This window comes from Pseudorca crassidens, chromosome 3 (genome assembly GCF_039906515.1).
Source record: "Pseudorca crassidens isolate mPseCra1 chromosome 3, mPseCra1.hap1, whole genome shotgun sequence".
Classification (NCBI taxonomy): domain Eukaryota; kingdom Metazoa; phylum Chordata; class Mammalia; order Artiodactyla; family Delphinidae; genus Pseudorca; species Pseudorca crassidens.
The window spans coordinates 164882280-165389343 of NC_090298.1; the positions used below are offsets into that span (position 1 = coordinate 164882280).

Here is a 507064-nt window from a genome sequence, read left to right on the forward strand (position 1 = left end):
TTTCCTGAGGCTCTAGTCCTGCGTGTCTGTGTCATACTCAATGCCACGGTGGGGACGCCCGAGGGAGGATTTCAGCAACTACTCACTCCCTTAATGGAAAACTGCCCAGGCCAGGGACCAGAAAGTTCCATCACCTCCAGCCTCTCCCAGGCACTTCCTCTGCTCAGGGACACCTGAGTCCTGCCCACCCTCCCTTCACAGCACCCTCTGCCACCTCCCGGCCCCTCCCACAGGCCCAGCCATTCGAGCTCATTTGTCCCATTTGCCACGCGGCTGAGCATGGAGTCAGTCAATCAACCAATTATCGACCGCCTGCCTGCAGGCCCCGGACGCTTCCTGTGCGGTCCGCTCAGCTTTCGCCCCCAGAGGCATTTTGGAACCTTCCCAAGACAAAAGGCGGAAGGAAGGAAGGAAGTGCCACCCTGTGGACAGAGAAGAGATAACAGTCCCTGCGGCTCCTGGCACTTCTCTCCACCACCACGCGGGCCACCCGTGGAGCCCAGGAGGTAGGGATCAGCATCGGCCCCGTTTTCAGTTGGGGAAACTGAGACTCTGATGGGTCCCAGGTCACCCAGCTCAACCCAGGCCGCCTGGCCCAGTCTGCGCTCTTTCCCACCTGCTGCCCTGACACTCTGGGTCCCCTGCCCCTGGGCCCATTCCTGCAGGGAACCCAGTTTCCCAGGTCCTGCTGGGTTCAGCCCATGGGGGCGCTGGCAGGAGGGGGGCCCGGAGGAGGGGAGAGGACGGAGTCTCTCTCGTCTCTCTCTGCCGTGGAGGGGTCTCCTCCCAGGCTCCCACAGCTCCTGGGCTCCAGTAATGCCACCCCTTCTTCTGCTGTTATTTCTAGATGCCTCATTGTCCCCATTTGTGGTTTTTTTGGCTGCGCCTTGCGGCATTTGGGATCTTAGTTCCCCGGCCAGGAATCAAACCTGTGCCCCATGCAGTGGAAGCGTGGAGCCCTAACCACTGGACCACGAGGGAATTCCCTGGGTTTTTGGTTTTGTTTTAATAAATTTATGTTTGGCTGCGTTGGGTCTTGGTTGCTGCCCCCAGGCTTTCTGTAGTTGGGGAGAGCGGGGGCTACTCTTTGTTGCGTTGCGTGGTCTCCTTATTGAGTGGCTTCTGTTGTTGCGGTGCACAGGCTTTAGGTGCACGGGCTTCAGTAGTTGTGGCTTGCGGGCTCAGTAGTTGTGGCTTGCGGGCTCTAGAGTGCAGGCTCTGTTGTTGCGGTGCACAGGCTTTAGGTGCACGGGCTTCAGTAGTTGTGGCTTGCGGGCTCAGTAGTTGTGGCTTGCGGGCTCTAGAGTGCAGGCTCAGTAGTTGTGGCGCACGGGCTTAATTGCTCCGCGGCATGTGGGATCTTCCCGGACCAGGGCTCGAACCCGTGTCCCCTGCATTGGAAGGCGGATTCTTAGCCACCGCGCCACCAGGGAAGCCCCCTGGTCTTTTAAAAAAAGTATTATTTAGCATTATTTTCAGTTGTGCTCCAATACACATAACGTAAACTTTACCATCTTATCCAAGTTTAAGTGTGTAGTTCATCGGCCTTAAGCACATTCACATTGTTGTGCAACCAGCACCACCAGCCATCCAGCTCTTTGGTCTTGCAAAACTGAAAGCCTATAGCGATTAAACACCAACTCCCCAGACTCTTCGTCCAGCCCCAGGCACCCACCGTCCTACTTTCTGTCTCTAGGAATTTGACTACACTAGGGACTTCATATAAGTGGAGCCATACAGTAGTTACCTTTTTATAACTGGCTGATTTCCCTTTAGCACAATGTCCTCGAGAGTCATCCATGTTGGAGCATGTGTCAGAATATTCTTGCTTTTTCAGGCTGAATAATATTCCATTGTATATATACACATTTTATTTATCTGTTCACCTGCAGATGGACACTTGGGTTGTTTCCACCTTTTGGCTTTTGTGAAAAATGCTAAGAACATGGGTGTGCAAATATCTGTTTAAGTCCCTGATTTCAATTCTTCTGTGTATATATACCCAGAAGTAGACTTGCTGGATCACATCATAGTTCTATTTTTATTTTTATTGTTAATTTTTTTGGCCATGCCTCGCGCCTTGCGGGATCTTAGTTCCCCGACCAGAGATCGAACCCATGCCCCCTACAGTGGAAGCGTGGAGTCTTAACCACTGGACCGCCAGAGAAGTCCCAATAGTTCTATTTTTAATTTAAAAAATTTGAGGTCCTATTTTCAATTTTTTGAGGAGCCGCCATACTGTTTTCCCACTGTGCCTTCACCATTTTACATTCCCACCAACAATGTACGAAGGTTCCAGTTTCTCTACACCCTCGCCAACACTTGTTGTCTTCTGTTTTTTGTTTTTCATTACAGCCATCCTAATGGGTGTGAGGTGGCATCTCATTATGATTTGCCCATTTGGTGTGTTATGCTTAGATCCCTGTATTGTTTTTTTCTATCCAGTGACCTGCTGTGTTCCTGACTGTTCCCCAGTTGATGTGCCAGGACTATTTGTGGCTTGACCGTCATGCCCTAAGACAGGGGTCTGAAATGCCCTCAAGGCCCAGACTCAGGTAAAGCTGGGGTGCACAAGAGAATGAGGGTGTAGGGGACTGAGGTGGACTGCAGCCCACGTACCCTGACACCCATGGCTCTGGCCAAATGTTTCCATGATGTAGCCAGATTCACCTGAATTTATGATTATTTGGATTTGTGTTGTGAAATCTCTCAATTTTTTTCCATCTTAGCAACGAATTTAATAGGACTAAATTCAGGAGAATCCTTCCCCGACACCCCCCAAAATAAAAAAAGCCTCCTGCCACTCAGTTCCTTTTTAATATTCTTCCAGAATAATCTTGTAAAATATAATTTTTTCTATCTGTTTCCTCTTCTAAAACGTCATCTCCTTGAGGGCACAGACTCTTTTTTTATATATATATAACTTTTTTTTTTCTTGGCCGTGCCACACGGCATATGGGATCTTAGCTCTCCCTGACCAGGGATCAAACCCCCGCCCCTTGCATTGGAAGCATGGAGTCTTAACCACTGGACCCTCCAGGGAAGTCCCAAGGGCACGGACTCTTATTCACTGCAGTGTCCCACACGCCTAGAACAGGACCTGGCACGCAACAGGTGCCCGTTGTTCATTGAATGAACAAGCAGGAAATTTAGCAAAACCCCAACTCAGGGAAGCACCCAGCAGAGCTGCTCCCCAGCTGAGCACAATATCCCCAAGAGCCTGCAGCCTGCTGGAGATCTGGGGAGATGTTCCCTTTCCAGATCCTTCTCCCGGGGGGTCTAGTCCCTCAACAGATGGAGGGAGCCAGAGAACAGAGGAAGAAAGCACTTCTGGTTTAGCCAAATACTTTAAGAAATTTAATCGATCACAGTAAGACATTCAGGCTATAAAAACATTCTATACAGTGGTTTAAAAAGCGATACCCATCCCGGAAAAGCAACCCATATATACAACACAGACCTGATTCTCCTGAAGAGCGTTGCGCGCAGCACGCGCGAATAATCTTTTTGTACAGAAAGACGAGGCGTCTCAGAGACAGTTTCCCCCAATGCAGCAACCAGGGTTTGCAAAAATAAATAGATCTTTTTTTTATATACATATAAGTGATAAATGTTTCAACAAATATACAAAGTGCAAACATAACAAAAAGCTCCCATTGTCTGCCCGGGGATCTATTTACATGCTTCAGAAAGAGAAAAGGCATTCACAGCCTCCTGCAGGGCCGCCATGTTCTGTGGTTGTACAGCAGACAGTCCCCTCAGAGAGTCTCCGTGGGAGGCACCCCCCCCACCCCCACTCTGTGGTAACAAATGGGATACGTGTGTCAATTTCAGAAAGCATTCTTGTTTCATAAGTCCCGCGAAATGCTCGAGGCCAGGAGCATATCCTACAGGGCAGACCTGCCATGCACGTTTCAGATGGACCCCCCCGCCAACCATGACCAGCTTATTGGGGAAATGAACGGCTCGGGGGGCATCTGCACAGAAGTGGAAACACTAGCCAGATAGTCTCAATCTTGATCTTGGCTTTGAAGTTGTGATCAGGCCGACCCTTTCCTCCTCACGCACGTCTCCCTATGTGCTGGGAGAGGGGCCAGGTCCGCACCATCACCGACCTGGACTCTCTCCAGCCAGAACAGAACCAGAACGGAAAGCAGTGCAAAATAATAATAGACTGTCGACTTTACACAGTGTACAACTAAACTGAAAAAGTGCAAGGGGCAGGGCTGGGGTCCAGACACCCACACCCAGACAGAGGGACACAGTTAGAGGTCGGAGCCACCTATCTTCACGCACAAGGCAATGGGGTCTCAGGCACTTAATACATATTAAGGGTGACAGGTGGCTCAGGTTTTCCCTGGGGATGGCCGGATTTTGGTGAATGAATAGGGCTCAGCGGGTGCCACCCCCAGAAGGCTGGATCCAGCCATCACCAGGGGCCCTTCCCCAGCATAAGGGGAGGGCAAACCCAGCTTGGAAAACCCTAGTTTGATCCTAACCTGTGGGTGGCAGAGCAAAGGCCAACACTGGCCATCCCATCAGCTCGGCAGGCAGAGGTAAACACGTCCAGTCCTGAGTGTGAGGGTCGAGCTGGAGGGCACGTGAAGCAGCAGCTACCCGGGCCCCTGTTGGTAGCAACTGCTCTGGTGCGTTCAAAGCCACTAGCTTTCCCGCTCCGTGTCCCTCCGTCCATCATTCCCTTGGGGGAAGAGCACGTCAAGGAGGAGAGAAGCTCAGAAACATCCCCCAGCTCGTCCGCCTTCCTCCTCTTTTCTTTTAAGCGTAAAGAAAGAAAGAAAAAATGCAACCCAAACCCGATCCGTGGGCGCTGTCGGAAGCCTGTTCTGCCTCCCAAACAAATAAATATATAAAACAAAGCTTTGGCAGACAAGGCAGACAGGCTCCGGGGCTGCAACCACCAGCACTGCTTTTGGCGCCCGAGGTCTCAGGAAGGGTTTGAGGCAGGTCAAGGGTCCGGGGAGAAAGTGTTCTTCCTGCCAGCGACTGACCAGCGGCAGGTTCCGGGAAGGGACGGGACTCAAGGCAGCAGCTCACGCCACGTCATCCTCTAGGCTGACCATCTGTCTCTGTCAACAAAACGGTAAACGCCGGAAACCATCAGTCCAACATACAGTAAACATGGCTAGAGGCCACCTACGCCTCACTCTCTCCTGGCCCCTCCAGCCAACCAGCCCCCACGCATTGCCCGCTGGACCCACACAGTGGCTTCCCCCGGGGTCTCGGAGCTCCGCTACTTGGTCCCAGCCTGCTCCCTCACAGCCACCAGGGAGCGCCGTGACCACCCAAGTCTGATCGTGTGGCTCCGTGGCTCCCACCTCATTCCGAGGGTGCTGCTCCATCTGCCCTGTCCCCTCCCACCCTCCCCCACTCTCTCCATTCCGGTCACACTGGTGGCCTCCTTGCTCCTCAAACACACCAGGCAGGGTTCCGCCACAGGGCCTTTGCACAGGTGGTGCCTTCTGCACACCATACACTCCCTGCTCAGAGAAGCCTTCCTGCCCACCTAAAGTTGCATCCCCTCCCTCCCAGACCCACAAACCACTCTCCGTCCCCCTTCTGGCTTTCACCCTCGGACCTACGATCCTTTTGCTTATCCTCTGGCCCCGTCCCCACACCATGAGAATGTCTGCTCTCCGGGGAGGACCTGGCCCTGAGGAGGCATGACAGACACACAGACGGACACACGGGCACCAGCGAGGTCCCAAGTGGCGCGGCTCACCGATGGGTAGGTGTAGCCATCCTGGCTGCGGCAGATGTGGACCTCGTCCTCCGTGGTCTTCTGGTACACAGGGTTGTCAAAGTTGATGCTGTTGATGCTCTTAAGCCGCCAGTTCTTCCAGAGGAGGAAGGTCCCGAAGCACAGGAGGATGAGCAGCGCTGCAGGGAGAGGGGAGAGATGTTGCCTTCAGCTGTCAGGCCCTTTCAACTTGTAAAGGGTTTTATTCTGCATTTAAAGCAGTACTTGCCCGTTGTAAAAAAAAAAAAAAAAAAAATCTATCTATGAGCATAACAAATCTCTAGCTTGAAGACCACTGTGACTGCCTCACCCTCTTTCTTTTTTGTTTTTTTTTTTTTGCGGTACGCAGGCCTCTCACTGTGTGGCCTCTCCCGTTGCGGAGCACAGGCTCCGGACGCGCAGGCTCAGCGACCATGGCTCACCGGGCGCAGCCGCTCCGGCATGTGGGATCTTCCCGGACCGGGGCACGAACCCGTGTCCCCTGCATCGGCAGGCGGACTCTCAACCACTGCGCCACCAGGGAAGCCCTGCCTCACCCTCTGAATACCCAACTATTTTCAATTCTTCCAGTTTGTTTCTGTGATTAGTCACATGGGAGCCACCGCTTTTTCAGAAATAGGACTGTTCTCTACATACAGGGCCACAGTGTACTCTGGTTCTGTTTGAACTTGGGTGGGGCTGGATCCCTCTTTGCATCCTTTATGGTGGGCCTTGGGGTGGCACTTCCTGTCCCCTCCCTACCCCCTCCCCCAGATCCAGGGAACAGCCAAGGGCTCACCTGGCCCAGGTCTGAAAAATATTCTGGTTCAGAGGGTGGGAGAGGCTCAGGCTCTGCTGGGCCCCCGGCAGCCCCAAGGAAGGTAAGGGGCCCAGCCGCCAACCCACAGCGCACAGCTGTTGGGCACTTAGATCTCTCATCTCTGTGAAGGGACACCTTGAAAGGACTTTTTTCGAAAAGGAAAAATGGGTGTGATGCTGACCAAGCCATGATTAATGGGTGACGGGGGGGAAAGCAGAAATCTCCAAACTGCCCCCTGCAAGAGAACCTCTCACCAGGAGGCGCCCCTGCTGGTTGCCCTCCCATCCCTTGGGTGTTGGTGAGGCCGCCCATACTCACACCGGGGACCCTGGCCCAGCCCCACTTCCCCCATGTGACACATCGACTGCCCCACTCTGCTCACCGTCAGCTCCGAGGCGGGGTGGGGGGTGGGGGGAGGAATGTTTGTTTCTTTCAGGGCTGGGTCCCCAGTGCCCGGAAGCAATCTTGGTATACAATAGGCACTCAACTATATTTGTTAAGTAAATGAAGCTAGGAAGGGGGGCCCAGTGATGAACAGGATGCGCAGCAGGGCTACCCCATTCCTGGAGGAAAGGTGGACCAGACTGGCTTACTGGGCACGGAGATCATTTTGTAGGAACCCGGGAACCAGGGGAGGACCGGCCACAGGCTTACCGATTGGGAGGACGATGTACAGAGCACCCACGCCCTGGGGCCTCTCCGCATCCGCTCGGCCGGCAACATCACCCAGGACTGCGAGGGAGAAGGGAGAAAGTGAGGCCCAGTTCCCCAGTGAGAGGCGGGAAAACACAGCAGGTGTATGATGACAACCCGCAAAGGAAAATGCCTGACATTTCTCTGTGTCCTCAAACATTCAAAGGAATTTGAAGCATCTCCCAGGTGTGAGAGGAGCCGGGCTGGCTTCCTCCAGGGCCTCGCTTGTTAGCAATCGGGGTTATGGGATTTGGGGCAAATTTAAGAGGGTCCTTTCGCCTCACATTACAAGGCACTGGGGAAGGGACTGCTGGTCCCTGAGACCAACGCCTACAGATACATTCCCAGTGGCTGGCGAGGTCACTGGTGGAATTTTTCAACCTGCTTCTGCATTTGATGACAAGGAGCCTTTTCTGGATGGGGCCGGGGCCAACTTCTGTCCCCGTAATACTCAGCAATCCCAGTGCCTGGGTTGCATCGCACCAAAGCCCCATAGTCCTGCGCCAGCTGTCCCCACCTAATAAGAAATATTAGAAGCGGGGGGAACCTCATTATATAACCATGCCCGTGCACCTGGGCCGGACAATGTGAGGGGCCGTGCACATGAAAGTTTAAAGGCCTACAAACAGGCCAGTGAGCTGGGAAGACTGCACAAGCCACATCCAAGCCACACATAGGCCGGTGAACAGTGATGACCGTCTCCGGTTGTGTTCAAATCCCTCTGGGTTTTAATTCAATCCGCTGTCGCACGTGTTGTGGACAGAGTACATGCAGTTTTACACTTACGCATATTTAAGAAACCTTGTCACAAAAATAATTTTGGGCAGCAGCATCGGTGTCCTTGAAAAATTTTTCCCTTAAAAGGGCTCCTTTGCCAAATTCGAGAAGCCCTCGACGGGCCCATCTGTGAAACGGTTTTTTAAGCAGTGGTCCTTCAAGTGAGAAGGGTTCTGGGCCTCCCTCAACCATATAGTTCCTGTTTTATCTCCTTTATGGTTGAACAAAGGATTCAGCTATTCTGAGGGGAAAAAAAAAAAAAAAAAAAAGTCTGAAACTTGCTGATGTGCCTTTTTTTTTTTCTCCTGGCCAGAAAAGTCTGAGCTCCGTTTCCGGGCTGCTCAAAAACGGGGTCGGGCGCCCTCTGCTGGACAAAGCAGCAAATGGTGGGCTCCAATTCACTGAGAGCCCAGCTCTCACCTCCTCCAGCTGGGGAGGTAGATCATGACCTTGAGGGTGGGCTAAGATGAGGAGAGAGAGGGACTCGTCCCAGGCACTAAATTTAAAGGGGTCCCCCCAAAACTCAGTAAACCAGTAATATTATAATGCATTGTTTTTTTGTTTTTCTCCTGTTTTGGCCACACCGTGCAGCATGTGGGATCTTAGATCTCCGCCAGGGAAGTCCCTGCATTGTTTTTAAAAATCAAAATTAATGCCAACAGGAATTCCCTAGCGGCCCAATGGTCAGGATTCCACGCTCTCACTGCTGAGGGCTCAGGTTCAATCCCTGGTCAAGGAACTAAGATTCCACAAGTCACGCAGCACGGCCAAGAAAAAAGAAAAGAAAAGAAAAGAAAAATTAATGCCGATACCTCATGGTGACCAAAATAGCAAAACTTTTAGGAAAACAGGATCTGACTATACACTTTGCAAGATCCTGCCTCACTGAGACACTGGCTCCGAGCAAACTATTTACTAGAACAGGTGGCTGACCCCACATGCCATAGTTTGAGGATTCAATTTTTTTAAAAAAATACTGCATTAAAATATTACTTGAATCTTGAGTATTTTGGTGCCCCCTTTATTTATTTATTTTTAAAAAATATTTATTTATTTATTTGGCTGTTCCGGGTCTTAGTTGCGGCACATGGGATGTTCGTTGCCATATGCAGGATCTTTTAGTTGCAGCATGCAAAATCTTTAGTTGTGGCATGCAGGGGTGGGTCTTTCTTTAGTTGTGGCCTGCGGGGGTCTTTAGTTGAGGCATGCGAACTTAGTTGTGGGATGCAGGATCTAGTTCCCTGACCAGGGATCAAACCCAGGCCCCCTGCATTGGGAGCTCAGAGTCTTACACACTGGACCACCAGGGAAGTCCCTGGTGCCCTCTTTAGATGCTGCCCCAGGGAGTGCCTGACCTGCCTCATGCTAGTCCTGGCCCTGTTGGGCAGACACCTGAAAAAGCCCATGTGATCCCCACTATTCCAGGAAGGTGGGTGGGCACTGTTATTAGCTCCATTTTATAGGTAGGGAAACTGAGGCTTCCACCATGCCAGAGACAGTGAGAAAAGGAGCCAAGACTAAATCCACTCTGTCTCTTCACCAACATGGTCATATCAATGAACCGGGGCCAGGGTGACCCCAGCCTTTACCTTGTTGGGACATCGTCACTGACTCTGCCGTGGTGAGCTCAGGACTGGCTGTGCGCTTCGGACCCACGGTTGTCGAGTTGACTGTGGAGGGCCTCCAGGTGGTCACTGCAGGTTCAGTCTCTGAAAGAATAAACAGTTCCTGAGTGCCCTGCAGCTTGAGCCCCACTGATAGCTGCGCTGCTGCTGACAACGGATAGGAAGCAAGTGCCATGGGCCACAAAGAAATAACTGAAGATAAACGCACTGAAAATACAAACCCACCAATATCTATGTTATTATATTACACGTTGTTTTTCAAAAGGAAGATTCCTAAGTGTTACAGACACACTGGCCCCAAATGGAGACTTTCTCTGAGGATGAGGAGAATCAAAAGGGGGCCACCTTCTCCCTCAGTGTCTGCAACTAAAATCAGTCCCGGGCTTCCCTGGTGGCGCAGGCAGTCATTAAGAGTCCACCTGCCAACGCAGGGGACACGGGTTAGAGCCCTGGTACGGGAAGATCCCACATGCCGCAGAGCAACTAAGCCCGTGCGCCACAAATGCTGAAGCCCGCGCGCCTGGAGCCCATGCTCCGCAACAAGAGAAGCCACTGCAATGAGAAGCCCGCGCACCGCAATAAAGAGTAGCCCCTGCTCGCCGCAACTAGAGAAAGCCCGCGTGCAACAGCAGAGACCCAACGCAACCAAAAATAAACAAAATAAGTAAATTTATAATAAATAAATAAAATAAAACCAGTCCCTCCCCCACCCAAGAGGTCTGGGAAAGAGAGAACTAGACCCTACAGGTGAACTGAGTCCATCTCCCTGCCAGGCACAGTGCTGATGCGCCCAGCATTTGAGAAAGGCCTTACAAGGGCCTCCTGGGGCCTCACTCTCCCATTTGATGGATGAGTAAAGTGAGGGTCAGGAAGGTCCGGCTGCTGGGCTGCCCTGCAAGGGTGGCAGGAGGCAGACTGGTGCCCCCACCTGCAAGGCAGCTTCTCATGTCCTCGGCCAGCCGCGTGCCGTCGGGGCAGGCACAGGTGAACCTGGGCGAGCGGGGGTTGATCTGCGGGGCTGGCAGACACAGGTACTGGCAGCCACCGTTGTGGAGGGCAGTCCTCTCACACCAGTTCACCCCTGTGGCGGAAAAGGCAGGGAGGCAGGGTGAGAACGAGGTCAGAAAATTTCTAGAAAATTCCAGAGCGCCGGCAGGGACGTGGAGGTGGGGGTGGCCATCCCATCTTTACCTCTCGGCTGCGTGAGGTTGTGGAAAAGGACGATGTCCTCTGGAGAAAGCAGGTTTTCTGCCATCAAATTAATGTCCGAGCCTGTGAGGCGGTTGGCACTGAAAATGGCTTCATTGACAATATCCGTCCAAAATACTTTATCCTACATGGGAGTTAAGGAAGATGACAGATCCCATCAACCATGGGGCTGGGACACAGACCACTGTCTCCACACCCCTTGAAGTTACTGGGGTTCTCTGGGGAACAAGCAGTGCTGGGTGGTAGCATCATTTCTTTTTTCTTTTTCTTAAAAAAATTTTTAATTGTGGGGACTTCCCTGGCAGTCCAGTGGTTAAGACTGCACGCTTCCAGTGCAGGGGACGTGGGTTCGATCCCTGATCAGGGAACTAAGATCTCACATGCCAAGCAGCGTGGCAAAAAAATAAAAATAAAAATAAAAAATAATAATAATTGTGTAAAATACACATTATGTAAAATTTACCATCTTAACCATTTTTAAGTGTCCAGTTCTTTGGCATTAAGTATATTCACATTGTTGTGTCCACCATCCATCTCTAAAACTTTTTCATCTTCCCAAATTAAAACTCTGTCCCCATGAAACACTCACTCCCCATACCCCTCCCCCAGCCCCTGGCGCCCACCATTCTACTTTCTGTCTCTATGAATCTGACTCCTCTAGGGACTCAGATGAGTGGAATCACACAGTATTTGTCTTTTTGTGCCTGGCTTATTTCACTGAGCATAATGTCCCCAAGGTTCATCCATGTTATAGCAGGTGTCAAAATCTCCTTCCTTCTTAAGGCTGAATAATATGTCATTAGATGGATGGACCGCATTGTGTTTATCCAGTCATCCACTGATGGACACTTGGGTTGCTTCCAACTCTTGGCTTTTGTGGATCGTGCTGCTTGAACGTGGGTTTACGAATACAGTTGACACTTGAACAACATGCATTTGAACTGCGTGGATTTTTTTCAGTAGTAAATACACGATTCCCAGCTGGTTGAATCCACGGTTGTGGAACTACAGATACCAAAAAACCCTGGATACGGAGGACCGACTCTAAACTATACTCAGATTTTCGACTGTGTGAAGGGTCAGTGCCCCAAACCCCACGTTGTTCAAGGGTCAACTGTACAGCAACATTCTTTAGAGCAGAGTTTCCCCACTGGGATGCTATTTAGGGCCACATAAGCCTTCCTGATGGGCACCCCCATTCTCTTGCAGGGTGTTGAGCAGCATCCTTTTGTTTTGGCCTTGACTCACGGCTTGCAGGGATCTTAGTTCCCCGTCAAGGGATGGAAGCCGGGTCCCCTGCAGTGGAAGTGCTAATTCCTAACCACTGGACTGCCAGGGAAAGCCCTAATTCCTGGTCTAAGACCTCTTCATGGTCACCAGCAGTTTTCTGACCTAGTCTGGGCTTGAATGACTACACGATGTGTGTGGACCTGTTAGCAGGAGCGCTCGCGCCTTGTATGTAAGTGATGCTCAGTCAGCAGCACTTGACCGTGAATTCCCGCAAGCACGGAAGCAGCGACCGCTTGCCCCCAGCACCCACCTCAAAGATGGCCAAGGAGAAGGGGTGCGCCAGCTTCTTCTTGTCCTCCAGGATGGTCTTCCGGTTGCCCCCGGTGACATCAATGCTGGAGATGGAGTGCAGCTTGGAGTCGACCCAGTACAGGCGGCCGCTGGAAAGATCTAGAATCCAAGATGGGGGTGGGGGGGGACAAGGAGTGGTCACACGTGATGCGGGGGGCGGTGCTTGGGGCTTGGGCACGCTGCTCCCCACAGGAGGGAGACCCCCAAGGACCCAGCAGAGATGCGCCCAGGAAAGCAGTTCAGACCCTGCCCCCATCCCCACCCCCATGTGTGAGCCTGAACCGCATGCAGGTATGTGGGGGAATGGGAGCTGAGTTTCAGGTTATAAAATCTCAGGGAGGCCCGTGGCCATTTCCTCTCTTCCAGACTGTGCCTGACCCCACAGGACCACTGTGCTCCCAACATACCCAGGGTGATGCCATTGGGCCACTGGATGTCCTCCGTCACCAGCGAGTAAACGTCCACGCCATTCAGGCCCCCCTTCTTGATCTTAGCGGGGGTTCCCCAGTCTGTCCAATACATGAAGCTGGTGGGACAGCGGGAAGGACAGACAGGAGGACATCAGGGAGGGAGGCTCTGCCTACCCAGAAGAGCTGCTTGCCCCTGAAGCAGCCAGGCCAGGACTCCCAGTTGGTTCTGGGGAGACCCTGGATGGGTTCTTTCTGCTTCCCTGACCTTGCTGCCCTCAAGGCCCACACCTGGTGAGACCTGGCAGGATTTGGAGGACGTTTGAGAACAAAGGGAGGTTTTCATTCCAATGTTGGGACTGAGGCCCTGGAATCTGCACCCTGAACACTGCTTTCTAAGGGTTTTTTATAAATTTGGGAGGGGGTAATTTTTTGGCTTTTTAAATACAAATATATATATATATATATATATATATATATATATATATACACACACACACACACACCCCTACATATACATACATGTATATATACACACACACACAAAGAGAGATTTTTTTAAATTGTGGTAAAACACACATAACATAAAATTTAGCATTTAACCATTTTTAAGTATACAATTCAATGGCATTAAGTACATTCACACTGCTGTGCAGCCATCACCAACATCCATCTCTAGAACTTTCTTTTCTCCCCAAACTGAAACTCTGTCCCCATTAAACACTGACTCCCCATCCCCCTCCCCCAGCCCCTGACACCCACTCTCCTACTTTCCGTCTCTATGGATCTGACTCCTCTAGGGACTTCGCATAACTGGAATCATACAGTATTTATCCTTTTGTGACTGGCTTATTTCACTAAGCATAATGTCCTTAAGGTTCATCCATGTTGTAGCAGGTGTCAGATTTCCTTTTTAAGGCTGAATGAAGTTTCGCTGTATGCATATGCCACACTTCGTTTATCTAATCCTCTGCAGATGGACACTTGGCTACTGTGAATCATGCTGCTAAGAACACGGGTGTACAAACATCTGTTTCTGTCCCTACTTTCAATTCTTTTGGATCCATACTTACAAGTGGATCTCCAAGGGCTTTTATTTTCTTTCTTTCTTTCTTTTTTAAATCTTAATTTATCTTATTTTATTTATTTTTGCCATATCCTGCAGCATGCAGGATCCCCGACCAGGGATTGAACCTGTGCCCCCTGCAGTGGCAGCTCGGAGTCTTAACCACTGGACCTCCAGGGAAGTCGCTCCAAAGGCTTTTAAACATCTGAAGAGATGCTCAGGCTAACTCACAAGTGACCTAATACAAATTAAAACTACCCTGGAATACACCCTCCCCATCATGATTACAAAGATGGAAAACCCTTTGGTGAGAGTGTGGGGAAACGGGTCCTAGGGTGCGCCTCTGGCGGGAGGGTCAGTATCACAATGTTTGCTTGGAAGGACAATTTGAGGCTATGTCCATGTAAGTACCCTCAGACCTATTTGTAATCCAAATTCTAGAATGTTATCCTGCAGATAAACTGCAGCGACTCACCTTCAAAGGCATTCAAAGGTATTCATGGCTACTTTGTATGAGGCAGGGGGTAAAAACCTAAATTTCCAGGGGCTGGAGAGCAGTTTAAATAAATCATGGCCCATCGGGTTGGCAGGGAAGGAAACCCATAGGCCAAATGAAAGAGCCAGGTCGGGCAAAGAGTTTCATGCTATTGGGGGTGGGGAGAAGAAACACAAAAGCAGAGCACTTGGGGACTCCCTGGCGGTCCAGTGGTTAAGACTCTGAGCTTCCAGGCACGGGTTTGACCCCTGGTTGAGGGAACTACGATCCTACAAGCCATGCAGCGAGGCAATCAATCAATCAATAGCAGAGCACACAACACGCATCTAAGTGGAGCGTGTGGGACTTCCCTGGTGGTCCAATGGGTAAAACTCCCCACTCCCAATGCAGGGGACCCGGGTTCAGTCCCTGGTCGGGGAACTTAGATCCCACATGCATGCTGCAACTAAGAAGTCCGCATGCTGCAACTAAGACCTGGCGCAGCCAAATAAATAAATATTTTAAAATAAATAATGATAAGTGGAGTGTGTCGGGGAGGGTGTCTCTCTCTGCTGGCAGTAGGGTGGACCGGGTGACCCTCCACCAAATGAGAGCATTAGTCTTGATTGATGAGGACCTGACATGCCCACCTTCACCCCAAGGGGGGTCTGTCCGTTCTGAGCCACGGACACCATGCAAGGACAGCCAAGTGCGCCTTTGCCAACATTTTCTCCCTGAGGCCCAATGCTCCCTTTTCTCCAGTTATTGCAGCCAGAACATCCTGCCCATCCTGGGGTTGTGAAATGCCACACATGATGTACCGGGGCAGCTGGTGTGTGCTGCAGGTGCAGGGTACGTGTGACAGAGGACAGAGGCTTTCCGCCAGGGGACACGGGTCCCTGGGGACACTGGAGCTGCTGAGTCAGCCACGGGGCCTGCGGACCCCGAGGAGGGTGATCCACGGGCGGTGATCTGTCAGTCGGCTAACATTGTCCCAGAGCGTTTTTAAACATCTCTGCAATCCCGTCTCAGTGTAGGATACTCTGCCGTATAATACACTGGAATTTAAATTTCTAACTTCTAACAAGTGTTCATTTCTAATATAAATTTTTTTTTTTTGCTGCAGCTCCTGGCACTGGGATCTTAGTTCCCCTACCAGGGATTGAACCCACGGCCCCTGCAGTGGAAGCATGGAATCCCAACCACTGGACCGCCTGGAAGTCCCTCTAATATCAATTTAAATCAGTATTTTATCTCTGATTTTGGATTCTATTCCATAGGGCAGGGCTTTTCAGGGTCTGATTCCACCTCAGGTGACACAGAAGACATGGTGGGGCATCGACCCCCAGGGCCCCCATAGGATGGGTGGGGAGGCCCACATTCTGGGCCTTGTTTTTTTTTTTTTTTTTTTTTTTGCGGTACGCGGGCCTCTCACTGTTGTGGCCTCTACCGTTGCAGAGCACAGGCTCTGGACGCGCAGGCTCAGCGGCCATGGCTCACGGGCCCAGCCGCTCCGCGGCATGTGGGATCCTCCCGGACCGGGGCACGAACCTGTGTCCCCTGCATCGGCAGGCGGACTCCCAACCACTGCGCCACCGGGGAAGCCCTGGGCCTTGTTCTTTTCTGACATCGAGAGCATCCCGGGGTTCGGGACAGCCCGCATCCAACTCAGTCTGGTCTACCTCAGCACAAACCTCCCCCCACCTGGAGCCCTAATCGGTTCATGAACCCCACCCGTGTTCTTTGTGCCCCCAGCCCTGGGAATACCCACCCGTGGATGGGATCCACCACAATGGCCCGTGGCTTGGAGCCTTTCTCTTGGAAGAGCGTCTTCCTCTTCACACCCTTGGTGTCAGCCACTGAGACGGTGCCCAGGATGGAGTCAGTCCAGTATATGTTGCTGTGGATCCAATCCACTGCCAGCCCATCGGGGGCCTGGAGATCCTCGCTGATGACAGTGTCGTAGGAAGAGAAGCTGGAGGCTCTGTTGATCTGGGCGCTGAGGGGAGAGGAGGAGAGTGTCAGCTCCAGGGGCCCTCAGTCCACTCAGGGACTGGGGCTGCACGGGGCGGGGCCCAGGCTCACCTGTAGATCTTCCTCTGGGACAGGTCGGACCAGTAGATTCTGTTGCTGGCCACCTCCGTGTCCAGGGCGACCACGTTCTTCAGGTTGGGAATGACGCTGGCGTACTCGCTGCGGTCCAGAGTCATCTTCCTCACTTCGTGGCGGTTGGTGAAGAAGAGGTAGGCGATGGTGCCTGGGGAGCCAGGAAGGGGAGTTCAGGAGAGTGAAAGGGACCCTGGCCTCCACTGTCACCCTGCAGGGTCTGACTGAATCAGGGGAGACACCAGGATGCCTGCCTGGGGTATTAACAAAGTGGTTCTGATGTGGATCGGGGAGGACATGGTAAATGACTCACTTCAAATGCAAACTAACCAGCCCACACCCCGCCACATCCTTTACTGGGGTCTCACACTCTTGCCCACTATCCACCTTCCCTAGTCACCCCAGGGACAGGTGCCAGACAACAAGGGCCAGCGTCTATTCCCCAGAGACCACTGAAATTATTCAAACTCGCCTGTTCCTTCCCACAGAAACCACAATAAAGGCTCTCCCACAACCCCGGTTTGGTCTGTTGGCCTCACCATAGCTGAATAATAGTAAAACCTACATTTGAAAACATCTGGGCCCCAGCATTTTACATTGAAGAACGTAAGATGAAGAAATGATAACGGCAAATGTAAACAAAGTGATTCCTAATGTCAGGGAATTCTGCTTAGTGCTTTTCCTACGTTTTTCTCTCATTGACCCTCACCCTCCTAACAGGCAGCAGCTGTTGTCAGCTCCCTGTACAGATAAGGGAATTAAGGCTCAGAGAGAAGTGACTTGCCCAAGGTCACACAGCTAGTGGGTGGTAGAGCTGGGATTCGAACCTGGGTCACTTTGACTCTGGGGGCTGTGCTATAACCATGACATCAATATCCACCAACACACCGAGCCTTCTACAACTGACCCCCCTCAGAATATCCCTTCCCATGACACCATTCCAGCTGGGACGGCATCTGTAGGGACCTGCCCCTACAGAATGGGATGAAAATGAAATCTCAAATCCTGGAGGGCTTCACACATGGGGATGTAACAGAGGGAAGCCAGGGAGCTGTCAAAGGGATGATGACTGAGAGGCCCTAGGGGAAACAGCTCTAAAATATTTCTGCAAAACTGGCCCTCATTTGGAATCACACTGCAAGAGCAGAACATGACAGAAGACAAAGGATGTTTGGGTGACCTGTCAACTTCACCAGGACAGCTATGCCTCCAAAACCATGGGATCCCTTGATCTAGGTGATTCTAAGAATTAGTGCATGGTTGCAGTTCTAACCTAAACGTCAGGTAGAAGAAACTCAGTGATTTGTACTATTTTGTTTCATTATGAACAATTATATTTTGGTCTCTTTTCAATGGATTTACTTTTTTTGATATAAGTTCCTTTAGCTGGAGGGGGTGCAGGCTGTTCAGGCCATGGCTTTCCACTTCTTGTGCCCTGAAGCCCCTCATGGGACTGGGGGCTACAAACCATCCCCCACGGGATTGATCTGCATCTTCAGAGAAGCCGGACAGGTGTGGGCAGCTCCCTAGCCCGATTCCTAACTAGGCTGTGGTGTTCACCTACCAAAGGCCTCCGGAGCAGATGGTCTACCCCCGGGTCACTGCAGTCGGTGCAAAGTTCAGATGATAAAATTCCCCACCACGTTCGTTCCCCGTCCCGCCGCCTCCCTGCACTCACCCACGGCCTTGCAGGCCTTGGTGAGGGGCTCCAGCTGGAAGCCCTCCTCACACTGGCACTTGTAGCTGCCCTCGAGGTTCACGCAGAGCTGGCTGCAGGCGTCTGGGTCCTGACACTCGTCGATGTCTGCGGGATGGGACACAGAGAGATTTGGGGCATCTTCCCCATGGGATGCAGATGGAGCCATGGGCTCTGACCAAAGGCCGTGCATCCCAGTGGCAAATGGGGGACAGCTCATCAAATGGGGGATAGCTCATCCCCTCTGGGGAAGACCTCCAGGGCCAGGGACTCTGACCAACAAAATCTTGGAAACAGCCAAGTGTCACCTCTAACAGTGACCCCGACCTCACCATTCACCTCAGGGCACAGCCAGCAGGGCCAAGCTGAGTCAGCTGAGATTTCTTTCTTAATTATTAATCCCCAAAGGCCAGAAGCAAGTCCTCCCTGAGAGCCAAGCCGGCGACAGTTGGCCCGTGTACCTGGCCTCCTACCAGCCCTGTACAGAGGGGACGGTGCCCACGCCCACTTAATGGATGGGAAAACTGAGGCTGAGGGCTTGACCTTCCCCATGTCCAGGGAAAGGGCCGGGGCTCGGGAATCACCTTCACATCTGTGCTTATCCACCAGCTGGAAGCCCTCAGGACACAGGCACTCGTAGCCGATCTTGAGGTCGTTGCAGATGTGGGAGCAGCCGCCCTTGTTGTCCAGACACTCGTTGGTCCCTGTGCCAGGTGGGGGATGGAGACCGGTCACACTCTGGCCTCCAGCCGCCACTCTCCCGCCACCCTGTGCTATTTCGCCGTCATCATTATAATCACCACAATGACTGTGCAGCTGCAGAAGTACCATGACTCCTAAGAGGACTCAGCCACTGTCACATGGGACGCCATGGATGAACCACGAGGATGTTATACTGAGTGAAATAAGCCAGGTATAGAAGGACAAATACTGCACTATTCCACCTCGAGGCCCCTATTGCAGTAAAATTCATAGGGACAGAAGGTAGGATGGTGGGTGCAGAGGCTGGGGGAGGGGGAGGGGGACTTAGTGTTTAACGGGGACAGAGTCTCAGTTCTGCAAGATGAAATAGTTCTGGAGATGGATGGTGGTGATGGTTGCACGACAACGTGAATGTACTTAAAACACTACTGAACTTCACTAAAAGTGGTTACGATGGTAAATTTTTATGTTTTTTTAACTGTAATTACAATTTTTTTAATTATAAAAAATAAAAGCCGGGGCTTCCCTGGTGGCGCAGTGGTTGAAAGTCCGCCTGCCGATGCAGGGGACCCAGGTTCATGCCCCGGTCTGAGAGGATCCCACATGCCGTGGGGCGGCTAGGCCCGTGAGCCATGGCCGCTGAGCATGCGCGTCCGGAGCCTGTGCTCCGCACCAGGAGAGGCCACAGCAGTGAGAGGCCCGTGTATCGCAAAAAAAATAAAAAATAAAAGCCACATACAACTTCCTACAGTTACATATATTAACCCATTTAATCCTCCCTACAACCCTAAAGGCAAGGGAACTACAGCTGGGGAAACTGAGGCATGGCCAGATTAAATGACCTGCCCAAGATCACAGCACTGGACTCGAACCCAGGGCACTCGGCTCCAGAATCTATGCTCTTACCCTCTGTACCAGGCATGGGCCAAAGCCAGCCCTCCACCTGCTCTTACACAGCTAAGTAGGGTTTTTACATTTAAAAACAGTTGAAAAGAAAAATAAGAATCGAAAGCAAAATGGTATTTCGTGAAAAAGTTCTATGAAATTCAAGTTTCTGTATCCATAATAAAAGATTCCTTGGAGCACGGCCCCAAGCATTCATATGCACGTGTATGCATTTGTATGGCTGCTTTTCTGCTACAATGGCCAAGTTGAAGAGCTGTGACACAGACCTTATGGCCTGTAAAGTCCAAAATATGGGTCATAGCACTGCTAAAACTACACGCATTGCATCATTTGATCCCCAGCAGCCCTAGGATGTGGGAGCAGTTACTGTCCCATTTTACAGCTGGGAAAACTAAGGCTTAGAAGCCAATCCACTTATCCCCAGCACCCACCCCCCACCATCTGTCTCACCCCACAGCACTTGTGGGCCTGGGTGGGCCAGCCCCTCGCAGCACCGCAGCACCCACGTCTGGGTCCCACCCCTGCTCTGCCAGCTGCCCGCACCCTGGGGCTCACCGCACTCCTTGAGGGGTTCGTCCGACCAGTCTCGGCAGTCCCTGACTGAGTTGCACACTTTGTCCAGGGAGATGCACTCGCCGCTTTGGCACTTGAACTTGTTGGGTCCCTCACACAGAGTCACTATGAGAGCCACAGAGGAGGATCAGGTGCTTCTGAGCAGCAGGAGCCCACTTAGTGCTTTTTATTAACATGATAGCTTATTCATGCAAGAATAGATGCAAACGTATTTGGTAATAAAACAGAATAATTATTGAACGTCTGTGAAGCCTCCACTCAGCTTAAGAATTAGAATGTCACCAAGAGCAGGGGCTGGGAAACTCTGGCCCACTGCCTGTTGGTTTAAATAAATTTTTATTGGCACACAGCCCTGCCCATTCATTTACATATCATCAGCGGTGGATTTCACGCTATAATAGCAGAGTCCAGTAGTTGTAATTGAGACTATGGCCCACAAAGCTGAAAATACTTACTATCTGGCCTGTACCATTGGGCCCTGACAGAGACTATTATAGTGGTTTTTGCCATCCCATCCCCCTACTCTCTGCTACCCCCAGAGGTAATGATAGTCTTGAATTATGGGTTTACCATTTCCTTATTTTTTCATTAATCATTCTATCAAACATGTATGAATGAACAATATATTGTTGAACTCTGCTTGTTTTTGAGTATGATATAATAACTGTACCCAGTAAATTCCTACAACTTCCTTCTTGCTCCCAACCCCAAGGTTATGAGGTTTGCCTGGGCTGCAGACAAGGGCTGTAGCCTCATTTTCTCAGCTGTATGGTATTCCACTATGTGCCGTTTAAAATTATTTCCATATACCCCTGTTCACAGCAGCACTATTCACAACAGCCAAGGGGTGGAAGCAACCCAAGTATCCATCCACAGATGACTGGATAAACAAAATGTGGTCCATCCATACAATAGAATGTTATTCAGCCTTAAAAAGGGAGGAAATTCTAACACCTGCTACCACATGGATGTACGTTGAAGACATCATGCTCAGTGAAATAAGCCAGTCACACAAAGACAAATACTGTGTGATTCCACTTACATGAGGTCCCTAGAGGAGTCAAATTCATAGAGACAGAAAGTAGAATGGTGAGTGCCAGAGGCTGGGGGAGGGGGAGGGGGAGTGAGTGTTTCACAAGGACAGAGTTTCAATTTGGGAAGATGAAAAGAGTTCTGGCAATGGATGGTGGTGACGGTTACTTAGCACTACTGAATTGACCCTTAAAAATGGCTAAGATAAAAAAAAAAAGGTTAAGACGGTAAATTTTATGTTATAGGTATTTTACCACAATTAAAAAAATACTTTGGGACTTCCCTGGTGGCACAGTGGTTAAGAATCCACCTGCCAATGCAGGGAACACGGGTTCAATCCCTGGTCTGGGAAGATCCCACATGCTGCGGAGCACTAAGCCTGCGAGCCACAGCTACTGAGCCTGTGTCTAGAGTCCGCGAGCCGCAACTACTGAGCCCCTGTGCCATAACTACAGAAGCCAGTGCACCTAGAGCCCGTGCTCCGCAACAAGAGAGGGCTCCGTAATGAGAAGCCTGCGCACCACAACAAAGAGTAGCCCCCACTGGCTGCAACTAGAGAAAGCCCACGCACAGCAACGAAGATCCAACACAGCCATAAGTAAATAAATAAACAAATAAATAAATAGATAGATAAATAAATACGTATTTTTTTTAAATTAATTCTACTGCTGATGAACATTTGGGTTGCTTCCAGTGTTTTGCTGTTAGGACAGTGCTGCTCTGCCTGTTCTAGAGCTTTTCTCCCAGTGCAAGTTTCCCAGGAGCGGAACTGCTATGTCGTAAATTCAGCAAAGTGCTTTACATGGAATCGTACTGTGCATGTAACTGAGCTCAGGGACATGAGCTCTGTACACTCCGACCGCATTAAATCTCACAGTCCTGAAGTAGGTGCTTACATTTTGCCCATTTGGCAGATAAGTGGACGTGAGGCTCAGAGAGGTCAAGTAACTTGCCCAAGGACACACAGGAGGCTTCTCCCTTGTCTGGGATGCACCATGCTCATCCCCCTACATCTCCCCATGGCCCTGGACCCTGGCGGGACAGAGCTCACCATTGATGCAGCCCAGCTCGTCGCTCAGGTCCTTACAGTCATACTCCCTGTCGCACTGCCGGCTGCCATGGATGCAGGTCCCATCTGAGCACTGGAACTCATCAGGCCGGCAGGTGGCCACAGCTGGGAAAGACAGAGCCAGGTGTGGAAAATAAGAAAGTGGGCAGGAAAGCACCCTAACACAACCGTTTTCTTAGACTTTTCTCCAGTCTGTCCTCGTATGCAGGAAATTCACTAAAAAGCTGGCAGAGCCAACAGGCCATTCTCTGCAGAAAAGCAGTGATGTGGTCCCAACCCAGACAGAGGCACGGCCAGGTAAGCTATGATAAATCATATCAATACCACTGAGTATCATACAGCCCCTCAAATGACTCACACTGCAAACGTAAAACATGTTTCAGTTGACACTACCTAAAAAGGCCATTACAATGAAATCTTGGCGGACACACGTGATGACTAGAATAGGGTCATTTTAACCACGGTCCAGACCTTGACCTCCAACAGGTTTTTGCTTTACCCTAATTCATTAAGCTCTAAGCTTAAGTTTTCCGCACTTTCCCATGGGTTACATTTCACTATCAAAATGTTTACAATTTGAAAATTCGATTTCAGGAGGTCAGTGAAAAAAGATGATAAATCTATGGGCAGAATGATCCTCCCCACCCACCTTTTTAAAAGTATGCAAACGGGCTTCCCTGGTGGCGCAGTGGTTGAGAGTCCGCCTGCCAATGCAGGGGACACAGGTTCGTGCCCCGGTCCGGGAAGATCCCACATGCCGCAGAGTGGCTGGGCCCGTGAGCCATGGCCGCTGAGCCTGAGTCTGGAACCTGTGCTCCACAACGGGAGAGGCCACAACAGTGAGTGGCCCGTGTACCGCAAAAAATATATATATAAAATAAATAAAATAAAATAAAAATATGCAAATGTCTGGAGCTTGTTATTTTCAAGTGTACTTGCTCTGCTGTGACCTAGGTAAAAGAGGAGAATGATCCTACTTTTTGTTTTGCTTTGTGTATTTAGAATGATCCTATTTTTAACCCCTGTGTCTATCTTTGCATTAAGGAAAAAAATACAACTGAACATAACTCTCGCAAAACATGCTCTCCGATGAGAGTTCACATGGTGGGGTGATCAGGGATGGGTTCGGGTTCACAGGTGTGTGTCCTCAGAGGGTTACTCTGCCTTTCTGTGCCTCAGTCTCCTCATCTGTAAAGAATGAGGGAAGCGTGCTCTCACAAGTCATGGGGATTAAATGAGTTTGTGTTCAGTTTTATTTGTTTATTTACTTATTTATTTTTTATTTTTGGCCTCGCCGTGGGGCTTGTGGGATCTTAGTTCCCCAACCAGGGACTGAACCCCGGCCCTTGGCAGTGAAAGAGCGGAGTCCTAACCACTGGACTGCCAGGGTGTTCAGTTTTAGAACCGATCGATCACATACAAAGTCTTCAACTGTTTTGTTTTGCCTTATTTATTTTTTGGCTGCGCCAGGTCTTAGTTGTGGCATGTGGGATCTTCACTGCCGCAGGTGGGATCATGCGGGATCTTCATTGCGACATGTGGGGTCTTTAGTTGCGGCATGCGGGATCTAGTTCCCTGTCCAGGGACTGAACCCGGCCGGGTGCACTGGACTCCGCAGGCTGGAAGTCCCTTCAATCGTTTTTAAAAGGTGTAAGAAGTTTTTAAAAAGTCTAATTACGGGACTTCCCTGGCAGTCCAGTGGTTGAGACTCCACGCTTCAAATGCAGGGGGCACAGATTCGATCCCTGGTTGGGGACTAAGATCCCGCATGCCATGTGGGGCGGCCAAAAAGGAAAAAAATAATAATTAAAAAATAAAATGTCTAATTACACCTATACAGCGATTGCAACTCTGAACACTGTGCACTTGGGCAAAGATGCCAAAGAAACAGAAAGACGAAAACGACCTACATCACTAGCCGTGCAAGAACGGCCCTGATTCAGGGTGCACTGACTCAGGGCCACGTCTTCATCACAGTCGCCACTAACCACCTGTGGCTATTTAAGTTTCAATGAGTTAAAATGAAAGCAACCTAAGAATTCCATCTTTCAGTGGCACCAGCTACACTGGCCAGCGCTCGTGCACTGGGCAGCATCACAGCAAGTTCGATTGGATGGCACTGGATTCTAACCGAGGCCCGCAAAGGCCGATGCTGTTGCCCCATCTGCAGGGGAGGAGACCACAGCACAGTGGTCCCTGGCCAAAGGTCACACAGCACAGATGACACCAGCCAGGCCCAGAGCCCAGGATCCTTTCTGGACCCAAATTATACTGCAGGTTGCAGTTTGCTCCCCTGGGCAAAAGAGATTAATTAAATAGGTGTTCCAGACTGAGCACTCTTTGGAGGATAGCTTGTCCTCCATGTGACTGGAAAGACTCGAACATGAAATGGGACCGATTTTCTTGCTATGAGATGTGAAACCATTCAACCACCTAAAGGCACTGCCCCTGCCCCGACTTGGGGGAGCCTGGGGACAGATGAGGGGACCCGTGCGGCGCCCCTACCACAGTTCTCCTCGTCAGACTTGTCCTTGCAGTCGGGGTCGTGGTCGCAGTGCCAGCTGGAGTGGATGCATTCGCCGCTGCGACAATGGAACTCGAGGGCCGAGCAGGGGTTGTTGCCCTGTGTGGGGTCCGACGGCTGAGGGCTCCCGCAGTGCTGCGGCCACTCGTCAGAGCCGTCTTCGCAGTCGGGGTCGCCGTCGCAGGCCCAGAGCTCGGGGATGCAGGTGGAACTGTTGCACTGGAAGCTGGCAGGGCTGCAGGTGGGCACGGGGCAGGACACCTCGTCTGAGCCATCTAAGCAGTCCAGGTCCGAGTCGCAGACGAACTTCGGGGCGATGCACTTGCCGTCATTGCAGCGGAACTCGTCCTGGGAGCACGTCTTGGGGGCTGCGGGGACGGACGGGAGACGACAGCCCGGTCAGCAGGGAGCCTCCCACCACATTCTGACACAAGCCCATTGCACAGATGCAGACACTGAGCCAAGGAGAGGCCAGAGCCCAGTGGTCAGGAGCTCAAGGCAGTGGTCAGGAACCCTGAACACGGAACCGCTGCCCTGGCCGGAAGACTGCCCAGCTCCTGGGCCCCCTCTGTGCTTCAGTTCCCTCATCTGTTCGTGTCTTAAGGCATTGCTGAGGACTTGGGGTATAAAGCTCTCACGTTGGGCTGGGTACATGGGAAGCAGTATGAGTCTGCACAGGGGACTTCCCTGGTGGTCCAGTGGTAAAGAATCCACCTTCCAATGCAGGAGATGCGGGTTCAATCACTGGTTGGGGAACTGAGATCCCGCATGCCGGGGCGGGGGCAACTAAACCCCTGCACCACAACTACTGAGTTCATGAGCCTCAACTAGAGAGCCTGCGTGCTGCAAACTACGGAGCCCATGCACTCTAGAGTCCGCGTGCCACAAGTAGAGAGAGAAAACCCACACGCCACAACTAGAGAGAAGCCTGTGCCCTACAACTACAGAGGAAGAAGCCCCAGCGAGGAAATGAAAGATCCCACATGCTTCAACAAAGATCCTGCATGCCTCAACTAAGACCCAATGCAGTCAAAAAAATAGTGTGCACAGGGAATACAGTCAATATCATATAATAAATTATAATGGAAAAGAATATGAAAAAGAATATATGGGGGCTTCCCTGGTGGCGCAGTGGTTGAGAGTCTGCCTGCCACTGCAGGGGACATGGGTTCGAGCCCTGGTCTGGGAAGATCCCACATGCCGCGGAGCAACAAAGCCTGTGCACCACAGCTACTGAGCCTGCGCTCTAGAGCCTGCAAGCCACAACTATGGAAGCCCACGTGCCTAGAGCCTGTGCTTTGCAACAAGAGAAGCCACTGCAATGAGAAGCCCACACTCCGCAATGAAGAGTAGCCCCCGCACGCCACAACTAGAGAGAGCCTGCGCCCAGCAACGAAGACCCAACGCAGCCAAAAATAAATAAATAAAATAAATTTATTAAAATGTTCCCCAGGGAGCTGTTTCATCAGATGACCACTAACCAAGGTTAGACGTGCATTTCTAAGGTAAATGTAAGCAAACACTCACTTTTTGGGTCTTATGGCTTGTGGGATCTCAGTTCCCCAACTAGGGATTGAACCCTGGCCACGGCAGTGAAAGCCCAGAATCCTAACCACCTGGCCACCAGGGAACTCCCCGTTTTTAGTTTTTTTTAAGACTCTCTTAAGGGTTTTCATATTTTGTGAACTTGAAGATTTGATGTGATCTCAGTTATTTAAATTTTCCCCAGGATTTTTTGTTTTTTGTTTTTTAAAGGGCCTTATTTTGTTAAAAAAAAAAAAACCTATGCAATTGAAAATGAAATTATAAACAATGAATAAAATCAAAGAGACAAGACAGAACCAACTGCAAAGTGCCTTCCCCTCCAAGACTCTCGGCCTGTTTCTTCACAGAACCCTCAGTTTGGGGAACAAACTCTGACCTTAGCCAGGAACCCGGTCAGGTCACTTGGACTAAACCAGGACCCACGGGCCACCAGGCCAGTGACTCCACTTACGACAGCCTTCCTCGTCTGAGCCGTTCTCGCAGTCCAGCTGGCCGTCGCATCTCCAGGACTCAGGAATGCAGCGATTGACATGGCCCCCACAGCTGAAGTCCCCCGTCTTGCAGGTGACAGACACTATGGGAGAAACAGGATTCAGCCTTAACCCAGAGGGAAGACCAACCTGCCTCGCCAGTCCGAGCTTTGAAAGGGAAAAACCCAGAGTTTTCTGACAGGGAGTGCCGAGCCCACTTTTCTGAGTCAAAATGAAGGACATTTAATGGAGCTTGTTTAAAATTAGAAGCTAGGTGCTGCAAAGGTTTTGGAACGAGATGGAGGTGGTGGTTGTACAGCACTGTGAATGTATTCATGCTACTGAACTTTACTTTTTTTAATTTTTAAATTTTTTTGGCTTTTTAAAAATTGAAGTATAGTTGATTTACAATGTTGTGTTAGTTTCAGGTGTACAGCAAAGTGATTCATATATATATATATATTCTTTTCCATTACGGTTTATCACAGGATATTAAATATAGTTTCCCTGTGCTATACAGTAGGACCTTGTTGTTAATCTATTTTTTATATAGCAGTGTGTATATGTTAATCGCAAACGCCTAATTTATCCCTACCCCCTCCGTCTCAAACTGATCACTTGAAAATGGCTAATTTCTGTTATGTGAATTTCACCTCGATTTACAAAAAAAAAAAAAAAAGAGGCTTTAAAGGAAAGTTTCAGTTCCAGTAATATCTTCTCTCTCCATTTCCCAATTCACAGCTGAATACATCAATACACTGGCCAATTTCCACCGAGTCTGTCATCCAGTATCATCAAATCACTTTGCTGTACAGCAGAAATGTTTATTTATTTATTTTTAAAAAAGTGGTTTTTGTTGTGTCATGGCTTGCGGGGATCCCCAAAGAGGGATCCAACACCGGCCCCCTGTAGTGGAAGTGTGGAGTCGTAACCACTGGGCCGCCAGGGAAATCCCTGTACAGCAGAAATTAACACAACGTTGTAAATCAACTATACTTAAATTTTAAAAAAAGAGTGAAAAAAAAAGGTTAGGACGCGTGTCACGCCCAAAGGGGACTCACTGCACGTCTCCTGGGACTCATCGGAGCTGTCCTGGCACTCAGCGCTCCCGTCGCAAACCCACTTGTAGGAGATGCATGTCCCATCTCGGCACTGGAACTCATTTCTCCCACATTTGTCTTCCACTGAGAGAGAAAGAAAGGAGAAGGAAGGATCAGGGTCAGGATTAGAAACGACCATGCTCCCTGTGTCTATTTCCTGCCAACTGAAGAACGAACCAGAAATACAACCTTACTATAACAGTCAAGTTCCCAGGAAATGAAACACGTACAACAAATTAAATTTCATGAACTGAAATGTAAGTATTGTGGAGGATGCAAAGAACACATCCAAAAGAGAGATTTGTCCCCAGTATGAGATTTTGGCATCATGGTTGTTGAGTCCAAAGTATGGATCCATTGGTCTATGGGAATAAAATATTAGAAACTGGGTGTACATTAACAAAGAAAAGAAAATTATTTCGCATATTACAAATCTGTATTGGAAACAGTACCAAGGAAAATTGAGGCTGTAAAAGCATTAAGCTGGAGGAAAACTTGAAAAGCTTTCTCCAGTAGGTAGAAAGGAACTATAAAGAGATAAAAATTATGAGAAATTATTAATGTAGAGGTCAGTGAGCAGAGATCCAGCAGAAAAGATAATCATATAACTAAAAGATCAAAAGAAATGGGACAGACACAGTAACAAAAGATCTAATCAAGAGAAAACTTTCCTTAGGAAAACGAAGACTTGGATTTTGAGATAAAAATGAGGACAGCGGCTTCCCTGGTGGTGCAGTGGTTGAGAGTCCGCCTGCCGATGCAGGGGACGCGGGTTCGTGCCCCGGTCCGGGAAGATCCCACATGCCGCGGAGCGGCTGGGCCCGTGAGCCGTGGCCGCTGAGCCTGTGCGTCCGGAGCCTGTGCTCCGCAACGGGAGAGGCCGCAACGGTGAGAGGCCCGCGTACCGCAAAAAAAAAAAAAAAAAATGAGGACAAAGTAAGTGTTTGGGAAGTTTTCTAAAATATATGATTTTTGCACTTTGGAAAAGAGAACAAAATAATATTGACTGCATTTAGTTTTAGATATCATGCTTTGATTTAGAATGCATGTTATGTGTGAACTACGATCAAAGCAAACTTTTATTGGTTGGTAAAACCTGGTACTAATCCTTTAACCTCTAAATATAAACTTTGATCCCCTTTGTAATCTAAAGTAATGCGGCCAATAAAAATTATGATCTGGTTCATCTCAGGATAAGGAAATAAGACCAAAAAAAAAAAAAAAGAAGCTAGCAAGATTTTCCTGATTAGTCAGATGTTCTGAAGGCAAATAGTATGTAAAATAGAAGTTTTAACTGATGGCTACATTTGTTATATTTTTATTACCTTTGTAAGAAGATTAAGAATGTCTTTTCTTTTATTAATTTATTTTGAACGTTAGCCATAACCAAATAAAGAGTTTAATGGTTTGTGCAAAACTTATTCATGAGCTCATCTTGCACAAAGGCAATTAATGAACGCATTGTCTGGGAGAAAACTCCAGACAAGAAGAACAGAAGACAGTAGATCCTTTAATGATTCTTCTCATGGGAGAAGTCTCTCCTTCCTTCATTCTGGATATGGGTGAGGAAGATTCAAGATCTTACACACTTTAGGGCTTTTTATGTATTTAGATTTTTCTTTTCCTTTGATATTCTCTTTAAACACCCAAAATTTGTTTTTTTTTTTGTTTTTTTGGGTTTTTTTGCGGTATGCGGGCCTCTCACTGTTGTGGCCTCTCCCGTTGCGGAGCACAGGCTCCGGACACGCAGGCTCAGCGGCCATGGCTCACGGGCCCAGCCGCTCCACGGCATGTGGGATCTTCCCAGACCAGGGCACGAACCCGTGTCCCCTGCATTGGCAGGCGGACTCTCAACCACTGCGCCACCAGGGAAGCCCCCAAAATTTGTTTTTATCCATGGTGGTATTGCCTAGAAAACGTGAATCATCTACACTTAGTCTAGTAAACGGTTACAGGTAAATTAAAATTTTGTTGCCTGGAAAAGAAAAAAAAAAGAATTTCCATTAATAATTCTTTAGCTCTGAGACTACTGAAGAATGTTTCCAAGTATCTGTTCTCCTCCTCCTTCTCCATATTATTAAGACCTTCAAGTTTTAGCTGGGCACACGACCCAAAAGAGGATCTATAATTTCCCAATTTTCCTTGCAGCTAGGTGTGGCCATGAGTCTGAGTTTAAGCTAATGAGCTGTGAGTGGATGTAAATGTGCAAACTTCCCAACCTTAGATGGCAGCATTGACAAGTTTATTCCTATTTTTTTTAAGTCTTTATTGAATTTGTTACAATAATGCTTCTGTTTTATGTTTTGGTCACGAGGCATGTGGGATCCTAGCTCCGCGACCAGGAATTGAACCCACACCCCCTGCACTGGAAGGCAAAGTCTTAACCACTGGACCACCAGGGAAGTCCCAAGGTTATTCCTATTAATGAGCATTTTGCCCCTCCTACCCTCAACATACAAGATAAAAAGAGACCTAATCAGATATGATAGAAGGTCAAGCCAAAAAAAATCAAAATGATCAAGGACACCCTTTGAAATGTGGCCTTCTGTGCCCAATTGCTAATGATTAACCTTGCCCTTAATACTCAGCCATAAAAAAGACTTAAATAATGCCACTTGCAGCAACATGGATGGACCTAGAGGTTATCATACTAAGTGAAGTAAACCAGACAGAGAAAAACAAATATCATACAATATTGCTTATATGTGGAATCTTAAAAAAAACGATACAAACGAACTTATTTACAAAACAGGAATAGACCCATAGACACAGAGAACAGTCTTATGGTTACCAAAGAGGAAAGGGGTGAGGGACAGATAAATTAGGAGGTTGAGATTAACATATACACACTACTATATATAAAATAGATAACCAACAAGGACCTACTGTATAGCACAGGGAACTATACACTTAATATCTTGTAATAACCTATAAGAGAAAAAAAATTGAAAAAGAATATGAATCACTTTTGCAAAAAAACGCTCTGACTACATCATGATTTCAGATTTTAACTAACTATAGCAGGAAGCCATCACGAATAACAAGATATTTTTAAATGTTGTGTGTCTGATTTTTAATCTCACCTTTTTAACATTTCTGCTTTTCTGTATAGTTATAGTTTGTCATGTACATCATACACTAGTACAGTATATGATAAATAATTATATTAGGGAGGACTTCCTCAAAATTTTTTTAACCAGTGAGGGTATGCGATTAAAAGAGTTGGGAGACCAACTGGTTAAGACTAGGATCAAAGACTTTAGGGCCCAAATGTGATGTGAAATACTGGATTGGATCTTGGAAGAGGAAAGGGCCATTAAAGAAAAAAATGGATGAAACCCAAAGAAAGTCTGGAGTTCATAGTAATATACAAATGTTAATCTCTTAGTTTTGACATGTACTGTAGTATGTAAGACGTTAATATTGGGGGAAAATGTATGAGGGGTATGAGAATTCTCTGTAATATCTTTGCAACTTTTTTTACATTGAATATAATCCCAAAATAAGAAGGTCATTTTTTTCCCAAGTCATTGAGGTGAAAGATGACATACATTAGATGACTGCAGTTCTTTCTTTCTTTCTTCCTTTCTTTCTTTCTTCCTTCCTTCCTACCTTTCTTCATTAAATATTTTTGGCTGTGTTGGGTCTTCATTGCCGTGTGCAGGCTTTCTCTAGTTGCAGCGAGCGGGGGCTGCTCTTCAATGCGGTGCATGGGCTTCTCATTGCGGTGGCTTCTCTTGTTGTGGAGCACAGACTCTAGGCACGCAGGCTCAGTAGTTGTGACCCCCGGGCTTAGTTGCTCCGTGGCATGTGGGATTGTCCCGGGCCAGGGATCGAACCCGTGTCCCCTGCACTGGCAGGAGGATTCTTAACCACAGTGCCACCAGGGAAGTCCCCACTGCAGTTCCTTAAAATGAACAATGAATGTGAATAAAGACTTGGGGAGCATCAGTGGGGAAAAAAGTCTTTAGGGCTGGAAGGCATGTGAAGGCCAGACCTTATGATGATGAAGGAAGAGCTGAGTCTCCAACTCATCCCATTCTTGGCCAAAATGGAAGTGTGGTCTCCATCTAAGTTAAAGTCAAGACATAAGGTGGCAGAGAGGTGAAGGTGGCCCACAGCCGGAAGGGAACAAAAGAACATGCCTGGATACTTCTTTTCCAAGCTCACGGATGTAGGCCGGTGTTCCCTACACACATCCCATTTCCTTTCATACACACCCATCTGCAAGACATCTGTTTTCCCCATAAAATGCCATCCTGAAACCTCTATAAACAAGGAAGAGGGAGGCCCTGAGGTCACCAGATTTCACCAACTGTCCCCACTCCAAAGCAGTGTGAATTACAGTCTTACGGAAATGGCATTCTCTGCCTCCGTACTGGATCTGGTAAAAATTTCACAACCTCAGATCCCAAATCCCTGCAGTTCCCTCTGCTGCAAAGCCCCCTCCCAACTCCCACCTGTTTGTTTGGCTAACGGTTCAACTTTGAATACTTATTTATTTATTTTATTATTTATTTATGTATTTTGGCTTTGCCAGGTCTGAGTTGTGGCATGCAGGACCTTTTAGTTGCAGCATGAGGGCTTCTTAGTTGCAGCATGCGGGATCTAGTTCCCTGACCAGGGATTGAACCTGGGCCCCCTTCATTGGGATTGCCGAGTCTTACCCGCTGAACTACCAGGGAAGTCCCTAACAGTTCAACTTTGAAGCTGACCTTCCCCAAAACTGGGTTTGGCACCCCCATGAGCCCCTAAAACACCCATTTCTCACTCCTAACACGGTATCGAAAGCACCTGTTTATTGTGTATCCCCCAGGCTAGACTTAAACTCCTTGAGAGTAAGGAATGTCTTTTTCATCGTTTCAGCATGAAACCATCAGAGCCCAAGGCCTGACACAGTCACAGTAAGATTTGTTCAATAGGTATGCCAAAAATCAGGGCCGGGTCCATCACCTTTGCCGGGGAAAGATTTTGGAAAAGTGGAACTCTTCCACATTCCACCTCTTAGGAGGGCAACAGGGCAGAATCTGTCAAAATTTAAAGTGCAAAGTCCCTGGGACCCAGAAGAAATATTAACACAGGTGTATAACAATGTCAAGTTCAAAAGAGGTCCAAAGCTTTCTCTGTTTGTTTATTTTGGCAGTGCCTGGCGGCATGCGTGATCTTACTTCCCCCACCAGGGATCGAACCCATGCCCCCTGCAGTGGAAGCTCAGAGTCCTAACCACTGGACCACCAGGGGAGTCCCTAAAACTTCTCTTATAATAGAGAAAAGGGGGGAACAATTGGTGGTATTATTTATTTATGTATTTAATTTATTTTTGGCTGCATTGGGTCTTCATTGCTGCGTGAGTGCTTTCTCTAGTTGCTGCGAGTGGGGGCTACTCTTTGTTGCGGTGCACGGGCTCTAGGCGCGCAGGCTTCAGTAGTTGTGGCACACAGACTTAGTTGCTCCGTGGCATGTGGGATCTTCCCTGACCAGGGCGCGAACCGGTGTCCCCTGCATTGGCAGGAGGATTCTTAACCACTGCGTCACCAGGGAAGCCCAGTGGTATTTTAAAATATGACCACAAATTCCATGACACTCCCTCCAAAAGGTGAGCCTAATTCCCCACACCTGGCGTGTACTCAGGACTTGTTTCTAATATAGAGAAAAAGGCAGACGTGATGAGGTGTGCCTTCTGACCCTACATCATGAAGCCACCGCAGCCTCCTCCAGAATCTCTTGGATTGCTTACTCTGGGGGAAGCCCTTTGCACACGCTGAGGTGCTCCATGCAGTGAGTGCCTGAAGCCTTCTGGGAAAAGCCACTGAGGACACCATCTTGGAAGGGAACCTTCAGCCCCCATAGAGCCCTCAGATGACTGCAGCCCCTGCAGATGTATTTTTTCCTGGGGTATCTAGATGGCAACTTCAAGTGAGATCCTGAGCCAGAACCATCTGGCTATGCTGCTTCCAAATTCCTGACCCACAGAAACTTGGAGATAATAAATGTGTATTGTTTTCAGCCACTAAGTTTTGGGGTAATTTGATATGCAATAGATAATTAATACATAACCTAACTTAAGAAGGTATGCCTATATTCAAATGGAACTATGTAGCCACACATGCAAAATCGATACCTAATTATAATGCAGATCCTTCAGAGGCACTGAAAAAGGTGATGTCAACCATCCTACGTTGTGACACTGTGCAAAGCTGTCCACAGTATTTTGCTAAATGGGGAAAAAAGCAAGGGGCAGAAGAGTTTGTAATAGTTTTCAGTGTGATCCTACTTTTGGAAGAAACAAAGTCTTATCTGTGCTTCTGCATAGGAAACAGTGGCAAGGGGCCTTCTTCAATTCATTTCAGGTTGTTTGGTTTTCTTCTAAGAATGCTTTACTCTTGAGATTCTTTTTTTTTTTAAAAAAAGGAAGAAAATGATTAAGTGAAAGAACTAAGATATCAGTCAGTGCCTATCCCTGGCATTAGCCCCAATTCCTCTGATTCAATAAACCTCCCTTTTTGTCGGCTCTTGGTGCCTTTGGTCATTCCAATGGGGGTTGACAAGGCCAGAGACCTCTGGAGGCCCTTGAACATTTCACTCAGCCTTGAACCCAATCCTGAGCCTGGGTTGAGGGCTATGGGGGTCAGGGGCTCTGGGACCCAGTTTGAAAACCACCTTCCTGGAGAAATGGGACACTATATGCTGTACTTTATCACTCTCCTCTGGCTTCCTTTGGTAAACAGTTCCACTACCCAGATGAGTGTATTATGTATTACATTTATACAAGAGGGAGGAAACCTTTTACTGCAGCCACAGAATGCCAGGAAAAGGTAAGATGATGGTGGATGACTTTCCATGGCCTGATTCCAGCTGTCAAGGAATGTTCTGCATTTTTAGGACTTTTGGAGAACCTTGCAAAAAGATCATCTTTCACTGCCCTGGAGTCTATGGAGCACAATGAAACTAACGTTTGGATTGCTTTTCCTTGTAAAAGTTATTCTTTGAAAAACAGCTACTTACTTATTTATTTATGTGTACATGTGTGTATATGTATGTATTTGAGTTCTCAAATATGCATGCACGGATGGAGAAACTTGATTTGGCTTTTCTGGTAAAGGGATCCAAGGGAGAATAATGTATCCCTTCATCCATTTCTACTTTGCTGGTTCACCCAGCACTTTTGTGTAGACTCCCTGAGAGGCAGTGTAGTGAGGTGCTCAGACAGACAGGCTTGGGTGTAAATGGCTTTCTGGGAACTTTCTGGGATGTGAGAAATTCTCTAGATCCTAATGAGAGGTGGTTACATAGAAGTAAATGTTTATCACAACTCACTGAACTCTTTACTTATCTGTCCATTTTATAGTATGTCAATTATACCTCAATTTCAAAATGGAAACTCTAAGTCTTCAAAGATCATGTCCAAGGTTCCTGCCAGAGGTTAGGAAACCAGTCAGGTGAGATTAGGAGGGCCACAAGGAGGCTACAGGTGATAAAGATAGAAATACAAAGAGTGTTGACAAGCATCAACAGAACTTGGTAACTGAACTACAAGGAGGCCAGGCTGGAGGTAGCCCCAGTGGAGCCCATTCATTCAAGAGAAGTGAATGAGCTGAGCTTTGGAATCTACTGCTATCAGAACACAGACTGATAAACACATTGCCCAGCTACTGAGCCAAACAGGATATCTCCCTCAGAGTTGCCTCTACAATACACCCCACACCCCACTGACTCACAACCGAACTGTGATCATGCCTGAAAAAGGAAATGACTCACTTCTAGATCCTGGCACACAGGGTGAGCAAAAACCAATCGGAATTCCAACACTCTCAGAAAAAAGTAAAAAAGGAAGTTCAGGCAAGGGGCATTCTCAGTGAGGATCCCGGAGGAGGACCTTCTGTCATCCCCTCTCCCAACCAGGCGATTGCAGTTTCGATTGCCACTACTAATCCACTTTGCACAAGGAATCATCTTACACACAAAATGTGCTCCTGGAAAGGTTAGAACTATTAAAACATCTTAAGGCCCTTTAAAGAACAATAACCCCGTTCCCTGGATAACAAGCCTTCCCCTGGCAACAGTTAATCAAATATTTGCTTGTCATAGACGGCTGAAGACCCCACCAACAGGAAGACCCCACTACTACCTATTTCTATCTGAACAGCTGGCCAACAGCTCCAGACAGTGTTTAAATGAAAAGTGAATGGATTTCACCATTACAGGGAACGGTCAGCTGGGAAATAAATCCCATAGCCTTGCTCATGGGGATGGGAATGAGGAACAGTGAGCACCAAGGGACAGCACATCAGATGGGTGTCTCCACAGCAGGCAACACAGTCCTGAACAATGGGTCAGAACTAGGCCTGTTTCAAACGCCACAGCCCAAAGAAATCACACCTCTTTCTTGTTTTCTCCCTGTTCCAGAAGCAAGATTTGGGTTTTCTATGTCAGTTTCATTTGAATTTCAGCAAAAGCAAACCAGAGCTCCCAATCCCTTATCTCCTCATGCTGGAGATGCCTAAAATTATATAAGCACTGCACCCTCCCTTAGGAAAAAAAACAAAAACAAAAAAACTAAACTCTAGCCCTTAGACCTCTCCTGTCACGAATGACAAGTCAGGAACAACATAATTGAAACACAAAAGGGGAATACACATTTCTGCTTTTTCTCCAGCACACAAATGAGGTGGTAAACGCTTTCGATGTTTTCCTTCCTGTTACTGAAGACAGTGGTTGTGCAGGGAAATCAAAATAATACATGGAATCATTTTCTTGAGAAAGAAATGGCGGGACCTAACAGACTCCGCGGAAAACAAAGGAGATATCCTTTTACCAGTGCTCTTTTCCACACCAGGTGTCGCCAAGGTATTTTCCCCAAGGGTGATCTCGATGGTAGATTTTGTTGCCTTTGGGGAGGGGTAGCCTGTTTCTATCACTGTTCACAGCTGGCTACTTCCAGTGTCTTAGCAACACATGGTCTCTTTCCTGACAGCGGGGCAGAGTATGGATGCTGTTAATGTACTTAAAGTGGAACATGAAAGGCCATCCAAGCTCTGAGCAAAAAAGGCATCTAGAATTGGGTCTTATCAGGGGAGGAACCCTACAGATAAGAGCAGGAATACTGTGGAAAGACAGAATGAGGCACATATTTCTCTTAAAGATTTGCAGTCTCAAAAACACTCTCCCTATCTTTTGCCAGTGTTGCCCGGGAAGAAAAGTATGCTTGGCAATGATCAATGAACAACCCTGGAGCCTGCTGCCAAAGCAGACACAACTCTTAGAGGGACCACTCTACTTTCTGAGTTTGGATGTGTCCTTGGCATATTTGAGGCTCCACACACAGCTGTTAACTGATTTTGATCTGGCTAAGGGAAAGCGTGCAGTTAAGATCCCAATTACTTCCATTCCCAAAGGAAACAGACAAGAAATTCCCTCCCCCTCGGGGCAAACTGGAGTAGTCAGGGCTGCTACAAATGTACATGGTTGTGTTAACACCAGAGAAGATACTTAGTAGCTGCCAGCTCTTGGGAGCCTGGGAAACACACCAGAGGATCAGCCTCCTTGAGACCCAAAATACACCAGATCCTTCGCCACCCAGTGAAAGAGGAAACTGAAGCACGCAACACATCTTGCTCAAGACTTCACTGCCATCGTTTCCTCTTAGGAAAGGAGTGGATCGCGTGTGAAACACAGGCTAATCAAGCGTCTCTTGACCAAGCCACGCTCCCTTTGCTTCACACAACTGAATGGCCGAATTATTACAGTAATCCTCTGCCATGTGCAACCTCCCTTCCTCTCCTCCCAGAGGAAACTGATGGGTCACAGGTACTGATTCCAAGAGTTCAAAGCCACCTCCCTGCCAATAAAAAGGAAAAGCTTCCTGCATCCTGTTAATCAGACAATCCCAATACTTTTCTAGGCCCAGCTGGTCGTAAGTAGGAAAAGGACCATTACTCTATTTTCCAGAGCGAGGTCAAATGCCTCTGGGAGCCAGCAGACAACTCAGGATGGTGCCTCAACTAGCCTCTTAACCAAATCTAAATTTCAAACCCTCTAAAACGAAATGCTGTCCTGTGGGCAGCACAGCTGAACCCATTCAGCGCCTCTGAACAAACAAGGCAACCCGAGGGCCATGAGGGTGGCCTGGGGGGCACGTCTGCGAACATGTCCCGGGCGGGGTGGGTGAGGGCGGCCCCCGAGGACAAAGCGGGGACGAAGGCCTCGCCACAGATAGAGGGGAAAACTGAGGCCTCCGCCGAGGGGGCCGAGGCGCTCGCCAAGCGCCTCGGCCACGCTAGCAGAGCTTCTCCAGGGGCCCGGGACGTGACGCCTCCTTTGTGACAGAAGCTGGGACCAACCTGAGGAATCTCCTTGGACGTCCTCACCGAGAACGAGGTGCGCCGCTACTCTTGAGCCAGCCCCGCCCGGCGCCGCGCGCGCCTCCGCAGCCACCGCTTCCCATTGGCCAAGGGGAGTGGCTCGAGGCTCGCCTGTTCCAATGGCGCCCTATGGGAGCTCGGGGGCGGGGCTGAAGGCGGTGGCCTTGGGAGGAAGTGTGGTGCGGGGTTCGCGCTGGACGCGTTCCTCTCAGTTCCGGGAGCCAGTAGCGCCCTTGAGCCGCACAAAGCCAACCTGCCCGCCGCCGTAACCTCTGAGGGTGAACCGGCGCAGGGGCGCGCCCGCAGACTACCCTGAGCGTGCAGCCCGGGACCAGGCTGAGCAGCCGGGTTTCGGGTCACTCTCACCCCTAGAATAACTCTGGGAGGGGGTCCCTCCCCCCATTGGTGGAGACCCGCGTACCCGGCTCTAAGACAAGAGGGTCTGCGGTCGGGTGGAGACTTGTGGGGAAAGCCGCATCTCGCATTCCCCTGACTCCCCAGACCCCTCAGACCCTCCCAACCCTCGCGCTCCCCTTAGTGCTCCCTGCAGCCATTTGGGAAGGATTTCGTGCCATTTTCCCACAAGTCTTACAAGGGTGGAATGATTTTACGTTCTCTTCCCCTGCAAAAAAAAATTACCAAGAGGCTCTCCTAGTTCGCAGGCTCACCCCCACCCCGCGCGGGCTTCTGGAGCCAGCCTTACCTGCACCCGCAGTCGCAGCGATGAGCAGGGCGACGGCCCAGCGCAGCCCGCAGCCCGCAAGCCTCATGTTCCCAGCCTCTGCCTGTCACGCCCCGGACCGGGCTGCTGTCCGCTGTGTCCACTCTGGAAACCCGGGCTTCGCGCGGCCCTGACGCGACTGCACGCGGGGCCCCAGTCATTTGCAGCATTTCAATGTGAGGTTTCCCGTAGAGGGAGGAGTTTGCAGTGGGGTGATTTTCAAACATCTTCACCTCACTGCGAGAGGAGGAGTTTCGAGAGGAGGAGTTTGGAACGGCCGATGTGACATGGGCTCCTTAACCCGTGAAGCCCTGACTCGGATTCCAGTCCTTTCCAAAGCCGCTTCGGGACAGGCTGCCGGATGTGTCCCATTTGGGTAGCCCCTGAAGAGAGGAGCCGCCGCCACGCCCACCCCCAAATGGAAATGCGCGTCTCCTGAAGGATCTCCCTTACATTTCACTCCACTTTTAATTGTTACGTTCTCTTTGGTGCCCAAAGGAGATTAGCAACCACCTGTCCTTCCAAATCGTCTAATTGGCCAATTGACATCTCCCCTCTGACTCAAAAGGAAAAAAACTAGAGATGCTGGAAACTACACCCCCCTACCTCTGTCTCTCCTTGCCTTTTCCTTTGTAGGAATTGTTTATAGATTTTAACTGTTTCGTCATATACAGTCTTAGAGGGTTCTTCCAAATCACCCCATAAACAGTTATTAATGAGGCATTTAAATAAAATCGTCACGAAAGTACAGCCAAAGACTGATTTTGTTTTGTGGAATCCAGCACTTGGATGAATTATGAGCAAAAACATCTCTAAAATCAATTGACCCAATACCTGGGATCTGGACATAAATATTGATTTATCCTTTAAGGAGAAGGAGTTGAATCAACAGAGAGGCCCAAAGCCTCTCCCCAAAGCAAAATGAAAACAAAATAGAGCTTTCAGAACTGAACCCGATTGCCTAAGCCACAGAGGGCTGATGGAGAACAGCTTTCAAGAATCAGGGTGTCTCTTTGGAGATTCATGAACTTCCCAGAGGCCCCTGGCCAGAAAGCCTCCCGTAAGGGGTTTGGTAGTTTTGGAGGGTTCCCTCAGGAATGAGCAGAGTTCTCTGAGGTTTTACAAACTGAGCTTGGCAAGGCATACTTACCTCTCAGCAGGCTTACAGGAAACCCAGGAAAGAAGGCAGAAAAGAGGCAGAGAGGAAACAGAAAGAAAAACAGTGATTTAATCCAGGGGAAGAAATTTATAGACAGTGTTTGGCAGTAAAGAGCCCCAGCTTCTGAATCAGACAGACCTTGGGTGAGTCACTCAGTTTTGTTTTGTTTTTTAACACTTATTTATTTATTTAGTCTGTGAAGGGTCTTAGTTGTGTCATGCTGGATCTTCATTGGAGCATGTGGAGATCTTTAGTTGTGGCATGCATACAGAATCTAGTTTCCTGCAGGGATCAAACCTGGGCCCCCTGCATTGGGAGCGCGGAGTCTCACCCACTGGACCACCAAGGAAGTCCCGAGTCATTTAGCTTTGCCAATTAAAAAATGGGAGATAGGGACTTCCCTGGTGGCTCAGTGGTTGAGTCCACCTGCCAATGAGGGGACATGGGTTTGATCCCTAGTCAGGGAAGCTCCCACATGCTGCAGAGCAGTTAAGCACTGCTGAGCCTGCATGCCACAACTACTGAAGCCTGCGCGCCTAGAGCCCTCTCTCCGAAATAAGAGAAGCCACCGCAGTGAGAAGCCCACGCACCGCAACGAAGAGTAGCCCCCGCTTGCCGCAACTAGAGAAAGCCCGCACAGCAAGAAGACCCAACGCAGCCAAAAATAAATAAATTTTTTAAAAAATAAATAAAAATTAAAAATGGGAGATAAAATAAATATGGGAGAGAAAGTAATGCCACTTCCCTTACTTGGCAGGTTCAGTATCAGGGTCAAAATGAGATCATGAGCAAACACCTGGAGAAATTTACAAGGGCAGGTAAGTTCTGGGAGTTGCAACATTTATGAATGTGTCACCATCCAATTCCAATTCCTTACACCATATGCTCCTTTTTTATTTATTTATTTATCTTTTAAAGTCAGGAGCCCTAGGTGTGATTTCACTTCAGAAAAATTGCAAGACCTCACTGGCTCAGTTTCTGTTGTGAGCCCGTGCTCACAGAAAGAGAAAGCCCGCGCGAAGTAATGAAGACCCAACACAGCCATAAATAAATAAATAAATAATTTTTTAAAAATGTCTAAATAAATACATAAATAAACGTGATTGGAGCCATGCTTGCTTGGCACATAATAGACACAGTGTATGGGTTCCCTGTTTTGTTTGGCTGTCTTTGCAACTACATCTCTTTTTTTTCCCCCCTCTCTCTTTTCTTTAGGGAACACTTTTGTTGACTTGAAAAAAAATGCACAACGTGAGAGCTGCAAGTTAAGTTTTATTTGGGGCAAAATGAGGACTGCAGCCCGGGAGACAGCGTTTCAGATAGCTCTGAGAAACTGCTCCGAGGAGGTGAGGGGGGAGCCAGGTTGTATAGAAGTTTTGTAACAAAGGGCAGGTAGTCTGAACATAAAAAGATTATTGTTAATTAAAGAAAACCAGATATCTCAAGTTAAGGAATTTAGCGCTTTTCTCTGTATGGGAAGATGTAAAAGTCTGGGCTCACTGGACCCATTCCTTTGATATGCACCTCAGCTATCTGGGGCCAGTATCCTGTATTTTCACATCCTGAATTTCCTCAGGGCTCACCATCTCCCGAGTGGTTGCAGTCTGTTCGCTGCTAGATGGCAGGTATTCTTTTCAGCCCTGAGTTTCCTCAGGGCTCACCGGGTCACATTGCAGGGCTGCAATCATTGATGACTGTGACACTCTTTGTCTATTGATATGACAGGAAATATTCTGTTTACAAATATTCCATTCCATTTATAAATATTCCATTTATCACTTTCTTTCTCATAGGAACTTGAAAACAATCTTTCCATGGAATCCACTTCGTCTGAAAATTCCTAGACTTGCAAAGTCATTCAAATCCAGGGCAGGCATTTTCCTCATTCTAATTAACGGACAGCCTTCTTTGTCTTATTTTACACCTCTCGAATTCACCAGAAGACTCAGACCAGAATAGGTCTCTGAACAAAGGGGTCTGCTTTTGACCAAGGTGAGCCTTCGTAGCTGTCGTCTGGCCTTTGACCCAGAAGTCAGCAGACAGAGGGTGAGTAACTGCAGGTGCCTTGGTACCTTCCAGTAGGTACAATTAGAGACTTGCCTTGACTCGGTAGCCATCAATTATCTCCACAAAAACGCCTATAAGCCATATGAGGGCAGAGACAATGGTTTATATATCCAGCGCCCTGTGGTAGTAAGGGTTAAATAAATAAATGAAAATTAGAGGTGTTTTTTTTTTTTGCCACACTACGTGGCTTGTGGGATCTTAGTTCCCTGACCAGGGATCGAACCTGCCACTCCCGCAGTGGAAGCGCAGAGTCTTAACCACTGGACTGCCAGGGAAGTCCAAGAGATATTATTGCTGGCGTAGCTGCAACAACATTAGAGATGCCCTGCTTCTGAATTCCACTATTGTTGGGATTTTGATAATTCAGAACTCAAATTTGTTCTGGGCTGCCTGTCCTTCCTTTCAAGCAGAACACCAGACTTGAAGGCAAACCTGTATTGAGAACATGGAGAAAGCCCCAAGTCTGTAGTTGGGGAGATTCAAAATTGAGGAAGACACCACCTCATCCTCAAGGACTCCGGGAGAGAGAACACGGCAGGATATGTATATAAACATGAGCCCATGCAGTGCCAGATGGAGAGTGCAGAGGCTACTTCTGGTATGAGATGTGGAAGGCTACTAGAGAAAAAGTATATTTTCATTTAGCTTGAATTGGTGAAACATTTCTCTGGTTAGGAAAATGTAAAAAGACTTTTTCCTAAGATCAGGAACAAGAAAATGATGCTTGCTTTCAACCCTTTTATTCAACATAGTATTGGAAGTTCTAGCTAGTGTAATTAGGCAATTAAAAGAAAATAAAAGGCGTCCAAATAAGAAAGGAAGAAGTAGGGCTTCCCTGGTGGCCCAGTGGTTGAGAATATGCCTGCTAATGCAGGGGACACGGGTTCGAGCCCTGGTCTGGGAGGATCCCACATGCCGCGGAGCAACAAGGCCCATGAGCCACAACTACTGAGCCTACTCTCTAGAGCCCGTGAGCCACAACTACTGAGCCCGCGTGCCTACAGCCCATGCTCAGCAACAAGAGAAGCCACCACAATGAAGCCACCGCACACCACAATAAAGAGTAGCCCCCACTCGCCACAACTAGAGAAAGCCCACGCGCAGCAACGAAGACCCAACACAGCCAAAAATAATTAAAAAATTAATTAATTTTAAAAAAGGCATCTTGCTGGACATTTGTGTAGCTTGCTTTCCTAGCCTTAACATTGCTCTAAAGATCTTTCCATGTTAGCTTAATTAGACCCATGTCATTTGAAAAATTGTTTTAGGATGTTCCAGTTGCTATCACTGTGTAAGAAATCACCCCACAGCTTAGTGGCTTAAAACAACAGTTTGTTCTCTCTCTTTCTTTGTGTCGGGAAGGTGGGAAGGGCTCATCTGGGCAGGTGCACACAGGTGGGGTTTGGCCAGCCGTCTCTTTCTCCTCCTGTGGTCTTGGTGGTCTCTCGGCATGGGCTTCTTCGGGCTTCCTCACAACATGGTGGCTTCTAGGCATTTGGGCTGTTCCATGAGAGCTGACGGCTTTAACAGGGAGTGTTCCAACAAACTGAGGTGCTTTGTATGACCCACTCTTAGTGGTCACATTGTCACTTCTATTGCACTCTACTGCTTACCAAGAGTCCCAAGCCAAAGTCAAGGGAAGGAGAATTAGATTCCAGGTCTTGGTGGGGGAGTTGCAAGGTTCTAGAAGTGCATATGGGGTGGGAGATATTGTGGTGGCCATCTGTCACATGTGATGGTCTATACTCTTCTGACTGCCCCCCTCCCAGTCCTGGCTGTGTCAGGGCACCCCAGGGGCTCCCATCATGCCCTGACCATCTGGTATTCCAGCCAAAGGGACCTGCTCACCCAAGTCTTGCTGGGGCCTTCCCTGACTCCCTGAGGACACAGACATGGCTACATTACTCAACACAGCACCCTTTCCAGGGGCCATTTCACCCTCCCAGACCCAGGGCCTTTCCTCCAGATTTGGAGCAGGTCCCAGCCCCCGAGGACTCACTCCTGTGCCCCACAAACCTGGGCCCAAATCTGTGTGGCCTTGGGCAAGTGTCTCAACCTCTCAGAACTTCACTTGTGTCATCTGTGAAATGGGAGTGAAGTCCACACCCCTCAGGGTTGTTGGGATAAATGGGGGAGGAAGGCACTGGCCAGCCGGGCCGAGATAGAGGGGAAAGGACTGTCCAGATAGATGGGTGCTGAGAGCAAAGGCCAGTGGGGGGTGGTGGGTAGGCAGTTAGCAGCTGTCACCAGGAGCGACAGGAGTTCAGGCTGGTAGAGGTCCGTGGTTCCTGGCCAGTGTCCACATGAAGGCCAGGCTGGTTCCAGGACCTCAGGCCAAGGTCAACGTGGGAGAGCCAGGCCAGGGGGATGACCTCTCACCCCCAGCACAGCCCACGTGTTCCTGGGTCACCATCACACTTGGCTTTGCATGTGTGGGTGTTCAGCCCAACTAGCTCCTCTTGTTGATGCCCTTCATTTGTTTTCTTCAATTATTTCTCTTTTCATTGTCACCATAGAAAAAACAGAAATGCCCAAAGAAAGAAATAAGAAACCTCCGTGAGCATCGTTTGGCTTCTCATCTCCTAGTGGGCTCAGAGAGGTGCAGAGAACTGCCCAAAGTCACATAGCCTGGACGTGGCAGGGCCAGGATTCAAACCCACGACCACTCAATTTGGAAGGAAGGCAAGTGGGGCTTGACAACCACTGGTTCTAGGACTGGCTGTGCAGGCTTGGGCAAATGTTTCCCTTCCCTGTGCCTCAGTTTGCTCATCTGAAAACTGGGGCTAACCACCTCAAAGTATGCAGTGAGCGAGTGGTGTGCCCACAACTTTAGCTGGGCACATAGGCACCAGAAGATAGGCTGCATTTCTCAGCTTCCTGTGCAGCTAGGTGTGGCCACTTGACTATGTTGTAGCCAACGAGCACTTAAGAGAGAGTGAAGTGTCAGTTTCCAGAGAGGATCTCCCTCCCCTTGCCTCCTTGTTGATGGCTGGAATGTGGAATGGATAGATGGAGCACCAGCACCCATCTTGGGCCATGAGGTGATGCTGGACATAGGGGTGGCAAGTACTAAAGCAACAAGACAGAGAAGGAGCTGTTCTCCAACGCTGAGGCACCAACTCCAGACTTTGACATGAGAGAGGTATGAACTCATGGCAAATATTATTTTGGATTTTGCTGCCATCTATTCACCAACAAACTATGGCAGACAAACACTTTTCTCCTACTCAAATTTCACATATACTTTTTGCCCCCTCAAGGGACACATTTTTAAATTGGCCTCAGTCTAAATACGTGAAATCAAGGTGAGCTGCTTTTCTGTAAACATTAAAATAAATTCAAATTTGTTAAAATGAAGTCAAAGCCGTTCACACACAAAAATGTGGACTTTCAAAATGACATGAGTATCTTGGCAAATCCACTCCATAAAAGCAACCTTAAAACTAGACAGAGTTGTCAAAAACAACCATTTCAGGATTCTGGAGATTAATCAAAGGCATTTGACAAATTAAGAATTTACTCAAAAATATTTACTGAATGGCAAGGTAAGAGCAGTGGGAGGTAATGGGTTTTTTTGGCCTCCCAGCTCCTATTGGACTGGACAAGCCATGAATATCACTGCTGGAGCAGGCTGACTTGACTAGGAGCCAAGTAACACCTCAGGCCATTGGGCAAATTGGAAACAGCAGGGATCTCAGGGTGGAATGAATGGGGAAGGCCAAGGCCTCCAAACTAGCTGAGGTTGCGATGCTGGCTGCAGATGGGTAAACTAATCAGCATTCAAAGCCGTGTGTGTGTGTGTGTGTGTGTGTGTGTGTGTGTGTGTGTGTGTGTGTGTGTGTGTGTGTGTGTGTGTGTGTGTGTGTGTGTGTGTGTGTGTGTGTGTGTGTGTGTGTGTGTGCGCGCGCGCGCGCGCACTGAGCCCCGTCAACCCAGCTGCTCAGCAGGAGGCCGTGTGCACATGTTGAGAAGATGCAAGAGGGACGGCAGGAAGCAAAGGCAGGTCTGGCTTGCAAACTGCCTGAGCACGGGCCCCTGGCACAGGGCCTCACTGACTCAGGGGTTTGAGCACAACCTCTGTGCCATCACTGGCTGACCCCGAAGCTAGGCCGACCCAGGGGTGACTCCAAGAGGGAGTCAGCTTAAAGATAATGAAAAACAGTAACTTTCAAACATGGTGCAGAGACATAAACAGCTGCACACAGTGGGGGAGAGAGACCCTACAGAGTCAGCTCAGCAATAACTAAAACAAACAAAACAAAAATGCCACCAGGGGCTTCCCTGGTGGCGCAGTGGTTGAGAGTCCGCCTGCCGATGCAGGGGATAGGGCTTCGTGCCCCGGTCTGGGAAGATCCCACATGCCACGGAGCGGCTGGGCCTGTGAGCCAGGGCCGCTGAGCCTGCGCGTCCGGAGCCTGTGCTCCGCAACGGGAGAGCCCACAACAGTGACAGGCCCGCATACCGCAAAAAAAAAAAAAAAAGAAAAAAAAATGTTCAAAGATTTAAAGTGAACAGTGTTTGAAGAATTAAAGGCAAATATGATGACAATGACTCGCAAATACAAGATCTTAATGAAGAGACAAAAACTATAGAACCCAAAGTAAGTTCTGGACTTGGGAGCTCTCCCTGATCACCTGGGCTCCCACAATGCACTGGGATTCCTGTGTCACAGCTCTGACTGCTGTGTGGCACCTGCCGTTTTTTTCCAAAATATATTTATTTATGGCTGCTTTGGGTCTTTGTTGCTGCACGCGGGCTTTCTCTAGTTGCGGCGAGCGGGGGCTACTCTTCGTTGTGGTGCACGGGCTTCTCATTGCGGTGGCTTCTCTTGTTGCGGAGCATGGGCTCTAGGCGTGCGGGCTTCAGTAGTTGCAGCACGTGGGCTCAGTAGTTGTGGCTTGCAGGCTCTAGAGCACAGGCTCAGTAGCTGTGGTGCATGTGCTTAGCTGCTCCACGGCATGTGGGATCTTCCTGGACCAGGGCTCAAACCCATGTCCCTGGCATTGGCAGGTGGATTTTTTCTTTTTTTCTTTAAGTGTCTTTTTTTTTTTAACATCTTTATTGGAATATAATTGCTTTACATTGTTGTGTTAGTTTCTGCTGTATAACAAAGTGAATCAGCTATACGTATACATATATCCCCATACCCCCTCCCTCTGGCAGGTGGATTCTTAACCACTGCGCCACCAGGGAAGTCCTGCACCTGCCTGTTTATGTGACTGTCTCCCCGACCCCACCTTAGCTGCAGAGGGGAAGGGACTGAGCTGTTTGCTCCCTGCATGACAGGGCAGGCTTGAACACATGATGGAGAATGGCAGTGGTAAGGGAGCCAGAGCCCAGGCTTGCAGTCAGATGGTGTGAGGCCTGGGCAAGGTGTTTGCCTTTGCGTGGGCTTCAGTGTCCTCCCCTGTGAAATGGGACCCCTGGGATCTGGTGATGGGAGGACAGGGGCCCGGATATGGTGAGGCCCCACACGGGGCCCCAGGGCCTCACAGCGCTTGGGGTGGCAGCGGACATTCACCACCACCCCAGGAGCTGGGAATGAGTCCACCAGAAGGCAAGACTTTTGTTGTAGGTTTAATTTATTACTGTTTGACATCCAGTGACACTGACATACCCCCGCCGGGCCTATGGACCCCTGGCCCTGGCGAGTCTGACCTGTCCAATAAAATACAGTACGAGGAGTGGACGGCTACACACATGCATCCACAGCTTAAACTACAGTGATTCCAAACTGCGGCCGAAACAGTACTGCCAGGGAAGGAAAAGAAAAACAGGTGTCGCGTGTTCCCCAATTCATAATTCTTTTTTTTTTTTTTCTCATTTTAAACAGTTAATGCTGTTACCAACGCTACTGATGCCAGGACAGGGCCAGACACAAACAGTCCTACATCTTCTCTGCTGTATAAATATGGAAGATTTTTGTTTATACAGTTTATCCCAAGTCTGAAACTACATCTGCTGCTACCCGTTACTGCTAAGGGCTACACCATCTCAGATCTGGAACGAGCGGCTCGGGGTTGAGACTCTGGAATGTCGGGACTCAGTCTTCCTCGCTGCCACTTCCTGAGCGGTCCTGGAGGGGGGACAGGAGGAGAAAGCGTGAGTCAGCCCCGCCCTCAGGAGCACCCCGACTGGCGCCGACCTCAGCTTTAGATGCACTCAACCACCAATGCAGGCAGCAGAACCGCTCTGCCCTGCAGGGAGCGGGCAGCACTGGCTCCACGAGGCTGGGTGCGGACTGGCCTTTGCCCTCATCCCCTGCTGCCATGGCCACACCGTGACGTCACCGTTCTCCCACAGACTGTCCCCTGTGTCCACATCGGCTCTTCCTCGGGACGTGGGAGGCTTGCTGGGCCTTCCCTGCTCTGTCCCACTGCTGTCTGCCTGTCCCTGTGCCCCTGACTTGCAGCTTTATTTTATTTTTGTGGGCATGCCACGCAGCTTGCGGGATCTTAGTTCTCTGACCAGGGATGGAACCCGGGCCCACAGCAGTTACAGCGCCAAGTCTTCACCACTGGGCCGACAGGGAATTCCCCTGACCTGTGGCTTTAAAACCATCTTGGCGATTCCTGACCACGTAAAATCTCTGCTCTCCTGTATAAACGTTTTAAACAGCTTGGCAAGGGCCACAGAAGCCCTGCTGGATCCAGACAGGCAGATGGGGAGCTTTACAGCTCAGACCCTCCTCTCCAGAAACAAGGGCCGCCACTCCCGTGTTCACAATGTCATTAACGTCCCCATAAGACCATGGATGTCTACGGTCAGTTTATTCTGAGGCACCTGGGGGTTTTTTTTTCCTAATTAATTAATTTATTTATTTATTTTTGGCTGTGTTGGGTCTTCATTGCTGCACACGGGCTTTCTCTGGTTGCAGTGAACAGGGGCTTCTCATCGCAGTGGCTTCTCTTGTGGCGGAGTACAGGCTCTAGGCATGCGGGCTTCAGTAGTTGTGGCTCGTGGGCTCTAGAGCACAGGCTCAGCACTTGTGACGCATGGGCTTAGTTGCTCTGCGGCACGTGGGATCTTCCCGGACCACGGCTCGAACCCGTGTCCCCTGCATTGGCAGGCGGATTCTTCACCACTGCACCACCAGGGAAGTCCGAAGGCACCTGGTTTTGCTGCTATTGCAAACAGCTATACAAGAAAACTAACGAGGGACTTTCCTGGTGGTCCAGTGGTTAAGACTCCTCATTTCCAGTGTGGGGGGCCCAGGTTCCATCCCTGGTCGGGGAACTAGATCCCACATGCATGCTGCAACCAAGAGTTCGCATGTCACAACTAAGGAGGCTGCGTGCTGCAACTAAGACCTGGTGCAACCAAATAAATAAATATTTTAAAAAAGAAAAAAAGACTAACAACAACAAAATGGTGCTTGTCAGGCTGTTCTGGGAGCCAGGCCCCGTGTAATCGACTTGACCTCTGTGCTTTGTAGAAGTGGAGACAGGCTCAGAAGTGAAGTGAAATGCCCAGGCCCTACAGCAGGGAAGGGCCTGGCATCCGGGCTAGAGCCAGAGAGCAAAGCTTATTTAAACCCAGCCAGTGGGTCTGCTCGTGCCCCCACGCCCATGAAAGTGTCCAGGCTTGATGCTCCTGTGGCTCTTCCCTGGTGAGCGAGGGACTGCAGCCTGTGCCAGGGGGACCATCACCGAGGCACCACTCACAGCCCCGTTCACAGGGTCTGCTGCACAATGTTTTTATGACTGTGGATTATGGGACCTTTTGTTTTTTGCTTGCTTTTTCTTAACCCACTACCATTGTTTAGAAATCCTTCTAGACAGGCCGGAACAGAGCCACAAGCAGAGACCTGGGGTGCAGGGCGTGTGCCCCATGCAGTGAGGACACCACGGCAGTCCTGGCGGCTGGAGGGCCCTGTGCTGTGGGCATGGGGACCTGCTGGCGGCACCTCCGATCTCACCGCCTCCCGCCCCAACACTGCCAGCCCGAGCTCGGCAGCCCTGGTGCCCTGGGTTGGCAGCTCTGCAGGCTGCTGCAGCAGGAACAGGCTGGGATGCCCCGCCTGAAGCCCACCAGCTCCAAGAGCACTGCTTGTAGGGCCGCGTGGGCTTGGACTTGAGTCCCAGGCCATATAAGGCTGAGCCTCGGTCTCCGCATCTGGGGAGTGGGGCTGTTGGCCTTGGACCAGGGGCCAGCACGTGGCACGGCGCAGACGTGCAGTGACCCGCCTGCCTGGGCCCCGCAGGCTTTACCTCGTCCTGCTCCTCCTCACTGTCGTCGTCGCTCACCACCGGCTTGGCCCTGGAGCCACGGCTCGGCCGCCGCCGGCCGCCCTTGAGCCGGTCCTGGGCCTTCTCCTTCCGTCCCAGCTTGATCTTCACTTTGACTGAGCGAGCTGGGGTGGGCACCAGGAGGAAAGAAGATGTGAGCTCGGGAGAGCATGGCACCTCGGAGCCAGGGGCGTCTGGGAGCCGTGCGGGCTTCGGGTCCCCTCAGGTGGGTGTGACCCCATCCCCGCCTCCCCCCACCCCGGGGATGGGCTGCAGCCCCCCCCAACGCGCCCCCCGCCCAGACTCACACTCCGACTCCGAGCCTTCCTCCTCGCCCTCCTCTTCCTCCTCACTCTCCTCCCCTTCACTGTCTTCCTCCTTCTCGATTTTCTGCCGCACGCTGGTGAAGACCGACTGGAGGACGATGGAGTCTTCGTAGATCTGGGGGGAAACACACGGGGCTCAGGTGCGGGGCCTGCTGGGGAGCTCCCCGCCCGCTGGGCCCCAGTCCTGGCAGAGGGACAGCTCAATAATCCTTTCTCAGCTGGTGCCCCAGAGAGCACCGGGTTGATGAAGGGGCTCCAGACAAAAGGTCCGGTGTGTTCGTTCAGAAATAACCACACGTTCCTCCCTCCCTTTGAAGAATTGCACCGAGCGTGTTTTTAAAGGCTCTGAGGGGGTCTGCCGTAACATTAGAAACGCGTGCCCCTCGCTGAAGCCAGCATCTCCCCCAGATACATGACTATCAGACCTCTTTTCCGAGAGGCACCCATCCCGACACTTAGGGAAACTGCTAGGCTAATAAGATGTGTGTGTACACGAATTTCATCCCAGGATGGGACACAGCACAGGATTCCTTTCAAGAGAGTCCCCGAGGGAATTCAAAACAGATTCCGAGATGTACGCAGACTGTTCCCAGGGTCACCATGGATGGATGGCACCGAGTCTACTTCCTCTTTTTAGTTTGTTTTTATTTTCTGCTATTTTTTCAGTAATACACACACATTGCTTCTGTTATGAGTAAAATAGTCCAAGTTGGAGGGAGTCTTTTTTAAAACCAGTCAATTCACGGGCGGGGGGCTGAGGGGCGTGTCACCCGGGGCTGGGGGCTGCTCACCAGGGAGCCCTCCAGGTTGAAGGTCTGCGCGTTCTGGCACAGCAGCATCACGTCCTTCTCTAGGTCGTTGAGGCTGCGGTACTTGTGGCTGCGGATGCGCTCCTGTGGGCAGGAGAAGCGGCCTTACCTCTGGACCCCCTCGCACCCGGCGTCCCTCTGCCTGACGAGGTCACGGCTGAACCCCCAGGCTCTGTGCAGACGTGGAGGCCCAGCTGTGGGTGCCGGGGGCGGGGGGCGCCCGTCACATCCTCAGGACCCCTGCGTCCAACGCCTGGCTCCCTGCCTGGGGGGGCCCGAGGCCCAGGCTCGGAATCCCCCAAACGCCGACGTGGCACGTCTTTCTCCCCGCACACTCGACAGGGGGTTACCTTTATCTTCTTGAAGTCCACAGGCTTGCGGATGAGCTCGTAGTACTCAGGCAGCTCCTTGCGGGACGGCAGCTGGATGAACACCTCGCTGAGCTGACGTCCACTACTACTGCAAGGAGGGACACGGCGGCGTCACTCACAGGCCCTGCCTGCCGGGGAGCCCTCACCCCCTGCCTGGCGCCCCCCCACCAGGCCACTCCCCCATTGCTTGAGGACAGAGCCGGTGAGAAATTCAAGGCTGACTCGGGAATTATTTCCCGTACCTGTGCTGTCTTGTGAGTTCTGGAACATTCCTGAGGGGCAGCCATGCAGAGAGGCCCCTGATGCATTTGAATCGAGGCTCCGAACTCACCCAACTTCCTCCCATCTCCCCTCCCCCATCCCAGCCCTGGAGGAAACAGCATCACGTGCCACATGCAGCGAAAGCCTTGGCGCTTGAAAGAGGGAGAAGAGCCCTGATTATTTGTTTACGACGCAAAAACCAGTTTGCTCACGTTGGGAGCATCAAGTGCCCGCACCTTCGGAGGCCAGTTTCCCAAGCACACTGTGCACCTCTCACAGGCGGCACTTACGAGCGGCGAACTTCAGAGAATCTGGCCAAAACCCAAAGAGAGATGCCCCCCCCCCCCGGCAAGATGCTAATGGATGACAAAAGCTGTTTTCTAGTCTTTTCCAACGAGAAGGTGCTTGCTTTGCACAAGGGAGCAGAGGAAAGACGTGCCGTGAGTGGCCATGAGATGAGGAACCCGAGCACTGGGACGCCAGGCTGTGCCACCCCCGCGCCCGGCTATGCTGGGGCCAGGAGCTCTGAGGCAACATCCTCCCAGTGCCTGGACGAGGAGGGGGCGAACAGAGAGACATCCACCCTCAGCCTCCCTTCAGCCTCCAGCGTGGCGACGCTGTCTCCTGGCAACGCCAGTTTTAGACCCGCTAAATTAACGCTGCAGCCCACAAACAGGCTTGTATGTGGTGCTAGGGCCATGGGCTCTGTGCTCACCCGTGGCATCCACACAGGTGGCCTGGCCTCAGGGTGTGCGTGGCCCTTCAGGGAGCTCAGGAAGCGGGACTCCAGCGCCATGATATAGAGGGAAATTCCAGAGCAAAACCCTCACAAACCTCTGGGGAAATCGCGTCCTTGAGGAATAAAAGGCCCACCTGGCCTGAGAACTGTTGTCTGATGCCACGTGCTGAGGGCAGAGGGCCTGGCACTGGTCGTGTGTGAGGGAGGGGCAGGGCGCCAGGGTCACGGGGGACTTTTAAAACCGCCCTCTCTGACGGTGAAGACCTCTTGAAAAGCCACTGCCATAAGATTTTCGTTGCCAAAGTGCTGAGAAGTCATTTTTAATCCTTAGAAGTCCCCTGGAGAGCCCTCACCTCCCCCCGACCAGGGGCTGGTACGGCCTTCCAGGCTCGCTCACCGGCGCCCCCCTCCTCGGGGCTGCTTGGCTCTCCAGGATGGGCTGTCCGTGACCTCCGATGTCAGCGCCCCTCTCCACCTGCTCAGTCGCCTCAGAATCACCGAAGCGGCTGCTCCCCCAGGGAACCCCGGCTCCCACCCTCACCTCCGCATAAATGTCATCTTCCCGACGCCTCGTAATAACACGGACGACTGAGATGACACGTAAAGGCACAAACCTTCAGTGCTTGCTCCCGTGAGCCTCCCCGACCTCCCGCACCTGGCCGAGCTTGGCCTCCTCTTGAATTTGAGGTTACGGGATCCCACAGGGTGAGCCCCCAGGCCTGGCCTCCCCGCTCACCACTGTCGGTGAGACATGCCTCCTGCCTTGTGAGACTTGCTCTGAAGAAGTTTCTGCCAGGCAGAATTGCTGGAACTCCACCTCTGGCTCTGCTCTGCGTCCGGCCGCCTGGCAGCGGTGGGCACGCGAATGAAGGAGCCTGAGAGAATCCTGCTGCCGTCAGGACCGGCCCTGTGACCCCAATTCAGACACAAAGAAAGCAAGCACCCACCATGGCCCTAGTGCCTCCAGCCTGGCCTGTCACCTGGTTTTTGGTAACACTAGCAGTGGTGGCTGCTGTTACCTACGACAGTGACGTTATTTTCCAGCCTCTAGATGTCAGTTCCCACAGCAGGGATTTTCTTCTACCTCGTTCACTGCCCTGTCCCCATCACATCGGGACACGAGACACAGAGGGGCTCAGAGTGACTAGGGCCTTGCCTGGAGCTCCAATTCCTCCCACATCTAGCCCAGAGGTCATTTCTTACTGAACGAGGTTTGTGACCATGCGGTGGGGGGGGCCTTATCTAGTTTTCTAAGCCCTTCTCCTTAGAGCCCGAAGAGCCCTGGTTGGGACCCTTATTATTTAACCTGCCCAGATGGTCTCCTCCCTATGGGAATGTGCCCTCCGCCACACCAACTCAGGGTTCTGGTGCGGCTGCCCGTCACTGAGTCCCCACCTCTCCCCACAAGACTATGGCGCGACCAAGCACAGCTCCTCAGCCGTCTGGTCTCAGTGACTGGTCCAGGCAAGAGCCTGGGACGCAGCCAGCCAATAAGAGCCCTTCCCTGGTCCTTTTTACCAGGAGCTGGGGAAGCAGAGGTTTTTTTTCTTGGTGTGTGAGGCCTTGAGGACGGTGCCCAGAGCTGTGTTTCACCACAGGGGTAAGGGGAGAGGTGGCAGGTGGCTCTGGGTCCTGAAAGCTAGACTTCACTAACTCCTCCATGGCCTCCAAGCCAAAGGAACCCCTGTTCTGCTTGCGGGGCTTACACCTGAGTTCCTGATACATAGAGCCCCAAAGTCTAAATGGACACATCCTTTGATGTGTCCTTGAAACAAAAAGATAACATGTGAAGGAGAAACAAAGAATCAGACGAGACAAAAAGCAAAACAAACAAAGCAAACAAAAAAACAGACCCAAACCCCTGAACAGGACAGAACCACAGACTCTCAGCATCTAAGAGGTCATCCGTCGATATCCCATTCGAACAGACGGAGAAACCAGAGAGGTTATGAGAGCTGGCCCAGACACAGAAAATTGGTGGCAGTCAGGACCTCAGCACAGGTGCCCTAGGCTAAGTCAGGGGTCTCTCTCATCCTTTCCCATATACTGTTCTAGAATCTTTTTGTTGTTGTTGTCGTCCTTTTTTTGGGGGGGGGGCTCACTGTGTGGTTTGCAGGATCTTAGTTCCCCAACCAGGGATCGAACCCGGGCCCTTGGCAGTGAGAGCGTGGAGCCCTAATCACTGGACCGCCAGGGAATTCCCCCCATGTACTGTTCTAAATCAAGGGTCAGCAAACTTCGTCTATGAACAGTGAGTATAAATGTTATAGGCTGGGCTTCCCTGGTGGCGCAGTGGTTGAGAGTCCGCCTGCCGATGCAGGGGACACGGGTTCGTGCCCCGGTCCGAGAAGATCCCACATGCCGCGGAGTGGCTGGGCCCGTGAACCGCGGCTGCTGAGCCTGCGCGTCCGGAGCCTGTGCTCCGCAACGGGAGAGGCCACAACAGTGAGAGGCCCGCGTACCACAAAAAAAAAAAAAAAAAAAAAGTTATAGGCTTTGTGGGCCATACCACCTCTGTTACAACTACTCAACTCTGCCATCGTTGCACCAAAGTGGCCACAGAGAACATGTAGGCCAACAGAGTTTGGCTGTATTCCTCATTTATAAGAAACAAAATCCGATTTTCATATAATTTTACATCTTGAAATAGTATTCTTCTTTTGATTCTCTCAAACTCATCTAAAAAAAATTCTTAATTCACAGACTATACACATACAAGTCGTGGGCCATATCTATAGTTTTGCTAGTTTGCAAATTTGGTTTGTTGACCCCTGGTATGAATCCTGAAAATAACAGAAAGAATGTCTGTATTGGGGATGATAACATACTGCTTGATTCCTTCCGTTCCTCACCCTTTGACCAGGGCAGACATTGCAAATGGATCAGAGCACTATCTCTTGAGCCCTGATAGCCTCAGGCAGGCAGAAGCAATCAACTGAAGATAGTACTCAAGACAGATCCTAGTTGCCTCCTCCCCAGTCCCTCAGTCCCCCTCTCCTTCCTAGAGTGCATTTCAGACCCTCTTCCCATGACACCTCTTGATAACATCTTCTCACCCTGGGACTATTTTCTCTTTTGACTCTTAGTGAACTGAGCCAGCAAGGGTCCTGGATATGAGGTCAGGATTTTAAAAATTGACTTAGCAGCAGAACATTTATCTGAAACAGAATCTCAGATTATGTGTATGTACACCATTCATGAAATTTGAAAATGATACAATGAAACACATTAAAGAGGTATTAGTACAAAATTACTTTCCAGGTTCAATTTTTTGACCCATTACAAAGTCAAGGATATCTGGAGAATTAGAAAAGTGAGAAGTCTGGGGCAGATCCGCTTACAAATATTTACTAAGAGCCTCCACCTGCCAGGCATCCACCCTTAAAAGATCAATCTCAGTGTCAGATTTATGGCTGTGTGGTACAGAAAAACTCCTGACTCATGCACAAGTGAAAGGAAATGATATTCACCACGGAACCTGCCAACAAGGAAGGTCTGTAGGCTGCCTGCCCTGCACTCTTAGCACACTCTTCCAACAAAGAGGGAGGGTGGGGAAGCTTTACTGCAGGGTCCACATGTTGAGGGCTGGACTGGCTGTAGGTCACAAAGCTGATTAAGAATCTCATGAGCCAAAATTTCTAATGAACTGATTATTTTACAGAAGCCAATGACACACCTGGGGGCTCATGTTTCTTAATACAGTTCAATGATGAAATGCAAATCTTATTTTAAAGAAAACCTGACCGCCCCACCCCCACCCCCGCTAAGCTGGATTTGAAACCACTTAGTGTGAAACCCTCATTCTGGAGAAGAGGGTCACACGGCAAGCAGCAGAAGCCGGATCATAATCCAGCCTGGCTCTCAGGGGTGGCATCTACTCCAAGTGTACGTTCCAGCTTCCCCAAGCTGACCTGAACGCCGCGAGAGCCAGTGCTGTGCTCTGCCGTGGCAGCTGCTCAGGGACGTTAGCTGCGGGTGACGAGCACCGTTCATGGCACTTCAAAGAACATTTCTCAGGACCAGGGAGAAGATGAAAATGAGAGGCACAGCAAGCCCAGGAGCTGCGGCCAGGGGTGGGCGGAACTGGTCATGTGAGTGCAGGGAGGCCCAAGGCCACTCTGCAGGGCTGAGTGACCTTGGTCTTGAGGAGCGTGCTTCCTGTTTGGAGCCCCCATGTTACCATCCGCTCTGAGCACCGAGCGGCGCCAAGGCAGAGAGGCCTCAAGCTCCTTCTCAGGTGGCAGGGTCTGCAGGATGGCCACCCTGGGAGCTACGGGTGCTGGGGATCCCTGGACTGCTGGGACCAAGGGGCTGTGGTGTGTCTGGGGGTCGGCGGGTGGGGAAACCGTGCTGCCACCGTCCGGGACCCACAGACCCACTTCCACACCTCCCCGGAGGCCCCCGCAGACACTCTCTCTTCCCTCCTGCTAAATTTTAATCTTAGTTAAATTACATTTTTAATTTAGTTTCTGAGTTTCACCTCAGAAGTTTGACACCTCTCTATCTGCCTTTCAATCCTTTTATCTAGCTGTCTCCTGGCTTCCTTTTAAATTTTACCTGTGTTTTGGTAATTTCTCATTTATTTGACCTTGACTTTGGACCTTTTTATTCATCCTTTCCCCCTCATTTTTTTCCCCCGGTTGTCTGGAATTTTCCATTTTACACCTCCTGCCTTACCTGTTTATCCTATTCTGATATTTTCACGAATGTTCCTCTACTGCTTCCTGAGTACAGAAGAAGCACATGCCTGCTGAAATGCTCTGAGCACTTCACAGGGTCTCACAGGGGATTCCGAGGTGGGCAGAGGGACGGGAGGGGCAGGCTGCCACCTGCTCACCCAAATCTACTTGTTTCTGGAGTCCAGGTATCTATCTGTACCTGTCCTGTTTTAAGCTTTTATGTAATTCTACTTTTAAGACCCTTAAAATTAGAACCCTGTTTTTTGTTGTTGTTTTGGCGTGCTCTGTCTCCACCATGGCGATTAGCAGCAGGGAGTGAAGCAGGGGGATGGAATCGGCTTGACTAACTGGGCAGGTGGGCTTCTTCCCGCAAATTCCGTGGCAGGCTCAGAACCTCAGCACGGCTCAGCGAGGCCACCTGGGCTAAGCCTCCCGTGGCTTTGAGCCCCACTCGGCTAGCAGCCTGGCCTGTGCCCACGCTCAGGCGGGCCCGGGGATTAATGATGGGGATCAGCACTGTTCTCAAGACATCTCACCTCGGCGCCTCTCACGCCAGGCTCTGGACTCGGGGCTGAGCAGACAGCGCTGACCCCACAGGCGGAGGGCCGCCTCTTGCCCTGCAGTGCCCATTCCAAGCTTGGGCTCCCGATGAAGGGCCAGTGCACCCTTCCAAAGGCCGAGGCAGGAGAAGCCTGAGGCCTCCCTGCCCTGTCAGGAAAGGGCTCCCAGACCCGCCCACCCTCCACCCTCTCCCTTCTCCCCAGAGGCCTGTTCTGAAGGGCCTGCAGCCAACCGAGGTGCCCTCTCCTAGAGAATGTTTCTGCCTGACAACCTGCCCTGGAGCCTGTTACAATGCCCCGGTTTTTCTTGCCAATCAAAGCACAACCTTGCAACTGAAGAGCCACCTGCTTTTTGATTCTAATCAAGGTGATGCAGGGCTCCTGCAAGGGCAGAGGGCAAGTGCTGATGGGGTTTGGGCAGTGGCCACCAGGCCTGGCTGAAGCTGCCACCGTGGATGTGGTGGGGCCCTTCGTCACCCACAGTGGATCTGGCATTGATCCCAGGTCTCTGTGACACTCAAACCCTATGGTCCTTACAGGGCTGCTGCCTCCTGGTAAGAGGACAGGAGAAGGGGACCCAGAGGGTCCACCTAGTGGGGCTCAGCTCTGGGAGGCTTAGCCTGGGCAGCCTGTACTCAACACCAACTTTCTGAACCATCTGGAAATAACTTATGAGTATCTCCTAAAAACAAAGATGTTCTCTTCCACCACCCAGGCTCGATGATCAAATTCAGGCAGCTTGGTGCCGATGGGCCTCCACTGTCCAACGCACAGTCTTTACAGCAGTGACAACTCTGCCCTGCAGCAGTTAACGGTCAAGCTCTACACATCAGCCAGCGGGGCACAGAAGGGGCTCTGTGGGGTCCTCTGGAGCCTGTCCCCCGAGGTGGCGCCTTCCAGAAGATGCACTTCTCTGAAGCCATCCTAAAGGCGCCACAGGATGCGCCCTGGAGCACACACCTGCTGACTGGCACTTGGAGACGGTGCCTAAATGCCTCGGCCACCAGCTGCTGAATCCCTCCGAAGGACCAGGGGAGAAGACAGCCACCGGCAGCACACGCAGCTCCGCGACAAATCCCAACCTGACCCTGCAGCCTAACTTACTGGTGCGCTTAGATATTTTAAAGTGAAAATCCCTACTTCCAGCTTAATTCCTTAATTCTGGTTTCACTTCTGGCTGTTAACCCGAGGGTTCCTCTGTGCAGTTTCGGGATTTCCAACCACCAAGGAGGAGGCACCCTGCGAGGCCCTGCGTGTGGGATTGGCCTCCGGGCCCCTGCATGCGCAGTTCCTTGGCCTGTGATGCTCCTTCCCCTCCTCTTCCCTGGTGGGCCCCTGCTTTTCCTCAGGCTCTGCTTATGTGGCACTCCTCCCGGAGGCCATGCTGGACCCCAAGGTTGCCTGTGCCAGCCCTCAGTTGCGTTAAACTGCAGACTCTTCCAGCGTTTTCCCACCGTGACCCCACGGAAGGACATGTATTTTCACCGCCACCCAGCAGAGGGTCGCAGCTGCGAAGGCTGGAGACCTCACAACTTGAGGGAGGGCCACTCACAGGGTGCACTGGGGCCTCGGGAGGGGTGGGCCTGGCAGCCCTGAATCTGAACACACATGAAAGACGCAAAAGCTTCCAAATCAGGACATTACCTGCGTGCAGATCAGGATGTACATGCAAAGGTTCTATCAAACACGACGGCACTGGTATTTTAACACCACTGGGGTGGGGGGTGGGGGGGTAGGGATCTTGAAATCAACACTCAGTAGCAACATTTGGAGTGGTGCAAATTGGGGGCGGGACAGCCCTGCTCAGACTCAGCAGCAGAGGCATGGCCGAGCCGCTTCTCTCTGGAGTCACTGCTTCAAGGTGCAACCCCACTCCCACCACGGTCACTGGGGGCAGGAAGAGCAGCGCCACGGCCCCTGCTCAGCAAGGCGGGCTCCCCACTCCGAATCCAAACGCTGGCGATGTCCTGTAATCATTCTTTGGTGTCCAGGAAGAACCAAGCTGTAACAATAAGTTCTCTCCTCAGGATCCACATTTAACTCAAGTACAGAGTTTAGCTAATCACAGGGTTCTAGCAAGCAAATGGGATTTTTAAATCCAAAGTTTCATTTTCTCTTCTGGAAAGGAGCAATCGGAAGTCTGAGACAAGAAAGTGCACGTCAAGCTACCTCTGGTTTTGTTCCAATCCTGTTCTCCTTGGCGTGGTGGCCAGTCCCTCAGAACCTTCCAGGTACGTGACAGCTGTGTCATAAAGAATTTAACCTGGCCCAAAGAAAGGTCTGGCCTTTGCCCTTGGCTCCTGGGAGGCCATGTCTCTGTCCTTGAATGTCCCACCTGGTGGGGTACCTTTGTTTAGCTGGGGGCCTTTGGCACAGTCTAAGTGTGATTCCAGGCAGGGGCGTCGGGTCAAGCAGCATTGGTTCAACCACAGAGGGACTGGAGACTGGGCAGCCACGTGGGAGGTCGGCCGGGTATACTGACCAAGTTCAAGGCTAGACACCAAGGCTTCCCAGACTGGCAATGCTCTGTGCGCATCTTCTCGTAATGTTGCCAGGAAAGTCACTGTGGCCCGGTGATTCCACGGGGAGGACGCTGCTCCCTGCGCCTCTCCCCTCGGCTGGTTTTAATCTGTGTCCTTTCGCTGTAATAAACCATAACTGTGAGTACACCAGCTTTCAGAGAGTGCTGAGAGTCCTTCTAGGGAAATTATCGAGACTGAGGGTGGTCTTGGGGACCCTGAACTCTGCAGTTGTTGTCAGAAGACAGCGTGGTCTACAGACCGTGCCTAACCCTACAGCTGCATGAACCATATTGTAGTTTTCCCCATGGTTTCAAATTCTTATGTTTTGATAAGAATGTCAAAAATGTCCATTAAGTAGGTCAAGTTTGTACCCAAACATCATCTCTGGAAGCATTTTCCATGAAGCAACGTTTCAACCAGGATGATGTGACTATTTTCCTGAGTTTACGTGCCTTGTTTGATCTCTTCCTGTGTGGCCACCAGCAAACCAGCGAGTGGAAGGCCCTGCTCCAACTGAGAACCAAACGTTTCTCAAAGCCAGCGTGTAGGAGGCTTCCTGGAATGGTCATATTCTCCATCCCACTTGTAACTCCTTTGCAGTTCTCCCCAGTCTAACGTCGAACTCCCCGTCCAGTGGGGCCATTGTTCCGGGAGGACGTGAGGTTAAGCATACGCCATGCTTCAAGCCCTCCCCGGAGGCACCACCACGTGGGTCTGACAGACCTGGGAGCTCAGCTCTGTGACTGCAGTGTCAGGGCTCTCATCAGGCTGGATCTCAGAATCCCTACCAGGATCTTGGTGTCCTGACACAGGCCAGTCTTGACAAGATGTCCCTGAACCCTAAAAGCTAGTTTTAATTCATTGCCCGATTTATCACCCAATCTTGCATGGGCCTGGGAGAACAGCTGTTTGCAGCAGCCAGGGGAGTCAGCTTCTCTTCTGTCACGTGACTTTCAGCTAAGCACAGTGCCTTTTCTCTAAGTCATAGGATGACTAAGAAAGTGGACTGACACTTGACATACTTTTAGTTTGAAAATATCCAAGGCCTTATTGAGTGCAGGGTGCCGATTTCAAGTGTACTATTTTTAAACCGAGGTGTAACCTACTACAGGAAAGTCCGCACATCTTTATCTTAGGTGTACAGCCTGGCAAAGGTTTTCATGTGCAGACCAAGATCCCAACGTCCCAGGAGGCTCCCTGGCGTCCCATCCCTGTCAATTCCAACTTGGGGTAACCACTGATCCATGCTCATCACCGTCGGTCAGCTTAACTTCCTATAACTGGAAGCATACGACAGGTACTTTTCTGTGTCTGGCTTCTCTCACTCAACAGAGTGTAAGATTCTCCCAGGGAGTGGTAGCTTGTCTGTTCTCGTGGCTGTTAGAATTCTGTTCTTCGACTAGGTCACTGTGGACGTGTTCTCCTGTGGGTGGACACTGGGCTGTTTCCTTTAGGGGAGTCGTGATCAAAGCTGCTATGGATGCACCTGTACATGTCTTCTGGTGGATGTATGCATTCAGGACTAGGACGGGAGTGGCTGGGTCAGAAGCGTTATCTGTGTGTCGAGCTTCAGAAGATACTGCCCAGAGCCACATGCTCCCATGAGCAGGGTGTGAGGTGCTACTGCTCCACGTCCTTGGTGGTACTAAAAGGAACTTTAACACTTCTGGTGTGTGTGAGGAGGCACCTCACGCTCATTTTATTGTGCATTTCCTTCTTGTTATGACGTCGATGTGGTGATCCCGAGCACCTTTTCACACGTTGATTGGTCACTGGGGTATCTTCTTCTGGGAGGTGTCTGTTCATGCCTTTTGCCCATTTTAAAATTGAATTTTCTTTTCCTAGTCTGTGGCAATTTTCACCATCTTCATGAGGGTGTCCTTCGATGAACAAATGTTCTTAATTTGAGTGAAGTCTAACTTGTGAGTCTTTTATGGCCAGTGGCGTTTCTGTCCTACTGAAGAAATCTATGCCTCCTTTAAGGACATGAAAATTTTTTCCCATGTTGTACCTTTCACATTTATGGGTTTTTAAAAAAAGATTTATTGAAATATAGTTGATTTACATCACGTTTATGTCTGTAATCCATTTCAAATTAATATATGTGTATGGCGTGAGGAGGGGTCAATATTCATCTTCTCCGTATGGATGGATATCCCAGTGATCAGCATGACTTTTTGGAAAGTCCATCCTTCCCCACTGACCTTCAAGGGTCTTCTTCATTTTGACAATGTTAAGGTTCCCTTGCAAGAATACTATTAGGAAGAAAACATCAGGGTCTATTATTTTCATTGGATTTTTGCACATTCCATATTACAAATAATTGTTGGTCTACTTTTTTCTTTGTGGAATTGGCCTCAAAGGTGAAGTTTGCAAATGAGTTCAATATTTTGTTCTCAATACCGACACAAGGAACTTCCCTTGTGGCGCAATGGTTAAGAATCCGCCTGCCAATGCAGGGGACACGGGTTTGAGCGCTGGTCGGGGAAGATCCCACATGCCGTGAAGCGACTAAGCCCATGTGCCACAACTACTGAGCCTGTGCTCTAGAGCCTGCGAGCCACAACTACTGAAGCCCGTGTGCAGCCAAAAATAAAATTAATTAATTAAAAAACCCCAATATACACTTAAAAAAACCCAAAAAAACACTGACACAAAATGTAATATTTTTAGGCCTAACAGTTGAACTTAAATATGCCTCTTTTCCACTTCATCATTTGTTTCTCTTCCAATAATAAAGGATTCTTTTTAAAGAGCAATTTGTATCCTTTTTTGGGTACTATAACCATCACCACCCCCTGAAATCACAGGCTTGGTAACAGTTTCTCCAAATGATACACCATGGGCTCATGCCTTGACACTATTCCCTCAGACAGATTAAATTCTCCCCTACTTTGCTTGTGACTGACTGCAAAGCATTACTATGAATTCAAGTCGTAAAACCCTCCCGTTACGGGGACAGCCTCATCGATCTGCATATAGCAGAAAGTGGAACAAGACACTGAGGGGCGGAAGGATGCCCCTGGCTGCCCTGTGCAGCTCCACACGACCCACCCTGCGCTGGCAGGATGGGCACAAGTCTCCTAGGAGGGCCGCGGGAGAGCCATTATTTTCTTCTTCTTACTTACGTAGTACTCATGATCCACAAATGGATCTACAAAGCAGAAAGCATGCATTGTCCTGTGGTTGGCGTGTCTGTGAGGGCAGGGGCCCCAGTGCCTAGGGGGAGCCTGGTCTATGTCTTCTCCACAAGCGGCTGACCTGTGAATGGCCCAGGGAGACCATAGCCAGGCGGGGTGGGGGACTGTCTACAGAAGGAAAACCACTGGCTCTCTGCTCCAGCCACAGGCGCCTCCTCACCACGGTCCACCAGCCACGTGATCGGCCTCCATCACAGCACAGACCCCCTTCTCCCACACTCACCCTGCCACTCGCCTCGAACCTGCCGGCCACCTCCTGGACCCCTTGTCCCCAGATCTGCCCTCCACAGGGCCCCTCTTGAACGTTGCCTCCCCTGCCCTCTCACCATGGCTGACGCTGCCTGTCTGCCCTCTTCCAGGACGTTAATGTCACGTCCCACGAGGACAAAGGCTCCGAGACAGAGATTCGACCTGAGTTTGTGGAGTGACTGCCCGGGCAGCGGGCTCGCCGGCCCCTCCCAGAGGCCCCCGCCCGCCCGCTCCGCCCCCCGCTTACCTGTCCTTGTACTTGATCACAGCGTCCACGATCTTCTTCATCTTCTTGGTGAGGTTGGGCGGGTTGGGGGAGAGCTTCTCGGCAGGCGGCCGGCCACGCTTCTTCTGCTTCTTGCTCTCGTCGTCCTTGTCGCGGCTGCGGGTGCTGGTGGTCGGGGTGGAGGGGCCGGCGTCGCTGTCCCTCTTCCGCTTCCGCGATGATTTCTTCTGCCGGACCTCCTCTTCGATCTCCTCCAGCGTGCCCTCCTCGATGGCCTTCAGGGTCAATAGTGGTAAAAATAGGACAGCCAGCACCGAGGTCGACAAGCAGAGGCCGCGGCGCAAACCCGGGGGCCTGCCTGGGGTGGGACGCATGCTGGGGCTCTGGATGGGCTCCGAGGGCACGGGGGCCGTGAGGGCCAGCTCTGTCTCCCCGATGCCAGCCCACCCAAGCCAGTTCTTCGCAGATAAATGGCGTATGTTACAAATTTAAGTGTCACAGCCTCACTGTGCGAAGCCTGAAGAGTGGGCTCCTGTAAACCCTCCACCTAGAGTGACCCCGTCAACACTTCTGCTCTAGACCATGTTCCATGTTTTTAAAAAACTGTGGTAAGATACACATAACATAAAGTCAGCCGCTTCAAACACTGTCAAGTATGCAGTTCAGTGGCCCTGGGAACGCTCCTGCTGTGCAGCCGTCCCCACCCTCCACCTGTAGGATGTCCCACCTTCCCACGCACATGTGCACAATCGAGGCAGCACCGGGATCGAGCCACATACCACATCACGACTCATCTTTTTGCTTATTATGTCCTGGATATACTTCCTCTCGTTTTTCTGCAACATAATTTTTAATGCCTATTTAATAGTATTTCCTTGTAAAATGGGCCTTAACTTAACTTCCTCTGTAGTTGGGCATTTAGGTTCTTTCCAGTTTTGCAAGAATGGGTGGGTGGGCTATTCTAAGTACCGTCATAACTGACATTTGTCTTTCTTTTAGATAGATTCCTGAAAGTGAAACCGCTGGGTTGAAGAACACGAACGTGAGTGTTAACTTTAAAATAGTTCCGACGTATTAATTCTCAACGATAATAACTAACTTGCATGTTTTAGCCGTGAACACAAAGTGATGGGAAGCCAGGTTTCTACGGGGGCTTGGAATCAGAAACGGGAGTGGGGCCTGGACCCAAACGGATGCACTGGTTATTCATCTCAGTTACCAGCTGCATCTGAGCGCAGGTACAGGGCCAGGCACTGAACACAGCCCCTCATGGAGGGGAGACAGTAATACACAGCCCACAAACATGGTGACAAGTGTGCCGAGTGCCAAGAAGGAGGGTAAGAAGTGCTCTGAGAATGGTGGAGCAGATGTGTCCTGGTCAGGGTTTGGGAGAGCTTCCCAGAGGTGGGCACTTAAGATCTGAAGGGTCAGGGTGGTGGAAGGAGGCATCCACCATCCATGTCATCTTATGGGGTAATAGGGTTTTTGCAGATGTAATAGGTTAAGAATAGAGATGAGATCATACTACATTAGCATGGGCTCAAATCCAAGGAGTCAGAAAAGGCCGTAAGAGAGACACTGCGGACATCCATGTGAAGGCGGAGGCAGAGACTGGAGTGATGTGGCCACAAGCCAAGGAATACTGGGGCCACCGAAAGCTGGAAGAGGCAAGGAAGCAGCCTTCAGAGGGAACATGGTCCTGCCGACACATAGATTTCAGACTCCTAGCCTCCAGAACTGTGAGAGAATAAATTCCTATTGTGTTAAGCCACCAAGTTTGTGGTAATTGTTACAGCAGTCCCAGGAATCTAATACTGGGGTCTCTGGTCCTGTGCCCTAGACATGCAGGTCAGCCCAGAAGGGCAAGAGCCAAGTACATTCTACAGGGTTTGGGTACATATGGCATCAGAGTGGCTGCCAGAGAAGTGGTGCGAATTACATGTCCACCACTAAGACAGAGGAGTGCCTGATTTGAGTAAATATCTCTTTTATTAATGTAAATTTTATTGAGTATGATATATTAAAAAAATGGCAAGTGCTCAAATGGGAAAGAATAGACTTTTCAACAATGGTGCTGGGACAACCAGATAGCCACATGCAAAAGAATGAAGTTGGACCCTGACCTCACGCCATACGCAAAAATTAACTCAAAAACGATTAACGGTGGACTTCCCTGGTGGCGCAGTGGTTAAGATCCTCCTGCCAGTGCAGGGGACATGGGTTTGAGCCCTGGCCCGGGAAGATCCCACATGCCACGGAGCAACTAAGCCCGCGCACCACAATTACTGAGCCTGCGCTCTAGAGCCCAGGAGCCACAACTACTGAGCCTGTGTGCCACAACTACCGAAGCCCGCGTGCCTAGAGCCCATGCTCCGCAACAGAGAAGCCACCGCAATGAGAAGCCCGCGCACCGTGAGTAAGAGTCCAACTAGAGAAAGCCCGTGAGCAGCAATGAAGACCCAACGCAGCCAAAAATAAATAAATAATTTAAAAAAAAAAAGAAAAAAAGAAAAAAAGAAAAAAAAAGGATCACGGATCTACATGTAAGAGCTGAGACTCTAAAACTCTTGAAAGGAAACACAGGGGTAAATCTTTGTGACCATCAATTGGCAATGGATTCTCAGGCATGCTACCAAGGCACAGGCGAAAAGAGACAAACAAATAAATTTGACTTCATCAAAATTTTAAAATTCTGTGCTTCAAAGGACAGTATCAAGAAAGTGAAAAACAGGGGCTTCCCTGGTGGTGCAGTGGTTAAGAATCCACCTGCCGATGCGGGGGACACAGGTTCGAGCCCTGGTTTGGGAAGATCCCACATGCCACGGAGCAACTAAGCCCGTGCGCCACAACTACTAAGCCTGAGCTCTAAAGCCCGCGAGCCATGACTACTGAGCCCGTGAGACACAACTACTGAAGCCCACGCACCTAGAGCCCGTGCTCTGCAACAAGAGAAGCCAACTGCAATGAGAAGCCCACGCACCGCAAGGAAGAGTGGTCCCCGCTCACTGCAACTAGAGAAAGCCTGTGCGCAGCAACGAAGACCCGATGCAGCCAAAAAACAATGAATAAATAAAATAAATAAAATTTAAAAATATGTAAAAAAAAAGTGAAAAGCAAAGACAAAAACCACCCCACGGAATAGGAGAAAATATTTGCAAATCATATATCTGATAAAAGACTTTAAAGAAGATCTACAAATGGCCAAATAGTATGTGAAAAGGTGCCCAACACCATTAGCGCCACCACCACCCCCCCACCCCACCGGAAGCAATTCAAAACCACAATAAGATACCACTGCACACCCACTAGGATGGCTAGAATCGAAAGGCAAATAGAAAGTTATCAGCGAGGACCTGGAGAAACTGGAACCCTTCTGTGTTGCTGGTGGGAATGTAAAATAGTGCAGCCACTTTGGAAAACAGTTTTCGTTCCTCAAAAGGTTAAACAGAGAATTACCATTTGATCCACGCCTAGATACACACCCCAGAGAAATCAAAACATATGTCCTCACAAAACTTGTACACAAATGTTCACCACTGCATTATGCACAATAGCTAAAAAGTGGAAACAACTCCACGGTCCATCAACTAATGACTAGATAAACAAGTGTTGTATATTCTTATAATGGAACATTATCCAACCACAAAAAGAATGAAGTCCTGATATATGCTAGAACCTGGATGAATCTTGAAAATATTTTGCTAAGTGAAGAAACCCAGACATCAAAGGATCATATAATGCATGATTTCATTTATAGAAAATTTCCTGTTTAGGCAAAATTATTGAAACAGAAAAGTTGTTTAGCGGATGTCAAAGGCTAGGGGGAATAAAGGGATGGGAAGATAGCTAAAGAGAAAACAGTTTCTTTGGGGTGAGAATGTAGTAAGCTTCATTTGTGGTGATAGTTTCAGAACTCTGTGAATATACCAAAAATCACTGAACTGTACATCTTACACGGGTAAAGTTATTCCTCAAAGAAAGGGAGGAGGGAGAAAGAAATGCGCACCGACTATCATCATTAGCGTGTGGGCAGCTACTTTTTAAAGGGCACCCATTGTCTCAGTAATGCCGGGCTGGCAAAGGCCCCACGCGAGCCGTTCGGGACTGTGGTTGGTACGACGTTCCTTCATCCAAGGTTCTTTTCTGGGCCCTGGAGCCCTGGGCTGATGGCAGGGAATGAGACACACACACGCCCCCAGCCCACCCGAGGTTCGGTGGTTCCTGGCATGTTTCAACAGCTCCCTCTGGTGCACAGCTCAGTGGGCGAGCTCGCAAGTCTGGGGTGTTCTGAGCTCCCAGGAGGGGACCAGGGCCACCTGGCCACATGGCTGAAAAAGCACTGGGGCTGCAGTTACTTAAGGGGAACCCCAGGGTGTGTGATAAGAGGCCTGGGGAGACAGCTGCTCATTCCAGGGTGTGGCGCTCAGCAGGGCGTAACCGAAAGCCGCCATCTGCCTTTCAGGAAGCGTTGTCTCAGGGACAACAACTCGAGGGTTGGACTCTTACTCATCACCTCTGCACTCAGAACCCCTGGAGCAGGAATGGGGTCTGATTTGTCACTGTAACCACAGTGCCAGGTCCCTGTGCAAATGTAGAGTGCCCTCGCTCGGGTGGGGGCGGGGGGCGGAATCAGGAGGACCAGCAGCCGCCCGCAGCCCTGACTCAGCTGTCGGCAGCTGCGAGGGCCGGGAGCCACCTGCTGAAAACAGGTGCTCACATCACCTCCGTGAGCAGCTGGTGCCGGGAGCCTCGGGCGGGGGCTTCCTCCTCTTCCCTCCCCACAGCTCCCAGGGGTGACACACGCGAAGGCGGGGCTGCCTGACCCCATCACCAATCTCAACCATTTTGCAGGGTGACTTGACGATCCCCAATATATCCCTGGGTCCTCCGGTCAGCCTCATGCAAAGACTGGCAATATTTTGCTTAAACCTGACGCTGGAAGGGCCAACTCCACCCAGAAGTGGGTTTTGAGCAGCTCGGGAACCGCACAGGGGTGCCTTCCCGAGTTCCATCAGGAGGAACTGAGTGAACCTGACCCCACGTGGGAAGGGTCGCTGTCGTGAGTGAAAACCGACCAAGAACGGCCGAAGGGTACTGCCCAGGATTCGGACGAAGGCCTCGATCCTGGCGGCCGAGCCCTGCGCTGCCCGAGCCCTGCGCTGCCCGAGCCCCGCCCGCGGCCCTCTCCGGCATGTACCTTGAGCCACTGCTTCTCGGTCAGCGAGTCGCTGTAGTCCACCTCCTTGCGATGGCGGGAGCCGCGGCCGAACATCTTCTCCTCCTCCTCCTCGCATGTCAGCCGCTCCACCTCTGCGTCGTCCTTGATGATCCACGAGGGGAGCTCATCCTCCTCCATCAGGCGTGGCTTCCGCTTGGGGTTGCGGGCCTCCTCACGCCTGCGGTCCAGGTCCATGCGCTGTGGGGTGCGGGGCGGCAGGGACAGAGGGACAGGCGTCAGCACAGAGAGGACAGAGGAGATGACCAGTGGGCACACGCGGGGGCACCCTGACCAGGGGCTGCTTCCCTGCCTCAGGACCATCGCTGCAGCGGTAGTTAAACAGCAACTTGGTCGTGCGGTGGCTGAGCTGGCTGGGCTGCCATGTCAGACCTTGGCTGGGGCTCTGCTTCAGGGGCAGAGAGAACTGGAAAGGACAGGATGGTGGTGGAACGGGGGCTGGAACGGGGGCTGAAACGGGGCAGCGGCTCCCCTGCCCCATTGAGGCGATACAGGCTCAGTGGAAGGCACAGGCCTGCTGGGGCCGAGGGCGCCCCCAATTCCCCCCGATTCCGTGCCCACGAGGGGCAACAGGGCATCTGAGACCGAGGCCCTCGCCAGTCCCTCAGTCTTGGACAGTGTGGCTCCCTCTGAAAGGGAGCCTCAAGGACAACAGGCATTGGCCAGACGGAGGGCCATAAACTGGAGCAGGGCTGGGCGTGTACGTGTGTCCTGCCATCCCTATGACACACTTAGGAGGCCACAGAACGAAGATGGGTCAGTTAGGAGCCATGGAGGGGCCACCCTGAGGGCTGCCCCCGGCCCCGTTACCCGCTGGGGATGCCACCGTCACTGAGACCTTTTGCTCTGTTCGGTGTCAGCAGGGAAGGGGACGGTGTGTGTGTGTGTGTGAGCTCCACTGCACATGGTTCACACAGGCGGGGAACCAAGCCCCTGAGGGTGCGCAGGGCCCGAGTGCCCGCGGCGCTCACCATGAACAGGTCGAACTCTTCCTCGTGCCGGGCAATCATCTGGTTCACCGTCTCGTCGTCAGGCACCTCGTCTTCTTCCTACAAGATGTCACACGTTTAGTTGGAGTGCGGGGAGGCCGGGGTGGGAGGCGGCCGGGCTCGGAGGCGAGCGGCGGCGGTCCATGGGAAATGAGCTGGCGGTCCCAGTCCGGCTGCGGTGGATGGGGACCCACACGGCAGCGAGAGACGCACACGCACACGCACACGCACGCTCCGTGGGATCAGGGCCCTTGCTGGCCATCTCAGCCGAGAAGCCGAGGATTGAATGGGCATGGAGACTGAACTACCCCTCTCACCTTTAGAGGTGGCTCCTCCAAGTCGGGGTTGACGCCCGCTGGCGGAGGGGCAGTGTGGGCGAAGCTGGCACTGCCGCTGCCCGTGCTGCAGTGTCTGCTCTGTGGATAAATAGAGGACTTCAGTCTCCAGGGCTGTCAATCCGGCATCTTTCACCAGCAGTTTAGAAAAAAAAAACCACTTCAAAGAAAAAGCAAGTACTCATCCTCTTTCCTTTCAGCCCACACTCCCTTTACTCCAAAGGGATGCAAAAAAAATAAGAGTGCAAAAAAGGTAAAAAAACAAAAATGAAAGCCGCTCATGCGTCCACCACTCACGCCGGGGAGGGGGTCGGGGCTGGCGCTGTCCTCACCTCGTCCTGCTCCTCGTGCTCGAGGATGGCCTGGAGGAAAGCGCGCCTCTCGTGGCTGGAGGACTTCTGGTCGAACATGCCGGCCTGGATCACCTTCTGGTCGACGTTGAGCTTGTACTTGGCCGCAGCCAGGATCTTCTCTTCCACGCTGTTGACCGTGCAGAGGCGGAGCACACGCACCTCGTTCTGCTGCCCGATGCGGTGGGCACGGTCCTGCGCTTGCAGGTCCTGGGGAGAGAGATGCCGGTCAGTCCCAAACAAGCTCTTTAAATCGTTAAGGGACAGTGGATCACTGGATGCCACTGGGAAAGGCAGGGGTCTTGCAATTCTCGGGCGCCCGCCTGGCTGTTCTGCCCGCCACAGCCAGAAGCTGCACAGGCCAGAAGCTCAGGAACAAGACCTGGAGCCCGTGCCAGGATGACTTGACCCCAAATTCCTGCAGAAGCGTCACTTTCTACCTTCACTGGGATTTGACGGATACTCAGGAAGAAACCGCGGTTGTAGAGGGCCACCCCAGGGGGTTATACCCCAGCAGCTCCTCTCACAGCTGCATAGGGCCCCTTGGCTGCCCCGGGCAGGGCCTGGCTTGGCGTGGCTGTATCACAGCGAGGGCACTGTTCACAGAATGACGCCAAAGCTGGGCAGCACCACGTTGATGCCTGGTTTGATTGGAGGCCCTGCCACGCAAGCCAGGCCCAGGCCCCACCTCTCGGAGCCTCAGGATCCACTCTGCTGACACCAGCCCGTCTCGTGGCTATCGTGTGTGAGAGGAGCCAACGGGCATCGGGTGCTCAGGCCAGTGCCTGGTGTGGAGCAAGCGCCCATAAAGTGGCAGGTATGGCGCCAACGCTGTATCATCACGCCCAGCGTAGACCCAGGAGGGGCTACGAGATCCTGTGTCTGGGGCCTGCAGCTGTGTGGGGCTGACCTCCAGATCTGCACCTCATGGGGGCAGCAGAGGCCACACCTGGTGGGAACAGGCATGCTTTGTGTCCACGGTTCGTACCCTCAACCCTGCCCCGCAGCTCAGCCGGCGTGATTCCTGGCTCTGCAATGTGCTTCATGACCTCTGATACCCCCCGGGTGTGGAGGAGGACAGGGCTCCACGGGGGTCTCTCCCCTCGACAGCCTGTGGGTGGGGGAAGCACACTCGGACCACCTCTCAGGAAACAGGCCAGTCATCGAGGTCCGGGCGGCAGCCACACCCCAGGCTGGCGCAGCAACCATCCCAGGCACTCGTCTGTCAGGCGCCCGTGGTTTACACACCGATAACCAGCTCTGCTGGGCTGTGGAGAAGGGCTCGCTCGCACCGTCAACAGGAGTGAAAGCTGGAGCAGCCTGCTGGAGGCCACTGTGGCAGAACCAACCAGAACGTGAAGGGACAGGCCTGTGGACTGAGCAATCCCACCTCTCAGGCTTGGCCTGGCTGGTGCTCCAAGACAGGGACAAGGTTCCCCAAGGGGAACAGAAAACCCGGACGTCTGCCAACTGGGATTTGAGTCAAAAATCCTGGGGCCGGGCTTCCCTGGTGGCGCAGTGGTTGAGAGTCCGCCTGCCGATGCAGGGGACGCGGGTTCGTTCCCCGGTCCAGGAAGATCCCACGTGCTGTGGAGTGGCTGGGCCCATGAGCCATGGCCGCTGAGCCTGCGCGTCCGGAGCCCGTGCTCCGCAACGGGAGAGGCCACAGCAGTGAGAGGCCCGCATACCGCAAAAAAAAAAAAAATCCTGGGGCCACCATATGCCAAGATAGCTGGCTGCTGAGGAAGCGGCTGGGGAGAGTCCCCATGTGCTTGCATGGAGACATGAACACACCAGCTGCTGGCGGGAAGAGACACGTGCTGGAACATGCCGTGTTCATGTCAAAGCCAAAATATATGTGTGTACCCGGGTAGATGCTGGCTCAGAGAAGAGCGGGGTTGGTGGGGAAGGGGAAAACTGGACTCTTTAATTTGTTACTTTCACTTATTGGTACTTGCATTTGAAAAAATTACTACTTTTATAGTAAGACGCAAGAGGTAAATACTTACTTTAAAGCTACTGTACCAGGGCTTCCCTGGAGGCTCAGCTGTTAAGAATCTGCCTGCCAGTGCAGGGGACATGGGTTCAAGCCCTGGTCCGGGAAGATCCCGGAGGTGCCGCGGAGCAACTAAGCCCGTGTGCCGCAACTACTGAGCCTGTGCTCTAGAGCCCACGAGCCACAACTACTGAGCCCACATGCCACAACTACTGAAGCCCGTGCGCCTAGAGCCCATGCTCTGAAACAAAAAGAAGCCACCACAACGAGTAGCCTGCACACTGCAAGGAAGAGTAGCCCCCTGCTCGCTGCAACTAGAGAAAGCCCACACGCAGCAACAAAGACCCAACGCAGCCAAAAAATAAATAAATAAATTTATAAACAAACAAACGAACAAAAAACTACTGCATCTATAAAATACCACATCCCTGTTATCTACAGGCACGGAGCCCTGTGCAGGGTATGTGGATAAGAAACAAGGGCAGCAGTGCACAGAGCACAAAAAGTATGCCCCAGTGTGGTTTTAAGAGGCGCCAGCATGAGAGCTGGGCCAGAACATGGCCAGGAAGGACCTGCATGACTAAAACAGTGACCATTACTGCCAGCTGATAGGACTGGGGCATCTTCCACTTTCTTTGCACATTTACGCGACACCAGAATTCTTTTTGTTTTTTTGGCTGTGCCATGTGGCTTGTGGGATCTTAGTTCCCTGACCAGGGATTGAACCCAGGCCCTCTGCAGTGAGAGCGCAGAGTCCTAACCACCCGACCACCAGGGAATACCCAGGATTATTTTTTTTTAAATAACAACGGAACATGAATTTTTTCATAATCAGAGCAAAAAACTAGTTTCGTTTTGAGAAACAGAGGAAAGTAACTGCTCTCTGGGCTTCTCTCCAGGGGCTTCCGGGACTCCAGGAGAATGTCAAGAGGCCAGCGGACACTCATGCTAGTGGGCATGGTCTCCCTGAGGCTTCGAGCCCCTCCCCCTAGGGGGCCTGAGAGCTGTTACCTGGTGGGGGTTCCAGTCACTGTCGAATATGATAACAGTGTCGGCTGACTGAAGGTTCAGACCCAGCCCCCCAGCCCGGGTGCTGAGCAGGAAGATGAAGTACTCGGAGCCGGGCTCGTTGAAGGTCTTCAGCAGCATGCCCCGGTCCTCCGCTTTAGTGGTTCCTGCCGGCGGGTGGGGAGAGCAGGGTTATTAGCAAGGTGACCGTGGCGGGTGGAGGGGGGGCGGGCGGTGGTGCAAAGGAGACAGAGGAACACCTACATCAGGGAGCAGGTATAGAGTCCACAGCCGTCCAACTTGGGCCACCCAAGCCATGGACACTCGCTCAACACGTGGCCATGAGTGGTGACTGGCGAACAACTCAGATTTACGGTGACACTACTGACCGCCAGTCCTCCCACCCCAGGAGAAGAAAACGAGCCCCAACGGGCCTCCGGTGTCTCCTCCGTGTAAATAAATCGGGGCTGCTGTGGGAACTAAGTGGGCAGGCGCTGGAGCACAGTGCCCGGCACCCAGCAGACACCCAGGCAATGGGGCTGCCCAATGAGTCGCCACCACCTGCCCTGCCCAGCTGTCCAGGCGGTGGTGGGAGACACTGCAGCAACACTGTTAACGCCGTGCCCCCAAACCCACGTGGGGTTTCCAGGCGGGCAGACGGGGCTGCTATGGTATCGAACAACTGGCCAGAGGGCTGGCGCCTGCCTCCATCCTACTGTGATGGGTTTTCTCCATTCACAAAGGGAATCATCTACAGGCGAGCACACGGGGGGCTTACAATGGAGACTTGTTTCCCTCTGGGCAGGATGGCTCCCCTCTTCGTGGAGCCACAGGGACTCTAATGTGATGGCCCAGGACATGATCCTCAGCATCGTGATGCTCAGAGGGGCATCTAAGCTCCTCGGGCTACTGCCAGCCTGGGGAGCAGAGGTGCCTCTGGGGAAATCAGGTGTCATTCCTGGTGTTGCTTCCAGCCACTCTCCTACACGTCACAATGAACAGCATGGAGGCCTGATGCCCACTGGTGCCTGGGCTGCCCCAGTTCCAAGGAGGGGCTGAGGCAGGCCCAGGTGGAGGGGCCGATCCCAGATGCCCGGCCTGCACCCTCGGCATTCTGAGAGCAGAAGGTTCCACTCCACGTGTCACCGAGCCCCCACCGTTGCCGTTCTTTTTTTTCCTTCTGGCTGCACTGTGTGACACGCGGGACCTTAGTTCCCCGACCATGGATTGACCCTGGGCCCCCTGCAGTGGAAGAGCGGAGTCCTAACCACTGGACTGCCAGGGAATTCCCCCCCTTTGCCTTTCTTTCCCAGAGCTTTCGCTCATGTGGCAGTGACCACATGAGGTGCCCAGAGATGCAGCCACAGCCAAGCAAACAAAAGTCCTCATCCTAGATAGAGGACTCTCATCATGGAGGGGAAAAAAAGGGGGGGCGGGCAAATGGATGGGCGCTGGGGTGGGTGGGAACACACTCTTCACGTTTGGCCTGTCCTCTAGGGGGCGGGGCAGTGACACAGACAAGGAGTAGCGCTCATGAAGGCTCAGCCCCTGAAGGACAGAGAGGCCACTGGGGAGGCCAGCACACAGAGGGAGGGGTGAGGTGAGCCTGGCCACGCAGGCCTTCCAAGCCATGGGAAGCACCTGAAGGAGGGAGGTTTGAGGGAGGACCTGACCACAGCTGTGTTTGTAAAGGTTGCCCTGGACAGAATTCCAAGAACAGGCCGAAGGAAGGCAAGACAGGGATGCAGCAAAGGTTCTGGGTGGGAGTGGGGAGGGCAGAGACCGACAGACAGATCCGCCCAGCAACCTCGCGTCTGAAAAAAACAACAGTTCCACAAGATGTACCGTGAAAGACACAATGGGGGCAAAAAGGTTTGGGGTGTTGGCTGTGGATGCACATAGCAACGAGCTTAGATAAAGGCTCTGAGAAGTGTGGTTTATCCCACACTTCTTAACTGTGTTTACCCTGGAGGCCCCCAAGTTCATTTTTCTCGAGAGCCCCATTCACTCCATCTGACAGAGGGTGGGGGGCTCCCTCTAGGGTCTTCCCGGTCAGTTGACACGTGTCAGAGCACGGGTCCTGCACACTGTCAGCATCTCACTCAGCCCCCTCCTCCCCGGAGCTCCTGCGTGCTGGGAACAAGGCAGAAACAGGGCTTCTTATGAGTGCATGTGGTCACAGTCAGTGCTGTTCCCAGGGAACTTGCCGCTATCACCCCTGCAGCATTGGTTTTCCTCCCTCTCTTCCTCCCTCCCTTTCCTGCTTCTCTCAGTGCTCACAGTTCCGGCATGAACGGGCCCGATTCCAGCTCCAGAGCCACCCAGGCGGTGGAGAGAAGAGCATGTTGCTCACAGCAGCCTAATGAAATTTCACCCCCAGACCCCTGGGGGAAAAGACAAGCTGCTTCTCTGTTCGGGACACTGAGCAGGTAGGTGGAAGGAAAGCCTGGAGGGGTTGGCTAAGAATGAAGCCAAAATGGAGGACAAAGAGCCAGGAGCTCCAGAAAAGCCCCTCTTAACACTATCTGGGCACCTGGATCCAGCTGTGCCTGAAGCAACCCTTGAGGTTCAGTTATGTGAGTCTATCAAGACTTCCTTCTTTATGCCCACAGGATATGGGTTTCTGTCACTTCCCACCATAACAGGACCGTAGAGCAACCCTTAACCACTGGACTGGACGCAGCATTATGGTGCAAACACCATGAGCCTCACATTCAGGAGATCCAGCCATGATACTCCCAGGGCCCTCCCTCCCATTCCCGCAAGCCTGTGTCACTGAGTGAGCCGCTATGCCCACTCCTGCCGCTAGACCTAGAGAAGCTTTGGCAGCAGCGGATAACGAGGCCGCCCTTTAACAAACGTCTCTCTCCCGATCGTACTCACCATCGAGCCTGAGGTATTTAAAGCCGCGATACGCAAAATAGTCTTCCATGATCGTCATGAGGGAGGTCATCTGACAGAACAGCAGCACTTTATGGTTGGTGGCCCGGAGTTTGGGAAGAATTCTATCGAGCAGCTCAAATTTCCCCGAGGCTCGGTACAGGTCCAGCCTGCGGAGTGGAGGGGGTGGGGAAGGACACACACACCACATGAACCACAGCGCCCTGCAGGCAGGTCAAGGAGGACGTGCGCTCCCATGCCCAGGCTACCTGAGCCGGCCTAGGCAGGCTGGCCACCAGGCTCGGGGGCACACAAGTGCTTCCTTGGCAGACTACCCCCGTGCCCGCCCCCGCCCCCCTCCCCCCACCAAAGTTTCAGCAAAGCCATTTCAACCCAACTAAAATAAACTTGGTCATGAAATTACTGACCAACTTGGATACTTCTAAGAGCGAAAGAAGGTGCTATTTATTAGTAAAGATCCTGGGACAATGGGCATGGACAGGGGCTGCCCTGGGAAGCCAGGCCTCCTGTTTAAGAACTTTCCAAGAGCAGAGGCTCCCAGTGGAGAGTGCCCACACCGCACCACACACAGGACTAAGGGCCACTGCAACTTCTGTCATTCGCTCCTGGTTTATAGATGTGGAAACTGAGGCTGGGGGACAGTGTGACACGGCTGCTGACCTGCCAGGGCCGGGCTCAAAACCAGGTCTGTGGGACCCCATTATGCAATTTGGTATAAAGAACTACACAGCTAAAGAACCTTTTGCCCTTTCATTCGGTGCCTCTGCTCTAGGAAATAGTTTACTATCCCAGAGAAATAATGGTGGCTTTAGGGTTAAGAATGTTTTAACGGTGAAATCTTGAGGCAGCATTTGTGTCCCAACACCAGGGCTGAACGATGCCTGGGCTGCGCTTTATAAACAACGCTGGAGAAAACACCCCCAGAGCAAGGTGCGTGGCGCACTGTATAAAGAGTATCCCTCTGTTGGTGGGCAGAGTTTAGGCTCAGAGTGGTTAAGAAAGCTGTCACAGGTCACAGAGCCCAGAGGTGGGGCCTGGAAGCCAGGTGTGGTCACCTCTCCAAGTGGAGAATTTTTATTCTCTTCTTTGGGTTCATCTATGTTTTCAAAGTTTTCTGCCAGGAATATACTGCCTTTGAAATTAGACAAGTATAACAACAGAAATAAAGCCAACCGAAGAGAGAAATACTGGCACACAGATGGTCTGCCCACCCCGTTAAGCTAGGAAGATTCTCACCCTTGGACGATGCCACCGGTAAATCCCAAGTGCTCGGAAAAGGACTCCTGCGATGGAATGAGAGGCGGGTCAGTGCGGGGCAGGAAAAGACGGCTAGGCCCCATGCCTCCGAGCCCTCCCACCCATGCTCAGCGTTCGCCCACGGCGGCCCCAAGGCCACACAGATGCTGAACACAGCTTTTCTATCCCACTGACATCCCTTCCGTCATGACCTAACATTCTTAACCACGGAAAGGAGCGCGCGAGGACGGCGCGCGCCTGAGACCACACCTGGTGAGCTGAAATGGAAGCCCAGGGGCCTCTGGCATGACCCCGGAACTTTATGCCAGAATGTACGGACATATGTGTGCTTTTCAGAAGCAAGCATCCAGACTCTCAAGGGTACTGGGGCCCAGAGCCGTCAGGAAGAGGGACGCTGCTCTCCATGCTCTGCCCAGGATGGCCCCACGTGTCACCGAGTGGGGAAGGCTAGTAACCAACAAGCAGAGGCAGCACAACCCCACCGCGGGGGAAACGACTCCGGAGAACAGCCTCCGAAGGCTTCGGCAGTTACCTGAGGTGGGATTTTCATTTCTCTTGCATATTTCCCTACAGTTTGGATTCTTTACAATATATAAGCACTTGCAAACAAAAAATCCATAAAAAGGCAAATGTACAAGCATCATCTAGTCTAAACCTTACAAGCTCTTTTTCTCTAAAGTTGCCAGAGAGAAGTGACCTAGCTCTGTCTAGGGGCTAGGCGCAGACAGACCCCTCTGAGAGCAGGGCCCTGTGCAGGGCTGAGGCCCCCGAGCTCCGGGTACCGCTGGGCCTGCCGCCCCGGCCCTGGGCCTCACCTCGATGTGCTGGAACATGTACGGGTGGTTGCAGATCTTCCTCAGCTGCATGATGGTGTTCATCAGGGTCTTGGTGCCACCTTTGCCCTGAGGAGGCAGAAGAGAGGCTCCCAGATCGGTCTTGTTCCGGGGTGGGGTGGGGTGGGGTTGGGGGAGGAGGCGTGGAAGAAGGACGTGAGAGGAGCTGTGGCTTGTGGCAGAGGAGACGGGGCGTGTGCAGCTGGCTCCTGTCGGGGCTCAGAGGCCTGAAGCCAGCAAGAAGCCAGCGCTGGGGGAAGCGGAGACCCCCTGGCACCCTGGAGGGTGGAGGGTGGAGGGTGAGGAGGGGCCGGCGGGACACAGGGGAAACGTGACTGGCAAAGAGCTGAGGGTGGATCACAAACACTTTGTGAGGCCAGCTCTGTGGGCACTGGGGGGAGTCCCCGGGGCGGGGCTGCAGCCAGACGGCTTAGGAAGATCTCTGGTTACAGGGTGAAGGAAGGATGCCGGGGTGGGTGCCGTGGGCCAAGAAGAAAACCAGGAAACAGGGTGCTGCAACAGCTCGGGTAAGAAAGGGCCCAAACGAAACATCTGGAAGAGAAAATGGGGTGGCAGGGCCAAGCCCGAGGCCGCGGGGGCAGAAGCGAGGGATCTGGGAGGACAGCTGCAGTCCTGGTGAGGGGAGCAGGGGCGGGGGGGCCCAGGGCCTCAGAGGGGCCGAAAGGCAGCAGCCTGCCTAGCTCCCACCTCCCCACCGTAAACTAACGTCACCCCAACGCCACGTAATGACGAGGGAAACGGGCTCAGTGGCCCTGGCCGTCGAGGCTCTTTCCCAGCTGGGAAGCTGGGACTCCCTAGAATATTCTAATGGCTGGGGTCCGTGCTGGGCCCCCCACTTCCGACTGATGCATCCACGGGAGAGAGCACTTCACGAGCAGAGGACCCCAGGCTGCTGACTGGGAGGCTCGGGGGCCTCCCTGGAAACGGGCCATCAGCCTCTGTCCCCTCAGCCTTATGGACTGGACCCATCCACACCAGCTGTGATTTAAACCAGGCCCAGTCAACACCCTCGGGACCACGGCCAGATGGGGCCTCGGCCACGACTATCACCTCCGAGGAGGCGAGAGCCTGCTGCTTACAGTGTGCAAAAGCCCCGCACCCAGTGGCCCCCAGCACGCCTGCTGTGGACACCTGGGGGGGAAGGGGGGCCCCGGGCCAACCTTCTTATCCTTTTCAGAGCCATCGGTGAGCAGCACCCCCTTGGCCTGCATGTGCCGGTAAAGCACGCGCTGCAGCGCGGACATGTCGCACTTGATGACGTACTCCACCTGCAGGGCACACACCGCCGTCAGCCGGAACTGGAGCCGAGGGTCCCGGAGCCCAACGCCCAGCCTGGGCCCGTCTCTGATCGCCCAGCCTCTCAGAGGCATCCTGGGCCCTGGACTGTGTGCTCTGATCAGGGCACACAGGGGTGACCGTGAGGAAACCCCATACCCAGGGGGACGAGGGGAGATGGGATGTGGCAGACGCACCGGGGCAGAGGAATGTGGGGGGCTTCCTGGGCCAGATGGGGCAACTCGGCTACCTTCCAAAGGCCTGCCCACAGCCGGCCAAGAAACAAAGCGCAAATGTGACTGGGGGGGGCGACTGGCCAGGGACCCCAAGCCCACCCAGGGGAAAGGGGAGGGGGCCCTGGGGGGACTTAGTGCTCTAACTTAGCACACCTGCCTTCCACTTGAGAGACCCAGTGAGGGAGAGTGGCCAACCCCAGGCGGGATCGACTCCTGAATGCCGAGGCAAGACCAGGGCCAGGCCTGGGACCCAGGGGAGCCACCTGACTGGGCCCACCCCAGGGAGGCCCCCTGGACGATGCCGCACTGGGACTTCCGCTCAAAACAAACATGGTACGTGGAATTCCCTGGTAGTCCAGTGGTTAGGACTCGGCGCTTCCACTACCGGGATGCCAGGGTTCGATCCCTCGTCAGGGAACTAAGATCCCACAAGCTGTACAGCGTGGCCAAAAAGAAAAAAACTAAACGTGGTACCTTTTCAGGTAACTGAGCCTCGACTTCCTTCTTGAGCCGCCGGAGCAGGAAGGGCCGCAGCACTTTGTGGAGACGACGGATGATGAGAATGGTTTCCTCCTCGTTCAGGTCCACCTGGCAGCCCCAACAAGACATGACAACCAAGCGTTACCTCCAAAGGAGGGGACAGGGATGCAGCGAAGGGCCATCTGGAGTCACCCTGTGCTCAGCACCTCCTTTTCAGACTACCCTAAGCTTCACAGGAGCCTAGCAGGGCAACCTCTTCCTCTGAAAAACTGCAAGGATCTAAGACCTTCCATGGAAGCCCTGGGACACGGAAGCCAAGGCCCCAGGGCACTATGAAACACAGCAGCATGCTGCATCGCTTCCCGAAGAGTAACAAACCCACGTGCCTGGAGTCCTGCCAACACATCCAAACGAAATCCGGATAGCACTGCGGGGGCCACGCGGATAGAGCGTGTGGCGTAACTGGGGGGGTGCTCCAAGAGGGCTCTGTCACTGGAAGCCCAAGTCAACTCTCCTTTTGGCCTGGGTGGGAAGGACGGAAAGAAATGCTGCTCTCCCAGGAGGCCTGCTACTCTGATAAAAATGTGAATTAAAAAATTTATTTTTAAGTGAAAACATGACATCTGAACTTTTCTTCTCTGGGTCCCTTTGGGCAGAGCTTTTGCTCAACTTGAAAATACGTGAAACCAGAGCATTTGTTCCTCAGCTCTTGGAGGAGGCGGTCCCTGGGAATCTGAAAACTGGGGGCTCCTTTGTTATGAGATCCTTGGAAAGGCCTCAATTTCTCCTTCAGGAGGGCTTCTGCCTCAGCCGGTACCAAGGAGGCGGGATGATGCTGACAGAGGCCCCCCTGTAAGAGCTGAGGAACAGCTGTCCCAGACTTGCCTCAGGAAAATCCGCTAACTGGGAACGAGTGAGCTGGGGCACGGCTGCCGTGGGCGGTGACGCTCAACGTTAAGCCCTGCGATCGTGCCCACCTCCTCGGTCATCAGGCTCAGGCCGCTGACCTCCTTCAACAGAAAACGCGGCGGCCACAGACACACCCACAACGCCACTCCCAGCCACGCAGACATTGAGAGACACTGGCCACAACCCACAGCCGTCTTTAAAAACAAAAGGGACAGAATCTGACCATGTTACTCCTTTCACTGAAACCATCCAAGCTACCCGCTGCCCTCAGGGTGAAAATTAAACTCTCCTCAGGCCCTCCAGCTGCACCTTCACACCTCAGGGCCATGTTCCTTGCTGTCCCCTCCCTGTGCCTGGGGCACAGGGTCAGGGAAGCCCCAAGCATCCCCTGGGATTTCTCTGCCTTTCTCCTCTGGGGTCCTTTGGTGCCAGGGCTGCCCTGTGCTTTGCTGGGCCGGCTGTGGTGGGCACTCAACCCACAACGACCCAGGGAAGCCAGCTGGGCCGGGACCATCAATTTGGAGGGTCCTCGGAGCTGCTTGTGGCCGAGGCTCACGGCTCCCCACTCCACCCCCCGCCACAACGTGGCTGGCTGCACACCCACCTTTTCCCCGGTCATGGCAAAGGGCGCGTTGAACCACTGCTCGAAGGTGCTGCAGCTCTTGAAGATGGTGGGCAGCAGGAAGTTGAGGAGCGCCCAGAGCTCAGGGAGCTTGTTCTGCAGCGGCGTGCCCGTCAGCAGCAGGCGGCGGGGGGCCACGTAGTGCGTGTTGAGGACCTGCGTCAGCTTGCAGTGGTGGTTCTTCATGCGGTGGCCTTCGTCCACGATCATGTACTTCCAACGGATCTGTGGGCCGAGAGCAGGAGGTCAGGGGAGGACAGGCAGCGGCGCTGCCCACCTGGGTGAGGACCTCACGGCCATTAGGCAAGAAGGCCCTGGGCAGAACGGCCTGCTGAGCTGGAGAACGTGAGCACAACAACAGCCCCTGATGAGGGATCAGCTCACACCGCAGCCTCTGTAAAGCAGGGGGTGAAGACGGACACACGGACAGGGAGACACGGCTGTGACCTGCGACTGGGTGAACAAATCCAGGGGCAGAAAAGTACTTTGGTTTCCCAAGAAAATTATGTATGCTAGTACATGACACAGAGAAACACCCCAAATAACAACCCCCCTGCTGATCAGAGGCCCTCAGGGGTGGGGTCTTCAGGGGACTTGGCTCAGCAACGGGTGCATTTCCAATCAGCAGGCGGCAGCTCTAAGGCAGGAGCAGCACAGGTGGGTTCAGATGGTGCGCTCTGGGGGCCCCGGCTGCGCCTCAGAGCCTGTCAGTGGCCACACGGCTGGTGGACACAGGCTAGATGTCGATTCTAACCATAAGTGTGAGTCTGCAGGCAGGAGCCGCAGGTGTAAATCCCTATTTACATGTGACTGTGACGAGCTTCAGAGCCACTCTGGCTTTGGCTTCCTTGGCACGGCCTGGCTGAGGAACTGCCCATCAGGTGTCCCAGACGAAAAGGGCAGAACCGACTGGGGTGGGGCCTAGCAGCCACTTCCCACGAGGAACCCCCATGGCAGGGGGTTTACGTTAATTAAAGCCACGGTCAGACAAACACAGGATTTTCAGAGCCCCGTTCTCATGCTTGGGATGGGCCTGGCTTTGTACTGGGTCAGAAGGGTGAGCCTGCACACTGGACACCAGCTCCCTGGGCCCCAGTTTCCTCATCCGTAGCTCAGAGATGCACATCAAGCACAAATGTCATCAGTACGACCAAGGCCGACAGGTGTGGTAACACGTAAACATCTCCTCCATCCACTGGGTCAAAAACTCCACCACTTGACTTAATCCCCTACACGGTTAGTGAGGCCAGATGCAGCACCTTCTGGCTCGACCCCTTCCCAAACCGGGAAAAGAGCTTTTTGTAGGCGAGGGATGGTGCCTGCCTCCTATCTGGGTCATGGTTTATTCTCGGTAATTCCCTGATGGCCCAACTAGAGCTGCCTTCACAACTGTGTCAGCTAAGAGGCTGCCCCACGTGCACAGCCCCCACTGAATGCGCCAACCCAGCGGTCCAAGGCTGAGAGAACACACAGGACGTCAGAGTGCTTGGACCTGGATACCAAATCCCTCCTGCTTCGTGGGCCGCTTTCCTGTAGGCTGTGGTAGGGAGACATGGCCACCAGGGAGGGAGGTCTGAGGCCTCTAGAGACAGGCGGAGACAAGGGGGGCCTCACCACAGCCCTGCCAGGGACACGGCAGGCAAGACAGGTGGGTCGAGAGTCACCGCGTGTGACCAGGCTCTTCGGGCAGAAGGCCCGAGAGGAGCCAGTCCACATGTTGCGCAGACGCAGCCAGTCTCTGGACGTGGCCCAGGGCCAGCCTGGGGACAGATGGTCGGAGAGGCAAGCCCAAGGTCACCTCGACCGGGGCTGTTCGCACACAGAGCAGCTGTCTTTTTACACATATGTGGGGGAATCACTGAGAAATGTCTTCGGGGGCTTTGAGAAGATGGGAAGCGTGACACACTTGCGACAATCCTGGGCTGGATCACGGGCTCCCTGACAGCACGCGACGGCCTGGGCTGGCTTGTTTTACAGGCAGACACGCTACCTTTGCAAGAATGTGCTTGTCTTTAATGATGTACTCGTAGGTCGTCAGCAAGACGTTGAACTTGCCGCTCCGGAGCTGGGGAACGAAAGCACGTCTGGCTGCTGGAGAGCCCTGTGAGGGAAAGAAGACACTCGCGCCTCAGCCTCTGGGCCTCGGGTCCTGGCCCCTCACGCCGGCAAGGGCAGAGGGCCAAGTGTGGGGAGCGGAGAGAGGAGTGTGGGTCCTGGGCGGCTCGGGCCCCTGGGAGGCTTGCTGCCTGCACCTCCATCGGCCTCACTCCTGATGGTCAACCAGCTCCGCTTCCCACACCCTCCTCTTCCCGGGTCCCCATCTCAGGCCTCCAGGCCTCCCACACAGGCGCAGACCGCCGTGATCACTCCCAAAGGGCAGCTCCGGTTAGCAAATCTGCCCCGTCCCTCCTGTTCAAAGCTCACGTTCCAGACAGAGCTGCACTCGTTCCCATAAGCTCTTGCCAGCCGAACGACTTTTAGCTCCTCAAACGCACCAAGTTCTCCCCAGACACGCTGTCCCCTCTGCCGGGACCCGATTTTCCCCATCATGGGGCCAAGAGCCTCTCAGCACAGGGTAGTGAGCCTGGGCCCAGTAGACCTGTGGCCAAGGGCACAACGGGGCTCTGCCACTGAGTGGCTGTGTGAGGCCCTCTCTGCCTCTCTCCCCACGAGGACAAGAGGCACATTTAGTCCCCACTTCACAGGAGAACTGATCTAGGGGTGGCACTCAGAGCAGGCCTGCACGGGGCCCACGTGTCCTGGTGTCCCCCGTCACACAGCAGCCCACGGTGGACACTCGCTAAGTCATCCCACGTGAATGGGTTTTAACCAAAGCTCGGCAAGAATAATGAAATCTTCAGGTGAATGCGTTAATGTCACCACATTCCACAAACTGAGTCCATAACTTCAGGTAAAAAAGCAGCATCACTCCTCGAAATAAAGTGATCCAAACCCTGTGTTAATGGCAGGATCCCATGTGTATAACATAAGAAGACGCGCACATGCACACGTGCATCCTGTCATTAATGCAAGTTGATGCCCCTCTTCACCCACACGTATCCCCTATTCTCCCACCCTGCCCATGCCCACCTCCTCAGGGGGCGACGTACCTTGTAGGACACCTTCACCACCGAGGGGGCCCACTTGTCAAATTCGTATGCCCAGTTGGACAGCGTTCTGGTGGAAACAAGGAAGGGAGAGTCAGGGTCTAGTTCTGTTGACAGCAACTGTCCAACAGATGCCCACGAGGGAGTGAAGCTGATGTGTGTGTGACCCTCAGAGCTGGCCGGGTAATGGACCATCTGAGGGAAGGAGGGGATGGTGCCCCAGGTGGAAGACACAGGGACACACAAAGGCGTGGTGGTGGGTATAGGGTCAGCCCCCGCCAGGGCGGCCGGAGAGGGCCAGGACCAGGAGCTGGACCCTGGAGATCAGTTCTCTGTCACCGCTGTGTGGCCACAGGCCCCTGTGAGAACACACCACAAGCTGCAGACCTGCTGCTCAGAAAAACGCAGATTCATGGTGCCTCATTTCAGGCTCAGGACGCTGGGGGTGGGGTGCGGGAGTCATGCCACGGAGGCCGGGGCTACAGGAGACACCACCGAGTCGCAGTGCCATGTCAAAATGAAACTGGCAGCCACTGAAGGTTCCTGCCCGGTAAGAGGCAGAATGAGGATGGGAGGCAGGCGAGACCAAGCCAGGCCCGGGCAGAAGACTGCAGGCGGGGGAGCGCAGGAGGGCTCGAGGCCAGGAAGAGGGGGGACAGACAGAGATGGGCAGTGAGCGGACATGGGGGCGGGTGAGGAGGGACAAGTCACCCCCGACTACAAGAGAGAACCTCAGGAGAGGGTGACAGCGACAGTAAAGCCAAGTTCAGAGCGGGTGGGCTCTCGGGGAAATACTGGGACACAGAGTCTTCGGTGGGGGAGGGAACTCACTCAGACAGTCTAGACCAGGGGGTTTGTAAAGACAGGATGCAAAAGCCAAGTGGAAGGGACTGCTCGCGGCTCACCCAGCTCCTCCCTGCAAGCTTCCCTGCAAGCTCCACTGAGGAGCTCCCCCAGCAGCCAGGGCCAACCAGGTGGGCACAGTCTGAGCCAATGAGATGGAAGCTTAAGTCGCTGGGCTGAAAGTCAGGAAAAGGTCTTGAAGGAGGGTGGAGACTCAGCTGCCCTACGCTCCTGCTGCCCTGTGCCCCGCCCATCATTCTGGGAACCCAGAGGAGATGATGGAGGCAGCGTGGCCATCCTGCAACCAAGAGGGTAAAGGCCTAGGGGCAGGAGTCACGTGCTAAGGATTACTGAGCAGAAAACTGCAGGAGCCTGGGTCCTGGAAGCTTGAAGCCACCTGGCTGTGGGCTTCCCCTTACTGAGGGATCAGCAAGGTTGCCCTGGTTCGGTCACCGAGGTCTGGTTCCTATTACAGGGAGCAATAGGGGAAGGTCGGGGCACTGAGAGAGAGAGAAGCCAAGGGCCAAAGGCTGGGGTGGGGGAGGGGCATCTGCAGAGCGGGAGAAGAGCTGAGGGAGAGTCGGGAGCGGAAGTTAAGGAGACAGGCCAGAGTCAGGGGTCAAGAGGGAGGCAGGACAAGCAAACTCATGGCGGAGAACAGCACGCCCCAGCAGGTGGACGGGACAGCGGGACACTCACAGTCTGAAAACATCCCCCAGGGCACAGGTGGCTCCTGGAGATGACACTCAACAGCCTGGGCCCCGGTCTGGGTAGCACAAGGGTGAAAAGGGCTGAAGATCGACACACGGGATAACTTCACTGAACGGAATGGGGGAAAGCAGCCAACTTAAATGACCTTGGAAAAGATGTTTTGGCTGGAAACTGTAAGTCTAAGGACAAAAGAAACTGGATCTCTAGTTCGCAAGGTTGTTCTTCACAGGCTAAGTATTCTGAAAGCACTGTACACGCACACTGGGAACGAACACACGAGTAAGGAGAAAGGCTAGAATGAGTCCTGTGGTCCCGGCTGAGTCAAAGACAGCAGTATGGTCACACTTAACAGAGACACAGATGACCAGACGCAAACCATGTCAGCACGTGTGCACTAGGGTCAGTACACGTACGTATACTTCCTAGCACTGCACACTGAGAGGACCTAGAAGCAATGACGCCCCAGAAGCGAGGAGCACACCCAGCACCCACATCTTGGTTTCTAAGACCATTTTCTAATAAGGGAAACCAGGGCTTCTTGGAGAAATGGCTGGTTCTAGGCCTGGGAGGGAAATGTACCAGCTGAGCCTGGAGCGTCTTTGGGTGCCAAAAAGCAAAGACGTGCTCAAAAACCCCACAATGATGGGAGCATGTCAAAGGAACAGAGCAGCCAACTGAGAGAGCTCCCAATGGCCAAGGCTGGAATGATTTGAGCAACAAAATAAACTAGTATTGGAGTTTAACCCAAAGTATAAAATAAATATCCAGGAGTCCATATTGATATAAACGATTGAATACATTCACAATTGGGGGGAGAAGAAAGAAATCTTCCACACAGGAAAACTCCAAAAAATTTATGTAGGGATTTCACCTTCAAGGAGGTAGCTCTTAATTGCCCACCTATTATTTGTGGGCTGAACTTAGTCCCTTTTTTCCAGAATACAGTATGGAAGGGGTAAAAAAGAGTAACTTCACAGTGGAGACACCTGACACACACTACCTCAGCCCGGTGATCAAGGTCAACCTCAAGAGTGAAAAGACATGTAGACAGTAACTGCCCCCCCCCTTGTGAGGTGATAAGACACGTGCTTCACTTCTGGTCTTCGTCCCGAAACCCACCATCCCATTTAAGGATGAAAAAATCACCAAACAGATCCAGGCTGAGGTACATCCTACAAAACACCCGACCAGTTCTCCTCAAAACCATCAAGGTCACCAAAATTACACCAAGTCTGAGGAATGGTCACAGACCAGAAAAGACTGAGGAGATGTAAAGGCTAAATGTCATATGGGAGACTTCCCTGGTGGCGCAGTGGATAAGACTCCGTGCTCCCAATGCAGGGGGCCAGGGTTCGATCCTTGGTCAGGGAACTAGATCCCACATGCATGCCACAACTAAGGAGCTTGCGTGCCACAACTAAGGAGCCCTGGAGCCGCAATTAAGGAGCCCGCCTGCTGCAACTAAGACCCGGTATGTATGTATGTATGTATGTATGTATGAATGAATGAATAAATAAATGTATGTATGTATGTATGTATGTACGTCACATGGGATCCTGGAATTGAAAATGGAAATCAGGGCAAAACTAGAGAAATCCACATAAAGTTTACTTAATAGTAATGTGTTTAATTACTAGTAATGTTCCAGTGCTGATTCCTCACTTGTGACGAATGTAACACGGTCACGTAAGATGTGATCAACCACAGGGGGAACCTGGGGAGAGTATATGGGGGCTCTGAGTACGACCTTTTCAACTTTTCTGTAAATCTGATACTATTCTAAAGTAAACAACCACAATGCAATGACACAGACGTGCTGAAAGGACACAGGGACGGATCTGAAGCGTCTCCCTGGGCCAAATCTGGGACAATTTAAGCAAAGTAAATAACAATAGTGTCCACAAGACAATTCTTCTATGAAGAATTACACCATTAAACAATTAAATAAGGGAGAAGAAACAGCTCTTCCTTGTAGTGGAATTCCAAGACCTGTAGAAGGAATGCCGGAAAGAGAAAACCAGTACTCGGCACTTTCCAGAGTGATCATTTCAGGTGAGACTCCTCTGACAGATGCTGAAATTACGGGGGAAAGTTATGATGAGAAACGGTATATTCATGTAGCTTCTAAGTGCCTTCTCACAAGTTACTTATAAATTACAAAGGAAAACTCTTAGGTTTATGTGGGGAAACCCGCAGGCACCACGTAAGGAAAGACCAAAGCGATGCTCTCCTGTCACGGAGCCCCTGGGCTTGTGCCTCCCGATGTGAGGCCCCAAGAAGGGCACAGCACCCACCCTGGAGTTTCTCGCCAGAATTCCAGAAAGAAGACACATCACACAAACCCAATCTGAGGGACAGTCTACCAAATGCCTGGTCAGGATTCAAGTGTCAAGATCATGAAGGACAAAGATGGACTCAGGAACTGTCACAGACACGACATGACAGACACACGGCAACAAAAGGCAAAGTGGGATCCTGGACCAGAAAAAGGCCTTTAGTGGGGAAGTCTACAACATCTGAATAGAGTCTCTAGATTCGTTACCAGTTAACAATGATTTGTTAAATCATTGTTACTATCCTGGTGTTGAAACTGTCCTAAGGTTATGTGAGATGCAGGAGGCCGGGTGAAAGGTATATAGGAACTCTTTACACTACTTCTGCAGTTGTTTGTAAGTCTGAAATCATTTCAAAATGAAAATTTAAGAATGACAAACCCAGGCTGCAGAGCAGCACGCTGGACAGAGCTATTCCAGTGGAGGTGAAGTCACGCCTGGGAGGCTAAACAGAAGGGAAGGGACTTGAGTAAGTGGAGGGCAGGGAGTCAGCGCACAGGCAAGGGCAGCGGGAAGCAGAGAAGCAGCTGGGCCTGACCACGGCCTGGGACCTTCCGCTGCACCGTGGAAACAGTTCCCTCTCCATGAAGATCTGTTCCTGCCAAGGCAGCCAGATTTACACCACCATGAGGGACAGAAGGCAGAAGGAGGAAATCAACTTCTCGAGGTGAATTCTGGGAGGGTTCTGGGGCCCCCAGCGGTGGGTGCGTGGCCTCTGGAGGCCTGGCCTCCTTACAGGTAGGAGGGCATGTTCCCATGGGCTGAGGGCTGAGTACTCGGTTTCCCATCCTCCCCCTCGACAGCTGACTTGAGGCAGACATGGTTCCCCCTGAGTGCTGGGCCGACGGTAAAGGGGGTTCCCCTTCAGGGCCAAGCCAAGTGTACACTCAGAGGCCTGGCCACATCAGAGCAGACCATCCCCCAGGCCCATGACTGGACTGTTGCCTAACATGTGACCTGAACTGGGTCAATGACAGCCAGTCCTGGGACTTCTGGAAAAAACCTGGGAACAGGAGAACCATTATGTGACACATGCGGAGCTGGGAAGAGGGATGCCCAGATGGCCTGAGGAATCCTGGCCCCTGGAAGGGTGCCTGCTGGGAGGAAAAGACCAACGGTACCAAGAGGTGGCTAGTGAGAGAGCCTCCTCTGGACGCCGTTTGGGTATCCAGATGCCACCTGAGCGTCTGTGGTGCCTGGACCAGGCTGGGACGCGATCGACAGGGCTCGGTGCCCCAGCAGTAAGTGGACAGTGTCTGCACAAATGGTTCCACTCCACATTTCTAGTGGGCAGTTATCTGACTCCCGTGACAACCTTGTGTGGAATTTGCTCATTGTGGGGCCTGAAGAGGACACCAAGGACATCCTGTGAGAGCTGCCCCAACAGGAATCATGGACGGGCACTCCATCACCTGCCCTTCTATCCTGAGCCTTGACACGAGAGGCAGGTGGCTATGGGCTGAGTTGTGTCCCCCCCCCAAATTTGTATGTTGACATCTTCATGCCCAGCACCCCAGAACGTGACTATATTTGGAAATAGAGTCTTTAAAGAGATAATGAAGTAAAAACACGGTCACTGGGGCAAGCCCTAATCCATGACTGGTATAACTTTGTTGTAAGAAGAGGAAATTAGGGCACAGACACACATAGAAGGAAGGCAGTGTGAAGACACAGGGAGAAGATGGACATCCACAAAGCCAGGAGAGAGGCCTAGGGAGAAACCAGCCCTGCTGACACCTTGTTCTCAGACTTGTGGCCTCCCGGGAAATAGTTCCTATTGTTTAAGCCACCCAGGCTGTGGTCCTTTGTGAGGGTGGCCCAAGCAAGCTAACACACAGGCGTCTGAGCCCAGGCCGGGCTGCTAGTGACCTCGGGCGGTGGGGCCTTCCCATTGGGCACTCCTGGCACCTGGGGTGGGCACACTCACGAGAGAGGTACTATGATGAGGAAGGGCCCGTTGATCCGCTTGTGCTCCATGAGGTACGTGATGAGAGCGATGGTCTGGATGGTCTTCCCCAGGCCCATCTCATCAGCCAGGATGCCATTCAGGTTGTTGTTGTACAGGGACACCAGCCACTCCAAGCCTTTGATCTGCAAGGAAAATCGGCCAGGACTGAAGCCCAGGTTGGGTTCGGGGGTGTTCCCCGCGCTTCGGAGACTCACAAGTTCTGCCCCAGCCAGGGACCTCCTGCGGCCGTCTTCACTTGGTATTTTGCTCTGAGTCAGCCCACTCCTTTCCCACTCAGCCTCATCCTCAGCAATCCTGTCTCTGAAATCACAGGGTTGCTGTGCTAATGAGAGATGTATATGAAATGTCCTTTCTGGGCGCACATTTAAACAGCTAAGCTTCTCACTGTTAGAGTGTCCGTCTGTCACTGCCTGACACCAAGCCACACAGCACATCGGGAGCAACCTGCCCTCAACCGTGTGACACTGGATTCAGGAGAGCGTTGGGGTTTCAGGGGAACTTGGTGAGGAGTCCACCACATGACTAACAACTGCCTCAACAGCATTTCAAGATTAACTGAAAGGTTTCCAAAGCTTGTGAAGCTTTCTGAAACACAGTCAGAGAGAATATTGTCTTCAGGGAAAATCTGGAAATTTTCATAACAGATTAAGCAAGTTAAGTCTTGGCCATGTTCTGATTTCTCTGATTACACTGGTCTCTGGAAAGTTCCACTGGCCACAGGATTCACCTTTGGCACTTGATATCAGCACGGATATCAGCACCAGCTGCCTCTTGGGAGCTTACAGGTGAGCCTGGGAATATGGGGCCACAGGAGAAGAGATTTTTACTATAAGCAGCTCCATTTCTTGGCTGTTCCAGGCCAGACCCTGACAAAGAGCTTCAGAGGCGTCATCACTTCACCCTCAGAGGCTGGCAGGAGGGGCTGCTGCCCCATTTCCCAGAAGGAAGGACCGAGTCTAGGGCTGCTAACCTCTCCTGCCTTGCTGCCTCATGCTGCACAGAGCTCTAGGAAATATGTACTGAGCACCCATGGGCCCACACCTGGGTCCCATTCTGGCTCGGCCATTCCCAAACTGTGTGATTTTGAGGAATCGCTGTACCTCTCTGTTCCTCAGTTGTCCCTCCAACCACCCCCCCTTCCCATGAAATTCGGAGGACCGCAGCACCTACTTCAGAGTGGCTGAGGGAATTCAGATGCTAACAGCCTATAAAGTGCTCCTATTCTTCTTGGCACATATCAAGCACCCAGCAGATACAGATTTATTGCAACATTTCATTTCCTCTTGGTCAGACCATGAAGCTGCTTTACAGATGAGGAGACTGAGGCTCAGAGGGGAAGAGCAAGTTGCCCAAAGACCAAGAGTGGACCGTGAACTCAGGTCTGCCTGCCTTCAGCAGCCACCCACGACCCGGAAACCCCTCTGCCGAGACTGCTATGTGGACACGGCCCCCTCCAACCTACCTGGTACTGCTTGAGGACGCCGTTGACCATGAGCGCCGACTGCTTATCCACCCTCTCGGTGACGGCGTGGGCCACGGCATAATAGGACTGCAGGCCACGAGCGAGGGCCTGCGACACGCCATACTCGTCATCAACATCTTGCTTGGCGTTCCTGGGAGCAAGATCAAAGGGCCGTGTGAAGACACACATTCCTACTTGTGACAATGTGCTTCTGACACAAACCTCCGCAGAGCAGCTTTATGGCCTGAGCCGGAAGATAAGCCAAAGAGCAGCCGCACAGTCTGAGGACAGGCAAGGCAGCAAACACTAATCCAGGTGGGCCCAAGACTAGACTTCTGGGTGCCATGGGAATCAAGTCACTGTCACACCACAGAAGGAATGTTACTTTTAGCCAGAGGCTGGTCACATGGCCCACCCTCCCTACCCGGAGTTCAAGAGTCTAAAGGGAAAATGTACACTCAACAGCCTTGCACAAACCAGAATCATTTATACTTAGGCTGTTTTGTAATCTAATCTAGAATTCTTCAATTAAAAAAACCTCTTTTTATAATTTTATTTTTTTGGCCGCACCACGAGGCTTGCAGGATCTTAGTTCCCCAACGAGGGATCAAACCCAGGCTCCTGGCAGTGAAAGTGTAGAGTCCTAACCACTGGACCGCAGGGGAACTCCCTGGAATTCTTTTAAAAAATGACTTTAAACTATTTACATTTTATTAATGTGAGAGATATATGTGATCTAACTATCATATTGTTTTATGCTGTGTTTTGTTTTTATATCTTCTTACAAATCCTGCACAGTGAGCTGGGTTTTCCTAGCTTAGAGGGTTTTTTCCTATATATTTCTGATGGATTCAAAAGACTGTATGTTTGGGCTTCCCTGGTGGCGCAGTGGTTGAGAGTCCGCCTGCCGATGCAGGGGACACGGTTCGTGCCCCGGTCTGGGAAGATCCCACATGCCGCGGAGTGGCTGGGCCCGTGAGCCATGGCCGCTGAGCCTGCGTGTCCGGAGCCTGTGCTCCGTAACGGGAGAGGGCACAACAGTGAGAGGCCCGCATACCGCATATGGTTCCCTTCATACCTAGTGCTTATGTAATACATAATGCTCTCAATGCTCTATTTAAGAGTATCCATTAACTCTGTCCTGTAAGCCACAATAAAATTGGTATGTTAATTGTAACTGTGCTTACAACCAAAGGATGAGAAATAACCTAAACGACCACCGCCAGACTCAGGCCACAACGTGAGACCATGACAGGGATGCCATGACAGGATGGCCAGATGTGGAGGAGTGAGACACCCTGTGTGCACAGACATAGGAGCAAGGGGCAGAACACTGTGCCCCAGATACACTCGTGCAAATGAAACAAAACACAGATACATGTCATGCTTACTGATGCATAAAATATGTGTGGAAGACACGCGATGCTGGAAGCAGTTTCTTCCAGGGAGGAGATGGGGAGGGCTGTGACTGAAGCACAAGCATGAAGCGGCCTTCTGTGGTAAACCCAACTATCTCTTTTTTATTTATTTTTTATTTGTTTATTTTATTTTTGGCTGTGTTGGGTCTTCATTGCTGCGTGCAGGCTTTCTGTAGTTGCAGCGAGTGGGGGCTACTCCCCATTGCGGTGTGCGGGCTTCTCACTGCGGTGGCCTCCCCCGTTGTGGAGCATGGGCTCTAGGCGCATGGGCTTCAGTAATTGTGGCATGCGGGGTCAGTAGTTGTGGCCCACGGGCTCTAGAGCGCAGGCTCAGTAACTGTGGCCCACGGGCCCAGCTGCTCCGCGGCACATGGGAACCTCCCAGACCAGGGAATCGAACCCACATCCCCTGCATCGGCAGGCAGATTCCCAACCACTGCACCACCAGGGAAGCCCCCCGACTATCTCTTTGTTGGTTTTCTTTTTTTTCTTGTGGTACGCGGGCCTCTCACTGTTGTGGCCTCTCCCGTTGCGGAGCACAGGCTCCGGACGCGCAGGCCCAGCGGCCATGGCTCACGGGCCCAGCCGCTCCGCGGCCTGTGGGATCCTCCAGGACCGGGGCACGAACCCGTGTCCCCTACATCGGCAGGCGGACTCTCAACCACTGCACCACCAGGGAAGCCCCCGACTATCTCTTAAACACAGGATGAGCCACGTGAATGGATGGAACGTCATTCGACCCCTACAAACATCAGTGACATCTGAAGTAAGTCAATCCGGTGTTTGTGGTCCCACAGCGGCTGCCGGCTGGACAGTGCTGTCCGGGGAGAAGCTGGGATTCTAACAGCTTCTGCCGGTGCCACCTCGCGGGAAGCTGGTGGAGGGAGGGATGCCTTACTCAATGATGTGCCGGGCGTCCACCTCGGAGACGTCGTCGCTGTCTGGATCTGGAATCTTCTTCTTGTCCTCCACGGGCAGGGCGGGAGGCTGTGCTGGCTGTGGCTGCTCCTCCTCCTCCTCCTACCAAGAGACAAGCCAGTTCACCTCAGGTCACCCCAGAGTGATGCTTTTACAACCCACGTGCCCTCTTCCGACCAATCCCAAAACATGTCACGCTTTTTATTTGCACATTCTTTTAATTGCTCAGTATATGATTTTTAGTTTTCTTAGCAGAGTCCAGACACTTCTTTTTAAGGGCCTCTCAGGGTATGCTGTACTTCTGTTGCACCGAGTCCCCCGTACACAATGCATACTACTAAAACAGCTTTTCCCTTCTCTTGGATTTCCTAGGTATTAAACATTTTATAGGTAACCTTCAATATTTATTGCTCTTGATTTACTTTCAGCTTTACTGACATGGCCAAAATGTCTAAAATATGTCAAATAAGACTGATGATAAGGCATCATCGTTTACTAAGAGGTTTTCTATAAATCTGTATATTAAGTATGAGTGTCGTGTTTCATTAAAAGGATTTTCCAACATTTACTGAGCAGATAATAAAGGGGATTTTGTATGACATACTGAAAAAACACACACAAATACATTTCCCAATATTAAACCATCCTTGTATTCCTGTATAAATCACACAAAATGTGTGTGTATAATGGAACTGCTATAAAACTAAAAAAGAAAAAGTATCTGTCATTAACCTGTCAAATTATTCCAGTCAAAACCCAGTGGGATTTCCTTTGGAGCATGCAAAATAATTTTATAGATCATTTGGAATAATGAACAGGTAATGACAGCACAAACATTTTGGTCAAAAAAATCATAACCGGTAAGACTTATCCTACTTGATATTATCATGCTGGGAATTAAAATAGGAATGGGAAGCCTGGCTAATTCCAATTAAAGGGGTCAGCAAATTTTCCCCTCAAAAAGTGACTTTAGGGGCTTCCCTGGTGGCTCAGTGGTTAAGAATCCGCCTGCCAGTGCAGGGGACACAGGTTCGAGCCCTGGTCCGGGAAGATCCCACGTGCCACGGAGCAACTAAGCCCGTGCGCCACAACTACTGAAGCCTGCGCACGTAGAGCCTGTGCTCTGCAACAAAGAGTAGCCCCCGCTCGCCGCAACTAGAGAAAACCCACGTGCAGCAATGAAGACCCAACGCGGCCAAAAATAAATAAATAAATAAATTTATTTAAAAAAAAAAGAATTCCCCTAGTCCTCCTGGGGAGTAGGTGGGGAGAAAGGTGGGGCTGCTTGACAGCCCTGCCTGAGGTCTGACTTATATTTAAAAAAAAAAAAAAAAAAAAAAGTGGCTTTAAAGCTGGACAAAAGTAGCACAGGCAACCATTTCAGAGCCCTAGGAGTCTGAGAAGCATTAACACTGAGAAAACTGCCGAGCCTTGGGCAAGAAGAGTGGGAGTTTGTGGAGTTCTTACTTGGGGGTGCTTTCATCTCTCCTACCCTCAGCTCCCAGTTCTGATGTGCAAGTTCTCCCAGGGTGGGCAAGCCACGAGGCCTGGCAGCTGAGGCTGATGGGGACTTAGTCATTTTGTAGCAGTGGACGATGCCCAGGCCAGCAGCACTGTCAGTGGAGGTGAGGACCTCAGCCATGGGTGGGGAAAGCATATTACTGGCTGAGGGCTGTGCACATGCACAGAGGAAACGAGAAAGGGAGAAAGGGCCCAGCAGAAAGTAAAAGCCAGGGTGGGCTTGAAAATGGCCCAAACTTGGAATGTGTTCTTCTACACACACTGATCCACTGGCTGGAGAAAGAAGCCTTACTGGCTCAAGGTGTTTGAGTACAAACTCTCCCCAATCACTGGAAGACTACTAAGTTATGAAGAAACACAACCCACTCCTAGAGAGCCAGGATTAAAACTAAAAATGAGAAAAAAACAAAAACAATAAACTGAGCAGAGACACCAAAGGCAGCACACACCCTGGGAAAACATTCCACAGATTCAGCCTAGATAATTTACTAAACAAACAAAAACACCAAAAAGAACGCACAGGGGTGGAAGTCAGAATCCAGAGTGGTTAAAATAGCCTTCCACTAAACATTCATTACAAGACAAACAAAAAGGAGGAGAATGTGATATGAACTCAGGGGAAAAGACAGTCGGTTGAGCCTGTCTCTGTTCCTAGATGTTGGACTTAGCATACAATCATACAAGCAGCTATTACTATATATGTGTTCAAAACTATTGTAAATATGTTCAAAGAAATAAAGGAAACCATCTTTAAGTAGAATGTATCAACAAATACAGAGTCTCAATAGAAGACAGAAATGATAAACTTCCCAAATTTGATGAAAAACATGACTCTACCAAGCCAAGAATCTGAACAAACACTAACGAGAATAAACACAAAGAGAGAGTTCACAAACTTCTAAAACCCAAAGGCAAAGAGAAAATCTTGGAAGCAAGAAAGAGAAAATGAACCATCATGTACAAAGGAGCATCCATATAATTAGTAGCTTGACTTTCATCTGAAACAGGAGACCAGAAAGTAGAGGAATGACATATTCAAAAGGAAAAAGACTGTCAACAAAGAATTCTATGTCCAGCTACACTATCTTTGAAAATGAAAGCTAAAGAAATACATTCCCAGAAAAACAAAGGCTGAGAGAATCTGTTGCTAGCATACATGCCTTATAATAAATGATAAAAGAAATCTTTCAATATATTCAATATCTTGCAATAACCTGTAATGGAAAAGAATCTGAAAAAGAATACACATACACACACACACGTCTAACTGAACTGCTTTGCTGTACACCTGAAACTAACACAACATTGTAAATTATACTTTGATTTTAAAAAATGGTTTAAAAAAGAAGTCTTTCAAGCTGAAAGGAAATGATAGGTGATAGTAAATTGAATCCATAAGGAGAAATAAAAAACATCAGAAATGGTAAATGCATGTATCAATATAAAAGACTCTATAAATATATTTTCCCTTATTTCTTCTTTTCCAACTTCTTTAGACTAAGTCATAAGATTATATCAGGTATTAATTAGAAGACTGTATTGTTGGGTTTATAACATATATAGATGTAACATATGTGACAATAACAGCACAAAGGAAGAAGAACAAATGGAGCTAAGCTAGAACAAAATTTCCATATTTTACCAGAATGTAGTTAGTATTAACCTGAAGCATATCATCATAAATTAAGATGCATATCATAATCCCTGGAGCAACTACAAAGAAAATAACTTTAAAAATATAGTAAGAATTTGTACTTCCCTGGTGGCGCAGTGGTTAAGAATCCACCTGCCAATGCAGGGGACACAGATTGCAGCCCTGGTCCAGGATGATCCCACATGCCGCAGAGCAATTAGGCCCGTGCGCCATGACTACTGAGCCTGTGAGCCACAACTGCTGAGCCCACGTGCCACAACTGCTGAAGCCCACGTGCCTAAATTCCGTGCTCCACCACAAGAGAGACCAGTGCAATGAGAGGCCCGTGCACTGCAACGAAGAGTACCTCCACTTGCCACAACTAGAGAAAGCCCCTGCTCACTTCAACTGGAGAAAGCCCCCATGCAGCAATGAAGACCCAATGCAGCCAATAAATTAATTAATTAAATTTTAAAGATTAATTTAAATTAAAAAAAAAATCAGGGACTTCCCTGTTGGAGTAGTGGTTAAGAATCCGCCTGCCAGTGCAGGGGACACGGGTACAAGCCCTAGTCAGGGAAGATCCCACACGCCGGGGAGCAACTAAGCCCTTGAGCCACAACTACTGAGGCCACGTGCCACAACTACTGAAGCCCACGCCCCTAGAGCCTGTGCTCTGCAACAAGAGAAGCCACCGCAATGAGAAGCCTGCGCACCACAACGAAGAGTAGCCCCCACTCACTGCAACTAGAGAAAGACTGCACGCAGCAACGAAGACCAAACACAGCCAAAAATAAAAATTAATAAATAAATTTTTAAAAAATCAAATGATCAACTTAATAGAAAAAGTATGAGATAAAATCTAGCTCACACGTGCTAAAAACTCTCAATAAACTAGGAACAGAAGAGGATTTACTCAACCTGATAAAGGGCATCCATGAAAAATCTACAGCTAACACCAAACAATAGTGACAGACTAACTGCATAACCCTTAAGATCGAAAACAAACTAAGGATATCTGCTCTAGACACTTCTATTCAACACTGTACTGGAGGATCTAGCCAGTGCAATAAGGCAAGAGAAGGAAATTAAAGATTAAAGGCACACAGAGGGGAAAGGAAGAAGTATTGAAGAATTATGGTTATTTATGAATGACATAATCCTGCATGTGAAAATCCTAAGGAATCAAACAAACAAACAAAAAACCCTATTGGAATTACCAATATGAGTTCAGCAAGTGCACAGAACACGAGATTAACATTTTAAAAATATACATATAAAATTGTATTTCCACGTAATAGCAACAACACATCGAAAAATAAAATCAAGGAAACAATTCTACTCATAGTAGCAGAAAAGGAATAAAATATTTAAGAATAAATTTAACAACAAAAAAAGCAAAACCTATACTCTGAAAACTACAAATCATTGCTAAGAGAAATTAAAGATGATCAAAATAAATAGAGAGACATCTCACGTTCATGGACTGGAAAACTAAATATTGTTAGGACGTGATTCTCCCAAAACTGATCTCTATATTCAACACAATCTCAATAAAAATCCCAGCAAGCCTTTTTGTAGTAACTGATGAGTTGATCCTAAAGTGTATATGGGAATGCAAAGTACCTAGAATAGCCAATAGAGCAAACAAGCAAATAATACTACCTGATTTCAAAACTTGTAATACAAGACAGTGTGGTAGTGGCACAAACACAGACATACTAATCAACAGGAAAACACTGAGCATCAGAAACAAACCCTTAATTTTATGGTCAACTGATTTCCCACAAAGTTACCAAGACTATTCATGGGAGAAAGAACAGTCTGTTCATCAACTGGTGCTGGGTAAGAAGGTTATCCATAGCAAAAAAACCCCACAAAAAACAAACTTAGACCTGTACCTCAAACCATACACAGAAATCAACTCAATTATGACCCTAAATGTGAGAGCTTAAATATAAAACTTCTAAAAGAAAACATAAGAGAAAAACCTTTGTGACTTCAAACAGCTCTTAGATACAACACCAAAGGCACAATTCATATAAGAAAAAACCGATAAATGGATTTCATCAAAATGAAATATTTCTGCATTTCAAAAGACATCACTGAGGGAAAAGAAAAGCAAACAGACTGGGAGAAGATGTCTGCAAGCTACATATCTGAACAGGGACACATATCAAGAATATATAAAGAATTCTTAGGACTCACTGATGAGATAACAAACAACCGAATTAAAAATGGGCAAAAGATTTCAATAGATTTTCGCCAAAGAAGATATTTGAATGGTGCATAAACATTTGAAAAGATGCTCAACATCATTATTTACTAGGAAAATGCAAAGTAAAACCATAAGATACCACTACACACCCACAAGGATGGCTATATAATGTAAAGAACAGATAACGCCAAGCGTTGACAAGGATATGGAGAAACTGGAACCTGTGAAAAGGTACAACTACTTCAGGCAACAGTTTGTCAATTCCTTAAAAAGTTAAACATAAACTTACCATATGACCCAGCAATGCCACTCCTAAGTATCTACCCAAGAGGAATGAAAACGTATGTCCACACAAGGACATGTATGTGAACGTTCACAGCAATGTTATTCATAATAGCAGAAAATGGAAAAAAACACAAATGCCCACCCACTGGTGTATGGATAAACAAAGTGTGGTATATCTATACAATGGAACATGACTCAGGAATAAAACAAATTTCTTTTTTAAGACCTTAACTTTTATTAATGGTTTCTCACTTATTTTTAAAATATTTTTTAACTGAGATAGAAATTACTTAGAGTAAAATGTACATATCTAATCAAAAATTTTGATAAGTTGAGTTTGATATATTTGGAATTATGCATATAAGGGTTAAATCTACACCTTCAAAGCATAGAATATTTTCTTTTTTTTTGCTTTTCCATTATGGTTTATTACAGGATATTAAATATAGTTTCCTAAGTGTAGGACCTTGCTGCTAAATAGTGCTGTTATGAACAGAGGGGTGCATGTATCTTTCTGAATTATAGTTTTGTCCAGATAAATGCCCAGGAGTGGGATTGCTGGATCATATGGCAGCTCTATTTTTAGTTTTTTGAAGAAATTCCATACTATTCTCTATAGTGGCTGTACCAGTTTACATTCCCACCAGCAGCATAGGAGGGTTCCCTTCTCTCCACACTCTCTCCAGCATTTGTTATTTGTAGACTTTTTAATGATGGCCATTCTGACCGGTGTGAGGTGGTACCTCATTGTAGCTTTGATTTGCATTTCTCTAATAATTAGCGATGTAAAACAAACTTTTGGTGTACAGACAACATGGATGAAAATCAAAAACATGCCACATAAAATAAGCCAGACACAAGATACTACATGTTGTATAATTCCATTTATGTGAAATTCCGGAAATGGCAAATCTATAGAGACAGAGCAGACCAGTGGTTTCCTGGGGCTGGAGGAGTTAGCAAGAACAAACTGTAAATGGGTGAGATGTCATTTGGGGTGACAGAAACGTTCTAAAGCTGGTGTAGAGTAATGATTGCACAACTCTATAAATTCACTAAAAAATCACTGAATTGTACTCTTACTGTGGGGGCATTTTACATATGTAAATTATATCTCCATAAAGCTGTTTAAAAAATTACAACAAAATGTTACTGGTCTAAGAATTATTAGAACTTTAAAAGAACCTGAACAGTACATCAACTATACCTCAATTAAAAAAAATATTAAATAAAATAAAAACCAGAAACATAAATTATAAAAGAAAAAAGAAAAAGAAACTGAACATGTGACCCTAAAAAGACACCAGTGTGTCTTTAATATTAGCTTTTTTTAAATATCACAGATCAATGGGGAAGGGATGGACTAACAGTATACCAACTGGCTTAACGCTACTACTGGGAAGGGGGAAAAAGGGCGCCATCTCAAGCCCTACACAAAATAAATTCCAGATGACCTGAAGAGGTAAGAGGACAAACCAAAAGAAAGATATAGGTGAACACCAAGCTGATTTCAGGCTGGGGTAAATACATAAAGAACACTTAAAAATCCAGTAAAAAAACACAACTGATTAGAAATGGGCAAATGAAGCAAACCATTCACAGAAGAAATCTAAATAGTAACACCTGAAAAAATGTTCAACCTTAATAAGCAAATATCTGCCCATTAAAATTCCCTTTTTAAAATCTTATGGAGGTGGCCAAAGCTTTTTAACAGCCTTGTAAGACACTCTTACCCCAGCTGAAGGGGGAGTCAGGACAGCACCCTTCTGGATGCGAACTGTGGAAAACAAGCCCTGCTTTCGGACACTGCATCCCCGGGCTCCCTCTGAGTCACCCTTCCCGAGGAGGCCACCCAGGACAGACAGAGGAACAAGGCTCTCATCAGAGCTTTGTCAACCAGCAAACATCCAAAAATCACCATAACGTGGAATAATTAAATGATTTAGAGAACATACACAATAAATGCGACCATCTGTAACATTGCCAAAGAATAGATTACAAGGGGCCAACATGTATATGATTTCATGCTCACTACTTCATACCAACATTTTCTGGAGGGGAGAGCTGTTTGGGCACCTGAAATGTGGCCCGTACGACTGAGGACAAATGAGTGAGGACATTTACATTTTACTTAATTAAGTGAAAGTGGAAACAGTCATGTGTGGCTAGAGGCTATGGTACTGGACAGCGCAGCTCTAAAGCACCAACTTTCAGCCTCACCCCCTGCCCGTGTGCCGATCTCCTGCCCCATTTTGATGCCTGGCTGGAGCGGGAGAGGATCACTGTGCCTGCTGTGGGTAGAGGCCACACCACACAGCACTGTGGGCCTCGACAGCCAGGAAATGAACTCTTACCTCCTCCTCTTCTTCTGAGCCACTCTCTTCACTATCAGATCTCGGAGCTACTTCATACCTAAAAAAAAAAAAAAAAAAAATCAGCATTTTAATATAAATCTCCCCAGAACCAGCATGATTCACTTTCCTTAGCAAATTGGCCTGTTTCCAAATGTAAGCAGGATCACCCCCAGCTGCCAGCTCCCCTGGAATGAGGCCGACTGTTGACTCAGGATCCTGGCTGCCTCTGGAACACGAAGCCCCACTCACCCCGGGTTCATTTCCAGCCAGGCCTCCAGCTGCCCTGCTTTGGGTGCGTCTGTGCCCGTGAGGATCTTCCCACTCTCCACGTGGATCACTTTCACCGGAAGGTCGCTCATTTGGCTGGTCTCATCCAGAGGCTGAAAAAGTCACACGTGTGACTTGAGGTTCTGTAGAGTCTATACCTTCGGTGCCCCACTAACCATGGCCAACTGGAGAAGTGCCCTCCCAACTCCACGTCCAGAAAACAGCACACCAATGTGACCAGTGGTTGTGGAGATGGGTTAGCTGCACATTAACCATTCAGTAAAAAAATATATATATAACCCATTGACGACAGTTGTTTCTTGGAAGGAACTGATATCCACGTTTTAATTTTCAAATAGGTAACATATAGTTCAAATTCAAGAGTATAGAGTGTGTACTCTCCCTCCCTATCCCCCTGCCCAACAGTTTCTCTTCACAGGCGCCCACCAGCATCATTTTCTCGTGTGTTCTCCCAGATCAATTCCACACATAAGGAACATGGACTTACGTACTCCTTCCTTTTTTACCCAAGTGACTACACTATTCCCATTTTTCTGGTCCTTGAGTTATTCAATTTATATTGTATTTGTAGACTGCAACAAGGGTCCTCATTCTTTTCTGTTAAACAGCTAACTAGAATATTTGAAAAATAAAACTTCCTTGTAGCAACAAATACGGAATTCCTCAATTTCCTGAGATATCAACTTGGGATGAAGTTTTCCCCTTCCTCAGCTCCTTCACATTTCCTGGTGAAAACCTTCAGGACGAGGATGAGGATGGAAACCTTTGTTTGCATCTACCAGGAACTTATACCTCCCACGCCTCCCTCCATCAACACTGACCCACAGCAGAGATTAGTCTCCATGCAGGTTAAAATCTCACCCTTAAAGTGGCCCACCATGAAGCGGAACAGAAACCCCACGCCCCACGAATGAGCTCTGCAGGCTGCCTCAATCAGTGACTTTCACCCCTGAGTCCTTCCTGAGAGCGGTTATGGTGCTGATGCCGGGATGTCCCCACACCCAGAATCCTGACAGAACTGCTCTGGGGTGAGGCTTGGGCCTCTCTGGTTTTCAAAAGCTCCCCAGCTGATTCTGACGTTCAGCCAAGGCTGCGAACCACTGGGTGAGAACAAGGACAATCAGCAGCCATCATCAAGTGATGGTTCCCGTTACTAAACAGGATGAGCAGCTGCAGTGATTCCCCAACAGAATTCCCCGAGTCACGCTTTCCTGTGATGTGACTTCCCCCTTGAAAGCCACAAATGGCCGTGTGAAGGCTTAGCACTGTAGTAAAATGCCAGCCCACATTTCTCTTAAAAAATTCAACTTAACGTTTCAAATAAAATCATGCGAAATAAGAATATTATTTGAGTTAATCACTATAGTCATTCATTTCTGGGAATCAGGCCAACAGGAAAAAGCGTGCCATCTGCTACGGACTGGACTGTGTCCCCTCCAAAATTCATATGCCCAAGCCCCAGCTCTCCAATGTCACTGTATTTGGAGATGGGGCCCTTGGTGGGTAATTAGGGTTAAATTAGGTCATATGGGTGGGGCCCTCAGGATGGCATTAGTGCCCCTATAAGAAGAAACACCAGAGCTTGCTCTCTCTCCTCCCATGTGAGGACACAGCCAGAAGGCAGCAGTCTACAAGCCGGGAAGAGAGTACTCATCAGGAACCAACCTTGCTGCTCCTTGATCTCCAATTTCCAGCCTCCAGAACTATAAGAACGTATATTTCTGCCGTTTAAGCCATGCAGGCTACCAAAACAAAAACAAAAACAAGAACTAAAACAACAAAAGGGACTTCCCTGGAGGTCCAGTGGTTAAGACTCTGTGCTTCCACTGCAGGGGGTGCGGGTTCAATCCCCAGTCGGGGAATTAAGATCCCATGTGCCATGTGGTTAAAAAAAAAAAAAAAGCCACACAGGCCATGGTGTTTTGTTATGGCAGCCCAGCTAAGAGAGCAAGGGGGCTCATTACAACAACATGTGGGATAGAAAGAAAGGAAACAATGGAAATAGCCACCCATAGAGGAGGGGACATATGGTGGTCCATCAGAGCTGTTCAGTGCAGGATCTAACAGCTACAGATGGGAAGCAACTTAGATAGCTATCAATCTGAACGATGAAAGAGATCCTAGTACATCAATACAATAAAATGAAAGAACTAATTGCTTGATATGGAAAGTGGTCCAAGATACCTGCTACACAGGAAAAGTCTTGCTATGTGTAGACTGACCCAAATGGTCCCAAAACAAAACAAAGAGAATATAAGCACAAAGGTTTCTGGAAAGATACAGAGAGAGACATCAACCAAGGATCAACATGCATGCTTGTGAGAGAACAGGCACCATGGGGGCTTCTACTTTTCATGTTATCATTACATTTACGTTTCATGTTATTATCATTTTCTTCCTAGAAGTATTACATTTATAAGTCAGAGAAGCAAGCACTAGCCACCTCTCTAATACGGTGGTATTAGAAAGAGTCAGGTAAGTAAGTGTACATGAGCTAACTTGGAAAGACTCAGATACAATACCAGGCGGGGAGAAGAAAACCACCTGGAGACACAGGTACGGAAAAGGTCCCAGAGCAAACACACCGAAGGTTACTCAGGTTTCTCTCTGGGAAGGGGGACTGAGGAGGGGTTGGAGGAGGTGGTAAAGGCCACACCTTGCATTCACACCTCACTATGCAGCCTTCTTTCACACTAGTGTGTTAACCGAGAGGAGGCGGACAAGAGTGCCATGGAAAAGACTCAAAGACTCGTGTGTGGGGACAGCAACCCCTCTCTGAGTGGGCCTCACTGCACGGTTCTGACTTTTGGAACCAGGCTAGTATTTCACATCCTAAATAAAGAAATGAGGAGTAAATAAATAAAACCAACAAGCGTTGGGGGGAGCCTCACTAACGGGGGCACAAGGGGAGAACTAATCTTCTGAATGCAGTATCTGGAGCATGTACTTTCAACTTCAGACAAACACTGACCTCTAGCTAGGAGGTTTCTTTCTTTTTATTTTTTTATAAATTTATTTATTTAATTTATTTATTTTTGGCTGCATTGGGTCTTCGTTGCTGCATGCATGCCTTCTCTAGTTGCGGGGAGCAGGGGCTACTCCTCGTTGTGGTGCGCGGGCTTCTCACTATAGTGGCTTCTCTTGTTGTGGAGCATGGGCTCTAGATGCACGAGCTTCAGTAGCTGTGGCATGTAGCCTCAGCAGTTGTGGCTCAAGGGCTCTAGAGCGCAGGCTCAGTAGTTGTGGTGTACAGGCTTAGTTGCTCCGCAGCATGTGGGATCTTCCCGGACCAGGGCTCGAACCCGTGTCCCCTGCACTGGCAGGCGGATTCTTAACCACTGTGCCACCAGGGAAGCCCCTAGCTACGAGGTTTCTTTTGCAGAGGGGTACATGTTAGCCATTCTGAATGTACTTCCTGCACAGTCTAGGACTGAGGAAATGAGGGCCTATCTCGTGGCAGACGGGGGTCAGGTTTTGGGCTATTATAACGTGGACAGGGAGAAGGAGAAAAAGAACCCCGTGGTACTGGATTAGAATTGGAAGTATCAGTGTGACCTCAGTATTTTTAATACTACAATAACTAGTTAATATATATAACTAGCAAGGTGGATGTGTGAGCATACACACATCTGTTTCCTAGATCTGTCCACTGAGAGGGCCCAGAAGCAATGACAACTCAGTAGCAACGAACACATCTAGATCATGGTTTCCAAATATTCTTCTCTGATTAAAGGAATCAGGGCTCCTTGGAGAAATGACCGAGTCCAGGACTCGGGCAGAGAAAGCAGAAGATGAGCCTGGGCCATTTTCGTGTGCAAGGAAGTCAGAAACCCCTAAAAGAACGATGGGGACACATCAAAAGCAGGCAGGAGCCAATGTGAAGGGGTTCCTACTGGTCCAAAATGGAACAATTTGAGCATCAAAATACATAATAATAGTGCAGGATTAAACTAAGTAAATCCATTAAACTAAATAAGAATCCATGAGTTAGTACCAAGGGTTGCCAAACTATGAACAAGCCAAATAAAAAAGAAGGGAAGGCTTTTCCTTCCTGCAGAAAGTCAACTAATAAATGCAGAAGAAAAGACGAGGGAAAAAACATCACCATTTTGTAACCATTATGGCAAAAACTGATACAGGCAAAGACAACAGATGATGAAACAGCCGATGAAAGTTTGAGGAATCACGTTATCTTTACATGTCTGAGTATCTCTGCACAAGGTACTTAATCTTTACAGCTGGAGACACCTTGGCGGCCACCAAAAGGTCAATATCACCAGTGGGGGAAGAAATCTACGCCACACACTCCTGATATGACGCACAGAGAAAGACCCGGCATCATTTCAGGGTTTTCTGTTGCTGTGAAGGACACTGGAGGGTCAATTGTGAAACCTTAACAAGGGCTGTGAATTAGATCACGGTATTGCGTCAATGTTCATTTCCTGGTTTTGATCACTGTACAGTTGTGGAAAAGAACAGCCTTGCTTTTAGGATGTACACACTGAAACACACAGAGGGGTAAAAAGCCCTCACGTGTGCATCTGACCCTCGAATGGTTTAAGAAAAAATAATGACACATGAAAAGTGGGAATCTGGGTGAAGAGTATGCAGGAACTCTCTGCACTGTTCTTACACCTCTCCTGTGAGCCTGAAACTTTAAAGGGAAAACTGAGAAATAAATAACAGCTCTGGAAGGAAACGCACCCAGTAGTAAACAATATTCTCTCTGGGCAGTGGGAGAGAGGAAGGGTAGAGTGTGGCAGGGGACCTATGTGGATTTTTACCATTGTCATATACTTTTATAATTTCAAAGGGAAAAAAAAATTTTTTTAAGGATGAAATAGACCTAACCTCTGGGGCTGGGCTGGCATTTCCACAGAAGAAACCCCTGGTTCCTCACCTCGCCATCAGGTCCGATTGCAGGTGTCTGTCCTTCAGCGTTTTCTGCCTTCTGGAAGGAAAGAGAGAGACAGTCACCCCCCAACCGGGGAGGCCGAGTCACACGCGCACACAGCCGCTCCAGTCCCACCAAGGGGCGCACCTTCTTTTTCTTCTTCTTCTTCTTCTCCTTGGCGACCTGGGCAGCCTTGTGCTGCCGCACCAGCTCCGTGAGGTTAGCCACGTACTCGTCTGTCTGCTGCAGGAGGTAGGCCAGGCGCTTGTCCTTCTTCTGGTCGATGAGCTTGCGGTACCCTTCCTCGTCCTCGGCCTGCAGAAGCGTGCGGTTATGGCGCGTGCCCATGACACGCTCGTCCACCAGCACCCAGGGCGGGCAAACCAGACTCAAGAAGCCCGCAGGGCTGCAGTTAACCAGCAGCCGGACCCACATTTAGGGAGCACTGAGCTCACACCCGGGTCTGCGCTATATTCACACCTTTCACATAACTACTGACTCCCCTTCAGAACTTCCCCAGTTCCCACCCTGGGCCAGGCTCCTTGGGGACCTGCTGGACAGACATGGTCCTGCCAAGGGCCATTTAAAAGCTCTGTCTCCTATGTCCACAAACACACCCAAATCCCAACCCTTCTCTCCACTGCTCTCCCACAGACCGTCTGCCCCGGCTTTCTGAGAACACATCGGATCATGTCACCCACCCCCACCACCGCCATCCCAGCTTACAGCCTCCCTCGGCTCCCCATCATGGTCAGAATTAAATCCAAAGCCCTCCCCGTGGCCTGCAAGGCCCCGCGTGGCTGCCTCCGGGACTCCAACCTCACTCTGCCCCCACGCCACGCTGTTCCAGGGGCCACTGGCTGAGCCTCACACACGGCTTCTTCCCGCCTCGGGCCTTTGCCCTCAGCTCCTTTGCCGGGAGGTGCTTCCCCTGGATCTCCGCATTCATGGGTCACACCCACCCTGCCCATAACACCCAGTCAATCCCCACTCCCTGGCCCTGCTTTGTTCTCCTCAGTGCGCTTTTCACCACCCAAAACTATCTTGTCTGTCTCGCTTGGGCATCTGTCTCTCTAGGGCCAGCACGAGCCCCACCAAGGGCAGGGACTCTCCTTCGTACTAACGTGGCCCTGTCCACTCAGCAGTGCCTGTCAATATCGGCCCGGTCAGAGAACCCTCCACGAATAATACATGGTCAGACGGGAAGGGTGGGGTGGGAGGTCAGGCTCACACCATCGGCGGCTCCTCCACCGGGAGGGGTGCCACCTCCACCTTCCAGAGAGCACAGAGCAGCCAGTTAACCAGCTGAGGTCACGCGGTCACCGATGGTCAGTGAGTGGGCAAAGGTCTGGAGTCAGGTTTTTCGGACTCCCAAACCCAAGCCCTTTCTTTCTCTGTCCTGCCTCCAACTCTGAGCACCAAAATGCCCCGGCGTAACCCTGGGCGGCTGATCCGCCCCCATGCCTGCAACACCCAGCACCACGTGAAGGGACCCGGGTCATGATGGCCAACTGTACCATGAGCCTCCGCATTCTCTCCTTCTCGATTCTTTCATTCTCCTTCTTCTGTTCCCGCTCAGTGTTGGCGTGGTATGTGGCCACCGCCTTCGTGAGTTTCTGGATTTTGCCTGTGACCGACCTGTGATATTCTTTGAAATCCTTGGCGTGCTGAAGAATGCTGTTGAGGTATTCCTGCAGGACGCACACAGAAGAGCAGACTGACTATGGGACAGGAGTTGCCGTGGTGTCACCCCAAGTGAGACGAAACTTTAAAGGGGGCCTGGTGAAAGCCAAGGGGACGCAACCAAAACGATACCGAGACACTGTCTGCCTACGAGGCCCAACATTCTCTGCGTGGACTGTGTGGTGAAAAGGGACCCCCCTCTCATGCACAGCAGACGGGGCAAATGCCCTGGCTGAGACAACCTGGCAGCGTCTGCCACCCGCTGCAAAATGCACCCGCCCTCCCACCAGATCACTCACTGCTAGCGGTTTATTTTAAGGAGGACGGCAGAGATTGGCCCAGAAACTCAAGGACAAGAGTGCCTATCCCAGTGTTACTTTTAACACCGGGAAGCTGAGAGTACACTGCATGTCCCCAAACAGGGAAACAGTTTCATAAATCACGGGATGCTGGGCACACTGAGATGGACTACAACACATATGTTAAAATCATGCTTCAATAATACTTTAAACAGCTCAATGTGCACATATATATATTTTTAAAGGCAGCTGTTTAACTTTTGATTACTATATGTATATAGACAAAAAAGGTCAGAATGATATACCAAGATATTAACAGTAGTTAACACCGAATATTGACTTCTCTGTTATTTTAAACTATGCCAGTAACAGACACTGTTTGGAGGCAAACTTTAGAAAACATAAATGAATGAACAAACAGAATCACCCCAAATCCTACTTGAGTAGAGATTTTGGTCTCCTTGACGGATCTTGTATCAACCTCAGTCAGATCACTGACTGAGGACCCTCCATGGTTTAGGACCCTCCGTGGCTCCCACCTCACTCACAGCACAAGCCCAAGTCATCCTCCCGCCCCACAGGGCCCTGCACGCTCTGCCCATCACCTCCCCATTCTCACCTCCTCCCACCCTCCCCCTCGCTCACCCCACTCTGACTATACTGGGTCATTGTTTTTCACAGAACACTGAGGCATACTCCCCTCTGTCTGCAAAGAGCCTCGTCCACACGTCGGTGTAGCTCCTCCCTCGGGGCTCTGCTCAGAACTCACATCCTCAGGGAGACCGTCCCTGAGTCGACCGTCCTATATAAAGGGCTCCTCCATCACTCCCTATCCCTGCTTCATGTCTCCTTACACCCTATTAACTCCCAACGTGTTATACGTGCGTTTGATTACGACCCACCTTTCCGTACCGTTTGGTTTTTGTCCACTGAAGTATTCTTAGTGCCTAGGATACTCTTATAATGAACAGAAAAGAGACTCGGACATCGTGTTGAGAGGAAAACCAAGACTCGACAGTGCGGAGCTGACGACTCAGGCACACGGTCAAGCCTGCGGCCGCGGGGACACACCTGGTGCTTCTGCCGGCGCTTGCGCTCCTGCTCTATCTTCTGTTGCTTCTCCAGCTTCTCAGTGATGCGGGCCTCGCGCAGGGACTGCCGCTTACTGCGCTTGTAGGCCTTGGCGTTGAGGGCCGTCTCGAGGGCCGTGTCCCTCCTCATGCACACCACCACCTCCTGCCGCAGCTTCGGGAAGGAAGAGGAGAAACTGGCGACGGGCACAACTTGGTAACATCTATGCAACACGTGCACCTCCGTATAGCAAGCCAGGCAGCAAGGAGGACCCGTGAGCACAAACGCATGCGTGGGGAGAACCCGTGGTGGATGCCCGCGGGCGGGGCACGCACAGGGTAGGAGACAGCTGCTTCCGGACATCCAGCAGACAGCCCTATGCTCAGGCCTTCAGGTCTCCAGCTTTGCCCTCCCTCAACCACAAACAAACTTCCTTATTGGTCATTCAAAAGTAAAGGACCCTTAGAAATTAGACCCATCTAGGGACTTCCCTGGCGGTCCAGTGGCCAAGGCTCTGCGCTCCCTATGCAGGGGACATGGGTTTGATCCCTGGTCGGGGAACTAAGACCCCACATGCTGCACAGCATGGCCAAATAAAATAAAATTAAAAAAAAAAGAGAAAGAAATAGACCCATCTAAGTACACTGCTTCAAGCTAGCCACTGCCACCTTAGGGAAGGCCCACACTTATTCATCCCAATGTCCCTCCACTGGGCAGGACATGGAAAGGAAGGGGGACAGTGAGCCAACAAGTGTGCTTGGGCACTGCGACTTTGGTTTTGTAAGATTTTTTTGATGTGGACCATTTTTAAAGTCTTTATTGAATTTGTTACAACACTGCTTCTGCTTTTTAAGTTTCCGTTTTTTGGCCGAGAGGCATGTGGGATCTGAGCTCCCTGACCAGAGATCGAACCTGCACTCCCTGCATTGTAAGGCGAAGTCTTAACCACTGGACCACTAGGGAAGTCCTGGCACAGCGGCTTTAATGGTCAGGGTACATTTAGTAACTGCCCAGTGAGCGGCTCTTTAATCTAAGCATCAAGGCTGGCAGAAAGAGTCTCCTCCGAAAGCAAAGGCCTGCGCCTGCGCCCACCTGCCTCTGGAAGTTCAGCAGCCTCAGGGCCTTGAGCTCGATGGTTGCTTTGGTTCGCAAATCCCCGGCCAGGGACCCGGGAAGGTTTTCAAGTTCCTGAATTCGGTGTGCGATGCGAGCCTGCAGCCTAGGGCGCAAAGACAAAAAAAAGACAGGTGATGAGAGGTGTCACCTGTTTACAAGGAACCCATCTGTTCCCTTTCTTTGAAGGTGGAGCCTCAGAAGTATCCATCCCTCAAGGGAAGCCGATATGAATCATAAGACAAGAGATGGCTGAGAAAAGGATGCCCCACAACACAGACTACATACAGGAGGGCAGCCACAGAAGTCTCGGGAGCCACTGCAAACCGGAAACCTGACAGGGCGCAGCTGGTTTCTGGCATTTCAGCAGTGGGAGCCAGCCTCTGGAGTCAGGCGGGCCAGGGTCTCCATCCCAGCCCTGGGAATCTACTTAGCCCATGAGCCTCAGCGTCCTCAGCTATGAAGTGGGGAGACCCCTCAGAGCAACCCTACAGGCTTGGTCTGAAGTTCAAATGGGATAATCTCCTTACTCAGTCTTTCACACACTTATTGAGCACCTATTGTGTGCCAGGGACCATTCCAGGTGAAGGGATTCAGCACTAAACAAGACTAACAAGGCTGTTTGTTGCTCTCATGGAGCTCACAGCATTATCAGGATGACAGGCCATAAAGGAGTTAAAAAATTAAGTATCTATGGTAATTCCGGAGAAGGACTTGGAGGAGGGTCCTGGAGGGGAGGGGTCGCGGGGCGGGGGGCAGGGCTTCTATAAGGTGGGGACCTTGGCAATAAAGCTTAAATAACTACAAAGAGTCATGCAGAGCATGTGCAAAGTCCCTGGGGCAGGAACAAGTCTAACCTGTTCAACAGAAAGAGGAACCGGGACAGTCAGGTAGATGAGGACAGAGCACTGGGCAGGGGCTACAGAGAAAAGGGTTACTCAATGGATAATGGGAAGCCAGTTTTAACCCAGGAAAAGATCTAATATAAATTAACTGTAAAAAGAGAATTCAAACGGCTGTGTGGGAAACACTGCACAGGGAAGGATGGGAGCAGGGAGGCCAGGGAGGAGGTGTAGACCAGATGGCAGGGTGAACAGCATTGGGGGGAAAGGAGCTGAGAGAGTTCACCAGACACCGAGGATGAGGGAGTACAAGCGAGGGTCAAGGAGCCGAAGGGTCCATGGTCCATTCAGCTGCTGCATGAGAACAGAGAGAGAAGGGAAAACTGGGGGGCATAAGGCCATCTGGACAGGCCGTCTTTAAGCCGTCCAGATGGAGCAGGCGGGGAGGCGCCTGGGTACAGGGGCTGGAGCTCCAGGGCATGTCACAGCTGGAGATGCACTCCGGAGACAGTCACTGGCACAGATTTACTGATGCAGCTGGGGATTTACGGTGAACAAGGCACAGCCCCCTCCCCTAAGGGAGCTGACATTTACCAAGAGAGGCCAGCCCTGAACAGGTTATAAATGCAGTGGAGAAACAGGGGAGCACGAGGTGCTCAGGGAATGAACCTCAGGCGCCCCCAGCAGTGTGGGACAGGGTGATACAGACCTACTGTGCACCAGGCGTTTCACACAGCGCCCGGCGCTCAGGAGGCCTTGGCAAAGCGACCAACAACTACTTATGTTTGAGGAACATCCACCGCAAAGCTTGCCAGGTGGCTTTTTGAGTGCGGATGAGCCAAAAGTTGGATAATACACTTGTGTTGGAGAGGTGAAACAGCACTTTCACTCCAACACATACAATCTCCATGGAGGACAGTTTTGCAGAACTGATGAAATTTCCACGTGCACGTAAATCCCCTGCACCTGAACTATGCCGTGTTCACAAATTTATTCTGACATAAATGCACACATGTGAAGAGAAATATGCAAGTGTAGTTACTACGGCATCGTTTTACCGAAAGATTAGAGACCACCTAAACGTCCCTCCGGGTAAGACACTGGCTAAATAAGTCACAGTAGAGCCACCAGGCAGAATGTGTCCAGAAAAAAGAAGAGCTTATTTTGTACAAATAGGGGATGATCCCTAAGATATTTTGCGAAGGGAGGAACAGTGCACATGTCAGGTACCATTTGGGGACCACACAGCCACTTGTACCCATCTGCCTGTATACATACTCGATTTCTCTGGAAGGATACACACTGACCCAGAGAACTGGGAGGCTGGGGACAGAGGCAGGAGGGTGATCTCTGGCTGCATACCCCATAGGCCTTTAGAAGTGTGAACCACAACAACGCGTGACCTGGGGGGGGCGGGGGGGGGCGGCAGCACCCTCACCTGTACTCCCGCTCCTGCAGGATCTCTACGGGGTCCAGGCCCCGCGGCTTCTGGATGGGGGTGATGCGGCTCTGCTTCTGGTGCAGCGGCACCATGGGGGCGGGCTGGGCCGGCTGCCCTGGCGACTGTGTCTGGGGCGGCATCACGGGGGAGGCAGCAGGAGGGACGGCGGGGGGCGCAGGCGAGGGGCGACCCGTTGGCTGCGGGGGGATGAGCTTCTGAGGTGTGCTTGTGGGGGCAGCAGCATTCGCCATGGGTCCTGGGGGGAGTCAAGAAGCAGGGCACAGCGTTGCGTTCCGAGTCCATTCCAGGTGAAGACGACAAGCCTGCTGGGCGTTTACTGCCCTGGGGTCTAACTCGTCCCCAAGGCTGACAAGGCCTGGGCAGCTCCCCGTAACCCCCACCTCTCACTGCCACACCACTCCTCGCCCATGGGGCGCGCTTCCTCTTCCTCCTCCAGATCTCAGCCTGCAGGCCCCTTCCCCAAAGCCCCCTACTGGTCCAAGTGCCGGGTCTGGGTGTGATCTTGCTATGCTGTGGCCTCACAGGAGCAGCAGTTGCCTGCCTTTCATCCACCCTAGCTCCAACGGAATCCTATTTAAGCGATTAGCCCTTCAATGTCCATCACTGAACCTCAGGGCCCGTGAGGATGGGGAATGAGTCCATTTTATCCACTGCTTTGACCTAACAGATGTGACCTTCAAATAAGTACTAACTACATTTTACACAAAACACAGGGGAGACAGAACCCCGAGCTGCCCTGACATCCTGCCTGCCTCTCTCTGACCGGGCTCATCTCAGGGTCTGCATGATGCAAACTTGACATGGGAGTCAGGGCACACACGTGTCACCAGAACAGAGGGAACTTACCTTCAGGCCAGGGCTTGGGAGGCCCTCCAGGGGGCTGGCCGGGCATCCCGGGGGGCACACCTGAGGGTCCTGGAGGGGGCATGTTGGGCCCTCCCATACCTGCACGCAGGGAGAAACGGACAAGAGGATAAAACCCGTCCTGTGTTTCTCCCTGCACCTGCCTCCCTGGGCAGCCCTGGCTCCAGGGGACACACCCAACAACAGCCCCTCACTGTGGGCACCAGGGGAGAAAGGGGGCAGCTGGAGAAACAACATTTATCACGACAGCAACCCTGCTGTCGGGGAAGCTGATGGGCGGCAGAGTCCAGATCTGCCCAACACTGATGCCCACACTCCTGTCAGTTTGCTCTGAGACCCCTCCCTACCCTGAGGGCCATGGGCCTTACCGTGAGGCCTGCTGTAATTTGGAGGTGCTGGTCCAGGACCGGGGCCGGGCCCGGGCCCGGGACCAGGTCCTGTTGCGGACACAGAGGGTGGAGGTAGTGTTGGCATCTGCTGCTGCATCCCGGGCATCGGCCGCTTCCCCTGCACCGCCATCTGCAGGTGGTCAGGGAGGGGCTGCCCCCGGGCCAGCATCTTGTAGGCCATGATCTGAGCTCTGAGCTGGTGCAGCTGGTTCTGGTTAAAGGGGGTCGGGCCCCGGTTCTGCTGCCCCAAAGCCTGGGGGTCAGCACCATCCAGCGGGGCGCCTCCAGGCCCGGACGACATCTGCGGGCCTGAGGCCGGGCCGCTGGCTGGAACCGGACTGGAGGCGTGCTCGGAGCCACCCAGGGGCGAGGGGTAACCTGCGGGGAAACGTGGATCCAAGCGGTCACTCGGCAGCACATGTCCAGTAATTTTTAAGGCAGAGACGGGAACCCTTGCCTGCTTACACTGGCCCCTACCCTGAGATTTCGTTCTCGTGATTACACGGACCCCTACCCTGCGATTTCGTTCTCGTGATTACACGGGCCTCTACCCTGAGGTTTCGTTCTCATGATTCAAACAAGAGGCACCCAGAGGGCACACGCTCGCAGCTTGGTTGGCAGCCTGCACAGCTGGTTTGGTTCGGCCCATCTTTCAGTAACCTGCCAACGATTAAAGCTGAGATGTCACACAGATCCGGGCTTTCTCTGGGCCTGCCCCCCTGCCCCTCGGCTTGGCCAGGCCCACTCCTCTCACTTCCGTTACCTGCGGAGCCCCTGAGCTTCCCACCCCGTGACAGGAAGCCATGTACCCCATCACTTCTCAAACCTCCCTGTTCAGAAAAGTACCTGTAGGGCTTGTTAAAGCTGAGCCCCGGCCCCCTCCTGAGATTCTGACTCAGCAGGTCTGGAGCAGGGCAGAGCCCAGGAGTCTGCATTTCTTCTTCTTTTTTTATTTTTCGGCTGTGCCATGCGGCTTGCGGGATCTTAGTTCCCCGACCAGGGATCGAACCCAGCGCCCTGGCAGTGGAAGCACCAAGTCCTAACCACTGGACCGTCAGGGAAATCCCAGGAGTCTGCGTTGGGTGGCACCAGAGCGGCTATCCCGAGGAGCCCATCCTGCCCAGGGCTTGTCTAACACCCAGCGCTGAACACAGTTCTGTCCCACCAGTATCCGCTCTCCTGGGGCTGCTATAAGAAAAGACGCCCTGAACAGGGCACCAGACAAGCCCAAGCTAAACAGCCCTCTGTGGCAGGGTCTCCCATGATGCTCAACTGCCCTAGGTCCTCTGAATCCATGCATGGGTGATCCAATTAGGAAAATGACCTCGGGACTTCCAGAGGGCAACAAACATGAAGAAAGAAAAGAAAGGAAACCATACCTTGGGAGTGCTGGTCCATGGGACTTGGCGGGGGCCCCATCCCGGCGTGGCCCCCCGACCGCATCCCCATCCCCTTCATCTGGTTGTAGCGGGGGTCGTCCGACATGCCCTTCTCGTGCATGGACTCCATTGGCTACGAGAGTGGACAACAGGGCAGGATCAGCAAGGCGGGAAGGGAAGAGGCTGCACAGAAAGGCGCTGAATGAGAGGACTTCAATATCACTAACAATGCCCATCCAAAGTCGCCATGGCATTTACTGAACCACCAACATGACCAAGTGGCTTAGGTCCAAGACATGGTCCTAACATCTACTTGGGTGTCAAGGCAGGTGCATGAAATAATGCCACCCAGGGAACCTGCAGATTGGTGGTCTAGAGGCAAGGGGACAGCTGGACTAGGACATCAGGGAGAGGGTGAGGACACAGTTTCAGACAGCCAAAATCTCACAAGGAAAGGACACACATAGCTCCCAGTCAGGAGCAGTTTTAGCTGGGATACCAAGCTCCCTGTTTATCGTCACAAGATGACCTTGTGACCACAAGTCTTTGGATGGGGGACCCTCTTGCCTGGGAGACTGTAAATCAGAGAGACGGGCAGTAACTCCTGCCCATGAAGTATGGTAACAGTATGTCAAATGTCCTCACTGATCCGAGATTGGCCTCCCACCTGCTAGCTGGGAGGGAGGCTGTCTGCAGCATCGTTCTGCCCCTCCGCGGAGGCTCGATCAGATCCTGGTGGGACAGAAACACACATTTTCCCTCCTGATGCTCAGCACTGAGCACTCCCCCTACGGAATGGCTGGGAAAGGGGACATTTTCCGAGACCCTTCCAGGCCCTCTGTGGGCCCAGTTAATGCAAACATCCAGCTCTCCGGTCTAATAGCTGGCCCAGCAAAGTCAGCTACAGCTCAGTGTGTGCCGTGAGAGGAGGATGAGAGGGCACCGGGCTAGGAGCACGAGGGCCAGCTTCACAAGCAGAAGAAGCAGGGGGCCCTCGGGATGCTGAGCAGAACCCTGGGTGGGGCCCACCCTCTGCTCCTTCTTCCCTGGGCTGGTGGAGCTGACTGATGGGCTCGCCTCCCCCAGAGCAGGAGCTCTGTGCAAGCAGGTGAAGGGCACCACTGGACCTCAGCTCCTAGGCCAGACACATGGCAGGCGTCTGACAAACATGGGTCAAGTGTCCAGGAGGAAGAAACAAGATGGTCAGAGAGGGAAAAGGAGATGGTGCTAGAGGAGAAGCTGGCCTCAGTCAGCGTGTGTGCGGGGGGTGGGGGGATGGGGGGAGATCACCAACAGCTTCCCAAGAGGGAAGTGACAAGACAGATACTGTATCGAAGTTGACAGAAATATATGGGGGATGGGGAGGGCAGGGAGGGGAAGGGGTCACTGCACTGTGTGGGAGGTCAGCGATGTGACACATGCCTGAGGGGTTGGGAGGGCCGGAGGGGTGAGGTGGCTCTGCCACCAACTCACTGAGTGACCATCTCTCTGAGACCTTACTTCCTCGTCTGCAAAATGGGCAAAATACTATCCATAAGAGGGTATTTCCTCATTTCCTTCAACCACCGCCCAGGAATGCAAAGAGAGAGGGCAACCATTTGTGTTATAAGAAGTTTTTTCCATCTCACTGGCAAAAGCACCACTGATCAACTCAGGTACGTGGTGAAGACAATGGCACCCGAGTACAGGATCAAGTGGGGACAAAGGGCACCTGCTGCTATGCTCTGTGAGTTACCCGGGTGAGCCGAGCAGCCTGAGTGGGGGAAACCATGGGCTGTAAGCCATCTTTTAGGATTTGGACATTCTTAATTCACTACTAAAACGACGGGTGTGAGAGACACAGGGTGGGGTGGCTGCCGGCCCACAGTGGAGGCCAGGGTGTGCTGCTGCTCCCCTCCCGTCTCTGATCGTGCGGACCCAGCTGGTGGGGCAGCAGGCCCAGGGCTCCCTACCTTGTGCATCTGGTGCATGTTGTCCTGAGGGTACCCTCCAGGCCCCTGGGTCGGGATGGGGTGTCCTGCTGAGGGAGGCCCTGGGCTGGGCCCCATCATGCTGTGGGCGGAGCCGGGTGAGGGACCTGGGCTAGGGCCCAACATGGCTCCAGGGGAGGGGCCCGGGCCCGGGGAAGGGCCTGGCCGAGGAGTTCCGCCCAGGGGTGGGTCTGGAGTGGACATCTTCACGGGAGCTGCGGATAGCGGTCTCCTGCTGGAAGAAAGTCCCAGTCAGCGTGGGGGTCACAGCCATCGGCTGGGTGGGTCAGGGCAGGTCAAGGACGATCACACACAGTCATGTCAGAGCACCCATCTGACAGGGAGCTGGTGCCTTGGACGGGCACCCCCAGTGCCCCAGTCCTTTCTCCTCCATTCCTCTCCGAGGAGGTGATACATCAGGCACCCAAAATCAGATCAAAGTCCCCCGAGGAAGGGGTGGGACTCAGGAGGTGGGGACACCAGGTGATACTGCCTCACTTCCCCTGGTATCTTTCTGATTACAACAGAGAGGACGTCTCAGGGCAGTGCTGACACACCCTTCACATCACTCCAACACTTGCTCATCTTCCTATTTAAGAAAAAAGAAGAACGTGACTAAGGCTCAAAGCCTTTGCTGGCAACAGCATCTGACGGGACCTTCGTTAATTCAACTAAAACACATATTCATAGCAAGTAATGCTGGTTTCCACTTAAGGCAGTGAGACCAAGTTTCCTTTAAAATACATGAATTTAAGTTTTAAAAGTAGGCTCTTTTAAAGAGAAATATTACAGGACTAATGGCACTCTGATACGTCAAATACTTCAAAAGTGATATTCAAGTGCTGTAAACTAAAAATTGAGGCCCGGAACTATGACCCCGAGCCTCCACAAGATCCAGAACTCAGGTAACAAAATATCCAATGACGTTGGCAAGTTATGACTGCTACGATTGGTCTGTGAGCTGATACATTTTATAAGTGCTCCCTACAGTAAGGGTTCAGTTTTCAGGGAACCCTCAATCTGTCATGACTGTCAGGAGTAATACATTCTCAGTGCTGAAATCTGGAAAACATAAAAAGAATACAGAAACTTAAAATTACCCACCGTCCTACCAGACACAGAGGTGAAGTGCTTGCTGGCCCTGCAGAGATCAAGAAGCAGCCCTGCCCTCCTTACCCCTCCCGCCCAGCAGGGTGGGGTGAGGGGGTACGTGTGGGGAGAGAGGGCTGCAGCTCCCCAGAGACCCCCCAGAGCTGTGGCGATGGAGCCCTCTCAGGATGGACAGCTGACTGGTGCTCCCGCTGGGACCCGGCCACACTCCAGAGTGCTTCTCCTTCGAGGCTATTCCACACACAGACACTCGCTCTACAGAATTACTCAGCACATTCTAGGCCAGCTTTCTCTTCAGAGAATCATACCTACGACCCTTTTCATCATTTAACAGTCTTCAAGACACAAATTCTAGCAGTTCCACCAAGTTCCCTGGTCCTGATGCATCCTGAGTTATTTAAAAGCCCCTCTTTTTTTTTTTTTAAACTGGAGTATAGATGATTTACAATGTCGTGTTACTTGCTGCTGTACAGCAAAGTGAATCAGTTGTACATATACATATACCCACTGTTTTTTAGATTCTTTTCCCATATAGGCCATTACAGAGTACTGAGTAGAGTTCCCTGTGCTCTAAAGTAGGTCCTTATTAATTATCAAAAGCCCCTCTCTTGTTGGCATGCCACAAATCTACTTTTGTTTCTCTGGACTTTTTGGTTTGGGGAATGAATCTTTTTGCCCCTAAGCTCTACTGGGCTCTCCTGATTCTAAGACTAAATCTTGAAAAAGTACAGGAACATTTTTAATTCTCTTGATTCAAAAAAAAAAAAAAGTCTTCGTTTGAAAGGTGGGGGTATATCTTCCTGGATAACAGATCAAAAGCCCGAACTTCTTCAGTCCAGTTTCATGACTAAATAACTGGAATAGAGAGGGTCAGAAATCTTGGCAGAGCCAGGACCAGCAGCTGTCACCCCTGCCTGCTGGTGAACACGCCTGACCGTATGAGAAAACACTCCTCCATCCTCCCGGCATCCCTGATCTCCTCCAAAGCTCAAGAAGCCTCAGTGCTGGACCTTAAATACACCTAACAGGAGTGCTGGAGAACTGACATGTGCTCACAATCCCTTCCACATAAATCCAAAACCCAACACGCTCAAGGAGAAAAATCAAACTTAAAAAAAAAATAAATTCGAGACAAATTCATTTGGAAGCAAAACCTGACCTGATTCAAAAAGACCTGTACTCAGAAAATTCTAAAACTCTGATGAAAGAAACTGAAGAAACACAAACAGATGGAAAGTTACACGGTGTTCATGGATTGGAAGAATCAGTGTTGTTAAAATGACCAAATTACCCAAGGCAATCTACAGATTCAGTGTAATCCCTATCAAGATACCCACGGCATTTTTTACAGAACTAGAACAAATAATTCTAAAATTTGTAGGGAAACACAAAAGACCCTGAATTACCAAAGCAATCCTGAGAAAGAAGAACAGGGCTGGAGGTATCATGCTCCCTGACTTCAGACTATACTACAAAGCCAGAGTAATCAAACGAGTATGGCACTGGCACAGAAACAGACACAGATCAATGGAACAGAATAGAGAGCCCAGAAATAAATCCACACATTTATGGTCAATTAATCTACAACAAAGGAGACAAGAATATATGCAGAAAAGACACATGCACCCAAATGTTCATAGCAGTATTATTTACAGTAGCCAAGATATGGAAGCAACCTAAGTATCCAGCCACAGATGAATGGATAAAGATGTGGTATGTGTGTATCTATGTATATAGATACACACATATATATACAATAGAATATTACTCAGCCATAATAAAAGAATGAAATATTGCCATTTGCAACATGGATGGACCTGAAGGGTATAATGCTTAGTCAAATACGTCAGAGAAAGACAAATACTCTGTTGTCACTTATATATGGAATCTAAAAATAAAACAAATGAATATAACAAAACAGAAACAGACTCACAGATATAGAGAACTAATGGTGACCAGTGGGGAGACAGGAGAGGGAGGGGCAAAATGGCAGTAGAGGATGAGGAGGTACAAACTACTATGTATAAAATGAATAATCTATAAGGATATATTGTACAGCATAGGGAATACAGCCAATATTTTATGATAACTTTAAATGGAGTATAATGTACAAAAACGTTTGAATCACATCGTACATCTGAAACTAATATAATATTGTAAATCAACTATACCTCAATTAAAAAAAGAAATTTGACCTGATTCAGCTCCATGTGAATATTCACACATTCTGTCGCACAAACAGGATGCTGTTTGCCCTGCCACGTGACAGCGGTCTGTGCCCTGTATCTCGTTTGCTAAAATGCTGATTCTAGAGTTGGAAACCTCTGGTCCAGGGGTTTGTCTACAGGGTGGATGCACCAGCAGTCACACTTCCCAAGTGGGCAGCCGAGTGATATGGATGTGGCCATGGCTGGACTGAGGACGATGGCTCCTCGGGGCTCCCTTCTGGGCCCTTTGTGTCCACAGGCCCTCTCTTCGGGTCCACAGAGCACTGCTGAGGCGGGAAGAGGGACAATAGTCCTGCACCTCCTTAAGGAACCTGTGGCACCTGGCAGCTCATGGTTTCTTTCTCACCTGGAGGTCTCCACTCGAAGTCAAGCCAACTGAAACTGACAGCAAAATAAAATCCACACCACCTCCTATCTAAAGACAGACGAACCGATGTGCCTCTGGAAAGACAGCTCTTCCCAAGGTCCCTCTAGGAATTAACTGCCTCCTCTCACAGCACCACTAACGTCATCGGCGACACAAAGCAGCTCACCAAAGACACAGGAGGGCAGCGAAAAAGACTTTCATGCCCGAGTATGGCAACCTTCGCCTTCAAGAAGCATGGGCTTTCACAAAACCCTTTTTAAATTGCATTTCCTTCAGAAGCTGCCACCTCTGAAGGGTCAGGTTGCAATGAAACAGGTAACTGCTCGGAGCCACCGTCAGCAAACTCGTTTCTGGACTTGAAATCTCAGACACACGTGGAAACGACAGTAAAGGAGATCCAAAAAGTGCAGACACAATGCAAAACCATCCTGAGCGGCAAAGCAGGTAGGGTTCCATCAAAAGCCCCACCAGGGGCTGGTGCTTGTGCCACGTGTGGACACAGGAGGGCAGTCCTACAGCATGGCGGTGGAGAGAACAGAAAAATGGAACTGGGGAGCGGCTCTCAGGTGCTTGGTGTAGTACTGAGGAGGGGCATCTTGAGTTCTGGCATACCTAAAGTGCCCTGATCGTAGGTATACAGCTGGATGAATCCTAGATCAGACACAGCACTTCCAACATTTCAGAAGGGGCCTTTGCCGGTGAAACTCCTGTTCTGACTTTCTCACTGTAGGTTAGTTTTGCCTGTTACTGAACTCAATCTGAAAACAGGGTCAGGGACTTCCCTGGCGGTCCAGTGGTTAGGACTCTGCACTTCCTTTGCAGGGGGTGCGAGTCTGATCTCTGGTCAGAGAACTAAGATCCCACATGCCGTGCAGCATGGCCAAAAAAAAAAAGGAGAAAGAAAAGAAAAGAGGGTCATATAGTTTACTTATGCTCATCGCTAGGTCTGGGAGGGGCATCCATGCAGTTGGATGCTATTGTCAATTCTCCTGTTCCCGGATGTTGTGCTCCCAGGTTTTAGCACACATAAAGCTGCTGTGAACAATGTCATTTGGTGGACGTGGGCACTCGTTTTCCTTGTGTGTCCAGGAGGGGAACTGCTGGTCATGAGGGAGGCATAACTTTACCTTGGCAGATACTGTCAGTTTTCCAAATCAGCATGACAATCACATACACTGCCCTCCCTGCAGCAGCTGGGTGAGCGTTCCAGCTCCTCTAAATCAACTCTTGGTGCTGTCAGTCTTTTTAATTTGTAATCGTTCTGGTGAGTGTATAATCGTACCTTATTCCAGTTTTAATTTGCATTTCCCTTGTGACTAATAGTGTTGCACCTTTCCATATGCTCACTGGCCACCAAGAGATCCACTTTTGTACAGGCTCTAAGCTTTCACTAACATTTTATTGGGGATGTGTAATTGCTATTACTGTCTCCCAGAGATGAAGAGAAGTTCTTAATTTTAATGATGTTCAATGTATCAAGTCTGTTCTTTTATGGTCAATGGTTTTGGGGTCCTGTTTAAGAAATCTTTGTCTACCTGTGACAATAAGAAATAATATATTTGGTCTCTGCCTTCAGTTCCTGACAGAGTTCCTAAAACCTGTGTAATTTCCTAAGTGATAGGGGTGATAAGAGCATCTTACACAGAGCTCCAAAATCCCTTAGAATTTCCTCCGTGATAGGAGTGTCCTTTGCTCTAATGAGGCTACTCTAGGTGGGCTCCTGGATGGCTTCAGGATGGGGGCTGGTCGTCAGAAAGATCAAACCATGGCTAGAAGCTTAGAACCTTCACCCCCACCCCACCCCATCCTCCGGTGAGGGGAGAGGGGCTGGAGATTGAGTTAATCGATCATGGTTACGTGATGAAGCACCACAAAACCCCTAAACTATGGCATTCAGAGAGCTTCTGGGTTGGTGAACACATCCACGTGCCAAGAGGGTGGTGCACCCCAACTTCATGGGGACAGAAGCTCCTGTGCTCCGGACCTTTCCAGACCTCACCCTATGTATCTCTTCTTCTGGCTGTTCATCTGTATCCTTTATAAACTGGTAAACATAAGTGTCTTCTTGAGTTTTGTGAGTTGTTACAGCAAATTATCAAACCTTATGAGGGGGTCATGGGAATCCACGTTTGTAACCAAGTTGGACAGAAGTGTGGATAACCTTGGGACCCACTACTTGCGACTGGCATCTGAAGTGGGGGGCAGTCTTGTGGGACTGAACCCTTAACCTGTGAGGTCTGCACCAACTCTGGGTAGTGTCAGAATTGAATTGAACTGTAGGACACCCTGTTGGTGTCCACAGGAACCTGCAGAATTGGTTGGTGTGGAAAACCCACGTTTGGTGTCAGAAGTACTGTGACACTTTACTACCTCAAGATCATGGAGATAGAGAAAGGGAAGGAATATTTTAAAGTCCAGGGGGATTGTGACTTGTTCCCGCCTCCTAGTGGCTTACAATTATTGAGGACTAATCAGTCACAAAGAAAGTGCAGGGAGGTAAGATCCAGTCAGAGAGGGGAGGGAAAGGAGTGGTCCCATTAGGTAATAAGGACAGGAATTTATTTCCTCACTGAGCCTGCCCCACCACCCTACGAGGAAGGACTACCAGACAGAGGGGTCCCTGAGGCTCCCAGGCCACCCAGTGGGTCAATGGAAGAGCTGGAGTCACAAGCCCAAGGCCATAGTAGACCTCAGACTCTGAGCGTGGACTCTGCCACCTGCCAATGGCACAACACCGGACTCCCTGAGCCTGTTTCCTCTCTGCAGACTAGAGCTGAGACCAGTCCCTCTCTCAGGGGTCGCTAGCTGTGTCACACAACCTAACACACACCAGGCACATACCAGCAGCAAGTGCTACCACGCTGCTGGTGAAATCAGCCATTAGCGCTCCGGACGCACGGCACTCAGGACAACAGGCTCACTTCCCTCCTCGGGAAGTAGAGGTTGCACAAGGCAGCTCTGCTGACCTGGAGGAGCAGCAGCTACCTGAACGCCAGCACAGCCTTGGTGCAAATGAGGACCAGCTGTCAAAAGTGACCGCAGTCCAGTCTGACAGTCAATGAATAGGATTTGGGCTACAAACTCTCCCTTACCTTTTTAGCTCCCACTGCACAAAGGAGCTGTTCTTAGCCATCATCAAGCCAGCCCTTCCTGAGGTGCGGGGCTGGGCCTGGCCCTGCTGAGAGCCAGAGAGGGTGTGGGACGGGATACCAATGTGCTCCTACCCAGCGGGGGCCAGACAAATTCAGCCAGGAATTTCAGAAGAGAGGTAAGATCTGAGGGCAAGGAACACCCCTCTCTCCAAACTCCTTCACCCTCATCACCAAACACCCCTGCCCTCCTCATACAGGAAACTATAAAGATCTGGCATTTCCAGCAAAGCCCTTGGGTCCCCTAGGTCACCCTCAAGGCTGCCTCAGGGGGTTTCAGGTGGCTTTCTGGTGCTGCCTGGACTCCCGCAACAAGTCCCTCTCTGACAACTCACTTGGTGTCAGGGCTGGAAGAGGTGGGGCAACTTTGCACAACACAGAAATCCATCTCAAACCAGACAGACAACCCAAACCTAAGCAGGCGAGAAAAGCGAAGGAGAAGGGGATGCAGGGGCCAAAATGGCAAAGCCACTAGCATGTGTGTGTCTGGGAGCCTCATTGAGATGTGTGTGGCCCGAGGGGCAGGTGTATTTGGGGGCTCCATGAGCGGGGAACGGAACCTGGGATTCTGGGCAGGTAGCCCGAAGGCATGTGACAGAAAATAAATATACTCCAGGGCCAGAACCAAAAAGCTGAAAACTAAAGACAGTTCAGGAGGCTGTGAGATGAAAACAGACTCCCAGGTTCCTGGGGCCAAAGGGTCTGGAAGGGTACTCAGCCATTTCACCTCAATTTCTCTGAGAAGCCCCCCAACTGCCAAACAACCAGAACTGCCCACAGTCCATGCTGTACAAGTCAAGGCATCATTAAAAATGAATGTGGGACACGGTACACGTGGACACAGAGGATGGTCCAAAATGAAGCAGGGGAACAAGGCATCGTCAAAGTTAGGGGTGCTTGGCCCAAACCCTACTTTGCTAAGAAGAACAATTTCTGCACGTTAATCCGAGCACAGAAGCCAGAAAACATGTACCAAACTGCCTGCGACTCTCTCTGGAGGTGTCTGTTGGGGAACTTACACTTTCCACATCACAGATTTCTGGAGTTTTTCTTTGTGTGTTTGTTTTAACTATTACTTTTGTAAACAGATTTTTAAAAAACACTTTTTAAGGAAAAAGAAAAAAAAAAAAAAGCCCTGGATCAGAAAAAATACCTGGGAAATAAACACCCAGAAAAGACGCCCCAGGAAGTGCCTTTGTGGAAATAAAGGAGGAAGATGAAAGGATCTGGGGACTGTGTTATTTTCCACCCACTTCCAACTTCACCAAAATCACTATGCTGACATTCAAATGCGGAACCAGACCTGCTTGAGGATCAGAGGTCTGGTTTCTTCTTTCGTACCACTCTTAGCGTTTCTCTTAGAAATAAAAAAGGACCGTGGTGGCCGGCCACTGTGGCAGGACAGGCTGCCAACAGGCGATCGGAACCCTCTGCAACCTGCTTGCTGAGATCATGGGTTGGCTTTTTTTTTTTTTCCATCTTGCCTAAAAACCAGCTTTATATTTAAGTTTGGTCCCAGGATGGCTGCTATTTTGTTTTTTGGGGCGTGGAGAAATTTGTTCGAAGACACATTTCAGCAGCAGCAACACTGCAGTCAAGTCATGACCCGGCGCTCAGACGGTACAAGGTGGCCATGCGGGATGGCTTCAGCAGAGCCAGCCCCATCCGTCACATTTAAACTACAAAATGAGATTTCCACCTCCCCCATCCCCACCCCCGCCACACTCCACGACTAAGAAAACCCTCCACACCTGACCTGACGGTGTGGGGTGCACTAGTCCTCGAACCTGCAAGGATGTGCAGGGCGGGGGGCACCTGTGGTTTTAAGGACCTCGTGGAAATGGCTTATTCCTGAGACCCTGGGAAGCTGGCTGTTCTGTGGCATTTCCCTTGCAATATAATTAAGTAGCAAAACCTTGCCCTACATTTAAAAGGGAATGCATTTGAGAACCAAAAAACCATGTCGCGATGATAAATTACAATGTCTTCTCAGTTCTACCTCAGAGGTACACATGCCAAATTGCTACCAAGTACTATTTTTAGCACTGGGAATTATATATCATTTTATTCATTGGAATCCTCCCCCCTGCCCTTTTTAAGTTTTTCATTCATCTGAAAACCACTGAAGAGTACCTCCCCATCTATAACATGGCAGGAGACATGAAGACAACCAGGCCAGCCCTCTGCCCTCGGGGAGTTCAAGCTCTAATCCAGCAGGGAGATAAACTGTCTACACTTCAAGAACACAAACGCTAGCCTATCTACACAGGTGTTTGCCAAACTCTTTTTACCATGACCCAGACTCCAATGTGACCCAGCACAAACACGCATCAAGTAACCAAGACAAGTTGTACAGTTCTGTCCTGACCCTGCCCCCCTGAAACTTGGGTAGACTCTCCTCCTTTTCTGTTAAGCCTGACCAAGCCCCACTGGATGGACATCATGACCCACCACTGGGTCTGCTGTGGGGCTTGCTCTGTATTCAACACTGAGCATGATGCGTGACCTGTGGAGAGGGCAGGAGAGAAGTCCCCCATGACAGGGACGCACAAAGTGCAAGTGTGGCCAAGAATAGGTGGGGAGGCGTGGCACCTATAACTGCCGAGTGTCACTGATGACAGAGCCCCAGCCACCCCCAAATACTTAGGGAGAACAAACTCTGCGCTAAACAGGGTTCTAGGCACTGGCCATGCAGCAGAGAACAAAGTCCCTGCCTGGTGGGACGGACAACTGAGTGACAGAAACAAGCACACAAATAAATAAGACACAGTGTCACGTAGTGGGTGGAAGTGCTATGAATAAAGTAGCAGGGTTAACAGTCAAGCTGATGGGAGGTGCGTTTCCAATCATGGTGGGCAGTGATGGGGACACATCTGAGCAGAGACCTGAAGTGAAATGGGAGCCAGTGGCTATGGACAGGCGGAGGGACCAGCAAGTGCAAAGGCCCTGGGGTGGGACCCTGAAGGAGGAGAGCAGGCGAGAAGGGTGTGGCAGCAGATGAGGTCAGAGATGGGCAAAGAGGGCAGATCACAGGCCTCGAGGGCAGCGGTAAGGAAGTTGGAGTCTACCCTAGGTGCAATGGGAAACTACTGGAATGTTCTGGGTAAGGCAGTGACATGGTCTGATGATGGTTTTAGAAGACTTTTCTGTACAAGCAGATGGAATGCATGTGAGAGAATGAGAGGAGACAGGGATGACCAAGGTGAACAGCAGGGCCTCAGCTAGCACATGCCATTTGAAGTATAAAGGGTGCCCCTTCCTTGGGGGCGACCAGCCCTGGAACCAGGCTTACTTTAGCAAAGCCCAGCCAGGCTGGATTTCAGCCCCAACTTGCATCCCCTTGGTTCACTACTGGCGACTGAGGTGCCAACTGGGGACTATGGGAGAAACAGGGGATTTTACGCTCAGAGAGGTTACGTTGTTTGCCCAAAATCACGTGGGAATAGAGTCCTGCCTACCTCAAGCCTGTCGGACTCTAATGCCTGAGTAACTGATTCAGGCTGAGAATCAGAAGATGGAGGAGGAGGAGGAGAGTCTGGAAGAGCACCAAGTGCAGCAAAGAGAAGCACTCCAAAGGCAGGAGCCTCCAGGGGGTGTTCCGAGGAGGCCGACGAGGGCGCTCAGCACGCTAGCAGTCCAGGCTGTGGTCGATGTGTGCTCTGCGGTCATCAGGGCCAGAAGCAGCTCCCAGGGCACATCGAGGAGCCCCCTGTGCTTCAGCGTCACCATCAGGACAAGGAGACACCCACTGTGCCACTTTACTGGGACTTTCGGGGCAAGGTGGGGTGGTGCACATCAAACCCTGCCCCCTCAAGTCTCTCACTGTAACAGGTGAGGCAGCAACTGCCACTCGGCCACCTGCTTCCTGAACCAGCAGGGCGCAACCTGCCAGTGAAAGGAGAACTTAAACCACCCCAAGGAGCCATTTTAAAGCCCATCATCTTTTTTTTTTTTTTTAATTTTATTGAAGAATAGTTGATATATAATGTCGTGTACAGCACATTAATATGTGTACATATTCTTTTTCGGATTCTTTTCCCTTATACGTTATTACAAAATACTGAGTACGGTCCTCTGTGCTATACAGTATAGGTCGTTGGGAAAGCACATTCTCTTTATCACACTCCTGCGGGTGGTAAACTTCACACTGAGCGAAACTCAGACCGTTCCCAGTTACAAGTGTCCACGCACAAAAATGAAGACATGGCCCTTGAGCAAAGTAACAGAATCCCAAAACGAAGCCCTGGAAACCAGTCTGGGTTTCTAGGAAGGGGCCAGCTACCTGTTTCCTAAAGAAAGCCCCTTCCCTGAGGGAACTGGATGCACCCCTTTCCTTCCCTCTGCCCTGTGAAATATGATCTCCCAAGAGACCCAGCTACACCTGGTGCCTCCCGCAAGGTCCTTTCCCACACAGGAAGATGAGTGGAGGCCAAATTGCTCATGCCCATCAAATCCATATCCTGAAAAATTTGCATGCAGCTAACTGAAAACTCCAAGATATCACCGACCATATCAATGAGCTTAATATTTCTTAGGGATGACATCTGGAAGGTGATAGCAACAGCAACTCAGTTCTGATATAGTCACCCTCGGACATCTCCCTCCAATATTCCCGCCGCTGTTACTTCCCTTTTATAGTAGGTTTTGCGTATTCTTTTGATTTTAATTAAAAAAAAAAAACCTCTCTCGGGCTTCCCTGGTGGTGCAGTTATTGAGAATCCGTCTGCCGATGCAGGGGACACGGGTTTGTGCCCCGGTTCGGGAAGATCCCACGTGCCGCGGAGCGGCTGGGCCCGTGAGCCATGGCCACTGAGCCTGCGCGTCCGGAGCCTGTGCTCCGCAACGGGAGAGGCCACAACAGTGAGAGGCCCGCATATCGCAAAAAACAAAAAACAAAACAAAACAAACAAAAAAAACCCTCTCTCTTCAGTGTTCCAATCAACGTTACAAGTTATGAGGAGATATATGAAATGCAAAACAAACACTTGATATTTTTTAAAACCCATGCCACCAGACACACTTCCCTCTTTCCAATGCTGTATGGTGAAACTTCAAAGCACACAATTTTTTTTTTTAAGCACACAATTTCAAATTATTAAGGACAAAATGAAGGAGCTGATTCCTTTGCTACCACTTTGAAAACATACAGAACTATTAAAATGGGGCAAAAATCTGTTCTGTATCTCAACCCACTAGGATGTTGTAGAGATCATAATATATGACAACGGCTACAAACTGTTTAGTCTTGTGTGTCAGGCATTGTCCTAAGCACTTAACGTTTGTCATCTGTCATTCTGTTGTTGTTTAGTCCTTGCAGCAATCTTACAAGTTCGGTACTATTACTGTCCCCCTTTGCAAATAAGGAGACAGGTAGGAGCGGAGGAGAACAAGGTCCTTGTCTGCCTGTTCCCGGCTGAACCCCCAGCCCCAAGCTGTGCCCGGCTCGTGGCAGGCACTCAATGCACGCTTGTTCACTATACGAATGGGGAATGCGTGGCTGGGCCACTTCTTGCACAACTGCAGGGGGCGCCATTCACGTTGTGCTCTGTCTCTGGTGAATGTGAATGCCCTCTGTGCCATGGTAGCCCTGACAGCCCAGGCCAAAATCTGCTGTCATGTCTGAGGACTTACAAGGTGCCAGGCACTGTCACTCCCATTGCCTTGAGGCACCAAGAGGGAAAGTGGCCAAGCCAGGAGTCAGACTTGGATGTTCGACCCGAGAACTCCTGGTGAAATATCCCTGGACCTCAGTTTCTTCACCTGCAGAATGTTCACCTAACACAACTAATCCTTCCCACTCTCCCACATCTGATAGACAGCTAGGACCTGAAGCTGGTCTAGGATTACCTCCCAGTGTTTTGAGGGTCCACAAGGAGTAGCAAACGTGTATAAATAAACACGTGTTTATGTTGGGGTGCTTTTCACTGACAGGAAGTTTGGAGACCACTGTACTGCACTGCACTACCCTACACAGAAGCTCTGATGAGGTCATCCCACCACCACCCCCAGCTCAAAAACCTGCAAGATCAACATCTCCTGAAGTGCTGGACACAAAATGATTTTAAGTGGCATGCAGAAGAACGTTTATTATTTTCATAATTGTGTATGCATTGATTTTAAAGAAAATTATAAAAATATATATAACCGGCACATCAAACCTGGGATTTCTGGGATACAGAATGACTCTAACTTATGTTTTCAGTTTTTTAAACAGTTAATTTACAAATACATACATATATAAACAATATTAACTCCAATAAATTGAGGGCTCATTACATGCCAGGCTCTGCAGTGTGTTAAGTCACTTCCCATACTACCTTTTCAACCCTCACAACAGTTCTTTGAGGTGGTACCACTGTCATACCTGTTTCACAAGTGGGGGGACCTACTGGTAAGTGTCTTGCTTGAGGTCAAACTAGGATTTAGAGCTGGCTGTGAATCCAGGAGGTCTAATTCCAGAACTAGCACTCCACACCACCACCTCATATTAACCACCGCCCCACACACACCCTCATTGTTGGGGTAATGAGGTTTGGAAAACAATGGCCTGGAAAGTTTAAAAACAAAAACAAAAACAAAAACAGACCAGCAACAGCAACTAACATTTATTGCCTACAATCCCCCTTCAGTCGTGTGCCAAGCAGTTCACACACATGTTCACTCAATCCTCCCGCACACCCTCCTCATTCATCCACAAAGGTTCACTGAGGGCCTACTACGTGCTGGGCCCGGGGTACACTGCAGGAGATCAGGTAGACACAGCTGAGGGCTCTGATGGCCCTTGGAGAAAAAGAGATGTATAATTACAAACTGGGGTAACTGCTACACAAGAAAGGTTCAGGGTGATGCGCAAGTGTAGCAAAGGGGAGCGATGACTGGTCCCGGGTGGTCAAATACAGCCTGGACGTCCTCCCTGATCCTGAGTAAAGGCCCCCTCTTCCACGCAGCCTCCCTGATCTCCGGTTCCCATCACTCACTCCCCTGAGCATCCATCCACTGTGTTCCTCACACATGATAGGCCAAGGGGAGTTGTTCCCACATTTACCACCTGTTCCCCTACAGGCCTCGAGAGGCTCCTCAGGGCATCCAACCTCCAACCATCGAACACCCAGTAGGGACTCAACAAATATTGAACAATAAAGGAAGAGATTGTACTGAACAACAATAATAGTGCTTCCCTCTAGCCAAGAACCATTTTACAGGCCTTCACCAACTCCACTTGTGGCATTATTCCCATTTCACATACGAGGACACTAAGAGGTTCAGAGAGATTAAGCTTTTTGCCTCACGTCACACAGCTAAGTGACCAGCAACGCCAAGTATCAAACTCGAATCCGGTCTGTCAATTAAAAGTGAAAACTTGTTTCAAATTCCTCGGAAGTGGCTCTCACGCTTATTCCCTACTTTCCCCAAGGATTCACTGGGCGGTGGGAAAAATCAAGACTAGTGTCTTCAAGACCGGCACAAAACACCCTCTCCTGAAAGATCCACGTTTTAAATAAAAGCCTTAATCTGGAAAAATCAATTGAGAGAAAGGGAAAAGGATGCAAAACTAAAACAATGCTTTCAACGGCAGTTTCCCCAGTTCTTCCCCACTTGCTGCCGACCCCCGCTTCAGGGCAAACATTCTTAAGTCACTACTTGCGAGGGTTTAGGAGAGTTATTTACCTTTCCTTGAAAATCTAAAATGACGTGATTTTTTATAATAAAATTTTAGGTCGGCTAACCCAAGGGGGTTGCTAATGTTCGTGTCCAGGCGACGCTGGACACACCTGGGCTTTTTCCTACTGAGCTCCGACCGCAGCCTCGCCAAAAAGCAACATTCGAGTCGGACCCGTTACACGTAGCCAGAAAAGCCAGGACGGCTGGCTATTGTTGGAACCCCAATGGGGGCCGGGCCCCTGGCCCGCCGACGGGGCTGCGAGCTTTGTCCTGCGACCCCGGCGAGAACGCGCGCGGAGGGCGCGCGGCCTCCACTTGGCCCGGGCCCCCACCCAACCGGCCCGCGGATACAGTAGCCGCCGCGGCCTCGCTGCACTGTGGCCTTCACCGCGCGCGCGGTGCCGGCCAGGCTTCTTGAACCTCGGGCGCCGCCGTACCCCGGCCCCAATCCGGGCGCCAGCGGCCCCCTCCACCCTCAGCGCCCTGGCTCCATTCAAACCGTCCTCCCAAGTCCCGCGCCGCGCTCACTCCGAGACCCGCGTTCCTTACCGGGAGTCGACGGCGCCGTCGCCTTCCCGGCGCCGCCCCCACCCCTCCGCGCGGGGCCGGGGGCAGAATGAGCGTCTCGTCTCTCCTCACGAAACAAAGAAGGCGCCGCCGCTGCCGCCGAGCGAGGGTAAGCCTAGCGCGCGCGCCCGCCTCAGCCGCCCCCCCACGCCGCCCGCGCCCCCGCTGCGCGCGCACTCGTCACCTCCCCTCCCCCCACCACAGACAGCCTCTCCCGCTTCCGTCGCCGGCCCGGCCTCTTGCGCGTGCCCGCCCACCCTTCCGCTCCTAGCGCGCGTGCGCGCCCGCCCAGGGTGGGTTGGGGAAGGTGGGTGGGGCCAGAGAGACCTAGCGCGCCCGACGCACCTCCCCACGCTGTGCGGGACGGTCCTGCGCCTGCGCGCGGGGGTCTTCGTCCTCGGCACGCCGCGCGTCTCCACGCCGCCGGGCATGCGCAGAGCGGGTGGCACTGCGGCGGTTGTGGAGGCGGAGGTGACTGGGGGAGGTTGGGGGATGGGGTGGCAGCGAGGTCTGAGGAGAAGGGGTGGCCGAGGGACCCTGAAACTCGTAAGTGAGGCCCCAAGGTCGTGCGTGAAGGCGCGTGGCGGACAGGCTGGACTGGGGACGAGCAGAGCCGACCCCTGGGCCAAGGGCGGACTTAGGAACCACTTTCATCCCCGGTCGGAGAATGGCGGTGCCCGTCCGGCTTTGCCGAACGGGCACCGACCGTGGCTGCCTTTTCTGCAAAACCTACCTAGGGCTATTAATTGGATTAGCAGATATCTATTGACCTGCCCCAGGCTCAGGTGCTACGGAACCGAACAAAAATATCACCCGCTGTGGCGCTCACGGTCTAGTGGGAGAGGCAGGCGCGGGGCAAGAGAATTAAGTAACATACACTTTGTTGATAATGGAGACAGGAAGGGTCGTTGGAGTTTTAAATGGGGCAGCTAAGGAAGGCCTCGCTGCGAAGACATTTGAGTCAAGACATATAAAAGCAGTGACGGAGAGAGCCTTGTTCCGAGTGGGAAGACCCAGAGCCTGGAGGCGGCTTGGTCTCTTTTTGTTTTCAAAGTATCTCCGAGTCTGTGTATGTCGCGTTTAGCTCCGCAACTGGACAGACGCTCCCCAAGGTCAAGTCCCAAAGCCCATGACTGTCCCTACTCCTGCTTTTCTCAGGCCGGCTCTTCCTCATTTTTCAGGTCTCAGCTGACTCATCACCTCCACTGGCCTTGCCTCCTTTTTGATCACTGCCTCTTTTTTTTTTTTTATTTGCGGTACGCGGGCCTCTCACTGTTGTGGCCTCTCCCGTTGCCCGGACGCGCAGGCTCAGCGGCCATGCCTCACGGGCCTAGCCGCTCCGCGGCATGTGGGATCTTCCCAGACCGGGGCACGAACCCGTGACCCCTGCATCGGCAGGCAGACGCTCAACCACTGCGCCACCAGGGAAGCCCGATCACTGCCTCTTTTTCCTTTCTTTCACAATTCTTGTGTACCCCTTTTGTTGTCTGTCTCACTCAAATGACACGATGTTGTAAATTTTAGTCCCTAGTGAATACCCAGCATCTAGTGTGTTGCCCACCTCTGCCACATATCTGCTAGATAATTAAAAAAAATTTTTGTGATTGAAAGAATAATAGAGATTCTATTGAGTGTGTATCATAAGCTCTTTGGGCCTTTCCAAGCCCAAGGTGAGTCCCTTGCAGCATAGAGCAGCAGGCGAGGTCTTGGGCTGAAGCCAAAAAGACCTGAATTGAAAACCCGACTCCATTGTTAGTAGCTGGGGGATGCCAGGCAAGTTTACTGGACTCATCCACACTTCCTTTTCTTCACCTGTAAAATGCAAACAATAACAGCACTCACCTCCACAGGTTGGTTATGAGGAATCCTTGAAAGCAGGCCACCTGGAAGTTCTCAGAACCTTAGCTTGTCATGTTGGGTAGTGGACAGGAAATGGGCAAATGGAGTCTGGACTTTGGTCTCTCTCATACACTCAAGTAATATTTCTTAAGCGCCCTCAACATGCTAGACACTGAGCTGGTCATAGGCCTGCAGGCAGGGTTCCGGCCCTTGGAGCAGATAGTCCTTGAGTTCAGCTGACTGTCTCCCACATTGATCACACTAATACATGATAGGAGAGTCTAAGTGCAATGGAAGAAAAGCCCAGGGTGTGATGAGATCATAACATGGGGCCTTCCTGGGATTGAGGCGTCAGCTCGACCTCTCTGTATGCCAAGACCCTGAAGAGGGAAAAGAGCATGGGAACAGCTCCTGTGGCTGTGAGGGGGATGTCGGCAGTAGCTGGGCAAGGCAGGGCAGTAGCAAGGATCTCAAGTTTTTTCTGGAGCACAGTGTGAGGCAGTTGGAGGGCTTTAATCAGGAGAATCCCATGCTGCTCTGGCTGCAGGGTGGAGACTGGGCTGGCGGGACAAGGAGCAAGGAGAGGAAGTAGGGAGCCCCCTTCAGGCCATTGCAGTGGCCCAGGGTAAAGAGGGTGTCTTCACATCTAGAGATAGATGAAATTGGAGTTAGAATGGATAAACATGGAAGTGGGACTGAGGTGAAGAAGGAGGGCCCTGTGTGAACTCCAGCTTTCTCTGCAGCTGGGACACTGGGGACATGGACACTGGCAAGGAAGGATCAGAAGTCTTGTTTGGGGGGAATTCCCTGGCTGTCCAGTGGTTAGGACTCAGCACTTTTCATTGCAGTGGACTAGGTTAGTGGTTAGGACTCAGTGGTTAGTGGTTAGGACTCAGCACTTTTCATTGCAGTGGACTAGGTTCAATCCCTAGTCGGGGAACTAAGATCCCACAAGAGCCATGTAGCAAGGCCAAAAAAGGAGTCCTGTTTTAAGGACAAGATATATTTTAGGAATAATCCTATAGACCGGTGGCTTATGGCTGTACAGTGAGATCCCAGTTTAAGCAAAACTGATGCCTTTAGCACTATACTTCTGTCTGTGATACACTTTGAGTTAATTTTTGTATGTAGTATGAGGTAAGATTGAAGTTCATTGTTTTCCATAGGTATATGCAGTTGTTCCATGCTGTTTGCTTCCCCCTTTGAATTGCTTTGGTGCTTTTGTCAAAAATCAGTTGACTATTTGAGACAGAAAGTGTCAATCTATTTCCGAACTCTCTGTTCTGTTCATTAATCAATATGCCTCCCCTTAAGCTAAGACCACACTGTTTTGATTACTGTAGCTTTATAGTAAGTCTTGAAATCAAGTAGTACTCAAACTTTGTTCTTTTTTAAAATTGTTTTCGTTACTGTAGATCCTTTGCATTTCCATGTAAATTTTAGAATCAACTTGTAAATTTCTACCAAAAACAGTGACTTATCACGGTCATGGTTTGATTGGTATTGCACTGAATCTGTAGACCAGTTTGTGGAGAATCACCATCTTCCAATCCATGAACATGGAGTATCTCTCTGTTTATTTAGGTCTTCTCTAATGTCCATTAAACTTGCTCTTTTCAGGCCTTTCCTAGTCCAGTGATATGACTCCTGTCCAGGTCACAGGGACTTACCTGTTGCTGAAGGCAGGAGTCAGTTCTCAGCTTCACCTTCCTCGGGCTGGTGGCCACAGTTGACACTTTCCCTCCTTAGAACAATCTCCTCACTTGGTTTCCAGGGCACCACACACTGCTAGGTTTCTTCCCACCCCATCATCAGCTCCTTTGTGTCTTCCTCCTCCTCACACTGATCTTTTAAGAATGACCTGCCATAGGACTCAGACCTTCATCCCCTATCTACATTCACCCCCTTGGCTTCCAGTCTTGTGACTTTACAAATTTTTCCAGGGGATTCCCTGGCAGTCCAATGGTTAGGACTCCATGCTTCCACTGCCCTGGCCCGGGTTCAGTCTCTGGTCAGAGAGCTAAGATCCCGCAATCCGCATGGTGAGGAAAAAAAATCATCTACATCCTAGGTATCTACCCAAAAGCATTGAAAGCAGGCACTTGAACAAATATTTGTAAATAAATGTTCATTACTACTGCACTATTCATAATACCCAAAAGGTTGGAACAGTCCAAATATCCATGAACAGAGGAATGGATAAACAAACTGTGCTGTATACATTCAATGAATATTTAGCCATGAAATGAAGCGAAGTCCTATTATGTGCTACAGTCTGGATGAACCTTGAAAACATGCTAAGCAAATGAAGTCAGACACAAAAAGCGGCATATTGTATGAGTCTGTATATTTCAAATGTCTGAAATAGGCAAATCCATAGAGACAGAAAGCAGATTGCTAGGGGCTGGGGGTAAGAGGAGAGTAACTGCTTAATGGGTACAGGGTTTTATTTGGCAGATGATGAAAATATTTTGGAACTAGATAGAGATGATGCTTACACACTGTTGTGAATGTACTAAATATGACTAAATCATCTTTAGGTGTTTAATTTTATATGAATCTCACATTAATTATTTTAAAATTTTATTATTTATTTATTTATTTTGCCTGTGCCAGGTCTTAGTTGTGGCATGCGGGATCTTTTTTTAGTTGCAGCCTGCAGACTTATTTGCGGTGGCATGTGGGATCTTTTTTTTTTTTTTTTTTTTTTTTTTTTGCGGTACGCAGGCCTCTCACTGTTGCGGCCTCTCCTGTTGCGGAGCACAGGCCCCGGACGCGCAGACTCAGCGGCCATGGCTCACAGGCCCAGCTGCTCCGCGGCATGTGGGATCTTCCCGGACCGGGGCACGAACCCGCGTCCCCTGCATCTGCAGGCGGACTATCAACCACTGCGCCACCAGGGAAGCCCTGGGATCTTTTTTTAGTTGCGGCATGCGGGCTTCTTAGTTGTGGCATGTGGGCTTCTTAGTTGCGGCATGCATGCGGGATCTAGTTCCCCCACTGGGGATCGAATCTGGGCCCCCTGCATTGGGAGCGTGGAGTCTTACCCACTGGACCACCAGGGATGTCCCTCACTTTAATTTTTAAAAAATCTACATGCTAATGATTTCCAAATGTTTATCTCCTGTCTGGACCTGGAGCTCCAGAAAAGTGCCTCTCAGATACCACCATTTGGATATTTAATAGGAGTTAAAATGTTCAGTTCCATCATGTCCCTCTTTTGCTCAAAACCCTCCAATGGCTCCCATCTCACCAAGAATAAAAGGCAAAGACCATCACGAGAATGAGAAGACAAGCCACAGACTAGGAGGAAATATTTGAAAAGTTATCTGATAAAAGATTGTTATCCAGATATACAAAGAACTCTTAAAACTCCACAATAAGAAAATGAACAACCCAATTAAAAAACGAAGACCTGAACAGACACCTCACCAAAGAGGATACACAGATGGCAAATAAGCACATGAAAAGATGTTCAATATCATATGTCATCAAGGAATTGCAAATTAAAACAACAGTGAGATACCACTACACACCTATTAGAATGGGAGAAATCCAAAACTCTGAAAACACCAATTGCTGGTGAGGATGTGGAGCAACAGGAACTCTCATTCATTGCTGGTGGGAATGCAAAGTGGTTCAGCCACTGTGGAAGATAGTTTGGCCGTTTCTTACAAAACTAAACATACTCTTACCATATGAACCAGCAATCATGCTCCTTGGTACTTACCCCAAGGAGTTGAAAACATGTCCACACAAAAACCTGTACCTGGATGTTTCTAGCAACCTTTTTTTTTTTTTTTTGGCGCGTCACGGGGCATGCGGGATCTTAGTTCCCCAATCAGGAATTGAACCCGTGCCCCCTGCAGTGTAAGCGTGGAGTTTTAACCACTGGACCACCAGGGAAGTCCCTCTAGCAGCTTTATTCTTAACTGTCAAAACTTTGGAAGCAACCACACTGTCCTTCAGTAGATGAATGGATAAATAAAGTGTGATACGTCCAGACAATGGAATATTAGCACTCAAAAGAAATGAGCTATCAAGACGTGAAAAGACATAGAAGACCCTTAAATGCATATTACTGAGTAAAAGAAGCCCATCTGAAAAGGCTTATGTTTGTTCTGCATGATTCCAACTATGACATTCTGGAAAAGGCAAAATTATATAGACAGTAAAAGGATCAGTGGTTTCCAGGGATTTTAGGGGAAGGAGGGATGAATAGGCAGAGCCCAGAAGATTTTTACAGCAGTCTGTCTACTCTATATGATACCACAATGGTGGATGCTTGTCATTATACATTTGTCCAACGCCTAGAATGTACACCACCCAGAGTAAACCCTAATGTAAACTGTGGATGCTGGGTAATGATGATGCGTCCATTTAGGTTTATCAGTGGTAACAAAGGTGCCACTGATGGGGGGGCGCTTTGATAGGGGGGAGGCTGTCCATTTGTGGCACTCTGTGCCCCCCCTCATTTTTCCTGGATGTGATAGCTCTGCCTATTGCAGGACAATGATGGCTATTCTAAACGCTAAGGAAAAAAAAACACAGAACTGTTTCAAGTACTCAAGACTGACTTACAAACCAACCAACCACCTGGCTGGAACCCTTGCTAGCAGGCATTCTTACAAAAGAAACTTTTGAGCCTCCTTATATTGCTGGAAACTCAGCTGTGCTCCAGACTAGAGCCTCCTTACCTATGCTATGGATTTTAAATTTATTTTCTCTTATTTCATGTACACTGCTTTTTTTGGTTACAGTGTATGATGGATGTGTATGAAAAAAAAATGTATCTTTGGGAAAGCAATTACAGTTTGTTAATTTGAAAAAAAATTTTTTTATTGCACACTGCTTTTTAAAATAATTTATTTAACTAATAACTAGATTTTTATGAAAAGCATAAACTAGGTAGCACACCTTTAATACCAAACATGAAAATATATTTAACACTGAGCTTTACCAGTGGCTTTTGTACTTGATAAGATGACACATGAGACAGAGCTAGGGAGAGGGGAGCACTGTGCATGTTTAAAGCAAACATCAACATGGCAATTTTCGTGACATATGTTGAAACGCTCTGTTTAACAGAGCCAGGTGCATGACTGATTCAGTATGGTGACATCTCTACCAAACAGTGTCTCGCATTGTGTGGTGCATGTACTCCTTTCCCTAGTGACATACGTTGAAATTCTGACGTGTATTTATCTCTAAATATGCTTAAATAAAACAGTAGATGCAAAAAAAGGCACTCTGTGCCTTTTGCTCAATATTGCTGTGAACCTAAAACTGCTCTAAAAGATAAAGTTTACTTTTTTTAATTAATTTATTTATGGCTGCATTGGGTCTTCGTTGCTGCGTTAGGGCTTTCTCTAGCTGCGGCAAGCGGGGCTACTCTTTGTTGCTGTGTGCAGGGCTTCTCATTGCGCTGGCTTCCCTTGTTGTGGAGCATGGGCTTTACGCGCGCAGGCTCAGTAGTTGTGGCTTGCGGGCTTTAGAGCGCAGGCTCAGTAGTTAATACCACACGGGCTTAGCTGCTCCGCGGCATGTGGGATCTTCCCAGACCAGGACTTGAACCCATGTCCCCTGCATTGATAGGTAGATTCTTAACCACTGTGCCACCAGGGAAGTCCAAGATAAAGTTTATTTTTTAAATGTAAACACATTTAAAAGACCAAAGTCGGTCATCACAGGGACCTGTAGGCCATTTGTCCCCTCCCTGACTGCATCGCCTACTGCCCTTCTCCTGGCTCATTCCCCTCCCACCACTGGCCTCCTCACTCGCTATTCTTCAGACCTGGCACATTCCTGCCCCAGAGTTTTTGCCCGTGTGCTCCCAACCCATGCATGGCTCTGTCTCCCAGAGGATACCAGTAATGTTACAGACGCCTCCACCTTGCATTCCCAGTTGATTGTTCTCCACGGTACTCATCCCCCATGCTGAAACATAAACTTTGTGTCTGTCTCCACCACCCATGCATCCCAGCACCTAGCACAGTGCCAAATGCCTGGTGCACGAGAGAGAGGGTGAAGGAGCACTCCCGGGTGACTCCTTGCTGCCGGTTTACGAGATGCTTCCTGAGGCGCCAGTATTACACTCCCGGCTTCTCAGATGCCAGTGGGGAGAATGACTCGAGCCCTGGACTGAAGTCACAGCTTTAGGCTCTGCCCTTCATCTCCTGTGTCCAGGTCCCAGTCACCCTCCCCATCTGCTGCCTGGCACAATGATAGCTGCCCCTCCTGCCTTCCCCGGTGGGAAGGAGAGTGCCAGGTGTGGAGGGAAGGGTAGGAATGCAAAGAGGTGTATAAAAGTCCAGATGTTTGCAGCATCACTCCTCACGCGGTGAAAATACAATTCCCAGTTGGTCTTAGCAGTCTCGGAGTCTGTGCATTCACGTCTACATCCTCTGGTATCTGCTGCCTTATTAGGCAGGAGTTTCTCACGTGGCTCAGAGGATGTGTCAGGGTTCTCTAGAATCAATATGATGTTGGATGTACATATATATACATCCTATTCTGTTTCTCTGGAGAAATGGAATATATATACATATATAGAGAAAGAGAACACACACACACACGTATATGTATATTTATATTTATGCAGATAAAGAGAGAAAGATGTTTATTTTAAGGAATTGGCTCACATGACTATAGGGGCTGGCAAGTCCAAAGCCTAATCCGTAGGGCAGGCCAGTAGCTGGAAATTCAGGGAATAGAGGATGTCTCAGTGTTGAGTCTGAATTCCGCAGGGCAGCAGGCTGGAAACTCAGGCAGGGTTTCTGTACTACAGTCTTGAGAATTTCTTCATTGGGAATCCTCATTCTTTGCTCTTATGTCGGATTGGATGAGGCCTATCCACATGATGGAGGGTGACCAGCTTGACTCAACATCCTCAGTATGATTTAAACATTAATCACATCTATGAAAATCTCCACAGCAACATCTAAGCTGGTGTTCAACCAAACAGCTAAGCACCATGTGCCAAACGGACACCTAAAATGAACCATTGCAGAGAAAATGAACTTCTCTCTTTTGACTCAACGTCAAGGGCTTGAAATAAAATGCTTACACACGTCCAGCAGGTGAAAATGTGAAATGCGTCCTCTTCAGTTGCCACAGTAAAGTGAGTACTTTTTGAGTAATCTCTTCAGATCTTCCTTAGGCATGAAACTGCTTATTTATTAACCAAACATATATTTATTCCTCAAACATGACCTCCTGCCCTGAAAAATGGGCGTCACAAGAAAACGATTTCCCCAAATCAAGCAGTGAGATGCGTTGTGCAGAGAACAAGCAGCCATCCTTCCAAATTATAAACCCAGGGCAATAGATTTCTTTTAGCCGGAAGCCCAGGTTTTAACTCAGCTCAGCAAATGATCACCATATCATGTTACACTTGCAGTAAATCATGTCACTTCCTGCAGCTACAGGGCAAAACCTAACTCCCCACATTTGTCATAATTCGATAGGTTTTTTATTCTAACTATAAATATGTCTAAAAGTGTTTTATTTTAGGTTGAATTTATTAAGCTCTTCTAAAACACTAGTTTGGAATTATTACACTTTGGACCTCCATCAAGAATAATCACAGTACATTTTTCACACACACATATACATATATAAGCCAAACATATGATTGGGGCTAGGCTTGATATATTTAGGCATTTCACCAAGGAGGATATCCAGATGGCAAATAGTGCGCGAAAAGATGTTTAGTGTCATTAGCCATTAAGGAAATGTAAATTAAGACCACAATGAGAAATCACTACACATCTATCAGAATGGCTAAAATAAGAATTAGTGGGCTTCCTGGTGGCGCAGTGGTTAAGAATCCGCCTGCCAATGCAGGGTACACGGGTTTGAGCCCTGGTCCGGGAAGATCCCACATGCTGCGGAACAGCTAAGCCCGTGCGCCACAACTACTGAGCCTGTGCTCTAGAACCCGTGAGCCACAACTACTGAAGCCCACGAGCCTAGAGCCCATGCTCTGCAATGAGAGAAGCCACTGCAATGAAAAGCCCGCGCACCGCAACGAAGAGTAGCCCCCACTCGCTGCAGCTAGAGAAAGCCTGCTCAGCAAGGAAGACCCAAAGGAGCCAAAAAAATAAATAAAAATAATAAAGTTCCCTTTAAAAAAAAAAGAAGAAGAATTAGTGACAACATCGAATGCTGGCGAGGATGTGGAGAAACTGGAATACATTGGAATACACGTGGAATAATACATTGCAGGTGGGGATGTAAAATGGTACAGCCACTCTGGAAAACAGTTTGGCAGCCTCAGAAGAAACGAAACAGACCACTATCATATGACCCAGTAACTGTACTCCTAGGTCTTAATCCCAGAGAAATAAAAATGAATGTTCACGCAAAACCTGTGCATGAATATTCATAGCAGCTTTATCTGTAATAGCCCCAAACTGGGGTCAACCCAGGCATCCTTCACACAGGTGACTGGGTAAACAAACTGTGGTCCATCTGTACCGTGGATGACTCCTCAGCAATTACAGAGAATGAGCTATTGATCCATTGGACAACCTGAATGAAGTAATGTCAGGGAATTATGCAGTCACGCTGAGAGAGAGAGAAAGCCATACTGTATGATTCCATTTATGTAACATTTTTGGAATGGCAACATTTTGGAGATGCAGGACAGATTATCAGTTGCCAGAGGAGGTGTGTGTGTGATTATAAAAAGGCAGCACTAGGAATCCTTATGGTATTGAAACTGTTTCGTTTCTTGACTGTGGTGATGGATATGCAAACCCACACAGGTGGTACAATTGAATGGAACCTAATACACAGGCACACACACAAATGAGTACAAGCAAACCTGAGAAAATCTGAATAAGATCAGTGAACTGTATCCATGCCAATATCCTGTTATATCTCAATAAAGCGGGGGGGCAAGGGGGAGTAATGGGAAAAATATGTATTTCTCTCTCCAGGCTGTGATATTATACTATCCTTTTGCAAAAGATTACCACTGGGGACTTGAACAGATATTTGCACACCCATGTTCATAGCAGCGTTATTTTCAACAGCCAAGATGTGGAAGCAGCCCAAGTGTCCATCAATCGATGACTGGATAAACAAAATGTAGTCCATCCATACAATGGAACATTATTCAGCATTAAAAAGGAAGGAATTCTGACATGCTACAATATGGATAAACCTTGAGGACATTATGCTCAGTGAAATAAGCCAGACACAAAAGAACAAATACTGTTATGATTCCACTTATATGAGGTATCAAGAACAGGCAAATTAATAGAGGTAGAAAGTGAATAGAGGTTACTGGGGGCTGGGGGAGGGAAAGGAGGATGGGGAGTGAGTGTTTAATAGGGACAGAGTTTCAGTCTGGGAAGATGAAAAAGTTCTGGAGATGGGGTCTTCCCTGGTGGCGCAGTGGTTGAGAGTCCGCCTGCCGATGCAGGGGTCACGGGTTCGTGCCCCGGTCCGGGAGGATCCCACATGCCGCGGAGCGGCTGGGCCCGTGAGCCATGGCCGCTGAGCCTGCGCGTCCGGAGCCTGTGCTCCGCAACGGGAGAGGCCACAACAGTGAGAGGCCCGCGTACCGTAAAAAAAAAAAAAAGTTCGGGAGATGGATGGTGGTGATGTTTGCACAACACTGTGGTTGAACTTAATGCCATTAATCTGTACACTTAAAATGGTAAATTTTTTGTTATGTGTATTTTACCACAATTTTTTTTAGGTTTTATTTTAAAATAGCTTTATTGGGCTTCCCTGGTGTCGCAGTGGTTGAGAGTCCGCCTGCCGATGCATGGGACGCGGGTTCGTGCCCCGGTCCCGGAGGATCCCACCTGCCGCGGAGCGGCTGGGCCCGTGAGCCATGGCCACTGAGCCTGCGTGTCCAGAGCCTGTGCTCCGCAATGGGAGAGGCCACAACAGTGACAGGCCCGCGTAACATTAGAAAAAAAAAAAAAAAGAAATTAACAGTGATACTTAACCGTGATGCTACCATTTTAATTCTCAGGCTCCTTTTACATTTTACGCATTTTCCCCACAATATCCTTTATAACAAAAAAATTAAGTCCAGAATCACAGGTTTGGTTGTGCTGTCCCCAGCCTCCTTCAGTCCGGAACAGATTCTCAGTCTTCCCTGACCGCCCTGACACTTTAGAAAATTACAAACCAGCTACTTTGTAATCTGTCCCTCACTTTGACTTCACTGGATGTTTCCTCTTGATTAGGTTCAGATTGTGATCCCATAGGTTTTGGATCGTCGTGTTTTCATTGTCATTTGTCTCTAGGTATTTTCTGACTTCCTCTTTGATTTCTTCAGTGATCGCTTGGTTATTTAGTAACATATTGTTTAGCCTCCGTGTGTTTGTGTTTTTTACGGTTTTTTCCCCTGTATAGATTTCTAATCTCATAGCGTTGTGGTCAGAAAAGATGCTTGATATGATTTCAGTTTTCTTAAATTTACTGAGGCTTGATTTGTGACCCAAGATGTGATCTGTCCTGGAGAAGGTCCCATGCACACTTGAGAAGAAAGTGTAATCTGCTGTTTTTGGATGGAATGTCCTATACATATCAATTAAATCTATCTGGTCTATTGTGTCATTTAAAGCTTGTGTTTCCTTATGAATTTTCTGTTTGGATGATCTGTCCATTGGTGTAAGTGAGGTGTTAAAGTCCCCCACTATTATTGTGTCACTGTCGATTTCCTCTTTTATAGCTGTTAGCAGTTGCCTTATGTATTGACGTGTTCCTATGTTGGGTGCATATATATTTATAATTGTTATATCTTCTTCTTGGATTGATCCCTTGATCATTATGTAGTGTCCTTCCTTGTCTCTTGTAATAGTCTTTATTTTAAAGTCTATTTTACCTGATATGAGTATTGCTATTCCAGCTTTCTTTTGATTTCCATTTGCATGGAATATCTTTTTCCATCCCCTCACTTTCAGTCTCTATGTGTCCCTAGGTCTGAAGTGGGTCTCTTTTAGACAGCATATATATGGGTCTTGTTTTTGTATCCATTCAACAAGCCTGTGTCTTTCAGTTGGAGCATTTAATCCATTCATGTTTAAGGTAATTATCGATATGTGTATTCCTATTACCATTTTCTTAATTGTTTTAGTTTTGTTTTTGTAGGTCCTTTTCTTCTCTTGTGTTTCCCACTTAGAGAAGTTCCTTTAGCATTTGTTGTAGAGCTGGTTTGGTGGTGCTGAATTCTCTTAGCTTTTGCTTGTCTGTAAAGCTTTTGATTTCTCCATTGAATCTGAATGAGATCCTTGCTGGGTAGAGTAATCTTGGTTTTTCCCTTTCATCACTTTAAGTATATCATGCCACTCCCTTCTGGCTTGTAGAGTTTCTGCTGAGAAATCAGCTGTTAACCTTACGGGAGTTCCCTTGTATGTTATTTGTCATTTTTCCCTTACTGCTTTCAATAATTTTTCTTTGTCTTTAATTTTTGCCAGTTTGATTACTATGTGTCTCGGTGTGTTTCTCCTTGGGTTTCTCCTGTATGGGACTCTCTGCACTTCCTGGACTTGGGTGGCTATTTCCTTTCCCATGTTAGGGAAGTTTTCGAGTATAATCTCTTCAAATATTTTCTCGGGTCCTCTCTCTCTCTCTTCTCCTTCTGGGACCCCTATAATGTGAATGTTGTTGTGTTTAATGTTGTCCCAGAGGTCTCTTAGGCTGTCTTCATTACTTTTCATTCTTTTTTCTTTATTCTGTTCCGCAGCAGTGAATTCCACCATTCTGTCTTCCAGGTCACTTATCCGTTCTTCTGCCTCAGTTATTCTGCTATTGATTCCTTCTAGTGTATTTTTCATTTCAATCATTGTATTGTTCATCTCTGTTTGTTTGTTCTTTAATTCTTCTAGGTCTTTGTTAAACATTTCTTGCATCTTCTCGATCTTTGCCTCCATTCGTTTTCTGAGGTCCTGGATCATCTTCACTATCATTATTCTGAATTCTTTTTCTGGAAGGTTGCCTATCTTCACTTAATTTCATCGTTTATCTGGGGTTTTATCTTGTTCCTTCATCTGATACATAGCCCTCTGCCTTCTCATCTTGTCTATCTTTCTGTGAATGTGGTTTTTGTTCCACAGGCTGAAGGACTGTAGTTCTTCTTGCTTCTGCTGTCTGCCCTCTGGTGGATGAGGTTATCTAAGAGGCTTGTGGATGTTTCCTGATGGGAGGGACTGGTGGTGGGTAGAGCTGGCTGTTGCTCTGGTGGGCAGAGCTCAGTAAAACTTTAAACTGCTTGTCTGCTGATGGGTGGGGCTGGGTCCCCTCCCTGTTGGTTGTTTGGCCTGAGGCGACCCCACACTGGAGCCTACCCGGGCTCTTTGGTGGGGCTAATGACAGACCCTGGGAGGGCTCACGCCAAGGTGTACTTCCCAGAACTTCTGCTGCCAGTGTCCTGTCCTCACGGTGAGACACAGCCACCCCGCACCTCTGCAGGAGACCCTCCAACACTAGCAGGTGGGTCTGGTTCAGTCTCCCGTGGGGTCACTGCTCCTTCCCCTGGGTCCCGATGCGCACACTACTTTGTGTGTGCCCTCCAAGAGCGGAGTCTCTGTTTCCCCCAGTCCTGCAGAAGTCCTGCAATCAAATCCCGCTAGCCTTCAAAGTCTGCTTCTCTAGGAATTCCTCCTCCCGTTGCTGGACGCCCAGGTTTGGAAGCCTGACGTGGGGCTCAGAACCTTCACTCCAGTGGGTGGACTTCTGTGTTCTCCAGTTTGTGGGTCACCCACCCAGCAGTTATGGAATATGATTTTATTGTGATTGCGCCCCTCCTGCCGTCTCATTGTGGCTTCTCCTTTGTCTTTGGATGTGGGGTTTCTTTTTTGGTGAGTTCTAGTGTCTTCCTGTCGATGATTGTTCAGCAGTTAGTTGTGATTCCAGTGTTCTCACAAGAGGGAGTGAGAGCACGTCCTTCTACTCCACCATCTTGAACCAATCTGGATGGACCTTATTATACTAAGTGAAGTAAGTCATACAGAGAAAGACAAATTATCATGTGATATTACTTATATGTGGAATCTAAAAAAGTGATACAAGTGAACTTATTTACAAAACGGAAACAGACTCACAGATAGAGAAAACAAACTTATGGTTACCAAAGGGGAAAGGTGAGGGGAAGGGATAAATTAGGAGGTTGGGATTGACATATACACTACTATCTATAAAATAGATAATCAACAAAGACCTATTGTATAGCACAGGGAACTCTACTCAATACTCTGTAATAACCTATATGGGAAAAGAATCTGAAAAAAGAATAGATGTTATGTATATGTATAATGGAATCACTTTGCTGTACACCTGAAACTAACACAACATTGTAAATCAACTATACTCCAATAAAAAATAAAAATTCAAAAAAAACAAAAGCTTGTTGTGGGTCAAACGTCTGGGTAGGGGGTGGGCCCTCTCTAAGCACAGCTCTGGGCTGGTCCCTAGGAGGAGCTGTGATCCAGGAAGGCAGACGCTTACACCCTTTGGGGCTGAGTCCATGTATAAATATTATGTGTTTACTTTAAATAAACCCTTGAGTGGCTCAGAACGAGGCCCTGACTTTGTAAAGTGGCCCACAAGGCCCTGCCTATCCCCCCGCCGCTCCCCCCTTGCAAATCTTCCTCTACCTGCTTGGAAACAGCAGCCGTGCACATCCAACTGCAGGTCCCATTTTGTCCTTTTCTAGTCCCGCAGCCTTTGCCCATGATTCCTCAGCGTGAATGCTCTCTCTCTGCCTCTCTCCTTGGCTTCCTACACAAGGACTTGGCTTAGATTTAACTTCTGTCCCTGCCTGAGACTGGTTAGACATGCTTCCTCTGTTGGGAGGAATAGGGAGGCTTAGGAGGGAATCCTTTTTCAAAGGTGTTGAAAGGATGAGCTTAGCAAGCCAAAGGGTGTGTGCTAAAGGTAGGCACCATTAAAGGACCAGAAATTAATATTAGCAACAATAGCTAACACTTGCATAGCACTTCCTGGGTACCAGCTGCTATTCTAAACCGTGAATATGTAAATTAAAATGTAGTAGGGCTTCCCTGGTGGCGCAGTGGTTGAGAGTCCACCTGCCGATGCAGGGGACACGGGTTCGTGCCCCGGTCCAGGAGGATCCCACATGCTGCGGAGCGGCTGGGCCCGTAAGCCATGGCCGCTGAGCCTGTGTGTCCGGAGCCTGTGCTCCGCAATGGGAGAGGCCACAATGGTGAGAGGCCCATGTACCCCCCCCAAAAAAAAAAATTTAGTAGAAGTGCAAATTTGTACAACCATTTTGGAAGACCGTTTGGCAGTTTCTTACAAAACTAATCATACTCTTATCATCCAGCAATTGTGCTCTTAGGTATTTACCCAAATGCATTAAAAACTTAGGTCCATGCAGAAATCTGCCCATGAATGTTTCTAGCTGCTTTATTCGTAATTGCCAAAACTTGGAAGCAACCAAGATGTCCCTCGATAAACGAAAGGATAAACAAACTGTGGTAAATCCAGACAATGGAATATTAGCACTAAAGAAAAATAAGATCAAGCCACAAAAAGTCATGGGGGAAACTTAAATCTGTATTTCTGAGTGAAAAGAAGCCAATCTGTAATGGCTACATACTGTGTGATTCTAACTATATGACATTCTGGAAAAGGCAAAACCGGAGACAGTAAAAGGAGACCTCCCCCTCCCTGGGGTTTGGGGGGAAGGGTGGGAGGAAGAGGGAGAACACAAAGGACTTATAGGGCAGTGAAACCATTCTGTGTGATGCAGTAATGATGGATACATGTCATTAGACATTTGTCCAAACCCACAGACTGTGCAGCATAGGGTGATCCCTAATATAAACTGTGTACTCTGGGTGATGATGATGTGTCAGTGTAGGTGCAGCAATTGCAACAAATATACCACTCTGGTGGGGGATGTCGACAGTGGGGGAGGCTATGCATGCGGCGGGGGGGACCAGGGCTATAGGGGACATCTCTGTACTTCCTGCTCAATTTTGCTGTGAACCTAAAACTACCCTAAAACATAAAGCCTATTAAAAAAGTAGAATATACAACATGAGTGATCCCTAATGTAAACCGTGAACTTTAGTTAATAGTAATGTATCCATATTGATTCAGTTGTAAACCAATTTCAATTGTAACAAATGTTTCACATTAGTGCAAGATGTTAATAATTAGGGAAACTGGAAACTATGGGGTGGAGGGCAATTAGGGAAACTGGAAACTATGGGGTGGAGGACTGGTGGGGAGAGGAGATACATGGGAACTCCTTACTATTTGCTCAATTTTTTGTAAACCTAAAACTTCTCTAAAAAACAAAGTCTGTTCATTTAAAAACTGTACGTCCGTATCCATATATGTACATGACCCTCACCACACCCTTTGCTGCATCTCCTACCATTGCCCCCACGTTGTAGTTGGAACTGAGGCACAGAGAGGTTAATAATCTACCCAAGGTCACCACTGTCCTGGCAGAGCTGGCCTAGTCACAGCCAGGCAGGTGGACTCTGGTGGTCGTGCCCTTAACTGCTGCTGCCAATGATGGGTGCAGAGGAAAATGCAGAGCTAGAGATAGGGGTGAGAGTTGGCTGCCTGCAGGTTATACACAGAGCCATAGAGGGGAGGGGAACCCTAGGTGACCATTGTCACCTGTGCTCAGTTGTCTGTGACAAACAGTGCCTGTGTTGCTTTATTTAGAAAATCTCATCTCACCTCCATAGTCAGGGTTCCCCTGGAGAAACAGAACCAATAGGATGTGTACATGGATAGAAAGAGATTTGCTGTGGACTGAATTGTGTTCCCCAAAATTCGTGTTGAAACTCCTACCCCTAATGTGACTGTATTTGGAGATGGGCCTGCAAGGAGGTAATTAAGTTTAAATGCAGTCATAAGGGTGGGGCTCTGACATGATAGGATTAGTGTCCTTATAAGAACAGACACCAGAGAACAGTCTTAATCTGTCTCTCTGCGTCTCCATCTCCGTCTCTATCTCTGCCATGTGAGCATACAGCAAGAAGGTGGCCGTCTATAAGCCAGGAAGAGAGCCCTCACTAGAAACTCTGTTGTCTGGCACCTCGATCTTGGGACTTCCCAGCATCCAGAACTGTGAAAAAAAATTTTTTTCTGGGAATTCTCTGGTGGCACTTTCACTGCTGGGGGCCCAGGTTCAGTCCCTGGTCGGGGAACTAAAATCCCACAAGCTGTGTGGCGCAGCCAAAAAGAAAAAGAAAAAGAAAATTTTTATTCTGTTTTTGAGGTCACCTAGTTTATGGTGAGTTGGTATGACAGCATGAGCAGACTCATTCAAGATTGATTTTAAGGAACTGGCTCAGGTGATTAAGAAGACTGGCAAGTTCAGAATCTGCAGGGTGGGCTGGCAGGCTGGGGACTCAGGAAGAGCTGATACTGCAGTTCCAGCCTGCAGGCTGTCTGCTGGCAGAATTCCCTCTTGCTTGGGGGTGGGGGTGGGAGTCAGTCTTTTGTTCTGTTCAGGCCTTCAGCTGATTAGAAAAGGCCCACCTGCGTTGTGAAGAGCAATCTGCTTTGCTCAAAGTCTATTGATTTCAATGTGAATCTCATCCAAAAACACCCTCACAGGAACGTCCAGAATAGCGTTTGACCAAATGTCTGTGCACCACAGCCCTGCCAAGTTGACACATACAATTAACCATCACATCACCAAAATAGACTAGGAACACGTGGGCACCAGGACATAGTTTGCTGGACACCTTTGGTGTGGACATACAGACAGGTTCAATCACCATCCTCAGAGCTGGCAGAGAAGCTCTGTTTTCTCTACTTTGCCAGGGTGGAGCTGGCCACAGGGAGTGCAAACTGAAAACATCTACAATGTAGCATTTCACCCCCTTCTGTGGAAGAAAATCAGCAGGCGGTGTGTGTTGGGTTTTGGCCCATGTCAGGGCCTTTTTCTCAAGGGTCTGTTAGAAGATGGTGTCAGGCAGGGGTTCTTGACCTCAGCGTCACTGTGGGTTGTCTTGTGCACTGTAGGGACTGTAGGGCGTTGAGCAGTGACCCTGGCATCCATCCATCACTGGTCAGTACCAAAGGCCAGAGCCCAGGCTCCCTCCCTGGTGCCACCTTGGGGCTCAGGCCTTTGTCTGATCTTCCCTGTAGAAGCTCCCTTGTGGCAGGGGGCCCAGTGTCCTGGGTTCCTGGTCTTTCTCTTCTTTTTGCTACTTCTCCGTGACTGAGCACCACGCAGCTGACTATCCTGCCGTCTGGCGGCCTCTCCAATGATGGTTGGCTTTGTGTGGGCCAGTGAAGGGAGATGGGGCGGGGTTTGCATCCCTCTCCTGTGGGTCCACTCTCCTCCATGTCCACTCTCTAGAACCACCCCCAGGTCCCCACCATCAGGACCCCATCAAGGGTAGGAAAGGGAGGCAGCAGCCTCAGCACCAGCAGGTCCCTTCAGCCTCCAGGTGGGGGTCCAGGATCGCGGAGGATCCTTCAGAAACATCTGTCTCCTTCCCTCCCCTCCCGTGGGTGCGAGTTCTAGGCTTGGAGCCCTACCACTGACAGATGTCTGTACACTGATTTGGGGACAGATTTGGGGACAGAGGCTGGGCCAACCTGGGGGTTGCGGTTGTCTCTACACGGTGGATGTGCAGACTTAGTCTATAAGACAAATTCAGTTATGAAAATTCAGTGGCTAGTATTTAATGCTGATCTACTATTATAAAGTACTCTCTATTTTTATGACTTCAGAGACTGCTATGTAATAAAGGACACCCTTCCTCCAGTCCAACATCCAGTTCCAGCCCCAGAGAGGAGGCAGATTGGCATATTTGTCTGTTCTATAAGTTTACAGTGTCCAGAATCCTGTTTAAGGTTTTAGGATGCCCTCAATACTTTTTGAAATAAAAATTTTCCTAACTAAAAAAATCCCCCCTCAGGGTTCTGACCACCAAAAAATATCTCCAGACATGATCAGATGTCCCTTGGAAGTAAAATCATCCCCCATGGAGAAGCACTGATTTAGGGACCTGATTTAGGGTAGCTTCTAAGCATCCTTTTACCTTCTCCTGTTCATAAGAGGATCACGGCCGAAATGATCGTCCCCCAGCCCTGGGGTCTGTGTAGACACACACACGTGGCCAGGGGAGCCTGCAGCAGGGCGTGGATGTGACAAAACCAGGTGGCCGTCCTGCCCGGCCCCCTTCCATCCACCTCCCCTTTGCCTCTCGTGTGTCGTCTCCTCCCTTTCTTCCACTGACCTCATTCTGCAGTGCAAATTAAGCCTGGGAGTGGCATCCGTGAGACTGTGGCAGAACAGGTTGTCCAACCGTGAACTGAAGAAACGAAACCCATCTCTGCCCAAGCTGGTGTTCCTCCAACATGGCCCACGCATGAGCTCTTGTCACCAGGTGACCCTGGGAAAGGCACCGTGGGGTGGGCCTCAGTGGCGCTGCTTCTCCCGGAGAAGAGTTTCACTGTCCTGGGTTCATCTGGCTCTTACTTCTCCCTGGGGCTGCTTACCAGGTCTTTTAATGATTTTATAAACCCGAGACACACTTCCATGAAGGCAGAAGCAGCCTCTGAAAACTCAGCAGTGGGACTTCCCTGGTCCAGTGGCTAAGACTCTGCCCTCCCAATGCAGGCAGCCCGGGTCCGATCCCTGGTCTGGGAACTAGATCCCACATGCCACAACTAAGAGTTCACATGCCGCAACTAAAAAAAAACAAAAATGGTTCTGATGAACCTAGGGGCAAGACAGGAATAAAGACACAGGTGTAGAGAATGGACTTGAGGACATGGCCGGGGGAGGGTAAGCTGGGACGAAGTGGGAGATTAGCATTGACATATGTACACTACCAAATGTAAGACAGATAGTGGGAAGCAGCTGCATAGCACAGCGAGATCAGCTTGGTGCTTTGAGACCACCTAGAGGGGTGGGATAGGGAAGGTGGGAGGGAGGCCCAAGAGGGAGGGGATATGGGGATATATGGATTTGTATAGCTGATTCACTTTGTTATACAGCAGAAACTAACACAACATTGTAAAGCAGATATACTCCAATAAAGATGTTAAAAAAACCCCAAAGATCCCACATCCCACAACGAAGAGCCGGCACGCATCAACAAAGATCCTGCGTGCCACAACTAAGACCCAGCGCAGCCAAATAAATAAATGATAGTTAAAAAAAAAACAACAACAACTCAGGAGTAACTACCAGCTCGCACTATTGGGATGGCTACTATCAGAAAAATAATAATAACAAGTGTTGGAGAGGATGCTGAGAAATTGGAACCCTTGTGCACTGTTGGTGGGAATGTAAAATGGTGCAGATGCTGTGGAAAACAGTATAGAGATCCCTTTAAAAATTAGAAATAGGGGCTTCCCTGGTGGCGCAGTGGTTGAGAGTCCGCCTGCTGATGCAGGGGACACGGGTTCATGCCCCGGTCCGGGAAGATCCCACATGCCGCAGAGCGGCTGGGCCCGTGAGCCATGGCCGCTGGGCCTGCGCGTCCGGAGCCTGTGCTCCACAACGGGAGAGGCCACAGCAGTGAGAGGCCCGCGTACCACCAAAAAAAAAAAAAAAAAAATTAGAAATAGAACTGCCATGTGATCCAGCAATCCCACTTCCAGGTATAGATCCAAAAGAATTGAAAGTAGGAACTCAAACAGATATTTGTACACCCATGGTCAAAGCAGCATTATTCATAATAGCCAAGAGGTGGAAGCAACCCTAACATCCATCCTCAGATGTACGTGGTCCATCCATACAATGGAATATTATTCAGCCTTCAAAAGGAAGGACATTCTGACACCTGCTACACCATGGATGACATTATAAGTGCAAAAGGATAAATGCCATATGATTCCACATGGTATATGACGTCCCTAAAGTACAGTCAACTGCAGAGTCAGGAAGGACAATGGTGGGGGTCAGGGGTTGAGGGAAGCGGTAGGGAGTGAGTGTTTAATGGGGACAGAGTTTCAGTTTTGCAAGACGCGAGTTCTGGAGATGGATAGTGGTGATGGCTGCACAGCAATGTGAATGTGCTTAATGCCACGGACTGTACCCTGAAAAATTGTTCAGATGGTCAGTTTTCTGTTATGCATACTTTACCTCAACTTTTTAAAAACCTCGTAAGTCGTAATAAATCCAAGCCATCCAGCTAACCTCTGATGAGCACAGCCCAGATCCTCAGGTGCTGGCTGAGAGACAGTGTGAGAAGCCTCAGCCCAGGATAATTGAGACTTGATTCTGCTGGCTTATCCAGGCACCCTGGGGAACCTGGAGATCGTTTTTATCTGATGGAGATCATGACCGCTGTGTTTATGGAAGGGACGTGCATGCCTCCATCATGATGCTCATTGTCTGCGCTTCTGAGATCAGTGCTGAAGCTCACAGGACAGGATGGAATTACAAAGTGCCAGCCGGGCCCTGAGTCAGCGTGCACATGCGGTAATTACCGCTGGGAGACCTCGCTGGTGAGAGCCAGGGGAAGGAAAGCTGCACCTTCAGTGGCTCCAAGGCTGGTTTTCCTTTTAACAGTCATCTGCTGGTCCCTTGGATGTGCTGTTATCAAACGTCTTGAAGTGGCCTGCTGTGCTCTACCAGACTCCCCTACATCCTGGACTTAGATTTTTTTCTCCATATTTAAAATTTCCCAAAGAATAAAGTGGAAGAAGCCATGGATTATATTTCTAGGGCAAGGTAAATACAGCATTTCTTGCAATCAGAGCTTCTGGAATCTTCTTAGGCTAGAAGGACTAGCCTCAGTGGCTGCACTGACCTCAGCTGAAGTCCCGACCATGGTCCTCAAGGCCCCCTGCCCTCGCCTCCGCCAGTCCCCACCACTCACTCATTCCAGCCACACCGGCCTCCTCACTGCTCCTCCAGCCTGCCAGGCGCAGTCCTGCCACAGGGCCTTTGCACCTGCAGTCTTTCTGCCTGGAGCATTCTTTCCCCAGATATCCGCATCACTCCTCCCTCAGCTCCTTTATTCATTTTTATTTTTAAAATTTTTATTTTCGGCCGCTCTGCATGGCATGCGAGGTCTTAGTTCCCCCGACCAGGGACCGAACTCATGCCCCCTACAGTGGAAGTGTGGAGTCTTAACCACTGGACCGCCAGGGAAGTCCCTCCCTCAGCTCCCATAGACCTTTGCTCCAGTCTCAACAACTCCTATCACCCTATTCAGTATTGCAACCCCTCCGTCAGCACTCAGCTCTCCCAGCCGCCCTTCTCCATAGCACTTACCACTTTCTAACACACTCTCTGATTTCCTTATTTACTATGTCAATCATGTATTGACTGTGCCAACAGCCTCTGTCCTTCGTGCCCCCCCGCCAAGCAGAGTCTTTGTGTTGTTCACCAATGTATCCCGTGTGTCTGTAATAGTGCCTGGTGTGTAATAGGTGCTCAGCAAACACTAGTCAACTAAATGAATTCACCTGAACCACCGATAGGACCCTTTGGTTTAGAATTTGAAACGTGTTCACAGAGACGAATGACCAAAATGTGAATGATTTTTAATTATTTTAAAGTTAATACTTTACATTTAAAAAACACTAATAGGGAATTCCCTGGCAGTCCAGCGGTTAGGACTCTGCGCTTTCACTGCCGAGGGCCCAGGTTTGATCCCTGGTCAGGGAACTAGGATCCCACAAGCCACATGCTGGGACCCAAAAAAAGCAAAATTAAATTAAATTAAATTAAAAATAAAAACTAGTAATAACAACCTTGTTTGTCCATCCAAAGCAGCTCCATCCCTCCGGGTGCTCAGGCCCACACTCGCAGAGTCAGCCTCACTGCCTGGCTTTCTCTCACCTCCCACATCCAATTAATCTGGTATTTGTAATTGATTCTACATTCAAATTGTGTCCTGTGATATTGTGATTTATAATAAGGACTATATATTTGGTCTTCATCCCCATTCCTGGCACAGAGCTCCTAAAACTCTTGGAATTTCCTAGGTGATAAGAACAATAAAGGTGTCTTGATAGTCCTAACAAGCGCTTTTCGACACACCTGAGTTTATGTTAATGAGGCGACTGTTGGAAAGTACCTGAGGATGGGAGCTCGTTGACAGAACCAACCCTGTCTGGAACATTCAGTTCCAGAGGGGCTGGAGGTTGAATCAATCACCACTGACCAATGATTTCATCAATCATGCCTATGTGATGAAGCCTCCATAAAAACCCAAAAGGATGGGGTCGGTGAACCAGACGCATCCATGTGCTGAGCCCCGAACTCCACAGGGACAGAAGCCCCTGCGTTCAGCACCTCGCCCAGTGTATCTCTTCATCTGGCTGTCAATTTGGGTCCTTTCATAGCCTTTGTAGGAAACCGGTAATATAGTAAGTAAAATGTTTCTCTGAGTTCTGTGAGCCGCTCTAGCAAATTAATCGAACCCAAGGAGGGGTCGTGGGTAACCTCTGATTTATAGCCAGTTGGTCAGAAGCACAGGTGACAACCTGAACTTGCGATTGGCATCAAAGAGACTGGGAGCCAGTCTCGTGGGACAGAGCCCTTACTTAACCTGTGGGTCTGATGCTATCTCCAGGTGGGGAATGGGGAGCAATATGGATCTTATTCTCAAAAAATGTGGTTATGGGACTTCCCTGGTGGTCCAGTGATTAAGACTCCACACTCCCAATGCAGGGAGCCTGGGTTCGATCGCTGGTCAGGGAACTAGGTCCCACATGCTGCAACTAAATATCCCGCATGCAGCAACGAAGACCCTGCGTGTCTCAACTAAGACCTGGCTCAGCCAAATAAATAAGTAAATATTAAAAAAAAAAAGACTCCACACTGCCAGTGCAGGGGGTGTGGGTTTGATCCCTGGTGGGGGAACTAAGATCCCATATGCCGCATGGCGCGGCCAAAAAAAATAATATTAAAATGGCACACTAGGGAAAATACCCATCAAACACCAAAGAAGACCGTAATGGAGGGATTAAGAACAAAAAACATATAGGTCATATATAAAAAAGTAGCCCAATGCATCTCAGAGGAAATGTTTCTCCAGCATTGACCATGGCATTGACAATGGAGGTTTAACATCGAGAAGTTTCTCTTGTCCTCAGGGATACATTATCCTCCAGACACATACATCTGCAACAATACACAGAGTTTATTGCCAACCTGGAAAGTATACCCAAGTCTCAGTGTTCAGAGCTTTTACTGGGGTTTCTTAGGTAGGAATCATTGATTGAATACTTACATGATCAAATTATTGCCCACATGGCTGAATCTCCAGCCCCCGTCCCCACCTCCCCTCGCTGGATATCGCGTGACGCCAACCCTATCCATCTAATTACATGGTTGGTGTTTCTGGCGTGGACCCACCACGAGTCATTGAGTTAGCATAAACAATCCAGGGGCCCACCATGAGTCACCAAGTTAGCTTAAACTGTCAAGTGTGTTCCGTCTAACACCATATACAAAAATAAACTCAAAATGGATTAAAAACCTAAACGTAAGACCAGATACTGTGAAACATGGGCAGAACACTTTGACGTAAATCACAGCAATACTTTTTTTTGATCCATCTCCTAGAGTAATGGAAATAAAAACAAAAATGAACAAACGGGACCTAATTAAACTTAAAAGCTTTTGCACAGCAAAGGAAACCATAAACAAGATGAAAAGACAACCGTCAGAATGGGAGAAAATACTTGCAAACGAAGCAACTGACAAGGGATTAATCTCTAAAATATACAAACAGCTCATACAGCTCAATATCAAAAAACAAACAACCCAGTCAAAAAATGGGCAGAAGACCTAAACACACACTTCTCCAAAGAAGACATACAGATGGCCAAGAGGCACATGAAAAGATGCTCAACATCACTGATTATTAGAGAAATGCAAATCAAAACTGCAATGAGGTATCACCCTACACTGGTCAGAATGGCTATCATCAAAAAATCTACAAACAATAAATGCTGGAGAGGGTGTGGAGAAAAGGGAACCCTCATACACTGTTTGTGGGAATGTAAATTGATACAGCCACTATGGAAAACAGTATGGAGGTTCCTTAAAAAACTAAAAATAGAACTACCATATGACCCAGCAATCCCACTACTGGGCATATACCCTGAGAAAACCATAATTCAAAAACACACACACACCCCAATGTTCATAGCAGCATTATTTACAATAGCCAGGACATGGAAACAACCTAAATATCTATCAACAGAGAAATGGATAAAGAAGATGTAGTACATGTATACAATGGAATATTACTCAGCCATAAAAAGGAATGAAATTGGGTCATTTGTAGTGATGTGGATGGACCTAGAGAGTGTCATATAGAGTGAAGTAAGTCAGAAAGAGAAAAGTAAATATCGTATAGTAACGCACATATGTGGAATCTAGAAAAATGGTATAGATGATCTTATTTGCAAAGCAGAAATAGAGACACAGATGTAGAGAACAAATGTATGGATACCAGGGGGGAAAGGGGTGGGGTGGAAGGAATTGGGAGACTGGGATTGACACATATACATTATTGATACTATGTATAAAATGGACAGCTAATGGGAACATACTGTATAGCACAGGGAACTCTACCTAATGCACTGTGATAACCTAAATGGGAGGGAAGCCCAAAAGGGAGGGTATATCTGTATGTGTATGGCTGATTCCTTTTGTTGTGCAGTAGAGGCTAACACAACATTGTAAAGCAACCATACTCCAATAAAAATTAAGAAAAAAAAAAAGCTTTTGCACAGCAAAGGAGTCCATAAACAAAATGAAAAGACAACCTACAGACTGGGAGAGAATATTTGCAAATGATGCTACCGACAAGGGATGGATTTCCAAAATATACAAACAACTCATGCAGCTCTATATCAAAAAAACAAACAATCCAATCAAAAAATGGGCAGAAGATCTAAATAGACATTTCTCCAAAAAAGACATACAGATGGCCAACAGGCATTATTAGAGAAATGCAAATCAAAACTACAGTGAGGTATCACTTCACACCAGTTAGAATGGCCATCATCAAAAAGTCTACAAATGATAAATGCTGGAGAGTCTGTGGAGAAAAGGGAACCCTCCTACACTGTTTGTGGGAATGTAAATTGGTACAGCCACTATAGAGAACAGTATGGAGGTTCCTTAAAAAATTAAAAATAGAGTTACATTGTGATCCTGCAACCCCACTCCTGGGCATATATCTGGAGCAAACTCTAATTCGAAAAGATACATGCACCTCAATGTTCATGGCAGCACTATTCACAATAGCCAAGACATGGAAGCAACCTAAATGTTCATCAACAGATGAATGAATAAAGCTGTGGTATATATATATATATATATATATATATATATATATATATATATATATATATACAGTGGAATATTACTCAACGATAAAGAAGGATGAAAGGCCATTTGCAGCAACATGGATGGACCTAGATATTAAGTGAAGAAGGAGAACGACAAATATCATATGATATCACTTATATGTGGAATCTTAAAAAATGATACAAAAGAACTTATTTACAAAACAGAAATAGACTTACAGATATGGAAAACAAACATGATTACCAAAGGGGATACCAGGATGCGAGGAGATAAATTAGGAGTTTGGGATTAACATATACACACTAGTATATATAAAATAGATAAACAACAAGGACCTACTGTATAGCACAAGGAACTATACTCAATATCTTGTAATAACTTATAATGGAAAAGAATCTGAAAGAGATTATATATATGTATAACTGAGTCACTTTGATGTACACTTGAAACTAACAGCAAAAACAGTGTGTTCTGAGGGGCTCTCCAATAATAGCCAATACATCCTATCACTTAGAGAATCCCAAGGGTTTAGAGGTTACCTCCCAGGAGCTAGGACAGAGGCCAGACCTCTCTTTGGGTAATTCTTCACTATACAGTGTTACACTTCAATTTTAAATTTATCAAAATAATAACTCCGGACTTCTCTGGTGGTCCAGTGGTTAAGACTTCGCCCTTCCACTGCAGGAGGCGTGGGTTTGATCCCTGGTCAGGGAAGATCCCTCATGCCGCCTGCCGTGGCCAAAAAAACAAACAAAAACCCCCAAACTCCACATGTAGTCCAATTGTAATAAAACTGTAGAATATCTAAAACAAAGAGATGACTTTCAGATCAGGTAGAATAAGAACAATTATACAGAGCGCTGACATTGCAGAAGCAGCACTGGAAACCAGAAGAGAAGGAATCATATCTTCAATAAGTAAACAAATTTTGGATTCTGAAAAACCAAAGTCAACTTTGCACTGAAAACAACTTTCAAGAACATAGTAAAAGGGACCTCCCTGGTGGTCCAGTGGTTAAGACTCCACACTGCCAAAGAAGGGGGCCCGGGTTTGATCCCTAGTCATGGAACTAGAGCCCGCACGCTGCAACTAAAAAGCCCACGCAGCCAAATGAATAAATATTAAATAAAAAAAAGAACATAGTAAAAGGCAGACATTTTCATTCAAATAAAAAGAGAGAGTTTGCCACTAGCAGACCTCCATAAAGGACGTTCTGGACTTCCCTGGCGGTCCAGTGGTTTAGATTCCCCACTTGCACTGCAGGGTGCACAGGTTAGATCCCAGGTCGGGGAAACTAGGATCCCACATGCTGCGGGGCGCAGCCAAAAATAAATAAATAAAAAATAATAATTAAAAAAATAAAATGGTATAAGAAATTTTTTTAAAAAGGACATTCTTCAAGCAGAACAAAAAGTGATCTGAGAGGGAAGGACTGAGAACCAAAAAGGAATGTTGAGCAAAAAAAAAAAGTGGTAACTGGATAAATCTAAACACATGTTGAATTGGTAACACTAATAATAATGTAATTTTTTTTTTTTTTTTTTTTTTGCAGTACGCGAGCCTCTCACTGCTGTGGCCTCTCCCGCCGCGGAGCACAGACTCTGGACGCGCAGACCCAGCGGCCATGGCTCACGGGCCCAGCTGCTTCGCAGCATGTGGGATCTTCCCAGACCGGGGCACGAACCCATGTCCCCTGCATCGGCAGGCGGACTCTCAACCACTGCGCCACCAGGGAAGTCCCTGTAATGTATTTTTGAAGTTGAAAATAAACAGTTTAGAACTATGTTTTTAATTAGTATGGTGGCCAGAGTTGAGCAGACGTTTCTCCAGCATAGAAGACAGACCAGGTCACTGATGTCTACATGTCAGGTCTGGGGACGTAACATGAGAAACCTGAATGTACAAATCCCTCTACAATCTCCCTGTGGTAAGTTCTCCGAAGGCAGAGTGTGTAGCAAGAAGCCAGAGCCTGAAAAGCTGTCCTTGGCTAGAAAGATGCTGCAGGTGACACCCAGAGAAGGAGCTGGCCTTAAGGCAAAGGGTGGACCAGTGGGGCCTGGGGAGAGAAAGCCGGCCTCTCAGCACAGCTGGCTTCTGCCTACATGAAGAGTTTGAGCTTCCTGGGGATCACGTGTCAGAAGTGGTTTTGCAGCTGCCATCGGCCCTCCCCAGCAGCTGAACCTGTGTGTCCAGGTGCACTGGGCCCAGCCCAGGTGTGTGTATTTTCAGTTTTTGAAGAAAAAAGAAGTCATGCTACAGCACAGAAGATGGATGAGAACCAAGTTGAGCATCCCTGTCATCTCTGAAAACAAGTGGCTGGCGGTTATATAAGCTTAGATACTTTTCTGTCACCTTGAAATCATTTCCAATGTAAAAAATATTTCCTCAACAACACTAATCATTAGGGAAATGCAAATCTAAACCACAGTGAGATACTGCCCGACACGCATTAACATGTGGAGAGGGCTTCCCTGGAGGCACGGTGGATAAGAATCTGCCTGCCAGTGCCGGGGACATGGGTTCGATCCCTGGTCTGGGAAGATTCCACATGCCGTGGAGCAACTAAGCCCATGAGCCACAACTACTGAGTCTGCGCTCTAGAGCCCGCGAGCCACGACTACTGAACCCTGCGCACCTAGAGCCTGTGCTCCGCAACAAGAGAAGCCACTGCAATGAGAAGCCCGTGCACCACAACAAAGAGTAGCCCCCTCTCACCGCAACTAGAGAAAGCCTGTGCGCAGCAACAAAGACCCAACACAGCCAAAAATAAATAAATTTTTTAAAAATATGATCTTTAAAAAAAATAAAAAGTAAAAAAAATTTAAAAAACATTTGTTTCACAGCAATTTCAAGACTAGGATACTGGTGAGATATGTTCTTTTTCTTCTTTTTTTTTTTTTTTTTGGCCACACCACATGGCATGCGGGATCTTAGTTCCCCAACCAGGGATGGAACCCGCGCCCCCTGTAGTGGCAGCACGGGGTCTTAACCACTGGACTGCCAGGGAAATCCCGAGATATTATTAACTTAAGGTTTCACGCCTGCAGGTTTCCTGTGTTCTCCATTTAACCACCTGACCACTTAAAATCAAAGTGATTTTCCTCTCATTGGACATGTCAGTGCACCAGCTTGTAAGTCCCCCACAGCAATGGAAGGGTGGCCTTGATGCAGGTAGCCCTGGGGGTGAGGATTGCAGGGGGAAGCCACCAGGTTGAGGTTTTATTTTTTTAATATTTATTTGGTTGCACCGGGTCGTAGCAGGCGGGCCCCTTAGTTGCGGCTCACAGGCTCCTCAGTTGTGGCATGCGAACTCTTAGTTGCGGCATGCATGCGGGATCTAGTTCCCTGACCAGGGATCGAACCCGGGTCCCCTGCATTGGGAGCGTGGAGTCTTATCCACTGTGCCACCAGGGAAGTCCCCAGGTTGAGTATTTAATCCATCTTCACTGTGAACAAAAGACACCTCCTTCCTCCGGCTGCACTCGGAGACCCCCGCAGGTAAACCTGTTTCGGAAGTGACATGGCTGTGTGGCTGGAATGTTCTGTCCCTGCCTTCACTCTTCTTTCTTTAAGTCCCTGACCCATGCCTCCATCTACCTACGCCATGATTTAAATTTTAAAAAAAAATTCTATGGTTTGTACACTTGTGCTTTCTTCATTCTGATTTTATGGTAGTGAGACCTATCAGGAATCTACTCAAAACAGCTCGTCTAGCAACATTACCAGGATTAGAAGCTGATCTCGTCTCTCATTTCTTCTGTATGCATAGAAGTCATAGTATAATGGATAAAGGCACTTCACAGGAGACTTGGCTCTGTTTACTAGCCATGGGACCTTGGGCAAGTCATATAACCTCTATACATTATCTTCCTCATCTGTAGGGCGCTATTGGGTTAAAGTACGAATACTGTACTAGGAAATCTCTTGTACCTATTATAATAGTTTAATATTTAGTATACTGATTAATATTCAAAGCCCTTTGTTACCATGAAAAATTAAACATCATAGAGTGTATTGTGGTTATGAAACTAAAGAATGTATGTAATACACTTTAAAGTTTTTTCAACAGAAATGTTAAAACAAATTTACAATGCTTAATTATTCTATATGTGTCTAAAAATTCAATAAACTACAATTTGTGAGCCATAAAAAAAAAAAAAAAGCCTGCAAATCTGAAAAAGGCAAAGCTGGCATGCAAAGACATAGCACAATGGGCTTCATCCAGGTCACCTCCAAAGTCCCTTTCAGGCAAAATTCTCTGCCCAGAGGTTGCAGACCAGGGACTTCCCTGGCGGTCCAGTGGTTAAGACTCTGCACTCGCACTGCCAGGGGCACAGATTCGATCCCTGGTCTGGGAACTAAGATCCCGAATACCACTCAGTGCTGCCAAACAAACAGAGGTTGCAGACACAAATATCAAAGGACAAACAGGAACGACCATGAGCTGAGAGCAAGCATCTGCCCTGCAGGAGCCCGTTCTCTTAAACCTTCCTTCATCAAACAGGGAGCTGGGTGCCGGAGGGTCCTTGCTTGCAGCTTGAGCTGCCAGGCCAGGTCCCGCACAAAATCGCCAGCTCCAGGCCATACAGCAGCTCATCCTTACCTTTAGCCTTGGCTGTACTCCTTTTGGGCAGCTCTGAGATCGCTCCGTTTTCAACAATTTCATATCCCTGATTTTTTTAAAAATTGTAATACATATAATATAAAATTTACCATCTTTTTTTTTTTTTTTTTGCGGTATGTGGGCTTCTCACCGCTGTGGCCTCTCCCGCTGCGGAGCACAGGCTCTGGACGCGCAGGCTCAGCAGCCATGGCTCACGGGCCCAGCCGCTCCGCAGCACGTGGGACCCTCATGGACCGGGGTACGAACCCGCGTCCCCTTCATCGGCAGGCAGACCCTCAACCACTGCGCCACCAGGGAAGCCCATCTTAACTCTTTTTAAGTGTACAGTTCAGTCCTGTTAAGTATATTCACAATGTTGTGCAACCAACCTCCAGAACATTTTTGTTTTGCAAAAGTGTAACTCTCTCCACATTAAACACTCACTCCCCATCCCCCTCCCCCAGCCCCTGGCACCCACTCTCCTACTTTCTGTCTCTGTGGATCTGACTCCTCTAGGGACCTCATATAAGTGGAAATGATACACTATTTGTCTTTTTGCATCTGGCTTATTTCACTGAGCATGATGTCCTCAAGGTTCATCCATGTTGTAGCGGGTGTCTGAATTTCTTTCCTTTTTGAGGCCCAATAATATTCCATTGTATGAAAATAAACTCAAAATGGATTAAAGAATTAAATGTAAGACTGGATACTATAAAACTTCTAGATGAAGACATAGGCAGAACACTCTTTGACATAAATCACAGCAATATCTTTTTGGATCTGTCTCCTAGAGTAATGGAAATAAAAAAAAAAAAAAAAAAATGGGACCTAATTAAACTTAAAAGCTTCTGCACAGCAAAGGAAACCATAAATAAAACAAAAAGACAGCCTACAGAATGGGAGAAAATATTTGCATTTTCAAATGCAAGGGATTAATTTCCAAAATATACAAACAGCTCATACAGCTCAAAATCAAAAAACCCAATCAAAAAATGGGTAGAAGATCTAAATAGATATTTCTCCAAAGAAGACAGACAGATGGCCAACAGGCACATGAAAAAGCACTCAACATCGCTAATTATTAGAGAAATGCAAATCAAAACTACAAAGAGGTATCACGTCACTCTGGTCAGAATGGCCATCATCAAAAAGTCTAACAGATAATAAATGCTGGAGAGGGTGTGGAGAAAAAGGAACCCTCCTACACTGTTGTTGGGAATGTAAACTGGTACAGCCACTATGGAGAATGGTATGGAGGAGGCTTAAAAAAACTAAAAATAAGCCTACTGTATGATCCTGCAATCCCACTCCTGGGCATATATCTAGAGAAAACCATAATTTGAAAAGATACATGCACCCCAATGTTCACTGCAGCACTATTCACATTAGCCAAGACATGGAAGCAACCTAAATGTCCATCAACAGAGGAATGGATAAAGAAGATGTGGTACATATATATACAATGGAATACTACTCAGTCATAAAAAGGAACAAAATAATGCCATTTGCAGCAACATTGATGGACCTAGAGATTCTCATACTGAGTGAAGTAAGTCAGACAAAGACAAATATCATATGATATTGCTTATATGTGGAATCTAAAAAAAAGGCTAGAAGTGAACTTATCTACAAAACCAAAATAGAGTTACAGATGTAGAAAATAAACTTATGGTTACTGGGGGGAAAGGGGAGGGGAGGGATAAATTGGAAGATTGGGATTAACACATACATACTACTATATGTAATAATAAGGACCTGTACTGTATAGCACAGGGAACTCTACTTGATACTCTGTATGGGAATGGCCTATATGGCCTATATGGGAAAAGAATCTAAAAATGGCCTATATGGGAAAAGAATCTAAAAGAAAGTGGATATATGTATTTGTATAACAGATTTACTTTGCTGTATACCCAAAACTAACACAACATTGTGAATCAATTATACCCCAATAAAATTTTTTTAAAAAGATACATGCACCCCAAAGTTCATAACAGCACTATTCACAATAGCCAAGACATGGAAGCAACCTAAATGTACATAGACAGATGAATGAATAAAGAAGCTGTGGTATATATATACAATGGAATATTACTCAGCCATAAAAAAGAATGAAATAATGCCATTTGCAGCAACATGGGTGGACCTAGAGATTATCATACTAAATGAAGTAAGCCAGACAGAGAAAGACAAATATCATATGATATCACTTATATGTGGAATCTTAAAAAAAGAAAGAAAAAGAAAAAGATACAAATGAACTTATTTACTAAACAGAAATAGACCCACAGACATGGAAAACAAACTAATGGTTACCAAAGGGGAAAGGGGAGGGAGGGATAAATTAGGAATTTGGGACTGACATATACACACTACTATATATAAAATAGATAACCAACAAGGACCTACCGTATAGCACAGGAAACTATACTTAATATTTTGTAATAACCTATAAGGGAAAAGAATCTGAAAAAAGAATATATATATATATAACTGAATCATGGAGCTGTACACCTGAAACTAACATGACATTGTAAATAAACTATAATTCAATAAAAATATATATATATTCCACTGTACGGATGGACCACCTTTTGTTTATCCAGTCATCTGTTTGATGGACACTAGGCTTGCTTCCACCTTTTGGCCACTGTGAATGTGGGTGTGCACATATCTGTTCAAGACCCTGCTTTCAATTATTTTGGTTCTATACCCAGAAGTGGAATTGCTGAATCACATAGTAATTCTATTTTTACTTTTTTGAGGATCCACCATACTATTTCCCATTGTGGCTGCACTATTTTCCATTCCCACCTACAGTCCACAACTTCTCCACATCCTCAGCAAAGCTTGTTATTTTCTTTGTTGTTGTTTTCTTATACTAGCCATCCTGATGGGTGTGAGGTGACATCTCACTGTGGTCATCCTCCTGATATTTCAAAAGTGTTTTAACTCCATTTGTTCATTTAACTAGGTTTTATTACTTTTTTAGAGCAGATTAGGGTTCATAGCAAAATTGAGCAGAAAGTTCCCTTATGTCCCCTGCTCTGTCCCCCCAGTCACACACACACGAGCTAGAACCCACTCCCAACTATCCCATGAACATCCTGCACCAGAGCAGTGTGTTGGTCACAATCCATGAATCTACGTGGACACATCATGATCACCCAGAGTCCAGAGTTTACAGTAGGGTTCACTCCTGGTGTTGTACATTGATGGATTCTGACAAACGTATCTCACCATGAGAGTATTGTTGGAGAGGAAGAAAATTTTCTCTACCTTTCTAGGCTGCTCTGAGAATTAAACTGACATGAGACAGATGAACAGGAGGAAATCAAACTCAGTTTAATAATACATATGCATGGGAGAGACCCAGGAAAACTGACTCAGTCACCAAAAGTGTTTTAACTCTGTAGCAGCTTTTATAGAACCCCCAAAGAGTAATCCTTATAGGGTTATTTCAACACCCAAATGGCTGTTTACAGAAGAAGTGGGGAGACTTTTCAGAGGACTGCTCCCTCATCAAGGCCACGGGTCAGAAACCCAGCTGGGAGAAATCAGAACTGCAGATGTTACACGCACCTAAACCAAGAATAGTGGGGTCCCTGAAGGGGTGATGAGAACCTCCCAAAGGCAGTTGTCCCCAGGTGGAGTCAAACCCAACCTTCAGAGCACTCTGCCTACACTGAAATCAGCCCATGCTGGACTCAAACAGTGAAAAACTCTAAAAATTCTAGCACGAATAACATCTAGAAGAGCTGGGTTCTCAGAGCAACCCTCCTTGTTGGATTTTTTTTTAATTCAAAGGACTATGAGAATTACAAATAAATATTTTTCATTTAATTATTTGCCGTAAAGGGTTACAGCCACCTATGAAACTTGAGGACACAGTCCACCCAAGACCGCCCCTCCTTTCTGATATCAACTGCAAGGTCAGGGGTCCTCAAGACCACCATCAGGTTTGGTAATTTGCTGGAAAGACTCACAGAACTGACCTGAAGCTGTTATGCTCACAGTTATGGTTTATCACAGGGAAAGGATATAGATCAAAATCAGCCAAGGGAAGGAGGTGCACGGGGCAGAGTCCAGGAGAAGCACCAAGTGCACAGCCCCTAGCGCCCTCTCCCCATGGAGGCATCATTTCCTCTCCCGTCATCGATGTGTGATGAGGTACACAGAGTATGGCTAACCATGGATGCTCACCTGGGCCTCCGGTTCAGAGTTTTTACTAAGGCTCCATTACGTGGCCGCGATTGATTGATTGGTTGGTAGCCCACAAGGTCGATCTTAGTCTACAGGTCCACTGATACCGTGTGACCAAAAGCCCCCACCTTAAATCACACCGTGGGTCTTTCTGGCCCCCAGCCTAAGTCACATCATAAGACTATCCATTGATTACATGAAATTCTAAAAATCTTAAAAAAAAAAAAAAAAAGACTATCCATTGGACCCAAGGCCCCCAGGGAAACAAAGACACTTAGCGATTATCTCCAGGAGCTTGAGACAAAGGCCAGACCTCTTTGGGGGCAAAGTTAAACTCTTTACTACACAGGTTCCCAGTCCGTTTCCTCCAGAAAATGGTAAACTCCAGGAGGGCAGGACTAAAACTATCTTTGCTGCCTCTCAGTGCCAGGGATTTTGTTGGATGCCAAGAGTGGAGACTATTTTAAAAATTTAAAAAAAAAAAGTTCTCTTTCAGTATTGAGGCATTTGGGTTATTTATCGTCAAGGGTCAGGGTGTGAATGCAAGGTGATGGCATTAGGAGGTGGGGCCTTTGGGAGTGATTAGGTCAGGAGGGTGGAGCCCCCGTGAATGGAAATAGTTGCCTTGTAAAAGAGACCCCGCAGAGCTTTCTCACCTTCTTTATGCTGTGTGTGGACTGGATGAGACATCCAATCCAGAAGAGAGCCCTCACGTTGTAAATGATGCTACTGTGAACACAGGTGTAGGGGAGACCCTGCTTTCAGTTCTTTTGCGAACATGCCCTGAAGTGGATTACATGGTAGTTCTGTTTTTAACAATTCGAGGGACTGCCATGCCGATTTCCATAGTGGTTGTCATCACATCTGTTTTTACTCTTATCTTCTAATTAGAGCAAGTGTTACTAGCTGCCACATATGCTAATGACAGAAAATTTACTTTGCAAAAATTCAGTACATGAAACAGTGAGCCCACTGAAATAAAACTAAAAATCTGCTCAAAAATCTAGGTGCAAAAGCATGTAGAGGGACTTCCCTGGTGGTCCAGTGGTTAAGAACCCGGCTTCCAATGCAGGGGACACAGGTTGGATCCCTGGTGGGGGAACTAAGATCCCACCTGCCACGGGGCAGCGAAGCCCGCACACCCTAGAGCCCGCGCGCCACAACCAGAGAGCCTGTGCACTGCAACTACTAAGCCTGCACGCTCTGGAGCCTGTGCGCCACAACTAGAGAGAAGCCCACTCACCACAATGAAAAATCCTGCATGCCACAAATGAGACCCAACGCGGCCAAATAAATAAATATTTAAAAAAGAAAGCATATAGAGGCATAACCCCCAGCTGCTCTTGTTGATTTGTAGACCCACTGTGAACTTTCAAGGTGGGCTTTTTTGTTCTTTATCTTTCTTCTTTTGTTTATGCTTTAAAACAAATGGCACAAACATCTCTGCTTTATCAGGCAATTAATCTGGAACAAACCTTCAACAAAGGGTACCTGGGAAGGTTTTTCTGGCATCCTCTCTGGCGATTTTGCATATTCCATCTTCACAGTGGTTCCAGGTGATATTCGTGGATCTAACACAGAATTTGTAGCAGCTGCATGTCCTTGGAGCTGCTGGCAAATTAATTTCTTCACACCCTTTTTGCCAGGATAATAGCTAGAATGATTGCAGCTAATAGCACCAGGCTCAGCTGTCTCTATGGTAATGTTATACCCTATCAATGTCACTTGCATAACTCCAAGAACACGGTCCATAGGATCAGTCCCAGTCATCTCCATTGTAACATTGTACCCTATCAACATCACCTTCATCCCCCCAGGAACATGGCTGCCCAGGGACCAAGGCAGACCTGGGAGGGGAAAAGATACTGGTACATTTTAAATCTCCATTTAAACTATTTCCATCTCTGTAGATCAAGTATACAATGTTTTAAGAGCAGAAGGGCTCATAATGGTCTCAACTGTTTTGCAAGGTGGCATTTCAAAGCAGAGCTACATGGAGTAATGGCCTGAAACCCTACAGGTGAAGGGATATTCCAGTGACCACATGCTGAAGTGGAGCAGCCTCCAACCTATGGTCTGAAGAATAGAGACAATTAGGAATCTTGGTCTTTGAAAAAGATGTAGCATTATGATGGCAGGAAACCTAAATATAACCTATAGCCACTGGGACCTAATGCCTGACATCAGTAAGTGCCAATAATTGCTCAGTGAGTGGGTGGGATTTTCCATCTGTTGTCATTGTGAGGTCATTGTAGAAAAAGCCTTCTCTGCAGAATGTAAGGTGCAGGATGTAAATTCATTCAACTACAGATAATGACTGTCTTAGTCTGCTCAGCCTACTAGAACAGAATACCATAGACTTAACAGTTATAAACAACAGAAATTTATTTCTCACAGTTCTGGAGGCTGAGAAGTCCAAGATCAAGGCTTCAGCAGATTTGATGGCTGGTGAGAGCTCACTTCCTGATTTATAGAGGGACATCTCACTGTGTCCTCTCACTGTGGTAGAAAAAGGGGGCAAGAGAGCTCCCTGAGTTCCCTTTATAAGGTCACAAGTCCCATTCCTGAGGACTCCAGCCTCATGACTTAATCACCTCCCGAACTCCCCACTTACTGTACCATCACACTGGGGGTTAGCGTTTGCACATATGAATTGGGCTGGAACAAGCATTCAGTCCATAACATGGACCGAGTGTGCACTACAGGCCAGGCACCAGGGAGGAAGTAGTGAACATGAGAGACAGATCCCTGCTCCTTCAGACCTTCATCCAATGGGGGAAATGGACACAGAAGACATCACTGAATACTTGGGAGAGGGCTTCCCTGGTGGCGCAGTGGTTAAGAATCTGCCTGCCAATGCAGGGGACATGGGTTCAAGCCCTGGCCCAGGAAGATCCCACATGCCGCGGAGCAACTAAGCCTGTGCACCACAACTACTGAGGCTGTGCTCTAGAGCCCGCGAGCCACAACTACTGAAGCCCGAGCACCTAGAGCCCAGTGCTCCACAACAAAGAAAAGCCACCGCAATGAGAAGCCTGCACACCACAACGAAGAGGAGTCACGGCTTGCTGCAACTAGAGAAAGCCCGCAAGCAGCAACGAAGACCCAATGCAGCCAAAATAAATAAATAAATAAATTTATGTTTAAAAAAAAATACTTGGGAGAAAGACAAAGTAGAACAAGAGGCTAGAGAGGGATCTCAGCAGGGCGGTCAGGAGAAATCTTTTTAATAAGGTGATGTGGATCAAAGCCAAGATGAAGGGATGGAGCCAGGCAGGCATGTGGGGAAGAAAAGCTTTAAGGCTGAAGAAACAGCAAATGCAAAGACCCTGAGGTATAACCAAGCCTGGGAAGAGCTAGGAACAGTGTGAGCAAGGAGGGAGAAGTCGAAGATGAACCAGGAGGGGTGTACAAGGCAGTGTGAAGACTTTCATGGTTAACAGATAACCTATGTTGTCCTCATAGTCATTGGAAACCATTTAGCAAGTGTTGAGGGCTGAAGAAAAGGCCATCTTGTTTCCTCCTCCAATGTGGTATGTGCTAAAAATTAGTTACCTTAAATGCCTTCTGAACAAGATGGAGAGTTTTCTGTTTTTGTATTTTTATTTGGGGGGGCATGGTTAGGCTAAAGCATATGGTCTCACTTAACGCATGTCATCTTACAGGGTCTCCTGCCCCATGGCCCCTGTATCCTCTTAGGTAACTAACCAAGAAGTCCCAGGGTGATGTGCTCCACAGAGGTGAACTAATGTAGAAGTCATGGCCAGGGCAAGGAGGGGCAATGGTTAAGACCTCGGACTTCAGCCAAACTACCCGGGTCTGAATTCAGGTCCTGCTATTTGCCTATAAATTGGGAACAAGGGGACAGCAAAAGTACCCGTATGAACAAAAAGAAAATATCAATAAATAGATATAAAACCTAAAAAAAAAGCCGGAAAAGAAATTCTAGTGCAGATTTGAGCCAGTAGAAAAAGAATCAGCATAAATGAAGATAGGACAATAGTAATTACTGAGTCTGAGTAACAGAGAGATAAAAGAGTGTGATGAAAAGTGAATGGAATCTTTTATTTTTCTAATTTTATTTTATTCTTTATACTTTGTTATTGTTCTCTCCTTTTGGCTTCTCCCCCCCTCCTTTTTTTTTTCTTTTTTCTGTTGTGGTTTTATTTTACCTTGTTGCAGTTGTTTCAATTTATAGTTTTATTTTTCCTAATATATTTTTTATCTTTCTAATTTTATTTTGTTTTTTATTCTTTGATATTATACTGCTTCTGCTTCTCTTTCTTTCTTTCCTTTTTTTTTTTTTTTTTAACTGCGCCATGAAGCTTGTGGGATCTTGGTTCCCAGGCCGGATGCCGGGCCCAAGCTCCTGTGGTGGGAGCTCCAAGTCCAAACCACTGGACTAACAGAGAACCTCAGACCCCAGGGAATATTAATCAGAGTGAGGCCCCCCAGAGGTCTTCGTGTCAGCACCAAGACCCAGCTCTACCCAACTGCCTGCAAACTCCAGTGCTGGACATCTCAGGCCAAACAAGCAGTAAGAGAGGAATACAGCACCACCCATTAAAAACAAAAAACAGTCTGAGCCCTGGTCGGGGAGGATCCCACATGCCGCAAAGCAACTAGGCCCGTGCGCCACAACTCCTGAGGGTGCGCTCTAGAGCCCACGAGCCACAACTAATGAAGCCTGCGTGCGTAGAGCCCGTGCTCCGCAATGGCAGAGGCCACCTCAGTGAGAAGCCCGTGCACCGCGGCAAAGAGTAGCCCTCCCCTCCACTGCAACTAGAGAGGGCCCGCGTGCAGTAACGGGGGCACAACTCAGCCAAAAATAAATAAAAGAATATAAATAAATTTATTTTTAAAAAAAAAGAGAAAGAAGAACAAAAAACCCCCAAAGTTAGCAGAAGGAAAGAAATCGTAAAGATCAGATCAGAAATAAATGAAAAAGAAATGAAAGAAACAATAGCAAAGATCAATAAAACTAAAAGCTGGTTCTTTGAGAAGATAAACAAAATTGATAAACCATTAGCTAGACTCATCAAGAAAAAAAGGGAGAAGACTCAAATCAACAGAATTAGAAATGAAAAAGAAGTAACAACTGACACTGCATAAATACAAAGAATCATGAGAGATTACTACAAGCAACTCTATGCCAATAAAATGGACAACCTGGAAGAAATGGACAAATTCTTAGAAAAGCACAACCTTCCAAGACTGAATCAGGAAGAAATAGAAAATATAAACAGACCAATCACAAGCACTGAAATTGAAACTGTGATTAAAAATCTTCCAACAAACCAAAGCCCAGAACCAAATGGCTTCACAGGTGAATTCTATCAAACATTTAGAGGGCTTCCCTGGTGGCCCAGTGGTTGAGAGTCCACTTGCCGATGCAGGGGACACGGGTTCGTGCCCTGGTCTGGGAAGATCCCACATGCCGCGGAGCGGCTGGGCCCGTGAGCCATGGCCGCTGAGCGTGTGCGTCCGGAGCCTGTGCTCCGCAACGGGAGAGGCCACAACAGTGAGAGGCCCGCGTACCGCCAAAAAAAACAAAAAACATTTAGAGAAGAGCTAACACCCATCCTTCTCAAACTCTTCCAAAATATAGCAGTGGGAGGAACACTCCCAAACTCATTCTACGAGGCCACCATCACCCTGATACCAAAACCAGACAAAGATGTCACAAAAAAGGAAAACTACAGGCCAATGTCTCTGATGAACATAGATGCAAAAATCCTCAATAAAATACTAGCAAACAGAATCCAACAGCACATTAAAAGGATCATACAACATGATCAGGTGGGGTTTATCCCAGGAATGCAAGGATTCCTCAATATACACGAATCAATCAATGTGATACACCATATTAACAAATTGAAGGATAAAAACCATATGATCATCTCAAATAGATGCAGAAAAAGCTTTTGACAAAATTCAACACCTATTTATGATAAACACTCTCCAGAAAGTAAGCATAGAGGGAATCTACCTGAACATAATAAAGGCCATATAGGACAAACCCACAGCCAACATTGTTCTCAATGGTGAAAAACTGAAACCATTTCCTCTAAGATCAGGAACAAGACAAGGTTGCCCACTCTCACCACTATTATTCAACATAGTTTTGGAAGTTTTAGCCACAGCAATCAGAGAAGAAAAAGAAATAAAAGGAATCCAAATCGGAAAAGAAGAAGTAAAACTGTCACTGTTTGCAGTTGACATGATACAATACATAGAGAATCCTAAAGATACTACCAGAAAACTACTAGAGCTAATCAATGAATTTGGTAGAGTAGCAAGATACAAAATTAATGCACAGAAATCTCTTGCATTCCTATACACTAATGATGAAAAATCTGAAAGAGAAATTAGGGAAACACTCTCATTTACCATCGCAACAAAAAGAATAAAATACCTAGGAATAAACCTACCTAAGGAGACATAAGAGCTGTATGCAGAAAACTATAAGACACTGATGAAAAAAATTAGAGATGATACAAACAGATGGAGAGATATACCATGTTCTTGGATTGGAAGAATCAACATTGTGAAAATGACTACAGATTCAGTGCAATCCTTATCAAACTACCAATGGCATTTTTCACAGAACTAGAACAAAAAAATTCACAATTTGTGTGGAGACACAAAAGACCCCGAATAGCCAAGGCAATCTTGAGAAAGAAAAACGGAGCTGGAGGAATCAGGCTCCCTGACTTCAGACTATACTACAAAGCTACAGTAATCAAGACAGTATGGTACTGGCACAAAAACAGAAATATAGATCAATGGAACAGGATAGAAAGCCCAGAGATAAGCTCATGCACATATGGTCACCTTATCTTTGATAAAGGTGGCAAGAGTATACAATGGAGAAAAGACAACCTCTTCAATAAGTGGTGCTGGGAAAACTGGACAGCTATATGTAAAAGAATGAAATTAGAACACTCCCTAACACCATACACAAAAATAAACTCAAAATGGATTAAAGACCTAAATGTAACGCCAGACACTATAAAACTCTTAGAGGAAAACATAGGCAGAACACTCTATGACATAAATCACAGCAAGACACTTTGTGACCCACCTCCTAGAGTAATGGAAATAAAAATAAAAATAAGCAAATGGGACCTAATGAAACTTAAAAGCTTCTGTACAGCAAAGGAAACCATAAAAAAGACGAAAAGGCAACCCTCAGAATGGGAGAAAATATTTGCAAACAAAGCAACTAACAAAGGATTAATCTCCAAAATATACAAGCAGCTCATGCAGCTCAATATCAGAAAAACAAACAACCCAATCCAAAAATGGGCAGAAGACCTAAACAGACATTTCTCCAAAGAAGAGAAATACAGATTGCCAACACACACATGAAAAGATGCTCAACATCACTAACCACTAGAGAAATGCAAATCAAAACTACAATGAGGTATGACCCCACACCAGTCAGAATGGCCATCATCAAAAAATCTACAAACAATAAATACTGGAAAGGATGTGGAGAAAAGGGAACCCTCCTGCACCGTTGGTGGGTATGTAAATTGATACAGCCACTATGGAGAACAGTATGGAGGGTCCTTAAAAAACTACAAATAGAACTACCATATGACCCAGCAATCCCACTACTGGGCATATGCCCTGAGAAAACCATAATTCAAAAAAAGACATGTACCAAATTGTTCATTGCAGCACTATTTACAATAGCCAGGACATGGAAGGAAACAAAGTGTCCATTGACAGATGAATGGATAAAGAAGATGTGGCACATATATACAATGGAATATTACTGAGCCATAAAAAGAAACGAAATTGAGGTATTTGTAGTGAGGTGGATGGACCTAGAGTCTGTCATACAGAGTGACGTAAGTCAGAAAGAGAAAAACTACTACCATATGCTAACACATATATATGGAATTAATTTTAAAAAATGGTTCTAAAGAGCCCAGGGGCCGGACAGAAACGAAGACGCAGATGTAGAGAATGGACTTGAGGACACGGGGAGGGGGGAAGGGTAAGCTGGGATGAAGTGAGAGAGTGGCATGGACATATATACACTACCAAACGTAGAATAGCTAGTGGGAAGCAGCCGCATAGCACAGGGAGATCAGCTCAGTGCTTTGCGACCACCTAGAGGGGTGGGATAGGGAGGGTGGGTGGGAGATGCAAGAGGGAGGGGATATGTGGATATACGTATGCATATAGCTGATTCACTTTGTTATACAGCAGAAACTAACACAAAATTGTAAAGCAATTATACTCCAATAATGATGTTAAAAATAAATGAATGGACCCTGGGGCTTCCCTGGTGGCACAGTGGATAAGAATCCGCCGGCCAATGCAGGGAACGCAGGTTCAATCCCTGGTCAGGGAAGATCCCATATGCCGCGGAGCAACTAAGCCCATGAGCCACAACTACTGAGCCTGCGTGCTGCAACTACTGAAGCCCACATGCCTAGAGCCAGTGCTGCGCAACAAGAGAAGCCACCACAATGAGAAAGCCCGCACACCACAACGAAGAGTAGCCCTGCTCGCCGCAACTGGAGAAAGCCCGTGCGCAGCAACGAAGACCCAACACAGCAAAAAAAAAAAAAAAGCCATATGGAGACATAAAGAGCCCAATAAAGGTAAATACATGGGCAATTATAAAAGCTATTGTTATTGTAATAATATTGTAAATAATGGTTTGTAACTCCACTATTTGCTTTCTATGTGATTTAAGAGTTTGATACACTTTTTAAAAATAAATCAATTACTAGTCTAAAAGCCAGTTTATATATAATTTAAGAAACTAATGTACTTTAAAAATTATTTGTTGATGTTTTTGGTCACACTATGTATGCAGATACGATTTTGTGACAGCAACAACTGAAAAAAGTGGGATGGAGCTGTAAAGGAGCAGTTTGGTGTGTTATTGACATTAAGCTGGTATAAATCCAAATTAGAGTGTTATAACTTTAGGATGTTGAATGCAATCCCATGGCAACCACAAAGAAAATAGCTGTAGAATATACACAAAAGGAAACGGGAGAGGCATTTAAATGTTTCACTTAAAAAAAAAAAAAACTAAACAGAAGAAAACTGTAATGCAGGAAATGAGGGACAAAAAAGCTATACAGGGGCTTCCCTGGTGGCGCAGTGGTTGAGAGTCCGCCTGCTGATGCAGGGGACACGGGTTCGTGCCCCGGTCCGGGAAGATCCCACAAACCGCGGAGGGGCTGGGCCCGTGAGCTGTGTCCACTGAGCCTGCGCGTCTGGAGCCTGTGCTCCACAACGGGAGAGCCACAACAGTGAGAGGCCCGCGTACCAAAAAAAAAAAAAAAAAAAAAGTTCCAGCTTCAGGAATTCCCTGGCGGTCCAGTGGTTAGGACTCCACGCTTCCACTGCAGGGGGCACAGGTTCCACCCCTGGTCGAGGAACTAAGATCCCTCATGCCTTGAGACACCGATAAATAAATAAATAAATAATAAAAGTTCCAGCTTCACTCAAGTTTTCATGGGAACACTTACATGGCTTTAAATGCATAATCGTCCCTCAATACGATTCAGTGTGTAATAAGTTATCATGAATTAATTAAAAACTTATTTGTAGGCATAAGATTCCTTATTCTGAGCCCTTAATAATACATTCTGAAAAAATCGATCTGTGTTTCTGGAACAGGCACTATCTTCCCTAAAGAGCCATAACTGAGAACACAGGGTGAAGACAAGGCACGCATCACCTGCCCTGAATCCACGGGGGAACCCTGCACACACCCGGGAAGGCAGCTCTGTCTGCAGCCAGCAACAGCAGTTTAACGTAATCAATAGATAGAGGAACGGGGGGTGTCCCTCGGACCAAAGATTCCAAGCCATCACCCCTTCTGCTGGGCCCCTGATTTCTCATCCAACCAGATGCAAGCAGCCTTGGGCAAGGGGTTGCTGGCACTGCAGTCATGGGAAATCAGGCTCGGGGCTGCTTTTCCTCCCCTCTCCCCCGCCCCCCAACAGCTAAGTTCATCTCTACAGAGGGCAGATCCAGCTGACTCTTCAGTTAACTTCTTTGGGGGAGAGATTCTGGACAAGCCCCCATAAATGCTCAACAAAGTACCACCCCTTCCCCGCCCCCTGTCATGCATCTAGTCATGAAACCTTGGTTTTAAATCCGAAGGAAGCAAGTCCAACTTAATTTTTCCCACAAGTGGTTTCCAGATCAACCCTAGTTCAAGGAAAAGACCCGATCAACCCTAGCACAGGGAACAGTGGGGTTAGGACAGGGGGGAAATTGCTGGTGCCGTCCTGGTGAGAGAGAAGGGGGGATCTGGCGCCCTCTGGTGGTCACCACGCGCCACAACTCGTCCTGCTGTGCCGCTCCGTGGTGTCTGCCGTAACCTGCCCAGTCAGCTCTGAGGATGTCTTTCAATAGGTGAGCGGATACACACACGATGGTACATCCAGACAATGGCATATATTCAATGATAAAAATAAACGAGCCATGGTGGAGGGATGGATTGGGAGTTTGGGATAAGCAGATGCAAACTATTATGTAAAGAATGGATAAACAACAAGGTCCTACTGTGTAGCACAGGGAACTATATTCAATATCCTGTGATAAACCATAATGAAAAAGAATATGAAAAAGAATGTATTAGAATATATATTTGTAACTGAATCACTTTGCTGTACACCAGAAACTAACACAACATTGTAAATCAACTATACTTCAAAAAATATATATATATATATATCTGTTTGTAGGTTCATCAATTGTAACAAATGTTCCTGACTAAAGCAAAATGTTAATAATAGGGGAAACTACTGGGTGGGGGAACGGGGGCTGGCAGGGAGTCTGTGGAGACTTTCATTACTGTATGCTTAGTTTTTCTGTAAACCTAAAACTGAAGCCTATTTATTTAAAACAGCTTTATTGAGGTACAGTTGACATACAGTAAACTGTGTATACTTAAGGTGCACAGTTTGATTCATTGTGACGTGTATATATACCCATGAAGCATCTGTGACCCACACTCCCCTCTCCCTCCAGACAACCACTGATGTGCTCTCTGTCACTAAAACCGGCTGCGTTTTCTAGACTTTTAAATAGCTGGGAATCATCCACTATGTACCGTTTTCTTCCGGCTTCTTTCACTCCACCATGTTACTCAGGTGGCAGCTTGGATCAGGAGTTGGTTTCTTTTCACTGCCACGTGGTATGCCACTGCGGGGACATCCTCCCCCGCGTTCACGCATTCCCTGCGAGGGCCACTCAGGTGGTGTCTGCCTGCCCTGGTCTGCTTGGACTCTCAGCTCCCTGGGCGCTCAGGGAGAGAGTGGTGCATAGGCTCAGTAGCTGTGACGCACGGGCTCCGAAGCACGTGGTCCCCAGCACCACAGCCTGGAACTTTCTCAAGCAGCACACTGGTGCGGTCACGTGGGTCTCAGGAGCCACTGTCCCTCCAAGACATGTCCAGTGTCTTGAAAACCTTCTTTCATACATCTTGCCCAAGTTGGGAGTTGTGTCAGATGGGAGAGGAAATCTGGTCCCTGTCACTCCCCTGGCTGGAGCAGAAGCTTCATCCCTCAGCTCTGGACCCTTCTCCTCCCCTTCCACCTTCCATCCTGTCCACTGTATCTCTGTGTCCCCAGCCCCCTCCCTTGTTACCAAAGCATCCTCTAGTCTACTGCCAGCTCTTTAATATTTATTTAACTTGAATTATAGAATTACATATTTAATGTAAAATACTTAGGAGATATTGGTAAGCAACAAGGAAAAAAATCCTAATTCATTCTCCTACCACAGGCAAAGGACCGCTGTTAGCTGACATTTTGGTTCCCATCCCCCCAGATGTGCTGTCCTTTCTGTGATGGTGTCTGACTGCCTTGATACTCTGCAGGGCAAGTGTTAGATCATCCTGGTGTCCCCAAGATCTAACATACAGTCTGGCCTGACCCGGCACAGGTGGATGGTGACTGACTCAATCCCCTGCTCTCCTTTTCACACGCTTTATTTTGTTTTTTAAATAAATTTACTTTTTGGCTGCGTTGGGTCTTCATTGCTGTGCGCGAGCTTTCTCTAGTTGTGGTGAGCGGGGGCTACTCTTCGTTGCGGTGTGTGGGCTTCTCATTGTGGTGGCTTCTCTTGTTGCAGAGTATGGCCTCTAGGTACGTGTGCTTCAGTAGTTGCGGTGCATAGGCTCAGTAGCTGTGACACATGGGCTTAGCTGCTCCGAAGCATGTGGGATCTTCCCAGACCAGGCCGTGTCCCCTGTATTGGCAGGCGGATTCTTTTTTTTTTTTTTGGCCCCGCTGCGTGGCACGTGGGGATCTTAGTTCCCTGACCAGGGATCAAACCTGTGCCCCCCGCAGTGGAGGCGTGGAGTCTCAACCAATGGACTGCCAGGGAAGTCCCGGCAGGCGGATCCTTAATCACTGCGCCACCAGGGAAGTCCCTCACACACTTTAAATACAAGGGAGAGGGACTTCCCTGGCGGTCCAGTGGTTAAGACCCTAGGCTTCCACTGTAGGGAGTGCAGGTTCAATCCATGGTCGGGGAACTAAGATCGCATAAGCCGCATGGGGCCAAAATACATACATGCAAGGGAGAATCATGTCATTGCCTCCCTTCTGTGACTTGTAGAATTCAATCAGTAGAGTATCTTGGAGAATTTAGTGAGAGAGAAACCCAAGGCATCCTTAGCTGAACAGCAGAGAGGAGTGTTGGATTTTTCACTTAGGATGAGCCTGGGTCGTAGGGCAGGGGGATTAAAAGGTCAGTATGTGTTTAAATTACACCAGTGTTTGCAGCAAGATGGGTGGAACTAGAGATTATCATACTAAGTGAAGTGAGTCAGAAAGAGAAAGACAAATACCATATGATATCACTTATATGTGGAATCTAAAATATGACACAAATGAACCTATCTACGAAACAGAAACAGACTCACAGACATAGAGAACAGACTTGTGGTTGCCAAGGGGGAGGGGGAGGGGGAGGGATGGATTGGGAGTTTGGGATTAGCAGATGCAAACTATTATAGAATGGATAAACAACAAGGTCCTACTGTATAGCACGGGAAACTATATTCAATACCTTGTGATAAACCATAATGGACATATATATAAACTGAATCATTTTGCTGTACAGCATAAATTAACACAACATTGTAAATCAACTACACTTCAATTAAAAATTTAAAAAAATTACAACAATTGGGTCCTTTGTGGAGACGTGGATGGATCTAGAGACTGTCATACAGAGTGAAGTAAGTCAGAAAGAGAAAAACAAATATCGTACACTAACGCATATATGTGGAACCTAGAAAAATGGTACAGATGAATGGGTTTGCAGGGCAGAAATAGAGACATAGATGTAGAGAACAAACATATGGACACCAAGGGGGGAAAGCGGCGGGGGGTGGGGAGGGATGAACTGGGAGATTGGGTTGACATGTATACACTAATATGTATAAAATGGATAACTAATAAGAACCTGCTGTATAAAAAAATAAATAAAATAAAATTCAAAAAAAAAAAAGATTACACCAGTGTTTAACGCAGTGTGGAAAGATTTCCCTAAATTGCTGCATGATGCTTCAGGACCTGAGGGGTAGAAAAACCCAGTACAGTTACCGCTTGGTATCCAGGGGGATTGGTTCCAAGACAACCCCCCCTGCCCATGACCTGGGGATACCAGAATCCATAGATGCTCAGGACTCTGATATAAAATGGCACAGTGTTTGCATATAACCTACACACATCCTGCCATAAACTTTATTTTTTTATTTTTATTATAAATTTATTTATTTTTATTTATTTTTGGCTGCATTGGACCTTTTTTGCTGAGTGCAGGCTTTCTCTAGTTGCGGCGAGCGGGGGCTACTCTTTGTTGCGGTGCGTGGGCTTCTCATTGCGGTGGCTTCTTTTGTTGCGGAGCACGGGCTCTAGGCGTGCGGGCTTCAGTAGTTGTGGCGCGCAGGCTTCAGCAGTTGTGGCTCACGGGCTCTAGACTGCAGGCTGAGTAGTTGTGGTGCATGGGTTTAGGTGCTCCGCGGCATGTGGGATCTTCCCGGACAAGGGCTTGAACCCGTGTCCCCTGCATTGGCAGGAGGATTCTTAACCACTGTGCCACCAGGGAAGCCCTCTCCCATATACTTTACTTTTTTTTTTTTTTGCGGTACACGGGCCTCTCGCTGTTGTGGCCTCTCCCGTTGCGGAGCACAGGCTTCGGACGCGCAGGCTCAGCAGCCATGGCTCACAGGCCTAGCCGCTCCGTGGCATGTGGGATCCTCCCAGACCGGGGCACGAACCCGTGTCCCCTGCATCGTTAGGCGAACTCTCAACCACTGCGCCACCAGGGAAGCCCTCCCATATACTTTAAATCATCTCTAGATTACTTACAACAGCTAATACAGTAGAAGTGCTATGTAAATAGTTGTAAATGCAATGTAAATGATATGTAAATAGTTATAAATTCAAGTTTTGCTTTTTGGAACTTTCTGGAATTTTTTTTCTCCTGAGTATTTTCCATCCATGGTTGGTTGCAAGGCAGGAGATAGATGGGTCCCAGGCTGGGCTGATGGAGTTTGTCCCCTGTGGACAGACACTCCAAAATAGCAGGAGGGAGGAGAAGCTAAGCCCTGCCCAGATAAGAGACCACATATTTCTCATTCTCGAGGTCAAGAATACCTTCCTGACTACACACGCACAGAAACGTTCCTTGAAGGTCAAAAAGGGAGGGAGTGCCACCGATATAGTAGGTGATGTCAACCTACCCATAGGCCACTTAGCCAGAATCCATCTGGCCTAAGATGTGCGCCCACGCATGAGAGGACCCTGAGATAAACCAAATTTGGACTCAGAACCAGGCAAAGCAAGATGACTGGCCAAAGGAGACCCAGAAGAAATGCCCCATATGAGTGATACAAACTACCACTAGGGCGCGACTTTTGCTCTGAGCCCGCCCATGTGTCTATCCACACATACCCTTTTTCCTCCTAATAAACACTTTACTTGCTTCACTACTTTCCGTCTCTATGTGGAAATTCATTTCTACACAGCTGATGGGCCAGGGCCTTGCCACCGGCCACTGGTCTAGTGGCTAGGATTCAGCGCTGTCACTGCTGTGGCCTGACTTCAATCTCTGGCCTGGAACCGAAATCCTGCTTCAAGCCTCTGCAGGCTGAGGCCACCCGAGATCAGTTGGATCCCAGCACGTGGAACCCGTGGATAGCCAAGGCTGACTCTAGTGCCAAGCCCCTCATCCTGCCACCCCTGTGGCTCTCTAGTTCTGGCCAGAATCTTCGCTCTCACCCCTCCTGAGTCTTAAACACCTTGTAGGTGAAGCCTTCCCGAGGGGAGAGGGCTGTTACCACTTTGCCTTCAGACAAGAAGTCCTTGAAATTTGGCAATAATGCATCAAATGTCTTAAAAGAATGCAGAGCCATAGGACATAAATCCCTCAAGTCATGTGTCATTTACAACCCCATCTATCTTTTTTCCCTGTTTAATTTTGGTTTTTTTTTTTCTGGCTGTGCCATGCGGCTTGTGGGATCTTAGTTCCCCCATCAGGGATAGAACCCGGGCCCTTGGCAGTGAGAGCATGGAGTCCGAACCACTGGGCCGCCAGGGAATTCCCTCCCTGTTTTAAATTTCTGAGCTTCTTAAGCCTACACGCTTTCACTGGCTTCAGGCTAAATAAAGGAATTTCATGTTTTGGCCTTAAAATACCATCTCCAAACTGCTAGTAACAGAACTCCTAGCAAGATAAGGAGACAATTGTCTCTCTCACTATCCCTTTTTTTCACAGCTGTAGAAAAGCAGGCTGCCTGGGAAATATGAATTTGCAAATGTATCTTACAAAGGGAGGCCTGTAAGACACCCACACCACAAAGATTACTTCTATGTCCCATGAAAGTATCTTTAATCACTTAACAAAAAAATTTAATTCAGACTATTTATCTTTTTAAGTTGTTGTCCTGGTCATATTAAAACCATCAGGTAGCTTCAGAAGTGTTTAAATACTCCTGAGTTTTCTTTGCTAAACCTTAAGATGATTCTCGATGTTTCCCTTTTCCCGTTTGGAATTGAAAGCAAACAGAACTGAAGACTCTGCTAGATTTTTTTGTTTAAATCAATTTCCAAAGTCACCCCATTTAAACTAGCAATTCTAGGTGGACGGGGGGTGGGGGGGGGGCTGCGGGAAGCAAAGATACATGTACAAGAATATTCATTATAGCTTTCTCTAGAAAGAATTAGCCGATAACAGATTAAGTAAATTGTAATGTAAAACTCACTTTGTAATACAGGTATTTAATAGATCATCAAGACGGCATCTCAATTGTAAATCAACTATACTTCAATAAAATAAATTTTCTTTTAAAAAGACGGTATCAGGAATTCCCTGGTGGTCCAGTGCTTAGGACTCTGCACTTTCACTGCTGAGGGGGTGGGTTTGATCCCCAGTTGGGGGACCTGCATGCCGCACAGTGCGGCCAAAAAAAAAAAAAAAAAAAAAAAAAAGACAGCATCTCAAAACTGTGGAGAAAGGACAGAGGGTTCAATAAATGGTGTTGGCATACGTGAAATAACAGAAAATATATTGGTCTCTGGCTCTGGATCCTGGCTCTGGCTCCTGAACCTGTTGTCATTTCCTGGGTGACAGGAGTCCCTTTTGTTCTAATGAGGCGACTCTGGGTGAGGCCCTGGATAGTTTCAGGATGGGGGCTGGGCGCCAGTAGGATCAAGCCATGGTGAGAAGCTTGGAACTTCAGCCCCACCCCCATCCTCTGGGAAGGGGAGAGAGGCTGGAGATTGAGCTAATGATCCATCTTGCCTACGTGATGAAGCGCCATAAAAATCCCAAAGGTTTGGAGTTCAGGGAGCTTCTGGGTTGGTGAGTTGTCCACGTGCCAGGAGGGTGGTGCACCCCAACTTCATGGGGACAGAAGCTCCTGTGCTCGGGACCCTTCCGGACCTCACCCTATGTATGTCTTCATCTGGCTGTTCATCTGTATCCCTTATTATATAATAAACTCGTAGGCATGAGTAAGTGTTTCCCTGAGTTCTGTGAACTGTTCTAGCAAATTATCAAACTTGAGGAGAGGTCGTGGAAACCCCTTCTTCTTCTTTTTTTTTTTTTTGCGGTACGTGGACCTCTCACTGTTGTGGCCTCTCCCGTTGCGGAGCACAGGCTCCGGACGCGCAGGCTCAGCGGCCATGGCTCACGGGCCTAGCCGCTCCGCGGCATGTGGGATCTTGCCAGACCGGGGCACGAACCTGTGTCCCCTGCATCGGCAGGTGGACTCCCAACCACTGCGCCACCAGGGAAGCCCGAAACCCCTTCTTTAACCACTGAGTCAGAAGTACCAGGGGCAGCCTGGGACTTGCAGTTGGCATCTGAAGTGGGGACAACCTCGTGGGACTGAGCCCTGAACCTGTGGGATCTGGGATGTGAATATTTTTTCCTAGTAAGTTTTTGACTTTGGCCACAAAGAAGTTTATTTTATGGAGTCGATTATCAGAGTTTCATCTTCTGGCTTTAGAGCCATATTTAGGAAGGCTTTTCCTAAGAAAAGCTTAGAAAGGGATAATCCCATGGTTTCCTCAAATAACTGTATGATTTCCTTTTTTCCTCTAAGTAGCTTGTGTGTGTGTAATAAAATACACATAACATAAAACTTAACATCTTCACCATTTTTAAGCTGCCAGTTCAGTGGCATTAAGTACATGCACATTGTTGTGCAACCATCACCACCATTCATCCTCAGGTCCCTTTTCACCTTGCAAAAGGGCAACTCTGTCCCCATTAAACACTAACTCCTCATCCCCCTCACCCCTCCCCTGGAAACCTCTAATCTACATTCTGTCTCTATGACTCTGATTACGCTAGGGACCTCATATAAATGCAATCATACCGTATTTTTCCTTTTGTGACCAGTTTCTTTCACTCAGCATATCTTCAGGTTTCATCCATGGTGCAGCAGGTATCAGAATGTCCTTCCTTTTTAAGGCTGAATAGTATTCCATTGTATGGATGGACCACGTACATCTGAGGATGGACACGACGGTTGTTTTTACCTTTTGGCTATTGTGAATGGTGCTGCAATGGACATGGTTGGATGAGTATCTGTTGGATTCCCTGCTATCAGTTCTTTTGGATACACACCTAGGAGTGGAATTGCTGGCTCATACAGTAATTCTACACTTAGCTTTCTGAGGAATCACCAAAAACAGCATCTGCATCATTTTACATTCCCACCAACAGTGCATTTTGTTGGGTTGCATTTTCTCCACACCCTTGTCAACACTTGTTATTTTCAAGTTTTTTTTAAAATTGTAGCCACCCAAACAAGTGTGAATGCACACATCTTTTAACCCAGCAATTCTACTTTGGGGAATTTAAACTCTTCCAAACTTGCTTTTGTTAGTTCATGACATAACCTGGCCATCCTTCCATGTCGTGCATATAATTCTCGCCCTCCTGTTGATGACTGTGCTATTTCCTAAGAAGGATGGGCCTGGGGTTAACTACTGTTTCCTCCTGGACATTTACACTGATTTCAATTTTTAGACACTGCCACACTGCAACAAATATACACTTTATGGGACTACTCCAAGAAATACAGTCCTTAAAACCTACTTCCAAAAACCCAGCTTTCACTCCTTAATTTGCTAAGCACCCCTGAAAGACTGGAGTCTGTGGGCTGTTTGCTTTCAGACCGTGCTTACAAGAGAGCTCCCGTACAGTCGGTACGTCTCTGCAAACTCTTCCACCAAGTAATAGAGCTTTGGTGCCTGGGCCCAAATTTCTGCTGAACATTTTGGAAAAGGGAGTAGAGGTAGTTTCACGCTCATCTTTAATTCCAAACTGTGATTTCCCAGAGACCCTATGCCTGGGCAGTACTGAGCAGGCAGCAGGTGACCTCATCCGGTGAAAAATGAAAGACCAGCCAGCTACTCGGCTGCTGTTCCCTTGACCCACTCCCAGTTTCATCCGATGTTCCACATTTCACTATGCAAAATTTAAGAGATGCAAAACTATGAAGACTCACACAACAGACATCCACATACCCAGCCCCCCAAGCTTTTCCAAGAGAGCTCAAGTCTCCAGCCCGCCCCTCCCCAAAGGCCAGAGACAGTGGCTGTCTATCATGAATCACACCAGTAATTTAGTATGCCCTGACTCCCTGTATATCACCACAGAGAATTGGGTTTTGCTGGCTTTTAGATTTGTTTTTTTTTTTTTGCTCTTATTTAAAAATTGAAGTATAGTTGATTTACAATGTTTCAGGTATACATCAAAGTGATTCGGTTATATGTATATATCAATATCTTATTTTCCGGGGAGTGACTGTAGCCGGTACGGTGTCTTTGGTTTCCACGCCATTGATCCTTGTCAGCAGGGAGGCACCCGTTGACACATATATGGGTTTGCTGAGCCCTCTCTGTCTTTCTACACGTGTTTTTGTCGATATCCTGTAATTTTCTGAAGTCAACCATGTCCTATGCAAACAGGGAGTTTTATTTCTCCTTCCCTCCAGGGAGGAGGCTTAGACGCCCAGAGGTGGGACAGGATGGACGGGGTCCATGGCCCGTGGGGTCTCCAGGCCAGGGTGGCTGCTGTGCTGGGGCCAGGGTTCAAGGGCGGGAGCAGGGGGCAGGAGAGGGCCGGCTGAGCAGGGTCCGGGCCCTGGGGGTGCCACCCCTCGTCCCTGCCCCTGGGGAGTGAGGGCCTGGGCTGTCACTGCCTGTCCCATCCCTGTGGGTCGGGGGCTGCACAGAGGGAGGGCCGTGGGCGCAGAACCGGCTGAGGCCACAGTCATTTCCAATTCTGTCCTGTTTCCTGTCCTATGGGGCCCCACCTGACACCCTGACTGTGGGGCAGAAGCTGACAGCGAGTGGTGAGTTCACGTCCCCGGTCCCCAGCCACCTCGACCGCTGGGACTGGTCAGGGGCGCCTGGCACGGAGGGTCCACCCAGTCCTGTTGGCTTGGGCTCCGGCCCTTCCTGTCATGAGGACGGAAGGCAGGGGTGACGGATGGGAAAGTCTGCTGATTCCTGCCCTTCTGGGCAGTCCTGGAGCCCGTGCCCCCGCCCCTCAGTCTGTACCCCCAGCCACTCCTAGACGGAGTTGGGGGACAAATCTGGGGAGCACCCATCTGCTCCAGCTCCTCTGGGTGCAGAGGAGGAGTGGGATGCCCCCCACCCCACCCCAGGCACGCACAGGCCTCCTTGGGAGCCAGAGCTGGAGGGGGACACCGGCGCCAGGTGACGTGGTGGAACCAGGCCGACAGCACAGGGAGGCTGGTGTGGTGCCCACGCAGGGCCTTATTCACGTTGCTGTGCTTTAGTGGGGTCTTAGTTCTGAGAAGTTACAGACCCCCGAGGGCCCTCCTTGCAGGAACTTGACCACGTGCCCAGCCTGCCGACCCCTCCCCACGACCGGGTGTGGGGGGGAGTCAGAGACCACACGGGGTGCCGTGCCCTGAGGACGTGCACGACCTGAGTCGGTGACATGGAGGAGCCCCAAGAAGATGTCGTGCCAGCTGTTTCGGGACTTAGAGGAGCTGATTCGAAAGTTCACATGCAGAGTAACTAAGCGAGAACTGCTGGGAAAACCCTGTAAAAGCATGAAAGAGGGACTAGGCACGCCAGCTACAAGACATAGATAAAGGTTACACTAATGCTACTGTAATTACCAAAAGCCTTTCTAAGTCAGACAAAATCCTAGATTCCACTTTAAAAACTGGCTGATTCAACCACATGAAAATCAAGTATCTGCATGGGGGAAAATCCCTAATCAAACTCAAAGAAACTATGAAACTGGGGGAAAACATTTACAGTTCTAATACCCTTAATGGATGAGGACTTTCTACAAATCAATTTCTTACAAGGCAAAAATATGAGAAATGATAAGGGAGAGTTCACAAAAAAAAGGAAGGAATGATAAAATATGCTTGATCACCTCGCTCCTAAGAGATTGCACATTGGCACCAAATCAACGTCACCATGTCCGTCTCACCTCAGCAGTGAGGTCACAACCATGAGGGAAGGTCGAGGAATCTCAGGGGGTTCTGGCTGGGGGTCATCAGGTACCACGAACACACTGTTAAAGCTAAGAGCGCGGAGGTGACAGACAGCATCCTCTACAGGTGGGAAGAGCATGAGCTTGGAGCCCTCCGTTGGCCCTTGTGCATTTGCCAGATCAGAAAAACACGAGTGCCCATCAGTAAGGAACTTCAATAAAATCATGATGGGAAGCAGTGACAAGTACAACCGTATCTAAATGTAAAACTGTCATTCTGCAAAAGGCACAGTTAAGAGAATGAAAAAGCTACAGAGTGGGAGAAAAGATTTGCTAATCGTATACCTAATGAAAGCCTCGTGCAGAATAAGAAGCAAAGCGCTGGCGAGGACGTGGAGCAACAGGAACTCCCGTCCAGCACCGGCGGGGATGCATACGGCGCAGCCACCGTGGGAGACAGCTTGCGGGTTTCTTACAAAACCGCACACACCCTCACCATGTGCTCAGCAATCATGCTCCTTCAGATTTACCCAAAGGACTAGAAAACATACACCCACATAAAACCTGCATGCAATCTTCACCGCTCTGCTCATGATCGTTAACAACTGGAAGCAACCAAGATGATCTTCAAAGAGGGAATGGAAAACCCGTGGGATTCCATGAAACGGACTACGACTCAGGGACACAAGGGAACCAGCTATTGAGTCACTCAAAGCACGGGTGAGTCTTAGACTTGTTTTGCTCAGTGAAAGAATCCAGACCCATGTATGACTCCATTCACAGGACGTTCTGGAAAAGGCGCAACCCCGGGAGGATGAGGAGCAGTGGCTGCCGGGGCTGCGAGGCTGGGGGCTGACGCTGGAGGGCGGATGCAGCGGCCCCACCCTGTGTGAAAACCCACAGGCCGTGCATCCCAGAGACTGAGCTGTTACGTGTGCAAACTGAAAAAATAAAGGAAATCAAAGCTCATCACACGGTACACCTGGAATCTATGCGTTTCCTTACATGTACACTTTACCCATGAAAAATGTTTCACACTGAGGTGTCCTGAAGAGTTCACTGCTTTTTTTCCTTATTTCTTAAGCACACCTGTTTTGTCATGAGGGTTTGTCAGACAATATGAAACCAAGAGCATCAGCATGAAACAAGCACCCCTGTGTGCCCTTCCCCAGGCAGCAAGCCCTGTTCCACGTGCTGGCAGCCTACTCCGTGTATGACACCGTGAGTATCCCCGCGCCCAGGCCCTGCCCCTTCCAGGGGGTTCTACGCGATGGTAAGGATGCAGGCGCACAGGGTCACAGAGATGATGTAGGGGGCTCCCCAATCTTAGACTGAGCAGAAAGGCTGGGGTGCAGACTCCACGTTTCAGGACAGAAACAGCACCTAATTCCTGGGTTGATGAGACCCGCGCTTGATGGGGCTGCCAGGTGCTCGCCGCAGCGGAAAGATTTTTTAACAATTAGCTCGAGGCCTAACAAGCATTGCTGTTGTCATGAAACTTGAGTTTTGATCCTGAAGATGCCACATTATTAATCGAAATCTTAGCAGGGATGAACGTTTCCAGTAACCCAGACTCCTGTGGGGCACCAAGGCAGGTAGCCCCCACCCCATCTGCTCTTTCCAGAACATTCCCTCAAGGAACATCAGCTCCACGTCTGGCCTGCCGGTCCACAGCCCAGGACAGCCCTCAGGATTGGCTGTTGCCACGGCGATGAAATTCCCTCCCAAACCTCCCAGTGAACCATGAGGCCACAGGCAAGTGGCCCGCGGACATCAGCTTTCAGCCAGAAGGCTGGGTCCCTTCCCCTGCAGCGCCTGGCCGGACCACCCCCAGGGCCGTACGACAGGCCTGGCCCTGCAACCCCACTGAGGCCCCCTGCCACTGGCTCTGCCCAGCCTGCTGAAGACAGCGCAGCCAGGCCCAGGACGCTCCTCCTGCCCTGTGGCACCTGCAGCCAGCGCCCCTCCCGGGGCAGTGACCAGCAGGCCACAGCGGAGCCAGGGCAGCGCCCCAAGAGCTGCCCCAAGGCCGCGCACGTGCCTACAACCCCCTGACGTCTGTGTCCCCAGAGAAGTTGGACACACAGGGGCCTCCAGAAGACAAGGTGACTGTGAGCACAGTGACCCCGAGGCTCCGGGAAGCCAGCGACACGCCCTGCTGCTTCACGCTGGCCTTCCCGCGGGACGGTGCCCCCCTTGCACGGCACAAGGTCCTGACCCTGAAGGGCTTGGCCTGGCCTGCATTTGGGCCCCGGGAGGGCAGGCGCGCCATGAGCACCCCGCCAGCCAGAATGGTGCCTAAAGGGGCCACCCGGGCCAGTCCAGAATTCTGGCCCAACGCCAGGCGGGCCCTCTCGGAGCCGCACATGACCAGCTGGGGCCTAGACATGCCCCACAAGGACACTTCGGTGACCTGAGGTGGCTCTGGGAGCAACAGGCCACCTCCACCGAGGGGGTGGCAGGGGCAGGTGGGCCGACCGCACCCCCATACACATAAGGAGGCAGGGCTGGCCCGATACCAGAGCCCACGCAGCCATCTGGGCCCCACAAGGCAGAGCAGAGGGCACTCTGGGCGGGCTGGACCCAACAGGCTGCACCCTTGCCTTTGCCAAAGTCAGTTACTGCCTTTCAGGGTCCCCAAAACTCAGGAGATACGACCCCAGCCGGAGTCCAAATGAGCTCCCCGCCCCCAGAGCCCTTCCCTATGAAAGCCTCCCTCCCAGAGGAAGGGACACCCTTTGTCTTAGTTTCCCCCTTTGCTGGTTGAAGGTGAATAAAGTTTCATGCGTTACGTGCTAGACTGGCCCATTCTTGCAGCACCCAGGGGGTCTCTGCAGGACGCACCCGGGGCCCCCAGAGACAGAGGGGCCACCAGCAGGACCAAGCTGAGGTTCCCACATGCCTCCTCGGGGGCCACACGCACAACGGCCTCCCAGACTCAGCTCAACACCAGGGTCAAGCTCATCAGATTCTCTACAGTGACTCAGCATGTGCCCAGTGGGCCAGTATGGGGCTGAGAAGAGTGATAGCTGGGGGGCCAGTGGCATCAGTTCACGACAGTCTGCGCAAGGGGTCCCGGCAGACCCATGGTCCCTCCGTCACCTACCTGGGCGGGCCGGAGCTTCCTTCCCTGCATCCTCCCTGCGGGTGCCTCTTCCATGCCTGTCGCCTGTGCCTCAGTTGGGAGAGCAGGCCCTGCAGCTCAGGCAGCCCAGGCCACCCCTGTGGGGCGGGCGGGCCCAGCTTGCTCGCCTTGTGCTGCCGGTTCTTGTGCTCCAGCTTGTAGATGGCATCCTCCACGCCCTGGCAAGAGGGGGCCAGCTCGTTGTGGGGACCACTGCCTTGGCCTCAAGTGGAACCCCAGCCCCTTCCTCACCCCGCCCCGCAAACGGGGAGCTGGGCCCTGCCCGTCTTGATCCCCAGGGCCACCCTGTTGGGAGGCTTGTCCTCAGCAACTCCCCCACGGCCTCCTGGGGGGTTGGGCCGATTGGGACCTCCTTGCTGCTCTGGGGGTACAGGGGTTGGGGCCCCAGGGTCACCGCTCCAGCCTGGTCAGGGCAGCTCTCTCTAGGGACCTCCACATCCCCCGGGAGCTGTGTCGGCCCAGACCCAGACGCTGGCCTTCCTCGCTGTCCTGATGTCCAGGGAGACTTACAGCGTGAGGGGCTGCTGGGCAACAGGGGTCCCAGAGGGTCCCAGAGGGTCCTGGAGCTACAGCCAGAGCCAGAGCGGCTGCTCTGCATCGAGGGAGCTGCCCCTGGGCGGGGCGGGGGGTAGCTCCGGCTCACCTGGCCCTTCTTGGCCGAAGTCTCCATGTAGGGGATGCCATAGCTGCGGGCCAGGTCCTGGGCCTGCCAACACTCCACGGTACACGTGGCCAGGTCACACTTGTTCCTCAACAGCACCCTGGGCATGTCGTCCGAGTCCTTCAACCACTCAATCTGCTCCCTGCAAGGGGGAAGGTGTGAGTTGGCCGGTGGGCTGTGGGCTCGGCTGCACCCGGGACACGCAGAGAGCGGACGGGAGGCCCCCGAGGGTTGCCGGGCAGCTCACCTGTACTGGTGGATGTCCTCGAAGGATCTGGCCCTTGAAGGACTTGGCGTCGTTGACGGCAAACAGAGGAAGCCCTCCCGGGTGCACGTGTACTGGGCCCGCATAGCGCTGTACTCCTCCCGGCCCACCGTGTCCAGCATGCCCAGCAGGCACATCTCCCCATCGATGACCACTTGCTTCCGGTGGGAGTCCTGGGGAGGACACTGCTTAGAGACAGCCGGCCCTCCAGGGCTGGGACCCTCCCTCGCTCCTCTCATGGCCCCCAGGACCAATGACAAGGAGACCCCTCCTGCAGTGTGGGTGGGAGACAAGCCCGTGTCAGGAGCTGGGCTGTGGACGGGAGCCGGGCCGGCTCACCTCTATGGTGGGAAAGTACTCATCCACAGAGTGGTTCTGGACGCGCTGGATGGTCAGGGCACTCTTCCCCACGCCTCTGGCACCCACCACCGTGAGCTCATACTCCGTCATCAGTCCTCAAGGGACCACAGCACAAGGCACTGCAGTGGTCTCCTGTCCCGCCCGCCAAGGAAGCCTCACGCACCACGGCCAGACCACGCAGGGCACACCCACTGAGTTCCCTGCGCCAGCATGCCCAGGCCTGGCCTGCCCTCTGTGCCCAGACAGGTAACAGGGGCCCCAGCCAGAAGGGTGGCCCAGACGCTCATCTGTGGCACCTCCAGCCCAGAGGTGGGGGGGGGGTGGTCCTACCTCCAGCTACACTTAATGACTGTGTGAGAGATGCAGGGAGCCGGCCCCCCCAAACACAGGGCAGACAGCCGAGAGCATCTCCCAAGCAAGCACCTGAATTAGAAGCTGCTGGGTAGGCAAAAAGCCTGAACTGGAGGTGCCGCGGGCTGAGGATACCAGTGTCCCCACGAGAACAGGCCTTGCCACAGTGGAGGGCACAGCAGTGTGCCGGGACTGGCAAGTGGCAGCCGACGAGCAGCTGCAGCCACCCCCCACCTGGCATGCTGGTGCATCTGACAAGTATTCACTGAGCGCCTACTGCACGCCAGGTGCTGCTCCAGGCAGAGGGCGACAGGCAGACAGAAAGAATCCCTGCCCTGGCAGGATGGGGCTCTGCTCCAAGGAAAAGATCTACATAAAGGGGAAATAAAGGGAAACCCACGAGGCCCCAGTGCCAGAAGAAGTTTGGAAAACATAAGGCAGGTGACGAGGTGGGCAGGCGGGGGCCAGAGCTCCAGGAAGCAGAAGGTGATCACAGGAAAAGACTCAAAGGAGGTGTGGCAACAGGGGACAGGTAAGAAAGGAAAAGGGCCTGGGGCCAACGCTCCTAGCTGGGGTGTCCCCATTCTGTGATACTTAAAGAAGGGGGTCCCTTGCAGGGTCAGTGGGCAGTGATTTTCTAAACTCCAGGCTCGCCTGGTGTGTGTCATGGCCATGCGGTGCCCAAGCTCTTCGCAGGGGTCCATGGGGCTCTGGCGGGTGGGAGGCCTGCCTTGCCCCATGGTCACGGGCGGGCCTCCTCTCGGGGGCACCCAGCACACTTGTGGGGTCCCGGAAGACAGGGCCAGGGACACACAGCCAGAGGGGCTGGCCTGGGTGAGGCAGAGCAGAGCACCTCTGCCCGTGTCTCACCTGCGCCCCCGCGTGCCTGGCGAGGACAGTAGGCACCTCGCCCGGCCCGGCTCCTGCAGCCCCTGAGGACATCTAGAGGCCAACTCCTGGACTGGCCTGGAAAGCTGAAGTGATTCAAGCTACTTAAGTATGAAAAGAAAAAGAGAGAACTGGAAAACGTTCCTGTTATAGCCAAGCATCCTTTTGTTCTGAGAGAGAAGCGAACCCAGGCTCCCGGCTCTGTGGGCCTCCGTTTACTGAGCACTTCCCGGGGCGGCCCTGCGGGGCTGCAGGTGAAGCTGGGGAGCTGTGCTCCCTTCCCAGGGGCAGGCAGGAAGGGTGTGGAGTCAGAGCTGCAATCCTCCCCACTCAGCCCCACTGCACACCGCGAGGGCCTGCTAGGTACCAAGTGCATTCTGGTGGTCTCTGATTTTGCTAACACCCCGAGCAGATTGTGCTCCCGTTTACAGAAAAAGAATCTGAGGTGTGGAGAGGGCACTTGACCTATCCCAGGTCAGTCTCAAAGTTCTTAGTAGAACTTGGGAGTTACCTAACACCTGTGATACCTCAGGCTGTGAAGCCCAGTGAAAAAAGGCTTATTTCAGTCTAATGCTCCTTGCTAACTCTGGCAGTGCTGAACATGACATGGCACGCCGCTCTGCTCTCCCCAACTCCTAGACCAAGGAGGCTCTGAATTAGCGTCAGCTCACAAGCAACAGGTGAGAGGGAGGCCCCCGATTTTGTGAAAACGCAGGGAGAGAACAGTGCAAATAATTTATTTCCGTCACTCCGCGTTTGAGGCTCACTCGCACCAACTGCACAATCCCGGGCCAACAGTCTGCCGGGGCTCAGAGCCCGATCGGGACCCAGGCTGGTCTGGGTTTCATCTCGCGACTTCCGACGGCACCAGCGGGTCGGCCTGGCTCAGGGCGAGCTGGTCCTTCTTCTCCTTCTGCAAGACCTGCTCCTCCCACAGCGCCTGGTCCACCTGATCGTCGGTGAGCACCACGGGCTTGAACTTCTCGTCGAAGAGCCGCTCGTTGGCCTCCGAGTGCAGCTGGTGGGGCCCGACGACGCGCAGATGTGCCGGCAGGTGCAGAAACTCGTCGTCGTTGATGTCGCAGTCGCGCATCCGGGTCCCCAGCACCCACCAGCGGCCCACGAAGCCCACATCCAGGATCCGGTCCGGGAAGTCGACCCAGCGGGGCTGCAGGTAGCGGCAGCGGGCCTGGTAGAGGCTGGCCTGGGCGTCGAAGGGCGCCTCGTACACCAGCGAGCAGAGACCCAGGCTCACGTGGCGCAGGCAGCCGCGACCCCGCAGCCAGAGCAGCCGTTGCACGAACGCCTCCGAGTCGCGGTTGCGCGTGGCGGGCGCCAGCAACAAGAGGGTCCCCGACGCGTCGAGCAGCGCCTCCTCAAAGGCCGCCTCGCTCGGCGCGAGGGCGCAGCAGGCCGCCGCACCACCCAGCAGCCCCACGTACACGGCCGCCCGCACGGGTCGGGCCCTCGCCGCCGCCGCCGCATCCCCGCAGGCCTCAGCGTAGTCCCGGAGCAGCGCGCGGGCCCAGGCGCCTGAGGGGAGAGAAGCGCGGTGAGGGCGGTGCGGCCGCTGCGGCCGCCCACCCCGCCGCCTCCCGCCGCTACTCACCCAACCGTGCCCACACGCCGGGCTTTGCGGCCGCAGTGTCACCAGTCTCTGCACGGCTTCGGGGCCAAAATCTCTTCCGAACGGCCGCCGCCATTGTCTTCCGGCTTTGCGTCCGTACACCGAAGAGAAACGCCAGGTAGGCGAAGCAGAAGGCCCGGGGAGTCTCTTCTGCGCAAGCGTCAACACTGCCGGAAGTGGATTCCCATCGGAAGAGGGTAGAATACGGACCGACGCCGGATGTTCCTGTCAGATCGGAGTACGGTCGTCTGTGGCTGGCAGGCGGGTTGCGCAGGCGCAGAGAGCCGGGGCCCCGCCGGTTGAGGTAGCCGAAGGTGAGGGGGCTGTGGGTGCACCTGTGGGGCAGGAGCGGCGAGTTCACGCCCCGGTGGGTGCGGTTAGCCGCCAGACCGGGCTCGGGGCTGAGGCTAGCCTCCAGGAGGGGCCCCGAGAGAGGTCGGGGGCGGGCCTGATTGGCCTCTGTCCTCAGAGCGGGATGCGGTGACGGCCCTGAGCGACCATGGCAGCGGCAGACGAGCTGGCCTTCCACGGTGAGTGCATCCGCGACCGGGCCCGACTCCTGCCCCCTCCGCTGGCCTGAACCTCCCATCCAGGTTCCAGCTCAGATCTAACCCGAACCCCAGTCAGCTGTGAACCCCGGCCCAGGCATGAAACCCATCCCTAACTCGAATCCCGCTCCCGCCCTAAACTCAGGCCTCAAACCCGAGCCTCTACCTCATTCCAGGATCAGCCCTCAATTGCGGGCCCATGTTAGAAGGGAGAGGACACACCTCTTTCCCACTCACCAGAGTTGAGGAAGACGTGCCCTGAGTTGGGGGTGAACACCCAGGTGGTTACGGTTAGCGTTGGCCCCTAGATGAGCAGTGGGCAAAACCAAATTGTTTTGTTTGCTTTTGATAAATTTATTTATTTATTTAGTTTTGGCTGTGTTGGGTCTTCGTTGCTGTGCGCGGGCTTTCTCTAGCTGCGGCGAGCGGGGGCTACTCTTCGCTGCAGGGCGCAGGCTTCTCATTGCGGTGGCTTCTCTTGTTGCAGAGCACGGGCTCTAGGCACGTGGGCTTCGGTAGTTGTGGCGCATGGGCTCAGTAGTTGTGGCTCGCGGGCTCTAGAGCGCAGGCTCAGTAGTTGTGGCGCACAGGCATAGTTGCTCCGCGGCATGTGGGATCTTCCCAGACCAGGGATCGAACCCATGTCCCCTGTATTGTCAGGCGGATTCTTAACCACTGCACCACCAGGGAAGCCCCGAAACCAAATTGTCTTGACTCCCAAATATGCCTGTGTCCCGTATGCCTTCTTGACAGAGTTCGAGGAAGCTACTAATCTGCTGGCCCAGACCCCAAATGAGGCCACCACCAGAGGTGATCAGCTAGTTCCCCAGCAGCACGTGGCTGTGGCCATGGACTCAGGTGGCAGCTACGGAGCTGAGGACGAGGTGGAGGAGAGTGACAAGACCGCGGTGAGTCCCATAAGTCCCCGTGCCCTGCCCCTTGTCCCAGCCACCCACCCCTGCCACCCCCCAAGTGCTGAAAGCCTGCACTGTGCAGCTCCTACAGGAGAAGAAGCAGCAGCCTGGTTTCTGGACCTTTAGCTACTATCAGAGCTTCTTTGACGTGGACACCTCACAGGTCAGGCCGGGAAAGCTGGTGGGATGGGACTTGGAGTCACGCTTGGGGTTCAGCCACTAGTCACTGAGCACTTCTTGTGCACCAGGCCCTGGGCAAGTGCTGGCAATATGCACCTGGGAGAACAAGAGCTCCTACCCAGGCTGGTAGGTGTGACTGTGTGTGCTGCAAGGATGTGGCATGACCAGGACTCTTGGGAACATGGGGGACACAAGTGATATGGTGGGTTAGGGAAGGGCGCACTGGAGGAGGTGAGGAATTTGCTGAGACTTAGAGAAGAAGGCAGACCTAGCCAGGAAGAGTGGAGGGAAGCATAAGTATGTTCCAGGCACAGGGAACGGCACATGCGGAGGACCAAAGGTGAGAGAAGGCACACACTACTGCAGAGGCTACCTGTCACTCAGGCTGGAGAGTGAGGTGGGGGACTGGCGGAGAGAAGCCAGATCACCAAGGGCCTCATGAGCTACGTTAAGGAGTCTGGGTTTTATCCTAAGGGTGCTGGGGAGTCATGGAAGGGTTTAGAGCAGGAGACGCTTGAGTAGCATGGAACATGGATCGGAGGCCCCAGGCCAGGGTGGGAGATGGTAATAAACCAGGGCTGCGGAGTAGGGAACACGTTGGGAGAGATGGGGGAAGGAGAACGCCCAGGACTAGGACTTGTTGACGACTGTTAATGGGGAGGGGGGAGAGAGCCAAAAGGGGAGTCCGGGGCAGCCAAGCTGGAGGCAGAGGAAGCAAAGAAGAAGATGGCAGGCCCTGAAGCGTCCTTCAGAGTGGTGGGACACTGGGATATTGAGCGGGGGCTGCCCGGGGAAGGGGCGGGCTCCAGGCCATAGGAAGACAGGAGCCCCTGAGGAGCTTGACCCCTTTTCTCCTGGGTGGTGAAGAGCCCCAGGCGGGCTTCCATCCTAGGCCCCGGCCTTGCTCCCCAGGTCCTGGACCGGATCAAAGGCTCGCTGCTGCCCCGGCCCGGCCACAACTTTGTACGGCACCATCTGCGGAATCGGCCAGACCTGTATGGTGAGTGAGGTTGTGCATTCAGTTCATTTGATTATTCATTGGGCAAATGTGGACTGAGTGCCAGGCCCCAGTATACAGCTGAGAACAAAGCAGAATCACTCACGGAGAGCGTGAAACTTACACTCTGTTCAGGGAGATAGAGCCAAATGAGGCTGCAGAGGGCGTTGGGGCTAGGGAGAGAAGCACAGGGTTTAGAGGATGGGAACTGTGATTTCGCACGGGTTGGTCAGGGAAGACCCCTCTGAGGAGGGTGAGAGAATGAGCCTGGTTGGTGTCAGGGCGGGGTGTGGGGAGACCCCGGGGAAGAACATTACAGAAGTGGGATGTGGTGGAAACAGGCCTGCACTGCAGGGCAGCACTGTCATTGGACTGGAGTGAGCTGCCAGGAGGCCACAGAGGTGACAGGACAGATCACACAGGCCTCCTATGCTGTGGTGAGAAGGGATCTTAGTTAAGTGTCCTTAGGTGCTCTGGGCCCGGGGCGGGGGCGGAGTGGGGGGAGGGCAGAAGCTGGGAGACCAGGGAGGAGGCGACTGCTGAGGTCCAGCGCGGGATGATGGGCCTGGCCTGGGGTGGAGAGCGCCGGGTGTTGGATTCTGGCACACGTCAAAGATGAAGCCAACACGTCAGATGTGGGGTGGAAGGAGAGGAGATAAGGAGGCTCCAGAGTTTTTGACTGGACTACCAGAAAGCGGGAGTTGCTATTTACTGATGCGGAAAGGCGTGCGACTCGGGGGGAAAGGGTGAGTGTGGTGGGGTGGAGTGGGAACGTTGAATAGGAGCTGCAGGTTCAGGGCAGATGCCCAGACTTGAGACATTTGGGGGTCGTCGGCACAGAGGTGGCATAAGGCCCTGAGGCTGAACGAGATCATACAAGGGGTGAATGAATGCAGAGAAGAGGTTTGAAGACTGGGCCCCAGGCCAGCTCCCCGCTGTTAAAGAGCTGAGGGAGTCAAAAAGGTTGAGGAGCTGCCAGTGAGATGAGACAAAAGCAAAAACGTAAAGTCCTGGGAACCACGTGGAGAGTGTTTCCAGAAGGAGGGCGTCAGCTATGTCAAAGGCCATCGATGAGTGCTGGGCGCCAGCACTGGATTCAGCTGCCAGTTTGTTGCTGGTGTGACGCCGGGTCGATGAGTCGGGTCGATGGGGGGGCGGAGGGGGTGGAGGCAGCCCGGAGCTTGGGAAGAGGCTGGGACAAGATGGGACGAGTCACCTGTCCTGGGAGGTCCCACCCTGGGACCCTGAGCATGCCCCGCCCGCAGGCCCCTTCTGGATCTGTGCCACACTGGCCTTTGTCTTGGCCGTCACCGGCAACCTGACCCTGGTACTGGCCCAGAGGAGGGACCCCTCCATCCACTACAGCCCCCAGTTCCACAAAGGTAAGTGAAGTGGGCAAGGCCTGGTACCGGGCGGGGGGGGGGGGGGGGGGCGGTGCCGTGGCCCAGGGGCGATTACCTGCCTTGCCCACAGTGACCGTGGCCGGCACCGCCATCTACTGCTACGCGTGGCTCGTGCCGCTGGCGCTGTGGGGCTTCCTGCAGTGGCGCAAGGGTGTCCGGGAGCGCATGGGGCCTTACACCTTCCTGGAGACGGTGTGCGTCTATGGCTACTCCCTCTTTGTCTTCATCCCCACTGTGGTGAGTGGCGCTCAGGGACGGGTGGGCCCCGGGCACCACGGGGACAACCTGGTAGCAGCTGCCTGTGTCGTCCCCAGGTCCTGTGGCTCATCCCTGTCCCATGGCTGCAGTGGCTCTCCGGGGCCCTGGCCCTGGCCCTGTCAGCCGCGGGCCTGGTGTTCACCCTCTGGCCCGTTGTCCGTGAGGACACCCGGTGGGCGGCTGTGCTGCTGCTCTCCGTGGTGGTGCTGCTCCACGCCCTCCTGGCCACGGGCTGTAAGGTACCGGGCTGGGGTGGGCACAGGCTGGGCCTGGGGTAGGGGTTGGCTTGCTGGCTCTGATGCTGACCCAGGCTTCTCTCGGTTCAGTTTTACTTCTTCCAGCCGCTACCTCTGGAGCCCGCAGCACCTCCCCACCAGGCCACATCTCAGCCCCCAACCGTACTACTGTCACCGCCCCCACCAAGGTCCGCAGCAGCCTAGGAAGACTGGAGCCCGCAGGTGAGGAACTGTTTCCAGCTGTGGCTGAGGGGGTCTCCGGCCCCCATCCCAAGGTTAGAAGTCATGGGGCCACTCCTAGGAGTTTCTCTCTTTCAGGCCCAACATAAGGGGGTGCCTCTGCCTGCCCTGCCCCCCAGACGGTGACTGAAGGCTCCCCTGAGACCTCGAGATGATTTTGCTACTTTCCAGACTTTTCTTACAAAGCAAACACTTTTATTTTCTATGCAAAGGTGATTCAAAGAATTTATATAAAGGCGGGAGAGGGGCAGAACAGGGAGCTTCCAGGGCAGCCATTGCCCCACAGGCCACCTGCCAGGATGGGCGGGCAGCACAGGGGGCCACCCCAGCCACGGCTGTGCCTGCTCTTCCTGGGGGGCCCAGTTAGTGGGCCTTGGGCCTAGCCTGAGCTCCACCACATCCGAGTTTTGGGGTGTTAGAAACGGGGAGCAGAAGTAGAAGAAAATTGCCTGTGCTGAAACATACATTTCCTTGTTTATTAGGTTTTTTTTTCCTTTTCTTTTTTTTGGAGAGGTCCCTGCAAGGCCCCTTCCCAGGCTGGGGAGGGGCCAAAATGCCATCATAGTAGTAGGGACTGGAGCATCTACAAATACTGAAGGGGATACACAGGCCTAACGTTAGCTACAAGGAAAAAGGATGCCTTCCACGACAGACCCTTGAGGTTTCTGTGTCTGCTCAAGCGGCTGACAGTGACCCTTCCCCCCAGGGCCCACGAGGCCACCTGTCCTAGCTCTTGGTGTGGGTGTGGGACCTGCAGGGGCTCAGGGACAGGACAGCAGCAAGTGGCAGGGGCCGAGGACGGAGGGCCTTCCCGACAGCCGGGTGGGTTGTACATTCAAGTGTGAGGTGAACCCTTTGGTGGGAGGGGGCCGAGGGGCTCCAGAGGCCCGGCCCCGCCCCATCCTGAAGACTCGGCAGGGCTGCCCCTCGCCACTGAGCCTCTGAGTCGGGGAGAGGGGCTGCTGGCTCGGCCCGGCCGGCCTGATGTCTCGGAGGGTCTGTGGATTGACACTGGTTCTTTTCGTAAAAAAATAAAATTAAAAAAAGCAGCATGTCACGCCCATTGTGACCAAGGCCTGGTAGTTGAAGGGGAGGCCCCGCCTGGCCAGGACTGCCTTCCCACTGGAGACAGGCAGGGGGCAGGCCTGAGGGGCCGGGGGATGGCGGGGGGTAGGGGGGGCGCGGGCGGCAGCTGCTCCCCTCCCTCCCTGCCAGGCCTGCAGCTGTCAGGCCCGGACACACCTGTTACAGAAGATTTCAAACCCAGGTCAGGGTGGAGAGGGCAGGAGCGGGTAACAGGGCTCCCACGACACGATCGTGTGTAAAATATGGCAGCGACACGCGCTCAGGGCCAAGATGTGGGCGGGCAGCGGGCTGGGGGCGGCGGCAACATCGTGTAAAAAAGTGTTCAAGTTCCCATAGCAAAGAGGGCTGTGAGCGGGTGTTTGGGCTTCTCCGGTACAAGGGTGAGAGCCACCCGGGTGGAGGGGGGGTGGGCAGGGTCTTCATTTGGTTTCCTGGTGCTGTCAGTCCGTTCCACTCCGGAGGGCCCTAGCTCCCGTAGTGCATGGTGTTGGTTGGGATGGACATGGGCGAGGCCATTGATATGGCGGGGCCGCCCATGGTGAACTGGCTGTTGACCGCGTAGTGGGCGCTGGAGCTGCCGCCGCTGCTGCCCTGGGCACCGGAGGACCCTGTGGGGCGGGGTGTGGGCACTGAGGAGCCAGCTCTGCCCCCTCGCCCGCCCAGACCCACGGCAGAGTCAGAGAGAGAGAGCGCAGGCGAGAGGGCAGGCGGGCGCCCGGCGGTGGGCACCCTCACACCCGCGGGACCCTGCTCCCCCCGCCCACCATTACCTTGGACAATCCCCGTGCTCATTATGGAGCCCATCCGGGAGTGGGTGTGATTGACAATCCCCGTGTTGGCTGCGCAGCAAGAGGAAGGAAGGAAGGAAAGGAGATGGCGTCACCGCCCCCAGCCCGCCCGGCCCACGTGCCTGGCGTAGTGGGTGCTCACACTCGGATGTGGGGAGTGTGGGCGCGGTGCTGGCAGAGCGAGGCAGAGAGGAACGGCGCGGGGGACCTCAGCCCCCGGGAAGAAGAAAAGGGGGTGAGGCCGAAGGCCTGAGCTCGCCCCAGCGCGCCCACCCCCCATGCGCTCACCTAAAGGAATCAGGTTGTTGTGCCCCACGCTGGAGCCGCCGGCGATAACACTGCTCAGGTCGTAGGCGGTCGGCATCCCTGTGCCGGGGAGGGACATGTCAGGGGCGGGGGACAGTGTCCTGGGCAGGGATTCGAGGGGCCAGAACTGCCAGCGTTTACTCAGGAAGCACCGGCAGGTGTGTCCAGGAAGTGACACTGGCACCTGCCCCACCCACACACGGGCCTGCTCACCAGCCACGGCCATCCCACTGCTGAGGTTGTAGGTGCTGCCGGTGTTCCACATGTTCTCCGAAGGGGACGTGTAGTGGGAGCCAGGCGGCGGGGAGGGCGTCGTGCCTGTGTATCTGTGGCAGAGACAGACCGGTCGACAGGGCTGAGGGGCTGCAGGCGAGGAGGGGCACGCCCCCTCCCACCACGTGCAGGCCAAGGGCCCATCCTACCTGAAGAAGGGGTTTTTCAGATCCAGGAGGTTACTGGATTTGGAGCCTGTCTGGTCTACCTGGGCCACAATACTGATGTCGTAGCTCTGTCTGTAGAGAAGGCAGGAGGGGCCGGCCATGAGCCGGCTGCATGGATGGACTGGAGCCCTGCCTCCCCTAGCCCCGGCCAGCAGCTCACACCTTTTGTTGGCAATAAGCAGACATGTCCCTGAGAGCGTGTCCCCGGCCTTGGCGAACAGTGGTGACTGGAACAGGCACCGGACCTGGTACCAGTGGGTCAGGGGCTCCGTCGGGGCCGTGGACAGCCACACGGTCATTCTGCCAAGCAGGAAGAGGCATGCGTTTGCCCGGGCTGCAGCCCCCACCTTGTGCACCCCTGAGCTCTCCCCAGGCATCTGTGCCCTGCCACCCAGGGGTCCCCTGGGGCCCTGGAGCCAAGACAGGTTGGCTGTCCAGGAAGTTAACACACAGCCCCACAGCTATGGGGCACCCACTCACCCTGACATACATGCCAAGAGACACAGTCAGGTCCCGTGAGTAACAGTCACTCAGAACAGGGTAGACACCCACCCCGCCACAACAGCCTACTGCTTGAAGGCCAGCGCCTGCTGCCTTTGGAAGAAACAGTGGAACCCAGAGGAGTCGGGTCCTGCCCTCGCAGCCCCCAGTTCATCATCTGAGCCAGCCAGGCCTGGGCTTCCCAACTGCAGGCAAGTCCCTGGGGCCAGGGGCAGGGGCCACCTGCTCTGCCCTGTTACACTCACATGGAGCCAATGAAAGCGACGTCAAACCAGAAGGCCAGACCGTGAACCAGCCCGGAATGCAGCATGTGGAATTTGAATGGGATTTCTATCCTGAAAGGCAAAGGGCAGTGATTGCTGGGGAAGCTAGCTGAACAGGGGCTGCCAGGAGAGAAGAGGGGTACTCAGGTGTTGAGTCTCTGCCTGCCTGCCCTGGGGAGGAGAATTCTGCCTGAGGGAGCCGGCTGCGGCCTTGACCTCCAGCAGGAGCCAGACCCAGGAGGACAGGGCATGGGTGCCAGTACCTGTGCAAATCTCCTTCTTTGGCTTCTAAGAAGTTCACCGTGTACTTGACAGACTTGGCCATGAGGATCCGGATGTCAAATGTGTCCTGGGAGAGATCAGAGGTGTGACCTGACTTCAGGCACGGGGTGAAGTCCTGAGTCTGGCCACGGCGCCTAGGCCACTCAGCTAAAACCAGTTTGCCCTTCTCAGACATGCTAGGGGGAGGGGGAATTAGTACAACACAATGGAAGGAAATTAGGTGACAGCTCGCAAAATGACAACCATTCATCTGCATTAAAGACTTGGCAGTTCCACTTCTGGGATTTTAACCTACGGATCTACGTGCACATGTACAAACTTACACATGGAGTTACAGATTGCCTATAGCAGCGACACGCTGGAAACCATCTAATGAAACAAGTAATGGCCCAACAATAAAAGATTATGTACATGAAAAAGAATGAAGAGGCTGTTTATGATGGGGAAAGATCTCTAAGGTAAACTGTTAAACAAGTTCACAAAAAAAAGAAAAAGAAAAAGTTAGAGAACTGTGCACTGACGTCCACTCCCAGCCATGACGGAGATTTCTTATCAGACTAACACTGCTGCCAAGAACTATACGAACTGAATAAAAAACAAAGGAAAAAAACCCCAGTTGTCTGAAATCACTGGAGAGCGACCACAGCAGCTACAGCTTTGGGGCCAAGATCCTAGAGAGAGGAGAGATGCTTTTCGGCCTGTGCCTTTCCCCTTGGGACGGGGCCTTTCAGCAGCCTCCCTGGGTGGGGAAAGCAAAATGGGGGTTCGGGATTACCAAGGCAGCTAGCACTCAAGGGGCCAAGATGCTAAAGAAAACGGAAATGTGGAAATTTGAGGTGGACAGTCTGCCCGTGATTTCACTTCGTGGCATTTGCCAATTCCTGAGCTACATGTGGGATGGGGGTAGGGAAATCAAGCAGAAAGCTACTTCTATGAGATTAAAAAGCTAATGAAAGGTTCAGCACCATGTTGGTGCTCGGAGTATGGAACAAGGGGCCCTGTGAACCACCAGGCTCACCGAGACCATGAAGACTATGCCCTAAAGCAGTGGTTCTCAAAATGAGGTCCCTTCCAGAGCACCCTCAAGGTCAAAACTATTTTCACCATATAACACTGTTTTCTGCCCTTTTCATTCATTCACTCACCTGTGATACCACAACAGATTGAATGCAGAAGCAGAATCCAACTGTCTTCTGCTAAGCCAGCCATTAAAAAGATTTGCAAATTTAAAATGTCGCTAATTCTTGCTGGAAAGTTTTGCAATATAGTTTTCTTTTTAAAAATGCTATTTATGTTAACACGTAATGGGTTTTTATTGTTATCCTTAAATTAACTAATGTGTATTTTTAAATTTCTTGGGTTTAGTTTTCAATGTCAATAGATATTGACGGTACATCAATCAATACAATGCACACAAAACTTCTTTGGGATCCTACATTTTTGAGAATGTAAAAGGGTCCTGAGACGAAAATGTTTGAGAACTGCTGCCTTACAGGGAAACCGGGCGATATGCCAGTTAAGCAGAGTCTGAAAAGCAACCTCCAAATGTCTTAAATGCCTCATAGGACCAAGGTAATCTGTCATTATGGCTTCTTGCCTGAACAAAAACGAATCCTTGGATAGAAAAACATCATCCAGAGCCTCTATAATTTTTCATTCTGGCATTCAATGACCAGGCATACCAAGAGACAGAACCAAAGTACCAAAAACCAGGAGAAGAAAAAACAGAAATACACTTACCACTTATCCAGATACTAAAAGTGATCAGAGACTTAGAATTAACATGTTTAAGGAAAAAAGGTGAACAAATTTCACAGAGAACTGAAATAATAAAAAAAAAAATAAGCAAAATGAAACTCTAGAACTGAAATTTTAGAAAACCATGGGGGAGGAGGAGTTGGATGGGCAGTCAAAAGGAACTACAAACTTCTAGTTACAAGTACTAGGGATGGAATGTACACCATGATAAATATAATTACCTCTGCTGTACGTTATACATGCAAGTTGTTAGGAGAGTAAATCCTAAAAGTTCTCATCACACACAAAATTTTTTTTTCCAAAAACAACAAAAAAAATTCAGATTAGACATAGTGATGAGAGGATTGGAACTGGGAGATGGATAAGGAGAAAACATGAAAATTATGCAATTGGGATAGAAAAGTGTAAGTATAGAAAAGAGTATAAGAATCATCTGAGAAATGGTGAAAAGGTCTAATGTATACATAATCAGAGTTCCAAAAGAAGAAAGAGAATGGGACAGAGGTAGTGTTTAAAGAGATGCTGGGCTTCCCTGGTGGCGCAGCGGTTGAGAGTCCTCCTGCCAATGCAGGGGACATGGGTTCGAGCCCTGGTCTGGGAGGATCCCACATGCCACGGAGCAACTAAGCCCGTGTGCCACAACTACTGAGCCCGCGAGCCACAACTACTGAAACCCCGTGCACCTAGAGTCCGTGGTCTGCAACGAGAGAAGCCAGCACACCGCAATGAAGAGTAGCCCCCGCTCACTGCAACTACAGAAAGCCTGCACGCAGCAACAAAGATCCAACGCAGCCAAAAATAAATAAATTAATTAAATTAATTTAAAAAAAAAAAAGAGATGCTGCCCTAGAGTCTCCCAAAACTAGTGAAAGACAATCAAGAGGGGGATAAATAATATATACCTTATTAAAACAAAAGAAAGCAAGAAAAGAGTTAAAAAGAAACAACAGGATAAATAGAAAAATAGTAAAATGATAGATTTATAGCCATAAAGAGCTGTAATCACATTAAATACAAATGGTCTAAATATTCTAATTAAAAGACAAAAACCTGTCAATCTGGTTAAAAAACAAAACCCAAATATATGATATTTACATGAGGTAAACCTTAAGTAATAGGTTATAAGAAGGCTGAAAGAAGAAGGATGAAAAGTATGTATCCTATAAAGATTAACCAAAGAAAGCCTGAGTAGCTAAACTATTGTCAGAAAAAAATAGACTGTAAGGACTTCCATGGTGGTACGGTGGTTAAGAATCTGCCTGCCAGCGCAGCAAACACGGGTTCGAGCCCTGGGCTGGGAAGATCCCACATGCCGCAGAGCAACTAAGCCCGTGCGCCACAACTACTGAGCCCGTGCGCTCTAGAGCCCGTGCTCTGCAACAAGAGAAGCCACCACAGTGAGAAGCCCGCGCACCGCAACGAAGAGTAGTCCCTGCTCGCTGCAACTAGAGAAAGCCCGCACACAGCAACAAAGACCCAATGCAGCCATAAATAAATAAATAAATAAACTAAAAAAAAAAAAAGACTGTAAGGCAAGAAGTACTACTAGAGATAAGAAAAGACACTTGTTATAGTGACAAAAGGATCAATCCAACAGGAAGATATAAAAATAATCCTAAACCTGAATGCACCTAATAACAGTAATGTCAAAAAAAATAAGGCAAAAACTATCAGAACTAAATGGAAAAATAAATCTACAATCAGTAGTAGATAGGAGAAGCAGACCAAAAAAAAAACAGTAGAGAGAGAGAAGACTTGACCAACATGATTAACCAATGTGACCGAACTGATATTAATATAACAATGTACACAACAAGTGATTGGTATACAGTTTTCTCAAGTACAGAGGGAACATAAACCAAGAGAGACCACATACTGGGCATAAAGCAGCTCTCAACAAATTTCAAAGGACCAAAATCATACAGTGTATATCCTCTGAACGCAGACAAACTAAGGCAGAACAATATGTTGATTATGCTATACTTTGAAAGGAGAAAAGGTTAAATATATGTATATTTGTATACGCACATTTAGATATAAGACTTCTAGAAAAACACACAACAAAGACTGTTTGCCTATAGGAAAAAGAACTGTGGCTGGAGATGGACGTAGGGAGGCTTTCCACTTTTATACTTCTTTGATTTTTGAACCATGGGTCTATACATCAGTTCAAAAATCTCAATAATTAAAATCAATCAAATAAAATCAGTTCACCAAGGATCAATTCATCTAATGACAGTAAACACGTTACTGCGTGCTTACTATGCGCTAAGCACTCTACATGCATTGCTACTTAACTCCCAACATCCCTGTGTGAGAGCTCCGTGCAGGGGCAGAAGCTCAGAGAGCAACGGTGGCCTGCCTAGTGCTGCACAGCTTGCATAAGGCCTTACAGGAAAGCCCATGCCCCTCTCCTGTCCCCCCAGAGGAGGGCCATGCCCAGTGCTACTGTGGTAGTGAGTGCCCTGGGTGCCCCCACTCACCACCACAGGCTGCCGGAAATACTCGTCCACCGCAGCACCTCGAAGAGCTGACAGGTCCACTCCGTGGAAGGATGGCTGGTACCTGCAGAAAGCCCCCGCCCCCCATGGCAAGGTCACCAGCAGCAGGACACAGTTGGGGCAGCCTGCCTTCTCTCCCAGCTGGCCCTCATCCAGCCCAAGTCTTTTAGGTCCTACTGAGGATAAGGAATAAGAGAAAGGTGGGGCCATCCCTGAGAAGGCAGGACACCCAGGGGCACACTCACCAGAAGTTGGCCTTGGTGAACTGCTCCATGTAGAGCTGTTCATCCGTGAAGGGTGCGAGGTGGACATCACCAATGGTGGGGAACATGTTTCCTGGGAGTGGGGGCAGGGAGGGGTACTGGCGTCAGGGTGGGACATTCAGCAGGACCTGGCAGAGCCTCCAAAGGGCCCCAGGACCCCAGCTCTGGGCCTTCCCAGCCTCTCACTCATCATTCACTCATTCATGCACTCAGGCAATGAAGAGATACTGAGCACCTACTCTGCCAGCGGCCACTGAATACTTGACGTACACCTCCTCACTAAACCTGTACAGCTAGCCAGGGAGGCAGGGGGGCCTGGCCTCAAGTCCCATTACAAGGGCTGGGAGACAGGAAAGCACCTGCCAGAGCCTCAGGGGTAAGTAAGCAGTGTCTGGGGTGTGGCCAGGCCTCCAGGGGCCCTGCTCCGTCAGCCAGACCGTGTCTCTTGGAAAGGCGTGCAGCAGGGAAGGCAAAGGAAAGTGCTGTGGACAGAGCAAGGGTGAGCCCCAGGCTATGGCATCATGGGCCCCAGCTGAATCCCCACCGCAGGACTGCCCAGGCTCTGGCAGGCAGGGTGGACCACTTGCATGGCCTGAAATGAGAGGGGGACTCAAGGAACAGACAGATGAGTCAGAGCCAGTGGCAAGGAGAGCCAGGGCTCAGGAGGCCCCGCCTACTTCTAGAGTCTAGGGCCCCAAGTCACCTGGCCTCCAGATGTGGGCCTCCCTCCCTCCTCTTATTCCAGGGAAGAGTACCTGAGATGCTGGAAATCTGCCTTCTCAAGCCTTCCTTCAGCTGTAGCCACTGGGGTGGGGAAGGGAGGGGCTCACTGGCCCAGAGGCCACAAGCCAGGCCCCCTGCCCAGGAGGAGCCCATCAGCCCCCCAGAGCATCATGGAAAAGCGCCCCCAGCCCTGAAGGCACCTAAAACTATGCAGCTGCGGGGAGGGTTCCCTTAATCCCCCAAAAGAGCTTCCTGAGATGGAATGAAGCCACACTCATGCAGGCTGAAGGGGAAGAGGTTAGCCCCAGGCCTCATCCCGGACAGGCTGCTTGACCAGTGGGATGAGTATGCAGCTGCCCACTGGAGCCTGACTCCTGTCTGTCCTTCCGTCCCATAAGGAGGAGTCCACATCCTGCTAGGGCTGCTGCTCCCCACCCCACCCCCGACTCCCCCCCCCCAATTCCCCCCCACCCCACCCCCGGCTAGCTTGGCCCATCAACAGGGCAGAGCATGAGAGCAGGTCTAGGACAAGCCTTGGGGCAGCCTGGCTTCCCACACACCTGGATCGCAGGACAGAGCTGTGGGGAATGGCAGCCACCTCCTACCTCCCACCTCTCGGAGTGGAGCCTGAGGCAGGTCCTTCCCCACAGACCAACTCCTCCCCTGCCCTCCATGGGGCCGCAAGTGCACGGACCTCCCGTGCTCTGCCCTGGCGGGGGTCGTCTTATACCACACGCGCACACACACACAGCCCCTTTCCTGTACAGAACTACTCAGAACGTGCCCAGAACTGAGCAGAGAAACGGACACATTGGCAGATGTTCACGGCCACGCACAGACCAGACCATCAGTGACACAGATGAGCAGGTGTCAACAGTGACCCAATGACCCCAGAGCACAGACAGGCAGGTAGTGACACAGACAGGAGACCACAGCCATCAGCTGCCCCCCAACACACAACCCCCATTCCCACTCTCTCTCTCTTACACACACACACACACACACACACACACACACACACACACACACAACCCCACCCCATGGTGATGAGTGCAGGAGTCTGTCAGGCTGAGGGCAGGGTCTACAACGCTAGGAATGAAGACGACAGGGCAGTTCCTCGGGGAAGGTGCCGGCCACAGAACATGTCCTGCTCCGACCACAGCCCAGCCAGACACTGTCCCCCATGGGCCATGAGATGCCAGAGGCAGCCCAGTGGCTCTCCGCGGGCCTGAGGGAAGCTCCTCCGTACCCTGACCGAGCAGACTGGGCAAGTGGACACGTGGCCTCGTTTGGGGCCCAGCCAGCTGAGATCAGGTCTGGGTAGGGAGCGGGGGTGAAGGCCCAGATGCCCTCTGTACCCCAGGCCGCCAGCTCAGGCCAGTGGGGAGCTAAACCACACCCGTGCTGACTAAGCGGCAGCCAGGGGCTCTCTGAAGGGGCCCCAGGTGCGCACCCCTGGCCTCGGGCCCAGGGAACGCCCACCCAGGCAGTGGCCCGCACCAGCAGGGACACTCACCCCCAGGCCTCAGGTACTTCTTGGCATGGAGGTAGCTCTCGAGCATGCGCTCGTTGAAGAGCATGTAGCCCATGGGCTCCGAGATGATGATGTCCACCTGCTCGGGGAGTGAGACCTCCTCCACCTTCCCGGGGATGACCACGATGCGGTCCGTGAGGTTGTTACTTTTCACCAAGACCTGAGGGCGGGCGAGCCACAGGGGTCATGGGGGTCCTCGCGGGGGAGGGCCTCCGTCCACACTCGGCCACCAGATTCCCCTCTGCCTCCCTGTCAGGTCGCCCCTCCTGCAGCTCCGCAGCCTCCTGATGTCACCTTGGGGACGAGGACAAGTAGGCCTTGCTACAGCCGCCAAAGCTAAAGCTGGACACACCTTCCGACCCAGCGATTCCAATGCTAGGAATCTGCCCTACAGACGTGACCTCACACGGAGAGGGGACACGTGTACAGGGGATGCGGTGCAGCGTTCGTGCTACGGACTGAGAAGCAGCCTCAGTGTCAGTTACAGCCTGTGTCTCCACACACAATGGTTCGTCCAGGCAGAGGGATGCTCTGCAGCCACTAGAAGGAGTGAGGAAGCTCTTTACACGATGACACAGACGTATCGTAAAGAGAGCACAGCCAGGTGCAGGACGGTGGCGTGTACATTCGTGTGGGAGCTGGCGGGTGGAGAAGCCCATGGGGGCTCATGGAGCGGCTCCGGGGAGCTTCTGCATACGTCTCTCTCCCTCCAGTGGGGGGGATCTAGGTGGTTGGGAGCCAGAGGTCAGGGAGGGAAGCATCCTCACTGTTTACCTTTGTAGCTTTTAGGTTTTCAACTTTGTGAATGAGGGCTTCAGTGCCAAAAAAGCATCAACTGACAAAATGAAATCCTGTTGTCATCCACCTCTCAGGTGGGGCTCAGAGAGGTGGGGGGCTTGCCCCGGGCCGAGATCCCACCCTGGTCTGTGTGACTGCACAGTCCACCCCTGAAGCACCAGTCCATCAAGCTCCTGAAGGCCCCAAATCACCCCTGAACCCGGTGGGCCGCCATCCGTCACGGAAGGGAGACTACCTCAGGCCCAGCAAGCCCCTCCCCCCGAAACCACTCAGTTTCGGGGACAAGAGACCAAAGTAGAGAATGATATTCCCAGGCTCCCCTGGACCCGGGGGTCAGGTCTCCTGGGGGCTCCCAGCAGGGCTGGCTTCCCCAGGCTGGAGCAGGCACAGAGCTGGGGCACGGAGACAGGTTGGGACCCCGAGGGCCACGGACCTCGGCGTGCTGGGCCATGGTGCTGGCTTCCACCGCATAGATCTTCCTCGCTCCAGCCTGGGCGGCGAAGAACGACAGGATCCCAGAGCCGCAGCCGACGTCAAGAACAATCTGAGGGAGGAGGGGGCAGTGAGGACAAATTAGTGGTAAAGTGACATGATCGTAAAGATGTGCGTGTCACGGGGCGCTCCCTCCCCGCAGACCCACCCACGGAGCACGCTCTCCGGCCTGCGGCCTGCTTCCCCTCTACACCAACAGCTGCCCACGAGGGTGCTTTCTGAGAGCCACAGGAGCCTGCAGTTTGGATCCGAAGGTGGTAGAGTGGGACTTCTGAGGACAGCTAGGATGTTAAGACCAGTACACACTCTCAGACCCGATTCAAGAAGGAATGGGCTGTCTATGCAGCACGTGGGAATGAGTGCTCACTGGGTAAGGACACCTCTGAGCCCCGCAGCAGAACCACTGAGACGCAGGGCTGACTGGCCAGGGCCACGCGGCCAGCAGGAGGAGGGCAGCCTCCCACCCCAGGCCCCACAGGGCAACCCCGCAACCTGGGAAGAGCCCCGGGGAAAGCTCCCACTCGGGTGCCCTCTCCAGGGCTGCTGGGCCCCAGAGCACAGGCTCTGGGAGGAGTCCCGGCTAGTGTGTGGTAGACTGTCCCACAGTCTGGATTCGTCTGACTGCTTCCGCACACAAGCGGAATCAGGATAAACATTTCTGGTGCGCACGCGCTAAAGGAGACCTGCTCTGGGCGCGGTGGTGGGGCACAGGGCGAGCGCCCAGCAGGGGGGCTGGTGCTGTCGGGTGGGAGGGCCTCGGGTGCCTCTCAGAGCTCTGGATGAACTAGGAAATGGATCTGCGTCCTGGGAGAGCTGGAAGAGGCCGTGCTGAAGGGACACGGGCTTCCCGGGCCCCAAACACTGCCCCAGTGCTGCCCACGCCAGCCGCCAGGGCATAGGGATGGCCGCTGTGTCGAGGATGACTCCTCCCCAGCCTGTGGGGCTCAGGCCCTGGGACCGGGAGGCTCAGTCACCTGAGGGGATTCTCAGCAATGCTGGGGGAGTGTATCACCAAGGCGCCGGATGACATAGATCCACGTGGATCATGTGGAGAGTCCCCTAGATATGTCGAGAAAACCACAAGCTTTCATGTGGTTAAAAGGGAAAAACAAACTCTAGGCCGTGAGAAGAGAACAGAATAAAATTTCACCTCCGAATATATATACTCTAGTCTCTTTTTAATCACGAGTATATAGTTGATCCTTGAACAATGCGGGAGTCAGGGACGACGCGAACCCCACCACCCAGTAGAAAATCTGAGTATAACCATACGGTTGGCCCGCCATATCTACGGGTCTGCAGCCGCAGATTCAACCAACTGTGGACCGTGTAGCACAGTTGCTCCTATCTATCGAAAACAGTCTGCATATAAGTGGACCAGTGCAGTTCAAACCCATGCTGTTCAAGGGTCAACTGCTCACTACTTGGTAACAGTAAAAAGATTTAAATATATTTTAAGTATATTTAGGGAAGTGACTTCACCTAGGGAAGTGACTAGATTACACTACCTCCACGTAACTTAACAGTACATGCCACGACACAACATTAAGTGGGGGAAAAGTATTTTGCAGGAAGCGAATGTAGAATAGTCCTATTTTGTATATCTGTATTTTAAAAAGACTATAACCCTAAAATATATATGCTGGTATACGCATGGGGAAAATTTTGGAAGAAGAGAGCTTTACTGTTGGCAGTGGTCATTCTGGAGGGAAATGACAGAGGCCTTTCACGCCCATCTGATACACACTGGGCTTCTACAAAAAGTAGATTTTGCTTTTGCAATCTGAAAAAATTAAAGATAAAATCAATGAACAAAGGGGGGAAAAAATAGAGGCTACTGAGCCAGTGAGGTGGGCACGGAGCCTGAGGGAGAGGGAGGAAGGCAGCAGGGTGGATGCAGCCGGCCCCGCTCACCTTGTCCTTGAAGTCCGTGTGGTTCTGCAGGATTGCGCGCTGGTAGGTGCCTGTCCGCACGTAGTCCTGCATCATGTTCTGCTGCTGGGACAGGTAGCCATAAAACTGGAACAGAGACATGCCAATGGCACAGGGCACGCAGCAGACAGACGGCCGAGGCCCTGGCCGACGCTGTGACAGAGGAGGGTCCACTTCGGGCAGAGATCTCCCTGGGGAGGCCACACCCCCTTTGCTGGCCTGGACTCCCTGGCTACCTGCTCCGGTAGAGGGAGCTGGAAGCTAGAGGCAGCCCCCAGGGAGGACACCACCACCGTCACTGTGGCCAAAGGACACAGTTGGTTGATACCTGGTCCTGGAAGCCACCCAGGAGAACTCAGGATATGCCACACGCAGGGTTCTGGGATCAAGGGCCACCTGCCCCATCTTAGGGGCCCCAAAGAAGTGGAGGAGTGGATCAAACAGAACCCTAGAACTCAGAGCGCCAGGCAGGTGAGGTGCTGTGGGGTCTCTTTGTAAGACAACAGGCGATCGGGAGGCAGCGTGGCACCTGGGCAGGGGCACAGGCTTTGGCATCAGGCAGACCTGGCTTCCCATCTTGGCTCTGTTGCATAATAGCTGTGTGACTTGGAGCAAGTCACTTAACCTCTCTGAGCCTCAGTTTTCTCATCTGTAAAATGGGGACAACAATAGTACTTACCTCCTAGAGTTGTTGGGAGGGTTCAAGTACTTCCGTACGTGTCAAAGCGCTGGGGCCAGTGGCTGGCATGCCCTACGTGTTCAGGACATTGTAACTATGCTATCATTACTCAAAATGCCTGTGGACCTGAGCTTCACCTGCACTCAAATCTTTCCAGCAACCCTCGTAGGCAGGCACTGGCATCTCTGTTTCACAGATGAGGAAACTGAGGCCCAGCAAGCGGAGGAAACCTGCCCAAGGTTACTCAGCGAGTAAGGGGCAGAGCCAGGACATGAACCCGGGTGGGCCTGCCCTGTGCCGCATGGCCTCTGGGGGCCACCGGGGGCAGCAGCCTGGCCCAGGCAGTATGTACCCACCTGGAAATACTGCACAGCAGAGGACTCCTCCGTGCGCTCACTGAACACCGACCGCTCCAGGGTGTGGCCCCGGCAGGTTTTCAGGATGTTATAGAAGGAACAGAAATCTGGAAGGGGGAAGCCGGCTCAGGGGTGGCGGGCTCTGCCTAGGCGTGCACCCCGACTTTTCTACCTTGAGCACGAGTGATCTGAAACCGCCTCCCCAACACACACATACACACAAATGTTGAAGTTGAAGGAAAAGAAGAAGGGCAGCCAAGCCTGCCCTTGGTGACTGGCACGGGAGAAGGCAGGTGTCAGGGGCGAGCGTGCTCCACGCGGCTGGCGCTGCTTCGCCAGAGGGCAGCTTGGCCAAAGCCTTCAAAGGATGACCCGGGCATCAAGTCTCTGGGACTCACCCCAGCAGACACCCGCGGGTCCACCCACAGCTCACGGCAGTGTCTGTGGGTGGCAAGTGGACACAGGGACACCACCCCAGTGTCCGGTCAGAGGGGACTGGATGGACCCCAGTGGACACTGAGAAGCACATGACAGAACCAGTCAGCAGGGGTCTGCAGGACCAGGTGTTACGTGGCAAATGAACTATGTTTATGAACACAGACCACTAAATTGCATCAAGAAAAAGAAGCAAACAAAATCATGAAGACAGATAGGATGGTGGGGGCCAGGGGCTGGAGGGGAGGGGGTAGGGGAGGGGAAGTTAGTGTTTAATGGGAACAGAGTTTCAGTTTAGAAAGATGAAAATGGGCGATGGAGATGCGTGGAGATGGTTGCACAACAACGTGAATGTGCTTTAATACCTCTGGAACCTGGACACTTGAAAATGGTTGATGGTAAATTTTACGTTAGGCGTATTTTAACACAATTAACTAAAAGACAGGACTTCCCTGGTGGCGCAGTAGTTAAGAATCCGCCTGCCAATGCAGGGGACACAGGTTCGATCCGTGATCTGGGAAGATCCCACGTGTCGTGGAGCAACTAAGCCCATGCGCCACACCTACTGAGCCTGCGTGCCACAACTACTGAGTCCTCACGCTACAACTACTGAGCCCGCACACCTAGAGCCCGTGCTCTGCAACAAGAGAAGCCACCGCAATGAGAAGCCCGCGCACCTCAACGAAGAGCAGCCCCTGCACACCACAACTACAGAAAGCCCACGTGAAGCAATGAAGACCCAATGCAGCCAAAAATAAATTAAAAAAAAACACCTGAAAGACAATATCTTAAAAATATACAGTTTGGGAAGATAAAACAGTTCTGGAGCTGGATGGTGGGGATGGTCGCACAATGTGCACAATGGTTGCACAATGAATATACTTAATACCACTTAATACCACTGAAATGTACACTCAGAAAGGGTTATTAACATGGTAGAATTGTTGCTATGTATACTTGACCATAATTTAAGAAACTGATAGGATTGAAAGGAAAAAAATCAGAATATAACTATCCATGAAGCAGAAAAAGACTAGGCGGATCTAAAACATCAACTCTTAATGACAACCCTGGTGGTGTTTCTGTAACTTATTTTTTTAAACATTGAATTGGGATTGATTTTGGATAAAAAAGGAAATGGAATGTGGAGCTCTGGCAGGAGGTGGTCAGCCACCTGGCTGCTTTCTCCCAGCCCGGCCTTCTCTCAGCTCTGAAGCCAGGCCACCTGAGGGCGGGTAGTCCTGAGGGTCTGGGCTGGGGGAGCCTCCTCTCTCCAACGGGGGCACTGAGACAAGTAAGAGGGCTCTGGGGAAGCTGGGGGCAGCCGTGGGCAGGCGGCCTCTCCATCCTGGGCTCTCCTGCCCCAGCCCCTGCGCCGACCACCAGGCCCACTGACTTCGGCTCTGCAGGGACCAAGCCCGGTTGCTGGACCCTTTGAGGGGTCTCCAGCCCAGGGCGGCTCACCACCTCCACTGCTGACCCCCACCCAGAGCCACCAGCAGCACTCGCCTGGGGCTCCGCAAGCCCTGCTCATGTGTCCCCCAGATGGGTCTGCTTAGAACCCTCCAGAGTCTCCTCTGCGCTCGGAACAAAGCCTCTGCCAACCTCAGGACCTTGTCTCACCCCATCCACTGCTGCGGGAGGGCTGGGCCCCTGACCCCCATGTGACCGGCTCCTCCAAGAGGCCTGGGGTGTGGGCAGGTCAGGACAGGCCTCTCAGAGGAGGGGACATATAAGCAGAGCCCAGAAGGACCCAAAGGAGCCGGCGAGGCCTGGGGCAGAGTCCAGGCAGCGAGCACGTACTCTTACCGTGGACATATTTCTACTTGGGAATATTTCTGATGTTGGTGGGGCATTCGCTGGGTCAGATGAATGGGCTTTACCCGGGCTCCAGGCCCCCCGCCCGCCACGGCTGAGAGCCTAAGCCCCCTGGCTCTGGGCGCTCCGTGTGCTGCTGGGACAGAAGGGAGACGTACCGCTGGGCGTGGCGAACTGGATGAGGACGCTGTTGCAGCCCAGGGTGATGATGAAGGACTGCTTGCCCACACGGCTGCACTCCGTCTCCCGGGACACCGAGCACTTGAACACACAGACGTCTTCATCTGCGAGAGGAGGGAGGCGGGCATGAGCCGCCAGGTCCTGGGGCCACCTTCCCCCCCCCTCACGGCACCCCAGATTCTTCCAGGGTGCCACAACACCCGCCCCACAAGCGCTGCCATGTGCCCTGCCTGCCCAGCCTACGCTGAGGACGAGGCGCTGGCTGGTCAGCATCCCCAGCGGGGACACAGGATGCAGGCTGTCCAGCAGGAGAGGACAGGTGTCCACAGGGCAACCGGGGCTGAGGGGAGGGGACGGGGAGTTGCAAGGCACTGGGGGGCCCAGGGGGCACGTTCCCTCACGGAGCACCTGCTGGTGCCAGCCCCATGTCACTCCTGGGCACTGAGGTGGGAAGACACAGGGGAGAGAAGGCCAAGCCCGGCAGGGTCAGAGGGTCACGGGAACCCAGCGGGCAGCCCAGGCCCAGCTGAGGGAGTCGGACCTTCAGCCACCAGCCCCTCCGTGTCACATGGGGGCGTCGTCGGCCTTCAGAGCTGAGCAGGGGTGGGCGGGGGTCAAGAAAGAAATGCCAGTGGCGCCTCTGCTTCCTCCCGCTGAGCCCCTTCCTTCTTGCAGGTACTGTGAGTGTGGCCACAGGACCCAGACGGCCTGTGTTCACGCCCCACCTACTCCACTTAGTGTGTCACCAGGGCAGGTCTGAGTCCTCAGTTTTCTCATCTGTCAAGCGGGACTAACGGTGGGGCAGGGGTCAGGCCCAACACACGCATACAGGAAGCACTGCATCCCCGCACCCGCCACTACTACTGTTACTAGTCATTCACTCAACAAGCATGGGGCACCCCACCTCAGCCGAACCGTGAGACATGGCATCACCAGGAGACAAACCGACCCGAAGCTGTCGCCCTGACGTGGGGCAGCGGGACAGACACCCTGGTCCCATCACGAGGGGACAACAGACAGTGCCAGATCACACGGCAGTCTGCAAGACAACCTCCCTGGTTGCCTCAAAACGGCCAAAGTCAGGAAAGGCAAAAATTGCTGGGAAGTATTCCAGAGTGAAGGAGGCTAAAGAGACGTGACCATCAGATGCCAGGTGTGGTCCTGGACTGCAGCCTAATGAACACTGTTCAACAGCTACAAAGGCCAAGTGGGGAAATGTGTGGGCTGCAGGAGCCATAACTTCAAATGATCTGGATGTGACAGGAGCATTATTCTGCAGAAGAATGTTCGTATTATTGAAAGATACACATGGAAGGAAAGGGAATTGTTGTGATGTCTGCAACTTGCTTTCAAGTGGTTCACCAAATCAACAACAAAGACAAAATATATTTATAGAGAGAAGCGTGAGTACAAATGTGCGAAGTGTTCCCAATCACCCTCATAACAGCCAAAACAATCTTGAAAAACAAAACCAAAGCTGGAAGACTCACACTCCCCGATTTCAAAACGCACTACGAAGGTACGGTAATCAAAACAGAATAGCATTGGCAAATGGAGAGACATATACATCAATAGAATTAGAGTCCAGAATAAACCCTATGTTTATAGTCAATTGATTTTTTTGTTTGTTTGTTTTTTATTTTTTGGCCATGCCTCATGTGGGCCATGGCTCACGGGCCCAGCCGCTCCACGGCATGTGGGATCTTCGTTCCCCGACCAGGGATCGAACCCATGCCCCCTGCCTTGGAAGCACAGATTCTTAAACACTGGACCGCCAGGGAAGTCCCGTATAGCCCACTGATTTTTAACAAGTGTCCTGAGAACATTCAAGGGGCAGAAAATAGTCTCTTCAACAAATGGTGCTGGGAGAGCTGGGTCTCCCTGTACAAAAGAATGAAGCTGGACTCCTACCCTCACACCATATATAAAACCTGACTCAAATTAATCGATGACCTAAACATAAGAGTGAAAACTATAAAACTCCTAGGAGAGAACAGAGGGGTAAATCTCTGAAACCTTGGTGGCAATGGATTCCTAGATATGACACCAAAAGCAAGAGTATCAAAAGAAAAACTACATAAACTGGACTTCATCAAAATTATAAACTTTTTGGGGAATTCCCTGGCGGTCCAGTGGTTAAGACTCGGTGCTTTCACTGCCAGGGGCCCAGGTTTGCTCCCTGGTTGGGGAACTAAGATCCTGAGAGCCATGCAGCATGGCCAAAAAAAAAAAAAATTTTTAAATAAACTTTTTGCATCAAAGGACAGTATCAAAAAAGCGAAACGGGGGCTTCCCTGGTGGTGCAGTGGTTGAGAGTCCGCCTGCCGATGCAGGGGACACGGGTTTGTGCCCCGGTCCGGGATGATCCCACATGCTGCGGAGCGGCTGGGCCCGTGAGCCATGGCCGCTGGGCCTGCGCGTCCGGAGCCTGTGCTCCGCAACGGGAGAGGCCACAACAGTGAGAGGCCCACATACCACACACACACACAAAAAAGCGAAACGACAACCTACAGAATGGAAGAAGATATTTACAAATCATATACCTGATAAGGATCTATTGTCCAGAATATATAAAGAACTCTTAACAACAAAAATATAACCCAATTCAAAAACGGGCAAAGGACTTGAAGAGATGTTTCTCCAAAGGTATACAAATGACCAGCATGTGAAAAGGTGCACGTCATCAGGGACCTGCAACTCAAAACCACAATTAGATACCACTGCACACCCAGCAGGACGGCTGTAATTTTAAACAAAAAAGGGGGAAATAACACGTGTTGGCAAGAAATTGAATCCCTCAGACCCTGCTGGTGGGAACTTAAAATGGTACAGCCGCACAGAATTACCATTTGACTCAGCGATCCCACTCGTTAGGTATATACCCCAAAGAATTGAAAGCTGGTATTCAAATGAATACTTGATGCAAATATTCAAAGTGTTACTATTCAAAACAGCCGAAAAGTAGAAACAACTCAGATGTCCATCAACTGATGACTGGATGAACAAAATGTGGTCCATCCATACAATGGGCTATCACTCAGCCATAAAAAGAAATAAGGTCCCAACCCACGGAGGAGCCTCAGAAACATTGTGCTGAGTGACGGAAGCCAGACAGAAAAGCTCACAGGTATATGATCCCATATATATGGAACATCCAGAACCAGTAAGTTCATAGAGACCGAAAGCAAAATTCGTGGTTGCCAGGGGCTGAGGGTGGGAGAATGGGGAATGACTGCTTAATGGAAACAAGGTTTTTCTCTTTGGATGATGAAAATATTTTGGAAATAGAGGTGATGGTTACCTGATACTGTGAGTGCACTAAATGCAACTCAATTGTTTTACGCTATGTGAACTTTATCTCAATAGAACAAGAAAAATGTTCCCAATGGGTGAATCTGGATGTGAAGGGCCTACAGGTGTCCGCTGAGCCCCTTGCTCTCGCCTTGTTTAGTGTGAGCCCTAAGCCTGGGCTACAGCCTGGAGGAGGCTCCTGGGGCCACAGCCTGGGTTTCTGCCAGATGACCTCCCACCTCTGGAGCCAGGTACCCCTCCTGGAGGGAGCGGGGAGCAGGGCACAGGCAGCCTCCTGACAGCGGGCAGGAGGGAAGAACGGATTGGGAGGCCAGCCCCAGGCTCACAGCCACGCCGCACCCACAGGGGACCCAAGACGAGGTGCTCCCAAGTCCAGCTATAAATGGGTCTCAGGAAGGGACCCGAAACCTTGACGTGGTACCCATGCCCACTCCTGGGGCAGAAAATAAAGCCGATCTGTCAGCTACTCCTGTGTGGCAGCGAGCAGACCAGGGAGGGCCTGTTTACAAAGCAGCCTGGCAACCTGACCAGCTGCCCTAGGCAGCCCCTGCAACCTGGCGCCAGGCAGGCGACCACAGGGACCTGTGGCTAAGGGAAGCTTGGCCGCATCCAGAGGCTCGGGCCAGGGAAGCCAGGGCTAAGGGCAACCTGAACTGTCCCATCACAGGTGGGACCACCAAAGCCCATGGTGTCAGCATTTTGTATAAGTCACAGCTATACACCCACAGGCCTGTCCCTGGCACACAGGGGATGCCAGGTAAATATATGACAAACCAAAAAATAATTTCAAAAAGCCGGACCAGGCGCCTACCTCTTTTGAAGTCTCAGGAGAAGTCCAAGCTCTCGGACTGGCAGTCAAGGACCTCCCCTCCCCAGCCCCTTCCCATGGCCACGCTCAGTGCCCCAGTCCCCAGTGGGCAGGGCTCTGCACCTTTGGTCGATCGCTGTTCCCCTCCCCGCCCCCTCACTGAGAGGGGGCCCCCAGGACAGTGGGCAGAAGTGGTGGCGCTGGGTCTATCCCAGCCAGGTGGTGAAGCCTGCCTCCTGGGCCCCGGGGGAGGGGTTCCTGGGAGAGGGCTTCTCCCCCCAGGAAAGGGGCCCGGAGCCCACAGGGCCCAGACCCAGCAGTGGGCATGTGGTGCAAGAGGCAGAACTGCTCTGTGCCCTGCCTCCAGAAACGAAGCCAGAAAGCGCCACCCTGGTCACACCAGCCGGCACATTCGGGGGCTGTTGCATGTACGCGGCCCCGGAGAGGTGGGGACAGAAGTGGGAGAGGGGCTGGCAGACTGCCGCGTCGCTCTAACTGGGGGTGACCACAAAGGGGGCTGCAGACCAGGAGGCTGTGCTGGGTTCCCCCCGCAGCCAGGTCGGGCAGAGCCGGTGTCCCTCTTCCCTGAAGTGATGGGACGGGAGGGCTGAGCGGTGAACAGGCTCCGCAGAGGCTCACCCAAGACGGGCTCTGAACGGGAAACGAACTCGGCCCAAGGAGTATTAGTCATGCCGCAGCCATCACAAACGTGTCCACCCTGCTCCTGGACCCGGCCTGCCACCCCGGGCTGGCGTCCCAGCCACCACACTGCAGTCTGTCCCGCCCAGGCTCTGGGGCCAGGGGACGAGGGGCCGGAATAGCCAGGGACAAATCCACAGGCAATGCAGCACTCAGGGTGCAGCGGGGGGAGCTAGGAAAACCACCCCACCTGTCTTGCTCCCTGGGGAGCAAGGCCCCTGAATATCCAAGTCACAAACACTGAGCTTCCACAGGCGGCGTGGCCCAGCACCCACCCACTCACACCCTGCTAAGACTACGATGGGGCTGGGAGGCCAGACTGTGAGTAATAACTTCCCAGGTGCCAGGCTCTGTTCCTGCACTATCCACGGACCCCTCACAGCACCCCTGTATCTACTGCTACCACCCCCACTGGCTCCGATGAGAAAAGGGGGCTCAGACAGGTTAGGTATCTCGCTCAAGGTCACAGGGCGAGGGGCTGAGCCGACTGGCTCCAGGTCTGTGCTCCTAGCCAGTGTGTGCACCACCCCTCTGGGCTTCTTTCTGTAAAGGACCAGAAAATAGATATTTTCAGCTTTTCAGGCCATTTAATCTCTGCTACTGTGACTCAACTCCACTGCAGAAAATATGTAAAGGAACGTGGCTATGTGCCAATAAAACTTTATTACAAACCCGGCAGTGGCGTGAGAGGAGACACCCTCCCCATCCCAGAGGGGGTGAGGAGAGCCAGGCGGCCAGAGTGACGAGGATCCCCAGGTGCTGGGCACTGAGGCCAGGGGCACAGGGGCACTGTGGGAGGTTAGAGATGGCACCTGACCAGCCAGGGAAAGAGAATGGGGACAAATGCTCCAGCGAGAGGAAACAGCATGTGGGAAAGCAGAGAGGAAGGGGGGTGGTAATACGGTGACCTATAATACGTATGTTATTTGGTCCTTGTTCCTGGCACAGAGCTCCTAAAACTCTTGGAGTTTCCCAAGTGATAAGAGCGATAAAGGTGTCTTTTATGATTCATGTGAAGCCCCCTTCAACCACCCCAGGATACAGAACTTAGAAAGGCATATGGGGACCAACCAAGTAATTAGAGGGTTGGAACTTTCAGTGCCCCCCTCCTCAGCCTCCAAAAAACCCCAAAAGGACAGGGTTCAGGAGAGCTTCCAGGTTGGTGAGCACGTGGAGGTGCTGGGAGGTTGGCGCCCCCGAAAAGGGCACGGAAGCCCTGCACTGCTTCCCACACGCCTCGCCCTGTTCAGCTCTTCCATCTGGCTGTTCCTGAGTTGCATCTTTCTGTATTAACCAGTCATCTAGTAAGTAAACTGTTTTCCTGAGCTCTGCGGGAGCAAATTAATCGAACCTGAGGAAGAGGTCCTAGGAACCTCTGATTTATAGCAGGTTGATGGGAAGCACTGATGACCCAAGCCGAACTTGCGACTGGCATCTGAAGTGGGGTGTATACAGTCTTGTAGGACTGAGCCCTCAACCTGTGGGATCTGACACTACCTCCAGGTAGACAGTTTCAGAATTGAGTTGAATTGTCAGACAGCCGGATGGTGTTGGAGAATTGCTGGGTGTGTGGGGACACCTGCCCAACACCTGGGGATCAGAAGTGTTCAGTGTGAGTGCTGAGATCAGGGGACACACACAGGCGCAGTGTTTTTCCTTGCAGGGGCCCAGCAGGGAGAATGGGGGCGACTGGGACTTCCTGGCTGCAGCCCAGAGAGGTTGCAGAGGCTCCCAGGCAAGACGGGCGATTTGTAGAAGGCTGTGGCAGAGGTGAGAGAGGCCCCGGTGGACCTGGGGCTCAGAAGTCTGGCTCCCCCAGAGCCACGGGCAGTACCGAGAGGGACCCCGTGCCGAGAGAGGGCCAGGGCTGGAGGGCAGCTGCCGTCCCGGCAGGAGACGACGGAGGCTGGGAAGCAGGCGGCTCTCGGGGACAGGCTGCCTGCCCCCACCCAGCACAGCGCCACCCGATGTCCCTCCCAGTCGGTTCCCTGGACAGCACCGTGGGACCCAGGGCAGCAGAATCTGGCAGACACTGAGGCACAGGGGCTCCCCAGTCCCAGGCCTGAAGGCAACACCCTGCTCCCCACCCTCACTCCTGGGCCCAAAGCGGGGCCCGGCACCCAGGAGGGCCTCAAAAGAGCTGGCGGCCTCAGGGAGGGGTAGGCATCCTCTCTCAGGGACACTGACCAGAAGACCCCGGGGGACGTGCTCAGCCTCCAGGCATGTCCCAGTCACAGCATCTAACGCGGCTGATTTGCTGTGTTCTCCTCCCTGCTTGCACCCCTCAGTGGTTCCCCGGAGCCCTCTGGAACAAGTCCAAACTCCTTATGGGGCTCGTGAGCCCCTGCTAACACGGACGACCTCAACGGAGCCCCTCCACCGCCCTGTCAAGCCACGCTGACCTCACCACCCTCCAGACCATGGGCAGAAGGCCTTCTCTCCAGCCTCCGTGGCTCCGCAGACCCTCCCTGGCACCCTGCCTCTCTTCCCCTGCATCCCTGTCACCTCCTCCAGGTGGAGGAAGACCAGGAAGGTTCTCCAGCACTTCCTGGACGAGCCCTGATCACAGGCTGACTCCTTATTGAATCCAGGGCTCCGCACGTGGCTGGCCCAGTGCCCAGCCCAGCACCTGGGCATGCTGACCTGCACGGCCCCCACCCCGGGGCCTGGGGTCAGGGAGACTGGGCCCCTTCCCTACATGCAGGAGGCAGCCAGAATGGGGGTCCACTTGCCCAGGCCGAGGGCGTGTGTGGCCTGGGGAAGGTCACTTAACTACTGGAAGACGCTGGGCACTGGGCAGCCCCACGGTAACCTCTGCCCTCTCTCCCCTTCCCCTTTGCTCTGGAACAAGCAGGGGGTCCTTGAGCCCTTCAGGCTGGACAGACCTGTGTCAGAGGGACCCAGTGGAATGGAGATAAATGCCTGGAGTCAAGCTCTCTCCTCCCGTAGAACCTTCCATCCTCGTGTGAGATGAGACCATCTCTTTGCCTCTTGGACAACAGAGAGGTGGAGGGCAAGACGGGAGAGCAGCCACCAGCTCAGGGGGAAAAGAAAAGCAACCAACCCAAAAAAGGGCCACATTTCAAGTCCTTGCCTTTCTAGCAGAAAAACTATTACAGCCACAAGCAAGGCATAATTAAAGCTATTTACCTTGGCAGACTTGGGGGTGGGGGGACGCCTGTCCATATGTGAGGTCTTTTATTAAATCACCTCCTACTGCCAAATAAAACGCAGGCTGTTCACCTTCCAGAGGAAAATATTCCACAGGAGAGAGGAGGGTTGGGTGAAGAGGAGGACGAGGCGTGGAGAAATCAGGGTGCTCTCCTCGGCCCACCCTCTGCTCGGGGCCATCGGCTCACTGGGTGGCTCGGCCTGCAGCCCACTCGGTGCCAAGCACGGGCACGAGGGCACCACAGTGAACAGGCCAGCCAAGTCCTGCCTTCCCACGCTCCCGGGCACCACAGGAAGGCAGGTGACACCAGTGAGAAGGCCGGGTAAGAGGGGCTGGAGGGACTCGGGGGTCTGATACGCACGATGCCCTGTGCAATACAGATTGCAGGCTGCCTAGGCGGCGACATCCAGGCCGAGCCAGGTCCCGGGGGGATGCAGGGCTCGCCTTCCTCAAAGGGCCTCCCGTCTTCCAGAGGCACCAGGCCCCACTGCCCCGCTTCCGCAGCAGGGAAGGCCAGGAGGGCAGTGGTCAAAATGAATGGGCATCCAGGGAGACCTGGGCTCAGGGCCAACCGTGCCGCCCTCCAGATGTGACTGCGGGCCTCAGTCTCCTCATCTGTCCAAAGGTGATCGTGGCACAGCCTGCAGGGTGAGAGGACACAGCCCACTTGGAGGGCCCCACCACCTGCCTTCACCCCGAACCTCAGGAGCCCCATCTGTGCAATGGGGATAAAGTGAGGATAAAACCCTCCCTGCCGTGAGGATTCCATGAGATAAGGGAGGCATTAGTAAGTGTCCTATGCACTGCATAATCAAGAGCAGCCATGGTTACGGTCTCGGAAGAGAATCCCACCCCGGGGAATCCTAGCCCGGCTTGGCCTCCCTCTCTGGCTGTAACCTAAGCCGGCTGCTCCAGTGCTGTCCTCGCAGACGCTCCGAGCAGCTGCTGCCGCACTGCCCAGCCCTGGGGTATTTGAGAACCATGAGGTCACCCTGGGCTCCTCTGGCCTGGCCCTGTCCCGGGGTGAATCCCAACCCCTCCCCCAAGCACCCCGGCGCACTGGGCCAGCCCCCATCTGGGCATCTCTGTCAAAGACTTCTGACCCAGAAGTCCCCTTGCGGGGCCTTATCCTACAGTTCTACTTCTGAATGTCTGCACGGATACACCTAGATACAGCACTGTCCAAAGCAGCAGAAAACCTAAAGAGCCACTGAATGAGTGAAGGAAGGTACAGACGATGGAAAGGCATAGATGTCTGTCTGCAGACGCTGACATGTTAAGATGACCAAGCCGCACTGTTAGGGGCAGAGGGTGTAAAATACACACACACCACAGGTGCAAAAATGAGCGGGGGGCCGGGGAGGGGGAGGGGCCAGGCGTGCTGCCTGCCTGGGGCTTGTCTAGAAAGAAACACCACGAAATGACTGCATGGTTTAAACCTGCAGAACCTTGAGCTCAGTGGGTTCCTGGGGAGATGTGTGCACGCGAGCCCGTGTGTGCCTGAAACACCGCGCAGCAAGGGCGCACCAGAAGACGAGCGGCGGCGCGGGGGGCAGGCCAGGATCAGGCAGGACGAAGAGACGGGCTTTTCATGTTACACCCTCCTGAGCGGTTTGAATTTCTACCACGTTCCTGAAGGATAAGCAGACAAAAGGCAATCGTGACAGCGGGGGAGGCCTGGTGCCCACTCAAGTCGCCTGGGCCCTCTCCGAAGTGAGCAGGTCAGACCCTGCTGGTATGGGGGGAGGGTAGTGGGAATGGCTCTGATCCCTCCTCTGCAGCCTCAGGTCCTGTGACCCAAGTGACCTCTAGGGCTGGAGGATGGAGGACACTGGCTTCTCAGCCGGTGACCGTCTTGCCTAGCACAGGCCTGCACCCAACCCTCCCCCCCTTACTGGGTGTGATGGAGGCGAAGCAGCAGGCGGGGCCAGGCTGGGGTGCCCGGGGCCACTAGAGACTTGGGTTTCCTGAAGCCTCCCTGCCAGGGAGGCCACGGCACGTGCAGATCCCAGAACTCCAGCTTTGGAGTCCGTTAGACCCAGCTTTGAATCTGGGCTCTGCCACCTGGGGCTCCACCCCCCACCCCCCACCTTTCAGGTCGAGGAAAATAAAATAATAATGCATCGCTCAGCACCGTCATGAGGACCAACACACCCTGTGCCCAGCCCAAGACCCACAGGCACATAGCAGGGGTTCTGAGCACAAAACATCCACCTCGGGGCCCCATATCCCCATGGCACTCTGACCAGACGCAAAGACTGGAGAGAAGGAATCCCAGAGAGAATTCTGGACACAAGGCCACACTGGGCCCAGACCAGGCATCTGGCCACTGGACCAGCCCGACTGGGCACCCAGCCAGGCTTGGTGCAGGCCACTCAGACCCAGAGCAGCCATCTGGCCGAGGCTGAGAGGCACCAGCTTCATGCCGTGATTGGAGGAGTCTTGCTCCTAGGTTTCCGAGGTGCCAGCTTGGGTCTTTAGGCCACGTCAAAGTGGCCTCGTGTGAAGGCTGACCACCGGTGTTGGCTGAACAGGAGGTTACCTCCCTGGGAGGAGATAAGTTAGGGGGCCCTTTGCTCTATGGGCAACGTTTTATCTCTTAAGGTGGCAGTGACTGCTCTTGGTGTTGGCTGTATTCTCCTTCATTCTTCGAAAATATTTCACAATATAATAGCCACCCACCTCTGCTGGCCCGCCCCTTGTCACCTCTCCCCGCCTTCCAGTGGGGCTGACCACAGGCTGGAGAAGAGGCCCCGCACTGGAGACACCCAAACCTCCTAAGTCAGCTCTGGCTTCAGGGGGTCAGGGGCCGGGGAGGGGGTGTCAGCAGGGACTCCTCTCAAAGGGCTGGTCCGTGGGGGCCGGGGGGCGATATCTGCCTTTAGGGGTTGGAGGCTTTGGTCCTGCAGGCCTGGTCTGGAGGGGCCCAAAGATGAGTCTAACTGTGGGGTGTGTGGAAGGGCAACCCCAAGAGAAGAAGGACCAAAGAAAGGGCTTGGCTTTTCTGAAAAGAATACTAGGGGCTCCGACTGGGCAGGAGCCATTACATGCAAATGTCTGCCCCCTCCGTGCTAATCAGCCTGCAGCCCTGGGCTTTGTGAGCTACAAAAGGAACAGCAGATGTGCGCCTGTTCCTTGGCCCATGAAAGCACGGGGGCTTAGCGGATAACTGGGGGCGGGGGGGGCGGGGGTGGAGGCAACTAAACCAGCAGCCCAGCCCCTCACTCCATGCGCTGGGCTGCCGGCCTCCTCTGCCAGCCTCCTCTGCTGGGCCTTTCTTCTCTGGCCATGACTTTGAAGCTGTTGCTATATGTGGTACCAGGCAAACACCTAACGCAGTGCAGTAGCTCAGCTAATGCTCCCACCCACCTGCCTGGGCACACTTAGCTCACTTTCAAGAGGGGAAACCAAGGCACAGAGAACTGACATGCTGGGAGCGGCTCAGCCTGGGGACTCAGCAGCTCATGAAAGAGAGCCGAACCCCATCCCAGCCTCTGGGAGGAGAGTTGGCCCTGGGGGGCTGTGGGGACCACGCTCAAGGCCCTGGGAAGGACATGGGCCCTGGGCCCGGGCAGAGCCAGGCCTGGCTGGTTGACCATGGCTGGCAGGCACCGTCCCCCTGAGCCCGCTGGAGCCTGCCTCCTAGGGCTGGAAGGGATCACTGAGGGCGGCCACCACCTGTGCCAGCAGGAGCTGGGCTGGCAGTGCTCCGTGAGGACGGAGGTGGGCGGGCGAGCTCTGTCAAGGGCAGCTGCAGGACCCCCTCAGAGCGGCTGGTACGCTCCACGCTCTGGCTCCCGCAGCTGCCGGGGACGCTGCGCCAGCATAGGCAGCTGAGCCAGTCGCTGTCTGGGGAACTCAAACATGTCCCTCCTCTGGCCAGCTGAGGGGCCTCAACCCTCAGGTCAGGGTGGCTCCAGGGAGGCCAAACCGGAAGAGGCCGGAGGACGGGGCAGAGGCAGCCTCGGCGGCGGAGTGATGGAGGAAACCAGCTCAGGGGGCTGAGGCCCACTTGCAGTCCCAGTGGAGGGCCCATCGACAAAGAAAAAGGTGAAACAGGATGTCCTGGGGCCTCACGGCTGCCGGAAGGGCCTCCGCCAGGCCCCCGGAGCTCCGGGAGCCCCTCCAGCCTCAGAGAACAGGATGTTTGAGGTAGGAGGGCCCCTTCCCGCCCACCCGAGGCTGCCTCACCAGATGTTGACTCCAGATGTGGCCCAGGCGAGAGGGGACAGAGGCTGCCTGACACCATGACGGAATCGGCAACGAGGCAGGAATGAGGAAAGACTGGCTTCAGGCTCCAGAAGAATCCACCGGGGCCACTGCCCCGACACAGGACAGAAACCACAAGGGCCAGGTGCTACCTCTCCTTTACGGCATTGACTCCTCACCTGCGCCCAAGGGGTGGCAGGGCTGAGTCGAGACGTCAGGGCCAAAGCTGGGTTGGCATCCGACTGCCGCCCACCACTGAGTGCCTCAGTTTCCTCCCTTAGGAAACGGGGATGAGCTGTGGCTCCGGTGGCTCCCCAAGGGTCTGTTCTGACGGCGAGGCAAGTCAGTGAACATAAAGTGCCTGGCACGGCGCCCGCCCGCCACATGTTTGGGCTCAGCCCACGTCAGCCACGGTAGGGCCTCAAAGCGGCAATAGGCAGGGCACGGGGGTGGCGTGGCGGTGGAAGGGAGTCAAGGCCAGGTGACCCGTCAGCATCCCCCACCCAGGGCTCATCCATCCCTAGGGACGCCAACCTCCGGTCACACAGAGGGCTCAGAGCAGAGCCAGGCTGTGCGGAGGTGGCCTCCAGGACACACAACAGAAGTCTGGGAGCCCCAGCCTGCCTTTGCTTTCCCCTCCAGCTCAGAGAAGAATGTGGCAAGCTCCTGGAATGTCCCTCTTGGGTCTGCAGGACGCCCCCCAGTCTGCCTTTGATTGTATTTACTCACGTGCCCCCTGTGGGGGGATTAAAAGAGCATCCTTTTTTCATTAGAGCACGGATCTGCCAGGGTCCCTGCGGCCGACCCGGCCAGAATCTCACCAGTTCCTGTGTTGTCAGGCAGGTTTCTACACACAAAACCGTTACACGAGTAACACATCCAGCCAAAAGGAACCCCAGCCACGGGAACACAATTCGCGGGGGAGCAAATACGCCAAACAATCTTAAAGGAAAACAGCTCAGACCCGCTCTTACCGAAGCTGTGGGCGATGAATCAATTGAAAGAGACAGACAAAAAGAGGGAAGCAAAGGGGTTCTCCTCTCACTACGCAAGGAATGGGGGGTGGTAGGAGACGGAGCACACCCGCCGGCCCCCCCCCACCCCGCCCCACCAGTCTGGACCTGTTTTCAAGTATGCACTGCCTGGCGTCAGGGGACAGACCCACCTGACCAAACAAAACCCACCCAGAGGCTGGGGGACAAGTTCTAGGTCTGGCTTTGGGTGGCGGTTACGTGGATGCACACACTGTCAAGTGCACCTAAGGACCAGGCGTCTGTGTGTGTTGATTAAACAACCATTAAAGTAAGTGATCTAAAGAATAACCACCAGGGGAGACGCACGAGGGCCACAGAGCCTCCATGTCCAACTCCTGCAGGCGTGGGTGAAGCCTGGTCTCAACTTCCTTCACAGAACTGGTTTTCAGGGAACAAAAGAGGTGGGTGTGGGAGAAGTCAGGGACTCGGGGTTCTTAAACCAAAGGTCGGAGCTGTGTAGCGTAACGAGCGTCAGGGCAAGTGCCATGGTTTCTCCGGGCAGACGTGAAGGGTGCCAACAGCCCTGGCCGGCACTGTTCCTGGGACCCCGAATCCTGAAGCTTCCCAAGCAAGTCCCGGAAGTGAGAAAACAGGAGGGTGAACGCACAGAGTGAGTCATTCGGGACCTGGAGGGGCTTGGGCAGGATCTCCAAGGCCACCTCCTTGTGCCCTTCCCAGCTCCTCCTGTACCTGTCTGGGGGTTTCACCATCACCTCTTCCAGACCACACAGCAGGTTTAGGAGACCAATGATATCTTACACCATGTCATTCACCTGCTGTGTGTGTGGGGCTAATACCAGCCCCCAAGACCACTCTCCATGCTCCAGGAAGAAACGAGCGAGAACTAGGGTCACTTGGCCAGGGTCACAAGGTCAAGTCAGATAAGGCTCCACGGCCTATGCTAATCATGACCTCCAGCTGCTTCTGACGCTTGAGAGGACTGCTGCAGACCAGGAGTGAGAAGGGCGGGCATTCCAACCCAGGAATGCAAAGCAGGCCCGTCCCTTGGCCTGGCCGAGAGACAGGGACCCAGGAGAGCAGGACTGACCCAGAGATACAGCAGACCCCAGCTAAGCCACTGCCCCCTGCCCCGGGACTTGCCTCCTTCCCACCTCAACTCTCTCCGGTTGGTGGCCTCCTGCCCCACTCTCTTCAGACTGGCTCCTGGGCCACTTCCCCCCCGCAACAATGAGAGGAGTTCTTACTCCGCCTTTTCTCTGCTCCCCGAAACTAGGAGCGTGCCTACAGTCCGAGCACAGGTGATCACCTGGCACCAGCCAAGCCCCTCAGTGGAACCTCCCCACCGACAAGGAAGCTGAGATCTGTGAGGCTGAGTCATTCGCCCAGGATCACCCTGCCAGGAAAGGACAGGGGACAGAACTGGGCTTGAGCCCAGACACAACCACAGGTGTCGCTTCCCTCCCCAACACTCTGGGAATAAACGCCAAGCCCCTTGCTGGGGCCCGGCCCTCCCCCTACGCACCCTGCTCCAGCCACACTGGCCCCTGGCTGTCCTTGGCCATGCGGGCCCACAGGCTCACTCCCCAGCAGCTCTTCCCGCCTGCTGAGCAGCAGACACTATTTTAAGCACTTTACTTCTATTAGCTCACAACTCATAACAACCCTCCAAGGTAGAGGATACCAAGATTCCCGTTTTACAGCCGAGGAAACTGAGGCACAGAGCAGTCATGCCGATGGTGAGGCACTGCCTCACCTGCGCTTCTCCTGGTGGCGTTAACGCCCCATTTTGAGCAGGGACCATCTGTGGCCAACCCCTTCCTGCCCCTCACTCTGAGCAGCCCCGCCCCGAGCACTCGCAAGCCTCAGTGCCTTTTACCTCCTCCAAGGCGCTGACCACTAGCGGGTGCCTGCTGACTTAATGCCTGTCACACACACCCCCCAAGACCCACAGGTGTGGGCCCACGTGCTTAACCCCAGCTCCTAAAACAGAACCTGGCACACAACGGATGCTCAGTAAAGTTCTGCTGTTTAAAGTTAGACAAATGGTAACGACCACAGTGCGACAGCAAGTCCACTCTGAATACGCTTCTGGTTGAAAGAATGAAAGTTCAGGTCTCCCCATTTTCAGAGAACTGCTGGTGGGCCCTGCTGTCCCGGGTCGCCCTCCCACTCTCCACCCAGCCTTCCCCAGACCTGCCATCTGCCTGGGTTCCCTCCCCCACCCCAGCCCTCGGATGGGGCTGCCCCTCCTGAAATCCAGTGACCTGCCCTTGGCATTCCTGCCTTTCAAAGTCACTCCCCCTGTCTGAGGACGGGACACACACACACACACACGCACACACACACACACACACGCACACGCACACACCGCTTCTCCCACTGACCATCCCTTACAAGCCAGGGGCATCCACTTCACTCCCCAATCTGCTGCTGAACTCAGTGGCTGTCAGCCTTTCTTGGGTCACAGATCCCTTTGAGGAGGATCAAAAGCAAGGGAGCCTCTCCCCCCAAAAATGCACAGAGAACCAACTACAGCGTCACAGCCACAGTCTACCAGGAGCACACAGACCTAATAGGCATTTTAGAAGTGTTGCCTCCGGCGAGGCTCCTCTGAGGTCCCAGCTATGGACTCTTGTTCCTCTACCCTTATGCAAGCGGCATATAATTTCAAGGGATCATGGGACAACCCCCTCCCAGGGGCCATCCAAGGACTTCGGGTTGAGAGCCTCAGCTCTGAGCTGCCTGAAGCCCCTCCCAGCCTCCACTCTCCATGGGAGCAGCCAAGTCTGGCCCAGGTCTGGCCCTCCAACCCCCCCTCCCCCCATCTGGGATGGGTATTTCTCCCGACGTCCTGGCAAACACACCACCTCCTCAGGTGCCTCCTCAGGCTCCCCAGGCAAGGAGCCTCGCCTGCCGCCAAGGGTTCTCTTGCCTCCCCCATTCTGCTAGATATGACCTGCTCCCAGAAGGCAGCACAGAATCACCTGAGTTCACACCATACTCCTCCTTCTGCCAAAAGGCCCTGCACGCCCACCTCACGCAGGCCCCCACACCTAATGCCTGTGCTTCCTGCCAGGTGCTGCTCACGACGCCGGCCACTTTCCACCCGTGATCTCACGTATGGGCCCAAACAACCCCAACGGGGGTACCGCGCCAGGCCCTTAGTCCCTGCCTGAAACACATGCAGCCCGGTGTGTTTCAGATTACAAACTCTTCAGATCTGAAGAAAGCTAACAAGGTTCAGATAACATGGATTATCCCCAGCAAACTATAGGAAACGTCCAGAACCGAGCACAGTCTTGCAGCCAAAAGCGGGAACGGTCATTCTAAACTGGATACCCAGAGATTACAGGGAGCCCCACATGGCAGCTCAGGGGGGAATTGTGCCCCAGTTTGGGTCAGGTTAGAGCTTGCGGTCAAATGAGTAAGAAGTTAGGTTTTCATACCTTTTAGACTTCCAAATTGCCAGTGAGGGCCTGTGGGCTACACAGGTGCAGGGAGAGGTGAGGAAGGGGAGGGGCTTCGGAGGTGGGCAGTGGGCGGGGCTCGGGACTGGAAGCCAGGTCAACTTGGACTGGGGTAACAAGCCCTCAGCTCCACGGGGCTCCAACTCAGCGGCCTAGAGAAAGGGATGGGGGACGAAGAAGGGTGTGGGCTAAGGGTAAGAAACATTTTCCCACCCCTGATGGAAACCTGGGTTCAGAGAAATGCCTCTCTATTTTAAGAAACAAACCACTGCACAGATCCCACATCCCGCAGAGCAACTAAACCCGTGCACCACAACTACTGCGCCTGCGCTCCAGAGCCCATGAGCCACAACTACTGAGTCTGCATGCCTTGAGCCCATGCTCCACAACAAGAGAATCCACTGCAATGAGAAGCCCGCGCACCGCAACGAAGAGTAGCCCCCACTCATCGCAACTAGAGAAAGCCTGCACACAGCAACAAAGACCCAACGCAGCCAGAAATGAAATTAAAAAAAAAGAAAAGAAAGGAGACAAAGTGCTGCGAGTGAGAGGGCAAATGGCTCCTGGTGCGAGGCCTGTGCTGCAAGCAGCAAGCAGGGAAGGGACTCTAGCCATGTGGGGTGCCTGCCCCTTCTGAAGGCAGCACTGCCATCCAACTCAGCCTCGGGGTGTGAAGGCCCAGGACTGCCAGCCTTTCTGCTTTTTCAGAAGTACAAAGCCAGATTTTGATGTGAAATCCTCTGATTTTTAAAATACTGGGAGTCTCCTTTTAACCACACAGTGGAGCTAACCCTGCAGGCAGGTCACTCACGACCCCTGGCCATGGGTCATGGCCTCTGCCATCTGCCCTTTGCCTTTGCCCTGGGCAGAATTCACCTTTTGTTCCATAACATGATTCCTGGCCTCTGACACGCTTCAGGGGCAGACTAAGGTGAAACTATTCGGTTACATTTCTGTTGCATTCTCTCGCCTGGAAGCTTCTGCAGGCTTCTCTCTCCTTGCTCCCGTCTACAGCGTAACCTGCTGCCAGAGTAATCTTCAGAAATACCATTCTTATCATGTTAGGCCCCCGTGAAAAATGGCAGGCCGCTCCTGACCGCATAAGGGAAAAGGCCCTGTCACTCGGGAAAGTGACCTGGGCCCAACCTTGTTACCCATCCTTTAGCTCCTCCAAGGGACCCTTTTGCTCCACACCAGGCTACTGTCCCCACCCCCCACTTGAGCATCTTTCCACAATCCAGGAGTATCCTTCCCAACACTGGTGGCTACATCCACATCCTACCTACTGTGGCCAAGGTGACTGTCTCCCAATGTCTGTTTCCCCTTTCTCCCACTGAAAGAGAAACCCCGAAATTAGCTGAGTACAGGGCTGCTCAGACTAAAGACTACATTTCCCAGGCTCCCTTGCAGCTAGTGGTGGCCATGTGACTGCATTCTAGCCAATGGGATGCAAGCAGAAGCACAGCCCTGGGAACCTTCCCTAACAGACACCTGGCAATGCTCTTGGCATCCTTTGTCCCCTTCTTTATCCTGCTGTCTGAAAACCAGGGTGTAATAGCTGGACTCCAGCCGCCATGTTGATCCATGATGACAAGACCCAAACCCCGGATGTGGGAGAGGGGTTAGCTGGAAGGACCTGGGTCCAAGGACGTCCTGGAGCAGAGCTTCCACACCAGCCCTGGTCTGCCAACCTCCAAGGCTTCAGGACGAAAGCACAAGAAATGAATTGCCATCTTGTTTAAGCCATTGCCACTTTGGGTTTCTGTTATGCACAGATAAACTGAATCCTGACCACCCTTTTCCACTGAACCACTCTGCAGTGAGCAGAGGGTCCAACAGCCGTGAACTCCAAAGCCAGCTCTGCTGCCTGCCAGCCATGTTATTTGGTCAAGCCCTTTCACCCCTGCTTTTCCAGCAGTAAAATGGGAGTGGTGTGCCGACCTCCCAGAACTGTTCTAAAGACCAGTGGTAACACACAGCAAGGGCCACACCTATTAGTCTAACTGACCCACACAGTCCAGAAAGTGTACTCTATCTGGCCTGAGCAATCAGGACACTTCACAATCAAAACAAACAGATCTACACAAAGAAGGGCTTTTCAGTTTCTCTTAAGCTGTGGCAGATCTGCCAACCCTGGCTGGGGCTGAGTCCCCAAGTCCCCCCTCCTCCTGCCTGTTTCATTCATTTATCCCAGGGGTCTGCAAGCTTTTTCTGTCATGGGCCAGTAAGTAAACATCTTAGGTTTTGCAGGACTCTATGGTCTTGGTTGAATATTCTTCCTTGGGTTGTTTTTTTCTTTTTAATCAACACTTCAAAAATGTACAAACCGGGACTTCCCTGGTGGCTCAGTGGTTAAGAATCCACCTGCAGGCTTCCCTGGTGGTGCAGTGGTTGAGAGTCCGCCTGCCGATGCAGGGGACACGGGTTCGTGCCCCGGTCCGGGAAGATCCCACATGCTGCGGAGCAGCTGGGCCTGTGAGCCATGGCTGCTGAGCCTGTGTGTCCGGAGCCTGTGCTCCGCAACGGGAGAGGCCACAACAGTGAGAGGCCCGCATACCGCAAAAAAAAAAAAAAAAAAAAAAAGAATCTGCCTGCCAATGCAGGGGACACGGGTTCGAGCCCTGGTCCGGGAAGATCCCACATGCCACGGAGCAACTAAGCCCGTGCACCACAACTACTGAGCCTGCACTCTACAGCCCGCAAGCCACAACTACTGAGCCCGTGCACCACAACTACTGGAGCCCACGCGCCTAGAGCCCGTGTTCCGCAACAGGAGAAGCCACCGCAATGAGAAGCCCGCGCACCGCAACGAAGAGTAGCCCCCGCTCGCCGCAATTAGAGAAAGCCCGGGCACAGCAACGAAGACCCAACACAGCCAAAAATTAATTAATTAATTAATTAATTATTTTTAAAATGTACAAACCGCCCTTAGCTATCACCGGTTAAAAAATTGGCCACAGGCCCGATCAGGTCCACGGGCCATAGCTTGCCCACAGGCCCTGCTTTATATTATTATCCTTTCCCCAGCTGCCCCCAAAGTCAAGCATTTGAGTCTGTCAACACTGGTTTAAGCAGGGCCTGGCACACAGTAAGTGCTCAATAAATGACTGCAGCCAGCAGCAACTAGCAGGCACCACTGAAACGTGAATGCCTTTTGGTGTAACTTTCTGGGTCTTCCCCCCAGCTTGACACTGAATGTCCTCAAGGCTGGGTGGAGGACAAACTCTTCCAAACCCTCTCACTACCACCCCCCTGCCGCAGCTACCGGGGGTGTGGGCTACCAGAAGGGTGACTGAAGGAAGTCACAGGGTCCTGATTCCAGAACAGCAGGTCATGCTTCACCTTGCTTTTACAGAGGGTTTTTCTCTGGGGTTTCCACCCCTGGCACGTCCCCCACGAACTGAAATTTAGCCCTTCAGAGCCAGCCCTGCCGTACATCCCTTCCTAGCCAATGCAGCGGGGACAGGTCAGAGGACTGAAAGAGAAAAGCAGCACAGTCAGCTCCAGAAAGGCTGCCACGGGGCTGAGGAACTGAGAGTCTGTTCTGCTCGCCGCCCCACCGCCCCACGATGGGCTTTCCGAGGAGCTGCCTCCCTGCAAGGGGATGGCAGCCCATGTCCAAGGGCTCCAGAGCCTGTGCCAAAGCTTCCTCAAGGCCCGGGAAGCCAGCAACTCTGCCCAAGGAAAACGGCCCAGTTTCGGTAGTTGCCATTTAGCCAATCTCATGGACGCGGGCCAGGTTGACATCAACTGGCAAGAAGGGGTGGGGAGGGAATTCCCTGGTGGTCCAGAGGTTAGGACTCTGCACTTTCACTGCCGGGGGCCCAGGTTCGAACCCTGGTCAGGGAACTAAGATCCTGCAAGCCACGAGGCCAAAAAAAAAAAAAAAAACAGAAGGGGTGGGGGGGGTCACCATTCACTGCAGGGTGACTGGGACAGGATCTTCCTCAGCTGTCCTCTTTCCCACAGGGAGGGGGCAAACGTCAAGGAAAGGGGCTGGCTGTCCTGCTACCCACACCCATCTCCCAGCCCTGCTGCCTGAGACAGAGGTGGCAGTCCAGGGGCCCCCCTCCCATCTGCTGGGGGTGCAAGGCAGCTGGGCAGCCCCACAGCATAAGGGACTCCCTCCTAGAAAAGCCAGCTCTTCACCATTCCACGCCAGTAGCACCACCACTGATAACATCTATAGACAGATCTACCCTTCACCGCCGGACACCCTGCTCCACAACCCCGTGCTGCACCTCCCCCACATGCCCGGGACCCCAGTGGCACTATTCCCATCGCAGGTGAGGAAACGGAAGACGTGTACAGGTGTCGCTACAGGGCTGCTACAGGCGAAATGGCTAGTTCAAGGCCGCGTAGTTGGTGACTCACACCAGTCACACTCCACGTTCAGGACCCTCAGCTCCCAGATGTGAGACACTGGGAGGTTCGGGCGGATGTCTCGGTCGACCGCCCACCCGCCCCCACCCCAGCTCCACCCACAGAGGCGAATGCCCGGGATCTGGAATCACCAGTGGCTCGCAGACCTCGCCTCACGAGGGACAGGTGAGCACAACAGGGTTCCTGAAGCCTTCTCACCTGGCCAAAGCATTCGGGTCCCAGAAGGGTCCAGGTTGGGAAATGCTGAAGCCAGGGACGAAGTTCATCCCGAAAGAAAGCCTAAAGCTCCCAGCAGCAGCGTGGTTCACCCCTAAGTCCCCCCAGTGGCTGGACCATCTCTGCCTTTTTCCAGGGGACCGTCAGCCAGCCCTCCACACCCAGCAGGCCGGGCCTGATCTTTGATCCAGGACTTTGCACTCCCCCGGCAGACTTCTGAGAAGTTCTTCCCTGGAGGCCCGTGCTCCCCAGGCGGAGCTGGCTCAGGAACCAGGGCTGCCCCGCCCTGAGCAGTAACCCGACCAACTCTGAGGCCATCACCAGGCCTTTACCGGAGCAGGTGCTGCTTCCAAAGAAGAAGTGTTCGTTCATAGAGCAAACACGCTGTGCCACAGTCCTGTCATCACCTCCATTCTACCGTCGAGGAAACTGAGGCACAGAGACCCACAACTACCCTCAGGGCACCAGTCTAGCCCACGTAGTGGATGCCCCCCAAAATATGTCCAAGCCCTAACCCCCGGAACCTATGGATATGACTTTACTTAGAAAAAGGGTCTTTACAGACATAATTAAGGATCTAAGATAATCCTGGATTTAGGGTGGGCCCTAAATCCAGCAACAGGTGACCTTACAGGAAAAGGCACAGAGACACAGGGGAACAGCCATGTGAAGACAGAGGCAGAGACTGGATTTCTGTGGCCTCCAGCCAACCAACGCCTGGAGTCACTGGAAGCTGGAAGAGGCAAGAAAGGATCCTCCTCTAGAGCCTGTGGAGCTAGTGTGGCCCAGCCGACACCTTGATTTTGGACTTCTGCCCGTGAGCTATGAGAGAATACATTCCCGTTGGTTTAAGCCACCAAGTTTGTTACGGCAACCCTGGAAAACGAATACAACCAGCTGTGGCCAACTCCAGAACCCATACTTTCACACTAATACCTCACACTAATGTTACTTGAGCCTAAAGAGGAAAAAATTATTTCAGACCTCTGAGACTGTATCATCAGGGGTCTGAAAGAATTTCAGACTGAGGCTCTCAGTTTGAGAAACATGGACTTTCTCCTCTTGACGATCGCTTCAGTTATGAATGACCTCTAAAAAGGGAAGTGTTCCCTTTGTAACTAGTAACAATTCCAAGTAGAGCCACAAAACAAAAACACAAAAGTAAAAACTCTCCTGGAGAAACATGTAAAGACAGGAGACTATGTGTAGAGTATATGAGAACGCTCTGTATTATCTTCCTAGTAATTCTATCAATCTAAAACTGTTCTAAAATCAAGTTTATTTACCAAAGATAAACCACCTCCCCTGGAACTCCTTTGCGGATCAGCCCTGGAACCCTAGTTTGAGAAACACTGCCTTTTTGTTCTGTATCCCATTAATGCGTGTTGAATGAATGGCCATGCTTGTGATCTGGGGGATCCTGCTGAGCTTAAGTGTCTTTCTTGAGCTCCGATGCCCACCGAGGATACCCTTCTTTCTCCTCATCTGATCCAAGAAGACCCAGCTCTGCCCCAGCAAAAAGAGGTGCGACGCTGGGGACAGATGCACAGCTCCTTTATTTTGGGTTTTCCAAGTTGAGGTGTGGAGAGAATCCTGTGTGGGAACCAACTGCTCCACACACTTCCCTTCAGAAAATCCCCATTCCCGAAGTGGCAAAAAACTCACACAGGCCAAAGCCAGGAGAGGCCCCCTCAGTGACTCCACAGAGCATCAGTGCAAGAAACCCGGAGAGACCAAGCTGAGTGTAACAGAATAACGAAATGTGAAGGAGGAGGTACCTCCCTGGTGGTGCAGTGGTTAAGAATCTGCCTGCTAACGCGAGGGACACGGGTTCGATCCCTGGTCTGGGAAGATCCCACATGCCGAGGAGCAACTAAGCCCGTGCGCTACAACTACTGAGCCTGTGCTCTAGAGTCGGCGAGCCACAACTGCTGAGCCCACGTGCCACAACTACTGAAGCCCGCGCGCCTAGAGCCCAGCACTCTGCAACAAGAGAAGCCACCGCAATGAGAAGCCCGCGCACCGAAACTAAGAGTAGCCCCCGCTCACCACAACTAGAGAAACCCCACGCGTAGCAATGAAGACCCAACACTGCCAACAATTAATTAATTAATTAATTATTTTTAAAATGTGAAGGAGGAATCGTGACCAGAGAGAACTGATAAGAAAGAGTAACAAGAGAAAGAAAAAGGATGAACTACAAAGACGCGAGGTCCTTGGCAAACACATTTGTGATTTTTTTTTTTTCCACCTTAATGTCAGTTTTGAAACTAGCTTCAGAAAATGTAACCAGCTTCTCACATCCCCAGAAAGGAAGATCGGAGGTCCGTGGCCAGGGAGGAGTCCGTGTTACCTCTTACTTCGGAGCTGGGCATCCAGATAAGGGCCCTCCCCGTCCACGTTTCCACGAGGCGCACACACAGCAGCTCGCACCACCCTCGCAGGACCCCTCTCCCCAGATCTAGAAGTTTCCCACTCGGGGGTCCGGAACGCCAAGCCCTCCAGATGAGTGGCACAGGGTGCTCCAGGTCCCTCCAGACTGGGCACCACTTTCCAACCGTCCTTGGCAGTCCATAGGGTCCCCTGAGATAGCCAGAGGCTGCCCACACCCCTCCCTCCTCCCCGCTAGAGCGGCCACACCCGCCCACAGACTCCCACCTCTCCCACGCCCAGGCCCCCTCCCCTCCCACCCAGCCCCCCCCACCCCCGGCTTCCTCCGAATTCTTACTTTGCACTCTCGGCCCCCCACTTCCTGCCCACCCCCTCCCAATCTCAGGGCCCTCACTACTTCCCCCATTTCCCGCTCGGGGCACCTCACCTCTGGCCACCACTCACGCCCTCTTTTCTCTTTCTGCCCCTTTGACACCGTTCCTCCACACCCCTCACTCGGGGGCCTCTCACATCCAGCTCCCTCGGCCCGGCCCCACGGAGCCCATACCAGGCCCCCAAGGATCAGGGCCCCTCACCCTCGGGACCCCGGTCCCCTCACCGCGGCTGCGTCCGGTCCACCCCGGGCCCCCCGCCCGTCCGGCCTCGTGCGCAGCCCCCGCGCGCAGCCCGGCCCTCGGCCCGGCCCTGGGGCCCCGCACTCACGGCTGTAGAGGGCGATGCCCGCCGCGTCCGGGCCGGCGCGCACCTCGAGGCGCAGCGCCTGCTGCTCCGCGTGCCGCTGGATCTCGCCGTTCGCGTCGCCGATGGTGAGGAGGCGGGCGCCGGGGAACACGGACACTGCCCCGCAGGGCCCCGTGACACCCGGGCCGGCCGCCCCTGCGCCGCCCACGCCCGGCCCCGCCGCCGCCGCCGCCGCCGCCGTTCCTGCCATCTTAGATCCGGCTCCAGGCCCCGCCGCCGCCGCCGCCGCCGCCGCGCCCGGGCCCAGGCCGCCGCCGCTGCCGCCGCCGCCGCCGCCGCCGCCGCCGCCGCCGCCGCCGCACAGGCCGAGGCCGAGGCCGAGCCAGGTAGCGCCGCCTGATGGCCACGCGCCGCCTCGCCGCCACCGCCGCTGCGGTCCAGCCCCGTGACGCAGCGACCCCTGCCGGCGGCCCTGGGCTCTGGGAGGAAGCACGCTGGGGGGCGGGGCCGGCCCGGCCCCGCCTCGCCCCGCCCCGCCCCGCGCTAGCGGTCGCAGCTTTGTGAGGTGACTCCTTGGCCCAGGAACAGCGATGGCGGGAGCGTACGTCAGAAGTGGTGCTCGGCCGCGCGGACACGCCCCTAGGGCTGGGCCCCGCCTCCAGCCCGGCGCGGCCCGAATGGCCGCGCTTTGTAAGGCGGTGCGGCTGCCCAGCTCGGAGCGCGCGTCAAAGGGCGGTGCTCGGCCGTGCGGACACACGCTGGAGCCCCGCCCCGCGCAAGCGGCCGTGCTGTGTGAGGTGGCTCCCCCAGCCAGGGGAACGGTGGCGGCGGGCCTGACGCCCGACAGTCTCTAACACGCCCCTGAGGGTGGGCTCTTCCCCTGGTCCCGCCCGGCTTTGTACGGCGGCTCACTGAGGGGCGGGGTCCAGCTGCGAAGACGCCCCGCCCCTATACCGGTCCTGCTCCCCACCTCACCACTGGTCTCGCTTTGTGAATCTCTGGGTTCTTGGGGAGGGCCGGAGTGAGGGGCGGGGACAGGACGTAGGGACACGCCCCAGCCTGTGGCTCCACCCCCAGCGCGCCCTCTGGAAAAGCAGTTTGAGCATGGACTTGGCCTCTGCACGCCACATTTGCCCCCTCTCGGAGCACTCAACCTCTCCTTCTCTCTTCCCCATCATCTCCAGCCGCTTCCCCCAGTGCCCTCCTCCTCCATCCTTGGCCCTTCACTGTCTTCGCCCCCACAAAAAAATTCTTGGACCTCTCTTTTAGCCCCTTCCCCCCCACCGCAACTCACTCACCCTTCCCGCAGTGATGGCTGACCAGTGAATCCAGCAGATTAGGGCCTAGTGCCCCTTTCAATACACAGATACACACACCCATCTTCCCTCCAAGTCCCACCTCCACTGCTCCAAGGCCCCCATTCTCCTCCTCTTTGGTGGCTTCCAAAGGTGCTTGCTGCCGCCCGCTATCTCCAGCTGCCACTCTTCCCGGTACCTGCTTTTTTTTTTTTTTAAGGCCCCACCGTGCCGCTTGCGGGATCTTAGTTTCTCGACCAGGGATCTAACACGTGCCGCCTGCATTGGGAAGGAGGAGTCTTAACCACTAATCCGGCGGGGAAGTCCCTGGACCTGCTCATTTACTACTCATTCTCCTCAAGCATTCCATCATTCCACCTCCTGTATTCACCAATGCAAGGACTTTAGCAGAGACCCCACATGGCACTGCCCCCCTCCCTACACCCCCATGGGCCTCCCAATACACCACCCTGACTGCATGCAGTTGAGGGGTACTGCCCCCTCCCCCCCCACCCTGCAATCAGTGATTGGACCCCAGAGGTCCTGGGCTTGAAGGATTACACTCCACAGAGGCCTTGGGAACAGCTCCAAGCATTATAATTAATAACTTAGGCATGCCAGCAGGGCACATAGAATATAACCCCCAGGTACCCTATGCTCCAAAAACCCAAGTCAGGTGTAATTGGGTTTTTGCATGGGACAGTGTGCATGGTGTCCACACCATGTTATGCATGGGACGAAGGAAAGCGGAGGGGTGTGTGGAGAGCTCAGACTTCATAATGGCCTGGCTGAGGGATCCTAACAGCTCCTTCCGTGGTGGTCTGAAAAGCTGGCAATCCAGAGAGGCTTCCTGCTTTCTGTCCAGCCTCCAGGCAGATGCTTGCATCCCCTCTCCCACTCCTGCTCCTCTGCAAGGAAGGTCCCAAGGCCAGGGGGTCCCCTTCATTTCCTCTGTTCACTGCCCTGAGGAAGCAGCAGCGAGAAGTCCCCAACGTAGCTGGAGGGAACTGAGACCCTGCAAAGCCCAGCCAGCTCAAGGGGGAGGGCTGAACGGAGGGCACGCAGACAGAGGGAAGGGCTCCCCTAGCAGGCCCGGAATGTGCTGAATTCTGGGGGCTCAGGTGAGGATGACGTGGAGGTGGGCCTCTTCCGGGTCCCAGAGTTGCCAGGTGTCGCAGCAGAGCCTGAGGGAGCATCCTGGGTGGCTGCATCTTCTTCTGAAGTCATTTTCTTTGTCCGTGGAGGAAAAATAGAGAACCGGGTGATTTGGGGTTTCAGGATCTCGGGTTGCCCCATGTTCTGAGCCCGAGACTCCCCCAGTCCATTGGGTCTCACCTCACCCCACACACACACAGCTTCAGCGCCCTGATCCTGCTGTCTGTCCTGCCTTCCTCTCTGCTGAATAGGGAACCAGACAGCCTGGGATCGAATCGCAGCTCCCCCTCTCCCTGATGAGGTGTGATGGCCCCCTTTGTGCCTCAGTTTCCCCTTTTGTACAATGGGGGAGAATGCCAACACCCCCCCCGGGGGTGGCTACGACTCATAAATATGAACACTGTATGGCATAATTTCTTTGTAAAATCCGGAATAGGCAAATCCATCAAAGCAACAGAAAGTAGAATGGTGGGTGCCAGGGCCTGCAGTGGGGGTGAAACAGGGAGTTGGTGTTTAATAGGGACAGAGTTTTATTTTTTCTGGCCACACCATGCGGCTTGTGGAATCTTAGTTCCCCAACCAGGGATTGAACCCAGGCCACTGCAGTGAAAGTGCTGAGTCTTAACCACTGGACTGCCAGGGAAGTCCCGGGACAGGATTTGTTTTGCAAGATAATGTTCTGGGGATGATGGTGGTGATGGTTGTACAACAATATGAATACACTTAATGCCACAGAACTGTACACTGAAAAATGACTAAAATGGTAAATTTTATGTCTATTTTACAATGATTCTTTTTAAAAACTAGCAAAGATCACTAGAATTTACTGTTAAGGAAAAGAAGCATCGTTCATAACAGTGAGGCTAGCATGCTGTCATTTGTGTTAAAAAGAGTGAGGATATAGACTTGCTATTTTTGCCTTTGCTTGTATGTGCAGGAAGCTCCTAATGGTGATTTACCTGTACGTCTGTGTGCAGAGGGGGAGACCAGTGGGTGGAGAGGGATTAAGAAAGAGAAGAGAATTTTACTATGTATATAATTTTTACATTTGGATGTATTTCATAGTCAAAAAAAAATTTAACTAAAAAAAATATATTTTTAAAGTCACCAGGACGGAAATAAGTTATTTTTCTCCTTCCTTTTCTCTGTTTTCCACCGTTTCATTTTAAATGCCTTAAAAAAAAAAAAAAAAAAGGGTGCGGGGGGGGGCGGGGGAGGCAGTAATCACCAGGCTACTGCCTTGAGCGGTGTGACTTCTCACAGAAGGTTTCAGAACTTGCCCCGCCTGCCAGGCTTTTCTTAACAGCTCAGGATTTGTTCCCTGAGCTGCGATCTCAGAGGGCTGAACAGGCCGGTGCCAAGCCCCTTCCTTCCCACCATCTGTATACCAGTGACTGGGGTCCAGTCTCCATCTGCTCTGTGGCAGCACTGAGTGAGGTGACCTGTCTCTTGTCTCTCCGGAACTCCGCCACGCCTCCTTCTCCCTCGGCCCACTCATCCACTCCAAAATCAGTGCCGTGTTTCCCATCCCCTGAATCTACCTGACCTGCATCTGTTCGCTTCTTCCACCTCCGCTGCCAACACACTGGCCCAAACTACCCGCCACGTCTGGCGCCTGAACCATTGCCGGGTCCCCCAGCTCCCGTCCGTCCACGGTCCCCCACATTCTATCCTTCACGAAGGCGCCAGAGGGCGCCCGTGAGCACATAGATCACGTCAAGTCCCACCTCTGCCCTGAACCTTTCATGGCACACCCTTCACTTGGGGTCAAAGTCAAAGTTCCGCGCGGCGCCCCTCTCTACTCCTCAATCCGCTGCACCCCTACTGGGCCGTGCCAAGAACGTGTCCTGAGCCTGGATCAATCCTCCGCAGCTACCTCCTGCTTGTCGCTAATCTCAGAGACCTCCCGGATCTCCCACCTAAGTGAGCTTCCTGGTCACTCCTACCCCACATGGCATTGTCTGTCTCCCCCTGTAGAATTAAGAAGCTCTGAGGGATGAAGGGCCTCATCTTGTTCTTGTCCAGATGCCCAGGAAGGCTATGTTGAACCCATCCAAACCTCCCCCCACCCCCCTCCCCACCATGGTGCCCCGAGCAGACTGACTCCACCCCAGTCTCCCTGACTGAAGTCCCAAAGCGTCCACTTACACAAATGGAACTTCTGAGGCCGCCTCAAGGGGGACCACCTGCACCCCAGACCTGTACCCCTCTCTGCATGGAGAAGAGCTAGCTGCACATTTTCTTTTCTTTTTTCTTTTTGTTTTTTTGGCCGGGCCATGCCGCACCAGGGATCAAACCTGGGCCCCCTGCAGTGGAAGTGTGGAGTCCCAACCACTGGACCACCAGGGAATTCCCCTAGCTGGACATTTTCTTGATCCATCGTGTCCAGGGGTCGGATATCTCTAATTTAGTAAACTAATAATAATAAGTACCCCAAGGCCATCACAAGATGCAGCTGTGTAGAGGAGTCCCAGAGACCCGGGTTCAAATCCCAGCCGGGACACTGTGTGATCTGGCGGAGCAACACCCCTTGCTAAGCAGGGGGTGGGGAGTGGGGATGGGAATGAGGGTTGAGACCCTCCCCCTTGAAAGGGAGACGCATGTCTGGGACAGCTAAGCTGAAGTTTCTGAAACTGAACACAAAAGTAGGCTTTTCTTTATACCAGGAGCGAACCACAGTGTGCACCAGATTGTCACAAGGCTCCATGACCCCAAAGAAGCCACCAGGTCACCCTGAGTCCCTTGTCACCATTCTGAGTGCAAAGGCAGTGCTGACAACCAGGGGCCCGCCCACTGCCCCACGAAGGCCTGGACAACGTGCCTACCTCCAATCCCCTGGAATTTTCCAGTGCCAACTCTCAGCTCACAAACAATCCCTGCTCAGTGATTCTGGGCGTTTCCCAGACCCCAGAAGCTCAGAGACAAACAGGTCAACCCAGCCTGGTGGTAGCCCCAAACTTCCCATGGTCATGACAGTCAGTAGAAAATCGGGACCGAGAAACAGGATGACTTACGGAGATGGTGAACAGGGAGTTATCAAAGGACATGTCTGCAACAGAAAGAGAAGACCAGGATGGGGGCCGGTTCAGATTTCCTGCTCACCGCCCTCCCCAGGCCCTCCCCGCAAGCCCACAGGCCCCAAGTCAACCATGAGGAAGGGCGTAAGGTCTATCACCCCTCATCCTCTTTGCCCCCTTCCAGCCCATTCTACAGGGTGCACTGTGCACAGCTGCAAATTGAACTGTGTCCCTCCACTGCTCAGAACCCTCCCTCAGGGACCTCTGGCTGACCTCTGGGAAAATGGTGCCTTGTCTCCACTTCCACTTTCCAGAACACCTCTCAGCTCCTCCCCCACCCTGGGTTGCCCGCTCTTCACCCAGCTACTCCCTGCTCCCCGCTATAGGTCTCTGATTCAACACCACTTCCTCTGGGGACTAGCCTCCTAGCCCAGACAGGGTCCGGCCCACCATGGGCTGTTTCCCCACCGGAGTATGGGCTTGTGGACAGAAACCACCTCTGTCTTGGTTACCTTGGGAGACCCCAGACCTTAGCACATAGTCGGGGTGCTCAATAAATACGTGAGACAGTGAAAGAAGTACAGAGAATGGAGTTTTCTCTGCTTGGAGCCCCTTCCTGGGCATCGCACTTCACAGGCTGGGTCCCTCTCCCCCACCCCCAGCAGAACAGCACATTCTGGACCACAAGTGGGGCTCCATTTAAGGACGGTGCCAGGCACTGTGAAAGCCGGGTGCCCTGATGGTGGACAAGACAGATGCAGTTCCCCACCCCCTTGGAGCTGATGGTCCAGTGGTGGAGGCGAGTGTCACACACCCAAGCACGCAATGATTACTTAATTGTGTTTCTACTGAGGGGGTAAGAAGAACGACAGGGCTCTGGGGGCATGTAAGTAGAAAGAGTAGATCCTGCCTAGGAAGTCAGGGAAGGCTTCCCGAAGGAGGCGACCTTTAGACAGACCACAGGGAGGAAAAGTATTCTAGGCAGAGGGCAGAATGAGTGAAAGGCATGAGGATGGGGCAAGGAGAGGTAAGAGGTGAAAGATGTTCACACCAAAAAAAAAAGGTGAACCTGGTCGGGAAACGGCAGGGGATGGGGGAGAAAGAGGGGAGCGTGTGTTCTCAACTCTAAGGGAAGTGAGCAGCTATAGAAGGGGCTCAGTAGCGAGTAGTGAGACCCGATGGCATTTTGAGGCAGTGACCCTACCCCGGTGAGGGACGGGAACAGGGAGGCACAGACCTGTGGTGGCGAAGTTAACCTGGGCCCAGCAGGATTCTCGCTCCCTGCAGAGGGTTTCGGGAGAAAGTGACTTGTCTCAGGCAGGAGGCTCGTTCCAGGTAGCCCTGGTCAAACTTGGCCCTTCCTCCCCACCCCACCTCCGCATCCTCCCTGAATCCCCTCAGATGGAAATTCTCTCGCAGGAGCCCCACAGCCAGGTGAAGTCAGGATTCCATCACCGGGGCTACTGCTAGTTCTCTGCCACTAGGCAGCACGGTGTCCACCCCTCTCTCAGAGGGGAGAAACCGAGGCTGGAGCCAGTAGATTCTGATGCCCAGGAACCAGGGCCACTGTCTACAGGCTACAAGTTGGGTGCTGCACAACCCCAGGGGGCGCCACTCGCCTCTCCCACAATTGTGGATTTCTAGAATGATTACTTAGCAAATTTTGGCAAATGGCCGTAAAGGGATGTGAGGAAGCCTCAGCTTCCTCATCTGTAAAATGGGGCCATTCCTAGTGCCTGCTTCCAGCGCTGCCACGAGGATCACGTGAGCTCAGGGTCCAGAGTCCCGCAGCACAATGCTGGGCACACCGTAGGCGCTTCCTGAATAGCACCTGTTTCTATTAAGCCAGCCTCCCACCAGAAGACGCTGTTTGGGGTGGAGCCCTGGAAGGACCCTTCTTCCCCCAGAACCCGGCCAGCTATCAGAGCCTTTAATGGCCATCAGGAACTCCTGCCTTGGGACTGAGTTTTCTTTCCCCAAAACCACCCTCTGAGGGTCTCCAGGGATGGTCTCACCGTTTCTTCTGCAAGTTTTTTACTTTAACTGGGAGAGAAAAAAAAAGCGTTTGTTAGATTTTGGTCCTGGTTGCATCCTGGTTGCAAAAAGCCAAGAAACCAAAAGGCCCACATACATTTGTAGCCCAGCCTTTCCTTCTTCGCTGGCAAATTTCCCACTCAACAGGGGAGCTACTGAAGACACTTTTTTCCCCCCAATTTCATGATCAATGTAGGTTGGTAAAAACTTCAAACAAGGTATGAGCATGTAACATTGTTGGGTTTTTTGTTGTTGTTTTTTTAAGTCCACGCCATGTGGCTTGCAGGGTCTTAGTTCCCCGAGCAGTGATAGAACCCATGGCCCCTGCAGTGAAAGCACAGAGTCCAAACCACTGGACCACCAGGGGATTCCCGCTTAATTTTGTTTTTAAAGACTGAGTTCAGTGGTGCCAGGGGCTGTGGGAAGGGGGAACGGGGAGTCGGTGTTCAAAGGGGACAGTTACAGTTTGGGAAGATGAAAGAGTTCTGGAGATGGATGGTGGCGACGGTTGTACAACCAAGTGAATATACTTAATGGTGCTGAACTGGACACTTAAAAAGGGTTAAAATGAAAAATATTAAAAATTTAAAAATAATTTTTTTAAAAAAAGGAATTCCCAGGCGATCCACTTTCACTGCCAGGGCCCGGGTTTGATGCCTGGTCAGGGAACTAAGATCCCACGAGCTGCGCAGCGTGGCCAAAAAAATAATAATTTTTTAAAAAGGGTTAAAATGGTAAATTTTATGCCATGTATATTTTACAACAATTTATATATATATATATATATATATACACATATACATGTATATATACATATATAAATTGCCCTTGCCCACCACCATCATTGAAATTCTGGAAGGTTCTTCACTGCTAAACCTTTGTAGTAAGGACTCCCAACCGTGCTCCTAAAAATGGGTATGAGTGGGAGTGCATACACAAGTTCTGGTGGGCCATGCTTTCTCTGCCTGCCGTTACCTTTCCTGACGACCAACGCAGTGGTCACCAGCCCAGCGAGGAGGAGGAAGGCTCCAGCCAGGCTCAAGGAGAGTGCCAGGATCCAGGTGGGCACTAGAGGAAGATGGGAAAAGAGAGATTGGGCAGGTCATGGAACTGTGGGGTTGCAGGGAGAAGGTGGGACTCCTGTCATTCCTCCATTTGGTTTGGGTGTTGCTAGACCCTGGGGATCTAGCAAACCTGTTTCTGGCCAATTAGCATATTCCCTCCCCCTGGCCAACCTGATTGGTTCAGGGAGGGGTATGTTGCCCAAGCTGAGCCAATGAAAGTAATTTCTGGACTTTGGCTAGACCACTGGGAAGAGAGGTTTACTCCTCAGGCCAGCGTTACAAAGCTGGTAGGATATACACCTGGGGCTCCAAGGTACAATTTTGACACCCTGAGAGGGAGGGCCTGCCTGAGAATAAGACACAGAAGAAAGCGGAGCTGAGAAGTGGCACATGATTCCTGACATCAGTGAGCACCTGGATCCAGCCATGCCTGAAGTCAGTGCTGTTCAGTGAACTAACAAATCCCCTTTTGTCGCTGAAGCCAATTTGAGTCAAGTTTTCAGTTACTTGTGGCCTGAAGAGTCCTGCTGGCTGGGTAATAGTGAGTCAGACAACATCCACCCCCAGCCACATGGTGGACCCTGAGGCCCACGTAGAGGTCAGCCACAAAAGCATGAAGCCCCAGCTCCAGTTAATGTCTCTGCAGAAGATTCGGCTGCCCCTCCCTGGAGAGAGAGGGAAGCCAGCAGGAGATGCCCTGATCCCAGTGGAGGTCAGGAACTAGCCCAGAGGGGAGGAGAGGCACACACTTGGTGTTCTCAGTGTTAGCCCTTGTCCATTCATTCACCTGGGGCAGGAGGGGTGTCACTTCCCCACTCTGAGACCACAGGACCAAGGTGAGAGAAGGGGGCCTTTGATTGTGGAACTTGAGGCCGGGGAAGGACACAGAGACTGTTCTGTCATCACAGCCGGTGGGCCTCTGCTGGCAACAAAGTTCTCTTTGCAGCAGGAAAATTCTGACTGATGGTGAAGCAGAGACTCCACCCAGAGGCTCCTCCTTCCCTCCGGCTCCTTGATCCAGAGCCCAGGCCCAGCCCCCTCTCCTGGAAAGACCAGAGGAAGACATCAGCCTTCCCAGGGCTTCTGTCTCAGACGAAAAGCCAGAGCCCTTGCTGCAGCCACAAAAACCTGCACAGTCCTCGTCGCCTCCCCCCTGCCCTCATCTCCCCCACCTTTCCCCCTTGCTCATTATGCTTCAGCCGTATGGGGCGCCTCTATGTCTCTCAAACACACCAGGCACGCTCCAGTCCCAGGGCCTTTGCACAGCCTGCTTCCTCTGCCTGGAACACTCCTGCCCCCGACACTCACGTGGCTGACTCTTCATCCTTCAGGTCTTTGCTCAAACGTTTCCTCCTCAGAGAGACCTTCCTTGGCCACTCTCCTCTCTATTTAAAATGACACCCTTGGGGGGCTTCCCTGGTGGCGCAGTGGTTGAGAGTCCGCCTGCCGATGCAGGGAACACGGGTTCGTGCCCCGGTCCGGGAAGATCCCACATGCCGCGGAGCGGCTGGGCCCGTGAGCCATGGCCGCTGAGCCTGCGCGTCCGGAGCCTGTGCTCCGCAGCGGGAGAGGCCACAACAGTGAGAGGCCCGCGTACCACAAAAAAAAAAAAAAAAAAAAAAATGACACCCTTGGGAATTCCCTGGCAGTCCAGTGGTTAGGACTTGGCGCTTTCACTGCCAGGGCTATATTTCATCCCTGCCACTTTCCTTGTCCCCTGTTGGCAGACTGAATGTTTGCCAAACTCCTTATTTATTGTTTGTCCCCATCCCTCGGAATGTCAACTGTGAGACATCAGGGACTTTGTTTCATTCACTGCTGAACCTGCAGTGCCAAGGACAGTGCCTGGTACATAGCAGGGGCTCAAGGGAGGGTGCAGGAGAGCATGCAGGTTTAACGCCTGGATTTCAGGGAGGGTGAACGCATGCCAGGTTTAACGCTCTGCCACCTGCTGGCTGGGTGACCTGGGCCAGTCTCTTCATCTCTTGTGCCTCAGTTTCCTTATCTGGAAAATGGGGAGAATGGCTGTACCCATTGCATGGGGGTGACTGTGAGGATTAAACAAGGAAAAGTGAGAAAGTCCTGGCAAGTTGCAAGAGGTGGCTCGTCCTGTGATGACTTCCAGGTGGAGGGAACAGCACCTACAAAGCCTCGGAGGTGAGAAAATGGAGCCCGGGGCAGTGAGGAATGATGGAAGGGCCTTACCTGGGAAGGAGACGTGCATGGGCTCACTGAGGTTCGACAGTTGAGGCTGCCTGAGCTCGCCGAGCACGCCATACTGGCAGCGGAATGGTCCCCCTGGAACCTCCCTGCTGCCACCACTCAGGTTGAAGATGACCTCGAGCTGGTCCACGGGGGCCTGCAGGAGCTGCACCACCTCCTCCCCTTGATACAGTGTGAAATTCGCCCCCGGGAAATCCCTGGGGGCCATGCATGCAATGTGGATGGGGTCCTTCTGGCTGCTGGGATGTGGGGGCACCAGCATGATGGATGGCGCCGGGATAGCCAAGGAGCCTGCGAAGCAAGATAGGGGAGGCTGTCTGGGTGGTTAGAGCAGAGGCCAGCCTGGCTGTGTAGCCTTGGGCAAGTGGCTCACCCTATCTGGGCCTTGGCTTTCATGTACAACCGGAGGCTAGTCTTCCCTACCCTACTGTGATGTTGAAGGGGTAGAGTGCCCAGCACATGGTGAGAGATCGCTGCATTTGAGTCATTTTATTATAATGGCCGTGGATGTTACAGCAGCGCAATTATACCCGTACTACTTCGATCAACAGAATTGACTACGTGCCAGGCCCTGTCTAGGTGCTGGGGATAGAGCAGCAGACGAGATAGACAGATAGAGGGACAGATAAGGTATGCGGACAGATAAGGTATGCCTGCCCCGGGGAGGGGTGGGGGCTGACTTTCTCAGGGAGACAAGGGTGGTAGGGTAGCCACAGAAGGCTTCCATGGAGACACGGCACAGGAAGAACTGGGGGCGAGCATTCCAGGCAGAGGGACAGTCTGGGGCAAAGGCCACAGGCTGGAAGGGATGCGGTGTGTTCAAGGAGCCTGGGTGGCAGGAGGGAGGGTGACCGAGGGGAGAAGGGGAGGGCAGAGGGGTTCTATCTTGTTTTCCAGGCTGTGGTGAAGAATATGATTTTGGGGCACGACTTCCTGCAGGAGGGACCAGTGTCTCCCCAGCTGCTCACAGGCTCCCAGGCAGAGTGCCTGGCTCAGGTGAGGTCGACACAAGCCTTCCCTTATCTAGCTTCCCCGCCCCACCCTCTGAGCCCCCAGCAGATCCTCCTGTTGCCCCAGCCCTGGAGGTAGGAGCCTGCAGAGGTCAAGTAGGGCTGAGTCATGGGGCGTGGGCACTGCTGTCTCTGGTGGGCTGGCATTTCTGGTACCCTTGATGTGGGTGGGGATAATGAGACCGGACAAGAGAAATCCGTGCTCCTGGGGCATTTCCAAGGCTCTGGGGCAAATCGGTCAGGGCTCAGCTTTTCCAGCACCTGGTTTCTGCACACACACACCCTCCCTGCCACCCCCCAGCAGAGGCAAGGTTGGGGAGGTGGAGGGAGCGGAGCAGGGGTGGCACAGGGGCACCAGGCTCACCGGCTGCAAAGAGCAGGACGGTCCAGGGCATCTCTCCTCGCGCGTTTGGCCAGGAAATCTGGCTGAGACCAGCGCGGCCCACGGCTCACTGCCAGCTCCTCCTGTGAGGCCAGAGCAAGGAAAGAAGAACCAGGGCTGATTTAAGCCGAGTGTTTCCTCATTGGCAGGAAGTTGCACACACACACTTGGGCGCTGAAAGGGACTCTCTCCCCTCCCCACCCCTTCCATGGACGCACATCAGACCCTGGCACCTCGCTGTTCCTTAGGGGCCAAGGTTCGGCAGATGGGAGGGAAAAAATGAATGAGATGGTCCAGTGCGTGGTTTTTTTTGTTTTTTGTTTTTCCCCTGAGAACTCCTGGGCATGAGGAAGCACAAGGAACATAGGTTTTTTGGGAAACCCAGGCCCAAGTCACAAAATGTGGCCCAACCAGTGCTGAAGTTGAAACATGTGGGGTGGAAGTTGGTAGGGCATGGTGGTTAGGGCTTGGCCTCTGTGACCTCAGGCAAGACAAGGTCCTTCTTGGAAGCCTCAGCTTGCTGCTCTGAAGAATGGGGCTAAGAGTAGTGGACACTAGCTCCAAAGAATTCATGTCATGAAGTGCAATGCCTAGTGTAGTGTGAGCGTTCCCAGTGTGAGGCCACAGGGGAGGAAAGCCTCAGGGGCTTCACCAACCAGGTGGAAGGAAACACTAGCTGCAGAACTGAGGAAATGACATTGTTTGCAGCATAAATTGCCTCCCGTTGATAGCCCAGAAACTTCCAAAGGTCTGTCTTACCAGATTTGCTTTGGTCTCCAAACATTTCTGGTCAAGTCCAGCAGGTAGGTCCACCTGGAGGTTTACACCCAGGAAGGATGTAAGCATGTAGTTGCCAAATACGAAAAAGGGCCATTAGCGTGGACTTTTTTTCTTTGGATACACAAAGCTCATTTCAACCTCAGGGCCTTTGCATGTGTTCCATCATCGCTGCCTGGAACACAATTCTATAGACCTGGTCAAATCCCACTTCTGCTTCAGGTCTCAGTTTAAGTGCCATTTTTTAGGAAATCTTTCCAGATTCCTCTGGACTTAGAAAAATGCCTTTGCTGAAGCCTGCCATAGTACCTTGTAATTTTCTTTGATTCCAACTAGCATGCTTGTATTTTCATGTTTGTCCATTTCATCTAACTTATCAAACGTATTGCTATAAGCCTGTTCACTCTCCCTTGTTAGGCTTTTAATATCTGTGGGGTTTGTAGTGATGTTTCCTCTTTCATCCCTGATGATAGATATTTGTGTTTTTTCTCTTTTTTTCTTGATTAGCTTTGCTAGGGGTTAATCAGTTTTATTAATCTTTTCCAAGTACCAACTTTTGGCTTTGTTGTTTTCTCTATCTTCAGTTTTCTATTTCATTATTTTGTTCTTTCTTCCAGTTACCATGTGTTTAATTGGCTCTTCTTTTCCTAGCTTCTTTTTTTTTAAATTTATTATTTACTTTTTTGGCTGCATTGGGTCTTCACTGCTGCACGTGGGCTTTCTCTAGTTGCGGCGAGCGGGGGCTACTCTTCGTTGTGGTGCGCGGGCTTCTCATTGCAGTGGCTTCTCTTGTTGCGGAGCACGCGCTCTAGGCGTGCGGGCGTCAGTAGTTGTAGAGCACAGGCTCAGTAGTTGTGGCTTGCGGGCTCTAGAGCGCAGGCTCAGTAGTTGAGGCGCACAGGCTTAGTTGCTCTGCAGCATGTGGGATCTTCCTGGACCAGGGCTCAAATCCGTGTCCCCTGCATTGGCAGGCGGATTCTTAACCACTGCGCCACAAGGGAAGTCCCTATAACCTGGAATTTTGAATTCAGAAATAGCCACACATACCTGTATTGGTCAGCTGACACACAGATTATGCCCTTAAGAGACAGGACTGAGGAGTCATGGGCAGGGTGAAGGGAAAGCAATGACGGATGGTGACTCCCTGGGGTCAGGGAACTGTTAGCAGCCAGTTGTTGGGTTGCTGAAGTTGCTGGGGAGAAAACAGTTCTGGAACTTGGAGAGAGCTGGAGTTACAAGCTTTGGTGGAAAGATGCAGACCGACAGGGTAGGAGCCAGGGAATAGATACCTAGACCTTCCTTTCCTTCGGCCCTCAGATATCCTACCAGGGCTGAACCCAACTGGAAATAAGAGGAAAAGGAAGCCAAGTTGACCCGGTGTGTAGATATCAGCTCCCTGCCTCCCACTGCGAAGCAGTACAGGGAATGGTAGAGAACAGCTCTGGTGGGGCAAACAAACACAACTACTTCAAAATGTCCAAGTAGTGAGTCTGCCCAGCACATGGTCTTGTAATCTTTTGGTTATAATTTCAGGGGATTCCTGACCTCCAGAAGCCAGTCTGCTAACTCCCCATGGTTATAAGAACCCCAGGCTAAGATCCTAGGCCAACATTACAAACGGAAGAGGGACTCTGTATGATGTGGCCTCTGCCGAAGGCTCCCATCTCTTCTCTGGCTACTTCTCTCACCCACCCCACCCTCATCTCCCTTCTGCCTCTTGAAGTCTCTGAGAGCCTTTGACCTCAGAGCACTGTTCTTTTCTGCTTGCCTCTTCTCCCTTCTATTTCAAACCTGAGCTTCAATGCCACCTTCTTGGGGAATCTCTCCAACTCCATCCAGGTGAGATGAACCATCCCCACCTACCCACCTAGCATTTACTTCTCAGTGCCTCTGACTTCCTGAAATCATTTAGTGGAGGAGCACTGGGATGACAGCTCCATGAGGACATTGTCTGTTTTATTCACAGTGTCACTCAGTAAATTTTATTGAATACTTGGGGAGGGGGATGGTTTTGTTTAATTGAGGGAAACAAGAATCACCCATTCACCCCAGACAACAGTGAAAATGGCAGAGCTCATAACTATATGCACCGAAACATCGACCAACTGAGCAGAAGTGGTAAGAATTAACTTTATCCAAACTCTGGAAAACAGCTCAATGTTGATGCCAACCAAGGAAATGCTGAATCAAGAAGAGGCAACTTGATCATGGCAGGAAAGCTTTTTATGGTGTTTTCCCTGCCCTTCCTCATCTCCTTTCCCAGCACAGTGGAGGACTTGAAGACAGCAGCCTGTGTCTTCAAGTGAAGTATAGGGCCCTGGTCCCCAGTTTCTAAGGGAGCAGAGCAGCCCTCGTTCTCACAGTATTGTGTGTGTCTGTTCTAAGATGTCTGGGGGTTACCTGAGGGACTGCCTCAAGGTGCTTGTCTGTTTAACTCAGAACACATTCTTGGAAAACACAGTTCTCTGGGGCACAAGATTACAACTGACTTACCAAAAGCTGGGAGGAAAAGCTGGGGCGAGAGTTTCTTTGGGTAATTAAGGCATTCAAAAGTACCCATACACACTGGGTAACTTAGAGAGCAATGTGCATGCCCAGGGCAGGACAAATGCTCAGAAAAGACCTGAGAAGACCCTACCCTTTCATCTCTGGCTGATTTCTAAACTTGGTGCAAACAGGAAGAGAAGACTAAGGCAGAGTTATAAACACCCAGGTGAAGTATGGATGTGCCCCAGCAGACACTGGCAAAGAGTGGGAGAGGTTTTTCATTGTTTTTCTTTCTTCCTTTTCCATTCCATAATATATGAATCAACACCACCCCAATTTAAAAATGTACAAAAGACTTGAACAAACATTTTTCCAAAGAAGATATACAAGTGGCCAATGAGCACATGAAAGGATGCTCAATATCATTAGGAAAATGCAAATCAAAACCACCATGAGCTTTCGGGAGTTCCCTGGTGGCCTAGTGGTTAGGATTCCGGGCTTTCCCTGTTGCTGCCAGAGTTCAATTCCTGGTCGGGGAACTGAGATCCCACAAGCTGTTTGGCACAGCCAAAAAACCCAAAAAACCAAAATCACTATGAGCTTTCAGAGACTGTGAAGCTGAGAAGATCCCAGGGCCGGGAGAAGGATGTCAGATATCACTGTCCTCCCAGCTCTAAGGCCCTCTCCCGATGCCCCTCAATAAAATGGCTTGATCCCCCAAAAAGAAACAAACAAACCACTATGAGATACCACTTCACATCCATTAGGAGGGACATACTAAAAATAAAATAGAAAATAACAAGTGTTGATGAGGATGTGGAAAAATTGGGACCCTCGTACATGGTTGGTGGGAATGTAAAACGGTGCAGCCACTGTGGGAAAGTTCGGCAGTTCCTCAAACAGTTAAGCATAGAATTACCATATGACCCAGCAATTTCACTCCTAGGAATACACCATAAAGAACTGAAGGCAGATACTCAAAATACACATGTTCTTAGCAGCACTACTCACGACAGCCAAAAGGTGGAAACAACCCAAGTGTCCAACAGATACCCACACAATGGAATACTACTCAGCTATAAAAAGGAATTAAATACTGATATTATGAACATTAAAAACATGCTAAGTGAAAGAAGCCAGACACATCCCATTTATATGAAATACCCAGAATTGCTAATTCCATAGAGGAAGATTGGTTGCCAGAAGCTGGGGTGAAGGGGGAATGAGGAATAATTGCTTAATGGGTACAGGGTCTCCTTCTAGGCTGATGAAATGTTTTGGAAGTGGGTAGAAGTAGTGGCTGCACAACATTGTGAACATACTAAATGCCACTCCACTGGGTTGTTCACTTAAAATTATTAATCTAATGCAATGTGAAATTCATCTCATTAAAAAAAAAAAGTTATCACTCGTTCTCCACAACTACTTCAAAATGTCCAAGTAGTGAGTCTGAATGATAGACAAACTTGGAACGAAAAGGAGTACGAAGCGTGATCATACATAAACTTTGACATTACAAAGTGTTACTTCCCCAAGCTCTCCAAACGCCAAAAACAGTTGACAGCCACCAGCTGTATTCGAAGAGTAATTACCACCACCTGCCAACCTCTCTCAGGCCTATCTTGAAAGACTCAGAATTTCCATCTGAGCATTTTTCTTATGTTTAGATGGAATCACCAGAGTCCACTTCTCCAGCGACATCTTTGATTATCTGCTTAGGTCGCCTCCAAATCCTCTAAGCCAGACTGAGGGAGAGGTTAATTGGCGGCATGCCCAAGGAAGGGCGATAAACCTGGAATATAACGGATAATATTTACTAAGGGCCTATGATATGCCATGCACTAAACAAGCATCTCACTTAATCTTCACAACAGCCCAGTGAAGGAGGACTAGTATCACCCGCCCCCGCCTTTTCTTTAAATATGTATTTGGTTGCGCCAGGTCTTAGTTGCGGCAGGTGGGCTCCTTAGTTGCGGCACGCAAACTCTTAGTTGCAGCATGCACGTGGGATCTAGTTCCCTGACCAGGGATGGAACCCGGGCCCCCTGCACTGGGAGCGCCGAGTCTTAACCACTGAGCCACCAGGGAAGTCCCCACACCCCTTTTATGGATGTGAAAAGTGAGGCTCAGCAGAGTGATGCCTCAAGTAAAGCGTGAGGCGTGCTTTGAACTAGGCAACCTGCCTCCCAAGCCCACAGTCTCTTCTCCTCTCTTCTCTTCTGACGCTAAGCACCTCGGCTGTTATTCTTCTTACCCTGGGCCACTTCAATCACTGTTTACCTTCTAGCCCTCGAGTTTGAGGCCATTGGGGTGCAGGGCGGGGCCAAGCCGCCGTGCTAACTATATGCAAGAAATGCGCGGCGCTCACTATAGACCAGGTCTCATCTCAATTCTCATCACCTCTAATTCACAAACGAGGAAACTGATAAAGTGACGGTTCTAAGGCGCCAAGGAATGAGTGGTTAGGCATCCGACCCGGGACCAAACTCACAGACCTGGCACAAGTCGCCCCCCACGTTAACATAAAAGGGTCTCCGCCCACCCTAGCTGACCCTTTCTAGACGAGCCCTACGGGTCGCGTGCAGGGCCATGCCCTGTCTCTATTTCCGATCCGCTACACCCAGGCTGGATCGCACAATCCTCGTCGCGCGCGGGGTACTCTGGGAAAACCGCAGGAAAGACCCGGCCACCTCCACTACAGTTGTCTTAACTTTTGCCTGAGAAGAATGTACCATCGTGTCTTATTTTTGTACTTTTGCCCCCCCCACCAGCATTTGAGACTAGAAGTGGAGACTTTGCAAAGAAAACGTCTGTAGAAAGTCGAGTGTTTTCAGGCGCATCAGTCATTCATTCGGGCAGCTATGCTCTCAGGGGGTCCTTCACTCCTGGCTCCGCGGGCTTCGGACAACGGGCAGAAGCGGCTGCCAATGAGTCCCGCCGAGTAGCAGAGGGGGCAGGGCTAACTCTTTAAAGGAACCGCGACCTATTAGCAGACCAGAGGGTGACCCGGATGATGGCGGCCGGCGCGGCCTTAGCCTTGGCCCTGTGGCTACTATTGCCGCCAGTGGGGGTGGGAGGGGCAGGGCCCCCGCCGATCCAGGACGGCGAGTTCACGTTCCTACTGCCTGCGGGGCGGAAGCAATGTTTCTATCAGTCCGCGCCGGCCAATGCAAGCCTTGAGATTGAGTACCAGGTAGAGTGTCCCGGGCCGTAGAGCGAGCGGAGCCAGGGAGAGAGGGCGTGGCCATACAGACCAAGCAATGCATGCATTGAAGAGGGAAGGAGGAGGAGCCCGTGCGTAGGAGCGCGGGGGCGGAGCCAGGGAGAGCTAAGCGGAGGGGGCGGGGACAGCGCGTGGGAGCGGAAGAGATGGGAATGGAAGAAGGCGGGGCTAGAGTGGGGCAGCGGGGAGGAGGGGCCATCGGGAGAACGAGGGAGCCCTTCAGAAGGCAGGACCCTCAAGGGTGGGCGTGGCCAAAAGGGTTTGGTCGATTGCGGGAGTTGCAAGGCGAGACCAGAATGTATACAAGAAAGGGCGTGGCCAACCTGAGAATTTCTCGGGGGTTGGGCTAAGAGAAGAAGGCTGGGCTCCGTCATCTCATTTGGGGTGTGGCCAAGCCGGGACGTGGTCTCTAGGGGGGGCGTGACCAGATAGAAGAGCCGGTCCTGAGGCCATCAAATCAATGGGGGCGGAGCCAAGGCAAGGGGCGCGGCCAGAGGCACGGGAGAGGGGCGGGACTGGCTTGCAGGTGTAGGTGTCGGAGCTCAGGTAGGCCCCTGGTGGTGGTCGGTACGGGTCTGTGCGGGTCGGCCGAGCCCTGGCCTTCTCTGGCAGGTGCCCTTGGCCTACCCCTAGCCCTCCACCCGCTCTTACCTGCCCCCCAGGTGATCGGAGGTGCTGGGCTGGACGTGGATTTCACTCTGGAGAGCCCTCAGGGAGTGCTGCTGGTCAGTGAGTCCCGCAAGGCAGACGGTGTGCACACGTGAGTTAAGTCCTGCTGGCTGCCCAGGTTCAGTTACAGCCCTGCCCCTCACCAGCGGCCTCGGGTTACCACCCTGCCTGCCTTGAAAAGTCTGGCTGGCCGGCCACTCAGGGTCATGTCTGTGTGTCTGTCTGCCCAGGGTGGAGCCCACGGAGGCCGGGGATTACAAGCTGTGCTTTGACAACTCCTTCAGCACCATCTCAGAGAAGCTGGTGTTCTTTGAACTCATCTTTGACAGCCTGCAGGATGATGAGGAGGTGGAGGGTTGGGCAGAGGCTGTGGAGCCCGAGGAGATGCTGGATGTCAAGATGGAGGACATCAAGGTGCGCCCAGGCCAAGCTGGGGCCACTCCTCCCAGATCTCTGGCGTTGGACCCTACCCTCTCACCTTGACTGGGGTCCGCCTTGGCCTGACCCTGCCTTTCCTACATACTGGTGCCCCCAACCTAGTAACAGTAGAACATTTCTAGGTGTAAACCTTGTTCTAAGGGCTTAAATAACTTATTAAATCTCCATAACCACCTTATATGTAGGGAGTGTGCTCTAATTATCCCCCATTTTACAGTTGGGGAAACTGATGCACAAGAGGGCTAAGTAACTCTTCTAAGGCCACACAGCCAGGAACTGACAGAGCCAATATCTGAACCCAAGCAGTCTGGCTTCACCTACTGCTATTTATTAACCACTAATATGTTCTTTATACTTAATTAGGCACTCAGGAATTTCCCTGGCAGTCCAGTGGTTAGGACTCCAAGCTTCCACTGCCAGGGGCCGGGGTTTGATCCCTGGTTGGGGAACCGAGGTCCCGCAAGCCATGCGGTACGGCCAAAAACAAAATTAGGCCTTCAATTCTCATGGCAACTCTGAGGTTTAATTCTGAGGAGGAAACTGAGGCCCAGAGAGGTTATTTACTTGCTTATGGTCACACAGCCATTGAGTGGCAGAGGGATTTAGACTCAGGCAGCCTGGCCACTGAGTCTGTGCTCTCAGCTGCCTCTCCCTCTCCCCCCAAACATGAACTCTCACCCCATTCTGCAGGACAAAACCTTGACCTCCTTCTCCTTCTGTGCCATAGGAGTCCATCGAGACCATGAGGATCCGGCTTGAGCGCAGCATCCAAATGCTGACTCTGCTGCGGGCCTTTGAGGCACGTGACCGCAACCTGCAAGAGGGCAACCTGGAGCGGGTCAACTTCTGGTCTGCTGTGAACGTGGCTGTGTTGCTGCTCGTGGCTGTGCTGCAAGTCTGCACGCTCAAGCGCTTCTTTCAAGACAAGCGGCCCGTGCCTACGTAGCCCACTGCCGTGGAAGAACAGGCGAAAGGAAGAGCAGCAAGGCGCATGCGTGTGAGACTTAGTCGGGGGTGGGGTCCCTTCCCCAGCTTAGTTTTCTACGGGAGGGGAGGTTGTGCAGTTCGGGCCTGAGGTGTGGGTCCCCCTGCATCTCCTCCCTTCAGGGGCTGGGTAGGGAATACCAGCTGGCTTGCAGACATGGACGCTCCAGGAGGGGTGGCTTAGCACCCGGAAATTGTGCATGGGGGGGCACTGCAGCGTTCGAATGCAACCCTTGCGTTTTCTGGCCCTGCCTCTGTCCCCTACTGTAAAACGTGCCTTAGCCGGAGCCTTCCAGCCTGCGCCAGCCCTACGCGGTACGGACGGGGCCCAGGAAGCAAACTCCCCCTTCCCTCCCCACTGGCCCTCCAAGCCAGGTCCCGGTAGGAAGGGGCTTGCTGTGGGATGCCATGCCTCCCTTCTTCTCCTTGTGGCTCCGCCTGAGGGCTGTGCTACTGCTGGGGGTGGCCTGCTCGTGCTAGGGGCCGGGAAGGAGACGTGGCCGCAGTGTTCTTGCAAGAACAGTCACTTTATTGACAGGAAGGGGCCCGGCCCCTCGGCCCAGCTGGGGGCAGGCTGGGTGTGAGGTCTGGTAACAGAACTCCAGGAGCGGGGCCTCCAAGACCACCTGCCCCTCCCGCTGTCCCTGCAGGGGCCCCAGACAGGGCTGAGGGGTGGCCTCGGCCAAAGCCCGCACAGGAGCCTCATGGAACAAAGGGCAGTCTGGCCTGGGCACCAGAGTCAATAAATTATGGTCAGAAAAATCACAGAGCCTGGTGATTGGGGCTCAGGGACACCAGCCGGGACAGACCTGCCCCCAAGGGGGCAGCCAGGCAGGCGGGAGGGGTCTCCCACGAAGCTCAGAAGAAAGGTCGGGCAGGAGCCGATGGAGGTGGTCGCCTGGGCACAAGAGAAAAATCAGAAAAAGCAAAGCTTAACTGTGTCCCCGGCTGGGCTGGAAGGCCTGTGCCCCGAAGAGGGCGAAGGGGGCCTCTGGGGAAAGTCCTCAGGAGACTGCGGGTGGGGAGGGGGCCTGACTGCGGCACAGTCTGGGGCGCAGGGCCAGGAGGCCCTCTCCCCTCAGTAACTGCAACGCCTGCCGCAGGCCCCCGTCCTGGCCTCTGTAACCAGTGCCGTCTGGGGTGCAGGTGGGGGGACAGCCAGGCCTGTGTGTGTGGCTGTGTGAATGTCTGCTCCTACTCCTGAAGTGTTAAGGCAAGTAAAAGCTCTCCCCTCCAGAAGTGAACCCTCTCCCCAAGAGCAGTGCCGTTGGGGGTGCAGGGGGAAGGGGGAAGGCCAGCAGCCCCCATCCTCAGCCTGAAGGTCAACACAAAAGGCCCACACAGCAGCCACCAGAAGCGTCTTCCCTTTATTTTAGTTTATTAATAGGATACAGAGTGCAGGCACTTACAGTGGTCAAACCGAGCGAGCGAGAAGGTCTGCTCACAGAGAGGCCACCTGGGCCCGACCCGTGGGGGAGGCCTGAGTGGGAGCCCAGAGGCCCCCGAAGCTTCCCCACCCACTCAGCCCTGAGCCCAGGCTGCCCCGGGGACCCAGGAGGAGGAGATGGCCCAGGGAGGAGAGAGCGAGGTTGGCCGGGCCGAGTGTTCCGGACCTGGGAAAGGCACCTCCGGCAGCCGAGGCTGGGCCGTGCAGTTAATACGGCCAAGGAAGGAATATGTACAACTTGGGCGGGCGGGTAGTGCTGGGCCCACTGGGCCTGGCTCGCCGCTGGGCGCTCCCACTGCTGAGAAGCAGACACACTCCTTGTGCCCCAGCAAGGACTGGGGGTATGGACACCCTCGGTGCCGTTCCTAGAAAGCCTGGCCTACTCAGGCTTTCCTGGCCAGAGAAGCCCCTGGGTGAGCACCGCCACCCCAGCCTGGACCCCTCATTCAAGATGGCACTCAGGACGCAGCTGCCTCCTCTGCTACCTGAGACCCCATCCCCCAAAGTGCAACACCCCGGCTCCCCTCATCCTGGGGCTCCAGGGCCCCTCCATTCAGTGCTGTGTCCAGCTGGGGATGGGGGCCAGGCCAGCCCCTGACTGGGGCCAGGGTTAGGGAAGAGTCAGGGGCTGCCTGCAGGGAGCCTGGTCCCGCGTGGGGACTGGAAGGCCAGGGGTGGCGGTGGATGGGCCCGGACCACCGAAGCTCCTGCACCGAGGGTCCTGCTCGAGGACCCCCGAGAACATGCTGCCCGCAGCCTAGTCGAGCAGGGATGGCTCGGCTGGGCGGATAATGGTAGGCCGGCTGGGCGCAGCAGGGGGTCTTCTGCTGCAAAGAGAATAGAGATAGACGGGGAAGGGGAGAGGGCAGTGAGGCCGGAAGCAGGGCAAGGAGGAGGACCCAGGCCCCACCACCGCTGCCCCAGGCTGCTGCCCGAAGCTGGCTGCTCCTCTAAAGGCTGCTCGGGTGCTGGAAAGGAGTGTGCCAAGCCTGGACATCAGTACCCCTGCCATTACTCCCTTACTCTGTGACCCTGGGCAAGTCCCCCGCCCGCCCTGGACCTCAGGTTACTCACAGGAGAAGTAGGGAGGAAAGACCCTGGCCTGCAGGGTGGGGAGAGGCAGGGCTGGGGCGGGCGCAGTGACTGACGTGCGTATCCTCAGAAAGGGGACAGGTGAAAACCGGAAGGGGCCCCGTGGGAGGGGACCCAAGCTACGTGGTGGGCCCATTTGCTCACAAAGAGGACAGGCCCGAGAGCCTGGGAGTCACCCTGACTCCACCACTCCGTGAATTTGGCCTCTCTGAGTCTCAGTTTCCCCACCAGCCCAATGGGGATGCCAGTGACTCCTCTGCTCCCTGCAGGGCACAGGCTGGTGGCTCTAGGTGGCAGGCAGCGAGGGGGTCCAGCCTTACCTGGGCACTCCAGGGGGGATGCCGGGTGGAATCCGAGCTGGCCGAGATGGGATCTGAGGCGGGGCTGAGAAGGGGTCATTGTTGGCAAACACGCTGGGGTGGGGTCCGGGCCGGGATGGGATGGGGGGCGCTGAGAAGGAGGCTGCTGCCCCCACCGGCACAGGAATCAGGGGGGGCCCCGGGGTGGGGCCCCTCACTGCTGGGGGCCGGCCTGGGGGGTGCATGCTGGACACAGGCCGGCGCTGCGGAGTGGGGCTGTGGAGGAAGGAGAGGGTGTGAGCTGAAGATGGGGGGTGGCAGCACTGGCCGCATCCGTGTGGCCGCGGAAGCCCGAGGCGGGGCGTGGGGTGCTGGCCACGGTGGCCTCCTCTGTAACATGGGCTGGCACCAGCTACCACCCAGCCAGATGCAGGTGACTGCCCGGTCCTGGGCGTGGGGCAGCGCAGATACACTGGGCCCCTCCGTCCAGCCCCAAGACCTGAGCCATGGCGCAGCACCTGTCCTCAGCTGCGAAGGGCTCCTGCTTCCCTCTGGCCTCGTTCCCGTGGGCATTCCCCTCTCACTGGCCCCATTCGGGCCTTCCCCCCCGCTCCTCTAATCCCCCCTCTATAGCCAAAGATCCTTTCAGAGCCCAGCCCTGCCCTTCAGATCAGGTCCAAATGCCTCCAGAGGCTGCAGGGCCCAAAGGCCTCTGTCCCAGGTGCCCCCCCCCCCCCCCCCCCCCGCCCAAGGCTCCCCTCTGGGGCCAAGCACTTGATGCCCCTCAGGCTGGTTGCTGTGCCCTCTCCCCGAGGAACTCCAAGGCTCCCCAAGGGCTCAGGAGGGCTGGCACCTTCTGAGATTTCCCTGACCAATCCTCTCTCCTCCCACTATCTGTCCTGTCACTGGTTAGATGTCCCTGCCCAATGCTCTGACTTGCCCATGCCAGGGCCTTATTTCCATCTCAGCTCCAGGGTGGACAGGGCGGGGGATGCTGGTTACACCCTCCACGTGTCCCTCCAGTTCCCCCCCGCCCGCCATTCTCAGCTATGCTCTATGCCCCAGGAGGCTCACCCGTATGGCCGGGGTTGCCCAGGCCCCTTGCCCTCTCTGGCTTCTGTTTGGGGCTTAACCAATGGAAGGCACCAGGAGACAGGCAGGCCTTTAACCCTCTGTCTCCAGTCCCTTCAGGCCTAGGCGAGGAGGCAGTCCCACACTGTGGCTAGCCCTGGGTGCTGAGCCATCGGTGGTCGGGGCCCCCGCACCCCGCCCACCCGTGGGTTGTGCCCTGATGGACACATGGGGGCGTGGCAGGGGGTGGAGTTGGGATCCCGCAGGCAGCAGCCTCTGCAGCCTGCAGGCGACCAGGCTTCGCAGACCTGTGGCTGCTGGTGCTCTGGAGCCAGGTGTCATCAACGGGCGGGGGCACGGGTGTGGACACTGTGCTGGTGCTGATGTCCCCGATGATGCTGAGCGCCTCCTTGAGCGCGTGGTACATGCGCAGCATGTCGTCCCGCCGCTGGGCCTGGTCAGCCGACTCCTCCATGAGGCTGCTCTGGTCCGCCGATGAGTACAGGTACGCCAGCAGCTCATGGTGGATGAAGGCCTTCGTCTGAGGACAAGGGTTGGAGAGGTCAGGGCTTCCCACCACACCAGCCAAGAGCTCAGCCAGCCTTGTGAAGGGCCAGAAGAGCACCCAGCATGCTGGGCGGGGCTTCGTCTTTCACCTGACTGCAGAACGTGGGAGATACTTACAAGGAGGTGAGCTCTCCACTCAGTTGTCTCCCGAGTCCCTCAGGGGTGCTTGCAAGTGTTCTTCCAACCCATTTCATCAGATTCTTGTGAAACTTATTCCTAAAATCTTATCTTTTTTCTTTTTTTCCTTCCACATGGCTTGTGGGATCTTGGTCCCTGGACCAGGTATTGAACCCAGGTCCTTGGCAGTGAAAATGTGGAGTCCTAACCACTAGAAGGCCAGGGAATTCCTGAATCTTATCTCTTTTATTGCTATCTTTTCTCCCATTATATCTTTTTTTTTTTGGCTGCACTGGGTCTTCGTCACTGTGTGTGGGCTTTTCCCTAGTTGTGGCGAGCAGGGGCTACGCTTTGTTGAGGTGCGTGGGCTTCTCATTGCGGTGGCTTCTCTAATGGAGCACGGGCTCTAGTAGTTGTGGCTCGCGGGCTCTAGAGATCAGGCTCAGAAGTTGTGATGCACGGGCTTAGTTGCTCCAGAGCATGTGGGATCTTCCCGGACCAAGGCTCGAACCAATGTCCCCTGCATTGGCAGGCGGATTCTTATCCACTGTGCCACCAGGGAAATCCCTCAGTTACTTTTCTTGGGGTTTCTAAGTATACATGTTCATGTTTACATACAAACAGTTTTTCCTATTCTTTTTGACGTTCACAGCTTTAAATTATTTTTCTTGGGACTTCCCTGGTGGCGCAGTGGTTAAGAATCCGCCTGCCAATGCAGGGGACATGGGTTTGATCCCTGGTCCGGGAAGATCCCACATGCCGCAGAGCAGCTGGGCTCCTGCACCACAATTACTGAGCCTGCGCTCTAGAGTCTGCGAGCCACAACTATTGAGACCGCGTGCCACAACTAACGAAGCCCGCACGCCTAGAGCCCGTGCTCTGCAACGAAGAGAAGCCACTGCAATAAGAAGCCCGTGCACTGTAACCAAGACCCAACACAGCCATAAATAAATAAATAATTTTTCTTGTCTAACTTCATTGCCTAGTCACCCTACAAGAAGATTAAATAAAAGTGGAAATAGCCAACTTGTTCTTGATTTTGGAGAGGATGCTTCCAGAGCTTCCCCATTAAGGGCAAGAGTGGTTTTGAGACTGAAATATCAATTCAATGGATGTATGAGATCTCATAAGAGAAGTCTCCTTCTACAATTGTCCTTTTAAGAATGGATGTCGGGGACTTCCCTGGTGGCGCAGTGGTTAAGAATCTGCCTGCCAATGCAGGGCACATGGGTTCAAGCCCTTGTCAGGAATATCCCACATGCTGCGGAGCAACTAAGCCTGTGTGCCACGACTACTGAGCCTGCGTTCTAGAGCCTGCGAGCCACAACTACTGAAGCCCGCGTGCCTGGAGCCTGTGCTCCGCAACAAGAGAAGCCACCGCAATGAGAAGCATGCGCACCGCAATGAAGAGCAGCCCCCACTCGCTGCAACTAGAGAAAGCCCACACACAGCAACAAAGACCCAACGCAGCCAAAAATAAATAAATAAATAAATTTTAAAAAATGGATGTTGATCGCTAATTATAAGAGAAGTGCAAATTAAGACTACAATGAAGTATACCTCACACCAGTCAGAATGGCCATCATCAAAACGTCTACAAATAATAAATGCTGGAGAGAGTGTGGAGAAAAAGAACCCTCCTACACTGTGGGTGAGAATGTAAATTGGTGCAGCCACTATGGAAAACAGTATGGAAGTTCCTTAAAAAACTAAAAATGGAATTACCATATGACCCAGCAATCCCACTCCTGGGCATATGCCCAGACAAAACTATAACTGGAAAAGATACATGCACCCCTATGTTCACAGCAGCACTATTTACAATAGCCAAGACATGGAAGGAACCCAAGTGCCCATCGAGAGATGAATGGATAAAGAAAATGTGGTACATATATACAATGGAATACTACTCAGCCATAAAGAAGAATGGATATAATATCACTTATACGTGGAATCTAAAATATGATACTGGGCTTCCCTGGTGGCGCAGTGGTTGAGAGTCCGCCTGCCGATGCAGGGGACACGGGTTCGTGCCCCAGTCCGGGAAGATCCCACATGCCGCGGGGCGGCTGGGCCCGTGAGCCATGGCCGCTGAGCCTGCGCGTCCAGAGCCTGTGCTCCGCAACGGGAGAGGCCACAACAGTGAGAGGCCCACGTACCACAAAAAAAAACAAAAAACAATAAAATATGATACAAATGAATTCATTTATAAGACAGAAACAGACTCATAGACACAGAAAACAAACTTATGGTTACCAAAGGGGGAAAGGGTGGAGGGATGGATAAATTAGGAGTTTGGGATTAGCAGACACAAACTACTATATATAAAATAAACAACAATGTTCTACTGTATACTGCAGGGAACTATATTAAATATCCTATAATAAACTATAATGGAAAAGAACATGAAAAAAATACATATATGGATGGATGAATTTTCTCGAACTTTCAACACATACAAAGATGACAGTGCTGGATAGTTTTTCATTTGCGAACCACGTAAATACACTAGCTAGTCAAACATTTAAATTCTGAAAAATGAGTAAAAGGGAAAATAAAATATAACCTAAAGATACAGTGAAAACTCCTTTGTCCACTCTGGCCTCCTTAGGCCCCCTGAGTTCTCCCTCTAGGGAGCAACTGGTCACTACGTCCTTGTACAAACTTCCAGATTTCTAGGCATATTATAGATAGACAAATAGATAATTTCCCTTCCGTTTTTACAAGGAGAACTGCTGGGTCAAAGCATACATGAATTTAAAAGTTCATAGCTGCAGCAAATCCCATCTATACGTGAACAAGGTACTAGGACACCCATGAAACTTAACACTGACCACCACTGAAGAAGAGACTGGGAAGAACGGAGTGAAAGGGAAGGGACATGGGATTTTTGCTTTAGACTCTGTCGTATTTAGAGGTTTTACAGTCACAACATAAACTGAACCTGGGTTACATAGCTTTCTGAGTGCCTAGTGCTGAGCCCAAGGCCTGAACCCTCCCAGCAGCCTGGAGCAGGAGACATCAGTACAGCTGCATTTCACCGAAGAGAAGCCTGATACCCTGAGAGGTTCAGGAGCCCCGGAGGTAGCAGGTAACACCCTGGGGTGAAGGCAGGCCGGGCTGCAGGCCACCAGGAGGTCACAGCTGGGGACAGACTCAGCCTGGGTTTGAATCCCACCCCTCACTCTTCTGAGTGACTTGGGTCAGGCTTCTTGACCTCTCTGGGCCTCTGTTTTCCTGTCTATAAAATGGGGATGATAGCAGGCCCTCTCCCAGGGTTACTGTAAGGCTGGAAAACTTTAGAGCAAATGCACAAGCGTGGTGATAGCTTCAATGACCCGATTAAACGGGGGTGTGAGCCCCGTGTGTCTGTACCTTCTCATTTCCCAAGAGAGGCTGAGGATCCTGACTGTGATGTTTAAAAGGTGGTGAGACTCACTCTCATTTTTTTTTTTTTTGTGGTATGTGGACCTCTCACTTTTGTGGCCTCTCCCGTTGCAGACCACAGGCTCTGGACGCGCAGGCTCAGCGGCCATGGCTCACGGGCCCAGCCGCTCCGCGGCATGTGAGAACTTCCCAGACCGGGGCACGAACCCGTGTCCCCTGCATCGGCAGGCGGACTCTCAACCACTGCGCCACCAGGGAAGCCCTCACTCTCATTTCTGATGTTATAGAGACTGTGATCAGCCCAAATCTGGCTGTGGCCGCCCCGTCTTGGGGGAAGGGGGACCTGGAGGGGCAGGCACTCACATTGTTGATCATGAGGTGCATGATGGTCTTTGGCATGAGGTCACGGATGGACTTGTTGATGATGGCCACATAGGAGTCCACCAGGTTGCGAATGGTCTCCACCTGCCGCTCCAGCTGCGGGTCCATGGAGAAGGTGTTCTCCTGGGCTCCGTCCTCATTTTCTGCCTGCAAGCGGGGAGGGGAGGCCATGAGGGGTGACTGCAGCCTGAGTCCAGCGTGGGGAGCACCCCTCCTCTTGGGATTGCTTGCCCTACCCCACCCGCAGCTGACCCTCTGGGGCTGGCCCCTCATGGCCGCGTTGGCACCACGTGGCCCTGCCTGCCCCTGGGCTGAGCTGCCCGGACCTGGGGGTGACCACAGTCCAAAGATGGGCTAGTGCCTCTCACCTGGGGATTGGAACATGTTAATTTGGGGGCCATGTTCACTCCGCCTCAAGGACAGGAAAAAAGGAGAGAGAACAAAGCAGACAGGATCCTGGTCCACGTGTGTCCCTGTCCTTGACTTTAGTTGGAGAACCTTCTGGGCGCCGATGACAGAACCCTCCCCAGCCCTTTCTGCTTTGTCTGCTCAAGAGGGTATGGGCTACATGCCCTCAGAGAGTGCTGGCAAACACAGCCTGAAATGACCCATCCCGTGAGATGCTGGCCGCCCTTCTCCCAGGTGGGGTCAGCTCAGCCCAAGGTGTGCCGGCCGGGCAGGGCGCTCCTCACCTGGTCCTTCTCAGGGTAGACCCCGGCTCGGAGGAATGAGGCCTTCCAGCTGTCCACGTCCTCCTGGGAGTCACAGGCCAGCTCAATCTGCCGCAGGTCCTTGTAGACGTTCCTGCGGTGAGAGGGAGGGAGGGAAAGGCGCATGCTTGACCCTGCCCGTGGGCCCGGTGGGTGCAGTGAGCTGGAGCTCAGGCCCTGGGGTTGGCCTGACTGACCAGGATTCACCCCTGACCGGGGGCACTCATGACCAGAGGCCCCAGGATGGCAGCAGCCCCTGCACCCCGTTGGGCTGATGGAGGTACCGTGAATTCGTGCCTGTAACACCCAAAACCGTGCCGAGAGCAGGGCGTGTGCTCAGCAAGAGTCTGCATCTAGCGGCATCTGCAGTGTTTTGTTTGTGGGCTCAGCTACTCCTCTCCTTCCCCTGGGAACTGCCCATCCCCTCCTTTATGCTCTCCTGGGGGAGCCAAAGGCTGCCAACGACCCCTCCAGAAGTGGGCAGTGACCCACGACACCCTCCGCCAGTTGGGGAGCTCCTGTCAAGGTGTTTTCTAGAGAAGCTACAGCCGCATCATCCAAAAGAACGTTCTGGCCTGACGCAGCAGCCACGAGCCACAGGTGGCTTCTTTCTGAGCGTCAGGAATGGGGCCAGCGTGGCCGAGAAAGCGAATGTAAATTTTTATTTTATTTCCATCAATTTACATTTAAATAGTCACATGTGGAAATCCAAAAAAGAGGGAATATATGTATACGTATAGCTGATTCACTCTGCTGTAGAGCAGAAACTAACACAACATTGTAAAACAACTAAACTCCAATAAAAATTAATAAAAATAAATAAACAGTCACATGTGGCCAGTGGCTGCTGCCTTGGACAGTAAAGGTCCAGCATGTGCCCCGATTCCTGGGAGGGAGGTGGAACTGGCCAGGGCAGGACTGAAACTCCCAGCAAAGGCTTGTGAACTGCTGGGCAAATGTGGGTCTGTGAGCGGAAGGTGCAGAGCCAAAAGGCTGGGGGAACAACGGACAGACACTAACCAGTGTTTATGGGCAGTGTTCTCCATATATAGGCCAGGATCCATGCTACACGCATGCCATCCTGTCCCACAGGGCAGGTGTGACTGAGACGGCCAAGCTGTCCCAAAGTCTTCGAGTGAGATCTGGGTCTGAGGTTAGGCACGGATGGCCTCACAACAGTGCTCAGGCCAACCAGCAGTCAGTGAGTGGCTGCCCTGAGACTTCTGGAAGGAGCTGAGAGCAGGGAAAGGGAGCATGTCTTTGTTGCTCCTCCTCCTTCCTGCTGCCTGGAACATCATCATGATGGCTGGAGTTTGAGCAGCCATCTTGGACAAAGAGGAGGAGAGCTGAGAAATAAGAAGGAGGGCCTGGGCCTGGATGCCTGTGGGGTTGTCCAACCTGCACCAGATGGTAAAGTCTGGACTTGATTTACATAAAAAACCCCAACTTCTATCTTGTTTCTGCTACTATCAATCTGGGTTTCCCGAACTCACCACTAAATGATACATTAGGTAATATCTTCACCGCCCCGCCCCCCGCCACCGCCCGCTGCACAGGGGATCACAGGGCCAGGGAGGTGGGATGGCTGTCTGGCGTTACACAGCCAGGAAGAGCTTCCCAGCAGGCCTGTCCCATCGCAGAACCCAGGGTCTCCCACACACCCTAGGGTTTCTTAGGCAGGGGAGGTGGGGGGTAGGGAGAGATGAGCCTAAAAGGGTTATAAAGGTTTTTGGAGCCAGCTGATGGTCAAAGTGGGTCTCAAGAGTTTTAGGCCAGCCCAGAGCAAAGCAGGATAGAACGATTCTTGCACAAAACAGGTGGCTCAGCTGGACCTGGTGCGTGTGGATGGGCAGTGGGGAAGGTGGTCCTGGGGCCAAGAGGGAGGATGTCACTGCCTGCTGGCCAGTCATGAAGAACCACCAGGCCCTGGCTGACAGCTGACCCCTGACTTGGGGGTTCCCTGGATGAGGGTGTGAGTCTGGGCAGGGGCCCTCCTGGGTCCATGCTCAGCCCTTCCGCCTGCTCTCAGACCTCCTGCCAACTGGGTCTCTTCCTGAGCTGAGAGAAGTATCTTTGCTTTTGCTAAAGTCTCCCACCAACGCCCCTTGGCGTGGGTTTACTGAGAGCCTCCTGGGCCCTTCTCTTCTCTGTTATACTGGCCCAGGGAATCTCATCCCATTAGACTTGAAACACCTCCACACAACGACAACTCCCCAAATTCACGTTCCTGCCCGGAGCGCACTCCTGAACACCAGTCTCTCATACTTACCCAGCTGGCTCCCCTGTGCCCCACGTGGTGTCTCACAAGCCCCTCTCCCTCAGCATCACCCCAACCCAGACTCCGACTGGCCCCGAGCCTACTCTGCCTCTGCCTTCCCCATGTCAGCCAATGGCAGCTCAGTCCCTCAGCAACACCTTTCTTGCTCTCATACCCACACCCGCCAGGAGTTCAGTCGCTCTACTGGAATCCACCCCTTCCTCCTCTATGTCCTCAGCCCCACTTGGGTCCAGCCCCACCATCTCCCACCTGGGCCAGTGCAAGCGTCTCCTCCCTCGTCTCCCACGCTCGCCTCCTCAGCCTGTTCCCCTCGTGGCCACCAGGGGGCGCCGGTGAGCACCAGAGCCAGGTCCCATCCCTCCTCTGCTCAGAACCCTCCACGGCTCTTGCATTGTTTCAGCCTCCCCACCCCGCTGACCACCCCACAGAAGCACTTTTCTGTTTCTTGACTGACACCCTTTCTGGAATGTGAGACCCCAGGGTAGGGACTGTTCACAGCAAGTGCTCGGTGGACACTGAAGAATGATTGAACGAGGGCCATTGGTCTCCCTGGGACCTTGGGGGATGGGGGTCGGGGTCGGGGGCACTCACCTCTGCTCCGTGTTGAAGATGGCGAAGACGTGCTTGTTGGACATGAAGCCCTTCTCCACGTCGCGGATTTTGAGGTTGTCCAGAGGCAGCATGTACTTCTTCTCTTTCTCCTGAGGGTGAAAGGGGAGGGGTCACCCTGGGCTGTTTAACTGAGGCCCTGAGGCTGCCCTGGGCTGGACTCTACCAGGAGGACCACCGCCAACACCTGACGCCTCCCATGCTGCTTTTCCTCGGGTGAGCTAGTCTGGCACCGCCCTCCCCCTCGCTTACCTGCCCCAGCCACGCTAGCCTCTGTGACTCTGAACATCCCAAGCGGGCTCCTACCCCAGGGCCTTTGCACCTAGCATGCCCCACCCCCACCCCCGCCAACACCGGCCTGGTGCCCTCCTTGCCTCTTTTGTACAGAGGGACCCTCCAGGAGAGGCCTGCCCTGACCCCACCCCAAACTCTCCCCCTACTTTTCCCCTTGGCGCTTCCCCTCATGTAACACAACACACCACGTATCTTTTTTTTTTTTTTTTTTTGGCTGTGCTGCGCGGCTTACGGGGTCTTAGTTCCCTGACCAGGGATCAAACCCACGTCCTCGGCAGTGAGAGCACGGAGTCCCAACCACTGGACCAGAGAAGTCTCCCCCGCCACCCCGCATTTCTTGCTTATTGACCTAGGGTCACCTAGACCGACTCATTGGGTCCTCGGGGGGTGGAGACTCCTGTCTGTTTGGTTTACTGCTGACACACAGTGGATGCTCAAAACTGGCCAACTCTGACTCTACCCAGATTCCAACCACTGAGTGAATGAAACCATTAACATGACTACTTCTTCACGACGAGCCTGCAAGTGAGTTACCAATATGATCCCATTTTCGAGAGAAAGAGACAGACAGAGGCACAGAGGGGCAGGCAGTGGGGGCGGGGGAGGGAGCTGGAAAGCGAGGCCCCCGTGAGCTGATGGCCGGGGTGGCCCTGTTCAGAAAGTGCCAACCGAGTGCTGGGCATGGCAGTCCTGACGGCTGCTGGGGAAAGCAGCTCAGAGAGGACGCGTCCCTTGGTCAAGGGCACGGGCCTGGTGAGTCTCCGAGCTGGGAGTCCCACTCCGCAGCCCACCTCCTGTTAGCTAAGCACCTACGATACGCCTAGGCCCGTGCAGATGCATTGCTATTAACCTTTACTGGGGGCGGGGGGAGGAGGTGGCAGTGCATTCACTGGGTTTTCTACACCAGGAAACCAAAGCACAGCATCAGGGTACCCCCCCGCCCCTCCCCGACTCCCACTCGACCCACAGCAGCTCTCAAGGGCTGATGGGAAATGCTGCTTATCCAGCAGCTCGTGGATCCCTCTCACGCATCCCTGCCAGGGAAGCATCGCGCTCAGAGAGGGAAGTGGGCCGCCCTGGGCCACGCAGCGGGTGGACTGGGCCGCGGTGGGACTTCAGAAGCCAGGTTCTCCCCACGGCCCTCCTGGTCTTTGACCTCCTGGGCATCTCTGGAGAAGAGAGACCTGCCCCCCTCACACAGCAGCTCACTTCCTTTCACCCATCCTACCCCTGACCTCCGGAAGGCCTCAGAACAAAACCCAACGTGGCGGTTCCTCCCCAAATCAACAGCAGCCACAGTGGTGGCGGGGAAGGGGCCCAGGGGCCCTCCCAGAGGGTGGAGGGCCACTTGGAGTTTCAGGACTACTCAACGGGAGGCAGGAGCGAGTGGCAGGCTCGGTGCGTGGGCTCAGTCCTGACTGAGGCGAGAAGCTCAGCTGGGCCTGGCCCCTCCCCAGCCATGTGCCCTTGGGCAAGTCACTGCCCCTGTCTGCCTCAGTTTCCTCAGCTGTCAAAGATGGGTAGGAGTCTCGTCCTCCTGGTGCAAGGTGAGGACGGACACTGTGAAAGTCCCCAGCACATGCCCACCCCAGAGCTGGTGCTTGCGAGGCGCCAGGGGTTTTCTTTTGTCTGTCTGTCTGTCACTCTTATGCTCCAGGGTCAGTCAGTCCACCGGGTTCTGGGCAAGGAGAGGAGCCAAGGAGGTGGGAACCCCATTCATGCTGGAAGCCAGGGCAGGGGAGGAGGGTACAGGCAGGCCAGGGAATGCGGAGCCCGGGGCCCTCCAACCTCTCCGGGAAGAATTTGGGCGGGGGGCTTTAGAAAGGGCCAGGGCAGGAGTTCCCGGCCCGGAAGTTTGTGAAGAGCCTCTGCTGCTCCCACCCTATCATGTCATGAGGCAGGAAGCTTCCAGTTGGCCGGCTAAGGCCAAGTAACTGAGTCACAGTCCTTTTGGGCCCCGAGTGAGACACCACATCTGGAAGTGTTTATAGCGTGATTCCGCCCAGAGCACAGAGGCTGCCTTCCTGATGCTGCCCGCACGCACGCATACACACTCTCTCTCTACACACACACACACACACACACAAACACACACCACACACACACACGCACGACACAAACAGGCACCACACAGACACGGAGGCGTGCATGTACCCCGCCCCCACCCCCAAAGAGACCTTCTCCTGCACACAGAGGCCACGGACCCAAACCCTCCCTCCCAACCCCCCCGCCCTCCCCCCCGCCCCCCCACCCCGCCTCCTTAGGATTTCCTGAAAACCCACAACTTTCTCCAGATGCGCGCTGGCCCCGGCCGTGCCACGTCAGAAGAGACGAAGCAGATCGTCGCGGGCGGACCAGTGGCTTCCTCGCCTGCTCGGAGGTGCTGGGGCGCTGTGGCCCTGCTGCTGCCCAGGGGGCCCGCAGGACGGACAGCCGGCCCCGCCAACCCAGTGTTCAGACTACCTGTTCAGGGGGCTCTGAATGTGTACAGTAGTCTGCACATTGGTTAGGCTGGGCTCGGGCGAGCGGCGCGTCAGGATGGGCCCCCCACCCAAACTTGCTGCCACCCACGCAGCGAGGCAGACCAGGAGGTGAGTGCCACTGCCCACCGCCCTCCTCCCCACAGGCTGGAGGCCTGGACAGAAGATTCTGGAATAAAGAAGAAGGGCTTGGGCGGGGGCGGGCGCCGGGGAGGAAAAGAGGCGCCGGGCAGAGGCAAAGAGAGCCCCGACACCGGCTGAGGGGTCGGGGGCTCTGGTGGAATCAGTCTCCTATTCCTACCCTCCAGTAACCACCTCCTCTTGTTTATTTTTTTTAATAAAGAAATATGGTGTCTTGCCTCTCTCTGAGGCTTCTCTACGATGGTGGCCTGACCCCGGGGGTGGCCACCCTGTTGTGTGATTTTCAGGGCCCTTGCTGGGATCCTAACTTGGCGGGGAGGGGGGAGGGCGGGGGACGGACAGACAGACAGACAGGATTTCACGACTGCCCCTCCCCAATCTCAGGCAGCTCTGTGTCTGGGGTGTACACAGGGCCCCATTCACAGGTCTGCTGGTTCTCATTACCGCCGGCGGCGCTCGACCCTCCTCCCAGCACTGCCCCTGCCTCTGCTCTGGGGCCCCGAGGGAGGGTCTGGGGCTCCTGCTTTCAACCCCTAGATGAAGAAGAAACGAAGGGCCCCTCCTTAAGTCAAAAACTGAGCTCCCGATGATGCCATACAGCGAATCGCCAGGCTAGGGTTTGGGCCCAGAAGCCCCCTCTCCAACCGCCCGAGGCCCGGCATTCCTGCCCCGGAGACCCCCAAAGCCCAAAGGTGCGAACCAGCTCTCAGCTTATCTGACAGCTGATGCAGCACAGAGCAGACTGAGCTTCAGACTGCGGGGGAGGAAAGAGCGGGAGAAAAAGTGCAAGCGTCATCCCCACCCACACTGCACCCCGGCCATTTTGAGGAGCGGATCTGGCCACGCAGGTTCCTTGAGAAATGCCCAGTCCCACCCACCCTCCCTCTGCATCTCGACCCAGGAAGGCGCCAGGGTCCTGGACAACCCCAGTTTAGAAGCAGCCACCCAGACAAGGTCCCTTGGGGGACTTGGGGCTCCCAAGCCTTCACGACATTCCAGCGGTGAGCTCTGGCCTCACGGGGAGTGGGATGATGACATTCTACTCTTAAACACCCGCCACTTGTGGGAACCGCTTCCTGCCTGGGCAGTGGGGAGTGGTCCAGGTGTGGGGCTGAGGTGCCTCGGGTCAGGGAGCCTGTGTTCTGTACCCACCGCATGGGGACACTTCCCCACGCCGTGACATGGGGGCAAGTCACTGCTCAGAACCTCAGTTTCCTTCCCTGACAAAAGGAATGTGAGTATCTACTGAGGAGGAGGAAGAAGACAATGCTCTCCGTGTGGGACCACGGCAGGCTCTCCCAGCCAGTGAGGCTGGCACAGGGCAGGGGCTTCATAAACAAGACAGGGCTACCCAGGGGCGCCAACAGAGTTCTACCTGTCTTGTCTCTGAGCCTGGGTGGAAATACACATGGTTGGGCACAGGCCTGCCTGTCCCGGGATGGGGTCAGCTGCCGGTGAAGCCCCAGGTGTGGGGGTCACCCCAAAACCCCAAGCGGGGAGAGCCAGGTAGGGCAGCTCCAGGGGTGACCAGAGAAGCCCAGCCTCTCCTCTGGGGGCACCTGGGCCGGGCTGGAGGCTGTGCCATCCCATGTGGGCAAAGCACAGAGCGGAAGCAAAGATCCCGGAGCATGTGTGCAGAGGGATGCGGGTGCCTTCCTTGTCAGGCACCTCCTTCCCTCCTGTGGCCACGTGGTGATGGACATGGGGCAGCCATCCTGGACCACGAGGAGGAGCTATGTGTTACGATGGCCATGGGGGAGGCGGAGCCAGGGCCCTGGCCAGCCTCACGGCACAGGGATGCCAAGCTCGCCGGGCGGGCAAGAAACAGACCACCTCTGTAAGTGCCTTCATTTGGGACCTCTGTCACAGACGCAAATCGAGAGCCACCTAACACCACCTTGACGACAGGGAGCGCCTGTGTTATCTCTCACAGGGCAGCCCAGAGAAACACACTGGCCCTCGCTGGTGGCCCCTGGAAGCCTGTGTCAGAGTGGCAACAGGCAGTCACACCAGAGGAGTGGCTTCACTCCCAGGCCACTAAGCCACAGTACTGTCGTTCTGTTAAGAGAACTAAGCCACGAAATGGGCCACTCAGGACGGGAGGATGGGCCGAGGCGGAGGAGGGACCTGCATGGCAACACCCGGTGGGGCTGCCCGCTGGGCCAGGGAACAGGGGTGCACTCACTCACAGCCCCGTCCACAGGCTCATGGAGACCATGGCACGAGGCAACGTGCAAAACCACGCCCTGTGCTTATTATTCCTGGTGCTGTTCCCAGAGGCCTCCCTCATCCCTCTGAGGAGGCCAAGCACATGTGGAATGATCTCAAGACAGACACCGTGACGGAGCACCTCAAAGATGCAAGGGCCGTTCTACCTCACTTCACGGATGGGGAAACTGAGGCCCAGAGAGGCTAAGGGCCTGGCTGAGTCTGGGTTAGCTGTAGGAAATGGAACCCCAGCAGCCTCGGCGTGAACCTGAGTCCCCGACCCCAGGCCGTGCCCCCTCTGAAAGCCCCCACCTTGCCATGATTTTGAAGGGTGGGATCAGTTTGGAGCCTCCCCCGTGCCCCTTTCCTCCTCAGGGAGCCCAGCCCCCACGAGGCACAACCGCACGGGGGGCCGTGAGGGGCTCGGATATGATGCACAGTGCCTTTGGACACCCTGCGGCCCTGGCTGATACCATCCTAATGGTAAGCTTCGGGGTATGGTGGCGCTCAGGGAGCCTTTCCCGAACGAGCAGTAAGTTGAGGGAGCGCCACCCAGAGGAGGGAGGTGTGGAGAGCACGACCCACCATTGCCCAACCGTCCCACCCCTGCCAGCCACTCACCTCCTCATCCTTGTACCAGGACAGTGACTCGGCCGTCAGCACAAACCAGTACTCCTTGGAGCCGCCCTTCATCAGGCTGATGTTGTTGATGGTCAGCCAGCCCCTGCGGATCACCTGGGGGGGGAGGGCGGGGCTCAGCAGGGGACAGCGGCCACCACCCAGCCCGGCCTGCCCCAGCGCGGTGGCCAGCACCCTCGCCCCTAGCAAGGCGGGAAAACGGGGACCATGGCAGAGACACCTCCAGCCCAAAGCCAGGCACCCCGATTCCAGGCCACCTTGCCCCAAGCACTTCCCAACGGAGACCAACGTGGGGCCCTCGGGTGGGCAGACGTGGACTCACTCACAGTCCCCAGGGTGATTGGGAACTGGGTCCCTGGGGAGCCCCTCTGAGCTTGGTGTTAGGTTGAATTAGCACAGGTGGCAAAAGGTACTCCCAGCTGGAAGGGGCCCAGAGGAGGGCATCCCAGGCTTGTGGGGGGGGGGCATGTCACGTTGGATGTGACTGAAGGAATCACACTTGTCTTGGTGAGACGCGGTACCAGCGACACCCTTGGGCCCTGCCCCTCGTGCCCTGTGGAAGGCGGCTGTGGATGTAGAGCTGGAGGAGTCGCCCAGGCAACGGGCAGAGGCTTGATTCTGCTGCCCGGCTCACCCAGGCAGGCACTCGGTGGGCACAGGGACCTGCTCTGACCAGGAGTCGAGGCCAGCCCCCGCCCCAGGGCTCCCCTCCCCACAGGCTCTTTTCAGAATACGAGGATGAAGAGACTCCTCCACCCAGAGGGCTGGGGACAAAAGTTTGAGCCCAGGGGACCCGCCAAGGATCATGCCCCACTCTGGCTTTTTCTCTGACTGGCACATCCGGGTTCTGGGCTGTGAGACCCCCCTATGTGGGGCTCGTCTGGCCACTGCTGTCATCTGAGCAGGAGACGGAACCCAGGCCTGCGTGGGGGACTCACCTGACAGCTAAACGCAGGTAGCCTGGGGGAGGCCACACTCCCATGTTCCCCGGGCCATGGAGGCGCTTGTGGGATGGAGCCTCCCACCACTCTGGACTGGGGATCCCGGGGTGGCGGGAAGCACGAGTCTGCGCAGGCAGGGACACCCGGGGCCAAGGCAGCGACAAACTGGGCTAAGCTGCAGGAGGTGGGCTGCCAGTGGCCATGGACAGCGGGGAAGGGCTGGCGCTGTACCCCCAGGGTGGGGTAGGGCTTTGGGGCTGCCTCTGGGGCCCACATGCCTCCCTAGTGGATGCGGCTCAAGAGGGCCTTCATCCTGTCTACTCTGTCCTGCCCCCGGGCACACCAAATCTTCACAGGGCCACCACCCGCCTGTGGCTGGAAATGAGCTCTTAAGTCTCAGAGACCAGGAAGGCAGAGACGGCCACAGAGCGGCCAGGGACCTCTGCACCACATAGAAGTCCCTGCCCAGGCTGTGCCACCGTTGAAATACCACCTGGCAGCCCGTGCTAAGGCTTCTCCCTCCCTGAGATGACGAGACAGCACCTGGGAGTCTTGTGGCCGTCAGGCAGCAGGCAGAGACTGTCAGCCCCAACGAGGTCATGGTCTCAGTCCTGGCAGCAGGGTGACCGACCTGCCCTGGCTTGTCCAGGAGGTCCCTAGGCTTAGTCCTCAAAGTCCTGGGAATGCCCTCAGTCCCGGGCAAAGTGGGACGGGTGGTCAGGCCGGGGGCGGAAGGAGCCCCTGCATCTCCAGAGCTGCGTGGGTGCCTGTCCCCGCCTGTTCCTCGCTCCCCCAGGGGCAGGGTAGGGCCTGCCTTGTCTTAGTCCAGGTCTAAAGTGGGTGCTTCTAAACTTCAGTCATTGATCGACAGCCAGGGGCAGGGGGGAGGCTGTGTGTGTTGGGTGCTCCCCAGAGAAGAAGTCCTCACATGGCAAGGCCTCCACGCTTCCAGGCCCAGCCTCGTTCCCAAGGGGGCAGATGTGCCCCCCACCGCCACCCCTTGGTGGCCGAGCTGGCTCGCCTGCCTCCACCCTGGGTCAGGTAGAGGTCAAAGCTAGCAGATGGGGCCCTTGTCATGCTCCAGGGCATGCGGCCCTGCTGGAAATGGCACCTCTGAGCCTTGGGGCAGGAGGTTGCTAGCTAGGCCTGGAGAAGCACTGCCCCCCTCAGGTCCCTCTGCCCTTGAGCCACCCAGAGAGCTGCCTGTATGGGAGCCCAAGGGGATTCAGAGACAAAATCCCGCCCTGGGGAGGGGCAAGCTGCCGGTGGCAGACACAGGCGCTGAGTCTAGAGGAAAAGGAGTGGTCGGGCCTTCTCATCCAAAAGCCAGATTTGTGCCCAAGGGACTGGGCTTAGAAAAGGCGGGCGGGGGCGGCGGGAATAGGGTCAGCTGGGGAGATAGAAGAGGCAGGCGGAGTTCCCGTGCTCCGGGGGGCAGGCATGCTGGGGGAGGGAGGAAGGGCTGCCAGGAGAAGTGACGCAGCTGGGGCCCACCTCCTCCTCCCTGGGTGAGTCGCCTGGGCAGGGATGGAAACCATGGCTGGAAGACCCAGGAGCCACAGCCACGCACACGGCAGGGCTGGGCTTCGTGGCTAGGGGTGTGGAATCTGGCAGGAAAAGAATGACTAAACTTCTCAGGGTGTGGGTGTGGGGAGAAACATGCCTCTGGGCTGTTTGGAGGAAAGAAACCATTCAAAGGGGATTGGGGTGACACATGGGAAAGTGGGAACCATGGGCCCAAGGACGATCCATTCCTCCCGCAACCGCCCCCAACCATGGCAAGCTTTGGCCTCTTCTGCATCTTCCAGGTCCTGTTAGGGGTTCAGCTCAGCTACTGGAAAGATCCCGGGGTCACCAGAAGATCCCTGCCAGAGGGCAGCAGTAGTGCCCGCCCAGTGTGGGGGGAGAGAACCCGGGAGAAGGAGGCCTCGGTTAGGGCTGGTGGCGCAGGCCATGGTCTCCAAGGTGGAGAGCTGGGGCGGAAGCCAGCTGCCCAAAGGCAATCACCTTGAAAAGAGCTCAACTCTCAGAAGTGGGCATTGCCTGCTCCCTGCCGGGCTGGGCTGGGCCACACACAGAGAGGAGGTGTTACCTAAAACAGGGATGGCAAATACCATTCGCCAATCAATGGGTAGCACTGTGGTGAGAATTCTGGGCACTGTGGGAAAGGACACTAGGATCAATTAGTGATGTTTGCCATTGGCAAAGGGACAGGGGCAAGTGCAACAGAACAGCCTAATCAATCATCGTATCTGCTATGGAGGCAGGAGGATAGTGGCAGCATCCAGGAGAGAGTCTCCTGATCAATGTCTGTCACGGGTACAGGAGGGGTATCACGTGCAAAGCTATCACATGGGGGAAAAAATTCCTTGACCAGTTAGTCACATCGGCCACGGAATGGGGAGTAGTGACATGCTTAGGAAACAAAAATGCCAGGATCAATTAGTGATGTCTGCCAGGGGCACAGGACAGGAGAGAGGTACAAGGAAAAGAGTGCTGGATCAATTAAGAATGTCTGCCTTGAGTGCAGGAGGGGAAAATTTCTGCATGGTGTTGTCTGGAAACAGAGTGGTGGCAGTGGCAAGAATAAGCTCTTGCAGGGCTTGAGCAAAATCATCCCCGGCCAGGGAGGTGAAGGGAGAAAGGCCTGGGGTGTTAGCTAAGTATTTGCCATCCCTGACCTACAGGAAACTAGGAAACCGTGTCAGGAATGGGCTGGAGGGGTGGGCGCCAGATGGGGGCAGTGGTCAGGTTAGTGTCTGTGTGAGTCAGCTTAGCCCAGGGCAACACGAAGCCTGGCAGGCGGCAGCCACGGCAGAGGTTTTTAAAGGTTAGCTGGATTTTTAGTTGTTCTGTTATTTATTTATTTATTTTTGGCGGGGGCGGGGGGAGGGGATATTATGGGGTGGCATGGTCTCCACCACTACCAAGTTCTCTAATGTTTGCTACCACACTAAGTGAGTACTTACCAAGATCTCCCCCTTTGAAAATGCAAAGTTAGGGTTGTGGGGAAATCAAAGAAGAGCAGGCGGAGGAAAAGAGACGTAAGGGACATGAGGGGATGGAGAAAAAGCAGGAAAGGCACAAAAATGAGGAGAGAGAAGAGCAGGGGGAGAAAACAGCAAAAGAAAAAAAAATTACATGCTATTAATTATATTCATGGTGTTAATATTTAATTCATTATCATCTCCCGAAATGAAAAAGCAACAATATATGTATTACCTATGGCAAGCGCAAAAAAAAATCATGCAGTGGTTACACCCTTCTTTTCCAGAGGGCTCTGTCATCGTGCAAGATAAAGAGCAGAGCCCCCATCCCCACCCCCGCCCGATGTGGAGAAGGCAGGGGACACCGGCAGAAATTTTTGCAAAGATGATGTGTTTTCTTAAGCAGGAAAAAAAAAAAAAAGGGCACCTAATACTGGCCTATATAAAGCTGTTCTTACTTCACAAGGCCTCTGGCTGGGGCATGACATCAAGGTGGAGAACCCCCCATACAGCTCTGGGTTTCCCCAGGTATGGGGATCAAAGCACCCCCAGGCTCCCCAGACCTGCCTGTCACAACCAGCCTCCCCCCAGGCTCCGAGTCTCCAGGGCTGGGCCCGGGAACCCAATGTGGCTGCAGACACCAGAGGGACTGGGCTGCCCCCCTCCTTAGTGTCAAGTTCTAGCCGTGGCCTTGGATGTCAGACAGGGCCTTCTGCAAATCTGCCCCCTAGGCCCTGCCAGAGCTGCCGCTCAAAGACCGGTTTCCCAAAATATTAAAACCTAAGTGGATTTGAGAGGCTGGAGGGGTGGGGGTGGGGGTTTCTGGCGGGACATGCTATGAGCCAGGTGCCATCGCTGGGCTTGGTGGTCCCTTAGTGCCCTCCCACCCCCGAGGGTGGAGCTGCGGGCCGCGGAGGGTGCAGGGGTGGGCAGTTACCTGGTTGGGGATGGCTCTCTTCTTGTTCAGCTGGGTGCTCCTCTGCTGGGCGCTGAAACCAAAGCACAGAGAGAGCTCATGCGGCAGGAAGCCCATGAGGGACGAGGAGCAAGAGGCCCTCGTGGCCCAGGTGGGGTTCTCTCCTGAGTGGGGGCCAAGGGCAGAGGCAGAGAGAAGGCCCCCGTGTACGAAGGGCTGCCCAAGGGAAAGAGAGCGGGCTCATGGAACGAGCGAGATACCAAATTAAACCCTGACTTCTCATCCCTGATCTCGGCCACTCCTGAGAGTGCCAGCTATTTCTAGGAGTCACTGGGTCCTGGTACTTCCAAGAGGGGGCATGGGAAGCTGGATTCCCAAGTGGCTGGGAGGTAGCCATGCTGGCTTCAGAGTAACCTTCAGTGTTTGGGGGCTCAAACTTGAGGCTTCTTCCCGCTTTCTCCTCCCATCCTGGCCCGGGCACGAGGCCCAGAGCGGCTCTGACCACAGGGCCATCCAGACTGGGAGATGAGGCTATGGGACAGCTGCTCGCCATGAAAACGCTACTCATCTTGGATGGCTCCTGACCCAAGTCAGAGGACAGTCAAGGTCAATGTGTTTCTGCAAGGTCCCTTATTTACCTATAGTCCCAGATCTCTTTACTTCTTCATCTATGTTGTTTCCTGGCTAGTTCACAACAGACAGACGAAGTCTCCTTTATTTTGTACGTGGGCACCTACTCAGCTCCCTTGTTTGTCCTAATATATTTTCTACTCGGACCATCATTATCACCACCGGCAACCAACTGTTAACTCCTGTTACTTAGGGGTCATATTGTCTTTTCTTATCATATTGTTTTAGCTGGAACTTTTGAAACAACATGAAAAGGCAAAACATCTTGTTTAATCCCTTTACTGAATGCCTCTGGAATTTTACCTTAAAGTTCAAGCTGGTTGTTGGATAAGGTGGTAGTGTGTGTGTGTGTGTGTGTGTGTGTGTGTGTGTGTGTGTGTGTGTGTGTGTGTGTGTGTGTGTGTGTGTGTGTGTGTGTGTGTATGTTAAGGAAGTAGGCTTCGGTTCCTAGATCAGTAAACGGTGGAACATTAAGAATGGAAATGAGGGACTTCCCTGCCGGTCCAGTGGTTAAGATTCCGCGCATCCACTGCAGGGGGCATGGGTTCAATCTCTGGTCAGGGAACTAAGATTCCCACATGCCGTGTGGCTCAGAAAAAAAAGAAAAGAATGGAAGTGGAATTTATCCACTGATTTCCCTAAGATCAATATATTCACTACAAGGACTTTTTCTCTGGGCCTTGTTTTTAGTGTTTTGAGGGCAGTGAGAAAACACCCCAGAACTTCTATGCACAGCAAGGAGGTGGATCAATAGTGTCTGAAGGACACAGAGCTAAGCCACTCACAGTGATGTCTGGGTGCTGGTGAGGTCCCAGATGCTCTACCTCCTAAGGGCTTCCTGGGTCTCACACATGACTCGCAGCCCCTCTTTCCCTTGCCTCCTTTGTGTGTGTGAGTGTGTGTGTGTGTGTGTGTGTGTGTGTGTGTGTGTGTGGTGTACGCATGTGTATGTGTGTCTGTGTGTGGTGTGCGCATGTGTGTGTATGTCTGTGTCTGTGTGTGTGGTGTGTCTGTGTCTATGTGTGTGGTGTGTGTGGTGTGTGTATGTGTGTCTGTGTGTGTGGTGTGTGTGTGTGGTGTGTGTATGTGGTGTGTGTGTGTGGTGTACGCATGTGTCTGTGTGTGTGTGTGTGTGTGGTGTGCGCATGTGTGTGGGGGTGGTGGTGTGTGTGTGGGGTGCGCACGTGTGTGTGTGTGTCTGTGTGAGTATGGTGTGCCCATGTGTGTGTGTGTCTGTGTCTCTGTGTGTGTGTGTCTGTGTGGTGTGTGTGTGTGTGTGTGTGTGTGCGCGCGCTGGGGGGAAAATCCAAAGTGCTCCCCTTGGCCTGAGGCCCTCCTGTGACGAGGCCGTGACCTCACCCCTCCACCTTGCCTTGGCCTTCATGCTCCGGCTTCTCAGCCTTCCTTCCCTGTCTCCAGTGCTCTCTGACCCCGCTCCGCTCCGGCCCCACCGCCTGGCTGTCATGACTTCCTTGGGAAGGTCTCTCCAAGCCTCATCCCTCACTGCCCTCTCCCACAGCCCCTCCACCTGCCCTCCTTTCCCACTGTCATCCTCCTTATGAGAACTGGCTTAACGACAGCGTGTGGGTTCTCAGCCTCGGGGTTCTGAAAAGGCAAGGCCCAAGTCTGGCTTGTTCACCGTCCTAGGACAAAGGCAGTGCTCCGTGGCTATTCCGGGGGCCCCTGCGACATCCCACCCAGGGCCGGGGCCTGGGCCTGGGCCTGGGCCGGGTGGAGCCTGGCACCCTGGGCCCCGCCCCCAGCCAGGGCGTCCCCCGTTCACACACTAGGGAAAAGGCACACAGCAGGCAATACCCACCCGGTCACCAGCTGCTCAGTATAGTAACAGCTGGGGGAAGTGGGAAGGCCCAGGAATCCAGAGGAAAGAGTGGAGTGGTCAAAGGAAAAACAGGAGAGATTGTGAGAAGGAACTGTGGATGAAGTGTGAGAAGCAGAGACATCAAGGTGAGGAAAACAGCAGCAACGTGAAAAGGGGGACCGGCGTTTCCAGGCCCCACACACCCGGCTGCTGGGGGAGCGGGAGCAAGTGGGGCTGCGAGCCCAGCCTGAGGGGCAGTGCCCGGCCAGGGCCCCTCAGCCTTCCCCACAGCGGGGACAGTCCGGCCGGGGCCCTCAGCTCACCTGGGCTGGGGCAGCAGCTTCTAATCATGCCCCCCATTCATTCGTTCACTCATTCATTCATTCCACTCACCAACCACGTGTCCAGCACAGAAGAGCTGAGTGCACTGATGAATGTCTACCCAGGGAACTACTCAGCCAGCAGAGACCCTGGACGGGAAGACCCTCATGCCCAGCCTGCTAGCCCCTTCCTCCCTGCACCCCCAAGGCCAGGCCACAAGGCCACCCTCCGGACTCCCACGGGCGGTGGACAGCCCCACCCCGGCACTGACCACACTGTGTCTTAACTGCCTGGGGGCAGCTCGGTCCCTGGCGCAGGACCTTCCTTTCAGGGTGGGGACCTGGGTCTGGGCCTGCTCACTGCTGTTATCACAGGGCCTGGTGCAGTGAAAGCACACCAGCGATACCGGCTAAACAAATACAAGGACGCTGGCTACCAACCGCCTGTTATTCTATCAGGCTCCGGAAAGAGGACCTTCGCGAGCCATCAGAACAATCTGTGTGATACTCACCGAGGCGGGGGGCTGATGGCATCAGCGGGTGACACTGGAGGCCACCAGCATTTATATTTATATCCTGCTGAAATCAGCGCCCTGCTCTTCTGGCCCCTTATCCGGGTGCCGTGGAAGGTTCTAGTTTTAAATCTACAGCATATGGACAGAAGCCATGCAAATCCTGGCAGCACTTCCCCAAGAGCAGCCCCTGGAGCCCTGAGCCCCTGAGAGGCTCAGTGAAAGGGCCCAGTGCACGTGGGGGAGACTGGGAAAGCTGCACGTGAGTCTACGAAAGGCTCTGAGAAGCCCTGCAGGAAAGGAAGCAGTGAACGCTAGTTAGCCTTGCCCTTTCTTGAAGTCTCTGACCACTGGACCGCCCTTTCCTCCTTAAACTAACCATGGGGGTGCCCCACAGGAGGTGCATTGGGGACAAGGAGGCTGGGGGGTCGCTGCTACCCAGCAAAGCTTCCAGATGCTCTCCGATGGCCCCGTGCTTCACCTGGGGACCCATGACAGAGAGACCTTCGTGCCCCGGCCCAGCAGCGGAATCCCAACTTGACCGCCTTTCTCAAGGAGTGGCTCTGAGGGTGGACACTCATGCCACCCCACCAGCCGCTATCTTGAAAAGTACATACTTGGCAAATCCAATGAAGTCTTCGTGGTTCGTGTTGATGTAGGACTGCTCGATGTCGATCAGAAGAAGAATCTGGGGGAAAGCGGGGGTCATGGTGAGAACAGAGCCCAGCGTGGCAGGGAGGGGCTGCTGCCAGAGCACTTCCCGCACCCGCCAGCAGGGGGTGCCCCGGAACAACCACACTGTTTCCCAGTTAGAAGAGTGATCACCCACCCACTCCTTCCCATATCCTGGGGTCCATCTGCAGGGGGAAGGGGGCATGGGTGCTTCCAGACACCAAGGCCTCACAAGTGAGAAAGACTGGGCCAAAAGAGCAGAGTGAGGCAGCCCAATGTGGTAGCCACAAGTGCGGCCTCCGAGGCCTGGAGTAGGGCAGTAAGGCCTCACTGCAAAGGCTTACGTAGGTCACAATATGTCCCGTTGAGAGTAGTGCCTGGCATGCTATAAGTGCCTCATTAAAACGGCAAAGGTGGAAACTATTGAATATCCTGTGATAAACCATAACAGAAAAGAATATGAAAAAGAACGTATATACATGGAGAACTGAATCACTTTCCTGTACAGCAGAAATTAAACAACATTGTAAATCAACTATACTTCAGTAAAGGACTTCCCTAGTGGCGCAGTGGTTAAGAATCCACCTGCCAATGCAGGGGACACGGGTTCGATCCCTAGTCTGGGAAGATCCCACATGCTGCAGAGCAACTAAGCCCGTGCACCACAACTACTGAGCCTGCTCTAGAGCCCGCGAGCCACAACTACTGAGCCCGCGTGCCTACAGCCCATGCTCTGCAACAAGAGAAGCCACCACAATAAGAAGCCCGCGCACCGCAACGAAGAGTAACGCCCGCTCGCCGCCACTAGAGAAAGTCCGCACGCAGCAACGAAGACCCAACGCAGCCAAAAATAAATAAAATTAAAAAAAAAAAACAGAAAAACTATACTTAGGTAAAATTAAAAACAAACAAAAAACTGGCAAAAGTAATTTGGCCAGGTAAGGACATTAAAATGAAACACACGGGCACAAAGGCACACACCAGCCAGCCAGGATGTCGTCTCAGATAAGACACGGGCCCTTAAACAGCCCTGTCACTTCACTGTGCCTCTGAACCCTCAAGCATAAAGCGGGCCAGGCACTCGGATCTTGGGGGGCTGTTGGAAAATGCTGGGGTGCTCCGTCCACGGGAGACACTGTCACTGGTTTAAAAGGTCTGAGTCCTGTTGCCCCAGAGCCCAGCCATGACAACAGTGGGGCAACCGGGGGCTCTGGTGTGTATGGAAGGGACAGTAGCATTCTTGCCAACCATGACAACAAAACAAATTAGAATCTCTCAAGCTTTTCACAAAACTTCCAGGTTACAGAAGCTTCGAGGGAATGGGGGACCCTGTGAAGGACAAATGAGTAAGTTTCTTCTCCGTCAATGTCAAGGGGAGAGGAGCTGTTCTAAACAAGGTGATCTCACAACCAAATACAACAGGTGGGCTTGTTTCGGTTCCAGTTTGAATAAACAGTGGCCAATCTCCTGGGATAAACCACAATGGAAAATAATATATATATATATATATATAAAGCAAATCTATATGTGCATAACTGAGTCGCTTTGCTGTACTGCAGAGATTGGCACACACTGGAAATCAACTATACTTCAATTTAAAAAAAAAAAAAAAGAGAGAGAGAGAGAACACAGTGGACCACCGTGGGGGAAATAACCCAAACCAGGTGTCGGGCCACATGAAGGCAGGATGACAGCCCTGGGCTGAGCAGGTGACAGGTGAGACTTGAACTGTGGCTGTGTGGGGCATCTCACTCTCTACCTTTGGGTATGCTTATGCAGTCTTCATGAGACAGTGTGAAAACACAGAAAGCACTCAAACATGTTCTGGTGGGTGAATGGATAAGCAGGCTGTGGTCCACGTGCACCATGAAACACTACTTGGCAGTCCTAAGAGACACACTTTGGCTACACCACAAACAACAGGGATGAGTCCTGAATGCATGGGACACAGGATCAAAAGGCTACCACAGGGCTTCCCTGGTGGCGCAGTGGTTGAGAGTCCGCCTGCCGTACGATACAGGGGACACGGGTTCGCGCCCCGGTCCGGGAGGATCCCACATGCCGCGGAGCGGCTGGGCCCGTGAGCCATGGCCGCTGAGCCTGCACGTCCGGAGCCTGTGCTCCACAACAGGAGAGGCCACAACGGTGAGAGGCCCGCGTACCGCAAAAAACAAACAAACAAAAAAAACTCACACTGCACGACCAAGATCTACTGCACATAAACTGTATCTGAAGAATGAAACAAAAAGCCAGTACCTGGTCCTTGGTCCTCCCCTCCCGTTCCCGGATGTAAGTGGTGACGATTCGTTCGGTCTCCTCTCGCAACCGGGGGTAGGAGCTGAGCTGGAGGGAGAGCAGAGTGGCGGCGTCGGCTGGGTCCTCGTGGCTTGGGCAGCAAAGTGAGCCAAACGGAGAACATGGGAGGAGGGGGGGGTGGCGTGGAGTGTGCCCACCGGTTCCCCACCCCGCTCCTGTCTCAGAGCTGCTCCAGCCGGGAGACAGGAAGGGGACGGTGAGGGGACGGTGGGCCGGAGAGACCGAGAGGGTGCCCGCACACAAGCAGAGGTGCTTTTCGAGAATGCGTCTCGGAGGTGGAAAGTGGCAGAAAGTGGAGAAAGCGGGTGACAGCCACCCCCCTCCCTTGAAGTGCTGGGTGAGAGCAAGGACACAGTGTAATTAAAGCCCCTGGGCCGCCAGGGCGAGGGCCTGAGCACAGCTCAGGAGTGCGCAGCAACGCCCGTTCTAGCATAGGGGGAGGGCCAGCATCTGGGCCATCGACCTCGGAGGGACTCCCTTGCGGGGGGTGGGAAACTGCTCCTAATCATCTCACCTTTGGGATCCACTCCTCTGGCACCCCCACTGCCCCAGCCTTTGCAGCAGCAACCAACCCAACGCACAGAAGCCCACCTTCCATGGTTTGGGGAAAGACCACGAGTTGGGAAAAATTGAGCCAATGGTCAAAAATCACTAGAGGAAAAATTCCATTTTCTTTTTTGGCTACACCACACGGCTTGTGAGATCTTAGTTCCCCGACCAGGGGTCAAAACCTGAACTGCAGAGTCCTAACCACTGGACCGCCAAGGAACTCTGAAAAATTCTCAGATGCCTTGTGATGTAAGAACACGCAGACCAGCACACGGGCGAAGCGTTTCACCGCGTTGGTGGCAGTTTGGAAACCACCTTTCTCAAAGCGTTCCAGGGATGGGCATGGACACTCATCCCTGCTGCCTGCTTAGTAAGTGCATCTGGCGACATCAAAGGCCTTCCATCCCCGTCAGAGGCCCAAGATGCAAAGGTGGAACCCAAGTGCGACTGGCCCACCCCCTTGTGTCAGCCAAGGCAAAGTTGAGATGTCTCCAAGCGACCACTGGCCCACGGAAGGGGGTTCCTGCCGAGGCAGAGTTTCCCAGATGCTTGGGTTAAGACTCAGGATGGGAAAGAGGAGATGGGGGACAGAGGCATAGGTGATAATAATGAAACCTTCTGTTACCTTCTCAGCACACTTTTTAATGACCGTGGCCAGTTCTGAGACCACGAGATCAACACACTTCAAACTCGGCTCTTTGAGTTTTACAATCTGTTTTTTCACAATGGCTTCAAAGGCCATGTCGGGGGTGAAGAGCCCCGTCCTGGGTCATGCGGAGGGCGGGATGAGGTAAAAAGACACCCAGGGGGCAGTGCAGGCCACACACGCGGGACGGGAGACAGAGAAAGAAGAAACGAGAGTCAGCTGGTTAGTGACATGCATGGAGGAGCCTGCGCCCGCATTTGCCCCGGAAGCTGCTTCGGATCAAGAGGCGACCTGGGTCCAAGGGGTGGGCTCAGTCTGGGGTTTAATTACAAAAGTGCTACGGGTGGGAGTCAGCCTACGAACAGCTAAAGGTTTGGGGAGGCCTTGCCTTTTCGTATCTGTGACAATGGGCTCTAGGACGAACATCTCCAAACCACCTGGGTTTCTTTCCCTTCCCTCTTCCAATCGAAGAAGCTTAAGAAGCAAATGTGGGCTTTTCCAGACTGAGAACAGAAGGATGAAGCAGAAACTCCTGCCTTGGAAGGCCGACCCAGAGCTCCACGGCCATGGGGGACGTGCAAGCACAAACTGGCCACTAGGAAGCGCTTCAGCACCTTGGCCAACACGTGCTGCCCCGGGAACCAGGCCGGGGTCCCGAGGGCCACTGCCTGGGGACAGCACTGCTCCTGCGGGAGCCGGTGGAGGCTGCTGGGGCGAGCCCAGGGCCGAGCACTCCTCAGGCCGTCGGCGTTTGGGCCTTTCTCGGCGCCTTGGGGACAGAGAAGTGGCTGGCTCCGGGCCAGCCTGAGGGTGCCAGGCATTTGTCAAGAAGGCATTTGTGAGGGGCAGGGAGGTTCAGGGAGCTTGGCCTCCAGCAGGTGACGCGAGGTCCCTCTCTGCTTCCCAGAAGACAGCAAAGCGACAGCCCAGCAAGACCCCCATCAGACACATGCTAAGCTTGGTATCAGGGTCCCAGGGAGCCCTGCCCACCAGTCTGGAATCTGGAGGCCTGGCACCCCCAGGCTGCACCCAGGCCAAAACGCTTCTGCCCCAGCCTCTGGGTAGAGGCCACGTTCTTGGAAACTGAGGCAATCTGGGAAGGGGAGGGAGGGGGACCAGCGGGGCAAAGGCCAAGCAGCCATCGGGAGCCTGATACCAAACTCCCACAGCCCCGTTTCCACAAGGCCAGGAGTCACCCTGCCGAGGGTCCAATACCTTACTGGTACACTGCCTAACTGTACTGATTAGCTCCTGGATAACCAGGTCGACACATTTCAGACAGGGCTCTTTCAGCTTGACGACCTGCTTTTTCACAATGGCCTCGAATGCCAAGTCCGGGGTGAAGAGCCCGGTCCTAAAACCATCCGTACCCGGGGAGGGGGCAGGGAGATAAGTCAGAGAGAAACAAAGCACGGTCAGCGATTTCATAGGCACGGGCTGGGTTCCCGAGAGAGCCAAGGTTGCAGCAAGTCTGGGGGTCGGACGCCCGCGTCCGCTACCTGGAACCCCCCCAGGGCGATGTGAGGATCCCACGGCGACACAAGCGTGGAGGGCGGGAGCAAAACGGTGGGGACCCAGGAGGAGTCCGGGGCACCCATGACGGGGACAAATGCTGGGGTTCCTGCAATCGTGCCTTGGGTCTGACTTCCTCCCCACCCCCCAGGGCAAATCTGCAGTGAGCTTTCCGACTTGGCTGACCACGGTAACTGGGCCCTTTAACCCATGTTTAACCCAAGGGCAGCGGACAGCCGCAGGGCTTACGACAGATCCACACAGAACTAAGCACATCCACCCTCGAGTGCCTTTGGAGACCCAGAGGGAGAGACTGACAGCTACTGCAAACCATCCCAGAGCCCTCTCCAGGCCCCCCCAGTTGGGGCACCCCAAGGATTGTGGGGACTGACTCGCTGCAGGGTGGCACCATGGAGGTGAAGGGAACACGGCGCCTCCCCCCGTGGAACTTGCCTGACTCCGTGGATATTCTTAATGGCGTAGCTGATCTCCCGTCTTAAGTCCTTCTCGTCGAACTCCATCTGAGAAGAGACAAACCAAACACATGCAAGGAGGTGCCTGAGGCACCGCCACATCAGGTCTGTAGCGAGGGAATGTCACCTCCTGTGTACCATTTACATTCACAGGGCAGAATGTTTAATTGGTCAGAATTTTCAAGAACATTAAAACTCAGTTTCAGCAAGGATGCTCTGAAACTAACACTCTTGCTCTCTTGGAAGGAAAATCAACTCAAACTTTCTTCCGGGCTATGTGACAGTAAAAATCAAAACATACCTATACTGTCACAAGGTCGTTTTTAAGAGCTCTAGGAATTTATCTTGAGGAATTAATCAAGGATTAGCTACATTCACAAAACCAGCCATAACTGCTGAAAAATGTGCAAAGAACCTAAATGCCGCGAAATGGGAGACTGGTTAAATGAACGATGGGACAGTCATAAAATAAGATAGTGTTCTGCCATTGACAACGCATGAAATGTATATACTAGTTTGGAAAGATGGCAAATCATTTGAAAAAAAAAAAGAATACAAAGGTGCATAATTAATTTTTTTAAAAATACATATGCACACACTGGTATGGATGAATATATGTATTGTGTTTGTGGACGCAGGGAGGCTTTTTGCCTGCATTTGCACAGAAATAATTCTCAAAGGACACACATCCAGGTGCTAAGAGGCGTTGTCTGTAGGTGTTAGGATTATGGGTGTTTTTTTCCTTTTAGCTGTTGCTCTTCTATTGAAAAGAACATGACTGGTTTTTACAAAGGTGGCACGTGCTCACTGTAAAAAAGTATAAAACTACAAGCAATTAAAACAAAAAGAAAACCTCCAATCCCAGCACCCAGAGCTGACATTTTGTGAATATTCTTGCAGGTCTGTCTCTGCAAAAAGACACACATCTAGACATGCGTGTATGATTTCATATGAAGGATGTTGTAACTATCATCTGTATGTTCTGTTGTACATGCTGGCTCCATAATCTGCTTTCTCCCTTTCAACCACATGCTGGGGACATTTTCCCGTGTGAGTTTACCTATATTTTCTATGTACTTTGCAAAGAACATGTATTCAGAGGAAGAAAATGGAACTTTTCCTACAGCTCTGCTGGAAATCTCTAAGCTCAGGGAAGGAGGCCCGGGCCTGGAAGTGGGAGCTCGAGACCTCGTGGCCTGGGAGGAGGCCGGGTTCAAGGTGGACTGAGCAGAAGGGTCAAGGCGGACCAGAGGGCCTGGCCGGGCAGCGCTACCTTCACCAGCTCGAAGGGAAACCGCTCGTGGAAGATGCGATTGATCCGGGCACCCCCGGAGAGCTCTAGCGTGTCCACTTGGTCTCCGGAGCCCTCGATCCTCTTTTCGAAGTCCACCCCAAACTGCTGGACCATCCTATGAGGAAACAGAAGACCCGAAGGTCAAAGCAGAGGTTTTAACACAGCTCCGGAATTACGTCCCTGGTCAAGCCGTGGCTTACTTTCCTCCGCAGTGAAAGCACTGTATCCCAACCACTAGGCCACCAGGGAACGCCCATCTTTTTATTTTTTAGCAGCAAAACCAGACAAAATCCAGGAGCAGCCAGTGGCAAGCACTTGCTACACACCAGGCCCGCTCTATAGGCCTGCTACGACTATTCACTCATGGAGTTGGGGGCTCGGGGTGGGGGGGGCAGTTATTACTCCCATTTTGCAGATGGCAAGAGGGAGGTGCGGGGTGTGTGTCGGGGGTCACAGTTTAGCAATCTCTGCCCTGAGGTTTGGCCTGATCCAGCAGGACCATAACGTGAAAAGGGAGCCCCTGCACACAATTCAGGTGGCTTCCACTGGTTCCCGCCACCTCCCAGTCTGTTTGGGTCAGGACTCCACCACTGATGGGCTGAGAGGCCTTGGACAGGTGGCTCTGCCCTCTGAGCCTCAGTTTCTTCATCTGCAAAGTGGGTTGGTTGTAACAGCACTTCCACACAGGGTCACTGTAATAAGGATTTAAGGAGTTTCTAGATTTCATCAACTCAAAGCAGGCATTGGTCCCCAAATGCACTAATGGCCCTGGACACCCCCCAAAAAGAAAAATGTTGCCAATTAATGGTAATTCATCTGAATCATCTGGTTTGAGAAGTTAAAAAAAAATTTTTTTAAGTGCACACCTAATTGATGAAATGTGGTAAACGCCACGCGTGGCCCCTTAGAATCCAGCCCAGCCCTTAAAAAAAAAGTGTCTCAGAGTATTGCTGATTAGTGCTGTGAAGAAGTGAACAGTAAAGAACCAAGATATTTATCAGTGTTTTGGTCTTCTTTAGCATTTCTAATTGTTTTCCCCAGTCCCTTGCACTGTCTGTCTGAATCATTTCCTCATTTCCATTCCCCCAATTCTGGATCTCCTCAAGTACTGTGTGGAGGTTCCCCAGAAGAGGAGCTGCTCCAATCGGGACCAGCCCCGCACTGGGCTGGCAGCAGGGAGCTGGCAGTTCCCTGGCACAGAGAAGCCCGGCTCTTACGGGCAAATACAGCTGATGCCTGCAAGCTGCCAGGGCGGCCAGCCTCGGCCACCAATGGATGGGGTTCTTCCAGAACACCCAGGGGGTCACGCACAGGGCGTCCCAGATCCCCAGAAGCTCTCTGCCCACGTGAAGCAGACAGCGCCCACGCTTGACTTCCTTCCCAGAGACACAAAAAGGCCTACGTTAATGCTGCACCTGGAATGGGGACCTTGAACGGTGGCCAAATCAGGGCCAAGGTCGTAAAAGGCTGAGCACTACAGCAAGGACAGAGTACGGAGCAGGGAGTGGTTTAGGCAGCGGGATGAAGACCACGCCAGCTGCCGCCAGACTCGGAAGGGAAAAGACGCAGCATGCGTGAGCATCAGCCTCCCAGGGGCCCTGGAGTCCGCGCTGCACGCAGAGAGCATACTTACCAACTGTCATGAGTTAAATTGTGTCCCCCCCAAAATTCATGTTGATGTCCTGACCTCCAGGACCTCAGAATGTGATCTTATTTGGAAACAAGAGTCTTTGCAGATGTCATTAGTTAAGATGGGGTCATACTGGAGAAGGGTGGGCCCCTAAGCCACTGTGACTGGTGTCCTTAGAAAAAGGGGAAATTTGGACACACAACACAGGGAGAACGGCATGTGAAGATAAGACAGAGATTGGGAACCCCAAAGTTGCCAGCAAGCCACTCGAAGTCCACAGAAGAAAGCAACCCTGCCAACACCCTGATTTTGGACACTCAGTGTACATAACTATGAGACGATACATTTCTTTTTCTTTCTTTCTTTTCTTTTCTTTTTTTTTTGGACACACTGCGGGGCTTGTGGGATCTTACTTCTCTGACCAGGGATTGAACCCAAGCCCTCGGCAGTGAGAGCACAGAGTCCTAACCACTGGACCGCCAGGGAATTCCCAATAAACTTCTATTTCAGTTTAAGCCACCCAGTTCGTGGTACTTTGCTGCAGCCACAGCAAATGAATACACCAAGGTACAGGGCAGGTAAGACATCTAAAACTGACCAGCGGCCCCTAGAGATGACTGGTCCTGAGTTTAGAGCCACAGCTGCACGTCTAGGGAACGTGCATTCCTGACCCTAGTTCTAGAAGGAGAGAGATCCAGGCACAAAACACAAAAGCTGAGGGACAAGGGCTGGTTTGAAAAATGTCCCCGATCACCTCTGCTTGGGGAAAAAAACCTGCCAGGGTTTTAAGTGATCTGTGTTCTATGCACAGGATGGAGCTGAGGTGAAGGTCATTGTATAACTTGGTTCCCCGACACGGAGCAAGGACCAAGCTGTGCCTGGGAGGAAAAAGCTCGACCCAGAACAATCGATCATGGTAACGAGGATGATTAAAGTAGACAGTTAGCTTTCCTATCACTGGCTCCAAGTGAGCCACATACCATATATACCTGTGTGGGACCTGAGGGGGTGCCCAGAACGAGGCCGGGAGGGCCAGCGGGCATGGGGCCCCCTGGAGGCCACGGAAGCGCTACTGATTCAAATTCAAGTTCTCCTCAGGCTAGTGATCCCTCTTTTAGGAGTCTGCCCTGCGGGAATCCTCGCTTGTGAGCTCAACAATGAATTTGAGAAGCATCTACCGAAGAAGCAAAAAAATACCCGAATGTCCCCTATGGGCATGGGGTCACGGGAAGAGCGTATGGGATACTCCAGGCGGCCGTGGGAAATGGAAGGCTCTCGATGCCACTTCCATCAGCTGCGAGAGAGCAGAACTGGGGGCTAGTCTGATGCCACTGTTCTCATTCTCTGGTAAGACAAGAGCCTGGAGACAGGAACCGTGGTGCAGAGGAGGGAGGGGAAGTTTTCACCCTCTGTACACGTGAAGGCAGTCAATTTTATAATAAAGGCCGAGGAGGAGGTCACGCAACAAGCCATTCAAAGGGACGCCCGCCAGCAGGGAAGGAAGAAGCAAGGGCCTCTGCTGACTGCTGGTCTGTGTGGCCCACAGCCTGCAGGAGGATCTGGGATTGCAGATAAGACGCTAAAGAAGGAACACCAGCCCTCGCTGAGGGGCCGCAGATGATAGCAGTGCACCTCCGCTGTGATGTCAAAACCACCCGGGCCCGGGCCGGGCCTCAGGGCACTGGTGAAAGATGACACGAACCTTGGGGGATGGGTGCTGTCGTGGAGGGTGTCCCCTGGCCCGCCCCGCCAAGGGCCCCAAAAGCGTCTTCACAAGATTCCCCAATGGCCACGTGACGTTGAGAGCCGCTGCGGGCTGCGGTCGTCATTTTAGGGGCGAAGAAAATGAGGCTCAGAGGGGTGTGGCCACCTGCCTGTGGTTGCCCATCAGGCCCAGGTTTAGCCCCAGGCCGTGGCCTCTGCAGCACGCGCTACACCAGCTCTCCTAAAGCCTGCAAGGGGCCAGCGCTGGCGCTGCAGAAAGCTTTTCGGAATGGGCTGAGGCCGTCTGATGTTAAAAGCATTCTCACCCCCGATCCAACCAGTGTGCAGTGCCACTTGGCAGAGAGGGTAGGGGGACGTCAGGGCTATAACGGCCACACAGGACAGTGTCCCTCTGGGAGGGGTCTTGTACGCGGCACCATCCGCCATCTGAGGTGCCAAGGAGCTTCTGGATCCCATTCTAGCCAAGCCAGCTAAGGGTCCCCGGCAGGGCAGACACCTGGAGTGCGGAGGCAGGAGAAGACCCGGGTGAGAAGCTGAGATCACGGGGCACACCCACTCCTCCGACTCACAGCTGGGTGGCTGCCGGGAGCACCTTCTTAGAGTGAGGGTGAGGATTCCAAGAAAGCAAGCAGAAGTAGCTGACACATGGCTCGGCTCCCTCCCCCCATGTCTGTCCTCCCTGCAGCCGCCAGAGGGCGCCTGTGAATACCTGAGTCAGGCCACGTCCTGCCAATGCTCAGAACCCTCCATGGCTCCCACCTCAGAGCAAAAACCAAAGCCCTCCCCATGGTCTACAAGGCCCTGTAGGCCCTACCCTGTTCCCTCCCCGCCCTCCCTTCCTCCCACTCTCCCCTCGCTCACTCTGCGCCAGCCATATGGGCCTTCTCCAACATGCTGGATGAAATCCTGCCTCAGGGCCTTTGCACTGGCCGGGCCTCCAACCCCAGGACTCTGCGTGGCCCCCTTCCTCACCTCTTCAGGTCTCTTCCCGACTCTCACTGTCTCAGGGGGGCCTTCACTGGCCACTTTATTTTAAATGGCACCCCTATAACTACCCTGGCACTCTCTAGCCCCTTCCCTACTTTGATACTCGGCCATTTCACAGAGTACACATGTTCTCATCTACTTATCTTGCCTCATCCTTTCCCCCCTCCCCGTTCTGAGCATATGGTGTGTCTGCCCAGCACACTGGGGAGACCCCAGTGCTCAAGACAGGGCCTAGCACACAGGGGGCTCTGGCCAAGTGTTTGTTGAACGAACAGACGGACGGATGAGTGGGGGAGCCTGAGGCCAGGTGGAGGCCCCGGAGCGCCAGGCGGGGGGAGGGGCACATACTGCAGCAGGGCTTTGGTCTTGCGCGTGGGGTCGTCGGGCCGGAAGTTCTTGTACTCCTCCACCTCCTTCTCCAGGGACAGCAGCTGGCTCTGCAGCTTGCTACGCAGGGCCGGCAGTGACTCCCGGATGTGGTTGGTCAGTTGCTGCAGGAGAGAGGCTAGAGGTCAGAGGTCAGCACAGGCAGGATGCTGAGAAGGGGCGGGCCCGCTCCACCCCCAGCCTCGAGGGTCCAACAGAAACATCCAGCTGGAGTCACACTGGCGTGAGAGGCAGGGAGAGATGGCACAGCTCCGTCCACAGCGTGAGATGCTGCAAAAAGCCCGCGGGGCCTTGGGAGGGCAGATCAACCAGGCCGTCACACCAAAGAGTACACGCAACTGTTCGCAAGGACCAGGCAGCAGGACCCAAGTGCTGACTGGGAACAGCCTCCCACAAGTGCCGCTCGGTGGGAGAAAAAAAAAAAAAAGCCTAGAAGCCAACGCAGGACCCAGGTACAGAAGGACTGTCAGACGGGCGATGGTGCATCCACACTGCAGAATGCTGGGGGAACGTACAGATACGGGGACGGGCCCTACAAACTACAACAGAAACAGTTTGCCAAAAAAGGCACAGAAGACACCTATGATGTGCTCCCCTCTGTAAAGACGGGGAGAAAGTAAGAACACATTTTCATTTGCACGAACAGAGTGAAGGATGGTTCACAAGAGAAGGGCAGAATGGACCAGGTGGGTGGAAGGACCCTTCCCTGCAGCCCCCTTTTCCTCTATTGTTCTGCCTTTTGTTTTTGTTTTGTTTTGTTTTATTTTTTGCGATACGCAGACCTCTCACTGTTGTGGCCTCTCCCGTTGCGGAGCACAGGCTCCGGACGCGCAGGCTCGGCGGCCATGGCTCACGGGCCCAGCCGCTCCGCAGCATGTGGGATCTTCCCAGACCAGGGCACGAACCCGTGTCCCCTGCATCGGCAGGCGGACTCTCAACCACTGCGCCACCAGGGAAGCCCTATTGTTCTGCCTTTGAACCACGGGGATTTGTTCCTTATTCACAAATTTTAAAAGGGGGCAGCAGTGCAGAAAAAGTTAGGCAATGAGCCTCAAGATGGGTCGTTCAAGAAAAAGCTAGTTACAGAGCAGTGGGTAAATATCTTAACTGTTCAGGTGGTGAAAAGGAAGGCGGAAAAGGAAAAGAAGGAAAAGAGAAGCAGGAGGAAAAGGAAGGCTGGCGGTACAGACACATCAGTGTCTAGCGTCTCGAGAAGGAAGCCCAGGAAGTGGTGGCACTGGCCACCTCAGGGGAAGAGAGCCATCGCGGGATGGGAGGAAATGGGACATTCACTATATTTGCACTGTCTGACTTTTTTTAATGCTATGATAGAAGAGAAAGAGAGAAGGGAAGAAAAGAATAATAGCCATAACATCAGCTAAAACCCACAAAGTGCAAAGCAGTGTTTTGTGGCCACATCTGTCCTACAAGACAAAAGAAATGACAAACTCTCCATCAAGCTAGAGAAAAACACATGAAGGAGCCTCACACTCCGCCAAATGAATCTGATGGTCACCCCAAAGCCCTATGTGAGCTGGGGCCCCTCCCTGTGGAAGCTGCAGGTCCCTAAGGGTGGCAGTCCACTCCGGCCCCCGACAGCATCCTGGGGCGTTACAGTGGCCCCATTTAGCTCGTGAGGCAAAGGAGGGGTGGGGGGACCAGGATGTGGAGCTGGGCTGCTCACCTGCGGCTCTCAGAGGGGGCCCCAGGCACTTGCAGGGAGTTTTACTTCCCTTCCTCTCCCTCCACCCCCTGCCCAGGCAGACCGCTGCTTCCTTTCCTGGAGGGCCCCTCCCACCAGACACTTACTTCCCTCTTTGTTCTGCTGAGCTGCCTGCTCTGCCTTCCGGCTCTGCGCCAGCTCTCTTCCCGGCCCCATCACTGCCTAACACTCGACTGTGCCTCTACCTGGTGCCCCCACCTGGTGCCCCCAATTAGAAACATCCCTTCCCTAAGGACAGGGCCCAGCTCCCACGTTGCCACTGTGTCCCACTGCAGTCATGAAGGACTCAGGCTGTCGGGCCCTGCCCCATCCGAGATGCTACCATATAGCACTGAGGGGGAATTCCTCGTAACCCCGGGGCCACTAAGGACCACACTGCCTGCTAAGATATAGCTACATAATCCCACATTAGGGATTTTACTCTCGTAGAAAGTGGCACACGTGCAAAACGATGTTACTAAACAGCAGCCTGTTACTGACTAGGAACATCAGAAACCAGCCTTCCAAAAAGAGCCTGCTTAAACAGACTAAGACCCATGTGTTCAGGGACTACTACAGGGCCACGAAAAAGAGTGAGGAAGCTTTTTCTGTAGGGACAGAGCTCCAGGAGATACTGCTGAGCAAAAAAAAAAAAAAAAACAAAAACCAAGGGGCGGTTATCCATGACTATGCAAGAAAGAGAGAAATGTGATTCTCAAAATTCCTTTTTGCTTTTATGAACAGAAAGAAACTCAGGTGGTGTTAACAGTGGTGCCCTAGGGGTGGGAAGCAGGGGCAGATGGGGGTGCTTCACTATATACTTTTTTTTTTTTTTTTTTGCGGTACGCGGGCCTCTCACTGCTGTGGCCTCTCCCGTTGCGGAGCACAGGCTCCGGATGCGTGGGCTCAGCGGCCATGGCTCACGGGCCCAGCCGCTCCGCGGCACGTGGGATCCTCCCGGACCGGGGCACGAACCCGTGTCCCCTGCACCGGCAGGCGGACTCTCAACCACTGCGCCACCAGGGAAGCCCCCCACTATATACTTATAAACACTGGTTTTTTTTATGAGCCGCTGGCATTTGCTCTGTGCTGCATTTCATGGAGCAGACGCCAGCCCTGGGGGCAGGGATGCGGATGATTCCCGCCTGATGGACGGGGAGGCTCGGAGAGGCGGGGCTGGGCTTTGGACCAAGGAAGGCCAGACTCCGAAGTCCTCCCGCTTGGCTACTGTCGAGCGCTGCTAGCCACCCGGTGTTGGTTCAGGCGAAGCATTCGTAACCCAGGTCATCAGTGTCAGGAACTGTATGCAAACTTCTGGGTATGTGACTAAATAATTACGGTGGTAATTAAAATAATGGTAATAAACAACAGGGTCCTACTGTATAGCCCAGGGAACTATAGTCAATATCCTGTGACAGACCATAATGGAAAAGAATATGAAAAAGAATATATATATGTATAACTGAACCACTTTGCTGTACAGCAGAAATTAACCCAACATTGTAAAGCGACTATATACCTCAATAAAATTTTTTTAAAAAATAAAAATAAAACAATGGTAACAATAGTAGTGACGGTAATAACAGTACCAGGACAGACTTACTGAACACCCACTCTTCTCCAGGCCCTGAGTCAAATGTTCACTGAACCCATTTTGCTAAAACAAGTGCTGCTCTAGACCAAGGCCAATGGCACTGTGCATGGCAGCTGTTGTGCAGTGCACAGCCTGAGCAACTGCACAAAACCCTTGCCGTACCTGATTCAGAGTCTTCTGCAGGTGTGGGGTGCCCATGCGGTCTGCCATGTGCCGGTAGGCCGGGTGGGAGAGGAAGAACTTCCTCTCCGCCGCCAGCGCTGCGCGGATGTCCTTCTTGCCCTCAATGTCCTTCTGGCTGCGGTTCACCACACCAATGTAGCCTGTGGGGAGAGAGGGTCAGGTCAGGGCAGTGCCAGGCAAGCCAAGGAGCCCAGATGTCCCCTTTTTTGCACGGGACCGGGCAGTGTGCGGGTGTAGACATGGATCTTGCCCTATAAGTCACTCACAGAGGAGGTGACAAGCCATACGCATTACTCAGAAGCAACACGGGGAATGCAAACACCGAGTACAGTCCTGAAAAGCAACGCCAAGTGTTTGGAGGAAGAAGTTATATTCAGCATGGTGTGAGAGGCTGGACAGAGAAAAGCTCTGGAGAAGATGAATTCCACAATCCGAGCTTTAGAAATGCAAAAAAAACCTTCAAAATTAAGGGCAATGGGGGACAGCTAATCTTGCTGGATATTAATACCTATTCTACACTGTGCCACAGTGAAAAACAGGAACCAACCTAAGTGTCCAACAAATGGGGTCTGAGTAATGGTCCGTGTACCCCCATAGGAGAGACCCCACAGGAGCTTTTACAGTCATCTTGAAGAGTATTTGCCTTCAAGGGAATGTTCACAGGGACACATTCTGCTATTTTGCTAAGTGAAATGGAAAAGCAGGTCACCAGGCGGTGTGGCGCTGGAGAGCTGGCGTTCCAAACCAGCTCCGCCACCTGCCAGCTTTGCGAGCTGGGGCAAGGGATTTAGCCTCTCAGTGCCTCTGTTTCTTCATCCATAAAATGGGGATGAGCACAGAGCCACTGCATTGGATTGTTACGGGGATTAAATGGGTTCTTCCACACCAACAGTGCAGAACCGTGCCTGATACGTAATAGGTACTTAATACATGTTTGCTATTCTCATTTTACTGAAAATAAAAATACTTGGGCTACTCTTGTCAGAATACCTGAAACTAAACTTAAACACGAGCCTCATCAGCCTCTGTCTAGATCAAATGACAGGTTTATAGGGAACTACAATGGCCAGATCCCAAGTGAAGCAGTACAGATAAAGTGGCCGGAGGAGGAGCTGTTTGAACAGCATCGTAGGTATTTATGTGTCAAATGATAGGATGCCGAGGATTTGCTTCGTGATCCCCCAAGGGAGGAAAGAACAACAGGAGAGGATATTGGGGGCATTGAAGGTTAGCTGTATGTGATTAGCAGCGAGGCTGGGCCAGTGGTTCTCCTTGCACTTTTCTCTCCACTTGAGAGAATGTTTGAAAGCAAGTATTGAACATTAAGAGAAGTTACAAACCCTCGGGAACTCTTGGGAAGGAGAACCACAGAGTATCAAATAGGGGGAGAAGTTGCGCTGTGGACGGTTTGTCTCCTTCTTCTGGACACTTGTTTCCTGTTGCCAAAGTGAGTAGGCATTCCCTGTGTAACTGAAAATGCACGCAAATCAGAAGAAAAAGCTACCTGTGTTCACTCGGGCAGAAAAAAAGAGAAAGGCTCTACAATGGAACAGAAAAGCAGTTACTTCTGGGCAGTGGGGAAATGGGATGGTGACTGTATCTGTGAGCATTTGCTGGGGTTTCAGCAAAGATAACAAAAACAAACCATTTTCCAAAAGCAAAGGTGCACCAGCTCTCCTGCTGCTCAAGCCCACCCATCTTGCCTGCCCTCCCCTGCCCTGTAGCCCCCAGGCCCTCCCGGGCCGCACCTCTTCTCAAGGGGAGCAGCTTGTTCTCCAGGATGTCCCTGGCGTCAGTGCCTTCATCCATTAGGTCGAGCTTGGTGATGACGCCGATGGTCCGCAGGCCTGAAAAGAGCACAGAGGTCAGAGGGCACCATGAGGAAGGAGCACGGGCTGGCGACCCCAGGCCACCTGGGGCCCAGCGGGATCCCCCCACTTCCAGGCCATGTGACCTGGGACAAACCATAACATCACCTGCCTGGACCCTAGTTTCCCTCATGTCAAATGAAGGCAGTAACACACCAATCTCAGGGGGTCGTCCATGAGGATAAACCTGGCATGTGGCCAATGTTGAATCAATAAATGCTGGCCACCGTCATCACTGGTACGACCAGCGACGGTGTCTTGCTGCAGCATCAGGGGGCAACCTCATCGAACTTGAACCCCAGGTCAGAATCTCCATGCTGTGCTCTCTGAGTGGCATGCAACGTAACACACTAACCCGTGACAATTCTTTCTAGGGTTACCTCTCATCTGAATGGCCAAAATTCCACACTGGAAACCACCCCATGGAATTCCTCTTCGTCCCAAGTTGCCCAGAATCGAGGGAACCCTGCAGATCGATCAACTGCCCGTGCTGGTGCCTGAGGGCCCCTCTGTTCTAGCCGTGCGTGTGGTATGTGTGTGTGCGCGCGCGCGCGCGTGTGTGTGTGTGCAAGCACCCACAAAGCTTGGGGAGGGTAGAGGCAGCCCAAGGTAGAGAGAGATGACTGGGGAGGGGGTCTGGGGGCATCTACTTTATTAGAAGTGTCCAATCTCACTGAAGCACTGTTCCTAAAAGCTCAGAAACAACCCAAATGTTCAAGAACAAAACAAAGACAGCAGTGGGCCGCATGGTGGATGGCTATGGACCTATGTCCCTGTGGTAATAGGCAAACACACACCACTACAGAAAAATAAGGAAAGACCATCCCATTTCTAAAAATGTAACTTTACGTGGGAGAACAAACTCTGAAAGGATATTTGCCAAGTGTGGCCACCAGTATCTGCAGGGGGAGAGGAGCTGTCACATGTTAGGTCCTACATTTTACAATGGTGACATTTTGGGGATAATTATCAGGAATACTTTCAAAGTTAGAAAGCCACTTTTTTCTGGAAGGATGCCAGCATCAAGTTCACTTAACTGTTTTCAACCACACATCCTCACTGCCTGATCTAGCCTCTGCAGTCACGGTCACACACTATTTCCTGGGACTGGACTAGGGGGACAGGAAGGCTTGAGCGGGGCGCTGTGGGCTGGGGTGGCCCCTCCCAGGAAAGCACACCTGGATGACCCTGGGGAAGAGCTGCCAGAGCCCTGAGCTTTGAGGAGCTCACAGTCCAGGCGGGAAAGGAACCCCCTTTGCCGACTGTCCCCCAGGCCTACAAACTAGGGAGCGTGAGCCACAGAGCCTGTCTCCCCCAACTCCACACTGGTCCCCAACTCCTTCCAAAACACTGTGGGATCCAGGCAGTCAGCGGACAATTTGGAGAACGTATTTCGGTATGTGTCGTACTCTGCTAACCCCCCGCCGCTCTCAGAGCACACCCAGCTCCCCACCGCAGTCCACGGGGCCTGCTCGACTGGCCCTGGCCCCTCTCGGCCCTCGCTCCCGCGCCCTCCCTTTAGCTCACTCTGCTCTGGCCACACCGGCCCCCCTGCTGTGTCCTGGACACCCCCGCTCTTTAGCACCCACTGTCCATTTTCCTGGGTTTTGCCTCTTTTTCTCATTCTGATCTTGCCCAGAACCTCACATCTTCAGAGGCCCGTGACTGCACCCCCTTCCACCCAGCCTCTCTCATTGGGTTCTATTTCCATCCAGTGCTTACGACTACCGGAAGTTATTCCACTTGCTTATTTCCAGTGGGGGATTCTGTCGCTCCCACTGGAATATCAGCTCGCTGGTGGCAGGGGGCCCCTCTCAACTTTGTCCCGTGCCGGGTTCCCAAGGCCGAAACAGAGCCTGGCATGTAGCCGGGGCTTAACTGACACTTACTGAACGAAGGCCCTGGGCCAGAGATGCCCCAGTCTCCACCACTCCCTCCTGCCCCAACTGGCTTCATTAACTCGTTATCCTTTCACCTTCCCTGCCAGACCCCCCAAACAGTGATGGAGAGACCTCCAGTCCTCTTGACAGCTCTACAAGTTAGGACCGCTGTTGCCATTTCGACAGGAGGGACCAAACCTCGGGGAGGAAGAGGAACTTCTAGAGGTGGGATTTGGACTCGCATCTGTGTCCAAGGAGGGCTGCCCTCTTCCCACCCCCCTGGACTAGCTTTCTGCACAGGCGAAGCAGGGACCAGCTTTCCAAGGAGCAATGCCAACTGCCACACACTGGCCTCCCAAGGGATGCCCCCCGGAACTGCTGGCCCTCATGGGAAATTCTGTGTCCCAGGCCTTTTCCTGGGGAGGCTGTGCGCCAAAGAGAATGCCAGTGACGTGGAATCGAGGATGTGGGGCAAGTCGTGATGCTCCAAGGCGCCGGGAAGAGGGAGCTGCTGCCGTGGGGCTCGGGGGGTACCTTGGGGGTCGACCTCCTTGGCCAGCTTGAGGGCATCCGAGTTGGCCAGGTCCATGTTGGCGGGCGTCACGGCGAGGATGAGGCTGCTCTCCCGGCTGATGAACTGCAGGATCATGTCCTTGATCTGGTACTCAATGTCTGGGGGCTGGTCCCCCACAGGCACCTTGGTGATGCCCGGGAGGTCGATGAGGGTCAGGTTCAACACTGGGAGGGAAAGCAGAGGGAGAGGCTGTCAGAGCCAGGGCAAGGGAGGCACGCACAGCCCTGCAGGGACCTGGCCCACTTCTCCAAGTGCTGGGGGTCAGGCCTCAGGATTTCTCCTGCACTCCAACTGGATCCCACCTTTTGACCTGATAACTCCCTCCTAGGAATCCCATCTTACAGACACCTCCTGTAGTCTATTTCAGTGAGACAGCTTTGTTTCTTTAATGAAATGACTACTTTTTTTTACTGAAATATAGTTGAAATACAATATTATATAAGTTACAGGTATATAATATAGTGATTCACAATTTTTTAAGGTTATACTCCATTTACAGTTATTATCAGCGATACAGTTTTAAATCTGGACATTTGCATTTGCAGACTGGAATTACGCTCAATGGCCGAACAAATTTCAGCCCATCGATTCAGCCAATACCAAGGAACTATTAAAAACAAAAAGATGATACTCTGGTAAGAAACACACTCTTGAGATGCACTCATACAAAAAAGAGGCATCAACGACTTTTATACCATGCTACGATTTGAGTAAAAGTTGTGAAACACACATACACAATATATACATACACGTTCATAACTGCCCACATAGGCATGATGTATCATTTCGAGAACATGAAATATATTTGTAATTTGGGGGGGCAAGGTAGGTTTTCGCTGGATATACCCTTTTATAACTTGAATATGAGCCATGTACAGGCATCATTTGTTCAAAAATAAATAAACTGGGAGTTCCCTGGCGGTCCAGTGGTTAGAACTCTGCGCTCTCACTGCCGAAGGCGTGGGTTCAATCCCTGGTTGGGGATGTAATATCCTGCAAGCCACGTGGCACGGCCAATAAATAAATAAATAAACGCATCACAAAGAACCCATACTGAGGTGTTAGGAGTCAGCTGCGATATTCACCAAATACCATTTAAGTTAGCAATCCATGCCTCTGGGTCAGAGGGTATACATGGCTACAGGCTGCTTGCTTTGTTTAAATGATGCAGTTTTAAAATCGGGACGTTATGCAGAAAAATCTGGCTCTCTGGCTCCTCTTGAAGAACCAGAAGACCTGGCTGCCTTGGGCTGGCATCACTGTGTGGCCACCATTCACCTGGGAGCCGAGCCGTGGCTGCCCCTTTAAAAGGAGCATACGAGCTGCAATTCACCCCAGACTCCACCATTCCTGACAGTCTCCCTGGCATGCTGTTTTTCTTAGAGCTGAGATCAGACGTGGGAAGATACGGATCCAGAGGGCTGTGTTGTGTGTGAAGAGAAATGGGAGGGGCCGTATTCTTGAGAGTGAGGCCGACCCGACCCGTGACCCGTGGAGTCAGCCTTCCGCTGCCCCCGTATGTGAGGGGTCCCTGTTGCCTACCGTGTGGTGAGTAGACCCGCAGGTTGATGGGCACTGGGGAGATGCCTTTGTTGGTCCCCGTGACCCTGTCGGTCTCGGCTTCAATCTCCTGCCGGACTTCATCAAAGTCTGTAAACTTTTTGGACTTGCAGTGCAAAAACTCGGCATATTCTGAAGAGGGAAGAAAGATGCTCAAATGAGAAAGAGAAGCGGTCTCGCTGTGCGCGGGGGAACAGAGGGCCTTCTGGGACAGGTGCTTTGCCAAGCAGAGCAAGTGAACAATCAGTTACAGGCCTTCCAGGAATCTGGGGAGCAACAGATTAATTCTCTTGACAAGTATTTGAGGGGGGCCCTCCTATAGACCATGCCCCCCTTCTAGACCTCAGGGATTCCACAAGGTACAAAACTGGCAAAAATCCTGACTCTGTGGAACGGACATTTTCATGAAACATTTTGCAAAACACGTCATGACATATTATGAGTATAAAAAAAAATCAAAACCAAAACAAAGGGCTTTCCCTGGTGCTGCAGTGGTTGAGAGTCCGCCTGCCGATGCAGGGGACACGGGTTCATGCCCCGGTCCGGGAAGATCCCACATGCCGCGGAGTGGCTGGGCCCGTGAGCCATGGCCACTGAGCCTGCGCGTCCGGAGCCTGTGCTCCACAACAGCAGTGAGGCCATGCTGTGGCCAACAGCAGAGGCCACAGCAGTGAGGCCCGCGTACAGCAAAAACAAAACAAAAAAACCCCACAAAAAACAAAAGACAACAACGAACAGGTGGATGTGACCAGCACTTATTCTTTTTTTCTGATGAACAGGATACGAAGGATAAGCATGCATCACCCAGAGTGCAGTGATGTACGTTTGATGAAGCTTCTGCTTCGGTTTTATATTACATGAGATGGTCCTGGGTCGTGACGCAGAATCTCAGTCAAAAGGGCCGCAAGCCGCTGCCCTGGTGGGATCCTGAGCCGCCAGCTCCCTCTAGCCAGGTGAGATCCCCGGTGCATGTCCCTGGGACTCACTGTCCTCCTCCCCCAAGGCACCCGCACAGGATGGGGAACAGGCAGCACCACTGGCCTCACCAAAGCCCATCTCGCTGCCCCTCCTCCCCTCCTGGCTGTTCATGGGGCCCCCCAACCTAGACGTGAACCCCTCAAGAGAAAAGCTTTCTGGCTTCTTCAGGCCTTCTGAGCCCGGGGTGTCTGAAAGCCGTTACTGACACTGAGGTGAAGGGAAATAAAAGTGACTAACGACAGCGCTGGTCCCATCATCAAGGCAGAGAAATCCAAAGCACAATGTGGATAAAGCAGGAAGAAAAAATGTTCATCGCAGGACGTAGGTGCTGAGTCTACAGGCACTCGCTGTACAATTCCTGACTTTTCCATGTGTTTGAATTTTCACAGTATATGTTGGGGATGGGGGACCTTCTAGGCCCAGAGAGCATGGCTCCTGCAAGTGATGCTAAAAAGAGGGAAGTAAGTCTCACTGGCAAACAGCCTAAAGAACTGGTCCATGGCAGAGATGCAAAGATGTTGCAAACAGCGTTGTAGCGCTGTTTCTCACAGTAAAAGACTAGAAATTGCCTCAATGTCCACCAGGAGGAGACCTGGCTACATAAATCACAGCACAGTGTTACCATCAGCCGCAGCAGAAGAAAGGAGGGAGAAAGACCCCTGCGACAGAGAAAGGCCAGGCAGGTGAGGAATCTCTACCCAGACGTGGAACACAGCAGACAGAAATGAATGCAAAGAGGTTCGCCATCCCATCACCATAACCAAACAAACTATGGCCAACAGTCAGGCCTTGCCTGCTCTGGCCAGGCCCTGCATGTGGTCCCATTTGTTCCTCACAAGTGAGCACCTTAGCAGGTAGGCACCTCCATAATGCCCATATCACAGACAGGGAAACTGAGGCCAGAGAGGTGACACAAGCTGGCTCAAGCTCAGTGGCGGAGCTGGGATTTGGAGTTCAGATAATCTGTCTCCAGATGGCCTCTCTCAAGTCACATGCCCTCTGTGAGGCCACGGACAGGCTCTTCACCTCTCTAACCTCTGCTGCAGGGGTCAGGGGGACTCCGCGCTCAGATCACTGAGGATCTTACCCAATGTGGGCGCTGGCCACTCAGGAGCAGGGCAATGAAGACGCTGGCTGGAGGGTACAGGACCAACCACCCCAACCCCTTCAGCTGACCCAGTTCCCAAGGACGGTCGTGCTCCAGCCCTCCACAGGGACAAGAGAAAATACTCCGCTGCTCTTCCTGCAGCAGCCACCAAAAATGGAACAGTCCTCCAACCCACACAGAAAACCTCAGCTCTCTTCCGGCTCAAGGCCCTGGGCTCAGCACTTGCAAGGTACCATCCCCCTTCCTAGAGTACAGGGGAATGGAGGATGGGAAAGGGGCTGCGGACCAGGACACAGGCCCTGTCCCTTGCAAACCTCTGCCCTGCCAGGCCAGCCTGCCTGTTGCCTCTTCCAGGGAGCCTTCCCTGACTCCATGCCACCTGGAACCCCATTGTGCACCTTGGACCTCCTCCCCTGGCAGAGCCAGGTCACCCTGGATTGTGTTTATGGGACCAGGACCTGCCAGCTGTAGCCTCCCAGAGCCTAGTGTGTGTGGCAGCCTTCCCTTCTGCCAGACCCTTTGTGCCTTTGTGTAACTGAAAGATGTGCAGGAGATGGTGCTGGAGAGCCACAGCTTCTTCCCCAGAGGGTCAGTGGACAGCAGAAGCCATACCCTCTGTGCCTAACAGGAAGGTCAAGGATTCCGCCAGGCCCATCCCTCACAACCTGCCTTCTTTGCTGGGCTCCTCGTCACTTTGGAACCATGGGCTAGATTCCAGGCTCATACCAGCTAAGAAAGGTTCTGCCAACCCTCCTTCCTCTCCGCCCACAAGCACTGACCCTCTTAAAGCCAGACCTCAGCCTCTGCTCCTTGAAACTCTCCATAGCTCCCACCTCACCCCAATAAAAGCCAGTCTTGGGACTTCCCTGGCGGTCCAGGGGTGAAGATTCCGCACTTCCAATGCAAGGGGTGCAGGTTCGATCCCCGGTCTGGGAACTAAGATCCCACAAGCCACACGGTGCGACCCCCCGCCCCCCAAAAAAGAGCTGAAGTCTTCACCACATGTCGCAGGGCGCTACAAAATTTCCTTCCCCCCAGCTTCTGACCCCAACTCCCTCCCCTCCAGCTACACTGGCTTGCCTGGTTTCTCACACTCCAAGCCCTCCACTCCTGCCTCAGGGCCTTTGCACTGACTCTTCCCTCTACCTACAGATACCCTTACGGGTCCCTCCCTCTCCCCCTCTAGGTTTCTGCTTGAATGTCACCTCTCCTTCTCCATGAGGCCTGCTCTGACCCCAAAGTGAGATGACAAACCTCCTCAGTCTCTTTCCCCCTTCCCTTCCTTAGGATCGTCCAAGTACCTGCCACCTTCTAATATGGTTTACCTGGTCAGCCTATGTATTTTCTCTGATCCCCAGGAGGCAGGGATCTGAATCTGTGTTGTTCTGTGTCCCCGGGGCACAGTACTCTGAGCACACAGTAGGTGCGCTGTAATTACGTTTACAACTAAAATGACTGCCGGAAAGGTAGCATGGTCCCTGCTCCAGCTTCCGTGAGGTGGCCCAGCACCACCACGGCCACCAAGCTGGATATACGGGAGACTAGACAGGAACAGGGTCTGATGGGACCACCTGCTATCTCCCCCTCCCTCCCTCCTTCCCAATGCACTTCTTGACGGCACAGGTCCAGCCCAGAGCCAGGGTCCTGGTCTGACGAGGAAGATGGACTCGGCACAAGCATGTCACAGCAAGTGCCAGAGGCGCTCAGAAGAGAGACTCAACGTACCAGGAACTAGGAGGCGTCTCCTGGAGGGGCGGCCTGCCCGACTCAGCCCTGGCCTACCTCACGGCCGCGTGATCTTTCTGAAGTGGACACCTTTCCCCATGCCCTGAGGATGCTCTGGACACAGGGGAGTCTACAGGAGATGGAGAGAAGGTGGGGGGGATGCCCACTGGCCAGGCTCCCCCTCTGTGTCTCAGTTTCCCCGTGAGGAAAATTAAAATATGACATGGGCTTCCCTGGTGGCGCAGTGGTTGAGAGTCTGCCTGCTGATGCAGGGGACGCGGGTTCGTGCCCCGGTCCGGGAAGATCCCGCATGCCGCGGAGCAGCTGGGCCCGTGAGCCATGGCCGCTGAGCCTGCGCGTCCGGAACCTGTGCTCCGCAACGGGAGAGGCCACAGCAGTGAGAGGCCTGCGTACCGCCAAAAAAAGAAAAGGAAAAAAAAAAGAAAAATAGGCGGAGTGTTTAGCCTGGGTTTCCACAGCCCTGTAAGTGCTTGGATGGGGGAGGTGATTTTTTTTAACGATGTACGGTCTCAAAGAATAATTCAGGGGCCTTGAGGCTGAGCTACGGGCCTGCAATGCCTGGAGAGCGCCCTCTCAACTCATCCCCAGCAGCCCAGGTCGAGCCACCACCAGCTCTGCCTGCCCTGGTCCCCGGACCCCGCTGCATCCATCCCCAGAGCAGCTGCAGCGTTTTCAAACCTTCCTTTCCTTGTGCTCAGATAACAAAGCCAGTCCCTCAGGTCCCTGGGCCCTGCCACAGCATTTCGACGGCCACACAGGCACCCCACTGGAGCCCAGCAGCAGGCTTCCCTGGAAGGAGGGCCAGCCACATGTGATCAGTCCCCGGAGGCTCCACGGGACCAGCCCAGGGCACAGCAGGAGTCAAGGATAAAGCGGGCCCTCGGCGAGCAGCTGAGCTGCCAACTCCGAAGAGCCAGCCACCCTTAGCCACTGCAGGGCATCCCACCCGCGTCCCATGGGGTCAGTGAACGCACTTGCAGTTTTTTTCTAAAAGGAGGTTCTGCCCTCCGCCCAGGACTTGTTCCCTGCCTCCTTCAGGTCTTGGCTCTAAACAACGCTGCTTGGGGAGGCCCACCCAGACCAGCCGGCCCTTCGCGGCACTCCTCACACTGACCCACCATGTGCTTGTGTGTCCCCTGCTAAAGTCAGAGCTGCAAGAAGGGAGTGCGAGGGACTTGGTTTTGGTCTTTGTACTCCACGGTGCCTGGTGCATAGTAACTGCTTAATAAAACTTAATTACTAGGTGGCCTGTTACAAAGCATTAGGTGCCGAAGTGTAGGAGGACTTCCCCCACCCCATGACTCCCATGTGGGTCCCCATTGTGTTCAGTAGCCAACACCCCGCCTCGGGCATCTCCCAGGCATGCCCTTCAAGAAGGTGCCCTCAGGACTTCCCTGGTGGTCCAGTGGTTAGGACTCTGCGCTTCCACTGCAGGGGGCCCGGGTTCAAGCCCTGGTCGGGGAACTAAGATCCCATAAGCCGAGTGGCGCGCCCCCCAAAAAAAAAAGAAAAAAGAAAAAGGACCAAGGATATAGAAAGAAGAAAAAGATAGGAGAGATGTGTATTAAGAAGAAAACATTTACTGGATATCTTTAAGAATACGGGGGCTTCCCTGGTGGCGCAGTGGTTAAGAATCCACCTGCCAATGCAGGGGACACGGGTTTGAGCCCTGGTCCGGGAAGATCCCACGTGCCGCAGAGCAACTAAGTCCGTGCGCCACAACTACTGAGCCTGCACTCTAGAGACCACAAGCCACAACTACTGAGCCCGTGTGCCACAACTACTGAAGCCCACACGCCTAGAGCCCGTGCTCCGAAACAAAAGAAGCCACTGCAACGAGAAGCATGTGCCCACAATGAAGAGGAGCCCCCGCTTGCTGCAACTAGAAAAAGCCCACGTGCAGCAACGAAGACCCAATGCAGCCAAAAATAAATAAAATCAATAAATTGATAAGGAAAAAAAAATACAGAATGCTAAAACTTGATAAAGCATTAAAAAAACGAATTTTTTAAAAAAACAGCCCCTTTTTAAAAATTTTTTAAAAAAACAGGCCTGGAGAACACAAGTCAGGCACCACAGCACGACTTGGGGAGGTGACAGGAAGATGAGAGGGAGGTGGGAGCGCCTCAGTTTCCCCACAGTGAAACAGGACAACACAGAGCCCAGGGTTAGCGATGTGATAAAGCAATCAAACAGTGCCAGGCCCAGAGACAGCATGCAGATAGCTCAGCTGCCGGGCTTAGGGCAACTTCCGATGCTCCCTGGGGTTTCGGTGCTTCAGGGGTGTGTGTGACGGTTCTGTCCTGACCTTTGGGAGCACGTCCCATCCCTTCTCCATTCTCAACCCAACGAAGAGCAGAACAACCAGGCCGACCCCGGGCAGCGGAGATGGGGGTCTACCTTCCCCAACCTGTCAACAAGCATGCTGGTCTGGCCGACACAGCCCAGGAGGAACAACCTGGGGCTCAGAGACACCTGGGCGACCCTGCGCACCACACAACCGAAGGGATCCAGACTTGAGGAACTCTTCAGAGCTTTCAGCTGAGCAGGAAGGGGGCAAAGCCCGTGGCATCTCCGAGTCTGTGTGGTCCTCAACCCCACCCCCCACCCCCAGATCTGAGACAAGTCGTGAACACCTCCCATCCTAGGACACGTTCTGGCCACTGGGAAGGTATGACATTACGATTTATAATAAGAAATATGTATTTGGTCTTCCCTCCACTTCTGACACAGAGCTTCTAAAATCCTTGGAATGTTCTAGTGATAAGAGTGATATTCATAATAAGCCCCTCTCAGTCATACCTAAGTTTATGTTAATGAGGTGACGTGGAATGCACCTAAGGATGGGGGCTGGTTATCAGGGAAACCAGCCAGCTGTGATTAGAAGGTTGGAAACTTCAGTCCCACCCCTTGACCTCCGGGGAGGAAACAGAGGCTGAAGGTTGAATCAAGCACTAATGGGAATGATTTAATCAACCATTCCCTACATCCTCCAGAAAGCCCCAAAAGGATGGCGTTCAGAGAGCTTCCAGGTTGGTGAGCAGGTGCAGGGACCGAGGGAGCAGCGAGCTCGGAGAGGGCGCAGAAGCTCCTTGTCCCTTCCGCATAACTTGCCTCATGCATCTCTTCCACCTGGCTCTTCCTGAGTTATACATATCTTTTTATAATAAACCGGGAATCTGGGGAGTAAAATGTTTCTCTGAGTTCTGTGGACCACTCTGGAAAATCGATTGAACCCAAGGAGGGGCTCACAGGAACCTCTGATCTGGAGTCGGGCGGTCAGAAGCACAGGTGACAGCTTGGACCTGGGATCGGCATCTGAAGCAGGTACGGGGGTACAGTCTGGTGAGACTGACCCCTTGACCTGTGGGATGTGATGCTGCCTCCAGGTAGGGAGTGTCAGAACTGAGTTAAACTGGAGCACACCGGACCAGTGTCCACTGACAACTGGAGAACTGGCTGTTGGTGTGGGAAAAAACACACACTGGAGAAGGTGTCAGTGCCAGCCTGCCATCCTGACCGGCTCCCACCTGACCCTCACCAGCTCCCAGCTTGGTTTCCTTATGCAGACACAAGCCCACACCCCGACCGTGGCAGGGTCTATAGGCTTTATAGAAAGGGCCCTGCCAGGGCCAGGCTGGCCAGGGAAAGGTGCTGCACACACAGTCGTGGATACTCTCCCACGGGAGAGAAGGAGCCCAGCAGCCGCCCTTAAGAGCATGGCTAGCCACCTGTCCCATGATGACGGAGCACCTACTGGGTGCCAGGCCCCATGCTGGGCACAGGGGAGAGCGATGGACAAAGCAGGTCAGCGGCCCTGCTCTGGTGGCACTGATGTTGAGGCACGGGGAGAGAGAGAGAGAGACCATCAAGAAAATACGAGGGGGGCTTCCCTGGGGGCACAGTGGTAAGAGTCTGCCTGCCAATGCACGGGACACAGCTTCAAGCCCTGGTCCGGGAAGATCCCACATGCTGCGGAGCAACTAAGCCCGTGTGGCACAACTACTGAAGCCTGCGTGCCCTAGAGCCCACGTGCCGCAACTACTGAGCCCGCGTGCCTAGAGCCCGTGCTCAGCAGCAAGAGAAGTCACCGCAATGAGAAGACCGCGCACCGCAATACAGTAGCCCCCACTCATCGCAAGTAGAGAAAGCCCGCGTGCAGCAACAAGGACCCAACGCAGCCAAGAATAAATAAATAAATAGACAGATAGATAATTAATGAATTAATTAATTTAAAAAAGAAAGAAAGAAAGAAAATACAAGGGACTCCCCTGGTGGTCCAGTGGTTAAGTCTCCGCACTCCCAATGCAGGGGGCCCGGGTTCAATCCCTGGTCAGGGAACTAGATCCTGCATGCTGCAAGTAAAGATCCCGCATGCTGCAACTAAAGGAACCCGCATGTGGCAACAAAGATCCTGCATGAGGCAACGAAGATCCCGCATGCCACAACTAAGACCCGGCACAAATAAATAAATATGTATTAAGGGAATAAAAAAAGGAAATACGAGAACAGGACGGTGCCTCATAACGCACGCTGTAGAAGAACTAAGGCAGCAGTGACTGGGGTGGGGCTCACCCAGGGGAGGAGGAGGATGGGGCAGGGTGGTCCAGGCGGGACGCACAGTGAGGGTGAAGGTCCAGAGGTGGGAACAATCGAGCTGGTCCTGAGGATGAAGAGGAAGATTGTGGCACCAGGAGGAGGTGAGGTCCCAGAGGCCAGCAAGGCCCCGTGGGAGCCACGAAGCCTCAAGGAGGCTGAGAGCCAAGCCCTGACATCCCCTCTCTGGCTCCTGTGAGCACAGGCCAAGGTCAAGGCTGGGAGGGGAGGCTCGTGCACATTCCACACAAGAACAGTCCCCAGCACCCAGGGTTTACGAGGTTCAGGGGTGGTTCCCAAGGAGGAGCAGGGTTCCCCCGTGAGCCACCAAACTTCCTGGTGGCTGCGGTCTAACGTAATTTTTAAACTAAGCCAATTAAAAGTAATGGCTCACTGAGACCTACCTGGACGAGGAGAAGCAGGGCGCCACTGGGCGCTGCCGAAGTCAGAGAATTAGGAACTTATGGTACCAGGGACTCCAGACCCTACAGGAGGCGACAGCCACACCACAGACTCATGGGGTGCCAGGGCCACGAGGGAGTCACCACTACCACCCCATTCCACAGACGAGGAGGCCGAGGCACAGAGAGGGAGGTTACTTGCCCGAGGTCGCGGATAGGAAGGAGTGGCAGCCTGGCTCTGGAGTCCTGTCCCTGAGAACCACCTGAACAAAACTTTAATCTCTAGGAGCAATGCAGCCCCGTGTAGCCCCTAGAAAGCTCTAAAGCCCCAGCCATCACCAAGTCCCACACTGCGCTCAGCTTCCTCCCTCTTATCAGTGTCACCCTCAGCCCTGGTGCCTTGGTGCCTGTCACCTGGGCTCCCCACCTCGAGATCACTGTAGACTCTGCCCTCGCCAGCACAGCACGGCCCTGGGCCAGGCCCCAACACCTCTCACCTGGCTCCAGGCCAACCTCTCCCTGGCCTCCCCACCCGCACTCCTGCGCCTGTCCATCCCTCCTCCACAAGGCAGCCAATGGGCTAAGCCGGTCTCTACACACCCTGAATGCCACTCGGGTTCCCAACGCCTGAACCCCTTATCACACCTGCCAGGATGTGCCACCTGCCTCCCAGGCCCTCCCCAGCCTCACCTCACAGCTTCACAACACAGCTGTTGCCCTGCCTAGAATATTCTCCCCAGGCCCCTGGCCCAAAGTAGATCCAGTGTCTGGTATACTCTCCCACAATCCCCTGTGCTTTCCCCTCTCAGCTGGACCACAGCAACCCCGCATGTGCCGCACCCAACAGGCTGAGCTTAGGAAGGGCCGGGACCCTCGGAGTGCTCACGCTGCCTCCCTGGCATCTGGCCAAGGCCCAGCTCACATCTGCTTGGGACATCAAGAGACTAGGAAGGGACTTCCCTGGAGCGCAGTGGTTAAAAATCCATCTGCCGATGCAGGGGACACGGGTTTGATCCCTGGTCCGGGAAGATCCCACATGCTGCGGAGCAACTAAGCCCGTGCGCCACAGCTACTGAGCCTGCGCTCTAGAGTCTGTGTGCCGCAACTACTGAGCCCGCATGCCACAACTACTGAAGCCCACGCACCTAGAGCCTGTGCTCCACAAGAGAAGCCACCGCAATGAGAAGCCCGCGCACCACAAGAAAGTAGCGCCCGCTCGCCGCAACTAGGAAAAGCCCGCACGCAGCATCGAAGACCCAACGCAGCCAAAAAAAAAAGAGAGACTGGGAATGCCATGGTCGGTGGCGGGAGACTGTGCAAGCTGGGACACAGCAAGAAGCACTCCCACGTGGGACACCCTGGACCCCTCTCCCCCACCCCACACCCCCAGGCCCAGCCCAACAGGATCCAACTATATGTCTCCATCTCCACGGATGCCACCCCATCCCTACTTTCTGGGTCCCCCTGCCCCAGAGCTGGTCCCTGTGGTCTCTTCCCCACCAGTGGCCACAGGATCTGATCAAACCACACCTCGGCCTAAGGCCACACTCCCCCAGAATGAGTTTAAGCCTTGGCTTTCAAGATGGCCCTCCCATGTGCCCTCAGGCAAGGGGCTTGGAAGCTTCAGTTCCCTCCTCTGTAAAGTGGGGTGGCAGGAATGGAGATTTCAGCAACATCGGGGCAGGCGTTGGGCAGATGTGCTCCCACAGGGCTGTCACTTGTCATGTGCTTCTCTTCTCTCCCCCAGCAGAAGGAATTTCAGTTCCTCCAGCAGGCCACACTGGGCCTCGCTGCCTCACGGTCTTCACGCGTACCACCCTCTGCTAGGAGGGAGAGTTTCCCCTCCCCCAACACACCCCAAAGCACCTGTCAGCCTCGGCTCAAACATCACTTCCTCCGAGAAGCCCTCTGATGCTCCCAACCGATGGACTGCGTCACCCCACCACCACCACACATATTCGCATCTGGTGAGGGCCATGTCTATGTGTCTCCCTCCTGCTCTCAACCCAAGTCTCCCCCTACACTGTCCCTCAGCACCAAAAGAAGTACCAAGAGGCAAGGTGACAGGTGGTGGCAGCACCCCTGGTCCTGCTCACCACTGTGCCCCAGCCCTGCGCTAGCTTGCGGCATGCAGCAAGTGCTCACTGGATTATTGCTGGGTGACAGCCACTGGGGAGGTGATGGGGGAGCCCTCCCGCCACGACAATGCCACGGACCTTCTGTTGCAGGAAGCCAGCCAACCTGTTCCCCAAACAGCAAGCTGTCCCCAAACAGGCTGGCAGCAAGCACAGACCCACAGCCAATGGGATGGTACCACTACTGTTCTACGGGCTGTACGTGTACTGAATAATACGGTCTTCATGGCAACCGACAAAGGCAGTACTATTATTATCTTCACTGTCCAGACAGGAAACACAGCTGTGAGCAGCAGTCCCTCCCCAGGGACCAGACAGCCAGTAAGCTACAAAGCCAGGATCTGAACCTGGGCAGTATTAGCTCTCAGCCCCCACCCACCAGGGCAGAGGTTTTCCCAATGTAGTTTTCCCAAAAGCATCAGCATGACCTGGGAACTCATTAAAAATGCAGATTCTCACCCCTTCACCCCCCACCAACCTACTGAATGTGAAACAGAAACCCAATAGGCCAAGCCCTATGTGACTCTGACCCCACTGACATCTGAAAACCTGCGGCCCTGTCGCTGCCCTTCCTGGCACAGCTGATTGGACACCTGAACCCAGAGGAGGCAGCCTATTGGCTTGCCCGTGGCGGGCGCTGGACCAATCAACTGCCGTCTCTCACTGGTGTCCTGCCCTCCTGCAGGTGGATTGGGTGAAGGCCCGGAGGATGAAGGTGAGATGAAGGGACTAGAACCAGTTGAGAGTGGAGTCTGCGGTCTGACCCCACCTGGGTACTCATCCCAGGTGAAAGGCAGGTAACCTGGTTAAACCTCAGTTTCCCAATCTGTAAAATGGGAATATGTCAGCTGCCTTCCCCGAGTGGGGGTGTTTAACATGGCCTGTGGTGACGCTGGCACAGCGAGTGCGGAACCGACCATGGCTGACATTCCAGGTCAGTGGGGAAGCAGCATGGAGACCCCCTGAGGGCTCTGGAGAGAAGAGGGGCCCCACCCCCAACGGCTCCCCTCTCCCCTTCCAGCCTCTGACCTGAGATGCTTTACAAGGAAGCCAAGTGGGTTTCAAGCTGGGAGAGATGCCCATGTTATGTCAGAATTGTGTGGGAAGAACGGAGGCCGCCGAGGGAAAGACAGAAAAAAATCTACATGTGGGCCACTCTATATTCAACAGGCTGGGTCTCTCCCAAAAGTCAGTGTTGCAGTTTAAAAAGAAACGGTGGGGAAAAAAAAAAAGAAACGGTGGGGATGCTGCTCTAATGAAAAGAGGAGACACGACAATGAAGGGTAGTGTGGGACTGATCAGAGCAGCTGTAGAACCAGCCAGGGAAGATATCTGGGGGCCAATTGGCAACATGAGTATGGACTGGGTGTAAGATAACAGGCAGAAATGATGACTTTTCTTGGGTGTGGTTCTGTGAGTGTAAGAGAGTGTCCTTATTGCAAAGGGAGATGCACTGAAGCATTTCGGGTTGACGTGTCAGTGTCTGCTATTGATTCTGAAAGTGTTCAGCAAAAACGTGTCATGTACGACAGAGCCAGAAATATGGCACCTGATGGCCTGGTCACAGCTGAGGATGCTGGGGGCGGGTGGAGGTGCTCAATGAACTGTGCTTCAACTTCCCTGCATACAAGGAAAAAGTGAATTCAAACCCAAATGGCAGCCTAGGACCCGAGACTCATCAGAAGGCCCCTGGCTCCCGCTGGGCACCGCATCCACGTTCGCTTCCTGTTTGGGCTACAAGCCACCCCATCGTACCTGTTTTTGAGAAGATGAGCTGCAGGATGAGAGGCCGCCGAGTGACGATTCCTGAACCTCGGGGAAGGAAGTCCCTGTGGGAGGGGGAAAGGGTCAGAAATTACTCACGAGGCCAGCTTGCAGGGGGGGCAGGAAGTGTGGCCACATGGAGTGGAGCAATCCCCTCTTGCAATCTGGGTGATCTCAGCAAAGACACCAACCCCAGCAAGGTACCCGGGAACGCTCTGGCCTTGGAGGGTCTTGAGGCCACAGAGGAATTGGGGAGGGGCTGGATTGGAGGTTAGCGACAAACGGAACCATTTCCCTCCAGCTGGCTATGCTCCAGACCCAGCATGCCCAAAGAGCCCTTTCCCTGCCAAATATTTGAACCCCCAGACCCAAAAGAGATCAGTACATTTCTTCTTCTTCTTCTTCTTTTTTTTTTTTTTTTGCCACACCGTGTGGCATGCAGGATCTTAGTTCCCTGACCAGGGATTGAACCCATGTCCCCTGCGGTGCAAGTGCGGAGTCTTAACCACTGGACTGCCCGGGGAAGTCCCCAGATCAGTACATTTCCCACCTACATTTTTAAAAGTAATATAATGCCATACATATGATATAAAGACTAAAATAAAAGGAAAATATTTAATGACAAAACACGATGTGTTTCATGTCCCAAAAGGACGAATCGATAGAGGCGTGGAGTGGATCAGTGGTTGCCCCAGGGGTGGGAAAGTGAGAGCAGAGAAGCTTTCTGGAGTGATGGAAATGTCCTAAAGCTGGACTGCAGTGCTGTTTACTAATACTTACTATACATTTACTAAAAATCACTGCATTTGAAATGGGTGAATTTCCTAGCATGTAAATGAGCCCTCAATAAATCTGTTTAATAAAAATATATATATATGCTATGTATTTCACTATGGAAATACACAGGCACTACCTGCACTGACTTACACTAATACACCTGGATTCATGCAAAGTGGGAAAGCCGGGAGCCACCCTGGACCATTAAGAAAGGAAAGCAAGGGAATTCCCTGGCAGTCCAGTGGTTAGGACTCCGCGTTTTCACTGCTGAAGGCCCAGGTTAGATCCCTGGTGGGGGAACTAAGATCCCACAAGCCGCATGGGCGCGGCCAAAAAAAAAAAAGGAAAGCAAAAGAGCAGGGGTCCAGGCAGGCACAAAAGAAGCAACATTTTCAGAGATCACCAAAGCCAGGCAAAGGATTCTTTGTTGTTCCATGTAAAATGGAGCAAGGTTCTGGGCTCAGGGAATTTTAAACAAGTTTTGCACCCAGATAAACATTCGGATTATCTGAAATTTGTGCAGAACCCTGGGCAGGTGTGTTTCATACAGGCAAGCATCCTTGGTGCCACACCACTCCCCGGAACTGTGACAACCAGTGTCTCAGGGGCACCCTACCTGTATCGGGAACACCAGAGAGAGCCCCAGGGGAGGTTGCTGGTTCTCAGCATGGGCTGGGTGTCGGAACCCCTGGGAACCTGTTAGCCCAGTGGGCGGAATGAGGGAGGAGGCGCGCCCTCACCGCACGCCAAGCACTATGAGGGTCGCGCCCCATCGGCCTGTGGGCGGTCCCACCACGCTTATGCAGCGCCTCCTCTGGCTGGGCACAGGGACACGGCAGTGACCACGCAGCAGGTCGGCCTGTGAGATGAGGGACATCCCAGGGGCAGATCGGCTCTGGAGGTCCTATGGGGGTGCCGCTGTGAGCAGCAGAGTGGGGCGCTGGAGTGGACAAGTGAACGGGCCCAGAGAGGGGTGGGGTGACGGTGGTGCTGGAGGTCACGGGGAGAAGGCTGGTCGTCATTCTTAGAGCAAGGCCACTTGCTGTCACTGTTAAGGGACAGTCAGATCATAACCCTGTGTGCTTTTAAAGGTATGTGGCTTTAAAAGACCCCTCTGGGGACTTCCCTGGTGGTGGTCCAGTGGTTAAGACTCTGCGCTTCCAATGCAGGGGACACGAATTCGATCCCTGGTCGGGGAACTAAGATCCCACATGCCACGTGGCACGGCCAAAAAATAAAAACAATAAAAAATAAATAAAATAAAAGACCCCTCTGGCAGCTTCAGGGGTGAGGGTGGGAGCCAAGAGGCAGGCAGTAGGCAACTGCACACAGAGGGAAGAACGCCCCAAGGGCACACATAAGCCCCAGGGGGGATAAAGCCCACAGCCCCTGGCGGCAGGCATGGTCAACCCTCCACACGCCTCAGATGCTCCCCATGGAGCCACATTCCTGAGGATGACAAAGAACCCTGCCCTGCTCGGAGTACTTCACACCTGCGTGAAGCCCTGAGCGTGACTCCCATTCTCCCATTTGGCAGGTGAGGAGACTGAGGAGCAGCAAGGATTTGTGACCTGGCCAAGGTCACAAGCTTGTTCACTCAAGTATTACTCACACGTACTGAGCACCTTGGAGGTGCTGGGGACACCAGTGCCAACCTCCTGACAGGAACCACGTGAGACGGTGTGGGTGGGGACAAAGAAGACACATCATGGGGGTAAGAGGGCTTTGGTCAGTGACCAAACAAGACAGGAGCAGCATGTGAATGGAATCCCCAATGTCCCGCCCATGCGGCTCCTCCACGCTGTCGTGTGTGATCAGGGCCGGTTCCTTTTCCTAGCTGACCCGTGAGCCACTGCGTGGATGGTCCACAGTCTGTTCATCTGCTCGCAAGCTGATGCGGCTTTTGGTGGGGAGCGAGGGGTTGTCTTTCCAGCTCGGGGCCATTACAAATAAAGCTGCTATGAACATTCTCATCCATGCCTTTTGTTGACATATGCCCTTGTTTCTCTTGCTGAGTCACAGGGCAGACCTAACCCTGAACAGGCAAAACTAGTTTCTGCTGATAGAAATCAGAGCAGTTGGTCCCCTCTGGGGGAACTGACTAGACGGGGCAGGAGGGGACTTTGTGGGGTGATGACAACGCCCTCTATCTTGATCTGACCAGTGCATGCATTTATTTTTAAAATGAAGGTGTACATGTAAGATTAGGACAATTTACCATATCTAAGTTCAATCTCAAGCTCACAAGCACAAGGAGGCCCAGGAACACGCACTCGTGAAGACTTCAGATACAAAGCACAGAGAAAGCAAGCACTCCATTAAAATTTGCCCACAAAAACATTATAATCTGGGCTTCCCTGGTGGCGCAGTGGTTGAGAGTCCGCCTGCCGATGCAGGGGACGTGGGTTCGTGCCCCGGTCCGGGAAGATCCCACATGCCGCAGAGCGGCTGGGCCCGTGAGCCATGGCCGCTGAGCCTGCGTGTCCGGAGCCTGTGCTCCGCAATGGGAGAGGCCACAACAGTGAGACGCCTGCGTACCGCAAAAAAAAAAAAAAAAACATTATAATCTTACTAGTTTCCCAGTAATAGCTCAGATGTAAAGAACTTTAAAGCCCATGGGGGAGACTAATTATATTATGGCCCATTCGTGTCACTGTGCAGCCACACACACATGTACACACACACACACACACCCAAAAACAACAACAAAAAAGAGCTTTTTATCTCCTGACATGGAATTTCCTTCTGGGTGTATTAAGTGCGGAAAACAAAACGTGTGGAACAGTGTGTTTTGTAAGTAAATGAAAAGCCTCAACACAGAGCCCAGGGTGGCTGGGGCCTGTTGCAGGGGGTTAGGGTGGGGGAGAGGCACTGCACTGTTTTGGAACATCTCTGAATTCTGCATCATCCGCATGGATTACTGACTCCAAAAAACAATTTTTTTTAAGAGTAGCTAACAGTTGTCGAGAGCTCACTGTATGCCAGGCAAAACGCTGAGAACTTTCCGTGCCCCTAAATGGGTTCATTTAACCATGACAAGATCCAACAAGGTGGTCTGTGAGCTCCATTTTACGGAGGTCACTAGGCCCAGAGGTTGGGCAACTGCCCACGGTCACTTGGCAACCAGGGGTGGCAGGAGTGTAGACTGAAACCCATGGGGTCTGAGCTTCTGACCACCAAGGCCCCCGGCCTCTGGGCCTGCATGTCTGCCATGGAAGCTACAGGCATCTCCCCGGCAAGGACCAGGCTTTCCGCCACTGGTGTTGACACGTGCTGTCCTGTGACTGCTCGGGGTATGTCCAGGAGGCCCAGGCACCGTGAGCACGATGGTGACACCACACACAACAGACAATGCGAGCCTCAGAAGAACACGAGGGCCAGCGTGATGAGAGCTCTGGGCCCTCGCAGGGGAAGGCTGCGACTTGGGCTGGGACGTGTATCCAGAAGCCGCCGGACTGCAACACCCACCCTCAGCCTCAACAGTCCCTGAAAAGCAGCCCCCCAGAAATCTCGGAGGGGCTCAGTAAGGAGGCTCCTGCCCGGCTGTGCCGTAAGGCCCACCCACAGGGTTTCCTGGCACGCAGCAGCAGGAGCACTCTTGGGGCCCTCCTGGCCTGGGTGGTGGAAGGAGACCGCCTCCCCCAAGCAGCTCTGCCCGCAACACTGACTGTCCACTTATCAGGAGGCGACTTTCAAGCCTCAGTCATCAGCTTCCTCCTCCCTGACCTCACCCACACTCCACTGGTCACCAAGTCCCTCCCTCTGACTCAAAGTGCCCACCCCCTCCTCTCTCTTCCCAGCTGCTACAAGGGCCACTGTGCCCCGAGGTGGCCCTGCATGCTGTGTGACCTTGGGCCAGCTTCCCAGCCTCTCTGATCTGGGTTTCCTAGTTAGTAATGGGGAAACTCCTCTCACCTCAGAGGGCAGCTAGGTAGCAAAACAGGCCGCCCATGACTTGCGCCCCACAGCTCTGGCTCAAACGACACCTCCCTAGGGAGATTTCTCCCACCCTCATTCACTGCTCCACCCGCCCCCCCATCTTCCTCCCGTGCCTCATTTTTCTCCAAAGCACTAACCCCTTGTATGTCACTTATCTGCTTCTTGTCTGCCCCTCACCACCCCCATGTCAGCTCCCCAGAACAGGATCTGGGGTTTATTCTGCTCCCTGGTACACAGTAAGTGCTCAATAAGTGTTAACTATGGTCATTTAAGCACCATCTCTGGCCTCTAAGCCATTGGGCCCACCCCTGGTCCCAGGCTTCTGACCCATCCTCCTCTCAGGCTATATGTGGTCATCCTCCTAAAACAGAGACCTGGGCCTCCAAGCCTCCCTCCTGCAGAGGTCACATGACCAATCCCAGGTTCGACAGGGTCCCCCACCTGCCCATCCCACCACCCCCCCAGGGCTGCCCCCTGGTGGCCGCCCCCCACCCACCGGCCCCAGCCTCTGGGTTGTTCCCTGCACTGCTGGCCTCCAAGCCTTTGCAAGGGCTGTTCCCTCTGCCTTCCTCTCAGGCTCTGCAGATGCAGCGGATCGCACCTCTCCCTCCCAAATGCATGCCCCTTCCCACTACCACCAACTTGGCCTCCAGTGGAGGTCTAGTCCTGTGTCAGGATGGGACCTCTTCACCTAAACTGGTCACCACTGGATCTCCAGCACCTAGAACAGAGCCTGTCATACAGCAGGTGCTCATTAAACGTTGAATGGACAGGAGGAACGTGGACGCTGGAGCCAGATGGCCTGGCTTCAAAGCCCAGATCTGCTCCCACCGTGGGCAGGTCTCTGTCCTCTCTGGGCACTGGCCCAGCCACCTGTGGGATGGGAGGACGCCGCCCATCACTGGGATACGTGACCTGGCAAAAGTCACTTCACCCTCTTGGAGCCTCAGTTTCCAGGCTCTAAAATGGGCTGCCTCTCCCTAGAAGGTGATGAGGGCTCCGGGAAAGGCAGTAGGGGGCAGGGAGGGGAAGGGCGCAACAGGAGGTGGCACCGTGGGCCACTCAGAAGCCCAGGCTGTTTATTTACTGTCTTCTGAATGGAGCACAAGGCCTCTCCAGGAGCACTTTGACTTGCAGTCCCCAGGAGGGTAGAGATGCAGGAACAGTGGAGACTAAAACCCCAGGAGAGGGAAAACAAACACAAAAGCCGGCAGAGGATGAGTCAGCCTGAAGCCAGAGCCTGTGAGGGCCCAGGCAAGGGCCCCATACTGGGATCCCCTCCTCATCATCAATTCCTCAAGGGGTCACCCAAAGCCTCAGTGGGGCTGAGAGACCACACACAATGCCAGCCACAGCAAGAGCCCCTGGGCAGGAGCATGTGCCCCAGGGTCATGTCTGGCCTGACTCTCTCAGGCTCTCACAAAAGTCCATACAGGGAACCCTGGCCGCCCACCCGGCCCAGCTCTAACCCCATTTTAGGTAACATCTCAGTAAACCCTCTAGCAACGCCAAAGGAACGATGCCAGGGTCAATACGCCCATTTCACAGATGGGTAGACTAAGGCTCAGTTTCGAGACCTGCAAAAGCCACTCAGCAAGGAAGGAGCAGAATCAGGATGGGAACCTGGGTGGGACACCAATGAGGCAGAGCCCCCAGTCACCCCCACCTGCCTGGGGGGACTCCTCTGTAGTTTTTCTTTTTTTTAGGCTCCGGACGCGCAGGCTCAGCGGCCATGGCTCACGGGCCCAGCCACTCCGCGACATGTGGGATCCTCCCGGACCAGGGCACAAACCCGTGTCCCCTGCATCAGCAGGCGGACTCTCAACCACTGCGCCACCGGGGAAGCCCCTCCTCTGTAATTTTGCTAGAACAGAAGCAGAGGTCATCATCGCTCAGTCTCCGAGGCCACAACATCCGGCCTGTGCACACGCCCTTGGTCCCTGCCCTGGTCCCTGCCTTGTCCACATCCCCTCTCGATACCATCCAACAGTAACCATCGGCTACCTGGAGCCCAGCCTGCACTCAGTGTCCCTAGGCATGTGCCACAGTGTCCTTGTGGTCCCCCCAAGGGCCAGGTACGGTGATTATGCCCCTGACTCAGACCACAGACCAGGGGGGGTCCTCCTGTCTCCCATCCCCCACCCCGCCAGGCGGCAAGTCCTGCAGTTTCCACCTCCAAATGGAGCCTGAATGGGCCTACTTTTCTCCACATCCAAGGCCTTCAGCCTGGCCCACCAGCGCTTGCCTGGACCAGTGCAGTGGCTGCCTCTCAGGCTGCCCACCACAAGTCAGGGCATGACCCCCTCTGTTCAGAGCCCTCCCAGGGCTACTACCTCACTCAGGTTAAAAGCCCAAGCCTGAGGACTTCCCTGGTGGTCCAGTGGTTAAGACCCCGCACTTCCACTGCAGGGGGCACGGGTCTGATCCCTGACAGGGGAACTAAGACCCTGCATGCCATGAAGTTTGGCCAAGGGGAAAAAAAAAAAAAAAAAAAAGCTCAAGTCCTCCCTGTGGCCCATGTGACCCGCCCTGCGTGATCTTCCCAGTCACCTCCCTGCCCTCACCTCCTCCTTTTCTCCCCTCAATGACCTAGTTCTGCCACACTGGCCTCCTCCATGTTCTCCAAACACACCAGGCACAGTGTGCCTCAGGGCCTTTGCACGGGCTGCTCCCTAGACCTGGAACCCTCTCCCTGCAGCATTCACAAGGCCAGCTGGCAACTCCTGGCCAAACGGTCTCCTCCCTGCACCCACCCCCTGATATGGAGCAGCTCCCCGCTGTCACCCACCATCCTGCTCAATTCTCTCTTCTACTCATAACCGCCCCCTTCTGGTTTACTGATTTGTTCACATGGCTGTGGTTTATCCCTTCCCACCTACCCGCCCATTAGAAGAGTGGCAGCCTCACGGGGAAAGGGTCCTCTGCCTGGCACGAGGCAGGGGACCAATGCTTGTGGGACGAAGGACCAAACCTGCCATTGTACAGATGAGGAGACTGAGGCTCGGATGACGATGGGACGATGGGATAGGTTGTGGGTGCCCCCCGCCGGCTTTCATCATCTCACTTCCAGGTGTCACCCTTCACAAAATTCCCAGCAGGCTCCTCCCTGCTCAGGAATCCTGCAGGTTCGCCAGGCACTCAGCCATAGTGTCACTTGCTCTGTGGTCTCATCTGGCAGCCAGGCCAGGAGCAAAAGCAGGAAGTGGCCCACAGCATACAGCAGCCCTGGCTCTGGGCCTTTCAGACCCCGGCTGGAATCCTTTCTGGACAACCTGTGCAGGTGGGGTGACATCTTTGTGCCTCAGTTTCCTCATCTGTTAAGTGAGGTAAGGTAGAGTGGAAGGTTTGCAAAAGTTCTTACCACGGTGCCCAAAAGAGACCATCTGCCCCATGCAGTCGAAGAAAAACCCAACACAATATGAGATCACATCCCTCCTCTGCTCCAGAGTGCTCCCTGTGGCTTCCGAGGCCCTGGGCAATCACCCCATCACCCCCCTTCCCTCACCCCGACCTTCACTTCGCGCACTCCCTCTGGCCACACTGGTGGTCAAGGTACAGCAAGCAGGCCGAAGCAATTCCTGCATCAGGGCCTTTGCACATGCTCATTCTCTGCCTGGAATGACCTTCTCCCTGGAGCCTTTCCATAATCCTGGCTTCCTCTGGTCACTCAGGACTCAACTCAGATGCCACCTCCTCTGAGAGGCCTGACTGTCCTCTTCTGACCCTTCCTGCCCCACGTCACCGGGTTTTCATTCTCCTGAGTGGGTCTGCAAGGACGGCCACTCCCTGCGGCAGTACTTTCCAGAGTGAAACCCATTAACAACCTAGAGGTCCGTCAGCAGGCAATTGGCTAAATCAAGCTTGGAACTGGCCCAGGGAGCAATCCAGGCCGTAGTGCTGAAAGCAAAGCGTGACATGCAGAACCGTTTGTGTCCTCCATTTTTTTTTCCTGCCTGTGTAGGGACAGTAAGTTTGGAGGTGACACCCTGAGCCCTTCATGGAGGTCGTCTATGGAGTAAGAATGGAAAATCTTCTGTTTCTTACAGTCTCCAATGTGATTTGGATTTTGGTCTTTTATAACTTTTTAAATAACTTTTATAACAGGCAAATATTAATTTGTAACTTTAACGTTTTTTTTTCTTCCGGCCACACCGTGCGGCTTGTGGGGGCCCTGGGCAGTGGAAGCACAGAGTCCTAACCACTGGACCACCAGGGAATTCCCACTAATTCATAACTTTCCATTTGTACTGAGGCTCCAAAGCAACTGGTCAGCCAAGCCACATTTTCAAGGGTGATGGGGAAACCACCAGTTTTTGGAGAGCTGAGCTCTCAACTCCACCCTCGCGGGCGTCCCTCTGACACCTCCTCACGGCTCTACACTGCAGCAGGTGGCCTGACTTGCACAGTGTTGGCCGTGCGACCTTGGCAGCAAAGTCACTCATGTTCTGGGCTCGGTGTCCTCACCCGTAAAATGGGATGTGCTGGGGGAGGGAGGAGACATCGCAGGTGCTGGGGAGGTGGTGGGCGCTCGCCGTGAATCTGTAGCCCCTGGACGGTGGTCAGCCACATGTGGATTTCTAGCTCTGTATACATCGCCACCCAGAGGGGCCCAACCGAACGCAGGGGCAGGGTGTTGGTAAATACGTGGAAAGGAAAGCCAGGCAGCGCCCCAGCCCACTGCCAGCATTCCAGAGCCTTCCTCCTTGCAGGCTTCCTTCAAGCAAGAGGGTGGGCATTGGCCTCTGGGGATAAGTGCACCCCCTCCGCACCCCGTCTCCTTCCCAGAGCCTCTGCCAGCATGATGGGGTGTCACACTGTGAGGAACCCTCAAGGCAGACCAGGGGCACAGGGACACACGAGACAGGACGGGCTTCCCGCCCTTCCCTGGGTGGTCTCTTTCCCACCTCCTAGGGCCCACCTCTCAGCAAATCCTGTCGCCACTGCCTTCAACAGACCCAGATGCATCCCCTTCTCTCCTGCTTGGTCCCAACATCCTTAGGCTAAGTCCCCTGGGTCACAGCCACACTCCCCCACCCACGTCTCCCTCTCCCGGCCCCGTATGTTCTTAGCCCAGCAGCCAGGGAGAGCTTTTCAAACCGCCCGTCACGTGCTTAAAACCCACCTGTAGCTTCCCGCACACCCTGGGACAAAATCTGTGGCCTCCCCGCAGCCCACAAGGCCCTGCCTGAACCAGCGCCCCATTGCTCCCTACCATTCCCTCCTCTCCCACCTCAAGGCCCTGCTGGCTGAGGCCTCCACCTGGGCTGCTCTGCCACCAGACACGCCAGAGCGCCCTCCACTCTTCCTTCGGACGCTGGCCGGACGGCACCTCCTGGGAGAGGCTGCCCTCGCCGCCTCCCCGGGCCGGGCTCTGCACCCCTCCATGCTTCCTTCCTGCTCACTGGTCCTCCGCCGCAGACCGTCAGCCCCGTGAGGACAGGGATGCCTGTCTGCTTTGTTCACTGCCGGTGTCTGGCACACAGCAAGTGCTCAGTAAATGCCTGCTGAGGAGCAAACAGCAAGCCCGGCTGGCATCTCTGGGGTACGACATGCAGGCCCTGAGTTGGCCTCTGCACACGCAAGTCCCTGTTTCACTCTCACGGACACTCTCACCCACGCCGTTTCTCAGATGGGGAAACTGAGGCGAGAGAGGTTAGGCCATCACCTAGACCAAAGCCTCACAGCTAACAGCACACCCCTCTTCCCCAACCACTGAGGCACCCATCCAGCTGGACTCGTTCCTGTCCCCACTGTCAGGCACCATCCCAGTCACTATACCACACATCTGGAAATGAAGATGGAAAGGAGCCCTGAATGCTGAAGGCAGGACAGCCAGGCACGGCTGCCTGTGGAGACAGGAGAGCCAAGTGTGGTGGTGCAGAGCACAGTCTGCAGCCAGATAGCTCAGCCACAGCCTTGCTGTGGGACCTGGGTGAAGGTCAGGACTTCCCCGGGCCTCAGTTTCTCCATCTGTAAAATGGACCTAATAACAGTGCCCACCCCGTCAGGTCACTGGCAGGACTAAGACAAGTCACATGAAGCCCAAGGCCCGGCACACGCAGGGCCCTGTTCCACAGGACAGTTCACAAGGGTGATGCGGATGGAGGGGGGGTGTCACCCCCTGGCACCACAGACCCTCCTTGGTACCCCCAGAAGGTCTCTGGCAAGATGATCCTATATCTGCTCCCTCTCCAACACAGCAGCCCCCTTCCAGGGATCAGCCCTGAGCCTAGCAGATGTGCAAGCTGGTCGACGCCCAAGGCTCTGTCAGGAGGAGAAAACTGGAAACAACCTAAAAGCTCATTCAGAAAACAATCTTATGGTTACCAAAGAGGAGAGAGGGGTCAGGGTGGGGGGGATAAATTAGGAGTTTGGGATTAACATACACACACTACTATAGGAAACAGATAAACAACAAGGAACAGGGAACTATATTCAATATCTTGTAATAACCTCTAATGGAAAAGAATCTGGAGAAGAATATATACTATATGTATAACTGAATCACTTTGCTGTATACCTGAAACTAACACAACATTGTAAATCAACTATACTTCTACTTAAAAAACAAAAACAAACAAAAAAAACTCATGCAGGAGAGTGACCGGATTTAGTGGGACTGAGGAATACTACACAGCCGTAAAGAAAGCACAGGGCAAGGGAAATACAGCCGAGTCAACGATAATAGTTGGAGACATCAATACCCCACCTTCAATAATGGATCGGGACTTCCCTGGCGGTCCAGTGGTTAGGACTCCACGTTTTCACTGCGTGGGGCCTGGGTTCAATCCCCAGTCAGGGAACTAAGATCCCCAAGCCGCATGACGCAGCCAAAAAAACAAACAAACAAAAAATGATAGAACAATGGACAAAAGATCAACAAGGAAGCGGAAAACATGAACACCACCATAAACCAACAAGACCTGAAGGCATGTATAGAGCACTCCACCCAGCAAGAACAGAACACACATTCTTATCAAGGGCACATGGAACATTCTCTCCAGGACAGGCCATATTTGAGGTCATAAAACAAGACTGATTAACTGTGAAAGGACTGAATGAAATCAAACGAAGTATGTTCTCTGACCACAATGGAGTCAAGTTAGAAAACAGTAACAGAAGGAAAGTTTGAGACATTCACAAACATGTGGAAATTAAACAATACATTCCTGAACAGCGAATGAGTCAAAGAAGAAATCACAAGGGAAATTAGAAAAATACTTTAAGATGAATGAAAATTAAAGTACAACATACCAAATCTTATAGGATACAACTAAAGCAGGTCAGAGGGAAATTTATAGATGTAAGCTCCTATATATTAAAGAAGGAGATTGCAGATTTCTATATATCAATTATACCCCAATAAAGCTTCATAAAATTTTTAAAATTAAAAACAATTTTAAAATTTTTCTAAAAAAAGAAGAAAGCTCTCAGCCTTAGCGCCATCTTCGGAGAAACCTCCGCGCCATGAGAGCGAAGTGCAGGAAGAAGCGAATGCGCAGGCTGAAGCGCAAAAGAAGAAAGATGAGGCAGAGGTCCAAGTAAACTTGTACACCCATGGAAGCCACAGGAGAAGAAACAAGGGAAGCCAGAGGCCAGGGACGCTGGTACAAATTGTTGGACTGCTTGCCTACTGTCTAGAATTTGTCTCAGTGGATCTGGAACATCGATGGCCATTCTGATCGCCTCGACCGCCTTTGAGAGACCCACCTTGCTCGTATCAAAATGGCCCCTTTTGGCCCTTTGCCCTGGACCTTTGACATACTGGACTAGTTCTATTCTCAGTTGTGGCTGAATGTAACATGTAACAATAAATCATATCTTTTGCTGTCTTAGCTGAAGAAGAAAAAAAATAAAAAATAAATAAAAAATAAAAATAAAAAAAGAAGAAAGATTTCAAATCAAAAATTAATCTTCCACTTAAGAATCTGGAAAAAGAAGAGCAAACCAAACCCACAGTGAACAGACAGGGAAAACAATAAAGATCAGAGAGGATATAAATGAAATCGAGAATAGAAAAATACAGAAAATCAGTAAGATCAAAGTTGGTCCTTTGAAAAGATCCACAAAACTAACAAACCTTTAGCTACGTTAGCTAAGAAAAAAAGAGAGAAGACTCAAATTACTAAAACTAAGAATAAAAAAAGTGGATATTACTAGCCCTTACAGAAATAAAAAGGATTACAAGGAAATACTATGCTAACAAATCAAATAACCTATATGAAATGGACAAACTGCTAGAGAGACACAAACTACTGAAACTGACTCAAAAAGAAAAAAAATGAATAGACCTATAACAAGAGATTGAATTCCTGATCAAAAATCTTCCCACAGGGCTTCCCTGGTGGCACAGTGGTTAAGAATCCACCTGCCAATGCAGGGAACCCGGGTTCCAGCCCCGGTCTTGGAAGATCCCATGTGCCGCAGAGCAATTAAGCCCGTGCGCCACAACTACTGAAGCCTGCGCGCCTGGAGCCCGTGCTCCGCAACAAGAGAAGCCACTGCGATGAGAAGACCGCGCACCGCAACGAAGAGTAGACCCCACTCACTGCAACTAAAAGAAAACCCACGCACAGCAACAGGGACCCAACACAGCCAAAAATAAAATTAATTAATTTTTTAAAATCTTCCCACAAAGAAAAGCCTGGCTCAAGTGGCTTCACAGGTAAATTCTAACAAATATGGAAAGAATTAATACCAGTCTTTCACAAACTCTTCCCCTAAACCAGGACACTTTATTTGTTTGTTTGTTTTTGTTTTTGCGGTACACGGGTCTCTCACCTCTGTGGCGTCTCCCACTGCGGAGCACACACGCAGGCCCAGCGGCCCATGGGCCCAGCCGCTCCGCGGCATGCGGGATCCCCCCGGACCGGGGCATGAACCTGTGTCCCCTGCATCAGCAGGCGGACTCTCAACCAGTGCGCCACCAGGGAAGCCCGAACCAGGACACTTTCTAACTCATTCTATGAGGTCAGCGTTACCCTGATACCAAAGCCAGACAAAAATATCACAAGAAAACCACAAATCCATCATCTTTTATGAACAAAGACACACACACACAAATCAACAACAAAAACTATTAAACCAAACCCAACAACATAAAAAAAAAATTATGCGCAGGAATTCCCTGGTGGTCCAGTGTTAGGACTCCACGTTCTCACTACTGGGGGCCCAGGTTCAATCCCTCGTCAGGGAACTAAGATCCCACAAGCCGTGCAGCGCACCCAAATTAAAAAAAAAAATTACGTGCAAGAGTCAAGTGATATTTATTCCAGGAATGCAATGCTGGTCCAAAATTGGGAAAAATCAATCAATACAATACACCATATTAATACAGTAAGTGACAAAACTGTATGATTATCTCAACAGATGCAGAAAAAGCATTTGATAAAATCCAACACTCTTTCATGATAAAAACAGTCAACAAATTATGAATAGAAGGGAACTTTCTCACCTTGATAAAGGACATCTGCACAAAATCCACAGTTAACATCATACTTAACGGCGAAACACTCAAAGTTTTCCCTCTAAGATCAGGAACAACACAAGGATGCCCACCCTCATTTCTACTCAACATTGTACTGGAGGATCCAGCCAGAGCAGTCAGGAAGAAAAAGAAATAAGGCATCCAAAGGAAGAAGGAAAACCATTCACAGATGACATGATCACGTCTATAGAAGACGCTGGGAAATCGCAAAATTTTTAAAAATAAGAGGTAATAAATTTAGCAAGGTTGCAGGATGCAAGATCAATATACAAAAATCAGTTATATTATTACATACCAGCAGTGAACAATCTGAAAATGAAATTAAGGGTACAATTTCATTTATAATAGCATCGAAAAGAATAAAATACTTAGAAATAAGTTTAACAAAGGAAGCACAAAACGTTTACATTGAAAACTAAAAAACACTGTTGAAATAAATTAAAGCCCTAATAAACGAAAAGACAGCTTGTGTTCACAGATTGGAAGACTTTTTTTTTTTTTAATTATAGTTGATTTACAATGTTGTGTTAGTTTCAGGCGTACAGCAGTGAATCAGTTATACATATACATATATCCGCTCTTTTTTTTAGATTCTTTTCCCATATAGGTCATTACGGAGCATTGGGTAGAGTTCCCTGCCCTATACAGTAGGTCCTTATTAATTATCTATCTTATATGTAGTAGTATGTATATGTTAATCCCAATCGCCTAATTTATCCCTCCTCCCTGGAAGACTTAATACTGTTAAGATAGCAGTACTCCCCGAATTGATCTAGAGATTCAATGCAATCCTCCTCAAAATCTCAACAGCATTTTTTGCAATAAGTGATAAGCTGACCCTAAAATTCATATGGAAATGCAAAGAACTCAGGATAGCCAAAACAAGCTTGAAAAAGAAGAACACAGTTGGAACGCTACCCAATTTCAAAACTTACTGCAAAGGTACAGAAATGAAGACTGTGGGGTACTAGAATTTGGGTAGACATAAACATCACTGGAATAGATTTGAGAGTCCAGAAATATACTCTTGCATTTATGGCCAACTGATTTATTTTATTATTTTATTTTTTTGGCTGTGCTGCGGCATACGGGATCTTAGTTCCCCAAGCAGGGATCGAACCTGTGCCCCCCTGCAGTGGAAGCGTGGAGCTGTAACCGCTGGACTGCCAGGTAATTCCCCAACTGATTTTTAACCCAAGGTGCCAAAACTATTCAATGAGTAAAGAATGTTCAACAACTGGTGCTGGGACAACTGGATAGCTATAAGCAAAAGTATGACATTGGACTTCTACCCCACACCATATATAAAAGTTAATTCAAACTGGATCAGAGACCTCAATGTAAGAGCTAAAACTACAAAATATTTAAAAGAAAATATACGGGCTTCCCTGGTGGCGCAGTGGTTGAGAGTCCGTCTGCTGATGCAGGGGACACGGGTTCGTGCCCCGGTCCGGGTAGATCCCACATGCCGCGGAGCAGCTAGGCCCGTGAGCCATGGCCGCTGAGCCTGCGCGTCCGGAGCCTGTGCTCCGCAATGGGAGAGGCCACAACAGTGAGAGGCCCGCATAACGCAAAATAAATAAATAAATAAAAATTTAAATAAATAAATAAAAGAAAATATAGGAGTAAATCTTCATGGATTGGTCAATGGCTTCTTGGATATGACACCAAAAGCACAGGTGAAAAAAGAAAGAAAAGGCAGGAGTTCATCAAAATTTAAAACTTTTCTGCTTCAAAGGACACAAGAAAGTGCAAAGACAACCCACATAATGGGAGAAAATATCTGCAAATCATTTATCTCATAAAGGGCTGTTCTTGATACCAGATGTAAAGAACTTTTGCAAACCAACAAATGAAAAGACAAATAACCCAATTTAAAAATGGACAAAGGAGGACCTCCCTGGTGGCGCAGGGGTTAAGAATCCACCTGCCAATGCAGGGGACGCGGGTTCAAGCCCTGGTCCAGGGAGATACCACACGCCACAGAACAACTAGGCCCGTGCACCACAACTACTGAGCCTGTGCTCTGGAGCCCACAAGCCACAATTACTGAGCCCGCATGCCACAACTACTGAAGCCTGTGCACCTAGAGCCCATGCTCCGCAACAAGAGAAGCCACCGCAATGAGAAGCCCGCGTGCCGCAATGAAGAGTAGCCCCTGCTCACCGCAACTAGAGAAAGCTCGAGTGCAGCAACAAAGACCCAACACAGCCATAAATAAATAAATGTTTTTTAAAAATGGACAAAGGATTTGAATAGACATTTCTCTGTAGAAGATATACAAATGGACAATAAGCACATGAAAAGCTTACCGTTAGCCATTAGGAAAATAAGAAAAAAAAAACAACCCACGATGAGCAAAATACCACTTCACACCCACTAGGAAGCTGAATTCAAAAAGACAGATAATAACAAGTGTTAATGAGGATGTGGAGAAACCAGCACTTTCCTACAATGCTGGTGAGAGCGTAAAATGATGCAGTCACTATGGAAAACTGTCTGGGGGTTTCTCAAGGTTAAACACAAGGATTACCATATGACTCAGCAATTCCACTCCTAGGTACATACCCAGAAGAAATGAATGCATATGCGCCCACAAAACTTTGTCCAAAAATGTTCACAGCAGCATTATTCCTAAGAGCCAAAAAGTGGAAACACCCCAAATGTCCATCAGGTGAGGACTGGATAAACATAAGGTGACATAACCATAGAGTGGAATGTTATGCAGCCATAAAAAGGAATGAAGTTCTGATAGATGCTATAGCAAGGATGAACCCTGAACACATTAATGCAAAGTGAAAGCAGCCAGACACAAACAGCTACAGAGCATATGATTTCATTCATACGAAATGTCCAGAGCAGACAAATTCATAGACAGAAAGTAGATGAGCAGCTGCCAGGAGCTGGGGTTGGGGAGTGACTTGACTGCCTAATGGGCACAGTTTCTTTTGGGGACATGAAAATGTTCCGAAATTAGATACTGGTGATCACTGCACAACTCTGAAAACACTAAAATCAGCCGGATAGTACACTTTAAAAGGATGAATTTTATGGTCTGTGAATTATATCTCAGTAAAGATGTCATTTTAGAACAAAAAGCACAAGAGCCACCTATGTACCAACAAGGGGAAAAGTCCATCTTAAAAAGCTTTAAGATAAAAAACTGCTGCTGAGGGACTTCCCTGGTGGTGCAGTGGTTAAGAATCTGCCTGCCAATGCAGGGGACATGGGTTTGATCCCTGGTCTGGGAAGATCCCACATGTCGCAGGGCAACTAAGCCCGTGCGCCACAACTACTGAAGCCCGCGTGCCTAGAGCCTGTGCTCCAAAACAAGAGAAGCCACCGCAATGAGAAGCCTGCGCACCACAACGAAGAGTAGCCCCCACTCACCGCAACTAGAGAAAGCTCACATGCAGCAACGAAGACCCAGAGCAGCCAAAAAACAAACAAACAAAAGAACTGCTGGGCTTCCCTGGTGGCACAATGGTTAAGAATCTGCCTGCCAATGCAAGGGACATGGGTTCGAGCCCTGACCCGGGAAGATCCCACATGCCGCGGAGCAACTAAGCCCGTGTTCCACAACTACTGAGCCTGCGTTCTAGAGCCTGCAAGCCACAACTGCTGAAGCCTGCGCGCCTAGAGCCCGTGCTCCGCAACAAGAGAGCCATGACAATGAGAAGCCCGCGCACCGCAACGAAGAGCAGCCCCCGCTCGCCACAACTAGCGAAAGCCTGCGTGCAGCAACGAAGACCCAACGCAGCCAAAGATAAAAACAAACAAATAAATTTATTTAAAAAAAAAAAAAAAAAAGAACTTCTGCTGACCCACACAAACCAGTCTAACTCCAAGTGGTGACCAGCTCTGTTTGGCCCCAGCTGAGTAGCGGCTGGGGTCAGAGCTTGGTACCGAACAGGCTCTGCTACCTTTGCTGAGTGGGTCCCACTTCGTGATGGAGACGCAGATGGGTGAGTTTACACCGAAAGGGAGATGGATTTCGAGAGCATCTAATACACGCCAGGCACAGTACAAGGGGCTGGCACACACCTAGGAGCAAGGCCACACCATCAGGGCACTCACCTACTACTGGGTGGTAGGATAATAAACCAAATAAACAGGTAGGACAAGGACGCGGAGTGACAAGTGCTTCCAGGAAAAAATAAGCAGAGCAAGAGGATGGAGTAATAGGGTGGGGACATTTTAGCAGGGTGGCCAGGGAGGGCCTCTTGAGGAAACAATTTGAGCAGAGGCCCAACAGAGATGATACACGAGCCACACGGCTATCTGAGGGAAGGAGCTTTCCAGGCAGAGGTAATAGCACATGCAAAGGTCCTGAGGTTGGACTGTGTCTAACATGTTTGAGGAATAGTGTGGGGCCCTGTGTGGCTGGAACAGAGCAAGAAAGAGAGGAATAGGAGGAGGTGAGGGGAGAGAGGTGATGGGGCAGGGGGAGGAGGGTAAGGATGCAGGGCCAACGCAGCCAAAAATAAATAAATAAATAAAAAATAAATTTATTTCAAAAAAAAAAACAACTAATAGCAAAGCTCTCCATGTACCAAGGCACAAGTACCATTTTTGCAGAAACCAACAAGCTGATTCTAAAATTTACATGTAAAGGTAAAGAAACTAGACTGGCCAAAACAATTCTGAAAAAGAACAAGGAATTCCCTGGTGGTCCAGTGGTTAGGACTTGGCTCTTTCACTGCTGGGGCTGGGTTCGATCCCTGGTTGGGGAACTAGGATCCCGCAAGACGCGTGGCACAGCCAAATTTTAAAACCCTAATTAATTCAAAATCTCTCAAAATGCATCACAGTTATAAGGCACACAGAAACGTGCAGATAAATATTTATATCAGCATTGATCATAAGCACCCAGAACTGGAGACAATCCAGCATCCGTCAGCATCCTTCAGTGGGTGAACACTTCAACAGCCAGTGATCCAGACACACCATGAAATGCTCCTCAGCAACAAAAAGGATCAAACTATCAAGGCACACAGCCTTGGATGGCTCTCAGAGGTGTTATGCAGAATGAAACAAGCCAGACTCAGAAGGCTGCATGAGTCTATTTATATGACATTCTGGAAAAGGCAAAACGACAGAATGGAGTGGGGCGGGGCGGGGGGGGCGGTGACTGCAAAAGGACACAGGAGATTTTGGAGCGTGATAAGAGTGTTCTATATATTGTTTGTGGTGGTAACTCTTTGTGTGTTCACTATATGTAAATTTTATACCTAGGGTGGGGGAAAAAACCCACAAAAATGAGCATGCTCTGTGTTCTGATACACTAAGATCTCCAAGAAATACTGTTAAGTGACAACCTCATCGTTCACAACAGGGTGTTAAGCTGGGCGGGAGAGGGAAGTGGATACACACACATTCATATTTGCTTCCATTTGCATTGAGAAACTGGGAGGACGCAGGAGAGGAGCGAGGGTGGTTAGCCATGGCTGTAGAAGTAGGAGGACAGGAAGCAAGCTTCTCTCTCTCCATTCTTCCTGATATTTTTGAACTTGGTTCCATGTTGGACATACTACCTATTCAAACAATTATATTAAAAAGAACACTCGGACTTCCCTGGTGGCACAGTGGTTAAGAATCCACCTGCCAATGTAGGGGACACGGGTTCGATCCCTGGTCCGGGAAGATCCCACATGCCGCGGAGCAACTAAGCCCATGTGCCACTACTACTGAGCCTGTGCTCTAGAGCCTGGAATTCATAACTACTGAGCCCGCACACCCCAACTACTGAGCCCGCATGCTGCAACTACTGAAGCCCACGCACCTAGAGCCCATGCTCCGCAACAAGAGAAGCCACCGTAATGAGAAGCCTGTGCACCGCAACGAAGAGTAGCCCCTGCTCACCGCAAGTAGAGAAAGCCCACACACATCAACGAAGACCCAACACAGCCAAAAAAAAAAAAAGAATCTTCAACGCTTCCAAGGGATAGTGTACAAAAAGGAGAGAAAAAGTAACTTTGTGGCAAGGAAAGCTGACAGACATGCCATCTCACCCAAAAGATCAAGGTCAACATCATCCACGGGAAGCTTTATTGATATCATGGACCACGGATAAGATGTGAGAAGAGTACCTCATCTTTGTGGTCCTCTTCCCCACAACCCATAGCCCCACTCAAACCATGAGAAAATACCAGATAAACCCAAATTGCGGGACAGTCTATAAAATACCAAGGTCATGAGGGCTTCCCTGGTGGCGCAGTGGTTGAGAGTCCGCCTGCCGATGCAGGGGACACGGGTTCGTGCCCCGGTCCGGGAAGATCCCACATGCCGCGGAGCAGCTGGGCCTGTGAGCCATGGCCGCTGAGCCTGCACATCCGGAGTCTGTGCTCTGCAGCGGGAGAGGCCACAACAGTGAGAGGCCCGCTTACCACAAAAAAAAAAAAAAAAAAAACCAAGGTCATGAAAAGCAAAGGCTGTGGCACTGTCATAGCTGGGCGGAAGCTAAGGAGCCGGGATGACCCAATGCGATGTGGGATCCTGGGACAGAAAAAGGACGTATTGGGGACAACTGCGGAGATGTGAATAAATTCTGGCTTTCATTAATAATGATAATATGCCAAGGTTAATTTCTTAGCTGTGAGAAATACACCACGGCAAGGTAAGAGGTTAACCTTAGGTAAAGACGGGTGAAGAGTATATGTGAGCTCTCTGTGCTATCCCCATAACTTTCCTGTATGTTTACAGCCTGCTTACTTTCTGTAAATCTAAAGTTATGCCAGAATAAAAAATGTCTTAAAGAAACAAAACAAAGGCAAAAACCCCTCAAGACACTAAATAGCAAAGAACTTGGCATGAGGCATGACACATTCCAGCGAGATTTTGGACTATCAAAGATAAGACCTGGGAATTCCCTGGCAGTCCAGTGGTTAGGACTCAGAGCTCTCACTACCAGGGCCTGGGTTCAATCCCTGGTCAGGAACTAAGATCCCACAAGCTGCACGGCACAGTCAAAAAAAAAAGAAGAACACAAAACCAAAACCAAACAAAAAGACAGACTTAATCCTGGCATTTAATGTGGTGGTGGGGGGGCATTCACACATAAAAAAAATAAAGAAAAAGAATCTGAGAAGAGCTACAAGCTGATGAAGGTGGTCCCAAGCAAAAGGCAAGAAGAACCTCCACCTTACTCTTCCTATAGGAGAGAACTGTATTTTACAGCGAGTAAACAGTCCAAGAACTCTTGTAATTAAAAATCAAGCTAGATGGACCTAGAGACTGTCACACAGAGTGAAGTAAGTCAGAAAGAGAAAAACAAATATCGTATATTAATGCATATATGTGGAATCTAGAAATATAGCACAGATATTTGCAAAGCAGAAATAGAGACGGAGATGTAGAGAACAAATGTATGGATACCAAGGGGGAAGGGGAGGGTAGGAGGAACTGGGAGATTGGGATTGACACATATACACTACTGATACTATGTATAAAATAGATAACTAATGAGAACATACTGTATAGCACTATGTTAACTCTACTTAATGCACCGTGGTGACCTAAATGGGAAGGAAATCCAAAAAGAGGGGATATATGCATATGTATAGCTGATTCATTTTGCTGTACAGCAGAAACTAACACAACATTGTAAAGCAGCTACACTCCAATAAAAATTAATTTAAAAAAAATCAAGCTAGGACATCCTTTTGCCAGGAGCGTATTGCAGGTGGGGGCCTCCCCACCTCAGAAAGTGGCCTGCTCTGAGCTTGCTGTCAACCTGTGCCAGGCGGTGCCACCGGGAGATGCCACTAGGGCAGAGGCCGCTGGAGCCGGGCTTCCTCCTGAATGGCTTCCGCCTAGACGAGGGGAAGTGTCGCAAGATGAGGAGACGTGTCAGCCCAAACCACAGGCAGCCTCTCTCAAGCTGAGTGGGCGGCTCACAGCCCCCGGTCACAGGCCCCTGATCTTGACTTATAGATCCCTGGGACTCCATCGCCCCACCAGCCAGAAAAGAACAACTCTGAGCGTATCATCCTCAAAGCCACTGGCTCCCTGGCTGCAGGGCCTGCTGAGGGCCTTGTAGGCAAGCAGGCTGTGACCCTCCAGAAGGATCCTGGCCATGAGCACAGAAGACAGAGGCCCCGTGGCTGGGACAGTAGGGGCTGTGTCCCCAGCCCACCCCGGGGCTTCCTCCAGGGCTGGCCTGGCTGTGCCAGGGCGTATCACCCGGCAAGCAGACGTAACCCCAGCTGGGACTGTTCCTGCCTACTGTGCTCGCCTGCTGGCCTGCCAGTCCCTAGAGACTCTTATGGCTGGGAAAACGTGTCATGGGGCAGAGTCTCCAGGGTGCCTCGTCCTCCTCCTCCGTCTGGGCATCAGGGTGTCATCGGGGCCCTGGGCAGCTCTGCTGGCCACCTGTCCACACGCTATGGGTCTGTGATCCAAGCGGGTTCAAGTTTAGGCAAAGGAGGTCTCCCAGAACAAACAGAGCATGGTTCTCCATGCTGTGGCATTTGACTGGAATCCCCCTGGGAGTTTCAAGTTGGTCTGGGGAGGGGTCTGGCACTGGGCATCTCCCCGTGACGGACACTAATGGGCTGCCAGGACTCAGAAGCGATGACCCCAGCAGCTTCCTTTCCTTGGTTCTTGGTCCAAGCAGGCACTTGGGTATCCTCGGGCGGGGGGGGGGGGGGGGTGGGAGGGAAGCTGCCTTCAGACCTCGGGTCCCCGTTGAGAGAGTGTGCGAGCGCCCAGATAGAGTGGCTGCCTGGTACCCAGGCAAGAAGCAAGAGTCGGAAGGGATGGCTCACTGGAAGCTGTGCAGGACCTCAGTCACCTCAGCCCAGGGAGGGGGCCCTGCTCGGCCCCATCTCACAGCCAGGAAGCCGGTCCAGAGAGACAGCCATGCCTGGCCGGCCCCGAGGTCTTAGCCTGTTACTGTTATTACCCTGTGCCCAAAGGGCAAATCACAGCCCTCCCCATAAAAAGGATACACTTGCTTCTGTCCCCCCTGGAGCACCCCAAAACCCTCTTCTATTCTCAGTCCCACACAACCCAGGTGGGCTATGAGCCCCTAAAGGCAAGTCACAGGGCTGTCCGCTGGTCCCCTTCTCAGTGAACATCTGTGCAGTGAAATTAATCCAAGTTTGGTCTTAAGGTACCTTCACGGAACAAATATGCGTGCTCCTACCCTGTGCCAGAATGGCGAGGAACGCTCGAAGATCCCTGCCCTTGTGGACCTGCCGTCCGCGGGGTGGGGAGAAAACAACACACAAAACAGTTTCCGGTCCTAAGATGAGCTCTGAAGAAAACACATCTAGGCACGCGGTCTGAGTGCCAGGGCCCTGTGTGAACCAGGGTAGGTCAGGGACGGCCTCTCAGAGGGGTGAGGTTTGAGCAGGGACCCAAGGAGAGAGGGGCAGGGTGTGGAGAACTCTGGACAAAGAGGAGATGTGGAGGAAGGAAGAGAAAGGCCCCGAGTAGGCGTGAGTCTGGGGGGTTCAGGGGCGGCCAGGAGGCTGTGTGGCCGGCGGGATGAGCTTGGGGGGCAGTGGGAGCAGGCGAGGGCGGGGGTGTTGGGGGGCCAGTGGAGGACTTGGACTTTTAGCCCAAGTGTGGGGGCCGCAGAGCGTGGTGGGCAGAAGAGGGACATGCCCAGACTCAGGTGTTCACAGGTACCCTGTGGACACTGTGGGCGGTGGGGGAGGCAGGGCGGGTGCCAGGGGACCAGGGCAGAGGCAGCTGCACTGGTCCAGGTCGTGGAAGGGGTCGGGACGGGTGAAGCGCGGCGAGGACACGCTGATGTGGGAGCCCTGGGATGGACTCTTTGGCCAATCCCAAGTCCACTCATTCAACCCAGGTGAACAGCTGCCAGGCAGCATCCTGGCCTCCACACCCAGGGAGGGAAGGGCCACACACCCACTGCTGGCCATCCATCTCCCCATGTCCTCCTCTGTGTAGACACGTGTTCTACACAGGTGTCCCATGTCCACGTGCAAATCCTGGGAGCGGGTGACTAGACACAGCCTGAGCATCCATCACCACCAAGAGGCTGGTGAACAAACAAAGGTGGCTTTGCACCATGGAGTACTATGCAGCCGTGACAACAAGAAAGCACCCTGTGTAACAGGCCATGAGCCTCGAGCCGGGGCCCACAGCCAGGCAGGATGGGCACAAAGGTCCTCGTGTAGCAGTCACCTACGTGCTTCCAGGCAGCTGCTGCCTGTCCTCGTCTAGACAGAAAGACCTACTGCCTCCTCCAAGAAGCATTCCCTGACCACCATTCCCACCCCAAGGCTCTCTATGGGGCCGCCGTCTCCCACATGCCTCCACTCCCTTCTCACTGGAAAGTACCTCCTCAGAGAAGGACCTCTAGGGCCTCTCAGGTAGAGTGAACAAGTGGGTAAGGATGGGGCTCAGAGCCTCACCCCCACCGCCTGCCCCATTTCTGCCCCTCAACTGCCTCATCTGTAAAATGGGGCCAAGCTGAAGGGACGTACAGACAGCACTCAGTGCCTAGCACATGGTGAGTATGTCAAGGGCATGGAAAGTCCATTCAGTGTGACAGAAAGACCAGAGCCGCACCCCAATCGCCACCAGAGGAGGCAACTCGAGCAGCTGAGCCGTGGCACCGGGCACCCCAATGGGCACTGCAAAAATCCCCACAAGGGCTTCACTTATTCCTCAACACCCGGCTTTGTTCCAGAAACTTCTGAGGTACAAATGCAGTGCAGAGGGAGGGAAAACTGGACCCTGTGAAGCTGGAGCCAAGGGGAAAAGGGAGGCTGGAAAATCCAACGGAGCCAGGGGTGAGGATGCTACTTCAGGTACAGGCCAGCAGGCCTGGGGGAAGGGGGCCACCCATGAAGGCCGAGGCTCTGGGTTCAAGTCTGGCCACTTGGGCAAACCTCTGCGACTCAGTTTCCTCGTCAGTAGACGGAGATCAAGCACTGGCCTCGAAGTAGGTGAGGCGCCTTGTACCCAGGTCCCAGCATGGATCCTGGCAAGCAGCACGTGAGACAGCACTGTCCTCTCTCACTGGGACAGCCGCAGTGACTCCTGCTGGCCCCCCACCTCCATTCTTACCGCTCTGGGAGGGTCAGGAAGCTCCAAGCAGCAGTTACAAACATTTCGACGAAGCAGGACCCCTAGGATGTGCTGCGTGGTTGGAAAACAAGTTTCTGAACAATATAAACAGGGTAGTCCCAGTTCTGGAAAGAAGATGTACCCCCAAAAGAAGTAACCCCGAATAGTGCTGTGTATTTTCTATAGGTACCAGCGTGTCCATATGTACGTAAACACGAGAGGGCTCTGACAGGATATATGCCAAACTGACAATGGTGCTTCCACATGGAGCTGGAAGGAAGGGACAGGATGGGCAATGTATCCTTCCTCATCTGTCATGGTTTCCCTTTTTCGGAGAACTCAGTCTTCAGTGTTCTACTTATATAATTAAAATTAGGGGGCTTCCCTGGTGGCGCCGTGGTTGAGAGTCCGCCTGCCGATGCAAGGGACACGGGTTCGTGCCCCGGTCGGGAAGATCCCACATGCCACGGAGCGGCTGGGCCCGTGAGCCATGGCCGCTGAGCCTGCGCGTCCGGAGCCTGTGCTCCGCAATGGGAGAGGCCACAGCAGTGAGAGGCCCGCGTACCGCAAAAAAAAAAAAAACAAACACAAACAAAAACTTAGGAAAAATAGGCATCTGACAGGCAGTTTCCTGACCCCCATGGGCCCAGTGGTCTTGCCTTCGACTCAGGTCCCTTTCCATATCTGAAGGGGGCACCTGTGGAGCCCTCTGCCTGGGACACCCTTCTCTGGGGTCTGCAAGGGGCTGGCTCCATTGCAGGCCCGCCCTGACCACCCCGTCTGAAGCAGCCCCTGCCCAGCCACTCTCTCACTCTCCCCATCGTTTTCACTGCACTTCTCCATCTTCAGAATGTCACTGCTCATTTAACCATTCTGCTGACCTCTGTCCATCTCAGTCCCCACTGGGTCCCCAGCACCCGGCATGCTGTCAGGCACAGAGTTAACCTCAAGGATCCGGAAAGCCAGAAATCGCTCCATCCGTCACCTCGGCCCCAGCCCCAGATACAAGCACCGTAGTGTCCACTACTGACCTGACAGCCAAAAGCCATGGCCACACCTTCCCAACCCCACTATCCCCGGGCAGTGGGCTCTGGAGGAGACAGGCCCGGCTCAGGGCCCGCTCCTGCCCTCCTCCCTATGTGACTTCAAGCCAGTCCACCTCTGAGGCCTCAGTTTCCCTACCTGTGAAGCAGGGATGCTAAGGGCAGTATCTGCCCCCAAGGACGGCTGGGACCATGTGGTCAGATTTTAGACATAAGTCCCTGGGGCACGACACACAGTGACTCTCCACAAACATCAGCTCTTACTGTGTTATAAACATCCAGCAGCAGGTGAAACCGAAAGGGCCACCCAGCTCCCTGTTCAAGGTGAGGGTGACTCCAAAGGGGAAAATCCCCAGCATCTAGCAGGGACCTCACTGCCAATACTAACAGGAACCCCAATGTACCTGGAAGCAGGAGCCTTTTCTCTCTAGTGCCATTTTGCCTCGGAGGCAGGGTAATTTTTTTCTTTATTCGGATTGGGGCTAATGGACTACAAATATCTCATTATTGGCTTGCATTTTTCCAAGCTCTAACAATAAGGGCTTAATTACAGTATGCGGTTGGCAACCCCAGTAAATTAAGGGTTAGCCGACGTCCCCATTTCTTTCTGCAGCTGAGGGGCCTGTAATTTCGGCATTTTCATTCAAATCGGGCAAAAGCTTGGCAGATGTGGCTCTGAACCAAATGCAAACACCGGAGAGACACAGGGTTCCATGCCATGCCCAGCGTTTTCTGCCCGCACTACCTTTGAAAACTCCAAATCTGGAACTGTCCACGAGGCCATCCTCTGCCCTCACCCACAATGAACTGGACTTTTTACCAGAGGATTTCAATCCGTGTACCTAGCAAGGGCCATTATCCCCAGACAAATAACTCTGAAAAGCATTTGGGCAGCCCAGAGCTGAGCTCTGGAGAAATCTGTCTTCCTGGTTATAAACATAATCCCCAAATGAGCCAAAACGAATAAAGACTTATGTGGGGAGACAACCCACATGTGGGGTTCGAAGCTGTACATTTTTCCAGGCTTTTTACTATGAAAATACAACTGTTTGGAATAAGATGGGCTCACACGTCCATTTGGTCTGGGCCCTAACAGGTCTTGCACAGGCTTTCTGGGTCATTCAATTCTCTTCTAGATCACTCTGAGTAGTTATTTCGTAGTTGGTTGTCTGGACACATTGTCTCGTCAATTCGATACTGTTGGGCCTTTTTTGCTCCCAATTTCCCACCATCATATGCTGAATGAGCATAAAAAAACTCTCACGGCCAGTCACCATTCCCACTGAGAAACAGCAGGAACGGGCTCCCACAAGCATTTCAGGACCTGGTTCACCAGCTGGTTCCAGCTGCATCCCCAGAGCTCAAAGTACACTGACAGGTGCTCAATGAGTGTCTGTGCTAAAATGAGGCGTTACTTATATTAACAATCATGAATTCCTTTTCCTTAAGGAAAGAGAAATTAACAACTGATCTTCAGAGTCCTGACCCAGGGCTATACAAAATGCACAGGTCTAATGTTTCACAAGGATTAGCTCATTCGAATGCTCAGCCCGCTCCCAGGAGAGAGGAACCATCATGAACCCCGCTTTCCAGACAAAGAAACTGAGGCCCAAGAAGTGAGGTCATTCAGCTGATGGATGCCACCTTCCCACAGGTGCCTCTGGACTCTGCCTGCTCCGGCTGGCCTGGGTACTACAGATCACACAGGCAAAGGCCCTTCGGCTTTGCCTGAAAGGAAGGACCATGGAAACAGCAGCTGTCATTTGAACACCGAAGAGCTGTTAAGGGACAAACCAGCCCAAAGAGCAAGCCATGTGCCCACCCCTCAGTCTGGCAGGGACGTGAGCCAACGGTCATCTGACACGCATTCATCCAGTACCCACTGTGTGCCCCGCAGCGGCCCCATGATACAGCTACGTCTCCCTGCAGGGACCCATCACCCGAGACCAAATGGAAACGCAGCTGGAAACGGTAGAGTCCATGGGTAGCTGCTTCTTGTCAAAAGAAAAATGGCACCGGGCCCTACATGTGCTCACAGCCACTACTCACTGAGAGCGCCGAGGCGGAGCTGCACATCAAAGGCAAGAGTCCTCAGCTTGCCCAGAACCAGATCCAGAAGGATCACAACAGTGCCACCAGCAGCTCTCCCTCTACCCAGGGCCCTCCCTGGCCTCCAAGTCTCCACGTGGCCTGCACCCCGCCCCACCCCAGTACCCCCCTCACCTCACCTCCCCCCACTCGCCCACTATACCGTGTTCCAGGCACACTCCCACCTCAGGGCCTTTGCCCTGGCTGTTCCCACAGCCTGGGACGCTCTTCCCACAGATCTCCACAGGTCCTCCCTCACCTCCTTAAGTCTCTGTTCAAATGTCACCTTCCCATGGAGGCCTTCCCTGACCCTCCTTTTAAACCTATAACCTCCCCCTGCCCTCTCCATAATCTCTTTTTTTTCCATAAAACGGTTATCTTCTACCTTGTTTCTTCTTTATCTGCGTCCTGCTGGAAGGTCAGCTCCCCCAGGGCAGGGGCTTTGGTATCTTGCTCAGGGCTGTGTCTGCAGCCCTAGAACAGAACCGGGCACAGAGTGAACATGCTCAGAAAACACTTTTCAGTGAACGAATGAAAAATGCATGACCTTTTACCTTTTAAGTGCTTTTTCACACCAGACACTCTTCCGAGACTCATTTAATCCTCACTCTACCCTCAATGCCCTAGGAGGTGAAACACACCCAACCTGGTGGCCTGAATGGGGCCCATGAGGAGGTAATGTTAAGAGCCCCATTTCCCAGCCGGGGAAACTGAGGCTCGGAAGACAAAGACTGACAGGATCAAGTCCAAGACTGGGAGACTCCAAGCTGGAGGCCTCAACCTCTGCCTCCCCTTCCTGCTCTTTTCCCAAGGGAATATTTCTACAGCCCTTCCCTTTGCCAGACCCTGAGGCTAAATGACAAGGGTCACCAGGGAGCCACATCCTCCCCTCTCTTTAGGGCCACAGGTCTATCTGCTGGTACAGGGCAGGACAAGCCCTGGGCCTTAACCTTAAAGGTTTCCGGGGCCAGGAGGCTCCGGACAAATATGAAATGGGCCTGGGCAAGCACTAGGGAGTAGTGGGGACTCTGGCAGCTCAAGGGGCCACTCCTAGTCTGATGGGGCAGCCAGTGGCTGCTGCTTCTGAGACCCAGGCAGTTGGTGCCAGGCACAGGCCCAGGGAGGCCAGAATACGATGATTATAACAGCAGCAGCCACGGGTACAGGGTCCATGCACTCAACACACGTTAGCTCACCCTGTCCTGCAGAGAGGGCCTAGTAATCACCCCATTTTACGGAAAAGGAATCGGGCCATAGTCACACAGCCAAACATGCTAGAGCCAGGCCTAGGGCCCAGAGCCTGTGCTCTACACCACTAAACCCTAAACATCTTTGGGGTTTTTGCTAGCATGACCAAAATCTGATTTTGATGCAAAATCTCACTTTTAAATGTTGACAGCTAATTAAAAACAAAACATTTTAGGGCTCCCCTGGTGGCGCAGTGGTTAAGAATCTGCCTGTCAACGTAGGGGACACAGGTTCGAGCCCTGGTCCGGGAAGATCCCACATGCCGCAGAGCAACTAAGCCCGTGCGCCACAACTACTGAGCCTGCACTCTAGATCCCATGAGCCACAACTACTGAAGCCTGCGCGTCACAACTACAGAAGCCCACGCGCCTAGAGCCCGTGCTCTGCAACTAGAGAAGCCACTGCAGTGAGAAGCCCGCGCACGGCAAGGAAGAGTAGCCCCCGCTCGCCGCAACTAGAGAAAGCCCGCGTGCAGCAACGAAGACCCAACGCAGCCAAAAATAATAAAATAAATAAATTTATAAAAAACAAAACAAAACATTTTAAACTCCATGCTGGTGAGAAAAAAGACGGAGCAAGCAGGCTTCGGCCCCCGTGGCCATGGACCTGCAACCCCTGGTACGGGGCTGGGCTATCTGGGCTATTCTCACTCTCGGATCAAGTTCTTAGAAAAGCCACAAGGAGGAGGCAAGGAAACAGAGCAGCCCGTGCTGCCCCCAAGGCACAGAGCTTGATATGCTCTCCTGTTTGTTCCTTGAAACCAGCCGGGAAACCCTCTGTGTGGGTCCAGGGCGCAAGGGAGGAAAAGGGTCTTCAGCTGCAGCACAGTTCAGCCAAAGTCACAAAAAGAAGCAGGCAGTGGGACTCAAAGCGAGGCCTGCCTGCCATCCCCCTATGGCAGGGCTTTGTAGCTGAGAAGCCTTACCCACACTCCAGAAATAAAAAGAAGTTGGCTCCTGTCTGAGCACCCCATACCCAAAGAGAGGCCTTTTTACAGCTTTGGCTCTCGGGCCCTGAATTAATGCGCTTAACGACCGACGTCACGCTGCAGGCTCTAGGAGGAGGTCGTCACAGGAGCCAGCTCAATAGCAGTTGGCCGTTGCCAGATGCCAGGGTGGGTGGGAGGGAAAGGTGAAGGGCAGGGGGCCCGAGAAGAGGTGGGGATGGGAGAGAGACCCGGGGTCTCCAACCCAGAGCCCTCAATCCCTCACTGAACAACCTCGAGCAAGAATGCACAGCTCTCTGAGCCTCAGTTTTCTGCTCTAGAAAATGGGATCACAGCAGTGCCAGTCTCATAAGGCTTAAATGAAGTCCAGTGTGTAACTGCAGAGCACTTTTAATTCTTACTAGCCTTTGTTGTCGATACGTAAGGAACCAGCCTGGGGAGTAACAGCCCCATCCAAGTACACCTACTGTGTGCCAGGCACCATGCTAAGTGAGCACTTTCAACACACCATGTCACTGCATCCTTGCAACAGTCTTGTTGAGGGTCCATCGCCCCATTTTTCAGAGGGGAAACTAAGGCTCAAAGAGGTCAAACAATCTGTGCGAGGTCACAAGGCAGGTGAAATGGACAGAGCTTTACAGACGCTCACCGGAAGCCTGGGCAGACGGGAATATGGCCAAGCAGGGGGCCCACAGCCCAGCCCGAGGCTCAATCCAGGCCGCGCTGATCCCAAGTACACACCTTTCCGCCACAGTAGACAGAGGGCATTGAACCAGAGACAAAGCAGCAAAGGAGGAAATTCGTGCTGCTGGGAGCAAAATCCCAGGCCTCTGGGAAGGCAGGGGCGGGGCTGGGTGCCCAGCTGGGCTCCACTGAGTGCCAGCCTGGTGGCCTTGGGCAAATAGCAAGTCTTTTCTGAGCTGAACCAAGAAACAACTCAGCTTGGGGCCTGCTGGATGAACATTATCTCTTAACATTGATAACAACAATAATAATAATGATGACTATGACGTTATTATTTGGCAGCCACAGTCACAAATGGAGTCCTTCCCAGAATGCAGAAGTGGCCACCCATCTGGGAGGCAGAAGGACAAGAGGTGGGGGAAGGGAGAGGGGAGAACCAACCGCCCTCAGTGGCCACAGGGTCCATTCACATCCATTAGCTTCCTGAATCCTGGAAACAGCCCAGAGAGTGGAATTTGTCCACTGGACAGATGGGCAATCTGAGGCTTCTCAGGGCTGCCTAGGGAAGGCTGCATACCAGCTCTTGCCACCACAACCTGATCAGGCAAGAAGTTCCTTCCCAGGATCCAAGGAGGGCCCCCAATTTTTAGGCTTTAGCTTGGGGTTTGGACCCTATGTTCCAGGGCCCCGGAGGCACCCTGACATGGGCCAGGAGAGACTCCTGGAGGAAGTTCCCCCTGGGGTCCTACTTCCAATAGAAAGGAGTTCAGGTCTCATCCTTCAGCTCCCTTCTCCTCTGCTTGCTCCCACCACCCCCTGCCACAGAGGTGACGGCTAGGGCACTGACAGGCAGATTAGGAGAAGGACAGACACCAGGACAGACAGACAAAAGGGTCCACTTGGAAGAGAGGAGCCAGCGTTCACCAGGCACCAAGTTGAAGAGTCAGCCCAGGAGAGCCAGACAACAGGGTCTCCTAGGTCCAGCCAGCCAGTCAGACAGACAGCAGAGGCCAGCTGGGTAACCCAACAGAGGAATAGCTAAGTGTTAAAGTCTGGGAAGGGCACGGATGGGCAACCAGACAGGACAGGTCATTCTGGATAGCTAGCCAGGCAGCAGGGGGCTGCCCTGCGGTACTGGACAGATGGATAGCCAAATGGTGGCGGCGGGGAAACCTATCCAGGACAGAGAGACAGCCAACCAGACGACAGAAACTGCTCCAGATAAATGAACAGCCAGCCAGACCGCAGGGATCGGCCCAATAGATATCTAGGTGACAGGTTTCGGACAGAGAAGGGGAACCTATCCCTGACCCACAGACAACCAGATGGCATAATTCACCCACTACAGCCGGGGGCCAGAGAGTCGGCGGGGGTTCACCGCACCTCCTGGCCCACGCCCCCCAGCCCCGGCAGGGAGCCCTCCGCCCAGGGCGTCCCACAGGGCCCGCCTCCCTGTCCCCGTCCCCGTCGCGGGCACGCAAGCGCCGCAGTTACGCCGGCGGCGCAGGACGCGCCATTCCCGGTCCGCCCTCCGCGCCCTAGGCCGCCGCCTGCCCGCTGTCGCCGCCCCGCTCGCTCACCGGCCCACGAAGTTCTCGAGCACCGAGCTCTTGCCGGCGCTCTGGCCGCCCACCACGGCGATCTGCGGCAGGTCCAGGTGGCAGCTCTGGCCGATGGAGCTGAAGGCATCCTGCAGCTTGTTGACCAGCGGGATCAGCTCTTCCATCCCGCGGTTGCCCATGGCGCCGGCGGCCCCGGCCCGAGAGCCCAGCGCTCCCCGCCCGCCCCTGGCCCTCGACGATGCGGCCCCGCGGCGTCCGCGGCCGTTGCTCCCCGCCCGCCCGGGCCTCGGCGCGACGCCCGCTCCCGGCTCGGCCTCACGGTCGCCGCCTCATCCGGTTCTCAGGCAACACCCGACCCAAGCGACCTCCCGCCCGGGCCCTGGGGCTGCACCCAAAGCTCTCGCGCCACCCCCGATTGGTCGGCTGCGCTGTCACTCGTGCACACAAGCCAATGAAAGCGAAGCACGGGCCTACGGCCAAATGAGTCTTCCCCCTGGGGACCTTCTCTCGGACTCATTGGACGAAAGAACTGTCGCTATTGTGCTAGAAGCCAATAGCGGCGGGAAGCGAGTTATCCAGGCCCGGAGGCGGTGTTTCGGGAAAAGGCATTTTGGCCCCGCCTATTAGGGGCAGTTCCAGGATAGCAGGAACATCCGCCAATCTTATTGGCAGGGAGATCGCCAGTCAACAAAGCTGGCCAATGATACTAGGGATCGGTTCTTAACCACGGTCTGTCACTTGACGCTACCTAGTTCCCTAAAAATTTCCCATTGGTTTATATAAATATCACCCCGTTTCATCAGCCAACAAATCAAGAGAGTGGGACTTAACCTCCGAATCTTGACTCTGATTGAAAACTGTACCTGTCCATCAAAGAACCTCCTCCCGTTCTTGTGATTGTCGTGTCTACCGGAGTCTTCCGGAGCAGAGGGTAAGCCCGCAGTACTCGCCAACGCGCGCCACCTCCTGGTAGGATGCAGTGGCGATCCTCACTTGTGAGTTTCTGGGCTCTAGAGAAAACTAAAAGTCCCAGAATGCGTCTCGGGCCCGGGCTTGCAAATCAGCTCCCTGCGCGGGGTCCCAATGCACTTTGAAGGTGAGAGTCAGGCTGTTAATGGTTCCTAGGGAGAGGCAGTCTAGCACGGCCTCGCTGGCTCCCACTTTCATTCCTATTAAGACGTCTCCATGCCCTTGCAAACGCTGTGCTCTCCCCTAGGAATACCTTCCGCTCACGCCTGTCTTGATGCGGCTAACGCTCCAACGTTGTTCCCCTGCCTCTTGAACTTCAACGCATCTTGGATCTTTTATTTAAAAATAAATTTATTTATTTTTTATGTTTGTCTGTGTTGGGTCTTCACTGCGTGTGGGCTTTCTCTAGTCGCAGCGAGCAGGGGCTACTCTTCGTTGCAGTGCGTGGGCTTCTCATTGCAGTGGCTTCTCTTGTTGCAGAACATGGGCTTCTAGGCATGCGGGCTTCAGTGGTTGTGGCACGCGGGCTCAGTAGTTGTGGCTGGCGGGCTCTAGAGCACAGGCTCAGTAGTTGTTAGTTGCTTAGTTGCTTCGCAGCACGTGGGATCTTCCCGGACCAGGGTTCGAACCGTGTTCCCTGCATTGGCAGGCAGATTCTTCCAGGGAAGCCCCTGGATCTTTTCGAGTACCCGATGAAACTCAACAGACCCTTTCCCCAGGAAAAAACACGTTATTTTGCAGGTAACGTTGGGGGTTCTGGGAACTGGGAACTCTTGACCACTTGTAAAAGAGGCCGGGAATAGGTGGAACAATTTTAAGACAAATGATTTGATTATGCTGGGCATACATAGGCCAGAGAGACAGCCCAGTAAGGAGCTAGCAGCAAAGGAGGTGGGGAAGTAGTCTGACAGAGCGGGGTGGTAACAGGGGAATGGAGAAAGAAGGAGTAGGAGGATGGCAGAGTGGCCAAAGGTATATGCCTGGTCCATGACCCAAAACTATTAGTCTCAGAGATAGGCAAAATGACTGACAATGTTTGGCACTGCAGCCTTGACCACGATCACAGAAACCTGGAAACACCCTAACTGCTCATCCATAGAGCTCATTAAATAAATACTATGCAGCATCTGTAAACAAGATTGAGGAAGTTTTCGTGTACTGACGTGTAAACAATTTGAGATACACTAAGAGAAGGGAAAAAAGCAAGGTACAGAACTGCATGTATAGGATGCTGACATTCATGAAAAAATGTACACATGGAAAATTTATGGAAGAATACACAAATTGATAATTATGATATTTGAATTGTAGATCCTACAAGTGTTACTTTTTCAGTTTAAAAAACTGTAGCTTCTAAGAGCACCACCAGCTCTGTAATCGGCCATATCTGGATTAGATCCTAGGCCTGTTTATTTGCTGGGTGATAATGACCAAGTGACTTCATTTCTCAGTTTCCTCATCTGTAAAATGGGGAACCATAAAGCTGCAAGAATTAAATACACTTGACGACCATTTAGAACAGTGCCAGGCACAGTATAAGCACCTTCTAGATCACACATGTTATTATCACTGTGTTTACTGACAACTAGATTAAGTCTGAAGAGTCAAGGTCAAGAACCAGAGCTTTGGAGCCCAGGTGCTTCTTCCTTGATGGTGACCTTGGCAAGTGACTTCCCCCTCTCTGGACCTGTTTCTCCACCCCCAGGATGGCTGGGGGGCCTGAGCCACAGGAAAGGAATGCAGCTCCCACTCTGAGCACTTCCTACATGCTCAGTTTCCAGATAACAACTGCTGCTATGGTTACTTGTTGTTATTATCAATTGGGGGTGGGGGTGACATGGGCCCCAGTGACACTCAGACCAGGAAGGGAACCTAGACAGGCCACCTCCCCAAGAAGACACGGACACACTCTATGTTATAATTGAAAAAAAAAAAAAATCCTTCAATATCTCCCATCCCCTCCCTCCCTCCCTCCCCCAAGCGGGGTCATCCCAGTGTGATTCCCACAGAGGCCAGGGCTTCAGTGGCCCAGGAGGGACAGAGGGTGGGGTCCCCATACATGGTGCCCATAAAGTCCCTCACGAAGTCGGGGAAGCGCTTCTCCACAATGCTGGCGCGTACAGCGCTCATCAGCCGCAGCTGCAGTGGGGAGGGGGGTCAGCAATCAGCCACCAGCATAGGGGAGACCCCCATCCCCCTTGCCTCACCCCTCCCAGCTACAGGCCCACCTGATAGGCGATGTTGTGGACAGTGAGGTGGTGCAGGGCCGCGGTGTTGTCGCTATGGAGCAGTGTGTGCAGGAAGGCCCGGCTGTGCCTGGGGACAGAAGGAGGGGGGTCAGCAGTGCCGGGTCCTGCCCCCCTCCCTGCCCTCCCCCTGCCCCCAGGCTCCATCCTCCCCTACTTTTGGCAGGTGGGACAGGCACACTCTGGGTCTATGGGGCGGAAGTCTTTCTCATACTGTTTCTTCTTCAGCGGCAGGTTCCCCGTGGGCACCAGGGCAGAGCCAAAGCGCTGGGGGTGGACAGGGGGAGGGGAAGGTGGGTCAACCAGGTCTTCCCCCCCTCCTTGGCCCCCGCAATCCCTCTCCGGTCTCTCCCCTGCCAAGGGCCTCACCGCTGTCCGTGTGGGGAAGACGCAGTCAAACATGTCGCATCCGAGAGCCACGCAGACCACCAGATCAGTGGCATAGCTGGGGGTGGGGCCGTGGGGGAGGGGAGCAGAGAACCTCAAGCCCTGGTCACATACCCAGGGCCCCCATCCCCAAGAATGGCACCCTCAGAACCACCCCCAGCAGAGGGCCATGTCCTCCTCAGTTCCCTCCCAAGCAGGGCTGTGTCCTTCCCCCTCCCCGACCCCCAGAGGCAGGGGTTCCCAGGAATCCCCTCCCCGTAGGCAGGGCTATCTCCCCTCTCCTCCACATACCCGACCCCCATCAGGTATCGGGGCTTGTCCTTAGGCAGCCTTGAGGTGCTCAGCGCCACCATCCTCCAGAACTGGCCCTTGCTCTCACCCCCGCTCAGGCCCCCGATGGCAAAGCCTGGCACGTCTCTCTTGGTCATCTCTAGGGGTGCAGAGGCAAGGTCAGCGGTGATCAGAAAAAAGGAAATAGGCCACAGTCTCCTCCTCTTCTTCCTCCTCACCCTCAGGGCAGACCCTGCCCAGACCTCCACAGGCCATCAGGAAAAGAAAATGTGACAGAGAGAGAGAGAGAGAGTGTATGTGTGGTGTATGTGTGTCTGGGGGCTGCTGGTGATCTCAGCTACCGTTTATAGAATGCCTGCTGCATGTCAGGGCTTCTTCTTCAATCCTCAGGAGAGAGGCCCAGGGCCCACACTCCCTTAGCTGAAACCTAAGATGAAGCCAGATGTGTTTCAAAATTTTCTAGGTTTTAGAACAGTGAACATCCTACATGCTGAAGAACAGCCTGTCATCAAACGCTGTAACATTTTGACAACAAAATGTGTAAAGACTCCTAACAAACTGGGGTCAGTAAGTCTGATCTTGCCACCAAATGAATTGCAAATTCTTGCGTGTTTTGGATATTAGAAGTGGGCAGGGGAATTCCTGGGCGGTCCAGTGGTTAGGGATCTGCACTTCCACTGCGGGGGGTGCAGGTTCGATTCCTGGTCAGGGAGCTAAGATCCCACATGCCTCGCAGTAAGACCAGAAAAAGAAAAAACAGAAGTGGGCAATTAGGCTCCAGAATTGCAGGGCAGGAGCTGCAGATCTGCACTGTGGTTGAGGCATGCAGAGCTTAAACCACTGGCCCCAGGCCACATATGCCAGAGGCTGGATTCGAACCCAGGTCTAGCCTCAAAACCAAGACTTATTTCTGGCCCCAGCTGCCCAGTTCAACTAGGGGGGAGGCCACAGCATTGACAAAGCAGGCCTGGTCTGGGGCTTGGTTTTGAAGCCGGAGTGAGCAGCAGAACCAACTGGGGATGAGTTGTTCAAATGCAGCTTCCCAGGTCCGTCCTGGCCCCAGACTCTGACCCAGTCATAGGGAGAGCCTGGGGGGTTCTGGTGCAGGCGAGACTCAGAGCACTGAGAAGCACCACCGGGACAGTGCTTGTCAAACTGCAGGTGGCTGAGAAATGAATTTGATTTGATGGGATGAGATCAGGGTTGTTGCTGTTGTTTTTTTTTTTAAATGAGAATAGAAAATATTGTATCAAAGACTCTCTCGTGTATAATGGTAAATGCTTCAGGAAGCCTTGGTTTCCACTCTCATATATGTGCACGCATCCAGAGCCATGACACGAAATGTACTTCTGACTGTGGGTCTCCATTAAAAAGACTTACTGGACCGGGGTGGGGGTGGAGACTGGGGGTGGTGGGCAGTTTGAGGACAAAAGGAATTACAACAGGACAGTCTTCACAACAGCATACACTGATGCCAGGTGCAGGTGGGACACCTTGAACAAATTTTCCCATTTATTCCTCACTTCGATCCCATGACATTGGGAGTATGTTCCCATTTTACAGAGGAAGAAAGTGAGGCTCAGAGAGGCCAAACCACTAGCCTAAGGATGCACAGCCATGAGGCAACAGATCAGGGGGTTGGATCCAGCTGTGTGGACTCCAGAACCCAGAGTCTTGTCCGTGACACCTCACTGCCTTTGAGCCCCCATCTCTGCCTCCACTTTGTCTCCATGACCACGGTCTTGGTTCAGGCCTCACTGTCACCCTCCCCCTGGGCAACTACTCCAGCTTCCTCTATGGGCCTTACGCTTCCTATCTCATTGAGATTTTTCTCCCACTCTCCCACTCAACAGCCTTCCATAGCTCCCCAGCACCTCGGTGTGCTGTCCCAGGGCCTCCACCAGCAGCACAATGCCTCGGGCCCAACCCCTTGCTCCTGACTGACTGCATGTCTCACTCCCCAGGGATGGAGCAGCTCCATGTATCTGTTAATGCTGTAGGTTCCAGAGCCCAAGGTCTGGGTTCAAATCCCAGCTCTGCAACATGCACGCTGTGTGGCTGGGCGTAAGTAACTTAACAGCTCTGTGCCTCAGTTTCCCCTCCTATAACCTTGGGAACCTGGTAGTTCCCACCTTACAGGATCTTTATGAAACCTCAATGGGTCAGTCCATGACCAGCGTCTGGCATAGTGCCTGGTGAACACCCGAAAATTGATAGCTATTGGAATTTTTATTCTCCAAACACACTCTGCTCCATGCTGCCTGAGGGCCTTTGCTTCAGCTGTTCCTTCCACCTAGAGTGCTCTTTTGTTAATTAATAACCACTCTTGGACTTCTTGTCCAACCACTTGTGGCGGAGTGGTTAAGAATCTGTCTGCCAATGCAGGAGACACGGGATCGATCCCTGGTCCAGGAAGATCCCACATGCCGCGGAGCAACTAAGCCCGTGCCGCACAACTACTGAGCCTGCACTCTAGAGCCCACAAGTCATAACTACTGAACCCACGCGCCCCAACTACTGAGCCCACATGCTGCAACTACTGAAGCCTGCGCGCCTAGAGCCTGTACTCTGAAACAAGAGAAGCCACCGCAATGAGAAGTGCATGCACTGCAACAAAAAGTAGCCCTTGCACGCCACAACTAGAGAAAAGCCTGCATGCAGCAATGAAGACCCAATGCAACCAGAAAAATAAATAAATAAAAATTTAAAAAGAGAGAAAAAATAATAAATAAAAATAGGTGTTGCAATGTTAACATCAGAAAAAAATAAAATTCAAAGCAACCCACATCAGGGGCTTCCCTGGTGGCACAGTGGTTGAGAGTCCGCCTGCCGATGCAGGGGACACGGGTTCGTGCCCCGGTCCAGGAAGATCCCACATGCCGCGGAGCAGCTGGGCCCGTGAGCCATGGCTGCTGAGCCTGCGCATCCGGAGCCTGGGCTCCGCAGCGGGAGAGGCCACAACAGTGAGAGGCCCGCATACCGCAAAAAAAACAAAAACAAAAATAAAACAAAAACAAAGCAACCCACATCAAAAAAAACAAGGAAACTATTAAAAAAAAACAACAACACATAATAATCACTCTTGGGAACTCCCTGGCGGTCCAGTGGTTAGGACTCCACACTTTCACTGCCGAGGGCCTGGGTTCAGTCCCTGGTTGGGGAACTAAGATCCCACAAGCCGCAGTGCAGCCAAAAACAAAAACAAAAAAACCGCCAACTCTCTCAGCACCATCGCATGCCAGGCCCACGTGGGGCTCTCTGCAATGGAAAAGCCCTGGTCCTGTTGGCACATGGCTTTACCTTCGAGGCAGGTGGCCCGGAGATCCGCATCCAGCCCACCCTGGATGATGGCGAAGAGGTTCTGTTTGTCCGGCCGCTGATGGGCTGCAATGCACCGGTCCAGCCAGCGGATTGATCTGAAAGAGGACCCTGGTTGTAAGCCATAGGGACTTGGTGAGGGGTAGGGAGACAAGGCTGCAGGACCAGGATCCTCTCCCTCTCCCCCTCCCTCTCCGAACACACACACACACACACACACACACACACACACACACCTGTACATGGCCTCTTCCACACGTGGCCCTGTCACAGTGCTGCTGACCACATCATCCAGCTGCATGATGATGTCTGAGCCTGGAGAGTGAGACAGGAACACAGTCACTGGGAAAGCCCCCACGTTGAGGACAAGCTGGACCCCAGGTCCCTCTCCAGGTCTTGCTGACTCCCAGTTAACCCCCAATCTGCTTATACAGCAACCAGAGGAAGCTTTTCAAAATGCACATCTGATCTTGCCACCCACCAGCTAAAACCCTGCCCTGGCACTACTGTAGAATAAAATCCCACCTCGGGGATTCCCTGGCGGTCCAGTGGTTAGGACTCGGCGCTTTCACTGCCGAGGTCCCGGGTTCAATCCCTGGTCGGAGAACTGAAACCTCACAACCTGTGCGGTGCAGCCAAAAAAAAAAATCCCACCTCTTCAGATTTACCCTTCAAGAACCAAATGACGTGTGTAGCAAGTGATTCTTCACAGTGTGTTGGGTAATAGCAAGATGGGAGTCCAAGTGTCACAGGGGTCTAGTTAAGTAAACCATGGTCCAGGCCTTAATGGAAGGTTCTTTCCCACAATTCCAAAATCCAGAAACTTCTCAAAATCATAGGATTTTTCTTATGCTTATGGCATCCTCATTTGGCAGCAAAACCTGAGACAGTTGTCATCTTTTTTTTTTTTTTTTTTTCCGGTACGCAGGCCTCTCACCGCTGTGGCCTCTCCCACTGCGGAGCACAGGCTCCGGACGCACAGGCCCAGCGGCTATGGCCCACGGGCCCAGCTGCTCGGCGGCTCGCGGGATCCTCCCAGACCGGGGCATGAACCCGCGTCCCCTGCACCGGCAGGCGGACTCTCAACCCCTGCGCCACCAGGGAAGCCCAATAGTTGTCATCTTTTTAAAAACCTAATTTACTGTGAAGGTTCATAAGTGTTAATGCAATAAATGTGAAGTGTAGGGACTTCCCTGGCAGTCCAGTGGTTAAGACTCTGCACTTCCACTGCAGGGGGTATGGGTTTGATCCCTGGTCAGGGAACTAAGATCCGGCATGCCGCACAGTGCAGCCAAAAAAAAGAAAAAACAAATGGTTAAGATGGTAAATTTTATGTTATGTGTATTTTAACACAATTTTTTTTAATTGAAAAAAAAGAAGTGGGCTTCCCTGGTGGCGCAGTGGTTGAGAGTCCGCCTGCTGATGCAGGGGACACAGGTTCGTTCCCCGGTCTGGGAGGATCCCACATGCCGCGGAGCAGCTGGGCCCGTGAGCCGTGGCCGCTGAGCCTGCGCATCTGGAGTCTGTGCTCCGCAACGGGAGAGGCCACGAGAGTGAGAGGCCCGCGTACCGAAAAAAACAAAAAAAAAGTGAAGTGTAATACCACAGGGTACTGCCCCAGACCCAATTGAGGTACTGTGTAATAAATGGTATTACCCTTTATTATCTTTCTAAAATGTGAGAATTCTGAATTCTGACACCTATCTGGCCACAAGAATTTCAGATTAGAGACTGTGGACTTATAGGTTAGAAATCACAAGGAAATATTGCCAAGATGTATCATTATAGGAAAAAAGCACAGTGTACCACACTAGCCAAAGATGGGGCGATTTGAGAAGCAATAAGGATTTTAACTGCAATTGATTGAAATGTATCAAATACATTTAAACCCATGAGTGCATGGAGATCCTAAAAAACTAAACATTAGTTTATCATTGCTAGAAGATGCTACATAATCAACCCATAAAAACTAGTAAATGAGGGAAAAGAATGAATCCCACTCTTCCTGTGTGAACTAAACTGCTTGCTCTCCCAGGAGTAGGTGAGAAATGTTTCTCTTTACAGAAGTAATCTGGCTAATAAATGAAGAAAGGATGACAGAATTGGAACATCACCGGTTTGCAATTCCTAATAATGGTTCCTGGGGAGGAGCATGACAGCTCACTGGGAGAGACAGGCAGACATCAGATGCCCCCTGATGGACAGACACACTGTGAAGACTTCTTGCCAAAAGGAAGAAGGACTTGAATCTGGCTCTAACCTCTAGATCCAAGTACCAACCTACAGGAAATCTAGAGGGTGGAGGAAAACTATTACACGACACCCAGGGGATGCAACCAGCAAAATTCAGACCCGGTGAAACACTATAGGGCAAAGGAACCAGTTTCTTCAAGAAGCAAATTGCTGGGACTTCCCTGGTGGTCCAGTGGTTAAGAATCTGCCTTCCAATTCAGGGGACGTGGGTTCGATCCCTGGTCAGGGAACTAAGATCCCACATGCCGCGGGGCAACTAAGCCCATGCACCACAACTACTGAGCCAACGCACCACAACTAGAGAGCCTGTGTACTGCAACTACTGAACCCACACGCTCTGGAACCCGTGCACCACAACTATAGAGAAGCCCGTGCGCCTCAACGAAAGATCCTGCGTGCCACAACTAAGACCCGACACAGCCACAATAAATAAATAAATAAATAAATCTTTTTTAAAAAAAGAAGAAGCAAATTGCTGGGGCATCCCCTGGCAGTCCAATCATTACGACTCTGGGCTTCCACTGCAGGGGGCACGGATTCCATCCCTGGTTGGGGAACTAAGATCCCACAAGCTGCTCGGCTCGGCCAAAAAAAAAAAAAAAATTTAATGAAAAAAAAAGAAGTAAAAAGAAAAAGCAAATTGCTAAAAAAAAAAAATGGAATTGGAAGGCAGAACTATATGATATGTAATATATATAATATATTAAAAAAGACAAGAGATCTTTCAAACAACTGCAGTATCTGCACATTATTTGGATCCTGAAGTAAACACACTGTAAGAAAAACTGACATTTATGAAATGACTGGAACGTTGAACACTGGCCAGATATTTGATGATGTTAATGAATTATTGTTAATTGTTTGTAGGTGGGATGGTGGTATTGTGATTATGTTTAAAAAAAAAAAAAAGAAACTATGGGTCTTCCCTCGTGGTGCAGTGGTTAAGAATCCACCTGCCAATGCAGGGGACACGGGTTCGAGCCCTGGTCAAAGAAGATCCCACATGCCGTGGATCAACTAAGCCCGTGTGCTGCAACTACTGAGCCTGCGCTCTAGCCCGCGAGGCACAACTACTAAAGCCCATGAGCCACAACTACTGAAGCCTGCGTGCCTAGAGCCCGTGCTCCGCAACAAGAGAAGCCACTGCAATGAGAAGCCTGTGCACTGCAACGAAGAGTAGCCCACGCTCACCGCAACTAGAGAAAGCCGTGCACAGCAACGAAAACCCAACACAGCCAAAAATAATAAATAAATTTTTTAAAAAAACTATGTTTTGGAGATAAAAATTAAAATACTTAGAGGTGAAGTGGTAGGACGTCTGAGATTCGGTTTGATATAATACAGATGATCTACGGAGACTAAGAAGCTAGAAAAAGAAAACCAATGCAAAACTAGCGAAAAATTTAAAAATAAACAAGATACATAAGATTGCAACTATCAAAAAATAAAATGAAATCAATGAAGCATTTCTATTAACTAGTATGTTATTTGGCTATAAAAAGGAATAAAGTACTGATGCATACTACAATATAGCTGAACCTGAAAAACATTATGTTAAGTAAAAGAAGCCATTCACAAAGACCTCCTATTGTATGATTTCATTTACATAAAATGTCTAGAATACACGAATCTATAGAGACAGAAAGTAGATTACATAGGACTGGAGGAGGGAGGAATAGGGAGTGATTGATAATGGATACAAGATTTCTTTTTGGGGTGATAAAAGTGTTCTGAAATTAGATTGTGGTGATGGTTGTACAACTCTGTGAATACACTGAAAACCACTGAACTGTACATTTTATATTTATTTATTTATTTATTTTTGATCTTCTTTTTTTTTATCTTTGGCCGCACTGTGCAGCATGTGGGATCTTAGTTCCCCGACCAGGGATCACACCTGTGCCCACTGCATTGGTAGCATGGAGTCTTAACCACTGGACTTCCAGGGAAGTCCCAACCTGTACATTTTAAATGGGTGAATTGTCTGTATATCATATCTCAATAAAGCCATTTAAAAAAAAAAAACAAAGAAGTCAACAAAACAGAAAACCAACAAATGAAGAAAATGAATAAGCCAGAAGTTGGTTTTTGGAAAAGATCAACAAACTCGAAATCAATAAACCCCTAACAGACACCAAGAAAGAAGAGATCACAAGTTTTTAACATCAGGAATGAAAAAGGAGACATCACTACAGGCACTATAACATTAAGAGGTTAATAAGAGAATATTAATGATCAACTTTATGCCAAGAAAGTTGAAATAAAGTTCAAGGAATGGCCAAATTCCTTGAAAAATCCAACTTATCAAATCTGACCCAAAATGAAACACAAAATCTGAATAGCCAAATCAAAATAAATAATCGAATTCATCATTATAATCGAATTCATCAAATAAATCGAATTCATCATTAAAAACCTTACCACAACAAAACTCCAGGCCCAGGGGGATTTACTGGACAATTCTATGAAACGTAACACCAATCTTAGGCAAATTCCCACAGAAAATAACATGGGAGAAGCAAAGTGGGCTATGATACTAATGAAACATAATGGCTGTGACCTGGTGATTGTTGAAGCTGGGTGACAGGTCAATGGGGTTGTGTCTATTTTGGTATACACTTGAAATTTTCCAAAATTAATAAAAATGCAAGGTACAGAAGAATGTGCCATAAATAGCATGCTCTCATCATGGAAAAAATAAGAATAGATTTGAACTTGCTTGTATTTACATAAACTCTGGAAGAATACATAAGAAACTAGAAACAGTGGTGACTTGTGAAAGAGATGGATAGAATATAGGCATGGGAAGACCACTGTTTCCTGCACACATCTTTATATAGAAATATATACAGGGCTTCTTTGGTGGCGCAGTGGTTGAGAGTCCGCCTGCCGATGCAGGGGATACGGGTTTGTGCCCCGGTCCGGGAAGATCCCACATGCCGCGGAGCGGCTGGGTCCGTGAGCCATGGCCGCTGAGCCTGTGTGTCCGCAACGGGAGAGGCCCGTGTACCGCAAAAAAAAAAAAAAAAAAAAAAAGAAATATATACAAAATGTTTTCTTGTTCAAGTTTTTTCTTTAAAGGACAAACCAAAACTCACAAGGTCCTGTAGGACCTGTCCCCAACACCTCCCTGTCCTCACCCTACACACACACACACACACACACACACACACACACACACACACACACACACACACACACACACACTCCCCCTAACCCACTCAGCTCCAGCCATGCCAGTCTTGGTCCTGCTTCAGGTCCTTTGCACTGGTTGCTTCCTCTTTCCAGAACATACTTCGCCCCTTTGGACATCTAGTTTATTCCTCCTCATCCATATAGGTTTTAGGCCTAGGGCAACATTCCCTGAGCCTACAGACTGAATCATGCCAAAAGTCCCATGTACTTGGCCTTCACAGTCAGGGTCCCAACCTTATATCTATTTGTGCCTTTAAAACAAATTTTTTTTTTTTTTTTGGCTGCACCATGTGACTTGCAGGATCTTAGTTCCCTGACCAGGGATCGAACCCGTGCCCCCTGCAGTGGAAGCACAGAGTCCTAACCACTGGACCACCAGGGAATTCCCTAATAACTTATTTTAATAATAATATATAATTATTCAAAATGTTAAATGCACCCCCAATTTAAAAAAATACAACAGGATATTTGGTGAAAAGTCTCTTGCCCACCAAGGGAAGGATTACAAAGGGGCACAAGTAACCCTTTAGGGGTGATGGACGTGTTCACTATCTTGATTATGGTGAAGGTTTCATGGGTGTATACATGTGTCAAAACGTACCAGAGGGTACACTTTAAATATGTGCGGTTTATTGCATGTCAATTATATCCCAATTTTTTAAAAAGGAAAAGAATTTAAATGCTCCCTGTCTACCCAGCTCTTCAGTTCCCTTCCCTCCGAGAACCTATACTAGTTTCTTATTTTTCTTTCCTGAGATACCGTAAGCAAATCATGTGTTTGGGATTTGGGTTTTTTTTCCCCAATACAAATGGAAATATACAATGCACTCTACCTGCACTGTTTTTTTGGGGTGTTTTTTTCTCTTTTTTCTGCCTTTCTAATTAAGATGTTTTCACCAATGCCTGTCTCCCTTTTGGACTGTAAGTTCCACGGATGGTACGGCACCAGCACCCAGGCCCATTGCTATAAGCAGAAGCCACAGAATCTGTACATAGAGGGGTCTAAAAGCACCAGTCTGTTTGGAAGATGGGAAGTTTTGAACCTGTTTCCATAGCACTTTATGAGATTGAGAAATGTTAATTGTCCTTATCAAGGAATAGGGGATATTGATGGAGATGGGAGGGGTCTAAAGCCTCCCCGATACCTCCCTTGTTGCCCCCATTATTTCAACATATCTTTGCTCAGCTAATTTACTATTTAAGAGAAACAGTAACAAGAAAGATAATACGAAAAGCTACTAATACATGTCAGGCATTGTGATAAGAGATTTACTGACATTACATCGTCATTTTTGTGAACTATCCCCTCAGGTGAGGCTCAGGGAGGGGGAGTGACTTGCCCAAAGCCGAGCAGCACGAAAAGAGCAGGCCCGCCTCACCTCCACCTCCGAAAGGCAGGGGAAGGGGCGGCTCCCCGGTATCCGCTCACCCAGCGCGTTCTGGATCTCCACGGATCTCTCGGGGCTCAGAAGGGTCTCGTCACCATCGTAAGGGGAGCGGAAGCGGACGCCCTCCTCCGTCACTTCGGACAGGGACACCAGGGACACCATCTGGAAGCCGCCGCTGTCCTGAGGGAAACCCCACCGCAGGGCTGACAAGAACGGGACTGGGAATATCCACGCCCAAGGAGGGCTCTCGGATCCCGGCGCTGACCCCGCCTTACCGTCAGCAGGTTGTGCGGCCAATTCATAAAGCCGTGGAGACCGCGGGCTTTCTGGATCAGCTCAGGGCCCTGGGGTGGGGGAAGAAGGGTCAGGCTAGGGGTGAGGGCAACCCTTGGGGCTCATATTGGGGCGACAGGGTTGGCCAACTTCCATCCTCGCTGGTTCCTCACGCCCAGCACAAGGCCTGAGCCATCCGGGACTCTCGATATGCGTTTTGTCGATAGAGTTTAGGAGGCGTGCCCGGGTCTAGGGAATCTCCTGGGCTCCCCCACGCTTCACCGCCGCCCAGCCCGGGGCACAGCCCACCCACCGGCCTCAGACCCAAATGGTAGGTGTTGCCCAGGCAGATGCGGCAGCCCAACGCGTCCAGTTGCTCGGCCGTGATGCCCTTCATGGTGGCCTGCGTGCCCACTGGCATGAACACTGGAGTAGCCACCGGCCCATGTGGCAGCCGCAGCTCCCCTGCCCGGGCCCTAGAGCGGCTACACTCGGCCACCAGTCTCATGATGCGCGGAGCCGACTCCAGGGACGTCGGGCTGACAACTGCCGCCATCTTGCCTGCCGGAACCACGTGGTCCGTGGAACACCCTGGGCGGCGCCATGTTGGCTGAGGTCACGTGGCGCGCGACGCGGGCCGAAGCTTAGGGAGAGCGTCAGATGAACCATGGAAACGGACGTCTGCGAGCTTGTCTCTGCGCTGCGCCCAGTTAGTTCCCACAGGCAGCACACTGCTGCGAAACATTAAAATTGTCTTGGTTTGGAGGCCCGTTCCTGCCAATTCCTCGAAGTAAAAGCCTCTCTAGCTATAATTTTATCTTCCATCAAATGGGCCGAATAATAGTATCTAGACATAGGGACGTTGCGAATACTGAATGACAGGATGGATGTATATAGATTTTTACACAGTGCCTGACGTAATCTTTTGTCAATTTTTTTTTTGGCCGCCCCTCTCAGCTTGCGGGATCCTAGTTCCCCGACCAGGGATACAACCTGGGTCCTAACCCACTAATAATAATAATAACAGTATAGATATATATTAATACTTTAATAATCTTATGGTTGGAAATGGAGCTGATATCTGACCTGGCCAGCAGAGGGCGCGTTTGCCCCAGAAGCCTTCCTTTCGGGACCACCCGCCGAAAGCCCGGCTGATCTCAGCAAGAGCCTGACCTAGAAGCCTTGGGCTAATGCTACCAGTTTCTCAGTGTGGTGGAGTCCTCACTGAGTCCACGTCTGGAAAGCGCCCACCAATGAAGCCCACCTCAGAGCCTTTGAACTTGCTATTGCCATTGTCAGCAACACTCATCTGATATTCCCACACTGGCTCATATTTTCACCGTCAGTTGCTCCTGACTCCCCCAATCTTAAAAACCCTCCACCACCGATGACTGTATATCACATATCCTGTAATTGATATGATGCTTTTAAAAACCTCTATACAGGACTTCCCCGGTGGTGCAGTGGTTAAGAATCTGCCTGCCAATGCAGGGGACACAGGTTCCAGCACTGGTCTGGGAAGATCCCACATGCCACGGAGTAACTAAGTCCGTGCACCGCAACTACTGAGCCTGCACTCTGGAGCCCGCGAGCCACAACTACTGAAGCCTGCGCGCCTAGAGCCTTGTGCTCTGCAATAAGAGAAGCCACCGCAATGAGAAGCCCTTGTACCACAACGAAGAGTAGCCCCCGCTCGTTGTAACTAGAGAGAACTGCAGTGTGCATCAATGAAGAGGCAAAGCAGCCAAAAATAAATGAATAAGATAAACAAATTAATTTTTTTAAAAAACCCTCTATACATTGACAATACCCAAATTTTTATTCTCAGCATAGTCTTCTCTCCTGAACTCCCATCTCCTCTTGAGAGATGCCTCCTTGACACCCCCAGTGGGCATCTGTAGACATCCAAACTCCACATGTCTAAAGCAGAATTCATGATTGTCCTCCCAAGCTTGCCTACCTACCTCCGTCTTCCCCTTCTCAGTAGTACCAGCTCATGCCCTCCACCTCTGGGACTGAACTTAAAAAAGGCCTAAAGGTTTGGAGAGATTAGTGTCACTACTGGCCAGGCTGTGATTTGGAGGGGGCCAAAAAAAAAAAAAACAATGAAAAGAAAAGAAAGTCCAATCATATAATATTTACTTTCTAATTTATTATATACATTTTATTTCCATTCCTGAAATAAATCCAGCTTGGTCATGGTATTCTTTTTTTTTTTTTTTTTTTTTTTTTTTTTGCGGTACGCGGGCCTCTCACTGTTGTGGCCTCTCCCGTTGCAGAGCACAGGCTCCGGACGCGCAGGCTCAGCGGCCATGGCTCACGGGCCCAGCCGCTCCGCGGCATGTGGGATCTTCCCGGACCGGGGCACGAACCCGTGTCCCCCGCATCGGCAGGCGGACTCTCAACCACTGCACCACCAGGGAAGCCCGTGTATATCTTTTTATTTGATATTAAAATAACTACTCCAGGGACTTCCCTGGTGGCTCAGTGGTTAAATAATCCACCTGCCAATGCAGGGCACATGGGTTTGAGCCCTGGTCCGGGAAGATCCCACATGCCACGGAGCAACTAAGCCCGTGTGCTGCAACTACTGAGCCTGTGCTCTAGAGCTAGCGAGCCACAACTACTGAAGCCCACGCACCTAGAGCCCGTGATCTGCAACAAGAGAAGTCACCGCAATGAGAAGCCCCCGCACCGCAACGAAGAATAGCCCCCGCTCGCCGCAACTAGAGAAAGCCCGCACACAGCAATGAAGACCCAACGCAGCCAAAAATAAATACGTTAAATAAATTAAAAAAAAAAAAAAAAAACTACTCCAGGGGACTTCCCTGGTGGTCCTGTGGTTAAGAATCCGCCTTCCAGTGCAGCAGACGAGGGTTCGATCCCTGGTCAGGGAACTAAGAACCCACATGCCGCGGGGCAACTAAGCCCGCGCACCGCAACTACTGAGCCCACACACTCTGGAGCCAGTGCTCCACAACTAGAGAGAAGCCCACTCACCGCAACGAAGAGCCCGTGAGACACAACGAGAGATCACACGTGCCGCAATTAAGACCCTATGCAGCCAATAAATAGATAAATATTTTAATATTTTTATAAATAAATAAATAATAAAATAAAATAACCTCCCCAATTACTTTCATGTTATGATAACCCTTAAATATTTTTGTATATCCCACTATTTAGAAATTTTCTGTCTCGTTTGTGTATATTTAGAAAACAACAAAAAGCTGGATTTTTGTACTTTTCCACCGTTCCAATGATCTTTGCCTTTTATTGATAAGTTTAGTCGATTTACATTTATAATGGTTACCAATATACATTTATAATGGATCTGATACCATCTTTTTACAGGCTTTCTATTCTTGTAGCTTCTGTGGGTTCTTATATTTGTTTTTTCTTTCCTATCTCTCTTGCCTTCTTTTGAATCAATCAAAAAATTTTTCTCAATTCATTTTCCCTCTTATTTTATGAAACTTCTGTGCACTTTATATTTTTGTGGTAGATGCTCTAGCAATTTTAAGTGGCATACTTAACAAATTATAGATTTTTACCTTTACCATGGTCCCAATCAACTTAAGGTTTCTAGACAGTTGAACTCAGAACTCAGAAGGCTTGTCTGTCCAGTGTTTGATATCTTGACCGGGGTTTTTTTCCTCACAAATTTGGCATTATTGTTGTTCTTGTTGTTTTATGCAATCAATGTTTATAAATATATTCACATATATAGCAACATCTTTGCTTATAACTTCTACTCACAGATCTCAGATCAATTTCTGTTTGTCAGAAGTACCTCTTTGACACTTTTTTCAATAATAAGAACCCTGTGTTGATAAACTTTCTAAATTTCTGTTTACCTAAAAGAAATTTATTTTGCCCTGGTGCTTGAAAAATTGTTTCACCGAATATAGAATTCTAGGTTGACAATTATTTTCTCTTAGCACATTGAATTTATTCCACTTGTGGCTTCTATTATCACTTAAGAAATAGTAAGTGATATTGTAATGTAAATGTAAATGCTATTTCTTGAGATCTGTTTTTGTCTTTCTGGTTTCCTTTAAAAATTATTCCTTTATCTTTGCCAGTTTGCAATTTCACATGATGTATCTAATAATTTTAATTTATCCTGTTTGGGATTCCCTGGACTTCTTGGATGTGAGGATTGTGGTCTTTCCATAATTTTGGCAAATTCTCAGTTATTCTCTCTTTGAAGAGCTGCACTTGTCTGTAACTAAGCCTCAACACAGGTAGCTGTGAGTAGAATGAGAAATACTGACTTGCTGCCCTTCCTGAGAAGTTAGCCCTCCGACTGGGGAGCAACCTCCTGCTACTGGTTACTCCAGTCTGGACTGGAGTTTCCATCTCGCTGAACTGGTATAAAGGAGGGAGGTAGGAGATATCAAACACCAGCTCCCTGGTCTAGCCGAATTTACTCATAGATTTTTTTCAATAGTTGTTTCCTCATTTACTGTATGCCCTTGAGATTATTTCCAGAGACTTTAAATGATTGTTTTATAATACTTTTCACGTTTCACTAAGAAGTGGATCTGTGAAGCTCCTCAAGCTAGCATGCAGAAGATCGATTACCTTTTTAATATTTTTTGATGTTTTTATTTCCCATTCAAAAAATTAAATATATTCGCAGTATATACATATATCAAATCATTATGTTGTACACCTAAACTAGTACAGTGTTATATTATATGTTAATTATATCTCAATAAAAGGGGGGAAAGAAATCTTTTAGAAAATATGAAAAAAGTTTAAAATGGTAAAATTTATATTTTACCACAGTATATGGTAAATATATATATGTAAATAAAACGTGTGCACTAACAAAAAATGTATGAAATACAAAGAAGTTCTTGAGAACTCAGGAATTTAATAAACTTGACTTATGATTCCATTTTAATTAAATAGATTTAAGTTTTTTAAATAGATAATACATGCTTAAAAAATACACATAAAATGTATACTGTGAATTATCTTTCCCATGCCTGTCCCATGTAAATAGTTCTCATCTCTTAATTTTTTTTTAACCTCTTAATATTAAGTGATGTTTAGTATGCATTCATTTTTCTTTTCCTTCTTTTTTTTTTTTTTTTTTTTTGCTGCGTTGGGTCTTCGTTGCTGCGCACCGGCTTTCTCTAGTTGCGGCGAATGGGGGGCTACTCTTCGTAGCGGTGCCCAGGCTTCTCATTTCGGTGGCTTCCCATTTCGGTGACACGGGCTCTACGCACGGGGGGCTTCAGTAGTACGGCGCACAGGCTCGATTGCTCCACGGCATGTGGGATCTTCCCCGACCCGGGCTCGAACCCCTGTCCCCTGCATTGGCAGGCAGATTCTTAACCACTGCGGCACCAGGGAAGTCCTTAGTATTCACTCTTGTCTATACTTACATATTTTTCAGCATATAAAAGAAAATATGTACTTTATTGTTGCAGTTGTCTTGTTTAGGGTTGATTCATCTCAATATACTAATGGTGGAGTTTTTTTTTTTTAATCTTCTGGAATCTTTCATAGACTAACAGAGTGTTTGAACTGTCATTTTCCACTAGTCATGGATCACTGACTCATGGAATTGTCTAAAAATTTCAAAACCCTTACAACTTACTCTAGTATAAGTTTCATAGTAGTTTTTTTTTTTAACTCAATAGCAAAAAGGAGGTATGGGAGAAATTGCCGTCTGTCCCACAGCTATTCCACTAATAAAATCATATTATGCCACATCTAGTCCCTGTGATTTGTTTAATGTTCCTTACAAGTATGTTTGTAAAATTCATTTGTGTTGTATGTAGTTGTGATCCATTCATTTCTTTTTTATGTATTGGTATAAATATACCACGATGTACTTATAATTTCTCCAGTCAAAGGACTTGTGAACTCTTCAGTTTTTGTTTTTAAAGATTCATTCATCATTTATTTATTTATTTATTTATTTATTTTTGGCTGTGTCCGGTCTTAGTTGCAGCATGCGGGATCTTCGTTGAGGCATGCAGGATCTTTTGTTGTAGCACGCAGGCTCTTCGTTGTGGTGCACAGGCTCCAGAGCGCATGGGCTCTGTAGTTTGCGGCACTCGGGCTCTCTAGTTGAGGCATGCGAGCTCAGTAGTTGTGGCACAGACTTAGTTGCCCCACGGCATGTGGGGTCTTAGTTCCCTGACGAAGGATCGAAGCGTCCCCTGTGTTGTAAGGCAGATTCTTTACCACTGCACCACCAGGGAAGTCCCCAGCTTTTGTTTTGTGTGTTTGGTTTTGCTATTATAAACAGTGCTGCTCTGAGCATTTGTGTGTGCATCTCATTGTACACTTCTGCAAGAATCCTAGGAATAGAACTGCAGGACCCTAGATCAGGTGGATATTCAACTTGAAAAGGCAGGACCAACTTTTTTCAAGGTGATCACACCAATTGACATCCACAACAGCAGTGTAGATAAGCTTCCTCATCAGGTTTTCACCAACTATATTTATAGAACTGTTCAATTTTGCCGATCGGGTGACTGAGAAATGGCATCTCCTTTGGCTTTAATGTGCATTCCATGATTTTATGCTGCTGAGATTGAACACATTTTCAGATGTTTGAGCCATTTACTGACATCTTTCATTACTCAGATGATTTGGCAGCAGAATTCAACACAGCTGAGCTGAACACTCCTTTTTAAAATATATATGTACTGGGACTTCCCTCGTGGTGCAGTGGCTAAGACTCCGTGCTCCCAGTGCAGGGGGCCCGGGTTCGATCCCTGGTCAGGGAACTAGATCCCGCATGCATGCCACAACTGAGAGCTCGAATTAAAGATCCCGTAACTAAGAACTAACTAAGATGCCGTAACTAAGACCTGGCACAGCCTAAATAAATAAATAAATAAATTTTAAAATAAAATAAAATATATATGTGTGTGTGTATATATATATATATATAAAATCTTCATATGGAACAAAAATACAAAATATTGGTCTTTGGAGGTTGTAACTACAAGAGTGTTCAATGAACGGCACTTTTGTATTTTATGCACTTTTCTGTATTTGTAATATTTCACATTTCTGAATGTATAAAAAATTCAGAAAGTACAAAAGGTGAACAAACTCATCCCCCCCACACTCACTTCCCAACTCAGCCTTTCCTAGTAACATGTTTTATCAGATTCTTGCGTCCTTCTAGTGTTTTTTCATGCAAACAGAAGCAAATATTAAGTTAAATACTTACTTTTATCCCTTTATACACAAAAGGAGGCTTGTTAGTAACCGTGGCGCATGCACTTCCCTTCTTGTGTACACCTTGGAGGCCATCCCATGTCAGTACATAGTCTCCTTGTTCTTTTTCTTTTTTAATTAATTTATTTTTAAAAAATTTGGCCACACTGCATGGCTTGTGGGATCTTAATTCCCCAACCAGGGATTGAACTCAGGCCCTTGGAGTGAAAGTGAGGCATCCCAACCACTGGACCACCAGGAAATTCCCATCCTTGTTCTTTTTCAAAAGTTGTCTAGTATTCCAAAGTATGGGTAGACCAGCTCTCACTTATGGGGTCTCCTGTTGATTCTCACTTGTGAGTAATCTTTTGCTTCTACAAACAAGGCTGCAGTGAATGATCTTGTATTTAAGTCATTTCACAGGGCAGCAAGTATTTCTTTAGGAAGATTTTCCAGCAGCTAGATGACTAGGTCAAAGAGAATAATAAATCCTATTCAATGCCCTCTATAGGGTTTGTGGCGTTTGCACCTTCACCAGCAAGCAGTATATGGAAGTGCCTGTTTCTGCACAGCCTCTCCAACGCCATTTCACCTGCCCCCTTAACAGGAGAACTCTGGTAACTCTGTGTTATTTTTTTTTTTTAAAGCATGCGTTTTTTTCCCTTTTTTAAAAAATTTATTTAATTTAACTTATTTTTTGCTTCATTGGGTCTTCGTTGCCGTGCATGGGCTTTCTCTAGTTGTGGGGAGCGGGAGCTGCTCTTTGTTGCGGTGCGCGGCTTTCTCATTGTGGTGGCTTCTCTCGTTGCAGAGCACGGGCTCTAGGCGGGCGGGTTTCAGTAGTTGTGGCGCGCAGGCTCAGTAGTTGTGGTTCGTACGGGCTCTAGAGCGCAGGCTCAGTAGTTGTGGCGCACGGCCCCAGCTGCTCCGCGGCGTGTGGGATCTTCCCGGACCAGGGCACGAACCCGTGTCCCCTGCATCGACAGGCGGACTCTCAACCACTGCGCCACCAGGGAAGCCCACTCCCACCTTCTTGAAACATTCTTCCTATAGCTTTTCTAGCCTCATTCTCCTGATTTTCCAATATTTCTTTTCGTTCTCCCCAAAAATTATGATGATTAAGAGCCAACGCTGCCAACACTAATGGAGCAGGTGCCAGTGTGTGTCTGGTGTCTGGTAAGCCATACGCTGTCACTGCCTTATTGGACTCTCACAGGACAATGAGGTGGGTACTATTATCATCTCTATTTTATGAATAAAGTAATTGAGGCAGAGATATTTACTAACTCCCTCCTGGTCACAGGAGTAGTAATCCAGGAACAGGAATTGAAATCTCGGCCTGTCTGAGCCCTGTGAAGCCGCCCTCTCATACAGCTTCTTTTCCTGAAGAAGGCAGTGTTAGGGATTGCAGCACAGAGCAGGGGCGAAGGGGTTACAGCCAGAGGAAGTGGAAGAGGGGATTCAGGCTCTGCCACTCAGAAGCCAGGTGACTTTAGTCAGGCGATGGCCACTCTGTGAGTCTCAGTGTCTCCATCTTTAAATTGGGGTAGAGGGTCATTATGAAGGTACACAGTAAATGCCAACATACACACATGAATAAACATTACGGAGCACCCACTCTGTGTCAGGCACTGTTCTCACAGCGGGCAACATAGCAGTGAAAAAACAGACAAAAATCCATTCCCTGGAGGGGTGAACAAGAAAAAATTGTAAAACGCGTCATGTCTCGGGTGGTAATGAGTGTTGGGAATAAAGAGGGCAGGAAAGGAGAGGAGATGGGAGGTGACTATTTTAAGTAGCGTGGTCAGGACCAGACTCACTGAGAAGGTGAGATTTGAGGTAAGGCCTGAAGGAGATGAGGGAGGGGCCAAATGAGATCCGAGAGAGCATTTCAGGCAGTGGGAACAGTGAGAGCGAAGGCTCTGTGAGGTGGGAATGTATCTGGATCGTTTGCAGTGCATCAGGGAGAGCAGTGTGGCTGGAGGGAGTGAAGGAAGGAGCGGAAGGTGAGTGTGGCAAGGTCACAGCGTGAGATCCTGAAAGGCCTCTGGTTTGCGATGGGGACTTTGGCGTTCCTCTGAGCTAGATAGAAGCATGGAGTGAAGGGAGCCTTTTCTATCACCAGAGGTAAAGTCGGGGTTGGAGGTGGGGTGCAGTGGCACCTCCTTTACCGTTTCGGCGCCTCTCAGCAGGGAGGGCTGTGGGGGGGCCACAAGACCGCCCGTTGAGGCAGCGCTAGGAGCGCGGCTTCAGCACTCTGGACAGAGCCGCGCACGTCGCCCGGAGACCAGGGAGGCAGCCGCCCTCGGGGCGGAGCCTGCGGAAGCGGCCTATTAAAAGCGGCGCGCTTTGCGCAAGTGCCCATCCCATAGGAGCGGGGCCATGGGTGAAGCTTGAGAAACTGTCCAATTAGAAGCGCTGGCTCGATGACACAGCGTAGGATGTCAAGGGGCGGAGCCTGTGAAAAGCACCCATTCGGAGCGGGGCCTGTTGATTGGCCCTGTTGAAGCGTCGGTGCGCCAAGAGGCGGTCCTAGGGGCAAGGAGGACGTCGTTTTTGAAAGGGTGGTGTTTGCACAAGCGAGTCCTCGGGTGATTTCTGCGCCCCTCAAGTGGAAGCCCGCGTACCTTTCCAGGTGCGTGACCGGGGTTGGTACTCTCAGTAGATTCTCCAACCTCCCCTTCCTTGGCGTCCCCGCAACTGCGCAGCGTACCCCGCCCCCCCAGAACTAGACGTAGGGGACTGCCCTTAAGGAGTGGGTACTAAGGTCCAGGAACCCAGAAGGGCAGGAGTTTCTGGGCGTGGAGTGGAAAATCCAGAACCTCTGGATGAGAGTTGGGGGTTTGAATACCTCTGATGTTGAAATAGGGCTCCCAGAAGCCTGGATGGTATTTTCTCTGGTTTATCCAGCTGGGGGTGGGAGCTGTCTTGTGACATAGTCTCGGCCCCCACAGACCTGGTGCCAGGATGCCAGCATTTTGGGAAACATTGGGAAGGCCACAGCGCCAGGACTTGCGACCTGTGCGGAATGACCTCTGTGGCCACTCCTTAAACATTCCTGCTTGTTTTCCCACAGCACAGCAGAGAGCTGGTGAGTCTGGACCCCTCTCCTTCCTGTGTCCTGGGGCAAGGCAATGCATCTCCCTTGGTCCCAGTCAGCTGTCTGGGATATTCAGTTTTATCCCCTCTTGGGTCTGGAAGTTGATCCCTCACCAAGTCCAGTGGACTTTTGCCACATAATCACTCTGAACCTCAGCTCGGATGTTCCAGAACTCAAGCCTCTTTCTGGTCTCTCAGCCTCCATTTTCACCTCTCCCACACACATGTTCTTCGCCCAATAGCCAAAGGGACTGTTCCTGAGCATCACTCGGCCTGGGTTCTTCCCAGCTCAGAATCTTTCCATGGCTCCCCATTGTCCTCAGGATAAAGGTTAGAAGACCTCTGCCTACCTGTCAAGGCCCAGCACTGGGTGGCTCCAGGATTACATCAAACCACACTTTTTCCTTTTTGCAACCCAAATGCCTCACTCATCTGACTTTAGCTCCTTGCAGTCCATTGCCACCTCTCAGAATTGTTTGAGCCGTCTGTTCCCTTGGCATGGCATACCCTTGGCTCACCCCCTCAACACTGTCTTGAGACACAGAAAACCTTTCCTGACACTCCCTGCCCCAGCTGGGACAGGGCCCTCTTGGTGCCTGGAAGCTCCATGAGGGCAGGGGCCAGGTTCACTGCCACATTCCCAGCCTGCAGTACAGGACTGATACGTAAGCAATACCCAATAAATACATGTTGCGTGAATGAAACAAATGAGCACATGAAGTTTCCATTTATTCCGGGATGGGTTAGAATGAGCCTCTCAGCCAAAAACACGTGCTGCACCGTTGCCCAAAATTGTGTCCAGAGGTCTTGGAACAGGCCAGCAAAGGGAAGGAAGAGCCGGCGTGGCGCTCACACCTGGACATGGACTCCTGAGGCTGGACAGCCCAGCTGCAGAGAGGTCCAGGCCTGGGTCCCTAGGGGCAGGGCCAGCCCTGTTGGTTACACAAGACTGGTTGATGATCGGAGGTCCCTGGCAGGGTAGTCGGGCAGCTGGGTGGTGACTTCAGGTCAGGCTGGACCCCAAGGACAACCAGGGCCCCAGTGACTGCTAAATCTAGAGGCGCAAATCCTGGATTTGCCTCCCCCATTCCTGCTCAGCCCCCCATCCTAGGTCTCTGATCCCCAATACTTCTCCCTGGGATCAATTCAAATTCCCGGCAAGGCCCTGCCCCTCCCTGGGACATCATCTCATCCCGCCATGAGGTGTCAGTCGCGTGCTTTCTCCCTTCCTACCTTCCCTCCAAAGACATCCTCCAGGGTGGTGCCCAGTCCCAGGTCACTGACCCCCAGGGCCTATCCACCAAGCACCCTGTCCCGATCAACTTGCTGAGGCTGTGGGCCATCGACCCTTCTGCTGATACTCCTGGTGCTCTCTGCTGGTGACTCCAGGACGCATGACACCACCCTCCAGCAACACATGGGCCAAGACATCTCTTCCTAAGCCAGCTGTTGCCCACCATGGCCCTGGCTGAGGAGGAGGAGCTGGAGAAGCAGCTCTGCTAGGACCTCCTCCAGGCTGGCCTCCTGGACTTGGAGGGCAATAGGCCTGGGCGGAGGCCTCAGTCAGCTTTGAAGGAGTGACGCACCAGCAGCAAGGCCTTCTTCATGCTCAAGGTGTCAGCCACATCTTCCTGAACCCAGCTTCCTGGGGTGGTCCTGAGGGCTGGGATACTGTTGTTGGCCAGCTGCATCACCACCAGTGAGGTCCCTGAGCACAGTCAGGGTGCCAAGGATCTGGGCTCACGAGCTGTCTCCTCAGGACAGTTACCTGTGCTGCAAAGATGCTGCTGGCTCTGTGGCGTCCAGACCTGACTACGGTAACCCTGTCTGTGTCCGACAAACTCCCAGGGCTGTGCCTGCATCAATGAAGATGAAACCTTCACCCAGCCTTGTACTGGGCCGAATACTGTCCCCCAAAACAGTATTTCCAAGTCCTAACAGCCGATATCTGTGAACGTGACCTTACTTGGAAAGGTCTTTGTAGATGTTTTTAAGGATCTTGGGATGAACTCATCCTAGACTAGGGTGGGCCCCAAATCCAATGACTGGTGCCCTTATATAAGGGAGGAGATTTAAGACGCAGAGACTCACAGGAAAATGTCATGTGAAGACAGAGGCAGAGATTGGTGCGATGCTGTCACGAGCCAAGGGACGGCTGGAGCCACCAGAAGCTGGAAGAGGCAAGGGGAAATCCTGCTTGCTTCCCAGTTAACGCCCTCTTTTTGGCAATAAACTTGTCCTGACCGTGGCAAAGACTCAGATAGGCATCTGATCAAAGATAAGCCACCCGGGGTCTAGCCCTTCCCCGCAACAGATGAACACGGCAGCAAGTCTCGACTCCCTGAGGACTTGTCACCATAGGTACATATTTTTCCACTGCCTTCCCTAACCTTGAGATTCATTCCCTTGCGGTGAGTCTGCATTCAGAAATGTGAATGGTGGTGGTGGCTGCTGCTTGGGAAACCAATGGTGAAACCTGTGTTGAAAACGCAGGTCCATGGTTGAAGGCATTTGGCAGGCGTCGCAGGAGTGTTCCTCGCCATGGACTTCTCAGTGACACAGCTTCCGTCCACACCTTTATCCTATCTTCTGAAACACAAGGTCCAAGTGATCTTGTGTGGGTCTCTTTTTTTCCATCCCCTGGACCTGTCTGGGAGAGGAGTCGAGGCTGGAAGCCATCCCTCAGGTCTGTCTCTGGTCTCCAAGTGCAAATGCTTGAGGGATCCCAGGGCACTTCAGGCCAACACAAATGTTTGCACTCTGGGACCCGCTCCCAGGGCTGGACCATTTGGCATCCCAGGCCTCCTCTGCTCTGGCAGTAAGCAAAATTCTTCCAATGTTTCCTCTTTTAGTGGAGAACACCTTTCTCTCACCTCCCCAAGAAGGCAAATCTTCATCCTTTGAAGGCACACTGGACTTGCTGCCTCAGCTGAGTGATTCTGAGTCAAGAATGGTTCGCACTTCTCCCAGAGGCCATGGTTAACCAAGCACGGGAGGCCAAGGGGCCACAATCTTTTTTTTCGTGTGTGTGCCGTACGTGGGCCTCTCACTGTTGTGGCCTCTCCCGTTGCAGAGCACAGGCTCCGGACGCGCAGGCTCAGCAGCCATGGCTCACGGGCCCAGCCGCTCCGCGGCATGTGGGATCTTCCCGGACTGGGGCACGAACCCGTGTCCCCTGCATCGGCAGGCGGACTCCCAACCACTGCGCCACCAGGGAAGCCCGAAGGGGCCACAATCTTGAACAGTACCTGCTCTGAGAGAGTGGAGAGGCAGCAAGACTAGGTGGGTTCCTGTAGAGATGCAGTCCCAGGCCTCAGTGAGGGGCTCGTTCCAGACAGGCGGGTAAAGCAATCCGGGCGCAACCCCCACTTCTCCCGGACGCAGGGCCAGAGTTGAGAAGGGGGCTGCTCTGGGGAGGGTTCCTCCACCTGCGCACTGCTGACATTCAAGTGTAGAATGGTCAGCAGCATCCCTGGCCTCTACCCACTAGGTGACAGACGTCTCCCAACCACTGCAAAATTACCCAGGATCGTGAAGCACGCCAACCGTGCACTCTGTGGAACACGCTCGAGGTGGGGCGGCACCAGGGGAAAGGCCGTGGCTGCTGCAGACACAAAGCGCCATCCTGGCACGGATGCTTCTGTGGCTGGGTTCCCTAGATCTCGGCATCTTTCAGCCAGATTCAACTGGGCTTTTTTAGGTTACACGTACCCAACCTACAAGGATGTTTTACTCCGTGGTGACTTGAAATTGCACTTCAAACCATATGAGAATTCATGGAGAAAACAAAGCATGCCCAACTGTGTGAGCAAACCCCCTACAGCAGTGTGGGTCTCCGGAAGTCACTCTGCAGCCCAACGGGAGAGCTGGGACTATGGCGCCGCTGGGACACCGGTTCTACAAGCTGCCAGGAAACTGGGTTGCTGGCCTTGGCCGTTCTCTGGTGACCAGGGACTGCCCTGCCCCCCACACCCTGCCTTCCTGTGCTGGGAACAGAGTGGAGGAACCTGCCCATCTTGCTGCTGGTGGCCCAGACACCCAGGCCTACGACAGGCACAGAGTTTTGTTTTTCTTTATTCGTCTACATTCAGCTCAATTCAGATGTACTGCCTGAATGAACCAGACATACAAAAAAAACCCCCACTCTTTCCCACTGATTTTTAAAATAAAATCTTCACTTATAAAACTGAAACACTAAAGCATTAAAATACAGAAAGCTCGTTTAACTCACTTCACAAAAGCATTAACAGATGAAGTATCCCTTCCGTTACTATTTAAAGACAAACTGAGTTAACACTAACACCAATTGTAAATAGACAGAGGGATACTTAATTGCAAGAACTCAAAAAAACTCTACTCAGACAAAGTTGTAATGGCAACTAACAAACCACTGAAGACACGGAGTCCCAAACACAGCTAAATATGGGTCACAGGACGGGTCACAGGAGTGACCAGCTGCACCTCACAACACAGCAACGTGGACAGGGTAGGGCGGAAGGGGCCTGGAGAGGCCGGTTAACATGTTAACTGTGATGCATAAAACTGAATCTTACAACGGGGGAGTAAGTGCAGAAGGTACAAATCTTCACCCCTTGGGGGCTTTATCTGTACTGGTAGTTCATGCTGTGATCTGCGTTTCTGCCGTAGCCCCCCTGTGACGACTGGTAGGAGCTGGGAGGGCCGCTGTAATTCTGGCTGGACCCCGGGGAGTTGTAGTTCGACTGTGATGAGTAGCCTCCTAAGGGAGAGAGGGGGGAGGGTTAGAGGTGAGAGGCACAGGCCTGCCCCGCGGTCAGAGAGCAGGACGTCAGCCAACACCAGAACTGTGTCTGCCGGAGAGATCGCAGCAGGGCAGCCATGGAAGCTCCACCTTGTTCTGCTAAGTGCCTTTCCAGGGTCACTGGGTCTAGTTGTCCCAAAAACCCTGAGGTGGGACCATCAGCCCTGCGTTTATGAGGGGTGGGGAGCTGCCCAGCCACGACGCATGGGCAGCGGAAGCTGTAACCGGGGGCTGCCTGAGCACAGGCTGAGCTCACCACCCCAAACCAGAGCTCCACGTCAGGCTCTGTTTGGCCCTCACTGTTCTCCGTATTCTTTCCCGTTGGTGCCAACATTTAATAGTAGGGCAGGGCTTCCCTGGTGGCGCAGTGGTTGGGAGTCCACCTGCCGATGCAGGGGACATGGGTCCGTGCCCCGGTCCGGGAGGATCCCACATGCTGTGGAGCGGCTGGGCCCGTGAGCCATGGCCGCTGAGCCTGCGCGTCCGGAGCCTGTTGCTCCGCAGCAGGAGAGGCCACAGCAGTGAGAGGCCTGCGTACCGCAAAAAGGAAAGGAAAAAAAAAAAAAAGAGTAGGGCAATTTCTGAACGCCTGGCTCGGGAAGAACCTGACGCTGGAGGTGTGCCTAAGCCCGTGCTCTCACAGGGTCCTGGTGTGCCCGTGTCTCCCACTCCTTGTTCTTACCCCACATGGAAGCCAAGCTGCAGCTGCCACCGGGGCCCCCCTACCTGTGCTGCTATCTGCCCAGGCCAGGCCACGCCCCCTCCTCATGGAATCCGTGTGGTCCCTGCTGGCTCTGAGTTTAAGGGGCCCCATGCTGTGCTGCCTGCTGCCCCAGGCCCACCTTGTTTGCCTTGGTATGAGGAGCCGCCCCCAGAACCTCCGCCGTAGCCCCCGTGTGACCCTGGATTGTAGGACGACCCGCCTGAGCCGTAGCTGTTCCCGCCGCTTCGGCCTCCACTACCACTGTAGTCTGGGGGAGAGAAGATAACACAGTTAAGGGGCTGTGGCCAAGACTGCGGCTGGGGCGATCTAGGTTCCTTGTGCGCGGCCTCGGCAGTGGCAGGAGCTCAGCTGACGCCTGGGCCTTGCCCGATCCCCATATTGACTGATGAAATTTGGCACCCTCAGTCCAACCACGAAGCGCCGGGGGCCACTGGAGCCCTGTAATGTCATCATGTTCTGAAGCCCAGGTCCATCCTGCCTTCCCGCCTGCTCCTCCATCCCAGGGTCCCCAGCAGCCTCCTCCCCTCTCCCACCCAGCCAGGTACCCGAGGCCCACCGCCAGGCCCACGCACAGGCAGCACAGCTTCTTTAAGGTCCCCGGCACGCAGCTGCCCGCTATCCTGCTGTGCACGAGTTCACACCCACGCTTCCCCAGGCCTGCTGGGTCTGTGCACGAGGTGGAAGGACCGGCAGACGGGGAAGTTAACTCAGGATGTGTTGGGGGCTGTCTCCAGAGCCCATCCCTGGAGATGACCTTGCAGCAGCTGGCCCAGACTCACAGGCTCTATCCACCCTTGGGCCCCAGCCTCAGCCCACAGCCTCCGGGACCTCGGAGAAGGCAACAGGGAGGGACCAGCAAAGACCTGGGCCAGGGGACCCTGCTGTCAGGATTTTCCTAACGCCCGCCCTGCAGCCAGCACCACCCGGCTTCCTTCCAGTCCCTCCACCAGAGGTCAGGTTGGGGCAGGGCTGAGCTTCCACCACTCCTTGGGATGTGCTGCTGGCCTGGACCCCTGGAGGCTCTGGAAGCCAACTCACTGAATTTGCTCTCGTAGCTGTAGTCTGATCCGCCCCCGCCTCCGGGGGAGCTGTAGGAGTTTGAGTAGGAGGAGTAGTTGCCTTGTCCATGATTATAGCCTTTCTGCTTGCCCTGTGGGGGGCCGTAGTTGCTGTACTGGCTCTGGTTGTAGGACTGCTGCTGGCCCTGGTGGGACTGGTAGCCCGAGCCGTAGGAGGGCTTCTGCTGGCCCCCGTGCGGCTGCTTCTTCCCGGCGTGTTTCGGGGGCACTGGTGAGTTGTAGTTGTCACCTTGGTAGTAGGAACCGTAGCCAGAAGAGCCACCACCGCCCCCGCCGCCGCCACCACCACCGGCATTCCCAGAATGCCCTCCGTTGCTGTAGAACTGACCTAAACAGGAAGGCAGCGGGTCAGCTGGAGGATCGGGAGACGGGGGAGAGGAAGGAGAGGGAAGGTCACAGCTGTGGGCCCTGAAGGCTGACCCACAAGCCCACTGGCCAGGCCCGGAGAGACGGAAAGAGGCAGGAGAGCGAGGAGCAGCGGCTCCGGTCCTTGAAGCAGCCTGGTATGGACTGGCCCAGCCTTCAGCCCCACTCACCCATCAGCTGACGACAACAATGGCTCTCTGCCCAAGCAGCGGCACGACAGCAGGCCAGCAGCAGCTTTCGCAGCGGATGTCAACATTACAATGAGATGGGCTCCAAGCGCGGGATGACATTCACGACTAGCTGACTGCTACCCAGATGTCCCCAACGGTGAGAGGAAAAGCAAAGCCCCAAAGAAGCAGCTGGCCACCGCCACCTCCCCCCTGCTGTGCTGGGAAGAGGCTCTGTAGTCCCAGGCCTGGGTGACCCCTGGAGCTGCTCTGTAACGATGCCCCTAAAAGCCAGAGTCGTTCCTGAAGACCAGCTGGTCCAACCTGGGTCTGGGAGGACCGAATGGAGACTTAGCCCAATGACCTAGGGCATCTCCCTGGTGTGACTGCCACAGCCTCGTGGGCGGAATGAAACACTATGGCTGGGTTCAGAACACCCAGGTGGGCCCTCAAGCTACTGCCTTGGGTGGCCCCCCCCAGAGGGCCCCTCCTTACTCCCCGCACAGCTGCCGGGCGCAGGCAGGACCCAGGGGCAGGACTGACAAGCGTGCAGCCAGGCCGCCACATTCTCAGGCCCTGGAGCGGAGAATGTCACGGTGGGTCCCCCCTCTGGTTACTAGGTACAGACCCCGGAAGACAGGTTTCTTAACACAGCCCCACCACTCAGATGAACTGACGGGGCATGGGTCAGCTAAGGTGAGGCGACAGGAAGAGAACAGGTCATGTGGGTGGCTCTCCGACCCAGCCGGGCAATCCCTAGCATTCACACAAGGGCTGCAGAACTCTCGGGCTCCTGGAGCAGGCGGGCCTGGGTGCACCTGTGCTGGCTGGCCGCTGCCCCTGCCACAGACAGCCGGGGCTGGTGCCTGGTGTGGCCACTATGCCCAGGGTGGGAGGACGGGGAGAGGACGCTCCCCACACACCCTGCCCTTCCTTCCCATATTTAGCACCAAGGATCTCCTGCCTTTTGAATGGGGTTAATTCCTTCCACCCGCTGCAGATGTACGCCCCACACCGCTGTGTCTTGGGTGGTTTGAACAATAATCTGGATAGAACTGATCTGCAACATCAGTTAATTTTCTCTAGACCCTTCCACCCACACCACCCAAAGCCAAAAACACCAAGGAGAAGGACGTGTCCCACAATGCAAGAAAGTAAACGCGCGAAGGCTTCTCAAGGAGGCTGGAGGACAGGAGGTCCCCTGCAGACCCCCTCTCGGAAGCCCACCACCTCGGCTGCCCACGACCAGCACTGAGCGCCTCCTCGCCCCTCCGCCAGTGTGGGAATGAATGAAGACGCCAAGGACTGAGGGCTTGTTACTTTAACATGTATTGATTAAAAAAAAATAATAATAATAATAAAGGGGAGGGGAAATTTTCAACGTCATTTCAGGATAACTATTTCCTGGTATAAAAAGACATTATTCTCAAACAATAACTTTCTAGGAAAAAAAAATACATCATGCAATCAAAGTTTTAAAAAGTTTCACTGAATGTTTCAAACCCCTGGGAACAAATTATGTAATAACCGTTTTGACCAATTTTTTGCCTGACTGAATAAACGCAAAATTTTGCAAGTCAACGCAGAGGCAGGCCTTGCTGCAAAAAAACCTGCTGACCAGAGCCCAAACTACACTCATTCCCAAGAAGGACTCCCGCCAAGAGACGGGGGTCTCATTCAAGAGCCAAAACGCCTGTGTGTGCCTCTGCGCACAAAGGAGAAGCCACACAAGTTCAAGCCTGCACCCTGAGGTGAGAGGGCAGCAGCTTTCCGGGCCTTCTGGACTCTGCCGTGGACGTGCGCCCAGCAGCACAGGCCCTGCTGAGGCTTGGCTCTTCACTGGAGAATTGTGCTATGTATTAAGCTCTTCCTGCTGGATTATTTTTAAAGCCCCATTAAAAAAAAAAAAGAAAAGAAAAGAAAAATGGAAAAAAATCCTCTAGAATCCCATGCATTTGCAGGTGTGATTACGACTTGCAAAATTCCACGTTCTCTCTTCCTTAAAGCCTGTCTGTTTCTTGCACTAATAGTGGAAGCACAGTTTTGATACCTTTGAGAGTTCACCTCTAGCTAAAGCAGCCACAGAACATTGCATCCCGGAACAAGAACCCACCAGAGCATTTACAAAAGGTGGAAGAGGTTAACTTAGCACAATATACAATTCCCCAACGTTCCCAACGTTTCACATGCTTATGAAAAAACAACAAAAAAAAGGCTGGTTGCTCTGGATTCAGATGTGGTGAAATCGTTACTGTCAAAGGCATCAACCAGATTTGGGAATTTGTTAAAAGGTTAAAAATTCATACAAAACCTGCTGTAAATTAAGACAAAGGTAGATTAAAATGCATTATTATCTGTCTCTTAAATAAAGTAATGCTTTCCATAAAAAGCAAAGGTGGGCTTTTGCCTTGATGCTGACCAACGCTGGCTCTAGAATTCTGTGCAATTCTGCACAAAAAACACATTCTCTGAAAATTGTTTTCCACTTATTGTGAACTTCAATATGACCAAGTTCAAAGGCAAATCACGATAAAAACTGCCATTGTCTTAAATTCTGCAGGCTAAGAGTTTCAGACAAGCTGCGGTGACAAGCCACGGTTGAGAAACCCAGTGAAGCACAGGGCACAGCACGGACACTTTGGGTTTTGGAGTTCGAGAAAATTGGAGTAAAAAGTTGATTTTGTGTGCAATACTTTTAGATGCTCTAGGAAGACCCAAAATCATGATAGCCGTAGCAGTCTGTGAAAAAGTCACCTACAAAAGGGGGAGACAGAGCAGAGAAAAAAAATTAGAATTCTTTTGAAAAATGGCACAGAGCGCCACATTTGAAATTCATGTTTTAGATTTCTCTGCTCCTGTAACCCCCCAATGAAGGCTCCTTCTCAAGACAAGAGCTGTGCACTGTCAGGAAAAGTATTATCACAGGATTGGTGCTTCGCATGGCTTAAAGCAGAGAAATTTAAAATTCTGACTTTTAATGAACTTTCAAGTCACACAAGTGTGTGCATTAACATTTAAAGAGTAAATTACACTTTTGCAGGATGGGGGGTGCTGGAGGACCGCCTGACCTAACCACCGAGAATGGGTGCCAGCCGCCCTTAAGCCTCAGGGAGGCTGCTCCTGCTGCTGGGCCACCCTGCTCTAACTCAGGCCACGGGAGCTAAGCTGCAGCTTCTCCCCAAGCTCAGACAAAGAGAAACACACACTTACTGTAGCCGGCGGTCGCCGAGTTGCCTCCATACCCGTAGCTGCCATACCCGGCGCCTGAAAGGGAACAGACAGGGTCACCAGGGCAGGAGGTGGGTCTGCCGGCCCCCCTGCCTCTTCTGGCATCTCAGTTGGCCCCAGGGGTCCCACCCACTCCAGGGAGCAGGCCGAGCCCACTGGGACAGCACAGGACAATGGTCCTCACCAGCATTCATGTAGCCTCCATGGTTGGCGCCACCAAAGCCTCTCCCTCGACCTCGACCTCGGATGTTCCCTCCTCTTCCCCGTCCTCGGAGATTGGGGGGCGGGGGCACTTCGTTGTGCATGGGACCCCCCATGCCGAACCCAGGGTTATGTGGCTGGACGGGAAAGAAGACAGACGGGTTACATTCGCCTCCCACTCGAATCCCCAGAGAATACACGCCAAGGTCAGAGAGTTCCGGGGTGACCGCTCACCTTAGCAGCAAATTTCGGTCCACCTCTCACAGGCACGGGGGCTCTCTTCTTCTTGTTGGCCTCAAGGGCTAGAGGGGCGTCGGGGAACAGCTTTTCTAGAGCAGCAAGGGCGGCATATGCTTTGGCCACCTTTTTGTTTGAGCCAGCGCCTTGAAACTTCTGTCCGTCCACCTCGACCTGGGAAGAACACATGCGTGTCTGGGGTGACCCAACACCCACCTTGGGACAGGGGGGAGTCTCCAAGGACTCCAGGCCCCCCCAGGACCCGCCCCCAGGACCACTCACCTCCATGACGAAGCGCTTGTCGTGGCTGCCCCCTGTCTCTGAGATGAGCTCATACTTGAGGCCACGCCTCTTCTCATTAAGTTCCATAACAGGGTTCTTGCCATGCTTGGTCAGGATCGGCCCCTGCTGTTTTACGTTCTCAGGGAAAACAGAAAAGAAAACCAACAAACTCAGCTAAGGGCTTTCCAGCACGTGGAGGAGGGCAGCTGCCCCTATGTCATGGCTGAGGCCCTCCGCTCCATCCCCCTCGCCACTCCCGTCTCCAGAAATCATCTGTGGCCTTCCCAGCAATGGGACCACCTCCACCCACACCCCATCTCCCGGGGAAACGGCACACCCTCGACTGCAGGCCACCCCAGTGCAGCCCCAGATGCTGGGTCAACACCAGCAAGGGCCTCTTGGTCATGGCTCAATAGCTCACACCCAACTCCCTCCAGAGGCTCCTGGACTGGAAGGTACACTCTCTTGGGGTAAGAGAACAAGGACCAGTAACTGTCCTGGTTCATGGGACCCAGGGCTGCCTGCTCCTTCCTGCCGGGCACCCCAGCACCCACCCCGTGCTCACCTCGGCAGTGGGATCTGAGGGAAAGGCAGCGCTGGGGGTCGAGACAGCTTCCACCACAGGTGGAGGGGCCACCACGGCTGGCTTCGCCTCTGTCTCCTCAGCTGAGTCTTCCCCCTTGCTGGAGTCTCTGCCTTCGGCACCCGTGGGCAAGCCCATGTCCTGTAACACCTGCAGGAGGGAGACCCAGGCCCCCAGTGAGGGAGGGCTCAACCACGCAGAACCCCTCCCACACCCGGGGTCCTGACTCAGAAGTTCCTAGGGTAGCGTCCAGCTAACTGGAGGAGCTTTCCTATAGCTCCCAAGACCACCTCGATGCCCGGCCACACTTGGGGGCCCTCTGCCCATCAGCCACAGTGATGATGGCATTCTTGCCACGTGTGACTTGGCTACCGTTCAGGAATCTAACCATTGCAGTATGCGCATGCCCTCTTTTAGCCTCATGCTTAAACAGGGGATGATGGCTCTGAAGGGGAGCAAGATGAGGGAAGTGTTTTGCCGTTGTACGACGCTGCCGGCCGCGCTCACCTTAACGGCCACGTGCAACTTGGCAGTCTTTTTGGAGGGCCCAGAAGCCTCGAATGAGTTGCCGTCTACCTCCACAGACATGGTGAAGATGGGGGCGTGAACTGGACCGGTCTGGGAAACCAGTTTGTACTGCAGCCCCGGCTTGAGCTGGTTCAGTCTCATCAGGGCATTCATCGCTTGGGGAGGCTCTGCTTTCTCCTCTAGAGAGAACACACCAATGTTGCTCTGGAAAGTCAGTCAATTCTGAACCGGGCAGGGGAACCTGTCCTGACTGCGCCCTGATGCACGACGTGGAGGACTGGGCAGGGGGCTGGGCGGCAACACGTGCCGAGGCCTTGCCTGCCCCACTCCCAGGCGCACACCACGCCTGCGGTCACCAGCTGAGGCACGTCCACCCCACTTGTGCTCCATACCCATGCTGTATTTATTTAATCATTCTTAAAAGGACTGAAGTATCATGTCCGAGAAAGAGAAGGCAAAAGGAGGTATCCCACTCACTTTGGGGTGAACCTTAATTGAAGCCACGTGGAGGGTAAAACAAGGACTATGAATGAATGCTGGTACCTTTCTTCTGAATCTTCTTCTTCTTTTTGCTGGGAGACTTTTCCTCCCCATCTTCCTCCATTGGGCGTTTCATGGGCGTAATGGCGTAGGTGGTACTGGGGGGTATTTGCACTGAAACGAGACAAGGACAGAAGCAGCTGAGACTCCAGTCTGGGCTCTACTGGGAGCGTGCGATGATACCGCCTGCCTGGGCATGGGCACTGCGCCATGCTTACCTGTGTAGTCCACTGGGTTTTCATTCTTTGGTTTCTTGGGCATCTTCGAAGGCAAGGGGTCCATACCCAGGACCTTATGGAGCTGGCCAAACGCAGCAAGTCGCAGAGCATGCTGGAGAAGGGGAAGAGGAACCTGACTCAGCCGCCCTGCGTTCCCAGCCAACGTGTGTGCTCTCACTAATGCCTTCTGGAAGGGGTGGGAGCTGACGGGTTGCTAACGGTCTCCCCTATAACAGCGAGGGGTCCCCAACAGCCAGGGCCCAGCCTTGCTGTGGGGGAAGGCCAGCCTGTGACCACCCCCCTCGAGAGGATTACAGGAGACCCCAACCTGGGGACTGGTTGCCACACGGAGCCACGTGGTGGGCCTGCGAGGGAAGGACTCCTGGAGCAGTCCGCACGCAAACACATCTCCCCGCTGAACTCGGTGTCTGAAAACAGCACTCGAGCAGGCTGAGGGGGCAGGCGACAACCACGCGTGGCGCCAGGGGAAAGAAGCAACCCAGATTGGGGCACCCTGTATCAGGCACGATCCCTTGACCTTCAGAATTCCCAGCCTGAGCCTATGAGTCCAGTGGCTACCCTGAGAATACCCAGTAATGGAACTGGAAGCCAGTGATTACAGACTGGGTAAGGGCTCACGTTGGCAATGGCGATGACTATACCTGCGCACTCTGTGTGATATCTTCCCGTTGCTGTCTGTCTAGATGCCCAATAGCATCAGTGGCTTCTTTTTCACAAGGGTCATAAATGCCAGAACCATCTGAAGGCAGGAAACAAGGAAGATATGCAGAGGATTATCTTTTAGCATCTCCGAAGAGTTGTGCTGGCTGAGGGAACCAAGTGCGTTACCCCCCGCGCCCCATCCACACCCAGCTCTGGAAAACACACCGAGCTCGGTGACCCACTCGGCATCCAGCCTGTGAGAGAAATAATCCACATGTATCTCAGAGCATGGAGCTCGTGTGGGAGTGGGTCACCACTGCCCCGGATCCGCCCTGAGTCACAGCTGCGGAGCCGGCACAGGGCTGGATATGATGGTGCAAGAGGGTAGTCACATGCTTCATCCCTAGGGGGACACGGGGATGCTGCTGCCCTAACCCGGTCAGGGGACCCGCCAGAAAGTGGCCTCAGGGCCTCAATCCCTGTCCTTTCCCTGCAACTTGCAAAGCACAAGGCCCCAACCTGGCATCACGATGCCTGAAGCCAGGCACTCCAGCACTCTCCGCAGGGCCTCGCCAGCACCCATTGGTCTGTTGGCTGTGCCGATGGACTTCTCACAGAGAAGCTCGAGGGGCTGAAAGGCAAGAGGGACAGTTAACTACAGTGTCCAGGAGGGAGTTGGCTGATGCTGAGGAGCTGTTGCCGTGTGTGTGTATGTGTGTGTGTGTGCGGGCGCGCGTCCAAGACAGGACACCTAGAGTGGGTCTTAACCAACTTCTCCTTAAAGGACCAGACGTTAAAGGGGCAGGCTGTGTGGGCCAAAAGGCAAAGTTGAAGCTGTTACATAGGTACTTATACTTAAAATATAGCCATTTAAAAACATAAAAAGCATTCTTAACTATAGATAAACAGGCAACTAGCCAAAATTGGCCTGTGGGCCTCAGTTTGCTGACCCCTGTCCAAGAACAGCTACAAAACCCTCGTCACGGAGAGCAATCTATCACAGTAAGTGTGCCACCTGGCCGGCCCCTGCCTAGGTTGAGCTGTGCACCTTCCATGGGAGTCTGGTCTCGTTCTCATCCCCACCCAGGGTGTGGCACACAGTAGTTGCTCAATGAGCAGCTATGACTGGAGTATCGGCCACACCCTGAAGGGCCACTCCAGCCCATTTACCATTAACATATTCTTGGGATCTGGGAGGTCTCTGCACACATGACCCAGGGTGGCTATAGCTACAAAGGTGCCTTACCCATCCTCTGAGGGGACCCCAGGTGGGAACGCGGGTGCACAGGTCCCTCAGGACCCGGATGACAATGACACACGACTTCAGCCCATTGGCTCTGGCCTAGAGGAACAAAGCACAGGCTTTTCACACCAAGGCACCTCCCTGAACACAAGGCAAACATGAAAAACACAAGTCTCAGGGTGCTACTTTGTCAAGGGTAAACGGTGAACGTTCACAACCATCAAGTGTGTGGTCGGCAGCGACTTCACCGAGTGGACGAGAATGATGTTACTCTTGGCACAAAGCAGCAGCTACCCACCTACTCAGTCACAAGCCTCCTTTGGGGGTGTCAAATTTGTCTATGCGTGCTCCTTTAGCAACTGCACGCCTGCAGGTGCTAAGTCCAGCACGGTGCTCTTCAATGTTACCGAAACTTTATGGTGAAAATTAGCCAAGTTAAAACTTAGGAATTCTCTACCGAAAGACAAATAGAAGAACAAAATGCAAACCTGGAACCACTTGGCGTGTCGGAGGGACGCCAAGGCAGCAAGGCATTTCTGCCTGTCCAGAACGTCCGGGGGATCGTTGACTGATAGCGTTTCTATTCATGGATGGAATAAGAAGACAAGGTACAGTTTGACCAAGGGGTTTCTGTCAGGTGGAAAGGGGATGTGGCAGCTTCCTAAGGGGCAGCTGAGGCTCCCAGAATCTCAAGTCATCTCCACCCTTGACCAGGGAAGGAGACGCTCAAGTGCATTTAACTCTGCCCCAAGAGGAGATGGTAAAAATCAGAGGCCCCCTCCAAAAAAACAAAAAAACAAAAAACCAAAAAAACAACAATAAGAAAAACAAAAACAAAAGTGGGAAGTTACTCTAAAAGGAATAATCCCATGGGGGAGGGGGACAGATAGGTGGATCCTATCTTCTAGTAGAGACTATTACCTTGCTTCCTCCCCAGGATCTCCCAATAAATTAGCTATGCTAAAAAATTCATTAGCAAAAAACGAAAACCAAAACCAAAAACCAAAAACCAAAAAAAAAAAAAAAAATAGGCAGGGGGTGGGGAGTAGAAATGCACTCCCTCTCTGCTTCCCACAGGCCTTCCCCTGAGGCGTCTATGGCAAAGGGGACCACCTCCGCCCACCAGGCAGGACTGCCCTAGCCCCAGCCCTTGACAGAGAGAGTCCTGTTGGTCAAAGGTCCAGCGTCCCTAAATTGATAAACTAGAAGGGCTCTGGTAGTAAATCAGGTATCGGAACCGAAGATAATCAAAGAACAGCAACAAGGGCACGGCGTTAGCCTGTGCTGCAGCAAAACCGGAGCGTTTGTCGTTTCTGCCATCTGTGCATCAGGGGTTTGGATAAGGCCTGTCACCTTTACTTTGAGGTGTGAGAGTTGTGACTGAAAAACGTCCACCCAGCGATGTATGAGGAGCCCTGGGTGGACTTTGAATCGTGAAAGCATTATCACTGTCTGAGGTTCAGAGACTTGATTTGAAAATCACTCAATTGTTTAAAACTTTATCCAAAACTCTGCATCAGCTCTTTGCGTTTCAATCACTGCAACTGATAAAAGCAGCCAATGGAAGAGGACAAACGAAGAAGACCTCGGTTCTGCTGCAACACAAGCTGTTTGCACAAGTCCAACGTGATGCTCATGCAGAAACCATCTGGTTGTCTTCCATAATTTAAAAAGCCTATAATCACCAGGGACACACTTTTCCAAGGCCAGAGACTGGCTCAACAGAAAAAAATCACATTTAACACCGATGAGAACATCCAAGGATTAAGACAAACAAAAATGGTGCAATCCTCTAGGAAAAGTGCTACTCACTTTTAGTGCAACCGTTTTGTCAAACTCCCAGGACTGAAACCGAGTGGGAGATGTGATCTCAGAGTAAAAGATGGTCAAAGCTACACCGCTATCCTTTTATCAAAGCAGTCTAAAACTGAATAGCACGTTTGAATCGTGAGGGAACACCAAGTTGCCAGTGTCCTGCTGGCCTTTCTCAGCCTCCCTACCTCCAGCTAATACTTTCTCCATTTCTTCTCTGACAACAGGGGATGTCAGGTGGATGGTCAGGGACAATGGAGGCTCTTTTGTGTTTTTTATCACAATCGCGGCATCGTCGACAGATTGGAGTATTTCGTACTTGTCATCTGTAACAGCCTACAAAAGAAAATGCAACTTTCAAACGCACTTTCCCCCCAAGGCTATCGACAGTTCTGTTTAGCTCCTGGTTACTACAGCAGACAGGCCAGTTTCTTGGACTGTGACTGACAGCAGTCCCTTCAGCTAGGGGTCAGAACCTCCCTCTTGCAGGACAGGTCTTTGGCCATCTTCCAGGTACTCCAAGGAGGAGGTGACTACTTAGAGGAGTGATTTTCACGGGAAGCTTTATAATGTAATGGTAAGAGAGTTTAGGGTCTGGGAGGAGATGAGGGTGTGAATCCTCATTTTGTTGCTTGGTTGTTGTGTAACTGGACAAATCACTTCATCTCATCAAGATTGTGGTTTCTAATTTGTAAAATGGACTTAGTGACACGGCCGACAGCACAAGGCTGCAGAGGACTTGAACCGGACACTCCGTGGAAAGCACAGCACCCAGCACAGAGTCGGCATCCAGCCACCGCTATTTCCACACCAGGCTGAGCAGCTATCACAGAATGCGGGATGATGGAAACTGTGTGCAGTAAAATAGTCTCATCATATGATGCCTATAAAAGCACACACTTGCTGCAAATGCACGTGTCTATAAGAGGACGTTCACAATTGTGACTTCTGCTTTCTTCTTTATACCAGTTTATATGCCCTGATCAAGAAAACTCGAGCGTTTTTGATTTTTTTCAAGAAAAACAAAGTAAATACATTACGGGGAGGACAAAGGCACTATGGAAAATCTAAGTTGGCTTTTCTCCACCTCAGCACTACAGACGCTCTGGGCCAGATCACTCTTGGCTGTAGGGCTGTCCTGTGCACCGGAGGACCTTGAGCAACATCTCCAGCCTCTATACCTAGGAGATGCCAGTAGCACCCAACTCCTCCTGCTGTGACAACTAAAATTACCTCTAGATTCGCCACATGTCCCCTGGGGTGCAAAATCTGCCCCAGTCAAAAACACCAAGCTAAACTGACAAAAATATACTTTCTTTGTATCTATCTTTAAGCTCTTCAAAAACTGTCTTTCCTTTAGAAACATTTACGTCAAATTAATTTTCTTCACCTAATATACTTTTTATAGACAAAGATTAAAATTAACTGATCAATTCTGACCTCTGTCCTGAATCCCCGGTTGTCAGTCACACGTGACAGTACGTACCTTCACACGTGACAGAACATACCTTCACACGTGAAAACGAACAGTGTGTCTAAGAGAGTCTTTACTTTCTTCTTTTGCTTATCCTGTCACTAAATCCAGGGTAAATGTGTCCCAAAGAGGCACTGAGTGGCAGTGACACTCAAGAGGTTCTGAAGCCCCAGACCTCACCAGCTGGGTATGTGGGGTCAGTTACTGAGCTCCCCACACCTCAGTCACATCTTCGAAAATACTTAGATGATAAAGTCCTATCTCAATCATTACGATGAAATGATAAAGAGCTCTTCTGGCCTAGAGTCTGGTGTAGTCAATGCTCAAGAAATGCCAGAGGCTATTATTTATGTAGTACTTTTGTAATGAGACAAATAAATCGGTTAAAAAATTTTTTTTATGTTCAGCTTTGCATCAGGGAGGAAGAGTCAACAACTGTGCTACCTACTCATCCACTCACCCGCCCATCCATCACTGGAGTCTGGATGTGAAGGTCATGCCCAGTGAGGCCCAAAAACAGTGCAGCCTTGTGCATGGCAGGCACTGGGCCCTTCTTGGCTGCCAGAGCATCTGGGTGGCTCTGCAGCGTCCTGCCTGTCACCTACAGAAGGTGTGAGCACAGCAGGCGCAAGGCTGGGTTTGGAGCGTGCCTCTTGGCGCACAGCGCGGTTGGGCACCTCTTCCCCTGACCACCCTCCAACCCCAGTGGTGGTGGTCACACTCACAGCGAGCTGGATGGCCAGGTTGTCAGCCACCTTGTCCAGGAGGGCGGTCGTGGGCTTCTCCTTACACAGCAGCACCAGCTCCAGGTCCAGGTCCCCCTTGAGCAGCAGGCCCTTTGCCACGAGGCCAACACGCATCACGCCCCTCAGGGTTCTAGTCACATGCTCTGCCTTCTGCTCCCTGAGGGACAGCCCAACACATGCTCAGTGAGAGATTCCATCTGGCCAGAACCCAGGGATCCTGGAAAGGCTGGAGTTTCTTAGAAAAGGAGGTGCTCAACCCTAGCCTGGCCAGTCTCCCTAGAAAGGAGAAAGGAAAAAACAAAACAAACACACAAACAAACAAAAAACAACCACCCTACAAAACCAACTTACCCGGCCCCTTCTTTGGTCTCGTCCTCTGGGGGCACATCCACATTCTCAGACTCGGCGTGATCGCCACTACCTTTCTCCTGCTCATCGATCCAGTCGGACACAGCCTTGAGAGCCCGCTCCGTGTGGGACACCATGTTCTGAACTGCCTCCAGCTCCTCTTGTGTCGGATAAACAGAAGAATGCTTTGCCATCACATGGCGATCATCATTCACAAAAATTCTCACTGGACGCTGGAAATGTGAAAAATTAGTTAAAAACAATGCAATTTGACGCTTATCTTTTAAGCTGTACAACTGAGAATTATTCATATGAAAATAAAACTATATGAACTTATCTGAAAGCCTGAGCAGGACAACCAAACATAACAGCTGTGCTTTCTCTAGGTGGTGGGAGGAAGGGGGCATTTACTTTACACGTTTCTATATTACTAGAATTGTTACACTATGTACTTGAAAAAAGTCCAATGAAAAATGATTACAGAATCAAATGCTTTGGGGACGCGAGACAGTGAAGGAGATTAAGAGGAACAAACTATTAAGTATAAAATAGGCAAGTTACAAGGACACAATGAACAGGATTGGGAAGGTAGCCAATATTTTATAAAAACTTTATATGGAATATAATCTACAATAAGTTATCAAATTACTGTTGTACACCTGAAACTAATATGATATTGTAAGTCAACTACTTCAATTTAGAAAAAAGAATCCAATGCTTTGGGGCAACACTACAGACATTTTTGTACATGAATGAAGAAACCGTATCTATGATTAAGAAAAAAACTTTCTTACCATTCTTACTTCTTTTCCTGTAGTGTCTGGAAATCAAATTTTTCCTTATCTTTTCAAATTGTGACAGATTTCCTTGGTGTTATCAATACTTCAACTATCTATAAGATCAGAAAATCTTTTTAGTTTCACATATTTCATCAATGGATGAATCTTAGCAGTCAGATATTCAGCAGGATGCAAACGGCGCTGCCTCAGGAAGGAGGCCCGTCCACACAGCAGGACACATCTTTATTTCCAAGTAACCACTAAGCCATGGTACAAACAACTAATTATAAAATTCCATAAAAATGAAAACAGCTGGTTTCTAGATGGTGCGTCTCACTTCGGGCCCACACTCAGGTGATTTTTACTTTTTTAAAAATCCCTTTTTATCGTATCTTTATATAAGTATGCCAATTTTTACAAATAAAAAATAAACCTTTTAACAAGCCTCCAGAAAATGGTACAGGTGAAAATGTTCAGCAAAATCTTGGTATTTGGAGAAGAAAGAGGCAAAGAGCTCTGGTCCTTGAGGGTAATGAAGAGATGGAAGGAAAGCAGGAAACAGAGGGGCTCAAAAGGCTTCTGTAAACTGGAGAGGCAAGAACCTTCTGAAACGTCAGGTGGATGTGGCCACTGCAGCACATGGACACACACCTGTGGGTTCAATTCTGGAGTGGTTGAGGCAACTGAAATACACAACAGAAGTCTTCAAGACAAACGTAGCTATAATTACAATTTTGGACTCTAAATAACATGCTGACTACAACCTACTCAATTCCCACTCTATGCAAACAGTCTGGTCCACACTGAAATCTTCCAAATGAGTAAACAACCAAAAAAACCTCCATCAGCGTAATAGGCAACAGATGAATCCACCCATTCCCTCCAGCCACATAACAGCTAGCCCCTTGCATCCACACCAGTTACCAGCCAGGGCAGCAGGTTCATCTCTGAAACGTACCCCCTTCAAGGATAAACTCCGACATGACTAGCCAGAACAAGAATTTCCCACAATGCTTCAGGACTACTTAGCAATCTCATCGAAAACTTGAAGGGTTCCAAAGTAGAACCTGAAAATCTAAGGGTGGAATGACAGGCGATGTCCCTGCAGAGCCAGGCAAAAGGACAGGTGGCGTCAAATTCTTCTTGACATGGGAGGGAGGGAAGGGAGGAGTGGAGGACCAGTCCCTGGGCTCAGCTCCTGGCTGAGCCTGGGCCCTTGGTAGTCACCAAGTGGGAGCTTTTGCAAAGATGTGGGCCTGAAACTTTGCCAGCTGTGCCACTACATGTGTGGCCTTGAAGTTTCGTTGGAGTTTCCTTCTAACCTGCAACATGAATCTACTCCTCTACCTCTTCAAGGAGACTGTGAAAATTAAATGAATTGACCTATGGAAAGCATGGAGCATAAATCCCACAGACCCGCAAAAACAGCACCAACTTCTGCTACAGACAAGATGTACATCACTGGCTGTTGTAGGGGCGGAGCACATGCAAAAGCACATCCTGTATTAAGGGAATAATTGTTCATTCAGTTAGGAACGAATGATATTACGGCTGTGTTTGAAAAGAACGTCTTTGGGGCTTCCCTTGTGGCGCAGTAGTTAAGAATCCATCTGCCATTGCAGGGGACACAGGTTCGATCCCTGGTCCGGGAAGATCCCACATGCCGCGGAGCATCTAAGCCCGTGTGCCACAACTACTGAAGCCTGCGCGCCTAGAGCCTGTGCTCTGCAACAAGAGAAGCCACCGCGATGAGAAGCCCGTGCATCACAACGAAGAGTAGCCCCCGCTCACCGCAACTAAAGCCCGCGCGCAGCAACGAAGACTCAATGCAGCTAAAATAAATAATGGCTTAAACTACATGCCTGGTATTTGCTCTAAAATACTCCAGTGAGGTGGTGAGTGGAGAAGGGAAAAGGATAAATCAACACTGGAAAATGTTGATACCTGCTGAAGATGAGGATGGGTATACTGGGATCATTTGTACATGTTTGAAAATTTCCATAATAGTTTTTGGTTTTTTTTAAAAGTGAGTAGTAAACAAGAATTCTTACAAAAGTGCAACCATGGCAGGTAATCTAAAATTTAAAGCAAAGCTCAGAAAACCAATTCTAAACTGACAAGAGGCAGGCCATCAGAAATCACAGCTGACTGGTGAGGAGCCCATGTTAAACAGCCCCCAGTCCTGGCCATATCTATACTGAAACTTCATCAATCTGATAATGAAGGATGATGTTTAAAACTGTATTTACTTATTCAAAAGTATTCAGCATGCACCTCCCCTGTGCCAGGCCTTGAGCTAGATGCTGGGACAGTGATGAACACAGCACGCAAGTCCCCCATTCCCGTGGACCTGGCCAGCGAGTGTACCCTAAAGGAGAAACGCCTTCCCTCCAAATCCAACATGGTGCCCAGAGCCAATGCATCACTGTACACTTACCACCTCTTCATTTTACATTCTTCCTCCACCACAGATATCAGATATAGAGACTCGAAAACAACAGAGCTTAAACTGAGATCCCAGGTGACTAAGACCTTTTTATTCAGGGTTTTGTAGGACCGATATTGTCTAAAATCTTCTAAAAGGAGCTCCTGGAAGAAATGGTTGATTCGGCACCTGATGCACAACTATGGTGGGTGAGCCTGGGTCACGCTGCAGTGTCAGAAAGCAAGGAAACATGCACAGATTACTGCAGGCTTGTCCAAAGGACAACTGAGCTGACCTATGAAGACTTCCAGTGGCTACATTTGGGGCAACTATCAAAAAAGAAAAAGGAAAAAAACAGCTACCCAGATGAAGTTCTCAAACTCAGCAAAACAGCCAAAACTCATCAGCGGTTGCCTCTGGGGGATGGTGGCAGGAAACACCTGGGAAGGGGTCCCGGTCATGGTCTACATCTTGGTAATACTGATGGGGACATGCAGTGGTCAAAATCCATTGAACTGGATATTCAAGATCTGTACGTTTACTTCAAAAAAAAAAAATGTAAATAAATACTGGACTCTAGTTAATATTTAGAGGAAAGACTACAACTTTCTGCTACTTTGAAAAGCATCGTAAAAATAGATTATGTTAATTATATTTCAATAAAATGAAGTGGACTGAAAGATGAAAAGAATAGAGATGGAGAGATATGTGAAACACAACTAAAGTCAGATGTCAATGGCATATAGGACTTCCCTGGTGGCACAGTGGTTAAGAATCCGCCTGCCAATGCAGGGAACATGGGTTCGAGCCCTGGTCCAGGAAGATCCCACATGCCGCAGAGCAACTAAGCCCGTGTGCCACAGCTACTGAGCCTGCGCTCTAGAGCCCTTGAGCCACAACTACTGAGCCCGCATGCCACAACTACTGAAGCCCGTGCACCTAGAACCCATGCTCCGCACTGAGAAGCCACCACAACGAGAAGCCCGCGCACTGCAATGAAGAGTAGCTCCCGCTCGCCACAACTAGAGAAAGCCCACGCGCAGCCACAAAGACCCAACGCAGCCAAAAATAAATAAATAAAATAAAATGAAACATTAAAAAAAAAAAAGATATTCACTGTGTAAAACATCAGCCCATCACAGCCCTCAAGGACACTTGTGCACCCCCAAATGCTCCTGTCTTCAGCAAACGTCCCGCAGCGAGGTCTCCATCTGCTGTCTTCACTGCTAAAACTCAGAGCATGGCTGTGGCCTGTGCTCCAGCAGGCTGCCTCACTTGAGAGGCAGGCCCAAGAAGGGACCCCTAAAGGGGTTCACTGGGCTGTGGCTAACTCTGACCACCACCCTTGGCCCATCTGCGATCCTTTCATCCCCTGGCCCTCCTCCCTCAGGCCAGGCCTTAGTGGCGATGGCTTTTGATTCAGGGGGACAAAGTGAGTAAGAGTACTTATTCTGTGAACTAAAACAAACACGTAAAAACTGAAGTCAGGAATTCCCGGGCGGTCCAGCGGTTAGGCTTCTGTACTCTCAGTGCCGAGGGTACGAGTTCAGTCCCTGGTTGGGGAACTGAGATCTCACAATCCGCGAGGCAAAGCCAAAAATAAATAAATAATAAAAACTGGAGTCAGGACTTCCCTGGTGGCGCAGTAGTTGACAGTCTGCCTGCCGATGCAGGGGACACGGGTTCGTGCCCCAGTCCAGGAAGACCCCACATGCCGCGGAGCGGCTGGGCCCGTGAGCCATGGCCGCTGAGCCTGCACGTCAGGCTCCGCAACGGATGAGGCCACAACAGTGAGAGGCCCGCGTACCGCAAAACAAACAAACAAAAAACTGGAGTCAATACTTCTTTGCAGGGCAACAAAACCGGCCTCACTTGCCTCTGCGTGAGCCTTTATCTGTCATCCAAATCAGCCTCTTGGAAGCCAGCTGCTCCAGTCCTGAATACCAGAGAATCCACCTCATTTAACCTCCTTTTCAAGATTTTGAGGAACACTGCTGGCAAGAAACCCACAATACCCACCTATATATGCAACACTCCACTGCCCCCTGCCAATCTAACTTTAAACCCAAGCCTTGAAAGGCTCACAGAGCTGCTCCTGCAACCTCATTCAGGATTCAAACCAGGCCCAACTGAAGCCTGATATTTACCAGCCCAGCCTCTCTGAAAAGAAGTCCAAAAAAAGAACGAGTGAAGAGCGAAGAATCAGGATCTTAAACAACCTCTGTGTGGTTTTGGGATGTTCTAACATGCAGGGATCAGGTTTCTTTCTTTTGTTCTCAAAACCAGCCCACCCAGAGCACGCAGAGTTACAGAAGTTTAAACAACAGCATGCAGTGAGATGACCACCTCTCTGACCTCTCACTAACTGGAATATGCCGTTCATGACCACTTGCTGTTGGGAAAGAAACGTGCCCAAGTCAGCATGTGTGGATCAACACATGTCTGTAGAATGAATGAAGAGGTGTAGTGACAACACCCCAACAGGTATGGCCCCACCTATCTTCCAGAGTAAATTCCCCCATCCAGGGTACTTCACAAAACCTTAGAGTCCCAGTCACTCCTGGGAATGATCCCAAACTGGATGCTCCTCTTAAAGAGACCTAATTAGGCTTTAGAAGGTACAGGACCCAATCCTGGTTCCCTGACCTCTGGAGATATAATCCTATCCTGGAATGAGAAATGGAATAATACACACATACAACTTGTAAGTGACTCCTTAAGCTTTTACAGATTCACATCATCGAGGATATATGGAAAATAATTTTAACAAAGCAACCCAGCCAGAAGAGGCTAATCTAAAATCTGATTATGGATGCCACTGTGAGAAAATTTTCAATTCAAGACGTAAGTCTAGTGCAATGGTTCCCAGTTCTGTCCCCCACAGTGTTTTTACTGGTCCATAGGGAGGTATAAAGTTAGGAATAAAGATGTTCACAAATATTTTCAATTTAAAGGACTGTCCTTGGGACTTCCCTGGTGGCGCAGTGGTTAAGAATCCGCCTGCCAGCGCATGGGACACGGGTTCTAGCCCTGGTCCAGAAAGATCCCACATGCCGTGGAGCACCTTAGCCCGTGCACCACAACTACTGAGTCCACGTGCCACAACTACTGAAGCCCACGCCTAGAGCCTATGCTCCACAACAAGAGAAGCCACTGCAACAAGAAGCCCGCGCACCGCAATGAAGAACAGCCCCCGCTCGCCACAACTAGAGAAAGCCCGCGTGCAGCCAACAAGACCCAACAAAGCCAAAAATAAAGAAGAAAGGACCGTCCTTTACTCTAAACTTATTTTCTTCCTATATGTTCAGTATTAAAACATCCTTTTTTCTTATGAAAAGGTGGAGATGGAGTATGTTAATTAATTAAAAAGATATTTTAACTGGCAAATGCAGGTTGTTGCCTAAATTGCTTCTGGAACTATAACTGGTCTGTAAGACCCAGGCCTCCAGGCCCAATGACACGGTGGAACAGCCACAGGTCTCAGAAACAGAAGCCCCAGGTTTGTGCCCACCTGGGCTTTCCAACCTGGCCACTGTGGAACCTCCAACAAATCACTTTATCTTTTCAGAGCTCATTTCAAAAATGAGATTAAAACACTACCTATACCTCAGAGCCGCAAACAGTAAGGATTAAAGGTGACAAGGTGGAAAAATGCTCTATCAGCTGTAAAACTACAAATGCAACGTATTGAAGGAGTAATTTCAGCTACTCTTGGATGAACCAACAGAAATATTTTAACATCTGCCTGTGAAAAAACAATATTACAGCAAAAAGGTTTAATGTGACTCCAAGTGGGAATTATTAAACTCTTTTAGCAACATGCCCTTCAGGCAGCAAGGGGGGAAGGGAAGCCAGCTTAGAAATCCTTAAGAGGGAGGGGCAGGCAGAGGCAACCTTCCCCTGTGTTCCCATGGGAAAGCCTCAGATTTTTTTTTTTTTAATTTATTTTATTTTATTTATTTTTGGCTGTGTTGGGTCTTCGTTGCTGCACGTGGGCTTTCTCTAGCTGCAGAGAGCAGGGGTTCTTCGTTTCGGTGCATGGGCTTCTCACTGCGGTGGATTCTCTTTGTTGTGGAGCACAGGCTCTAGGCCCATGGGCTTCACTAGCTTGTGGCCCGTGGGGTCAGTAACTGTGGTGCACGAGCTTAATTGCTCCACAGCATGTGGGATCTTACCGGGCCTGGGATTGAACCAGAGTCCCCTGCACTGACAGGCAGATTCTTAACCACTGAGCCACCAGGGAAATACCCAGTTTTTTAAAAAACTAGTTTCTAGTTAAGAAACAAAACAAAAAAATGACTGGCTCTCAAAGGCTGTTAAATATTAACAACATGCAAACTGTGAATTATTTTAGTGGGTAAGTTTCTTTTTCAAATGAAACTTTTAAATTTTGAGATATTATAGCTTCTCATGCAGCTGTAAGAAATAACAGCGAGATCCCCCATGTACTCTACCCAGTTTCCCCCAATGGCAACATCTTGCAAACTCTAGAACAATATCACAACCGCAATCAGATACAGACTGCTGCTGTCACAAGGATCCCTCCTGTTGCCCTTTACAGTCACACTCACCTTCCAACTGTCCCCCCTCCCCAATGCCTAACCCCTAGCAACCACTAATCCTTTTAAGGTTTCTGTAATTTTAGCATTCCAAGAATGTTATATTAATGGAATTGTAAAGCATACAACTTTTCAGGATTGGCTTGTCTGTTGCAGCGTAACTGCCTCAAGATTCATCCAAGTTGTGTGTGTATTGACAGTTTGTTCTTTATTATTGCTAACTAGTATTCCATGATAAAGATGTACTATAGTTTAACCATTCACCCATTAAAGGACATCTGGGTGGGTTCTAGTTCTTGGCTGTTATAAATAAATATTAAGAGACACTATGAACCATGGGGCCAGGCTGGTCATTTCCATATTAGGGAAATTTAGACTGGTTTTTTTTGAATTATGAATAAACAGTAAGAATTATTAACCTGCAAAACCTCTACATGTACCACTGAAAAGCAAGCCTAACTTATCACATTCATCCTTTACACACACACACACCACACACACTCAGATAAAAGAAAGAAATCAGTTCAAAGGCAAGCAGCACAAAAGCAAGTGGCCTAGAAGATTATCCCAGTAAGACCTTACCCTTGAGCTTGAACCACAATCCTAATGGAAATCATATAAATGGCTGTTTCCAGGAAAATTACCATGAACCTCAAAGTGCCAATAGCACCTCTTCTCACTAATCACCTAAGATTAAAAAAATAATCTGGAATAAATTTACAGACTCTAATAAAAGGACACACATTCAACTTTGTAAATGATCCTTTGTGATCTTATATGGACAAGAAAATATCCCTTGGACAGTAAACTCATTTTATTGTTAAAACTAGAGCCACGTTTTCAATTTCTTCATTATGTGGACATCCAATGAGAAGAGAAAAAAATTAAATTTCAACTGGACATCATTTCACAAAACATCTGAAAACAGCTGATGTTACAAGTCTGAATGAAGGACTTCCCTGGTGGTCCAGTGGCTAAGACTTGGCACTCCCAATGCAGGGGGCCCGGGTTTGATCCCTGGTCGGGGAACTAGATCCCAAATGCTGCAACTAAGAACCAATCTAACCAAATAAATAAATATTAATAAAAAAAAGTCTGACTGAATTTCCAATTGCTATTTATAACAGTATCACCTAAAAAGTGATGTCTAGGAAAAATCCCACAGAGATTTAACAGAACATAACAATGGCAAGAAACAATTTCTTTTAGCAAGTCAGCACACTGACAAGCCTCCCCAACAAACATATGCCTACCCTGCTTTCAGTATTATTTCTGTAACACTGTTAGCACCACAGAGGCAGCACCGACTTACCCTAAATAACAAAGTAGGAGGGAAACTAGTGGCTTCAGACAAAATTGTCAAATGCTGCAGCAGAAGACTAAAGTCCGCCTCATCTCTTCAGGGCCACAACCCCATTTCACTAACCAACAGTGTGTAGGCTCCCATCAAACCACTATTTGCCTCTAATTCCGAACCCTGCCACTGGAAAAAGAAATCAAATCTTTCTTGCCCAGGACTTGGCTAAAATAAAATATAATATATAATAATATACAGAGGGACTTCCCTGGTGGTGCAGTGGTTAAGAATCCACCTGCCAATGCAGGGGACACAGGTTCGAACCCTGGTCCGGGAAGATCCCACATGCTGCAGAGCAACTAAGCCTGTGCGCCACAACTACTGAGCCTGCGCTCTAGACCCCACGAGCCACAACTACTGAAGCCCACACGCCTAGAGCCCATGCTCCGCCAACAAGCCACTGAAATGAGAAGCCCGTGCACCGCAAGAGTAGCCCCCGCCTGCTGCAACTAGAGAAAGCCTGCACGCAGCAACGAAGACCCAACACAGCCATAAATTAATAATAATAATACACAGAGCCTAAAAATCCTAACTCCTAAGAATATTCGATCAAAGCAACGTGCAAATCAAGTATCACCATTTTGTGGGCCATACCTGCTAATACTAGATGGTGACACTTTACACATCCTTCAAGACTGCACAAAGTTAAGCAACTTAATGACAAAACACAGCAGGAGGGCAAGTTTCCAGGGGGAAGGAATCATTCCTCTGAGATGTAAAAGGTGAAATCAGGAAGAACTGGAGAGAAAGATGAGAAAGGTAAGTAAGAGGGAGCTGCCTCAGCCCAAAGAAAACTTCTAAAGCCTTTTTCAAAACTGAGCACACAGGGCTTCCCTCGTGGTGCAGTGGTTAAGAATCCGCCTGCCCACGCAGGGGACACCGGTTCGAGCCCTGGTCGGGGAAGATCCCACATGCCGCAGAGCAACTAAGCCTGTGCGCCACAACTACTGAGCCTGCGCTCTAGAGCCCATGCACCACAACTATTGAGCCCATGCGCCACAAATACTGAAACTCGCACGCCTAGAGCCCATGCTCCGCAACAAGAGAAGCCACCGCAATGAGAAGCCCGCACACCGCAACTAAGACTAGTCCCTGCTCGCCGCAAATAAAAGAAAGCCCACATGCAGCAACGAGGACCCAATGCAGCCAAAAATAAATAAATAATTTTTAAAAAGTGAGCACACTTCCAACTCCCACACGCTGCTGAAGCCTACAAGTTCTGCCTATGTTTAACCAAAGAGAAGAGATTTATAGACTTGTAAAAGGCTCTTTCCTCATCAGCGACTCCACCTGTCCCTATGTGGCAAATTTAACCAGGGGAGCATGAGCACCATATTTGTGACATCAAAATATTAACAGCCAGTGGACTTCCCTGACGGTGCAGTAGTTAAGAATCCACCTGCAAATTCAGGGGACATGGGTTCGAGCCCTGGTCTGGGAAGATCCCACATTCTGCGGAGCAACTAAGCCCGTGCGCCACTACTGCTGAGCCTGTGCGCTATGGCCCGCAAGCCACAGCTACCGAGCCCGTGTGCCACAACTACTGAAGCTGGCGTGCCTAGAGCCCATGCTCCGCGATGACAAGCTACAGCAATGAGAAGCCTGCGCACCGCAATGAAGAGCAGCCCCCACTCGACGCAACTAGAGAAAGCCTACCCGCAACAACGAAGACCCAACACAGCCAAAAATAAATAAATTTAAAAAACCAAAGTGTTCTCCTTAAACTGAGAAAAGAAAAGATATTAATAGCCAGGACTTCCCTGGTGGCACAGTGGTTAAGAATCCGCCTGCCAATGCAGGGGACATAGGTTCGAGCCTTGGTCCGGGAAGATCCCACATGCCACGGAGCAACTAAGCCCGTGCGCCACAACTACTGAGCCTGCGCTCTAGAGCCTGTGAGCCACAACTACTGAGCCCGCATGCCACAACTACTGAAGCCCATGCACCTAGAGCGTGTGCTCCACAAGAAGAGCCACCGCAATGAGAAGCCCGCGCACAACGAAGAGCAGCCCCCGATCACCACAACTAGAAAAAGCCCGCGCACTGCAATGAAGACCCAACGCAGACAAAAAGTAAAATTAAAAATACATAATATATGTGTATATTAGCAGCCACTCCTGCCAATATTTTTTTGTTTGTTTTGACAAGAAAATAATTTAAGAAAAATAAGAGACAGCCTTAGATTCCTCACTCCCAGGAATGTGGGCATCTCCTCGAGTACAGTGGAAGTAGTTAAAGGAATTTTTACCTACAGGCACTGGACAAGTTCAATCAGGAAAAAACAAAGAAAAACTGCAAATGATTAGGCACCACTCCACTCCACAAACAGGGAGATTCCCAGGCTGGCCCAAGCTTCAGCAGGGTAGGGAGACCCTGATAAATTAGTGCCCAGTGCTAGCAAAGCCAAGCCTGGCAGTAACTGCCTGCCTCCAATCAATTCAGACAACGCTAGAGTCTGCACAGATTCTATTCACAAATCCCAGGGACCAGGAGCTGTCCACAAGGCCAAGAGACAGCTCAGGGGTAAAGACCCAGGACTAGTGACAGGGATAGTAGCACCTACCAGTGCCCTGGGGCCTTTCCCCCCCCCATTCCAGCTGTGAATGAGCCTCTGGTTCCCACATTTCATTCACAGTCTGAGCGGCTGCTGTAGCTACATCCCATGAGACCACACACAAAGCATAGTGGCAGCACTGTGAGCAATCCGTGGAGGAAAAGAGCCTAAAGTTGTAAATTTCAGTCCTAACTTCGGGTGACACCTTGTGTTTTCCCGTGGACTCCAAATATGCCAACCAGACCACTCATTTTAAAGCCATCACAGTCCTAAGCAATCATAAAAAGATTCAGAATCACTGAAATACCTGGGTCTGGAAAAGGCTAGCCAATGCTTCCTTGCTGATGGATCAGGTCCCCAAGGCAGAATCTCAAGCAACTTTCAAACAGTTTTGGAAATATTGAGAAGAGATGGCTTACTCTCCCTAGGTTTAGACAGTGAACTGGGGGAGAACATGCTGATCACTGTACACCCCAAATAATTCCACCAGGCGGAGTATTACCCTGGACAGAACCTCAAGAGCAACCCCAAGAATCTGTCACTCAACTACTTGAGAAAATAAGGTAGAAAAGGGAAAGGATTTCAAACTCTCATGCTTGGGTCCCAATCTTGCAGATCACAGGACACTCAAATATCGCACCAGATCACAGTTTTGGGGTAGAATGAATGCCAAGTCCGAAGCAATCTGGAGAAAATTCAACATCAATGAAACACCTGAATTAAAAAGAAGAAAAGCTTAAACCCTCCGCCAAATCTGGCTCCTGATCTGGGGGAGGCCTAGGTAGCCAGAGATTTGGGAACCCCATGAAGCCTCCTTTGCAATCCAAATAATGACGGGGTTCCAGGGAGGGGGTCTGCCTCTCTGCCCCACGTAAGGACAAAGGAGGCGACGTTTCCCGCCTTGGGAACCTGGGACCCTCCTGGAACTCGGGGCGGGACTGGGACAAAGAGGAGGACAGATGGGAAGGGGGGTCGCCCCCGCAGCGCGGGTCAGGATGCTCCTGGCCGGAGGGGGGTGTGTGCTGCCGGCACGTGCGCGCGTGCGCGCGTAGCGCCACAACAGACAAAGCCCGGCCCGGGGGAGGCGGCGGCCGGGGGCCCGGTGCGCGCGCACCCCCCGCGAGAGGCGCCGCCGCCGGCCGAGGGGCCGCGAGGGGGGGCGGATGCGCGCGCACCGGGCCCTCGCCGCCGCCATTTTGTTTCCTCTGCACAATGGGGGAGAGTAACGGCCGAGCGCGGGAGCAAGGCTGGCAAGGAAGGAATGAGCCAGGCGCCAGAGCGAGAGGACTGGGCGGAAGCGGGGAGCGCGGGGCGCCTCAGGCCTTGTCACCTCGACTCTTCAGCCGATCCCGCGCTGAGTGGGAGGAGGGGCGGGGGGAGGGGGAGAGGCGGGAGCGGGCCCGGCCGCCGCCACATTGACTCTTACCTTGTCCGCGTCCCGTTCTCCGACCGCAGCCGCCGCCCTCCTGCCAGATCCCGCCGGGGTCTCGCCCCAAAAGCCACGCGGTGCGCACCGGGCTGCTGAGTCCAACTGCAATGGCGAGAAGAGGAGGAGGAGGAGCCGGAGCCGGGGCCGGGGGCGAGCGGGCGGGCGCGCGCCGGGGAGGTGCGGGGCCACGTGACCGGTCGGAGCCCCGCCCCTTCGCCGCCGCGTTGCCGCTCGACGCAGGCCCAGCCGGAGAGGGAAGGAGGGACAAAGAGAGATAAGGAGGTGGGCCCTAGTCACGTGACAGAACCGTAGGCGTTACGTGGCGTCGGAACGTTTCCCTCCCCTTTCCACGCCTCTACTTGATCATGTGACAGTGGCAAATTCAGCGTTCTCCTTGGCCACGTGACAAGGACCGTGGCGCCTTCCCGTTGTCGTATTGGTAGGCCTGCATCATGTGACAACATCGCGGCTCTTTTTTTCAATGGCGGTTTTTTGAGAGGCCATTACCACGTGAGGCAGGGCGAACGTCTGAGTCTCTCTGCGGTTGCTAGTTTACGCGCCTGCGCGGACGCCATCTTACACTCGTTGAAGTACGTTGGCGGAAACGGGAAGGAAGCTTGCGCGTGAGCGTACTCATAGTGGCTTGTTCTCGGTAGAGGAGGTTCGGCCTCCAATCGAGGGATTACCGCGGAACTTACTCCCCACTGTCCGCATCTCCTGCGAGAGGCCGAGCAGACTCGAGGTGCGTGTGCGAGGAAAGGACGGGCCGAGCTCCTCGTTGCTGCCCCGGGACTGGTGCCAAGCGAGCGCCCCGGGTCTTTGGTGTTAAAACTTTATCCGGTGTAGCGCCCAGCCGGATTGCCGAGCTTCTGAAGGGCAGAACCGAGTTGGCCGGGATCTTCCAGCCGCCCACTCACAGATGGAGAAACGGACGCCCGATCCAAAAAAAAACCCAACTGGAGACTTAACGGTCTTTGGTGGGAGAGCTGGGGCTGCGACAGAGATGCTCGGCCAACCACTTCTCAGGGCTCATAAGTAAAGCTACCGGGGACCGAGCGCCTTTTCTTTACAAGCCTGGTGTCGTTGAATCCTCCCGAGCGCTTCGTGAGATCCCCGATGTACAACCTATGCATAAACTAAACGCCACTCATCTCCAGTGTCAGGATCAAGTTGGCGCTCGACAGGCGTCGTTGTTAGGCAGGTTGTCGTGTGCGAGTCTGTGATTCAGACTGCCGAGATTTGGAGCAAGGAGTAGTTCAAAAGCTTTCCTTCCTAAAGAAGGCGAGAAGTTCAAAACTTACGGCCTAATAACGGATTTTCCTTGCAAAAACGTAGGGATGGTGCAGCTAATTTGTTAAGAATGCAAGATCCAGGGTCGCACTAGGTTTGAGTCTCCCGGTGTGACCAAGAATAGTGCCCCTCCCTGAGCCTCCGTTTTGTTATCTACAAAATGGTGATGATTTATTTTCTTGAAAGCACCTGGCACAATTCTTTGTGCAGAACAAATGCCCCAAAATGATAGTTGTTACTAACAAGGTAAGGTGTAAAAATGTGATTACAGAATGAGTGCATGCTGTACCTATCACTTTTCATTTTTGTTTACACTTAGATCTTGAACCAATAATCTATTCATACGATATAAATAAAATGTCAAATGTGCAAAACGATGTGAGAAAACAAAGTCAATTTGTCTCCTCCAGACACCCTCCTTTTTGGCAACCATTGTAAAGTTTTTTGTGTGTATCTCTCCAGAGATGTTTTAGTTCCAGAGATGCTTAATTATGTTTTTATTAGAGTTTCTCGTAAATAATAGACGCTCTGCATCTTGCTTTTTTTCCCCCGACTTGGAGATCTTTCTTTAAATAAAGTTTCAGATTGAAAAAAGTTTTGGTTAAATTAATGGGGCAGTATTCAGACAAAATTAGCTAAAATAAATTTAATTGTTCAAGGTCACCATGACAATAAAGGTGATAACTTGGCTTTAACACTGAGTTAGAGATCAGCTATTCCTCTGCGTGACACTTGAGGGAAGAGGCTCAGAGGTGGGGCAAGTTGACTAAGCTAATAGCGCTACCAAGTGGCAGAACAAGGAAGGTTTCTAGTTTTCTGATTGGCAAGCCCATAGGACCTTTCTTGGGAGGGACCCAAGGTCGCTTTTTTTTTTTTTTTTTCTGGCTGCGCCAGGCAGCTTGCAGTATCTTAGTTCCCTGACCAGGTAGCGAAACTGGGCCCACATCAGTGAAAGCGCTGAGTCCTAACCACTGGACTGCCAGGCAATTCCCAAGGTTACATTTCTGAAGAAGTGGCTTTTGAGGATCTCATTCCTCTAAGGTAGCCCTTACCAAATTCCTTTGATATATGGGCAGATAAGATCATGATTACAGGCCAAGGCTCCATGGAGGAGCCCAGGATGGACCTGAAGAGTTTTTGAACCTCAAAGTGTTGCTGGAGTGGCTGGCATGGAGTTAATGCTAAAGAAACAGTTGTGTGGGGCTTCCCTGGTGGCGCAGTGGCTGAGAGTCCGCCTGCCGATGCAGGGGACGCGGGTTCGTGCCCCGGTCCGGGAAGATCCCACATGCCACGGAGCGGCTGGGCCCGTGAGCCATGGCCGCTGAGCCTGCGCGTGCGGAGCCTGTGCTCCGCAACGGGAGAGGCCACAACAGTGAAAGGCCCGCGTACCGCAAAAAAAAAAAAAAAAAAAAAAACAGTTGTGGTTGTGATTGTTACCTATTGGACTGGTGCCCCGTCCAACCAGATTCTTTCAGTGACGTGGTCCATTAAAGTGCAGGTGAGGTGATGAGAAAACCAGAACTCCCTTAAGAGTGTATTCCCGTGGACCCACCCGTACGCCATCCACCAGGAGCTGCTGGGTAAGAGGTTTTCAGCCCGGCCTTCCTTGTCCATGTTCTCTCCTTGGTCACCATACAAGATGGAGACCCAAGATGTCATCTGCCCTCTCATCCCTACACCTCCACCCTGGCCCAGCCTCCCACCCTTGCCTTTCCATTATTCCATGGTTAGCAACCCCCTGTATGCATAACAATTCTCTCACCTCCTTGCCTTAGCTGACCCCTGCCCACTGTCATCTGGCTTTACCTTCTGTCTCCATTACACCCACTCCCTCATTAGTTGAAGAGTGAGGTCTGCCCCTCTCCTCTTGCAGTCCCTTGATCTAAATAGATTCTGCCATCCTGTGGGACTTTAGTGTCTTCATGAACATCCTCTCCATTCCTTGCCTTCCTCAACTTAAGAGATTTCTCCTACTTCAGGCCCCCAACCCCAAAGTCCCCTGATCACACCCAAGAACTCCGCTTGAAAGTTTTTTGAACCACACCTGCTGCTTTGCCACTCTCTCAGTAGAGTGAACGTAGGTTGACCGCCGTGCTTTGGGGAACCACCCTGCTCCCTTGCTCAGTCTGTAGTTCAGTTGTTGGGTCCCCACTGCTGGACTCTGAAACTAGTCCCATGGCCTGGCTACAATGATTGGCTTAGCAGTAACTGACCAAAGTCAGGCTAGTCAGAGCCAGTGAGCACCAGCCTTGGGATCTGTGGGTAAAAGAAGCCTTTATTTCTCTGATCTTGAAGCCAAAGTACAAGGTGTGGTTGGGGGACAGGGAATGTTTGACAGAGAATGAAACTGACCTGGAAGAAAGCTGAGCCAAAAGATGGGGCAAGAAAACATTACGGTGTTTACTCCAAAAATTAAACATAGAATTAACATGTCATCCAGCAATTCCACTTTTTATCTCTTTTTTTTTTTTGGCCGTGCCACAAGATATGTGAGATCTTAGTTCCCTGACCAGGGATCAAACCTGCACCCCTGGCATTGGAAGCATGGAGTCTTAACCACTGGACTGCCAGGGAAGTCCTGGCAATTCCACTTCTGAGTATATACCCAAAAGAAATGAAAGCAGGGACTTGACATACTTGTACACCCAAGTTGGTAGCAGCATTAATAGCCAAAAGGTAGAAGCAACTCAAATGTCCATGGATGGATGAATGGATGGATAAACAAAATGTGGTCCATCCATACAGTGGAATATTACTCAGCCCTAAAAGGAAAGGAAATTCTGACACATGCTACAACATGGATGAACCTTGAGGACATTTTGTTAAGTGAAATAAACCAGTCACAAAAGGACAAATACTGCATGAGTCTATTCATTTGAGTCCCTAGAGGAGTCAAGTCCATAGACACAGAGAGTAGGATGGCGGGTGCCAGGGCTGGGGGAGGGGGGTGGGGAGTTAGTGTTTGATGAGGAGAGAGTTTCAGTTTGAGAAGACGAAAAAGTTCTGGAGATGCCTGGTGGTTGCCCAACAATGTGAATGTGCCTAATGCCACTGAACTGCACACTTTAAAATGGTTATGGTGGTAAATTTAACGTGTATTTTACGACGGTGTTTTGTTTTTTTTGGCTGTGTTGGGTCTTCGTTGCTGCGCGTCGGCTTTCTCTAGTTGCGGCGAGCTGGGGCTACTCTTCATTGCGGTACGCGGGCTTCTCATTGCGGTGGCTTCTCGTTGCAGAGCACGGGCTCTAGGCGTGCGGGCTCAGTAGTTGTGGCGTACGGGCTTAGTTGCTCCGTGGAGTGTGGGATCTTCCCGGACCACGGATCGATACCGTGTCCCCTGCGTTGGCAGGTGGATTCTTAACCACTGCACCACCAGGGAAGTTCCAACACGGTTCCTCTTCAGTCCCTTGTATCTACTACATGAAGTGCATGGCTGAGCGCACTCAAAGTGGCTGTACGTGGGTCACCCACCGATGTGCCCAAATCAGGCCAACCTCACAGATAAGTAATATAATATTTACCCAATCCTAAGTGTAGAGCTTGGTAAATTTTTACATAGCATACATCTGTGTAAGTACCACCCCAGTCAAGACAAGGAACATTGTCACCACCCCAGGAAGTTACCTCCTGCCCTTCCCAGCCAATTGCCAGGCCTTTTCTTACATCACCAGGGTGAACATTACCTGTTCTAGAATGTTACAGAATTGGAAGACATCTTTGTGTCTGTCCCTTGCCTGGGCCACTTTTGAGTTTTCTGCCAGCTTGTAACTGGCCTGCACATCTGTACCTCCTTTCCAAAAGGGCAGCAGTCCTCTCCCCCTGGCCTGGCCTCATCCTGACTCATTCTATATACCTCTCAGAGAGGCAAACTGCAGCAATGAATGCCGGCCACCAGAGCTGGTAACTTACAGACTGTCTCTGGAGGCAGAGGAGCTGGCCTTAGAGGCCATGCAGCTGGGAGCAGCTGCTGGGACCCAGTGAGAAAACCATCCAATGGGCCTGGCCTCATGGAGCTGACCTAGAAAGGGAGGAAGGCAATAAACAACGAGCGAAGTATGTAAGATGTCCATAGTGGCAAGTGCAGTGGCGAAAATAAAGCTGGGGGGTGCAGGGCCAGGGTGGGTGCGATTTTAAGTCAGATGGTGTGCAGAAAAGCCCTTACAGGGAGCCTAAGGACCTAGGCCAAGCAGATTGCTGGGTAGAGAGTCTTCCAGGCGGAGGGAACAGTCAGTGCAAAGTCCCAGAGGTTGTCTGTGCTTGTGGAAGGAGCAGCAAGGAGGAGGCCCGAGGGGCTGGAACAGGGCCAGTGAGGGAGGAGGGGAAGAAGCACCATGCAGGAAAGGGTGAAGTGGTCCTATAGGGCCCCCTGGACCCACATGGAGACAGTGGCTTTCACTCTGGGTGCCTTGAACTCCAAAGGAGGGTTTTGGTTTGGTTTGGTTTGGGTTTTTTTATTGGAGTATAGTTGATTTACAACTGTGTCAGTTTCAGGTGTACAGCAAAGTGAATCACACATATACATATATCCACTCTTTTTTTTTTTTTTTAGATTCTTTTCCCATATAGGCCATTACAGAGTATTGAGTAGAGTTCCCTGTGCTCTACAGCAGGTTCTTTTTAGCTACGTAGGAGGGTCTTGAGCAGCAGAGAGATAGGATCCATCCTTCATCTCTCCCTTGCCCATACCCTCAAGTCCCTGCTCCTCTCCATTAGCCGCAACTAAATCTAGCTTTCCACCTGCACCTTGTACCCCGGTGAGTTTGGGGGGAGAAAAGAAACTCCCACAACCCTCGTAACATTCCTTGTTCACGCGGTGCTCTCCTGCACGCAAAGATGATTTCTCACACCTTCATTCTTCTCACAGCTCTGCCATCTCCCCGTGCTCTGCTCTCAGCTGATGACCTTCCTGCTTATTTCAAGAGCAAACAGTTGCTCCCATGCATATTCTTCCACCACTAAAGCCATGAGCACTTGTGCCCACATCCCTGTGTTCCCCCAGCTCCAGATGTCCCTCTCTGGCTCTCCTCAAGTCCACTTTTTCTCCTCCTCTCCCCAGGGCTCAGACTGGCCTCTGTCTAGGGCAAGTAGTCTCAGCCAGCCCTGGGGACGTGAAAGACCATCCAAAACACTGAGCACTCTTGATGGCATGCCTGCAGCCTGAAATTCTCTCCTGTGGTCCAGATCCACCCATGCAACCATCTATGTGACAGCTTCCCTTGGAGGTATTGTGTTCAATGGGTCCAAAATGAACCTACCTGGGACTTCCCTGGCGGTCCAGTGGTTAAGACAATGCGCTTCCAATGAAGGGGGTGTGGGTTCAATCCCTGGTTGAGGAACTAAGATCTCACATGCTGCGTGGCGCAGCTAAAAAAAAAAAACAAAAAAACCCAACCTACCTACCCAGATCCCTTCGGGTCCACTTTATCATTTCTCTGCACCCTTGCCAGGGCTTTGTGTGGTTTTGCACCACTGCCTGTACCTGCAACTCTTCTTCAGAGAACTACCCCTGGGCTCTGGACCACGTTGCCAATGCACCTTTGCTAGCACACTCAGAGAATCAGAAGTGCCTGGGAGCTTACCTTCCCCTGGGGCCACCTCTAATCAATGACTTACCAGTGCAGGCTGTAACTCAACCTCCAGAGCTCCCTGGCAATCAGGCAACATGTGCCCTCTGCAGGACTCTGCCTGGGCTTGCCTCCACTCAAAGCTGTGCTTCCTCCTGCTTCTTTGGCTCTTTTCCTTTTTTAAAAAAATATTTATTTATTTATTTAGCCGTGCCAGGTCTTAGTTGAGGCACGTGGGATATTTGTTGCTGCGTGCCGGATCTTTTAGTTGTGGCATGCAGGCTTTACCTAGTTCCCTAACCAGGGATCGACCCCAGGCCCACTGCATTGGGAGCGCAGAGTCTTAACCACTGGACCGCCAGGGAAGTCCCAGCTCCTTTCTTTCACATTCCACGTGTAATCAATCAGGTCAGCTTCTCTTCAGATTATATCCAAAATCTGCACACGTTTTATCACCAAGACACATCAGAGCATGTGCTGGGACTAGAGCAGTAGCCTCCTCTTTGGTCTCCCTGCTTCTACTTTTGCTAACACTGGGCACTTTCCAGATCAGGCACTGTGCTAAACCCTTTACATTCATTCAGCTGTTTCATGCCTCTATACTGAGTGCCTGCTCTGTCCCAGGCACTCCGCCCAGCCCTGGGATAAAGTCTCAATACTAAAGAATAGGCAAGATCTCACATTCTGGGTGGGGAGACTGACAGTTAGCAAGTGAAAATACAAAGAAGTCATTGCAGACTGTGACAAATGCCATGAGGAAAAGAAACGGTGACGTGGTCATCACTAAGAGAGGCCAACTTTTTTTTTTAATTAATTAATTAATTTTTGGCTGCGCTGGTCTTCATTGCTGCATGCAGGCTTTCTCTAGTTGCGGAGAGCAGGGACTACTCTTCGCTGCGGTGCGCAGGCTTCTCATTGCGGTGGCTTCTCTTGTCGCGGAGCATGGGCTCAAGGCGCGCGTGTTTCCGTAGTTGTGGCTCGCGGGCTCTAGAGCGCAGGCTCAGTAGGTGTGGCGCAAGGGCTTAGTTGCTCCGCGGCATGTGGGATCCTACCAGATCAGGGCTCGAACCCCGTGCGCCCTGCATTGGCAGGTGGATTCTTAACCTTCTTAACCACTGTGCCACCAGGGAAGTCCCAAGGCCAACTTTTTTTTTTTTTTTTTTTTTGCGGCACGCGGGCCTCTCACTGTTGTGGCCTCTCCAGTTGCGGAGCACAGACTCCGGACGCGCAGGCTCAGCGGCCATGGCTCACGGGCCCAGCCGCTCCGCAGCATGTGGGATCTTCCCGGACTGGGGCATGAACCCGTGTCCCCCGCATCGGCAGGCGGACTCTCAACCACTGCGCCACCAGGGAAGTCCCAAGGCCAACTTTTGATGAGCAGGGAAGGCTTCCTCGAGGTAAGCGCTGAGCTGAAGGCAGGATGGGGAGCTAGCTGTAGAAAGAGCCAGGTGGAGAGCGTTTCAGGCACAATCCCTGGGGCCAGGGTGTCTGGAAGAGTCAGCAAGAGGGTGTCAATGGGGCGGATGGGGCAGGGCCTTGTGGGCTGCCATGAAGACTTTGGCTTTCACTCAGTAAAAGGGAGCAACGGAGGGTTCTTGAGCAGAGGAGGGGTGTGAACTCACTCCGGTGTTAGCAGGCGCCCTTCCGCACCTGTGGGGGAAACAGTGAAGGAGTGGGGACGGATGAGTTGATAACGAAGGTTGGGAGCTGAAACTATGGGGAGAAGTGAGCAGGTTTAGGAGCTGTTTTGGAGGCGGGGTTAACAGGAGCTGGGGGGTAAGAAAGGAACAAACCTAAAAGATCGAACGAACAAGGAAACCCAAAGAACATCTGTACGGGATAGCGGGTGAGGGCTTTGGAGACCTGACCTTCTCAACCCCTTTCCTGCTGGGGTCACCTTCAGACACGTCGCCCAACTCACCTGCCTTAATTAGTGAATGGCGACAGTACATAAGCAGATGAGAAGTACTCCAGAAATGGTCGTTATTTAAGAAAAAATTCCGGAGGCAGGAATGTAGGAGGGAGAAAGGCAGTTAACATGGTGGAGCAGTTGGCCCAGAGGTGACAGTAAGCGAGCTGGCACCAAGGGGGCAGTAGCGAGCCTCCAGGTTAGCAGGGTCGGGCAGCTTGGCAGGTCTGAAGCCCTTTAGACGAGACTATGGTGCCCAGGTGCCCCGCCAGGGACAAAGCAGGCCTGGGGGCACATGTCCAGGCTGTGTGATGAGGAGGTAGGCAGGTCACTGCCACCTTCTGCAGTCTGAGGATCGGAGCCTAATAAGGGCTATTTGTTCAGGAGAAACCTGAGCCGCCCGCATGGTGGAATTCAGGCGGAGGCCGGCAGACAGAGGCTTCCTGCCCTCCCTCCTTCTCCCTGGGGAGAGTAGCCCCAGATCAGAGGATCCCAGGGAGGTTGAAGCTGGGGTTCCCCCTACCAGCCTCCCACTCCCCCCACAAACACTCCAGGCTCCGGCTCTGTACAATAGGCACTTTATTAGTGGTTGGAATGCAGTTACAAGTAGGGCTGTACGGACAGAACGGGGGAGGGGGCGGCAGGCACTGGAGACAGAAACCCCAGGCTGGGATTTCTCCAGATCCCGGATTGGGATCCTGGATTGGATTGAGCGGGGGTGGGGTGGGGTGGGGGGCTTGGGATATGGCGAAGGGGGAACCAGCACACCCGTTCCCCCCGAGTTCAACAAATTTGGCAAAAGGATCCTCAAGGGGAGGTGACTGGGCGGGGGGAGGGGTCCCCCCATTTGCCCAGGGCATCTGCCCATCTCCCCACTTCCTCTGAAATCATCCCTTGGGTGGATTCAGTTTCTTTTCTCTCTTACAAAGAGAGCTGTGTCAATAACTGGCAGAGAAGGGCGGCGGGGGGGCGGCGGGATTCGGCCCAACCTGCCAGCCAGCCGGTTTCCATTAAGCCGCTATTAGCGACCTCCTCCCCCCTGTTCCACACCAGCTTGATCCCAGCCTCCCTCCCCGGACAGCCTGCCTTCTGTGCCAGGAGACACCCCTACCTGGCACACCCCCACCCCCACCCCAACCCTACCCGAGGAGGGGACATCGGAAAGCATTCCTCAGTGGCCCCATCTCAGCCGTGATGACAGAAAAAAAGCTAACGGAACCTTTAACGCATGTCCAGGTTAAAAAAATAATAATAAATGCCTGCAGCAGTCGGTACCCAGTTGTTCAGCCCCAGAGACGGGTCCTGGCATCCTGGCCGGAGCAAACGCAAGTGAAAAGTGGACTTCTTGTGGCCACCGCTGCTGCAGACACAAACACTGTCCTGTCATAAGAGGGGGACAGGAAGCGGAGGGCAGCCCGCAGAGGGCCCTTGCATGTCAGACGTCAAGAAGCCTCGCTGGGCTTCTCATCCGGGCCAGTGGGGGCTGGAGAGACTCATCGCACAGTTTTTTTGGGGGGTGGGGGGCGGCCGTGAAAACGCGGACTGGCCCTTGGCATGGGGAGGAGATCCCACAAATCCTCCAGGTTCCCGGAAACTGGTGGTAACTGGATGATGGGGAGGGGCAGGAAGGGGGCGGCAGTGATAGGACTTCAGGTCAGCCCGATGGGCTGGGGGTTCTGACCCAGCTGCCAAGCACCCATTGTGAGACTTCCGGGGAGGGGTAGGAGGGCAGGGCCTTTAAGACTCCACCGGCTTCTTGTTGGTCTTGTTCAAAAGCTTCTTGAGGGTGAGAGACATGAAGTAAGGCCTCTCAGCGGTGCCATCGTTCCTCTCCAGGTCCTCCACTGCGGAGAGAGAGGCCCCAGAGCAGGTGGCATGAGGGGAGCCCACGGGCAGGGGCCTTAGGGGACAGGGTGGGCGGACAGGGGCCACAGAGAAGCCTCAGAGGGTTAGGAAGCAAGACATGCTGGGACTGGAGGGGGCGGACTGGAGCTGGCTGGGAACTCGACACACACACACACCCACACACCCACACACATGCTCCCCACTCCCAGGCCAGGAAGCCCCGCGTGCACCCCCGATCTACAGGGAGGAAACAAGGAGGCCTGCGTGGCCTCCAAGCCAGCCTCCCTCTCTACTCCTCGACTTCGCCCCGCTTCCCCTCCTCCTCCGCACTCTCCTTCAACAGGATGTCTCTCAGCTGGGGCGACATGAAGTAGGGTCGCTCCTGAGAGCCGTCATTCCTTTCCAGGTCCTCACCTGGGCTCCCCCCAGGAACCAGCAGGGGGGAATGGGGGTGGTCAGGAAGGGAGGGAAAGAGGGAGGCAGGGAAGAACAGGGAAGCCAGCAGGCATGGAGGAGAGGAAGAGAAAGAGAAAACAAAACAAAAAAACACAGACAGATGGAGAGACCAGAGTTAGTGGCAGCCACCGATCCCACCCGCCCCGCCGCAACAAAGCCGGAAACTCCGAAGCTGAGGGCCCAGGGGCACAGTGTTCTAGTTGCAGCCTGGACCAGGGGACAACAGGATGGAGAAGCTCTGAGCGCAGGGGGAAGCTGAGAGGGGGCGTGCCAGGGCCCTGCGACGAGGGACAGCCAGGCCCTAGGGGAGGCTGCGGGCACTGGGTTGGCACGTGTACCCCCATCGGAGGGAGACGTTCTGCCCAGAGGGGAGAAGGGAGTCAGGGCCCAGGAAGGGTGGGGATGAGGGGTTACTCACAGAAACAGAGGAATAGTGTGTCCACACACATGCCGTAGACGCTGAAGAAGCCGTGGGCAATCAGGTAGGAGCCAACAATCACCGTCTAGGCGAGGAGAGACAAGCTGTTTCCACCCCAGCTCCTGCTCAGGGCAACCCCCCACTCACCACCACGTCCCTCCCCAGCTGGGGTTATGGCATTTCCCTGCTGATAAGCCCCTCCTCCGGACCTCCCCGGTGGTGCAGTGGTTAAGAATCTGCCTGTCGGTGCAGTAGTTAAGAATCTGCCTGTCGATGCAGTGGACACAGGTTCGATCCCTGGTCCGGGAAGATCCCACATGCCGCGGAGCAGCTGAGCCCACGTACCACAACTACTGAGCCCGCATGCCACAATTACTGAAGCCTGCGCGCCCTAGAGCCCGTGCTCCGCAACAAGAGAAGCCACCGCAGTGAGAAGCCCGCGCACCACAACGAAGAGTAGCCCCCACTTGCCGCCAACTAGAGAAAGCCTGCGCGCAGCAACAAAGACCCAGTGCAGCCAAAAAAAAAAAAGCCCCTCCTCTTAGGCCTTCCTCTGGCTGCAATTTTATGCATCTTCAGGGCAAGACAGGTTTAATGCTCACAACCCTAGTAGACTGTGTCTATCCCATTTATAACTATATCCCCAGTTAGGACTTCCCTGGTAGTCTAGTGGTTAAGACTCTGCACTTCCACTGCAGGGGATGTGGGTTCGATCCCTGGTCGTGGAACTAAGATCCCGCATGGCACGAGATGTGGCCAAAAATATAAATAATTTAAAATTTTTTTGTTAATTTAAAAATAACTATATCCCCAGCAATCTGGAAACTCACGGGGCCTTGGTAGGTACCTGATAAGCATTTATTGACTGAAGTGAGCAGACTTCAGAGAGATTACATAACTTGCCCAGAGTCACTCAGAACTAGCAAATAAAGAACTAAGATACAAATCGAGGTCACATATATACACTAATGTCTATAAAATAGATAACTAATAAGAACCTGCTGTATAAAAAATAAATAAAATAAAATTCAAAAAAAAAATCGAGGTCACTGGGCTCCAAGGCCTGCACTCAGATACTGTACTGCTCTTAGGGTGATGACCTAATCCCTCCATGGCCCCATCACCTCCCTGCCCTTATCTCCACCTCCTGGCCACTTCACTCCCTCCACACCAGCCACACTGATTTGCTCACTGTTCCTGGCATAGTCCTGCCTCAGGGCTTCCGTACTTGTTCCCTCTGCCTGGATGTTGCCTGCATCTTCTTCAGATCTTAGGTGTGACATCACTTCCACGGGGAAGCCCCCTGGACTCCCACACCTGCCCACATCCTCCACCACAAGCTCTAACAATTGGTTCCCTGTAATTCTGCCCTGTGGCACACACAAGTCTGCAAGCGTGCATCCAATGCGGAGCATCATTGGTTAATGTCGATTTACTCCTAAACTGTAAGGCCTTTTTCTTTTTTTTTGGCTGCACGGCATGTGGGATCTTAGTTCCCCGACCAGGGATCGAACCCGTGCCCCCTGCAGTGGAAAAGCGGAGTCCTAACTGCTGGACCGCCAGGGAAGTCCCAAACTGTAAGGCCTTTACAGGTCATGCCTGGAACGTGGTCGGTACTTAATGTTTGTGTCCTGAATTAACAACTCCCTTCTTCTGAGCCCCATCCACATCTGTCTAGTCAAAGGAAGCTAGGCAAGTCCCAACATCTTCTCCCCAACCCGTCTGTCCCCAAAAGTTCATACCAGTATAGGGACCCAGTAATAATTGAGGGGTGGTGCTGTGTCCTGCACGATCCTGATTCGGTGGGTGAAGAAGAAGAAAGCCAGGATCCCTGGAGAGGGGGAGGAAACCGGGATGGTTGAGGGTTCTGGATAAAGGAAATAGCTCCCCTCAAGAAGACCCCAGAGAAGAAGACAGTTATCAGAGAAGACGTGGGGGCTCGACAGCAGCTCACAAGCGGCCCCCAACAGGCTCCCGCAGCTGGACAGCACTCACCCACACTACCCACGATCAGAAGTTTGCCCAACAGGAAGAGGAAGTCGGTAACTTTGTCCAGGACAGCCACCCTGCCGGGGACAGTAGGAAACAGGCATGAGTGCTGGCTCAGGGCCTGGGGGAGGAGGGAGGTGGCCAGAGGACAGTGTTTTCCCAGACCTGATGATGTTTCTCATGAGGAGGAAGAAGGCGTTTCTGGCTGAGGTGCAGAAGTTGGTGCCGTAGATGGCAATCTGGAGGGAGGTGGGAGGGACGGATCAGGCCCAGTGGGTGGGGAATGAGGGCTCCTCCACCCAGCAGGAGCTGGTGGGTTAGTGCCTGGTCCCAGGCTTACTCACCATGATGTAGGCATTCCTGTTGAGGAATCTGATGAATTTCTCCAGGCACCAGAAGCAGCATTTGAGACAGGTCATGAGGAACTTTGCAAACTTGTTCTCCGCAGCTGGTAGATGAGGGAGAGATGCAGAGGTGGGTGAGAGGAGACCCCACTCGGCCTGGTAGGAGCCCCCTATCTCCTTGTTACACACACTTGCCATAGTCCAGGACCCTTAGAGCCCACCTTCTCAAAGAGATGGGGAGAGGAGACTTGATCCAGGACCTCAGGCCCAGCCTCCAAGACAATAAGCGGCGACAACCCACACTGCTATCCTGGCCCCGCCTCCAGGGCAGAAGCCAATCCTTGATGCCTCCTTGGCTCCACCCCAAAGTACAACCAATCCCAGCCCAACCCTCTCGTCAGGAACCAATGGTGGCCCAGTCCTCTTGTTCCCACCCCCTCAGCAGTAAGAACACCCAGTGGGCTCTTTCAGCCACCCCCTCCATCACAGGAACCAATCACTCAAGACCCTCATCCCCACCCTTTCCCCACCATAGGCAGAAACCAATCTCTGTCCTACCACCTTAGCCCCACTCCCCCACAAGAACCAATCCTAAGCTGCCCCTCAGCCCCCCCCCCCACCTCGGGAGTTACTGCCAACCATCTGTGGGCCATACCTTTCAGGCGCTGATCCAAGTACTCGAGTATCACTCGGATGATCTGCACGATGGCCAGAATGAGGGAGCCGAAGGCCAGAGAGCCTGTGTGATACCTTTGGGCCGAGGGAGTGGTCAGTGGTCCAGCCAGGCCTCTTCCACTCCAACTCACCCCTACCCCCAGCCCACCTTGGGCCCCACCTGAGCGCCCGGCCGAAGGCAGAGAAGAGTGGGAAGGCAGGCAGGTCATCCGGCTTGTTCAGGGCCCAGTAGTAGGAGGCGAAGGCGCCAGCTAGCGTGACCTGGCCCAGCGCCAGCACGAAGTTGGCCAGCCAGAAGAACATGAAAGCATTGAAGATCTGCAGGCCCAGCAGGGCCCGGTGGTAAGTCGACTCACCACCGTAGAAGGCGAACTGGCAGTGGGCTCCAGGGCACAGGCGGGATTCATTGGAGGAGGGGAAGGTCTGTGGGAGGGACGCAGAGCCTGGTCACATCATAGGGGCTAGGGGTTCAGAGTGGGCTCTGGGCATCAGGTCAGACCCGTCAGGTAGACCACGAGATGGGACAGGAGTCATGGGGAACAGAGTTAAGTCAAGGAATTGGGGGGTTAGGATAGGGGCTTTCAAAAGGCCTTCTAGAAACAAGATTAGGGATCATCATCCCAATGGGTGTCAGAGAGGCGGGATAAGCTATCTTGGGGATCAATGGAGTGGCCATGTGGACAGATCACAAGTGGCAGAGATCAGTATGAGGACCATGGAAGGCAGGTTAGGGGCTTGTGAAAGGCAAGACGGGGCTCTAAAGGAAGAACTGACCACCACTGGGTTAAAAGAGGGGTGTCGGGGCAGGAAATGAAGTCAAGGGGTGGGGGAAGGTGGGTAGATCAGCACTTAGTGGGTGGGGGGGAGTAGGTGCCAGGCTGGATCTCTTCCTCTCCATGCCACCCACATCTGGCACAGGACATACGGCAGGCACCAAATGTTTGCTGAATGGTCCCCAAGTGGGGATGAAAGGCCTTCAGATCAACTGTGGGCTGCTAGGGAAAGAGCCACCCCGCCACTTCCGGACACCCACCTCAGGGTTGCACGTTTTCCCAGCAACTGAGCAAGCGGTGTCATTGAAGATCTTATAGACAGCTTCGTTGGAAGTGGACAGAAAGCTAGAGGCTCATTAAGGAACCCAACGTCTGGGATTAGGGACCACAGGGGCATGTGGAAAAGAATCCATTCCCACACCAGGTTCAGGCTCTGCCCCCAGGATGTAGTTCACCTCCAGGCAAGTGTGGCACTTAGCCCCCAGCCCCGGGGTCGGAGATCGGGGTCTGACGGTGGATACATAGCGGTGCTAGCCCAGTAGGCGATGCAAAGGCACAGCAGGAAGAAGGTGACCAGCGGGTACAGCAAGGAGCACATCACGTATCCCACAGCCCTGGGAGGAGTAGAAACACAGACATCAAGGCCCGAACAGCCCTGGGACCACCCCAGCCTGACCCCCTGGCACCCCGGCACCCACCTGCTGGCTTCTTTAATGAGTGCAATGGCGATGAGAATTCTCTTCCGTAGAAAGATGAGCAGTAAGATGATAATAACCTCGAGGATGCTCAGAATGATCACTGCGCGGTGGGGGGGGGGGGGGGGGGGCGGGCAGAGAGTGATCAAGTCTGCCACCTGCCTGGGCTCCCCACTCCCACCCAGGCCTCACTGAATGGGGAGCTGGGACTCACTGAAGGCCATCCAGGTCTGCCGCAAGTGCAGGTACACGCGGAGGTCCGTCTGGAAGCCAAGGTCCACCAGGGAGATGTCAGAGCCGGCCTCGCCACGCAGTCGAGCGTACTCCATGTAGCAATGAAATATTCCTGCATGGGGAACCACCGTGCTACGACTGACCTCAGCCCTCCGAGGGCTCCCGCAACATTACAAAGCATGTACAACCACACCCATTTAACAGAAACAAAAACCAAGGCTGAGAGGGGCTGCCATCGCTTGCTGCTGCCTCAGGGCCTTTACCTGCTGTTCCTGCTGCCTGGTTCAGTCTCCCCCCAACTGGATCTTCACATCCTCTAGTCCCTGCTCAAATGTCACCTTCTCATGAGACCTTCTGGGATCTCTTCCCCCATTTAGAATCATACCCTCTTACATTCCAATTTCTTATCCCCCTTCACAGCTTTGACATCCCAGAGGTTTTCTGGTTTGTTTCTTGCCCATCTTGCCCATACCCTCTGGAATATAAGCTCCACAAAAGTAAGGATTTGTCCTGTTTTATTCACTGCTGTAAGTCCAGGACCTAGAAGACTGCCCAGAACATAGCAGCCATTCGGTACATGATGGATGAATGAATGAGTGAATAGAAGTCAGGATGCTGTGTGGCCTGAGGCTTTCCTGACCCCTCTGCCATCCTGGAACAATGATTCATGGGTGGGGAGGGAGGACACGGGTGCTAACGTCCAGTGGGGTAGCATTAGGGATTTTCACCATTCCACTTAGCTCTGATAGAAGAAAGTTATAAAGTACAGATAAAGTACAAAAAGCTAGTCACCAAAACGGCCAGCACCCAGCTAGAAACGACTATTAACGAATATTTTGGGACTTCCCTGGCAGTCCACTGGTTAGGACTCCACACTTCCACTGCAGGAGGCATGGGTTCAATCCCTGGTCGGGGAACTAAGATCCCACGTGCTGCGCAGCATGGCCAAAAAAAAAAAAATTTTTTTTAAAATGAATATTTTAACATCTGTGTCTCCAGTGTAGGTTGCACATCCAGCATCTTTCCTCTTGGAAAGTTTAAATGAATAAACAGAACATGAAGCATTGGCTTCTGAGCACTGCCTCTGAGTTCCACAGGCCTCAGGCCCTCCCGCATCTCATCCGCAGACTGTCTTCTTCTCATTAAGTCTCCTAACTAGTAAATACTAATTATCCCCAATTTATAGAGAAGGAAATTGAGGCATGGGGAGGTGGAGTCACTTGCCCAAGGTCACAGAGCAAGGAAGTGGCAGAGCCAGCATTTGAACCCTGGGCTTTCTGGTGCCAGAGCATGTGGCCCTAGCCACTGTGCAAAATGGTATACTTCAGAATGCATTTGCTGTCGATGAAATACAGATCCAATCCTGCTTGGGAAGATTATGATGTAATGGTTGTTTCCAAGTACCTGCTCTCATAAACAATGTTGAGATGAATATCTTCACAAATATTCCAAATAAAAGATGGAGGATGTCGGATGGCTCAGGAGAAGTTTTGTTTTGTTTTTTTTCGGCTGTGCCACACGGCTTGGAGGATCTTAGTTCTCCAACCAGGGATCAAACCCAGGCCCCATCAGTGGAAGCGCCAAGTCCTAACCACCGGACCGCCAGGGACAGAAGATCCTTGATAGGCCCATGACAGCTCAAAGGGCATAGGCATTTTGCCGACTGTGGGGAGGGGAGGACACAGGGAGGGAGAGACATACCGTAGCCTAGGACCAAAATCACCATGACAATCATCACCCAGACCATAATGCCAGCCAAGAAGCGGAGCAGGACGATGAATAGGAGGCTCAATACCATGGCGATGACCAGGCCTCTGGGGGATAAAATGGGTGCATGAGCGGACCCCACCCCTTCACCAGTCTCAGACAGGGCAGCCCAATGAGGGCTACCTTCCCTCTCAACTTACATGATAATCCAGTACCAGGAGACTGTATAATCTTCAAATATCCTCATGGCCAGCTGCCGGGCCTCCAGGACTCCATTGGCCTTCCTGGGGGAAGGCAGACAAGGCTTTAGGTCGGACCCCGCTCCCTGATTGGGCCAGCCCCAGGGGATACCCTGTCCCACCCAGGAAAATGTGATGTCAGCATGGTGGGTCACAGTCCTCACTTGGCGCCTTCCACCAGCTCCGTGATGTTTTTCCGAAAGCCGTGCCCATCCTCATAGGTTGTCTCGTTGCCCACCATGAGGACCCCCTTGTGGCTGTGGATGTCTGGGAAGCACCGCTGGGCCACTGCACAGAGCAGGGGATAGGACCAGTCAGGCTGAGCCCCTGAAACCTCCCCATGCCCCTCCCAAGCTCATGGGAACCCAGACTCACGGGGTTTGCTCGGGGTGAGGACGGCGGGGCAGTCGCCATCTCGGAGGACCTCAGCCACACCCTGCCAAGAGACAGGGAGGGGGTCAATCCTGCGGGCCAGCACTCTCGACCTGCCCCTGCCTGGGCAGTGACCTGCTTACCTTGTTGTTCTGGAAGCCGGGCACACAGAACTGCTTGTAGTACTCAAAGTCCTGGGATCTGTGAGCGTTCAGGTAGGTGAGGTAACGGTCAGGACATTTCTCCACGCAGATCTTGGGGGGGCAGGAGGCAGGGTTTGAGTGGGGTCTGGACAGACACCTGATCGCCTCTCAAGACAGAGGTCCCACCCCCTTCCCCCTATTCACCAGGGAGAGAGAAAGGGCTGGGAGAGAAGCTGCCGCTACAGAGGGAAAAAGGACCTGATGGTGGAAGTGGGGGACAGGAAAGAGGTGGGGAGGGGACAAGTTACCTGGGGGGTGGGACACTGGAATTCCAGCAGGACCAGGGGGCTGGCACACTTCACAATGTTGAAATAAAACAGGAAGGGTTTGTTCCTGGGGTTGGGGAAGGGAGATGGAAACTGTCAAGACTTCTCAATCAGCCTATATAGACTATCTTAACGAAAACAACAGTAATAACCACAGCAGCAGCAACTCCATGCCAGGTGCTCTTCTAAGCACTGGACATGTGCTGGCTCATCTAACCATCACAACAGCCCCATGAGAGTGGGACTGTCATGATCCCCATTTCAGAGATAAGGAAAATGAGACCCAGAGAGGTTGAGACACTTGCCGTAGGTCACACAGCCAGGGAATGGCACAGCGTGGATTGAACTTGCTCTTTTACCTCACCTATTCATCACCTGCGGACAACAGATCTGGGACTGTCTCCTCTCTGTCTCTCCCCTAAAATGTGGGCCACCAGAGGACAAGACTTTGAATGTCTCATTTAGTGCTGTGTCCCCAAGGCCTAGAACAGAGGCTGGGGATGGCGGGAGTTTTATAAATACTTGTTGACTGGACTAGTGGATGGATGGAGGCGAGGAAAGCCTAGAACCTTCTCCCCAGTGCTCATGAAGCTCTCCCGCACACTCCTCCCCAGACCCAGCAGGCCCCAAGGAGCCAGACTCACTCATTTTTCGTGCCCTTCTGCCCGCAGAACTCGCCTCGGCTATCAGTGGGGTAGATCACTTTTCGAGGGTCCCCGTGAGTCCAAGCTGTGGAGGGATCCAGAGATGCCGAGGGGCTGCCACTCCTTAGCACCAGCTCCACTTCTGCCCCAGAGGCGGTGGCTTGCCCTTCCACCCTGGAACCCCAATCCCATCCCCTCCTTTGCTCACCTATGATGCCTACAGCCACATAGCCCACAATGGCCAGGAGGAGGAACACACAGCAAATGACGTCTGTGCAGCCTCTGGGGAGCAAGAGACGGTGTCAGGGTGGGAGTACTGGTGCCCTGGATATCATGGACCCATCCTGCCTTGTACACATATATAGGTATGTGTTATTTGGACACATGTTCCTGAGTGGTACCCATGCTGTGCCGAAGGGCACGTGCATTTTAAATATTAATACCTTTCATTGCAGCACTATTTACAAAAGCCAAGATATGGAAGCAACCTAAGTGCCATCCCTAGATCAATGGATAAAGATGGGGTGTACATGTATACAAGAGAATATTACTCAGCCCCCCACAAAGGGTGAAATCTTGCCATTCGCGGCAGCAGGGAATAGATCTGGAGGATATTCTGCTACGTGAAATAAGTCAGACGGAGAAACAAATAACGTATGCTTTCACTTATATGTGGAATCTAAAAAAATGAAACAAATGAATCAACAAACAGAAAGAGACTCATAGATGCAGAGAACAAACTGGCAGTTGTCAGACTAGGGGTGGGTGGGGGATGGACGAAACAGGTAGAGGGGATTAAGAGGTACAAACTTCCAACTACAAAATAAGTAAGTCATAGGGATGTAATATACACACAGGGAATACAGTGAGTAATACTGTAACAACTTTGGGGACTTCCCTTGTGGTGCAGTAGATAAGACTCCATGCTCCCAATACAGGGGCCCCGGGTTCGATCCCTGGTCAGGAAACTAGATCTCACATGCATGCCACAACTAAGAGTTTGCATGCCACAACTAAGGAGCCCTGGAGCCACAACTAAGGAGCCCACATGCTGCAACTAAGGAGCCGACAAGCTGCAACTAAGGAGCCCACCTGCCATAACTAAGACCTAGCACAACCAAATAAATAAATAAATATTTTTAAAAAATATATTGTAACAACTTTGTATGATGATGGGTGGTAACTGGTCTGATTGCAGTGATCATTACATGATGTATAAAAATATCAAATTACTATGTTGCACACCTGAAACTAATATAACATTGTATATTAATTATAACTCAATAAAAAAAACTAAAAAATAAATTTTAATACCTCATGCTACACTGTCCTCAAAGCAGGTTGCAGCAATGTTCAGCTCTCTTTTGATTAAATGCCCATTTCCCTACATCCTTACCAGCATAGCATATTAATGTTTTTTAAAAGTGAAGCTATTTTGTGGTGATCAGTTTGTAATGTATAGAAATACTGAATCACTATGCTGTGCACCAGGAACTAACATAGTGATGTAGGTCAATTATACTTCAAAAACAAACTAACTGGGAAGAGATATGGGAATATATGTATAACTGATTCACTTTGTTATAAAGCAGAAACTAGCACACCATTGTAAAGCAATTATACTCCAATAAAGATGTAAAAAAAAAATAATAACTAACTCATTGAAAAAGATAACAGATTTGTGGCTACCAGAGGTGGCAGTTGGGGAGTGGAAGGGGGCATTGGATGAAGGTATTCAAAAGGTACAAACTTCCAATTATAAGGTAAATAAGTGATGTAATGTACACACGGTAAATATAATGTTGTATGATATATGTGAAAGTTGTTAAGAGAGGAAATTTTAAGAGTTCTCATCACAAGGAAAAGTTATTTTTTTCTTCTTCTTTTCTTTCATATCTATATGAGATCATGGATGTTCACTAAACTTTTTGTGGTAATCATTTCATGATATATGTAAATCAAATCATTAGGCTGGGGCTTCCCTGGTGGCGCAGTGGTTGAGAATCTGCCTGCCAATGCAGGGACACAGGTTCAAGCCCCGGTCTGGGAAGATCCCACATGCTGCGGAGCAAGTAAGCCCATGTGCCACGACTACTGAGCCTGCGTTCTAGAGCCCGCGAGCTACAACTACTGAGCCCACATGCCACAACTACTGAAGCCTGCGCACCTAGAGCCCGTGCTCCACAAGAGATGCCCTTGCAATGAGAAGCCCGCCTGCCACAACGAAGAGTAGCCCTCGCTCGAGGGAACTAGAGAAAGTCCACACACAGCAACACAGACCCAACGCAGCCAAAAATTTTTAAAAATTTTTTTAAATTAAAAAATCATTATGCTGTACACCTTAAAATTATTCAGTACTGTATATCAATTATATCTCAATAAAACTGGAAGAAAAAACGAAAACAAAAACCCGTAAGTTTCACCAACCATGTTAGCACTTACTAAAAAGAAAAAATTAAACTATTATCATAAGATTAAATACGAACATGATAAAATTTAAACCACACAGGAATGTACATAACCAAGAACTGTCTCCCACATAACGCTCCTCTCCAGGAGTAACCTGTTTTAATGATTTCTAGTGAGTTCTTTATTCACTGGTACAAATGTTTTCCAAAAAAACTTTTTTGGTTAACTCAAGTATTATTATGATACACCCACTATTTGTGTCTTGTTTTTTTCACTAATATATTGAGAGGGATCCAAGTGACTATTTATAAAGGCTCTTGTACATTTTAACAGCTGTGTAATAAAATAACCTAAGGATGCACTGTAATGTATCTAACTAGTTCCAAGAGATGCAACTCAGATTGTTGGGTTTTGCCATTTTCAAAAAGGCAGCATTATCATACAATTTTGCCCATCTATGCACGGTGTACTGGGAGAATTTTTTTCATAGAATTTTAATCTCTGGAACAAACAGCTGTACATCAAAAAAAAAGAAAAAGTCATATTTCCAAATTCCCTTCAAAAAACACTGTATCAATTAGTTTCAGAGCAGAATATGTGTCAATCTTTTTAAAATTGAGGTAACATTGATTTATAACATTATGTAAGTTTCATGTGTACAACATATTTCTACTTCTGTATACCCTAGTGTGTCAATCTTTTTAGCCTCTGCCAATCTGTGATGGGGAAATTCTGTTTGGTTACTGTTTTAAATTACATTCCTTTACTTTCCAGTGAGTTTGAGCATTTCTCCATAACTCCACTGTTTACAGTATTTCTTGTTCTATCAATGATCTGTTCCAGTCTTTTGCCTGAATTTTAAAAATTCATTTGTAAAGACTTTGTATATTAAGGAAATTCCTTTATCGTTCTTTTATCATTCTTTTAAGTTCTTTTATCGTTAAGTTGCAAATATTTATCACCAGGTTGTTGGAGTACAAATGCGGAGGTGTGTAAAGAAACAGGGGTGGAGGCAGTGTTAGTAGAGACCCCTCCCCTCTCAGGAACCCAGACGGCTTACCTGTTGTAAATGGGTCCTTTGAAGGTGGGGTCATACTTCTGTGGTGTTCCTGAAATTCAGCAAGATTGAGCTGAGTGATCCAAGATGAGGGTGGCAGACCACCCTTCCCCAGATGTTCCTAGGGGTGTCTTGGCCACGGAGAAGTAAGATTCAGAGATCCTGAGGATTTTCTGTGAACAGCCCGATTTATCACCTGACGACCTCTCACTGGGAGGGGGCTGGAAAAAAGGCTACCAGCGAGCCCGGTGGAGAGGGGAGAGTCCAAGGTGGGATCTGGAGATGGTTCTCACAGGAGTCCTGGGGAGGCTGCGAGGACAGACCCTTCGGATGAGGGAGTTTGGAGGGACCTCTGGGTGGGCGTTGGGGTGAAGGGTGCTGCCAGGTGACGATGGGGGGTTGGGGGGGTACAGGTCGAGATCTGCAATTCCGCTCCCCCGTCGTCCCCCCATCCCGGGTCCTCCCGCTGCCCCCTCCCCCTCCAAGTTGCCAGGCCCGGGCGCGGGAGCGGGGCACTGCCTACCGTGCTTCCCGTAGTAATGCTGCCGCTCGCCCCCCATCCCTGCGGGCGCCCTGCCCCGACGGCCCACTGACGGCTCGCGCTCCCTCTCTGCCCTCGGGTCCAGACGCGCAAGAGTCCCGAGGGAGGGACTGAGGGCAGACGCGCAGGAGTCCCGAGGGAGGGACTGAGGGCAGACGCGCAGGAGTCCCGAGGGAGGGACCGAGGGACCGAGGACGGCGGCCCCTCCCAGCAGAGCCAGGCGGGGCGGCCCAAACCGGTCAGACCGGCCTTATCAGAGCTGCTGCCTCAGACGGACTGGACCACGGAACGGAGGGAGGGAGAGAGGGAGGGAGGAGAGAGGGAGGGAGGAGAGGACCGGGCGGGGCGGCAGCTGCTCCCGTCACTCACCCGCAGCCCGATTTAGCCCTCTCCGCACCCCCCCACCGCCGCCCAGCCCCCACTCGGGGAACTCTGTGGCTTCATTCTGTGGCTTCACCCTGCGGCCTGGGCTAGCCCCCTGCCCCCAACCAGGCGACACCGCCCTAGAACATCTCTCAACCCTGGAAAGCGCCTAATTACTGTCCCATTCTCCAGGTATGGAAACTGAGGCATAGGGAGGTCAGTGTCTAGCCAGGCACAGCAAAACGGGCAGCTGGCTTAACCCGAACAACCAATGACAGAGTATTTGGGCTGAAAACTCTCCAACCTGTGGATGCATTTTTTTAAAAAGTAAATGCCAACAGTTAAATATTGGGACAGTCCATATAAAAAGCCACATCCCTGTCTCTGGAAAACTGCCAAATTAGGACTGACAGCCCCCAGGCCAGGGCCTTACCTTCTCTGAGCCTCAGCTTCCTCAACTGTGAAATGGGTCTAAAGCATAAAACCAAAACCAGACAAAGACCAGGCATGGGATACCAAGAAGTATACAGTTGGCATGGATGCAGTATATTGTCAGTGTAGGAATATTCAGCCGATATGGATGTATACAGTAGGTATGGGGGTACTGCCAGCATGGGGTATAGGGCCCACATGGAGGTATACAATTCGGGGTGTTTAATCAGTGTGGGGTGTACAGTAGGGGCAGCGGTATACAGCTGGTGGGAGGTATACAGTCAGCGGGGAGTTATACAGCTGGTGTGAGGGTACACAGTCAGCATAGCATTCCCAGTCAGCTGGCTACACCCCCTACACCAACCATCCACCCCTGCGCCAGCTGTATACTCTCTTGATCGTGTGCCTGTTCAAACTGCATCTCCCAACAGCCCTTGGGGCCAGTTGTATACTTCACAGTACAACCAGCTCTACAGGTGACATGGCATGATACAGTCGGCGTCAGGGTGTAGTCAGCAGGAAGAGATATCCAGTGTGAAGCATACAGCCAGCGTGGGGTTATAAGAGAACAGTTGGTGCTCAATAATCGTACCTGCTGCCTCAGAATCAGGCACCCCCTGATGGGACTCTGGTCACCAGCTCAGCTTGTGCCTAGAGAAATGTCACACCACCCCCGCAGTGGCTTCTAGCTGTGGAGGCCCCACCTACCCCCTGGCCCACAGGCTTCAGCAAACAGGCGAGGCCCAAGGCTCCAGGCCATGCCCTTGGGTGACCAGGCCTCCCAAAGTAGCCCTGTAGTTGCCACAGTCCCTGCCAGCCCAAAGGCTGGCTGGTCCCACCCCGCCCAGTGCAAGCAGTGCCCAGGCCACAGCCTCTCTCTTCCCAGATACGCTAGGTCCTCTGGGGACACTCTTGCAAACTCCGGCCTTCAGCCACCAGCTCCGCCCTGATGATGCTCAAATATGGGTCTCTGGGGAGGGCCTCGCTCCTGAGCAGCACGACCCTGTGACACCTGCCCCCCAGCACCCTACATGGGGGTCTCATGGGCACCTCCCACTCAGCATGACCACATCGAGCCCCCATTGTCCCCCAAGCTGCTCTGTCCTCCTGAGTGCTCAGGCTGGAAACCTGGGACACGTCTCTCTTTGCTTCACATCAGCTTTGCCTTCAGAATCTATTCAGGATCCAACCACCCTCACCCCCTGTTTGACTCCCACCCTTGTCACACGGCTGTCGTCTCCTGCCTGGACAGCGCAGGTGCCTCCACCCTGGTCTCTCAGCTCCCACACTTGTCCCCCACTGTCCACTCCCCCACAGGGGCCAGAGGAGCCTGTGGACACCCGAGTCAGGGCACTCCCTCCTCTGCCCTGAACCCTCTATGGCTCCCATAAGCCCAACTCCTCACCATTCCCACAAGGCCCTGCCTGCTCTGCCCTATCCCCTCCTCCCTGCCTTCACGCCTCCCACTCTCCCCTTTCCTTGCTCTGTTCCAGCCTCACTGGCACCCTGGTTATACTGTAGGTTATACTGGTTACACTGTATACTGTTTTTTAAACTTTTTCACATTTATTAAAGGTTTTGACCATGAGGGCTTCATAAAATGTCAAGAAATTCTATTTGCCATCTAACCGTCTACTTCTAAATAGGGGACAAACACTAGTATAGCGACTGTTTTAACGTGGAAAATTTTTTAAATTTTTTGAGAAAAGAATGATGCATATATATATTTTTTTCCTTTTTGAATTTCAACCCCCAAAATATTCCAGCAAAAAAATCGGGGGAAGTTGGGCTGGGTCTCCTTCAATGGGCATCTGTTGCCCAGGAGGATGGTGGACTTGCCCTCACCCAGGCCACCACCGGCCCATGTCCCCCCTGATTAGACTATAAACTCAACAGACACAGTCTCACCTCAGGACATTTGCTCTGGCTGTTCCCTCTCCCCAGAAAGCTCTTCCCTGAGACAGCCATTTGGCTCCACCTCCTTCAAGCTCAAACATCACCTCCTCAGAGAGGCTTTCTCTGACCACCCTGTCTAAAACAGCACCCTTGAGGGGAAGAGGTTAAGAATCCTCCTGCCAATGAAGGGGACACGGGCTCGAGCCCTGGTCTGGGAAGATCCCACATGCTGTGGAGCAACTAAGCCCGTGCGCTACAACTACTGAGCCTGTGCTCTAGAGCCCACGTGCCACATCTACTGAGCCCACGAGCTACAAGTACTGAGCCCGCGAGCCTGGAGCCCGTGCTCGGCAACGAGAGAAGCCACCACAATAAGAAGCCCGCGCACCACAACAAAGAGTAGCCCCTGCTCGCCACAACTAGAGAAAGCCTGCACACAGCAGTGAAGACCCAGTGCAGGCAAAAATAAAAATAAATAAAATAAATAATTTTAAAAAATAAAATAAAACAGCACCCTTTCCCCCTTCTCTCCTGTTACCCTATTTTATTTTGTTTCTGACTCATTTACACATTGACTATTGTCTGCTCCCATGTCTGTTTGCTGCACAAGGGCAGGGATTTATGTCTGTTTTGTTCATAACTTTGTCCCCAGCACCCAGCATAGCATCTGGCACAAGACAGGCACTCAGTCAGAGTTTGTTAAATGAATAACCACGATATATAATCCATGTATAATACAGCTAAAACTGAAAATAAAAATGCAGCTTTGAGTTTTCCGGGTGCACGTATTTAAAAAATTAATTTTCGAATTTTATACATATAAGAATTGAATACATGATAAAAGTGGAATTTCCAGTTGGCAGGGAAAGGATAAATCAGTCAGTAGCCTTGACTGCTCATTTGGAAGAAGATAAAGTTAACTCCACTCCCACCACATAGCAAAACAAATTCCACATGGATTAATCATGCAAAAATATAAAACTCAAAACTATGACAAGTAGGATGGGAAAACACAAGAGCATATTTCTACCATCTGATAGCAGGTGAGACAGGTAAGGTGGGTGGGGGAAGAGAGAAAGGAGTGCCGGAAGTTTCTTATGTCAGCCAAACTGGCAGTGGGAACTATCAGATAAGAACAGCTGGGGCTGGGACTTCCCTGGCAGTCCAGCGGTTAAGAACCAAGGAATATCTTTCAGACACTGGCGCAGAGCTCTTTACAATACGGGTGATCCTATCAACAACCCATTTTAGGGAATTGCCTGGCGGTCCAGTGGTTAGGACTCAGCGCTTTCACTGCCGAGGGCCCAGGTTCAATCCCTGGTCGGGGATCTAAGATCCCACAAGCCGCACGGTGCAGCCAAAACACATCAATTTTACAGCGGAGGAAACCGAGGCTCACGGAGAGGAAGTGGCTCCCCCAGTCACCAAGCAACAAGTGGTCAGTCCCTACTCCAGTTTTGATGAATTAGTGGAAGCCACTGAGGGTGTCTGAACAGGAGCATGATGAGGCCGTGCTGGGGAGGGGAAGACACATGGGGAAGTCTCAGACAGCTCTCAGGGAAACTGGTGGCCGTGGATGGGACAGAGGGGCTATGGCCTTCCTGTGTGAACTTGAGTTATCCCTCTTTGAGATGGAACTAAAGAAGCAGAGAGGCACCTGGTGTAGCCTTGGCTCAGGGCATTGCCTTGTGGGTGGCTCAGGAAATACAAGAGGGAACAAGGTACTGTCATCTGATGGGTTCCATTAACTCTCATTTTAACATTAGCCAAGTGGGGACGGAGGGAGGGGCAAGGCAAATACTAATGGTTTGATAATTGAGCCTGAGGATGGAAACTTGCTGAATCTTTGCAAAAATGCTGCAAAATAATAACAGTGGAATGCCCCAGTGCCTCCATATTTCTGACCCCTTTACTGCGTACCAGGCAATTTTCTAAAACGTTACATGGTTTACCTCAGCTCACCCTTATAGCAACTTTGTGAGGTTGATCCCATCATTACCCCCATTTGACAGATGCAGAAACTGAGGCCCAGAGAGAAACACATGCTGGTGGCCACAAAGATGGTGAGCAACAGAGCTGGGCCACCCAGCTCCTGAGTTAGTGTTTTCTATGGCTGCTGTAAGTAATTAACACCAACTTGGTGGTTCAAAACACAAATTTATTATCTTATGGTTCTAGAGATCAGATGTCCAAAGTGAATCTCACTAGGCTAAAATCAGGGTGCTGGCCGGCTGCGTTTCCTTGCCTATTCCAGCTTCTAGAAGCCTCCCTCATTCCTCGGCTCGTGGCCTCCTCCTCCATCCTCAAAGCCAGCATTCTCATTAAGCCCACATCCGCTTCCATTGCTACATCTTCTCCTCTGACTCCCCTGCCTCCCTCTTTTCTTCTTTGTGGCCACACCGCGTGGCATGCAGGATCTTAGTTCCCTGACCAAGGATCGAACACACGCCCCCTGCAGTGGAAGCACAGAGACTTAACCACTGGACAGCCAGGGAAGTTCCCCTCTTTTCTTTATAAGGACCCTTGTCCTTGGGGCCACCTGGATAATCCAGAATAATCTCCCCATCTCATGATCCTAAATTTAGTCCCATCTGCAAAGTGCCTTATGCGTGTATGGTAACATATTCATAGGTTCCAGGAACTAGGACGTGAACGTCTTTTGGGGGGACCATTATCCTGCCTACCACAGTGTCTTTTTTTTTTAAGATTTTTTTTTCTTTTGACGTGGACCATTTTTAAAGTCTTTATTGAACTTGTTACAATATTGCTTCTGTTTTATGTTTTGGTTTTCTGGCTGCAAAGCATGTGGGATCTTAGCTCCCCGACCAGGGATCGAACCCACATCCCCTGCACTGGAAGGTGAAGTCTTAACCACTGGACAGCCAGGGAAGTCCCTACCACGGTGTCTTAACCATTTAGGCCAGGGGTTGACAAACCATCCGTCCCGTGGGGCAAATCCATCCACCATGCTTTCATATGGCTCAGCACTAGGAATGGTCTTTCCATTAAGTGGCTGAAAAACATCAAAGGAAGACTATTTTGTCATGTGAAACTCAAATGTCAGTGGCTATAAATCAAGTTTGCTTGGCACAAGCACAAGCTCATTCGTTTGCATATTGTTTTTTTTTTTAAATAAATTTATTTTGTTTATTTTTGACTGCATTGGGTCTTCGTTGCTGTGCCCGGGCTTTCTCTAATTGTGGCAAGTGGGGGCTACTCTTCATTGCCGTGCACGTGCTTCTCATTGCGGTGGCTTCTCTTGTTGCAGAGCACGGGCTCTAAGCACGCGGGCTTCAGTAGCTGTGGCACAAGGGCTCAGTAATTGTGGCTCGCGGGCTCTAGAGAGCAGGCTCAATAGTTGTGGCGCACGGGTTTAGTTGCTCCCGTGCGTTGTTTGATCTTCTCAGACCAGGGCTCGAACCCGTGTCCCCTGCATGGGCAGGCGGATTCTTAACCACTGCACCACCAGGGAAGTCCCCGTTTTCATATTGTTGATGGCTGCTTGCTTTCATGTTGTCTGTGGTCTATGGCAGACTCAAGTAGCAGGCATAGATTGTATGTGAAAATATGGGCTCTCTGGCCCTTTACAGAAGTTCGCTGCCCCCTGGTCTCTAAGCCATCAACCCACACGTGTTGAGCCCAAGTCTGTGCCAGCATGTTTCATGTGCTCTGCTTATAACAACTGGCAGTGGTAAAGGCATGTCATCCATTCCCGGTAATGTGGCTGGGGAAATGGACAAGCCCTTTCCCTCTCCAGGCTAACGTTTTCCTGTGTGGAGAATGGGACTCATCCTTGAATTTACTGGTAGCTGTTGCCAGGGCTTGGTGCTCAAAAAGCACTTAGCACAGGTCTGGGGTACAAGGCTTTAAGGAATGGTAACCAGGGGAATTCCCTGGTGGTCTCCAGTGGTTGGGACTCGCTTTCACTGCCGAGGGCTCAGGTTTGATCCCTGGTCAGGGAACTAAAATCCCTCAAGCCACGGCACGGCCAAAAGAAAACAAAAAAATAAGAAAAAAGAAATGCTAACCAGGAGCACAGTACCATTTGACAGAGGGGGCAAACTGAGGCCACGTGCTCAGACCACATAGCTGGTGAGGGATGGAGCTCTGAATCAAACCAAGGTCCCTCCGGCTCCAACCCAGGCCTTTTGTGGGCAGATACTGGCAGAGGCAGAGCTAAAGATGTGACAGTGGTGGGGGAGAAGGCATGAGAAAGTCGGACCGTTAGACCAGGATCGGGGAGGGGAGGCGGCCGTTGGGTCCCAGCCTTGCTGAGTACGACGGCCGGCCCACCCGGTTCAGTGGGTGTAGGAGATAAGGAAACAGATACAGGCTACCCAGTCACGATGCTCGTGCCAGGACATCAAGTGCCACCCAGCCTGAGGCTTCTGGATACAGGCCAAGTCCCCAAAGCCTACAACAGCCAAGGGCCTCGCCCATGCAGCCAGGCCAGCTCACCATTGCCTTCCCAGAAATCTCTGCCTGGGTAATAGGCATCCCAGCTGCCCAGAAAAATCCCTTTGACAAAAGGTTGGGGTAGGAAAGCTAGAAGTGATTCTACTGGCCACCATGATAGGACCAAAGATAGAGCACCTGCTGTGTGCCGGGCACCAAAGCAGTTATTTCCTTCTAGGAATCCATTGCATCCTTTCAATGAAGCTCTGAGGACGGATGGCACAATGAAGAAATGGAGGCACAGAGATGCTTTGTGACTTGTCTGAAATCACACAGCCGGCAGGAGCTGAGATTTTGAACTCTGGTCCTGACACCATGCTCTCTTTTTTTTTTTTTCCAAAAATTTTTTCAATTGTTTTTGGTCACACTGCGAGGCTCGTGGGATCTTAGTTCCCTGACCAGGGATCGAACCCAGGCCCTCCCTTGGCAGCGAAAGCACAGAGTCCTAACCACTGGACTGCCAGGGAATTCTCTCAATTTTTATTTTATATTGGAGTATAGTTGATTAACAATGTTGTGTTAGTTTCAGGTGTACAGCAGAATGATTCCATTATACATATACACCTATCTATTCTTTTTCAAATCCTTTTCCCATTTAGGTTATTACACAGTATGGAGCAGAGTTCCTTGTTGGTTATCTATACCATGCTCTCGAAATGTGTGTTCTGTGAATAACTCCGATTAACTAAGCATTTACTGTAGACCCATCTCTGAGCTAAGTGCTATACCCACACGAGTTCACTGAACCCTTGAGGCAGCCCCGAGAGGGAGCTGATACTGTCATTAACCCCATTTTCTGGATGGAGAAATTGAGGCTCAGATATGCAAAAGGTACAGATATGAAAGGTTCAGGGATACTAAAGGTCTCTGCTAGTACAGAGCTAGAAGAATGGAGCTGGGACTGGAACGGAGCCAATCCTGGGTTCCAGAACCTGGCTGAGAGTCAGAACTCTGCTTAACTTTTTTGTAGATGTGTTCATTTATTTAGCCCCTTGCTACAAGGCGATTCATGTCCCTTGACTAGTGCTATCACCTCTGGTCTGGTTTCCTGGCTTCTGCCATTGCACCCCAGAAAGGCCAGGGGGTACCTGTGAACCCCTGAGCCAGGCTAGGTTCCTCCTCTGCTCAGAACTCAATGACTCCCACCTCTCTCAGAACAGAAGCCCAGGGAATTCCCTGGCAGTCCAGTGATCCAGTGGTTAGGACTCCGCGCTTTCACTGCCCAGGTTCAATCCCTGGTGGGGGAACTAAGATTCTGTAAGCCACGTGGCACGGCCAAAAAAAAAAAAGAGCAGAAGTCCAAGTCCTCCCATGACCCACAAAGCCCTGTACACTCTGTGCATCCCCTCTCTGCCCCCACCTCCTCCCATTCTACCCCCTTGATCTCTCCACTCCAGCCACACGCGCCTCTTGGCTGCTCCTCAAACACACCAGACACGCTCCAGCCCCAGGGCCTTTGCACATGCCTTGCCCACTGCCTGAAACATTCTGTACAGCTCCCTCTCTCACTCCTCTGGTCACCTCAGGATGACCTTCTCTGATCCTGTTTGAAATTTTAAACCGTGCTTCCAGGCCCTATAGATCACTCCTATCCCTCCTTCCTGCTAAACTTTTCTCCAGAGCACCTTCTCTGACATTGTGAGAATTTTCCCCATTCATCTTAGTATCTTGTCTGGGTTCCTTTCTACAATTTCAGCTTGACAAGTGCTGGATCTCCAGGGTCTAGGACAGAACCTGGCACATGGTACCTGCACAATAAATGTTTGCTGAAGGAAGTTATGAATGAACTTGCTTATGTTAAGTAAACTGTATGCTTATCAACACTAAAACAAAAAAACAACTTCAGGTAGAACAAGCCTTTGGACTAAGAAAAATCCCTCTCCCTCTCATCCCTGGCCCAGAGCCCTCACTTCCTCTCCCTGGGGCAGTTCCTCTCACTGGTTTCCCTTCTAGACACTGTCCACAGGGCACATACCTAAGCAGATTTCTAGATGTTTATCTCTCATCCCCCCTGTTTTGTTACACACCCTGTTCCTCACTTTGCTATTTCACAAACTAACATAATTAGACATTGTTTTGCATCTGCAAGGCTCTTCATCTCACAAGGGAACATAGTAGCCCACCCTAGGAACAGTACCCTTTCTCATCAAACCAGCCTGAGGAGCTTTAAAAAGATACAGATGCCACACATACACACAGAAATAAACAGTCTAAGCTCTGGAAAGAGTCTTCTTGGCTGTCTTACCTCCGGGGTGAGGACAGCTAGCTGAGGGTATGTGAAGGGTTCTTTCACTTGGAAAGCTAAAATCTTCTGTGCGGTTGAGGGCTTATTTTTAATTTTCAGCCCCTACCCCCAGCCCAGCAGAGAGAATATATTAATTTTGTTATAAAAGAACTTCAAATCCTGTTTAAAAATAATCCTCCCTGGGAACTCCCTGGTGGTCCAGCGGTTAGGACTTGGCACTTTCACTGCCGTGGCCCAGGTTCAATCCCTGGCGGGGGAACTAAGATCCCGCAAGCTGCGTGGTGTGGTCAAAATAATAATTATTATTATTATTCTCCCATTGGGGATTGACTGGGAAGGGGCAGGAGAGAACTTTCTGGAGTGATGAGAAGGTTCTTACAAGAGATCTACAAGTTTTTTCTAAGGGCTAGGTATTAAAAATTTTAAGCTTTCTGGTTCAAATGTCATCTCTATCACATATTCTTCTAAGAACGCTTTAAAAATACAAGAGCCATTCTTAGTCCAGGCCACAGTGCAACAATGTAATAACAATACCTTATACTACTGAGCTATACCCTTAAAAATGGTTTAGATGGTAAATTCTATGTTATGTATTTTATCACAAAAATTTAAAAAAATATATTAATAATGATAGGCGCTCGGGCTTCCCTGGTGGCACAGTGGTTAAGAATCCGCCTGCCAATGCAGGAGATACGGGTTCGAGCCCTGGTCGGGTAAGATCCCACATGCCGCTGAGCAATGAAGCCCGTGCACCACAACTACTGAGCCTGCACTCTAGAGCCTGCGAGCCACAACTACTGAGCCTGCATGCCTAGAGCCCGTGCTCCGCAACAAGAAAAGCCACCGCAATGAGAAGCCCATGCACTGCAAGGAAGAGTAGCCCCCGCTCGCTGCAACTAAAGAAAGCCCGAGTGCAGCAACGAAGACCAAACGCAGCCAAAAAGAGAAAAGCAAATACCGTATGCAGCCAAAAATAAAATTAAAAAAATAAAAACAAAAAAATTAAAAAAAAATAAGGATAGGCCCTCCTTGGGCATGAGGGGATTCAGGAAACTGGTAATATTTTTTACCTGATCTAGATGCTGGTTACCTCATACATTTAGAATCTATACCCTTTTACGTATGAATTTTCTACTTCAATAAAAACTTTAGGGAGTTCTCTGGTGGCCTAGTGGTTAGGATTTGGTGCTGTCACTGCTATGGCCCAGATTTGATCCCTGGTCGGGGAACTGAGATCCTGCAAGCTGCACGGCAGGGCCAAAATATATTAAATAAATAAAATGAAATTTCATCTTAAAAAAAATGTTTAAAATATTCCGCTTGATTGGTTCAATGTAAGAGGGTCCACCCACAAATGCACAGCTTAATGCAACCATCAGCAAAGATTGAGGAGGGTTTCCAGGTGCTGATGTGAGAAAGGGATCATCTCCGACATATATTAAGAAAAAGGAAAAAAAAAGCAACACGATGTGAAACAAACACCTTTTCATTCAACAAATATTTGTTGAGCACCTACTATGTGCTATGTGCCAGGCACTGTGGATACACCTTCAAACCAAACAGACATGCCTTCTTGCCTCATGAAGCTAGTACTCTAGGGATGTGCTGACATTTTTGTAAAAGGGGAAAAAAGCCACTAAATAAAGAATATGTATATAATTGCATGCAAAGGTCTAAGGCCTAGACTTTGGAAGAAAACACAAGATGTTGTAATACTGATGCAGCCCAAGAATGAAGTGTGATGTTGGGAGAGGGAGCAAGAGGGAGATTTTTCATGATAAAGCTTGTTATCTTTTGTTTTTTGAAGCATGTGAATGCATTATCTCTTCCCCTGCAAAAGTTACAATTAACAATATCCTCTTCCACAATATTTTTAACAATTCAGATGCCAGAGCCCTACTGCTGGCTGAGTTGAACTCTCTAGGGAGTGAGCCATGGAATCTGCTTTTAAAACAAGCACCATGACTTTTTTCCCAGTCCCCGAACCCCATCAGAGTCTATTGTTTTAGGTTCTAGAATCTTTTTCCATACTGCTCATGCCAAGAGTGGGCTGGGAAGGATGGCAGCGCCCCTTGTTGACATCCGTCGGGGCCGGGAGCCATTTCCTGGCTTCCTCAGAGATGCTGCCTTTCTCTAGATATGGTGTCTGATAGGGAAGGAGCTTTCTGTCCTGCCCAGTCTTGTCCAAGTATGTGCCTCAACAGATAGGGCTGTTTCTCCAGCAGCTCATGGAAAAATCCATGTCCCCAGTATCACCAGTCCCAGAGCCCTCCTGAGCACGTACAGCTTACCAGGCACTGTGCAAAACACTTCCCACCAGCCAGTACAGTCTCCCCAGCCCTACAGATGAGGATACAGAGTCTCAGAGAGGTCACCAACTCGCACATGGCCACACATCTTGTATGTATCAGAATCAACCAGGATTTGAGCCTATGTCTGTCTGATATCACCCACTAAATTCACAATGACCGATGGGAAGGCACTGGGGTACAGGGGAGGATTTGTGAGCCACTCTTTCCAAACCACACTGTTCCCAAAGGAAATCTTGTTATCTGATTTCACAGGGCAGAGCAAGGGCCCTAGGTTTTTGGTTCTGATGAGAATGGACTACTTACAAACTAAGCAAGACACCACCACCCCCTGCCCACTCTGAGGATTCAAGCCATGTGGCCCCTCTGGAGGAGTTGAGGGCCTGGCTGCAAGACCCAGCTGAAGTCTCCATCTCACACTCTCCAGCCTCACAGAGAGAAATAATTAAGCAACTGTGTGGTTTGTTTGCTGTTCCCTCTGCCACATTTTGCTTAAATCTTCCCATGGCTGGCTCAACCTCCAGCCCTTGGTCACCTAAAATAATCCCAGATGATCCTCCCCCCACCACACACACACACACTCCTACCTAAAATTACGTATTTATTCAAGAATTTTTCCACTCTGTTGACTGCTGTGTTCTCCGTGTCTAGACACTGCCTGAAGGATGCTCAATACATATTTGTCGATGGAATGTGCTTCTAGTGCCCAGCACAAGGTCTGTTGGGCACATAGGTCCCCTGTCTCCTGTGTGTTCCTGGCAAGACCATGTATGGCTGGCTCCCTCTGGCCAAATTCAAGGCTGGGTGAATCATATCACTGTCCACCCTGCCCCCAGGCTTGCCTCAGGGAGACCAAAGATCCCTCAGGTGCTGCCCACAGGCAGGCAGGACCCCAGGCAGAGAATCCCAGATCAGAGACAGCCAGCCACACCGAAGGGACGCACAGCACGGGCAGCCACAGGGTCTGGGGCTTGGGCCAAAACCAAGAGCAAGGGGGCCCCTCAGGAAGTCTGGGCTGGCAGCTTCAAGCAGAGAGGGGAGAGGCTGTGCAGTTGCCAGGCCCTGGGCTGGGCTGGGCAGGGAGAGCCCAGCCTCCCCTATCTGTCTCTCTTTGCAGCCTCTGAAGGCCACAGTCCCTGGGGGGAGGGAGGCACAGCTCTCGCCAGCTCGTTTTTCTTGATTATTTTTGAGCGGTTTCCGGCCCCCTCCCCAAGGCCCTTCTGTCTCACAGTTTCCAGGAAGTTTCAGACACACAAGGAGGGGTGGCAGAGCCCTTTTCGCCCAAGGCAGTGCCACGTGGGCCGTGTGCCCACCTGAGCCCTGGGGACCCAAAATGGAGGAGAAAAGAGAAACTGAGGACCGCACGCCCCTCCGTGGAACCCTGGGAAGTGAAGCTCTGCAGGGCGTGGGTGGGGAGGAAGCCTCATCTTTGCCCCATCCCATAGGCCCAGAGGCCGCCCTCAGAGGTTCGCGGGGGGGGGGGGTCCCGTCGCTGGGACCCCTCGAAATGGGAGCGAGCGCCCCCGGCTCCTTGCACAGGGCGGGGAAAGTTTCTCAATTGTTTCCTGTTTCCTTCCTGTTCCTTCGCCGGTGGCGCCCTTGTTTCCGCCCTTCCCAGACGGCGGGCGAGACCCGATCGCCTCCCACCCCAGCACTGGGTCTGCTTAGTCTTGCCTCAGTTTCCCCATCTGGCCGAAAGCCCGGAACGGCTACTTCTAAGGGAGTGTGAGCAGGAGGAAGAAGTGGATAAAGGGAATTGGAAGAGGAGGATTTGGGGAGGTTGGGGCCCTGGTCCTTTTCCGAGCCCCGGTCGCCGTGCCTCCCCTCCCCCGCCCTGCATCGAGCCGCCCAGATAACGGGACCTCCCCGGGCGGAGCATGCGCCGTGTGTCCCGACCCATCAGCCGGAGGGGGAGCAGGGGCTCCCGAGAGGGGATGCAGGGCGACCTGGCGGGAGCAGGTGGGTGTGGGCTCGGCGCAGAGCAGGATGCAAGGCCGGGAAGCAGGAGGCCCCCAGCTGCAGCGCGGCTGTTTAAGATCTCGGATGTCTCCCCCCACCAAGGCCCCCGAACTCAACAGAGGCGGCCGCGGGCCAGAGGCGGCTCCTACCGTAGGCTCCGTCCTTCCGCTCGTCCACCATGGCCGCGGCGGGCGGGGAGGGGAGTCTGAGCCAGCGCGACCCCAGCCCGGCAGGGCGAGAGGCTCCGCGGGCTGCAGCGCCCCGCCCCGGGTCCGGGCCCGCCCCTCCCACCTGGTCATCCCCTCGCGACCCCACCAATGGGAGTCCCGAGCGGGTGGGGGCGGGACCCAGGGGCGGGGTCGAGCTCGGGAAGGGGTGGAGCCCCAACCTTTGTTTCCTATCTGGGCTCTCGAGAGACCCTCTAGGTTCGTTTAGTGGGCAAGGAGCAGTCGTCATTCATTCAATCTATCCATCCACTCATTCGCCAGATAGATATTGAGTGTCGACTGTGTGCCAGTGAACAGACAAAAAGATGCTATTTTTCATTCATCAGATTGGCAAGAATTTTAGAGTTTGGTAACATCAAGCGGGGTGAGCTGATGCTGTGGGTCAGAATGTTCTCTGGCAGAAAGATTAAATCCAAACCGTGTTCACCCTATATGATTCCTCTCTGCCACTGATCCTGGAGAAACCATATGCACGGCGAGTACGTGCCAAAAGGTGTTACCTGCAGTTTTGGGAGTTCTTGTAAAAAATGGTGGAGAACATGTATGTCCACCAATTGAGGGATGCATACAACACAACACAACAGAAGAGAACACCATACAATGGATGAAAAGAATGAAATCATTAGGGAAATGCAAATTAAAACTTGATAATAACACCACTACATACTCACTGGAATAGCTAAAACTCAAAATACTGAGGGTACCGAGTGTTAGTTAGTATCTGGACCAAATGGGGCTCTGCTACACTGCTGGTGGGAATGTAAAATGGTACAACTACTTGGAAAAAAGATCTGGTAGTTTCTTATAAACGGGCATCAACCATATGACCCAGACATTCTACTCCTAAGTATTTACCCAAGAAAAATAAAACCAAAACCACTAAAAAAAAGGAAGAATAGAAAAGAAACCCACAAAATGTGTATGCAAATGTTCATAGCAGCTCTGTAATAGCTTTATTCATAATGGCTCCTAGCTTGAAGCAACCCAAGTGTCCAGTGTCCATCAACGGGTGAATGGTTCGTCAAACTATGGTCCATCCATACCATGGAATACTCCTCGACAAGAAGAAGGAATGAACTATTATTGGTAACTGCCACAGCATGGATGAATCTAAAAAAAAAAAAAGACATTATGCCCAGTGAAAAAGGCCAGAGACTTTGATATGAAGTTCTAGAACAGGCATAGCTAATCAACCCATGGAACATGAATCAGGGGTGGCCTTTGCTGTTGGTAGTGATTGGCAGGAAAGGCCATAGGGTGACTTCCTGCGGGGGCAGAAACAGGACTGTGGTTAAACAGATGGATTCAGTTTGTCACAGTTACTTGACTTCTGCCCTTTCTTAATATATGTTACATTTTAATAGTGGGAAATATCTCAATAGTTTAAGAAAGAAGGAGGTGGCCCTGCAGGTTAGTGCAAGAGTAAATGTTTAAGGAGATTAGTCAGCATCAGGTGAGGTATTAAGTGCTTTTCATTAAATCTTTATCACCTTTTTCCCATTGGGGAAAATGACACAGGAAGATTAAGCAATTTATTAAGTATTTTGTGTTACTCCTTGCAACCAGCTGCAGAAAGTGACACAGAGAGGGTAACTAATTTACCCACAAACACACAGTTAGTGAGCACTGAGCTGAACAAGAATTTGAACGCGTGAAGGCTAACTTCACATTCCACATACATTCCACACCCCTCAGCCATAACCCTGCAGAGTAGCTCAGCTAGGCTTTCAGGTCCTATTGGTGAGTAAAAATAGCAAGTTGTTTTTAGTCGGTTACCTTTGGTATGAGAAAGAGAAAGAGAGAGAGAGATACATCAAACAGACACACAGACACACATCTGCACATAACAACAGAAAAAGATTTCAACTTTATAGGGGATGTCAGAAGGACCAGGATGGGGGAGGGGAGGCAAAGGGGACTTTTTCCTAATCTATCATGTTCTATCTATCTTTCTCTCTGTCTCTTTAGTGGAAGAAAGTATTCATGCGTTTCTTGGGTAATGAAAACTCTATTTCAAAAAATAGATTCCAGGGGGCTTCCCTGGTGGCGCAGTGGTTGAGAGTCTGCCTGCCGATGCAGGGAACACGGGTTCGTGCCCCGGTCCGGGAAGATCCCACGTGCCGCGGAGCGGCTGGGCCCGTGAGCCACAACTACTGAACTTGCGCTGTAGAGCCCGCGAGCCACAACTGCTGAAGCCTGGGCGCCTAGAGCCCGTGCTCCGCAACAAGAGAAGCCACCGCAATGAGAAGCCTGCTCACCGCAACTAGAGAAAGCCCGCACACAGCAACAAAGACCCAACGCAGCCAAAAATAGACAAAATTAAATTAAAAAAAACAAAAAATAGATTCCGTGGAAATTCCCTGGCGGTCCAGTGGTGAGGACTCTACCTTTACACTGCAGGGGGTGAAGTTTCAATCCCTGGTTGGAGAACTAAGACCCCGCATGCCGCGGGGGATGGAGGGAGGGGGAGGGGGAGTTATTGCTTACTGGGGACAGAGTTTCCGTTTCAAAAGAGGAAAAGAGTTCAGGAAATGGGTGGCCGTGTTGGTTGTGCAACAATGTGAATGTACTTAATGCTACTGGACTGGACACTTAAAATGGATAAAATGGCAGATTTTATGTGGTAAATATATATTAGCACAATAAAAGTTTTTAAAATAGCTTTTTAAAAATACGGTGCAACACAGTTGTGATGGGGGCACAGGAGACTTGGGAAAGCAAAGAGGAGGGATCTGACCTAGACAGGGGGTGGGAGGTCAGAAAGGGCTTCTGAAGAGGAGGCCTGAGAGCTGAGTGAGAACCAGGTGGAGTCAGTGTGTCTGAGTCAATGGGTTCAAGCGTGCCTCCTGGGAGAGGTCATCAGGGGTCAAACTTTGTCAAGCAGGGCAGCTTGAGGGCATTGGGGAGCCCTGGGCTATGTGAGGGTGAGGGAGGGCCATAGGACTGTGAGTTTCAGGGAGATGCCTTTAGTGGTGTGGAGAAGAGATTAAGGGGGGTGTCTAGAGGCAAGGTCCCTGTAGGCATCTAGGAGGAACTGGGGCAGGGCCTCAGCCTCTAGGGACGGGGGAGGTTGCAGCTGCAGTGGGGCAGCTGGGCACACAGAGCTGCTCTGTTCTCTGATCCCACTGAAGCTTTTGGGCTCATGAATTTTTCAGCCAAACAGACCTTGAGTTTCAGATTCCAGGGCGCTGGGCCCAGGCTTTTAGGTTCTGTTTACTGCCTGAAAACATCTGAGGGCCCCAGGAGAAGGACCCTTGCAATGTTCAATGATGCTGGGGCTGGGGCGAGGGACTGGCAGTGTCCTCAATCCACCCAGTTTACCTTCTGAGCAAGGGGCTGGTCGAGGCACGAAGGACACCCCTCTTTTGGGCAGAGGCAACCTAAAACCTTGGGCTTTGCAGGGCTAGAATTTCCAGCTCTGCCTCCGCTGGCTGGGTGATTTTTGTACAAATCATTCACTCTTTCTGAGCCTCAGTTTTCCTATCTGTCAAATGGAGATAACAGGTTTCCTAACTCAGAACATTGTCTCCCACATTGGAGACTTTTAGGGGAGCCCCTGAGTGTAGTGAGCACCAAATAGGGGTTAGCTATTGTTAGTAATAGTAATGCTTGTATCCTGTAATGAGACAGAAGAGGGCTGGGACCTAGCTCTCAAACTCCACAACTCAGGTTCAAATTCTGGCTCAATTGCTGTGTGGTCTTGGGCAAGTGGCTTCACCTCTCTGTGCTTCTGTTTCTTTCTCTGTAAGAGGACATGAAGGTAAGCGCTCAGTGGATGATATTAGAAGCAGTGGGTGGTTCTGATAGATGCTGTACTCTCTCCTTCCTTCCTCAGGTCCCCTGTGGGGATGCCCATCCCCCTTTCACAGGCTGATAAAGACCTGGGGCTGGGTTTGGTGAAGGAGGGACTAAGCACGGGAGAGCTGAGTGTCTCCCCCTAGAGGCCCTGCAGGACCCTCCCTCCCTCTGTGGAGCACGATCATTCTCAGGCAGGCTGAGATTTATTTTCCCTTTCCTTTCCCCTCCCCACCACAAACTTCCCTGCCAACAATCTTGGGGTGGAACCCAGGGTCCACGGTAGCTGATGAGCTGGGAGGCTCCATCACAGGCACAGTTCCAAGCATCGTGTTGCATGTCATAACTCAGCTGAGCTGCGCTGTAACCTAATTAGGAAAAAGCAGTGGGTTTTTTTACTGTGTTTGTTTTTATTTTGTTCTGGTTCTTTTTTTCCTTTTTTTCTCTTTTTTTTTTCATTTTGCAAGGTTTTTAAAAAAATTTTATTGGAGTATAGTTGATTTACAATGTTGTGTTAGTTTCAGGTGTACAGCAAAGTGATTCAGTTATACATATGCATACATTCATTCTTTTTCAGATTCATTTCTCATATAGGTTATCACAGAATATTGAGTAGAGTTCCCTGTGCTATACAGTAGGTCCTTGTTGGTTATCTACCTTATTATATATAGTAGTGTGTGTATGTAATCCCAAGTTCCTGATTGATCCCTCCCTATTTTTTTTTTTTTTTTTTTTTGCGGTACGCGAGCCTCTCCCGTTGCGGAGCACAGGCTCCGGACGCGCAGGCTCCTCGGCCATGGCTCACGGGCCCAGCCGCTCCGCGGCATGTGGGATCCTCCCAGACCGGGACATGAACCCGTGTCCCCTGCATCGGCAGGCAGACTCTCAACCACTGCGCCACCAGGGAAGCCCCCCTATTTTTTTTTATTTTATTTGTGTGTGTTTTAATTGAAGTATAGTTGATTTACAATATCATATTAGTTTAAGATGTACAGCACAGTGATTCAGTTATACTATATACACACACACACACACACACACACACACACATTATTCTTCAGATTCTTTTCCCTTATAGGTTACTACATAATATTGAATATATTCTCTGTGTTATACAGTAGGTCCTTGTTGGTTATAGTAAAGTGCAGTTTTAACTGTATCTCATAGATGTGCAAACCGAGATCCAGGGAGGGGAAGCCAGGTGCCCAAGGCCATCCAGCTGGCTGCTTGCATACCCAGGACTTGAGCCTAAGCCGTAGGTCCAGAGCCCATGCACTCAACCAGCACACACACGAACAACAACAGAAACAATACTATTACCAGCTTTGTGCCAGGCTCTGCAGTGGGACTTTCCCTTGGGTTGCCCCTGCTCTGAAGATCATGGTGGAAATTCAGGGATGGGAAGCCCGTGAACTTCAGCACAGTTAAGGGATCGGCAAATAGTCCCTGGCAGTAATGGGATCTCATCACATCACCATTTACCCTCAGGACTTTCTCAAATGTCAGCTCCTTCTCTGATCTCCCTGCCTCACAGCCCCCCATTTATTCTCCAACACACACACACACACACACACACACACACACACACACACACACACACGCCTCACGGCTTGTGGGATCCTAGTTCCCCGACCAAGGATGGAACCTGGGCCCTCAGCAGTGAAAGCGTGGAGTCCTAACCACTGGACCGCCAGGGAATTCTTAAGGGTCACCTTATTTTTTTTGGTTTTCAAGTTGCATACCTCTCGCCCTCCCTAGGAGGAGAGCAGTGGAGTGGCTTTGTCTGCGTCACCATCCATAGTGTCCCAGGAGCGCTCAATAAATATTCACTCACTGAATGAACCATCATCACCATAATGAAAACGGCTTCCATATATCCAGTCTAGCACACAGTAGGTGCTCAATAAATGTAGGTTAAGTGAATAATATAATAATTATAGTCATACTAATGATGACCATTTATCTTTTCAACATTCTATCAACATCCTAATGTCACATAGTAGGACCTTATAAATACGTTGGGAATGAATAAGAGTAACATCAGGGGAGGGAATTCCCTGGTGGTCCAGTGGTTAGGACTCCACGCTGTCACTGCTGAGGGCCCGGATTCGATCCCTGGTCAGGGAACTAAGATCCTACAAGCCGCGTGGCACAGCCAAAAAAAACAAAAAAAAAAGAGTTAACATTAGGGGATAAAGATGTGGTACATATATGCAATGGAATACCACTCTGCTATAAAAAAAGGATGAAATAATGCCATTTGCAGCAACATGGATGAATCTAGAGATTATCATACTAAGTGAAATAAGTCAGACAAAGACAAATATCATATGATATCACATGTGGAATCTAAAATATGACACAAATGAATTATCTACAAAACAGAAACAGACTCACAGACACATAGAACAGACTTGTGGTTGCAAGGGGAAGGGGGGTGGGAGAGGGATGGATTGGGAGTTTGGGATTAGCAGAAGCAACCTATTATATATAGTATGGATAAACAACAAGGTCCTGGCCTTCCCTGGTGGTGCAGTGGTTAAGAATCTGCCTGCCAATGCAGGGGACATGGGTTCGAGCCCTGGTCCAGGAAGATCCCACATGCCGCGAAGCAACTAAGCCCATGTGCCACAACTACTGAGGCTGCGCTCTAGAATCCGTAAGCCACAACTACTGAAGCCTGCATGCCTAGAGCCCGAGCTCCACAACAAGAGAAGCCACCGCAATGAGGAGACCGCGCACCGCAACGAAGAGTAGTCCTGGCTCACTGCAACTAGAGAAAGCCTGCGCCCAGCAACGAAGACCCAATGCAGCCAAAAACATAATTAATTAATTAAAGAAAACCAAGGTCATACTGTATAGCACAGGGAACTATATTCAATATCCTGTGATAAACCCATAATGGAAAAGAATATGAAAAAGAATATATATATATGTATAACTGAATCACTTTGCTGTACAGCAGAAATTAACACAACATTGTAAATCAACTGTACTTCAATAAAATAAATTTTATTTTACTTATGTATTTATTTATTTTTGGCCATGCCCTGTGACTTGTGGGATCTTAGTTCCCTGACTAAGGATCGAACCCACACCCTCGGCAGTGAAAGCATGGAGTCTTAACCACTGGACTTCCAGGGAATTCCCTAATAAAATAAATTTAAAAAAAAGAGTAACATTAGAGTGTCGGTCAACAGATGAATGGATATAGAAGATGTAGTATATATACACAATGGAATACCACTCAGCTGTAAAAAAGAACAAAATTTTGCTATTTGCAGCAACATGGATGGACTTGGAGGGCATTATGTTAAGTGAAATAAGTCAGACAGAGAATGACAAATACTGTATTATATCACTTATATGTGGAATCTAAAAATTACGACAAACCAGTGAATACAACAAAAAAGAACCAGACTCACAGATATAGAGGATAAACTAATGGTTACCAGTGGCAGGGGGAGGGGCAATATAGGGATGGGGGGTGAGGCACAAACTATTAGGTGTAAGATAGGCTACAGCATGTATTGTACAACACGGGGAATATAGCCAATATTTTGTAACAATTGCCAATGGAGTGTGACCTTTAAAAACGGTACAAAAATTTTTTTAATTAAAAAAAAATTGAAAGAGTAACATTAGGAATAACAATAAGAGCAGCTACTTGGGGAATTCCCTGGCGGTCCAGTGATTAAGGCTCTGCGCTTCAAGAGTAGCCCCCGCTCACCACAACTAGAGAAAGCCCGCGCGCAGCAACAAAGACCCAACGCAGCCAAAAATAAATAAAAATAAAATAAATTTAAAAAAAAAAAGACTCTGAGCTTCCACGGCAGGGGCCACTTGTTTGATCCCTGGTCGGGGAAGTAAGATCCCACATGGCTGTGGCCAAAAAAAAAAAAAAGGCAGCTACATTTGTCCTGCTAAGAGTGTAACTCATAGTTCCTGTCACTGAGTGAAAGAATAAATTATTTAGTAAATATTTATGGTAATAATTAATTAATTAGACACATATTGAGCACCCAGCACTGGGTCCTGGGGACACAGACATGAAAAGGACAAAGTCCCTGCTCTATTCGGGTGCACATGCAGTGGGAGTGACAGAAGAAAGAAGATGAGTGGATGGGGACTTCGCTGGTGGCACAATGGTCAAGAATCCGCCTGCCAGTGCAGGGGACATGGGTTCGAGCCCTGGTCCAGGAAGATCCCACATGCCGCGGAGCAACTAAGCCCGTGCGCCACAACTACTGAGCCTGCACTCGAGAGCCCGCGTGCCACAACTACTGAAGCCCAGGCGCCTAGAGCCCATGCTCCGCAACAAGAGAAGCCACCGCAACGAGAAGCCCGTGCACCGCACTGAAGAGTAGCCCCTGCTCGCCGCAACTAGAGAAAGCTTGCGCACAGCAACGAACGAAGACTCAACGCAGCCAAAACAATAAAATAAAATTAAAAATTAATTAATCAATTAATTAAAAAAAAAGATGAGTGGATGGGTGGATGGATGAATGGTTGATTGGTTGGATGGATAGATGAATAGATGGATGAATGGATGGGTGGATGGTTGGTTGGATGCATAGTTGGTTGGTCTGGAGTCCCCACCCATCAGCCCTCCAGGGCGCAAAGGGAAAGTGAGGCGGGGTAGCTGTCCCATCCGAAACTCCGCCCCTCCCTGCCCCCGCAGCGTCTTCTCGTCGGCAGACTGCGCCGCTCACCTGGTGGCCTCCCCTTTAAGACGCGCTCACCTGGGTGCTCACCTGCGCGCGGGCGCTTCCGCAGGAAGAAGGAAGCGGCGCCACCGTCGCCTCCCGGCCCTCCCTCCCCACCAGCCAGGTCCGCCGGCCGCCACCATGTCCGCCTCGGCTGTCTTCATCCTCGATGTCAAGGGCAAGGTGAGTCTGGGCGCAGGAAGTGGGGAACGGACAGGTGAGGCTGCACCCTCCCGGACCCCGAGACGGCCCCTCCTTGCAGGCAGCGAGGCCCCGGAAAGCTCTGGGGGCGTGGGGACACCCCTCCCCCAATCCCTGGGAGTCCCGCGTCGAATCCCACCTCCACTGTTCACTAGCCGCGTGTCTGAGGCAAGGGGCTTCTCCTCTCTGAGCCTCAGTCTCCCTGTCCGTACAAATGGGAATAACAGAAGCCCCCACCCAAGAAGAACGAATACAACCTTATGCGTGTATACCACCTAGCACAGTAGCCCTGCTGCAAACATTAGGCGTTCAGTCAATTGAAATTATTATTTCTGTCGCCATCATCATCCACAGTGCTAATATTTGGGAAAGACAGCAGGGGCCGGAGAGCCTAATTCCCCTTTGGGGCTGTCCTGTCCCTTTCTGGTGTCCCCTCCCATTCGTCTTGTCATTCGGTAGCAATAATAACAGTGGCGGTGAAAATAATATTTCTGATAATAATCATAGTGGGAGCTAAGGTGTGTGAGGACCTGCGGGTGCCCTCTCTGTTCTAAACACTGGACTAAACAACCTCACCAAGTAGGTATTATTATTGCTGCTTGCCAGGCAGAGCTATATGAACTATGAGAGATGTATGAGAGATACATGGATATAATTGTTTCTTTTCTTTTTTTCTCTCTTTCTTTCCTTTCATCGTCACTACCTCACCGATTTGGTGCATGTGGAGCCTGGCTTGAGAGCAGGAATTCTGGAGCCGGGGCATCTTCGTTCAATTCCCAGCTTCCTCACTGACTATGGGCGTGGTTCATACCTCAGTTTCCCCATCTGTAAAATGGAGATGGTGATACCACGTACTTCACAGGGTTGTGGTGACAACAGAATAAATTAGCAAACAACCAGGCTTTAGCAGATGTCAGTGAGGGCTCTAGACGCTCTAGCTGTCATTATCACGTGCCCATTTTGCAGAGGAGGAAACTGAGATGCAGAGAGGCAGAGCCTTGCCCACGCCCCCTCAGCCAGCAAGTAGGGTGAGAGCTCGGCACTCTGATGCCCCCGGGCGGACAGTCCCTGGATCCCAGCAGTGACCAGACCTTCTCTGCCCACCCTTAGCCCTTGATCAGCCGCAACTACAAGGGCGATGTGGCCATGAGTGAGATTGAGCACTTCATGCCTCTGCTCATGCAGCGGGAGGAGGAGGGCGCCCTGGCCCCACTGATGAGCCACGGCCGGGTCCACTTCCTGTGGATCAAATACAGCAACCTCTACTGTATCCGGGGCCACGGGAGGATCCCTGGGGGCCCGGAGTGGTGGGCAGCTCAGGCCCAGAGGTGGTGGGCTGGGACAAGAGGTGCACAATACGGCAGTGGCTCAGGCTGGAGGGTGAGGGTTCAGGGTCTGTGCTCCATTGGAACCCTCCAAAACGGCACATTTTCCTTAACCTCGCCGCCCGCAGTGGTGGCCACCACACTGAAGAACGCCAACGCCTCCCTCGTGTACTCGTTCCTCTACAAGACAGTGGAGGTAGGTCCTGGCCTTCCATTGGCCGGCTGGTCTGTCTGTCTACCTGTCTAGCCCACCTCTTTCGGAATCCATCTCTCCTAGGAAGATTTCCCTGGGGGTGTCACCAACAAAGCCCCATCGCTCTGTGTTCTCATTAGCTGCTGTGGGATCATCTCTCCCTATAGGGTAGGAACCAAGGAGGTCTCCGGTGCTCAAAACTGAACCAGAGGGAACTGGGTTCCAGACCCAGCTCCCCCACTTCCTGGCTGTGTGACCTTGAACAAGTCACTTCTCTCTGTGCCTCTCAACTGGGTTTAGTCCTGCCACAGGGTTGTTGTACAAATTAATCAAATTTGTACCTCTAAAGTACCTAAAACAGTGCTCAGTATACAGTAAGTGCTCAATAAAGGGTTGGTATTATTGTTAGCATTACCACTAATGTTGTATCATACTATCATATGGTAATTTATTGAGCCCTTACTATATGCCATCCTCAATGACTGAGAAAGTGCTCAGTAAATACTTTTTTTTTTCCTTTGGCCGCCGTGTGGCTTATGGGATCTTAGTTCCCGACCAGGGATCGAACCCACACCCTCGGCAGTGAAAGCACAGAGTCCTGGACTTCCCTGGCCATCCAGTGGTTAAGACTCCGTGCTTCCACTGCAGGGCACACGGGTTCGATCCCTGGTCAGGGACCTAAGATCCTGCATACCACACGGTGCAGCCAAAAAAAATTCCTAGTAAATATACTATACTTCGACAAACAAGAGATCTGTATTGATTTGTCTCCTCTCTGCCAGGCAGAGATGGGGACACAGCTGTGCATAAGACAGGCGCTGTCCCTGCCTATGCTGAGGAGTTAAAGGGCAAGAAGGAGGGACTTCCCTAGTGGCGCAGTGGTTAAGAATCTGCCTGCCAATGCAGGGGACACAGGTTCGAGCCCTGGTCCGGGAATATCCCACATGCCACAGAGCAACTAAGGCTGTGCGCCACAACTACTGAAGCCCTCACGTTCTAGGGCCTATGCTCCGCAACAAGAGAAGCCACTGCAAAGAGAAGCCCGCGCACCACAACAAAGAATAGCCCCCGCTCCTACTCGCCGCAACTGGAGAAAGCCCATGTGCAGCAACAAAGACCCCCCAAAATAAATAAATAAATATGTATATAAAAAAATAAAGGGCAAGAAGGAGATTCAAAGGGACATTGTGATAACCAGTCACTGGGGTGCTAGTCTCACCCTGATACTCACAGGGGTCAAGGGATAGTGGTGGCTTCACTGAGGAGCTGAGGCCTGTCACAAGGAGGCTGCTGTGAGGAGAGTGTCCTAAGCAGTGGGCATAGCATGTGCAAAGGCCCTGAGATGGGAACAGAAAAAAGGCCAGAGAGGCTGGAGCAGGATGAAGGGTGAGGTTTCCAATGCTGGGTGACTGACAGGTTCTCTGCTGTGGTGATACCTATTAATCCCAGGGACTCCCATCTTGGGGTCCCCCAAGTCCCAAGGGCCCCTGGATAGAATTCAGGGAGTCCATAAACTGAGACGTATTTCTGTGTAACAGTTTTCCTTTGCCATCTTGCGTTTCTTTTTGGTTTTTTTGTTTTTTGCTGTGCGTTGCGTCTTGGCTTGTGAGATCTTAGTTCCCTAACCAGGGATGAAACCTGGGCCCTTGGCAGTGAAAGTGCAGAGTCCTAACCACTGGACCACCAGGGAATTCCCATCTTGTGTATTTTATTTCATGCATTTACAAACCTTGTTCTGAGGTGGGTCCATTCCAGGAGGGCAGAGACCCTGTTGGCTTTGTTCACCATTAATATACCGACAGTGGTATATAGTAGGCACTCAATAGTTGCTTGTTGGGTGGCTACTCAGCCCACAGCTACACCAGCCACACCTCTGTGGATGTCGGTCTCCCTGCACCCGCAGGTATTCTCTGAATACTTCAAGGAGCTGGAGGAGGAAAGCATTCGAGACAACTTTGTCATCGTCTACGAGCTGCTGGATGAGCTCATGGACTTCGGCTTCCCACAGACCACGGACAGCAAAATCCTGCAGGAGTGAGTGGGCCCTGGGTCAACCACAGTGTGGGCTATGGGTAGAAGAAAGTTGGGGAGGGCTGGGGAAGTGTCCCTGGGCCTACCTGCTCATCTCCCTGCGCTGCCAGATACATCACGCAGCAGGGCAACAAGCTGGAGACGGGCAAGTCGCGAGTGCCACCCACTGTCACCAATGCTGTGTCCTGGCGCTCGGAGGGCATCAAATACAAGAAGAACGAAGTCTTCATCGATGTCATAGAGTCCGTCAACCTGCTGGTGAGCCCCCATACCTCTGCCCCACCCCTGCCATGGCCTTAGGGCAGGAGAGTGGGCCCTGTGCCTGTTGACACCGCCCCCCCCCCCCCCCCCCCCGTGTGTCCATCCTCAGGTCAATGCCAACGGCAGTGTCCTGCTGAGTGAGATCGTGGGCACCATCAAGCTCAAGGTGTTTCTGTCAGGAATGCCAGAGCTGAGGCTGGGCCTCAATGACCGCGTGCTCTTCGAGCTCACTGGCCGTAAGTTTCTGGAAGGGGGCGCAAGCGGGAGCCTGAGACTTCGTCCCATCAGGGGTGGGTGGTACCGAGAGACTTGCAGTCAGTTCTGAAATAGCACTCGCCCGCCCTCTTCTGGTTGTAACCAGTACTGCAGCTGCTGGTTCCTTGCGCAAACAACTGCTTCATTATTGAGTGCCAGGCGCAAGGAGACCGCAGTGAAGAAAAAAATCCCTGCCCTCATGGGTCTGACATTCTAGCGGGAGTAGGGGACAGAACAGCATCATATTTAACAACCTGGCAGCAAGAGCCTGATTCCCGGAGTTCAGATCCTAGCTCCGCTCTTGGCCAGCTGGGTGACCCTGGGCAAGTTACTCATCCACTCCGGGCCTCAGTTTCCTTATCTGTTAAATGGGGGTGATCGTAGCGGTAGAAAGGGAAGACAAGGATAGGGACCATGCCCCGGGCTCCAGGGTCGCCCCAGGCTTCAGGATCACGCTGCTAACTCGGCTCCGAGTTTCAGGGAGTAAGAACAAGTCCGTGGAACTGGAGGATGTGAAATTCCACCAGTGTGTGCGGCTGTCTCGCTTCGACAACGACCGTACCATCTCCTTCATTCCGCCCGACGGTGACTTCGAGCTCATGTCCTACCGCCTCAGCACCCAGGTAAGGCAGGGTCAAGCCCCTGGCAAGGGGTAAGAGTTGACCCCAGAGCCTCGGAGAACTCCCTCTTCCTCTGTCTGTAGGTCAAGCCGCTGATCTGGATTGAATCTGTCATTGAGAAATTCTCCCACAGCCGCGTGGAGATCATGGTCAAGGTGGGCCCTGGGGAATAATTACAATGCTGGATCCGCCCCTTCATACCCGCCCCCCCTCCCCCATCAGTGTAACCTCATCTCCTACCTCCCTCCCTGCCCCTCACTTCCTTCCAGCCACATGAGTCTTCTGGCTGGTTCTCAAACATGCCAGGCATGGTCCCCGGCTGTCCCCTGGATCATTCTGCCCCCAGCCACCCATATATACACATAGCTTGCTCCTTCACCTCCTTCAGTTCTTTGCTTAAATGTCACCTCCTCAGAGAAGCCCTCCCTGATTTTCCCACCTCCCTTCTTTGCTGTAGTTTTTCCCTTATTACTTACCACCATCTGACACATGATCTGTTTTACTTATTTACTTTCATACACGTAGATAAACCATATAGTGTATTTATATGGTTTAAAGATTAATAATAAACCACACAGCTTATCTGAACGTGCCTGGCTCCACCAGCTCTTCTGAACCCCTACCTGCCCCTCTCCCAATTACTGCTCCCCTTTTGCCTGCAGGTAATCACAATTTTGAATTTCCTGTAAATAATTTCTTTGCTTTCCTTTATAGTTTTGCCACCTGCATTTATAACCACAAATATTTCATTCTTCTGGTTTCTGACCTTTATATCCATGGACTGGAGCTGTATGACTTTCTGTATAATTTGCTTTGTTCAGGTAACGTGGATTTTTAAGAGGAATCCCAGCAGCCAGAGCTTAGTGCATCCATTTCTGTGGCTGTAGAATATTCCACCGTGAGAATCTTCCGTCCCATCTCTTGCATGGGTTGTTTTCAGTTCCTGGCTACTCTGGTTCACCTTACCATGAATACCCCTGTGCTTGTCTGCTGGTGCCCCAAGCAAGAGCTTCTCCAGAGCATATAGTTAGCCCCATTTACAGATGGGGAAACTGAGGCCCAGAAGAATTAAGATGTCATTCATCTAGGAAGGGAGGGGGCAGGTTGAACTTGGGTCTGCCTGGCTCAAGAGTCTGTGTTCTCCGATTTAACTTTGTTCCCCAGTCTTAGTCTTCGGGGAGCTGGGTTGTGGAGTGGATGGTCACGGGGCGGGGGTGTTGACATCCCCAGTGTCCCCATCTCTACGGGCAGGGAAAGTGGAAAGGGCCTTAAAGCTGGTGCCTTCCAGAAAGAACACCCCCTGCATTGTTTTACCTCCAGGTCCTCTGCCCCCAATCCCACCTCTCATATATCCCCCCCCACCACCAAATTCATAAATAAGAGCAGTCATCATAATGCTAGCTACTGCACATGGACACTTAGAGTCCTTGTGTTAAAAGCCAGATCTTAAAAAAGATCTGGCTATAATGTTGTAACTTATCTGTAAAGAGAACATGTGAGGATTGAGAACACAAGCTTGGGTCAAATCCCTGCTGTGCTGGTTATCAACTGCGTGACTCGGGCAAAATGCTCTTTCTCTCTGGGCCTCAGTCTCCTCATCTGTAAAATGGACCTTAGGAATGGCTCCTACTTTAGAGAATTAGTGAGAGGGCTAACTGCTTGGCACAGGGCCCAACACATGGTAGGGGGTCAGTAAATTTCAGCTTTCAAATGAAAACTCTGTGATGGGCTGAGGACCCTTCAGGCTTTGCAGTCAGAATCTTCGGCTGTGAGTCTTGGCCAGGAGCCTTTACTTTCTTGTCTGTGAAGTGGGCTGAGAGCAGAGCCTGCCTTAGAGGCTGCTCAAATGAGGGATCTTTTGAACCAGACAAAGGTGTATGACACTTTCCAAACGGAAGGCACCAAAAGCAGGGCCTCTGGGGGACCTCCCTGGCAGTCCAGTGGTTAAGACTTTGCGCTTCCACTGCAGGGGGAGTGGGTTCCATCCCTGGTCGGGGAACTAAGATCTTGCATGCTCTGCATACAGCCAAAAAACAAAACAGAAAAACAAAATCAGGACCTCTGGAGTCTCTCCTGGGTGTGGACCCCGGCTCTGCCACTTGTTGGCTGTGTGTCTCCAGGCAAATGCTTTAACTTCTCTGTGCCTGTTTCCTCATCTGGAAAATAGGCTGGATTATGGTCCCCACTTCAGGGCTCTTGATGAGCTGGCACATGAAAAGGCCTTGGTGAAAATTTGCCTGAGTGAACTCCTCATGCCCCATGTTCTCTCCACTGACAGGCTAAGGGGCAGTTTAAGAAGCAGTCGGTGGCCAACAGCGTGGAGATATCTGTGCCGGTACCCAGCGATGCCGACTCCCCACGCTTCAAGACCAGCGTGGGCAGTGCCAAGTACATGCCAGAGAAGAACGTCGTTATCTGGAGTATCAAGTCTTTCCCGGTGAGCACCGGGGATGGGCGGGGGATCTGGGGGACCTACCCCTGCTTCTTGAGAGCAAGGCAGAGAATAAATCAGAGAGCCACCTACGTGTGCACACGGCTATCCTTCGGGGATGATAAAGCTGGAATCCAGACCAGCATAATAGTTAAATTCTCCCAATCCCAGACAGTCTTGGGAATCCCACTTCCTCTCACGGAGCCTCAGATTGCCCATCTGTAAAATAGGCAATATCATATTATCCACATCCTTGGGCTGCTGGAGGGAGGATTGGTCTGTCCCTGGGATATTGGTGGGGCTGTTCATCAGGGCCTGGAAAATGGGAGGTGATCATTAGAAGGTCCCCAACCAGAAGCTTTGGCTGTGAGTCTTGGCCAGGAGCCTTTACTTTCTGGTCTGTAAAACGGGCTGAGAGCAGAGCCTACACCTAGGGGCTGCCATGAGGATTGTCTGGGGTATAGAGGGGCCCCTCAGTGTGTCTGATACCTCCATGTGCCCTCAGGGGGGCAAGGAGTACCTGATGCGCGCCCACTTTGGCCTCCCCAGCGTGGAGAAGGAGGAGGTAGAGGGCCGGCCCCCCATCGGAGTCAAGTTTGAGATCCCCTATTTCACCGTCTCCGGGATCCAGGTGAGAGAAGTGGGCAGAGTGGCTCCTCTCCTTGACCTCAGTGGGTTCCCTGCTCTCCCGTCTCTTAGCTTGGATCACCTCCATTCCCTGGCCTGGCTCATCTCTCCTTTGCAATCATCCTTGTCTTTTCCTGGAACAGTGTTGCCTTTTCTACTCTTAGCCTGGGTCCCCTCCCCCTCCCCCTCTTACTTTGCCCTGTGCCTAAACTGTGTTGTGTCTCTTCCCTTATACTGGGCCATCTTTCCCACTGTCCAGGACCACCTCTCCCCTAACCCCCATGCACACTGTCCTTGCCACATCTTCGCCCTGAGCCATGTTACTTCATTCAGTCTGTGCTTCCTTTTTTTTTTTTTAATATTTATTTATTCATTTGGTTGCACTGGGTCTTAGTTGCGGCAGGCGGTCTCCTTAGTTGTGGCATGCGAACTCTTAGTTACAGCATGCATGTGGGATCAAGTCCCTTGACCAGAGATCGAACCCCGGGTCCCCTGCATTGGGAGCTCAGGCACCACTGTGCCACCACAGAAGTCCCCAAGCCTGTGCTTTCTTATTCCCCAAAGTTGTGTTATATATTTTCCCCTGGCCCCAGCCAGCTCTCTCCCCCTATCATGGGCCACCTCCTTTCATCCCTTTTCAGGTCCGATACATGAAGATCATCGAGAAGAGTGGTTACCAGGCCCTGCCCTGGGTCCGCTATATCACCCAGAGTGGCGGTAAGGCAGCCCAGCTCCCTGGGATGACGGAGACAAGGAGATGAAAGGGGATGGTCTTGGGGCTTTAATACATCCTGTCTCAGAGGGCTCCAAAACTCAACAGGCCTGGCCCCAAGTCTACCCTGTCTTTGGCAGTGTGCCACCCTGGGCCTCGGTTTGCTTATCTTTAAAGTGGGGACAGTTGCCAGTCCAGGTTAGTGGTGGTGGGGTTTGGATGAGGGGCTGAACACATAGCACCCCCATCTACTGCCTGGAAGCAGGCTTGTTGCTGTGGTTACAGTCCCCATGTTTGAGCCAGTCCATAGCCTTGTTACATACCTGTAGGGTTGATCATGAGCGCTGGGGAAGGGGCTGGACTTGGGTGGGGGGCCTGTCCCTTTGTCTCCTTTCCCCAGTTCTGAGATGGTCCCCGCTCATTGTTTCCCTGCAGATTATCAACTTCGTACCAGCTAGAAGGGAGAAGAAGTGGGGGCTTGAACATGGGCCGTCCTCTCCTCAGGCCCCGACTGCGAACTCTAGAGAGAGAGGGAAGATGGGATGCGTGCGTGTGTGGGGGACGGCAGTCCCTGAATTAGCAGTTTCTTAAGGGCTGGCTGGCTCCCAGCCTTTTCCTTTACCCATAGGCTGGGAGGGATAGTCTCCCTGTCTCCAGGCTCCCGCCCCTCCCCTCTCCCATTTTATATGAAGAAATAGAAAAGGGACTTGAAGTCCCCCTCATGAGTGCCTTCTTGCAGTGACCTGCCTTAGGAGGTGTGGGGAGGCCCTCCTCCACAGCTGCTGAACCCAGAGACACCGCGAGCCCAGAGACCCCGCTGGCCCATTCTGAGTTTTAGGATGGCATTAAAAATGAATCTAGCTGCTGTTATGTGTTTCTTGGCTGGCGGCTGGGGGGTGCCAGGGCTGTCCCCTGAAGCGCTGGGATAAGCGTGAGCAACACATATCCATTTCTCATCCCGGTTGCCACTCATCTGGGCCCTCGCCGTTGCCCCCACTTTGGTTCCCAGGGCTCTGGGCTTCCCTCCCCCACGACAGCCAGTTACCATCATAGCCGCCAGAGGGCGCCCGTTAACTCCTAAATCAGATCATAGCTCCATTCTTTTTAAAAAGTAAAAGTCAAGCGCTCACAGCAGCCCACAGGCCTGATCAACATTACCCCTCCCCGTCCCCTACCTGCCCTCACCTCCTGCCCCCTCTCTCCCCCTCTCCCTCACTCTTCCTGGACTTACTAGGCGTGCTCCTACCTTAGGGCCTTTACATCTGCAGCGTCTTCACCTGGTATGCTTTCCCCCAGAGATCCACATGGCTCCTTCCCTCACCTTCAGGTCTCAAATCAAATGTCACCTCCTCAGGGTGGCCCTCTCTGACCTCTCTCTTTCAACGGCCTTCTTTTCCCAAGAGACTATTACTTATCCCGATTTGTCAGCTCCACAGTGTATACCATTCTGAAAATATGTAATTATTGTCTTCTCCAGCCCTAAACGGTAGGCGTCCTGCAGCAGGAGGCACCCAGCTTGCTCTCCACTTGGCCGCCTAGTACACAGTAGGTGCTCCGTAAATGTTTGAAGGTCTCTGTTAAGAGCCTCCGACCGCGACTCTCGCCTCCCAGGCTTACCCACGTGGCACCTGCAGCGTGAACTTTCCTCCACGCCCTTGCACTTGCTGTGCCCCGGCTGGCCCCATCTGAGCCGAATGTGATTCCTTCCTCATCCACCCCATTTCCACGTTTTATTTTCTTCACCGTGCTTAAGACTATCTAAAATTATTTAGTTGCTTGAATGTGCGCTCCCCAGCGCCGGGTTCCTGCACACAGAGAACGGTTCCTGCACACAGAGAGTGAATGAATCAAATAAAGCGCTCAGCACAGTAAGAGCTATTAAATACTTATCGCACGGTAGAACTCCGAACAGGGCGGCCCCAGCCCTGCCTCCCTTTCCCTCGGAGGTGCCGAGGTCCCGGAGCGGCCCGTGCTACTCTGCTCCTGACCTTTCTCCCCTGGGTCAGTTAAACCGGCCCTCTTTCCCGCCCGCCCGGCGCATTTGAAAAACCGAAAACCCCGCCATTGCCGGCGGTCTACCGGTCGCCGCAGTTCGCCCAATCAGAAGCGGACCCGCCCACGCCCGTGTGCACAGCCTCCCTGGAGACGCGTGGCCATTGGCTGCGCTGGCCGAGTGGGCGGGGCACTATAGGGTCCAGAGCCGGGCAATGCAGCTGGGCTGCAACCTCGCTAGTTCTTAAGAAAACGAATCCGCGGCGTTCGGGGGCGGGACCCCGAGCGCGTTGGCTCCGCCCCCTGGCGGCCGGCTCGGCTGCGGCGTCGGCGTCTGCTCAGAACAGACCCCGCCCGTCGAGGAGGAGGGAGGGTGAGTTGGGGGAGACCCGGCCCCCAAGGGGCGGGCGCCGGGCCGGGCGCTGCGGGCCTCGGAGGGTTGGGCCCGGGCCCACCGGCCGACAGGGGGAGGAGCCGGACGGGAGGGCGGGGGTCGCGCAGGAGCCCCGGACTGGCGAGTCGGACCAGGAGCCTCGCGCAGGCCGGGGACGCTGTGGGAGGGTTGTTCGGGCCAGCGCCGGTGGGCTCCCCCGCACTGACCGCGTCGGGGTGGGGCGGGGGGCTTCGCAGGCCGCAAATATCGACATGCTGCTGGAGGAGGTCCGCGCCGGCGACCGGCTGAGCGGGGCGGCGGCCCGGGGAGACGTGCAGGAGGTGCGCCGCCTTCTGCACCGCGAGCTGGTGCACCCCGACGCCCTGAACCGCTTTGGCAAGACGGCGCTGCAGGTGAGGCCCGGCCCTCCCGCAGCGAGGGCGAGGCGGGGAGCGGGGCGAGGACCGGGACCCCAGATACCTTCCCTCTTCTCTCCTTGTTCCCGTTGGTAGCCGACTGGGGTCTGTTCCTCCATCGCTGGGCTGACTTGACTCCCTGATGTCCCCTTTCTTAGGTGGGTGGTGGATGGGGTTAGGTTGGGGGAGGGGAGAACTTTCCATCTTCGGAGTATTCCTCGTTCTCTGATTGCGGAGGATTCAGTTTCCCTGGAGAAGTTCGTATTCCTTGGGTGAGGGTTCAGCTTCTTTGGATCCCGGTTTCATGAGGACGGCTCCGGTTTCTTGGAGCTTGCATGGAGGATCCGACCGCAGGAAAAAAGGATTCATGTTTCCAGGGTGTCCCCATTTTCTGGGGGGGGGTTCTCTGAGAGGTATCCAGTTTCTGGGGGGTCGGGGAATCTCCATTCCCGCGGGATTTTCATATTGCCATATTATTGGGGGGATCCCAATAAGGGAATAGTTACAGATTGCATGGGAGTCCCTCTTCCCTTGGGGACATTTACAAAAGGGGAACCCCATTTCTTGAGAGGGTCAGGTACCTTTGGGAGCATCCTCACTATATGGGAGGGGGAAATTCCTTGGAGATGGAGTTTCAAATTCCCTGGCCATCTCCTTTCCCTTGAGGGGGCTGTTCTCTGAGGTCTGTTTCCTGGTGGGGGTTTCATATTTCCTGATGATTTCCCATCTGTGGAGAGAAGTGTCTCTGGTTCCTTGGGGGAGGGTCTCAGGTTCCTTGAAAGTTTCCATGGGGCTATACCCTAGGGGGAGTGTATTATCCTTGGTGGGGGGGTGGCCAGTTTTTTGAGGGTCCTTATTCCCAGATCATCTTCTATGGGGTCTCAACAGCTGCCTGGGAGTTTATGTTCCCTGAAGTTTCTCGTTTGCTAGAGGACCTCGTCTCTGGCATTCTCTACTCCTGAATGCCCCTCTCTGCAGTCACCCATTTTCCTGGACCTCCTCCTTCGGAGACCCCCTGACCCTCTACCCCCCGAACAGGTCATGATGTTTGGCAGCCCCACCATCGCCCTGGAGCTCCTGAAGCAAGGTGCCAGCCCCAACGTCCAGGATGCCTCCGGCACCACTCCAGCCCATGATGCAGCACGCACTGGATTCCTTGACACCCTGAAAGTGTTGGTGGAGCATGGCGCTGATGTCAATGCACCTGATGGCACCGGGGCCCTCCCCATCCATCTGGCAGTGAGAGAGGGCCACACGGCTGTGGTCGGCTTCCTGGCTGCCGAGTCCGATCTTCATCACAGGGACGCCAGGGGGCTCACACCTCTGGAGCTGGCAAGGGGGAGAGGCGCTAAGGATCTCATGGACATACTGCACATACCACTGTGACCTGGGGCCACCCACTCCGGCAGCAGGACCCGGCTGGGTTCTGTGTCAGAAGAGGAGGGAAGAAACACTTTCTCCCTTTCTTCCTCCTGCTCACTGCCGAGGGGCACCAGTTTGTGGCTTGTTGGTGTTGATTTCTGGGGTGTGTGTGTTTGAGGTACATTTCTGATTTTTTTTTTCTCACCCCTTTTGGTGTGTTGGGCAGAGAAGGGCTCCTGCAGGCAACAGCCACCTAAACGGTTCGGTTTCCTCCACGCCCCGACTGCTGGGGCTACAGACGAGTCCCAAGGGCAGAGCGTTTAAAGCCCCAGCCCTAGAGTGAGGTCATCGCTTCCAAGGCTCCTGGAACCTGTCGACCTTGGCTGGCTGTACCGAGAGAGAGACCTCAAGTGTGCACACTGCTTTCCGGCATGGGGGAGGGGGGAGTGTTCCAAATCAATAAAAGGGTAGTATGAGTTCATTCATATTTTGTTGAAAGCTTGGTTTCCAGTCCCTTGTACAGCGTTAAAGAAAAAAAAAGTCTATTTATTATGATTTATGGAAGAAATTGTTGTGTGTGTAATTTAATGTTTTTACCCATTAAATTAAGACTTGTGCATGATCACAGCGCCAGTGGCTTCTGATTTTTGAGGCTGCGATGGAAAGTCGCGTGTTCAGGATGTTTGTGGGGGTGGGCACCGGGGTCGCGGATCCTGGATCTTTTGGGGGAGGGGAGAGAGTGGTAATTCCCAGGGCGCCACGGTGAGTGAGCTGGGTGGGGCAGCGGTTTGCGCTGTCGGAACGGAAGGGAGGCAGGAAACCGCGAGTGGAGAAAGGGCCCCCAGATGTCAGCTGGGTGCCGGGAGCCCCGGCGGGTGGGGGAGTCGGGTGGGCGGTGGCTGCAGCCTTCCCCGCAGAGGCGTGGCGCATGGGCGGGGACTGCGGTCACAGGGCTAGGGATCCCGGAAGGACCGGGGGCGGATTAGGTGCGGCCCATGAGGTTCCGCCCCATTTAAAGCTCGCTAGTGAGTAGCCCCGCCTCCTGGGGGGTGGAGCCTCTTCACACGCGTGCGCAGTGGATCGTAGAGCCGCCATGCCGGAGCCGCGCGGGTCGTCACCCCTGCGGGTGAACGCGGCCTTCGCCGCGCGGTACGGCCGCTACCGGGAGCGCGAGGAGCTGCAGCGGCGTGAGTGCGGGGCGCATGCGCGCTGGGCGCCGGCGCGTGCAGGGCGGTCGGGAAGTGGGGGTTGATCTGCTCCCCCAGCCTGAGCTGGGGGGGATCCCATCTGTGCCCCACAGTGAAAGATCGCTATGGGGATAGGGACAGCTGCGGCGACTCCAGCTCCGAGTCTGACTCCGGCGACGAGCGCGTGGTGAGCTTCCCCGCCTCCCTCCCGGACTTGCAGGAGGTGTCCAAGCCCCACACCGCATCCCGGCCCCGACTTATAGGGGGCGGCTAACCTCCAACCCCATCGCGCCGTACGGGAGCGTCCATCTCCCACCCCCCATTTCCATGAGGGACAGACAGCGCCCTTCCCATCCCCAGGGAGTGGGCAGATCTCCCCTACTTCCTCTCCCCTACCTCGGATCTACCTGCCCATCTTGATCTGTGAGGTGTGAACCCTCTGTCCACATTTTCGTCCCTAACAGTTTAACCGTTTCTCCGTGTCTGCCTCTGTCCCCAGAGTGGGGCATCCCTCTGCCACATGCGGCACCCAGCTTTTCCCCATATCAGCCCTGATCTTCCCAGCCTCACTGAGCAGTCCAGCCCTTCCTCTCTGTTCTGATGTGCCCTCTGCCCACTTGCCCCTAGGTTGTCCATCCCTTGTTGATACCAGAAAGTACCACCCACCCCCTTGCCTGCTACCTTCCTCTGTCTCATATCCCGTACCTATGTGTGGACCACCCCCAAGAGGGCCCCTCTCCTTTCTCCACCTAATTGACCACTCCCCCCAATTCAGATCCAGCCCTCCACCCCCACCTGCCTCTACCCAGCCGGATTCCCCCGCTTCCTTCCTCCTAACATATACTCCTCTATGCACACTAATTCCCACACACTCTCAGCCCACCTGCCCCTGTTGCTTACTGCTCCCATCACGGCCCCTTTCTGAAGTCTGTCCCCACCCCTTTTCCTGCCCTAGGAATTTGACACTCAGCAGGAGCGTGACTTTTACAGGACCCTCTCCTTACTGAAGAAGAAGGATCCGCGCATCTATCAGAAAGATGCCACCTTCTATCAGAGAACAGGTCTGGGGCTACTTCTACTGAGGCCCAGATTCCTCATTGCTTTATAGGCGGTTGTGACTGTTTAATGGATCTCCACACACATCAAAACTGATTAGCAAAGGGACTTCCCTGGCAGTCCAGTGGTTAAGACTCCATTCTTCTACTGCAGGGGGCACGGGTTCAATCCCTGGTGGGGGGAACTAAGATCCGGCATGCCACGCGGCAAGGCAAAAAAACCAAAACAAAAACACCGCTTAGCAGAGTGTCTTAGGTTGTCATTAATAACGGCTGTGTGCTTGGCCCTGTTCTGAGTGTGAATTATTCACTGAATGATCACTGCCAGGTACTTCCAGGTAGTAGCAAGTGTGATGCCTCTTTGATAGCTGGGAACTAGTGGCTCGGGGATTTGAAACCTCGGTCTGACTCTGGCCCAGCATAGTCTTACTCTCTGCCTGGGGGAGGAAGGGGTTTGTGGATGTGGGTGATGGCAGGTGTCTTCTGGTGTCCCCGCAGCATCGTCCTCAGACAGTAAGGAGGAGCCAGCAGCTGAAGAGAAACAAAAGAAGGTGCAGCCCATGTACCTGAAGGACTACGAGAGGAAGGTTATCTTGGAGAAGGGAGGGTAAGGAGAAAGCCTGACCCCTCTGCTCCCACCTTCCCAGGGCAGGTGGACACATCAGGCACTTAGGGGCAGGGGTGGGAAGAAGCCAGTGACTCACTAGAGTTGAGGGAACCCTGGAGAGCAGGAGCCTGCCTGCACCCCACTGCCCCCTCCACCAGCTGTTGCTCTTAACAGCCCCCTACCCCATGGGGACAGACAGGCCATGGGGAGTCTATTCTGAAGCCTTCTTCCTTCTTCACACAGCAAATATATTGATGAGGAGAATTCAGATGGGGAGGCCTCCAATCAGAGACTTCAGGTGAGTGGGGTGGAGGCTGGGTGGGGGGCTTGGGGGCGCTTGAAGCCTCAGGGCTGGGCCTGAGGCCCATGTCACTCTCTCTGCAGCAGACCTCATTGAAAAGTTATGTGGAAGAACAGAAACAGCTGAAGGAAAGGTGAGCCCTGGGGCTGGCTGAGTGGCCAGATGGGAAGGAGTTGAGGCTCTGAGGTTGGGCGGGCCTGGGTTCAAATCCAGCTCTGTCACTTAATGGCTGTGTGCCCTTGGGCACATCGCTTGCTAGCTCCGGGCCTCAGTTTCTGCATCTGTGACATGGGGTTGGTCATGGGCTCTATGTCACAGCACAGCTCTGGGCTTGTCAGGATGAGCTCAGGGATTAGTAGACAGGGCTTGTCTTGGGGCAGCGGGCAGGGCCAGCCCACCCATCCTGAGGCTTGTTCTCTCGCACGGGCAGCTTCCGGGCGTTTGTGGAGGACAGTGAGGACGAGGACAGTGCCGGCGAAGGTAGCTCCGGGTTGCTGCAGAAACGTGCTAAAAGCAGAGAGGAGAAGGTGGGTGCTGGGGCCCAGCTAGATGGGGGCTGGTGGCAGAGAGGGGGCCCCAGGGCTCCCACAGACCCTCAGCGCTGGCCTTCCCCCCAGGCCCAGGAGGATGCTGATTACATCGAGTGGCTGAAGGGGCAGAAGGAGATTCAGATCCCCGACACCCTGAAAGAACTGGTGAGTTCGCATTCATGGTCACTGACCCACTAAACTACCTGGTCTGCTTCCATCCAACCTTTCCCTGGAAACCGGCCCTTGAGATGGTAGCCAGGAGCACATTCTCTAAAGATGGGGTGTGTCCCTCTCTGGGCCTCGGTGTCTACATCTATAAGATGAGGATTAGCCCACCTACTTCCTAGGCTGGCTGTGAAGCTGCAGTCACCAAATCCACTGGGTGCCCGTATCTGTGCTCCTTCCCTGTCCCTGATCCGGGTCCTGTTACCCCCCCTTCACCCCTAGACTCACCTCAAGGAATATTGGAACAACCCAGAGCTAGATGAGGGGGAGCGCTTCCTGCGGGATTACATCCTCAACAAACGCTACGAGGAGGAAGGAGATGAGGAGGAAGAGGAGGAAGGAGAAGAAGGGTGAGTAGCCATGTCCCCCAGGGGCCTCGAGCCAGCACTGGCCAGAAAGGAAAAGGCACCAGGCGTTTACACTTTTTCACATAGATGGTAGCAGAGTTAGCCTTTTTCTTTTCTTTTCTTTTTCTTTTTCTTTTTTGGCGGTACGCGGGCCTCTCACTGTTGTGGCCTCTCCTGTTGCGGAGCACAGGCTCCGGACGCGCAGGCTCAGCGGCCATGGCTCACGGGCCCAGCCGCTCCGCGGCATGTGAGATCTTCCCGGACCAGGGCACGAACCCGTGTCCCGTGCATTGGCAGGCGGACTCTCAACCACTGCGCCACCAGGGAAGCCCTTTTCTTTTTCTTTTTGGCTGCGCTGTGTGGCATGCAGGATCTTAGTTCCCCAACCAGGGATTGAACCTGTGGCCCCTGCAGTGGAAGTGTGAGTCTTAACTACTGGACAACCAGCGAATTCCCCAGAGTTAGCCTTCCTTGAGGAAAAGCTGCAGAGTGTGGGCTCTGGAGCCAGGGGGCCCTGCCACTGGATTTCCATGCCTCGGTTTTCCCATCTGTAAATGGGGGTAACGGTGGCACCCTAGCAGAGGGTTCTTCTGAGGATTAAATGAGTTAATATGCTGGTACACAGGAGTGCAGGAGCTCGGCTGACGCCCCCAGTCCCATCCCATCTCATCCCTCAGGGTCCCTGGCCCCCCGGTCCAGCTGGCCGTGGACGACTCCTCAGACGAGGGTGAGCTGTTTCTGAAGAAACAGGAGGACTTTGAGCACAAGTACAACTTCCGCTTCGAGGAGCCAGACTCTGCCTCGGTAGGTGGCCAGTGCCAGCTCCGGGGAGGACCTGGCCCGCAGGGTCCAGGCCGGGAGAGCCTGGAATCATCTCTGCTGCCCACAGGTCAAGACCTATCCTCGGAACATCACATCCTCCGTGCGCCAAAAGGACGAGCGCAGGAAGGAGAGGAGGGAAGAGACGCGGGAGCGGAAGAGGAGGGTGAGTGTCTGTTGGGGCGGTGCGCTGTGAGGAGGCGGGACCCAGCCTGCAGGGGGCAGGGGGGAGCCCATACCCTCCCTCGCCCGTGAACTGCCGCCTGCAGGAGAAAGCGAGGAAGCAGGAGGAACTCAAGCAGCTGAAGAACCTGAAGAGGAAGGAGATTCTGGCCAAGCTGGAGAGGCTGCGGCAGGTCACAGGCAACGAGACACTGGGCTTTGAGGAGCAGGACCTCGAAGACGACTTTGACCCCGCCCAGCACGACCAGCTCATGCAGGTGTGGCCCCAGAGCCCCAGCCCGGCTGTGCAGCCGAGTGCTCAGAGTGTGGCTCTGGAATCAGCAGTCCCTTCCTTGCTGTGTGGCCTCAGAAAGTGACTTGACCTCTCTGACCCTGTGTCTCTGTCTATAAAGTGGGTCTAACTGCAGCATTTATGTCAGGGCTGTTGTAAAGATAGCCTGAGAGGAATACTAAATGTTAATTAACTTGGTAAATGCTCAAGGAACTGTGGGTCCTGGTATTTCCTTTAAACTCATTTATTGAGCCGTGAGTGTTTATTGTTGTGTTTGGGGAAACACAGCTTCAGGCCACTGGAACAGGCGATGAGGGCTGGATGGGAGAGCAGTGGGGACCACGGGCACCGCAAAGCTGCTCCTGACTAAGCCTGGGAGGTCAAGGAAGGAGACTAAGGATGCATAGGTGGGCCAGGTGAAAACTGGAGTGGGTGGGTGCTGTGTGGTCAGCGTTCAGCCTTCACTTTCTAGAAGCTTCTCAGTCCTGAGCTTCAGCTTCTCAGTATTTGGCAGTAGTTTCTGTCTCTTGGGGAGCTTGTGAGAACACAGTGAGATGCAGCCCAGCGTCCAGCATGTAGTAGGTGCTTATAAACGGCACGGTTAGCAATATCTGCCTTTGCCAGCCAGTGGAACAGGGGGCAGAGAGCAGGGGGGTCAAGGGGGCAAGATGAGCCAAAAGTGGGTGTGGAGGAGCCCAGACACACAAGGTTCCCCCGACATCAGGAGCTGAGGGGGGTGCTGCGAGGCCATTTAAGGTGCAGGAGTGCTGCCATCTGGGGGGAGTGGGCCCTGCTCACCCTCCCGGCCCCGACCCTGCAGAAGTGCTTCGGGGACAAGTACTACGGAACCATGGAGGAGGAGAAGCCACAGTTTGAGGAAGAGGAAGGGCTTGAAGGTGAGGTCACTTGGGGCAGTGGGCTGGGGGCGGGGGCTGCTTGGCCTGACATGACCCCCCGGCCCATCCCTGCCTGCCTGTCCTCTGGAATCAGACGACTGGAACTGGGACATGTGGGCTGGGCCGGAGCAGAGTGGAGCTTGGAGCCAGCAGGAGCCGCACTGCGAGGACCCCGACTTCAATGTAGGTGCCCTGGGCGCGGGGATCTGGGGGTCCTCAGAGGGTCCCGAGGACCGCAAGGGCAGGCCTGACCTGCGCATCCCGGCAGATGGATGCCGACTATGACCCCAGCCAGCCTCAGAAGCAGCAGCGCAAGGCTCCTTCATTGGGCAAGAAGAAGCGAAAGTCGCCCTTCGCCGCAGCTGTGGAGCAGGAGAAGCCTGTGTTTGACCCTGGTGAGGCCCGGGTGGGCGGCCGTGGGCCGGCAGGGGCTCCACAGGGCCCGGCACACCCCGGCAGCCTGGCTCTGTCCCCGCTCAGGGGACAAGACATTCGAGGAGTACCTGGACGAGTATTACCAGCTGGACTACGAGGACATCATCGATGACCTGCCCTGTCGCTTCAAGTACCGCACGGTGGTGCCCTGCGACTTCGGGCTCAGCACCGAGGAGGTGGGACCCTGGGGCACCCGCTAGGCAAGGGGGAGCCTGGAGCCATCTGTGCTGTGACGTGGCCTGTTTTTTCATCTTGAAAACAACAGGAATAATAGTGCTGATGACAGTACTAACAATATTACCTGCCTCAAAAGGTTTCTATGAGGCAGGGGCTCAGACAGTGCTTTGCCCACAGCAGGCCCCAATAAATATTAGTTTTAATTCTGTTACCGTATATCGGCAGCAGGGTGACCCTTAAGACTTGACACAGGTTCAAATCCTGGCTCAGCCGCTCACCAGCTGTATAACCTTGGACATGTGACTAGAGCCTCTGTGCCTGGGTTTCCCCGTCTGTAAAATGGGCCTCATAGCAGCCCCACCGCATGGATGTGGATGTGAAAAAAATATGCTTTGAACGTCACTTGCGCCTTAGCCCCAATGGCTACGGATGCTTGACAGTAAAAGTAGACGATGTTTATTGAGCTTATAACATCTGCATTCACTTCATCTTCCTGATGACCTTCCAGTAGGTTCTAAGGGGGTGCCCAACTCATAAGTGAGGAACCTGGGCCTCATCTGTAATTAGCAAACCCAGTCAGTGGCATGGAGACCCCTGCCCTGGTCTGAGGCTGCTGGGACCACAGTGCATAGGGTCAGGGCTCAAGGGCCCAAATTGTAATCTGAGAGTAGCCACTTCCTGGCCATGTGACTTGGGGCAAGGATCCCCCCTCTGAGCCTCAGTTTACCCATCTGATGCCCCCAACAACAAAAAAATCAATTAGCCTCTGCAGAAATCAGTTCTTTCTCACCATCATGACATTTCTGCTGGGTGGAACTGGCATTACCCTGCTTTGACCCATGAGGTGACTAAGGCTTAAGAGTCAGGGCCCCCTGGGGCTCACGAGCAGGACCCCACTCTCCCTGCCCTTGCAGATCCTCACTGCCGATGACAAGGAGCTGAACCGATGGTGCTCCCTGAAGAAGACCTGCATGTACAGGTGACGGGGTGGGGCTGGGCCAGGTGCCCCGGGGGGGAGGGGCGGGCAGGCTGAAGGCAAGCATGGGCAACTCCCAGAGCACCCTGCGGCCTGCAGGTCGGAGCAGGAGGAGCTGCAGGACAGGAGGGCGTACAGCCAGAAGGCCCAGAACGTATGGAAAAAGAGGCAGATCTTCAAGTCACTCTGCCCAGAGGAGTAAGTATTGCTGGTTGTAGGGGGTGGGTGGGCTTGGGAGCCTGCCAGGCCCAGGTTTGAGTCATGCTCTGTCAGCCATCTGTCACATGACCTTGGGAATGGGGTTTCCCTTCTCTGATACCTGGGTGTCAAGTCCTGGCTGGGCTGTAGCTGTGTGATGTTGGGCAAGTCACTTTCCCTCCCTGGGCCTGCTTCCTTATTTGTAAAATGGGGATAAAGATGGCTCACTTCTTGTTGGGTTTTTCTTTTTTTTGAGGATTAAGTGAGTTAATTCACACACAGTGCTTAAAACAGTAAGTTCTGGATAGGTATTAGCTCTTGTTATTATGCCTGTTATTTCCTGATCTATAAATGAGGAGTGATAAAAGCTCACGGAGTTGATGGAAAGCTAAAATGAGTTAATTTGTGTGAAGAGCTTAGTGCAGGCCCAGGCTCAACAATCAAAATTATCAGTGACACAATCCAGCCTCAGAGTTCAGTAGAAAAATCCCAGCTTGGTATTGCATTAGACCCACGTTTGAGTCCCAGGCAGGCCCCTGAATTGTTTTATTTTTTTTTATTTTTGGCCGCGCCACGCGGCATGTGGGATCTCAGTTCCCCGACGAGGGACTGAACCCGTGCCCCCTGCAGTGGAGGCACGGAGTCTTAACCACTGGACCGCCAAGGAAGTCCAGGCCCCCGAATTCTGAACCTCTCCTTTTCACATCTGTAAAAATGGGGGATGGAAAGCCTAACTGTGACTGGCCTGGGCTGAGCCACGCCTTCCTCCTCCAGGACAGAGATGCCCACAGAAGCCACAGGGAAGCCACAGAGAGACAAAGCTGGCCCACAGGGGCAGCTGCTGGCACCCGATGGGGCCTGTGGGAAGTGGCCCCAGCCTGAGAGCCCCCCAGTACAGGAAGAGGCAGCCCCTGCGACAACCGCTGAGAAACCGGCCCCCCAGAGGCAGAGGAGGGGCAAGAAGGCGCGTCTCCTGGGCCCCACAGTAACACTTGGTGGGTGTGAGTTCAGCCGTCAGAGACTGCAGGCCTTTGGCCTCAACCCCAAACGGCTGCACTTCCGCCAGCTGGGCCGGCAACGGAGGAAGCGGCAGGGGCCTAAGAGCCACCCCTGAGCTCAAGGAAGCCTGCAGGGGCCTTGGGGCTCCTCCCCTTCAATCAAGCCCCCTCTTATCGACTGTATAGACCCTCACATCTACCTGTGGGCAAGGGAGTCTTCCCATCTTAGAGATGTGAAAGCTGAGGCCTACTCAGTAAGCTTCCCCGGATGACTTGGAACCTCACCTCGAGACTTACCCTGAGCCCCATCCCTTAAATGCTGGGCCCAGCCATAGCCAAGGTCAAGTCAAACAGCTTTATTAGCCCCCATTGGTCACAGCCCCTCCTCCCTCCCACCAGCCCTTGGCAGGATGGGGGCGTCGGGACCGGTGAGGGGCATGGACGGTCCAGTGCAAACTACAGTACTGAGTCAGGCCCTGAGTGGGTGCCCGGGGGCCCTCCCTCCCTGCCCGGTGAGGAGGGCCCAGCTGGTGGGAGGCAGGTGTGCGGGCTCTGTTCCTGGCTGAATGGCCGCGGCCCGGAGGCTTCCTGGACTGCTCTCAGCTGCACTTGTCAGGGAGGGGAGTTCAAGCTCCCACACCCAGAGTGACATAAATAAAAAAATAAATAGGGTCGTGTCTTCTCCCTCATCCCCTCCCTTTATAAAAACACAAAGTCGTCAGAGCTTGGGCGTTTCGCCTTGAGGAGCCGGCCTGTGCGAGGGAGCCGCAGTGTGGGTTGGGAGGGCTGGGAGCAGAGGTCGTCCAGGCTGTGGTCCTGAGCATGGCCCTCAACCAGGGTGAACATGGGGTATCGCTCTGTGGCTGAGGAGGAGCTGAGGACCTGGTGGGCGGAGAGAGAAGAGCTCAGCCCCCAAGCCATGTGAATTATCCTAGTGGGTGTAATTATCTTAACAGGTACATTTATCAGGTGCTTCCTGAACTCAACTGCCATCCCTCCAGGGCAGTGATGCAAGCCAGCCAATCAGCACCTTCTGTGCCCTGGCTATAGTGATTGGCTCAGTGATGAGCACATGGCAGGGTCCTACCACTTGACCCCCTGGAAGCAGCTGTCCACTTAAATTTTTCATTTCATGCCTCTTTTTGCTCTAATTAGAGCTGGGCTTTTGCAGCTTGTGGTCAGGATAATAATCTTAACAACATAGCCTGGACGTGGCCTTGCCAGGTCTGCTGGCCTCAAAGCCTCTGTTCCTCTTCTACCCTTGCCCTGCCCTTTGCCTCCCACCCTCCAGCATGCCTTGCTCACCCTGGTCAGCTCTGAGCAGAGCGTCTCAAACTCCTTCCTGTCTCCAGCATAGAACCCCACAGTACAGCTCGGGTCCATCTTGGCAAAGGCCATCTTGCGGGGTGAGGTGCAATGGAAGGACTGGGGCAGACAAACAAGGGAGGCTCGGGGGGAACCCTCCACAGGCCTCCAACCCCACCCTGGGGATCCCAGCTCACCTCTAGGGGGAAGTCAGCCTGGCTGACATCCACAGTGGGCTGGCAGTAGTGAGGGTCCAGGTAGAGGAGGAAGTCATCTGCAGGGGAGGAAGCGTGAGCAGGGGTGGAAGAGGGTAAGGTGGGATGGGATGAAGCAGGATGGGGTGGGCCTACCCTGATAGCCAATGAAGTACAGCGAGTGGCGTGGCTTGCCCCCCATGATGCCAAGGCACAGCTCTGAACGCAGGAGCTCCTGCAGGGAAGAAAGTGGGTGAAGGTAAGGACCCACAGCAGGTGCCGTCAGTGAGCATTGTAAGCACTGTCAACAAATGCATAGCAAAGGCCCAATGTGTGCAAACCCAAGCCTGTGCTGGGCCCTGGGGGGTAGCAGTGACCAAGATAGACAACACCCTGCCCTTATGCAGCTGATGTTCTAGTGCGGGAGAACAAGGAACAAGATGAGCAAGTTACGTGTCACAAGGCGGTAACACTGGAGAAAGAATAAAGGCGGGAAGAAGGCTTTGCAGTTTTAAACAGGGGAATCAGGAAAAGGCCTCACTGAGAGATGACGTTTTAGCAAAGAGTTAAGAGAGTTAAGAGTGCATCTTGGGATACGTATAGCTGATTCACTTTGTTATAGACCAGAAACTAACACCATTGTAAAGCAATTATACTCCAATAAAGATGTTAAAAAAAAAAAAAGTGCATCTTGGGAAAGAGTGCTCCAAGTGATGGGAACAGCAAGTGCAAAGGCTCTGAGGCAGGTGTCTTCTGAGAACAGTGAAGAGGCCTGTGTGGCTGGAGCAGAATGAAGTGAGTTGGAGAGTGTGGGCAGATGGTACAGGGCCCTGTGGGCTGTGGAGGGATCTTTGGCCTTTATTCCGGGTATAAACACATCAGGGTCTTTCCAGCCTTGCTGTTCCTTTTGCCCGGAACACTCCTCCTCTGGCTTCTCTCTTGCTTCTGGCTAGAGAGGGGCTTTCCTAGGCTGTGCAGCCACCCGCATCTGCCCCTCATCGTGTTAATTTTGGTTCCTTTAGAGTCCGAGTTGTAACACCACAGCTGTCAATTTGGTTCCACATACACTGCCTGTTATTCCCCCATTAGAACGTCTGTTCCCAGAGGGCATCAGTTGTTGCCTGTTCACCTCTGAATCCCCAGCAGCTGGGACAGTTCTTGGCACATAACTGGCGCTCCGTAACTACTGGATAAACCGATGAAGAGATGAAGGAAGCATAAACACCTAACCCAAGCTGAAAAAGTCTGCAGGGCTCCTGGGGGGAGGCATGGTAGAATCTGGTAGAACCTACCTTCATGCAGGGCACGTACACGGGGTTGAGAGTCTCACCACCCAGCCGCACTGGCACCAGGATGACCACGGATTTCCACTCAGCTGTGGGGTCTGGCCTGGCCACCAGGCGTGCCACATCCGCCTTGTACACTGGAAGGACAGGGCAGCAGGTCACATTCTCTCCGGCCCTTCAAGCCTCAGAGTATGGTCCTCCATCCTCAGGGGACCAACCCTGCCTGAGCAACCTCTTGGGATGACACTCCTGTCATCGGCAGAAAAACACCTTTCCCATGTCCCCCCACCCCAAGCTCCCTCAGACAATCCCAGGGCCTCCAGGCAGGTGTGGACATCCCCATTTTACAGAGAGGGTAACTGACGTCCTGAGACTGAGACAAACAGTGTAAAGCTAGGAGGAGTTGGAGAGCCTTCCCCGCAGCCCAGAGTGCCTCTAGTCCTCCCCGACTTGGCGCCTGGGTTTCTAAGATGGAAATGGGAGCACTGAGCAATCCGCCAGTCAGCTGAAAGTTCCTGTGTGTCCCTCCTCAAGTCCCGTCTGCTGGTTTCTCCTCTCCCGCCTCCTCCCTTGTGGCTATGTGAGCCCCCTCCTGGCTCCCAGAAAAGTGCATTCAACGCTTTCCGGAGGCAGCTGCTACGGTCTGAATGCTTGTGCCCCCCTCTAAATTCTTATGTTGAAATCTTACCCCACAAGGTGATGGAATTAGGAAGTGGGGCCTTTGGGAGGGGATTAGGTCAGGAGTGAAATCACTGCCCTTATAAAAGGGACCCCAGAGAGCTCGCTTGCCCCTTTTGCTACCTGAAGACACAGCAAAATGAACCAGGAAGTGGGTTCCCAACAGACACGAAAACTGCCAGTGCCTTGTTCTTGGACTTCCCAGCCTCCAGAATTATGAAAAATAAATTCCTGTTGTTCACAAGCCACCCAGTCTATGGTTTTCTGTGTGCTGTTTTGGTTTTTTGGCCATGCCGCGCAGCTTGTGGGATATTAGTCCCTGACCGGGGATCGACCAGGGCCCCGGCAGTGAAAGCACCAAGTCCTAACCACTGGACCGCCAGGGAAGTCCCTGGTCTATGGTATTTTTGTTACAGCAGCCCTAACAGACTAAGAAAAAGGCTCTCCTGAACTGTTTTCGAGGGAATAATAATAAGAATAGCAAAGATTTAGTGAATACTTACTAAGTGAGAACCACTATCCTAAGGGTTTTACTTTTATCACTGACTCACTTAATCCTCATGACAACCCTGTGAGGCAGAGACCCAACTTTCGTACATGTTGGACCTGTTTACACAGTAAGAGCGAGTTGGACCTGCGAGAGGAATTCCTTATGTCTTTTATTCTATCACTCAGGGAGAAGCCCTGAAGTCTCCTCTCCTGGTTCCAGAGGGAGGGAAGGAATCCTGAGCACCCTGACCCAGTGTGGGCCTCGAATCCTTTCCAAGGGTCCCTCTGCCGCAGAACTTGTTTCAGCATCTGAGGAATGTGGGTCCTAAGAGGGAGCTGAGGTAGTGACTGGCTCAGGGTGAGAACCCTGTGACCTTGGCTCCCAGCCCCTTACCTGTGCAGTCCTGAGAAACGTACACCACCAGGCGGGTGACCTCTGAGCAGCTCTCCACAGCTTTCCTGGGGATGGGAGGAAAGGCCTGAGCTCCTGGGGGTACCCAGTAGCTCCCGTGTCCCCTGCAGCGGCCCTCACCTGAGTATGTGCGCCACCAGGGAGGGCCCATACCAGTCACCCGCCTTCTTGCCCGAGCTCTGCCCAAGCTCCACCAGCCGGTGTAGGCCGAAGGGGGCCCGGGGATGGTCAGCGAACCAGGATACAATCTGCCGGTGCCGGCGCTCCTGCTCCGGCTCAGGGGCAGCCTGGGCCCAGCGCGGAGGCATCCAGTGGGCAGGCCCACGGTACCGGTTGGGAGAGGTCAACCTCGATGGCTCAGGGGGACCCAGGCCCGCGCCCAGGGACCACGTCCAATCTGGTAGGGATGGAGTTAAGAGTCAAATGGCGATGGTGTAGGGGGGTGGGGCACAGTTCCCACTATCCATGATTTACACACAACTCTACTGCTCCAGAGATGCCGTGTTTAACTACAATTTTCACATTCCTTCAACTTATTTTCTAAACAACTCTCACTCCCCGCCCCCCCACAAGCTTACTTTACACACAATTCTAACACGACTTTAAACTCTGTTTACAAACAGTTCTAACACTGCTGACCTGTGGTGGGCGCTACGCTCCTACTGTGCCCTTCCCCCTCCACCGCTCACCTCTGGGCAGGAAGTGCAGCAGCAGCCCCTGAGCTAGCATCATCTGCCCACTCCGTAACATGCATCCCCAGCCACAGTCGGAGGTCAGGCAGCCCCCGGCGAGAGGTGGGAACTCCCGGCGGTAAGTAAACCATAGGCGAGATACAAAGTCCCGCTGGAAACGCTGGATGTCACCTACAAGAGCAGGCCTGTCAGTTGCCACCAGAAACACCCCTGCGGGACTCCTCCAACCCTAGCCAGGGGCCACCAGCTCACCCTCGCCCTCGAAGCGGTAGCGGCGGCCACAGAGATGGACGCTAGAGATCTTGCTAAAGCTGGTCCGGCTTTTGACTGCCCAACCTGGGGAGACATGGGGCAGTGTCCAGCAAGATGAAGCACTTGCTTGGCAGACACGCAACCTAACAGGGCAGCAACAGCGCTTAAATTCTCCCATCTGTGTGATGGGGATATCCTAGTTCCTATCTCAGGGAAGGCTCTGGGGAATCCGTGCTACACTTCTCCTGGATGGAGGCGGAGCCCCTAGTAACAGCCACATGCATGTCTGCCGTTAATTCGGGATGAATCAAAGCACGTCTGATTACTGTACCCATTTTACAGAGGAGGAAAATGGAGGCACAGGGAACAGAAAACCTTGCCCAAGGTCACACGGGGAATCGACTGAGGCGTGTAAACACATTCCCCTTTGGACCTGCCAGCCAGCGGCCCGCTCTGGGCAGGGCAGGGCGGGGGACCTACCCACAGGTGACTCACGGGAGGGGAACAAAGGGTGGAATACTTGACAGGTGCAGGGTCTGGTTCTCCTTGACTCCCACCGACCTCCAAGTTCCCAGCCCGCCTGAACCCTCAGCTCGCTCCCACCTCAGAACCCAACCCCGGGGCCCGCCCCCTCCTCACCGTACTTGACGTTGTTCCAGGCTGTCAGGAACTTCGCTTTAAACTTGTCCACTTCGTCCGGCTCCCCCGGGCCGGTCCCGGACGACGCAAGAGCGGGGCCGCTGGCTCCGGGGGGCCCCAGGCCGTTGGGGTCCGGGGTTCGGGGGCGCCGTGGCCTGCGGCCCTCGGGGCTGCGCGCGTCCTCCTGGCTGCCGCTCCGGTACTGAGCTGCGGCCGGCGACACGGAGTTCATGGGCGCGCCGGGAGGGCTGACCGAGGGCCCCAGGGGCCGTGCTCGAGCGCCCCAGGGGCCAGGACGCGGCCAGGACGCGGGCGCCCAGGAAGGCGCTAGTGGGCCCCCGGCACGGCGACCAGGCCCCCGGGCCCTGTGCGGGACGGTGTCACCACCGCCGCCGCCGCCATTTTAGCGGCCCTGGCCCCGGGAGGGAGGCGGGCGTGACACAGCCGGACGCCCCGCCCAAGCCCGGCCTCCAGCCTGGGTCCCCAGCCCCAGTCCCTTGTGGCTGCGCTGTGACCTCCTGACGCCGCACCTCCCTGCGGCGCCCCGCGACCCCCTCCACCGCCCGCCTTATCGCAGAGCCAGGCGCAGCCGAGCCCCTGGAGGTCCTTATCGGAGGCCCCAGAGCCGGGAAGCCCCGCGCCAGGCCCCGCCCCTCGCCGGTTCCGGCCCCGCCCCTCCCGGCCCCGCCCCCTCCGTGCGCTGGGGGACTGACCCCCCCAGGCGGGACCCCTACGCGGTTTGCACCTGACCACGTCCGCCAGAGGATCAGAGCGCTGCTCTGCGGGCTGCGCACCCAAGACCCGCCTCGGTCGGGGGCCCAACCTGTGCGTGACACCCACTCCCCCAAACTCCCCCTTCAAGCCATACCCTTACGTGCTTTAGTTTCCCCAGGAGCAGAAGGGCTCAAATACACGCAACAACATAAACGAATCTTCCTAATTTTGCTGAGGGAAAGAAGCCAGACAAAAAAGAAGAGTATATACTCTCTGGTCCCATTTATTTAAACTCTAGAAAATGCAACCTCGTCTATAGACATAGAAAGCAGATCAGTGGTTGCCTGGGGGGGGGGGGGGAGAGGAGGGAGCGAGGGATAAAAAAGGGCTGAGGATGTGTTTAGTATCTTGATTGTGGTGATGGTTTCCAGCATGTGAAAACTCAACGGATTGTACACATTAAAAGTGTGTGGTTTGTTGTATGTCAGTTATACCTCAAGAAAGCTGTAAAAATTTTTCAGTGCATCTAACTCAGGGGAATGTTAGGAGGACGAGCTGAGTTCATTCTGGTAAAGCGCTTAGCGAGGCATTTGAGGCACAGTTAGGGCTCAGAGAAAGCCAATCATGACCTCAAAGGCAGGATGAGTGCCCTGGGAACCACAGAGAGGGTGCCCTCTAGTGGCCAGCCCACCTGATTGTCTGAGTCAGCTTGGACTGCTGTAACATTAGAGCATGGTGAGGGCCCTATTCCTAGCGAAGTCCTCACATGGCCTTTCCTTGGTGCATTATACAGAGAGAGAGATATCTCGTGTCTCTTCCCTCTTTTTAATCCCATTAGGGGGGCTCCACCCTCATATCCTCATCTAAACCTAATCACCTCCCAAAGGCCCCTCCTCCTAATACCATCACACTAGGGGGTTGGATTTTGACCTGTGAATTTTTGGGGGGGACACAAATGTTCAGACCACAGCACTGATCTTATATTTACATGTATAATTTTTATGTTTATCACCTCTGTCCCCACCACATCACTAGAGCAGGCATCTCTGTCCATCTTGGTCACTGCTGCCTCCACAACACTCAACGTGGGGCCTGGCATACGGTAGTTGTCAAACAACTTGTGGAGTGGAAGGAGAGCTGATAGCTTCACAGGGGACAGATGGACTGGGGTGGCCCCAGGTGACCCCTTCTGTTTGATTTGCTGGCTGAACCCCGCCCCAACTATGGTCACAGCTGTTGACCGAAACCCCCCGCCTTGGTCAGGCAGGACGCTAACCACTTGCATGAGTTGTCTCACAACAGGAGCTCCCAATAAAGAATATGGTGCTGCCGCCGAAACTAACTGGGAGAATTTGGGAGGAGCCAAAAGGAGGGAGGAGATGCCAGCCCATAATATTGTCCTACAGACCTCCCAGGATCCTTCGCGCTAGGGTCCGTCTTGGCTGAGAGAGGAACGCGCCACCAGAAAGGACCCTGAGTCAGACTATATATGGGCCAAGCAAGATGACTGGCCAGAGACAACCCGGAAACTAACTCCATTACCATAAAACCTAAGACTGCGAGCCACGTGGTAGAGCAGTTCTCCTGGGTTCCCTTACCGTGCTGCTCTCCACCCGGGCGCCCCTTTCCGATAAAGTCTTTTGCTTTGTCAGTACGTGTGTCCCTAGGACAATTCATTTCCGTGTTAGACAAGAGCCCACTCTCAGGCACTGGAAGGGGTCCCCCTTCCTGCAACAGTTCCTTCCTGGAGGAGGGCAGTGATTCACAGTGTGACCTTCAATTTCTTCCCTTCACTCGCCTTCCATACAAGTACAGCCACAACGTCAGCTCCCCACCTGGGTCTCTGTCCCCACCCAGCATCCAGCTGCCACCTGTATCCCCCCTGGGATGTCCCCCAGGTTCCCCAGTTTCGGTTTTTCACCCCCACTGGCTTTTTCTCCCATGCCCTTGGCTTCTCCCCACCCAGGCTTCATTGCCTTCCTTCCTGGGGGTCTGTCAGTCCACTTACTAATCTGTCCCCAACTGTCCTCATGTCCCCAAAGGAGCACAATAGTTATGGGCAGATGCTGCAGCCAGGTGTCTTAGACAGGTGACCTTGCTTCTCTATAACTCAGTTTCTTCATCTGCCAAATGGGATAGTAATAGTGCCTACTTCCTAGGGTTTGGGAGAAGAATTAAAGGAATATGCAAAATGTTTAAAACACAGCAACCACCACTTCACTTTGAATTGTTACTGCTATTGTCTTTCTTATTCCCACCACTGCCCTCTGAGGTCTGGCCCCCACCACCACTGTTGCATCCTTCCTGGCCTCCTGAATGCCATCTCTGACCCCTCAAATCCACACAACAGCTGGAAGAACCTATTTATAAAATTATTTTCACGAACATTTCCACCACAACAAAAAAATCTAGAGCAGCACTGTTTAATAGAAACATAACATGAGGTACATTTTTCAATATTCTAGTAGCCATGTAAAAAAAATAGAGCTAGTTCAATTAAAAAGTGGGCATGGGGGGGCTTCCCTGGTGGCGCAGTGGTTGAGAGTCCGTCTGCCGATACAGGGGACACGGGTTCGTGCCCCGGTCCGGGAAGATCCCACATGCTGCGGAGCGGCTAGGCCCGTAAGCCATGGCCGCTGAGCCTGCGCGTCCGGAACCTGTGCTCCGCAACGGGAGAGGCCACAACGGTGAGAGGCCCACATACAGCAAAAAAAAAAAAATGTGGGCATGGGGGAGTTTCCTGGTGGTCCAGTGGTTAAGAATCTGTCTTCCAGTGCAGGGAACGTGGGTTCAATCCCTGGTCGGGGAACTAAGATCCCACACGCTGTGGGGCAACAAAGCCCGTGCACAACTACTGAGCCCGCGCTCTAGAGCCTGTGTGCCACAAGTAGAGAGAAGCCTGTGCGTGTAAGGAAGAGCCAACGTGCCAAAACGAAGACCCCATGTGCCGCAACTAAGACCTGACACAGCCAAATAAATAAATAATTTTTTTTAAAAAAAAGTGGGCATGTAAGCAGATAGGGTAAGGGTCCCTGGAAGAAAAGAACCAGATATACCTTTTTGACATAAGAGAAGCCATTTTTTGCCTAAGCCATTTTGTGATCTAAGGCCGGCCACAGGGCTTGCCCTTGAATGAGTCTCAGTAATTAATGATCTTAAGGGAACAAAAGAATGCAGGAATGAACCACTGTTATCAGGCAAGAGAAGTAACAGTAGCAAAGATAATAAATCCGTTGTAAAGACTTCCAGTTCTGTTTCAGTGGTAAAGAGTAGCCTGAAGCACTCTCTTGAGCTGTTTTGCAAAATTCAAACTCCCCTCAAGTGCTCAGTCACCAGATCAACTAGAACCTAAGGAATGAAGACGTTGACCTTTTCTGACCCTCTTGATTTCATCAACTTAAGCTTGGACTCTGTCAACCTTTGTCCAAATTCTATGCTGAATTCTCCTCTGCTCAAACCCCTTCATGGATATGCATATAATCTTAGCTTAAAACGTCCCCAATTTTACTGCCTGGGGAGACACTGCTTTGGGAGAGATCCCCGGGGTTCTCCTTACTTGCTGCAAGTAATAAATCCTTCCTTCTCCCGATCTTATCTTATCTTTGGCTTGGTTGTGTCTTTTGGCTTGACACCCACAAAGAGGCGGGTTTTCTGGTAACAGGCAGAGGATCTGAATAGATATTCTTCCAAAGAAGACATACAGATGGCCAACTGGTACATGAAAAGGTGCTTGACCGTCACTAATCATCAGAGAAATGCAAATCAAAACCACAATGACTATGATAATAGTCGTTCTAACAGGTGTTAGAACGACTATTATCAAAATGACAAGAGATAACAAGTGTTGGTGAGGGTGTGGAGAAAAGGGAACCCTTCAACTCTGTTGGTGGGAATATAAAACTGGTGCAGCCACTATGGAAAACAGTATGGTGGTTCCTCAAAGAATTAAAAATAGGACTATCATATATCCAGTGATTCTACTTCTGGGTATTTACCTGAAGGAAATGATATCACTATCTCAAAAAGATATGTGCACTCCCATGTTTATTACAGGGTTACTTACAATAGCCAGGATGTGGAAGCAAGCAACCTAAATGTCTACCAGTGGATGAATGGATAAAGAAAATGTGATATAGGGGAATTCCCTGGTGGTCCAGTGGTTAGGACTCTGTGCCTCCACTGCAGGGGGCACAGGTTCGATCCCTGGTGGGGGAACTAAGATCCTGCATGCCAAGTGGTGTGGCAAAAAAAAAAAAAAAAAACTGTGTGTATATATATATATATATATATATATATATATATATATATAAATGTTACTCAACCACAAAAAGAAGGAAATAAGTCAGACAGAGAAAGACAGATACTGCAGGATCTCACTTATACGTGGAATCTTAAAAAAAACAAACATGCAGATACAGAGAACAAATAGATGGCTGCCAGAGACGGTGAGTGGTGGATGAAATCAGTGAACAGAGTCAAAGGTACAAACTTCCAATTATAAGACAAATAAGTCATGGGAATGTCATGTACAGCACGGTGATTATAGTTAATAATACTGTATTGTGCATGTGAAAGTTGCTAAGAGAGCAGATCTTAAAAATTCTCATCCCAAGAAAAATAAATCGAACTATGTGTGGTGATGGATGTTAAATAAACTGATTGTGGTGAACATTTCAGAGCATATATATACAGCAAATCATTCTGTTGTATACTTAAAATGAATACAATGTTATATGTCAATTCTATCTCCATAAAAAAATTACAAGAAATAGGTGGCTAATTTTAATAATACTTTGTACTTAACCCACTATACACAAAATACGATCATGTAACAAGTATAAAAAATTATTAATGAGCTATTTTACCTTTTTGGGGGGTACTGTTCTCAAAATCTGATATAGTTCATGTGTTTGTTTTACAACCATAGAACGCCTCAATTTGAATTGGACACATTTCAAGAGCCACATGTGGCCAGTGGCTATTGTATTAGTGCAGGAAATGTACATTGCCCAGGTGAAGACAGGAGACATCCCAGATGCAGCTGGAACCCTGGGTCCTTCGCTCCATGTTCCCAGATAGTCTCTGCCTGAATTGCGGTGGACTCCTTGGAGCCCGGTGTAGGGCTGGAGCCCAGTCTGTGTCTCCAAAGGTACTGACTCTGCTCTTTGAACCGCTTCTCCTCTCTTCCCTCCTCCTCCTGCAAGGTCCCACTACCTTAAACAAACCAGATGCCAGGCACCCCCACAGGGCCACCCCAGGCTTGTCTGGATTGGCCTGGGACCACCACCTCAGATTCAAAATAACAATGACTGTCACAGGCTGTCCTGCCTTGTGGGCTGTATTGTTTCTCCACAAAAGATATGTTGAAATCCAAACCCCAGGTCCTTGAGGTTGTGACCTTATTTGGAAATAGGGTACTTTGCAGATGTAATTAGTTAAGATGAGATCATACTGAATTAGGGTGGGTCCTGAATCCAATATGACTGATGTCTTTAGAGAAGAGAGATGCAGACAGACACAGAGGAAGAAAGTCATGTGACCATGGAGGCCAAGATTGGGGTGATGCAGCTTTGTGCAAAACCAAGAAGGCCAGGGCTTCCCTGGTGGCGCAGCAGTTGAGAGTCCGCCTGCCGATGCAGGGGACACGGGTTCGTGCCCCGGTCCGGGAAGATCCCACATGCCGCGGAGCGGCTAGGCCCGTGAGCCATGGCCGCTGAGCCTGCGCGTCCGGAGCCTGTGCTCCCTAACGGGAGAGGCCACGACAGTGAGAGGCCCGCGTACCGAAAAAAAAAAAGAAAAAGAAAAACAACAAAGAAGGCCAGTAACCACCAGGAGCTAGGAAAGAGACAAGGCATGATTCTCTCCTCTCCCCTAGAGCCTTCAGGGAGAGCATAGCTCTGCTGATACCTTGATGTTGGACTTTTAACTTCCAGCACTGAGAGAGAATCCATTTCTGTCTCAAGGCACCCACTCTGCGGTAATTTATTGCAGCAGCCTTAGGAAATGAGTGCAGCCTGTTTATCCCTTCTCTTCTTCAGGTCTTGGCTTGCCAATCACCTGCTCTAAGAGGCCTGCCCTGACCTCCAGCTTGGGCCAGGCTCTCTTTATTCTCAGGCTCCTCCTGATCACAAATGAATTATTACATCTTTACAATTGTGTCATCGCTTGTTATTCCCAGTGTCCCCTGTGAGAACAAAAGTCCCACGAAGAGAAGAGCCACAACAGTCATAACTCCATTATTCCTTCAAGAGCATCCACGGTAAAGAATGAATTACTTTTTTTGTTTTTGGCTGCACCACGTGGCTTGCGGGATCTTAGTTCCCCAACCAGGGATCGAACCTGTGCCCCCTGCAGCGGAAGCGCAGAGTCTTAATCACTGGACTGCCAGGGAATTCTCAAAGAATGAAATTCTGCTATTTGCAACACCATGGATGGGCCTCGGGGGCATTATGCTTAGTGAAATAAGTCAGACAGGGACTTCCCTGGTGGCGACTGTGGGACTTCCCTAGATCCCACATGCATGCCGCAACTAAGAGTTCGCACGCCACAACTAAGGAGCATGCCTGCCGCAACTAAGACCTGGCACAAGCAAATAAATAAATCAATAGATATTCTTTTAAAGAAGAAATAAGTCAGACACATACTGTATGTTGACTTATGTGGAACCTAAAAATAATACAAATAAGTGAATATAACAAAACAGAAACAAACTCACAGATACAGAGAACAAACTAAAAGTTACCAGTGGGCTGAGGAAGGAGGGAAGGGGCAACATAGGGGGAGGAGATTAAAAGGTAGAAACTACTATGCATAAAATAAATAAGCTACAGGCTACATTGTACCGCACGGGGAATACAGCCAATACTTGATAATGACTTAAAATGGAGTATAATCTACTAAAATATCAGTTCACTACATTGTACAGCCCAAACTAATAGAATACTTTTATTATTATTTTAAATAATTTATTTATTTTATTTATTTAGTTTTGGCTGCACTGGGTCTTCGTTGTGGCATGCGGGCTTTTCGTTGTGGTGGCTTCTCTTGTTGCAGAGCACGGGCTCTAGGTGCACGGGCTTCAGTAGTTATGGCACGTGGGCTCAGTAGTTGTGGCTCGCGGGCTCTAGAGCGCAGGCTCAGTAGATGTGGCACACGGGCTTAGTTGCTCTGTGGCATGTGGGATCTTCCTGGACCAGGGCTCGAACCTGTGTCCCCTGCATAGGCAGGTGGATTCTTAACTACTGCTCCACCAGGGAAGTCCCTAATAGAATATTTTAAGTGAACTTTACTTCAGTTAAAAAAAAGAAGAACGTCCATGGTCACTCTCAGTGTCCTGCACCAGGCCAGCGATGACAAGGAGAGAAAACCAGCTGTCCCGGCTCTCTGGTGCCTCTTGTGTTGTTACATGACAGACACACAGTAATTGTTTGTCAAATGACTAAGTGAATGATTAAGGAACTTAGCTGTCCTAAGAGCCTCCTCCAAGCTATTTTTTTTTAATTTAAGTAGAGTTGATTTACAATGGCATGTTAATTTCTGTTTACAGCAAAGTGATTCAGTTATACATATATATACAACCTTTAAAAATTTTTTATAATGATTTTTAAAATAAATTTATTTAATTTATTTATTTTTGGCTGCATTGGGTCTTCGTTGTTGTGCACGGGCTTCTCATTGCAGTGGCTTCTCTTATTGTTCAGCACGGGCTCTAGGCACGCAGGTTTCAGTAGTTGTGGCTCACGGGCTCTAGAGCGCAGGCTCAGTAGCTGTGGCGCACGGGCTCTAGAGCGCAGGCTCAGTAGCTGTGGTGCACGGGCTTAGTTGCTCCACGGCATGTGGGATCTTCCCAGACCAGGGCTCGAACCCGTGTTCCCTGCATTGGCAGGTGGATTGTTAACCACTGTGCCACTAGGGAAGCCGTATAATGATTTTTAAACAATTTATTTATTATTTATTTTGGCTGCACCAGGTCTTAGTTGCGCCCCGCGGGCTCTTCATGGCAGCATGCAGACTTCTTAGTTGCAGCACACAGGCCTCTTAGTTGCAGAATGCGTGTGGGATCTTAGTTCCCCGACCAGGGATAGAACCTGTGTCCCCTGCACTGGAAGGCGGATTCTTAACCACTGGACCACCAGGGAAGTCCCAGGACCTTGTTGTTTATCCATTCTATACATAAAAGCTTCCATCTGCTAACCCCAAACCACTCCATCCCTCCCCCACACCCCCTCCCCCTTGGCAACCACAAGTTTGTTCTCTATGTCTGTGAGTCTGTTTCTATTTCATAGATAGGTTCATTTGTGTCATATTTTAGATTCCACATATAAGTGATATCATACGGTATTTGTCTCTTTCTGACTTACTTCACTTCAATCTCTAGTTGCATCCATGTTGCTGCAAATGGCATTATTTCATTCTTTTCTATGGCTGAGTAGTATTCCATTGTATACATGCACCACATCTTCATTATCCATGCACATGTCGACGGACATTTAGGTTGTTTCCATATCTTGGCTATTGTGAATAGTGCTGCTATGAACATAGGGGTGCATGTATCATTTTGAATTAGAGTTTTGTCTGGATATATGCCCAGGAGTGGGATTATTATATGGTAATTCTATTTTTAGTTTTCTGAGGAAACACCATACTGTTTTCCAACATGGCTCCTCCAATTTACATTCTTACCAACAGTGTAGGAGGGTTCCCTTTTCTCCACACCCTCTCTAGCATTTGTTATTTGTAGAGTTTTATTGATGGCCATTCTGACCAGTGTGAGGTGGTACCTCATTGTAGTTTTGACTTGCATTTCTCTAATAATTAGCATCCCCAGCTCTTTCTGAGTCTCCTCAGCTGGCTTCTCCAGGGTTCAAGATCAATTCCCTCAAGACTTGCCCTACTGGCTTTACCTGTCTTATGTCATTTAACCCTTAGTACAACACTAGAAGTCAGATCTAATTATTTTTTAAAATAAATAAATTTACTTATTTATTTATTGGCTGCATTGGGTCTTCGTTTCTGCACACGGGCTTTCTCTAGTTGTGGAGAGCAGGGGCTACTCTTCATTGCGGTGCGAGGGCTTCTCATTGCGGTGGCTTCTCTTGTGGCGGAGCACAGGCTCTAGGCACGTGGGCTTCAGTAGTTGTGGCATGCGGGCTCAGTAGTTGTGGCTCGCAGGCTCTAGAGTGCAGGCTCAGTAGTTGTGGCTCACGGGCTTAGTTGCTCCACGGCATGTGGGATCTTCCCGGACCAGGGATCAAACCCGTGTCCCCTGCATTGGCAGGAGTATTCTTAATCACTGCACCACCAGGGAAGTCCCTAGATATGATTATTAAACCCATTTTACAGGTGAGGAAATAAAGTATCAGAAATAGAGGTCATACAGTGGGTGAACTACTGTTATTCCCAGTGGTCATCTTCATAGCCGTCATACATTTAAAACTCAGAAAGCAACCCAATAAAAGCACAGGCAAATGATCTATACAGTCTCTTCACAAAAGACAAATGGATGCCAAATAAGCACATGAAAAGATTCTTATCGAAAACCATTAGGAAAATGCAAAATAACACGACAATCAGATACCACCACAAACCCACCAGAACAGCTAAAATGAAAAAGACTGACCCTGGGGCTTCCCTGGTGGCGCAGTGGTTGAGAGTCCGCCTGCCGATGCAGGGGACACGGGTTCGTGCCCCAGTCCGGGAACATCCCACAGGCCGCGGAGCAGCTGGGCCCGTGAGCCACAACTACTGAGCCTGCGTGTCTGGAGCCTGTGCTCCTCAACGGGAGAGGCCACAATAGTGAGAGGCCCGCGTACCGAAAAAAAAAAAAAAAAAAAAAAAGACTGACCCTACCAAGGTGAAGATATAGAGGAACCAAACATTTAAAGGGCATGCATTTTGTTGTATGTCAATGACACCCCAATAAACTAGAAAAAACAAATCAGTACGGTAACATTAGGACACAGACACAAAATTGCATTTGAGTGGAATCCAGTGAGGTAGGATTGGTGACTGTATTCTGGTGATTGTATTTTGGCGTCAGTGCCTGAATTTCATCCTGGGTCTCTCAGCAATTTCAAGAATGTTTCTGTGCTTCTCCACCCAGTTCCCATGCTCCTTAGTGAAATCATCCCTCCTAGGCTGAGCTGACTAAATTACACACTCTTGAAGGAAACACAAATATGTATAAAGATGCTTTCTCACATAGATCACTTTCCTAGTCAAACTTCCTTGCTTCCTTAGAGCCCCCTCGTCCTACCTCTCATGCCTTTATTGCACCCAGAGTTGTGTGAGAGAATACTCTAGAAATGAACTCACATTATGACTGCCTTTTTGGCTGAAAGGATGCCAAACTCTTCTTTCATTCAACAAATGTATCCTGGGGGTAGGGATAGATTAGGAGTTTGGGATTAAAATATACACACTATTTTACATAAAATAGATAACCAACAAGGACCTACTGTATAGCACAGGAAACTATATTCAATGTCTTGTAATAACCTATAATGAAAAAGAATCTAATAGATAAAGTATAGATAGATATGGATATATAACTGAATCACTTTGCTGTATACCTTAAACTAGCACAACATTGTAAATCAACTATATTTCAATAAATTTTTTTTTTTTTTTTTTTTTGGCCGCACTGCATGGCATGTGGGATCTTATTTCCCCGACCAGCGATCTAACCCTCATCCCCTGCATTGGGAGCACAGAGTTAACCGCTGCACCACCAGGGAAGTCCCTCAGTAAAAATTTTAAAAAGTAAAAATAAAAAATAAAAACAATACTACTAAAAACCAACCAACCAAACAAAAAACCCCACAAATTTATGCTGGGCATCTACTATGTGCCAAGCTCTCTGCTGGGCACAGGGCTATAGAAAGAGGACAAATACCACGGTCTCCTCTTGGGGTCTTGGAGGTAGGATAAAGGAGATAAATGTTGAATTCATTACACAAATAATTACATAGTTATGATTGCAATAAGGGTCACATAGGAAAATGCAAGCTTACAATAACAGGAAGTAACCTAGTTTGGGGGCTGTGATCCGGGAGGACTTCTGAGGAAGCCACATTTAAGTTGGGCTCTGTATTAGTCCGAATAGGTCAAGTCTCCCTGCAATAGCAAACAAGACCAAAGTCCAATGGTTTAACACAACCAAAGTTTATTCCCCCGTCATGTTACTCATCCTACATGAGCTGGCAGAGGCTCAGCTCTACACAGTCAGGAAGGGGTCCAAGCTGACCAGGTACGTACTATCTTGTGGCTGTACCGTCAGGAACTCACTGCCTCAGTTGCCACAAAGGGACAAGAGAGAGACTGGAGAAGCTCGTGTGGGCTTTTTTTATTATTATTTTTTATTTAATTAATTTATTTATTTTGGGGCTGCGTTGGGTCTTCGTTGCTGTGCATGGGCTTTCTCCAGTTGTGGCGAGTGGGGTCTACTCTTTGTTGCGGTGCGCAGGATTCTCATTGCGGTGGCTGCTCTTGTTGCAGAGCATGGGCTCTAGGCGCTGGGGCTTCAGTAGTTGTGGCTCTCGGGCTTTAGCGTGCAGGCTCAGTAGTTGTGGTGCCTGGGCTTAGTTGCTCCGTGGCATGTGGGATCTTCCCGGACCAGGGATCAAACCCGTGTCCCCTGCATTGGCAGGCGGATTCTTAACCACTATGCACCCAGGGAAGTCCTTGTGTGGGCTTTTTGATGCCTCCTCAGAATTGATTGACATGTAGAAGTGATGTATGTCATTGCATACATCTCATATTTCAATGGCCAAAATTAGTCAAGAGAGTCACCTAATTGAAGTAGTTTTTCATTCAATAGTGATCCCCAGAAATGTTTTTCGTAGTATCTAAAGGATGAGTGAGAATTAGTGAGAAAAAGAGAAGAAGGAAGGAAGTGCCTTCCTGGTAGAACAGCACATTCAAAGACATGGGAAACAAAGAGACAATGGGGGCTTCCCTAGTGGTGCAATGGTTAAGAATCCGCTTGCCAGTGTAGGGGACGTGGGTTCGATCCCTGGTCCAGGAAGATCTCATATGCCACGGAGCAACTAAGCCCATGCGCCATAACTACTGAGCCTGCATGCCACAACTGCTGAAGCCCCTGTGCCCAGAGGCCATGCTCTGCAACAAGGGAAGCCACTGCAAAGAGAAGCCCGTGCACCACAACGAAGTGTAGCCCCCGCTCGCCGCAATGAGAGAAAGCCCACATGCGGCAACGAAGACCCAACGCTGTCAAAAATAAATAAATAAAGTAAATAAATCTATTAAAAAAAGAGAGAGAGATTCCCCGTCCCACTCCTGCTGAGAACCTGCCTTTGCTTCCTGCCCTCAGGTGTGTGAGAGGAGCATGTTTCTTTCCAATAAATACCAATACATCAAAAAAAAAAAAAAAAGGAGAGAGAGAGAGAGAGACAATGGGGATATGGATTCAAAATTCTGACAGAAAAGGATTTTCAATCCAGACCACTATTTCCAGCCAAAATATTGATCAAGTGTGAGGAGCAAGTAAACACATATCAAAACATGGAAGGACTCAGAAATGTTATATTTGATGCTCTTACGTTCTCAGAAATTTACTGCAGGATGCACTCCACAAAAACAGAGGGGTAAACAAAGAAAAAAAGAAGACATGAGACTGAGGAAACAGGGATTCCAGCTTAGGAAAGAGATGAAGAGAATTCCTGGGATGGTGCCAGGAGGAATACCCCAGCAAAAAGAACCCAGGAGGAAAACAGAGTGCTACCTATAGATTATCGGATGAATTTTATCATTTGGAAAGTTGGATTGAGATAAATTACCAGAACTTCTAAGAGAGACAGCTAAAGAAAAAAAGAAGGTAATTAACTCCAGGTGGAGAAATTATACATCATAATAATTACATTTCTTAATTGTATCCTTCAAAAGGAAATTACATTTTCATAAAATCAATGAAAAGAACGTGAGCCACCAAGACACCAGGTGAATGCATGTCTCATATTCAGTTGATGACTCAGTGGCACCACCTGATGGCGGGGAGGCATCTCAAACTCAACTGGCCCTGAACTGAACTCCCTGAATTTAATTTCTGCCCTTTCTGTTGTTCCGTGCCCTTCCCATCTCAGATGCCTGAAAAGCAACCCACCAAAGTTTGAGGACTCCTAATGGCCCACGTGAAGAAGCTCAGACCAATTTTGGGTTGACTCCGCCCACATTCTCCAACCTGACCAATCAGAGCAGTCCACTCCCCAGACCAGGAGATTGGTTTGGTTATGACATGTGATCCTAGCTGGGCCAATGAAATTCAGTACTAGGACTTCTGGTGGAACCCTGGGGTGACTGGATATCTTTTTCCAAGTTGCTACTGAGTGGGAATAATGGATCTGTAGTGCCAGGAAGAATCTCTGCCACCCAAAGGGGAGCTTGATGAGATGAAAGCCCAGCTGAGCCAAGAGACAGAGTTAGATTCCTGGTGACACTGGAGCTTCTTGATCCAGGTATGCCTGAAGTTAACCCAACTCCTAGATCCCTAGATTTTCAGCTACGGGAGTCAATTCATTCCTAACGACTGCCCCCACGCCAGTTTGAGTTGTTTTTAAGTTGGACTTAATTTTTTTTCCTGGAACTTTCAACTAAACAAATCCTGATTAATACAGCCCCTACTCAATGCCAGGCATTCCACTAAACAGTTGACATGACCAGTCTCATTGAACCGTATGAGAGGGGAATAATTATGATTCCCACTTAACTGATGAGGAAACTGAGGCTCACAGATGTCAATCCATCTGCCCAAGATCATCAGAGCCAGAATTCCAACCCACGTCTCTCTGACCCCAAATCCTGCTTCTCTGACCATGAGGAACAGTTGCCAGGTTTGGAGATTTAGAGGCAAGAGGTATGGTATGGTAGGGGGTGGGGAGCAGGGCAACAGCCAGCTGGCAAAGGCCTGGGCTGCCTGAGCTTGCTTTCTTTTATTATTATTTGTTTTAATTGAAGTATAGTTTATTTACAATGTTGTGTTTGTTTCAGATATACAGAAAAGTGATTCAGTTATCCATGCATATATATCTTTTCTTTCCAGATTCTTTTCTCTTATAGGTTATTACAAAATATGGAGTATAGTTCCCTGTGCTATATAGTAGGTCCTTGTTGGTTATTTATTCTACATATAGTAGTGTGTATATGTTTATCCCAAACTCCTAATTTATCCCTTCTCCCCTCTGCTTGAGCTTTCTTCAAAGTGCTCCAAGGAGTTACGGGAGGGTCATGAGTGGGGAAGGACAGGAGGAAGCATGCACTGCAGTGTGTGCGTTGGGATCAATAAAAATAATAACAAAAAGTAATAACTAAAAAAAAAAAAAAAAGGAATAACTATCAAACCACAATGAGATGCCACTTCACGCCCACCAGGATGACTGTAATAAAAAAGGATGGAAGGGACTTCACTGGTGGCACAGTGGTTAAGAATCCTCCTGCAGGGGACACGAGTTCGATCCCTGGTCCGGGAAGATCCCACATGCCGCGGAGCAACTAAGCCCTTGCGCCACAACTACTGAGCCCGTGTGCCACAACTACTGAAGCCCGCGTGCCTATAGCCTGTGCTGCACAAGAAGAGAAGCCACCGCAGTGAGAAGCCTGTGCACCGCAACAAAGAGGAGCCCTCGCTCCCCGCAACTAGAGAAAAGCCTGCGTGCAGCAACGAAGACCCAACACAGCCAAAAATAAATAAATAAATAATAAAATTTAAAAAGGATGGAAAATAACAAGTGTTAGCAGGATGTGGGGAAATCAGAACCCCTATATATTGCTGGTGGGAATGCAAAACAGGGCAATTACTTTGGAAAAGTTTGGCAGTTCCTCAAGACGTTCAGCAGAGAATTACCACATGACACCACAATTCCACTCCTAGATATATTCCCAATAGAAATAAAAATATATGTCCACATAAAAAAACCTGTATACAGGGACTTCCCTGGTGGTGCTGTGGATAAGACTCCACGCTCCCAGTGCAGGGGGCCCAGGTTCGATCCCTGATCAGGAAACTAGATCGCACATGCATGCCACAACTAAGGAGCCCGCCTGCTGCAACTAAGACCCGGTGCAACCAAAAAACAAAACAAAACAACAACAACAACAAACCTGTACGCAAAGGTTTATAGCATTTTTCAAGGTAGCCAAAAATAAAAGAAGAAAAAGAATAGAAACAAGCCAAGTGTCTGAGAATTCCTTGATGGTCCAGTGGTTAGGACTTCATGCTTTCACTGCAGGGGCCTGGGTTCGATCCCTGGTCAGGAACTAAGATCCTACATGCTGCACGACATGGCCAAAAAAAAAAAAAGTCTGACATTTATCAAGTGGTTAGCTCTGGGCCGAGCAATGTGTTAGCTCTTTACACCAATGATTGCCTTCATACTCCCAAGATCACTGTGAGAACGAAAAAGACTTCCATGACTTCATTTTACAGATGAGTAGGCTGAGGTCAGAGAGGTTAAGTAAGTCACACAGCAAGATGGTGAACAGATATCACAGGCCTGATATTTGAGGTCCACCAGATCTGCCCTTGCCCCACCCCCAGCTTCACCTCCCACTCCTGCTCTTTCCTCCCCCTAAGCCATAACTGTGCCCTACTGACCTGATTTCTGTTTCTTTTACCCACACATTCTTTTCAGCCTCCACACTTTTGTTTTTGCGATATGCGGGACTCTCACTGTTGTGGCCTCTCCCGTTGCGGAGCACAGGCTCCGGATGCGCAGGCTCAGCGGCCATGGCTCACGGGCCCAGCCGCTCCGCGGCACGTGGGATCTTCCTGGACCAGGGCACGAACCCGTGTCCCCTGCATCGGCAGGCGGACTCTCAACCACTGCGCCACCAGGGAAGCCCAGCCTCCACACTTTTGCATGTGCTGATTCAATCTCTCTGCCCAGTTGTTCTTTCCCCTCCCCTCCCTATCTAGTCTGTGAAATGAATGTCTAAGTGTGAGGGGGAAGAGAGAGAGAGAGAGAGAGAGAGAGAGAGAGAGAGAGGAAGAGAGAGGAGGATCTGACTCCAAGTTTCCAAACCTCACTTGGAAGTGAGGGATGCAGGGAGGGGGGCACCAAGAGGGCTGCTTGGTGGGAAGGATCAGGGCCTGCCTCCTCTGCCTTCTGAGGACTTGGTCTGCCAACCATGTCTCCAGCTTTTGGAGCCCTT

The 507064-nt window shown here is 51.5% G+C and overlaps 16 protein-coding genes, 1 long non-coding RNA gene and 2 other non-coding genes across 66 annotated transcripts; 8 read left to right on the forward strand and 11 right to left on the reverse strand.

The window, feature by feature from the left end:
- Positions 1–3334: 3334 nt before the first annotated feature.
- Positions 3335–39395, reverse strand: LDLR (low density lipoprotein receptor). 3 transcript variants are annotated; one of them, XM_067733707.1, is made up of 18 exons: positions 39178–39395; positions 28075–28197; positions 26995–27117; positions 24980–25366; positions 22457–22579; positions 20356–20478; positions 18777–18896; positions 18175–18300; positions 16476–16647; positions 16162–16389; positions 12850–12968; positions 12402–12541; positions 10844–10985; positions 10545–10733; positions 9617–9736; positions 7212–7289; positions 5741–5898; positions 3335–5087 (listed from the first exon to the last, which is right to left on the reverse strand). In XM_067733707.1, exons 1-18 carry the CDS (start codon positions 39242–39244, stop codon positions 5052–5054), a joined length of 2574 nt encoding a protein of 857 aa, XP_067589808.1. In that variant the 5' UTR covers positions 39245–39395; the 3' UTR covers positions 3335–5051. The 3 variants fall into 3 exon arrangements, with proteins under 3 accessions (XP_067589808.1, XP_067589809.1, XP_067589810.1); XM_067733708.1 differs by having other exon boundaries at positions 10581–10733; positions 39178–39394; XM_067733709.1 differs by lacking the exon at positions 39178–39395 and adding an exon at positions 38454–38464.
- An 8590-nt stretch (positions 39396–47985) lies between these two features.
- SMARCA4 (SWI/SNF related, matrix associated, actin dependent regulator of chromatin, subfamily a, member 4) lies at positions 47986–135259 on the reverse strand. Of its 10 annotated transcripts, none has more exons than XM_067733712.1 (36): positions 135131–135259; positions 120048–120297; positions 118096–118228; positions 116696–117094; positions 116310–116408; positions 115440–115698; positions 113139–113265; positions 112047–112220; positions 110511–110684; positions 109141–109308; positions 109000–109050; positions 104061–104191; positions 103812–103869; positions 95781–95902; positions 93465–93615; positions 91961–92124; positions 86150–86216; positions 85030–85140; positions 83022–83264; positions 81503–81616; positions 80678–80785; positions 79479–79565; positions 78643–78689; positions 77389–77555; positions 74509–74672; positions 71484–71711; positions 71134–71232; positions 70799–70876; positions 69789–70007; positions 65371–65427; positions 64613–64866; positions 52135–52243; positions 51767–51868; positions 50958–51090; positions 50632–50774; positions 47986–48497 (listed from the first exon to the last, which is right to left on the reverse strand). In XM_067733712.1, exons 2-36 carry the CDS (start codon positions 120267–120269, stop codon positions 48465–48467), a joined length of 4995 nt encoding a protein of 1664 aa, XP_067589813.1. In that variant the 5' UTR covers positions 120270–120297; positions 135131–135259; the 3' UTR covers positions 47986–48464. The 10 variants fall into 10 exon arrangements, with proteins under 10 accessions (XP_067589813.1, XP_067589814.1, XP_067589812.1 ...); XM_067733713.1 differs by having other exon boundaries at positions 52135–52240; positions 120048–120300; positions 135131–135257; XM_067733711.1 differs by having other exon boundaries at positions 120048–120300; positions 135131–135257.
- On the forward strand, positions 135130–174962 carry LOC137222461 (uncharacterized). The gene is made up of 2 exons (XR_010942460.1): positions 135130–135257; positions 163798–174962. It is a non-coding gene; the product is annotated as an uncharacterized lncRNA (long non-coding RNA).
- Positions 139569–198361, reverse strand: LOC137222458 (GTPase HRas-like). 5 transcript variants are annotated; one of them, XM_067733750.1, is made up of 6 exons: positions 197698–198298; positions 196099–196289; positions 195834–195993; positions 195152–195348; positions 172543–172622; positions 139569–149941 (listed from the first exon to the last, which is right to left on the reverse strand). In XM_067733750.1, the coding sequence occupies exons 1-6, from the start codon at positions 197767–197769 to the stop codon at positions 149937–149939; spliced, it is 705 nt and encodes a 234-aa protein (XP_067589851.1). In that variant the 5' UTR covers positions 197770–198298; the 3' UTR covers positions 139569–149936. The 5 variants fall into 5 exon arrangements, with proteins under 5 accessions (XP_067589851.1, XP_067589849.1, XP_067589853.1 ...); XM_067733748.1 differs by lacking the exon at positions 139569–149941 and having other exon boundaries at positions 170233–172622; XM_067733752.1 differs by lacking the exons at positions 139569–149941; positions 172543–172622 and adding an exon at positions 173419–173550.
- Positions 198362–198436: 75 nt separating this feature from the next.
- On the reverse strand, positions 198437–199479 carry TIMM29 (translocase of inner mitochondrial membrane 29). Its single transcript, XM_067733746.1, has 2 exons — positions 199325–199479; positions 198437–199248 (listed from the first exon to the last, which is right to left on the reverse strand). Exons 1-2 carry the CDS (start codon positions 199416–199418, stop codon positions 198560–198562), a joined length of 783 nt encoding a protein of 260 aa, XP_067589847.1. The 5' UTR covers positions 199419–199479; the 3' UTR covers positions 198437–198559.
- A 42-nt stretch (positions 199480–199521) lies between these two features.
- Positions 199522–205167, forward strand: YIPF2 (Yip1 domain family member 2). Of its 5 annotated transcripts, none has more exons than XM_067733741.1 (10): positions 199522–199656; positions 199812–199872; positions 200644–200798; positions 200887–200967; positions 201852–201984; positions 203247–203363; positions 203455–203621; positions 203699–203881; positions 203969–204100; positions 204197–205167. In XM_067733741.1, the coding sequence occupies exons 2-9, from the start codon at positions 199842–199844 to the stop codon at positions 204080–204082; spliced, it is 981 nt and encodes a 326-aa protein (XP_067589842.1). In that variant the 5' UTR covers positions 199522–199656; positions 199812–199841; the 3' UTR covers positions 204083–204100; positions 204197–205167. The 5 variants fall into 5 exon arrangements, with proteins under 5 accessions (XP_067589842.1, XP_067589844.1, XP_067589843.1 ...); XM_067733743.1 differs by having other exon boundaries at positions 199571–199646; XM_067733742.1 differs by having other exon boundaries at positions 199588–199872; positions 204180–205167.
- Positions 204292–245884, reverse strand: CARM1 (coactivator associated arginine methyltransferase 1). Of its 4 annotated transcripts, none has more exons than XM_067733736.1 (16): positions 245608–245884; positions 221232–221357; positions 218821–218927; positions 217768–217872; positions 215795–215905; positions 214546–214723; positions 212289–212379; positions 212026–212107; positions 207766–207851; positions 207485–207574; positions 206901–207038; positions 206721–206810; positions 206512–206624; positions 206281–206358; positions 205975–206043; positions 204292–205812 (listed from the first exon to the last, which is right to left on the reverse strand). In XM_067733736.1, exons 1-16 carry the CDS (start codon positions 245834–245836, stop codon positions 205670–205672), a joined length of 1836 nt encoding a protein of 611 aa, XP_067589837.1. In that variant the 5' UTR covers positions 245837–245884; the 3' UTR covers positions 204292–205669. The 4 variants fall into 4 exon arrangements, with proteins under 4 accessions (XP_067589837.1, XP_067589839.1, XP_067589838.1 ...); XM_067733738.1 differs by lacking the exon at positions 245608–245884 and adding an exon at positions 244868–244904; XM_067733737.1 differs by lacking the exon at positions 205975–206043.
- Positions 241692–241764, forward strand: TRNAE-UUC (transfer RNA glutamic acid (anticodon UUC)). Its single transcript has one exon. It is a non-coding gene; the product is annotated as a tRNA-Glu (tRNA).
- A 1576-nt stretch (positions 245885–247460) lies between the features above and the next one.
- C3H19orf38 (chromosome 3 C19orf38 homolog) lies at positions 247461–264073 on the reverse strand. 2 transcript variants are annotated; one of them, XM_067733753.1, is made up of 8 exons: positions 258526–264073; positions 257749–257849; positions 256357–256665; positions 254063–254155; positions 253069–253096; positions 252291–252334; positions 251051–251085; positions 247461–248111 (listed from the first exon to the last, which is right to left on the reverse strand). In XM_067733753.1, exons 2-8 carry the CDS (start codon positions 257777–257779, stop codon positions 247965–247967), a joined length of 687 nt encoding a protein of 228 aa, XP_067589854.1. In that variant the 5' UTR covers positions 257780–257849; positions 258526–264073; the 3' UTR covers positions 247461–247964. The 2 variants fall into 2 exon arrangements, 1 of the variants encoding a protein (XP_067589854.1); XR_010942459.1 differs by lacking the exon at positions 258526–264073 and having other exon boundaries at positions 247974–248111; positions 250862–251085; positions 257749–257913.
- Positions 263900–267106, forward strand: TMED1 (transmembrane p24 trafficking protein 1). Its single transcript, XM_067733754.1, has 4 exons — positions 263900–264223; positions 264916–265013; positions 265153–265336; positions 266088–267106. Exons 1-4 carry the CDS (start codon positions 264041–264043, stop codon positions 266304–266306), a joined length of 684 nt encoding a protein of 227 aa, XP_067589855.1. The 5' UTR covers positions 263900–264040; the 3' UTR covers positions 266307–267106.
- Positions 266853–359608, reverse strand: DNM2 (dynamin 2). 11 transcript variants are annotated; one of them, XM_067733727.1, is made up of 22 exons: positions 359302–359608; positions 326461–326534; positions 313724–313873; positions 312142–312345; positions 309608–309706; positions 307839–307999; positions 304342–304484; positions 299631–299766; positions 298338–298405; positions 297588–297726; positions 295118–295204; positions 292807–292877; positions 291358–291387; positions 288930–288981; positions 287975–287986; positions 284047–284160; positions 278285–278394; positions 275398–275509; positions 274688–274852; positions 270562–270794; positions 269204–269458; positions 266853–267242 (listed from the first exon to the last, which is right to left on the reverse strand). In XM_067733727.1, exons 1-22 carry the CDS (start codon positions 359460–359462, stop codon positions 267203–267205), a joined length of 2616 nt encoding a protein of 871 aa, XP_067589828.1. In that variant the 5' UTR covers positions 359463–359608; the 3' UTR covers positions 266853–267202. The 11 variants fall into 11 exon arrangements, with proteins under 11 accessions (XP_067589828.1, XP_067589834.1, XP_067589824.1 ...); XM_067733723.1 differs by lacking the exon at positions 266853–267242 and adding an exon at positions 267693–268615; XM_067733722.1 differs by lacking the exon at positions 266853–267242 and adding an exon at positions 267693–268618 and having other exon boundaries at positions 359302–359607.
- A 2184-nt stretch (positions 359609–361792) lies between these two features.
- QTRT1 (queuine tRNA-ribosyltransferase catalytic subunit 1) lies at positions 361793–374198 on the reverse strand. Of its 2 annotated transcripts, XM_067733739.1 has the most exons (10): positions 373917–374196; positions 373606–373674; positions 373372–373510; positions 366731–366809; positions 366477–366592; positions 363177–363315; positions 362868–362943; positions 362656–362765; positions 362481–362568; positions 361793–362391 (listed from the first exon to the last, which is right to left on the reverse strand). In XM_067733739.1, exons 1-10 carry the CDS (start codon positions 374157–374159, stop codon positions 362239–362241), a joined length of 1212 nt encoding a protein of 403 aa, XP_067589840.1. In that variant the 5' UTR covers positions 374160–374196; the 3' UTR covers positions 361793–362238. The 2 variants fall into 2 exon arrangements, with proteins under 2 accessions (XP_067589840.1, XP_067589841.1); XM_067733740.1 differs by lacking the exons at positions 362656–362765; positions 362868–362943 and having other exon boundaries at positions 373917–374198.
- A 13754-nt stretch (positions 374199–387952) lies between these two features.
- On the reverse strand, positions 387953–416257 carry ILF3 (interleukin enhancer binding factor 3). 6 transcript variants are annotated; one of them, XM_067733756.1, is made up of 20 exons: positions 416216–416257; positions 403910–404007; positions 403119–403348; positions 402747–402924; positions 400736–400883; positions 399224–399315; positions 398739–398834; positions 398012–398123; positions 397492–397589; positions 396830–396941; positions 396615–396725; positions 396051–396250; positions 395526–395693; positions 394961–395086; positions 394676–394852; positions 394425–394578; positions 394223–394276; positions 390439–390807; positions 389519–389647; positions 387953–388634 (listed from the first exon to the last, which is right to left on the reverse strand). In XM_067733756.1, the coding sequence occupies exons 2-20, from the start codon at positions 403910–403912 to the stop codon at positions 388498–388500; spliced, it is 2694 nt and encodes an 897-aa protein (XP_067589857.1). In that variant the 5' UTR covers positions 403913–404007; positions 416216–416257; the 3' UTR covers positions 387953–388497. The 6 variants fall into 6 exon arrangements, with proteins under 6 accessions (XP_067589857.1, XP_067589856.1, XP_067589860.1 ...); XM_067733755.1 differs by having other exon boundaries at positions 394961–395098; XM_067733759.1 differs by lacking the exon at positions 389519–389647.
- Positions 416258–425542: 9285 nt separating this feature from the next.
- On the reverse strand, positions 425543–453787 carry SLC44A2 (solute carrier family 44 member 2 (CTL2 blood group)). Of its 3 annotated transcripts, none has more exons than XM_067733763.1 (22): positions 453657–453787; positions 439311–439359; positions 436050–436123; positions 435842–435926; positions 435180–435264; positions 434872–434982; positions 434732–434792; positions 434521–434644; positions 434318–434401; positions 434112–434224; positions 432391–432522; positions 432180–432279; positions 432003–432095; positions 431742–431826; positions 430869–431131; positions 430689–430783; positions 430034–430137; positions 429855–429928; positions 429696–429766; positions 429443–429531; positions 427701–427785; positions 425543–427240 (listed from the first exon to the last, which is right to left on the reverse strand). In XM_067733763.1, the coding sequence occupies exons 1-22, from the start codon at positions 453685–453687 to the stop codon at positions 427116–427118; spliced, it is 2133 nt and encodes a 710-aa protein (XP_067589864.1). In that variant the 5' UTR covers positions 453688–453787; the 3' UTR covers positions 425543–427115. The 3 variants fall into 3 exon arrangements, with proteins under 3 accessions (XP_067589864.1, XP_067589863.1, XP_067589865.1); XM_067733762.1 differs by lacking the exon at positions 453657–453787 and adding an exon at positions 439831–439979; XM_067733764.1 differs by lacking the exon at positions 453657–453787 and adding an exon at positions 439831–439977 and having other exon boundaries at positions 425543–426825.
- Positions 449427–449498, forward strand: TRNAE-UUC (transfer RNA glutamic acid (anticodon UUC)). Its single transcript has one exon. It is a non-coding gene; the product is annotated as a tRNA-Glu (tRNA).
- An 8479-nt stretch (positions 453788–462266) lies between the features above and the next one.
- On the forward strand, positions 462267–471757 carry AP1M2 (adaptor related protein complex 1 subunit mu 2). 2 transcript variants are annotated; one of them, XM_067733765.1, is made up of 12 exons: positions 462267–462418; positions 463547–463703; positions 463890–463957; positions 465858–465988; positions 466096–466243; positions 466356–466482; positions 466976–467124; positions 467205–467276; positions 469400–469558; positions 470058–470183; positions 470821–470896; positions 471327–471757. In XM_067733765.1, exons 1-12 carry the CDS (start codon positions 462377–462379, stop codon positions 471347–471349), a joined length of 1278 nt encoding a protein of 425 aa, XP_067589866.1. In that variant the 5' UTR covers positions 462267–462376; the 3' UTR covers positions 471350–471757. The 2 variants fall into 2 exon arrangements, with proteins under 2 accessions (XP_067589866.1, XP_067589867.1); XM_067733766.1 differs by having other exon boundaries at positions 466982–467124.
- Positions 471758–473131: 1374 nt separating this feature from the next.
- On the forward strand, positions 473132–475656 carry CDKN2D (cyclin dependent kinase inhibitor 2D). The gene is made up of 3 exons (XM_067733768.1): positions 473132–473256; positions 473514–473669; positions 474711–475656. The coding sequence occupies exons 2-3, from the start codon at positions 473529–473531 to the stop codon at positions 475056–475058; spliced, it is 489 nt and encodes a 162-aa protein (XP_067589869.1). The 5' UTR covers positions 473132–473256; positions 473514–473528; the 3' UTR covers positions 475059–475656.
- Positions 475657–476088: 432 nt separating this feature from the next.
- On the forward strand, positions 476089–484910 carry KRI1 (KRI1 homolog). 3 transcript variants are annotated; one of them, XM_067733769.1, is made up of 19 exons: positions 476089–476221; positions 476335–476408; positions 477177–477282; positions 477775–477883; positions 478127–478181; positions 478268–478317; positions 478615–478711; positions 478802–478879; positions 479162–479289; positions 479964–480090; positions 480176–480271; positions 480375–480545; positions 481380–481455; positions 481550–481638; positions 481724–481850; positions 481936–482066; positions 482982–483046; positions 483143–483241; positions 484016–484910. In XM_067733769.1, the coding sequence occupies exons 1-19, from the start codon at positions 476128–476130 to the stop codon at positions 484353–484355; spliced, it is 2112 nt and encodes a 703-aa protein (XP_067589870.1). In that variant the 5' UTR covers positions 476089–476127; the 3' UTR covers positions 484356–484910. The 3 variants fall into 3 exon arrangements, with proteins under 3 accessions (XP_067589870.1, XP_067589871.1, XP_067589872.1); XM_067733770.1 differs by having other exon boundaries at positions 478271–478317; XM_067733771.1 differs by having other exon boundaries at positions 483124–483241; positions 484016–484265.
- On the reverse strand, positions 484581–490797 carry ATG4D (autophagy related 4D cysteine peptidase). Of its 4 annotated transcripts, XM_067733772.1 has the most exons (10): positions 490187–490793; positions 489548–489631; positions 489293–489466; positions 488724–489000; positions 488586–488650; positions 487031–487161; positions 485895–485973; positions 485742–485818; positions 485545–485664; positions 484581–485121 (listed from the first exon to the last, which is right to left on the reverse strand). In XM_067733772.1, exons 1-10 carry the CDS (start codon positions 490416–490418, stop codon positions 484939–484941), a joined length of 1422 nt encoding a protein of 473 aa, XP_067589873.1. In that variant the 5' UTR covers positions 490419–490793; the 3' UTR covers positions 484581–484938. The 4 variants fall into 4 exon arrangements, with proteins under 4 accessions (XP_067589873.1, XP_067589875.1, XP_067589874.1 ...); XM_067733774.1 differs by lacking the exon at positions 485545–485664 and having other exon boundaries at positions 490187–490797; XM_067733773.1 differs by lacking the exon at positions 489548–489631 and having other exon boundaries at positions 490187–490794.
- Positions 490798–507064: the final 16267 nt, after the last annotated feature.

What these genes read in the sequence shown, in the direction of transcription:
- ATG4D (XM_067733772.1), bottom strand. Translation starts at nt 490,418, where the DNA reads ATGAACTCCGTGTCGCCGGCCGCAGCTCAGTACCGGAGCGGCAGCCAG. An exon ending in TGTACGTGCCCTGCATGAAG is followed by an intron (nt 485,974 to 487,030) that starts GTAGGTTCTACC and finishes TCTTCCCTGCAG; the next exon opens with GAGCTCCTGCGTTCAGAGCT. An exon ending in AGGCTGACTTCCCCCTAGAG is followed by an intron (nt 485,665 to 485,741) that starts GTGAGCTGGGAT and finishes TGTCTGCCCCAG; the next exon opens with TCCTTCCATTGCACCTCACC.
- KRI1 (XM_067733769.1), top strand. Translation starts at nt 476,128, where the DNA reads ATGCCGGAGCCGCGCGGGTCGTCACCCCTGCGGGTGAACGCGGCCTTC. An exon ending in AGCACGACCAGCTCATGCAG is followed by an intron (nt 480,546 to 481,379) that starts GTGTGGCCCCAG and finishes CCGACCCTGCAG; the next exon opens with AAGTGCTTCGGGGACAAGTA. An exon ending in GAAGCCTGTGTTTGACCCTG is followed by an intron (nt 481,851 to 481,935) that starts GTGAGGCCCGGG and finishes GTCCCCGCTCAG; the next exon opens with GGGACAAGACATTCGAGGAG.
- CDKN2D (XM_067733768.1), top strand. Translation starts at nt 473,529, where the DNA reads ATGCTGCTGGAGGAGGTCCGCGCCGGCGACCGGCTGAGCGGGGCGGCG. An exon ending in TTGGCAAGACGGCGCTGCAG is followed by an intron (nt 473,670 to 474,710) that starts GTGAGGCCCGGC and finishes CCCCCCGAACAG; the next exon opens with GTCATGATGTTTGGCAGCCC.
- CARM1 (XM_067733734.1), bottom strand. Translation starts at nt 245,836, where the DNA reads ATGGCAGGAACGGCGGCGGCGGCGGCGGCGGCGGGGCCGGGCGTGGGC. An exon ending in ACACGGACTTCAAGGACAAG is followed by an intron (nt 215,906 to 217,767) that starts GTGAGCGGGGCC and finishes CTCCTCCCTCAG; the next exon opens with ATTGTTCTTGACGTCGGCTG. An exon ending in GTCGCTTTCATTGGCTCCAT is followed by an intron (nt 207,039 to 207,484) that starts GTGAGTGTAACA and finishes CCTGCTTGGCAG; the next exon opens with AATGACCGTGTGGCTGTCCA.
- TIMM29 (XM_067733746.1), bottom strand. Translation starts at nt 199,418, where the DNA reads ATGGCGGCGGCCGTTCGGAAGAGATTTTGGCCCCGAAGCCGTGCAGAG. An exon ending in CGGCGTGTGGGCACGGTTGG is followed by an intron (nt 199,249 to 199,324) that starts GTGAGTAGCGGC and finishes CTCTCCCCTCAG; the next exon opens with GCGCCTGGGCCCGCGCGCTG.
- TMED1 (XM_067733754.1), top strand. Translation starts at nt 264,041, where the DNA reads ATGATGGCGGCCGGCGCGGCCTTAGCCTTGGCCCTGTGGCTACTATTG. An exon ending in GCCTTGAGATTGAGTACCAG is followed by an intron (nt 264,224 to 264,915) that starts GTAGAGTGTCCC and finishes CCTGCCCCCCAG; the next exon opens with GTGATCGGAGGTGCTGGGCT. An exon ending in AAGGCAGACGGTGTGCACAC is followed by an intron (nt 265,014 to 265,152) that starts GTGAGTTAAGTC and finishes CTGTCTGCCCAG; the next exon opens with GGTGGAGCCCACGGAGGCCG.
- DNM2 (XM_067733722.1), bottom strand. Translation starts at nt 359,462, where the DNA reads ATGGGCAACCGCGGGATGGAAGAGCTGATCCCGCTGGTCAACAAGCTG. An exon ending in AAGACCAAAGCCCTGCTGCA is followed by an intron (nt 299,767 to 304,341) that starts GTATGTGCCCCT and finishes GTTTCCTCATAG; the next exon opens with GATGGTCCAGCAGTTTGGGG. An exon ending in CCTGGTACAAGGATGAGGAG is followed by an intron (nt 278,395 to 284,046) that starts GTGAGTGGCTGG and finishes TTTCACCCTCAG; the next exon opens with GAGAAAGAGAAGAAGTACAT.
- LOC137222458 (XM_067733747.1), bottom strand. Translation starts at nt 197,769, where the DNA reads ATGTCCTCAGGGGCTGCAGGAGCCGGGCCGGGCGAGGTGCCTACTGTC. An exon ending in CTTCGGCCAAGAAGGGCCAG is followed by an intron (nt 195,349 to 195,833) that starts GTGAGCCGGAGC and finishes CCCTCTTGCCAG; the next exon opens with GGCGTGGAGGATGCCATCTA. An exon ending in GGAAGCTCCGGCCCGCCCAG is followed by an intron (nt 189,070 to 195,151) that starts GTAGGTGACGGA and finishes GTCCATCCTCAG; the next exon opens with ATGTACGTGGTCCATCCATA.
- C3H19orf38 (XM_067733753.1), bottom strand. Translation starts at nt 257,779, where the DNA reads ATGCCCTGGACCGTCCTGCTCTTTGCAGCCG. An exon ending in TGCGTTGGTCGTCAGGAAAG is followed by an intron (nt 253,097 to 254,062) that starts GTAACGGCAGGC and finishes TTTCTCTCCCAG; the next exon opens with TTAAAGTAAAAAACTTGCAG. An exon ending in GGTTAACTTCGCCACCACAG is followed by an intron (nt 251,086 to 252,290) that starts GTCTGTGCCTCC and finishes TTTCTGTTGCAG; the next exon opens with ACATGTCCTTTGATAACTCC.
- ILF3 (XM_067733755.1), bottom strand. An exon ending in ATATCACACAGAGTGCGCAG is followed by an intron (nt 396,942 to 397,491) that starts GTATAGTCATCG and finishes CCCCTTCTCCAG; the next exon opens with CATGCTCTGCGACTTGCTGC. An exon ending in GACCGAAATTTGCTGCTAAG is followed by an intron (nt 394,579 to 394,675) that starts GTGAGCGGTCAC and finishes TTTCCCGTCCAG; the next exon opens with CCACATAACCCTGGGTTCGG.
- LDLR (XM_067733707.1), bottom strand. Translation starts at nt 39,244, where the DNA reads ATGAGGCTTGCGGGCTGCGGGCTGCGCTGGGCCGTCGCCCTGCTCATC. An exon ending in GTCTGACGAGGAGAACTGTG is followed by an intron (nt 22,580 to 24,979) that starts GTAGGGGCGCCG and finishes TGTCTTTCCCAG; the next exon opens with CTGTGGCCACCTGCCGGCCT. An exon ending in GCCTCCTGCCACCCTTGCAG is followed by an intron (nt 9,737 to 10,544) that starts GGCAGCCCAGCA and finishes TTATTCTTTCAG; the next exon opens with AGACTGAACCTGCAGTGACC.
- AP1M2 (XM_067733765.1), top strand. Translation starts at nt 462,377, where the DNA reads ATGTCCGCCTCGGCTGTCTTCATCCTCGATGTCAAGGGCAAG. An exon ending in CAAATACAGCAACCTCTACT is followed by an intron (nt 463,704 to 463,889) that starts GTATCCGGGGCC and finishes CGCCGCCCGCAG; the next exon opens with TGGTGGCCACCACACTGAAG. An exon ending in TCACCGTCTCCGGGATCCAG is followed by an intron (nt 470,184 to 470,820) that starts GTGAGAGAAGTG and finishes ATCCCTTTTCAG; the next exon opens with GTCCGATACATGAAGATCAT.
- SMARCA4 (XM_067733712.1), bottom strand. Translation starts at nt 120,269, where the DNA reads ATGTCCACTCCAGACCCACCCCTGGGCGGAACTCCTCGGCCAGGCCCT. An exon ending in AGCGCCGGCAGAAGCACCAG is followed by an intron (nt 110,685 to 112,046) that starts GTGTGTCCCCGC and finishes TGCGTCCTGCAG; the next exon opens with GAATACCTCAACAGCATTCT. An exon ending in AGCACGAGGAGCAGGACGAG is followed by an intron (nt 71,233 to 71,483) that starts GTGAGGACAGCG and finishes ATTTATCCACAG; the next exon opens with AGCAGACACTGCAGCACGGG.
- YIPF2 (XM_067733741.1), top strand. Translation starts at nt 199,842, where the DNA reads ATGGCAGCGGCAGACGAGCTGGCCTTCCACG. An exon ending in CAGCCCCCAGTTCCACAAAG is followed by an intron (nt 203,364 to 203,454) that starts GTAAGTGAAGTG and finishes CCTTGCCCACAG; the next exon opens with TGACCGTGGCCGGCACCGCC. An exon ending in TCCTGGCCACGGGCTGTAAG is followed by an intron (nt 203,882 to 203,968) that starts GTACCGGGCTGG and finishes CTCTCGGTTCAG; the next exon opens with TTTTACTTCTTCCAGCCGCT.
- QTRT1 (XM_067733739.1), bottom strand. Translation starts at nt 374,159, where the DNA reads ATGGCGGCAGTTGTCAGCCCGACGTCCCTGGAGTCGGCTCCGCGCATC. An exon ending in GGCCGCACAACCTGCTGACG is followed by an intron (nt 373,511 to 373,605) that starts GTAAGGCGGGGT and finishes GGTTTCCCTCAG; the next exon opens with GACAGCGGCGGCTTCCAGAT. An exon ending in GTGGAAGAGGCCATGTACAG is followed by an intron (nt 366,593 to 366,730) that starts GTGTGTGTGTGT and finishes GTCCTCTTTCAG; the next exon opens with ATCAATCCGCTGGCTGGACC.
- SLC44A2 (XM_067733762.1), bottom strand. Translation starts at nt 439,867, where the DNA reads ATGGGGGGCGAGCGGCAGCATTACTACGGGAAGCACG. An exon ending in TCCAGTGTCCCACCCCCCAG is followed by an intron (nt 434,983 to 435,179) that starts GTAACTTGTCCC and finishes TGCCCCCCCAAG; the next exon opens with ATCTGCGTGGAGAAATGTCC. An exon ending in CACACTATTCCTCTGTTTCT is followed by an intron (nt 427,241 to 427,700) that starts GTGAGTAACCCC and finishes GGGGGAGCCCAG; the next exon opens with GTGAGGACCTGGAAAGGAAT.